The sequence below is a fragment of the Natator depressus genome, chromosome 21 (assembly GCF_965152275.1).
Source record: "Natator depressus isolate rNatDep1 chromosome 21, rNatDep2.hap1, whole genome shotgun sequence".
NCBI lineage: Eukaryota > Metazoa > Chordata > Testudines > Cheloniidae > Natator > Natator depressus.
Window position 1 is genome coordinate 1,176,381 of NC_134254.1, and position 548,568 is coordinate 1,724,948.

General features: G+C 43.6%; 9 protein-coding genes and 1 long non-coding RNA gene across 30 annotated transcripts; 5 read left to right on the top strand and 5 right to left on the bottom strand.

Moving 5' to 3' along the window:
- Positions 1-31,780: 31,780 nt before the first annotated feature.
- Positions 31,781-36,970, bottom strand: OLFML3 (olfactomedin like 3). Its single transcript, XM_074936413.1, has 3 exons — positions 36,739-36,970; positions 35,846-36,131; positions 31,781-34,083 (listed from the first exon to the last, which is right to left on the bottom strand). Exons 1-3 carry the CDS (start codon positions 36,844-36,846, stop codon positions 33,299-33,301), a joined length of 1,179 nt encoding a protein of 392 aa, XP_074792514.1. The 5' UTR covers positions 36,847-36,970; the 3' UTR covers positions 31,781-33,298.
- Positions 36,971-43,880: 6,910 nt separating this feature from the next.
- On the bottom strand, positions 43,881-77,071 carry HIPK1 (homeodomain interacting protein kinase 1). Of its 2 annotated transcripts, XM_074936387.1 has the most exons (16): positions 76,951-77,071; positions 72,024-73,101; positions 64,571-64,694; positions 61,994-62,113; positions 60,841-60,927; positions 59,798-59,982; positions 59,160-59,322; positions 58,205-58,427; positions 55,776-55,897; positions 53,797-53,931; positions 50,768-50,910; positions 50,234-50,416; positions 49,492-49,704; positions 48,919-49,157; positions 48,373-48,509; positions 43,881-47,433 (listed from the first exon to the last, which is right to left on the bottom strand). In XM_074936387.1, the coding sequence occupies exons 2-16, from the start codon at positions 73,097-73,099 to the stop codon at positions 46,948-46,950; spliced, it is 3,636 nt and encodes a 1,211-aa protein (XP_074792488.1). In that variant the 5' UTR covers positions 73,100-73,101; positions 76,951-77,071; the 3' UTR covers positions 43,881-46,947. The 2 variants fall into 2 exon arrangements, with proteins under 2 accessions (XP_074792488.1, XP_074792489.1); XM_074936388.1 differs by lacking the exon at positions 53,797-53,931.
- Positions 77,072-89,766: 12,695 nt separating this feature from the next.
- Positions 89,767-97,715, bottom strand: DCLRE1B (DNA cross-link repair 1B). 2 transcript variants are annotated; one of them, XM_074935845.1, is made up of 7 exons: positions 97,378-97,715; positions 96,099-96,320; positions 95,373-95,538; positions 94,797-94,979; positions 93,860-94,417; positions 91,557-91,625; positions 89,767-90,204 (listed from the first exon to the last, which is right to left on the bottom strand). In XM_074935845.1, the coding sequence occupies exons 1-7, from the start codon at positions 97,585-97,587 to the stop codon at positions 90,179-90,181; spliced, it is 1,434 nt and encodes a 477-aa protein (XP_074791946.1). In that variant the 5' UTR covers positions 97,588-97,715; the 3' UTR covers positions 89,767-90,178. The 2 variants fall into 2 exon arrangements, with proteins under 2 accessions (XP_074791946.1, XP_074791944.1); XM_074935843.1 differs by having other exon boundaries at positions 89,767-94,417; positions 97,378-97,713.
- Positions 97,695-108,755, top strand: AP4B1 (adaptor related protein complex 4 subunit beta 1). Its single transcript, XM_074935842.1, has 10 exons — positions 97,695-97,853; positions 98,242-98,466; positions 99,797-99,927; positions 100,540-100,687; positions 101,445-101,941; positions 102,750-102,833; positions 103,795-103,898; positions 105,832-106,039; positions 106,476-106,760; positions 107,043-108,755. The coding sequence occupies exons 1-10, from the start codon at positions 97,741-97,743 to the stop codon at positions 107,468-107,470; spliced, it is 2,223 nt and encodes a 740-aa protein (XP_074791943.1). The 5' UTR covers positions 97,695-97,740; the 3' UTR covers positions 107,471-108,755.
- Positions 108,756-109,200: 445 nt separating this feature from the next.
- On the top strand, positions 109,201-119,848 carry BCL2L15 (BCL2 like 15). Its single transcript, XM_074935846.1, has 4 exons — positions 109,201-111,286; positions 113,634-113,779; positions 114,341-114,556; positions 115,232-119,848. Exons 1-4 carry the CDS (start codon positions 111,154-111,156, stop codon positions 115,247-115,249), a joined length of 513 nt encoding a protein of 170 aa, XP_074791947.1. The 5' UTR covers positions 109,201-111,153; the 3' UTR covers positions 115,250-119,848.
- LOC141975466 (uncharacterized) lies at positions 116,462-158,595 on the bottom strand. Of its 13 annotated transcripts, XR_012635931.1 has the most exons (8): positions 157,761-158,204; positions 156,295-156,327; positions 150,891-150,996; positions 132,359-132,891; positions 119,857-120,161; positions 119,242-119,362; positions 118,341-118,441; positions 116,462-117,080 (listed from the first exon to the last, which is right to left on the bottom strand). It is a non-coding gene; the product is annotated as an uncharacterized LOC141975466 (long non-coding RNA). The 13 variants fall into 13 exon arrangements; XR_012635927.1 differs by lacking the exons at positions 132,359-132,891; positions 156,295-156,327; positions 157,761-158,204 and adding exons at positions 149,286-149,477; positions 158,487-158,595; XR_012635928.1 differs by lacking the exons at positions 132,359-132,891; positions 156,295-156,327; positions 157,761-158,204 and adding exons at positions 149,286-149,477; positions 158,212-158,434.
- Positions 125,215-156,225, top strand: PTPN22 (protein tyrosine phosphatase non-receptor type 22). The gene is made up of 21 exons (XM_074935847.1): positions 125,215-125,492; positions 132,889-132,997; positions 133,762-133,838; positions 134,956-135,051; positions 135,482-135,520; positions 135,987-136,058; positions 136,174-136,233; positions 137,579-137,721; positions 138,574-138,640; positions 140,004-140,081; positions 140,612-140,704; positions 142,647-142,723; positions 143,339-144,111; positions 145,752-145,835; positions 145,986-146,116; positions 148,409-148,436; positions 150,124-150,204; positions 150,700-150,806; positions 151,488-151,518; positions 153,059-153,136; positions 154,450-156,225. Exons 1-21 carry the CDS (start codon positions 125,406-125,408, stop codon positions 154,512-154,514), a joined length of 2,376 nt encoding a protein of 791 aa, XP_074791948.1. The 5' UTR covers positions 125,215-125,405; the 3' UTR covers positions 154,515-156,225.
- A 158-nt stretch (positions 158,596-158,753) lies between the features above and the next one.
- Positions 158,754-207,848, top strand: RSBN1 (round spermatid basic protein 1). The gene is made up of 7 exons (XM_074936024.1): positions 158,754-159,169; positions 167,950-168,620; positions 197,229-197,366; positions 197,831-197,973; positions 200,395-200,562; positions 201,599-201,707; positions 202,411-207,848. The coding sequence occupies exons 1-7, from the start codon at positions 158,758-158,760 to the stop codon at positions 202,876-202,878; spliced, it is 2,109 nt and encodes a 702-aa protein (XP_074792125.1). The 5' UTR covers positions 158,754-158,757; the 3' UTR covers positions 202,879-207,848.
- Positions 207,849-211,958: 4,110 nt separating this feature from the next.
- PHTF1 (putative homeodomain transcription factor 1) lies at positions 211,959-242,344 on the top strand. 5 transcript variants are annotated; one of them, XR_012635949.1, is made up of 20 exons: positions 211,959-212,117; positions 212,878-212,953; positions 214,549-214,605; positions 215,837-215,906; positions 216,884-217,042; positions 218,911-219,082; positions 220,381-220,521; positions 221,352-221,511; positions 222,430-222,603; positions 222,688-222,765; positions 224,205-224,414; positions 228,502-228,630; positions 229,997-230,269; positions 231,041-231,172; positions 231,388-231,474; positions 232,071-232,226; positions 233,801-233,896; positions 234,534-234,659; positions 235,116-235,216; positions 242,177-242,344. XR_012635949.1 is itself a non-coding variant. In XM_074935986.1 (19 exons), exons 2-19 carry the CDS (start codon positions 212,909-212,911, stop codon positions 235,134-235,136), a joined length of 2,286 nt encoding a protein of 761 aa, XP_074792087.1. In that variant the 5' UTR covers positions 211,959-212,117; positions 212,878-212,908; the 3' UTR covers positions 235,137-237,729. The 5 variants fall into 5 exon arrangements, 4 of the variants coding, with proteins under 4 accessions (XP_074792087.1, XP_074792089.1, XP_074792088.1 ...); XM_074935986.1 differs by lacking the exon at positions 242,177-242,344 and having other exon boundaries at positions 235,116-237,729; XM_074935987.1 differs by lacking the exons at positions 211,959-212,117; positions 242,177-242,344 and adding an exon at positions 212,182-212,326 and having other exon boundaries at positions 235,116-237,730.
- Positions 236,926-441,725, bottom strand: MAGI3 (membrane associated guanylate kinase, WW and PDZ domain containing 3). Of its 3 annotated transcripts, XM_074935985.1 has the most exons (22): positions 441,395-441,725; positions 334,868-334,984; positions 326,180-326,299; positions 319,768-319,977; positions 318,716-318,890; positions 316,561-316,640; positions 311,622-311,679; positions 293,788-293,882; positions 291,696-291,890; positions 281,924-282,532; positions 279,270-279,301; positions 275,067-275,223; positions 269,204-269,295; positions 265,984-266,176; positions 263,671-263,859; positions 254,053-254,238; positions 250,143-250,245; positions 248,460-248,586; positions 246,781-246,924; positions 242,534-242,672; positions 240,688-240,776; positions 240,127-240,265 (listed from the first exon to the last, which is right to left on the bottom strand). In XM_074935985.1, the coding sequence occupies exons 1-21, from the start codon at positions 441,723-441,725 to the stop codon at positions 240,727-240,729; spliced, it is 3,402 nt and encodes a 1,133-aa protein (XP_074792086.1). In that variant the 3' UTR covers positions 240,127-240,265; positions 240,688-240,726. The 3 variants fall into 3 exon arrangements, with proteins under 3 accessions (XP_074792084.1, XP_074792085.1, XP_074792086.1); XM_074935983.1 differs by lacking the exon at positions 240,688-240,776 and having other exon boundaries at positions 236,926-240,265; XM_074935984.1 differs by lacking the exons at positions 240,688-240,776; positions 334,868-334,984 and having other exon boundaries at positions 236,928-240,265; positions 441,395-441,584.
- Between the last annotated feature and the right edge of the window lie 106,843 nt (positions 441,726-548,568).

Genomic DNA, 548,568 nt, shown 5'->3' on the forward strand with positions numbered 1-548,568 from the left:
TACAGCTGCAGTGTTAGCTTGTGGCATGAAAGGAAAAGAAAGGTGCTAAGAAGGAATTAGAAAGTCCAGGAAGACTTTAACAGAAGCCATAATTAGGGATTTACTAACCTGCCTGCTTCTACTCATTCACAGTTTGCTCTCCAGCCTATGGATCAGCTCCGTCAGCAGCCCCAGCAAACTGTGCTCGGTTTTAGGGTTTTGATATCGCGCTAACGATAAAGCCTCTTCCGAACTGTTCTGCGTCCTTCCAAGGTGCATGGGCTGTCAGAGTGGAAAGCAGCACATACGGCAATGTCACCCCTTAGTTTGCCACTCTGGGGCTTTGAGGCAGCACCACTTGGCTTTTGCAGAGACCCACCCCAGCCTGTGTTCTGCTTTCTCAGCCCTTGTGTCTCTGCTCTATCAAGCCTCTGAATTGTCCAGTTCCCTGGATGGGAGCTCTGTGTTGACTGTTTGGTCTGCAGAGCTGTAATAAAATGAAAACATAGGGCCAAATTCTGTTCTGTTATTCCAGTGTGAAACCAAAGTGACACCACTGCAGTCAGTAGTTACTCCAGATTGAGACCGGTTTGGCCCAAACATTAGGTGGTGGGGTGGAGGCTGTGTTGTGCTGAAGTGAAGCATGGGCTCTCCCTGGGTTATTGAAAGTAACTCCCTCCCTGTCAACCAGAAATAATCCAATAGCATCAGTTCTTCCCTGGCCTGAATAAAGAGGCATCCAGAATTTGTGTTTACAGTGGCTGAACAATTGAACCGTTTAAAAAGAAAAGGAGTACTTGTGGCACCTTAGAGACTAACAAATTCATTTGAGCATAAGCTTTCATGAGCTACAGCTCACTTCATCAGATGCATTCAGTGGAAAATACAGTGGGGAGATTTATATACACAGAGAACATGAAACAATGGGTGTTACCATACACACTGTAACGAGAGTGATCAGGTAAGGTGAGCTATTACCAGTGGGGGGGGGAGGGGGGGGAGGACCTTTTGTAGTAATAATCAAGGTGGGCCATTTCCAGCAGTTTCAGACAAGAATGTCTGAGGAACAGTGGGGGTCGGGAGGGGGGAATAAATATGGGGAAATAGTTTTACTTTGTGTAATGACCCGTCCACTCCCGGTCTTTATTCAAGCCTAAGTTAATTGTATCCAGTTTTCAAATTAATTCCAATTCAGCAGTCTCTCATTGGAGTCTGTTTTTGAAGTTTTTTTGTTGAAGAATTGCTACTTTTAGGTCTGTAATTGAGTGACCAAAGAGATTGAAGTGTTCTCCAACTGGTTTTGGAATGTTATAATTCTTGACGTCCAATTTGTGTCCATTTATTCTTTTACGTAGAGACTGTCCAGTTTGACCAATGTACATGGCAGAGGGGCATTGCTGGCACATGAGGGCATATATCACATTGGTAGACGTGCAGGTGAACGAGCCTCTGATAGTGTGCCTGATGTGATTAGGCCCTATGATGGTGTCCCCTGAATAGATATGTGAACACAGTTGGCAACGGGCTTTGTTGCAAGGATAGGTTCCTGGGTTAGTGGTTCTGTTGTGTGGTGTGTGGTTGCTGGTGAGTATTTGCTTCAGGTTGGGGGGCTGTCTGTAAGCAAGGACTGGCCTGTCTCCCAAGATCTGTGAGAGTGATGGGTCGTCCTTCAGGATAGGTTGTAGATCCTTGATAATGCATTGGAGAGGTTTTAGTTGGGGGCTGAAGGTGATGGCTAGTGGTGTTCTGTTATTTTCTTTGTTGGGCCTGTCCTGTAGTAGGTGACTTCTGGGTACTCTTCTGGCTCTGTCAATCTGTTTGTTCACTTCAGCAGGTGGGTACTGTAGTTGTAAGAATGCTTGATAGAGATCTTGTAGGTGTTTGTCTCTGTCGGAGGGGTTGGCGCAAATGCGTTTGTATCGCAGAGCTTGGCTGTAGACAATGGATCGTGTGGTGTGGTCAGGGTGAAAGCTAGAGGCATGTAGGTAGGAATAGCGGTCAGTAGGCTTCCGGTATAGGGTGGTGTTTATGTGACCATTGCTTATTAGCACCGTAGTGTTCAGGAAGTGGATCTCTTGTGTGGACTGGTCCAGGCTGAGGTTAATGGTGGGATGGAAATTGTTAAATCATGGTGGAATTCCTCAAGGGCTTCTTTTCCATGGGTCCAGATGATGAAGATGTCATCAATGTAGCGCAAGTAGAGTAGAGGCATTAGGGGATGAAAGCTGAGGAAGTGTTGTTCTAAGTCAGCCATAAAAATGTTCGCATACTGTGGGGCCATGCGGGTACCCATAGCAGTGCCGCTGATTTGAAGGTATACATTGTCCCCAAATGTAAAATAGTTATGGGTGAGGACAAAGTCACAAAGTTCAGCCACCAGGTTAGCCGTGACATTATCGGCGATAGTGTTCTTGACGGCTTGTAGTCCATCTTTGTGTGGAATGTTAGTGTAGAGGGCTTCTACATCCATAGTGGCTAGGATGGTGTTTTCAGGAAGATCACCGATGGATTGTAGTTTCCTGAGGAAGTCAGTGGTATCTCGAAGGTAGCTGGGAGTGCTGGTAGCGTAGGGCCTGAGGAGGGAGTCTACATAGCCAGACAATCCTGCTGTCAGGGTGCCAATGCCTGAGATGATGGGGCATCCAGGATTTCCAGGTTTATGGATCTTGGGTAGCAGATAGAATATCCCAGGTCGGGGTTCCAGGGGTGTGTCTGTGCGGATTTGTTCTTGTGCTTTTTCAGGGAGTTTCTTGAGCAAATGCTGTAGTTTCTTTTGGTGACTCTCAGTGGGATCAGAGGGTAATGGCTTGTAGAAAGTGGTGTTGGAGAGCTGCCTAGCAGCCTCTTGTTCATATTCCGACGTATTCATGACGACGACAGCAGCTCCTTTGTCAGCCTTTTTGATTATGATGTCAGAGTTGTTTCTGAGGCTGTGGATGACTGCAGTACAGCAACACCTATTTGCACCAGCTGAGAATCTGGCTCAATCCATGTAAAATTATCTTCTGCCAAGTGAAGAAAAAGAAAGGGCACATCTTACCTGCAGAACAATCAGCTACTGGCTAATTTAATCACAGGCCAAAGCCGGAAGTTTGCTACTGGGGTTTGCTACTAAAGCTGCTTTCTTTCATCAGAGAATGTGGTGTTTGTTCTTTCAGCCCACGTCTCTGCAAAGCTGCGCAATCAGTACATCCTATCGGGGGCTACAAGGATGGAAAGCCTGCAGGGAGCTGGTGTAAAAACTCTCAGAGAGGAAATATTTTGTTGTTCATTTGCAGAAATTGAAAACAGCAGCCAAGGAATTCCCACGATTATTTGAAACATGCACCCCCGGGCCTCGCAGATCACACAGGCATCCCAGCAGCCTCTCTGCCCAGGAGAGTGAACCGCAGGGTTTCAGGCAGGGCAGCAAGGACGTCTTCAGTTAAAAACGGAGTTCAGGGAGGCGGAAGGTAATTGCCTACATGGCATCAGGCTTAGCATCCAACTCCATGATATGTGGCAGCATCTTCAGTGACCACAAGCAGCCAGGGCCTTGACTTGCCCAGCCCCATTCGAGTCCCTTCCAACGGACTCAGAAGAAGAGCATCGGCTGCTGAGTTCCCACCCCGACACTGCACAGGGACGCTGGGTCAGTCCTGCTGTGACCTGGCAATAAAGAGGAGGAAGTGTCTGCTTGTACTGAATAAAAAGGGGTGGGGTTTGGGAGGCCCTGCACAGAGCGAGCCAGGGGGCTCTCTAGGTCCCAGGCTGACAAAGCAGCCTGTGCTGATGAATGTCAGCACACATGCCTCTCAGCCATGGAAGGGACTGTTAACTGCACTGTTACTGACCCCGAGAAACACATGCCCCTGATGAGCCCCCAGTACTCCTGAGGATCTCTAGGCCTTGCCCGTAACCTCAAGCTCCGTGGACTCCAGCGTGTTTGGGTTAGTTTCCTGAAATCGAGAGTTCCCAGATGCAGCAATAGAGATGGTGACATGATATTAATTAATCTGGTTCCCATTTCCTGCACTTGCTTGTTTCTCTGCACCCTTTGAAGGAAGATCTTATATTCCCTGGTAAATGGAAGCACAAACTACAGGCGTGGAATTATCTGGCTTGCATGGAAACAGTGGAAGAGGGGAAAATGGCCAACCAATAAACAACTTGACACAGTACCCAGGCTCAGTGAGAGCAAAGTTTTACAGGATTTATTGGCTCTGATCCCTTTTGATTAGATTTAATTATATTCCTTCCTTTATGCTGTTGCAAGCTGAGCTGAACATTTCAATTTCTCAAGAGGGCTTGAATGGAGACCATAAGGGATCAGGAGCCAGCAGATAACTCTGACATTGAGTTGGCTCAGCTGGGGTAACTCTGGTTTTTCATTTAACATGTTACTTTCCTGGAAAAATAGAGTAAGGGAAGAGTTGGCAATTCAGAGCAAAATGCAAGGAGTGATCACCTGCATTCATGTCACTCCAGGCCACAGCTGCGGGGCTGCAGGCTGCATGCAATTTGCCTGTTATGGTGTTTTGGGTTTCAAAGCTTCAAGTGATTTTGTTTCAAGGTAAAAAAAAAAAAAAGACTAGAAAGACTGTAGGAGCCAGATAGTCATGGTCAGGAAGCCAACATTTATCAAGAAAAAGCTTCCCAGATGGCAGAGATGTGATTTCCATTGCAAATTAGCTCATGTATTAACATTTCTTTTTCTTTGTTCTCATTTTCCTCTGGGTTTTTTTAAATTTCAGTTTAATTTTTTAATTCTCTTGATTTCCTGCTTGGAGATCGCGCATCTCCCACATGCCGTTAACTCCTTTGTGGCAGGCAACTTAGCATTGGCCTTCTCGTAGCCCTGCTGTAACAACATACCTCCCTCTGCCACATCACTTTAGGATACTTCATGGTACAATGGGGATGGAGCAGCGTTTGGCTTGCACATTTGCTGCTGATATATCATCCCACGATATCTCCTCTGGGCCAGGCTCCTCCACATGGTGTTGGATGGCTTTCAGCTTAGCATATCCCTCCCTTCTTCCTTGGGCAAAGAGCTGCTGTGCTCACACATGCCCTTGGTCACCCCTGATCGCTACCAATCTTTATCAGCATTTCCTGGCCTGACTGACCCTTTCCAGGAGACAGAGTTCTGCTGAGTCTAAACAGTAGCAGGAATCTATCTCTCTCACTTCCTGAGCTATGAGGTTAATCAGTAGCCTCTTCTCCCACGGTACATATAATGACCTGCCACTGTCGTGTCCCCCCCACGAGTGCACTGGGGTAGCACCACAACATGTTTCAAAGGGCTCAATCATATTTTCCCAGCATGCCAGTCCAAGGGGTAGTCCAGCTCAGCACATGGATTTGCTTCAGATTTCTCAGCCTTGGGAACTATCCACCTCTCTGGAATCCTAACGCTCTCTATTTCTCAGGGACTTTGCTGGGTGTTTCCCAGGAACCTAAATGAACGACAAAGTTGGGCAGATACAGGAGTTTCCTGTATGGGCAATGCTAGGGCAAGACACGTGGCTTCCCCCAGAGCATGACTCATGTCAGACAGAGCGCTCTTGAGCACCAGACAAAGAAGGTGGCTGGGTTTCCAAAGACTTGGCAGCACAACTCCTGCTGAGTTGGTTGGTTTTGGTTTTTGTTTGTTTTTAAAGTTCTTGCTTCACTGTGAGTTTAAATGATAATCCAGTCAGGAGACAGTTCATCTTGCGGAGCAATGTCCCTTTCTCTGGTGAGCAGACAGCATCTAGCAAAGAGAGACTCTGCAAACTTAATAACAGTACGAGCCAACCAGAGCCTTCCACTTTAGCTACGACAACACCTTTTTCCTCTGCTGCATAAATGCAGCAGAGGTCTCCTAAATCCATCCTGATGCTGCAGCTCTTCCCAGCAGCTAGCAAGCAGAATTCCCAGACTCCTGAGTGGCATTCCCTAGCAGGTGTGGGTAGTGACCCGCTGTTCCTTTCTTGCAAGTTTTGGGCACTTGTTCCCTCTGGCTTGAAGGGCTCGTTGCTGGGGATTGATGGGGCCTGAGCAGCATGCACGAATAATGAGGAGACCTGGGCTGAAGTGTCTCCAGAGGACACAAGACTAGAGACACAAGTGCAGTTACTCAGCAGGGGACACAGGGGCAGAAAGAGGAGATAAATCCAACTCAGGCCGTGAAGGACCCAGGGCATTTTCTCCAGGAATTTAAAAGAACATATTTTAGTGCGATGGCGGCAGTGCAAACAATCCATGTTCCAGGCCCTCGGCAGCCTGCGGAGGGCATGGCAACTAACCCTCCCTTCTCCCGCACAGCCCAGACTGCGCACTTGGGCCAGCCTGTTGGAGGCTGCAGAGAATATTGTGCTATTGCACAGCAGTACTGGGGAAAGTCTCTGGGATCTCGTAATTAACAATTGTCCCATTGTACTGTCTACACACGGGAGGGCAGGGTTCACGCTGTGTGGGCGGCCTTCCTTGGACATTCTCTGTCTCCCAAGTGCTTGACTGTCTCTCTGAATATCAGTGTGATGGAATGAAGTGATAACTAGGGCTTGCAAACACACCGGTTTGGGAGGAACTCAGCAGACGTTCTGCGTTTGGCAGTAATCCAGCCCGGGACCTCTGTGCCCGTGACACTGCAAGAAGGAACCATGTCCAAACCAACAGCATGATTCTCTGCTGGGCAGTCACCAGCAAGGGCCAAAGGAGCCTCCACTGACCATCTCCCTGGAGGGACGGCATGGCTGAGAGCAGCCCTGCAGTGGGTGTCTGTGGCAAGGACCCCCCAGAAGGGCTCATCTGGCTGTCGAGCACACATGTCCCAATCCTGGCTGCCTGACTAACATGGCGCAGAGATGCTCTCTGTGCCATGGATGAGGCACCCAGGACCCAATTCTCAGCTGCACAAGAGCCCTGTGATGCCTCCCTGACAGCAGGTGTAAATGTCATTGGAGCCAAGCCCTGGTACCATGGTGTCACCATGGGGCTAAAGAATATGGCTGACGCTGGCTCCCTGTGAACTGGCAGAACTCTCTAGGGAGCCAGAGCGGCAAAGTCCCTGCATCACCTCTTGTTGATCCTCCCTAGTGGGATTCCTGCGGGAGAGAAGGTCAGCGGGTGACAGAGGCTTCTCGGCAATGGGGTTAATGGCTAAGCTGGCTTTGGTTTTAAAGTGCATGTCATTTTGATGAAAAAAGAACAGGTGTTATTTAGTTCAGTCGGATTTCCTCCCTCATGGGCAGCACTCACCTCTCTGCATATTCCCAGCCCTCAATCTTCACACATGGCTTTGGAGCTGGGTAATTGAAAAATCTTGTTAGTCTAAATTAACCTATACGTTTCTCATCCACTGGCAGTTATAGCTCTGCTTACAAATGGCTTTGGTCTAAGCTTTTGATAACTGGGTCTTTGCAGGGTATTAAGAGAGGAATCTCCAAAGAAATGGCTTCATTTAAGAGAAGAGAAGAGACTGGAAAGAACAAAGTCCTTGTGCAGCTCCACGCTCACACAGCCAAGTTGAGAAGAGAAGGGGCTGCGTGTGGGACACAAACACACAGCCTGGAACAGGCCCAGTGCCACTCTGCTAATGAACCAGTGCCCAGCTGACGGATTAGGCATGGCCACTGAGCAAGGCGAGCCCCACTGCATGAGGGCAACTCCAGCTCTCAGATGCTCCACCACCTTCCCCAGGTGGGGGAATTGGGTTAAACCCACGGTCCTGGCTTCTTTTGGGGCCTGATTTCCAAAGGTGCTGAGCATGCTGGGACCAGGTAACGGTGTTCCACAAGCCCTAGTGCACAAGTGGTTAACCCAGGCCCCTGCCTCTCACCTGGGTGATTGGTGGGGGCCTAGAGGGGAGGTGCGGGTTCTCAGCAGTGCTGAGAACCAGGCCTGGGAAAAGACAAACACATGGGGTAATTGTCGAGCATTTAAAGCCACAATATTACAGCCCCTAGGGTGTGAAATGGTCTCTTCTGGAAAGTACATTGCTCCAGCATAGGAAATGCTAAGTCCTTCATATTGCAGTGTGACTCAGCCCCAGCCTGTGTAAGGAAAGAGACCCCCACTTAGCCATTGTCCAGCACAGTAGCGTTAGTATGAATTGCTGACAGCCTGCATGGTGCTGGACAGACGTATGCTCCTTGCCCAGGGACTTTACAGTCTCAGTCAGACACTGCTGTGAAGACACACACCACTGCGTGGTCATTAGCATGGGAGGAAATTCTCTCCAGTGGCCATGCTGATGTGGTGAGTGCAGAGAGATCCGGGGCTGGGCACTTGCGACCAGGAACTTGTTTTATAAAACACACAGCTCAGAAAAAGGCTGGCCGGGGAAAGAGTTACACTTTGCCTGCTGGCAAAGAGACAGTGAGCCTCACAATCAGTCAGGGCTGCTCTGGTCTCTAGCCTAGGAGAGAGCAAGGAAGCCAAGTGTGGATGCAGGGGAGAGACCCCTTGATTTCATGTCCTGAGGGAGGGTTGGGTAACGGGCTTCTTGCTGCTGGAGTCGTCCCGCATCTCAGGGGGGTGCATTTAGAAGATCTACCTACACCCAGAGAGAGAGCAATTATTGTGGGAGCATTTCTCTCTGTCTGCCCCTCCCTGCCAAATACAGGGCCTGCTCTGGGTAGTCTGAGGGTATGTCTACACTGAAATTGGACACCTGCGGCTGGCCCTTGCCAGCTGACTCAGGCTCACGGGGCTGTTTCATTGCAGTGTACACTTCTGGCCTTGGGCTGGAGCCTGTCTGTAGGACCCTGTGAGGTGCGAGGGTCCCAGAGCTCTGACCGCAGCTCCATCCGGGAAGTTAACACTGCAGTGAAACAGACCTGCACCGTGAGTGAGTCAGGTGGCACGGGCCAGCTGCGGGGGTCTAATTACAGTGTACACTTACCCTTGCAGTCTTCTGTAACTAGGGCAGTTTTCTTTAATGCCCTTGTTGGCTTTGCACTTAGATGTAGCTTTTATAAACTTCTAACATGCTATACATCCCCGTTGGCTTCCAATAAAGGCACATATGGCTGAATTACGCTGGATGGAGTTACGGTATGGATGCAGAGAACCAGACACATTTTCCGATGTGGGCCATACCATATATCACTGAAACCATTTCCACTAAGTACACTGAGTGCCTCTCTTCAATGGACTTGCTGTATTTAAGACACGTTTTTTCCAACACACACAGGGGAGTCTCTTCTGTAACATACTCTAAGATGTATCTTGAGTTAAAATTAGCCTCTGTAGTATTACGCACAGCATCATGTTTGCATGCTGTTTCCCCCTTGCTGTCCTCAGCACATTTCAGAGGGAATCTTAAGGGTTTTGCAGTCCATTCATTTTCTCTTAGCATTGTCTATATTTGCACCTTCTGCACTTCCTTGCTGAATAATGGGAACCAGCCCTCACCGTTCTGCTAAGCACCACTGACTCCTGTGCCCCTGAGATACGCACACGCCTAGGGAATTGCAAAATTACACAGCACAACAAGAAGATAAGTTCATGCTCTGGGTTGTGGAGTAACTTCTTGAGCAGTGAGCGATGATTTTGTTGCTGTTGTGTTGAAGAAGCAGATTGATGGCAGCAGTGGCCATGCCCTATCATTCTAGAAAGCTCACAATTAGTGCAAGAGAATGAGTAGCATCTCACATTAGCACTCAGCTCACTGTCCTGATGCTTTCATGCAACATGGGTCACAGCTGAGCGCTGGGGACTGAGTCCATTGTGGGAGCCACTGGACTGTGGTCAAGGGGCTGGACTCAGGACTGTGCTGTCAGTTCCCAGCTCTGCTGGGGACGCCTCATGTGACCTCAGGCAAGTCACTTACCCTGCCTGGGACCGCAGTCCCACTCTGTCTGATGGGGAAGATGCTCCTAGCCCCCAAGTTGTTGTGTGCATACGTTCTTCATTCATTAACGGTGCTGCAAGGCTGCTGACTAGCCCCTGGAAGCACTGAGGCAGAACAAAGGAGCTGACTCTTGAATTCTCTTGGAGGGAAATCCTGAGACAATGTGACCTGACGAGAGTGATGGGGGCTCTATGGGAGTCCAGATGGTCTCCCTGCCCTGATCCAACTTCACCCTTGTGTATGCTCTGGGGTTTGCCTACATGTCCTATGTGTGATCTTCCAGTCACCCTGCAGGAGGGGTTGCTTCTCCCGCTGCCAGGCTGAGCAGTACGACTCTGAACGCTCAGGCAGGTGACAGAAGGCCCTGGATGAGAGCAGTCTTGGAGCGTGAGCCATCAGGCCCAGGCAGGGGAGGAGTTTGCCATTATGATGCTTCAGTAGAAGAGAGGAAGTTGAGCACCTGTCCCTGTTTATCTTCCTGCCCCTCTGACCTGCTGGGTGGCTGCTTTGCCAAGCTAATGCCAGAGAGAGCAACACAGCGAGCCCTTGCGGCTAGGGATTGGAGAGATGCACATGCCCAGCCTCTCACAGCTGACACAGCACCCTCAGCCCTTGCTGCCCAGAGCTAGAAGCAGACACAATAATCTGTTCCCAGGAGGAACCCATGAGAAGAGAGGCGGTGGGTGGAGAGATCTGAGCCCAGTGCCACAGCCTGCTGCATTTGGAGAGAGGCTGCCTGGAGAACACAGTGTGAAAGACAGCGGGGAAGCAGCACCCAAGCACCCTCATCTCAGTCCTTCTCCCCAGCATCTATGCTCTTCTGTTACCCCTCTCAAAGCTGCAGCCTTCAGCATTGCCAGACTAAGGCAGCTGTGCTCTGTGCATTTCATCAGACCTTCCTTCCTCAGCACAGGGCAAGTGTTCATTCCAGCACCATTTGCATTGTCCAGAGTTAGTCAGCAATTTGTGGAGTAATCCTTTTAATTGCGCAATTAGTGAGTCAGTTGCAGGGGTGGACAAACTATGGCCCGGGGGCCACATCCGGCCCTTCAAATGTTTTAATCTGGTTCTCAAGCTCCCGCCAGGGAGTGGGGTTGGGGGCTTGCCCGTCTCCACGCATGCCATGCCTCCTCATGGCTCCCGGAAGCAGTGGCATGTCTCCCTTCTGGCTCCTATGTGTAGGGGCAGCCAGGGGGCTCCCACAGGCTGCCCCTGCCCCAAGCGCAGCCCCTGCAGTTCCCATTGGCCAGGAACCATGGCCAGTGGAAGCTGTAGGGGCAGTGGCTGCGGACGGGGCAGCGCACAGAGCCATCTGGCCACACCTCCGTGTAGAAGCCAGAGCGGGGACATGCCGCTGCTTCCAGGAGCTGCTTGAGGTAAGCGCTGCCTGAAGCCTGCACCTCTGACCCCCTCCCATGCCCCAACCCCTTGGTCCCAGCCCGGAGCACCCTCCTGCACCCCCAACCCCTCATCCCCAGCCCCACCCCAGAGCCCGCACCCCCAGCCAGACCCTGCACCCCAACCTCCTGCCCCAGCCTGGAGCCCCCTCCCGCACCCTGAACTCCTTGTTTCTGGCCCCACCCTAGAGCCTGCAGCCCCAGCTGGAGCCCTCACCCCCTCCCACACCCCAATCCCCCAATTTCTTGAGCATTCATGGTCCGCCATACAATTTCCGTACCCAGATGTGGCCCTCGGGCCAAAAAGTTTGCCCACCCCTGGTCAATTGTGTGTTTCTCTGTTTCATCAGAAACACCTAATTGGTCATTTCTGTTGATTTTGACTCTGTCTCTCTGGCAATAGCAGCAGTAGTCCATAATCGCCAGTTTGTGACACGGTGCTAGCGTGTCAATAGGCAGCTCTGTGCTCCGGGACCCCGAGGCTCACAAGGGAGGGTCATGCTATCTGCTGGCAGCTGGCTGGCCTCTTCCTCACCCCCTAGGTTAGCCCCTTAAAAGCATAATTAATTTATGTTTTACTTCTTCTCTTGTGATCTCTCAAATGCTCCAAGAAGCAGACCTGGCATCTCTTCTGCTGCCTTCCCAAGCGCTCATCCTAGCCAGGGCCTGGTGAAGGGAGCTCTATGGAAACTGCCTGTTGCCAACTGCAAAGCAAAGCACATGTCTTTTGTGGCGTGGCCTGGTCTACGGCTGCTGCGGCAGCAATTCTGGATCATTCTGCTGTCTCATTTGTTGACTAGGAAAGGGTGCTGGAGGAGGCCCCTCCTGAGGCGGACTGAATCTTTCCCTGGGATGGAAGCTGGATTGGCTGCACCAGGAGAGGCACCCGGTGCTGACTGACTGGTCTCAGGGTTCTGAACCACCCATTTGGGCTGGGTTTCTAGCTCTCGCTAGAGAGAGAAAGTGGCAGTTTTGTTAGTACTGTTTAACACCGTGAGATGTGTGTGTCTTTCACAGAGAACAAGCACATCCAAAGAACCTTGGTATCTTAGGACCTCAACAGTCTTGAAAGGGTTAACAGTGAACCCTGTGTGGTATTATTTACTATCCCTGCTTTGCAGATGGAGATACTTAGACACAGTGATGTGACTTACTTAGGGTAGCTCAGTGGGTCTGTGGCAGGCAGGGCTGACAAGAGACTTGGGAGTTCCAGAGCCTGGTTCTGGTTGCTAGTGGTCTGAGAACAGAGGAAGAGAGTTGCTGTGACAGCGACACACTTTGCAATTGATGGGTTTGTGAGTCAAGAGATGGTCTCTCCCCCTGGGAATGTCAGCATTTGCTTTGGGTTTGGTTTTATAATGGAACTCGTGGTTGCAAGAAACACTTGAAAACATGCCCAGTGCAACTGAAAGGTTCAAAAAGCAGAGAGCAAATAAATGAACTGAAGATTTATAATTTTTTTTTAATCTCACGATTTTAAAGCCAGTCAGATGATTTCTGAATGCTTGGGGTTGGCAGTGCTGGCTCCAGAGCTGTCTTTCCCCTGCCAGCAAGGTCAGCCAAGGGCTAGGACTAGGGGACTGAAGGGGATGAGGATTCCAGGCAGCAAAGGAAGGGTTTGTTGCTAGAAAGAATGGACTTAAAGGGGGGCTAGGAGCTAACAACACGGACAGAAAGCCCAGGATTTACTCTCAACTCTCCCCACAGCAGGGAGAATCGTGATTCCTCTGGAACTTTTAGCTCATGAAAAAGTGAGCTGTAGAAAGTTTGTACCAATTCCAGATGGACTCTGGGCTAGAAGCTCCATAAAAATAATGAAGAACTGAGCTATTGGAAGGGAGGGACATTTTAAACAATTGCGCAGCATGAACTGCTCAACTTTGAATTTGCATGTCTTCCAAAAGCCTTGGTTTGAAAAAATTGCACTAAAATTTAAAAAAAAACAACAGTAAAATTCTTCAGATTGCAGTTTCATGAAATCGTGCTCCGGGATGAAATGTAAGCCGCCTGGCAAGGATTGTCTCATTGTTGATGACAGCCTTACTCAATAGAGATGCAATTATGTTATTGCAGATTGGAAACAGTTTATGCAACATAATGCATTGTGATCAAAGCATGGAAATAATTGCAATTCTCAGTTAAGTAATTGAACTGTCCAAAAAATAATGAAAGATTGTTTCCTTCTGCACACTGCAACGATTCTTTGACAGGGTCACAAGCTCTGGCTGCGAACATTTTGACTTTAAAACTTTGTTTCAAAAGTGAGATTAAAAAGGGCATTCGGAAGAGCAGAAAGGTGCCGGAAGGCAAGTCAAAGCCCTGCCATATGCAGCTGTGGGATGGAGCTGGGCTGTGTTGCTACTGGCCCTGCAGCTCTCCAGAGACCCCATCCATTTCTGTGGTCTCTGGAGAGCTGCAGGGTTGTGGATGGAGGTTGTGGATGGAGACTGGGTAAAGTCCCATTTCCCTTCTTCTCAATCCAATGACATTCAACATCAGCGTACAGAACTGAAGCTGGATAAGGGGCAGCAGGGCTGTAATATACATGTGCTGGGCCTGGCCACTGGAGGAGAGGGTGCACTAATTTGTCTGTGGGGTCGTTAGATGGAGGAAGGCACACAAAGTCTGGAATAACCTTTGTTTCTGTGATGCTGCTAAACAGAGGGGAAGGGAAGGGAGATGCCCTGGCTGTGCTGGATGCTAAGGGTGATGCAATCTTGGGAAATGGCTGGAGGAAGGGTGGGCAGGGTAGCTCAGGCCAGAGGAGCAAATGGAAGGCTGATGAGGATCCATCAGAAGCAGATCAAGGAAGCCAATACCAGACTTCACCCATGTGCGGATATTCTGCACCTAGGGTGACCAGACAGCAAATGTGAAAAATTGGGACGGGGGTGGGGGGCAATAGGAGCCTATATAAGAAAAAGACCCAAAAATCAGGACTGTCGCTATAAAATCAGGACATCTGGTCACCCTATCTGCACCCAGCTCCCTCTCCAAGCTATTTGGCGACTGTTCTTGTTAGCGCTAAACGGCTCTTTTATGTCTCCGCAAAGCGTTTCTACCACCTATTTTTCCAGATGTTTCCTCTGGCTCAGAATCAGCAGTTGGGAATTCCAGCTGCATTGGGGGATTTCCATTAAGAAGCTGTAGCATGTTCAGTTCAGTCTTGAATTTCTCATAGGTGAAGACTTCACACCAGAGCTCAGACTACTCCCAGGAGAGGTGAACTGGCAGCAGGCCAGTTGGACAAGGCACAGTTGTTAAGGTCTCCTGTATTCTTAGAGGGTATAAATCAAAGTGCAATTGTAGACAGGAAAGTGACTATTTTAAATAGCTTCTTTGCACTCTATATGTCTGCTTCCTGTGTGTCCTTTGGGTCCCTCTGCTCCAGCATCTCTTCCTGTTAGCCATGCGGAGCGGGTACTGCCAGAGGTGAGCGAGTGAGGCTCTGACTGCAGAGGATCAAAGGACCCCGCTTACTTCCATACTGGGGGAGTTGGACCGTAGAACAACTTGTGCCCATTGATCATTTGTTCTGGCCTCGCATTGCCACAGATGCTAAAACACTTTGTGGGGCATCTTGGAGGCTGGGTCACCAAGTCTTTGTTCTCCTGTAATGTCATCACGTGGCTTTGACAGACGACGGTTCCTTTTAAAATGAGAAATGATGAGGTGCTGGGGTCTGTCCTTCAAACCAAAGAGCCTGGCCACTGCTCAGAGACTGAGAGCCCAAGCTGCTGCCGCAGTGTCACTCACTCCCCTGTACTCTTCCTGGGAGATGGGTTCTTCTGCCTAGCCGGGTGAGGTGCTGGGCTGCGTGGAGGGAGAGGGGCATCTGCAGTGAGCTGCAGAGATGATCTTGGAGCATGCTGGAGGCCGCACTATATGTCAGATATCAGCTGTTGCAGGCCTGTGTCAGCACAACTGGGGTGAGACTGGCTTTTCCTGCAGAAGGCAGAACATCCTGGGAAAAGAGCCCACAGAAGGGCTGGTCCCCTGGCAGCCCCTGAGAACTATTGCTGAATGGGGTCAGTCCTCCCTGGCCTCTCTAGGGCAGTGGTTCTCAGCCTGTGGCCCGCAGTCCCCTGTGGGGTCACAGACGGTGTAAGATTTCCAAAGGGGGTCACACCACCATTTGACATTTTTTAGGGGTCTGCAAATGCATTGAAGTTGAGAACCACTGTGCTAGGGTGTTGCTATAGGAGGATGCAGCTAGAGAGCAGACAAGAGGGCAGCTGCCCAGCACCAGGCGGGTTCACTGACCCCTCAGGAGGCAGTTGCTAACTGCTGCTCAGACATTATTTCACAGCCCCCTTCCCCAAAGGTTCTCTGGGTAGAGGACCCCTCAGGCCCAGGGAGGTTTCCTGTGAGATGTTCCCTTTTCCACAGACTCAGCTTGGGGCTCTGCAAGTCCAGACTTTCTGACAGGACTCAAAATGTGGGAGGGAGGGGGGCGCAAGTGGCCTGGATCCCTGTCTGAATGCATCTGGCAGCCCAACACTGGTATTTTTACAGTAACAAGCCGTGGTTCACATCAGATGGACGAGAATGTGGCTCTGAGAGGAGAAACCTGATAATACATGGCAGGAGGCCAGGTCCCTGGTACACACGCAGTTTACCCTGGTAAAATGACTTCTGGCAGGAGAGCTGGGGAATGGAGATTTGAAAGATGGCCAGAGAGGCCTCTTCTGTGGTAGCTAGGGCATTGTGGGATCCTCCCTGAAGCGTACGTTTGCTTTCTGTCCTCATGAGCAGTAACACACCTGAAGCTGACTGACTCAGGCTCAGAGATTAACTCATGAGCAGCCCAGGCTAACAAACATGATTCCTAGCATGGTCCTCATAGCAGTGAGGGCTCAGACACAGGCTGTGTTAGTCGTGCTAGGGGGAACGATCAATGCTAAACGTGCTTCATGTCTCCAGTGACCATGAGACCGGGGAGGAGAGGTCCCCTCAAGCTTTCCCTTAGCTCAGAGCGAGTTCAGTTCCTGCTATCACGCAGAGCACCAGGGAATGTGGCTTGGGCTGGTGCCTGAGGAAACATGATGTGCTTACAGGAGGATTCTTGTGCAAATCCAAATCTCCCTCTTCCCCCTTCATCACAGCTCGTTCTACTGCCTTCCTATCAGCATTTGCTGTTAACACACCTGTGAGATGGGTCTCGCTTGTAGCAAGTCTAATATGAAGACCTGCATTGCTATATGGTTCAGTTGTGGCCTTATAACTCGGGCATGAATGAAAAGATCTGATTTTCCCAAGAGGAGGGTAACTAATCCAATAAAGTGGGCACTCCTCTAGCTCTCTGCCTGCCTTTCTGATATGCCCAGCACTGCAACCCATAGGCAAAGTGGACACATTTAGCTAACGTCACTGAGTAGACAACAAAGGGAACCTAAAACTCCACTAGCTGTTGTGGCTGGGGGGGGAAGCTTCCAACTCTGCTCATGCTAGTGTGAAAAAGTTGCAGGGTGGTGGGGGATTCCCAGGTCCCTGAAGTTCTGCCTTTCTGAAGGATGTGAACGAACTTTCCTGCAGAATTTAGGGTTTTGTGATTTATTCTTCATTTTCATTACAAAAAGGGCAAAGGTACCACGCCCAACCTGCTGCCAAGCGAGTGTCTTCTGACACCTACAAGCTCATCTTGAGTATCCTAGAGTATCCTCCCACTTGTGCTGTATAAAGCTGTGATAGATTGCATTGTTGCTTTGTAATTCCTGTGTGGTGAGTTAGAACTCTACCAGATGTTATGTGGGCAGAAGTACCTATTTGAAGCTAAAAGCCTGTGATTATACTTGCCAACCAGCCATTAAGAAAGAATTAAACTGAGAAATTATCCCCCATTCTTGTTTCACTACAATAGCATCTTTGTAATACACTTGTTTAAATTGCCTACTTTTAATTTTGCTTCCCTTCCTTCTAATGCAGCATGCAAGGCCATTTCACTTCATCAGTAAATCCTTGTGAGCTGTACAAAGAAAGAGGGAAAGAAAAGCCAAGGTGCTTGAAAATTAGACAAAGGTGAGAAAAAAAATAACCCTGGAAGAACTTGCCCTCCCTTCCCCTACTGTTAAAATAAATCATTTCTCAATGTACTTTGCCAGAGAGCCTTCCAAAGGAAAGGATTTGCAGAGAAGCAGAGATGAAAGGGATTATTACTTACAAAGGCTTTTACTAGAGATAAAATATTTGGCAATTAAACCAATAGGAGCTGCAGCACCAGAAGGAAAATAAAGACTTAACTGGGGTAGCCACGTAACATATTTACCACTAACCTTTCATTATTGAAAGTGATAATATTACAATAAAGTGCAGTGCTGTGCAAAACCAGGGATTTAATGACTTTGTGCACCGATGAACTGCATTCAGAGTCCTGACTGAGCCATCAATTCCTAGTGCAATGGATCAGAACAATGCTCTGTGGGATCAGATTGAGTTTCTATCTACAGACGCTTTCCTTGCAATGAGGGGACCCGCTATGACATGCATGTGGGGACGGGGTGCACACAAAGGAGCTCTGAGTTTTTTTGTTGTCCTGTGAACCCAGCTTATTTTCTAGTTCCTCACTGGCAATACCATGAGGTAAGCTACAACCCTTCCTCTACCCCAGCCATCTGGGGGCATGCTGCAGCGCTAAGCTCTTTTGTTCAAGACAGACGAGTGATTCAGAAGCTTGTTTGCTTCTGGGGTCTTCCAATGTGGAAGCTGGAGCTAGGCAAATTCAGATGAGAGCCAACACCCTAGTTTTTAGCAGTGAGGGCAATTACCTCCTGGAAGTGTACCAAGGACCATGGTGGGCTGTGCCTCACTTGCTGTCCTTCTGTCAACCCTGGTGTCTTGCTAGAATGTGTGCTGCAGCTCAGAGCGCAGGGACGGGCTAGGTGCAGCAAGCACTGGCTGAGGGTCTCTGGCCTGTGCTCTTCAGGGGGTCAGAGCAGATGATAGAATAGGGGTGTCAGTACTTACTAGTGCACCTTACTATTGTACAGAGTTATTGTGATGGCTGAATGGTTGTTGTGTCCATGTGCCTCCCCTCCACCGCCCCCAGGCTCAACTCCTTCCCTAAGGGAGGAGCCCTGGCCTGGGAAGTTCTGGGGTATGACCGTTCTTCCTGCCTGTGGGAGGAAGGGGGAACACTAGGTCACAGCCACACCAGCAGGAGAAGGGACGTTGCCCCGTGCCCTAATAAATAGGCATGGCTCTCTTTCTTACTTGATCCAGGGTCCTGAATCCTTATTCCTCTCTGTGCCAGCTCCGCTCTCCTCCCCCCACCTGCTGGACAATGAGGTCATGCAATGCTGGTAAGGTGAAGGTTACCCCTGTGCAGAAGAGCAGACTAAGGCCTGTGCACCCAGGGGACTGAAGCAAATTAAGCCCTCCCAAAGTCTGTGCATCATATAGGCAGTGTGTATGTGGGACATTGGCTCTGCCCGGGGGCACTTCACGCTGGCATTTCACAGCTGCCTGCGGCTGCCTATGGGAATCCTGACCTGGTCCCTGGACGGACAGCACAGGTTGGTTAAAGTTACCTGCCTGTTAAATTTTGTGTGTGTCTGACAGGAACTCCTGAGGGTGAGTTTGGCGGGTTCATTTGCCCTGCTCAGTCTTACCTGCCCCAGAGCGAGATGTCATCAAAGATCTGACACCCCCTGCTGGGTACTCACCAGACTGCAGTGAGGGGATCCGAATGCCCTTAACTTGCTGGGGCTGGGTGGTGGTTAGCATTGTCCCTGGCTTTGGGCCTTTAGGCATACGCTCCAAGTGCAGATCTTGTGTCTGACAACTCTTAGCAGTGGGGATGCTATGGTCCAAATGCATATCTCCTGAAACTAGTGCCATCTCCTGCAAGCCTCCCCAGCAGCTCTTGCTTGTTCCCTAGAACCCTACTGAATGTGTTAGCCTTCTGTGTTTAACCCTTCAGGGGCATGTGATAGTGAAAGCCATCAGACAGATTTTGTACAGGATTCTAAAACACTTACTCTTTACTTAACAGCACAAGAGAGACAGATTTGATTAAATAATAAACACACCTATTTGTGTTTTCCTTGCCTCATTTTCCTTACCGCTCTGCAGAGTTCTTGGGGCTTGGCAGAGTCTGCTGGGACTCTGGGATCCTTCCCCTGCGGCTCATGATGTACCTTCCAAAACATGAAGCCTTCTCTGATCTTGTCTGGTCTGCAGTTAAACAGGACCCTCCGCTTCAAAAGCATACCTGTCCCTTCCCCCTCCTGCCTAAAGCGTCCTGTATGTCTCTGTGGATCTTTTCCTATTGCACCCAACTGGTGTGTTATTTAAAGGCATCAAAATCCTGGAGTCTTTGTTCTACGCTTGGGGATTTTCCACTCTCCAACTACCAACCCCTTTGCAGAGAGGTGTAGAAGCCTGAATAGGTGACTACTGCATTATAACAACCCACCATTGTGTCTGCTCTGAGGGGGATGTGACACAGCTTTTGTCAGCAAATGGTGGATTCCACATACAGTCTGGCAGTCCGTAATACAGCAGTTTCATAATAACCTCATAGTATCAACCAGAGTTCATAAGTTGTACAGGCAGATTTCCCAGATCATCACAGATGTGTTACCAGATTCCATTAATTCAAAGCAGTGGCACAATTTTGACTTTTCTCAGCAACACAGATATTTAAAGCAGAAAAATTTAATTGATAAATATCAACAGGACATGAGATCTGCTGTTTGCACAAGATATACTGTGTCACTTACAATGAGAATCAAGTGGACTGAGGCCAAATTAGATCAGAAGCCCAGTGAGAGGGCTGCCGGAGAATTGCAGATTGATATTTGAAACAGCCATGTGTTTTTATCCTGTATTAAATAAGAACATGTTCATTCTGAATCATCATCCAGGTTCTTTGAACCTTTGTTGTTTTTCTGTTTCAAGAATAATTCTGCTCTTGTGTTGAGTATTCTCCAGGCAATTCAAATGCATTTTTCTCTGAGGTTTCCTGTCCTTTATAGTTTTCTGTCAAATTGAATTATGGTAGAAACTCCTTTTGGTGGGATAAAGAAATTACTGCAACCAAGTGTGTGACCAGATACACAAAGGCACCATTGCTCTGCCTTGCTGCAGAGAAACAACACAGACACAGAGATAATTGTACGAGCGGAGAGAATCTCCCCATTTTTAATATTCACATTTGTATCCTTTTTTATATTTTATTTTCCCCCAAATGAAGGCAGTTGAGGTCTCGTTGTTCCCAGGAGTTGTGGAACAAATGCTTTGTTTGTTCAGCCCCTGCCAGTTAGTAGGGCTGATTTACCACTGAATGCATCCGATGAAGTGAGCTGTAGCTCACGAAAGCTTATGCTCAAATAAATTTGTTAGTCTCTAAGGTGCCACAAGTACTCCTTTTCTTTTAACGTTGTAACGAAACCCATGAACTGCTGGATCTAACACCACCTCCAAGGGCAAAAATGCACATAGGACTTGGCCAGCTAAGAGTCATTAGGGGGAAGCCTTCTTCAGAGAGGGACGATGAGCTAGAGCTCTCTGCTCAGGAACTGGGAGCCAAATGTCACCTCATAGAAGGAACTCCAGTCAAAGCATTGCAGGTGAGATGGCTCTGAAGGCCAGGGGGGTATGAGGCAGCAAATCTGCCACCACAGCCCTTAGATCCCCTTTAAATTGGTAGGAATTTTAGCTGCTCCAGGGAAATAGCTGAAGAGGCATGAGACATGGGTTGGTGTTCCCACCTGCTTCAGTCTGAGCCTGGAGTTTCCTGCTTGCAGCTTCTCTGTTGGAGCCTTTCACTTCTTGTAACTATTGGGACCACAAGGTTATTAGTAGTAATAGTTTGAAACTCACAGCCCCTTGAATATCCATCCTCTTCTCTGTCCTGGTCAGGTCTAAACCATCTGAGGAGTCCAGGGGCTTTATGAACCTGGACAGCCACAGACTCACCTCACCACTTCTCAGCTGGGGAAACTGAGGCACAGAGGGGCCATGACATGCCCAAGGCCACTCTGGAAGGAACAGAAGCCCTAACTCCTAGTCCCCTGCTCTGAACATGAGGCAACTTGTAACTCTCTGCTGCTCAGGATCCAAAGGCCGTTAACCGAGATGCTTCTAGGAGCTGTGAGAGCTGCACTCAAATGTCTAGAGAGCAGCAAACAACCTATGATCCCAGCTAAATGCACCACCACCACTGTGGGTTCTGCATGAGCACCACTCCTCTACACTCTCACTCTTACCCTTGTCCTCCCTCTGGGGGTAGAACAAACCTATGTCTCCAGTGTGGTCTTAGCCTCTCCCTGGCTGTGCACGGGCCCCGTCCTGACGAATGCCAATAGCACCCACGCAACAGTAGGCGGGAAATGATCCAATGAGCCCGTGGAGCTGTGATTCTGAACGTGCCAGGCAGCCCATTGTGAGTGCTAACAGTAACACCCGCCTGATCATGGCAGGGTTTTTGTCTGGCCAGCTGTCGGCACGGGGCCTTGTTGGAACCGCTCAGCACAGGGGTTGTGTGATGTGGTCTTGCTGCTCTTGGGGGGTGGATTTGCACTGACAGGGAAGAATCGCCTCACCTTTGAGTCCAGATAGTTTGCTGTGTGATTTAGGCCAGCCCAAGCCCCAGCCCCAGCCCCGAAGAGGATGGAAATTCAAGGCCAGGGTGTGTTCTCGCTGCAGCCTGCACGCTGGGCAGGGGGGCGAGGAGAACTAAGATCTGGGCTGCTGGGATGGGATCTCCTTGTGCCAGCCCCAGTGAACAAGAGATTCTAACCACGCGCCATGGGGCAACATCACTCACTTTGAAGAAACAAGAGGGCAGCGGCTCACTGGCCTTTGTGTCCCGCGGCAGACTCAGCACAATGCACAAAGCTGGGTCACACCGTGGCAGCGATCCGACAGGGGAAATCAGCCAAAGTGAATCCAGATGACTCCCCCAATGGAGAGAGAGAGAGACTCCTCCGCTCTGTCCGCGGCCGTGGGGGATTTCTGCTTGCAGTGATTTCCAAGTGTGTCATGTCTGTTGTCCTTCCCCATGTGCAGTCCTGGACAGTGCGTGTCTGCAGGTCCTGGCAGCAGCTCCTGCAGGGCAGGCAGCCTCCCCTTGAGTGCACAAAGGACATGTTACCAAACTCACCAGGCACCAGCATCCTCCACTCCTGCAGCCTCCTTCCTATTCGTCTGCACCTGTCTGATTTGTCAGGGCAACAGCTAGCCTGGGCAATATCTTTGTCTGCCCAGGAGCCCTGTTACGCCCCATTGTACAGCTCTTGAGAGCAAGTCTCAGCGACAGCCGTTGGGAAATGTTCACCCTAAAGAGAACCGGATGTTTCTATTGCCTCCCATAGGGCTCAGGCATGGCCCATGCCCTTCTCCCCCACACCCAGCAGGGAGGCAGCAGGGGGCCATATCCTGGCCCTGTGGTCCCTGTCACATGATGGAAGGTGGGAGGGTTCCCATCCGGCATATGGGAATATGGCAGTGGTTTAACCCAGGGCAGCATAGAGGGTGCATTCAACCAGCCAAAGGTGAACTCTGCTTTTTTTGCCTTTTAAAGTTCTTTACAGCCCTTCCTCTGAATGATAAAACCCCAGGGGTTCCCCAGCAGGAAGGCCCTCTCAGCCCTGCCAGGCTCCGAAATCCACATGAACCTTCCTAAGCGATGTGTCCAGTCCAAGGCAACCTGAGCAGTGTGACCTGACGTCATCTGTCCCATTTATTGTTATCCCTTGAATGGTGTCTCTTTCCACTCTAAGACAGTAATGAATTTTTCCAAAACTGAATGATCAAAGGCAGGTTTGTTCCATGTAACCCCAGAACCAGTCTCGCTTGCTGGAATGAAAACACTGTCATAGACCAGACGTGATTTTTGTAGAAGTGCTTTTCAGCAGAGGTGATGCATAGAGGGTTATTATAAGGATTAATTGGTTGATGTTTGTAAAGAACTTGGAAGATGTGAAGTCCTGGCTGAGTGCTACTTTTCATAAGCTGCTCAGGAATTGCCTCTGATTTTCCACTTTACTTCTGCTGCCCCTAAGTGTTTGTGCAAAATAAATTCTCCATAAGTATTTGGGAACAACAGAGGCCACTCTAAACAATAGCAGAGGATGCTGGACAAGGGACTTCTTTACTTGACATAGTTCCTCAGTGTTTTCTTCCCCAAAATTCCCTGGAAACAGTCACTTCTAACTGATCATTTAAAGAGGCTACTTAGACTGGGGGGTGACATGCAGTGAGGGTCTCAGTGCCTCATGCTAATCCAGTCATGGACAGATTTATGGCTGCCCTTGTAATTTTTGGGATGTACCTTATAGATTTCTTTTTGCTCTTCCAGCCATTTTCCCCCGAGATTTTCCACAGAATGGTGAACTGTTTTACATCCAGCCCCCTTTTAGGATTAGTTCCTGCAGTAAAAATTGTTTTGCTTTTTTTTTTCTGCATTTTTTTCCAGCACTATTCATTGGAAGTTTTTTCCCATGCAGTCCCAGTCTCCCCCTATACATCTCTGGGAAGTTCATAGGGGCCCCCTTTGGATTTAACCCACTGCTGCAGTGCCCTGGAAACTTCCTCCGATAAACCCTTTCAGTTCCATTGCTAAACTGCTGGGTTGCGATTCTTGACAGTACAGAGCTTGCCCACATGCTCAGCGTTTAGCTGATCGCCATATTTGGGGTTGGGAAGGAATTTTCCCCCAGGGCAGATTGGCAGAGGCCCTGGGGGTTTTTCGCCTTCCTCTGCAGTGTGGGGCACGGGTCACTTGCTGGAGGATTCGCTGCACCTTGAAGTCTTTAAACCATGATTTGGGGACTTCAGTAGTTCAGACATAAGTTAGAGGTTTGTTACAAGAGTTGGTGGGTGAGATTCCGTGGCCTGCGTTGTGCAGGAGGTCAGACTAGATCATCATAATGGTCCCTTCTGACCTTAAAGTCTATGAGTCTATGAGAGCTACATGGATGATAAATTGTGCGTTCCCTGTTCCGTACGAATGGATCCGATCCCATCATGGAACCACTATGTGGGGGATGGGAGGGTGAAACCTTTTTTTACTTTGTTTTTTTAAGAACTTAGTTTGACTTTGGTTCTCTCACTCAGATGATTTTATTTGGGAGACAGCGAAGGTATGCAGTGCTGATTACACTCAAGCGTTGGGAGTGGGTATAGCTCATACCACACATCCAAAGTTACACAGCAGACCTTATTTTATGTACATTTACACATTACATTAACTATACATTGCATTGCACATTCTGGAATTGGCTTGGTTACTTTGTAGGAAGCAATTTCTGCATGGCATGCTCTGTGTACTCACTGTTTATGCACAACATGCTTTTTACCTTATTTTATGTTTTAGGCTTGTTTTATGCATTGTTATCTTGTCTATTGTAAGTTGTTCCCTGAGTGTTCCCCCTTCTCTTAGCTGGTACAGACAATCTGTTCCCTGCTGATCCATTCACCTCTTTAATCCAAAAAATAAGGCTTCACCCATGTCCAGTTACTCTTGTCGAGCCAAGCTTACATTAGCCATTATTACTGACCCCTTTCTCAAAAGATACCAGGAGTGGAGCTCACACAAAGTACAAGTAACATATGAAATTGGCTCAGGTCATCTACCAGCCTTTGGTGTGGGGAGGGAATGCAGACATGGAATTCATCTGTGCAGAGAACCATGCAGCATCAGTATGAGTTACAGTGTTTAGGGCTGTGGACCCCGCTGCATAAGAAACTGCTCTGTGTCAGGAAGAAGGGTGATCGGGTGGTGAAGGGGCTGGACTAGGAGATATGGATTCAGTTTCTGGCTCTGTCACAAACTTCCTGCGTGGCCCTGAGCTAGTCACTTGATCTCTCTGGGTCTCAGGTCTCCAGCTGTCAAATGGAGATGATGATAATACTTCCTTTGTCCTAACCTTTGTCTGCCTTGGCTCTCCACTGTGTGTGCGCAGCACCCAGCACAAGGGAGCCCTGCTCTCAGGTTGGGCCTGTAGGTGCTGTGGCAGGATAGAGGGACCACCGGCCCCTGGAGTTCTGGTAGGTGTCTCTGAGTGATCTCACCACCACCACCACCACGGGTTCCTTTGGGATTAGAAGACTAGGACTAGGAGACCAAAGGTTGCTCCTGGAGGCTCCCAGTGCAGTCCAGCGGCAGAACTCTCTCGTCGCTTCACTTTGAAACCAGCAAGAATTTCACAAGTTCCTTGGCAGTGTGCCCCCTGGAGAGTTAAGGGGACATACACACTTTCTGGTGCTAAGGGGTTTGATTTGGGTTTTGTATCATGGAAATGAGAGCAGCCCCTTTCTTAGCCTGGGAAGGGTTCACATGCTCTTCATGAGACTCTTACCTCTATCCCGACCTATGAGAGATTCGCACTTTTCCTGGCCTTATTTCAGTGTTGTTAACCAAATTATAACAATTCCTCTCTCATGATGTAGCTGAGCAGCACGCCCCAGACTTGTGCCAAACTTAGTGTAACCCTGATCAACCCCCCTGCCAAACACAAAGGGGGACACGGGGCAAGTGCCCCAAGGGCAGTGGAGCTGCTCTCGGGAGAAAACAGGCACCAAAGTGGCAGGATATGTCTGCCCATTGGGAGGGCTCTAATGAGCAGCCCCTCCCATTTATTCTGCTGGCTTCTCAAACCCATGGCAGCCATGGAGCCGGGAGGCACCAATTGGCTGGCATGGAATGGGCTTTAGGGGGGTCCTTTGGCCTGGTTAATTTCAGAAGGACATGGCCAGAAAAGCCCAGGCTTCTTTCCTTTGTGGAGGGAGGTTACTTTTTGAGAGCAGAGAGTTGGTGCACGTGAGAGAGAGCCAACCACAGCCCTGGCTTCCACGCCTCACCCTGTGCTTTCATCAGTTGCTTGTTTTAAACAGATTTTTCCTTTAGAAACCGGCGGGTTTCAGCAATTTACCCAACACATTTTCTGCAGTTTCACACCCCCATGCAGCTATTTAGGGTACCTGTTCTGCTTGGTTGGCAATGGGATGGGTACGGTACCTGGAGAGATTTCAGGCATATTACAATGATGCGTTTTATTCTTTGTACCTGCTGCCCATTTTAAAATTGCACATAGGGATGTGCAGGAGCCTTCCCCCACCATCGAGGACAGATTGCACTGACTGCAACTGGCAGGGGCCTTGGGAACAAGGACATCGCTCAGGTTTTTAAGTAGCTACATTGAGTTACCACACACGCTAAGCCAATGCTTGAAGTCAGGAGAACATCACTTGTTTATCGCCTCTGATATCTCTGTGCATATGGCCATAGTGGATTGTAACCTCAATAGGGCTTTGCACAGACAGAACCCTTCCAGCAGTGCATTGTTTGCAAAATATTTCTTTCCTTGAATGAAACTGCAAAATGCTGTGAGGCACCAGGGGTGGCCAGCAGGATGGAAGGAGCTGCAGGGCCATGGGGCAGGGAGCTCGCTAGCTGCCTGTGGAAGTGTGAGAATGGGAAGGGAGAGGAGGTGTAAAGGCTCCATACAGCAGCCCAATGGGAACAGGGAGTGAGCGTTGTAGGAACATGTCCCTTGTTAAAGCCACACTCTCAAAGAAACTGGAGATGAGTGCTGGAGAACCCTTCAATGGATGGATGGATCTTCACCATCATCAGCATCTAGGTGCTCCCCAGGAAAATTCAGACTTGCATGGTAAGAATTCTAGTAAATTTCATGAGGCTCTTGGGGTATGTCCAAACTAAAGCTGGGAGTTATTCCGGGCAGACGTGCTGAAAATAGCTGTGTGGACACTGAGCTGCAGCGGAGGCAGGGGCTCGCCACCCAAGCTCAGAGCTATCCTGCCCTGGGGGTCCGAACTTGGGTGGCAAGCCGGAGCCTCTGCCAGTGTCCTCCCTGCTGTTTCTAGGACACACCCCACTAACACAAGTCTGTCTGTCTGGGTGCGGAGGCTCATGCCCAGCTGCAGTGGAGACATATCCTTGGACTCATCTCTGCTACAGGAAGTTCTGCTTGGGCTACGGACATGACAGTTTTATTTCCTTACCCATCCTGCTGCTGCTCTCTAACAGAGCTGAAATATAAACAAATCTGTCCGAGATCTCTAAGCCCCAGCAAAGAACAGGACAGGCGGAAAATCCCCCTGGGTTTCCATGTTCCCCTGGCAGAGAGGCAAGCTGCAAGAGATGAGAGCTCTGTTCCTCAGGCCCGTGGAACTTTCTACAGTAAGGGTCCAGCTCACCTGTGAGGAGACAGTTTGTGGAGTCAGAGAGTTTAAGGCCAGAAGGGGCCACGAGATCGCAAGTCGCACCCGTCACCTAGTCTGACCTACTGTATTCCACAGGCTCCTCAGTTTCACCCGCTTACCCTGTATGGAGACCAATAATTCATGTCTGGGCAAAGCATCTTGCAGAAAGGCAGCCATTGGCTCTTGCGGCCTTTCTCTGCTGAATCACAGAACCCTGTGGTACCCAGCGTCAGGAGCTCATGGAGAAAAGGAACCTTTGAACATTGCTGATGAGACTGCTGAGACAACTCTTCCTGTACCAGCCCCAGAGACCCACGGGCTCTAGCAGGCTCCTGCCCTCAGCCTTTTCCTACCTTTGCACACGTCACTTCCTGCTGATGGCCTCTCTGGTGTCCAGCCTGGCATTCCGGGACAGGCTTGACAGAATAAAAGGGTCCCCCTGCACCTTTTATTCTGATAACTTGTCTGTCCAGTTCACCACCAAGGGAAGCCACAACACCTACACCATGGTGACATTCACAGACTTTCCAATTAATCCATCCATGGTTTGCTGAGGAGAATGTGGCTTCTCCCTGCAAAATTACTGCTCAAATAAAGCAAACGTCAAACAGGTACAGGTGGGAGATAAGTGGTGCTTAAGTATTGTGCAGGCCTCTGCACAGGTTACATTCACCCTAGATGAGAGACATTTTGTTCACCTAGTTTATAAAAATGGGAGCTGGTGTGCCCTGGCCATTTCTAGATTTGGGGTGAGATAATGTTTGTCGGTGTAGAACTATACTAAATCCACCTATTTAGCTCCAGCTGGAGAAATCAATCCTCCTAATTATTTACAACTATGCAGTTTCTTCAAAATTACATTCCTGTTACTAAGTAGCAGAGGGGTAGCCGTGTTAGTCTGTATCCACAAAAACAACAAGGAGTCTGGTGGCACCTTAAAGACTAACAGATTTCTTTGGGCATAAGTTTTCATGGGGAAAATACCCCACTTCTTCAGATGCATGGAGTGAAAATTACAGATACAGGCATAAATATATTGGCACATACATTGGCTTCAAATGCCAATATATTTATTCACTCCATGCATCTGAAGAAGTGTTTTTTTACCCACGAAAGGTTATGCCCAAATAAATATATCAGTCTTTAAGGTGCCACCGGACTCCTTGTTATTCCTGTTACTGTAAAGCTACTGATCTGGAAAAGGGGCCAGTAAATTAAATTGACAGTTCACACAGCCCTTCACACTTGGATAATTTCTCTGCTTGACTCACAACATGAGTTGAACTTTTCACACCATGTATTTTAACCCTACTTTATACAACCAACCAATATTTTATGTATAAAGTGGACAAGTGTTAAGGTGGCTGTTGAATTGCTGGTGAGGTCTCTTGAAGGGATAAAGGAGCAGGTGAATGGCTTGAATGGCTAAATGCGCAGGGGGGGTCACATTTGCCATATCGTGGCCCCATGGTACAGCAAGCAGTTGTGGGAGCCTACCCCATCTAGCCATGAAGAAAGGGAGGGTCACATCCTCTGGCTGAGAACCCATGAAGTAACTTGCTCAGTTTGCAAAATCCCTAACCTTTTTGTAAATCCTTTTATGTTAAGTTCTGACTGGAGGAACTAGTGCACATGGCTAATTAGGCAAAACCTGTTAGCTGGGTTGTCTTGGTGAGGTCTCCCCTGAATGCTGGAGAGGAGAGAAATACCCAGTAGAGCAAGTAAAAGTGACTGAGTAGCCAAACATCACACAGCAAGTGGGCAGCAGAGCCCAGAGAGAAGCCAGGTTCGACTCAGTCCCCTGCTCCAACAACTGCTAGGCCGCAGTGCCCCCCACACCATGTAGTACCCCCCCCCCGGTGCCACTCTTCCCATACCCCTTCAGATGCCAGCTCCACATGCAGCATCCCCTGTGCGCAACACCCCCATTCTGCCCACAACTATCCCCTTGTCCTCTCCCATCTGCCAAGTTGCTCGGCTGTGTCGCCATTCTGGCTCTGCCCTATAAGGTAGTGATGTCCTGCTTTTCCGTTCAGGAGAGACCAGGATAGTGAAGGGAACATCAGGACCCTGCAACGCTCAGTACGTCCTTTCCACCCCAGCATGCAAGCCAGGCTGCTACATGGCTGCTTGATAAGTTTGTGTGTCCTGGTGCAATGAAGCCACCCAGTGCAGCAAACCCTCCTTTCCCTTGGTTCCCCCAGCTGGTCGCTAGTTGCCGGAGAAGGCCCAGCGCTGAAACTGTCATTGCTGAACACTCAGCTGTTACGGGTCGAGGCCCGGGTGTTGTCAGATGCCCTCTCCTTGTGCACACTCTGGGCAACTCACTGCAGGCCGCTCCATGCTAGGGTGTCGTTTGTGTGACACTTGCACCCAAAGTCCCCAATAGGGTCAGGGCCCCATGGTGCCGGGTGGTGAAGACACCCCCTGGCCTGAAGCACTCATGAGCTAAGAACCTGTTGAGCACTGCACCCACCCCCTCCCTCCCATCTGTGGCTGGCTGCTCCTGTGCTTGCCTGAATCTAACAGGGATTGTAAGCTTCTCAGAGCAGAGAGCTGCTCTGCCTGTACAGTGCCCACAGTGCTGAGCTGGCTGCTGCTCAAGCTCTCTCGGGACTGCCCTCTTCGCTTGCTGCAGGCAGGCTCCCTCCATGGCCCTTGAATCTCAGCTGCAAAGGTTTCTTTCCTCGGAGTGGGACTCAATCAATGATTTCATGGTCATTTCGGAGTTACACAACAGTAGTGGTCTGACCACTGTGAAGCTTCAAAAATAGAAGCTAGCACCCAGTCTAGAAAAGTCTGGTGTCCTCCCCATCCTATCCAAAATCCCCTGTTGTCCCACGTGGCACCCATGTACAACACATGGCCGTTCACCCAAACACTGCACAGCCAGCTCCTGAGATGCCTTATAGTTAGTTATTGCCAGTAAAAGAAAGGGGGGATGGGACATGAATGTGTTGTGGCACATTTGTGCTAAGTCTACCAATGTTTTTCAGAAGATCTGTTTTTCATCAGAGTGATGTAATTCTCGCTCTGATCACACCCCCATCACTCCTGTGATTCCCTGGCTGGAATACTGACCAGGAACCCTCCTGCCTCCTTCAGCTGCACGCAGCTATTTGCCTCTTCCCCACGTACAGTTCACCGGCCATTAGCTGAACCTCCCTCCCTCCCCCCCATACAGGCAGTTTGGCTCTGGGCCCACCAAGGAGCTGACTTTCAAAAACAAGATGTTCTTCATGGCCTTGCTTTGAAGCTATTGCTCCAGCCAGCAGCCCAATTAAGATTAAGACCATGTTGCTTTTTGAGTCTCTGCTCTGGTCTTTGCGGGGAGTTTGTTTTTCGCACTGCAATATGGCCAGAGTAGGTTGTTACTGGCTTGCGGGGCTGGCAGGAACCCAGCCAGAAGATGCAAGAGCCTGGCTGCTCCTGAATGTGCTCAGGATGCCTCGTTGGCTGCAGTCCTTAGACACCCAAAGCCACAGCCCTTCCCCTTCCCGGAGACCAAGGAGACCAGCTTCCTAGGGGAGGTGCTTTGCTGAATGAACCCTGGTCAAAGAGAGGCATGGACATCACAGATCCCCTGACTTCTCCTAGCATCCTCAGGGCTTTGCCCCATGGCCTTGGCTTAATTCCCCCTCACCCCCATGCTGGGTGCTGTTGGCGCTCTGGCTGCTGCCTTCCACACTGAGGTGGTGGCATTTTAGAGGGGCGGGTTTGTACGGTGTAGGACTCTTCAAGGATGATGGCCCTAGGGGAATGGCACCGCAGATCAGCCATGTGGTCCCAACCTCCTGTGACAAAGGCTTTGCTTTGTCTTCACTTCTGGCGAGGTCTGTGTTACCCTGGGGTGACTAACGCATCAGGGAAGACAAGGAATGGTAGCCGTACCCCATGGGCAGCTCTATTCCCTATGGGCCATGCTCTGCCAGGCGACACCGTGGGCTGTGCGTAGCTGTGTGACTGAGGCTCCGAACCCTAGTCCCATCCTGCAGCCGGGTGGGGTGCGTTGTGACTCTGCAGGCGTTGGAGGGCCCCAGCCAGGCCCCATAGTAACACAGACAGCCGGAAGTGGGCATCTGCCCCAGCCTCCTGGCCTGGCAGCAGGAACTAAGGCTGGGAGAGGGGGCGAGGGACCCATGGGTGGCAGTGTTCTCGCATGTCCCGCACAGACCCTCAGGGTGGGAATGCCAGACCCTCCTAGTCCCTTGACTACTTGCCTGCCATCTTGAATACAAGTAATGTATCTAACTGTTCTTTGAGCTGTTCTTTCCCTGTCTTCTCTAGCACTCCTTGCCCCTGGCTGTTACATTAATGGTGTTAAGTCTCTGGTTACAATTGACCTATTTAGGGAGGACTGAAGCAAAACAGGCATTAAACACCTCAGCTTTCTTGATGTCATCAGTTATTAGTGCTAAGTGGTGGATGTACACTTGCCTTCATCTTCCGCTTGCTCCTCATGTATTTATAGAACCTCTTCCTATTGCCTTTTATGTCCCTTGCTGGGTGTCACTCATTTTATGCCTAGCCTGTCTGATTTTTGTTCCTACATGCGTGTGCTGTTCTTTTGTGCTTCTCCCTAGTAGTAATAGTAATGATAAAGCTAAGACAGCGTGGGGATGCATGGCAGCCTCACTTTGTAACCTGCTCCACACCAGCAGCTATAGGAGCCAGGCATACTGCAGAAGGAATAAATTAACTCTCCATTTCTGGACCAGCTGTGCAGCCACACAAGAGATCCCCCCTGCCAGCATGTCCTGACATGTCTGGGCCTTTGCTTTAGCCCACCATGTGTGTGAGCAACGATTAACTTTGCTAAAGATCAGTCATGGATCAAGGCCAGGGTGGGCTGGAATCTCACAGGTGGGTGGGGAGGGAAGAGACCAGGGCAAGACTAAGAGAGTGGAAAATCCTTTATTACATAGAGTTTCTTTGGCTGTCTTCATCCTGAGGAGCTGGGGTTTGTGCTTTGGCTCTAACAGCATTCCCCGCACCGCATTCCCATTACAAAACCTTTCTCGGGGGTGGGGGATGTGCGGGTGGATATTAGTGTAGTCAAAGTGCAGCGACAGCGTTGGTGGGAGACAAGCTAGTCAATACAAAAGGGGAAGAAAGTAGGTTGACGTGTGTTTCAAGGGGGCACAACAGTATCTTAGCAGGAATCGAGCCACAGCATGCTCAGTGCAAAGTCTCTAGGCACACCGAGGTGGATCTAGGTCAGCAGCCTGTAGCTGGATGAATTTATCTAAAATCAAACAGGAGATGGCTGTTCACACGGAGTGGGGGACAGAGCATGGCAAGCACCGCCCTAGGTCACACAGCACTGATAGCTGTGAGAGCTCCAGAAAAACTTCAGCGTGATGTTCAGGCTGCTGAAGCCACCCCCAACAGAGAGAAAGGCCCTTCTGCACTAGGAGTGCACCACGGCAGGCCAAGCAGGAGCTGCTTCATCCAGGGAGGCCCCACACACAGCTCCCTCTCTGAGGGCTCCAGCCAACCCCACCTGCTGGTGACGGCTCCTTGAAGCTTTTTATTTTAGACCCTGTTAAATAACCCCAAACTTCCTGATGCTGTGAGTTGACGCTCAACGAAGTAACGGCTCCTGATATCCCTGGAGCTCATGCTGCCAGCCTGTGGCTGCCCCCTTACTGCCCGGTGAGCAGCCCAGGGGATCCCATGGCTGGTGCCATGGGGCCCTGCTGCAGTGAGCTGGGGAGTGTCAGTCAAGAGGCAGGGCTGGCCGGGGAGCTGCAGCACCATTCACAGTCACGGAGAGACAGGAGCAGTGGTGGGCGTGTGGCCCTTGCGTTAGCTCTGAGGAGCTGGCTCTGCCACCCTGAGGCAGGCTGGGCACTTGTGGACTGCACAGGCCAGGCACCGCTCAGCGTGAGTCAGGGTGGCAGAGCGAGGTGCAGGGCCAGGTCAGTCCCTCTCAGATCTCCAGTTTCTTCTTCATCTCCATCCTGTAGATGATCTGGTAGCCATCGTCCCAGGCGTAGATCTGCCGCTCCTTGGGGTTGTACTTCATGCTGGAGTGAGACCCATAGCGCTTGGGGAAGTACACCAAGGCAGCATCCTCAGGTGTCATGGCGCCACTGACGTCAAAGACGCACTGCACGCGGGAGCGGCTGGGCAGCCTCGTGTTATACACCACATAGAGTGCCCCGCAGATGACAAAGGCACTCTCAGCGTTCTCCCGGGGGCATGGCGTATCCCACATCTGCTCTGTGTCCAGGGAGACAGGGTCCAGCTTGGCCAGGCAGATGTTCTTCTCATTCTCCCTGGTGGCATAGATGGCCCATAGCCCTTCCTCATCAGCTGCTATGTCGATGTAGTTGAAGGCGGAGAGACCAAAGACAGGTACCTGCTCCTCGACTGGGAACACGGAACTGTCCACAATGGTCTTATTGGCCAAGCTGAACTTGATGACCTGGAAGGTGCCCTGCTGCCGGATGTAGTAGAGATGCCCCCCATACACCAGGTGCCCGGTGCCCACCCAGGGGTAGGGCAGCTTGATGCGGGCTGCCTTCCGCGTGGCAGAAAACAGCGTAAACTCCCTCATCCTGGGGAACACATAGACCGTATCATTGCTGGAGCCATCGAAGACATAGATCTTCTCCGAGCTCCCCACGGGGTCCTTGGTCCACAGCCCAGCACTGCTGCCAAATTTCTTCAGGATCTTCATGGCTTTCACCTGGGAGATGGTGTCACTGCAGTCTGTGAGGGGGCAGGAGAGCCCGTGAGAACCAGCCCCCAGCAGCCAGCCAGGGCCCCAAGTGCCTTCACACCCTCCCTGGGCACCTCAGCACAGGGGCTGGGGACCCCCACAGAGGGAGAAGCACTTGGGAGAAGAAAGGGGGGTCTTTAGCAGAGAATATTTAGGGAGGGCTTTACTTCTGAGTCCTTACGGCAGGAAAATCTGAGTCCTCCTCAGTGACACCTACAGGTGCACTGAGGTCAGCCCCTGACCTGAGCCCTGCAAATACAAATTACTCTCCATTTCCTAGCTTGCTGCCTCAGGGTTTGGTACTTTTGCCTAGCACAGTTGTACGTGGGCGCTTTCCACAGAAAATCCACAGCAGTTGTGCAGTGGTCTCCCTGGAGCCCCTGGCTCTTTCCCTGCTTGGGGGTAGCGCTCTGCTCAGGATCGGGGAGGGCTTGGTTTTAGGGGGTCTCAGGTGTGAGGGAAAAAGGTGTTTGTCAAACAGGAAGGTTTTCCTGCATTTCCCAGACTCTGGATTTGCCTCTGGAAGTTGGTTTCCCAGCTCCCCCCAGGCCATGAGAACCAAGGGAGGGAACTCAGCAGGTAGGGCCCTGTGTGTAATGTACTGAGTCCCTCGAGCTGTCTACCTCAGGCAGATCTGCGCCAAGCTGCTGGATCCTGAGGGACAGCAGCGACCTTACTATGGCCACAACTTCCAGAGTCAAACCTGCTGTTTTTTCCTGCCTTGTATTTGGAGCCTGGCTGGAGTCACCAAGCAGCATCAGCCACTTCGTAGGTCCCTAACCAGGCCAAATTGGCTGAAGTGCTCAGCCTGCTGCTCCCCCTGGGGCTGGCTTTGCCAGGGACTCAGCACCCGGCCTGCCTCCAAGAGCTATGCTACCGGCAATCTCCAAGAGGCTCAAGCAAAGCATCAAAACAGACCATTTTTGAAAACTGTGGCCCAAGCCTCTTTGTTTATGAAGGAGCGTGAACCAAACTTCCCCATCCCTTTAGCCATTCCAGTGCTGCCGGGAAGCAGGCACTGATTTGTTCGGGCAGCTGGGTGTGCTATCCCTGCTCTGGCAGGCACCTCAATTCTGATGCTCAGGGAACTGTTTGGACTCATATGGTACCAACACGTTGTAAATCTCTATGGATCCCTTTCAGTCCCTGCATGCAGCAGTGCAGGACTCCTGGGGGCAGGGCAGCTCCACGGTCCCTAGAGTGCTGCATGCCCAGGGATGGAGGGCAGGAGAAGACCACGGAGCATGAGTGTGCCAGGAGATGAAGGGAGCTGCCGCAGAACTGGCTGCAGGACTGGGCGAGCCCCTCACTAGCACGTGGCAGGAGTCAATGGAGAGCACAAGGAGAGCATACAGCAGGCTTAAGCTAATCTTGCATTCAGTGACAGCTGAGCTCAGGACCCCATTGTGCTAGGCAGTGTGGATCCTAGGAGACAACCCCTGCCCCGCATGTGGACAGTCTACAGGGGGTCTAGTGACCTCATTGTGCAGATGGGGAGCTGAGGCACCGAGACATGATGTGACACACAGCAGAGTCCGACCTGCACACAGATCTCAGCCCAGGGCCTATCCACAGAGCCAGTGGGCCAACAGACCCGTCCGGGGGAAAATTTTGCCTGGGGAGGGGTGGGCAGGACAGTACTCCAGCCAGTGGCTCTGTACCTACACAAACACTCCTCAGCAGCTCCCTGTGGGAGCGTCTAGGCACTGCCTGAGGGGCATGTTGCTGGCTGGGGGAGACGCGTGCCCTCACCTGTCAGCTTATCATACTTCTCATTCTTCCTCTTCTTGGCTGTGGAGACCTGGTTCTCCATCAGCTTCTCATCCACCTCCACACAGGGAGGAGCGGGGTTCTGCGTCTCTAGGTAGTCCACCTCGCGCTCTAGCCGGTCCACCCGCACTGCCGTGTTCTCCACCTCTGTGCGCAGCCTGTCCTGCTCCTTCTCCATGTTCTCCAGCATTGTGATCACCTGGTTCTTGAATTCGCGTAGCTCGGTGGAGTAGCGGCTGCTCTGGTCATGCCACTGGGAGATCCTTTCCTGGGGGGTGGGAGGGCGAGGTGCTGGAGCCCCTATTGCCTGGGGGGGGCTAGTGCAGAGTGTACAGGGGGCAGCCCTCTCCCTCACCCTGGCCGTCTGGGCCTGTGACTGCCATTCTCATGGGTCATGCAGTGACTGGCAGCACTGCTCGCATGCCTGATGGCGTGTGCCTGGCTTCGTGTTACCCTCAGCCCTGTCCACAACACCCTGGAACAACAGCCCCCATCCTGCTCTGAACAGTAATGGCTAGAGGGCAGTTTGGAGACACCCTCTGGCCCCAGCTCTCCTGCAGTCCCCTAGCCGGCCACCCACACACGTGGCTCCTGCTCCTACACTCATCTCAGCCCTTGGCGCCTGCACACTCAGCACGTGTCCTTCCGGCTCCTCTCTCCCACCCGGTTCCTCTTTGCTCACAGCACCGTGGGATGGGGCCCTTTCACCCAGCCTCCCCCCACAGCCAGTGTTAGCTTTGCTTTAAGTGCAGGTAAAACAGCATTGACTGAGCAGAGAACCACGCTGCGAACGCGGCAGGTTGGGGAAATGCCTGAGCCAGGCCTGGCCCTGCTCCCCTACAGCAAGGAGGGGAGATGCAGAGACTTGCGCTTACCTCCAAGGCACCAAATCTCCTCTCCATGTACTCCATGAACTGCTGCTGCTGAGCACTGATGGCCCCCGCCAGGAGCAGGGCAAGGAGGAGGCCGAGCCTTGGGGCCATGGCTGGCCTGGGAAGGCAGCGCTGCTCTGCCTAGCAGGGTGGATGAGAGCCGGCGCACTCAGTGCCACGCTCGGAGCTGGGCTCCAGCTCACGGCTTTGGAATGTTTGGACGGTTCCTGGGGGCGGAACGCTGCCTCATTCGCTGGCCTTTATTAAATCCAGATGGTTCAGAAGAGGGGCTGCTTGGTGCCAAAGGAAAACAGCTCCAAGCGCCTTAACCCATTCGTGGTCTGGGAGCCAGGGATAGAAACAAAAGACTACACCCCTGTCCCATTCTCTTTCCCAAGCATTGGTGCTGTCTGGCTTCTCAGGAGGGTGGGAGGCAGGCTCCAGAGGGCTCAGCACAAGTTACAGTCATTGCTTAGTTTATGCAATGTGCAGGTTAGCTGCTGATTTTAGCTCTTCCCATCTCCCCAGGGCTCTTGTTGGTCTCCCCTTGCTATGCTGGGATGGGGCTCAGTCTGTCTAGGCATGGCACATGCGTGGCTGGTACCACACCTGTGTGCCTTAGGATGGAGCGCGATCCTTACCACAGAGCCTTGCGGGGGGGCCTTGGCTGAGTCACTAACTCCTGGATAGACAAAGTCTGGACAGACAAAGGGTGGGAGCGGAAACTGAGGGACGCAGCGGAGATGTGACTTGGCCAAGATTGTAGAGCAGGTCAGCAGCAGAGCTGGGCACAGGGCCAGGTACTTCTCTTGTAAGCTGGGGACCAGGTTCTGTGTGAAGCTGTGACCCCAGCCCCCTCCCTGCCCCTCAGCACTGCTAGAGGGTCCACAACAGCCAGCGGGGGATGAAACACTTGTATAGTCTTTGCAGGAGGGGGTGGGATGTTTCCTTTCAGAGGTTAACCTCTGTCACTGGAATTCCTGGCCCCTGCGCTTTGAGGGGAGTTAAACAAAACCAGGTGTGTCAGTGGCAGGCAGGGGGCTGTGCAGAAACTACTCCAAAGGAAACAGAGCCAGGCCTGCTAAGATGCTGCTTGCAGTGAAAAGCTGGCTTGTTACTGACCAGCCCTTGATACCAGAGCTTCAGCTTCGTAGGGATGATGGCCACAGGGCGCCGCAGCTAGCGACCCCATCTCTGCAACATCCCAGCCTGAGCCTGGTGCCAGCACGCTGAACATTGGCCCAAGGGGAACACTAAGAGTATCTGATGTAGAGCCAAGCCTCAGCGCTAGGATGGGGTGTGGTGGTTCCCCAAGACACACTGCGCCGACGGGGCGTGCTGGTTACCGTCACAGCCAGGGGCTATTGACAGTAATTACAATATTGGCACTTGGCAAAGAACAAATGGTGGGAGCCTTCTGCAGAGCTCCAGGACTCAGCCCCACACTGCTCTGCTCCCGCTGGGATACCTGGCAGATGGAGCCTTGGAGCTTTCTGACTTTCCCCACACTCAGTGCCCAGTGGCCTTAGCATGGGCCACGAAGGGGGCCAGGAGTCCCACCGGGGCCTGCCTGAGCACACCTAGTGAATGAAGAGCATGAGGACGCTGTGTGCTATACTCCATAGCTGAGGGAAGAGGAGCGGGGCTGGGGTAGGGTGAGATTCACAGAGAAAAACAGAGCTTAGGGCATTGCTGTGGCAAGGTGCCCCTGGCCAATTAAACTATGTGCAGCCATGCTGCTGGGCCCCATACAGCCTGTGACACAGAGTGAGCAGACACCCAGCCCCAGGACAGAGCCACACGCCTGTCCTGGCCCCATTGCACTGCAAGACAAGAGAAGCTAAGTTCCTCTGGTGCACAGCCTTGGCCTTTAGCTGTTCTGTTGGAGTCAAAGCCAGGCTGACCACCCCACTTCCCTGCTCTGCCAACTGCACCAGCCTGCAGCACCCCGCGTGGCTTGCTGCTCATGCTGTCGCTGAACTGATCACTGCCCTCTCCGGCCGAGCCCCCCTCGGACCCACATCTGCCCACTGGCAGCTGGAGCTGAGGCACCAATTGTTTGGTTTGGTGACCAAAGAGGAAAAAAATTTGGTTAATTTCAAACCAGCCTTGACCTTTCTTCTCATTGAAATGAAAAACAAACCCAGCCCTTGGGGACCCACAAACTGCATGGCCATTTCCACACTGGGCTCAGGGCAGGGTTCTAGCTTAAACTAATCCCTGAATTTGACCCAAGTGACACAGTTTCAGTGCTCCCAAAAATGGATTTTTTGGGTGAATTTACTGTTCACCAAAAATATTTTACTCAACTCTGCTTACAGTGGCATCCTGGCTTCTCCCCCACCCATCTGCTTCTTACCATCCCTGCCCTGAAGGCCTTAAGGGCCATGCTGTCTACATGTGGACACCAGGAGTGCTGCTGTAATGGAAAGTACTGTCTCTCCCTCTGGAGTGTGATCCCCTGTCCAGGCAGGGGTGGGATGGAAAAGTCACACCTGAGACACGGTCTGGGCTGTACTAGGATTGGCCAGGGTGACAGAAGTAGCCCTAGCCCTGTGGTGTTGCACAACCACTCTGGTGTCCTTTGCATCCATTAGTTTGTTTTTACTCCCTATCAAAAATCCTGTATGGGGTGGGGTGGGGGATGATTATAATAAGGTTTGTAACATAAAACTGCCTCTGGTTAACAGACCCCAGGTGCAGTGGCAAGCTCACCCAGTGCAGAAAATCCATGTCTTCCCAGGGCTCTGCTTCTATTTAGAGCACCGGAATTAGACCCGGGTCTCATCTGTGTCAACAATGCAGCCCCATTTTCCGCAGCTTGGGCTCTTAGCTTGCTCCGTATCCAAAGGTTTATTGCACCATCTAGTGTCTCTACCCAGAGCCTCACCCAAGACACAAATCAGACTCCAGAATGTGTGGAGGCCTACAGTCAGCCGTATTTTGAAACATCCAGGGCAAGACATTTGTAGCAAGAGGGTGCCTGAATCTAGGATTTGCTCTCCCCCTCCTTTGGTCTGGATTCTGAGTCCAGTGCCTCACTCCTGGGCAACGTGGGCATGCAACAAGCCAACTGGGTATTTTACAGCCAAATGCCACTCACTTGGGACTGTGTAAACGATGGCACAAGGTGCACGGCCATGGAGACTGAGATGTTTGAATTGTTGGACACAGTGCAGGGTTCAACTCTGCAGAGAAGTCCGTGCAGGGAGGATATGGGGGCTCTCCCAAAGAGGGAGCCTAGCTAGTCACTAAGGAGCTTGCTGCTGTTTCTAATTTTTGTACCCACACTCTGTGCATTCATGAATACATACAGATCACCTTTCATTATCTAGTAAATACCTTCAAGAACTCCTGGAGGACAAGTAAGGTTCCAGAGGACTGGCGAAGGGCAAACATAGCACTATCTTTAAAAAGGAGAACAAAGACAACCAGGGAATTATAGCCCAGACAGCCTAACTTTGATACCCAGAAAGCTACTGGAACAAATGATTAAACACTGATTGTTGAATCATTTGTGAAGCACTAATCAGTTTGTCAGCACCTAGAGGATAATGGGGGTTATAAGGAACAGTCAGCAGGGATTTGTCAAGAACCAATCAACCCAATTTCCTGCTTTGACAGGGTTCCTGGCGTAGTGGATGGGGGGAAAGCAGCAGTTGTGATATATCCTGATAGGCAAACTAGGGAAATGTGATCTAGATGAAATGTCTATAAGGTGGGTGCACAACTGGTTGAAAAGCCAGAGTAGTTATCAATGGGACAGCATAGCTAGCGGGGTCTGGCAGGGGTCAGTCCTGGGTCTCCCACTATTCATATTTTCATTATGACATGAATGATGGAATGGAGAGAGTGCTTATAAAATTTGCAGATGACACCACGTCAAGAGGGGTTACAAGCACTCTGGAGGACAGGATTAGAATTCAAAATGATCCTGACAAATCAGAGAATTGGTCTGACTTCGATAAAGACAAGTGCAAAGTACTTCACATATGCATTTGAGTTTTCCTTCCTAACTACAAAATGGAGAATAACTGGCTAGGTGGTAGTACTGCTGAAAACAGCTCTGGGGGTTAGAGTAGATCACAAATATGAGTGGTCAAGGTGATGTAGTTGTGTAAAAGGCTAATATTCTGGGGTGTATTAACAGGAGTGTCACATATAAGACATGGGAGTTAATTGTCTGTCTCCACTCATTCTTGTGGGGCCTTAGCTGGAGGACTGGATGCCATGCTTTAAGAAAGATGTGGACAAACTGGGAGAGTCCAGAGGAGAGCAAAAAAAGTGATAAAGTTTAAAAACCTGACCTATGAGGAAAGGCTAAAAACCTGGGTATGTTTAGTCTTCAGAAAAGAAGACTGAGGGGGGAACCTGATAAGTCTTCAAATATGTTAAGGGCTATGATAAAGAGAACGGTGATCAATTGTTCTCCATATCACTGAAGATGGGAGAAGTAGTAATAGGCTTAATCTGCAGCAAGGAAGATTTAGGTTAGATATTAGGAAATACTTCTAACTGCACGAGTGGTTAAGCACAGGAATAAGTTCCTAAGGGAAGCTGTCGAATCACCGTCATTGGGGGTGTTTAAGAACAGGTTGGACAAACACCTGTCTGGGGTGTGTGCGCGCGTGCCTCTCTCTCTCTCTGACTTGCTGCTGCCACAGTGCAGGAGCTGGATGATGTGATAACCACTCAAGGGCCCTTCCAGCCCAACATTTCTATGATTCTAACTAGAAAATATTCCTCAGAGCAAACAGAATATGAAAATGTAACCCTGTGTGAATGATGGACAGACAGGTCAGTGAGAGACCATGTGAGGCACTGATAAAACACACAACCTGCCCAGAACTGTTATCACCCCAGTCAGGCTGCAAATTACATGGTAAAATGTGGACTAACATGAGTGTGCACACTTTGCTCCTCTGGGAAAAGCCAGGATCAAGATGGTAGGAACAGCCAGAGGACTTGGGGGACGAGAAGGGAGGTATGATTCAGTTTCATAATTGCCACTGTTCTATTGAACAATTTGAAAACAGCTGTTCCTTTAAAAGCTTTTGCAATAGCAGAATGATGTCCCCAAAATACTCATCTTGGAAGCCCAATAATCAAAGTGGAGTCTTGTCATGTGCTCTCTGCTGATTTATTCCTCAGTCTCTCCTCTTTTGCTGCACCATGCAGGCAGCTCTCTGGGGAGCACTCAGCTGTCTACATCAAGAGGTCCTGGGTTTAGTCCCCAGATGACCCACCAGGGGCTTTGTTACACAGACCTACTAAGGAATCCTCTTCTGGGTTTAAAATAAAGGCTTTCCCAGTGACTTCAGCTTATTGTGGGCTGAGTTCTATGCCACCAAAGCAGCACCATTGACTTCAGTGAGCTTGCAGGATATCAGGTTAATCACTGCTGTGGTCCATGGCAGCAGCAACCAGAATGTCACAGCTCAAGGGAAATGCTGGCTTCTCCCTTCTCATGTGGCTGTTCACTCATACTCAGAGTGCTAGATTTTTCAGAGGTGCCAAGTGCCTGCAGCTCCCACGGACTGCAGCTGGAAGTGCAGCTGCTCAGGAACTCTGAAAATCAAGCCCAAGGTGCCTCCATGCCAAGGGAGCCCAAAGCCTTTACACATAGTTACATATGTAGCATGACTGGGATGCAGCCAGCCAGCCACCCAACTTGCTCCTAGCATTGTGCACAGCTGTGAAAATTTTGGCCAAGGATACCAGAGCACCTCCCAAGAGTTACACAACACCCTTGGCTTGGACCCATACCATCAGCTCTGAGCTAGCAAGAGCTCGTTTTTTAACATCTAACCCTGTAAGCAGTTTGGGAGCGGCCCCAGCTGTGCTTACTAGCGAGGGTGTTTTGCTGCTCACTGTTGGGCATGTAGAACACAGAACTGAGCAATGAGCCTTGCTTGGTCAGACAGAGGGTGCAGCTGGAAGCTACAGCTGTCTGAAAAGGGGCAGGGCTCTGCACTTATCCTAGATAGTCTCAGAAACGGCCAAGTGAATAGAGAACAGAAAATTAACCCTTTTATTGATGCATTGCAATTGTTCTACATTTTTTACCATATTATGTAGAAAATACTTAAAATACAAGCTACTTTGTAAAACCAAAGACAAAACACTGAATCCAAAGATAAACTGTGTTTTCACAATGGACCCTTTTCCCATATAGTTAGTATTAAATTTTTAAATATCTATATTTCTTTTGTTAAAATGATTTTTACATACCCCCTAAGTACATCGGCAATACAAACATAGATCAGTAAATGTCAGAAACTACCTGTATCTAGCGGCTTTAAAAAGGAAGAGCACAACCATAAAAGAAAGTTAAATTTCACACAGTGACTAGCATATCAAATACATTTAATAAAGTAGGAATTCCATTGCAATATCAAGGATTCAAGCAGAAATACTAACATTACATATAATGTACTGCTACATGTAGTGAGATAGATATATTTCAAGCTGAATCTGAAATCACACATTATAATAAAGTTTAGCAACGAACAAACAACCATGTAGACATGCGGCACCATTCATAAGTTTAAATAAAAGAGAAAGCAGGGCTGTGCCAATCCTGTCATTTAGAAGCAATTTAGTTCCACATACTTTAAAAAAAAAAAAAAAATCGCTGAATCAGAGGTAAATTACTGCATCAGTCAACTAGGTGCTAAGCAGAAAAGCTCTGAAGTTGCTTCTGCAGTAGGGTATCAGCTGTGAATGCAAGTCAGAGAATAGGAACAACTCAAATTAAACACAGTTTATGAATCACAAGAATGAATCTAGATGGGACGAGTTATCTAGAATTCAAAAGGTGAATCCCAAATTCCAGCTAATTGCTCATAGTTTAAGGAAAGGACAAATGTATATTAATAAATAGCATGTCTGGTTACACACTATGCAAACCAGCTGTGACAGTGAGGCTGCTCAGTTATTAATGCTTCACTGGGGCCGCATGGGCTGGAATACACTGGGAGAAAGGCTGCACCTCCTCAGAATTGACTCTTTAGCGTACACTTGATGGGGCAACACACACCGTGGGCGACATTTTGATGTTACACCACTGTAAATCCAGTGATGAAATCAGAATCTTGCCCTGTGGGGGTTTTAAATGGTGCGTATCACAATTTAAGTTGGATGTACCCTAGCTGTTAGTATGTGACATCTCGTTTATGCAGGTCCCATCTGATCCTCCTTTTTCCAGTGCTGAGGGATGTTTGAATCAGTGGAGGAGATGAGAATGTTCTTAGTAGATAAATCTGGCAGTTTTTTTTTTTTTTAAACTATGTAAGAGGTGCTGGTTTGTTTAGTTTCTTTTTAAACAAAGGCTTTTCCCCAGTTGATTAGTTCATTTTGTTAGAGGCCTTGGTTATTGTTCTCTTCTTAAGAACTTCCCAGGAAACACTTTACTCTGTGAAATTGGGTGAAAAGTTTTCATGTAATACGGATGGTGGAGTTTGTTTGCCTTGTGAAGGAAAGGCACAACTCTGTATCCAAGAGGTATCTGTCTCGAGGGGAAGTACTAAACACAAGCCACAATGTGGACAAAATAAGGAAGTGATTGGCACTAAGTGAGAAACAGTTGGATAATGTTACAGCAACACAGAGCATCGGCACCACCAGTGATGGGAAGTGTACGGATTGCTCAGTTATCCCCACATTTTGAGGAGTGCTGTGATGGAAAGTACACTAGGCGATGACTTCTGGTTAGTGACGTTGCTAATTGCTCCCATCCAGTTCCAAAGTCCTTACTATGAAAGAGACACCAAACCTCTTACAGCTGATCAATTTCAGACCAGCCTAGACCTTCCTATCCCAGTAATGTGGAACTTCAGAACTGAATTTCTGCCCCTTTGGACACTGTCATGTCATGCACCAGTCGTAGAACTAGACTATTTTCAACTTGGATAGAACTGGGGTCAAGGCTGCAAAAACCTCTTATTGCTGCAGTAATACCACTACTCAAGCCAGTTCATTATCCATTGGGCCAAGATACTTATCTCGGTACCGAAAGTCACGCAATAATTCCTAGTTCGACAGGCCCAAGGAAACAAAGTGTAGTTTCAAAACCACGTGGGTTACCCAAATGGAGTATTCCTCACAACACTAGTGCTATAGCTGATAAACCTTCCCAACAGTTCCACATTAACAGGTGAAATATACATTTTTTTAAATGGTATTATGTTATGTGCTTTACAGCAGGCTCTCTTTGGTATAAACATTCTGTCACCAAGCTAGCAATATTTTACAAGAAACGTCTGCTAGTAACACAGGGGAAGGTAACGTCACACTCTAATCTAATAAAGTGATTGAACATACTTCATCACTTCTGCAATATCAGACTAAATATTCCAATGCATTCCCAGCACTACCCTATTCGAAATGCATCGACAGACATCTAACAGTATATGTGCCATTTCAAGGAAAGCTTAAGGAAACATCGCTTCACTCCAAACAAAAATGTAGCCTTTTATGTTAGCATTAAAACTGAGAACAATGCATCTATGCAACATCCTGCTATTCTTGCTATGATAAGCTTAGTGAATTGCTTCAATTCGATGGGGGCTTGCTGGTCCCTCATAAGGCAAGCTCACTGTAAACTCTATTCACACTACATCATTTAAGGCACTACAATAAGGGGACACATCAAACAACTCTTCATCACACATACCTGTGCAAAACAAATCAGAAGGTATCCTTTTCTCTCATGAGGTTCTACTTTCTCTCTCTCAGTGCTACAGTGATGAGCTCTAATGATTGCATTAATTCACATACATTCTGACGTATCATTTTGGTTTAAATACAAAGGATACATCAATTTCATCCCCAGGAACGTTTAAGATTTAGACAAACACTAAGTACAGAGTTCAAGTATAATCACTACACATTTTGATTACAAAGACAGAACATTTGGGGTTAGCAGGAAGTTTTGCTTGTTATATTTTTTCCTCTAATCAATATGTACATATTTCATTTTATGTAAAATATTAAAACACCACCATTACAAAACTTCTAAAATAGTTTTAAATTCAGTAATAAATTTTAAAATCTGGATTCCCTCCCCCCACCCCCAATTCCTACATGCACTTACTGTATGCAAGTCTTAATAAGAGCGCTTTAAAGCTGGTCGCTAGCATACCCAGGAGGAGAGGCTCACCGGAGTATAAAAAGCTGTACATGTCATTATTTCACTGTATTTCAGATTGTTCAGCTCCCTCCTAAATAAATCATGCAAGGAAAAAAGATAAAGAAAATAAAATAAAATAAAGAAAAGCCCTGTGCTGCTGTGAAAGGAATCCAGCTCCATTATAGGGCCAGTGTCTAATACTCCAAAGAAACCAAACTCAAAAGAGCAACACAGCACTATCAATTCTCAGCGGAAGAATACAGCATTTTGGCAAAGCAGTCATTTTATGTTATACAGTGAGATTTTGCATATAACTGAAAAACTTAATTTAATAGCTTCTGCAACGATAAAAATCCAGCTGCATTATGGCTATTCAGACTTTACAAGACAATAAAATGAAGATTTCATGGTTTAAATGGACTTCTGAATATTAGGTTGCTAGTACAAGATAGCTGCCTCTATCATACCCTTAAACAAAGCAGGAAAGTAAACAAAAAATGTTGACAGTGACAAATAGAGATGTAATTGCTTTTGCAGAAACAGTAATCTACTAGTGAGAAAATGAATTATAGAACAAACTTTAAAATATTAAGTTGAAGTTTGAAATCTGCTCTAGCAACTTACTGAAATAAATGTGCATTATATTTTTAGTGGCAATTCGGATTTGTGCAAGCTGCTAAAATATAATCTGCTAATCTGTTTAAATTATGAGTTAAAAAAAATCAGCATTTGTCTTTAAAGTCTGTCATTTGTCTTTTCTCCTCCAATTACCATAACATCAGAATAGCTTTAAATAAATTGGACTGTGACCTTTTTAAAAGCATCTATAAAAATTAAGTAAAAGTTTAAAATCTTAATCAATGACGCTTGTACTGGTACCAACAGATGCTGCCCAGTTAGCGACTGAATTCCCCAAGCAGAGACATTGTCAAACAAGGTACATCCAGACTTAGAGGAGACTACGAGAGTAGAGTCAACACCTGAAAACCTCCTTTGACTCTCCAGGCCTGTAGCAGAACCCAGCTCTCCCCAAAGTGGGCTGCAATTACTGCAACCCCTACCAATCAAGGGCAGCCCCCGAACTACAAGTATGAGTACTGGTTGATCTTCGTTGGGCTCAGCGGGTATCCAGCATAAATAGCAGATCCTCGGGAAGCACCAATATAGGACTGAGTAGCAAACTGATGTTGGTACTGGGCAGGTGGGACATTTGCAGAAGTCAGCAAGCTGGGCCCAACACTCACTGGTACCTGGTGGACAAGTGTGCTAGGGTGGGCAGCATATGTGGTGTGCCTGGCAGAGCCCTGAGGGGAGAAGAGATGAGCGAGAGAATTTGTGGAGCCCAGTGTTGTAGCGGTGCTCGGAGCATAGGTGTACATGTGGGGCTGGCTGGGAAGATGTGTGCTCGCTGTAGCTGCTGCCAGGTGGGGATGAGCTGGGCTGCCATGCTGGAACGTGTAGGGAGCCTGAGAAATAGCTGATGGGAGGGGAGCCACATATGCTTGCTGCCTGCGTGGAGCTGGATTTCCATTTCTCTCCTGCGAGGCCAACACTGGTGTCGGCTGGTTCTGCAAAGGAGAAAAATCAGTGAAGTGAGTGGGCACCCCCTATGTGACGCCTGCTGTGGGGGGGAGGAAAGCCAGCTATTGGCGGGCCCTGCACTGGGGCCGTTCAAGCACTCATGAAGCGGGGCTCATAACGCTCTGCTGCAGGCGCCAGGAGACTGGCAGCCTGAGGAAGGGCAGTTCTCACTGACTACAGAGATAAGTGGGACAGTTACCAGGGACAGAGGTGGAACCGCAGCCCTTCTGGTGCCATGGCCAAGGCTCCCATCTGGCCGTGCCGGGGCAGGCGCTGAGCACACCGCAGGGAGGCTGCTCTAGTTCTGGATCCAGCAGGCAGGGCTGGTTGCACAGCAGCCACCTTCGGTGCAGCTGACGAAGGCAGAGTGGAGGCTATGTGTACATGGGGCCAGAGAAGCCTGGCTGGAGGTGCCTGGCACTGCTCTGTTGTGTTCAGAAGATCTGAGCTTAAGTCAAACACGAGAGCTAGGGGCACCAGCTGAAGCAAGGCCAGGCTCAGGGCCCAGAAGGGAATGTGCATGTAGCTCATCAGGGCCATCTCTGGGCTGGCACCTGGTGAGATCTGCGGGGGGTGGGGTGGGAGGCAAAGAGGAGTCCTCCCTCCAGAGGCTAAGCCAGTCCACCTGTGGCCCTAGTACCCCCAGCATGGCAAGGGTAGGATCTGTGCACTGCTTGGCCCCCTTCCCTGACACAGGAGAGAGCACAGGTTTTATGCCATATTCAACCGTCAAGGACTGAACCAGAACCAGCTACTTAATGCCAACAATGAGGAAGCAGCTATGGCCCTTCTGACACTGGTAACCAGCCCTCTTCCCCTCCCCATAACACAGGGTCCAGTATGACAACGTCCTGTTTGGTATTAACAAGCCTCAGGGACATTCCGAAGCCAGCAGAAGACAAAGCAAGAGACACGTCCTTGCTTACCTGGCTAAGGTTGAGTGGCTGCACACCACCAGTCACCATGCGAGGTGGCCGGTAGCCGGTTGGTGTTATACAGCATCCCGATGACTGCCCACTCACCGATGCCACTGGTTTGGTCTTGCTGACGCTACTCAGAATGCCTGAAAAATATGAGCAGGTTAGTCCATTCTTCTCCAGCTCATTCCAGGACCTCACCAGCTTGTGTACCATCAGCAATGAAGGGGCCCTTCCCTCGCAGGGTCATTTCTCTAGTTACAGTGTCACACTTGGATGAATCAATAACATGCCAGCATTTCCCAGAGATCTGAGTAACATGCTGCAATCGGCTGCTGCCACCAATAACCCAATGGAAATCCTTTTATATTCAGTGAAACTTAATACAGACCCAGATTTCTAGAATCTGAGGGCAGCAGCTACAAGACAGCACAGAACACTAGCTGCCCACACCTAGTCCTGGCTATTCTGACAAAAAAGATGGTGCTGTCAGAACCAAGGATAGATACAAGGAGTGGGCTGGAAGGTCCTGTCTTTGTCAGAGTGGGCACCTACCTGAGGCTTGCGTGGCGACAATGCAGTCGGCCAGTTGTGTCTTCAGAGGTGGGACGATGATGGTGCGGGAGCTGGAGCTGTCGGCCGCTCCCCTGGCAGGCAGCTCCAGCGCTCCTCCAGCACTCCGGACAGCAGAGAGCGGATCGCTGGTGTAGGGGCTATTGAGGGAGGAGTCCGAGTCTGGGGAGTCATTCACAGTAACATAGCTGATGACATTGGATCTCTGCTTCATGCCCAAGCTAGGGGAGAAAACACACCGTACTCATTTACCCTGGAGTGCCCACAGGAAGCACCCTCGGCCCTACCATGGCACTCTCCCCTTATCCAGAGCTTTATAGTAATTCAAGTTAGTGGAAAAGCCAAATTGCACAGCAGCTTGATGCGATGTTCTGTGCCTCACATCAGAGATTTCTCCGCACAGATTTCTTAGCCCAGCCTGACAAACCTCTCTGCATGAGTTTTTCTTTTCTAGCCTGGCACTCTTCTCCTCCCATCAGCATCCTCTTGGGGGCAAGGCTGGACGTGGGAGTGCGCAGGGCGAAATGCTATTAGCTCTAAAGCCAGACTCTCTACCTTGCAGGCTTGTATTTGCTGTCCTCCTCTTCGTCAGTATCGCTGCGGATGGTGATGACGCTGACGGGTGGGCTAGGCGTGTCTGGGATTACGATGGGCTGGTGCTGCTCCTGCACTGGAATGAGAGCGTTGGAGGAGGAGGCCGCACGAAGGGGGCTGCTCCCGATCAACGAGTAGACTTGGGAAGGCATGGCCTCCAGTGCAGCGGTGGGCCTGCAGGAAGCAACAGGGCAAGACAAGGAGATTGTTCAGTGGCCAAACCACGCTGCCCACCTAGAGACAGACAGACTGTGCCAGAGCTCATCATGGCTTGGGGCCAGCAGGAAAAGAAAAGCCCCAGAGTGGACATCCTGATAGAACTCAACACCCATCAGGTCAGGAGAGAGCCAGGAAAAGTCCCAGCACACAGTGACGCAGGGTTAAATGGGTGGAATTCCCCTCAGTGCAGGAGGATCTCCTCTGGTCCTCCATTGTTCAGAGCCCAGACTGCGTACTACGTAATACCTCGAGGCCCTGACAAGGGCAGGGCCCCATTCTGCTGGCAATGCACACACCCGGGGACAGTCCCTGCTCTCCCATTGCAGTGAAGATTGCCTGAGGAAGGAGTTCAGCATTCAGCCCTTCGCTGGCAGCTCACTAAAAACAGTTACAGACAGGGCCCCTATGTGAGCAAGATGCTAGCACCCCGGGATCTGTGCATCTCCCCCCAGTGTGTCGAAGGGTCAGCAGGAGGACTCCTTACTTCGCTGTGCTCTGTGCTGGCTGTTTGTTCTTCTTTGCTGCGAGGCCGCTGCTCTGCTGCTGCCTGACAACGTGAGCAACTCCAACGTTCAGAGGCTGCGCAGTAGCTAGAGCCACGTGGTTGGTCAGTAAGGAGGGCTGCTGCATGATGGTGCTGTACTGGTTTCCATGGGAATGTGCGTTCCTAAGGGAGAGAGAGACCCAAATGCTGACTGGGCTGCAGGCACCACGGGAGTGCATAGTGCAGGGCAGGAATGTGGGGAGCGGCGCCCTCACGCAAGTCTGTGGGTTTGCACTGGCTCACATTCCCACTGGATCATCAAGGCCGGAAGCGGCTCTCTAACACACTGGTTCAAGCACTGTGACGTTTCAGATGTAGGCTGCACATTTCAATGGTACTAGTACTAGTCCTGACAATGGTGGTACTGGCGTAGGTGACATGGAAGCTGTTAATGCTGGAAACACTTACCTGCTACAAATTATGCCATCATGTCACTGGGCTCAGAAGCACCTCTGCGTTAACACAGACCCTTACCTCCAGTCAGCTAACTGCTGGTTGCTTCCAATTGTCTCTGGAATCACAGCTGTGGGCTGAACAGAATTGTGCAGTGCAACCCCTGGAAGTTGCTGCCAGGTGGAAGGTAGCAGGATCTGTTGGGTCCCTCCAGGCCAGGCCTGCTGCAAAACAACAAACAGAAAGAGGGACTCGGCTAAGCTTCAGCTTCCAAGAATAGGGACAAAGACTCTTCCAAACAACAGAATCAGCTGTGCAGATTGTTAACTTGCAGAGATAAAGGTATACAGTTGCACTTCCTCCCATGGCCTCACTACAGGAAGAGAACAAGAAAACCAGAGAAAAACTTCCTCAGCCAGTTTGTCCACCTTTTCTATCACAAACCGTCACCTGGGGAAGAGGATGGTGTTTAGACTGTACTGCAGAAAGAATGCCAGAAAGCGGGTAGACTACATCCACCGGGATACTAGGGGCCATTTCTGCTGAGCACTTAAGAGACCATTACTAGAGAACAAGTGCATCTGGGATGGTTCTGAGGACAATAAAATGAAAGACTTCAATGAAGTAGTTCAATTTGGGAGCCATTTAGCCCATTCAGCAGCTGTTTCACAGAACACCTTGTTTATAGTGCTCAAACTGAGGAGAAGCAAAGGCAGCAGAAACCTCTCTGCTCCTCCCCAATCTCTTCTCCAGCAGTGGAGAGAGGAAGTGGGGTAATGGCAGAAATGCCAAATCCCTGATTCAAACACTGTTACTGAAGTGTCTGGGCTGCATTTTCAATATGTTTTCATAGTTTACAAAAAGATCCAAACTGATTGAGGAAATGAAGCAAAATGCAGGTTTCAGTAGTCTAGATAAGTGGAGTCCAACATTGGCTTTTTGCAAATGAGTTCATCTTGCTCACATGACCCAGAAATAAAAATCTAGTTACAAATATGGACTTTCTACCACTTGGATTGAGTTGCTGAAGGAAATAAAACAGTCAAGATATTAAAAAAGGGAAAAAAAAGCATCTCTTGCTGTGTTTGTCACAGGTGAGATGCTCAAACTCCACCCACTTTCAGCTCATGGGGATACTGGCTAGATTGGTAACATGCTTCTGCAGTACAGTAGCTCTATGATGTAGAACACTCATGGTTCTATTTCTTGCAGTTTAAACTGCAAAACCACAAACACATGCTGTTTTAAACAAAATATTTCTGCAAGTAACAGATCCACTTATTACAAATACTGGTTCCAACAAGAAGCCTTCAAGCAGATAACTGCCAACACCTCTGCCAACATAAGCAGAATAATAATAATAAAAAAAAAAGAGAAATATGTTAAAAGTCACGCCATGCGTCTTTCCAAAAGCCAACACCTGCACAAGACAAAGCAGAGAGTTTAATATAGAGCGAAATCTAACTTCCCAAAGGGAGGCAGAAATCAGGCCTTCCAAGCGACGAACTGTTTTGACAGAGGAAGGACAAAAATAGGCAAAGCTTAGCAAATGGCTATTGCAAACGTAAGTTAAGAAGCAAAGAGAGAAAAGTGTCGGAAGCACTAAAGGTGAGCAATTTGGGCTAAAGGCTCCAGGAAACCAAATGGAAATATCAAATTCTCTGGAGAAAATTTAGAATCCAGGCTATTAGTTTGAAGACAGATGGCTCTGGTCTCCTCCTGAGGTCAGGGGAGTGAAGTGCCCAAGTCCACTGCACACACATAGAAGAGCAGATCTAATTGGCCTGTTAGCTCAGGAACCCAAATGCACTTTGAAAGTGTCACCAGTCACTTAATGGTGCCCATGCTCTGCTACATCCACCCCGGCCATTTTCAATGGCAACCCTTCAGCAAGCAGAACTGGAGAAGAGGCGGAAGAGACAAGATCCTTTGGGTCCTTTCTGAACAAACCACTGAGATCCACCAGAACCCATTGCCTGCCTTTTCATCCTCAAAAAAGGGGAGCATTTAATGTTGTGGCTAGTAGCAGACACTCGAATGGCCAAGCTTAAGTCACTAGTCACAGTAAGGCCAGAGCTCCGGCTTGAGCAAATACCACCCCAAAACGAGTCTCCAGCTTGGGTGAAAAAATGCTAATAAGTTATTGCCACAAAAAGACAAAATGGTTTATGTAAGAAATGGAGTGCGCTTTGAAAGACATGTGAAGACAGAAGGACTTAAAGTGCATTGTAATGTTTCCATATGCTTCACTGATCTGATTCTGGGGTTTTAAAATGACTGGCTTGTGACATCTGCAGGGTCAATTCTGATGCAGATACCAGACAAATTCAGAGGGCAACAATTTTGAAAGCACAGATTTTAAAACCAGGTGCACCCCCTCTCACAGCCCCTGTCAGTTGGACATTTAGCTTAATCAGAACTAGCCTGAGAAATTGCTGCCATCTAAAAATATAGAGCTCACCTTTAATTTCAACCACAAAATGTAGTAAGAACAAAAAGCATCTGTGGGGAGCAACATCTTTCTTTGGATGATGCAAGCTGCCAGTGATTGGTTATAGATAATGCAAGGTCAGAGAATTATTGTCAATATTCAACGAAGGTTAAGGTTTCTTGATTGCTAAAGCAATAAATTAAAATGCACTTGCTATTATTAGAAGTTTTAACCTGAGCTTAAGTACCTGAAACAGTTCTACATGCAAAGAAGCTTTAAAACAAAAAAATGCAGCTAACTTGCCAACTGGTTCAAACTCTGGCCATCCAGGTACCTGTAGCAGAGTCAGCCTAAAGGCCTTTTTCTTTGTTTTCAACAATTAAAAGGTAAAGATAGGACAGTAAGCAAAAGACAAATAGGATTACAGCTCTTCTGAGCTTAGGAGAAGAGCTTTATTATACTAGACTAGTAAAGAGCAACAGTCAATGGATCTGGATTCTTTAGAGCCACACTAAACATCAGAGTCAGACAGTGCGTCAGCAATGTTGGGGAGGAAAACAACAAGACATTAAGATGTAGCAAGAACACAGCCACAAGATGGCACATGCTTCCATGCCCTCTGCAAGTCGAAGTTAAAACAAAAACTCCGTTAGTGAACACAATCAAGGGAGGCAATTACCAGTACTGCAGCCGTCTGTTCTACCAGCGCTGGCCGGCCGGCTGCGCAGTTCAGAGTAAAGGGCACCGCATACTGCGGCGTGATGGTGGCTACTTGAGGATGAAGAGTTGCTACCATTAGTGGTGTACAGCTTCCCTGAAACGTAGATTAGGCAGTGAGTGAAACACACGTCCTGAGACAGGTTAACTGGGTTCAGCAATAGGGCCAGAAAGGCTCTCAACCTATTGGTACTAACAATGCTCTTCAATGTCTCACAGCAATCAAATGTATGTATTCAAACCACTACTCCCTCTGATCCTCCAGGTGGGCTAATGTGACCAACTGGCAAACGTTCCTGAGGGGAACGCGAGGGACACAGGAACCAGCTTTACAAAACTGGTTCAAACTTTATACTACCTTATTCTGGGTGGATCCTAGATGTGTGTATTCCAAGCCATCTCTTGTATATACTGTATTGGGCCATAATGATATATGCTGCACCACTGACGTAATACATCACGTATAATCATACACAGGCTATTTCATGTTCAGTATTCTTGGGAAAGGATGAACTAAGGAACTTTAATAATCTTAAAGTCACCAGGGTCTTTAGATTACTAAAAATTAACATAAATCATGGCGAGATTGCCAAGAAACAAACCTAATCCATAAAATCGTTTTATCTGAAGTGTTTTTTTAACTGGAGTTTGGTACTTTATCATGAAGAGAAGCAGGAATGGTCTGCTTCATGATGACTTCCTTTAAGATTATTCTGTTCATTGAATACTGTGACCTGTGCAATTATACTAAGCCAAATGCATGCATCATCAAATGCTAACTCAATTGTTTGAATTGAACAAATAAATTGCAACTTATCTCCTAAAACTGCTTCTGTAAGACTAGACCAGTCACTGTGATATACTTCCCCCAGATTTCTTGGGGGGTTACAATTAAGAGTATGCACATTATTTCCCTATGTAACTGTCAGCAGAAACTGTGAAACTATGCAAACTAAAATTATAGTATTATCCATAAAGATGATGGATTCTTCAGTGTTCAAAAATGTTGTACAATAAAGGTGCTTATTACTGTGTATCCATTGTCTATTTAAATAAAACACTGCTTTGTTGGAAACAAATAGTTTTATTTTTATGGCAGAAGACAAATAAGAGTTTAAAGTTTTTGTAAAATGACAGACTATACATTTCAAAGTTAATCAAATTCTGATAACACATTTGGAAATAAATACAATCAGTGAAACACATCCACGCATGTCAAGGATGCAATTATTAAAAAAAAAAAAAGTAATTTCATTGAATTAAAGATGGGAATCTACAACATCAATAATTCAAATCTTTACTTTTGTTTTCTGGGATCTCATTTTTCACATGGTAAATAATGCATAGAAACCAATTAATTTCCTATGGAATTTCCTGTCTGGCTTTTAAGCAGATAGCCTGCCTTATGTAGGAAGGTACCTCTGTCCAGACAAGAACTGAATGTTTTGAACAGCAGTCCCATCCAGAGGAAGACGGAAGTCTCAGGACACTAAATATTTACCCCATTATGGAAGGCCAAACCCCACAGTCAGTGATCATAAAGAAATACAAAACTACTCTCCTGGTTTTGTAATTGTCCTCTGCCTGCAGATTCGTAGGGCACGTCAAATTTTTATGCAAATATCAGATTCTAAAGGGACTTAGTGGAGTCCCTAACAGTCCCTCCTGGCTGGCACTTGCCACAGGAGAATTGTGAAGTGTCAAAGTAAAAAATAAGCTTCAGACTTACAATATCCCAGTAGAACCAAGTAGACTTGAGCTTGATATGAACCTATATATCACTGGGATCCAGGTCCCCAACTCCTGTTTCATTCTGAGATTTCTGGTAACAACAAAGATGATCCCCCCCTCCCTCAACAAGACATAGCTGCCATTGCAACGCGAGAACAAAGCTGGACTGTCCTTTGCACTAGGTGGAATTCCAGTTACCCCTGTTCTTACCTGTGTGAGAACTCCCGACTGGATCTGCAGCGGCTGTGCTGTTGGTGCTTGTGGTACAATCGGAACGGCATTCTCCATCCGTACTGGGAACCCAGAGTGCTTTGCAGTAGCCTGAAGTCCGGCTGTTCGGAAAAGGAAGAAGCCATCATTAAGCCGATTTCTTTATTATTCAAATGTTTTTTCAGACTAATTCCTGCCAACCAAATCAAGATGAACAGAAGACACCGTCACGGTTACAGCCTCAGCCATCAGGGAAAGGGGAGCCCTTCCCACAGGGGCACAGAAATGGTGCACCTTACGCTAGAGAGTGGGGCTCCCTTTGTCCAGCAGCAACCTGCTCCCCACTGCGAATGACAAGATCAGGGTATTCGTACCCACACATGGCCACTTGCGCCTTCTGTAAGGCTTTGCTGGGAATTAGTGCTGGTAACAGTGTTGTACTTTCTGTCTTGATTTTTGCAACACGGACACCTGTTCAGTGAGAACTGGTCTGAGACTATTGCTACCTATTTAATTTAGGTCACTGAACAGCCATGAGATAGGAACACTTTCAGACTCTGCTGGCGAGGGCAGAACTTGAATCCAACCACCACCCAGTTTAAGGCCATACTTAAATGGAAACAGACAAACAAGAATAGTTTCTGGAGTTCTGAAGTCTTTATGTACTGTACTTGGGAACACACCCCCTCCAGCCACCCATTAAAAAATTATAAATCACTCCCAACGTATAGGAAACACTACCGGAAACCACTTTCTAAACAATTACAGTCACAACTAAGCCAAACCATACATCTACTAGTGTCTGCAAGGTGCTGCCCCCTCCAGGAGAAGAGAAATTCTTTTCTGGGGCACATGGGGAAATGATCCGGTGCCACTGGGTCATGATGCCCTTCCCTTCTATTTCCTTTTTACAGTAACTGAAATCCTCGTGTGCATGAAAATACCTTGTCCACACTGAGTTTTGTTCCCTGTTGGCTCTTTGAAAGGTTCATCTACTCCCGCAAAAGTGGGACCTATAATTCAGCCCCACTGGTGGTACTCCACCATTACAACTCTCATTTTCGACAGTCTAAACAAAGCTTAACTTTACAAGTAGTACTTAAATGGAATGTTTCAGATCAGTTTGGCACCTACATTCTCCCTCAAAAGACCTTGGCTTGACTTCACTGTCTGTGGACTTCCTAGCCTTCGGAAGCATTTGGCACTAGATGGACCTTTCAGAGATGGCAGGTGTGTAGCTGGAGTTATCAGACACAACCCACCAATAAAGCCCTGGCTAATGAACAATTACGGTCTCTGCAAGCCCCTAAAATTCTCAAGATAGCACTGGAGAATTCGCTAAAGCTTAGGTCCATTCAAGCTTGTCATCTGCATACAAGCCAGCCAAATGCACCCCCCTCAATCACATCTGGAGGGGAACATAGTCAAACACTTCTAACATTACCATGCTACCTAAAAACAAGTATAACCCGCATACTGCAGCCATTGCGCCCTGCACTTGTTCTATCAAGATTTTTTGCTTCATTCATAACCTACCACATTAGCGCAAGCCAGATACAAATGGAGAAGCTTTCACAATCAGCAGCTACATTTCTTACTCTGTGTAGCTTTATCTATTTGCAGCTGGCATTCTTTTACTTCTTGCCACCAAGCTGCACAACTGCATTAACACTTGTGAACTGAGATTCCAAGAGTGCATAATCATTCTAGAAATTTAAGGGAATCACTGGTCAGGATGAAAATTTTAGTTGCAATAGCACCTGTGCATATTCCAAGCTTTTTCTAATCCTTGAGTGTGTCTCCAAATGCTCTTGGTGCCAAGAAACCAAAGCCTAGAAATAAAATTTTTGCTCCACTATGAAAATTAACCTGGTTATAGCCCCCGCAATAACAGATTCACGGACAAGATTCAGGAGGGATTTCTATTCTAGGCCTGACTTTCAGACACTTAAACCGCTAGAAAAATCCCCTTTTCATCAAAACTTTCTCATTCTGGTTCTTAATGGGAAGTAGACTGTGCACACGTGCAAGCCTGACCACTCAAAGGTCAAGCAGAACATTATGAGCGTTGAGATGCTGTTCAGGGAATGAGAAACATTTCAGAGGCTTTCTTAAGTCTCACATGGGTCAAACTCCTCCTATAGTCCTGAGGAATGCTGTGGTGTTACATTCGGGGGAAAAAAAATGGCTGAGCAATAAAGTGAGTGAAGATTGCCTAGTAGGCAGGTATGTTCTCCTCACCTGTCCAAGCGTGTCCTGGGAGAGGAGAACCGGACATACATACACACCTGGGCTGATTTCAATGGTTTCAGAGTCACATGTGAGAGCACAGAGTGATCTCCTGGAGTTTCTCTACTTGGCCCAAATCACAAGGTTTTATTTTCATTTGGCTGAAACTCCAGTAGAATGCAACAGGTTTTTCCACTTACTTTGAAAAGCAGGGGGACAAACAATGAATGTTTGCTGGAATGGATCAGTCTGCGTGCAGATCTGGGTGGTTCCAGGCTGTAAGGAAACACTCTGTTGTGCTACGCCTGCAACTGGTGCGGCAGATGATGGGTACAGGGCAGACTGATAGTTTAGCAGCGAGACATCCGAGTTTGCCAGGGAAAGAGTAGCAGCGGCAGTAGAGTTAGAAGCCAAGACACTGGCCTAGAAAACAAAACATTACAAATGGGCATATTTGTATTATGTACCCCATATCCCAGGAACAAACTACTGCAGGTAGCAGAACCCTGGCATGAAGTGACATCAGCTAAAGAATTAAAATAAAGGTAACGGAGAAAATAGACCTGAAAAAAGTTGTATTCGAACCTATTTCTATTTTTTGCATTTCATGCCTCTGGACTGACAGGCCAATAAAATCAAAGTAACAGAGCAGAGAAACTTTGTGTCAGTTTGGCCATGCCAACTATATGGAAAATGAAATTGCAAAGGCAGCCTACACATTCTGAAAAGTATCTTCAAAAATAAGTAACTCTGCTAGGTGGGGAGGCGATGAGTCAGCTGTTGTTGAACTAGTCTGCACTACCCCCTAGCTCGGGTGTATGTCTTAATAGGTCTGCCCCATCTCTAATTTCTATAGCCTTATGAGCGGAGGAAAAAATTTTGAATTGAGATGTTATCTAAGGAATTTTAACACATCACTGAAAATACCATTTGTGTAGAACGTGTCTAAATTCATACATAGCAACAACACTTGAACACTAAAACTCAGAACTTGTTCTCATATGACAGCAACACAGTTCTATTCATTTAGGGGCAAGTTCTGCTCAGCTACATTACGTGGAAATGAAAAATATCTGATTTCAGTGGAGTTACTTTGCAGAGCAGGATTTGGCCCACAGCATCAAAAACATATTCCAAACCTAAAGACTCACATACCTGATTGTGCACTGTATTGAGCTGGTTGTTGAAGCTCATTGTTAGGTTTGTGCTTGTGTTAGGAGCTACATGTGTTGTGAACGGGCTCTTTATTTGGTTAATTGTATCATACATATTAACTCTTCGCTTGCAGATCTCCATATTCTGAAAACAGGACTTCACACTGAAATAGAACGAGTGGGGGAAATATTAGACATACAATACCAGTACATACAGTATATGCTCCACTGTAAGCAGTGGATTCAAGAGAAGGAAGGGATTTACATAGCTCTTAGAATACTGTTTTACGTGTGCATGTATATGCCTTTAACTTTACAGCAACAAAACGTCAGAGATCTGGCAAAACTAAATAATACAGACTCTAACCAGTAGAGAAAAATATTTATGTGAGCCCCCCCCCCCCCCCCAAAAAAAAAAAAAAAAGTCACTTGGATAAGCTTCCTGCTGTGTTTCATGAATTGGGAGAACACAAATTCAGTCTAAGTAACTAAACTGGAAACACAAAAGAAGCCCCCGATAATATTCCTTTTTAATTAGCAGATTAGACAGACATGCCAGGACAAGAGAGGTATGCTGTTCTATGTCATGCTGAGAAATCAATCTAGAACAATGCAAAAACCAAAGTGGCACCAACTCACTGGTTGCTATGTGGGAAATCCAGTAGATGGGTCATTGTAACAAATGAATGGTTTAAAGTCTTCAGCGGAGTAATTCTCTTATCTGCATCAATCGTCAACATTTTCTTTAACAAATCAATGTACTCCCTTCGGTCAGCCTTCTCTGCCAACATGTCTGTCCCTTCCAAGTCCGTAGACATATTCACCTTAGAAAAAAGAAATGAGAACAGTTAGTGCCAATGTAAAATTAATCACGGCTATACAAATCAGTAATTCCATAGCCTACGGAAGTGCCAATAACCAATGCTAGTCCTTAAACGCCTTCACTTTAGGGTCTCTCCTTCCCCAGTCTACATTCACTAATCCAGAGAAATCTGAATCTAACTTATGCACTGAATTTTTTGTCAATATTTAGTTGGTGTGCTGAGGTGAAATCAACTGGGCTTGATTCTCCACTGCCTTGCAGATGTGTCATCCTATGCAAAGGGAATGCTAAAAGGTAGCCTTTAACAGTTTCCCTAATTAAGATTCAGACAGCTTTGAATGTGCACTCAGGGACTTTTTTGGCAGAAAATTTTGATCTGTTACACCTCTGTGCGTCTCCACTAGCCTTCTCCTGAAGGCTTTGCTACCATTGCTGACGGCGCTGTTCCACTTGTGTAGACAAGGCATCAGCATTTTAACCTTCTAGGCCTTCTCGAGCAGGTAAAAGCACCAGTGGTGCTTTGCCTGCACTGTACCCTCACCATCGCTACCACTGGCAGAGTGGGACCAGCATTCACAATGGGTGGGGAACAACAAGCAGAGTCAGGACTTGTGAGCCACAGCAGTTTCTTCCCCAAAATCCCCTTTATATTGTACATGTGAGTTTCTCAAATGGCATCATCATCAGAGCTGGCACTGGGCGTAAGCAGAGTAAACAATCGTGTAGCGCCCCAAGCAGCTGAAGTTTTCTTAGTATGTGTTGGGGGGTGGGGGAAGAGAGAATATCCCTGCTTAGTGCCCCCAATGGCCTAGCACAGCCTCTAGTCATCATTCATTTTCCAACAGCCTCCTCTGCTCACCTGCGCCATGTCATCCAAACAGTTGAATATATATTTCCGAGCTTCTTTTGATTTTATTCCCGTCTCCAACTCATGTTCTTCTGGGGTCTATAAAATAAAACATTTGTTCAGATCAGCTGGAGCCTCGTGTTAATATTTGATTGAAATAAAAACAAAGAAAAGCCAATGACCAAAACGTCGGGCCGTATAATCATTCTGCCTATTTTAGAGGGCAAACACAATAAACCATTTGCAAGTAGGGCAGGAGTAAACAATCACCAGTTCCCTGCTCTGTGACCCCTTGGGAGCAACTCACTGCAAAACTGAAATACTGGCTTGGAGGAGAATGGGGCCAAACCTGAGCCGACTATTGGTCAAGGACAGACTCCAACGCTGCCTCATGTTGCACCATGAAGAGTTCTACCAAAGTGAACGCCAGATTCTGAGATGGTATTTGAGAGCAGTGGAAGCAGGAGTATTTAGGATATGGGCAAAAGCCAAACTGAGACATTTTAAAGTGAACTCTAAGGGGGACGAGATGGCCCTCTCACCTCCTTTGCTTCTATGATCTAAAGGAGGCCTGGGAATTTATTCCCCAGAACCAGGGTGTGGGTTTTTGCCCTTCTGTGTTTTGCTTGTTTATTTAGAAACATCAATAATATCACGTATTCTCCTTCAGTTCTGTTGGGGGAACTCTGGGGAGGACTCTAGAACTAGAGTAGATTTTCCAAACTCTCACCAGGTGCGTGTCTGTTCTGAATCTTTCACAAAGAAAGCCTGTTTCTCCCAAGAGCTCGCCAGGAGTTTGTTAAGTTGGGCTGTTGAAGGCTTTTAACAAAAACAAACTACCATGAAATACACTTCAGTTCACTCCTAACACTGCTCACCAGCTGAAGTAGGTCATCTCTGATATGCAGACTGAGCAGTCATAATAAATGGCCATTATCACACACGTTTTGCAGTCAATATCACTCTCACTTGCTATTGGTAGACACCTGCTAGGGGTTTGTCCAGTTTCTAAAAGGAAATGTACAAATCATCTACATCTGAATGATATTTACAACCTAATCTTTACCCAGGGTACTTCACAGCATATTAAAATCACGTAACAATGAGATTTGGATCAGGTCCGTGACGGACAAAACAGATTTTGAAGTTAAAGAGAGAGACAAACCTTTAGCCTCCATAGTGGGTATCCCAAGTTTGGATCTCTGTTAAAAAACCTGCTTGTTTTCGTTCCTGCACTCAGAAGATACTCTGCTGGAAGGCCCTGGGTTTGTGAAATATAACGAATCTGTAAAGAAAAAAAAATTAAAGACGCCAGCAAACTGGACTGATAACTAAATCTAGTACAGCAAAATGTTGAGGTTCTACCAACGTTGTTAATAATGAATAGGAAATAGGCTCTAAATACAATTCTAAAAGTTCCATTTTTTTAAAATATAGGCTGTCTGAATAACTGAAATGTCATAATACAAAACAAAAGATGCAATTCTCAAGTATTTACAAACACATTTAACTGGTTCTATCTAATTTTCTGCAGAGATTTTAGGTATTGGTAAACGCTAATGTGCCTCTCTGCCTTTTTACTGAAATTTTCTTGGCCCAAAGCTGTTTTAGCAGACTGAGAATAAGCTATTTATAAAAAGGGAAAGTATGGGGGAAATGCAGCACTCCCCAATGTAATCACTAAACATTTTTAAAGAGGAGTGAAGGGTTTTAAAAATGTTACCAAATATGTATTATTTAAATATATAATTATCAGAAAAGATATAGGTAGCTGAGTGATGCAGTTGGGTGTGGGCATATCCACCCTTGAATGTGTTGCTCACAAAATGTCCAGTGGCAAAGCACCACTGACTTCAAAGATGCGAGTTTAGATTCATAAAGCATGTAGATCCCCTGTATCCTTTAGGGCATCAATATTTGGAGTAAAAAAATCAAATAAATAACCCTCCCCCCAGAAAAGTGTATAGAACATGTTTAAAAACACTGACTACAGTATCAGTAACTCAGCAATATGCTACACTACAAAGTACAAAGCTGTCCTTAAAAGAAAAAAGACACTCCGTTATAAAGCAGAGGAATAATTTTACATATCAACACATTTTCTCAAATCTTCCCCCAAGTTTTGTGGTCTAAATTGCTAATACTATCTGCTCCTCAAGTTTCAGTGTGAGAAACGATACAATTTGTTAGGACAAGAAAAAAGATCAGTTTCTTAAAAGTATCTTTAAAAAAAAAAAAGAAAAAAGAAATCAGTGAACACGTAACCCACTTGTGAAAGTGCAGGGCTGGAAACGCTGGCTGAAGGCAGTTAGGCACTGTAGATCCTGATACCATAGTCTGGAGCCCAAACTACTGCATGTAGTTCTGCCAGCGCACTGGCTATTCCAGTATTAGGTGCTTCCTGAGCAGCTGAACATTCACAGGGCACTAGACAGGTTACTAAATTTGTGTTGCTTGTGAGCTAAGATGAATTTGTGGCTTAGCTTTTCATTTCTAGCAATCTGGGTTCAAACTGACCAGTGTTTATATTCTTCATACTTAAGCAACAAAATTTTCAGTAGTACAATTAAGAAATAACTTCCAACAAACATCATCCACTAGATGCTGAGCAATAAAAGCTGGAGTCCAAATTAGTTACAATGGCCTCATTATTGTACAGCAGATTGCCTCCTGCAAGGCCAAGGTTGCTTAACAAGGCCAAGCCAGGTGCTCATTTCCAGAGATGCCTCCTCCAAATCCTGACTGGGCCTGCATTTACTGCTGCAGTTCAGGTAAAAACAAACATCTTCACTACAGACATCAAACTCAACCACATGAAGTCAGAGTACAGGCTACCCCAAGTTTCTGGAGGATTACAAAACTCTATACTAAGCAATGAGAACCCGACCTTCGTCCCCACCCACGTACGCACTGAGATAAGATTCGCAGAAGTACATGAACCTTACCGTAGAAGGAAACCACCATGCCATACTTTAGTTATTTCTAACTCAGCCTGCTCACTAATGTACCACGGCATTTCCTCTGGAAATTTACGGTGATGAAGAGACACTACAAGCTAATTTGAGAGGGTCTTTTCACGTACAGAAAAATATACCAGACACTGTTAAATGGTAATACCACAAAAACAAACCACGTGATGGAAAAGCTGTACTTGGAAAAGCATTGTTCTATTTAGGTTTGTTGCCCTTTTACGGACAGGCTAACAGCCAGGTAATACTGCTACCTGTAGACTGCAAGGCCCAGCCATTCAAGAGACACCTCCACATACGCACACTGTACTTCACAGGCTGCAGAGACTGCATTTGGGACATGCTCTGTGTTAGAGATCAGAGCTTCTGTAGGAATTAACATGACAGGAAATGCATGGCAGGCCACCCTGGGACCACTACTCCCGTAGCTAATTTGTCCCTCTTGAACTGCAGAGTGCTGTGCACAGCCAGGACTGAGACACTGCATTTCAGTTGTGCCAGAAAGGGAACTGCAAGTTGTATATTAAACAGTAGTCAGACACACACAGGACCTCTGTGTTCTCTATTCAAAGGCAAAGTGGGAGGCAGGGCACAAATGGGAAGCAGCCTCAGTTATCACAGATAGAAAGAGAATTGGATCAAAGCAAGAAAGGAGTTGAAGACCAAATCAGAGCAGAATTTGAATGAGTACTTCAGTTTCACAGGGTTTATTAAAAAAAAAAAGCTCCTTCTGATTGTACAAGCACCACCCCGTACGCACGATATGCTCTTACCTGATCGTATTCTGAAGCTCCTGGGTACAGAGGCCAACCCAGGAACAGCTCAGCTATCACACAGCCTAGGGACCACATGTCAATAGCTTCACAGAATGGTAAACCCAGGATGATTTCAGGAGCTCTGCAAAACAAGATTAAAACGTTCAGCCTGGCACAGAAAGCAAATGGTGCCTATTTACATATTATTCAAGCACCTTGTACAGCACAGCAGAGCTCCCCAGAGATACTTCCCTGTAACGTTAAAAGTGGCTGCCCATAAAGGTGCAGCATTTCTCGCTAGCCTAATAGTGTCTGTGTCATCCTCATTTAGGAGCACTGATTATTTTTGCTTTTCAGCCACAGTAAAACAACAGTGCAGTCTTCTAGCCCAAGAGGAAAGGACTCAACAGTCCAGAGACATTTCATACCAATGCAAAATACCCTATATTACTGCCCCCCTGTAAATGGCAAGTATGTTGCTAGCTGATTTAGTCACATGACAGGGCATACAGAGCTTGGGGTGACCCCTAGCCATCACACAACCCACCCCTAGCATGTCCCCACAGGCATGTCAGACAGCAGCCTGGCATTGTGCGGGTAAATCCTATCGGGTGATACTCCCTCAGCTCAGCTAATCAGCAGCAGAGGAGTCTAGATAGGTTCAGAAGGTTTACAAGGACTTTGGCTGCGTTCACCTGGAAAAAGAGAGTGGTCTGCAGACCCAAGCCAGGGCACTTTGCAGAGAGAAGAGTGCCACTTTGTTTACACTGCTTAGTGTTTATATAGGGTTTATTTGGGACATCTCAGGCTTAAGGTGGATGAAGAGAACATAGCCAGACATTGTGATGGTCAGTGTTTTGCCACATTATTTTATGGGATTTGGGGCAACACAACCTCACCAAGCATAAAGACCCCTGCCCAGCCTCTCTCAGAGAGATTATGAACAAAACAATGTGCTGCTTTTAAATCTCAAACCCTGGAGAGGATTTTTTCTGCATAACCCATCTGGACAGAAATGTTGCAGGAGACTATCTTTTAGCACAGCTATCCCTTTACCTCACACACACAGCTGTGAAACAAACACCTGCAGTTCTGCCTGCTCATAGGTTGAATTCTAGACTTGTATTTACATATAGTGTAAATACAAGGGCTTATGGGAGCAGGTACAGGAATTCACTCCAGAAAGTACAGGAAACACTGGAACTTCCGTTTTCCTAGGAATAACCAATTCCATTGTGACCCCAATGTGGGGGGAGGAGAGAAACATCCCAAACACTGGTCTATGCTGCTTTCTGGGCAAGTCTCGGGCAGTAGATCCTAACACTTGTGTGTAATTTCTCATGTGGCAAACACACATCAAGAAAGAAATATATTGCATAATCATCCCAGTTAAAGCAGCTCTGAAACTGGTTATCTTGCTTTACAGTTTTGGACTCTGTACTGGTATCAGGAATAAGATCTCTCCGTCACATGGCATTCGGCAGCAGGACACCGAAAAGCCCATCTTAATCCCCTTTTCCATCTGACCATTCACCTGGCTGTGCATGGTAAGGAACGATTCCCAGGTAACTGTAACACGGATGCCGTACATCTACCAAAGTCAATGCACTTCTCACAGCTGACATGCAAGTCATCGGGGAATGAGGCAAGTGCCACCTGACATGTTAGCTCAGCTAACTGTTCCCCCCAACCTCCCTGCTGCACTCTAGTGGCGGGGCAGTCGCACTGATTCAGTAGCTGCTGCTTTAATACAAGCAGTTCTCTTACGCAGGTGAACCCTTTTAATTAGCCCAGCCCCCTAGAAATCAAACTGTGGCAATTAGGCTTTTATTCCGACTATCAGAGTAATACAGTGAGCCAGGGATATCTGTCAGGAATTGCTCCCATTCAGTGTTACTATGCTGCTTCATTTTAGTCCCCCGCACTATCCGAGAGAGAGAGAGAGAGAGAGAGAGAGAGAGAGAGAGAGAGAGAGAGAGAGAGAGAGAGAGAGAGAGAGAGAGAGAGAGAGAGAGAGAGAGAGAGAGAGAGAGAGAGAGAGATCACTTTCTCAGCTAGGTCTGAGAGGGATTTATTACCTGCAAACATATGTAACATTATGCAAACATGTCCAAAATGGAATGAAAATGTTTAGCCAGAAAATCAGTACACGAATATGAAAGAACTGTACTGAGACAAGTCGGTTTGTTTACCAGCCCAAAAGGATACTGCTGAAGAGCTGGATACACCTGTTAACTCGTCCTGCTTAGTCATTTAATCAGGATTCCCAACTCCAGGTGCCATTATTCCAACATGTCAAGGCATCCTTGCTCAGCAGGTGTTGCCAATTAGCAGGCAGGACCTAAGTCTGTGGCCTGTTCCTGTGTGGAACGCCCAGCCAAGTCCATGGGAGTTTAACAGATCTAACCGCTCACAGGACACAATGGAAGTGGCCTGGGGTAGAAGAGACCACAGTGCAATCTTGTTCAAACCTGCATGAACACGTATGGCCTGACTCAGATGGAACGGACTGTAAATGGCTATGGATAGTGGAAGTGGAATTATTCCTTTGTCCTGTGTGCGCATCCAGGGACAGTCTTGCAGTGTCAAAGACGCTCCTAGCCCTGAGCAGTTTATACTCTAAACAGATTACCTTCTCATGAGGCCTCAGTTTTCATATTGGCTCAAGACACAGCTGGTATGCAACAGCCATCAGCCTCCTTCACATCTGCTTTTAGAATGGGGTTGCTAATGACAGCAGTTAGCAGTACTATTATTAGTGACCACTGAAAGTGGTGTTGAAACAGAACAGCAGCCAGATGTCTCCTTTACAGCTGGACTGTCTAGGATTAAATTTGCAGTGTTATAGCCACACTGGTTCCAGGATATTAGAGACAAGGTGGGTGAGGTAATATATTTTATTGGACTAACTTCTTCAGACCTGAAGAAGAGTCCATGTAGCTCAAAAGCTTGTCTCTTTCACTAACAGAAATTGATCCAAAGGCACCACCCACCTGATCTCTCTAGGATTAAATTATTAATCTGCACTCTTGGAAACTCTTTATGAGGTAGAAAATGACAACTGACAGAATTCCTCCTCTGAGTAGCAGATTGTTACATTCTGATTTCCAGGGCCAGCAAGTACCCCCAGCCAGCCTCAGGGAAGGTTACCACAAAACTCAGATTCTTCCACTACTACCAGAATGTTTCAAAAGGAGTGGTGTTTGTGGAGAGGGCACCTCCCCTTGATCATGTCCCTCTTACTTGCAGAGAGCAAGTGTTAATCTCCGGCTCATGCCATTGCAATAGCGATGCCACAAAGTCAAGTAGGAGCCGAGTTAGTTTAAGAGGTGGAGAAAGTCAGACTTCTGGTGGTATGCACTACTGCTCCCCAGGCCAGCCAGGGCCAGGGCCAGGGCCGGGCAGGGCCCAATGTAGAGCTAAGGAACAGATGGTACTGCACAACGGAGGCTCCTCTGATCAACATACAGTACAGTAGTGGTAGGTTACAAGACAGGCCTAAGCACATCTGCATCGCTGAACAGGTGGGATGAGACTACTGAATCTTCCTCACTACTGCGGTTGCCCTGTATTTCCACCAAACGACTGCCTCTGTAAGGAGAGTCTTCTCTTGCCAATGAGGATAGTAGTATAAACACCCTCCCCCGCTCTCTCGAGGTAGCAATGGCCCATACTCACCACACTAGCTGTTATAGGCAATAGGATGCATAGAACTGGAAAGAGCTGTCCCTTCTCCTGGAGTTGGTCACTGTGAACATGTCTGACGCATCTGCGGATAATGTGACTCCCCTACTAGGCATCAATGACATCGGAAAATGTTGTGTGTGGCCCGACATTCGTATGCCCCCTTCCGTCAGGATTTGCCTCAGTCTGACCAGCACTGCAGAGCTAACAGTAACACCAAAGCGGAGCATGAGCCAGCCCAAGCACACCTCTGCCTAGGAGCAGGTACCTCACAGCCAGGGTAGGGAAAGCAATTGCACATTCTGTGCATTTTAAATCCTGGCCTGACAAAGTCCACATCAAATCTCTGCTGGAAATATGGCTCCAGCAGCGTCATCCAACTAGGCAAGCTGTCCATGAGCCAGGAATGCAATGAGGCATAACAGAATCCAGAGGTTGTTTCCCTTGCTCACATTTCACCTCCCATGGCCATATCCTGTTCTGGAACAGCAACCCAAGGGTGCTAGCCTCTCTCCAACTGCTGCCAGTGCTTGATACCACAGTGAATGGTGCAAAAAATCACCACAGTGCACCTATTGTGGACTCCCTCTCCCCCACAAAACCCCACTGGGTGGATTTAACCAGTCCAGATTCAATGACAAGAAGCACATTATTATGAAACTATGCTTCTCCTGTTGTGAAAAAATTCATGCAGTTCAGAGCCATGAGTACTGGAGGGACAATTCAGCCCACCCCCCTCACCACAATTTAGATCCAAGTGGGTGACAGAATTAGACACAGAACAGTACAGCATCTGGAAATGGCCCACCTTGATTATCACTACAAAAAGGTCCCCCCCCGCTGGTAATAGCTCACCTTAAGTGATCACTCTCCTCACAGTGTATATGGTAACACCCATTGTTTCATGTTCTCTGTGTATATAAAATCTCCCCACTGTATTTTCCACTGAATGCATCGGATGAAGTGAGCTGTAGCTCACGAAAGCTTATGCTCAAATAAATTTGTGAGTCTCTAAGGTGCCACAAGTACTCCTGTTCTTTTTGCGAATACAGACTAACACGGCTGCTACTCTGAAATCTTCCATTCTGTTACTGTACAATTAAAGCCCACGCTACACTCACTACAGCAGTTGGCTAGGAGTCAAAGTGTTGGCTCCTAAATGCAGACATAGACTTTCAAAACTGCTTTTTTCCCCAGAAGAGCCAAGCCCCCATACATCCCATTAAAGTTAGGGGATGTCTGAGTGCTCAGCACTTCTGGAAAAAGCCACTGCTTTAAGTCCCTGTAGCAGCCTCACTTCAGGTATCCAAATTTGAAAGTTTTAGCTGAGTGAGTGGCCAAGACACTGACATAAGACCAATACAAAGTGAAGACAGGACAGGAAACAATTAGTTTGTGATAGGACAGAGACTAATTCATGTTTTACTTCAGTGGCTGTTTTAAAACAAACAATGCTGGAGCCTCAAGCCTCATCTCGAAAGCTCTTTTCAATGTGAAATTAAGCCAGAAACAACACAACTCTCCCCAAGAGAAACTAGTTTCTACACCTAGAAGGCGGATTTTATTTAGCCTCAAATTGATGTAAATTTCACACCACATTAAATAGATTTCCACATTGCCTGATTCTTCCCAACTCCAGTGAAGCAGGCCTAGTCTTAGACAGCATTTGAATACTCCTCTCTCCAGCAAGGTCAGTCACCCCACCTTCGGGGGGAGATGGAAGTGGCTTTTAGTTTAGTATGATATGCATAGTAGGGCAAGCAGCTTCCTTTCCAGAGGCCCCTTGAGACACTTCTTGCCCCATGCTCCCTCCACGCCAGGGGATGATGTCTTGATATTTATTTGGTAGTTCTCTCAGGCGAGAAGGATCACAGAGTAGTTACACTGTTTTGTTTCAAGCCACTGAGTGGGTAGCTGTAGGACCATGAGAAAAAATAGCGCTCCATTGAGCATAACTCTAGACATGTAGGAACAGAAGGACCTTTGTGAAACCTTACTTTAATAAATGGGCAAATAAAAGGTTCCTGGCAAAAGAGGTCACTTTAAAATGTACTGTAACTTACATTGAAAAGTCACCATGAACTGGGAAGGAAGACAGAGCTGAGCACGAGGCCTTCCTTCAGGAAGAACTGGAAGGGAAAGGTACAGCCTGCTCTATCTATACAGGCAAAGATGCCTACCGGGGCTTAATGAGTAATGGTAATTCTGGACTGGCGAGTAGGGACCCGGGGTATCGGCTACAGCTGCTTCTACCTTCCCCAAGGGGGATAAAGTGGGGGAGCAGAGAGCTGGCTCACTGAAATCCTTTGTAAAAAGCGCTATTAGATCTCCTTATCTGTCTGCAAACCCACTTTCCTTCAAAGGATGATTAAACACAGGGCTTATTTCAGTGCAATGGAGTTCACTTACAATGCTAGATACAGGGAGTGACTGGACAACAGGTAACTGACAAGCCTTAGACAAGCTGTGAACTTCTGACATATTTAAATTGTTATGGCTAAATAAAAAGTTGATGGATTCATTTTAAATTTGTCAAGAGACATTTTACAGAAAGGGGAGACAATTCAAGTCTTCTGCTGCATCTACCGGTAGTGCCCTGCAGCAGCTAATTCTCCATTTCACATGCACAGAATGTGCTAGTTGCAATTTGCTGCAGGCATGTGGAGTGAGGAGGAAAGGAGAGGTCACACTGCCAAAGTAGCAGCTCTGGTCACCTGCATATGAATTTCCTCTCCTAACTACTCTCTTGATGAAATGTGTGGCTTGGCAGGTGGGAAAGTCATTTTCATTATGACTAGTAGACTTAGCCCTCAGGCTAGCAGAGGTGCCAGGTATATTTTTCAAACCCTGGTGCCCATACAGCCTTCGATTAAACATCCACCTCACAGGTCAAGTCAGCATCTCTGTATTAATGCTGGCAGAGGCATACAGCCTCCTGCAATAGCCTCTTATGGTCATTTTATTAAAGGAGCAGCTCTCCAAAATGGCACTTCCAAAATAACTGTTTAGTCAAAGTCTGAACATTCTGCTACAGAGGTTCCTACCTAACCTGAGCTGATCAGTGAACCCTTCACTTTCAGCTGAAAAGTTTCTAGACTTCATAGTTGCAAAGAAAAGCTTAGTTCCCTTTTGGGAGATTAACTGATGCAACACAGTCTTCCTGGGTCTGCAGACACCCTGAAACAACAGCTGAGCTCCATTTATTTCTGTGTTAGCACTAAACCTGACCACACTACATGTCAGCATTACCATTTCATGAATCATTTTAGCAGATGAGACAGGAAAGAGGTGGGAGCACAGCATACAGGGTGTGCAGGGGGCAGTGGGAATTCCTGCCAGGAAGGAGATACGGAGGGTGACAGAGGGTAAAGGTAGAGAAATGAGGAGGACAGGGAAGGAAAAGAAATAAAGGGAAGATGTAAAAATACATATAAAATGGAACTTGTTTTCCTACTGAGTGACTGTGACTAAAGTACTGGCCATAAATGGTAATGGCTACAAGTTTATGTACTGCATGAAGGTCGTTCTGACCCTTATCTTTGTGTAAGTTTCCCACTGCTATCAGCGGATGCACTGCTCTGGCCTGAGTGGACTCCTAAATTTACACCTTGCCCTCTGGACAATAATTCAATCCTTCCAAGAGATGAGGTTTGTCCTCCCTGATCTGGTTCTTGCATACTGATTGAGGATGTGGGGCTCATCTGCTCCCATTAAGTGACACCCCTCCAGTGCCAGTCTACTTTACAGATGCAAGGGTACAGAGATTGCCTCAGGCATAAATCCTTACCTGTAATAGCGCGACTGCAAGTAAGTGGAGCACACCGCTTTAGATACATGGCTGGCTGAGCCAAAATCTATGACCTTCACTCTGTAGGGCTGGCGGATGGGATCCACCAACATGATGTTTTCTGGTTTCAAATCAGCATGTATCAGACCCAGGCTCTTTAGCTTCATCAAGGCAGTGGCCACCTGCTGCAGAATTGGCCGGATGTATTTTAGGGGCAGTGGGCTGAACTTGTTTTGTTTTAAGAAGTCGTATAAGTTCTGTTCTAGCATCTCAAACACAAGGCATGTGTGGTTCTTGTGCTGAAAGCACTCATAAGAGCGAACAAAGTTATACTCGTCAGCGTTCTCGCTGCTCAAGCGAGAGAGGATGCTCACTTCTATCTGGCCTTGTCTAGCATAGGAGGGATGGTTCTTTAGGATTTTGATAGCTACAATCTCCTTTGTGCTGCGTTTCCAGCACTTTGCCACCTGCCCAAACGTCCCTCGGCCCAGAAACTCCAAGACCTCATAGCTGTTTGTCATGGAGCACAGGATCTCATGCTGGACCAGCTGGTAATCCCCTTCACCACTGGCGCTGCTGCTTTTAGTGGTTACAGTGGTGGTAGTGGCCGCAGCACCCACCGCAGGTCTGTTTTGCAGCATGAGAGGTGGATGTTCCTCAATTATCTGCACGCTACCGTTGCTGTCGACCTCCTCACTTTTCCTTTTCAATCCACATTTCTGGTATGGTTCCAGTAAAGAAACGTTACTCCTGTGTGTGAAGGTCTGGCTGTTCTGGAAGGACGCTGTTGCACCGCTGCCTGTACTGTCTGCAGCTGTAACCACAATATGCTCAACCGAAGGAGCAGGGAGTAGGAGGTTCTGATCGTAAGCAGGGATGCTGAAATTCGCTACCTGGCGAGAGGAGCTTGCTTGCCCTTGAGCAGCTGGGAGGGTTTTGCTCCGGGTATAATACTTGTCACTACTGCTCTGTCCTGAAACATCCCAGCCAGAGGGCTCCACTTTCAGTTTCTTGGCACTGCAGAAGGCACTCGACGATACTGACGGAGGGGAGAACACCTGCAGCTGTGAGGCCATACCTGAAATGAGAAGAGAAAGATCTGATTAGCAATGGCCGCATAATAGCAGGTCAAGAATTAAGGAAATCCTCAGCTTGCACAGCAAACCAAGACCATATTAGTTTTTCTACGCACCCTATTGAGCTGGAGACCCTTCACCACATGACCCATGTCAGCATGGAAGGCAACAAGGTTTCTTTTTTAATAGTTGCTCCCACAGCTGCCACCCAGGCCTTCCTGGGGACAGGAGCGAACATTTACCAGCCTCACCTGCCAAGCACCGACACTAACCTTGCTGTGGGCAATGCAGAAAAGCACCAGCTTCTCTCTTGCCTTGCCCGAGGTTAAGGGGATCCTATTGAAAGAGAGGACTAAGGGCTGGGAGGAGGGGAAACTGCAGAGCTAATTCAGCTTACTCTTGTGTATTTAACCACACTTTCCCCACAGGTTTCAGAACAGCATTAAGATAGGATGGGGGGGAAATCTAAAACAAACAAGGAAAGAAGATTGCAAATGAGAGCACTCTTGCAGGTCTGGTGTATGAAGCTGGCCAGGAACTTGACATGTTTGTAATACAGACTTATCTGTATCTCCACACCCTGAGGTGCCACAATGTAACCAAACACCAGTAGAAATGAAGGCCCTCAAACTATCAGTTTGGTTTATTTGCCTCAGAAGGTTTAAAGAGCATTTAAACAAACATACATAAGAGCCCTAGGGCTAGTCAAAGGGTGCCATCCTTCAAGAGCACCGCACCATCAATCCCCACTAACTTCAGTTGGAAACGGGGCACTCAGCGCTCTCCAGGATCAGCTCCAAAGAGAATCACAGCGCAGGATGACTGGGGAAATAAGGAAGGGCAACAATACAGCAGCTGTTTACCAATTCCTGAGAAGAGTGCATCCACTCACCCATAGACAGGGAATGGGGAGACTATCCAGTTTACAAACTGAAAAGTCAGTGCTTAGCAAATGGGAAACCCTGTATGTCACATTACGCCCAAAATGCAGATTCCCTCTGTTCTACATTACTGGAGGGTTGACAACTGAAAAAAGCTAAAACACTCCTTTCTCAAATCCTCTGTTGTTAGGCTTTGTGCAGAGACACAAGCCAAATCTCCTTTCTTTGCATTCCAAGGAAAATACTAAGTTTGGGTCTTCAGAGCTGCCTAATAAGCCACTCATTTTATTGCCTGACAAGTCAGAACATCATCCACCTTGTCTCTCTACTGTCAGAACCTAACCACAAATTCTCAGTATTGGTCTACATTACAGTGGGGGGAAATAGATACAAAGTCTGCAATTCATAACTGAATCTGAGTCGCTTGGGGATGACAATACAATATTCTATAGAAGATTCCCCAGAAATCTGAAAGGTAACACTGTCAGTATAATGACCTAGACAGACAACAATGTAACCGTTCTGGGGAAGGTATTTTGTCTATACTTGCATTTCAGGTGCTGGTGCAATCTATTTAACAGAAACAATCAAGTAGGCGTGCAAACTATTAGCTAGGTTTGCCTGCTACCATGGAACAATCACCAGTAGCAAGAGATGAGTAAATCCACCTTACTACTTAAAGAAAATAAAATCCTACTTGACATAGAATGAATGTGGGGGAGGGATAGTTTAGTGGTTTGAGCATTGGCCTGCTAAACCCAGGGTTGTGAGTTCAATCCTTGAGGGGGCCATTTGGGATCTGGGGCAAAAATTGGGGATTGGTCCTGCTTTGAGCAGGGGGTTGGACTAGATGACCTCCTGAGGTCCCTTCCAACCCTGATATTCTATGAATGACATATCTATGAGAGGTGTCTTACGACCAGTCCCTGTCTTCTAGGATCAGGACCAGGATCACCAACTCATTCCAGATGGTAATGCTTTCCAATCATTACTGACCCAGACCAGACCAGCAACCCTAAGATGCAGCTGGAAGACTTACTCTAAATTGTCATTTTCTTTGAATGATGGGCACAGTCTTTTCAAAAACCAGTCTCCTTTCCTGAATTTCACTTAGGTGCTAATCTAGAACTCTGTACCACTTTCATTAAATATTAATTTGGCAAAAACAAGGCACCCTCTCTAGCCTAGTGGTTTGGATGCTCATCTCATAGGCACTTCTGGTTCAATTCCCCTGGTAGGAAGGGATTTGAACAGTAATCTCCTGCCTCTCCAAGTGAAATACCTAAAAGCTGGGCTGCTGTCAGGCACTTGATGCTGTTCCACTTTAATCAAATACTAATTGGGCCAATGCAAGAATTAAGCGTGAGAACTCCTCTCCAGTGCAGTGATCAGGGTACTCACCTAGAAAGTGGGAGATGCTGGTTCAAGTCCTGCGCCTGCCGGCTAAGAAAGGGTTTGAACAGGGATGGCCTCACTTGACTATAGAGGGAGTCTAATCCTTTAGCTGGCCCATAGAAATATTTAATTGAAGTGAAACAGCTTCAGCAGCCTTCCCTCCACCCCCATCAGTGTAGCCCCAGGACAGACGAGGCAAAGGGGGGAACCAAACCAGAATCTCCCACATCAAAGAAACTGCACTATGCATACGAATTGCTGCATTACTGTGTGAGGGGCCACTTGGCAAAGAACAGTTGCTTACATATTCAGAGTGTACAGTTTAAATGGAGTGGGGCTTTCACAATCTGAAATCATGGCCACATCCTCACTGGGAGTGCTTTACCCCCGCCTACTATACCAGCAAAGCACTCAGAGCACGGACGAAGCTAGAGCAGCAAAGCTGAGTTTTGTACCAATAGAATAGGACCAATCTCCAAGAGCAAAATAAGCCAGTCCCGTCAAAAGTAGTAAAACTACATCTACTCTAGGGGCTTCTGCTGGCACTGCTATGCCAGTCAGGGGTCACTCCTTCACCAGCCTGAACCCCACGGCTGTGCCAGCAGACATTTATAGTGGCCTATTTCAGGGAGCGCTGTGAGCTTTGGTGCAAAATTTCATTTTAAGAGAAGTGGGTTTACAGAGCACTACTACCATAGTTTCCTTATTCTCGTATTCTGAAGCATTTCTAATCCCAGCAAATTCTAAATTAGGAACTCCCCAGCCCCATTTTAAAATGTCAAATGTATCCTACAAAACAGCTTCTTTGATTTAGAGTTACAGATACTTCTCCCATCTTATTAACCTTAAAATGGAATGAGCCAAGACCAGTTATTCCCAATCAGAGGCAGCCTTTAATGGCAAAATTACAGGCTTTGAGATATTTAGTCCAGCAAGCGGATTGGCTGCCTACCCCAAGTGCCTCTGACGGCACTAAAAGTATCTTCTTGGCCTACTGTCTGGGAAACGCTGAAGCCAAGTGCTTTTGCGCCAGAAAAAAATCTCACTGGGTCAATTTCTCAACAAACCAAAGCCATGAATGTATAAGTTAATGAAGCATCAGGTGCAAAATATTAACTGCAAACCGACCCTTCTGCACGGGTCGGATACGCCACGGCCGCGGGCGGCTCTTGGCCTGACACGGCAAAGGAGAGATCGCCAGCTCCGCGGGGGCAGACTTACCCCGGGGGGGGGGTGTTTTTGTAACTGATTCAGGGGAATACCTGAATGGGGCCCCTCGAATAGGGTCAGATTTGTGTCTCTCCAAAGGAGCGATCGCTTGGGGCGGTCTCAGGCCCTGGGCGGCGCGGCGAACGGACACGAAGGGAAGCGAACCCCGCTTCGGGCCTGCCGCGAGAGGCGCCCAAAGACCCGGCGCCAGCCCCGAGCGGCGCCCCCCCCCGCCCCGAACTGACGCTCCCCCCGCCAGCGCCGGGCCGGGCCGGGCACACCCCCTCCCCCCGCCAGGGCGGGGACGGCCCGCGGCCCGGCCCGGGCGAGGAGGGCTCCCGTCGGGGCAGGCCCGGCCGCACTCACCGCTGGTGGGAGGTCTCAGCCGCGGGCTGGAGCTGCCGGGGGGACACGAGGGGATGCGGGGCCCCGGAGCGGGCGCATCATAGCCCCGGAGCGGCCGCCAGTCCAGGCCCGCCCCGCCCGGGGGGAGCCTCCAGGCCGCTCCGCCGCCGCCAGGCCCCGCCCCGCCCCACGGCCCGGCCTGGCCCGGCTCCCCCCGCTCCGCGGCCCCGCCGCTCGCCGGACCCCGCTTCCCGTCGGCCCGCTCCGGCTCCGGCTGCGCTCCGGGCCCTCGGCTGCCTGCGCCAGACTGAGCCAGCCGAGCCCCGAACTCGGCCCAGCCCCGCGACTGCCGAGCGCCGAGGCATTGAACCAGGGTCACGTGACGGCTCGGCCCATTGCCGCACGGTTACCGAGGCGGAAGCGAGGCGCCGTCGTGGTCTGATTGGGTACTGGGAAGTGGGCGGGCGGAAACGTCCCCGCTCCGAGACGCAAGCGGCTTTGGCCGAGGGCGCCAGGACGGACCCTTGCGGGCTTCCGTCCCTTCCTCCAGCCGCGCTGGGCCTGACAGCACGGGGCTGAGGCCGCAGCCCCGCCCCTCGGCCTGGCCGTGTTGCCATGGGAACGTGGCCCCTGCGCGGCTCCCCAGCTCCCGCGGGCCCCGGAGCAAGGCCAGGTAACCCCGGCCGGAGCCCGGCCCCGGGCTGCGCTGCTCCCTCAGCTCAGCGGGTTCTTGGTGTTTCCGCACCTCAGATCGCTCCGGGCCCGCGAGAGGCGCAGCCACGGGTCAGCCCGTCTCCAGGGGCCTCCCGGGCCTCAGCAGCCACCGCCCCGGCTCCTTCCAGAGCCCCGACCTTCGCCCGGCCCGGCCTGCCCTGATCATGCGATCAGCCCTTTGCCCCCCCCGGGCCGCACAGACCCCCCCCGCCCCGGGCCGCACAGATTCCAACCCTCGGGCCGCACAGATCCCCCACCCGGGCCACACAGACCCCCCCCGCCGGGTCCTTTCCTCCCCCCGGGCCCTTTGTCCCCCCCCCCGGGTCGCACAGATCCCCCCCGCCCCGGGCCGCACAGATCCCCCCACCCGGGCCACATAGACCCCCCCCGCCGGGTCCTTTCCTCCCCCCGGGCCCTTTGTCCCCTCCGGACCGCACAGACCCTCCTCCCGGGTCCTTTCCCTCCCCGGGCCGCACAGATCCCCCCCCCGGGTCCTTTCCCCCCTCTGGGCAGTACAGACCCCCCCCGGGCCCTTTGTCCCCCCCCCTGGGCCGCACAGATCCCCCCCCGGGTCCTTTTCCCCCTCTGGGCAGTACAGACCCCCCCCGGGCCCTTTGTCCCCCCCCGGGCTGCACAGATCCCCCACCCGGGCCACACAGACCCCCCCCGCCGGGTCCTTTCCTCCCCCCGGGCCCTTTGTCCCCCCCAGGCCGCACAGACCCCCCCCGGGCCCTTTGTCCCCCCCCAGACCCTTTGTCCCCCCTGGGCAGTACAGAAACCCCCCTGAGCCCTTTGTCCCGTCCCCCCCCAGTCAGTACAGACCCCCGGGACCCTTTGTCCCCACCCCAGGCCCTTTGCCCCCCCAGGCGATACAGACCCCCCACCACACCCCCGGGCCCTTTGGTTCTTCCAACTGTCACCTCACTGCAGAGTTCGCATAAGACAAAAGACGCGTCATTTGGGGAGAAATTCTCCAGTGAGTTGTGGGTGCTGGGCTGCCGTGTGAACCCTCTGTGTCTTTGTCTAGAATACAGTGAAGAGAGAGAGAAAAGGGTTCTGATTGTCAGGGTCTCCGGATGGGCATCTCTTGAGGAGAAATTCACTTAAAAGCCTGGCCAGGATCATGCTCATGCCTTAAAGTTAACAGGGGTAACTTCTCACTCTTCTCATTGTGATTTCAGTGGGTTTTGAATCTGGTCCTTAAGCCCTGAATATGCTAGAAAGAGTTTGCTGGTCTAAATATCACAGTATAACTATCCCCATCTCCTGCTCTCTCTCCTCATAGTGTACACCCATCTTGTACTGACAAAAGAATGCTTTTGCCAGTGTAGCTTATTCTCTATGTGACACTGGCAAACCAAGGGCCGGATCTTGCTAAGGCTTTAGGCCTCAGCTAAGCACTGACAAATTGCGTGCTGGACAGTCTGTTTCACCTGTGGATTAGCACAGGTAAGGTGGGGTATTAGACTTATAACAATGTGTGTAGACTTTATGAAATGCTTGTAAGTGTCTGTATGCATTAATCTCCCTTAAATATCTTTATCACATGCTGTAAGGTAATATTTAAGTTTTTGCTTTATAACTGTAAAAAATGTTTGCTCTGAAACTGTGAACCTGTCAGGAGGGACCACCTCCTGCTCATCAAGAAGGCTACCAAAACCGAATGGGCCATTGGGGGACAAGGAGCATCATTCTACAGTGCAGTGGTTGGGGTACTCAGCTGGGTTGTGGGCCAGTCTGGTTCAGTCCCCCTTCTGTTTGATGAGAAGGGAATTGAGCAGTGATCGCCTACCTCTCAAGAGGATGTCCGAACTACAGGGCTATGAGTTATTCTGATGGGGGGCTGCCTTGGTCTTGCCTCTGGAAACCGTTCCACTTTAATTAACTAGTAACAGTTGAAGCAGAAGTCATGTATAAGAAGCCCTCAATGATAGGGGGATTTGGGTATTGACCTGAGCTGTTGGAGGGTGTGAGTCAATTCCTCCTGGTCTGGGGCAGGGAATTGAGTGATCTTTTTCTCTTGAAATGGTTTTAATTAACTATTAACTGGGCCAAGCTTAGTCTGAGAAGCCCTGTATGGTACAGGGGTTAGAGTACGCTACTGGGGTGTGGGAGATCCTGGTTCAATTTCTGCCTTGTGAGAAATACCTTTTTCTCTTGAAGGTGTTCCACTTTAATTAAACTATGAATTGGGCCAAAGGACATGTCCCAAAAGAACTGCCTTCTGTGGTGTAGTGGTTGGGGCTCTTGCATGGGCTGTTAGAGACCCTGGTTCAATCCTTGCTGTGGGCAAGGGGTTTACAACACATATCAGTTGCCTCTGGGGCTGTTTTATTTAAATATTCCTTGAGCTACATTAAAAAAGCAAATCACTCTTTTGTCCCCCGCAGCTAGGCTACCCACCCGGGTGGTGGGAGACCCCGGGTCCAACCTCTCCTCTGCAAGGGGTTGGACCAAGGCTCTCCCACCTCCCAGGGACCCTCCCGCCTCCCGGCCCCACCCCCCACGCCTCCCCGGCCCACCCCCCACCCATGAAGTGAGCAATCTCTGTTCAAACCCCCTTCTGTTTCCAGAAAGACAAGGGCCTCCTGCAAACGCAAGGGGACCTAAACAGGAACCTCCTACTTCCCTCCTGGGAGGCAGGACAGCCTTCTCCAAATCTTTTTGAAACAGCTAGAGGAAGGATTTGAACCAGCATCTCCCACTGCCAAGGCAAGCAACCGAACCACTGGACTATAGAGTGACCCTAGCTCAGGGAGTGGCCTGATTCCTAGTTAATTAAAGTAGATCAGCAGCAAGAGGCAAGAGCTGAAATCCCTTCTCCTCAGAAAGGAGGAGTGGGATTTGAACCAGGTTCTCCAACATCCTAGGTGGGGCCCAAACCACCAGGCTATTTAGGGCTTCATAGGGGGGGAGCTTTGATTTGACCATTTAATAGTTTATTAAAGTGGACAGGCGTCAAGAAGAGAGGCAATCTCTGCTCAACCGAGAGCAGGGAATCGAACCAGGATCTCCAGCACCCCAGGCTAATACCTGAACCATCAGGTTATACAGCAAGTGTTATGAATAAGGCTTGTTTTGGCCCAATTAATAGTTAAATAAAGGGGACAAGTGTCAAGAGGAGAGGCAGCTTTTACTTACCTCTTTCCTCCATCCAAGGTGGGGAACTGAACCAGCATCTCCAGCACCCCAGGTTAGTACCTGAACCACCAGGCTACGCAGGGAGTGTTATGGAAGTGATTTGCTTTGGCCTGATTAATAGTTAATTAAAGTGAACCAGCATCAAGAGGAAAGCAGCCTGCTTCTTGAATCCTTTCTTCTCATCAAGCACAGACAGGGAATGGTGCTGCCACCCCCACCAACCCAGACAGGCACGCTGACCAGCAGGCTACATAGCATTGCTTACAGAACAACTTTGATGTGGACCATTTTATAGTTCATTAAACTATTACACAGCTTCAAGAGAAAAAGCAATGCAGTGTCTGCTCAACTCCCTTTTCAGGGTAAGTGGGGACCTGAACCTGCTCCTTTAGCACCCCAAGCTAGTACCTAAACCACCAGGCTAAGCACAGGGTGGTATGGTTGAGTCTTGCTTTGCCTCAATTAATAGTCAATTAAAGTGGAACAGCATGAGGAGGAAAAGAGCTCAGAGCTCAAATCCCTTCTCCTCAGCAGGCAAGAGGGGAATTAACATGTGAGTACACTAATCATGGGGCTCTAAGAAGGCTTCTTACAGAGCAATACTGCTTTGACCTAAGTAAGTGTTAATTAAAGTGGAACAGCTTCAAGAGAAGAGAAGCTCCCTCTTCAAACCCATTCTTAACAGGCTGAGAGAGGTGTTGGAGTAGGTTCTTGCACTTTTGAGGTCAGCAGCCAAACCAGCAGCCTATCAAGCAATTCTGAGCCTTTTACTGGCCCAATTCATAGTTCATTAAAGTGGAACAGCTTCAAGAAGCTGGGCACTCCCTGCTGAAAGCCCTTCTCCTCAGCAAGAAGAGGTGGCACTTGAACCAGGGTGGCCAACTGCCCAGCAGTGCTATCCTAACTACCATTCCGTAGCAGGCTTCTTTTGCTTTGCTATTGCTTCACACAATTCATACAATTAAAGGGGAACAGCTTCAATAGGAGCAGCCCACATCGGACTACCCTTTAGGTCAGCAATTAAGGCACTCACTTGAGAGATGCCAGACCCCCTGTTACATACTTTCTGCTCATAAGCAGATGGGGCAAGTGACCCATGGTCTCCCACATCAGGACCCTAATCACTGGGATAGGGGGCAGACAGCAGGATTCGGCCGCCTTCCCCCAGCTGGTTTTGTATGGTGTTGGGGTGTCTGTGGGTGTGAGAGAGGTACTGTGGATCTCCCTTTCCTCTGTACACCTGCGGGGGTGTGTGTGCATGTGTGTGTGTGGAGAGAAGAGCTCTAAACTCCTCCGTTCACTTCTCTGGGTGCCCAGCTGCTGTGTTCAGCCATCTTTTCCCCATGCCACTGAAAGCTGAAGTGGAGTCACATCCACTGGCAGCATGTGGCCCAATGGCCATTCCCAGCTCCATAGCCATGCGAGGAATGGGAATGCATCTCTTCTTTTGGCCAACATCAGTTTTGAAATCAAATTCATCTGCCCCAAGAATAGAGCAATATTGTGGGCACATCAGTGCAACCTGAGTCCAAGCTCCACATTAGCATCCTGTTTGCTTTGCATGAGCAACATGCAAGAACATGAGTGAATCTGCTTGCTTGTGATCTGCTTTGAATTCTGGTATTGCAGTACGGGTGCCAGGCCCTAGTCTCACTGCTCGTGCGATGTCGTGAAACTCACCAGCAAGGTGACAAGGTCTGCTTACACATCACGGTCCAGTCATTGAGGAGACTGTTTGCAATGTTAGCTTTATTCTTTGGCTGTGAATTCTTCGGATTAAATCCCACCCTTATGTAGACATACCCGATCATTTCAGTTACATCAGCTGGCTCCAGTACCAACACACTGTATCAAAGGCAAAGCCACTAGGCCAAAGTATTGTGTCTTCTCGCCAGGCTCTGCCCAGTCCCTTCCCACACTGTTGCCTGGAGCTTATTGGCAAAGGCTTAGGCCTGTGCTGCACTAGAGACGGTATCTTGGGCTAACTGTCAGTTGGGCTGTAATTATTTTACCCCTGTAGTTACACTGGATTGAGCCCTAGTGTGGATGCAAGTCTATCAGGCCTAAGGTGCTGGCTAGCCACATAGCTTGTTTTGCTTCCCAAACCAGACTAAACGTTCATACTGGTTCACTGCAGCCACACTGGGCTTGGGGGCAGAGCTTACGGAGCCGAGCGTTGCCTCGTTAACTGCACTGGCCTAGTTAAAGTGGCCCCACTTTTGAGTGTAGACAACCCCTTAACTGAGCTGGTTTTCACCATGGTGCCCATCACATTAGGAAGCAGAAGGCTTGTGATTTGTTTTCGGCGGGGCAATAACCCCAACAATGGAATTTTTTACAGCCCTTTTCCCCCCGTGAAGAAGGAAAGTTCGGTGCAGTCTTATCTGTGGTGTTGCTGCTCCCCACCATGATAGTGCCGTGCCACACCAGGGTTGGGGGATGAGCTGGCAGTGCGTGTTGTGGTCAAGGATTCCTCACCTAGGGCCCTCCAATAAGTAGACGTTAATAAGCAACGTACGCTAAAATCCACCCATATTGGGAGTTTGGCTTGAAACCTGCGATAGCATAACAAGGAACCAGGTAGACTGTAGAGGCCACGGAGCTGGGGGGTGCCCACCCACGACCAGCCACTTTTAACCATGTGTTGGGGTTGCCACCTAGACCTGGCTGGGCTAGTTTTTCTGCTGCCTTGCTGGTTGCACTATACCCCTTGTTAAACACTGGCACATTGCAACTGGAAGCTGTGGGTGTGCACAGGGGAGTCATACAGCAATCTCCCTACTCTGGCACACAGGCCACGTGGCCAGGAGCCTGGGCAGCATGGCACCCGGGGCCCACTTTAAGTACTGGGCCCTCAAGGTGCCAAAACTGCAGCAGCTGCGGTTCTTGCTCCTCTTGGCACTGGGATCTTGGCATCAGGCTGGCCGGGCCCAAGGCTCAGCAGCAGGGGGGTAAGGAGTGGGATGGGGGGTGGGAGGCAGGGGCGGTGGGCGGCTGAGGCTCCTGGGAGTACATGGGTCATTGCGGGGAAGGCAGGGGCTTCTGTTTCTAGGGGACTGCAGGGGGCTTCTCTCTCAAGTGCTGAGGAAGGCTCCTGGGAGCAGGTGGGTGTAGGGGCTCATGGGAAGGCAAAGAGCCCTTGTGGTGCAAATTCCGAGGCGTTTGGTTCCGGGGCTCCAGGAATTCAGCCTGCCCCAAAATCAGCTCCTTACCATTGTCCAAGTGCACTGAAATCCACAGGTCTGCAAACCGCTTTAAAACCTGGTATGCTGCCGTGGTGTAAAGCGTAGAGCTTGTGGTGCAAAGCTGTCACTTGGGCAAGGGGATCCTCAGGCTTTCCTCAGGCTACTTATTATGTCCCCCCACTGAACCATTCCCAGTGGTTCTGGCCGGAGCCAGGGGTTAAGGTCGCTTTGCATGTCCCTTGACTCTCTAGTTCCTCGTTTACAGAGGTTTAAGTCTAGTGGCTCTCCACATTCTGGAAGGCCACAGAGCTGCAGAGGGCAACCTTAACTCTGCCTTAATGAAGGCTGGCGCAGTTGCTAACATTCAGGTCAGAGCCTGGGCAGGGCCTAGGAGGTGCTAGTCTTTGATTAAGGGGGTTTGAGATTCAGGAAATACCAACTGGCATCTTGATTCTTTGTCACTAACAAAATCACACTGGGACGTACTGCCGCAGGCGTCTTTGTGGCAGACTGTGTCCTGCGAGGCAGAATGGGGGGGGCTGTTTCTATGGTCCACGTTTCTTTACTTGTGCTACCAGTACCAGAGTAAGATTTTATGGCGCATGCTATATCTAGGACCCGAGCCAACTCCTACTGAAGTCCATGGGAGTCTCACCATGGATTTCAATGGGCTCTGGCTTGGGCCCTTAATGAGGTGAGTTCAGTGTTCCTTGAAAGATGGACCCATGGAAACCCACCTTTCTGCTGCTTTCTACTCTGCTCCCATGCAATTCTGAACCTCCTCCGTGTCCATAGTGAAGGACACAATGCCCCAGCCTCACATGAGCAGCCAGGAGGCTATGTGAAAAGGAAGCGACTCCACTTTATCGCCTGCAGAGTGTTTTCCGCCCCCCATTCACTGGCAATAATGACTGGAAACCAGACTGGGTCACAAATGGCACCTTATGCCCCATGCCTGTCACCAACAGAGGCTGTATGTGACATGAAAATATTCTCATCAGCTTGTCAGCTGTCCGCAGGGGCCTGGACTTTCTAGTTAAGGACCAGGAGAATCACTGTGCAGCAAGATTTGTCCCAAACTAGTCACTTGTCACTGTAGGAGTGTATGTGCTGTGGCTGGCACCTGGTCTATTGTAAAGTGAACCTAGATAAGAATCGGGTTTTGAACACTGTGGAAACTTCCCCAGAGAAATCCCCAGGCCTGACTGAGCCAGTCACAGATGCACCCAACACTTTATCAAACAGAAAACCTTAGACAGCCGGTGTTTTATAGGAGGCTCTAAATGCTCCTCTTTAGTGATAACTATGAAGGTGACTAAGAAATGCCTTTAACTTCCTGTAGTATTATTTGCTCAGTGCAGATTTGAAAGTGGAGGCTCAGATGCAAGAAATGACATGAAGGGGAGAATTTCTGCTTTAAGTTAGCTCAACTTGATCGTGACCCTATGACAAGTTGTACAGGAAATTATGTAAACTCCCTGAATCAGTGTTATTTGCAAAGATGGGGAGTGGGATTCTTCCGGTTACACAAATTTTGTATCCACAATAGAAAAAACAGAATCTGCGTTACAGCAACATTCCACAATGATACACCAGTGAGAGCCGAGTGGGTAGTGTAGCTGGAGCTGAAGGGTTTTCAGCCCTCTACTGTGAAAAGTGGTGGTAAAAATGCTCTGTCTACAGTGTCTCTGTTGTATCACCAGCAGAGCGGCATCCTATGTGCTTTCCTTCACTGATTCAGCTCGTGTACTATGGCAGAGTGCGGGCATTTTTAACACCACTGTGACATACCCAGGGTACAATCCAGACTAATAAGTAGCTGCGTCACACCTGCCCTCTAACCCGGGGTGCCCTTTACACTGCCTTGCTGCTGTAGCCTCCAGTCTGGAGTGCTCACAAAGAGCCTCCAGCCTGCAAGTCACTCCCCACCATGTCTGTGTGCTGCAGCCAGCCAGGCACGCCTTGGCTCTTACCAGCCTGGGTTATACTGAACGGTGACCCCAACTCACTCCCAGGCTTAGCTTTTCCCCCAGTACAGAACATCCTGTACTGCCCAGCCCTCTCCTGGACAATGTAAGTTTATATAAAGTCCATCATTTCATGAATAGAAATATGCACACATCTTGTTACCCCCAATGGTGTTTCCTAGACACTTTGATTTAAACCCACTGGATTAGATCAAACAATAGAACAAGTTTATTAATTGCAAAGAGAGATTTTAAGTGAGTACAATTAATGAGGCATTAAATGTCAGAAACGGTTACAATAAAAACGAGCTAAAGCACAACTGGTGCCTAACTTAACAAATTGTGTTAAATTCAAAGCAAAGCTTTCTCACTGAATGCTCTCAGCAGTTCTTACTGACCAAACTTTTGGGTCAGTGGCTGTTTCCTTTGTCCCTTCTGGTGTAGCAAACTGATGGAGAGGACAAAGAGTGTGTTGGCTTCTGTTTTTTCCTCACCTGTTGGGAGATTCTTTTGATGCCCTTCCTGCTTGATGAGTCTGTTTACAGCTTATGTGCAAGTTAAGCAGACCACATGTTCCTTTATTTGAGACAGACCTGTTTGCCAACCACTGTTTGGAACATGTGTTAACACCATACAGTGGAATTTTATAACTTCACAAACAGTGTTGCCACACACAATTTATCAGATCAGTAATGACCAGCAAATTATACATTTTCAAAAGATACAAATCTTCATATAAAGATTATGACAATAGAATGTAGGGTGTGGACACAGGAGTATGGGGTCTCAGAACCATGCCAAATGTAGGCAACACCAAACACATTCCATAGCATGGTTCTAACACCTTCTAGACGTGTTCTCACTGGCTGACTAACCCATTTTGGCCTGATGAAGTTCTGAGCCACATTTAAAACGTCTTCAGGAAGTGGCTCAGGACCCAGATGGGAAGGGCAGTGAGGGATGAGTTTATCTTAAAGGATCCATGGCTGCTGCAGAACTTATAGGATGTACTATTTTACATCTGTTCTTAGAACCAAAGTCCTGTTAGCCTAACGCACATGTGGCCAGTTCATTCCTTGGCATGACCGGCAAGCTGATCACAGCTCATCCCTGAATGACTGATTTTCTGGGTCACTGCATGTTTATAGAAAAGGCTATATTTCACATTTTGTTCCTGGGGCTGGCTCACTGCGTGGGAGGGCACAGCCAGTCCCCAGCACAGCAGCTAGCATAACTCAGCTCCAACATTCAGACACAGCGAACATCATGACATGGGCCAGGCTGGACACCCCACATGATGCAGGACCCTCGCTTCATGGCTGTGCTAACACTCATTATGTCCCACCAGGGCTGTTGCTATCACTGTGGCATGTCTATGAGCAATAAGTGTAGCCAGGGTTCCAGGCAGCCACAGGGGTTTCAGGACCACGCTGTCAGAGCAGGTTGAGATGACATAGCGGCATATTGCCTGGACTTGCTCTCCCCTGGGTGGAGTTGAAACAGTGTTAGGAACAGAAAAGTTACAGGGGAAAAGCATGCAGGCCTTTTTTTTCCACAGCTGGGAAACTTCATGGGATAAGGGATCAAAAGTGTCTTAGAAGCTGGCAGTGGGGGTGCCAGGGTGGCTTTTTCCAACTCTTCCCATAAAATATGTTTGCGCCTGGCTCTGACCATGCTCTCATTGGAGGGGCCCTATGACATTATCTAATTAAAATATGATCATGTAAATCATTGTTGCTACTGCTGTTATATAATTGCAAGAAATGTTATACAAAGTGTGTCAAGTAAGGTGTCAATAGAAAAGCTATGATTGGCTGAATGTGATTATGCTATTTGTATGTATTTATCATTTTTGTATCTGAAGTTATGAATATTAACTATGTACCTGTATTTTAAATGTTTGCTCCTGTGAAAACACCAACCAGGTGTTTAGCCAGCACACTGTGAAGGAACTATTCAAATTAAATGGCCCATCAAAGAACACTTAACTCACAATGGAAGATGCCTACCTACATTTAATGGACTTTCCTGTGAATGTTCTACCTGGAGTATGGGTAATGACTTCTGCTATGACTCAGGGCTTGTCTACACTGCCACTTTACAGCACTGCAGCTTTCTCGCTCAGGGGTGTGAAAAAACACCCCCGAGCACTGCAAGTTCCAGCACTGACAAGCGGCAGTGTAGACAGTGCACCAGCGCTAGGAGCTATGCCCCTCGTGGAGGTGGGTTTTTCACCTCTGGGAGAGCTCTCCCAGTGCTCTGCCGCGACCACACAAGCCACGTTAAAGCGCTGCCATGGCATGTGAAGTGAAGCATGCACGGACATGTGACTTGCCCATATGACTCCAAATACCATCTTGTTCCCTGTAATTTTCCACAGTGAGAACAATGGAAAGAAGCTATAAAAGGCCCTGGAAGCACCTCCATTTTGCCTCTTTCCTGCTCAAACCTCTGGACTATGGATTTATACTAATGGGAGCATTCTAACCAAGATACTGAGGACTTTCCAATGATTTGGAAGCAACCAGAGACTTAACAAGCAAGCAGTTTATTCCATCACTGCTACAAGCCTGATCCAATAACTTTGCAACTGTTTTATGTATTTGATTCCTTTAACCAATTTTAAACTCTCACTTTCCTTTCTCTTTCCTTTTATAAATAAACCTTTAGATTTGAAATACTAAAGGATTGGCAATAGCATGATTATTGGGGAAGATCTGAGTTATATATTGACCTGGGTATGTGGCTGGTCCTTTGGGATCAGAACCCTTTTGTTTGATGAAATTGGTTTCAAATAACCACCCATCTTTAAATCTGGTGTCTGGGTGTCGAATCCAGGACTGGAATACCTAAAGAGGCTGCATTTCTGACTTCTTGTTAGCCAATGTGGTGAGACATAAGTTTATTTTGTTGCTGGTTTGGTATATCTCATAGAAGAATAACCACCAGTTTTGGGGTGTGTTAGCCCTTTTCCCCAGCAGCTTGTCCTGAATTTGGTAGTCTCAGTTGTGACCCACGGAGGCACGACAGGCCCTCCCCAGAAAGCGGCAGCTGTCACACAGAAAAAAGCATCTTGGGGTCCAACAGAAGCAGAAACACCCGTCTGGCACTCTGGGAAGCCCTTGAATGTACCTCACACACAGGCAGCTTTGTGGTGGAGATCTCCCTCACTTCTACCATTATTCAGACTCTTCTGCAAAATTTTTCTACCCTTTAGACCTGTGGGAGAGGCTTTAGGTTCCCCTGCTCCTATGTAATTGAAGTCATGTCCACTAAATGGCAGGAAATACCTTTTATGTTCCAGTAGCAGAACCCAGAGTTTTCGCTGCAGCTTCTCACTACGTTCAGCCGCTGGGAGCAGACGCTCAGCCTGTAGGACGTTCACTGGGTTTGGGTGGTGGAAAGAAGTGGGTTAACTTTCTGAAGAGTAAGCACAGCGACAGCACTTGGCTGAGCCATTCACCAAGGGGTAGGTTGCTTATCTATCACTGCAAGGGACTAACAGCCACGGCTGTAAACCTGAGGGCAGGATCCTTGCAACTGCTCAAACCACATTGGTCATTTACAGCATATGGCAGAAGAGAACTACACAGCTACTCAGAAAAGCAGGGACATGTCTAGTGATTAGAACAGGAGCCTGGAAAATGGAACTCCGCCATTGCAAGTCCTCTCTACGCCTCCCCCCCACCGCCAATATTCCACATGGCATCCCTGCCCCTGCCACTCCTGCCTGGGAACAGTGACACCCACAGCTTGGTGCCAGCTGCGCATCAGCTTGGTGTTTCCAGGGTACAGGCAACAGTATGGGATGGGAAAAGTTGCACGCTCCCAGTCACCCCTGCGTGTCTCATTTCAGCCCTGCCGTGCACTGTCAAACCCCCAAAAGACAGGGCACTGGATAGTGGCCAGATGCACTCTGGGTGCACAGACACACACCTACCAATGGTGTACTCACTGCGTACTGACACAAGCACTCCTGGTGAGCACGCACAGCACCGACGCAAGGAGCCAAGCGCGCATGCACACAAGCAACATATGTTCTGCGGCAGCTTTATGCTGACGGGACTTGCGCCTGCAGCAGGTTGTAGTGTAGCTGTGCCATCGTTATCTCTGGCCCTCATAGTTGTGCAGAAAATCTTGTCACCTTGTCGTGTACCTGGGTGTAGCTAGTGCGGCAAGGTCTCCTTGAGCCTACGGTTAGCTTGAGACAGTAGCTCTGCCGTGTGACCCACCCTGCTCGGCTCAAGGGGCAAGATGAACGCAGCGGCCTGGTGGACAATTGAAACACATCATTGTTACCTGTTCCACTGCTGAGCGAAGCCTATCCTGAAAGGCGGGCAGTCAACACAAACTCCCATTCTGGTGCCCCAAGGGAATGCTGCATGGGAGCCATCACCCAAAACGGACCTGTGGAGCTGCAAGACCGCAGGAGAATGGGAGCGTGAGCCCCACCAAGGGGCAGCCGATCCCACCAAACTCAGCGCTTTGCCTGAACCTCTCTCACCCAGGGGGTCCTGCCCGAGCAGGAAGGGCCTGATCTGCCTGGTTCTGGCTCTAGTGTTGTGTCTGCTAAGCCTCTCTCCGAAGGAGGCTGCCCTGCAGGCTCGGGCAGACATCACCCCACTGCCTCCATGGGTCCTGGGCTCAAGATTTTCTTCAGAACCATGAGAGCAAGTTTTGGTTTTAGATGAAAGCTGAATTCAGCCACTACTGCATGCCTCGCACCTGGGGTCCAACACACGTAATCCAGCGCTAGCCAGGTGCACCTCCAAACCACACTGCAGGGAGGCCTGCAGAACCCGTGCAAACATGTGGCTGACTTGCGGTGAGTGGTGCCTCCAGGATGGCACATGGGAGTGTTACGCCACTGTTTGTTCCCCTGCTCTGTCACAGGGCTGGTCACAGCAAGCCCCTCCCACCTTAGCATGGCCTGCAGCCCAGAGAGGTGGGGAGCCAGCTGTGATGGGAAGGGCCGGTCAGTACCACATGGCAGGACCATACCCTGCATGGGGCTACAATCTGCCTCATGTAGTGCAGGTTAGGAGCAGCCCTTAAGGCCCCAAGGATATTGCTGGGCAGCCTCAGTCTGGGCTGAGTTCGGTGCTTGTAATCCAGCTCGCAGACATCACAGGCTGATGCGGGTCTCCGTCTCCAGGAGCAGGTTCCAGTGACTCCAGCACAGACTCTGAGCGGCAGCCCTACGGGCAGCTGGCAAGGAGGGATCAGACCCATCCTGGCGAGGTCCCTCCTTGGACACCTGAGCTCCCCAGCAGACACAGTGCTAGTTGGAAACCTTACTTGGTTTTTAATGCTCCTGCCAAGCCCCGTCTGAGAGAACACGGCACCACGTAGCCAGGGCTTTGCAGTACGCACACCTGGAAACACCATGCTGACGCTCCGCTGGCACGAGGATCATGGGGCATGGTTAACTGAACACCCGGAGATTATCCAGCAGTACACTCCGGCTGCTTGCAGCTGTGTGCCTTCCCAAGAACAACCAGAAGGCCTGAACGGGACAGGCTGATTATTCCAGCACCACGACAGCAGCCAGATTTTTTCAGCTTGGTTTATTTGAGTTTTGTATAAATAACACTTTTCTCCACACACTTTCAGAGCTTACCCCAGACACAGCGATTCACCAGATGCTCCTCAGGCACTAGGGAGGGAAGGTCAGTGCAGCAGCCTCCTTCTGTACAGCAAGGAGCAACCAGACAACAAAATTAGAGGGGGCCCTGGGAGGGCTCACAGTGACTCTGAAGGACACACCTTTCCCTGGCATCCAGCGGGTGTGTCAGAAATTGGCCTTTGCTTATCAGTGCCCCGGCAGGGGATTTGCTGGGCAGACAGCCATTCCGCTGAGAGCCCTCACTTCACTCGTACAGGGGGTCAATGTGGGGGTGACAGCAAAGCCCTTTCGCCAGGGGACAGCCTGTCAGGGACCTCAACCCTTCCAGGCTAGGAGTCACTCACTAAGCACCTGAAGGCTGCCATCTCCCCTGTACCCTGCCTGCTGCCAGCACAGGCACAAAGCAGCAGGCCAAACGCTTGTCTAGGAAAACGACAAAGGTGCCACCTGCCCAAGCAGGTACAAGTAAAGGAAATGCCCACAGAGGGTCACTTTGAGGTCAGCTGAGCTAAGCTGTTCCTAAATCCCACGCCAAGGAGAGCAAGGCTGGTTATGTCCAGCTCAGCAGAACCAAAAGGCAGCAATCGCTTCCTTCAGAATCTAGCTTAACCCAGCAAGAGAGTGAGCACGTTCTCATCTCGGCTGGCGGCATGGCTAACACTGGCAGCACTGAAAGAGTGACTTTTAACCCAGTGAAGGTGCCTGGAGTTTGCACACTGCCAGGGGCTGTCGTTCTGGTCTGACCAGGTGCAGACTCTCTGACATGGGCACAAGGGTCAAGGGCTGGAGGGGTTTTTTCAGTCAGAGAGAGAAGAAACAACAGTTCACAAATGAACGTAGAGAATCCAAACAATACAACAAAGGGCACCAGAGACCCAAGTCCTTGGAGTTCACAGAATTCCTCCTGTCCCAGTTTGTAACACAAGAGAGCATTTACAGCTCCCACCACAAGCTGGCCCAATCAGGGTGGGACGCTGTGTCGCCCGGGAGTGCCTCCCACAAGCCTGTGATGCTAGTATCTCGAAATACAGCCTGACAGCGATTCAGTGAGGCCTGAAAGTTCTTCACGTCATTGTCTCTTATAAACAAGCTCCCAAGTCCCTAGGATAGCTTAGCACACACCAATCTGTGTCAGCAGCTAGGAATGCAAACAGCACGGGGGAGAAGATAGGGCTCTCAAACTTCCTTCTTGTTTTGCTGTCAAGCAGGAGAATGGTTCTCTTATCTCATACGAACATGAATGCAAAGTCAGGCCTGGGAGCTCACACCCCGCCCCCTGCGGCTCACCTCCCAGGAACCATTCCAATTCCCTTTGCCATAAGGTGCAGCGAACACAGTGTCCTCCTGGGATCTGCGTTTGCACGAGTGCCAGGGTAATGCCCCAGGACACGGACAGAGTCACAGATAGTCCTTGGGAGTCATCCTCATACTGTGGCCAGTAATGACACAACAAACTTGCAATTTTAGAACGTTCAAGAAACCAATAAAAAGAGAATCTAGGAGCTGCTGCAAACTCTGCCATTTTCCTCTCAAGCTTTCAGCGTAAAGCCCCGAGCTGCACCATCTCCTGTTGGCTGGCTCAGAGCAGGCCCTGGCAGACGGCACACACTGACACAACACTTGTGAGAACAGGACCTTTGCTGCTAGCTGCACATGTGCTGGCTGTTAGGGCCCCTCCCCTCTCCTGAAATAGTTTTCAATCTGCTGATCAAAGCTCTCCGCAGAGTATTGCTTTAGGGTGTTTAATGGAGCAAGCAAATACTCCTCCGCAAGCCCACGGGCAACGGGACTGCTGGCCACAGGGGGCCAACTGGCCAGGCTGCCACAGTCACCAGCTGCTCCTGGGGGAAGAAATTCCTCAGTCTGAAGGCAGGTTAAACTCTGTTTGTATGAGGGGAGAGCTGCCTTCTTCTGCACGGAGGCCAGCGTTAAGGGGGCCCAGTCCCCCAGGGGAGACTGGCATGGGCTGGCATGGGAGGTGTGTTTCTTCCCTGTTCGCCAGGATAAAGAACTCGTGTGTGGCTGTGCTGTGCCCTCTGTGCTGTGCTGGGACCTCCGGGCACTGGTGTCCTTGGGCGGCAGTGGCTGCCTTCTGGCAGGTGTCTGTGTATTGGGCTGTGCTGAAAAAAGCTGCCTCTGGGCACCATGCAGCTGGCATAACTCCACTTTGATTCCCTCCCTCTCCCCCCTCCAATACACAGAGCCGCCTTGCAAACAGGTGTCAGCATCCCTGGGCTGCTCCGAGGAGCTCTGCTGGCCAATCGTCACATCCCTGAAATGCTCCAGCCAGTTCGTACCTTTCTCTGGAGATGCAAAGGAGTCCTTCCTAGGCTCAGGCTGCTGGGCAGCTGTTCTCAGGGGCTCAGTGGCTCTTTGCTGCTCCCTGCTCTCTCTCAGCTGCGTGAACTTCTGCCCAGACTCTGGAATCCCGGGCTCAGGTGACGCCTTGTGGTCAGAGCTCAGGTATTTCTCCAGGTATGGCAGGCACATGTTTCTCTTGACAATTGGAACTATGGAGCAGGGCTTCAGCCACTGTACAAACTCCAGCAGCTCTGGAAAGGAGGAGTGGTCTGAATAGGGCACGAGGTGAACGCTGGGGTGGGGGATCTTCACCGGACGGCTGGTGGGGAGAATGGCAATGGTGGGGTGCTGCTGGTTCCAGCTGATCATGGCTTCCCAGCAGATTTCAGAGATGTCCACACCATGGATCCAGCCAGCCCCCTCTTCGGCAGTGAACACGTCCACCAGGCCCAGCACTTTCATCTGCTCCAGTCTCTTGGGACTCACCACGATCCAGGTGTGAAACTCTAAGGCCAAATCCGCTAAGAGCGACTCTTTGCCCAGGCTGTAGACCCCTGGGAAGGAGCAAACAAGGGGATTCAGGAACTCAGACCTAGACAGTGTTTTGCAAAGGCAGCAAGAAAGGACCATTACCAGGACGGGAGCAAACGGTGTGGGGCCTATAGGTTACTGGGCCCAGCACCCAGCAAGAGACAGGCCCTGCCCTGCCAATCTACGCTGGAGGGGGGAGGAAAACCACCACCTGCTCCACGCAGCACACCTCAAAGGAATGAAACTTAGCTACATCTGTGCTCTGAGCCAGTCCAAATGCACAACCCAGGTGCAGTGAGGTAACGTACCTCTCCCACCCCACAACCCCTCCTAATGCGATTCCCTCCCGTCAGCCCCCGGCTCCGGAGCCAGTCCCATCCACATGCCGTGATGCCTACGTACCAATCTTGACCTGGTGATTTGGGTGGGCCCTGATCAGCTCTTTGATCTGTTGGGTGGCCTGCTGGCGGGAGGGCAGGTCGCCCAGGGGGTCGCAGTTTGTGTTGTCCAAGTAGAGAACATCAATTCGTTTCTGGTTCCTTAGCACCGGTTCCTGCAGCATGGTGGGAGTGTAACGAAAGTCACCTGGCACAAGACAAAACCCCAAACACACAGAACTGTGGGAGTCCAGCCTGGTGGTCCACCCGCTGCACTGCTACGGCAGAGACCTGGCTTAGATCCTCTGCCTGCCAAAGCCCCACCGCCTGCTGGCTCTAGGCCCGGGCTGCCACCTGCATGATGCAAGTTTGATCCCTGGCCTGGTGAGTGACCCGAATTTCTCCCCAAGGGGCAGTGCTGGTGGGACTCCCCTTCCGAGCCCATAAACCCTGGGACAGGAGGCAGGGCTCGGGGTGTGCGGGAAACGTCAGGGGGGGACCTGTGGTGGAAGCACAGGGCTCTGGCAGGGACCCTAGAACAAAACATACTCAGAGCTGGGCAGGAAGGCAAAGGGGGTCTTTGGGACCTGGGGGCTCGTACCTGTGTAGAGGATGACACCAAAGGGGCCCTCAAAGAGGAACATGACTGAGCCAGGGCAGTGGTTGGCATCTATCAGGGTCACTGTCATGGTCCTTTTACCAACCTCATCAAGAGCCACCAAGTGGCTCTGCCCCACTTCCAGGGGCCAGATCCAGCGCTCCGCCACCTGGAAGGAAGCACAGGGCTGGTCAGGTGGAGGCGGCCTCTGACCTGCTCCCTCCCAACACGAGGATGAGGCCTCCTTCCCCATTCACTTAGCTGATCAGCTGCCCTGGGGACCCAACCCCATTCCCTGGGCTATACTTTGCTATTCACCCAGGCAGTTCCCTGACCTGTGCTGCCTTTGCCTGGGCAGGAGGCCCCCTTGGCTGGCCCCATGGGAGAGAATGCTCTGCTCCAGGAGTCGGGTGCCGCAATCCGACCAGAGCGTCTCCCGAGGGACGGGCTCCATTCTCCTCTCCTCAGCAAGCCGCACGGCAGAGCTCTGCAGCCAGATCGCTCTCAGTCTGACTCGCTCTTCGTTCATTACGAAAAACAGTGATTCTTAAACCCCCCCCCAAAAGCTTGGTCCCAAGACGCCCCTTCCTCATCACAGACTCCTGGGTAGCAAACACAGTAACTGTGTTCTGACCCTTCCGACGCTCGGCTTTATCCAAGGGATATGCAAACCATGGCCCTGGGCTTGGACCCCTGAGCTGCGGTCTGCTCCCGTGGGCTGACTCCTACCTTCAGCCTGTGGTGCAGGATTCGCCCCGTGATGGGAGAGCAGTAGACGGGCCGGTGCCAGGTGCTGGACAACCCCACTGTGTGGTCAGAGTGCATGTGGGAAAGAAAGAACACGCGAGCATGGCTGGCTTTCCTGATGCTCCAAAAATCCACTGCAATGGGCGTGCCTGGGATGAGAGCCCCATTCATGGCCCGGGCACCTGGCCGGCAAAGGACACTGCACTGCAAAACAGAGACACATTTCCACCATTAAAACCCCCAAAGTTGCGGTTCTGGGGCATCAGCAGAGTTTACTGGGGGCTGCGGGTCAGGAGTGAGGGGCACTGGCAGGGTGGTGGGAGGTCGGCTAGGGAGTGAGGGGGGCTGTGAGTTGGGCGTGAGAGGCATTGACAGGGCTGGGGAGGGAGCGGATCGGAACGAGGAGCACTATCACAGTGGGGGGGGGCGAATGGGAGTGAAGGGCACTGCCAGGGCATGGGGGCTGTGGGTCAGGAGTGAGGGGCCCTGGCAGGTCATGGCAGGGAAGGTGGATCGAGCGAGGGGCACCAGAAGGCTGGCAGCCTGGATCGGGAGTGGGATGGAACCGACAGGGCGGAAGCGAAGGGCACCGACAGGTTGTGGGGGGTGTGGATCAGGACTGAGGGGCACCAGAAAGCTGGGAGCAAGGTGGGCTGCGTGTCTGGAGTGAGGGGCACTGGCTAGTAGGGGGCTGCAGGTTGGGACTGAGGGGCACGGTGGGGAGGGGGGCTGCGGATCAGGAGTGAGGGGCACCGGAAGGGTGGGGAGGGGCTGCGGGTCGGGAGCGAGGGGCACCGGAAGGGTGGGGAGGGGCTGCGGGTCGGGAGCGAGGGGCATGGTCTGGGGGGAGGTTGCAGGGTGGGGGGGTGGATCCGGAGCGAGGGGCACCAGCAGGGGATGGATCCGGAGCGAGGGCGGGGCGGGGTGGATCCGGAGCGAGGGCGGGAGGTTGCGGGGGGCACGGGCGGGGCGGGACCAAGGGGCGGGGGGGGTGGATCCGGAGCGAGGGGCGCGGTGGGTGGTTGCGGGTCGGGAGCGAGGGGCGCGGGCGGGGCGGATCCGGAGCGAGGGGCGCGGGCGGGGGGGAAGTTGCGGGGCGAGGGGAGAGGATCTGGACCGAGGGGCGCGGGCGGGGCGGGGGGAGGGAGGAGGTTGCGGGGCGGGAGGGGGGGCGGGGGGCCGGATCCGGAGCGAGGGGGGCGGGCAGGGGGGTGGATCCGGAGCGAGCCCCCTGTTCCGTTCCCGTCAGGCTCTGCCTCACCCGATCACCCGGATTGTTCCCGAACGTCCAGTTCCCGCCGGTAACTTGAGTGGCAGCACCAGCGAGCTGCACTGCGCAAGCGCGAAGTGCATCACGGTCGTAGAGCCGATTAGGCGCATGCGTTCTTTTGGTATGGTGGGCGGGGCCGCGCTCTTCGAGGACGTTGGATGTGCTGCGCATGCGTAGTGCGACGGCAGCCCTCTGGGTCATGTTCAGGGCGCGTGCGTAGTGAGAGGTGTTACCGCTTGCCCGGTCGGTTTGGGGCGGGACTTCCTGCGCCGATCCGGCAGAGCCGGGTGGGGCGGTGCCTGCCGGAACAACATCACGACAGCGCGGTGCTCGGCGCGCGCCGGGCCCGCGGGGATGCCGCACTGGGGCGCGGACGATGCCGTGGCGGAGCTGCGCCGAGCCCTGTCCAACCGCCACGCGCAGGCCGACCGGCTGCGCTTCCGCAACGTGCTGCTGCGCGTGATCCGGTACGGCCCGTGCGCGCGCCTCCCGCGGGAGGGGCGGGGTCGAGCGCGCGAGTCCCTGCCCCTGCCCTGAGCTCGGCCTCGCTCTCTGCCGCCCGCGCGGCGGGACGGCGGGGGGGGAGCGCGCGCGCGGCGGGAGGGGCCGGGGGGGACGGGGAGAGCGCGCGCCGGGGGGGAGGGGGCGCCGGGGCGGGGGGAGAGCGCGGGAGCCCCTGCCCTGAGCTCGGCCTCGCTCTCTGCCGCCCGCGCGGCGGGACGGCGGGGGGGGAGCGCGCGCGCGGCGGGAGGGGCCGGGGGGGACGGGGAGAGCGCGCGCCGGGGCGGGGGGAGAGCGCGGGAGCCCCTGCCCTGAGCTCGGCCTCGCTCTCTGCCGCCCGCGCGGCGCTTGCAGGCGTATGGCGCAAGGCGCGGACGTGTCCGGGGTTTTCGCGGAGATGGCGAAGGCCGGCGCCACGCGGGACGTCGTGCAGAAGAAGCTGGTCTACTGGTACATGGGCACGTACGCGGCCCTGCAGCCCGGCCTGGCGCTGCTGGCCGTCAACACGCTGCGCAAAGACTGCTCCGACCCCAGCCCCGCCGTCCGCGGCCTCGCGCTCCGCAGCCTGTGCGGCCTCCGGTAAGGAAGCGCCTCGGCGGGGCCGAGGGCCGGGACCCTTCCTGTGGCCGCGGCCGCGGGGGCCGCGCTGGCCGGGGCGTCCCGCCCTCGTGCCCGTCACCGCCGCCGGGGCTCCCGCCGGCCGGGCCTGTCGGCGGCGGGGCGCTCCGGTCGCGGAAGGGAGGCGGCCGCCCCTCTGGGTCGGGCGCTGGGGCAGCCAGCTTTTGGCGGCGGCGGCGATTCGGGAAGGCTGCGGACCAACAGGCGGGGTTCCGGGAAGAGCCACGGAGAGGACGAAAGAAGGCGCGTCTGGGAGCAGCGGTTCCCCGCCCTCAGCCCGCAGCTGCGGCCATGGGAGGTCCTGAGAGCCGCACGGGCAGCCCTGGGTGCAGCCCACAGTGGCAGATCGGTTGAGCCCCGCTGGTCTGCGCTGGCCCCTGAACAGCAAAACCTTTGTCATTCCGTAGTGTGGGAAAAACAGCCACCCCGGAGGACAAACGTTTTGCCGGTGAAAAGCGTTGGTGTGAACGGCGCTTTGTCGGCAGGAGAGCTCTTTTGCGACAAAGCTACTGCCCTTTGTTGGGGGTGGAAGTTTTTTGTTGGTGGGAAAGCTCTCTCCTGCTGACAAGCAGCAGCTACGTCACTGAAAGGTGCACAGCGTAGACATAGCCCGAGTGTTATAGTGCGTGCGTTGAATTTATTTAAAGAAATGGGATGATTTGACCACAAACTACAAATCCCTGGAAACCAATATCTAGAAATGGGTTCTTCAGTTTAGCACACAAAGATATAAGAAGATCCAGTGTTTGGAAGGTGAATCTTGACTAATTCAACTAAAAGTAAGGAGTAAATTCTTAACATTGAGGGTGATTAACAATTGGGACAATTTACTAAAGGTTATGATGGATTCTCCACTGGCAACTTTTAAATCAAGGTGAGGTGGTTTTCTAGATATTCTCTGGGCCAAATAAAAATTAATTCAGGATCATTCTATGGCCTGTGTTATGCAGTGAGTCAGCCTAGATTATCGCAGTGATCCCTTCTGGCTTTCTAATGTATTCATCTGAATAGCAGTTCTTGGGTATTCTAAACACACAGAGGATGGGGACTCAGGACTTTAAAAATGACAGAAATACCTTGAGTGTTTTCTTTATGCTGCATAATTATTTTAAAAGATGCAAAAAAGATGTGCACAGAATGGGAAATGGTTACCGGTATGTAGGGGAATTATTGGAAGAGAACAGCAAGGAAAGCCCTTGGTTTGTAAAAGTGGTTGCTGTAGATGGGGGAGCACCACAGGATATCTTGAGGGATTTTGGATGAATCTAGCATGATACATACTTATTCATAGGATGCCCGGCATACAGGAGTACATCCAGCAGCCCATTCTGAATGGCCTGCGAGACAAAGCGTCCTATGTGAGGAGAGTAGCTGTTCTTGGCTGTGCAAAGATGCAGAAACTCCAAGGTGACACCGAAGTGGGTAAGTAGTCAGATTTTGCACTTGAGGAAGGGGGGGTATGGTCATTCTTTGTCCTACAGCATTCATTACTAGATAAGATACATACAACTCATTTAGATGCTGCTCTTTAGAGTCAAGGCTCCCTGTTTGGCCTGGATTCACTGGGTTGTGCGTTGGCTTTGGATCCCATAGGAGTGGAGGGGAGGGGAGGGAGGGCAGCCTGTGAACGTAAGGCAAATCCCGAATGGAATCTGCTTCTTGGGCATTTGAGATCTGGCAGGGTGAGTTTCCACAGAAGAATACTCCTTTTATATCTGCTTCCTCACTGGGCTGGAACTCTTCCTTTCCTGCTTCTTTTTCTGTGCTATGTGTGAGCCTCTTCCTCTAGCACCTGACTGCCACACGTGCAGTGATATTGTGTAGAGAGGGCTCTTTAGAGAATACCTATGCCATACTCTAATGTTACTGGAAAGTCAAGGGTGTTTGTAGTTTGCTGGTAACAATTCTTCCCTCCCAGGCCCTGTGTCGTGGTCCCCATATTCCTGAGGCTGCTCGTGGACGGTGACTGTCTTGCCTGAATGGATGCAGTGCCTCTGAGTCTCTGATGATCTAAGTGCCTTTGTGTCTCTGCAGATGGTGTGCTGGTGAATGAGCTATACAGTTTGCTTCGTGACCAGGATCCCATTGTAGTGGTGAATTGTCTGAGGGCTCTAGAAGAGATTCTGAGACGGGAAGGAGGAGTTGTCATCAACAAGCCCATAGCCCACCACCTTCTCAAAAGGTCTGTTCTCTGTGTGAGAAGCTGGAAGCTTCACTCTAGTGAAATCCCCTTCTGTTCTGGATGTCAGCAGAGCAGATGTCACAGTTCCTGGCAGAGCTGAGAGGAGGCTTTGGAAATAAATTCCAGTGGTGTAAGTCGTTCACTCGCCCACAAATTATAGGAGAGTGCCAGATTAACCTCACTGTCACATGTGAAATCTGAGGCCTTCCCAGTGATGCAGAGAACCAACCTGAGATTCCAGGAGAAATTTGTAACCAACTATTGGTTTATTTAGATTTACAAGTTGTATCCTAGCGTATCTATAACTTTTTTCTTCCCTGACAACAGCTGGGGCAAATCAGTGTAGGACCAGCTGTTCTAACCTGTCCGTCCCACTGCATCCCAATATGTGTAATGTGGCAGTGATGGTGTCCAGTCTCTGAAGGAATCAACCCAGACCTGTCTGAAGAGAAGCTGGTTTGGTCAAGGGAGTGGCATCCTTTCTCTATTGCTCTAGCGATGCACCTTCTCAGTGTTTCTCTCTGGTTTAGTGCTTGAGGGGAGGTGTGAGTGACTGAGACAGAGTTCAGCTTCAATGTGCATGTGAACTGATTGGTTCCCTTGAGAGAGAACGCTGGTAACAGCATGTACAAAACTGGCAACTGGTGGGTGTATTGAAACCATACAAAGTGCAACAGCTGCAGGCTCTACCCTGGAATGATCCTTGTGTAGTGCTGCATATTTTGTGACCTGTTTACCATGCTACTTTTCTTGGCAGAATGTCTGACTTAGACCAGTGGGGACAGAGTGAGGTGCTGACCTTCCTGCTGCGCTACAAACCCCGCAGTGAGGAAGAACTCTTCGACATCCTCAGCTTACTAGATGGGTCCCTCAAGAGCAGCAGCCCCAGTGTTGTGATGGCAGCCACCAAACTCTTTCTGGTGTTGGCCAAGGACTTCCCACAGGTACAGACAGATGTACTAGTTAGAGTGAAGGGGCCACTGCTTGCAGCCTGCAACTCCGAGAGCCGGGAGCTCTGCTTCGCTGCCCTGTGTCATGTGCGCCAGATCCTGGGAAGCCTGCCTGGCCACTTTAGCAGCCATTACAAGAAGTTCTTCTGTTCCTACTCGGAGCCCCATTACATCAAATCCCAGAAGATGGAAGTGCTGTGTGAGCTGGTGAATGATGAGAATGTGCAGCAGGTGCTGGAGGAGCTGAAGAGTTACTGCACTGATGTGTCAGCTGAGCTTGCCCAGGGGGCCATCTTCGCCATAGGTAAGAGCTCTGCTTTTGCTTCAGAAACACCTGGGGGCTGTCTCTGAAATCTCTCAAATAGGCCTTTCTCCACTGAAACAAGCCTAGGCCAGTGACGAAAGAGCACTCGGTGTCAGAGCCGTCCCGGTGTGCCACACCCCGGGCTGAGCCAGATCCCTAGAAATACAAATGCGTTCCTGAGCCTGTGCTGTGCTGAGCATTTCACAATTGCTCTGCCTGGGTGGGGTGCCCCAGAAACGCTAAGTTGCTCGCAAGCCATAGGCTCCTGGTAGGCTGGGCTTCGCTGATGTGCACATGAGGGGACTTTACCCAACCACCCATCTTATTAGTGAGCATGAAAACGTGGAATTGTAATGAACCTGTGGGGTGGATGGGTGGGCTCTAAATTTCTGGGTAGTGCTAGGGGGGCAGAGTTAAGGTTGTTTGGGATCCCTAATATTGCATTTAAAATATCTGTTTTTTATTTGTGAATGGATTTTTCCCTTAGGTGTACCAGGCTTTCTCTCATTCGTGTGTGTGCTGAGGGAACTAGAGGACTGTCCTTAGGATTTTTTTTTCATTTTTTTGGCTGTAGTGAGTGGTATCATAGAAGATTAGGGTTGGAAGAGACCTCAGGAGGTATCTAGTCCAACCCCCTGCTCAAAGCAGGACCAACCTGTAGATTGTTTCTCTGCTGTAATAGCAGGCTAACAGGTGTTTTCAGACGAGGTAAAATATCACTCTAACATGACTTTGTGGTGGATGGTGTAGGCATGCCTGTCTGTTTCTCTGACCAAAGCTTGCCTTGTTCCCCTTGGTGCCTCCTCAGGCAGCATTGCCAGGACGTACACGGAGCAGTGTGTGGGGATTCTAACGGAGCTCCTAGGGCTTAAGCAAGAACATATCACTTCAGGTAAGGATTTGCTGCTGGCTGAGTTCTCGGGTTTGCTTGCTTCACACTTCCAGGAAATGGCCTCACCACCAGAACGTCTAGCTTTGGTAGAGTTGTGTGGCTCTGGGCCGGGATTTGGGAAATCCCCGTCCAGGTGACCACAAGATAATCATGTGTGGCTTCTAACCTGGTTGGCATCTTCCTTGTCTGGACTTTATAACTTCTTCCATCTTAGCTACCTTCCTTGTGCTTAAGCGGGGACTGGACACGGCTCTATCCACCGTGTGATGTGGACTGAATCTGCTAGCTCAGGGAGTGAGGGACTGTACTGAGATTTTAATGGCTCTTTTATAAAGGTCAAGTTGGTTGAAAGTTCTGACTTTGAAGTTGTTTCCCACTGACTGCTTTAGTCTCTGCCCCTTTTGTAATTTCAGTCACTGATGTAACTGACTCTGCTGTCTTTGGTTTTCCTGCTGCTTTCAGATCTAACATAATTTACTATTTCTCTCGCTTCTGTTGAATAATTTAGCTCCACTTTTTATGACCTTTCAAAATCGCAGGTTTTTACAGTCACCAAATGAATTAATTTTCAGAATGTATTTGCAAGTTTTATAAGTTGGCAGTAGTTGCTGTAGAGTGCTGATGAGACTCACCTTAAATCACTGTCACTGTGAGACAGTCAGTCAGTCTGCCTTCTCAAGGAGAGGGGATGGCTGGGGAAGATTGCTTCACTGCAGCCAAAGAAGCAATCTTTGCCATGTAAACATTTAATTTTGGATGGGGGAAACAAAGGCTTTACATTTACTATGGCAACCCCCAGTGTTGTGAGGCTTTGGAGAAAAGTGCTCCCAGTAGCATGAATGAGTGCTGCACTGACCTGGCTCACTCCGAATCGGACAGATCTGATAGGTGGTGAATTATTCTCTTGGGTGGTGATTTTAAAAAGCTGCTGTTAGATGCTGAGCATTCTGTTCCACTGCAGCTGTGGTGCAGGCTTTTCGGGATCTGGTGTGGCTGTGTCCCCAGTGCACTGAGGCTGTGTGCCAGGCTCTGCCCAGCTGTGAGGAGGCCATGCAGGACAGCGAGGTAGGGAGGCTTCATGCAGTTAACCAAATGGCGATCCTTCTCCTGTCATGTAGAACTCTGATAAACAGAGCCAGCTCTGCTTGGAGTGGCCAAACAAGTATTTGAAGGGTGTGAGCACCACGGAGGGAGAGGAATCATTTGGGGTGGGATGAGGGAGTATGCCTTTGTTCAGTTACGTCCCATCCCTCCTAGTCAAATTCAGGCTGAATCTCAAGAGCATCTGGATGATGGGAGCTCCTAGGCTGTAGAAGAACTTCTCCATGGGGTGCAGGGGAGCTCTGGCCTTTGAATCTGTGAGCACCTGCTGCTTGGCAGTTTAGAGCAGCGCTGTTTGCAGGCCCCTCCTTGGTACGGTGATGTCAGCCCTGTTGTCTGTACGTGGCCCCCTTTGGGCTAGGACAACGGAGATCCCACCACTTCCCTTAACCCCAGATAACCACAGTATTTAAGGCATACAGAAGTGTGGTCTGGGGAACTAGCCTGAGAGCTAGGACTCTAGAATTCTATTCCAGCTCTGACATGGAATCATGCTATTGCCTGGGCATGTCCCATCTCCTCTCCGCTGTGGTTCGCCGGTCTGTAAAAGGGTATTACAATAGTTCTGCTTCACAGGACTGTCTTGAGGCAGTTGGTTCGCACTGGTCCAGTGCTCTGGAGAGGAAAAGCCTGGTATTAAGTGCTGGGTGTTTCTTTGTTGGCTGATGTTACTATTTAAATATAGGGAGACTCTTGTCTTGAATACTCCTCTCCCCAATTAACAGTTTTGAGCTGAGAGGCATCCTGGTGAGCTGCAGGCAGGGGTTCCCAGTCCACCTGATGCTCCAGTGGTGGAGAGATTCTTCTCAGGGGTACCCAGAGTTATGAGGCACCTCACTACTTCCTGCCCTTAGCGTGAGGAAGTCTTGTCAGTGCCTGCTGCACCAGTCTCTCGTAATACAAGCACTGCCATCCAGGTGTCCGCAGGCACTGCACTCTCTCTATAGGTTAGCAATAGGCATGTACCAATCCCTGAGTCCTCCAAGCACCCTTCTGGACTACCCAGCTCCTGTTCCACTGAACGTTCACAGAACTTAGCTTTGCTACTCCCAAAAGAACAGTGCGCAACTGCTTCCACAGGATTCAACTCAGGATCCCCATTCCACTTAACACACAGCACTTAAATAGATTTATAGTGAAAACAATAACTTTATCAAAGAGCAGAGGTTCAAATGATAGTAAATAAAAATATTAGAAACAGATGATTACATGTAAAGGGAAATCATAACATGATGTGCCTTTTAGAGCCAAAACTTAACTCACAAGACATTCCCCGTCTCCTACAGGATAGCTTACTCCAAGTCCTTTTCTCAGTGTTTTTAGCCAGGATGGCTGAGATCCCCTTTCATAACTTCAATCTTACTAGCCACATGTCTTCAGAGATTGAAGGATGCCAGGGTGTTTCTGTGGAGCCCCAGATATTCCAGACCAGACCTTTGATCTTTACCTGAAAATAGGTTTCTACTCCTCCCACAGCTGTTCCTATTAATTTCCTTCTGAAGTCTCCGCAAGCTCTTCTTTAGCATTTGATTTAATATGTTAAACTTGTGTTGTAAGACCCACGGTACACAATGGTCCACCAGGTCTCCCATCTCCTGTCTGGAGAAATTTCTCTCAAGGCACAGTATCTTCGAGTGACTTGCCTTTACCTACAAAACCTAGAGAACATAATTTTCAGCACGTATACATAACTCCTCATGCTTTCCTTACATACATCTCGCAATGATTATGGCCACCACATGACCCCTTTTGGTGAACCTAGGCGATCCCTGTACTCCTATGTACCCCAGTGCCTTCTGCCAGTTGGTGTCAAAGGTCCTTGGTCACAGATTGCACTAGAAGTGCAGTATGGAGTGGCTTGGCTCTGAGTATCCGGTGTTGTTGTTTGACTCCCCAGGGCAAGCAAGCGCTGATCTGGCTCCTGGGGGTGCATGGGGAGAGAGTTCCCAATGCTCCCTATGTTCTGGAGGACTTTGTAGAGAATGTGAGATCGGAGACATTTCCAGCAGTGAAGATGGAGTTGCTGACAGCTTTGGTCCGACTCTTCCTGTTTCGTCCTGCTGAATGCCAGGACGTACTCGGGCGACTGCTCTATTACTGCATAGGTGGGTACATGTTGCTGAGACTCTCATGCCTGCAGCCCTGTGTTAAATTTGTCAGGGCACCTGCTGTATTACTGCATAGGTGGGTGTGTCCCTGCTGGGGACTCGCGCACACACTGCAGTGACAGATGGAGAATTTTGTGGCAGAAACTCCTCAGCTCTAAGATCCGGACTAGTTTTAAAATAAGTTTTTTGAAATCCTCCTATGTGGGCGCAAATGCAGAATCTAGCCCTCTTCCTGTCTGCTTCTTTGCCCTTGCCCCATTTACCACCTAGCTGCTGTTTGGCCCCTAGCTCTGCAAAGTGGTAGAGGAAATGGACAGCACTCAGGATACAGGTGTGAGCCTGTTGGTATGTACCAGCTAAGGGTTTTCCATTGAGGTCTGATCTATGAGTTCTAGCATGCCCTGAGTGAACGTGTGTGTGTTCGTATTTCCAGAGGAAGAGACTGATATGGTGGTACGGGACCGGGGGCTGTTCTACTATCGTCTCTTACAAGCTGGCGTGGAAGAAGCGAAGCGGGTGCTGTGCAGCCCCAAGTCTGATCCCTCTCTGGGACTCCTGGAGGATCAGGCTGAGCGACCTGTGAACAAATGGGCTTCAGAGTTTAACACGTTGGTGCCCGTATATGGGAAAGCATGCTGGGAAGTTGTCACTGCTAACTGGGCAATGGAGCCTCGCTGTGGAGGCTTTCACTGTGCTGCTCCCATGACTGCAGGAACAGGTAGTCACACATTCAGCTAGAAAAATGCCTTCCCCCATTGATAAATCTTCCTATGTTTGATCCTCTGGGAGGATCCCAGGTTTTAGCACTGAAGCCTTGAGTACAAAAGGCTCTTATGGGGTCTGAGCCTTTCACTTAACACTTGGCTGTCCACAGTGTGCTCACCCTGGTGGAATATTGGAGGCATTACGCTTCCTGGGTTTGTGTTGCTGATAGGTCTTGGTGATACTGTGGGCAGCATTCCCAATGCCATTTCTCACCCTGTTCCATATTTGATTTCAGAATCACTGATTTCAGAAGGGAATAAGGAAGTTCTCCAGGTTCATTCCGACTCAGCTGGCTTGACTTTAATCCCTAAGGCACACCTGACTGCGGAGCAGTTTGAGAAGACCTGGCTGAGTTTGGATGTGAACTGCCAGCAGGCTCTGCCCTGGTGTGGAGCTGCTCACCCAGACACCATACAGACTGCACTTCAGGTTGTCCACATCCAGACTATTGCTATGAGCAAAGCTGGTGCCCAGCCATGGAAGGCCTATCTCAGTGCCCAGGATGAGTCTGGCTGTCTCTTCCTAACAGAACTGGTGCTTGAGACCGAGAACTCAGAGATGCAGGTTTCAGTGAAGCAGAGTGAGGAGAGGACTGAGGCGCTGCAACACTTTATCTCAGTGTTAAGGACTGTAATGGGGACAGTCCTAGGGCTGAAATCCTGATTCCTCTAAGCCCTGCTCCGAGCAGGCTCACTCGGGGTGTAGGGAAGATCTTTTCGACAGCTCAGAGTGGTGTTACTGAAGTTAAATTGCTCTTCTTCTAAACTGTTTGTAAGAGCCTTGAACAGCTCCTGATCTGCCTTAGAGGTGCCTTTAGTGCCAGTGGGAATAGTGTGTGGCCCAGGTTATGATGTGAGCGTAGCTAGTTTCTTCACATACTGAATTATAACAGGTGCATGGGAGAGATTCAAAATACATCAAGACCTCACAACTTTGGAGGCTGGGGGATGGATCATCAGTGTGGTGCTTCTGATGTGGTCACTGAAGCAGGAGCAACTCCAGTGCTAGTTACATGAGTAAGAGAGAGATTAAATATTGGCATCAGATCTCTCTAGAGAGCTTTGGGAAAGGAGTGAGCTGATAGCTGACTAGGAATTGTGACCGTGAGTTGTACTTCCTCAGGACCAGAAACAAACAAACAAGTCAGGGTGGGCACAGCCCCAGGTTTAGTTAGAATTATGGGTAACCAGTGAAAAGCATTTTTGAGAATTTGATCCTAGAGTTGCTTCTCTTGTGTTAAGAGGTGCAGAGAGGGCAGAATAACTCCTTGGCTCTGTTTCGGGGAGAATTTTCCAGTGCTTGGTTTGGTTCTCTTCTCACGGGATTTAATCTGTCCATCGGTGGATGCAATTCTGTGGGAAGCGTCCCTTCAGGGTTAGGAGCTCTGCTTTAAAGGGATTTGATGTGGGGGAGAGCACCTGTTTTCTAAAAATCAGGATTTTTTATTTAAAAAAAACCTAATGTATTTTCTAACTGAAATACATCATTGCAGAGGAAGAATTTGCCTCTCTGAATTCTCACCTCAGCTTTTAGGTTCTGTGGTGATGGAACTATAAGAACACCTGAGAGTGAGTGAGTTCTCCTAAGGCCACAGTGGGCACGAATTAATATGCACAGCCTGACTAGGTCACTAGGCTAGCTGACTCTTTACTGCTCACACTAATCTTTGCACCGTTGCAGTTGACATAGCTAACTTATATATTTACAAGAGGAATGTTTTTTTTTTTTTTTTTTTTTAAAACCAGGTTTTACCCAAACTTGTTGCCTTTTTAACTAGGACGGTTATGTAAAGTGCTCTGTCCAGCAGTGTGGTGTATCATGTTCCTGGTTTTATTACTGCAGCTTTCATTCACAGTATTCTTTACGTCCCTCTGCTTTGGTCAGTTATTAATTTCCCACTAGATCCATGTGGGGCAGCTTGTCAGTTCTGGATATTTCTCACAGCCACGCATAGCCTTGTGTTTCAGTATTTTTTCTTTTTCCCTCCCCTTTTCTGGCTTTCCTTGTTCACTGTACTCATATTTCTACCAAGTTTGGGTATATTCTGTGTACTCTTTATTTTTTTAGATGTTTATCTCCGTGGATTTGTTATAGTTGTCCTTGGCTAACTCCTGGTCAGGCTTTTTCTCTTAAACCTTCACTTGTTTTTTCCTTTTTGTCTGATCTGTTTGAGTAAAGCACCAAGTTACAATGATGCCCTAACTGCCCAGCGTGATTGTTATTGGAATTGAATTAAGCAATCTCACCTGTTCAGTTTATTGAAAACATGCATTTTTTAAGCTTGAAAATAAGTTTCCTCCTCAGGTTGTTATTGCCCATGAATTCCCTAGCTGATGTCTGAGAGACTCTCAAAGAAGGAGAATAAAATAAAATATACAGTTTCCAGAGCCTTTGCATGACAGTTGAGGAGTCCAAGCCCCGGGACTCCCTGTAAAGGCAGCTGTGTCCCAAGTGACCCCTTGTGGCCTTGAGTGGTTCTGCAGTTCCCTGTCTTAGCTGTGTCTACACTGCACCCTGCTGGCAGCAGCAAATACTGCACACATAGCTATGTGCCAGACTGAAAACCAGGCTGTGTCCACGCAGCAGTGTGTATCTATGCATGTCAGTTAAAGGCTTTGGCAGCTAGCCTTTCCCTGCTTCCAGAGCCTTTCAGTGTGGCATGGAAAGGCTTCAGTAGCAGAACACTGCACTACTAAAAATAGCAGTGTAGCTGGGGGAGGCACTGCTTGGGTATGCAGAGAGCTGGGTAGGGTACATAGCGCAGTGTTTGGACACTGCTATTTATACCTGTGCTAGAGGGGCATGCAGTGTATATACTCGATGTGCTCCCGCATGTCGTATACAGTGTAGACATACCCTTAGTGTTCCTCTTCAGGGCCCGCAGTAAACTACACACAGGCTTCTCTCTGTTCAACCTCCACTCCTCAGGGGCTGGGTTTATTAACTTCAGAGTCTCCAGATAGAGTCTGTGAAGTTCAGCTCAACTGGCTGCTTTTAGTAGCCACTCCCAACCCTTCCTGGAGTTCTTTTGTTTTCCCCTGTAGTCTGCACCAGGAGCCTCTTGCTCACTGCTGCTGTTACACTGTATGCCACAGTTTCCTGTTCCCCTCTCTTGACAGAGACCAGCTGTCGTCCATCATGCGCCACTGTGAGATTGGTAATGAGGCACAGGTGGGCTGAACCAACTCCCTCTTAAGGCATGTCTACATTGCCTCCCCCGCCCCAAACAAACAAAAACAACCCGAACCCATGGCAGCAAGTCTCAGAGCCCCCAGCAACTGACGCGAGCTCATGTGATGGTTAAAAAGAGCAGTGTAGAAGTGCCCACTCAGGCTGGAGCCCCCACTTTTGGGTTTCAGAGCTCGGGCATCAGTGCAACTGGGAGCGTCTACACAGCTAGCTGTTTTTAGCTCCAAGCCAGCATCAGCTGACCTAGGTTATGAGACTTGCTGCCGTGGCTTTTTGTGTTTTGTTTTTGTGTGCAGTGTAGATGTACCCTCAGTGTCCACCCTGTGACTCTGAGTTAAGAGCCACACCAGGTTAGACCTCCCACACTTAGGGAATGGCTTCTTCCCTTATAGCCGTAAAACCCCTCTTGTGCTGGTGAAGTGGCTGCTCTTGCTTCCTTGGGAGCAGCAGTGCAGAATTTGCTGTGAAGTCCACTGACAATCTTTGTAGATCTGTTCTCTGCAGTAAGTAAGCATTCAGCAGGTATGGTCACACCAGCAAAACCTCAGATAAGGCTGCCTGCTATAGCTGCAGCTGGGTTTAAGCATAGATTGTAGTCGGGTGTCTCTTATCACCAGCATGCAGGACCTTTCCTGTGTGAGTTGAGCTCACTTAGCCACACCTCTGGCTGCTCTGGGTGATGGGAGAATATTTGCATTATGAAATTATCAGCAAAAATACCCTTGTACTCTGTCAGCAACTCCTCATGTTTACACAGTTACAGGTAACCTGGTTCCAATCTCTGTGTAGACATGACCTTTGAGTCCTAGACTTGTCCTAGGTAGGGTATCCCTTGGTGAATGATGGACTTTGGAAAAACTTCATTCTGGACAGCTGTGTTTCTTACAGTAAATGGTTATTGTGAAACTTTGCCACACTCACGTGCATGGGAGCAAGACTGAGGGATGAAATAGCCTGTCAGTGCTTTACCCTGCCCAAGGGAGGAGGAGTCTCCCTAAGGCACTTGCCCTTGGGAGTGTGACGCATACTGAGCTGACCAGAAAGGAAGAAAGCTTCTGAAGGTTCTATGCACAAACCTTACCCGGAAGAGGAATAGCTGCGGGGACAGCTTGGCTTCTGTTTGAACTTCAGATAATCCCGGGGGGGGACGTATTAAAATGAAGAGCCCTAGGACTTTTGAGGAGCAAACCGAGTGCATTGTGGAGGCACTTCTCACTGATCTCTTAGGGGAAGACGAAGGGACTGCTTTCCACAGTCTGGAGACAGACTCTTTTGCTGAGTCATGCGCAGGTAAAGTCACCTGGGGCCAAATCTCTGGAGGGAGGCAGGAGGCTTTCTTGGCTGAAGATTCTAGGTAAATGTCCTGTTGGGGGTGTTCCTGTAATGGATAGGGACGAGGGCTGCAGTTTGGGCTGGCAGGTCTCAAGCGAAGCAGGGTTGGCATGGGTCAGTATTTCCATGAGAGTCTCCAGGTGACTGCAAGGAGCGGTGTTGCCCTTCCCTCTCAGTCCACATTGAACCATTTCCCTGATGTGGGACTATGGAGAACTATGCTATTGGAAAGGACACTCTGTCCAATGAGATGCAAAATGGAGATCCTGACTGCTTGTCATTGAAAAGTCCAGGCTGCATCAGAAGCATGCAGATTAAATATATTTGTAATAGTCTGTAGAGCACCTGGGATTTTTGGATTCAAGTTATAAATGCCAGTAACTTTTTCACTCGCCAAATCTCCATAAAAATAACTTGTCTTAATAGTGATGGGGAAAGTGTAACTGGTCCTGGTAACCAAAGAACTAGTTATCATTAATGTATCGAGTACCAACACTGTACTTGGTTCTTAACGAATAAGGAAGGGTCTGGTCTCCGTCCCAGGGAGTGTACAGCCTAGTTCAGACACAGCCAAAAGACAATCGGGCCCAGAGAGTGGCTGAGAGTTGGTGCAAGTGGGAGGTGCTGTAAGCATCAAGCAGCATTTGTTTCTCAAAGGTTTCATGGAAGCATGGAGGAGGGAGCTGAAGGAGGAAAGGGAAGTTTGGCCCAGAGGGAGAGTCTCCCATCTGCCTGTCCCCTGTGCTGAGCTCCCATTGGGCTAATGGGTCACATACAAGTCTATTTCCACTGACTGGAGTATTGTGAATACAGCCTGGTGAATGGCTGCAGCTCAAATTAAGTTTTCCTGAACCTGTGGAATCTAGTGTGGGGTTTGAACCAGAGTTCTAAAGGGGGCTGGGGAATGCTAAGCATTAAAATACCCAAATATCTGGAGTAATAAGCAAGCAACTTAGCAATGTAATAAGAAAGGGCAACTAGGACTTACCCAGGCTCGGGAGGAGCAGCTAGCCACTGTGCTAGATAAAGTTGCCCAACACTTCCTGTCTTCAGTGGCTTACAACTTTGCCAAAGTGTAACAATTTGGATTGAAATTTTCAGTGCTGGGCATTTGCCTCAGGCTGAACTCTGTTTTGGAAAATGTCAAGAAAAAATAGCTATTTCTTCGAATGTTTTTAGGGAAATGTGTTTTGCCCATCTTAAATTTTTAAAACCGTTCCGCTGAGAAGCTCTAGCACCATCCTGCATTGGAGCAGGAACTTGAAACTTGGGCAGAGGGCACATTTGTGTCAGGATTGTGCCTTTTACCATCCCTGTGGCAAAAGAGCCCAAACTGGCCAAATTGTTAAGCCTTTGAAAAATTGCAGTTTGCACGTTTATTAGAAATTAAATGGTTTAACAGGTGAATTTGCTTAAGATTCTGCCTGTACTGAGCATATTCCATCCTGGAAGTGCAGGGCATAAGCAGGATTTTTTCTGCAAATGCTGCTCCCAGCTGCCTGGGGCTGCTGGGGTACTGGGCACCAAATCAGAGAATCTCTCGTTCTTGTTGCTCCCCCTGCTGTCTGCCAGGAATCCTGGAGAAGGAAGTAATAAGCTGGGCATTGGGGATGTTGGTAGGAGGATGAGACTAGGGTCTGGAAAGGGTAGTGAACTGGAACATGAACCCATGTCAGGCGGAGGGATTGGGACAAAGAGACAAGGGGGCAGAGAGGGTCAGGCTTGTGGGAGGCCAGGGGCAAGGGCAGAAGAGTCTCACCATTAGACACACTGCCCTTCAGAACCTAGATTTGAACCCAGGAGTTGTGTGTGTTTCTCTACTGTCAACAAATAGCTGTGTTAACCCCTTTGGCAAACTGTGTGTCTCAACTGCATGCTCAGCCTAGTTCTGTTACCAGTTACTCTGTTAACTCAAGTGGTACAGGTCTGTGCTGTGGATCTAAAGATCTGAACCTGACTGATGACCCAAATCGGGCGTCAGTATGATTTCACATGATAGAAATTCTGGTTTTTAGTCTTTTGGATTTTTTATTTAGGAACTATTAGGAAATATTCTGTGATAATATAATTAAAATCGTCCCATAATGTATATGCACAAGGGGTCCAAATTAAGGTTGCATGGGAAATCTTCATCTGGCATTTCCTAACTTCTGTGTGCCTGACTTCACATTCTCTTAACCCAATTTTTTTCATGTAATATAAAATTAAAAAATAAGGAGTTTAGATATGAAACAGGCATTCTTCACCTCAACCACTTGACCTGCAGGTTGTACCTCCTTTCCCTGCTCTCTCTCTGCTGTCTTAGAACTTCAGCTCTCTGCAGGAGCAGAAGCTTCAAGTACCTTTGATTCGGTTATTATTGCCAGTCATCTGCGGAGACTGGGAGATGAATATAACGAGGACCTGGAGCGGCCTGCCCAGCACATCATTGCCGAGGTGGCTAAGGGAAAGGTAATGCACAAGCACTCTCTTTATGCCAGGGCCTACCCATCTCCTGCAATATGCTGTAGAGCCCCAGCACCTCCTTTCTTAACTGAAGTGCTGTTATGTGAGAGGATGCTTTGTCTTGAAATGGGAGGGGCTGCTCTTGGACAATGGGCAGGGAAGGGGAATGAAGAAGGGGAGCTGTCTGAACAGCCCCAGCCTGTGTTAGCTGACCTGACATGAGCCTGGTCTGAGGCTGGAACTCATCCCGGCCCAGTTTCAATACGAATGCTAATGCACCTCTGGCTCTAAACTCTTTGCAGTCCTAGTTAAATTGGAAACGGTCCCTCCTTCTCCCCCGGCACTATTGTGTGAACTACAATAGCACTGTACACACATATAGTACATATAGTCTCTGCCCTGAAGATCTTAGTCTGACTTAGATGTACCAAGCAATGCACTGCCCAAGGGGGGTCACCTGCCTCAATCATGGAGCAGAGCAAGCCAGGCCTGGGTAACCCTGTGGGGTTTGAACCAAGACTTATCTTAACAGTGGTATTTTATAAAGCCTCCTCTTGGTGTTTCCAGGTAGAGGAATTTGGAGTCATGGTGGATTCTCTCAGCAAGAGTTGGAGCAGCCTGAATCCTGAGCTGGGCTATGAGAGAGCTTTTCTGGCAGTGTCTGTGAAATTGTTAGTGTACCTTTCCCGGAAAGTTCCCGCTGTGGCCCGTCAAATCCAGCTTGTGCAACTGATTAATGGGAACCGTGAAGTGAGAGGATACATCGAGACCCGTGGTGGCTGGGTGAGTGCTCAAGGATCACTGAAGTTCTTCTGTTGACACTTGTGGCTCTGTTCCTTTGCCAGGCTGCACTGGCTACAGTGTGACCCAGTATTCTGAGGGCACCATTCATTGCACTTCCAAGGAGGTGTCCTAACCCTGTCAGCCTACCTACTCAACCCTGCAACATGCTATCCTGGGGCATGCCCTGGCATTGCTGGCCACTGACCCCAAAAACACCAGACTGTTCCACCTTGTAGTCCTATGTTTCAGGTGTTGTCTCTGTATCTGAAGCACTGCTGTGTTAAACATCTTGGTGAAATCCTGCTTTCACTGAAGTCAATGGTATGCTTCCTATTGACTTCAACAGGATTTCACTGCTGTCTTAGCACCCTGACAGTCTTAACATTTCTGCCCTAGATAAGTTCATAAGGAATAAAAGTTAATCATATTTAGCACTTTCTAGCTCCTGTGGGCTTTACAGACACTTTCTCTCACCCCCTTGTGAGGGTAGGGTTCCCCATTTCACAGCTGAAGAAACTGAGGCCTGGAAAGATGAAGTGACTTGGCCCAGGCCAGAGGGAAGGTTGGCATGCAAGCTGGGAGTAGAATTGGTTTCCCCATCCTGCACTTGGGCCACCTCTCTTACTGCTAGTTCCTTTAACCATTGTTTTTAATTCTTTCTTTCAATTTTTTTAGGAGAACTTTGGAAACTGACGGAAAAGGCTACACTGTCTCCAAGGGAATGAAATGGCAGCTTTCAGTGACTTGACTTAAAACTATTAAACTGTTTTCTGAAAACTGTTTTCCCAGCCATCAGCCTTTCTACTTCCCTCTGCCCTGAAGATCGATACAGTCAGTAATTGGGACACCTCAACATGTAGCTATTCTTCCACACCAGATGTGGCTCTCTTGTTCTTGCACTTATTTATTTACAAATAATTTGTAGGATTGATTTTGTTTCCCTCTAACATAGGCTATAAATGCAACTTTTAAGTGTGAGGACTCACAATGACACTTTTTTGTTCTGCCAGCTTTGGTGCTGAACTCCTACCCTGCAACCCCAAAGGGAGAGGGAGCCAGAGACGGCTGCCTAGTATAATGCTGGGAAACATGGATGGGTAGGGTGTGAACTGGCTTGAGGGAAAGTAGCTGTGCTGCTAGTTGATTTAATAGGGCAGTTGCCCTTACAGCCTCTCAAAGGGAAGATGTCATTTAAAAATCAGGTTGCAAACAAGTGTGTCTCTCTGTTACTAACACACCCTAGATCACTGGAAGGGAAAGAATATCAATATCCAGTTTGTCATTTTTATGCATTTTATTTGCTATCTGCATTTCTCTCTACTTAGACAATGGCATCAGTTTCACTGGCGTAGAGTTAGTTTCCAGGCCAGGGGGCTTAGTGTGACCATGTTTGGGTTTCAAACTCTGCAGGTCAATGATTGTTTTAAAATGGTGGTTTTCCCTTAGAATTTTCACACATTTCTGTTGCTCTACAGTTACAAGAAGGATTGCTTTTACAAAATTTAAATTTGACAGAAATGTCTCTTTGGGGGATAGAGAGATCTGTTGCCACTCAGAAAACCAGGCAAGAGTTCTGCAGAAGTACTTCGAACTGGATTTGTGACAAAAATCCAATAACTCTGCCATTTTGCTTGTTTTTTGCTAATCTGTAACTAACCCTGAAATCCCCCAAAGGCTTTGCTTTGCTTTGCTGTCTGTCTGTCCAGCGACACTCAATCTGAGATTTTCACTATTGGTACAGAATCTTTTGCGTGTCTAAGAAGTTTAGGGGGTTTTGCTCCTCTCATATCTGGTTCCCAGTATGAAGTCTTCTCCTTTCTGCCACTGCTGACTCGCTCTGGGTGTTTGGGTCTTGTCAGCTGGAGAAGTTTCACTAGGAAGTTGCATAAGGTGGAGCAGTTTGGCATAGTGGATTTTTTTTAAAGGCTAATGGAGTTGGAGCCCCTTGACCCTGTCTCCTAGCAGTGATTCCTGGTGGGGCAGGACCAGGTACTCTGGCCTGGATCTGGGGAAGCCTGGCTGGGAAGGGTTGATCCCAAATATACACACAGGCATTCTTTGTCTAGGAACCTTATGTAGGTTTCAGATTAATGTGATGAGCGCACAAGCTAACTGAACCTGTTCTGTGTGCACAGCATCTGTCAAAAGCATTTTTAGAACATAGAGTGCAGCTTACATGCAAAAGAGAGAGTTATAAATGTGACTGGAAACTGTGGATTTTGCATATGTCTTTGTTGCTAGAACAGTCTGTGTATTCAGAGTTTATCAAGACATTGCTTCCTGTATGCTGAATGGTATACAGAGAAGTGTGGTCTCTTGGGTGACCCAGTGTGCTGGAGGTGTCCAGATGTTCTACTGATAACAGGTCCAGATGACTGCACCCTCCTGTGCCCCGGGGGTAGGCAATATTGCATTGCTGGTGATGGCTTGGAAATCAGACTTCACCAAAGACCATGCGAGTCTCTCTGACCTTCTCTTGGTGGGATGATGGAGGGGGGCACTTCAAAGATTCTGGAAATGAAGTCTTAAAAACAAAATATTTGTTTGTTTTAATCTAAAACCAAAGGATATTTTTATTGTAATGTGCTTTCTGACTGTGTTTGTACCCTGCACTCAAACCCACTCAGAGCAGCCCTGTATGAAACTCAGCAGGTGGTCAGGTAGGATAGATGCTGCATAGCTACCTGCCCTTGCATACAGAAGATCAGCAGGATAATTATAGATGTATCATCCTGGCACATTAGGAGTTGAATCTTGTACTATGGAAAAATAATTTTCCTAGATTCCCATGCACGTTCCAGATTTGAGTTATACTCATGATCCATGAATAATTTGGGCCTCTTAAATATTTCTTGAATGGGCATCTTTTTTAGTGGACATAAGGGTATGGTTGGGTCAAGCTACAAGCAGGCAGCTCACTCTTAAAGAAGCATGACATTCTCATTTATCAAGGATTTGGGACAAATTTATAATCCGTGGGTACCTTTGATTTTGTTAATACGATTTTACTGGTGGTTTTTTTTTTTATAATTCAAAGTATCCATATTTTAATCAAATTATCTCCAGGCTTATGGTATATAAAGGAAGAGGAAACAATTGGTACGGTGTCATGACCATGATGTATCACAAGAGCAAAGTATCAGGTTTTTGTAGCAAAGAGCTGCAACTCACTACAGTATTAGTCTTAGGACTCAACTTCTGTTGGTAAATTTTGGTATTTGGTTTTGTTTTTTAAACCTCATGCCAAAACCACATGAGAAAACAGTTCCAGTGATATGAACAGAAATGTAAAGCAATTAAAATTTTACACTTAAAAAACTTCAGAAAATTAGTATACCATATGTTAAGAGCTGGGGATCAAAGATTTACTGCTTGGGAGTAAGTATATCAGAGCGCACACTACTGGCAATATACAGAAGCAGTGTTCTAGAGAGAGCTGCTAGCTTCCAGCAGTGCAGAAGCAGGAAACTGCTTCTGTTTAGTAAATAAGCTTTTTTTTTTTCTTGATGATAGGTTTAAAAAGCTTCAGTAGAAATGGAAATTGTCTTTATAAATATTATAAAATATTTACAGCAAATAAAAAAATAAAAACCTACCTAGTCTCTCAAGTCACATTTGAGCATATATTTGTAAAATGCACATTAATAATATTTTAATACCTAGCTTTTATATAGAATTCTACACAAAAGCATCCTTTGCTTGACTGTTTGGTAGAGAATTGTAACACTGTTAATTGTGCTATAGAACTGAATGAAAATTGTCTTTACAGTAAAAAGAAACTCACCACTTTTCTATGTCCTGTTGCTCTGAATGATAATTAAAGATGCTACTAGAATAACCAGGAACAACCAGCGCAGAATAGCCCATGGAACTGGGATCCAACTACTAAAGCAAAAGAGGACAATAAATCATTTTGAGTAGCCACTGTGGAAATACTGGAGCTGCAGGTAAAAGATGCTTTTAAGAAACATTTAATACAACAAGCACAAGTTCAACCGGAGGAGATTTTTTTCAAAAATGCCCACGGAATTTAGGAGCACAAGTCACATTGTTACCATTTGTTTTTCAAACAGCGGTGCTGACTTCTGTTGTCCCATTTGTTGCCCTTATTTCTAAATAGAAACATGGGGATCTCCATAGTGGATCAGAACAATGGTCCATCTAGTCAGGTATCCTGGCACCAGCCGAGGCAAGTAACAGATGTCTTACAGGAAAGTTCAGGAAACCCAGTGAGGCAATTATGGAATATCCTGCCCACCTATAAGTCTTTCCTTAACCCTGGGCAGTTCAGTGATCAGCCTGTGCCCTGAAGAATATGATCCTCTTTATAATTTATTACAGTCCTTCCTTCTGTAACTGAAAGTTCTCAATGTCCATATACGTGCTTGATCCTTTTTTGAGTCTTGTCAAGCTCTTGTCCTCTCTGACACTTTGATGCAGTGCTCTGACATTTGGATCAAGTTGGCAATTTCATTCCCTATTAAATCTCTTCTGTACTGATTTTCTTTCTATCATGTCTCTTTCCAATATTCCCAGTGTGTCAATCGCCATGGTACCTAGGCACAAATATTCTCACCATGTTAGCTACAGTTTGAAATGTCTTTAGACAGAAATTTCCACTAGGTTTTCTGAGAGAAATCCTATCTAATCAGTAGGAACCCACAGTTGTGATGGCTGGTACCTACTCTTCTGTGCCAGGATGACTAGAGGAGTTGGAGCAAGGTGCTGAATAGCCTGTGAAGGGTGTTGAAGGCATCTCAACTGTGAACACTGGGGTTGTTCTTATACAGTTGTATGATTCACCATCTGTAATAAAAACATACAATTGCTTGTATAGAATCCAATGCATATCCACTTGGCATTTGACGTTTCATATTCTCCCCTTAAACTACAAGAAGGGCAAAGAAAATAATGTACATTACATTGAACAGTTCTCTAGTTACTTAAGAAAATTAAACCTTCCTGTCTGTTACAGCTAAGGGGCATTCTCCTTTAACTCTAGGGGTAAAGATGTGGTATTTGTGGGAGCAAAATGTCTGACATTCTGTTCCCCATGCTGCAGATGTGCCGGTATAGTTTGCACATGTACTAGGTGTCTAAGGATGAGTACAACAGGCAATATAAGAATGGGGAGACGATACTGCTGTATTTGTAGCTTGATTCCTTTCTGCTTTTGGGGGGGTCCATATTTAGTAGGCATAACTTAGTGTGAGAGGAGTTTAACATGTATTTTACAGATTTTTTTTTGCCTATTATTTATTAATCAGTCCATGAAGCTAACACTGAAATAAAAACACTACCTGTTAATTGTAACTGGTACATGCAGTTCTCTTTTGCTGGGGTCCGCACCTCTACTCTCAACATCTGGGTGGATTTGTTCGTTCTGCGAGTTGAAGCTTGGCAGTAATAGCTCTGATTCTCCAGGAGGTCTCCACAGCGAAGCACCAGGTCGCTGCTGTGATGATATTGGTCGGAAAGCTCTTTCTGTACCATGTGTAGTAGACATTGGAGCCTGTGGCTGAGTGACATCTGACAGTCACTGATCTCCCTAGGCAGGATTCACCGGGATGGCTGGTGAGAGTAATAAGGGGTGTGGAGAGAGGCTCTGAAATGGAACCAAGTAGTTGTTCTGGTGAGATGCAATACACAGAAGGGTGTGAAGCACTGTTTGGATTACCCAATCAGACTTTGCTGTAGATATCCCTGTCTAGTTCTAGGCTCTTTCCAAGGATTAGTCTCAAGAGGCCGCATGGCTTCACTGCTGAGTTTAGAAAGAGTGGGAAAGGCAGAGGCATTTACATACTATTGATCCTTGATCAGTGAGTTCACAGTACAAAAGCCTCCATGTGCTTTCGTCACCACACCAGACTGAGATTAATCTCTGGACAAATGTGTGCCACCTTTGGCATACGTATTTATTTAAAACTGAATAAAATGAGGATTAGCAAGACAAGGTGGGTGAGGTAATATCTTTTATTGGACCAACTTCTGCTGGTGAGAGACAAGCTTTCCAGTCACACAGAGCTCCTCTTCAGGCCTTCTGGATCAGGAATCATCTGTTAGGATAAGGTGAAGCTGCTACTACATCATGAATTCTGTGATTGAAGGGGATACCATGTATTTTTAAACTTCAGCTCTTCCTCTCATCACTTAAGAAAAGAGGTTGGTTAGCATAGTGGTTAAGGCCCTGGACTGGAACTCAAGACATCTGGGTTTAGTTCCTGGCTCCACCCTAGACTCCATGGGACCTGGGGCAAGTCAGGTAGGTCTTGTCTATATGGTATGACAAAGCACACTACAGGGGTTTGAATTCTAAAGGGCACTAACTGGCACAAGTAGACCCTGCTGGCGCACACTAAAAGTTCGCTAGTGTGTATTCATGTAGTACTAGTACTATGTGAATGCACAATAAGGAGCATTACAGTTCACACCTCTCTAGTGCACATTGTCGCACCATGTAGACAAGCCTGTGCTCTGTCTGTGTTTTGGTTCTCTAACTGTAAAAGGGGGCGGGATAACAGTACCCCCTTTCACTCTGTATTGTCTATTTAGATTGTAAATTCTTCAGGGCAGAGACTGTCTCTTCCTGTGTATTTGTACAGTGCATAGCACAAGGGGGCTCTGATCTCAGTTGGATATCCTAGATACCACTGGAATACAAACAATGTTTCTGTATAACTGCAGAATACCTCTTGCTACTGAGGTGCTGAGCCACACAGAGCAGCTCTGTTCTTGTTTTGGTGTCATTCTGGCTGTGCTTTCATTAGTACTTTCACTTTTCTGGTTTTGCAACTGCAGTATTCATTCCCATTTAACATCAAATGTCTTCTGCAGTTTCCACAGTATGCATCCGATGAAGTGAGCTGTAGCTCACGAAAGCTTATGCTCAGATAAATTGGTTAGTCTCTAAGGTGCCACAAGTACTCCTTTTCTTTTTGCGAATACAGACTAACACGGCTGTTACTCTGAAATAAATCACTACAGGTATCCCATTTTTTTTCAGTCAAGTTATAAAACTAATGAATCTCATGAGACATTACAATGTTTAAAGAATCATTACCTTCAGTTACAGTGAGTTTCACTGCAGTCATTATATCTGTATATGGCCTTTGTATTCCACACCAATACGTTCCTGAATCATCTTCTACCAGCTGGTGGAGTAGACAGGGTTACAGTTTGTCTTTGCTGTGTTTAAGTCATAAGAACTTAAGAACAGCCGTACTGGGTCAGACCAAAGGTCCATCTAGCCCAGTATCCTGTTTTCCAACAGTGGCCAATGCCAGGTTCCCCCAGAGGGAATGAACAGAACAGGTAATCATCAAGTGATCCATCCCGTCACCCATTCCTAGCTTCTGGCAAACGGAGGATAAGGACGCCATCCCTGCCCATCCTGGCTAATAGCCATTGATGGACCTATCCTCCATGAACTTACCTAGCTCTTTTTTGAACCCTCTTATAGCCTTGGCCTTCACAACATCCTCTGGCAAAGAGTTCCACAGGTTGACTGTGCTTTGTGTGAAGAAACACTTCCTTTTGTTTGTTTTAAACCTGCTGCCTATTAATTTCATTTGGTGACCCCCTAGTTCTTGTGTTATGAGGAGTAAATAACACTTCCTTATTTTACTTTCTCCACAGAGTCTGTAAGTGTCAGAAAGTGAATTCTTAGGCTGGACCATGCAAAGACCCATTTCTGCAGAGAGGTCTGTGCAATCTAGACTATGCTTTAAGGTTCTGTGTATTTTACAGCTCTGAAAAATGTTTTTTCTATGTTTTAAATTCGGTGTCCCTTTTTTTCAAAGTTATTAAGTATCCACAGTTCCCTTGACTTCTATTGAAGCTGCAAGTGCTCAGCCTGGATATGACAATATGGAAGATGATACACAACATAGTGTGCTTTATGTATCAGTTAAGGTAGCTGCACATATAACATACCTAACACACCCACCTCAAAAACAAAGAAATTAAAAGCTGTCAGGTAACATTACATACTCTTTGCTACTCTGGCCAGAGATGTGTACATCAGCTGTAACACAAACAGCATGCACCACAACACACTGGGGCCTTAACACTGCCAACCATGCTGGCATCCCCTGCAACAATTTCTCATCACTGCAAACAGAACAGACCTCCCACCCATACTATCTGCCTGGGGAAACACACTTGTTCATGGTTGAGTCAGGGGATGTTGGCAGGTCAGGGAAGAGTTATTGTTGTCTATGATGTATGGTGGGAGTGCTGGCAGTCAGAGGGGTCTGGCTTGGGGGTAGGAGAAGGTATGGACCATTAAATGACTATCACTTTCTGGCTTTTGAGGTTGTGTGTGTGCAGCTGCTTTACACAATCCACAATGTACTGTTTATGTATAAATTCCTGGGTACTCCTAGATATAGAAGTGTCTCCTCCACGGCTGTGGTTTATTTCACAAACAGCAGGCTCTTCATGAAAGTATCCAGATAGCACAAAAACTGTCAACTTTGTGAATTTCTTCTTACTGCTGAAATTTGGTAAATGTTGACCGAGGGGCTCTGATGTTTCTCACCAAATTTCTTCATCAGCTATTTTGGGGAGCTAGTGGCTGGGAGAAGAGCAAGGGGCATGGCTAGAGAACAGGTCAGCACACTCTCAGAGCTAACAGTTAAAATGTGTACATTTCAGCCATCTAGGAACATTCATGAAGATCCTGTTCTGAAAGTAGCAGTTGCTTTGTTGAGGATCTGCAACAAAGCACAACATGTTATCTGGGGAGGTTCCCCTTTCAAATCCATCTCACCAGGTAATAGCCCTCATAATCACCACACGCTGCCCTCCACCCATCTCAGGCATAAATCCATAGTTTCACATACGGGGCTCTGCAAGTACCTCAGTGGGAGAGTTTTATATGCTAATCTACATACAATTTTTAAGTGCTGTATATAATAAAGGAAAGGAATTACTCCTAACCCTCAACATTTCTTTGAATAAAACTACCCCCATGTACTATTCAAGATTCACCTTTCTGCCAAGGTTTGTGTAGATTCACAATGCTATTAAAATGCACATTGACAAAAATGAGACTGTCATAGACAAATTTAAGAAACATGCTATTAAAAATATATGAAAAGAAACCAAACATGAACTACAGAGAAAATTCAAAGGGCCTAAAACTTAACCTATGTGAAATTTCACATCATACTACAAACCTGTAAAGCAAGAAATGAATGGATATACCCATTTCAAGCCATTTACCTGCACTCATGTAAAAAGTGACTGGCACCAGGGAAATTTACCCCAATTTGAAACAGTCTCTTTTTTGCATTGGTGTGGCATGTGTTTGCACCAATGAAGCCACCTCAGTGCAAAACAACCCAGAGCAGAAAAGTCTTGAGTTTGCTCAGGTGTTTGTATGAGATGTGTGATGGTTCAACACTGAAATAAACATATACACACACCTGTGAGCCATGGTTCTCAAAACACATTTTAGAAATTAGCTATGTTGAAATATTTTTCTTACCTGTACATAAAGAAACCCAAAGTACAAAGCAGGTTCTCATCTTGAGTTGAGACCAGTTGCAAATTAGTCTGTACAGGAAATGTCCAGCTCCTAAATGCAACTCTTTGTGAGTTCACTGTTCTTTCTGCCGCCCACTTACAAGAGATTGTTACCAGTAAGTCATGCCTTCTGATGTGGTTCTGAGAAATCCTAACTCCAGAAACTTAGATGACCCCTTCTGGAACAGTATCACCAGTTCACAGAATGTGGGCAGTTAAACCTCTGTTAGCCTTGTTACATCACATCCAATCCATCCCCAAAGGCCAATGCAGGGTTGTTCCTACAGTATCTTCTCTGGTATTATGTCCAAATTTACATGTCTCGTGTAAGGAGGCGGTCCATTACTTCCCTATACTGTGCGACACAGCATTTACTGGGCCCAGAATTTACACGTCTCAGCCAACAAACAGCTGGGGGCAGCATCTTCCTACTGCAAAGAGGAACGGGAGTTACTGGCTTTCCAACCATAAGTAGTTTGCTACAAATACAGAAGGAGAGATGTTAGGCTTCTGTTTTCAGCCAGACTATCCCTAATGGAATGGTGAACTAAAGATCCATTTTCTGGGATGGAAGCTCTGAGGACTGTCAGTCAAACAGCCTACGTTCCAGGACCTGCACAGTCTCATAGTGAGTGGCCCCTGTGGATAGTTGTGTAACTTCTACATTCTAATGTAAATCCTTGATCCTGATGTGGCTTTCCAGAGTTCATCCCAGGCCATTTGAAAATGCAGTGACCTCTGAACATTTCAGGAGTTGCTGGAGGAGTCTGGACCTAAGGTGTGACTAATGTGTTTCAGAACCTACACTCCTGGAGAGAGGGCTGTCAAGTCTTTCTCTTAGATGGCTGTTCAGCATAGGGACATTTCCAGTGAGACTGAGAACTACAGATAATGCTGGTGAATGTGGCCAATACTGCCCTGGTTTGCACAGCCAATGCAATTCCCCTTTTTTCTATCTGCGTTATATGGCTCTTTGATCTTAGAGTGGAGCTGACTTCAGAGACGGATATGATGAAGTCTGATGTTGAAGAAAACTGCATAGGTAAGCTTAGTGAGACCACCCAGCTTCCTCTTTCCATAAAGAAATGAGCGCAGTAGTTCACACTCTGAAAAGGAGGCACTAGGGCCCTGAGTTAAGAATCTTGTTTTTTTGTTTTTGACCACACGGGCTGTTACGCACTAATTTCCTTTAAGACTTGCAATGAAGTCAGTAAACCACAGCCTTCAGCAGGCGCTCTCCATGCTGGTGCTTTCCGTTATGATATGCACTTGACATGTCCATCCTCTGCTTGGCCGGACCAGTCTCTCCCTGTCACACAACATGGACCAAAGAGAGATTCTGCTGCAAAACCTGGACAGGGCCCAAAGCAGGAAACTTAACAGAGAGGAGTTTGCAAACGAGTTTTTGGTAAGTCACCTACAGGCACATTTCTGAGTCTAAGCTAATTTTATGGGGAAACTCTCAATTGCTGAAGCAAATTCTGAACTGGGATGTAATGATTACATGTAACACTTTTGTTTTTCTACTAAGTCTAGAACAAAAATGGATCTAGAAACAGTGTTAAAGAGAAAAGAGCAGTTTAATAGTTTCCATCCTAAGTGAAGCTGTGTTTAACAATTACCTGATTCGATGCTTCCTGTTTCTTAATTTGCAAATGTACTCGTAGGAATGTAGTTTAATTTTTGCTGCAGGGGGATTAGCTGCTCCACTCCTAATACCACCAGTGGGGGCCACGTCTCTAAATATTTGAAAAAGCCTTTTCCCTTCAGCCATCTATCTGAGAGAAAAGTGTAAACTCAAGTGTATCAGAACTGAAATACCCACTGGGTACCTCAGATGACCACTCAATATGGTTCACACCAGTAACCCATCTTGCCATGTCGAAGAAAACCCAGAAAAGGGATCTGATTGCAGAGAAATTCCCTGACAAATTCCTGCAGGGACTGGTCTAGTCACTATTTCATATTGGCATTTGGGGCCATGGTTAGAGCAGAAAAGAGGAAAAAAGTAATAAAGTGGAGGTGTTAAAGAAGGATGTCCGTCCACTCTCTGCATCACTACGATCCATACTGGCAACTTCTGAGGTCTCGAGCTGTACCAGTCCGCATGGAAACTCACATTTTATCCAACATGAATGCATATGCTGTAATATTTGTTAATCTTTTATTGGACCAACTTCTGTTGGTAACCAAAACAAGCTTTTGAGTTTCACAGAACCTCTTTCAGCTCCATAGAGCTCGAAAGCTTGTCTCCATCACCAACAGAAGTTGGTTCAATAAAGGTATTGCCTCACTCACCGTGTCCCTCATGTCCGGGAACCAGCGTGGCGAGACTAACACGGCAAGTAGTAGTATTGGCATTTCTCTCTCCCCCTTGAATAAAAGTTCCCTGTTGCTTCAGGTCACCAGCAGCAAAAGCTGCTATAGACCATCTTTGTCCTAATCTACATTTTAGGACCCTTTGGGATACATTTGGCCAGGGGGCTGGGCTCAAGGCTTCCTTGCGGAGTCACATAAGAATGGCCATATTGGGTCAGATCAATGGTCCATCTAGCTGAGGATCCTGTCTTCTTACAGTGGCCAAAGCCTGGTGTTTCCAAAGGAATGAACAGAACAGGTAATCATCAAGTGATCCATCCCCTGTTGTCCGCTCCCAGCTTTTGGCAAACAGAGGCTGGGACACTTCAGAGCATGGTTTTGCATCCCTGCCCATCCTGGCTAATAGCCATTGATGGACCAAACCTCCATGAACTTATCTAGCTCTTATTTGAACCCTATTACAGTCTTGGCCTTCACAACATCCTCTGGCAGAGTTCCACAGGTTGGCTGTGCGTTGTGTGAAGAAACACTTCCTTGTGTTTGTTTTAAACCGGCTGCCTAGTAATTTCATTTGGTGACCCCTAGTTCTTGTGTTATGAGAAGAAGTAAATAACACTTCCTTATTTACTTTCTCCACACCAATCATAATGTAATAGTTCTGTTTAATGCACCTATTTTCAAGGCCCCAATCTTCGTCAGCTGGGCGTGGGCTTATCAGTGTGGAGGCATTGTCACGTAAATCCAGAATCTCGTGTTTAACAATGACCCAGTCCTAGGAATTTGCAGGAATCGTACTTGGGGATTTACCTAGTTAGTTGCTTTTGGACATACCAGCTGGAGATTGGCCTCCATACTAACCCCATGCTTTGGGTTAGTCCCTGGTGCTCTAGGACAGAGTCCCCACTGTTATTGCTCAGCAAGACTTAGAAACCTCAGAAGGATGGTGATGCTGTCGCAGCCACAAGCCTTCAGCATCCCGGAGGCACTTGTATAACTAGTGACCTGAGTCCCCTTCCATCCTCCCAGGGGAAGGGAAGGGGGCTGTGCATAGCCAAGGCTGCTGGTGAGAATCCAGTCTGCTCAGGTGGCCCCCACATGAGCCAGCCCCCACTATGTCTTCCTAGAGAGGAGTCACTTCAAAGACTTAGGAAAATGTCAGTTGCTCACTGACTATCTCCGGTTCTCAGGTGCCTCTGTCAGAAAGCAGTGATTAATCTGAGTGCTGAGTACCTTGCAGTAACAGTCCAATTGTTCCATGGAAAAAAGCAATGTCACCGGTGGCTAACTTTCCCCACTCGGTCTCTAAAGCTCGTGCTGTATTGTGTGAGGGAGGCTGAGCTATCGGGGGCGTCAGGCCAGGATGAATGTGCTGGTCTCTGGGGAAAGTGGGTGTGTAGCTTCTGCACTGCCTGCAATCTGCCAAAAATAGTAGGTAGGAAAGTGTTTTCTCTGGTGCTGGGAAAGGCCTTTCCCAAAGCCCAGGATGGTCCAGACAGCTGTTCTGTGAATTAAGATCCTTAGAAGAAAACTGGTGAGGGCCAAACTTTCAAATCTGCTTGCCATGCATGAGCCACAAAAATAAGCCTGTGTCCATTATCCCTGCAAACACCCACTGTGTACAAACAGATGTTTGCACATGCAAATTGTGTAACTGCTGGTGCCAGTGGCAGTACTTGATTTGTGCCCAGATGTTCCATTTGGGCAGCCTCACGCTGAGAAGCTTAACCCTTGCTATTTGCATTTGCAATGTCACAGGTATCAGTCTGCCAAGTTGCCTCATGTCAAGCTCAGTGGTGACAGAAGATGCAGACTAGAAACTAACTTGGCTTGGAGTTGTGGCTTAAAGTATTGGTCCTTCAATGCCAAGTGGCTCTAGTCCCCTTCATTAAAAACATTATCTGGAAGTGGGGGGCAGCACTAAAAGGGGTGCAACCCACAAAGTCCAGCCTTGGGTGCAATCTGCAGCAGGTTTAGGGGAGTTAGAGATCTGGAATCCAGGGAGAACATTCTGCTATTTCCCTGCACTTGGACTTCCCCCTATGTTCCTGTTAACGTGCGTCTGATACGTAAGAGTCCTGTGACTTCTGCAGCCCTGTTACTGACTCATTCTACCCAAATATATGACAATGCTCCTGTCTCCCTCTGACTGTAGAACAACATGACAAGTGACAGCTGTTTCCTTAACTCATCAGATGTTTTAAAGTTAATGTTGACTCTAAAGTTAATTTAGTCTAAAAACTTCTGAATTTCCATGTACAGAATTATTCTCTTGTTAGGGCTTGTCTGCAGCCTCCACACAGCATGTCCTTTTAATCTGTATTGCGAGAGATGTTGGATGGCTTAGGGAATAGGCTACAGGTCTCCAGGTTACTGAGACCCCTCTTGGTAGTAATGTTATCATTTAAAATTTAACATATAGCAGCACAGATGGACAAGGTGCTGCACTTCGAGTTGAGGGGCGTTGTTCTGTTACCTTCAAGAGGCTTTGGATCAGCCTCAGAGCAAGTAAAGACACAGGCCAAGATTCTCAAAAGTGTCTGGTAATGTTGGGTTCACAATTTAAGATGCCTTCACTGGTCGTCAGAGGACAAGTGCGCTACGCTTTCTGGAAATCAAGCCCCTATGAAATGTGTCAACTTGGGCACCCACAGATTGAATCTGACAAAGCCAGATGGGTGTTTGTGATGAAGCAATATGTAATAAGGTGACGGGGCTCTGAGGGCTCCCGTACTGTGTGTAGATCCAGAGGTCTGGTGTTTTATTTACACTAGGGTTATATGGATGAATTTATGAGGGACTGTAGGGAAAGGTGAGTTTTAAGGAGAAAGTGGGAAGTTATGTTTGCTGGCTGCTGTAAGTGTATGTGGCTAGTTGCTATGGAGCGCCCGAAGGAAAGAGTGAAGGAGGCAAACACTGTCATTCTGAATGCTGCCCTGAACTAAACTGTTTAGGAGTGGGATTTGCTCCCTAAAGATCAGTCTGAAAAAGAATTGGAAATAAAATTAATTATAACTCCTTCCATAGTCCTCGTTCCAAAACCCCACACTGCAGATTTCTTTGTCACAAAACACCCCAAATCCAACCAAAATAAAAGCCACAAGTGTGTACAAAAAACTACAAAGTCACTCACCCCATGGAGTCCAGAACAACAGGCCAAAGGGAAACAGGACCATAACAAGTCTATAGTGTGGGCCTTGAAACCAGTCTCCTCCACACCAGCTCATTGCCTCCCTGTGCCTCGTTGCAGCTCTGTGCTAGCTTCACTCAGCCATAAGTCAAAGCACAATGGCAATTCCTCATGGCACCACAGGGCCTGTACATCTCCACAGGCAGGTGGACCTGTTAAGAAGGAATCCTTCCCCCTTTTCTGACTGGAGAGCTCTTTGAAACCCAGGTCTTGAAGGTGTGTGGTTGATTGCAGCATGGTGAATGAAAACAACTTGGGCAGAGTGTTTTCTTCTACCTTTGGTCTCTACTGTATTCAACTGTTAGGCTCCCAAATCCTTGGGATGGGGTGGATGGGCTCTGCTTGAGAGTCCTGTGCAACCAGTGGGCTTCATAGCTTGAGGGAAACAATTGAGAGTGAGTGTTGCTGACTTGTTGGCTCAGGAGATTGGTCATGAGATAACAGAAGCTTCACCTTCAAGTCTGATTTCAAATCCAAACCAGTTTAGTAGTGATGGAAAGCTCTTACCATCTGATGGCTGTTCAGTGCCGTGAAATGAGTTGGGGTTTAAGTCTGCTTCCTAGTGGGCATGTGTCTGTGTTACTGAAATGACCACCATGACTGGCCTCTTCCTTGGCAGTCTCAGCAGAAGTGCCACAGAGGCTGGTTTTTCCTCCACATCAGGCCTGAAGCAGGCTGGTGCCATGTTTGCACAGCATGGTGTCTGCACAGCATCTGCCCTGGCCCCTGCATGTAAGCAGGGAACTTCAGCCTCCTGGGATGTCTGGCTGGGACTCTTGCTGCTGCTAACAGGCACATAAACAACTTTTTTTTTTATTTGGGGATGGAGAAAGAGTTGTTAATAAATAGTAGCTGTTTGAATAATAGTTCTGAGTAATTATTTGTACTGTGACTAATTCTGTCCACATTGATTAAAAGATAAATGGGGCTTAAAGTAGAGCTGCCATACTGGGTCAGACCATGGTCCATCTTGCCAGTGTCTTGGGTCCAACAGTGGCCCTTACCAGAGCGTCAGAAGGAGTGTACAGAATAGGGCAGGTATGGAGTCATCCACCCCCGTCGTCCATTCCTGGCTTCTGGCAGTCAGAGGTTTAGGGTCTCCCCAAGCACAGGGTAATGTCCAACCATCTTGGCTAATACCCATTGATGGACCTATCCTCCATGAAGTTATCTAGTTCTTTTTTTAACCCAATTCCACTTTTGGCCACCACAACTTCCCATGGCAATGAGTTTCACAGGTGAGTTGTACATTGTGTGGAAAAGTATTTCCCTTTTTTTAAATTTCATTGTGTGATCCCTGGTTTTGTATTGTGTGAAAGGGTAAATAACACTTTCTCTAGTTTCTTTTTCTATACCTTTCACAATGTTCCAAACTCAGTGTTTCCTTTTATTAATGCAATCCCTAAATGTGTGCTCAATTTCTCCAAATTCGCAGTGGTCTGTGTGCAAGGACTACATTTACTTTGAAAATGTAACAGAATTGTAAGTGGATACTAGCTCTGACCTTGACCTTGACCTTCTCCTTTGCACAATACACAGCAGAGAAAGTGGGATCATGAAAGCACTGCTTGCTGGGACTGTAGTCCTCATGGGCTGCACCTCCTTTATTAAATAGGAAGTGTGCTGCTATCCAGTTGTTTGATGCAAATTAGTTGCCTCTCATGAGTTTCTGGCAAACTGCTGGGTGATCCCTCAACTAGAGGGCAAATGCAGAGTTCTGCTCCTATAAACCTATGAGTCGAACCTATTAGTTTTTAGGAGAAAACTACCTTCCAAGTGCATCTTTCCCTTGGAGATGCCAGCTTCTCAGTGCTCCCGCACCAGACCACAGAGCTATTTTTGTCCAAGTGTCATGAGACCAATGTGTTTTGTTTTTCCCCTAATGCCTGATTGGTTAGCCACGCTTTCCACATCCTGTCGGAGAGCAGCCTCAGCTGGTAATTCAATGCATATTAAATGCAAAGAAAAGCTGTGCAGCCTCCCCCTTGCCCATCCAGCATGCCCCAGTAACTGAAGCAGGAACTTTCTGACATGTTCCTTCTAAAGGGGAACATTAGCCTGAGTGACCTTGTACTTTTAGCCCAAAGCTTTTTATTTGCTGTTCTTCATCTCCAAATCCCAGAAGTAACCACAGAGCTACCATGAAATGGGCTATAAGGGCATAAGAAAGCATCAGCTCTGTCAGACAGGATGGAGGCTCCTCACTCAAATCCTCTGGCAGGCACCCTTGCATTAGTCTCCCCAGAGACTAGACTCTAGGGTCTGCCTGGGGCAGAAATGCCAGAACTAAGGCCAGCATGGAACAGGCCATCATTTCCTAGAATCATTCCATAGCAACAAAAGATCTGCACAATAACACAACTCCAGGAGCAATAGGAAGGTGAGCACTAGACTTCAGGATTTCAAAGCACAGAGGTGTTGGGATCATCCCTCATTGTCTGGTTTGAGATTCAGCAGCATTAATTCCTTGCCTGTCATACCACTGAGCACAGTGGGCCAGATGTTACCATTAAGAAATGGGGGCAGTAATAATAAAATGTTTAGTACTTTTAAAGGCCAGTGTGTAGTGAAGCAAAGGGTGTGTTTCTAACGGCTCAGCCCAGTGAAATCACAAATCCTTTTAGACTGCACCAGCAAAACTCCATATAACCTCTCTGGAAGCAGGGGAAAAAATCCACAATGCAGCAGCCTTACCCTACCAAAGAGAGACTTATTAGAGGTCTCTTGGAGCCATGTGTTGGCTTTTTTAGAATCCTGTTCAGCAGTACCTGCAATTGCTTTTCTTCAGTTCCTCCTGTTGCACAGCTCAGTCTAATTCAGGTGGTACCACAAACCAGAGATTATTTGACAAAGATGCTTCAGTTCTTCGCTACAGTGTGAGAAAAGTGAATTGCTTGTCATTTGTTGGAGATAGCTTAATGTCACTATTGTCTGTTGTCTGCTTGGCATCTTTGCTGAAAATGATAAGTTTGTATGGCAGAAGTTTTGTGTTCCATATAAATGTATAACTTTCTAAAGAGGCACTTCAAAAGCCTGTGTCAGAGCCTCCAGCGTCCCCAGCTCAGCATGCAGACTTTCTGGTCTTCAAAGAAGTCCTGGCTGCAAAATGGTTCTCGAGTGGCTACTGTTGCTCTGTTTGTGCTAAGTGCCTCGAGAGAGGCCAATCAGGAAAGAATTAATTGTGCAGACCTTGCTTTGTGGTGGTGAGTCTGGCCCCCTAGGGACCGTCAGACATGCTCTCTAGCACTGTGCTGCCTGTACATCATTCGCTTTAATCTGTTCCATTGTTTCACCACAGAAGCTGAAAAGGCAATCAACAAAATACAGATCAGACAGAATATACCCCACTGCAGCGTCTGAGCAACCAGAAAACATCAAGAAAAATCGATACAAGGACATCTTACCCTGTAGGTTGAAAATACCAAATTTGCAAGTTAGGCTTTCTTTCTTACCAGTTATTGTCATACTAGCTTCTCCCTCCTCCCCTGCCCAGTACATACGTGGATATAGACATCAGTATGTAAGCCTAGCATGTATGGGCATGCATACACCAATGTAGGCTATGCAACACACATCAGGACATGCATACATAAGCACATGCTCTCCTATGCTCATCAGATAGACATACCTGTGCATATATCCATGTGACCCTCCACAGACCAACTCCTGATATGCTTTGAATGCCATGACTCATATTTAAGATGTCACATTTTAATATTTTAATGTATATACATAGTTGTGGGGATTTGTAGGTTATTCAGTAGGGGAAAATATTTTTTCTTATGTATCAGGTAAGTTGTTACATGAAAGTCTGCTGTATAATGTGCATGCTGTCCAACTTCAGAGAAACCACATAAAGCCAGGCTTAGACAGAGATGTCTCTGGGACACATTAATTCCATGTAAGTTCTTCAGGGCAGAGACTGTCATACTATGTACTTGTACAACGTCTACTACAATGGGCCTTGATTTAAATGTGCTCTAGCTCAATTATAAGATATGGGCTTGATGAAGAAATCACAATAAGAAATTCTATTACCTATGCTGGGCAGAAGGTCAGACTAGATGATCATAATGGTCCCTTTTACCTTAAAATCTACAAAACTTGGATCCTCTAAGCTCTAATGTGATACAATAAAAACAATAATTACTCCTTTCTCTCTCCCCTGCAGTTGATCACAGCAGAGTGGAGCTCTCCCTCATCACATCAGATAAAGATTCTCATTACATAAATGCCAACTTCATCAAGGTATTGCCTGGTCTGTAGTACATACTTCCAAGTGCATCACACTGAGCTGTGAAAAGGCAGCTCCCATGGCAGTGCTGCATGGAATGAGCAGACAGTGGCAGGCTGATATAGAATAAGTACATACATCTAGAGCTGTACCAAAGTCTGGAGGGAGCTCTGTCCCATCCTTATTGGCTATGGGGTGGCTCACCATGGTGGGGGTGATAATGAAATTGGCAGGAAATTAAGGAGACCTTTGAGAACCCTCCATATCAACACCCCTTAAAATGTCCAGGAAGCCAGGCTTTGGTATATGAGAAGTGCATGATCTTGGGGAGGGGAGCAGTTTTCACATCACAGCTCCAAGCTCAGAGCCCTGTGTCCCCCATCAGCTTTATATTCCTTTGTGTGTACGTGTTCCATGGCGCGTGACTGTACACTGCCTGCCACTAGCAAAGGCCTCTGACACGACTGCTCAGACAGGAAGCTCTGCACCCACATCAGTGCTGAGACCCAATTACATCAATAGAACTCGAGGCATCTGTGGCCAGCAAGAGACAGGGGCAAGTCAGTACCTCGTTCCTCCACCCCTACAGCTTTGTTCGGTTTGTAAACGCCTCTCCCCTTGCTGTGGTTGAAGCAGAGATGTTTCCCTCCATCTGTGCCAAGGAATGTTGCCTAACCGCTTTGTACAGGGTACAGACCATTACAAAGGATGCCAGACCAGGATATTAACAAGTAGGGATATGCCCAACTGCAAAACATGGACCAGATCAGTATTTTGAACATTTGTCACCAAGCTCCCCCGAAAAATAGAAAAAAATTGATGCTGTTTGGAAGTGAGGGGCGAGGGTTGTTCCAAACCCATCTCTCACTATCAGCAGAGAAGGGCAGATTCTGCTAGTCAGCTGTTGACTGGACCGTCAGTCCAACTAGTGATACTGCAGGGGCTAAAACACATAGCTTACCAGAGAGCCAGACAAAAAACTGAAGGAACTACAGTTGTCCTAGTCATTAAAGCACATTAGTCTTCTCATGTAAATGCAGTACAGTTCTAAATTATAGTTAGCTCTGTCTCTTTGGGTGCTTAGTGCCCATACAAATATTATATTCATATGCAATCTGAATTTCATTTTAGGGGGTATATGGGCCGAGGGCTTATATAGCTACCCAGGGTCCTCTCTCCACCACTGTTCTTGACTTCTGGAGGATGATTTGGGAATATGAAGTCCTGGTAAGGTGCAGATTGGTGCTTTCTGTTATGTATTTTTACAGCTTTGCTATAAAGTCCCTGTGTATTTGTGTTACTGGCTGGATAATGGGTATGTGCTGTTAGTGTTTCAGGGTCATGAGTTGTGCACCATGCTCACTGCATTTTTCATGAGAGTCTTTATCAAAAACAGCATGATGGATGAGTATTGTCTCATGACAGTCTTCCGTGGGAGAGCTTTGGAGCTGAAAGGTCTCTGGCACCCATGCTGTGAACAGTGCCCAAATTTTGCCTAGCTGAGAAGCATCAGAGTAAGAGAGCCATATGATGGCCCAAAATAATTTTTCTCACAACTGATAAATATCCCTGACCGCTATTTAACTATCCTATCTAAAATCTGCCTTTCTCCCCTGATTAAGAGACATTCAGGCTTTTATGTACTTTATTTTTACAGATTGTGGTTATGGCTTGCATGGAGTTTGAAATGGGGAAGGTGAGTAATGTGTCGGAGCATGGAGCCAGTGTCTTGGTGTCACCAGGGGGAGGAAGAATGTGCATTTCCATTGGGTTTCACAAAGAATTAGTTCATATTTAGAAATCAGTGAATAGTTCATCTCTGGAGACTCCCAAATGCACACGATTTTGTTCAATCATCTCCAAACTGGTTCTGAGAGTGAGATTAGCTTCTGCAAGAGAGAGGGGTCTCTGTAGATCACACACTGTGATGTTGGTGGCTCACTCCAGCAGCCAAGCAGGTGCTTGAATCACCAGAAAGTGATGCTGTCTCTCTGGAGAAACTGTGTATTGGGAGCCCCAAGGAAGAAGGAGACGAGTCAGCTCAGCAACAAAAGCCAGGCATTTCGAAACAAATAACTGTCCATTGGGGAAGACAAGGCAGGAGACATGGCAGGCAGGTGTAGAGACAAATAACTACAGACTCTTCCTGCTTTTTATAATAGAAAAAGTGTGAGCGGTACTGGGTTGAGGTGGGCAATTCCCCACTCCAGTGTGGTCCTTTCACCATCACTTGTGTAAGTACATCAGCCTTTTCCATCCTGCCTAACAAGTGTTCCACAATCTGTGGCACGCTTTATGGAAACCAGTGCCATGTGTCTGCAGAAAGTGACTAATGTATTGCTTCTGCAGGAACTGGAGGAAAAGAAAACTGAATATGTGATTCGGACTCTAAAGGTGACACTGAACAATGTAAGTAGGGAAATGGCCAGGCAGGAAGAACATCTAACTGGCTTTACTGCGCTTATTCTAATCAAACGGTACCGTTGTTGACTTCAGGAGATACAGGGTTTCTACAGTAAGCTTTGAAGGAGCTGCCAATATTCCAAGCGTGTTATTTTTTTATTCCATAGTGATTATATACTAAAGAAAGTAAAAATAGCCAAGTTGTCAAACCCTAATTTCTGCAGCTGTTTTAGTTGAGATATTCTCTGGATAAGAAAAACATAGGGCTTGTCTACACTGTAAAATGCGGCAGCGGCGCAGCTGTACCACTTCAGTGAAAACACTACAGTCGAACCTTAGAGTTACGGACTGACCAGTCAACCGCACACCTCACTTGGAACTGGAAGTGCACTCAGGCAGCAGCAGCAACAAAAAAAGCAAATACAGTACAGTACTGTGTTAAACATAAACTACTTTTTAAAAAAAAAAAAAAAAGAAAGCAGCATTTTTCTTCTGTATAGTAAAGTTTCAAAGCTGCATTAAGTCAATGTTCAGTTGTAAACTTTTGAAAGAACCACCATAATGTTTTGTTCAGAGTTACGAACGTTTCAGAGTTACAAACAATTTCCATTCCCAAGGTGTTCGTAACTCTGAAGTTCTACTGTACCGACGCGGAGCGTTTCTTACTCTACTTCCCTGAGAACCAGGAGCTGGGTCAAAGGGAGAATTCTACCATTGACCTCGCGCTGTCTATGCTGGGGTTTGTTCAGTTTAACTGCATCACTCAGGGATGTGGGTTTTTCACATCCCTAAGCGACATAGTTATATAGGTTTCAGAGTAACAGCCGTGTTAGTCTGTATTCGCAAAAAGAAAAGGAGTACTTGTGGCACCTTAGAGACTAACCAATTTATTTGAGCATAAGCTTTCGTGAGCTACAGCTCCGATGCAGTGAGCTGTAGCTCACGAAAGCTTATGCTCAAATAAATTGGTTAGTCTCTAAGGTGCCACAAGTACTCCTTTTCTTTTTATAGTTATATAGATCTAATTTCCTAGCATAAACCAGGCCTTTGCCTCACTGTTTCCTCTCTAGAAACTATTAGCAGGCAATACAGAGAGTGCCGTGTAAAATGAAGAAGGCCGAAGAGAACATTTGCGGAGTGGCAGACAGGGTGTATGTCGGAAATATAGTGTGAATGGGCCTGGTGGGGGTGTAGCACAGACTGCCTTTTTTCGTGCCTTTTTGATCTTGGAATGGCCACACCTGTTTGTAGGCTCTGTACCGACTGGCACATCTGAGACATGGGGCTTTCTCCTCATGTAAAACTGACAGAATTCCTGGCCTTAGCTCCTCCTCTTTCTTCTCTTTTACAGGTAATTCGCACTATTTATCAGTTCCATTATAAAAACTGGCCAGACCATGATGTACCCTCCTCCATCAACCCCATCCTTAAGCTTATCTGGGAGATGCGCTGCTACCAGGCAGGTGACAACATCCCCATCTGTATTCACTGCAGGTAAGGAGGTTTTACTGGCAAGGGAAATGCTGTTATTTAGCCCCAAGTGAATGGAACAGATTCTTTCTTTCTGTTTAGGTGGGGGTTAAAAAGCCTGTCACTTTTTAAAGTCTTAGGTCAAATCCCCTGTCTGAGGAGAGCAAGTTCTAAAGCCAGAAGCTGTATCTGAGCAAACTGAATGGTTGGATGTAGAAAAAAAGCTGGCTAATTTGTATGTACAATTATATTTGTAGTTACATACCAAGAAAAATATAATCAGTCCCCATGCATCAACTGATCCCATAGGGTTTATGAAAGGAATTTGTTCAAGTGCAACATGGGATTTTTCATCCTCCTGCAGCTCATCAATCAGCATTGTCTGATGGATGCAGGGAGGGTACTGGTTTTGATGGACCAATACTCTCTCACAATCTGGCAAATCTACGTTTCTGTTGCCAAGGGCAGAATAGCTGCCACATCGGTTTGCAGAGATAGCAATCCTGTGTGGAAGTGATTGCTCTGCAGCGTGCTGTGGGAGTCGGTAAGGCACTAGAGGTGCTGCTTCTAGAGTAACATGGCTGAAATGAACAGGGCAATGCACTGGAGTCAGCAGCCAGCTCCCTCCTTAAGGCATCATTGGAGGCCGGCTCAGGGATGGAACTGATAGGATATATATATGATATGATATGATTGGGCTGCCTTTGGTCAGAAAATACAGTGCATGGGTAGGCAATGTGGACTTGGATTTGCATCAGTTGCAGAATAACAGTATTGATCCATGAATAAAAACACAGAAGAAATAGAGCTGAATGTCAAGTAATAAGTGAAGACAAAGCCCCTCCTCAAATCTCAGCGCTCCGATTTTCATTTCAGTGCTGGTTGTGGGAGAACAGGAGTTATTTGTGCCATTGATTATACCTGGAAGCTGCTGAAGGATGGGGTGAGTATCTCAGCAGTGCCTGGGATCAGTCTTTTTGTGTTCCTGCATGCCTACCCAGTGCTTGCTTTTTACCCTGGGCTCTTCTGCTCCTCAAGGTGCCTGTGTCTGGCTCAGTCTTTTTTGAATCATATTCCCAATTATAGCAAATTCTCTTGCTGCCTTTGAGTATATTTCACATGCTAATTCTCTCATAAACTCTTTCTGGCCCACAGCGGTGCTGGAACAATTTTTATAGTGGGGGTGCTGAATGCAGAAACCATGTATTTGGGTTGCTATTACTACTTCAAGCCAGGGGGTGCGGCAGAACCCCTAGTTCCAGCACCTGTGCTGGCCCAACTCTTTGAAGGCAAAAAGAACAGGAGTACTTGTGGCACCTTAGAGACTAACAGATTTATTAGAGCATAAGTTTTCATGGGCTACAGCCCACTTCATCGGATGCATAGAATGGAACATATAGTAAGAAGAAATATATATACATAAGATAAGTTGGAAGTTGCCGTACAAACTGTGAGAGGCTAATTAGTTAAGTGTCAGATGATTTTAATAAACTCCATGCCCTGTTTCATGTTGTCCTAATTTCATCCTGTCTCTTCCTCCTCCATATTGTTTACTGTTCCTCACAGACTTGTGTTCTCTCCACATGCTGATATGAACCACTCCTGAGGCCTTAAAATAACCTAAAACATAAAGAGCCAATAAAAGCCTCTTTCCTGTTGCTACCCTCCTACCTGAACTGCAGGTCACAGTGCTTTACCACTGCTCTGACATCAGTTGTTAAACTGGCTTTTTGCCTGCAATCCTGTGCCTGGCTGCAGTCCTGATCCTCTGTCCTTTAGTGTAAGAAATTCAGGTTTCTAAAACTAGATTATTTTTTTACTTCATTGCTTTTAAAGTGAAGTAATTCCTGAATGAATGCCTGTCTCAACACAGGATCCTAGGAGTGGCTATTTTCTGCATCATGGTCACACTAAAATCCATCTAGATCACAGTTCAGAGCAGAAGGAAAAGAAGTACTTGTGGCACCTTAGAGACTAACAAATTTATCTGAGCATAAGCTTTAGTGAGCTACAGCTCACTTCATCGGAGGCAGGTTGCCATAAATTCAGCTTCTCTTTGCACCCCATGGAACTTGTATTTGTCTCTCATGCTGTGGTCAGAGAAGGGGATGCCTCCTAATGAGTAGAAGATGGGACAGGATATGTGTTGATGAATCATTTCCCTCCTCAAAGAAGAAATCACAAGCAGTAAAGATTTCTTGTAACAATGGGGCTGAAGTTTGGATCCAGGTCTGAACTGCATCACCATTTGGGAGTGGTTTTGGTTCAGGCCCATTTCTAATTTCTCATGATCTCTCTTTTATAAGATTGTTCCAGAGAACTTCAGTATTTTTAGTCTGGTCCAGGAAATGCGCACACAAAGGCCATCAATAGTGCAAACCAAGGTATGTTCAGAAAGCTCCAAGCAGGTCATTGCCACTAAATGCTTGCTATAAAACCAGACCCATAACTTCTCTTCAGGGTTTGCAAGAACCAAACTTGTATTGTTACACTGTGGGGTAAGCCCCTGGGTGCAGCAGGCATGTTGCTTTGTATTCTGTAAAACCCTCTCCCAAAAGAAGCTAATCAGGAGAAACCAAATGAGTACATGACGATGTAGCTTACTACTTGTGATTGTCTATGCTGAAACAAGTTACTATCCAGTAAGTGAAGCTGGCTTCAACTGGGATGTATTGAAGAGGAAGTTCAGTACACAACATGTTTGTTCAGTTGCTATTAACACATACTCAAACCTTGACCATTTGAAAACAGCAGCTACAACGCCTTCTGAGAATTCATGTAATCCCAGGACTGGAATTTCCAGCACTGTAAGAGCTAATATGTTGCATGGTTCAGATGAACTGGCTGCTGTCTGAAGTGGATGTGAGTAACGGGGATACCTGCATCTCCTGTGTTTCTTCTGTTTTCTATTTAGGAACAGTATGAGTTGGTCTACGATGCTGTGATCGAACTCTTTAAAAGACAGATTGAAGTGCTCTCTGTCCAGTCAGACGCTGCTGCCACAGAGGTAAGATTTGTCCTCCCAATGCATACTGCCTTTAGCTGTCCTCTTATGGCTGAGATGTGTTAGCTCAGATTCAAACTCCTCCAAGCCCTGCTGAACTGGGAAGTGATTTGCAATAAAGGAATGCAGTTGCTGCTCTTGTATATTTAATGGTTATATTAGGGTTGCGCGAAGGGGCTCCAATCTATGTAGGTGCATGTACGGTCCCCAAAACTGTAGCACCACATGCACATTATTGCATTCATCCTCACTACCCTCTACAAGGGCAGAAAGATTACAGTCATACAGGAAGTCTGAGCCAGAGATTGAACCCAAATCTCCTGAATCCCAGTCAAGTGCCTTGACCACAAGCCCAGCCTTCCCCTTCATTATGCAATCCCTGTTACAGTAGCAAGATGCAGAGGAGGGCTCCGTTTGCTTTTTTGTGTAATTGTTTATTATAATGAATGAATAAAGTATTGACTTTCCCCAAACTGTCAATCTCGACTGGCTGATTTATTGTAGGCATCCCAGCAGAGCTGGGTCTTGAGGAGGGATCAAAAGGAGAAGAGCGTAGTGTCCTTATGGATTAGTTCAGGAAGGCTGTCCATATTTCAGATGAAAGTTTCAGAATTCATTGGACAGGTGGGCAGTCAAACTGGCAGCATTGGCCAAATGGGATGGATGATGCGATAAGAGGCAAAAGCTAGTATTAACATGTTGCTTTGAGAGATGCCATATAGGCAGCAGCAGCTGTCAATCCAGGCTTGGGCCCTGCACCTCTTTTATTCATCTCCAGTAGCTTTGACTAGAATCTAACAATATAAAAAAGATCCCGAATTCCCCTGAGAAAAATCTACTGTAAGAGAACAAAACACAAATCAAAGACATACAAAAGGTTCTGCTCCCAACAAAGTAGATAGGATCTGCGCTAGATAATGCCCATTACAGCTAACTCCTGCAAGAGAGGCTAAAATGTACAGTGAAAACATACATGTAAATTCCTCAGCCATATCTTTTCAAGCCCTGTGAACTAGTTCTGATGTAGGATGAAGTGTCTGAGTCTAAAATTGCGTGGTCAAGTCATATTTGAGTTGTAACATCCCAAACAGAGTTAAACACTTCTTAATTCTGACCTTTCTTTGTTTTAATTGCTCAGAGCCCTCCACATCAAACATGGCTTGTCTGGCTGTCTGCAAACTTTCTGGGGAAGAAAAAAAAAAAAAAAAAGTATTTCTAAACAGACTCAGACTGAAAAACTTCAGTTACAAGGGGGTGGAAATAGGACTTACAATGAAAAATATCTGGCATGTTCAGCAAAGGTCTTAAGACTGACTCCACAATAAAGCCCAACTTTCAAACTGAACCCTTTAAAATATGTACCTGAGTTTGACAGGCTGTAATAAACTGGTATTTGCAGAGACTTCTCAGCCAGACTTGGTTGAGCAGATTGTGGGAGTCAGCTTCCTTCTCTTGTGCTGTGGACAGTCACATGGTTAGGTGCAGATGTGAGTCCAGGTTGAGACAGAAAGCAGAGAAACACTTGAGTCCGGATGTGGTTTTATAGCTCTTGGCCAAACCTTCTCAGTTGCAGAGACCTGGCTGTCCTTTGAAAACACTTTACCAAAAGAAGGGGATGAGCGCACAACTAAAGTGTCAAAAGCAAAACCAACTTCCACGTAGCCAGATAGCAGGTGGGTCCTAGAAGCACAGCCAGCTGCACAGACATTGCAAACTTTTTGGGGAAGAGTCTGATTCTTGTAAAAACATATGTAATGCATCTTCCAGTAAGACAGTGTCTGTTTCTGCTGTTCCTGCATTTCCATTTCCAAACAATCAATGGTAGGCAGAGGTAGCTGGCAGAGCCAATCACCAGGAATAACAAAGTGAAATGAAACCTTGTGTATTGCCTGCATGCTTCCTTGACAGTCTTGCTATAATATGAGCTCACCTTCTCTTTCAATAGATTCAAACAAACCATCCAAGACTCCAGCCGCTTCTGAGCCCACTGGAAGAAACTTATTCTCTGACACTACCGAGCTGGTAAGGGCAGGTCTAATCTAGACACACATGGTGCGAGTGCCATGTGCCAGTGACTTCTAATTCCAGGATGAAATAACATTATGTAATCAGCTGGCGATGTGGCTGTTCTTCTAGCACTTAGATCCTGTGTGTGTCTATAGAGAATGGTCATAATAAGCGCACACAAAACACTGAAACAAAAATAGACACTTTTTTAGGGAGACACGGACATGGTAATTGCCTACAAAGATTCAGGTACCAAATGTCCATTTTATATGGGTCTCTTTTTCAATATATTTTAGAAGGAAGATTGATTTTGATTTGCATCTTCTGTTTTGATCAGGAAAACACTTATTTTGCTGTTTGGTAAAATTCACCCATGCAGAGGGGCTAGCACAGGTTTATTCATGGCTTAAGCCCTCAAAGTAAGGCTCAATCATGACTTCATTGGTCCACAAGCATTGTGTAGGCTCAATGCACAGGATGAGCTTCCCCCTAAAAACATGGCAAGGACTGTTGGGGACTTGCTCTTGTATGGACACTGGGGTTAAAACACTGTGGAGCTCTGCTTATAGAGTAATGGGGATTTCTGTGCAGTAAATAGTTCTGCTCTCATATAATTGTACTTTATTGCAGTTCAGCACGAGGGGAACAGGAGCTACATCAAAGTTCTGATCATATGGTACAAGGGGAAATATCACTGACTGATGCGTCGAGCTGTAGGCCCTCAACAGTACATGACAACTATGGGCACAGTGTTTCTCCCATTAGACAAGCCCTTTCTTCTGGGGCCTTGAACTTCAGCAGCAGCAAGAATGCAGGTGTCGCTGTGAAATGGGACACTCTGCTGTCTGGGGAACCACTCCAGAAACATCACAGCTTAGACTTGAGCAGCAGTTTTTCTGAGGAGCTTCCTCTGAACCTGAAATCTACAGCTGCATGTAGGGGAAACCCTAGTGTCAAGGCCCCATTAATACAAACCAAATCAACTCCCTTTGAGTTACTGCAACAGAGAGACACCCAGGAACGGGATGGAGGGGATGCAGTACCCTCTTTGGACCCCTGGCTACCAAACTCCTGCAGTTCTGTGGGCTTTGAGGTTAAGAGGCAGACAGACTTTTCTTCTGTTGAACTGAACCATTCAAGCAGACTGGCAGACGCTGCCCCGCGGCACATGAGCAGTGGCCCACATCCTTCCTCACATTGTTGCTCAGCGGAAGATCCTTACTTTTCTTCGCTCTCTTCAGATGATCCAGGATCCCCGATGTTTATTGACTACTTTTCGGAGCTGTATGAAACAGTTTCTCTTTCTTTCCCTGCTGCAACTTCCACAATCCAGCCCTTGGATTCTACCATGGCCAGTCCTCCAGTGACAACATCTCTGTCCCAGCATGTTCACCCAATGGATGGTAGGCAGGCATCCTTGCAGACTAAGCTGTGTGGCAGTGTTGCCACCTGAGCTCACTTATTCTGGGGTCTTACCCTGTGTTGTGTGATACCTTTTTGAAATTCACATAGGATTTTCCTGCAGCCTGTTCTGTTTCCAAATCCAGAACTCCCACTCAGTTGGACAAAAAGAAAAGGAGTACTTGTGGCACCTTAAAGACTAACAAATTTATCTGAGCGTAAGCTTTCGTGAGCTACAGCTCACTTCACTTCAGCTGTAGCTCACGAAAGCTTATGCTCAGATAAATTTGTTAGTCTCTAAGGTGCCACAAGTACTCCTTTTCTTTTTGCGGATACAGACTAACACGGCTGCTACTCTGAAACCTGTCAGTTGGACAAAGGACTGAAATGTTCCTTCTGACTTCAGTAGAAACCACAACCAAAGAGTGGTCGGTAGAACTGGGCTTCAAACTGTTGATTCTGCCTCAGTTTTCCATAATTTTCTGGGGTAGCATGACCATCAGAATCCCTCTAATACTTCTGCTCTATGCTACCATGTCACCTCAGGCTGTGACCTCGGCAGATATAAGATAACCAAGGTTGGGTTTGGTTAGTACTTGGATTGGATCACTCCACGGAAAACCAAGGGAGCTGTCGGAAGTGGTTTTAGTGACTCCTCTAAGGATCCCTTCCCTCAGTCATTTAAAGATTCCATAGCTGTTTCTGAAAGAATTCTGGATGGGAACCCTGGGGAAAATACTGGCTCTATTGTAGTCAGTGGTAAAACTCCCACTGAGATAAATAGGGCCAGGATTTCACTCCTGGTGTCCTGGCTGAACTTAAGCCTGAAAAGTTACATTCTGCCCACATAAAGTTTACTCCACAGTTTCCATTGGGTACAGGATTGTTCTCTTCATGTCCAAGTCAATGGTATCAGTGCAATATTTGTCAGTTACTTTGGAATTGCTGTAGGTGTGGAGTAAAAAATAAATAAAACTAAAACCATCTTTGCTCTGTTCAGGCTCTTTAGGACCCAAATGTCAAAAGTGCTCTGAGATCCCTCCATCATTGGAAATTCTCCAGCTTTCTGTGGGATTTCAGACCCCTAATCCCCGACTGAAGGTGTTATACTGGAGTTTAGGTTGGAGTAGCTACCAACACAACTGCCACCTATTAGTAACAATGTTAATTTTAAGTTTATGCAGGTTAACATGCATAGGAACTGATCCTGCTCCACAATGGGTGTTCTGTTGCTGACACAGGTGAAATCAGGCACACAGTTTTATAATTATCTAGAGCAAGTGGAAATCATATTGGAATATACCTAGATTTTAAAAATAAAGTTTTAGAAGATTTTGATCACAATCTATGGTGCCTGGTTGGGTAACAGCAGCCAGGGCTCAAGATGGATGGGATTCAAGCTCTGTGGATTGCTTATGGGGGTATCCCCTACAGCCTGGGAAAATGGGGATGATTTTTTTCTTGGTGGAAGATGGATTGTCAACAATTGGTTTATATTAGATGTTTGAGTTGGACTAAATGACTTGGGTGAGTCAGTTCTCAAGGCTGCACAGCTTTGTAGGGACCCTTCTTAGCTGTGTATTGTGGTAATGGTAGGACTGTCCAAAGAAATCCAAATAACTGTCCCTGTCTCTTTAATTAGAAGCTTCTCCAGATCCAGACGATGATGTTCCTCCCCCTCTGCCTGAGCGAACCCCAGAGTCCTTTATTGTGGCCAATGAAACTGGTAAGTGCAAATATTGAAGTGCTAATTTAAGAAGTGCTGAGGTGACAGTTCTGATGATTTGCTCAATGCTTGAGTCACAGAATCCAACAACGAATTACTTGGGCTACCCAGAAAGTGAAAAAAATCCCTCTTGCATTTAATTCTTTCCAGGTCAACCTCCATTGGCAACGTCAAACCACCAACCTGTACCAAGAAATATAAACAATGGAACCTCTTCAGAATGGAGTGGGGTGTCTCAGCCAAAGATATTTGATGACTCAGTAAGACTGAGACCAAGTAAGGTAACTAAAGTGATGTTTTTATCTCTTCTACAGCAATATTGCTATGCAGATCCCCATGTAATGCTCCCTGCTTCTGCAAGGAATACACCAGTCTGGATGGCATGTGCTTTTCTTAAACTACTGCAGATTTCAGATTCAGAGTTCAATCTTCAGAAGTGATCTTAGTTGAGGCTGTCATGACAGACTACTAGGGTAGTAGCCAATGTGGTTTAAGAGAAAACAGAAGTACCACTATCCCCCACATTAATGTCTACAATCATAAGGACCAAAATACATTCCAGAGTTTCACTGGGGATGGGGAGAGGAGACAGTGCAGAGGTAGACATGAGTCACTCAGTCACTGTGTAGCCATCCCCTCAGCATGAAAGCAATGAACTGGGATCCTATATTAATGTAGCTAACATAGAAAGATGTTTAAAAATATACCCAGCAGCAACCTGTAATGCAACAGATGTGAAGTGGCAAACAAGGACTATCAGGAAATTAGGAAACTTAGTTACGAACAAATATTTGGAGATTGCCCTTTTGTATTACAAGCATAAATAATGATGAACCTGCCTAACCAATTAAAAATAACAATGTTCATTTATATAGCACCATTCTTCCTGCAGGATCCCAAAGCTCTCTACAAGAGTGCATCTTCACTAGAAAAAAAAGGTGTGTTTTTAACTTGAGATAGATAACACAAGGTAAAGTAGCTAGTAGTTTTCACATGAGTTCACAAGTCAAAGTAAAGACAACTGGGGAGCCTAAGATTTACTTTAACCTGTTAACTTGTGTTAAAACCACCAATTTCCCTAGTCTTCACTAGCACTTAATCTTGAGTTAGCTAACTTGAGATAAACACACACCTCAAGTGTCTACATGGGTGTCACTAACTCACCCCTGAAATGCAGCTAATTCTAGGGTGGCATAGTAGCCAAGTGAAGAATAACTTATCTGATACTGCAGGGGGAATTTAGGAAAGTGGAATGTGATGAAATTTGACTAGGGCTCCACTATTAATTAACCCCCTTGTGAAAAGTGCTCTAGGATATTTAATGACATAAGTGACCCGAGCCGCCAGTTTTACATGTGTCTTGGTATTTATGGGGTCCCCTCATGGGCGGTGGGTATAATAGGCCTGGGGAGACTGCTGTGGCAGCAAAGTTTTAGCTTTATTATGCTCCATGCAGGTTCTGGGGTGGCTGAGGAGGCAGTATGTGCTATTCAGCTTCTAGAGTTCATCAGTAATCTCCCTGGACTCCAGAGATTACTGATGAACCCAGGAAGTTGAGTAGCAAATACCACCTCCTCAGCCAACCCGGAACCTGCACTGGGCATATCAAAAGCATCTTCGGGAGGAGATACTTTTCCCTGGGGCAGCTTGGAGTCTGGGGAGGAGAGGCGCGGAGTGGCTGCGGCTGGCCCAGGCACCTCCAGGCAGGTTGTGGGGAGCCTCGGGCTTCAGCCAGCCTGTGGTTTCTCCGGCCAATGAGGGGAGGCGCTCCGGGCTTCTCCAGGCCGGGTGGGGCAGGGGGTCTCGGGGCTCTGGCTGCAGAGGAGATCAGGGGATCTCGGGGCTCTGGCCACAGGGGGGGGGGGTGCATGGGCAGAAGGGGCGGAGCTGGGGGCTAGCCTCCCTGAAGGCGGGTTCCAGCCACCACCCATGGGTCCCCTTCACAGTAGCATCTGAGGCACCGGTGCTACAGCGGCAGAAGAGGTTTTTCCATTGCTGTAGGAATTCCACCTCTCCATGCAACAGTAGCTAAGTCAATGGAAGCATTCTTCCATCGACCTGGCTGCATCTACACTGGGGGTTAGGTCTGCATAGCAATGGTGCTCGGGCATGCGGATTTTTCCTACCCATGTGCCGTAGCTATGTCAACCTAAGTTTGAAGTGTAGACCAGGCTTGAGTCCTTCCCAACCATGAATGAATTTATTCTCTCAGCTCCCATATGAGATGGGAAAATATTGTTGCCGCCATTTTAGAGATGAGGAACAGAGACTGACAGAGTTAGTGACTTGCCTAGGGTCACACAGGGAGACTGCAGAAGAACCATGAATTGAACCCCCCACCCAGTGTCTTAACCACAAGATCATCCTTCCTCTGAAACATAGATTCAATTAATAACAAGAGTATAAGAAATATAGAACTCATCTTCCATTACATTAGTAGGAGGTGTATGTATGTGGGTGTTTCAGTGCTTGTAACAACATCATTTCCTGTTCATTGCCTACTTGCTCACAATATAAAGATTCGCATTTGGCTTTTGGAATTTCAGGTATTTTCCCTTTTTGTTTGTTTCCAGAGTGTGAAGCTCCGGAGCTCCAGATCAGGTACAGTTTATCTTGATGTTACGGTCACTGAGTCCATTGAGATACCTGTCTGTTTGGTAGTTAACTCAGTAGTGTACTGTAACTGTACCAAACTGTACTTTGTAAAAGTCCCTAGGCTCCATGCCCAGAGGAACAGCTCTGTTGTACACATGACGAACTAGTGCATCAACCAAGCTAGTGTTAGTTTTTATATCTCCTAATCAGCTGGTATCCTTTTGTGCTACTGTTTCTTTCAGTCTTATCAGGCAAACCAGTTGTCATTGTTTCCTTCTCAGACTCTTTATTGCCTTGGGAACATTCTCTGCCATTCTCTTGGGAATGGGCACTTGTAAATTCTCTTGGGACGGATTGTAGATTTATACTGATTGCATTACTGTGGTCACCATAGGGGATGTCAGCCCAGTCCAGCTCAGCACACTGATATGGGAACTGGACTGGATGAGCCACACTGAGAATGCTACACTCAAGGCAGACTGCAAGGAATAGGGCACACAATCATCAAAACTGGCAGTTTATTCTATAATTAGATTCACCAAGCCAGTAACAAAACAGCTTCTATAACAACATGTTGGTCACCAAGAAGCCAAATAGTCCCTTTTAAGCATTCTAGCCCTTGACTTCCATCCAGACAGCGAAGTCTAATATAGTGAGTGAGTGGTTACTGAAAACCTGATTCACCATTATGTGAGGTTCACCAGTTCCAAAGGACCGGACATTGATTCCCAGGTCAATGAGAGTCTCAGATCTTACCTAATAATCATGCTGATGCCAACCCTTTTGTGACTAAAACTAAAGGCTTCATAATAAAAAGAAAAGAAATGCAAAAGGTTAAAAGATCAATATACATACAAATATGTGTAAAGTCCTTAGGTCAGTTTCATAGCAGAGAAGGTAAGGCTGCTTATTTGTAAGTCTTTCTGGAATCAGTTTAAAAGATTATAATCCAATAGGCAGGCAATCCAGGTGTAGCATCTGCTGAAGCTCTTCCATAAGAATTCCCAGGTAAACTTGGAAACCTCAGTTTTATGGCTTAAACCTTCCCTGTTAAAGTTTAAGCACAACTGAGATGAAAAGGATCAGGCCTGAAACTTCCTTTATAGTTCTCTAGCAAGCTGATAAGCCTCCTCACAGCAATTGTCACAGCAAGACCTTCCCCCAATGAAGAATAGGCAGTGCAGACTTTTGCTCTGAAGCTAATCTATTTCCTAAGCATACACAGGTAAACCAGTTGCATTCATTCACATAAGACAATTAGACAGTAGTTCATTATAGCATAGATAGTTAAGCTGAAGACAATGTAAATAGTATTAGTTTCCTGCATTATCTTGCATCTTTGATCTTAAGGTTTACTGAACCATCTGCATGCCAAATATAATGCAATTAAGACATGAAAGGGAATTAGCATCTACAAACTAATCTGGTTACATTGTTAAACTTCTAACAAGATACAGATAAACACAGACAAATACACTTAGCATCTATCCTTGATAAATGGGTTAATGATTGCTGGTCTAGTACATCTTGAAATTCACATATAAGTACGTTGTCTTTGTTACATTTCAATGCCTCTTAAGTTGTCATGCGTCATACCCAAGTTGACCAGTCTGACTGTGTCACACAGGATTTAAAAAAGCTAATAAACTGTATTGTTTTGTTTCCCTTGCTTGTGTCACACTTGATATCTCAGAGAAACAACGGGATCGCTCTTCCTCCCCTCCTCCACTTCCTGAAAGAACCCCTGAGTCATTCTTTCTTGCCAATGAGGAGAGTAAGTAGTAATGTCTTCTTCACTTGTAACAGAGATTTAGCACAGTAATTTCAGTTAAAGGATTAACTGAAGGAAACAAGACCAGGTATCCAAGCAAATAAAATCTCCTCTCTGAAAAACCTGTAGCTAACTGAATAAAGACGATTCCAGAAATCAGAGATGGAAGAGTCTTGGAGTTCCTCTCTAATCATACCCTGTCCCCCACTCCTTGCTAGTTGTACTTCACAGTGTATTCCTGGTCTAGCTTTAAATATCCCACATAATGGTGCTTCCACTACTTCGCTTAAGGAGAATATAATGGATGTAAAAAAAATTGCAACTAGGAGATTTGCTCGGCAGATTACAAACAAAATGGCAAAACATAAAAAAACCCCACCAATTTCAAGAATTGCTGCATAAAGAGACTGTAAATATAACACACAGAATGCTTAGAAATGAAGCAGGAGGATGTGCATGTGGTCTTCTGGAAATGTTTTGCTGTGTGTTCTTTTCTAGGTCTGCAGCCTACTGTGAGGACTTCCACTAGCAACCCTGGGGACTCGGGAAATAAAGCTTCTGAAGAGTCATCAAAAGAGTCTGTAAAATGCTTCAGGAGGAGTAAGGTAAAGATATCTGAGAGAGAAAAAGGGAAGAAAGGACAGTTCCAGCTTTCCAGCTGCGGTAGCTGTTATTTTCTTAGCACTTACCTCATGTAGATGACAGGAGAAGAGAGTCCTGGGTTTGAGACTTCTTGTATTTATGACAAGAGAATGCATTCAGGCAGTATATTCTGTGGTGACACTGCAAACAGAGCTGCAGGAAAGAAGAAAAGATTCACAGTTGACAACAGGAACAAAACCAATCTGTCGAGCTATGTAACTGGCTGCCTAACTGCGATCAGTTCTCCATGTACCATGCCAACTCTTCTCAGAAAAGCTGCTCACCTAGGGCCTCAATTCCCAGTTAAGGGACAGACTCCACTCCTCAACAATCCCCATCTCAGGTGCTACTCTAGGGAATGCCCTCATTTAGCCTTTGAATGTGTTTGCTGCAGGGAAGAGTTATTGAGAAAAGTATAGCTTGAACAGCTCTAACTGTACACTCTGGGAAGTTTACATTTTGGCTGAGGTAAGCCAGCAAACAAAGGAAACTGTAGGATTCTGCATTTGTGACATGATATATGCATGCTGTTTTGCATGGTTGTTCAGCAGTGAATTCTCTTCACCAGTAGGCACTGATCTCCAGCTTGATGCAAATGGTTCTCTCAACAACAAAATCTTTAATTTAAAATTTTTTTTTTACAGAGCTTGAAAATTTTACGTAACATGAAAAAGAGTAAGTCTCTTGATCATCAACAAGTCTGTCTGTCTGGTGGGGTACATGTAATGTAGCAAACAGATCTGTTACTTTTTTAGGACCTGAACCGGCAGGATGCTGAGGCTCCTTTACTCCTATTGCTCTTGATTGGAGCTGAGGGTACTCACCAGCTGACTGGATGAATAATCTGTTGCTCTTCTTTAATACCTTTCTTTTGGACATCTCAATGCACTTAACAGACTGAATTAATTAAAGATCTATATGTCTCAATGTAGCCATTATGCTAATGGGCTCACTCAAGATCAAGGTTGTTAGTGTATATGAAATCAGCGTTGGCCTGTCATCCCACTTCCTGTGCATAGAAATTAATCAATCTTTTGGCTTGTTTTGCCCAGCCTTTCCCATGCATTCTGAGGTGCTGTCATATGAAAAGTGTTACCTAAAACTGCAGGCATCCTAACATTTGATCCATCTACTTTTAAATTAGTCACAGCCAAAAACATATTGTAAAACAAATGTGTTGATTTAATGTAATAGCAAAGCATTTACCTGTAGCAGAATTAAGAGTATTATTAGTATTTATATTATCACTTCATTTGCCACCATTTGGAGGACTAGTGTAGGGTCTGATCCTATACTATTCCTCCAAAAGTAATTCTATCAAAAACAGTATGACAGCTTGTGTAAGTAAGGTTCTGCAAGATCAGGCTCCATATCCACAGGGATATTCTCTTACTGAGCACTGGTTATGATGGACAATTCTCTAACTGCAGCTGCCAAGACAGTCTGTCATTCAGAATGCTCTGTTATCCCATTATGATGGGCACTCCTAGTCCAGATCCTTGTCTCGGTTCCATTTGCTTTCCATCACTCTAGTAGCACAAAGCAGGTGGAAAGCTGCCTTAACAAACTGGTTGTGGATTTCCTCCAGCACAGGGGTATTCCCAAGTGGCATACAGCCAGAGTATTCCGTTCTATGTCATTCCCCCATCCTAGCTCCAGAGTAGGAGGCATGTTGGGGTGGTGACCTGAATGCTGAGGTACTCTAGGAATTATGAGATGGCATACCAGCCTGGGAGACTATTGTAGTGGATGCAAATTAGAGCAAACTCAAGGCTACAGTAGATTATGCCATAGGCTAAATTGGCCCCATGACTGGGTGGGGGTAAGGAAAAGCAAAGACGGCATACAGTCACATTTGCCTCTGTCTTGGATCTTGCAAGGAATGCAACTCCCTCCCGTGTTTCATACATTAATAAGGAATTTCTCTCTAAGATTATATGGTCACTTTAACTCCATGCTGAGTCTGTGAAATTAAAACGACTTGTTTTATAACTTGGATAGCTTAAAATTTCAAACTGACTCTGAGCAAACAAGATGCCCAGTGTATTGGACTATGACATCTTCATTATTCATGCATGCCCATAGATTAAAGTAACAATCTGCATATAGCCTCCCCTCACAGGAGGTGAAAAGGTGTTTATTTGTCTCTGATATCTAACATTTTTAGGCAATTAAAGTGGCCATCTGCTGCTAAAGTTTTCTTATGTGTTTCTAGACATCTGTAGCCCATCTTCACTGGCAAAACCACCAGAATCTGCCCAGTCAAACCACTCCAGCTCTTTCCTGAGCTTCGGTATGTTCTTCACATCATTCCTTTCTATTTGGACTTTTTGCTATGTTAACTACAAAGACTTTTAAAAGACTAGATAGAGATATGGAGCCCAGCTACTAGCTAGGGCAAGGAAAGTGACATGAATCACCAAATGGGTGCGTAAGTGTATGATGCAAAAGTAATTTTAATATGTGCCTTAATTAGGATTGCAAACACTTTTTACCAGGCCCTGCAGCAATTGCCTGGTGGTCTGTCATTTTATTGCAAACGCTTGTGCATAAAAATTAAGACTACAGATTTGTTTAAAGCTGAAGTGACCTTATAACTTAATAATTTTAAAATAGTTTATTTTTAATATATATATTACTTATTCATAAACTACTTATGCCTTATATAAAGATAAAATTAGACAGACCAGAAACCCTGTAACATAAATATTACTTGTGTATCAACACACAGGGTGCACATACAATGAACATTTGGCTGCTCTGTGGCAAAATGCTGCACAAGATAAATGTGGCAAAAGAGGCAGCAGAAGATACAATTTAACTCTTCCACATTGAAAGGCTAATGAGAGTGGCTGCTGCCTAATGTCATGTACTCATGGACCAGCAAAAGCTACAGGATGTTTGGCATAATCCTATTGATATGCTGTTAATATGCTTGTTTCAATTATCCTGTTTGCTACCAGACATCCTTATACAGTACTATTGTATTCTATTATTTGTAGGATAAGAGTTGCTACAGCTAATCTGTGGAACTCACAAGCGCAGGATATTATTTAAAACCACATAGATTTTCAAGATTGAAGAATTTGAACATTCATGTGAAAATGGCATCCACAGTCTCACTAGCTAGACTAAAATTAAGAGCTATCAATTGTGATGTCTATGTTCTGATCCCAAGCTGAGATCAGAAAGAAACATCCTTCCACAGTATAGTATAGCACAATTACATGCATTTATGTTTCAAAAGCACCCAATATTGGATGCTGTTGAAGACAGCATATTGAATTAGATCATTGACCTGACAGTACTTTTGCTGAGTAAACTTAATATTACCACAAACTTGATGAAGTCAAACCCTGACACGGTTTCTAGGTTATGAGGTGCCTTAATATAACTGCATGTGCATAGTAGTTGTCTTATATAAACATTATCATTCTTTGTTTAATATCATTATATTCAATTAACATGACTAAAGTAATATAGTGCATATTGTGTAAAAGCCCAAATCTCTTCAGAAACAAATCTCTTATGGAATTATATGAGCAATGTATAAAATATAGGTAGTATATTTACTGTATTCTTGTAATATTTTGTTTTTACTCCCAGGCTTTACAAATCGATTTTCAAAACCTAAAGGACCAAGAAATCCTCCACCATCTTGGAATATTTAATTCAACTTTACAGATGCATGTGGTTTGCAATACTGCAGATTTGCCATATCCCTCCAACATGCTGCACATGCTCTTCACATTACAGAATTGCTATCAGAACAGTAGCACTAAAAATGATCTTCGCTGTATAAAGTCTGGTTGTGACCAGAGAATAGCATACAAGCTCTCCTAAATGGTTTTTGTATAAAGAGGGATGCACAAATGCACATAAGCTGCTTTACCCTTCCAGTTAATGTAAACTAAAAACATATCTGGATGTAAACTAAAAACATTTCAGGGAAAAATGTTTTCCTTATAAAACTGTTTCTGAAAACAGGCTAAAAATTTTTTGGAGAATTTATATCCTTTTTTTACAGTTTATTTATTATATGACAATGGACCTGATTCTCCTGTCACAGTAGTAAGTCCCAATTAAGTCAATCAAGTGACACCACTGCAAAATGATGGTCCAGAGCCTCCCATCACTTAAGCACATGCATAACTTTACTCATATGTGTAGTCATAATTAAAGTTATGCATGTGCTTAAGTGTTTGTAGAGTCAGGGTCTAAGTGAGAATCAGGCTCTCAGATTTCAGAACTCATCTATTTTCTTAATGATTGTATTAACATTATGATTATTTCCATTTGAATTAATCAGATAATTTATCTTTCTAAGTTTCCATCCAAAGAGGAAGACTAAGATGCTGACTGTTCATATAGGAACCAAACTTGCATGTGTAAACACTGCATAATCTCTTGAAAAAATTCCCCATCAAGCAAAATTTAAGTGCATGATAGTTTGGGCTTTCATGGTGCAAATTTTAATGTGTCTGTAACTTGCCTAAACAATGCAACACAAAGTTCCATGCTGACAGTTGGCACTTAAATCCCCAACCTGAACACTTCCCCCCTAAAATCGGAAAGCTTGTTTTCTTGCTAATATATGGGGTCAGATTAATATGTTTTGCTCTCTTCCAGAAAAAAAAGCTGATTTTTGGAAACAAATACTGCAGGTATTTTTAGGGCCACATATGCAGTCTCTGGTCCACAGCAAAACCCAGTGATGAATAACAGAATGTACAGAACTCATTGACATCAAGTTGCTTTGTGGATCAAATGCTGAGTATACAGCCCTAAAAGTACCTGTAGCATTTTTTTTCAAAGTCAACTATTTTCTAATATAGCAAAAATTACTGAAACCATATGTCTAATTTATGATCAACTCACTGTATGTATTCCCTAGTTATCTCGAAAGTGCTAACGCCACTGAACTAAATTGAATCCCTTTGTTTTGCACCTTTTACACAGAGAAGAGCTTACTCTTTACCAGCTGAAAGGGTATGCTACAACCACAGGCAGTTTGGATGTAACTGGTTTCTGATAAGGGAACTCCCAAGTACTGTGACTTGATTGTCATTTAAGCTGATCCTATGTTTGGGACAAGCATGGCTGGGAGGAGAACAAAGAAGGCTGCAAGACCTTTTTGTGCTCTTCTAATTTTGGGACAGCTGGGGCCTGCTTGACCCTCCTGTGTAAACTAGAGCAGCCTTAAGACAATATAAAAAATGATTCTGGTATCAAATCGGACAAATTAAATTGACAGCTAGCCTTTTAATTTTAAAAATATTGACAAAGTAATAACTAGAAGTATGACATAAAATCTCAGTGGAGTATTGAATCGGTGAAGTATTTTATGATGTGTATGAAAGATGCTATACAAAATAAAGTTTATTTATCCAGCATACCAGTTTTTATTTTTTATTTTTTTTACAAGTTTAAAGAGCACTGAATATTGCATACTTATCTTTAGAGTGCCTTGCACCATTGCTGGAACTGTATAAATAAAAAATAAAGTATAATTTAATGTTTATTGAAGTGCCAATAGCTAGACTCCCATTACTAGTATTAAAGTCATATGGATAGGGAGCTCCATCTACGTGAAAGCAAAAATGTGAGTAACCAAACAGATTAAGGGCTCATTTGTATCACAAACACAACTGAGTCAATTACATTAGTTACACATAGTCATGGACATTGCAAGGCCTTAGCCTGCTTATATAACCAAATTAAGTCCCATCCATTTTACAGATATTCAGTGTTTTGTAATTTTATCCCTTCATTTTTGCTGTAATGTAGATAGGCCTTTACAGAAAATCAAATCTTCATTTTTCATTTGTGTTCAAAGGATAGAACCACTCCTCTTATTCCCATAGAAGTTATTTTTATAATTGTAGCGCCTAAGATCCCTAGTCATGGACCAGGACCCCACGGTGCACTGCTAGACACTGTACAAACACAAGACAATAATATGGTTCCTTCCCCAATGATGAAAGATGCCCTAATCTAATACAAGAGACAACAGCTGGATACAGACAAATGGAGGATTACAAGGAAACAATAAAACAGTATTGATAGCATAATGGGCCTAATAGTTGTCAAGTCTTTCACAGACATGATGGCAAAGGAGAGTTTTAGGGGGGAATTTAAAGGATTATGAGATAGCGAGTTTAGAGAGCTCCTCCCAAGCACAAAGGGCAACATGGAAGTAAGCCCAAAGATGCTTGCTTTAAAATTTAACAAGTAGGCAAGGCAATGGAGGCTGGCATTATTGGGAGGCAGGAATCGACACATCAGTATTAGTAGAGATGATAGATAGGGTGGGGATAGACAAATCCTGAAAGTGCATACATGTAGCTGTTGTGTGACAGAGAGAGAGGGAAGCCATAGGGGGGATGCAAAGAGTAGGGCAATATGGCCAAAACAACATTTCTTGTATATGTTTTAACCAGCTGAGGTGCCAAGTTAGACTGACAGGGCAGGAGACTGATATCTGTTCTCTTTTGACTATGTTCTGAGTTCCCATGCTCTTCATAACATAATAGACTCATGTACATAGTGAGATAATCACCACCTTGTGATTTTTTAAGTGCTGTTAGCATGACTACCACTGTATGAGAGACAAACGGAGTTTACAATCCAATTAAAATGCCTTGACAAAAGTTACGGTAGACTTGCCAAACTCAGCTATTTCCAGCCCAAATAAGGTACTGTAACTGATTTGCATCTCTACATTTCTCTGTATTCTGCTTTGTGGCTGCATGGGGGTAATGGCACCTGTACGGCATAGCACGCTGCGTCTCAAGGTACATATATTATCCTGAGTAGCAGAGAAAGATCCCATGTAGCATCAAATAAACACTTTTTTTTCCTCTTAAGCAACTGTGTGGTTGCACTGGGTAAGATAAATGTGTGGGTGTTCTACTCACCTCTGGGTTTACTCTCTTCACTTCCAGTAATTTAAATTAAAGCCTTTTCTAATGTGAGAAAACTCTTGAGCCCCCTGTAGCGATTAACTGAAGAGTCGGATGGTGACCTAGTATTTCAATCTTTGGGCTATTCGTTTTAGTAGATAAAATAGTTTCTGCAAGTTTAAGCTGGGAATCAAGCTAAAGGCCAGAGACAGTTTTTACATTAAATTGGCCGGGGCGCTACGGGCACCTAAGGCGAACGGAATCACGGCGTGAGGAGAGCTGTAAACCCCGCAGCTGAACAGCAGCGGGCGGGCACCGGGCGGCTGCATTGCCAGTGACAACTGCGCCAAAACCTGAACGGGGCATCCACGCTCACCCCGGGTGGATGACACGTACCGGGACGCCCCTGCGCCCAGGCGGCTGCAGCCAGCACTCAGTGAACACGCCGGACCCATCCCACCCTCACCTACAGTCACAGGAACAGGCCCGGCCCGCGCGGGGGGCTCAGAGCGCAGCGCCCCTTGGCTCGCGGCAGCGTGGGTGGGGCTGGCTGTGAGAGGGACGGACGGGCCGGGGCGGAACCGCGAGCGCCGGGCGGTTCTGAGGAGGGCGGCCTAGGCAAGGCCTGAGGGGAAGGCGTGTGGGGTTGGAGGCGCGGAGGCCAGCCCGAAGGGGCGGGGGAGGCGGATACTCTGGCTCCAGGACTGCAGCACAGCCATGTGGGCGGCGCACGCGCCTCACCTCTTTCGGGTGTTTGGGCCGTTATGACCGTTGGGCTCCCCAGGAGCCCACGTGACTGGCTCAGCCTGCGTGACTCGCTGCACGCTTCTCTCTCCCAGAACCCCAGCACAATTTTCCCAGCAGGCTCTGCGTTTACGCATGCGCTTGGAGACTAGGACGTGAAGGCCCGACGTTGCAGGTGGAACTACAGTTCCCATGAGGCATCACGCGGCGCCTGCGCGTTGGCTGCTGGCGCTCGGGCCATTTAAATGTGTGTGAGGGAGACTGTGAAATGGCTGCGCAGGTCGCTGCGGTGCGCGCCGTATCCCGGGGCCCAGAGGAGTCACCCCCGCTACCCTCGGGGGACCGACCCGGCCGGCCCCGGGGTGGCGGCAGGAGGCGGCGGGGACCAGCTGGCGAGGCTGTCGGCGGCAAGCGGGCCAGGCTGAGCCAGCCGCTCCTGGTGGGGCCCAGCCCGGCGGAGCCAATGCCCCCGGCCGGCCTGCCCCCGGCCGCCGCCGCGGGGCTCTTCACCTTCTCTCCCCTCAGTCTACCGCAGGGACCTCCGCAGCAGGAGCGGCACCATCACCACCGCCATCGCCCCGCTGGGGACTCCGAGCCCGGCCATCCCGCCGGGGCCAAGCCGCACAAGGGGAAGCGGGGGAGCACCGGGGACGGGGCAGCTGGGCGGCCCAACAAGCGAGGTAAGGCGGCGGGCAAGGGTCTGGGGCTCGCCTGCCTCCGGCATGAGGGGCTGGGGGTGTTCAGGAGGGGCGCCCTCGGGGCGGACGGAGGTGTGAGGTGCCCATGGGGCTGTCCCCCCCGGCAACGCCTTCACCCAGGAGCGTGGTTGAGCGAGCGTGTGAAACAGCCCAGGCAGGGCTGCTGCGGGCCGTGGCGGACTCGCGGCTTGGCTCGGCTGCTCCTGGCGCTGGGCCCAGCATCGCCCGTAGTGCTTCCCAAACAAGGGGCGCCAGGTCTGTGCAGCGTCTCTTCGCCGGCAGCTCGGCGAGCCTGATAAGAGGCAAACAGGTAGCTATAGAGGACCCCCATATTCTGCCTCGGCAGCCTTCCTTAGAGCTCAGAAACGGGGGGACGTAGTTCTTAACTTGCCTGTTGCGTGGCCTGGTGGAAGTGAACTAGTAGGTGTAAGATTAAAGAGCCTGGTCTCTCGTTCTAACATTCCAGTCCTTTAGCTGGTGTATGGGCAGTATATGCTAGGAAAAAGTCATAGTTTCAAACCAGGTAAGTGATCTTATTTAAAGAGACTTAAAATAAAGGATTGTAGTGGCACAGTTACCTTTAGACCACTTTGTCGCAGCATCATTTCAAGATTATGTAACTGAACACCGCTTTCCCCTGCTGACATCCATCTATAAAGTTTTTGTACCGCCATATTTTTTTCAATGGGGGTGTGGGGCACGGTGGTGTTAGTGCTCTAATATTGGAGTTAATCTCTGTGTCAGTCTTGGCTTCCATTTAATAAATCACAATATTTAAGGGGAAAGGAAGGCTTAACTCTGCGCAGGGGAATGGGGATTTAATTACAACTTTACTGTTCAGTGTCTTATTTTCCTAATAGTAGTTGATATAAAAAGTACTGCTAGAGATCCTAAACTGAACTTAACTGCTTAAATGTACCATTATTCTTTGTGTTTGGATATTGAAGTGTGTATACTTGAGAATATTCATCATTCAGACTAAATAGTGAGTTCAGACTCCTGTGGTAAATGGACTTAATGTGTACAGATTCTGTATGGTAGAGTATTGTGATGTTGCCCTTTAAAATTCTTAATTAAATCCATTGGAAGGTGAAAATATAAATATATTGATACAGATGCTTTCTTCCCATTGTAATTTATTGTAGAGTTGCTTATGAGAACTTGTCTACTGGCATTATTTTGTTAGTTTATCAAACAAAAAATGAATACTTTCCAAACAGTTGTTTGCAGTGGTGTTGTAGCCATATTGGTTCCAGAATATTAGAGAGACAAATAATCTTTTATTGACTCCAAGGCACATGAGAGTTGAATTTGGAAAAATTTAAGTTGATATTTTCAGCACTTTTAGGTACCATTAATAATGGCTTGGTCTAACAGTTTTATTAATCTGTAATACTTGAACAAGTACCTTTTTATGAGTGTAAGTCTACACTGCAGCTGGGAGGTCTGATTCCCAGTATGGGTAGACAGACCTGAACTAGCTCAGGTAAAGCTAACATGCTAAAAATAGTGAACATTGGGTGGCCAGTGGCGGGCAAACACTGGGTGACTTGGTGATGGTTTGGACTAGCCACCCAGTACTGCAGCGTCCGCACTGCTATTTTTAGTGTTCTAGCTTGAGCAGAACTTGTGGGAGTCTGTCTGCCTACACTGGGAATCACGCTGCCCAGCTGCAGTGTAAATGTACTCTGAGTGGCTTATGGGAAAACCTACAAAGTTATTCTGAAGTTACTTGCTGCACATCTTTGAAGCTTGAATTACATAAGCTCTTTGTTGGACGATACTAATTCTGGAGTTCTAGAAAGTAAGAAGCAATGACTAATAGAGCCATCATTTAGGGTAACTTGCATATTTGGTGGGGAATAAATATTTATATTTAGGAGAGCTATCACTGTTTCTCCATGACAAGCTTGATCATAATAACTAAAGATTTCCCAGGCAAATAACATCCAAGATAGCAATACATTGTGGTAAGCATTCGTTTAAGAAGCCTTACTAGAATATTCCTGGTTTCAGAGTTCCTCAAAGCAAATATTTTGAAAGCTGGGCAACTACATGTCAAACTATTACAGCTTTTACAATAATGCTCTTGGACCATACTCTAGAGGTCCATTTTAGATTATGCATGTAATAAAAGCTGTTACTTGATAAAGTATCTTGGACATTAAATGGATACTTGAGTAGTGAAATTATCAAGTTTTAAGACAGTAAAAACAACCTCTTGCTTTTTATCTATGAAAGCTAATAATGAAAATTCCATATTGTGGGTCTGAATTCCAGTAGTAGAGCTGAAGCTATCAAGATGTTATGCTGAAACCCTCTAGTAATTTGAGGGTATATTTGTAAAATTTTAACTATACTGAAGTTTTTATCATGCAAATTAGTAAGACTTTTGCTCAGTTTAAATACTTAATTCTATAGACTGCAAAGTTGAGTGGGTATAGAAGTGTGCATTAGATATCTGAATTCAAACAGAATGGTGTATGAATTCTTCTTGATCACTTTTAGAGAAAATTTAATTGTCACTTCATTCTTTCCCATAATTTTATTTTGATGATGAAATAATTGTTATGAATAGTATCCAACTATGAGGTTTGTTTATTTAAAATTATGATTTGGGAATGTTTAGTTTAAAAACAACTTGGCTGAGTGTGCTTTTCATGTGTGCTGTTTCTTTTAATACCAGGATACTAGGATGGGTTACCTTTATAAATTTCTCCTGTGAGATATTTGGGTGATATTTCAGCAGTAAGTATAAAACATTTCATAATACCATAAAGAGAAACAAGGGAGGCTTTTACACAATTGTAAAGCACTAGCAGCTGTTCAGTTTTGGTCTGTAAAGAGAGCATAAAAATGTATCTTCAACAGATCTCATTCCTGTGTATCTAAGTCAAGTCTTTAATGACCAGGTTGACAGGATTTTCTTTACTACTTCTGTTAATACTGCAGAATACTGGTGGATTGTGGCTGTGAAACTGACCAGAATCTGAATTTCAAGCTGTGGCTTGGCAAAGCTCAGAGGCACTGGAGAGCAGTCTTTTTGCAGAATCAGGACAACCACACTGTATCCATTCTCACTGGGAATCATAAAGGCTAGAAACTTGCTTTTTCTAATATGAAAGCTGAAATACTGAAGAAATTGGACTTAATACATCCTAGCAAGAGTGGGTTTTCTTTCCTGCTTTGGGAGTGAGGATTTTACATTCCTTCTTCTGTGTACTGATAAAATAGTTTACCTTCCATCATAAATTTGTGTGACTGGTCTGGTTCAACTTCCTGTTTCCTCCTTTCTGTTCTAAAAGTTCCCTTCACTTTAGGCTGAGCTGATGGACCATCCAAGCTATCCGTTAACACATCTCCCTGAAGACAATGCATCTTGAAGTGATGTCTAGATACGTTAGTGTATCCAACTACAAGTTGACATGTTAGTAACATTATCATGTCTTGAACTAGTTAAAGAATCACCAGCAGTGTTCTATTTCCTCTTGACATCAGGAGTGCAGGACCAGAACCGTAATCCACTACTTAACTGTCCCTGGGTTTATTGAGGTGTGCAAAGAATTCTCTCCCGCTATTAGATGAACTGGCAGTCTTTGTTTAAACTCTTCATTTCAAACTAGACATTCTACATGACTCTGTCAAGTATTGCCACCAGGCAGGCCTTGTCTCATTCCAAATGCGTTTTCAATATAGTGAAACGCTTTTTACCATATTGAGCAAAGGTTAAGTGTAAGTGCAGCAGTTAAAATAAGTTTAACTTACGGTATCTGATGCTGATAAAGACTGAAAAGAGTTGATGCAATAGTCAATGGAAATTTTTAAATGTAAAACAGAACACTAAGCAAAGGTATATAGCTTATGCTTTATGTTGTTTGAAGTAAATCCCTCTTAGAGCATTTTGCGTTCAGGCAATAGTAAAACACCTAAATATTCAATAAAGTGTGTGTGGTTTTTGTGTGTGTGTGGTTTTTTTGTTAAATTCTAAAATGTGACTTCAGGAGTATGTTGGTGTTTATTTCTAAGTGAATAATAAGTAGATTTAGCACCTTAGTTGGCTTGAAATTACCTTAGAAATCCAAGATGAGCCAACATAAATTGTAAATATCTAGTCCCTCTAGGAGCAAAGATTCTTACTTTCTGGTCTTGGAAGACAAAGATGTTACAGGCCTGGGAAAGCTCCCCTGCTGGACACACTCCTTGGTGCTCTTTGGATCTGATATGCTGGACCCATGTGCTTTTAAGCTTCCCTTGAACTAGATAGGCTCCAGCACCCTCTTTCTCTGGCATGCTTCCCAGGCTTGAACTCTTACCCCTTCATAGAAGTGGGGCCTTCTGGTCTAGTTCCCCTAAGCCCCCAGGACCAGTGCTGACTCCCAAGGTGCCCCAGCTGCATAGGCACTCCATTTCCCAGAGTTCTCCACTCTTGTGAGCTCTCTGGCTTACTGTTTACCTCCTCTAGGGACATGCGTGTGTTTGAAGCACATAACACACAGGCTTTGTAAGAGTACTCTCAACTGTTGAGCATTCTTTGAGTTTAAGTCAGAGTCTTTAAAGGAGTCCAGGATCCTTCCGTCCTGCATGTGACTTTTCTGGAATGTGGAGTCGTTTCTCTCTCCCCCCCCCCCCCCCCACTGCCAGCTTTCTGCTTCTGCTTTCTTCTCCCTCTTTCTAAAATGGCCAGTGAGACCCATTTTTGTAATCTTTCTCTCTCTTCCCTCCTTCCCTTCTCCCCGCCCGCCCGACAATTTAGTCATGGGTATTTCTACTATAAATCATGGAGAGGTCACAAGCCATGAATTTTTATTTATTGCCCGGGACCTGTCAATGAATTTTACTAAAAAATACCTGTGACTAAATCAAAGACTTGAGCTATAGTAGTGGATTGGGAGTTTTAAAAATAAAATAAACACCCTTGGTTCTAACAGGTTTGACTGATATTGGATAACACTGAAAATGACAATCTGTTTCCCCATCTATAATATTGGAACAACTATACTAGCTGTTTGTAAGATACTATGTAAAAGGTAAGCATAACCAGCAGCATCACAAAAGACTGATACATCAAGGGTTCAAAAATAGTTGTATAAACTTAATATTAAAATTAATTCTTTGCTTTGACTGGTTTTACCCATTAAATTGGTATTCTCTTGGTTTTAAAGGACTATAATGCAGGTTTAAACCATCAGTTTCTATCAGTCTACCTAAGAAAGGCTCTAAAATGCAGGCTTCATAAGGTTCTACAGTAATTATTAAATATTTTGTGTATTGTAAGCTTTTTCTAAAGTCACGATTGTTACAGCTTTAAATTTAGTTTATATGAATTTGTAGCCATGGTCTTCCTTCTTGTAGATCATAGTAATAGTAAATTTTATTTAGGGGCACTAATTGTTTTGTTCTATAACTTTCAGTACTGCAAGTGAATCGAGTGGGAATACAAATGAGTTTCAGCCAAGTCCATACGTTTTTGTTCTCGGAATACAAAGCCCTATACTGTTACCATGGCTAACATTTTCCATTTTATCTTCCAGTCACATAACAATTTTAGCAGCAGACTAAGGTTATGATACATTTAAGCAGCCATCCTGGTTAAGTGGTAATTACTGTTACATGCATTGTTGATGTGAAATAAAAGTCACTCTGATTTCAGGCAGTATAACAAATGATCTGTTTTGGTAATTCCGAGTTTTATAAGAGTCAGATAACTATGTTCTGATCGATCACTCCCTCCCTATAAAACTATATACATCTGGTTCTCAAACTGGGGGTTGTGACCCCTCAGGGGTTGTGAGATTATTACATGAGGGGTCATGGGCTGTCAACCCCAAACCCCATTTTGCCCCCAGCATTTATTATAATGGTAAATACAAAGAGTTCTTTTTAATTTATAAGGGAGGTAGCACTCAGGCTTTCTATGTGAAAGAGGTAACCAATACAAAAGTTTGAGAATTGCCAATATACATCAAGATGGAGCAAACAGCAATGGTAGTGATTGCACCAAAGTAGTTCAATTATACAGGACTCGAATGATTGCTAATTTTTTTCATTTGTGCACCCAAAACAAAAAACCAATGCAGATCATAAAATGGGTAGGAGAAAAAGCAGCCGGCTGTCTACAAACAGTCCCATTAATAGATCATAAGTAAGGCTAAGATTTTGTCATAGATATTTTTAGTAAAAGTCACAGACAGGTCATGAGCAATAGAGAAAAATGCACAGGAGCCTGTGACCTGTCTGTGACTTTTATTAAAAATATCCATGATACAATGGGAAGGGACTGGGCAGCTGTAGGGTGGAAGCTCTGGGGTCCCCACCACCTGTGGGGGCTCAGAGCTCTAGGGTCCTTCTGTCCCCTTCCTAGGGGGCTGGGAGCTTGGGGGGCCCACTGCCTCAGGCGGCAGGGTTACTTCACCGCTCCCTGCCACTGTGGGAGGTGGTGGGACCTTGCAGCTCCCAGCTGCTGGGGCTGAAGTCATGACAGTCTTTGGAAGTCATGGATTCTGTGACCTCCATGACAGAATAGTAGCCTTAATCATAGGTCTCTCCCTTGGACTAGCTATATCAACCACCTTGTGTTAACTGTAATAAACAGGCAAATATATCTGGAAGCTTCTGATTGTCATCCTCAAAATCGAATCTGAAAACCTAAGAATTCAAAGATCTTGCCAAGTATCATGTCTCTTGTGACACCCATGCATTTTTGCAGCCTTCTCGCCGAGATTCTCAGGCATCCAGTGTGGCTGGGGGTAACAACTGCAGTTTCTCCTGCTAGCCACAATAGGCAGCTATGACACCTGGCCTGGAGGAGAAAATGGGGTGGGGGGTGGGGTCAGGGATGGGACTGAGAATAGATAGAGAATGTGGTTGGGTCTGAAGAGGGATAGGGAGAATTGGGCTGAAAAGGGATGGAGGTGGCTGCTTCTGCAGTTCCCCACATCCTGAATCCCAGGCTGCTACTGTCTACCTATCACAGCCTTCTCGGGGTATACCAGGCACACTCCCTTCAGTACCAGTTACTCTTTTAGCACAAGTGTGAGGAGCATGTGTGAAGATCCTGTGGTTAGATCCAGATAATCAACGTGGGAAACAGTATGTGATCATGTAACTGAAGACTGTATATTGTATATGCACAAGTGAAGGGTGAACTGAAGCTGCACAAGTAGCATTAATTCTTGCATTCCCTACTTTAATGTTGGTTGTGAAGTCAACACCACATAAGTGATATATTAAATATAGGCATCTGTAGGAGCCACTCCTAGGTTAGCACTTAATCTCAACAGCTCTGGATCATGCCCTTAATGGGAGTCCTTCCATTGACTTCGGATCATATATTTATTGGCAGCCTTAGGGCATTGCCAGTGAGCTGCACAGCCTTTCACCAGTGTGAATCCAGCAAGCTTAGTAGGGAATTTAAAAAAAAAAACAACTCCTGTCTAATTGGCTTTGACCCCTTTATGAAATAAGTTTTTGGGTCTCAACTTCAGTCCTTTATCACTTACCACCCTGTTAAACTAACTGGCATTCAGCAGTGAGGCCAAGAACTGCAAGGACCGTGGGGTAACAGGGGTACTTCAGTTCCTATCTTCTGCTCCCCTCTAGCCTCTACACACAACATGTGGCACCTTAGAGACTACCAAATTTAAGGTGCCACAAGTCCTCCTTTTCTTTTTGCAAATACAGACTAACACGGCTGCTACTCTGAAACCTACACACAACATGGAATTTATCCATACAATGGGAATGTTAACATCATAATATTTTTCCAGCAAGTTATGTTTTGAAATAACTAGGTTGATGCTACATTCAGAGAAAGGTCTGTTGTATTTTGTACTCAAGTTATTACATTTCAAATGTGCATTCTCATATTGAAAGTAGATTACTGAAGTGTATAAAGCGTTTGGGGTGTGTGTGGGTCTTTAAGACGCATGAGATTATTGTCCTTGTGTAACTTGGGCTCATTTGCAGTTTCTCCATCTTCCTGCCAGATGTTTCCACAGGCTTTTTTGGCTTTGAAGACTTAACTTTGATTAAAGGAAAAAATTACTAAACTGACTAATTTGCTCTAAACATTTGTCTTTTTAAATATTACTGTAAACTCTTGTACTAAAAGTCTATTTTTTACCACACTAGAGTGATGGGTTTTGTTTTTTCTTTACCCTTCCCTCCTCACACTCTTGTCCTGGCCCCAGATCTGCAAGTTGCTCTGCATAGTATGCCTGCTTGCACACCACCTGCGAGAGTGGGACCTAAATGTTTAACTCTTACCCACACTAGCTTCTTTCACTTATTTTTGGTTTATATTTTGTGGGGCTTCTCGTCTTTCATAGATTGCAATGATTTATTGTGTTAATTGTAAGATGCACTTAGGATGCCTCTGAGTTTTTTTTTAAATAGCTAGCTTAAAAATGTCATTAGTTAAATCAAAATTTCTTAACAAAAATACCTATAGTTCCTCATCTGTTTTGGATTCTTTAAATAAATGTTCCAGTTTCTGATTCTGCTAGATCTTCTTCATTCAAGATTTTGTATAGTAACTAATGTTGCTGCTCTTAGTGTTTTATGTAATCAAATGCAGCTTTTTGTTACATGTATGCCAATCCAAAAGGAAACATGCTAATATAATTTCAACCAATATGAAACCCGCTAATAGTTTTCAGAAAAAAGTGGCTTTAGGAAGTGTTGCATTTTTCTTAATTCCTTTTTGGATAAATCTGCTATAACTGTAGAACTCTAATCTTCCCATTGTTTTTGTTTTTTGCCAGAAACTCCAGATGAAAATGGCAAAACCCAGCGAGCAGACAGTCTTATTATGAAGAAGATAAAGAAAAAGAAGAAAAAGAAACACCGGGAGGATATGAGAGGGAAACGCCTTAAAATGTACAACAAAGAAGTACAAACAGTTTGTGCCGGACTTACTCGCATCAACAAAGAGATTCTGACTCAAGGACAGAGTGATAACTCAGAAGTGAACAAGGAATCCTTCAGGTATCTGAAAGATGAGCAGCTGTGTCGACTGAATTTGGGAATGCAGGAATATCGGGTACCCCAGGGAGTTCAGACACCATTTATGACTCACCAAGAGCACTCTGTTCGCAGCAGTTTCTTGAAAACTGGCACTAAATTTAGTAACTTTATTCATGAAGAACATCAGTCTAATGGTGGTGCTTTGGTCCTTCATGCCTACATGGATGAACTCTCATTTTTGTCTCCAGTGGAGATGGAGAGATTTGCAGAAGAATTTCTTGCTTTGTCATTCAGTGAAAATGAGAAAAATGCAGCCTACTATGCTTTAGCCATAGTACATGGGGCAGCTGCCTATTTGCCAGACTTCCTGGATTATTTTGCTTTTAATTTCCCTAACACTCCAGTGAAAATGGAAATCCTGGGCAAGAAGGACATAGAAACGACGACTATTTCAAATTTTCACACTCAGGTAATGTAAATGTTCTTAAACGTATGAAGATTCAACAATTTTTTTTGGTTAGTCTCTGGATTTATACTGATGGACAAGAGATGAGTGATAAAATCCATGGATATTTGTGTCTTGAAGCCTCTTCTCCCCGCCCACAGGGGAAGATGATGGTATTTGTACCAGGTTGTTGTTCCTGGCCTGTACTTGGGGGAGCTCTATCTTTTGCATTCATGTCTGATTAGGAAACTTCTAAAACCTTAATCCCCATTCCAGAGCCTACTGACTAGTACAGAGACCTCTGTACTAAGACAGTAGTTCTCAAACTTCAGCAACCCAAGGGACCCCCCACTTTGATTTAAACATTTTTGGGGCCCTCCAACCCCTGGCCCTACCTCTCACTCCACCCCCCCCCACTCACTTTCATCGGGTTGGGGTGCAGGCCCTCGGAGGGAGTTTGCATGTGGGGTGGGGGCAGGGGTGGGTGCAGGCTCTGGGCTGGGATTGGTGCAGGAGGAGGTGAGGGGTTCGGGTTCCAGCCCAATGGTGCTTACCTCAGTGGCTCCCAAAAGTGACTGGCACATCTCTCTGGCAGTGACTCATAAGAAGGGGAGGCCAGGGGGTGTCTGCACGCTGCCCCTGCCCACAAGCACCACCGCTGCAGTTCATGGCCAATGGGAGCCACAGAGTCAGCGCTCGGGAAGCTGCCTGCAGGGCCACAGGGATGTGCTGGCAGCTTCCACAAGCGGCGTGTGACCAGGACAGACAGGGAGCCTGCCTTAGCCCCACTGCCCCATCAAACTTTTAGTGCCTAAAATCTCCTGGTTTGGCTTCAGTAGCTTCTGGGGGGGGAGTTGAGTTGATCAGCAAGGCCTGTGGCCCACGAGGAGTTCCCTCAAGGACCCCAGTTTGAGAAACACTGTACTAAGCTATTCCTTCCCCAGCCTTCCATTTAGTGGATCCTTCTCCCTGTTAATAGGTCCAGTGCCTGCCTTTTCTATTGTTCCTAGTTTTCACAAGCAGCAGTAACTAAAAATGAGACTTCAGAAGCCTCCCCTGGGCAACATATATAGTAGCACTAAAATCAATCAGTTTTGTCAACTTTAAGCAGCTGCTTGTGAAAAATAAGAACAGCAGCGAAGTCGCACATCCATAAGGGATGGGAACTTTTTAAAAACTGCAGAGATGGATTGTTTAGGCCAGGGTGGGCAAACTACAGCACACGGGCCACATCCAGCCTGCCAGCAGATTTTAATCTGGCCCTTGAGCTCCTGCTGGGGAGCAGGATCTGGGGCTTGCCCCACTTCAGCCAGGATGTGGGGTCGGGGGCTGCGCATGAATGCTGCAGCTCCAGGAAGTAGCAGCATGTCCCCCCTCTGACTCCAATGGGTAAGGTTAGCCAGGGGACACTACACACTGCCTCCACCCCAAGTGCCATCCCTGCAGCTCCCATTGGCTGAAGTGCAGCCAATGAGAGCTGCAGTGGCAGCGCCTGTGGATGGGGCAGTGCCTCCATGTAGGATCTGGAGGGGGGACGTGCTGCTGCTTCCGGGAGCTGCTTAAGGTAAGCACCATGCAGAGCCTCAGCCCATCCTGTGTCCCAACCCTGATTTCCTCCCCCCCCCCCCCGAACTGCTTGATTCCCAGCTTGGGGAACTGTCCTGCACCCCAAACCCCTGCACCACCAGCCAGAGCCCTCAGCCCCCCTCCCGCACCCTGAACTCCTCTGGCCTCACCCACTCCTGCACCAATCCCAATTTTGTGAGCATTCATCGCCTGCCATACAATTTCCATATCCAGATTTGGCTCTCAGGCCAAAAAGTTTTCCCACCCCTGGTTTAGGCCCTCTATTTGCCAGCAATAGGCTTCTAATCACCTGTGTTGTGTAGATATTTTCAAGCTCTGATAAATTCAATATAACTTAGTTTGACTGTTTATACAGTAACTTCAAACTCTAGTTTTCCCAAGAGAATCTGCTTCAGTCCTGATCTAAAATATAACACAGTAATAGTGTCATGGGAACTTGCTATTCTGGGCACTTGTTAGCCTATCTTTTTATCAGTAAACATCAGTATTTTACTTGTGATAGGAAAGTAAAATTTACAAGACTGTAATAGATGCCTGCAAACATAACTGACTTCCATATGCTCTAGTAATGTTTGTTGTAGGAAAAATTTGGCATTTAAAACAAACTGGAAACCACTTAAAATTCATATTACAAAACAAATGTTGGCCATACTAGATGGTGCTGGCTAATCTGTAAAATCACTCTCAAAGTGGGGACGTGCTCCAGTGACATTGAAACACATCACCTAGCCTGCTTATTAATCATTGGTTGTCGTCCACTTTGCCCCCCACCCCCCAATCCCCGTCCTTTATTTGGAATCCTAACTTTCCATTGCCTTTTTGGTAGGCGTTCCATCTGGGAAGACTTGCATTATCCCTCTGTGGGCCCAGTCTCAATTCTTATATCTAGAATTCATTGGTTTTTATGCAAGAGTCTTGGATAGATGAGGAATACAGGATTAGTTTGGATTAACTTTGATTTAGGAGTCTTGCTTGGGGAAATCAGCTACATCTAATTTGCTCTGAAAAGACACTTTTTCAAGCAAGGCCCATTGTTTAAATTGAGCTGGTAAATCACATAAAGCTGGAAAAGAAGCTTGCCTTTCCCTGAGCCTCAAGTTGAATGAGCCATTAGCAAAACTAGGAACCAGTTATTCAAAAAAATCAGGATTTTGCCCCAGACTCAGATTTCAAAGGCTGTTTCTATGTTGGATCATTTTGCAGCTAAATATTTGAGTCTGTAGGATATCCAGTTCTCAACAGGTCCTTTTGCCATAAAGTTACCCATTCAGGAGTCAAATTATATACTACTTGATGTTCCGAGGCCTTATTACTTTCGTTCTTTGTAAATTAGCGACATCACACTTTTGTTCAATCTATCTGCACAGCTCATACTTTACTAGTGAGTTACTGGATTTGTCCATGTGCTGTGTTAACTCAGGCTTCTCAGTGTCTCCTATTTCCACCTACAATAAGTATCCAAAGTAGAATTGTAAATATTAGAATATCTCTAAAGCTCTCTCTACAGTAGAGAGAGCAGGCAAGGCTGATACAGAGAGGTCGCAAGGTGGCGCGACCTCGTGGAGGAACATGCAAAACAAAAAGCATCTTCGATTTTGACATTGTTACCATAATAAGGTACCAAAGTGCTGACTTTCATAGTTTTTGTTTTTGGTGGAGGTTTTATTCCTTTAAGGTTTTTTATCCTTGTAAGGTTAAATAGGATTTTAAGAGGCAGGAGCACAACAGCATGTTACTTAACTTACAAAATAAGCCAGGTCTGTTGAAGCCACCTAAGAAATGCATGGCAGAGGATGCATACGTTTGCCATGTTGTAACAAACGACTTGAAAATTTAGTTGTGGTTTTTTAATCTAAAGATTGAGAAGTCAACCCAATGTACTTGGGATGGGGAAGAGGCAACACCACAGAAGAGAGTGACAAAACAGGACGACTCTGTGGTAGAAGTATTGGCCAAATCTGTATTCAGTGTTCCCATTTGAGACTAAAAACTATTCCTGTGAACAAATAAAGTACCAATCTTGTCTTCCTTAAACATTTTAAATGGAGGTGAGGTTTACCTAATGAAACAATATTTATTATCCGCTTATGCCAAAGCATGTTTAGCTGTGAACTAGTCTTCCAGCAGGTGTTAACAGAATTTTCAGTTCGTGTTGCCAGATCTGTGCATTCACTGCTACCATTATGACTTTTTGGCTATGCCTATACTACAGGGTAGGGGGTTTCCCTCCCCCACGCCACCCCCTGCTTGCTGTTTTTGCTAGTTCTTATTAAGCTAGCATGGGTGTAAATACCCGAGTAGCTGCAGTAGCACGGGTAGCAGCAGCAGCAGAGGCATGGCTTACTGGGCCAAGTACAGACCTGCCTGAAACAGAGTATATACCCACATGGCTACGCCGTGCTATGCCACTGCTCCTGTTACCCATGCTACCGTGGCTATGCTGGCATACTCGTACTGGCTCAATGAGAGCTAGGACAAATGTGTGCACTTCAAGGGATAAGTGTTTTGAAGTGTTGACAGCGCTAAAGAGGGTTTACAACACTCCATGCACAGAGTGAACTCTAATTGGTCTGGAATTGGTAAACACAAATGGCTACTCAGCAGCAAGAACTGAAATGTCTGAAATAATATTGACATCTGTAACCTATGCTTTGCTGTGAGAACTATTTAACCTACAGAAATAAGATTCATAGAAGTCTTGTCTGCAGTTTTTTTGCTATTGTACCCTCTAGCAACTCAATTGCTTGATTTTTAGTGCCTACAATAACCCTTGATGGTTGAAATTGCCAGCTAAACGAATGCATAAATGGACTATGACCACTGAATCAAAAAGTTGGAGCAGTTTTGATGTTCTACAGGTCGGTCCAGTCCAGTAAAGAATTTTGTTAAAACCTGCCCTGTAACCCGGGGTGCCTCTGTGTTGTGCATTTTTGGTTCAGAACTCTGACATCGGCATGCTCGCAGCACAGTGATCTCACCCTGGCTTCCACCAGACTAGTTACTCCTTGCAGGGCTGATACTAACACCCTCCCAGTCCTGAGTTCTCCTCAAAAAAATCTTTCTCTGCAGTGCTCAATCCCTTCTGACTGTAGCACCCACAGACCATTATCAAGTTTGCTGCTTTAAAGAGAGTACACAGCATCTTATTAAATTAGTGGGATGGCAAGCCACCTACTTCAGTCAAACAACTGAGTTGGCTTATGGTAAAAGTTAAAGCAAGTTCCTTAACAAAAGGATGTATGTTTAAGTGATTCTGAGTATAAGGAAGAAGGATAAAAGTAGTTACAAACAAAAGTAAAAATATACTTCTAAGACTAAAACTCACTTAACAAATGTTTTTTGTTCAGTGTTACTCACCATAGTCATTCTTCCAGGATGGCTAGCCAGCCCATTCTTTAGCCAGGGCTCAACACGCTGAGCTCAAAGACCTTGGTTGGTTTCCTTCCTTCCTTCCTTCCTTCCTTCCTTCCTTCCTTCCTTAGATGATGGCTAAAATAAGTTTTTTCTCCCCTCTTTAGTAATCAAACCTTTGAAATTTATTCTTCTGAAGTGTATTCCTAGATACAGTTCCATTCCTTTGCTCAGTGCAGGTACCATGCTGTCTAGTGTAGATGCCATGATGGCTTCTCCTCCCACCTTTTGATTTTTTTTTACAATGCAGTTAATCTTCCTGCAATCTTTGATACAAATGAATAGTACACTGTCCTTGGTCACACCTGGCTTGGGATGTTGGCCCCTTTTTTTGGTCTGGAAAAACGTATTTATCGACTTCCCTTGACAAGTGTGGTTAAAACACATTTTAGTTGCACATTTATATAATTCTTTGTAGGTTAACAATACATACACCATGCAGTAATAAAGATCAGTGAGTCATTAGTTTTCCAGTTATAACTGGGGGGGAAAAAATGACACACGTGTGAGATGTTTAAGCTGGTCAGGCCATCTGAGTCTTACTGTTATGTACCTTAGAGGCTTTTAAGGCCTCTCTTGACAAAGCCCTGCCTGGGATGACTTAGTTGGTGTTTGGTCCTGCTTCGAGCAGGGGATTGGACTAATGACCTCCTGAGGTCTCTTCCAACCCTAATCTTCTGTGATTCTATAGATCCTGCTAATTTAGGATTTACCTTGAACAATTCTGCATTCAAGTTTCTTTGCCAGGAGCTTTCCCTTTTAAAAAAAAAAAAAAAAAAAAAATTGGCTTCAATTATCTCTTCCTTAGTTGGGGTGTCTTGTTGACAAGACAAGATCTTCTTCTGCCTCCTGGATGTTTGCTTCCTCTTTAGGTGTCTCCCTGTTCAGCAATTCTTTGAAATGCCCAGTGTGTTCCTTCTTTTTCAGTTGCTAGTAGGTGTCCTTGTTTCTGAGTAGTGTGTGTTTGGTGTCTGCCATTTACCACTGATAAGCCATGTCATTTTGTAGACAGTTCCTTGTTCATCACAAGCAGCTGCATCCTCTCCTTGTGTTGCCAGATTGCCAACATAATGCAGTTTGTCCACTCTCACAAGGAGTTTGACCTCCTAATATGCCTTGCTATACTGCTCATGGTATTTGTCCAGTGGCAAAAGCCGAAAGGAAGCCACTGGCATGAAGACTGAAGTGCTCAACACCAAGACAAAAACCAAACTTGTTTTTTGGAACGTACAGACAATATATGAAACAGGGAAGCTAGCTCAGGTCACAGCAGAGATGAGAAACTACAGCTTGCAGAGATGAGAAACTACAGCTTACATATCCTGGGTGTCAGCGAGAGCAGATAAATGGGATCAGGAAGATTAACAGCAGCCTTGAGAGAAACTTTACTGTTTTCTGGGTGGGATGATGGACAACACCATGAGGGTGTTGCCATCCTGTTTGAGGAAGGGAGTGGAGTATTCCCTGCCTGAATGGAAATCCTTCAGCAGCAGACTTATGAGACTCAGACTGAAAGGGAAACATAATATCACCCTGATTCAGTGATATGCTCTGACAAATGACAGTGAAGAAGTAAAGAACAAATTCTACCTTACGCTACAGGCGAAGTTAGGGAGAGTACCCATGTCACGACCTAATTATCGTCATAGGAGACCTGAATGCCAGGTCAGTAAGGACAACACAAACAATGACAGAGCAATGAGAAGACATGGGTGTGGCACCATGAATGAAAAAGAAGAAAGGCTTGTTGGTTTCTGTAATATGAATGACCTAATCATTGGCGGAACCCTCTTTGAACATTGTGAAATTCACAGGCTGACATGGTGTTCTCCAAATGGTAAAGATAAGAACCAGATTGGCCACTGATCATGATATGGTCAATGGTGAGGCTCACTGACAGAGGTGAAAGTGAGAGGGGGTGGAGGGAGATGTTGGCAGCAACCACCACCTTGTGACAGCCTCCATCAAGCTAAAACTGAAGTGTGGGCCCACCAAACAAGGGACACAGATGTTATGACATTGACAAGCTAAAGTCCCGTGAAATACAGAAAGCCTTCATTCTGCAGTTAAAGAACAGGTTTCAAGCACTTGCAGACCTTGATGAAGAGGAGGGGAATGCAGATGAGATCAACAAGAAGTAGGACAAAGTAACAGCAATTTATAAATAGAGCAGTGAAGCCTGTCTAGGCTACAGGCGGAAGAGATGTAAGGAGTGGATTACACCCAGCACATCAAACACCATAAAAACCAGACAAGCCCTGAAGAAAACAGTTTGACACAATCCCAGAAGCATAATGTACAACCTGTAAATTCTTAAAGTACACACTTAGCTTTGTCACATCAATCAAGCTGTCGTGAGAATGTAGAGTTGTATGTTTGACTAAAAGGCTGCATCTGCATAGCCCAGCAGTTAGGACTACAGGGTTGTAAGTTGAAGCATACACTAGTGTGCTACACTGTAACTCTCCTGTGTGGATGCTGCTAGTGTGACCTAAAAGTCCTCCTTAAACAGGAATCCATTAATGCAAAGTAGGAGCCTTTTAGTTTGTACCTCTAGGTCAGGTCCATAAGGGAGAGTTACACCACAGTATGCTAATGCATGCTGCAGTTTACACTGTCTGTAGTCTGATTACTATGGGACCATGTAGATAAGCCCTAAACTGTTTCTAAATTATAGAAAGCAGTTAAACTTTTAAAAATTACTGTTCTTGAAAGATGCTAGAGAGAACTGAAGTTCTGTGTCTACAGAAGAGAGCACAGTGGCTAAGTTTTGTAACACAGTCCTGTGAATATCTACCTCTTGATGTGGAGGGACCACCTCTAGGGTTAAGAAGCTTCCTAAAAGCACATTCATTAGTCTCTCTACTCATTTGGCAATAAAACTGCCCAGATTGGTAGCTTGTGTACTGTGGCCATTGCTGTAGTAGGAATTAGGCTATGTACAGAATTTACTTTATTTACAGGATCTTAAAATTAATGTCTCTGCAGAACTTAAACTTATGGTAGAGTATTCCTATGTAATTGGCTTAGTTGAACATCTGGACAGTGCAGTTCAGTGGAATTTTGCAGTTGAAACTCCAGAGATCTAAAAAACTGCTTATATTTGGGCCCTTGAAAGAGGCTTGTACTCTTCAGAAAGTGTCAGTCTGAACCAAATCTTCATGAAAATATCTATTTTTCGTGAGGAAGAGGGTAGCTGGAGTTACTTGTTAACTTTGCTCTTCAAATATGCAACACATTTTCTTCCAGCACCAAAGTCTTGACCTAGAATCTGAGAATCTTACCGTTATTTCTGGCATGTTGATCAACAAAGATTCTATAATCTGAATCTAGTTAGCAATTCTATTTTGTTCTGGCTCGCATCAGCTCCAGCAAGTTCTTCCAGAGCTATATTAGATCTGGGGTGTGAATAACTTATTTTAGTAAGTGAGCATCACTGTCTCAAAGCTAGCTGACCCACAAAATAGAAAGATGCCCTCTTCAGAGAACTAGTTTTGATTTGGGTACCTAAAACAACTCTAGAGAGCAAATGCTTCTTGCTGGCCTCTCTGGGGAAGTGAGAACAAGGTATCTTAACATGGGTTAAATTGCATTGGTTTTTAAATAGTCATTAGAGACAGACAATCTTACTAAATGTTTTTAAATCCAACTTTGAAACCAGTTCTGTGTGAAGAGAGAAGACTAGTGCTAGCAATGGTTGAATGTACCTGCCTTGTAAGGCAGTCTGGAAGCATATATAATTTTTTTCCACTCCCTAAAAGCAAAGGGGTTAAGTTTGTTCATCTTCCCTCTTTGGTAGAGATGGGTTATTTTCTTTGCAGTGTAAGACATGTATCTGAAATGAAATATTTTTGCTCATGTAAAGCCTGAATGTTTCTCATTTTTTATTTTTGCTTCCTTTCACCAATTTCTCTTAAACTCTGTCAGGGATGCTGTATTAGATATAACAATGATACTTTAATTCCTGCAGCTGAATATCCTCCGCTATGAGTTGATTGTTAATAGCTTGCCTTTTTGTCTTAAGGAAATACTTAAGGGTTCAATCAGTTATCGCTATAGAGTGTAGAGAAATAAGATCGTTCTGCCCATTCTTGCAACACAAACAATATAAAGAGATGAGATTACAATTTTTATCTTACCTGCCTTTTCTTTTAAAATATCAGCACATCAGATGTTAACACAAGTGTTGTAAAACTACCTTCTCCATATCTGATTTGACTGCCTCCTGAAATGTCCAAGACTAACTTTGCTCTTACTTTCTTGAACAAAAGCTTGTTCTGTTTACATAATGTGCTAATTATTGGGCAATTTAAATTTCTTACAGAAAATATATTGTGTTAAGCTTCTATGTGTAACTTAATTAGACTTATCATGTTTTTAAAAGCTAGCAAGACTTGTTTAACGTCTACACTACTTCTCTAATTCTAAATGATTGATTGTCATTCACCAAGTGGGGGGGGAAAAAAAACCTACTGGAATGGCTTAACCAACTTTCTTTTGTTCTTGTTTCCACCTTTCTGCTTTTGAGTAGTAAGCTTGTTTGTGTTCTTACTTTCAGTTTCCTGCCCAAGTACTCGAATGGCTGGCTTCCAAAATGTCAAATCAACTGCATTGTGTATCTTAAACTGCCATTTTTTTTTTCATTCAAGTGTCACGAGCATGTTAGAGTACCTTGGCCAATTAACTCTTAACTTCAAGAGGCATAATCTCACTCTAGATTTATGTAGATGTTGGAGGATACATGCTAGGAGGAAGTGTGCTGCTTATTCCATCTGTGCCAATGGGGGGAGAGGAGAGGTCTAAACTATTACCCCACTAATTAATATACAATTTAAAAGCTATAGTTTTTTCCTAGAACATGCATATTTTTTCATTTCTAGTGTGCCTTCCTTTCAAATGGCTTAAGGCTTTACGAACACCAATACCCTTAGCCTCCTTTACTTTACAACTAGGTAAATATTACTGATTTTTCCAAGTAGTGGAAACTTAGATATGTTTTGCGGGTAGTCAAGAATGATGCATTTCAGAAACAAGTGAAGACCTAATCCATATTAATGCAGAGAATATCTAAAATTGTCTGTCATTCTTATGCTTACTCATTCCTTCCTCTATGACCCACTTTTCCCATGCTAATCATGCAGCTATTCCATAAGACCAATAAACACTGTGATAGTTCTTTATAACTAGTTCTACTCTTTTTTTTTTTATTAACCTCACCATCACACTGCTACCAACATTGAAGGGAGAGTAAAGAATGAAATTTGGTCCATTATAAGTCAGTAGCTGATCAAAGGTAGAACCCTAAACTCCCTCTTTACTCAACATGTTACCAGTATGGAGTGAATAACTTCGGTGTTTTAAGAGTAATAAATGTTGCTTAAAGTGCTATACTAAGTGTGAGATTATTAGTACCTTCTGTCCCATTTAAAAGGGTGCCTAAAACTCTAACCCAAGCACCTAGTGGGATGAAGAAACTGCCATCTAGTGATTTTATAATTAACTCAAAGCAGTGAGACCTTGTAGTTGTCGAGGGTGAGGTGGTCACAAATGCTTGCTCAGAAGCAAATGCTTAAGTTAAAAACAAGAGGGACTCCTGGACAGCATGCTCTCATGGTTGGTCGTCATCTTGTTAGTGTGCACAGACAAATGACCCGGTCACTTATCTGCCTCTGAAAGAAGAGGGATGAGGCTGTGTAAAGTGAAAATGAGTAACTTTTTGGGGTGGGGAGGAAAGGTACATAACTAAGAGATCACAAGAAGGCAAGCACAAAGTAACCAACAAGCAAAGTCTCACTGGGAAATAAGCTAGTACTCAAAAGTTGAGACAGGTCTTGTTGCTGGAGTTCGGCTGGGTGCCAATCTAAACATTAAAATTTGCTTTTCCTTTAGCAGACACTGTCTGCATCACTATCATTAAACTGTGTTTGGCCACCCAAACTTCCTATGGCATGTTTAGTGCATAAATAAAACTTGCACAGTGAAGTGACATTCCATATGTTTGACATCACCACTGACCTGTTTAAACTGGGGGCTGTTGGTCAGATTCTGTCCCATGACACTGCTCATGAGCCACAAAAGGATCAGAGACAGGCTGTAAGCTACCTGCTAGGGATTCTCCCATTGTGGGAGGATTCTCCTTTTGACATGACATCACTTCTGCATTTTGACAGTTTTGGGGTTCAACAGACAAGTAAGGGACTCTCACCACCAGGACTGTAATCCTGGTTGTCTCTGTGCTGTGCAGCCTAGGTTCAGAGCCCTGACACTAGCAACATGCTCACAGCAAAATAGCCTTGCCCTTGCTTCCACCAGCCTTGGTTATTCCTTGCTTGGTGACCGCAACAGCTTCCCAGTCCTAAATTTCCCCCAAACCATCTGCTTTGTAGTGTCCAGCCTTCTTGCTGAACACTTACAGAAGTTAAGTTTGCTGTTTTCTTAGACGGGACCCACCAGTTTAACAAACACTAGTTTAATCAAAACACTGAATTTTTTTATGGTAAAACAAGCATTTAAAATAAAGGATGGGTTTAAGTGATACCAAGTGTAAGTAATATTGTTACAATCAAACAAAAGTAAAAATATATTTCTAAGACTAAAACCTCATTTAACAAACTAGAGTCTTTTGTTCAAAGAAGTTTCTCTTTTCCAGCATGGCTGACCAGACTTTCTGGCCAGGCACTTCGAGCTTTGTGAAAGGTTGTATGTGTGGTGCTGTCTTTGTTTTTGCTTTGTTTTGTTTCTTTTGGTGGAAGATGCCAAAATAGTGTTTCTTTCTGCTTACATCTTCCCAAAGTTCACTGACCCTGCTTTGAGTGGCAGGAAGATTTCCTGGGGGTGCAGTCTCTGTCCCCTGTTGAGATTAAGTGGTCATCTTTCCCTGCTTGTTCCCCTGATGTCTTTGTTTGCCATGTATATAATTGAGCCTCTCTTTCGTCACACTTTACTTAATTTACATTGAAGACACATTCCTTAGTCTGGAACAGGCATGGCTTAGGTTGGGGTAGTCAATTTTTTTATCAAGGCCCAAATTTCTTGGTCAAAGTATAGTTAAGGTACAGACTCCAGAGAAAATAATAATAAAACCAATAATTAAACTAAAATATTTTGTGGTCTGTTCAAAAGTGTCTGGTGGTCCAGATTTTGTCTGTGGTCCACCTGCTGACTACCCTGGCTTAGGCACTGCTTATCAAATACATATCTATGAAGTCCTTTTTGGGTTTACTATACATACATCACACATATATTAATTATCAGTGAGTTATTATTTTTCCAGTGATATTACATGCACCTTTTGGGTATCATCATGACAAGTGTGCCAGCTGGCATTGGGGTGCTCTTAATGGGTCACATTCATCTTCCTCTTTGCAAGCCCCAGTAGAAGGGCCGAGGAAGAATAGCTGCTGGAGAATGCTGCAGTCTGGAAATCCCTAGCTAGTAGATGGTCTCTTGAAAGATATTGTTAGCTGGCACATAAGGTAAGGGTAAGTGGTAACTACTTCATGTTCCATAAGTCTTAAAACAGAAGGCCCACATACAGTAGAAAAACACTTCAAAAAAATCAGCTGTTTCCTTTGATTTTTTTTACAAGAAACTTGTCAAATTTTGAAATAATTCAGCAATATACTTTGTTCTTTGAAACTAGTGTGATTAACATTTTGTACATCAGAAATAAAAACGTTTATTTCAAGATTTGGATCTGGAATTATTTATGCAGTAACATATAACACTATCTAGGTTTATTTTATTTTATTTTTTTTTTTCTTCAGATTGGAATAAGTATCAGTCAGATGTTTGTCTTTTGTCAGCTGGAAATTTTCCCTTGCTTTAGTTCAGAGAAAACTACATCCTATGCGTGTATATCACTTCCAGATAAAGCCTGTCCCTTTTGGCTTCATCAGTAGAACCTGCAAAATACTGATGAACCTCTGAATGATCTAAAAGGTGAACCTTAAAGGGCCAGATTCTCAGCTGGTATAAATTACTGTACCGCCTACTTCACTATTCTAACTTGACCCCATCTTGGCTAGCCTAAGGACTTCATATTCTCCAAATCATTGTTTTTCTTCAATCTACTGCTAGATTGGTAGTTTGCTAAAGGACTACAGAACAAGAATTTAGTTTCTTCTGCTTTATTCTATTCCCATACTAGCTCTGAACAAGGTGGATTTGATTTAAATCACTAGTCAGGAAGACTCTATTTGATCATGGATTTCTAAATAAATGTACATTCTTGTTTGGTATAACTTAATACATATTTTCCACAACTCAGATGTAGGTTTCATTTTTCAAAGGTGTACACTATACATTTTTAAGTGATTTATTTTGAAAACTTTTTGGATTAGTTTTACAGCTATATCAGAAAATGAATGATTGGCTACTTCATTTACCAAAGTTAACTGAAGCAGATAGTTCACCTCTCAATGATTTCATAAATATCTCCAATTCAACAGGTTAATCATTAATATTTGGAGCATTTTCTTGCCATGCTGTATTAGGAGAACCTCACCAGACATTTAAATTTTTATTTAACTAAAACAACATTATGTAGTCTGGATTTTTTTTTTCTTCAACAGCTAACATTTTAACAAAACAAGCATATGAATTTTTGAATTTAGTTAAACATTCAAGTTTTTTTTAAATCAGGTTTGTTTTTGTTAAAATTAACTAAAATAAAATTAAATAGACTGTCAACCAGATCAGCATGAGAAATTTAAAATATTGGCTTCTGCAGCTAGCTCAGTCATCTTCACCTTCATTTTCCTGTTCATGATCTGGAAAAGAAAAACAAGCTTTCCTGCTTTTTCAGGTCCCAAACAATTTCTCAATTTTGAATCAATTAGTCCAAAGGAAGAAAATATTCTTTCTACACTGGTAGAAGAAGCTACTGCTGTTAAAAGTGAGATTATCACCTCAACAGTCTCTGAATCCAAGTGCTTAATTGATTTCCACCAGTTCACTGATGTGACTTTCTTTAAAACATCAGCAAACATCTATTTCTTGAATAGTTCACCCTTAGCTCTGAAGTTTTATTATAGTTGGTATAATGGAGGGATGATTGCTGGATGTCCATGTCACTGCTAACTCCTCTTCTTCAGTAGTTAAGGTTTGACCCTGCTGTATCGAGTATTGAGAATATTTGCAAGGAAATGAGCTGGAGATGGTGCTTGTCCCATTCATTTTTTAATGCTGATAACTTAACTCTCTCATTGCATATTTCTCTCTTTTAAGATCTCACTCAGTTCCTTCCAAATTTCAACAGCATCAGCAATAAAACAGCTATTTCCCTGCATTTTGTTGAAGGCTACAGAAATAGGCTTCAGGGTACTCTGCAAGTGTTCAACATTTCTCTTAAGCCCAGTATTAAGAACTTTGGCTGTGACAGTGCCGTCTATTTTTTTCACGATTTTGTTCACAAACTGTCATCAGATTAGGCCAGTTCTTGATCTAGTGCTCAAAACAGTCCACTACTGAGTTCCATCGTATGTCTTGTGGGAGAGTTAGCTTGGTTCTTCCCACTTTTTTGAGCAGCAGCTACAGAGTGGTTATGTTGCTGAAATTGCAAAATACTTCCATTAGCCTTTATTTCTGGAACACTGAAGTCTTTGGCTAGGAAGTGCATCAAATGAGAACTGCAACTGTGTGTTATTAGCTTGGGACTCTCTCTCTCTAACTTCTCGTCTTGCATACATCTGTAGCATTGTCTGTGACCAACTGCATACTAGACATTTGAATTTTTTTTCAGTTTGCTATAGCTTTTACTGCTGCTACTTGTAAGTATTCTGCTGTGTGTGCATTTCCTGATGTATCAATTGTTTCTGTAAGGAAGACATTCCCTTCTCTTGTCTCACAAGCACATACTACAGGATCATCATCACTCCACCCATCAAGACTCAGGTTAACAATTTTACCCTCTAGACCTTTTGCACGCTGCTAAATTTCTCTTTCATACACTTTGTCCAACAGTTTACCTGCAACATCTGCTCTGTTGGGTGGACTGTATCCTGGTCTTAATGACTGAACCATGTTAATGAAGTGTGGGTTCTCAATCAGATGGAAAGGAGAGTTTGTTGCATAAACAAACCAGGAAATTTTTTTAATCAATTACCCTTTTTTGCGGGGGGGATCACGCAATCTGCTGGTTTTTATCACAAATTTATCTATGGTGGTTTCTGGATTATGGAGAGTTTTCTTTTTGCAAGGATCATTTCTTTGTTGCACTGTTTGCATTTTGCACGCATGCCTGTCTTCCCCACAGGTAGAAGAACTTCATTAAAATATTCCCAAACTGGGTCTGTTTTACGGCCTGCTGCCATTAAAGGTTTCCCCTTCTAGTGAGAGAATGGTATTGTAGATCTCAAATCCGTGAAGGCCACAGTCAGAAAGACCTCAAGACTTCTGGAATATGCTGGTCAAACAGTTTCACTTTTGTTTCTACTGTCTATCCCTCCCTTCTCACATTTATCTCCAGACTACTTCTCCTTGTCCAGATCTATTCCGCCCCCAACAATCTTCTATTCATTGAACTTTTTGAAACTTTCTACTTCTAGAGAGAGGTAAGGGATTGCCTCTGTGTGTACAAATTTGCAGAGGGACAATAGTGTTGAGGTCTGTTATTTCTCCTCTGTATATTTATTTTAAAACATTTTTGCTGTTAATGAGCATGTTATCTCTGGAGACACAAATCCACAGTTTGAGAACTGCAAAACTAAGCCTCTCTGATGGTATGTTCCAGACTGAGCACTGAGTCCCATTGGGTAGACAGAAAGATTAACCTAAATAATCTATACAGAAGCCCCTGGAACTCCATAAAATTGGGTTCCTAATCCATGAGCTATTGGAACTCATTTACAACACTTTTCTTAAACATTACTTGAATATATTGTCTCATACTATATAATTAGAATTTATAATCCCTATTCTGTGATGAGCTCCATTATAGCTCAAAGATATCTTAATTAAGACTCTTTAGATTGCTCTTTGAGGAAAAAACATTTTAACAAAAAAATCTGATTTAAATTAAAAAAAAATCTGCTTTTTTTTTTTATTTAAATCATTGATTTTTATCTACCTTGGCTCTGAAGTTTTTCCTCCTTTAATGACTTATCAAATTGAGCAAATGGTTCTGAAGGATTCTTTTTAATATACAGAGACTTTCAAAAGCTGAATCAATACTGGAAAAAATTAGCCAATTTCCACTAGAGCTGCAGCTTGATGCCAGTTCATCAGGAGTGGATATTCTGACCATCGGGGGGGGGGGGGGGAGGGGGGTAGGTGTGTGTGTTTTAAAATCAGCTTGTTGTGTTATGTGAGATGCAAACAAATGGCTTTCAACTTCTTTATGAGCCATAGACTTGGTTTCTCAGAGGAGAATCTAGGCTTAGAATCATAGACTATCAGGGTTGGAAAGGACCTCAGGAAGTCATCTAGTCCAACCCCCTGCTCAAAGCGGGACCAATCCCCAACTAAATCATCCCAGCCAGGGCTTTGTCAAGCCTGACCTTAAAAATCTCTAGGGAGGTGGTGGAATCTCCTTCCTTAGGTAACCCATTCCAGTGCTTCACCACCCTCCTAGTGAAAAGTTTTTGCCTAACATCCAACCTAAATCTCCCCCACTGCAACTTGAGACTATTACTCCTTGTTCTGTCATCTGGTACCACTGAACTGTCTAGATCCATCCTCTTTGGAACCCCCTTTCAGGTAGTTGAAAGCAGCTATCAAATCCCCTCTCATTCTTCTCTTCTGCAGACTAAACAATCCTAGTTCCCTCAGCCTCTCCTCATAAGTCATGTGCTCCAGCCCCCTAATTTTGTGTTGCCCTCTGCTGGACTCTTTCCAATTTTTCCACATCCTTCTTGGAGTGTGGGGCCTAAAACTGGACACAGTACTCATGAGGCCTCACCCATATCGAATAGAGGGGAATGATCACGCCCCTTGATTTGCTGACAGTGCCCCTACTTATACAACCTAAAATGCCATGAGCCTTCTTGGCAACAAGGGCACACTGACTCATATCCAACTTTTCGTCTATAGTAGCCCCTAGGTCCTTTTCTGTAGAACTGCTGCCTAGCCATTCAGTCCTTAGGCTGTAGCAGTGCATGGGATTCTTCTGTCCTAAGTGCAGGACTCTGCACTTGTCCTTGTTGAACCGCATCAGATTTCTTTTGGCCCAATCCTCTAATTTGTCTAGGTCCTCTGTACCATATCCCTACCCTCCAGGGTATCTACCACTCTTCCCAGTTTAGTGTCATCTGCAAACTTGCTGAGGGTGCAGTCCACAGCATCCTCCAGATCATTAATGAAGATATTGAACAAAACCGGCCCCAGGACTGACCCTTGGGGCACTCTGCTTGATACTGGCTGCCAACTAGACATGGAGCCATTGATCACAACCGTTAAGCCCGATCTAGCCAGCTTTCTATGCACCTTATAGTCCATTCATCTAACCTGTATTTCTTTAACTTGCTGGCAAGAATACTGTGGGAGACTGTATCAAAAGCTTTGCTAAAGTCAAGGAATAACACATCCACTGCTTCCCCTCATCCACAGAGCCAGTTATCTCGTCATGGAAGGCAATTAGGTTAGTCAGGCATGACTTGCCCTTGGTGAATCCATGCTGACTGTTCCTGATCACTTTCCTCTCCTCTAAGTCCTTCAGAATTGATTCCTTGAGGACCTGCTCCATGATTTTTCCAGGGACTGAGGCTGACTGGCCTGTAGTTTCCCCGGATCCTCCTCCTCCTTCCCTTTTATTAAAGATGGGCGCTACATTAGCCTTTTTCCAGTCATCCAGGACCTCCCCTGATTGCCATTAGTTTTCAAAGGTAATGGCCAATGGCTGTGCAATCACATCTGCCAACTCCTTTAGCACCCTCAGATCCAGTGCACCCAGCCCCATGGACTTGTGCTCGTCCAGCTTTTCTAAATAGTCCCGAACCACTTCTTTCTCCACAGAGGGCTGGTCACCTCCTCCCCATGCTGTGCTGCCCAGTGCAGCAGTCTGGGAGCTGACCTTGTTCGTGAAGACAGAGGCAAAAAAAAGCATTGAGTACTGTAGCTTTTTCCACATCATCTGTCACTAGGTTGCCTTCCTCATTCAGTTAAGGGGCCCACACTTTCTTTTCTTTACTTCTTGTTGCTAACATACCTGAAGAAACCCTTCTTGTTACTCTTAACATCTCTTGCTAGCTGCAACGCCAAGTGTGATTTGGCCTTCCTGATTTCACTCCTGCATCCCCAAGCAATATTTTTATACTCCTCCCTGGTCATTTGCCCAATCTTCCACTCCTTATAAGCTTCTTTTTTGTGTTTCAGCAAGGATTTCACTGTTAAGCCAAGCTGGTCACTTGCCATATTTACTATTCTTTCTACACATTGGGATGGTTTGTCCCTGTAACCTCAATAAGGATTCTTTTAAAATACAGCCAGCTCTCCTGGATTCCTTTTCACCCTCATGTTATTCTCCCAGGGGATCCTGCCCATCAGTTCCCTGAGGGAGTCAAAGTCTGCTTTTCTGAAATCCAGGGTCCATATTCTGCTGCTCTCCTTTCTTCCTTGTGTCAGGATCCTGAACTTGATCATCTCGTGGTCACTGCCTCCCAGGTTCCCATCCACTTTTGCTTTCCCTACTAATTCTCCCCAGTTTGTGAGCAGCAGGTCAAGAAGAGCTCTGCCCCTAGTTGGTTCCTCCAGCACTTGCACCAGGAAATTGTCCCCTAAACTTTCCAAAAACTTCCTGGATTGTCTGTGCACTGCTGTATTGCTCTCCCAGCAGATATCAGGGTGATTGAAGTCTCCCATGAGAGCAAGGGCCTATGGATCCAGTAACTTCTGTTAGTTGCTGGAAGAAAGCCTCATCCCCCTGGTCTGGTGGTCTATAGTGGACTCCCAGTACAATATCACCCTTGTTGTTCACAGTTCTAAACTTAATCCAGAGACTCTCAGGTTTTTCTGCAGTTTCATACCGGAGCTCTGAGCAGTCATACTGCTCTCTTACATACAATACCACTCTCCCCCGACCTTTTCTGCCTTGCCTGTGCTTCCTGAACAGTTTATATCCATCCATGACAGTACTCCAATCACGTGAGTTATCCCACCAAGTCTCTGTTGTTCCAATCACATCATAATTCCTTGCCTATGCCAGGACTTCCAGTTCTCCCTGCTTGTTTCCCAGGCTTCTTGCGTTTGCGTATAGGCACTTAAGATAACTTGCTGATCCTCCCGCTTTCTCAGTATGAGGCAGGAATCCTCCACTCTCTTGCTCGTGCTTCTTCCCAGTATCCCACTTACCTCAGGGCTTTGGTCTCCTTCTCTGGGTGAACCTAGTTTTAAAGCCATCCTTACTAGGTTAGCCAGCCTGCTTGCAAAAATGCTCTTCCCTCTCTTCGTTCAGTGGAGCCCATCTCTGCCTAGCACTCCTCCTTCTTGGAACGCCTTCCCGTGGTCAAAGAATCCAAAGCCTTCTCTCCGACACCACCTGCGTAGCCATTCGTTGACTTCCATGATTCCTTCCACATATAAAGTAGTATAGTAATTGTACTAGCCAACATCAATGTTCAGCTAATTGTATTAGCAAGTTGCATTGATTCTAAAGCACACCTTGTAGGGTGTTCAAGGTTTGTTCTTTTTGACTTTTAGCCTAGACAATGATTAGAAGTGCAATTCAGTTACCATTAAGAGAATTAAAAATATCTGGCCAAAGAAGTGCAGTTGATAGGATAGGGGAATAACGAGACTCTGTTAAATAGGAATCTTGGAATATCAAGATTCTACTTGGACAAATAAACAAATACTGTTTATTACTAAAAGTTAGTCTGATTCTGCTATCTGTATTTATTATATCCATCTAATCAAGTGCAGTTTCTAAGCTGTTTGTTTGCTTTCACTTGGTTGTTGGTTTGTTTTTTTTGTCCATACGGAACACAACCTGAGATAATGAAGAAGCTTCTATGGGAAAACAAAACTTTACAAACCCCTCATGAGGGTGGAGGTGTAGAGGCCCCATTCAGTTATTAAAAGTCCTTAGCAAAATCAGCTCTGACTCCAAAAAAATAAAATTGATGGGACAGTAAGGCACTGGACAACTAGTAAATTATGACTACACCCTCAGTTTCTTAGTGCAGACTGGACTACAGAGTCTGGATAAATGACATCTCAGTCCAGTCTGCATTCAGCATATGAAACTGGGATGATCAAATTTGATTTTCTTTGGCAGAGGCTTGCCAGAAAGCTTAGTGCTTAGTCTAATAAATGCAGTAATGCAACAAACATTATACCTACTACAAGTGCAAGTTTAAGAGGCAAAGCTAGTATTTTGCTTTCAGAGGGAGATGAAAATTAGAAGAGAAAAGAAAAGTAGAACTGAAAACAGAAATAATTTCTTAGCTCATAAGGTGCCACTTTGATCCTTGCGTGTGCTCTGCTGTGCTTGGATTGTGACTAGTGGGGTGGACAGTAAGGGGGTGGGGATAGGGAAGGGAATTTTAGACTAAATTCCACCCAAGAGTAATCATGTATCATGACAAACTCTATAAACTTGTTGGGAACCACCTCTGTAACTCTGACATGAATTGGGATCAACAGAAGAAAACACCAAAGGTCAAAGGCAGAGACATGGACACTGAGTTGGGTGGGGGATGTCTACATGAGCTTGGAATGTCAGGGCATGCTTAGTAACATTAACTCCCTTGAGACTGGCAGGTCTGGATCCTGCTAGCCCTCCCCAATTCAGGAAGCGCTTAAACATTGTATACATGCTTTTCAGAATTGGGGTCTCTGTGCTGATGTGGCCTCCCTGGGATCAGCCACCATGGCAGAAAATCCCAGCTAGGGCAAAGGGCTAATAAAGTCTGGAGAATGATAGAGCTGTAGCCTATTTCCAACCATGGACAAGGTCACAACAGAGCGCCAGTGACAATAGTGGTAGGTGGGGGTTATGTATTGTGAGGCAGCTCCTGCCCCACCCAATCACCAAAAGGGCCATAACTCATAGAAATGTAGTTTACTTTTGACCAAAATGTGCAGAAAGCTTCTAAATACAAGTTATGATGCAACTATGTACTCAAAATAGTACTACTTTGGGCAGTCTGGGAAAGATTTAGCTCCAGGTGATCTATTTTATGCATTTTCCTGTGCTTTCTTTGCCTTTGGTTAAGGCAAGTCTGTAGTCACGTGAAGTATGAGCTTGTTTGTACCATGTAATGCAACAAAATAATTATTATTAGAAGGGACTGATCTGAGAGAAGTTTTTCTGTCTATTTTTGTGAAGTTATGCAGATAAGGCCTCAACCCTCAACATCAAAAATGTATCTACTCAGCCAGAAACATAAGTCTAAACCACACATGGTACAACTGTGATTATCTTCTTACTGTAACTGAGTTCAGTGACAATACATGTATAACAGTGAGTCTTAGTAGAAAGGCTGTAGAATATGGTATGAATAAATCTGGTATGAATAAATTATGTGAATAAGAAAGTATAAGCATGTGCTCTTCTGGGACCCCGCCTATAATTATGAGCTACTGAACATCTCATGCAACACCCTTTGAGCTATATTTACTCACAGTAATTTGCAGATAGTTGAAACGTTTCTACTCCCCCCTCAGAATCTGTGTCTGATGTGTTCAATAAGAACAGCCTTACTTGGGTCAGACTAAATGTCCATCTAGCCTAACATCCTGTCTTCCGACAGTGGCCAATACCAGCTGTCCTAGAGCAGTGCTTCTCAAGCTATCTGATGTGGGGGACCAGCAATTTTTTTTTCCAATGTGCACGCAGACCGGCAGCCAATGGCTCTGGTCCGCGGACCACCACTTTGAGTAGCTCTGCCCTAGAGGGAATGAACAGAACAGGTAATCATCAAATAATCCATTCCCTGTTGCCCATTCCCAGCTTCTGGCAAACAGAGGCTAGGGACACTATCCCTGCCCATCATGGCTAATAGCCATTGATTGACTTATCCATGAACTTTAGTTATTTTTTCAACCCTGTTATAGTCTTGGCCTTCACAACATGCTCTGGCAAAGAGTGCCACAAACTTGACACTGCATTGTATGAAAAAATATTTCCTTTTTTAAATCTACTGCTTATTAATTTCATTTGGTGACTCCTAGTTCTTGTGTTATGAGGAGGAGTCCATAACACTTCCTTATTTACTTTCTCACACCAGTCATGATGTTATAGACTTCTATCATATCCCCCTTTAGTCGTTAAGTCCCAGTCTTATTAATTGCTCCTCATATGGAAGCTGTTCCATACCCCTATTAATTTTTGTTGCCTTTTTCTGAATCTTTTCCAATTCCAATATATCTTTGAGATGGGGTAACCATATCTGCACGCAGTATTCAAGATGTAGGCGTACTATGGATTTATAGAGGCAATATGATATTTTCTGTCTTATTATTTATCCCTTTCTTAATGATTCCCGGCATTCTGTGTGCTTCTTTGACTGCAGCTGGTCATTGAGTGGATGTTTTCAGAGAACTATCCACAATGACTCCAAGATCTTTCTTGAGTGATAGCAGTTAATTTAGACCCCCTCATTTTATATTTATAGTTGGGATTGTTTTCCAATGTGCATTACTTTGCATTTATCAACATTGATACTCTGTTGCTATGCTCATCACCACCCCAGTTGCATGCATTGGCGTACCTGAAGTCTTCCCTGCTGCATTTGCATCTCTTTGTTGCATAGGCACTCTTACAGCTACCCGGCTGGAACAGGTGCAGGACCATCATGTTAGGAACAAGATGTCCCATGCTATCTATGGCTCATCTGTTGTTGGCAAAGGATGCTTAAAGATACTGAACTGTTGCATGATTCCCTATGAGTGACTGATCTTTTGCATGTTTCAGGTGCTGGTTGAAAGAGGTCCATGTTGGTAGCAGATTCTCATTTGTTTGGTGGTTCTTAGCAAACAACTTGCAGTGCACATTAGCCAGAGCTACTTGCTTCTTACTACACAGAAAAATAAAGATACCTCTGAGCCCTAGGCTGCTGACTCTGAAAAAAATGCAGTTCAAATGTTGATAGTCATACTGAGCAAGGACTTCTTGATTCACCCATGGCTTGGTTCTTTAACTCTCTGGTTTGGTCAGGTCTTTTCATACCATGAATTCAAAGTAGTGGTCCTAATTTATAAAGCCATCAACAAGCAGAGATGGGGCTACCTCCTAGACTATCAGATCATCTTTGATGTGTGACCATGTCTGAGAGTTTCTGTTTCTTGCCCTCAAAACTGCTCACACTGTAGCTAATAGGAGCAGGCTTAAAAATGAGAGCCTGCAGTTAGGTTACTGATACACCATAGCTGATATTTCATTCTGGTTTGTGGGATGGGAAGAAATCACTTTTCTTTTCCCAAAGCTAGTGTGTGGGGGGAAATGAGCAATGTTCACCTAGTGTGTACATGTCGCTTGCCTTCCCTGGATGTGACCAATACCCAGCTCCAAACCCCAATAATCCAGCAGTGTTAGATGTTAACATTGGCTTTACAAAGTGGGGGGGCTGGGAACAAGCCATGGAACACCAACAGGCATGGAGACACACAGGCTGCCAGTAGTATTTCTCTTTAAAGCAAGCTTTCAAAGTGCTCTAAAATGCAAATGCAGAGCCAGATTGGATTGGAAATTTGTATGCTAGGAGAAGACCTAGAATAGCATCTGAGGTACAGTTTTGTGGTTAGGTGGTGAATTGAGCCTTCCTTTTACCCTGATGTGAGTTGTTCTTCATCTCCTATTAAAGCTGTTTGACTTTAAATAAATAATTAAATATTAATTGGGCCACAAGGAGCATCATTCTACAGTGCAGTGGTTGGGGTACTCAGCTAGGTTGTGGGCCAGTCTGGTTCAATCCCCTTTCTAATATATTCTATAAGTACATTAGAAGCAAGAGGAAGACCAAGGACAGGGTAGGACTGTTACTCAAGCGGGGGGAAATAACAGAAAATGCGGAAATGGCAGAGGTGCTTAATGACTTTTGTTTCAGTTTTCAGCAAGAAGGTTGGTGGTGATAGGACATCTAACATAGTGAATGCCAGTGAAAATGAGGTAGGATCACAGGCTAAAATAGGAAAAGAACAAGTTAAAAGTTACTTAGACTTCCAGTCCTGTGATTCTGTTTGATGAGAAGGGATTTGAGCAGTGATCGCCTACCTCAAGTGATCACCTACCTCTAACTACTGGGCTATAAGTTATTCTAATGTGGGGCTGCCTTGGTCTTGCCTCTGGAAGCCATTCCACTTTTAATTAACTAGTAACAGCCAAAGCAGAAGTCAAGTGTAAGAAGCCCTCCATGATAGCGGGGTTTGGGTACTTACCTTGGCTGTTGGAGGCTGTGGGTCAGTTCCTCCTGTTCTGGGGTAGGGAGTTGAGTCATCTGTTTCTCTTGAAATTGTTTTAATTAACTATTAACTGGGCCAACCTTAGTCTGAGAAGCCCTGTGTGGTACAGGGGTTAGAGTATGCTACTGGAGTATGGGAGATCCTGGTTCAGTTCCTCCCGCTGCCTTGTGAGAAGTACCCTTTTCTCTTGAAGCTGTTCCACTTTAATTAAACTATGAATTGGGCCAAAGGACATCTCCTAAAAGAGCTGCCTTCTGTGGTGTAGTGGTTGGGGCTTTTGCATGGGATGTTAGAGACCCTGGTTCAATCCTTGTTGTGGGCAAGGGGTTTACAACACATATCAGGTGCCTCTGGGGCTTTTTTATTTAAATATTCCTTGAGCTACATTAAAAAAGCAAATCACTCTTTTGTCCCCCATGGCTAGGCTACCTACCTGGGCGGTGGGAGACCCCGGGTCCAACCCCTCCTCTGCAAGGGGTTGGACCAAGGCTCTCCCACCTCCCAGGGACCCTCCTGCCTCCACCCCCCACCCCACCTATGAAGTGAGCGATCTCCGTTCAAACCCCCTTCTGTTTCCAGAAAGACAAGGGCCTCCTGCAAACGCAAGGGGACCTAAACAGGAACCTCCCACTTCCCTCCTGGGAGGCAGGATAGCATTCTCCAAATCCTTTTGAAACAGCTAGAGGAAGGATTTGAACCAGCATCTCCCACTGCCAAGGCAAGCAGCCGAACCACTGGACTATAGAGTGACCCTAGCTCAGGGAGTGGCCTGATTCCTAGTTAATTAAAGTAGACCAGCTTCAAGAGGCAAGAGCTGAAATCCCTTCTCCTCAGAAAGGAGGAGTGGGATTTGAACCAGGTTCTCCAACATCCTAGATGGGGCCCAAACCACCAGGCTGTTCATAGGGGGGAAGCTTTGATTTGACCATTTAATAGTTTATTAAAGTGGACAGGCGTCAAGAAGAGAGGCAATCTCTGCTCAACCGAGAGCAGGGAATTGAACCAGCATCTCCAGCACCCCAGGCTCGTACCTGAACCACCAGGCTATGCAGGAACTGTTGTGAAAGGGACTTGCTTTGGCCCAATTAATAGTTAATTAAAGTGAACCAGAGTCAAGAGAAAAGCAGCCTGCTTCTTGAATCCTTTCTTCTCATCAAGCATAGAGAAGGAATTAAGCTGCCGCCACCACCACCAATCCAGACAGGCATCCTGACCAGCAGGCTACATAGCATTGCTTACAGAACAACTTTGATGTGGACCATTTAATAGTTCATTAAACTATTACACAGCTTCAAGAGAAAAGGCAATGCGGTGTCTGCTCAACTCCGTTTTCAGGGTAAGGAAGCAGGGAGAGGGACTGAACCCACTCCTTCAGCACACGAGGCCAGTACCCACACCACCAGGCTAAGCACAGGGTAGTGTAGATGAGACTTGCTTTGCTTCAATTAATAGTCAATTAAAGTGGAACAGCATGAGACGGAAAAGAGCTCAGAGCTCAAATCCCTTCTCCTCAGCAAGCAAGAGGGGAATTAACCCAACATCTGTAGCACCCCATGTGAGTACACTAATCATGGGGCTGTAAGAAGGCTTCTTACAGAGCAACACTGCTTTGACCTAAGTAGGAGTTAATTAAAGTGGAACAGCTTCAAGAGTAAAGAAGCTTGCTGTGCACATTCCTTCCCCACAGCAAGAGGATAGGGTTGCCAACCCTTCAGGATTGGCCTGTAGTCTCCAGGAATTAAAGATCAACCTTGAATTAAAGATTATGTCATGTGATTAAATCTCCAGGAATACGTCCACCCAAAATTGGCAACCCTAGAACCAGAATCAGTACCACTACCCTCCTAGCCAAATATTTGCACCACCAAGCTACACGGGGCTTTTTAAAAATGAGTTTTGTTTTGGCCCAATTAATAATTAATTAAAGTGGAACAGCTTCAAGACAAAAGACACTTACGGTGCAAATCCCTTCGCCTCAGAAAGGGATTGACCAGCACTACCACCATCCCAAGGAAGTACCCTAACCCCAGGGCATGCCGAAATGAGCCTTGTTTTGGCCTAATTCATAGTTCAGTAAAGTGGAACAGCTTCAAGAGAAAAGACTGAGGGAGCCCCACAGCAGAATAATTGATACCCCAGCAGTGAGGCCATTCACTGGGGAGGTAGGCGATCACTGCTCAACCCTCTTTTCATCAAGCAGAAGGGGGATTGACTCATACTCTCCCATAGTCTGGGAGAATCCCCAAACCAATGGACTACAGGCTGAGTTTTACAGCTTCTGTGGCCCAGTTAATATTTAATTGAAGTGTAACAGTGTCAATAAGAGCAGTTCACACCAGACTATCTTTTAGCTCAGCAATTAAGGCACTCACTTGCGAGATGCCAGACCCCCTTTTACATACTTTCTGTTCATGAAGCAGATGGGGAAGAGGCCCAGGGTCTCCCACATCTCAGCTGAGGACCCAAATAAGTGGGATAAGGGGTAGACAGCAGGTTTCTGCCTCCTTCCCCCACCCACTGGTTTTGTATGGCTTTGGGCAGGAACTTGACAATCTCACAAGACAGGGGTTAGGCACCTAAGTCACCTGACTCCAGGAGACGGGTTCCTGGCTGTGGATTGCATGCAGAGATAGGGATCAAGCTCTGTGAAAGGCCGGGCTTAATGCCCCCTCCCTCCCTTGGTAGCCTCTCCCAGTGGCTAGCCTAGGTGGCTCCCTGCCTAGCATGCTGGCTTTTGTGGTTCCCATTCTTAGGTGCCTGTCTCTCCCCATTCATTGAAGAGGGAGCCTAAGCACCTACCTCAGACTTAGGGGATCCCATTGTTCTTCCAATGAGTGAGGGGTGGCCACACCTAAGTCCCTTTGTGCTGACCCAGAGGGGAACTGAGATCAGGTCTGGGCTCATATTACAGCCAAACATCAGTAAAACTATACAGGAGCTGGGAATGGGCATGACTCAGGTGAATAGCCCTGAGACCAAAGAAGAGGGGTTGTTCAGTTCACACCAGACACATCAGTAAATCCCCGAGAGCTGAGAGTGCGCATGCTTTGTTACTGCCACGAGCACTGAGATCAGGGTGGGCAGTGCAGGCTAGACACCATCAGGACAGCCCACAGCCTCACCCCCAAAACCCCGGGTGGAGAATTGAGAACAAACAGTCTCAATGTATGCCCCAGACACAGAGCCCTGAGACTGGGTGTTGGGGTGTCTAATTGGGTGTGTGAGAGGCTCTGTGGAGCTCCCTTTCCTCTGCACACCTGTGTGTGTGTGTGTGTGTGTGGAGAGAGAGAGAGAGCGAGCATAAGAAGATCTCTAAACTCCTTCTCCACCCACTTCTGTGGGTGCTCAGCTGCTGTGTTCAGCCATCTTTTCCCCATGCCACTTAAACCTGAAGTGGAGTCACATATACTGACAGCATGAATGTTTGGCAGTATAAGGCACATGTCCAGTTCCTGCTTCACAGCCACTCTATGAGTGGGAATGCATCTCTTCTTTTGGCCAACACCAGTTTTGAAATCAAATTCATCTACCCCAAGAATAGAGCAATATTTTGGGCACATCAGTGCAACCTCTTGAGTCCATGCTCCCCCATTAGCATCCTGTTTACTTTGAGTGTTTGCGTTGCATGAGCAAAATGCAAGAACATGAGTGAATCTCCTTTCTCATTATCTGCTTTTAATTCTGGTATTGCAGAATGGGGCTTTTTAAATGACAGTACATTTTAGTCATGTACTATCGTGGAGAAAGAAAACAAAGCTGATTTCTTACTAGCAATGTAGAGAATACTGCTCTTAAATCCTCTAAACTTAATTTAACGCTTTATTGATAAATGCAAAGATGTATTCTGGTTTATGCACATACAGTTGAAGGCAGAAACTAACCCAGTGTCAAAGCCATTATTTATGTTTGTGATGAATTTTTATTGATAGAAAATATGACAAGGCATTTTTATGAAACACAGCATTCTTTGTGCTGGCTTTAGTGGCTTTTTGTATCTGTTGGTGCTGTTCAGCTAAGAAAACAACATAATGTTTATCGGTATGCTGCCTAGCACTGTGTTTTCTGGAGTCAAATTCTTTTTTTCCCCTTGCCCCTGGAGGTGCTCATGCTCCGGTGTGTATTGACATTGAACAGCTTCTTCATGTATTCTAAAGATACTAACTGCTCTCAAGTAAAGGAGTCCTGGATTTGAATGTAAACTACATTGCAGTCTGAAACACTGATTTAATAAACTTCAGTTTCCTGGCATGGAACAACGTGTCTCATTTTGTCTTTTCTCTTTCTGACCACTCTTAGGTCAATAGAACATACTGCTGTGGAACCTACAGAGCAGGTCCGATGCGGCAGATAAGTCTTGTTGGAGCAGTAGATGAAGAAGTTGGTGACTACTTCCCAGAATTTCTTGATATGTTGGAGGAATCTCCATTTCTGAGAGTGAGCATTATACTGTTGTAGTAATTTTATTTTGTTTAAATTGTTTATTATCAAACATAAATGTCTTAACACTTCTAACTTACAACTTCAAGTTGCTAAATAATGAGAGAATTTAGGTACAGCTTCTCCATTCAGATGGTGATGAACTTTCAAACTACCTTACTGAGGATGCTGTTAAAATCTATTCTCTGTTCAAAGAAGTAGATACTGAAAGGAGATTAATTTAGAGGCTACAGCAATCAGTCATTTAACTGGAGAAATTATTGGGCTCTTGTTGCGTGTCTGTTTCACAATGGCCTACTCTCTAAAAGCTGAATAAGTTAACTATATCATTGGTGGAATATAACATTTCATCTCTAACAATAAGGTTTGGTTTCTGTATAGTTCTCTTGGTAATGAACTTGAGCCAGTGCTTATCAAAATGTTAACTGTTGTCCATTTGACATAGCTTTTTGTGTTTTTAGATGACTTTGCCCTGGGGCACTCTTTCTAGCCTCCAGCTTCAGTGCAGGTCACAAAGTGATGATGGCCCCATAATGTGGGTGAGACCAGGAGAACAGATGATCCCGACAGCAGATATGCCAAAATCACCATTCAAACGGCGCCGGTAACATTATTTTCCTTTAATAGAAAAGCAGATCACAGCTAGATAAAGTACTAGCTATTCTAAGGTCTTAATGTTGGTCCTCATTGTGTGTGAAATTAGTCTTTCAAAAGGTAAACTTCATGGCTTTCTTAAATTTCCCACATGACTTCATTCCTTTTGCTGTAGAACCAAGCAGTCCAGTTATTTAAGCCAAACTAACATGTTGCCTGTGTTCCATATAAGTGCAGTTGAGTTCAAGGTTTCCTCGACATTGACAGCTCTATATATTGCCTGTTTGACAGATCTCTTGGGTTCCTGAACATAGGAACAGCCAGACTGGGTCAGACCAGTGGTCCATCTAGCCCAGTATTCTGTTTTCCAACAGTGGTCAATGCCAGGTGCTTCAGAGGGAATGAACAGACCATTAAGTGATCCATCCCCTGTTGTCTACTTCCTACTTCCGTCTGTGAAAAAGCTAATATTTGGTGTACTTCTCCAACGCAGTGCAGAAGTCTCTACACTGCATTAAAGGCTGGTCCTAATGCTAGTTATTTAAGCAGTCTTGGTATTGGTTGCCTTCTCAAGAAATACTGTACTCCAGAGGAATATTCTCTTAACTACTTAAATCTCCTCAGCTGCCCTCATTGAAATGTTGCATGGGTAAGGTCCTTTCTTCGGATTTGCATTCTACTATATCTAAAACACAAAACTAAATCCATTATTCTAATAATTTTTTTTAAAAGGTTACTATTTGAGGGACCATATCACTATGACTCGTGACTTCCCTTCACTGTGTTACAGAAGCAAATGACAAACATCTTCAGTGCTGTGCTGAAGCCAGCAAGTACAAAATTATGCCATTATTTTTGTAACTGGGTGGGGGAAACGAAGGGTATAATTTTTTTGCCAAAGAGAATTTGTAAGAGAAATATTCTTGTCCTCTTAAAAAAATAAAAATAAAAAAGCTTTGATTGTGAATCTTTAAAATTGCTCTTGCCAATGACAGTTTTTTGTCTAACACTTTGATTAACTACACAGCAGTAGTTAAATTGCTTTGACAAAGCCGTCCATCCTCTAGAGTCCAAGAAAACTCCAAATGGACAATCTAACTCTGCAGTTATAAATGAATTGTTAGTAGTGTTAATTTTGTTTAAATTGCTTTTTATTTTAATCTCTAAAATTGTAATTTTTCAAGTTCTGAGTAAAACCATTAACATCTACCTCCCACCAGCTGCTTGAAATCCAAGAGGCAAATTTCCCTTCAATTTTCCTGTGGAGTGTTTTGTGCAACCAATCTTGGGGAGAGAAATAATTGGAATGTTTTCATCACAGCTTTAAGCAGAAAACCCAATATGTTCTCTCTAGATAACTTAATATTTTTAAGCATCTGTATTTTAAATTGAATTTTTAAGTATGGCACAATTCTTGTCGTTCAAAGGATAATAAAACATCACAATGTGACCGTTCAGAGGTTGACTAAAGAGTTCACATTTTTCCAAATATATAGTATACCTAATGTCCTTTTTAATTGTTGTCTTTTCCTCAATCTGGATTAAATCTATCTGGACTAATTAGGGCTATAGATTTGTAACAGCAGGACATAAGTCACGTATAGCATGATTTTCCCATTTGTTTTTTTTTGTTTTTTTTTAATGTCTATGATTCACTCCATACCAGCAGCTCATGTCCTGCCGGGCTGGTCATGGCTCCCAGCTCCAGGCGTTGCAATTGGCTGCACAGGGTCCAAGAACTGTTCAGGTTTGTCCCAGCCGTCCCTCCACCATGGTGGGGATAGGAGGTGGGTTAAACCTTCGTGGCACTGCGACCTGGCATACCAACTTGCAATGCCCAGAGCAGGGAGCCAGGCTCAGCCCCACCTGGCACAGGAGCCACCAAAGCACAGGCATGAGGTGAGTGTAAGGCAGGCTCCTTCTCAATCCTGGGGCCCAGCCCTCAGATATACGGGAGTTGCTGCTGCCTGGGATGAGTGCAGGGTGGCTCACTCTCCAGTCCCATCCCCCCCACCCCACCAGGCGGGTGGCTGGGATGGGGGCTGCAGTTCTTGGTTGGAGGGTGCTGCTGGAGGTGGTTGATGCCCCTTCATTTATCACGGTATCTTATCAAAAATCTCAGAGCCGTCACAAAATCCATGACTCTTCCTAAATTTACCATGAGTGCTCTGACTTTTTGATTTAAAAAAATGCCATGACAAATCTGCAGCATTAACTATACTTAAATCTTTGAATACCAATTTGATACGTAATACATATAGCAAAAGCAAAGAGAGCATTTTTGGTCTTGGATTTTGAATGCTACAGGACACTAGCAGTATTTCTTCAAAATTACCTTAATACATGTACAGATAGGAAAGCTGTACCATTCATCTCATCTCTGAGTAGTCTGGAACAGCCTTTTCCCTCCTCTCTTCACTCCACTTTATAGATCAATGAACGAAATAAAAAACCTCCAATACCTACCTCGGACCAGTGAGCCCCGTGAAGTTCTCTTTGAAGACCGAACAAGAGCCCATGCTGATCATGTAGGTCAGGGGTTTGATTGGCAGAGTACAGCTGCTGTAGGAGTGCTGAAAGCTGTACAGTTTGGTGAATGGTAAGTGTGACTGAATTTTGTAACCACTCCAGTTGTATTTGAGACTGACTTCCCTTTATAAAAGGGAGAAAATGTGAAGTATCGGTTGAATAGCAGCCTAGTTATATAAATTGTTTAAAACCAAATGACTTGTGACTATTCAAATGCTGTGTAAAGTCTGTAAAACATAATCTAGTAAATACTTAACTCTGGCAACTTTTACTCCTACTTCCTTCTCCCTCCTGAGTCCAGCGCAAAAACTGTGTTAACATGGAGTATTTTGCGGCTAACTTGCATGATATGCAGTGTAGGCCACTGTATCTGGTGCATCCTGCATGTCTTTTCCTTCATCTCCTAATTGATTATAAGTTCAATTACATAAACAGAATATTGTCAGGTCAAGTGTTCATTTGTGATGGTACCGACAATATTTTTCTACCTCCTGGATCCAGGGCATTGCTGGTAACTAAGTCCTGGGAAGAAATCACAAGCTTTGAGTTGGGAATGTTGTCTGTAGCAATTACAGTAGAAATTGGACAGCAGGAACAGTGTCATCAGCAACGATATTGTCCAAGATTAAGATAAATAAGCAGTGCCAATGTTTCCCTTGCCCTATGTTTCAAATCCATTGAACAAGCAATATCTACTTATATGGTCCCCATCACCATAGTATCTGAGTGTCCTACAAATTTTTCTTTCCAGTATTCCTTTAAAATATAGATATTAGGCCAATTATAAAATAGGAGAATTGAGGCAGAGTGACTTTTCAAAAGTCACAGAGTTTGGAATTGAACCTAGCCCTCTGGAGCTGTAGTGCAGTCTCTTTTGCTATGTAAAGTTCAAGTCAAAGAAAGTGAAGCAATTCAGGAAATGAGGTCGGATCTGTGGAGTCTAAAGAATATGCATATACTAACGTTATTGTACTAGTTGTGATGCTGAGAGACTTATGACCCAGTAGAAAACTATATAATAGGTATTTTCTTTAAGGTAACTCTTGCTTTCCAGAGCTGTAACCACAAATTCTTTAAAACTCAGTCTTGACAATCTTCATCTCTAGGAGTGTCCAACCTCGAATAACCAAAGATGTGGTTTGTTTCCATGCTGAAGACTTCACTGATGTGGTACAGAGACTTCAGTTAGACTTGCATGAACCTCCAGTGTCACAGGTACTGTGTTCCTTAGTTGCAACTTATTTCCAGCATTTTGGAAATAGCTTCAAAAGTAGCATATTTATGAATTTTTAAAAAATTAGTGTTAGTCAAATGTTTGAAATAAAGGTAGAAATAGTGGTTCTAGGCTTGTGACTAGAGCTATTTATCTCCAGTTCTTGTTTTAGTGGTGGTAGGCTCACCACATGAGAGTCATCATGGGTTTTGATCCTAGCATGACCAAGTGTCACAAAGCTCCTTCCTTCACGAGACAAGGAACCAAGAAGCCTTGAGTATGGGTTAGAGGAATTTCACATAATTTGGGTTTCCATTCCCCCAACTTGCTTCAGACTCCTTCTGACATAAACAAAGTTTTGGTCTCCTAGTGCCAGACCAACCACACCCAGCTCTGTCTGGTAATGCCAGGTCAAAAGCTTCTTACTGAAGCTCTAATTCTTGTTTTAAGACCTGCCTGTGACCCCATAATGCTGTGGCAATGGGTCATTATTTGTTACCTCATAGGTGCGCACAGCACTTCATAATGAAACATTAAAGATTTGTTCTTGCCGCAAGTAGCTTCTTAACTGAAGTTATATTCTTTAAAGAGTAGTCACAATCTAATGGGTTGCTGGACTGAAAGTGTACTCTTCAATCTAAGTGGATGCCCAGCTTTGGACCTTGCATACAGCTTAGCAGTAACTTTCCCCTTTCTTCCCCTCAGTGTGTTCAATGGGTGGATGAAGCCAAGCTAAACCAAATGAGACGGGAAGGCATTCGCTATGCTAGAATCCAGCTGTGTGACAATGACATCTACTTCATCCCTAGAAATGTCATTCATCAGTTCAAAACAGTGTCAGCGGTCTGCAGTTTAGCCTGGCATATAAGGCTCAAACAGTACCATCCTGTGGGGAAGTCTTCTCAAAATGCAGAAAGCAATTCAAACATGAACAGTAATATCCCTGAAAAGACAGAATCAGAAGGTGAAACCCAATGTGTGAGTGTAAAAACAGAGTCTGAGGAACCAGGTGTAGAAATGCAGCTTACAACAGGGGCACCATCCTGCTCCTCAATTTCATCAATATCGGGACTTGTTCTGCAACCAGATCAGGTGGCCCAGCCTCTTCCAGTTTTTAAACTAGAATCTGATCAGCAACATAATCCACAGGATCACACAGAAGAGTCTGTGTGATATGTAAATAGTCAAACATTTTTTAAACAACTTTTTAAAATTTTGATGTGAAGTTATAGTTTTATAACTTGCTTATGTTTTATTGGAGAAATCTTGCCTATAATTCTATAAAGAAAGGTGACATTCCAAAATGTCAAGCATATCTTTTTTACACAGATTATGCAAAAGTTCAAGTTGTATTTTACTCCCATAGTACAGCATGTAATAGTGGTCTACCACTTCTTTCTGTTTAAATGAGGTAATAATTCAATATCTCCTCTTCAGAATCAGAATGGAATTCCTCCAAGCGCTAAAAGTTATTGAACTATCTTGGAAAATCTAACCCCCCTGCTTAATTTTTTCTTTAGCCTTCACCATAAAAGGATGGCTTCTGCAGAAGACTCCCCCATCTGATTTTAATTGCTAAAAATCAAAGAGAAAGCACAGCACTTTTGATGATCAGTGATGTTTTGGTCTGTCCTTAAATTCCTGGTGGATACTAAAATTACTAGATGTATAGATCTTTTAATTTTTAATTGTTAAACAGTTCATAAAAGGATGAAGTGTGACATCTTATCCTGGTGAAATGTAATCATTTAGACACAATACTTTCCATAGTACTGCTTGTAATGTTTGATGTGAAGATTTTGCTTCCTAAATACATCTTTCCTGGACATGACTAATTCTAGTGTTAATTTGTTTTTAAAGGCAGTCTCATGGAGGTAACTGCATTCTTGTCTGAGCACTTTAAAGCATTAAAATACTACTAACAACCTTGGCAGCTTGTTTTGATAAATTCACAATAAGCATCTGATGGAAAACATCCTCTCCCTGGTACTGATGCACTTAATCTAATAGAGTTGGGTCAGTGATAACTGATTTATATTGGTTGTCCTTATTCTCTGAAGTTCTGTATTGCTATTTCAAAATAAAATATTATGGCATTGGGTTGCTGTTTCCACTTGTAGCTCTTGGGTACCCTGGTGCTGTGTTTGAAACATCAGTGACACAAGCTAATATGTTGTTGAGTGTCATCTGCTGACATAGTTCTTTTTACAGTCTTATTATATTTCTGAATGTTTGTGTGATCTGTATTTGACTTCCACTCACCACTTATATAACAACTGTCTTTTCTAGTCATCAGAAAGAAGAGTCCCCCCCACACCTAGGATACAAACTTGATTTTGGTGCCACTGAAGTTGTCCCTGGACAACTTCATTGTTCTAATCCTCACTGGGGTAGGAGAGAGATTTCTAACACTATATTAGAATAAGGAAAAGAAAAGATGCTGTGTTATTAGTTCTGGGTGCATCTTTTAAATATCAATTATGAATCTTCTCTTTAAAAAGGTTCTGAAATATGTTAATCTGTTATTATAAATATTACTTTGTGCAATATTGTTTTGTGTAGACTTATATGCATCTTAGCACCTCAATATAGAGGTCACAATTTTAAACTGATAGCAAAATAATCATCAGAAAATACTGCAGTGATTAGTTAGAATCTGTATTACTCCTTATATATGTATATGTATGTATTGTCTTCAGTACAAAAGTGAAGACAAATTAGAAAATATTTCAGACTAATTTACAGATTGAAGTGGTGGTGACTTGTTTAGTAATCTGTGTAAATAAGGTGTTAGAATGGAAAGCTTTTATGAAAAGTAATATGATTCATGCAGGGGTATAATTTAATTTTAGCAAAAATTATAGATTATCAAAGCTGGTTCAGAAACAGGCCCTCTGTTCTCTGGCATTTTTCCCACTTTTTTGTTGAGAAGAATTTTATAGAGCTTTAATGGGTTGTGCAAAGTAAAATTCTTCACAGGCAATATTGGTTTCAGTGCCTCTTTCATGTTCCCACTGGTTAATATTATGTTAGTGTTATTCTCCCTTTCTTTTTTTAACTCACTCTGCTTGTCTTCCATGTGCTATTCATTGGCCATGTCAAAGATGGTATTATCATCTCTAAGTCATTGCTAACTAATAAGGTGATTGTCCCTTGACAGTCAGCACTGTGTATAATCACTCAGGAACTGACATATCTTCAAAGACCTTACAATTGAAGGAAAAGCTATTCATCCCTTTATAAAACCAATTCTCCCCATATATATTAAAATGCAAAAATTAAACATACTTAGGCTAAAAAGCTTCACAATTTAAGACGCATTATGCACCATTATTTTTTATTTGTATTCCTCTAGAGCTTGAAATAAAATGAAAAGAGAGACATATAATTTGTAAATGGGTATTGGAAGTATCTCTCTGTAAATTATATTAAATAGCATGCTTTTAAACTAATGCATACAATAGACCAGCAGAGTGCTTCACACTGCTTTCAAAACAGTGTCCTACTTGTATGAAATAATCTGTTCTTTCTAAAATATCAAGAAAATGCTTCTCACTCTTACTTCTATGGATTGAATGTCTTTAACCACCGTACCATACTTTCCTTTTACTCAGTTTACTAGTTCAAAACCTAAAGTCAAGTTGATGTCCTCTTCTTCATTATAAATTAGTCATAGAATGATTTGGATAATGTTGCTATTCTTTTGATGTTATATGTCAGCCTGAGGAAGAGATGAGCAGATTTTTGTTTCAGAAAAAATTTAATGAAGCTTTTAAATTTTCTTATAACTTTTTCTTAATTTTGCCTGTACAAATTTTAATCTTTAATTAAGTACTAATGCAACTTTTGAAACATTTGCAAAATCCAAAATTACCATGCTTCTTCCAAGCTTGATTCCAAATCCAGCTCATCTCTAAATATAGCTATGGAAAATTGCTTATGAAATCGATGGCTAAATCTGTTGCCCAGTAGATTGTATCTATAATTCTGACATCAGTGAATTACAGGTGGAATAATACCTTCGGATGTGCAATACTCAAAACTGGTCAGCACTACAAATGGCTTACTGAATAACAAATATGAAGAATACAGATGTCATACTTGTGCTTTGTGAGAAATCAAGTGACAGATGGACAAGTTAATTTTTCCAGTATAATACTGGGCAAGTCAAATCTTTGGCTAGTTTTAAGAGTAAAATATTTGCAAGTAATTGGTGGAAAATGGCAATTTCTGATTGACTTATCACTCACTCAAAGATTTCAGAAGATAGTTCATTAAATTCAGTGATACTCTAATGCCTATATTCTTTATGCAAGCATATCTCAAATTCAATTGGCAAGAATATATCATTATAGCAACAGCTGTCAGTAGACTGAGGACTTATGGATATGATGAAATAGAACTATACATAAAGATGGAATAAATTTCAGAACAGTCTTTGTCACATTTTGGTATTTTGATTATATTCCTCTAGAATTCATTCATATATCAGGTCAGCTGGTGTGATTTATAATAATTCCATTGACTTTGGTGGAGGTAAATCATCATAGCTCCACTGTCCTGTCTTTTAGAAACCTATGGGTTTGGTTGACGTCTGGAACTGAAATTTAGAATACTCTCTCACCTTGAAACCAAGTCAGATTTTTAACAGCAGTAGTCCAGGAACATGATACTAGAGAGCATAACTAGCTCTAAGGGCAGGTCTACACTACAGCCGGGATCACCGCTCAGCGATCGATCCACCGGTGGTCCATTTAGCAGGTCTAGTAAAGACCCGCCAAATCGACTGCAGATTGCTCTCCAGTTGACCCCTGTACTCTACCCCCGATGAGAAGAGTACGGTAAGTCGACAGGAGGGTTTCTCCCGTCAACTCCCCCAAGGTGTAGACCCCGTGGTAACTCGACCTAAGGTACGTCGACTCCAGCTACGTTATTCGCATAGCTGGAGTTGCGTAGCATAGGTGGACTTACTGTGGTAGTGTAGACATAGCCTAAGATGGAAATGTGGGCTTGGCTTCTGTTTTAAGCACAGCTTACAATTCCTTTATTAGCAGCGAAGGAAAACTGTAAACTGGGATAAAGGTGAAGGGTCAGAGATCAGTTAGCCAAGTAATTATATCACATCACATTTTCCTCTCCCTTGGGTGTCCTAATTCTTTCTGTGCAGAAACTTGACGTGTTTTAAAAGTACTTTGGGAAGCCAATAGTTCAGTTCTCTATTGTTGACATGTTTTCTTCCAAGAAGATGGACCACTCACTAAAGTGTTCTGCGGGGATATGTAATAAAGTCGTTATTAATCTATACCTTTTGCCACACAGAAAAACAGTTAATCTGTCAACTGTTTTCCTACGTGAGTACTTAGTCCCAGTCTCTTGACATAATTCTATTTTGTTAGAGCTGCAGGATGGATGGGAGTTCAAGACCTTCATTTTGCTCATTCTGCCATTCACATGCTTGAATTTTACTGAGTGATAAGCACTTTACATTTATTGTTATAAATGCTAAGTGTATGTAGCCATATTGGTTGTTTTTAAAGGGCATGAGGTTTGGGAGGGACATTATCTTCAGCTCCTGAAAAGGGACCTTTTTTTCACCTGAAGGCTTGTACTTTAAATTAACTTACGTTGGTCTAAAAGAAGATTTCCCAACAATGTTATGGCCTTACATTACCTTCCAGTAATATAAATAATTGTTATGATCAAATAGCACATGTAGCTGAGGAGCTAATATTATTATAGCACTCTTCAATTGTCTAAAGAAATACTTATACTTCTAATTTCTTTGTACAACATGTAAAGAGATTTCTTATATGATTTTGTGATTTAATTTGATTGGCAGCTAATATATTTTCTGTGGGTTTAAATGTATCTAAGTTGTCTGCATACAGAGGACATGTACAATTGCCTGGAAGACTGTTTGCTTTGTGCGACCCTAGTATATTTATTGACATTTAACAGAAAAGTTTTAAAGAGGTTTTTATAATGTGTAGTGTAAACAGAACCTCTATGTGAATAATCCTCTAACCAGTGTATTTCTTTTAGTAGCTGACTGTACAAGCGTGTCAAACTGTTAAGCTATTTCTTTGTAAAATAGTACAATGGAATGCAGAGATTTTTTTCCTGTAAAGTATTTTTTTAATAAACCTGATTTCGTCCTTTACTTCAGTCTCTCATCATATAAATTTCTTTAAATTAATAGCAGTAACTGTCTTCTGAGCAATTGCAAATGTTTACAATATAAAACTATCCTTTCCTCGAGATACCTCTGAATGCTTTCTTCAAAGATCAGTAACGCAGGCAGTATTAGAGGTTGATTTTGTCCCCATGACTCCTCTCACCTTCCTTTTTTATCTCCAGTGGTTAGCTAGCGTTGCACTGGGATCACTTTGAAGCATGCTGCAAGTACAGGTAAACTAAGAACCCTGAGAACTGGCTTTTAAAAGCAGGAAAATGTGGTAGCTTGTGGATGAGAATGGGGAAATGGCCCCATCAGGTGTATGTTCTAGTTAGACAACTTACGTAAGGACAGAAGAAATTTAGGGGGATCTTTTTAGTAATGTCTGCTAAATGCTGGGTGTGCGTAACATCATATTCTCAGAATGGGGTTGTTACAATCTCTTAGTAGTCCAGAAAAACAAAATCTAAGCTACTTCAAAGCAGACAGAGTTAGCAACTATTATAAAATGTTTAATTTCATATCCTAATGAAAAGGGAGAAAACTAAAGCCTGCAATCACTGGACCTTTTATCTAGGAGGGGAGAAAGAGAAACTGTGCTTGCTATGTGTTGCATATAATGGCAGTGGGGGAAAGGTGGCCAACAGCTCTAATGGAACTAAAACCTCTGCAAGGTTTGATTTTTTAAGTTATGAGGCCTCTGCTACAATTCCCTATCCTGTCTCCAGATACGACAGACCATCCCTGCCAGGGATGTTGATGATCTCTTGCTCTTTCAAAGTATTCTGGAGACAATTTCTGGCTTTAGAATGCACCCAACTGTACCAAATGGCATGTTTTTAAAAGTTTGTTAAATCCCAAACAGCCCTACAATGGATTATTCCAATCCCTCTACAATCTACCCCAGTTTGAACACTGTATAACAGTAGTTCTCTCCCTACAGGAGTCCCTGTGCATCCTTGGATATTTTACTTAACGTTAGTAAAGGTGTACTGCAAAAATTTGAACTGATAGTGAGTCAGTATTTCAAAGTGGAGGAAATTCTCTGCTGCATCTGCACATGCAGGACTGCTGCTGATCTATAGTCTACCTACAGGGAACTGACTGGCCACTACAACAGCAGGTAAAACTTGTAGAACTGTCTCCACTTTGTTCTGTGAAATAGTGGCTTTTCACTCATGGTGTTATTTGTATGTGGCAAAGCAGCATAGTGTAACTTACGTTTATCACAGTTTGTTCTCTAACTTTCATGCTAGAGCATGCAAACTTAGAGCACTGTTTCCGTTGTTGGCACACCACAGAATCTCATCTGGACCAGTAAACTATTCATGAGAGAGCATAGTTTCAGATGTGCATGCCTTCGGAAAGAAGAGCAGCAATAGTTTTGATGGTTGTGCAATGTTATTTAAGCTATTGGATTGATCAGAATTACTTTCAGGCAATGTGTAGATCCCAAATTGTTCTATAGACTTTAAATAGAGAAGAGTTTCCTCCTGAGAGCCACTTGTGGATCCTTTGACATGCTGAAAATGTATTTTGCAAATACGGTGACTGGCAGTTAAATTCAAATAAGTATGGTTTGCCCAAGATTCTTGGACTTTTATCAGAGTAGCAATTTTTTGCTGGAGTTACAAACACAGAGCCATAAGTGACAGGCAATGTTAGATCAGTAGCTTAAAAACACTGAAAAAGGCATGAAAAAGCTATGCACTATTAAACTGAAGGTCATAATTAAAAATACAATATTGTTCAGGGTTAAGCTGCTGAAATGACAAGTAATGACTTGAACTTCACAGTGAACATCCTCCTAAAAATTTAACAAACCAGTGTTTCTCTTTTTTCCCCCCTCAGAAAATCTGTCCCTATTGAATCTAAATTACTTGAAAGAGCATGTTCATGCTAATAACTCTCTCTCTGCTGTTTGGAGAAAGTTAACTTCACTGTTATGCAGCATTTAAAAAAAAAACAAACCTTAGTGACTTGACTGAATTAAGTTTTATCCCCAAACTACTTTTCAGAGTGCTAAACTGTTAGAATGATGGAGGAGGAAAGTGAGAAATTGACATTAGCTGATAGAACTGTACCTATATGAAAACACAAGTGATTAAACTAATTTAATGAAGGGGAATTTTGAATGTTTTTAGAAGGGTTTCTGGCATATGTACAAGTTTAAACAATACACATCGTATATAAGAAATGCTAACTAAAAGTAGGTATAAAAATTCAAGAATCTAGTTTGTCCTACATTTTTGGCTGCTATCTTTTGAGAATTTTTTAAACCCATTTAAAGACTATTTTTGTATTTCATAGTTTCTAACACGCTTGTATTTTCTTAATTAGCAAAATCTTGGCTGAAAATGGGATGCTTACTTTTACAACCATACAGCATTTTTACTGTGTTTGTAAACTATGTAAAGCGTCTGAGATCCAGACAAGAAGATGGAGCTATTTCTGGAGATGGAACACTTTGGCTAATGGCTATAGTAACCTCAAATGGCTTAGTCAAGCAGTTCCCAAAGTGGGTCGGGACCCCAAAGTGGGTCGCCACCCCATTTTAATGGGGTCACGAGGGCTGGCTTAGAGTTGCTGGGGCCCAGAGCCAAAGCCTGAGCCCTACCTCCTGGGGCCGAAGCCCAAGGGCTCCAAGCCTGGGCGTCAAGGCTCAGGTTACAGGCCCCCTGCCTGGGGCTGAAGCCTTTGGGCTTTGGCTTTGCCCCCCTCCCCCCACCCACGGGCAGTGGGGTTCAGGCTTCAGTCCCCACTTCTGGGGTCATGTAGTAATTTTTTTTTGTCAGAAGGGGGTCGCGGTGCTATGAAGTTTGAGAATCCCTGGCTTAGTCAGTTTGCTATTATGTATTACTAGGCATGTCATTTTTTCATAGAAGCTCTGAATGATGGTCACAAATTTCTGAGGGATCACACAGTGGCATAGCAACTTCCATAAAACTTCTATCCACTGTATCAACCACTTTTTGGAAATCTGTAACATTCCAATAAAGTAGACTGCCCTTTGATTGACAGTTCTATGATGATACATAAGGTTGCTATTTGATCTATACATGATTTCTCCTATCTGAACCTTGCCTGTTCTTGTCATAACCTTGAATCTACCCCTTTCTTTATTCAGTTTAGAATATGTGTAAATACTTTACGTGGGCTAGACAGCAACTGAATGCCCCTCCAGGTTTTACATTGACTGAGGTCTCCTTTCTTTGGCAGCTTTGCTATATGATCCTTTTGTTTTAATTACTGATCTAATGTATATGCAAGGTCCAGCTTATACAACACCTACCTGTGCCCAATTTATATCTGATCTTTAATCACTTTTTATAGTAGTAGTGTGGTATAAGTTGCCTACCATTTCAGTACAATTTTTGCTACCATTAAGACTCATCTTCCTGTTCAATTCAGTGCCTTACACAACATAAAACAAAAGCTCTGGAGGAAATCAGAAGTAAAAAGCTTATAGCTGAGACATGCTTTTCCGTTTGCTACTCTTGAGGACTGCACTGTGTCCATGTGCCTGCGGCCCTGGCTCCGAACCAGGGCTCGCCCTCTGCGAAAATCCTCTCCAGTGGCGGATTAATCACTGGGCCCATGGGGCCCATGCAATCGGGGGGACCCTTGCCGGGTGCGCCTGCTGTGGGGGGTGCCGGAGCACCGGATGGGCGGGGGGGGCCTGCAGGCTTACGGGGTGGGGAGGGGCCCCCGCTTGCTCTGGCCCAGGGCCCCACACACCCCTAACCCGGCTCCGATCCCGATTCCGGCAGCGTGCACGCCGGTGGCTGGAGTACACGCCGCCTCCCCCGGGTTTGAGGGCGCGTCCTCACTCGAGCCCTGGGGCACGGTGTCGCACACTCACAACGCGGCCTGCGGAGAAGCAGGGACGTGGCCAAGGCCCACGGGGTGGCCGCGCCGGAGTCGGCGGGGCCGGGCGCGGGCGCGGGCCCGGCTCTCACTTGTCAGCTGCTCTCAGCGCCCCGGCGCGTGCGCGCGCCCAAGTGACGGGCCCAGCGGGGGGGGGGGGGGGCGCTGCCCGCACGCCGGGCACGTGCTCGGGGGCGGGGCGCGCAGCGCCGGCCGGGACATAAGTAGCGGCGCGGGGGCCCGCTCGAGGCCCCGCCCCGCCCGGCCTGAAGGAATAACGGCCGCTGGCCCCTCGCGGTGGGCGGGGCTGAGGCACTGCGGCCCTGGGGCGATGGTGCTGGGGGCTGCGGCCGCCCCGCCCGCCACGAAGGTGAGTTGGGCCAGGCGCCGGCGGCGCTCTGGGGAGACAGCCTGGGTCGGCGTTCGGCTGGCGCTGCCTGCGGCCGCGCGCGTTCGGTGACTCGGCGCGAGGGCCGCTGCGGGCCGTGGGGGAGCCAGGCAGAGCCAGTCGAGAGCCGTTTTCCCAATCCGGGCTCGCGCGCTGTCCTTCGCCTCGCTCCGCAGGCTGCCGTCTCCATGGTAACGTTCGGCCGCAGCGGGAGGGCGCCGGGCTGCGCGTGGGGCGAGGCCGGAGCTGGGCTGGGGGTGAGGGGGGCCGCGAGGGGGGCTAGACTAGAGCCGGACCTGCCCTTGAGGGGCGGAGATGGGAGGGCGGGGGCTGGGGGGGCGAGCGGTTGGCCGGGGAGGAGGCGAGGGGCGGCGGGGGGGGCGAGCGGTTGGCGAGGGGTGTGGCGGGGGAGCGGGCGGGGGGTTGGGTGACGGGGCTGTGGCGGGGGAGCGGGAGGGCGAGGCGTGAGGGGGCGGGGAGTGGGAGGGCGAGGGCGGGGCGTGAGGGGGCTGTGGCGGGGGGAGGGGCAAAGGTCATTCCCACCCCTCGGGCGAACGGTTCCGTGCCGCGGGACGGGAGGCCGGTGGGCGCGGCCTCGGGCGGTTTCGGAGCTGGGCTCTGCCCGCCTCGGGAATGGCTCCGGCGCCGGGTGCAGCCGCGTCCCGGCCCGCCCGGCCAGTTCCTCTCCGCACGTCGGGGCCCGGCGTGCGTGAGGCCAGCGCGCTGCCTTGTTCCCTTCTAGGTCACCCGTTGGGCGCGGGCCGGGGAGCCACATGGCCGCACGTGGCAGAGATGCCATCGCCTGGTACCAAAAGAAGGTCAGTCGTAGGGCGAAGAGCGGCCCGTCTGGCAGCCTTGCCGTTTGCAACCCCCCCTTTGCTCTTCCTAGTGCTGAGCGAGAGCGTCCGTCTCTGCACCAGCTTTGCTAGGAGAGGGAGCTTGGCCAAATCACTGGCCCTCCCTTTGTTTCATTGTCTCAATCCGTAAACGGGGGATGTGGGACACCTGTCTCCCTGTGGTGGTTGTGACTATTAATGTTTGTTTATAATAGCACAAGGCATGCTTGTTTTGTTTAATGTTTCCAGCTCCCAGATATCTTGAAAAAAATACTGCGTTTGCAGCATGGTTTTTTAAATTTTACACTGTGCACAATATTTTGTTTTCAGTTATTTTAAAGTGATATTTGAGCTACAAAGTACATACATCAATGCAGTGGTTCTCAAACTTTTGTACTGGTGCCCACTTTCACATAGCAAGCCTCTGAATGCGACCCCCCCCCTTACAAATTAAAAACACTAATATATTTAACACCATTATAAATGCTGGAGGCAAAGCAGGGTTTGGGGTGGAGGCTGACAGCTCATGACCTCCCCCATGTAATAACCTCGTGACTCCGAGGGGTCCCAACCCCCAGTTTGGGAACCCCTGCTTTAATGTATAATGGTCTCTAATCTTTTCTTTGAGGTTTTTTGGGCAGGGTTCATTGAAATTGTTTTGATATAAACTAGTGAATTATTTTAATCATTTAATTCAAGAAGGAAATCTTGATTTTTCAGTAATTTATTTTAATTGTTTTGTAATTCTTTACCTTTCCTAAAGAAAGGTAAATTCTAATTTGTAAGCATTACAATGTTGACTTGCAACTAAATATAACCATTATATTAAATAGAAATAAAATTACATATGCTACATTTGGTGCTTCTCTTTGCAAGCCAGGAGGCTAGGCTACATCTATACATGTTCATTTAAGCTGTTATATAGTTTACTTCACATTTACTTGTTTACCAGATTTATTTTTAATTGTGATTAGTGACAAGCTCTATTTGATCAGAAATTGTTCATGCACAACCATTTAAATTGTTTTTAGTTAAACAAAACTAATTTGCTGGATACTGATATTGTTAATCAAAATAGATTTTGAATTTATAACTAGCTGAGTTAAAGTATTTGAACTGATTGTAGTTCAGGATTTTATAACTAGTGTGTCTCATTCTCCCACACCTAGGAAAACAAGCTTTCCTGCTTTTTCAATTCCCAGTTGGTTTCTTAATTTTGAATGAATTAGTCAAGTCATTAAACTGAACTAAAACTGAAATGAAGAAAATCTATCTGCCTGCAGAAGAGCCTGCTGCTGTCAAAAGCTGGTTTAGCACTTGGACCGGTTAGCCAGTGATTTTCAGCAGTTCAGTAGTTTGACTTTTAAAAAATTTGGAAGGAAATATGTACTAAATATTTTTATATTTGTCACTTTAAGAGGCTGGTAATTTTAGGTCTTAACATAGGTTGTCATTTCAAATTTAACTTTAAGTTTACCTGTATTAAATTTAAAAAAATCAGGTTGTTAAATCAAATTTTATCCACCCTGTTTTGGTTTGTTGTAAATTAAAGAGTTGTGATGTGAATTTTTTTCCAGATTGGCGCCTATGACCAACAGATATGGGAAAAGTCTATAGAGCAGACTGAGATGAAGGTAATTTTTTCATTTAAGTTGTCTTTTAATTTGCTCTTTGTCCCATGCCATTTATTGGCTCCCTGTGATGTGGCTGCACCAGTTCTGCTTCATGCAAATCCCAGAAGACCATACAATGAAAGGCATTGCATGCCATAGATATACTTAGTGTACAGTAGTTTGTCTTTAAGAGAAAAATCAATCTGAATGTTATATTATACACTACCAAAAGTGCTAGGTATCTTATAGAACGAATGAAAAGACCTAGTCCCTGCCCTGAAGAACTGATGGTCTATTTTCAGATATTACTCAATGACTAGTGGTAACTGTTGGTGTTTATGCAGGCTACTACCACAGCTCTAATTTAACAAATTCCTTTATTAAATCCAAAAGCTGAATGGAATGTATCCTATTTCTCTAAATATGCCTAATAAATAAGCAATCTGTTACATCCAAACAGTAACAAAACATTTAAGCATTTGATCAAGATTCTTACAAACTGGCTAAACCCAGGGCTGCTTAGACCCATATTGGTCAGCTCCAACTTGGTCAGGAAGGTATTAGCAATGAACACTTAGTTCATTTTTTATACCCTTTAATAAGTGATGTCATTGCCAATCTGCCCTCCTGCAACAACCCTCCTGCTTGTGAATTTGGATCTTTCCCTTTTTCCAAGAGGTCACTGCCCAAGCCTTCCATTTGTTAGGGGTTTCCAGCTTTGGTAATTCCTTACCAGTAATCCTGTTACAGCTCCCATCTGAGCTCAGGTCTCTCTACTGGGTCTTCCTGAAGCTCCCTCAAGCAACTTCTGCCAGCTCTTCCTTGCTGCTCTGGTCTCTGAGTCTCAGGCGGCTCTTACCCATGCTTCCTATATCTGGCTTGTCCTATCTCCTTTCTAGGGCTCAGGTGTCCTCTTTTAAGATTAACTGGGAGTCAGCTGACCAATCACAGGTGCACTGGCCTCTTTCCTGTTTACCCCCAGTAAATGGAAGTAGTGGCTCTAACTGTGGTTCCTGCAGGGCGCAGCTCTTGTTTCAAAATAAATATTAAGTGAGAGCTAAAATAAACAAATATAAATAGGATCTTTGACTAATAAACTTGTCTCCAGAAGAGCACTAGAAGTACTGAATGAGGTTCCTGATGTTAGCACTGGAGATCATCATGGTTTCTGGAGAGATCAGAGTAAAGGAAATGCAGACAGTCTTTCGTATTCACAACAAAAACTAATAATCCTTTGTTTTTAAATTTGCAGGGCTTCAAAAACAAACCCAAAAAAAAGGGCCACATACAGCCTGACCTGATAGATGTTGACTTAATCAGAGGTAGGTATCCTTTGAATAATAGAGGTTGTATCAAATGCCCCCAGGTTAAATGTGACATACACTTCTGCTTTATGCAATGGTGGGAGGAGGAATGTCTTACCTTTTACCTAGGTCTGACATAATTTAATACTACTGTTTGGTTTCTGAAAGGGGAGCTATTTAGATCATGGGTCAGCAGTGCTAGAAGTTAGCATTAGGGGACCCAGAAGGCCCAGAGTGTGACACCTGGCAGAGGGACTGGAGGCTTGCTGGAACCACAGCATGATCAGCTAAGGGCTGAGGTTGTAGAGAATGTCTGGTGGGGGGGGTGGTGGTGAAGGGTGGTCATTGTGGGTTTGCTTTGTGGATGACAGCTTACGTAAAATAGGTAGTTGGGAATGGGCAAGTGGGCTAAGAGGAGGAGAAGGGGCTCATATGATTTTTGGATTGAAGGAACTGGTGAGTGGCTGAAGTTTCAGTTCTTTCCCTTTTCAAATTATACTGCATTTTAGAGGGAGTTTGGCCTTGACTAGGGAAGAAGTTTATAGGTAAGGCTAAGATTTTATCAGTTATACTTAGTGAAAGTCATGGGCAATAACCAAAAATTCATGGAAGCCTGTGACCTGTCCCTGATTTTTGGGGACAAAATGGGGAGGGAGGTGGGTCCAGCACCCACTGCTGCTGGGGCTCCAGCGATGGCTGAGAGTGCAGGGTTTCCCCTGCAGCTGGCAGCAACTTGGAGCTGTGGGGTCTGCACTTGGTGGCTGGGAGCTGTGGGGTCCTCTCACAATAGCAGCTGGGAGTTGCAGGAGAGCCTCTGCTGGCTGACAGCTCCATCCCTGCTGCCTCAGGGCTGAAGGAAAAATGTCATGGAGGTCTCTAGAAGTCATGGATTCTGTGATTTCCATGACCTCTGTTACAAAACCGTAGCCTTAGTTACAAGTAAAGCATTAGCTATAACTCCCATTTGAAGTACCTATACATTGTGTATTTTCAAGGCTCCACATTTGCCAAAGCCAAGCCTGAAATCCCATGGACGTCACTAACTAGAAAGGGGATTGTGCGGGTTGTGTTTTTTCCATTATTCAGCCGTTGGTGGATACAGGTTACATCCCAGCGTATTTTTATGTGGCTTCTGGTGCTTTACCTCATGCAAGGTAAGCATTGGAGGGTGCTGTGCCATAATCTTTTATTTGTGGTTATAAAAAACATGATGATCTTCTTGTTCGCTAATGCCATTTGCAATGGTAAGGAGGCAACTCTGAAGTGTTTGAGCATTATCTGCAGACACTGCACAGATTTCCATGCAGCATGCTTCTTGGGTTCCACCTTCTAATCTACCATAAAGGTGCTTAAATGACTTGCATTGATTCAGCAAAAGGGAGGAAGGATGGTCTTGTGATTGAAGCAGTTTACCAGGGCTCATATAATTGAGAGAGATCTGGGTTAAATTCCTGTCCAGTACTTCCTGTGTAACCTTGGACAAGTCATTTAATCCAGTGGCTCTCCACCTTTCCAGACTACTGTACCCCTTTCAGGAGGCTGATTTGTCTTGTGTACCCCAAGTTTCACCTCACTTAAACTACTTACAAAATCAGACATACATAAATGTTACAGCACACATTACTGAAAAATTGCTCATTTTTACGATATACTTATAAAATAAATCAATTGGAATATAAATACTGTACTTTTCTGTGTATGGTACATAGAGCAGGATAAACAAGTAATCTGTATGAAATTTTAGTTTGCAGTGATTTACCTAGTGCTTTTTATGTAGTCTGTAAAACTAGGCAAATATCTAGATGAGTTGATGTACCCCCTGGAAGACCGCTTCGGTTCACATGCGTTAATGAATTTAGCCCCATTTTACAGATGAGGAAGTTCTCTTGTGTGTGGGGTGGGGGAGGGAAGGGAAGGGCAGCATTGTATAGGCATCTAGGTAAGAAGGGATTAGCATTTCCAATACATTCTGTTGAAGCTGCTGAGGGCACCATAGTTCAGGCAACTTTAGTTTGTACTAAAAGATACGTTCTAGCTTAGTGGTTCTCAAACTTTAGTATTGGTGACCCCTTTCAGATAGCAAGCCTGAGTGACCCCACCCTTATAAATTAAAAGCACTTTAAAATATATTTAACACCATTATAAATTCTGGAGGCAAAGGAGGATTTGGGGTGGAGGCTGACAGCTTGTGACCTCCCCATGTAATAACCTCGTGACCCCCCTGTCCCAACCCCCAGTGTGAGAAGCCCTGTTCTAGCTCAACCAGAAGGTGTGGGTTTGATGCAGGAACCACTGGGTGAAATTCTCTGGCCTGATACACCCAGGAGATTAGATGATCATAATGGTCCCTTTTGGCCTTAAAATCTCTGAATTTAAGCAGCCTTTTACTGTTGTCCTGGTCCCTGTGGATTTTTTCCATGCAGTTCCAGGAATATTTGACATCTGGTCCTTCATGCTGGGATTGGTCTCCCCATGCCTCCTTTTGAGATGATCTTCCAGGCTAGAAATGAGGCCACAGGGTGGGGGAAACCTGCTTTGCCACTGCACATGCTAGATCTGTTCTGTGGATAAATTGCCTACCCCACCCTTCTTTGCCAAAGAACCTAGTTAGTGAGGTACTGTATATCCTGACGTGCAACTCCCCTTTGTATCAGTCCAGCTTCTGTAATAGTCATTTCTTGAAGTGAGCTGGAACTGTATCCTCTGAAGATTGTAAATGGCTTTTATAGACCACATTCTGGCAGAGGAAAGTAATTTTTGACACACGCTTTTGATCCTTTTTGTGGTTCTGTTTTCTGTTTTAATATACTTACAAATCACATTGCAAAGAAAGAAGGAATTTCAGAGAAGTAGTACAAGGGCCACATAACAAGATGAGGGTGGAGTTAGTATCTGCAAAAGCTTTTAAAGTGAACAAAATTAATCATTGGGACAATAATAAAAACTGAGACATGCCCCTTTCACCCTTAGTTAGGGAATTCCTAGTGTAGCTTTTGCATTTGATCCAATTTTTCCTTTTCAGTTATAGCAGTCATGTTGTATTTCATGATACCTGTTGCAAGTGCAAGTGAAATCATTGGACCAATGTGCCTTATGCTACTGATGGGAACTGTTCACTGTCAGATCGTGTCCACCCAGATCAACAAACCCCCAGGAACCGGCGGCGGCGGCGGCAGCAGCAGCAGGAGGAGGAGGTGAGATGAAACAGAGCACTAATTGTGTGCATTTGTAAAAATCGGAGTAATATGGTACATTATCTTACTGCAGTGGTTCCCAAACTTTTAACAACCAGTGAACCCCTTTCACTAAAATGTCAAGTCTCGCGAACCCCCTTCTAAAAATGAATATTTCCTGGGATTTTCTCCTTTACACGTTCCTCCTACACAGCATTCAGGTCTTGAGCAGTCCAGGCAAACAACGCATGTTACAACGAAGCTTCAACTTGTTCTTCATAATAATTTTAAAAACAATACTTGCTGCCTATTTCATTTTAAAAACAGCAAAAAAAAAATTGACCTCCCTTTCCATTTGTTATAAGGAGTCTTGAAGTTTAAATCTCCTCAGTGTGATAGATATGCTTGCTTTGATCTGCTTAGCTCTTGGAAGTCCAGGGGCTCCAGGCTACTGGCCCCGTGTTACCTGGGGTCCCTAGGGACAGCTTTGTCTGCCATTCGGGAATTTTTTCCCGAGAACCCGCAGGGGTTCACGAACCCCAGTTTGGGAACCACTACCTTACTGGATAAAGGTCTCGTTTGCTGCTGTTTTAAGTAAATATCTTATGTGACTGTAAAATGCAGGGATATGATATGTACCATATGCTTGATTGTAGATAGCCCACCTTCTTTTCCCCTTTCACAGCTTTCGTAAGTGCTACACTCTCTCAGGAAGTCCGGCCATGTTACATTCCCTTTATTCTATACTTTGCAGTTGGACTGTTCTTCTAATGGAACCTAGATGGTCCAGTTTCTTTCTGCGGCCAGTGGTGTACGCTCCACAAATGACATCACGCTTATGGCCTTGGGAGCTTGACCAGTGTTTTACACTTGCATTAAGGGAGAGGTTTCTCACACACCTTCAGAGGGGGCAAAGGATGGGATGTTTCTTGCCCTTATTTTGTTGCATGGGAGACATTGCAGCTCTTTTAATTTAATTTAAAACGGCCCAATGTCAGTCTCAGTGCAGCCTTCTTGCTGAGAGAGAGGCTGTAACTACTACCCTTATGACATTTCCACAGAGACTGTTTTTCCATATGTTTATTTCCACTTAAATCCTTTGTGGTACTAGTGTGTATTCTCCCCCTGGGGACATAAGCATAATTCCTGCTGATGCTAGTAAAAATTACCTGTGCATATTGAGGGGGATTGACCCCAGTATCTGCATGACTCATTTGACAGAGCAGCTAGAGTGGTGTATGGATTTGGTACGTGTTTTTTAGGGTATAAAGATGCTTTGTTGCAAATTAAATTCTCTCCACACTCTGTTTTTTAAATAGAAAATTACGCAAACCTATGGGTAGTGATGGGAGCAGAGATGCTGGCAGCTGGTCTTCCTCTGACAAAGCCAATAAAGGAGATAAACATTTGGAACCTACATCCATTATCAACAGTTTGTTTGGCATGCTCTTCCGCAGGAGGTGTGTACGCTGCACCAGGAGGCTGTGTGTTTGTAATGGTAGTGTACGAACAGTTGAACATTCAGAAAATAAACAGGATGCTTATTAAGTCACACATTCCAAAGCTGCACAAGTTACAGCTATTCTTAAATGAAATCCAATTAGCACTGCCACTGGAGAAAGTCTGTCGTCTCAGGAGTCCGTATATTTGTCCTTATTCTGGATATGGGATCATTTTTGGTAGCCTATTTGAGAAACACAATTGTGCAGTGTTAGAGGCTCTCTCTAGCTGGTGTGAGTGACCCTCCTAAGCATATGTACTCCACTTCCCCTTAGGTCCCATATTTAGTTACCTTGCCTTGCTCAGTTAAGTCAATTTACCCTTTGTTTAACCTGATCAGATAATTTTTCAAGACATAATGAAAACCAGGGAAAAGGAAGATGCACTATTTGGGTTCATCCCTCCTATCCCCACTCCCAGCTGAGTTTTTGTTTTTTAGCTGGAAACTTACTCTTCTGATTGTTAACCTCTGATCTAAGCTGCCACCTTTTGTTACTATTTAAAAAGGTACCTAGTTTCTCCTTTAACTACTCTTTTTTTACTTAATTACTCCTGAATCCTGCCTTCCCCTGGATTTAGAATCTGTAGGAAACTTGGGAGCTGGCATTCGACAATGGAGTAGGTTTGTTCCCTCTGAGACAGGGCTGTGAAGTGCCTGAAATTCAGAATTCTGTAGCCTCTCAGCTATTGCTTAATGCTGCACCAGGCAGGCAAGTGACAGCGTAAATTGACATCCTTTCAAGAGCTTTGCTCTGAAGTCAGACCATTCTGTTGCGTTTTGATTCCCCAGGTTAAGGAGGGTGAAATTGGTAGCTGATAAAGGGACTGAAACAGAAAGTGGTGTGAGCTCTGTGTATAGTGGCATTAAGCACAGACTTTCCAGATCCGAATATAGGCTGCTGCATTTCAAAGAGAGAGAGAGACTTTCAGATGGGGAGAAGAGTCATCGGGTAAGATTGAGTCCTTTCTGCATTGATTCTTCAGTCATGACTGACTTGGTGCTGGCACCTTAATGTCAGATGTAAATATAAACTCCATTTTAACTTACAATAAAATGCAAATATGGTAAATATGGAAACCTGTGGGAAGAATAAAGGAGGCCTCTTTATACTGAAAATGCTTGTTTATTTGGATGGTCTGATTATGGAAATCCATTACTGATTTAAAAGCAAATAGAATTCAAAATTCTACCATGTAAAACATCTGCCCTGCAAACAATTCAGTGCATTGCCCTTCTGTTGGGAGATGATTCAGATTCACCTGATGGAATTTTTGTACGTGACTTTAAAAACCAAAGTCTTGTTTTATCTGTGTAAGCACTAAAGTGAAGGGCTTTGGGATTGGTGAGTCACTTAGACAAGAACATGTGAAGCAAACAGCATTGCTCCCAAAGTCTCTAATACATGAAGGAGGCATTCAGGGAGGGAATAGACTTGGTTGATGGGGGCACAGCTTCCATGACAACAGTCACATCCTATGCCCAGGGTTACACACAGACTTGTGGATGTTGCTGGCCTTTGAGGCATCAGGCTATGGAAATGAAGGGGGAGGAGACCAGGAATTGAATTATCTCCTTTTCTGTTTTAGTTGCTGGAGAGGTTGGATGTTTCTCCCCCTCTTTCAACTGCTGCAATGAGACAGGGCTGGCTTATCAGTTGCAGAACTTGTGTGATTCTTTGACTCCTCATTCTGCTTGTACTTGTAGATGTAATTTCTCTCCATTGGCTATGGTGTTAGACTAGAATTCACACTTTTGGTAACCACAACATTGCAATGGTAATACCGGCCAGATACTCCTGCTTGATGCAGATCTGCTTAGTTTTATTAGCCCATCTTCTAGTTTGTTTGGATGGTTGCTTTTCTTCCAGGATGGCTGCACACATACGGGTGGCATTTCTGATGAGCTGTCAAGTGAGGAGGATGCTGAAGCTATGGCACAGAGGATTTTGTTACGCAGAAGTGTAGAAGGGGCCTCCAGTGACAATAGCTATGAAGACAAGAATAGGAAACCTCTTACTACTTCAAACCAGTCGGTTTCACAGGTAGCTCTGTTGGATTACCTTAAGATTCCACAAAGTTTACTGTTACTGGCTGTCAACTAACTTTTCCTTTTTTATTTATGACAGGTCAATCAAGCCATTAAAGGTAACAGAGAGTCCGATAGCATGGTAGAATCTGAACTAGACTCAACAGCCTTTAGTCAGGTAGGGGTTCTAAAATACCAGAGACCTTTGCACCATTTAAGGTGGGCAGAGTGGTACAGCTGTTCTATTCAGGTTTTTATACGGTGCTCATCACTGTAGTATATGAATGACTTCCAGTAGTGCATTGAGCATGTGACTACACATCACTTGTTCTCTCTCCCTCTGCCCAGAGGGATAAGTGTGTGCAGTGATGTCTTATTTTGATAGTTTTTGTTAAATATACCTGTTGCTATGTGTTGCACTTGGAACAGAAAGTGGTGAGGTTTGTGATGGTCCTTAGCTCCTTGCGGAGTTAGTTTCAGAGTCTTGGACCAGCTTCTGAGAAGGTTCTGTGTTCCACAGACAGACTTAACTCTTATTGTTCACAGTTCCTGAGGAGCGAAGCTGTCTATCAGTCTTCATTCCAGAGCTTTAAGCAGTCTTCTAGGAATCCTGGGCAGTCACACTCAATGCTGTCTTGGTTTTCCACTGGTCATTCCCCTGTTGATACTTTTATACAGCCCTGTCTTATGATCAGATCTGCAAAACACTAAATTGTGAGCATTCCTATATGACACAATACTCCCTGCTTGTGGATCATAATAGACTACAGCACAAAAGAAGTGTGTGAGATTCGTTTCTAATGTGAAGCGCTTTCATTTGACCCCATTGTCTACTGGCTGCATAGTCTGAAAGGCATAGTGGTTGCTGCAGTACCAAGGGAGACAGGCTAAATGTGTTTTAGACAACTGGCCAATAACCATTCAGAATTACCACCAGGCAGACTCCATGGCCCTCAACTGTGTATTTGGGATTATAGTATTTCCAGGTTGTAAAGCAGGGAAGAATTTAGATGAAGATTGTGTCCTCCAGGTAAGAGTTGATTTTTTTTTTACAAGCTTTGTAACTGACACCATTTTAAAAACCAGTTTTTGTACCTTTTCAGTGCTTTGAATTTTGGACTTTTCATTCAATTTATGAAATTCTACTGGCAGCAGCAGCATGCTCAGAGGCCTCTAATCACTATTCATTAGCGACTTGGCTGTTGGGAGGATAACATTGTACTGGAGTAAACATCAGGCATCATTCTAAAAATTTTATCTTTCATAGAAATCAAGAAATAAGTCTCCTCTCCAGCTGTATAAATTCTCACTAAACTGTCCCACAATGAGGACTAAAATGTGTTCTAAATTCTGGTTCCATTTTCCTGGCCTTCAGAGTTTTCATGAAATTAGTGTGTTATTCTGAAGGTGGGAAAACATTAATAGTTTGTTGCTGTAAGTTCATGTTGCAAAAGCATCCCTGTGTAGAAATGCCCTTTCTGTTCTAGCTTGTCAGCGTGGCTTGAGGTTGGCTTGGCCATGTTTGTGAACATATTACTTGAAGATTAAAAGCTGATTTTTGTTGTTGAAGGCTCCGTATGGAAGCTTACAAAAGTAACTTCTCCTTTTCCTTTAAAGGAATCAAGGTCTTGTTTTAGCGGTGGGTCCCAGAGCTGCAGTGTGTCTCGGAGAGATTCTGAAAGCAGCCGCCATGACTCTGAGACAGAGGACATGCTCTGGGATGATCTGCTTCATGGGCCTGAGTGCCGTTCTTCCTACACCAGTGACAGCGAGGAAGGGAATGTAAAAGGAAGTAAACGGGACCTGAAAGAGGATGTTTTCCAACAGGTCTGTTCAACCACTTGCAATAAAAGAGGAGCCTATGAAATATTTTTCTTTTGATGTAGCTTATACCCTCTAAAATAACACAGGAGGTAAATTCTGTAGTTGTAACTTGTGCAAACACCTTGCTAGAAGTTTCCTTTGCCAGGTCAAAAGGAATAAAAAAGCCATGGCCTAGTGTCTGTTTCCTCTGAGGATGGACACAGTTTAGCAGATGGACATTTCTGTAAAATTCAATGATGAGCATAGATAATTATCTTGCTTAGGATTTATAAAAAGTTACCATCAGTACCTAGACTCTGGTTGGCTGTCTTAGTTAAATATGAACGTAAAAATAAATGATGGTTGCGTTGGACAGGATGCAGGAATGCTCTGGCATATAGACTTGAACGCTGATTCTATGTAGCAAAAGTATCCCGATGGAAATAGTGTGGAAATTCAGGATCCCAGCAATGCTTGCTATGAAAGCATCAACATAGCCTCTAAAATTTAAGTGGGAAGATACTATTTATATTCTCCTAGTTCAGGGGAGTGCATATGCACTAATCATGGCTTATCACTCTTTGGATCTAGCATTTCAGTCTTCAGTGCCTGTAATATCCCTTTATTAGTAGTAATAGCAGCCAGAGTGACTGTGAAATGCTGAGGGAGATAGAGGCCACAAAAATAGTAATAATGAGGGCTTTCAAGTACCCCCATATTGACTGGGTACATGTTACCTCAGGATGGGATGCAGAGATAGTTTCTTGACACCTTAAATGACGGCTTCTTCGAGCAGCTAGTCCTGGAACCTACAAGAGGAGAGGCAATTCTTGATTTAGTCCTGAGTGGAGCACAGGATGTGTTCCAAGAGGTGAATATAGCTGAACCGCTTGGTATAAATTTAACTATAAATGTGACTATAAATTTAACATTCTGGGGAGGGGACACCACGGTAGCATTTAGTTTCAGGAAGGGGAACTACAGAAAAATGAAGTTAAACAAATTAAAAGATACAGTGCCAAAAGTGAAATCCCTGCAAGCTGCATGGAAACTTTTTAAAGACACCATAATAGAGGCTCAATTTAAATGTGTACCCCAAAATAAAAAACATAAGAGGACCAAAAAAGTGCCCCCATGGCTAAAAAAATAAAGTAAAAAATTGAGGCAAAAAGGCATCCTTTAAAAAATGGAAGTTAAATCTTACTTAGGAAAATAGAAGGGAGCATAAACTCTAGCAAGTGAAGTGTAAAAATATAATTAGGAACATCAAAAAAGAATTTGAAGAACAGCTAGCCAGAGACTAAAAAAGTGACAACAAAAAAATCTAAGTACCTCAGACGCAGGAAGCTTGCTAAATCATCCAGTGGCCCCACTGGTTGAGATGTTAAAGAAGTAATCAGACTATAAGGCAGTGGTCTACAACCTTTTATGCCCAAGATCACTTTTTGAATTTAAGGGCAACCCAGGATCTACCCTGACCCTTTCCCAAAGCCCTGCCCCACTCATTCCATCCCCCTCTGTCACTTGCTCTCCCTCACCCTTGCTCACTTTCACCAGGCTGGGATAGGGGTTCGGTAGGGGGTGTGGGCTCTGGGCTGGGGCTGAGGGGTTTGCAGTGTGGGAGGGGGCTCTGGGCTTAGCATTGGGGTGCAAGCTCTGGGAGGGAGTTTGGGTACAGGAGGTGGCTCTGGGCTTGGCAGAGTGTTGGGGTGCAGGAGGGGGTACAAGGTGCTGGCTCCAGTAGGGGGCAGCGGAGTTGGGTTGCAGCCTGCCACTGGGCAGCACTTACCTCCAGCAGCTCCCAGTCGGTGTCGCAATGTGGCTGCCACTAAGGCAGGCTCCCTGCCTACCTCGGCCCTAACTCTACTCCTGGAAAGTGCCAATGCGCCCCTGTGGCCCCAGGGAGGGATGGGCAGCATGTGGCTCTGCATGCTGCCTCCCCAGCCCTCTATTCCCAGCCAATGGGAGCTGCGGGGGTGGTGCTTACAGGCAGGAGCAGCGTGTTGCAGGGCTGCTCTAGCCACTTCTAGGAGCGGTATGGGGCTGGGGCATGCAGGAAGCCAGTCTTAGCAGCAGCCTCGCTGCACAGCTGGAGATCGCGATCAACTGGGAGATCCTCCAGCATCGACCAGTCAATCACGATTGACCGGTTGGTGACCACTGCTATAAGGCTGTTGGAGAAAAATTAAATATGTTCTTTGCATCAGTCTTCATGGCTGAGGATGTGAGGGAGAGTCCCAAATGTGAGCCATTCTTTTTAGATGACAAATCTGAGGAACTGTCCCAGATTGTGGTGACATTAGAGAAGGTTTTGGAACAAATTGATAAGTTTAACAGTAATAAGTCACCAGCACCAGATGGTATTCACCCAAGAGTTCTGAAGGAACTCAATATGAAATTGAAGAATTACTCTAACATAGCATTTAAATCTGCTTCTGTACCAGATGACTAGAGAATAGCTAATATAATGGCAGTTTTTAAAAATTGGCTCCAGAGGTGATCCTGGCAATTACAGGCAGTAAGCCTAACCTTATTACCAGGCAAATTGTTTGAAACTGTCATAAAGAGCAGAATTCTCAGACAAGACACACAGATTAATTTGATTTGTTGGGGGAAAGCGTCAATATGATATTTGTAAAGGGAAATCATGCCTCACCAGTTTACTAGAATTCTTTGAGGGGATCAACAAGAATGTGGACAGGATAGTGTACTTTGACTTTCAGAAAGCCTTTGACAAGGTCCCTCACCAAAGGCTCTTAAGTGAAGTAAGCTGCCATGAGATAAGAGGGAAGGTCCTCTCATGGATCCCTGACTGGTTAAAAGATAGGAAACCAAGGGGTGGGAATAAAGGGTCAGTTCTCAGAATGGAAAGAGGTAAATAGTGGTGTCCCCCAGGGGTGTGTATGGGGACCAGTATTGAACGTTCATAAATGATATGGAAAAAGGGGTATTACAGATAAAACAAAACTACAAGATAGTTAAGTCCAAAGCAGACTGAAGAGTTAAAAGGATCTCCCAAAACTGGGTGACGGGGTAACAAAATGGCAGAAAAATTCTGTTGATAAATGCAAAGTAATGCACATTAGAAAATATCCCAACTATACATATAAAATGATGGGGTCTAAATTTGCTATTGCCACTCAAGAAAGATCTTGGAGTCATTGTGGATAGTTTTCTGAAAATATCCACTCAATGTGCAGCGGCAGTCAAAAAAGCAAACAATGTTAGGAATCATTAAGAAAGGGATCGATAAGACAGAAAATACCATATTGCCTCTATATAAATCCATGGTATGCCCACATCTTGAATACTGCATGCAAATCTGGTCACCCCATCTCAGAAAAGATATTGGAATTGGAAAAGGGCAAAAAATGATTAGGGGCATGGAACAGCATTCCTATGAGGAGAGATTAATAAGACTGGGACTTCTCATCTTGGAAAAGAGACTACTAAGGGGGGATATGATAGGTCTATAAAATCATGACTGGCGTGGAGTAAAGTGATGTGTACTCCTCATAACACAAGAACTAGGGGTCACCAAATGAAATTAATAGGCAGCAGGCTTAAAACAAACAAAAGGAAGTATTTCTTTACACAACCTACAGTCAACCTGTGGAACTCTTTGCCAGAGGATGTTGTGAAGGACAAGACTGTAACGGGGTTCAAAAAAGAACTAGATAAATTCTCAGATAGGTCCATCACTGGCTATTAGCCAGGATGGGCAGGGATGGTTTCCCTAGCCTGTTTGCCAGAAGCTGGGAATAGGCAACAAGGAATGGATCATTTGATTACCTGTTCTGTTCATTCCCTCTAGAGCACCTAGCATTGGCCACGTCGGCAGACAGGATACTGGGCTAGATGGACCTTTGGTATGACCCAGTATGGCCGCTCTTATGTTCAGAGCCACAATCCGGATCAGGGCCTTGTGCTAGATGCTGTTGAATATACATGCAGACAGTTTTTCCTTGAATAGCTTATCGTTTAAATGTTGAAATTTAAAACTGTATTCAAACATTTTCAGTAAAAATGCTGCCTATTTTGAAACCATTTCCTGTAGATAGTTGAGAAATGTTTTCAGTATGTTGTATCAGTGTTGCATTTTCTTCTCCAGAACCATTTATTCTGGCTGCAGAATACAAGCCCTGCGTCTGCAAAAGTAAGTGCCCTGATCTGGGAAGGAAGTGAGTGCAAGAAGGTGGACATGTCTGTGCTGGAGATCAGCGGGATTATCATGAGCAGAGTAAGGATTGATTCCTCTCCCCCTCCCCCCATTCTAAGGGTATATTTACACTACAAAGTTAAGTCTACTATGTTAGATTGATTTACAGCCCCAGCAATAAATTACTAGTTTTCCTGTCCACACTACCCTCCTGTCAGCAGTGTCTCCTCACCAGGATCACTTGCACTGACCTAAGCTCCAGGCAGAGCTCCCAGCTGCCACCCAGGCTCTCAGCTCTGCACTCCCCATGAAGCAAGCTCCCTGCAGAGTGGGGAGCTGAGAGCCCGGGTGGGAGCTCTGCAGGCAGACCACACTCCAGGCTCTCATGCTGACAGCTGGATCTCACAACTGGAACTCCCCCTGCTCAATTTCAAAACAGGAACCCTACCAGCAGTGAAATTGACATTGTCAATTTCATGGATTTGGCTGTCAGACACCTTGACAGACAAAAGGTGGATGCAAGTAAATGTCTATACAGACAGTGCATTCCCCGAACTACGTCAGCCTATGCCTAAAGCAGCTCACTGAGGTGGATTTACTAGGTTGGCGTAGCGGGCAAGTTACAGCAGCAGGAGGAATGCTGTAGTGCGTAGGCTTACATAATTTGCTTTACATAACATAGTGTAGAAATGCCCTAAATTGTGATGTATCTGCAAACTGTACAAGTCCAAGTACCTTTTTTAAAGATGGCCCTAAATACTCTTAACTAGTAGTTGCAGAGGGATTTAAGAAAATACATGAATTCGAAGCAGAGGGTATGACTCCTGGTCTAAGAATAACAGTAAAATAATACCTAGCTCTTACATAGTGCATTTCATCAGTAGATGCTTACGTCATGTTGACATCATTCCCTGCTCTGAGCGACAGGGAGCTGGAAGCTTTTGAGTGCAATTAAAATTAGTGGCTCATGGCTGCTGCTGTATTTTGGTCAGTCTTCTCCCTTTCTCAGAAGTGAGATTCTTACCTCAAGGTAGGTGAGATGGCTATGGAGAAGGTGGGATGGACAGGTCATTCTAAGGGGGAGGAAGTGATGTCATAATATGGAATTTGTTTTATGCCACACTTTTGGATTTTCAGTTTTTTTCATTGTAGCTTCTTTCTAGTATGTTTTCTGGTTTAATCTTGCTCATTTGCTGTGTACCGAGTTTAGTGAGTAGAGAGATGAAGTGTGTAATGGCTGAACTTTATCTTACAGCCACTTCAAATATTGTTCCTTTAAACATGTCTAGTGAAGCAGGAGGTTACATATGTACTTACACATATAGGTTGCCTAATCGAGTTTTAGAATTCGAGGATTTTCCCTATTGGTGTTTAACATTGTACTTACAGTAATTTTAAAAATTATTTGTAGCTTGTATAGTGCTAATGATATTTGTCTATTCTCCAGGTTAATGCCTATCAGCAGGGAGTAGGCTATCAGATGCTGGGAAACGTTGTCACCATTGGGTTAGCATGTCTTCCTTTCCTCTACCGGCTCTTCCATACAAAGAATCTTGAACAGCTGCAATCCATTTCAGTGAAGGAACTTTTGAATATCTTTTGTGGGGCTCCTACCATCACCCCCGTCATTGTCTTGGCTGTGATTAACTTCCTTGAGCGTCTGTGCCTGACTTGGATGTTTTTCTTTATGATGTGTGTTGCTGAGAGAACGTACAAACAGGTTTGTCTAAATGTGCTGTTACCTTTCATGAACATATACATTTCTGTTGCAACATTCAAGCTGCTGTCATTGCTTCCCCTCTTAAAGCCGCTGCTGAGACGTGTTTGGGAGCAGTAAGACACTGGGGAATGCTGGGATATGTTTATACCTGAGGTGCTGTGGCAGGTCTCTTCCCCTGAGATACAATGACTAACGTCCACCATGAATTAGTCTTTAAAGCTTGCTTTTTTCTCTGTACTGCTGAAAGGAAATTAACCTTTAAGTACTTGCTATCTTAAAAGTCTGAGGCAAATTGGAGCAATCTAGGAAAAGGTATTAGCCCTACCTGTACTGTGAAGCCTAGTTATGAGACTTCTCTTAGAATGAGAAATAAGTGTCCCACTTGGGGTCACATTCATTATTTCCTGGTGAAGACTACAGCTGCCTGGCTGGACTTGATTGGCCTGAAGACAAATCCTCTGATGGGCCCAGGTCATAAGGATGTGTATTTGTATCTATCACATCCTTCCACAGGGGAATGTGGTTAACAGTTTTGCCAGTTTGCTACTGTTAATATAGATATGGTATACTGGGATGAGTGGTATCCTTTAGTATCTCTCATTTATTAAAGCTGTCATGGTTTCCTCTTATACAGGAATGTTATTCCTACCACTGGCAAGCACAAATAACTTGTTTAGCAACTAATGTACATATTATATTAAGCACCATATGGAAGCTAACATTAGACTATAACAATGTGGATTTTCTTTACTGACACACTTTTCTTTGCAGCGGTTTTTGTTTGCCAAACTTTTTAGTCATATAACATCTGCCCGGAAAGCCAGGAAGTATGAAATCCCCCACTTCAGACTCAAGAAGGTGGAGAATATTAAAATTTGGTTATCACTGCGCTCCTATCTAAAGGCAAGTCATGATCCAACGAGTGCAAGTATGTTTAAATGTTAACAGACTAGAGCAAATGGTGTAAACAAAGTTGGTAGAAGGTTGTAGGTGGCTCCAGCTGCAGAAGCTGGAGTTCAGGATATTACAACTTTTTCCTGGGTAGCGAAAAACGATTGCTATACTTTACTGAAATTCAAAAGGTTTCCCAGATCTGATTAAACGTTTTGTTTCCACAGCGGAGAGGACCCCAGCGATCTGTGGATGTAGTTGTCTCTTCAATCTTTTTATTGGCTCTATCAATTGCTTTCATATGCTGTGCACAGGTGAGACTCCCATTTATGTTTTGTAAGCAATAAAAAGCCAGTGGAAAAATTCCTGTCAAGTATAACTGGTAACTGCTTTGAAGGTGGATTTTAGTCCTTAAGTAGATTTCAGAGAGGCTTTTTTCCTTTTGTAGTTAAGTATAGTTGTTAGCAACAGTTTGCAGAACGGTTTCATTGTGCTGCAGATGAATGCTTATGCTTTCGCTAGTTAACTGCCCTTCTCAATTTTGGCTTTGCATTGAGTGTAGTAAATGTTGGGATCCAGTGTCGTGTGCTGCGGGAAAGACTCATCCAATCACTTCCTTTAATAATCAAAATGCATTTACATTGGGCAGCACTCTTCAGAGTATCTAGCTATCAGATAGCAGGGATAAAGAGTGATTATTAATCAGGCTGATATAAACTGGTCTTACTTCACTTTAATTACTGTCCTACCTTTATTCATGTATTTGTGGGTGGCGAATTGCTTTGGCTGATAGATGTTATGGTGGTCACACAGGCCATAGCTGCTTCTATGTGTTGAATAGAAGTGTTCATGGTAGGTGAATAGGAACATTTCAGTTTATTTGCCAATTTCATTGTTTTGTTTAATACAGGTTTTAAAAGGGCATAAAACATTCCTGAATGCAGCTTACAACTGGGAGTTCCTCATCTGGGAAACAGCCCTCCTCCTTTTTCTACTGCGCCTGGCATCATTGGGCTCTGAAACCAACAAAAAATATAGTAATATTTCAGTCCTGCTCACTGAACAGGTATCTCAGCTGCAGGTCACCCTCCATGGGCTTACTGTTTTCTAGTATCAGAGTAGCAGCTGTTAGTCTGTATTTGCAAAAAGAACAGGAGTACGTGTGGCACCTTAAAGACTAACCAATTTATTTGAGCATAAAGCTCCAGCTACAGCTCACTTCATCGGATGCATTCAGTGGAAAATACAGTGGGGAGACTTATATACATAGAGAACATGAAACAATGGGTGTTACTGTACACACTGTAATGAGTGATCACTGTAATGAGTGATCACTTAAGGTGAGCTATTACCAGCAGGAGAGCGGGGGGGGGGGGGGGGGGCGTTTTGTAGGATGATCAAGGTGGGCCATTTTCAGCAGTCTCTATTCAAGCCTAAGTTAATTGTATACAGTTTCCAAATTAATTCCAATTCAGCAGTCTCTTGTTGGAGTCTGTTTTTGAAGTTTTTTTTGTTGAAGAATTGCAACTTTTAGGTCTAATCGAGTGACCAAAGAGATTGAAGTGTTCTCCAATTGGTTTTGGAATGTTAAACTCTTGACGTCCGATTTGTGTCCATTTATTCTTTTACATAGAGACTGTCCCCTCTGCCATGTACATTGGTCAAACTGGCATTGCTGACACATGATGGCATATATCACATTAGTAGATGTGTAGGTGAATGAGCTTCTGATAGTGTGGCTGATGTGATTAGGCCCTATGATGGCGTCCCCTGAATAGATGTGGACACAGTTGGCAACGGGCTTTGTTGCAAGGATGGGTTCCTGGGTTAGTGGTTCTGTTGTCTGGTGTGTGGTTGCTGGTATTTGCTTCAGGTTGGGGGGCTGTCTGTAAGCAAGGACTGGCCTTGAATAGAGACTGGGAGTGGATGGGTCATTACACAAAGGAAAACGATTTCCCCATGTTTATTCCCCCCTCCACCCCCACTGTTCCTCAGATGTTCTTGTCAACTGCTGAAAATGGCCCACCTTGATTATTACTACAAAAGGTTCCCCCCCCTCCCGCTCTCCTGCTGGTAATCACCTTAACTGATCACTCTGGTTACAGTGTATATGGTAACACCCATTGTTTCATGTTCTCTGTATATAAATCTCCCCACTGTATTTTCCACTGAATGCATCCGATGAAGTGAGCTGTAGCTCACGAAAGCTTATGCTCAAATTTTAGTCTCTCAGGTGCCACAAGTACTGTTTTCTAGTATGAAAGTGATCTTTGTGCTTCAAATAACTCCTCCCTCATTTCAGCTTAGTGCTTTTTTAAGACCTTTTGATTTTTTTATTCATAATAGAGCAGCTCCTATAGCAGGCTTAAAAGAAAAAAGCCAGTTATCCAGGCCCAAATGTTGTTCATTTTTGGTTGATGGCTGGGGGTGAGAAGAACCCTATCAATCACTCTGGGGAAAACTGGATGTTTGTTAATCTATTACTGCTGCACTTAAACTGCAAGTAAGCACCATTCCATGGGTAGGGTAGTGACTTTTGCATAGGTCTTCACAACTGACTGGTCCCTGTGCTGTAAACAGCTGTGACTTGGGTGAAGTGATTGGATGTAAAATCTGCTCTAATACCTGTTTCTGTCACAGATCAACTTATACCTAAAGATGGAAAAGAAGCCAAACAAGAAAGAACAGCTCTCTCTAGTGAACAATGTTTTAAAACTGTCTACAAAGCTACTGAAGGTGAGTTCCTATCCTTAACTCTTGTTGCCTACCAAAAGACAGTTAGGTCACTAGTGTGCTGAGATCAGTCAGTGCCTGTCATGCTGACCAATGTCGTCTCATTTCTTCCTTGTATTCTCATCTGTTGTCTGTCTTAGCCTGTAAGCTCTCTGGGGTAAAGGACACTGTCTTTGTACAGTGCCTCACACAATGGGGTTATCTATGACTGAGGTGCTGGGTGTTACCAGTAGTAATGTGCATAAGAATAGGAAGGTGGAGAACTGACTTGTTATATCAGTTGTACTGTCTTGTTTCCTCATTCTCCCTCAGCAGAATTTTAGGATTCCAGTCATTTATTACTAGACAGGATGGGAAGGAGCCTGGTGTGTGACACCTACAGGAGGCTCCCCAGAGTTAAAATTCTAACCTGTTAACCAGCGTACTAAGTGTTGCCATAAGGAAGATTCTCAACCTCTATGATAGGGTCAGTGAAATTCTTCAGCCCTGAGGAGGCAGAGATGCCTATCTAATATACCCAGTGGATTTTGCAGAGTGTGGTTGGCAGAAGTCTGTCTGAGGTATAGCAGGCTATCAGAGTAATTGAAAATGTTGGTGACTACAACTGGGTCCAGGTCTAACTTCCATTTTCTCATTACAGGAGTTAGACACACCATTTAGACTCTATGGCCTGACTATGAACCCTTTAATCTACAACATCACACGAGTTGTGATCCTGTCTGCCATCTCGGGTGTTATAAGTGATCTTCTTGGATTCAATATCAGAGTAAGTGCAGCTGCCATTTGAGATGGCAAGGAGCATGTTCTAGGAGACTGGTACCCAACTGACTTATGGAAGACCTGGGTCTAATTCTGGTTTTGCCACTAACTTACTGTCATTAGCACAATTGCTTCACCTGCATTCCCCCTCTTATCTGTGTTTTGGGGCAAACCCACTCAGTGTTAGGACAGCAGGAATGGTGACTGAATAAATTCAGATTACTACACCCCAAGAACCTGGTTGTGTGCTTGACAGTCCTAAAACTACAAGTTTTTGGCTGCCTCAATTGTTAGTTTACTAGCATGCCTAAACCATTATGTAATATGCATTTTACTCAGTCTTTCAAAGACTAGCAGCTGCATGTTCCCTTTTTTACAATGGCTGTAATTTATTCAAGAGATTTCTTGTTTTGCTTTTTTATTTGAAGTCTCTCAAATACCAATTCCTAACCTCTGTTTTCAGTTATGGAAAATCAAACCATGAACTAGCCTGCCCTCAAGGCTGTGAGGATCATCAAATCATCAGGACACTGGATAGAAGCAAGACATTGGCTTGAGACAGAGGTGGTTCTAAATTTTGGCATATTTCTTACACATTTCTTTATGTATCAAAGATGTTTTCTTACATTGCTTAGTTTCAGAGGCTACAGAATAAACTAGTTTAACTTGTGAGGGCAGCCCAGGCCTTGCACACTAAGTAAACAAAACTTGATTTGTCCAACAGAGTGACACTGTTCTAAGGGCATTTCCCTATTAAGTAGGGGCTAAAGTATGTAGCAACCACACACTTTGGAGGGGCCTCAAAACAGTAGGAAAACAATTAATGGGATTCTGTATACAATAGCTTGTGTCTGTGGCCCTGTTAATTTCTATATGGATAGATAAGTTACTGCAGCAGGTTGGCTCTGTTACACAACTAACTTGATGTGGCAGCTTCTCCATTTCCTCTCAGTTAACATGATATCTTAATTTCACTGCACTCAGTCAGTATTATGACTCCCAATTACTGCTTTAAGATCTAAATAAGCTCTTCATTTGTTAAAATAGGGTGTTAAGGCCTTGACAAGAGGACTCACTTTCCTAATAACTGTCCAGAACAACAATCCACACGTTGGATGGTTAGGGAGTAGAGTTTAAAATTCTGCTGTATCTGTGCCTTTACATATTAGAGCAGATCCCTGTTCCTCTTCCAGTGCCCCATTTGATAGACAAGTGCATGTGTGTAGTGGCTTCAAGTAAACAAACATTCAAATAAGTGCCTTTAGGCTAGAGAGGCCAAGTCTGCTTTGGACCTTTATTGTGTGCAACTGCAGCCTTTCATGAAAGGTCAGTCCACCCAAGACAGATATTGCCTCCAAGGGCACTTGGCCACTAAACTGTCAGTTGCATAGCAGCATTAAAGCCACTCTGCTGCATGTGCCAGGAGAGACTAGAGTTTTCATATAATTAAGTGTTCTTCAAACTCCTCCTCATTCTTGACTGATAAGCCCTAATAGAACAAGCAAAGCATTCTCCCAGAGGGAATATGGTAACACTTGTTCTCTATAACATAGATCTGTAAAGCACCATCAGTCTATAAACACTTTTCACAAGACTGGTAGCAGCTAGAAAACTGGAGAGAGTAACAATTTACATATAACACTTCAAATCTTTGGTAATGATTTGGTTAGAGTTTTGACAAGGTAGGTCAATAGGGCTGTTAAAGCATTCTGGAAAATATTAGTGCTTTCTACTTCTATAGTACCTTACCTTTCTAACACAGGTAAGTAGAAGTCAGATGTGGTAGAATTGGAACAGAAGAAGATTCCCCTGTTCTAATGCACAGCCTCTTAAAGGACAGGTGCCTTTTATGTAACACTCCTGATACAGAACCTTGGACAAAGAAGTAAATGGCCCTCTGGGGTAAGGACTGATTGTGAAAACCAGCTGAGAGGAAGGAATGTGAGATCTCATATTAAGGGGAGGTTAACGGTCTACAAATGGTATGAGGAAAGAATCTAAAGCCACCTCCCTAGGAGAAATTGTTATGCTGTAAGTGCAGCTGGTGACTTTGCTAGTTTCCAATAAATAGTAAGTCAGTCATAAGACTAATTGTCAGAGAAAAGGATTCCTTTAAATCCACTGTTCCATCTCACACCATAAAGGGACGATGACATAGGTCATTTTTTGTAGTAAATTGTTTATGCAAAGCTATTTTCTGTACAATGAAAATTAGTAAAAATGTAAAAAGTGACATTTAAAATACAAATAAATCCATGGAAGCAAACTCCATCAAACAGCTGGTACTATATTTTGCAGGACCATGGCTGAGTATGTTACACTTGAAAAGGGAGGTAAGGTAACTTTCAGATGACAAATGCAATTTATCAGTGGAAAATATGGATGTTTAGGGCTGTATATTTAGTTAAGACAGTTTTAATGCAGACCACATCATTGTAAAATGAGTCTACAGCTAACATTTAAAAGTGCAAGAATGAACAGGCTGTGAATGGGAGTTTTTTTAATATATCTATATAAAAAATAATGAGCGATTTACAGGTCTCTCTAGTCAGAACCTCAGTGTGTATATAAAGGTGCTGTACAATATATAAACATTTACATCCAGTACATCCATATGTTGCTTAGCATTCCAAGGCCACATTGCTAAGTCACCTTATACAGTAAGTACAGGTACAAGTTCTCTGGAAAAGACTCACAAACAGAGGACACCAAAGCAGGTCACAATGTTAACAATTAGAAAACAGCATTTGGATGGATGGGTACTTGCTGATAACAATTTCAATGGTGCTAATTCATCTTGGTATTAAATTTCTGAATTTGGTACTATTCTCAATGGTTAAACAAGTGCATACAACTTAAGAGGATCCCACAGGTTTATCAACCAAGAATACAGGATACATAGGCTAACTTATACTTTCACAGTCAAACTCTACAATATTGAGGATTTGTACACTTTATGCTACAGCAAATTGATGGACTCATAAAATGTGAAGCAGGACAGTTCAGATGTTGTAAAATAAAACAGATTTTAAAGCACTGTTCATTTAAGCCTACTGCTGAGTAGCTGTCTATTTCAAAAGTTTCTAGCTTCCAGTCAAAACTGATTTTTTTAAAGCTTTGGGAGGCTAATCAACTTAGCAGCTGTTCAATTATATTTTTAATGAGCAAGTCAGATTAGTTTAACACAAGGGTACAGCAACTGAGCTTGACTTTCCTTACCTTTTTCCTCTGCTTTTGTGAACTGGCCCAGCCCCTTTTACTGTTTTTTTTATTTGCAGTCATTGAAAACCTAGCACAGGTCAGGAAATCAAATCATGAAATTTCTGCAGACTGCTAGTCCTACAGTTAACTGATATAAAAATATCTTAACATTCCTCAATGTTATTTAAATACATATTGAAGCCCAAACAATAGATATTAAGTCTCATGTACCCTGTATGTCAACTATTTCTCACTCAACCAAAAGCAATTACACACAAATAAAACAGGAGATTTCTAATAGTAGGCACAGGTAAGAGGGACTTTTTTTAAGAAGCTGTTGGTGGTGGTTGGTTCTGTCTGAGTTTGCAACAGCAGGATTTTCTGTTTCAAATTACTGCTTTTACATATCAATTTTTAGTTTTACAGGTAAAGATGGGACATTTCCAAGTATTTTTAAAACATACCGTATGTGGTGCTTTGACATACAGTACCAGAGGGAGGTTGAAAGCATAGCACCACATCCATTCCTTATTTCCAAAGAACTGACAAGGTAAAATCATGGCCCCACTGAAGCCAATGGGTGTTTTTGCCAGTAACTTAACAGGGCCAGGATTTCACCACTTAGTCTTCAAAATGATGTTTGCAATACATGTTTTGCAGATAATTCATTTAAGGTAATTATAGTAACTAAGCAAATTAAAACATTTGTTTTGCTACTAGAAAGCAAAACTAACCCCATAGATCACACCAAAATGCAATTCTCTTTTTAAATTTCACATTGGCTATTAGGAACTTTAAGAAAAAGAATCCAGTGGGACAGCATCATTGGCTCATTTGCTGCCCTAGAGTTGATAGATCCAGCACACTCACCTTCTTACTGAAGTTGTGAGAACTTTTAATTATTCCCCTATATAAACATGCGACATGCCTTTGAGAAAATTAGCTATTTTCAAACAAAATCTTGGCTTTGAGTCTGGGGAAAACCTACGAGGAGGATTAAATTGATTGGCTACAGTAGATAACTTGGCACAAGAAGTGAGTCATGATCACATTGGCAATACAGGCATTAAGAAAGTTTGTTCAGAAACTCACAATACTATCTGAGAAAGCCTTAGCAGTGCAATGTTGAGAGAGCAGCAGGACACTGCCTTCAAAGGATGAGGGGACAGCAGCTTATGGAAGAGTTGCTTATAAGCAATCCAAAAGGTCCTTCATGCAGCTTAGTTAATTTAAGAACAAATCAAATGTACTTTCCAGCCCCTGGAGTTAGTTTCTGAAAAATGACAACTTTGTGGAAAAAAGATGCTTTTAATTGACCATATTAGAAACCTGATTAAAACATGTTCTAAAAATGTTTCAGTCAAACCCGTTTTTCAGTGACACCTGTTGCTTTTGTGACTTTACTTGCACTTGGTACCTTCCAAGGTCCAGGAGTTATTGGTGCTTTCTTAACTGGAGAGCTGCATTCAGGTTTTGAAATTCCATCATCTTTGGTTTCTTCAGTTGGCTCCAAGCCTTTTTCTGTGTGGTCTTTGTTCAGAATAACTGGATCTTGTGTTTCGAGCCTACCTTTTTTTTCCTTGGAAAGCTGTGAAACATCAGAAAGACTTGCAGTTTTGAAGTTGCTAGAAGTTGGCTCTCCAGCATTGGCTTTTTCATCTTCATCTACTCTTTTCCTAGGCTCATTGGCCTTATTTAATGGAAGAGTCTTTTCATCTGCTCTTGGGTTTTTTCTCTCTTGAGACCTCTTCTTCTTCTTCTTTCCAGCAGTGTTCTGCTTTCTGTCTTGCTGTGTTACTCCTGATTTTTCATTAGTCTCACCATCACCACCACCACCACCACCACCACCACCAGCTATTTTATCTTGAGAGTCTAGTAACTTGTTTGATTTGTCCCCACTTTCTTCTTTTTTGGGATGCTTTTGGGGACTGGCAGATCTGCCTCTGTTTCCTCTGGAAGTTTCTTTTAAATTGATTTGTATGTGTGTATTCTCACCTCTCCTGGGTTGCTCACACTGGTCTGAGAGATTGCTGTGTGTGTTTTGTGTCTCTCTTTTTCTTGGACTGTGGAGCCCTGCTTGCTGCAATTCCCCAGATGTGCCCAATGTTTTTGGACTCTCTGCTCTCTCTCTCCTAATGTCATCATCAGTTACTAAATCTACACTGGTAGGCTGGTCCCATCTCTTCATATGCTCCTGGGTAGAAGACAGATGTTTCGGCTGAGACTGGTTTTCAGTTAAAGTGCTTTTCTTTTCAGGCACAGTGTTTTTAGCTTCTTCCAGTTTCTCAGATATGTGAACATTCGCTAAAGCGTCTTCCAGTACTGGTAAATCACATACTGCAGAGGTGGGTAATGGTGGCTGTTCATCATATATTATATTTGAGGATGATGGATTAAAACTATCTTGATCACCTGGAAGTGAAGCAGCACAATGGTGTGACAAAAAAATCACTTAACCAATATTCACAAACATTTATCTAAAATATCTTAATGTAATGAACTTCCACAACGTGATCTAAACATTTTTTTTTAAAAAAAAACAAACTTATATTCTATAACACTAAACAAAGGAGATTTCCTCACTCAGCTGTAAACTTAAATTTTTAGCTCACAGAAAACAACTTTTTTAGGAAAAATACAGGCTAAGAATGCTGGTAAGGGCTGGTGAGGTTCAGCATAGCTATAGGCCTCACGCAGCAGAATTAAAAATCCCTATCCTACACTGTTGCAATTCATATCAAAAGAATACTGAAAACAGGGAGAAGGTGAAGTTACTATTTATAGCATTGTACTTAAAGAAAAAAAGAGGTGAATCACAAGACATGCAGATTTACCAAGTCTTTAAGGAAAGACCAAGAAAAGCACTGAAAGCCTTAATGTTGTTCAGGTTTCATGTAGGAGCACAAACTGGAAGGAGCCAGACCTGAATAAGGAAGAGAAAAAGCCCAGGACTATATACCAAAAATCACAGGAAGCAAAAGCTTTCACTAGAAGTGTACGATTCAAATGCAGAACACAAGAGCCAACATAGTGATAGTGTGGAAGAGCCACCCCCCCTCCCCACTAAATTGCTGCACTTAGGCCTGGCAGATATTCTGTGAGGGAGGGAGCTGTGGAATATTACTGACAGCTGCTATTGTTATGAAAGGCAGCACACTTCTGTGCCAAATACTTATAACTGCATGAAAAAGCAAAACAGATCTTAGGTTTGTTATTGTATGCTTAAATACCTACGGTCAATAGAGAGCTGGAATTTACTTAGAGTGGCTCCTTTCTTGTTTATAGGCACAGATGTGTTTAATATTTATTTTTAGGGGAGACACACAAGGCATACAAAGGTTTACTACACTCTTAGAGGTTAGCCTAGCCTAAAAATTCAGCAGTATCTCAAGAGATCTGTTTTAAGTTTTCAAAATACTAATTAACCAAGCCTTACTAGCATAAGGGCTAACTCAGTAGGAGATACATGTGATCTCAATAGAAGCCAATTGAGGGGATCTAACACAAAGGATAAAAACAAGACTAAGTCTTCCTGTAGTTCAGAGATGCTCTGATGGAACCAGGCAGTGTATTTTAGGACCATGATGTTTTAAGTTATTTTCTAGCTCAGTGGGGAGAAGGGAAAAATATAGGAAAACATTTTTAGACAATTTCATCTCTAAGTGGAGGTCGAGTCCTGCCTACATATAATAGAATGCTACAAACTTGCATAGGCTACACTATGCTTGAAGGTTCAAGGTGTCAGATTTTAATTTGTTTATGAAAGTCATGGGCTTTTACAAAGGGAAAGTGGCTCTGTAGCTAACCATTCCAATTTTACTACAGAGCTGTTACGCTATAAGAAGGATCCTTACATGGTTTAAATACTTTCCTGTCTAAAGCCTTACAGCAGCTGCGAAGGGTTGAAAGGATAGAATTGGCATGGGGAGGAATAAATTCTCTTGCTCTCAATGTGCTCTGCTTTGAAATACTGTGACAGCCAAAAATAGCTTTGATTTTGGAGCATGCCCTGCAGTTGAACTCAGTCAAAGCTCTTACAGGCATTTCTGCCCAAGCAATTTGCTTAGGGATTTGTGCTTTGCTGCCTTATGTGCAAAAAACAAGTGTCACAATTAAAGTTTTCTATTCCGAGAGCAAAACTTTCACTCGTTCAGAAGTTTTGTTTTTGAAAAATTTAACGTTTTACAGTTTAAGTTCATAAGAGAAACTGAAGCACCCACAAAAATAATCATCTTGGTTGTGAAGCGTGACAGAAGCCCAATACCATATGAGATTTTATTCAAATGTAAAACCAAATTATGTCTTTAATTATAATATTTGTAGAGAAACACAGAAATCAAGTTGGAGATGGATGGGAGCATCAGAACAAAGCATGGCCTAAAGAATACTCGCAACAACATTACATGTCATGGTGTCTTTCCAAGGTTTTTCAGTAAAATTATTATGTGGCAACAGTTTTTTTTGTTTTTTTTTTTGTTTTTTTTTTTTTTTCTGGTCACATTATTTGTGCTGGTATGAAAACAGGCAGCTTGAAAGTCAGCAGAAATGGAAGGATATTGCTGAATAGCTTCAGTGCTTACACAACAGCATCCAACCTCTTTAGACATTAATAAACACACATTTCTATTTACCACCTTCCCCCGGTCCCCTCCGGACAAACTGGCATAACCTGTAACTTACCATGATCTGGTATCAAGCCAGTCCCTGGTCTCAGAAGAAGAACAACTTTATTTCCTCCTGCTTGAATCAGCTCGATGGCTCGTGTATGAGTGATACCTTGGGTGGGTTCGCCATTGATTTCAACAATCTGGTCACCAACCTGAAAAGACAATACTAGCCAGGTTAAACTTCATGAAGCACAGCTACTGTAACTGGATTCTTATTCAATATAGGAAAAGCCATAACTCGAGTCAAGCTTTTCTTTTCCCTAGTCCCTTCCATTCTCTGAAACCCACTCTCCTACAACCACTAACATATACAATTAATGTAATTCAGCCATTGGGCTGTTCAGTGAATTCTTCATGTAGATAGTCTGCCAAGCTGGCTTCCCTAAAAGGGCTCAAGCTACTTGAAATGAATTTTCCATTTGACAGATGTTTAATACATCCATGTTCTTGAGTACATCTTCACTCCATAAAAGTAATATGTTGATGCTCTGTTATAAAGACTTGCACCATGAAGATACTTAAAATCATGTGTATGTGGTAATTACTCTAAAATTACAACCAAACACCCTTATATTAATATAGCTGAGAGGGTTGCCCATAAAGGAAAGGATTTATTATTCTGAGAGAGATCACTGTATGACAATACTAGCTCAGTCCCGACCAGTGAGATATCAGCTTTAAGGACTTTGATGCAAATTTACAAAGTATCAGATAATGGATGTCAGAATATCAAAGCATTTGGGTTCTAACCCATGAAAGATCATGAGGTCCATCTTGCAATTAAACTGATTTTCCATTAGGTGTCACTACTGCATAAAAGTTGCAGTTTAAAGAGCATGTATCTTACTTAGATCAGTTTCATAAAACATTACTGAAGGTGATAGTCCCACATAGAACCCCATGATCATGGAGCACTAATACAATAATAAATGAATGAGGACAACGACATACAGCCATTTGGAAAAACACAGGGCCGAGGTGCTGTTTTACCATCTAGTGTTCAAACCAGCTGTAAACTGGGTTATTAGAGCTCCTTTGTGTCAGTATCGGAAAAGCTCCCTCCAAAAGTACTACTTAAATTGGGGCTGGGAAAGGCCTAGTTCCATTTCAGTGGTTGAACTGGGAAAGACTGGAGAGCACAGACTAGTGTACAAGCTCATCTAGGCACGGAAACGTTCTGTCCTGGCCAGGAAAAATTTAGAGGTACCTCTTGTTTCCAGAACCTGCTCCCTCAGTTGTCATTGACATCACTCCTTATGTTTTGTTCTGAGCATTACATCTATTCATCCCTCTGACCTCTGCAACAGCAGCGATGAGAAGTGGTCCTTGCAAGAATCAGGTACCATGAAGGAGATGGTTGCAAATATTTTCCAATACATGGAGTATAATAATGACACCTCTTCAGCCTTGCTGGCCCTCAGGACTCAAGATTCCCAGCGGGGTCTGGCTCCAGTGGCAGTAGCAAAAAGGGAAGCACTGGTACAGACAGGACTCCGGTGTTGGCCTACTCGAGTGCTTCCATTGCTGCCACCTCTGGTGCAGCTGCACTATGACGAGAGAGAGCTCCCAATTTTATCCGTGTATATGCATTATCAGCCCAGTGGACATGGAAAGCATGTCCCTTTCAAGGGCTGGTGGGGGCACATACCTGCTGCCAAGGCACAGGAGATGAGGCTGTCCCATTATGAACTCATTTTTCAGGGTGCTATAGTTCAGGTGTGAAACTGTTACTGCTTCAAGCATGGAAACGGCATTTTAAACACAGCTGAATATGCCTCTCCCATACAGTGCAGGCACCCAGCTAATTCACTGAGGTCCTCTGGGAAACAGCCTAGCCAAGACTGCACCCTCTGTCAGTCAGCATGGAGCTCTGAAATGGAACAATACCTGCCTCTAGCAGGGGCAGGAAGCAGATAACAGTGGGCTGCTCCATACAGACTGCTACAGTGGAAGAGGAGCCCTGCTAAAACCATGAATCCCCTAGTTCAGATGACCGGAAGGTGATCAGCACCTGCAGGAAGACAGGAAAGAGCTGGGTGTGATCAGCTAGGTAAAGTGCCATGGGAAGAGGAACAGGGAGGACACCACAGCTTTGTTTTCCTATCTCTCTCTGGTGAGAGGAGGAAGAGGAGATCTTATTACACAATTATCTGGCCTGGCCTACCAGATCTTTGGAGAAATGCAGATGTCACATAGAAGTATAATGAAAGAAAGATGAGTTCCAGTGTGAAGATGAATATTTGAAATTTGTTTTATTATGAATACCCCACAGTCAAATTTACCCTACAGCCCACCCATTCTTGGCACAGATGATCCACAGGAGAAAGCAGATAAGTGTGCTGATGTCATTTTTGAGAACAGAGCCCAAAGAGTTATATTGTGTCCCCCCAATAGATTGGGAGTTTATAAAGCTGAACCCAGCAAGAGTTCAGGGAATTGTATATATTTGATTCTGTTTATTGCTGTGAAATTTCTCCAATGAAAGTCCAAGTTTATTTGCAGCTGGGAAGTCTTCACATGCTGGTGACTTGAACGCAAAGCTCTGGAGCTTAGCATAACCCCACTTGAAAGAGCAGTACAAGAGAAAACAGAAGCAGCACTATAAGACTCAAGCAATCTCCCAAGCATAAGAAAAACTAATGACTGTAAATGCTAAGAATTAGTACAATAAAACTTAACTCTTTGAATTTTGCATCCAATTAAGCCTGACATCAGCCCTCAAAAGTAGTCGATTACTACCTTCACTTTGCACACTACAAAACTGACAGAGAAAGTGAAGTGACTTGTGTAAAGGACTATATCACATGTCACTGGCAGGAATATAATCAGAACTAAAAGAGTCCCTGATGCTCAGTTCCATGCTTCAGCCAGTACAAAGTCATTTTATGGACAGTAATTACAGAACTGTATTTGGTCTCTGTAGCGAGATGAAACTCATTGGTGCAGTGCCTCCTGCTAGTTGTCCTGGGAATTAGCTCTTTCCAGCCTTCGGAGTGCCCTCTGCACGCCAGTGTCTTGCCTGCCGCTGGCCCCGTGTCCCTCCCAGATCCTGGTGCCCTTTACCGTGGGATGCTGCCCCTGGCAGTGTCCCCACACTCTGGGTCTCCCCTCCCAGGGGAACCCCCAACCCTCTATCCCCACCTTGCCTCAGTGGCTGCTGCCAGTCGTCATCTAGGCCCTGCTCACTGGGGCAGACTGCAGTCTGTAAACCACATCATTGGCAAGGAGGTTGGACCAGCTGCCTCTGCCGAACCCTGGGCTGCTCCTCCCAGCCCCTGTACCTGCACAGCCCTCTATCAAGGCCTTCAGCCTGGGAAGTTGCCAGGCTGGAGCTCTCCAACCCCTCCACCCTTTCCCCAGCAATGCTCTGTCTCAAGTACCCTTCTCTCCCAGGCAGCCAGGTCCTTCTCTCTCAAGAGCTAGAGAGAGACTGCCTCAGCTCCTGGCTCACAGCTCTTTTCTCAGGCCAGCTGTGGCCTGATTGGGGCATGGCCCCAGCTGTGGCTGCCTTCCCAATCAGCCTGTTCTTATTGGCTCTCAGTCCCAGCCCTCTCCAAGGGCTGGCTTTTAACCCTTTCAGGGCCAGAGCAGGGTGACTGCCCCGCTACAGTCTCCAACTGCTGTGACACTGCCTTCTCCCTTTGCATATATTTGGTTTGTTTAGGGGACAATATTTGAACAGCGGGATTCTTAGACACGACACACAAGAATTAACATTAGGATACGTTGGTAGGAAAGGCACTTGGTTTGGAAACATTTTAAAATTCCATGCTGAACAATGAAAGCTCAGCATAAACACAAAGGTTGGGTGCTCTCACAAACCCACATTTACCTGGACTCTGGGAACCTTCCAACAGACTTGCATTTCATTGTGCTATTTTCAGTCTGGGTTTCCAAAAATCACTCATTCTGGCCAACTACTGTCTATAGAGAAGAATTCATTGTCAGAAACATCTGTTACTATGTCTTTAGGGTAGATGGCGTCCAGCTTTCTTTGGGAGAGGCTATGTCTTTTGCAGAGAGAGCAGGTTTCTTTCCCCCTACATGCTGCTGGGATTTTTACTTCCTGAAACATTAAAACTATCAACACAGTTTGCTACATCTCTGCAATTACAACTCTTAGACTGGAGCAGTGTAAATAACCGTTCTGTGTGTGCAGTGAGACATTAACCACTTGCAGGGAAGCAACTTCTTTGACGGGGTAATGAACATCCTGAGGAGCCCAACCTGTTTGAATTCATCAGTGTCTCTGACACTTACGTGAATTCTTCCATCCTTGATGGCAGGCCCATCCTCAGCAAGTCGAAGGATGAATAAGCCCATGTTGTACTCCTTTCCTCCGCGAAGACTGAATCCAAAACCGCGAGGGCCTCGTTCCAGTTCTACTGGAGAACAGCCAAGACTCTGCATAAGAAACAAGATAAACAATTGTGGACTGAGGAATTTTAACTTTTGTTAGAGTTTCCTACATTTTCAGGAAAGGTATTTTATAAAACCAGAGAAATCCCTTCAGTTTCACACACTAGACAGGTTTTAATACACAGCTATGAAGGGATGTGATCTTAATTAAGCGTAACATCCAATTGAATCTGATTCATCACAAACTCACATCATATGATTTGGTATGAGGTGGAGTTATACCAGGGGTGGGCAAACTTTTTGGCCCGAGGGCCACACTGGGGTGCGAAACTGTATGGAGGGCCGGGTAGGGAAGGCTGTGCCCCCCCAAACAGCCTGGCCCCCACCCCCTATCCGCCCCCTCCCATTTCCCACCCGCTGAATGTCCCCCTAGGAACCCCCGACCCATCCAACCCCCCCTGCTCCTTGTCCCAAGACTACCCCCACCCCAAACTGTCCCCCCCGGGATCCCACCCCCTATCCAATCCCCACTGCTCCCTGTCCCCTGACTGCCCTGACCTATCTACACCCCCAACCCCTGACAGGCCCCTCAGGACCCCACTCCCCCTGTTCCCCAACCCCTGACCGCCCCAGAACCTCTGCCCCATCCAACCACTCCCTGCTCCCTGTCCCCTGACTGTCCCCCGGGACCCCCTACCCAGCCCCCTCACTGCCATGTGCATGCGCTGCCACTGCCCCCTTACCATGCTGCTCAGAGCGGCAGGAGCTCGCAGCCCCGCTGCCCGTGTGGCTGCGGAGGAGTGGAAACAGCAGGGGAGGGGCCAGGGGCGAGCCTTCCGGGCCAGGAACTCAGGGGCCGGGCAGGACGGTCCCGCGGGCCGTAGTTTGCCCACCTCTGAGTTATACCCAGCCAAAATCTGCAGAGCAGTTTAATTCTAAGATTCTTAAATATGTATGAACTGTTTTTCCATATAGAATGTTCCCAAGATGTTACAGTAGTTCCGTTTCAAAGGTTTGTTGTTTCTTTTATAACTATAATGATCAGCAATATTAAACTAGACTAAGTTTATAACAACATTAAAATACTAACTATTAGCAAAACATCCTCCCTACTGTTTGACACATGCCTAGTCAGCACATTCATAAAGAGTATCTCAACACCGTACCTCCTAAGGGAAAGGTTACTCTACACCAGGGATCGGCAACCTTTCAGAAGTGGTGTGCCGAGTCTCCATTTATTCACTCTAATTTAAGGTTTCGTGCGCCAGGAATACATTTTAACATTTTTAGAAGGTCTCTTTCTATAAGTCTATAATATATAACTAAACTATTGTTGTATGTAAAGTAAATAAGGGTTTTTAAATGTTTAAGAAGCTTCATTTAAAATTAAATTAAAATGCAGAGCCCCCTGGACCGGTGGCCAGGACCCGGGCAGTGTAAATGCCACTGGAAATCAGCTCGCGTGCCATAGGTTACCTACCCCTACCCTATACTATTAGCATACAAGGCAGTTGAATTTTAGGGCCTCAGTACCACCAGGATCTTGCAGAGACTCTTGGCTCCTCAGGATAGGTGTCTACCTGAGAATGACGGCTGCCTACAATGGAGAGAACACCACCATCAGGCTGGGGCAAGTGCTTGTGCTCAGGCCAGGGAAGCCTGTAACTGTTGGAAAGTTCTCTTCCAGCTTCATCTTCTGTGACTCCCCTGCAAATTGATGGAAGGAAAGCTTAAGTTACTCAGGTCACATTTACATGGAAACTGAATTAATCTACAATAGTTACTATTGGATGGACCAGCAAGAAACATCAGTTGTACAACAATATGGTTTTCTTATGCAAAGCTTATACAATTAAAAAGGTATTTAATAGTTGTTTCTTCATCTGTTATTTATAACCTTAACATACTGCAGCACATCAGACGATCATCAATCGTCAGTCTGTTGGTTGGCACCAAGGATCTGCATCAGCTATTTAATTCCCGAGTTAGGGACATCTGACACTGGTGTCTTCTGTGAACCCAAGGATTACAAAGAGTACCAAAAAGAGCAGTTCAGTCTTACCCTCTGTTCTCATGTGGAGGGAACCCTTCTCTCTTCCCTCACAAGTGAGACAGTTTCAACAGTTTATAATGCTTACTTTATCTTAAGAATGAAGTCTCCCCAATTCATACACAGACAGAACATGATCAGGTACTTCTGAGTAATGTAACAAACATGCAAAATCCGGGAAATGAATCACTTGAGGATTTAATCCCAGACTCTGCCATCATCACAATGATTAAAAAATATCAGTGTGTACCATCCAGAAAAAGACCACAGAACTGCTATGAATGGCTTTAAACTGTGCAATGACAGCATCAAGAAAACTTGTAATTTTTAAATGTTTGTTTTAATTGAAGCAGGTAAGAAAAGATCATCCAAACAGCTACCTGCAGTAGTAGGGTACTGCTGAATTATGATGTAATAATGGTAATGCTAATATGGGAAAAATAGGTGAAAAATCCAGCCATGTCCATCTCTTCATTGTGCTACATAACTGATACTCTGTTTCACAGCCAATGTATCCCTGTAAACATTTTCCCCATTGACAGCATCTCCCAGGATCTTATGAACCATTTATTGATTGGGGTTTTATTGGGTGATTTCCACTTATAAGTAATCACCCCTTGGTCTGAGAAAAGTGCTGAAGGGATGGAGCATCATCTCTGATCGGAGCTGGTCTTAGATATCTGCCTCCTGATTTATCAGGTCACTGAACAGCCTAGCCATACAAGAATGACATTTCTAATTTCTCCTCAACCCCTTCAGCAGATACCCTCTTCTGTAACACAACAGGGATAGTCTTCAGCTCTGAGTGAGCATAGTCTGTGTATCGATTACAGTTCCCCACAACACATGCCAAAGACAGCACATAGCATGAACACTAACAGTTACATGAGATTATAAGAGCCAGGCTGATAAAGGAATTACTGAGGCAACAATTCCTCACAATTTCAAGTCCTCGTTAGGTACCCAGAACGATGGAGCATTTGTGCCTTTTAGATGCAGTCAAGGGCAATGCCCTGGATGATGCTCCCATGCACCTAGATGAGGGCTTGCTGCAGGATATGGGGAACATGACCCACAGTTGGCTGCCCCTCCTTCCCTTCACTTCTGTGCACGGATTTACCCAAGGATGACTTAGGCTGGGGCTATCACACCAGCCAGGCTCAATCTTTGTTCATTTTTGGTTCCCATCTGTCTGAAAACAAAGGCATCATACCTGTCTGCTGTTGCAGAGTTGGCTTGTGTTGTTCCCATAGGTCTGTGCTGTGGGGCTGGGCTTTGTTTGGCAGAGTTGGTTCCTGAAGGGGGGCCACGGTGTTCTAATAACGTCAAACAAAACAGAATTACAGCAGACCTCTAAAAATACACTGTGTGGTATGAGGGGAGTAAACAGCACAAGAAAGTTAATTGCTGTTCTGAGCATTTCTTACTCTTCTGGTAAACAGCAGCTCTTGCTGTCAGGTGCCCAGAGTGAGAATGCAGGGTTTTTAATTTAAAATTTCAGGAGAAACAGAATTTCCGTTTCCCTTAGGATAAGCTACTGGGCAGGTCTGTGCTGCATGACAGTCACATGCCAGGTTGATGCTGCGCTGAAGCAGAGGAGTGGAGATTTCTAGATTCAGTTCCATAAATCAGGGTATTTGGTGAAGTTCATCCTCCCCATGGAGGAACTTTCTGCTAAGCTAAACTACTTTATTCTAGGAATGACAGCACATATTAATATTTCGATTGTCTGTAACCTGGTAAAGGCAGGAACAGTGTCAGAACTAGACAAATCCACAGGGCGGATCGTCCCTCCCCCCCAAAAAGTATTTGATAGTGATTTAACAAATAATCAGAAAGATCATCATGATGCCTCCCCCACCCCTACTCCAGCTCCACTGTGAACATGTTTTGAGCCCAACCCAGCAGGGCTCTTGGAGGCGCTATTGAGAGTCACATCTGCTAATCCATCGTGGAGAAGATCTATCACAGGTAAACTCTCAGGGAAAGGTTACAAATGGTTCCTGAAACTGTATTAAAGGAGATATTTTAATCAGAACTGGAATATCGGAATGTTCTCCCTCTCTTCAAAGAGCCTTAACAGCCAATTTACCTATAATGACATTTTAACAAAATCCCTCTTAGCAGCCTTCACAAAGCGAACCTGTCTCTGACACAGAGAACACATTTACTGTATGTGTCTGATCAAATGACTTACAAAAAACCTCACCATATTTTGAAATACAAAGTGACTGCCACTCAAAAAGCAGAGCAAACCATATTCCACCAATATGCACTCAGAAACCCGAAAGGGCAAGTTTTAGCCTGGAATGAACATTTATAGTTCAGTTGCAAACCCTGAAAATAAGGGCTTATAATGGAAAGTGTCACAGGCATTCCAGCCCACTGTTGCTAGGAGTGTGTTAGGTAAATGCATTTCTGGGTAATAACTGAAAAAAACAAGTAATTATGCACCTAGAAGTAAAGGAAAGCATATTACTGCTTCTCAGTACAGATTCTTAAATTAGATTGCAGCATTTCTCAGCTATACCAGACCCTGCAGAGTTCATCACAGGGCTGTCTGGCCTTATTGCTAGGACATGCCTTGAAGAGGTTTTCTTCCCTCCCAAGATAAACGTCAACATTTATTCCTGGCGTACATTCAAAGTTTTAGTTAATAAGCACAGGTAAGAAAAAGGCCATCTGTCTGCATGAATTCTCAGCTCCTCCACTCATCCTGCTCTCCCATGTTTTTGGATAGTACATGACTAGGGGCTGTTATAAAATGTCTTCTGGAGCATCGAGCGGAATTCACTTATTCTAGAATTAGAGAGACAATTGGGACAAAGGATGAAAAGTAAAGAATACACATTTGTGAAAGCTGGAGGGGAGTAGCGGAGGGATGAGAGTTGCATTGTAGCATTTTCACTGCCAATCTAAGAGGTCAGCACAGAAGATACATTGGGGAACAGCAAAGTCAGTCAGGGCTTGAGCACTATGGTGCTGAATAGCTTCCGGCTAAATGGGTATTTCTCTCTCCTCTCAGTGTTATTCACAATGCAACTAACTAGTGGCAGCAGTAGCCAGGCATCCAACCCTATAAAGCCCAACCTGCTTCCCAGAGTGTGTAACGGATTGAGAGGTCTGCATGATCTAATGTCTGCACTGGCTTTCCCCAGGGTCTGACTGCTCTAAGGAGGACGGCGCCTGCCCAGTATTTTGTGATCTGGAACTTGGTGCTCACTGCAGCTGTGCCATTAGCTGAACTACGTTCCCCAAACTTAAACCAGCGATTATTTTAGAAGCAGTAATTTACTCTTCTTTATGAGCAACATGGATTTCTGTAGTTCCTCCAAACACTACATAAATCTCCAAGCCACATGGCTTCTCCTGTTGGTCACTTTGGGCTGGCTGTATAATTGGTTACTGACATATTTTTCCCAACACTGATTCTCATTCAGGTCCATGTTTTATCTCTGAATTTTATCTGCAAATCCCATATGACTTAGGAATGGAGAAAAGCTAAGATCAGGGTTTCTACAGGGTGTGTGAAAAGGGGTGTTACATTCAGATATTAATGGCAGAGGCAATTTATCTCAGAGACAAGGTTGATTAAAAACTAGATAGAAATGGACTTAGCGGAACCTCAACTTAAACTTCAACTGCATTAAAGGCAGGGTGATTGCTTTGAGCTGTATCCCTATAGCCTGAAATGAATTTGATCCGATAACCATGAAAGCGTCATTGAAATATAATGGATTTTATAAATAAAAAGAGCCTCTCTGTTTCAAGCATTAATAAGCAGGTAAATTAAGTCTTTGATATTCTGTATGAAAGGCCTAGATACCATGTTAAATATTTGCAATGAATGTGAAATGAGAGGGAATCATTTGTTGGCTTTATCCACATGCTAGCTTTAAGTATTTATTATTTAAGAGTGGAGAAACCCATCTTACTTGCAAAATAATTATAGCAACTTTAATTAAACCTACAAGCAGCAATCCAGAAAAATGCAGTGGTAAGCAGGGCTGGAAAAAAGCTCTCTCTTCAAACAACTGGATTTTACACATTTATAGTGAACTGTTTGTGTAGGGAACAATATAATATTGAGAGCAGAGTTGCATGGGAGCTTTCATTAGAAAAATGCCATTTCTGAAGGTGGGATTTTGGCATCACAAATATTCATTTTGCTGCTTAGAGGATTTCACTGTTTTGTGCGCTGAATTTGCTAGCAACCTGAGAGGCTTTGCAGAAAAAACAGCCATCAGGATGTGAGTTTTCTCCAAATGTATCTTTAGAAGAACTAAGGGCCACAAAATGTTTCCATTGTGTCCTGGAAATGCAGCATCAGGCAAATCTGTGCATTTTCACAGAGCAAGAGGAAAACACTGAAAATGCCCAGCAGGGCAGGATGTCTAAGAACTGGATATTCGCTAGGCCTTAGGGTGCTTGACTTCTGTTTGGCAACAGGGCCCCTGAGGCAGAGCTGCCCCATGCTACTGGCAATGCCTTGTGGACGTGCATAGGCAATGGCACCGTAGGAACTTACCGTTTAGTTCTGGGGCAGAGGCTCTCCTGACGGGAATTCCTGCTGCACAACGCGAGGATGCCAAGTGAGGTCAGAAAATTCAACGCTACTTTTCACTGACATCCCAGAGTGCAGTAATTTCTTCCCCCTTCTAAAACTTGAAGGATCAGATCTTTTTCACGCTAAGAAGTGCTAGAGCTGGATGGGGAATATTTCCTGTCAGGAGCAGTCTCTCTCTCTGATTTCCGTGGAGGGGTCTCCATACCACAGCACTGATTCTCATAATGCCTGAATCTTGTCTTTTCAATAAAACCATCTCTGCATCTGTCTCCCCTCCCCCACTCCTCTGCACTTGTGCCCAACTTCCATCAAGCAAATTAAATAAGCTCCACAATCCGTCACTCACTAGGTAGATTATTTTCCTAAAACCTCTGACGTCTTTATACCACCTCCTTTTCAGCTTGTTAACTTAAGAAGATATAAAACCAGACTCTGGGGCTTTGTATCTATTTTATTACAGAAATACGTGGTGATCATGTGGCAGGACGCCCCACCCTGCAGGCTGTGCCACCATTCGTATCCGCACTGGGGAGAAATAAGCAGGCATTTTTCTTACCTTCCTCAGCAACGACAGTCAGGGTAACCATGTGGCCTGCATCTTTAATCAGCTGCACTATACTGTCATGGGAGAGCTCTATGATTGACTGCCCATTCACAGCTGAGATACGGTCTCCCACTTTCAGCTTCCCACACTGATCAGCTGGGCTCCCTTCAATAACACGCCCGATCTTGTGGGGAATCACTAGGGAACCAAGAAGAGGCATGTCAGCGTTTTCAGCATACACTGTACTTGTTAATAGGCAGCTGCTGTTCCTGTTCATTTATATGAAGCACTCCAAATGTAAACAATTGCTGTTACCTATCTCAAATAAATCAGAGTGGCTCTACCATGGAGTGCTTACAACTTGAGAGGAACTAGCTGTTTATTGTCACTCTGACCTGCACATTTGAATCTGGCTAACAACAGGCAGCAGGTGGGGTTGGTATAGAGAATTCCACACACCCTGCAATACTGACTGGCTGAGCCATGCAGGTTGAGTACTAAGAAGAAGTGGATCTTGTAGTGGTGTTTCATTTTGTTGGCAGCCAAGGTTCATTACCCTTAAATCAGAGCAAGCTAAAATCAAGAGCCTTAGCAAAAAAGGGCATCATATAATTTCACAGAGTTTTCTCTCCATTGCATACACGGAAGGAGGCACTACTGGAGCGAATGACAATAAATCAACCCCGCCACTTTGATGTGCAAGACAAATAGGGATGCATGTAAACAGAGAATCGGTCAGAGGAATGGGAAAAGACTACTTCCTCTGATTTGCTCTGTGTGGCTAAACCTGCAACCAGATAAAATGGAGAGAAAGTTGTAAAGCATCGTTGGTTCCACTTCCAAAGCGGTTACTTGGTGCACCAATCTGGCAGATTACAGGTAACACAACGTTACTTATGCATACTCTCCCTTAAACGAATCTTAAAGTTTGCCATTATGAAACAGGTTATCAAGATAAATTTCCTACCATGCCTCCTTCAGTGTATAGCAGGTGTGAAATCATAGGCCCTGTGGCTCTGCGATAACCTCCTCAAGGTGGCACCACTGCCAGGCTATCAATAGGCACCCAACCGTTAATAATTCCCCACTCGTTGATCTGTCCGTCTGTGGTTTGAACAGGGTACAGTTCTTAGACTAAAACAGAACAGGTCATAAGGGGTCGTGTACTGTTAAAATTTGAATTATAACAAGTTTTTCCATCTAAAACAAATTTTACTTGAGCCAATGAATTAAACAAAATAAATATATCAGCTTTGTGGCTTATTTGAGCTACGTCAGACGTGCTTAGCAGGATGTCAATCTATACACAGGATATTTGGGCGTTACTGGAATGTGCTTTTTAGTTTCTTCACAATGTGCGAGGTGCTGTGCAAACAGGAGAGAAGGTATGGTCCCTTATCATCTAAAAGGCACTCAGACATAAGGGAAGGAAGGGAAGTAACAAAAGGTATTAGGCAACTGACCAGGTGTTTTAATATCAATGTGAAAAAAACCAGACAGAGAATTCCCCAAGTACTCAAACAAACATTGCCACGAAAGAGGGTATTTTAGAGGGATGTGAATGAGGAGAAGGCAGTGGCCCTACAGAGCATCTCAAGAAAGGTAGTCCATCCATAAATACATTATAATGTATAATATATAATAAAATTAATATGGCTAATATAATGTTATAGCAAATAAAAAGTGGAAGTTAAATTGTGAAAGGAGTATGCATTTCTATGGAACACACTGTGTACAGTGTGGAATACCACCCAGTTCTTATATAATGCCTTTGATTAGTAGAACCATAGGAGCTAGGCATCAAGGCAGCATGGATTAATAGGTTGCTGAAGCTGACATCACTGGCAGAGTGGGGAAGAGGGCCACTATGAAAACAGAAAAGAGCAGATGAGTGGGAAAGGGCGAAACTTTACATGCTCCTAAAGGTGACTATGGGAACCCTACCAGCCCACTGGTACCAAGGAGCATTTGTACTGTTCAGACCCCGCTGGAATCTTGGCCTGACTGATCCTCCTCTTAGCCATGGGGTCAGTCTCGTTAGGAATGACCAATGTGCTTCTTTCAGGAATTACACGTGGGACCAGGCAGTGCCACGGTATGGAGTTCCAGTCTGGGATACATGGGGATAGGCGTGTTCCATTTCCAATTCCCAGGTATCTCTCTGCTGTCATATAGAATGTGCAAAGTCAAAGGTCTGCGAACAGCTTTATGCTGCACACTGTCCTAAGAAACTTCCATCTCCACGGTCATTTTCCCTTCATTACAGCTTGCCAGACAGTTTTACACATAAACAAGCCAACTATGACAGATCCACTGGAACAAAACAAACCCCACATAGCATGCAAAGCCAGCGGAGTGAAGGAAAAATATTAACCAGGCAAAGCCACTAAGAGCCTTCCCCTGGCACATGAGAGCTATTATTATGCCTAAACGAAAACCTTTAAAGGAAGCAGATCACATCTGCACAGAATGAATAAAATCTTATGCATCAGGATTCTCTGAGGCAATTTGTTCTGCCATATGCAAGAGGTTGGTTTCTTTCTTGCTTGCTTAGAAGTACTGAAGCATCCTTTGGAGGGAGAAATAGATACAAGGAGTCAGTTTGATGCAGCAATGGTAAATATAGGAGCACAGATTGCTTTTTGATCCTGTGACTCAAGTACCAATACCTTGCAATACTAGGGAAGAAATATAAAACATTCAGACTGCATTTACTTTAGAATGTGGCTCATGACAGTGGTGCTGGGTGTAGTCAGACAGAATGCAAAGGTGAGCCAGAGAAGTAAAGGTTCTGGACAAAGGTTTTTCCTACTTCTGCATTTCTGGGCTTCATAGAATATCAGGGTTGGAAGGGACCTCAGGAGGCATCTAGTCCAACCCCCTGCTCAAAGCAGGACCAATCCCCAACTAAATCATCCCAGCCAGGGCTTTGTCAAGCCTGACCTTAAAAATATCTAAGGAAGGAGATTCCACCACCTCCCTAGGTAACGCATTCCAGTGTTTCACCACCCTCCTGGTGAAAAAGTTTTTCCTAATATCCAACCTAAACCTCCCCCACTGCAACTTGAGACCATTACTCCTCGTTCTGTCATCAGCTACCACTGAGAACAGTCTAGATCCAGCCTCTTTGGAACCCCCCTTCAGGTAGTTGAAAGCAGCTATCAAATCCCCCCTCATTCTTCTCTTCCGCAGACTAAACTATCCCAGTTCCCTCAGCCTCTCCTCATAAGTCATGTGTTCCAGTCCCCTAATAATTTTTGTTGCCCTCCGCTGGACTCTTCCCAATTTTTCCACATCAAGATGGATCTGCATCCGTAACCCCCGGTGTTTTCCATATAGTAAGTTTTAACCAGCTCTCCAGATTAGCTTATCCAGGCTGCTCACCTCACTGCCACTCTTCTTAATACATTCCTTTAGGGGCCAGAGCAATGGGACTGGGAAAGAGAAGGGGAAGCGAAAAGTAAGAGAGAGGGAGAGTATTTTTAAGGGGCTCATTCATATTAGTCACTTTCCCCAGGCCGGACCAAGCAATGGGCTGGGCATAGGAGGGGGCAGAACTAAAAAGCCTCCAACGGGCAGAGGAAAGTTCCACTGGTAGCAAAATATGAGCATCCTTTTCTCAGAAATACAATACTTTTCTTCAGGCTTCTCTTTGGCAGAGATCAGCCAGTATCTCTACTTCCCAGCAGCTCCCACAGGCTCGACCAACTAGCAAGATCTGGAGTGATGCTAATGGAAAATTGTAGGTTGGTGGTGGTTGATCTGTACGTCAATACAGCAAATTGCACTCAACAGCTCACGTGAGGCCAATGCACCAGTAGGGAGCAAACAGAAACCTCAGCTCATTCTGCTGCCTGAGCTCCGACACATTGGTGCCAGAGGAACTTCACGTTAAATCAAAGCCCATCTGTCAGCGTGCTGCCTTCCCACGCAACCAGAGCTGCCTTTAATTTACCTGGATCCCTGAAGGTGTAGCAAAGATGGCTCCCCTCTATATGGATCCTTAAAGTCTCTCACAATGGCTCTTGGACCAGTGCTCACATTTCTACCTTAGACTGTCACCAAAGATCTTCACTGGTTCCAGCCATCCCTTTCACTGATGCTCTTCCTGTCACAACTGAAATTTCACCTGAAATCCCTTATGTGCACCCAAAGCCCAGTGGAGGGAGAAGGTCTCTGACCTCTTCCTAACGTCTTTATTATTTCTCCCAAGCATGCTTCATTGAAAGGGAATGGATGGTGAATGGAGAGAGAGGGGTGCAGAATTATGTACTTAACATTATCATTTGGCATTTCAAACTATGACAGCAAATCTCAAAACACTTTCTGAAAGTCATCAGAAATCTGACCTTAATTTACCATTCAGGCTTGTAATTAATGAGCTAGCAAACACTTGTTACTTGCTATAAAGGAGCAGACATTGATGCCTCTCAATTTTTACCTCCATTTAAAGATTTAATTGTATTGTCTTTAATTTCTTCTCCCATTTTTAAGGCCTACATTTTTAATATAATTTATATAAGAATTATCTGAGAAGAGGAAAGCATCACAGGATTGTAGAGTTACAACTACTGATGAATTATCTTGTGTAAAATATCCCAGTGGGTTCATTTTAAGTCATTAATAAATGATCTGGAAAAGGGGGTAAGCAGGAAGGTGGTCAAATTTGCAGATGATATAAAATTACTCAAGATAGTTAAGTCCAAAGCAGACTGTGAAGAGTTACAAAGGGATATCATTAAACTGAGTGACTGGGCAACAAAATGGCAGATGAAATTCAGTTTTGATAAGTGCGAAGTAAGGTTGTCAATTAACTGCAGTTAGCTCATGCGATTAACTCAAAACAATTAATTGCAATTAAAAATTTAATCTTGATTAATCACAGTTTTAATCACAGTGTTAAACAAAATACCAATTGAAATTTATTAAATATTTTAGATGTTTTTCTACATTTTCAAATATACTGATTTTAATTACAACACAGAATACAAAGTGTACAGTGTTCACTTTATATTACTTTTGATTACAAATATTTGCACTGTAAAAATGACAAAGAAATAGTATCTTTCAATTCACCTCATACAAGTACTGTAGTGCAATCTCCTTATCGTGAAAATGCAACTTACAAAAGTAGATTTTTTTTGGTTACGTAACTGCACTCAAAAACAACAATGTACAACTTTAGAGCCTACAAGTCCACTCAGTCCTACTTCTCGTTCAGCCAATCACTAAGAGAAACAAGCCTGTTTACATTTATGGGAGATAATGCCACTCCTTATTTACAATGTCACCTGAAAGTGAGAACAGTTGTTCGCAGGGCACTTTTGTAGCCAGCACTGCAAGGTATTTACGTGCCAGAGATGCTAAACATTGATGTGTCTCTTCATGCTTTGACCACCATTCCAGAGGACGTGTCCATACTGATGATGCTTGTTTTTTTTAAAAAAAAACAGCATAATTAAATTTGTGACTGAACTCCTTGGAGGAGAATTGTATGCCTCCTCCTCCATGGTTTTACCTGAATTCTGCCAGATATTTTGTGTTATGGTAGTCTCGGATGGTGACCCAGCATATGTTGTTTGATTTAAGAACACTTTCACTGCAGATTTGACAAAACACAAAGAAGGTTCCAATATCAGATTTCTACAGACAGCTACAGCACTCAACTCAAGGTTTAAGAATCTGACGTGCCTTCCAAAATCTGAGAGGGATGAGGTATGGAGCATGCTTTCAGAAGTCTTAAAAGAGCAACACTCTGACGCAGAAACTCCAGAACCTGAACCACCAAAAAAGAAAACCAATCTTCTGTTGGTGGCATCTGACTGAGATGATGAAAATGAACATGCGTTGTTCCATACCGCTTTGGATTGTTATCGAGCAGAATCCGTCAGCATGGACGCATGTCCTCTGGAATGGTGGCTGAAGCATGAAGGGACATATGAATCTTTAGCGCTTCCAGCTACAACAATGCCATGCAAACGCCTGTTCTCACTTTCAGGCGACTTTGTAAACAAGAAGAAGGCAGCATTATCTCCTGCAAATGTAACAAAACTTGTTTGTCCGAGTGATTGGCTGAACAAGAAGTAGGATTAAGTGGACTTGTAGGCTCTAGAGTTTTACATTGTTTTATTTTTGAATGCAGGTTTTTTTTTACATAATTCTACATTTGTAAGTTTAGCTTTCATGATAAAGAGACTGCACTACAGTATTTGTATTAGGTGAACTGAAAAATATGGTTTCTTTTGTTTTTACAGTGCAAAGATTTGTAATAAAAATAAATAAGAAGTGAGCATTGTACACTTCTGATTTTAATTACAACACAGAATACATATATTTGAGCATGTAGAAAACATCCAAAAATATTTAAATAAATATTAATATTCTATTATTAAGAGCGTGATTAATCGGGATTAATTTTTTTAATCGCTTGACAGCCCTAGTGCAAAGTAATGTACATTGGAAAACATAATCCCAACTATATACACAAAACGATGTGAATTGTGGATAGTTTTCTGCAAATGGCTGCCCAGTGGGCAGCGGCAGTCAAAAAAGCTAAACGAATGTGAGGAACTGTTAGAAAAGGAATAGAAAATATGACAGAAAATATCACAATGTCACTATATAAATCCCTGTTCACCCAGACCTTGAATATTGCATTCAGCTCTGGTCACTTCATCTCAAAGAGAGACAATCAGAATTGGAAAAAGTACAGAGAAGGGCAACAAAAATGATGAGAGGCATGGAACAGCTTCCATCACAGCAGAGATTAAAAAAACTGGGACTGTTCCGGTTAGAAAAAAAGACGACTAAGGTGGGAAATGATAGAGGTCCACAGAAACATGACTGGCGTGGAGACAGTAAATAAGGAAGTGTTATTTACACCTTCTCATAAGACAAGAACTAGGGGTCATCAAATGAAATTAATAGGTAGCAGGTTTAAAATGAACAAAAGGAAGTCTTTCTTCACACAACGGACAGTCAACCTGTGGAATTCCTTGCCAGAGGATGTTGTGAAGACCAAGACTATAACAGGGTTCAGAAAAGAGCTAGATAAGTTCATGGAGGATAGGTCCATCAATGGCTATTAGCCAGGATGGGCAGGGACTCAACCCCATGCTCCAAACCTCTGATTGCCAGAAGCTGGGACTCAATGACAGGGCCGGGATCACTTGATGATTCCCTGTTCTGTTCATTCCCTCTGAAGCATCTGTCCTGGCAGGAAGACAGGATACTGTGCTAGATGGACCACTGGTCTGACCCAGTATGGCCATTCTTACGTGAGATGTTGCAAAGATGTTCCAGCATAATGCAATACACTGATATACCAATGTTTCTTATTTACAAGCATTAAAAACAGCCTGGGACTGCTACCTTAGCACTTCCAATGCTGAAATAGGGATCCAGTTATCTTCTGTTATTTCCCATAAAAACAAAACCACCCAACTACTTTCATTGCAGTTTCAACTTGATGAAAGAATTTCTGGATGGTATTCTGACAAGAATGTTCTAATGATGCAGTACCAGGATTACACAGTACAATTCTGCTTATTTGTTAATAATCATTTTTCTAATATCACCCAACTCTGACAAGGCAACAGAAAACCAGTCCAAAGAGTTAGTTTTTCATATTGCTAACACAGGTCACATAATCACAGTACAGCATCAGAGGGTGACAGCTCCTGTCCCAAGTGTTACTATAGCAACTGATTTTATAAAACAGAAGTCAGCATTTCTGAGTACTGAGCAATACTCAATGCCACAGTTGCTCACTCTTTCACAACCTTCACTGATACTTTGCACTTTTTTGTTCTAAATTTCATTAAAAATATATTGTTTTAGCCAAGACTTCAAATCACTCAGTCAAAATATGTATCATGTAAACTCAACTAAATAATAAGAATGATTTTCTTTCAGAGTCACTGCTTTTGTCTGTATTTCTGCTTTTTCATAGCATAATAAACAGAGAAATAAGGCAGAGCAAAATGTCAATGTAAATATTCTGGGCTGGAAGAAAGGGCATCCCTTTACTCACACGCAAACATTCAAGTCATTGTTATAGTAAGTGCTCTGGGATCATTAGGGCAGTTACTGGGAAAGCGATTCACAGCAGGGGACAAAAGATTTAAGTAAGGTATTTCAGATCACTGGGGTACAGATACCCGAGTGTCCATATCTCAGGGAGAAAAAACAAGAAAGTAACTTGCTGTGCCCTGGGTAAATCCACTGAGCTGTCTGGCATCCCTTTTGCATTACAAGGCTCAGCCTGGCTGTAAGCTCTTCATTCTCTATGAACTGAGAGAACCATACCCATCCCTCCAATTCTCACAAAGGGGAACAATGCCAGCCAACAGCCCTAGTTATAGATTGACCATACCTTTTCATTTTAAAACTGAACTACTCAAATCTTGGCCAAAAGTATCTGAGAAGAGTGTGGAAGCCATCTCATAAAGGTCAACAGTTTGTGAAAGGTAGGCACATCTGTCTATGCAGAGGTGGTGTTAATAACTGCTACCTGGCAAGCTCTGGGAGTCTGGCAGCCAGGATCACATTCAATACAAAATGTATTTGATTATAAAGAATGGGCACTTCTTTTAAATTACTCTAGTGCTAGGGGTCAGAAATCTTTCTGTTAATTAGGGAGAATTTCAGATGCCTCCCTCAAGCAGCTTGTCTCTTATTGCTACTTACAAGATACCTTCTTATTTTCACTTGGTCCACTCTGCTCTTTATCTTAGCAACTGATCCATCAGCCAAATCTACAAGTTAGAACCCTAAGACACGCTACATTGCTTAGGATAATATCTCTGGTTTGTAACATGTCACAAGGCAGATACAGAATGTTCTCCTGACTAATTCCTCCATTGCTTTCTTCGAAATACTGAGATCTGAGAAAGCCAGAGACCTGAGTAATAACCTACACCCCCTGAATGGATCTCACAGGTCTAAGTTTGTAAGTATACTTCTATTAGCAAGAGATTTATCCAGGCACTAACTACCCAATAGCTGATTTTATCTACTGGGCATTGCTGTACCGAGAATGTAAAGAGTACGTGTGTGCATATTTGTTCTCTGCATCCAGTGATGTGGTGGTAAAAAAAAGTGGGTAAACTAATCTAAACTAAGCTCCATATTCCCCAAATGAGAAGTGGGTAAACTCTGTTTACCTGCATTTACCCTTGACTACACCGGTGCATCCATTCCCACACTCATCACAGTCTGGGCACCTTACACATTATGAAAGTCATCAAATCTCAAGGATATGTTTCTCTCTCTTTTCCCCTGCCCCTGTACTGGTAAGGAGTGATTTCCCACCCCCACTTCAGTTGTTGCACATGCAAAAGTTTCTACAAAATGTACAAAGGAGAGAAACCATATTCCCTTTTGTGAGCGAGACAGACTTAGCCTTTAGCCACTGAAGTTGTGAACAGCATGACGAGTGAAACAGATCACAGCACAGAAGGTGGTTGGACATGGAAAACAAACACCATCCTATGAAAGAAGAATCTCCTAGGAGTCCCCAGCCCTGAATGCCATTGGCAATAACTGCTTAACTATGAGTTAAACCAATTAATCTCCCCCAGTCAGGCATCAGTAGAGCAGGTGGCACCACACACAGGAGTCAGCCCTTACCGCCAGGAGGAGGTTTGTTTTTTGTAGTGAGGATGACAAAGCCAAATCCTTCATTCTCTTTCCGCTGTAGCAGGACATCATAGGCCTCTGGGGACTGTCTGCTTGTGACCTCTACCCGGTTCAGCCGGGGAGATCCATTTTGAGTGGAAATGGGCAGCTGCGGCGACTCCTCTTCTGGCTGTTTCTCGACTACAAACACCACGAAAATAAAGTATAAGGTAGAATCAGTAAGAGTGCTGTGGAGCTGGATAACTACAAGGATAAACATGATCAGATCACTAACAGAATGGAGAACCACTTCCCCTCCCCACGGGGGCTTATTAAGAAGGCAACTGAAACCAGATGGAATCAGAATACGGGGTAGAACCATTTACACTTCGGGCTGAAGTTGCTACAGAGGTTTAAGAATGTGTAATAGGAGAGTTTAATGTTTGCAATACACACTTATAACTCAGAAGGGAACAGTCTGGGTGTACAGCAGCTCAGAGGTCGTGCTCAGTTGCTGATGCCCTTAATAACGCTAGCCTAACCTTGGTTGTCCCTTTAGTGACTCTTTTTGGCAGCACTATTTTCCTGTATGGTTTAAGCACAAGATCAAGAGCAGAAACCCACTTTAAAACTGGGACTATTGCCATTTTCACTGCAGAGAACCAACGGTCTATTTCAAAACGTGTACCAATATTTTAAAGGGTAATTCAAATGTTGAAGCCCAGCCTCTTCGATGGAAAACTAACAAAATCCCAGTCTTGAAGCATTGCCTGTGAGGACCATGCCACATCAGGAAATTCAGAGGAAAATAAAGCCGTAAAATGAAGGGATTTTTCTTTTTCTTTCTTTTTAAATTAAATAAAGGAGAAACAAACAGAGACCAGAGGCAGAGGCGGCCCTGATGCAGATGAAGCCACGTAAGCTTTTCAAGATCTCTGAATCAGACCCTCTCTTTCAGGAACATGTTACACTGTCAAAATTCACCAGGGAGGCAATGCAACTTGAGATGCAAAGGCAGAAAATTGCTTTTCCTCCGATTAATCTTTTCTGAGCCTTTAGATGGCCTCTTTTTGTGCTTGGCTCAATCTGCTCTCCTTGCACAGTGCTACGACAGGCTGGCAGCAGCCATCAGGTACAGCACCAATATAATACACCTGTAGTTACTAGGTGGATAATACCTAATTTAATACAGTACGTATTTTCACTTTGAACAAAAACTGAGCAAGACAGACTCATGAAGGGCTGCAATCTACATGCAAATACAGTGTGACTGGAGACCCTGCCCCCTCCTGGTTTGTCTGGTTTCTGTGTGGCACCTGGGAGAAACACCATGACAATATTAACTCACTAACGCCCATGTGCTGTAGGTAGATATCACCCCCATTTTACAGACAGTGACACAGAAGTCACTTGATTTGTCAAAGAATGCACAGTGTGTCAGTGACGGGCCTGGAATTAGAATTTAGGACTTTCTAGGCTCACAAACTCATACTTAGCCCATTAGGCCATGCTGCCCCCATTTGGATGACAGTGAAAGGGAAGATGTTATGGAAAGTCATACACTTCCTATTTTTTCACAGTTTATAAGGAATGTTTCTAGTTATCTTGACTGAAAGAGCCATGAAAGGCAGTGGGGTTTACTAATGAGAACAGGGGATTGCAAGCCAGGACTCCTGGGTTCTGTTCTCAGTTGTATCACTGATGTGGTCAGTGACATCTCAGCCACGATAACCCTTCTGTACCTCAGTTTCCATATCTGTAAATTCCATTGCCACTGAACTGTCTACAGAACACTGCTCTGACTATAAAATTAATTTCTGCATTGAATTAAATAATACACTTAAGCCTGCTGCACAAATTCTAACAAAACTCAGAATGTAGTGTGTTGTAATGCAGAAAGAAAGTTTGTATTACTGCCCAGAGTACGTAGAGCCATGAGTGGCTTTAATAATGAATGCTTGTAAAGTACTTTCAGATCCTCCACTGAAAAGCACTATAGAACAAGAGAGCATCACTATTACAGTGCTTTCCAGAGCCCCAGTGCAAACGGATGCTCCCTTTTTTATCCCATTCTCTTCCCTTCAAGAACATCTGCTTGATACAAATCTGTTTTACCCCATTCATCCAGAAGTGGAGGTGACACCCTGAGTTTACATCAGTCCTGATGTACCAGTAGTTCTCTTATGGTGCAGCTTTCTATCATCTGATTATGGCCGTGGAAACATGCCTTTACACTGAGTCCAGGAACAAGCGCGCCAATGGCCATGCTACCAGACTCCGGCAAACCTAGCGGGACTGGGTTTAGTCTGGACACCTGGCACATACCGCCAAAGATGATCTTCCTCCGGACAGTGAGCAGCACCTGGCCATTCCGCGCAGCACTGGTCATTAAGTCCAGGACCTGTTTGTGTGATTTCCCTTTGACAGAGATTCCGTCAATGCACATAAGCTCATCGGCAGCTCGGAGTCGGCCGTCTTTCTCTGCTGCTCCCAGTGGGATGATGGCCCCAATATATATCTGTCAACAAAGTGTCGTCATTGGTCTTGGGGTGTAGAACACACAGAATGTGTCAGGTTTGAATCCCCAGATAAAGAGGGACTTTTTGCAGGCTTTCCTTTAAAAAATTTATTTCCCCCACCTAAATCTAGCAGAAACTCACGCTACAGAAGCAATACTAGACCGACCTCATTTGCAGGTGTAGGAATGAGCACACTGTGACAGTCCCAGCTTCCTGACATTCAAACTTAATGCTCATCTTATTTTAAGGTTTATTTTTATTACTGCCATGTATTATTCATGAATGCCTATCAACTGAATGGTCACCACCTCATGAGTAGGTTAAGCTCTGTATTTGTACACTTACCTGTTTGTCTTGCTGTTTTAGTGTATGTGTGCGTTAATTATGTATTTGTTCTGTGCATCAAAAATTATTGAAAAGAAATGCCTGTGTCATTCAATCAACACAACAAAGACACACTATCATTACTGAGACCTGCTAGGTGACTCCAGTGTAGAATTTAAAGTTCAGCAAAGAGCCTAAGAACACAGCTCCTCAGAAATTGCAACACTCAAAATCTGCAATGTGCAAGTATTGGTGATCACAGGATGAATTTAAACAGCTGCAGCCCTCACACCCCTTTGGCCTGCACCTTTCCTCCCAAGCAAACACCAGCTAAATGATAGAGACAGGAGCACGAAACACGTAGTAGTTTTAGATGGTAGAAAAAAGTTCAGTTTAAAGTGAAAGATTAAAAACAATTATGTCCAGCAGGTGTCCAGGGTTAAGTAGCAGAGAGCAGGTACATTCCAAAACCCATCTTCACATTGCACTCAGGGCATTGCTATGACTATTACCAACACAGCTACAGTTGCTATAGCAACAAAACAGTAGAATACAATAAAAAAAACCTAAAATTGCGTACTATTTCCTCTAGAAAAAGCACTCTGTTCTTCCTTTCCTTTAAATGCACGTCAGAAAACAAACTGGCATTGGATCTCAGATGTGAATGGAGAATGCATTTTAATTACATATGAAAGGACATGCTACCGATCAGTGTCTGTATCCCAAAAGCTTTAGCACCTTTGAAGGTTGGCAGGACAGGAGCAGTCACTGCCACATGGTCAGGGACAGAGTTCTACTTTTCTCGGTGAAGATGTGCTTTGGCAAGTGAGAAACAGGGCAGGATTTCCTAAAGCCAGGAATAGCATAATAGGAACTCCAGGAATTTCCGTTCATGTCTTTGCCAATCTGCCTCCATCCTCCTCTCTGAAGCAGACACTGCCACCTGAGTCAAATTGTATGACAGCTCTCTAGAGTGAAGCCAAAAAACTTCACTAATTGGTGACCTAAAACCATATCTGATGTCCAATCTCCAAAGAAGAGAAAGACTTACAAAAACTATTTTAAAAAAGATTATAATTTTCTCCTTGCTTCGTTCCCTTCTGCAGCATAATAATGCAACAAGACAGTAACGAATCTGGGGGTGATTTTTTTGGGGTAGCCAGAAAGCCCTCTCCACTTGCTTATTTCCCAGTTAAACTGACACGCATGTTGTACTGAGCATTACCAGCGTGCATTGGTGCCAAATCCATTAATAAGATTAGGTGCTATAATGTGCAAAGGTTTGGTGCCAACCCCATCTTTGAGAGCATTCTCAGGATAGAACAATTATGGTGTAAAGGCGCGATGGAGAACTGCTGCTTCCAAGAAAGATTCCAGACAAACAGAAAGTGACTGAGAGCCTGGGGGGGGACTGAAATCAACTATGAAGAGGAAAGGGAAGAAAGGTAACAAACCATTTTATCTTCTTCCATTGGATATTAATGGGACTGGAGTTAAATCACTGTTTAGCTGGAACAGTTTCTTTTTTTTTAAATCTGGTCTAACACAACACATCAAAAAGCTCCACACTCAACTTGTTTCATTAACTACTGCTGTAGGTCCTCACTGCAGTCACTCATGGGCATTCTGTTGAGAACCAGGCCACATTCAGATGTCACTGGACAGACACAGTGCATGTTTGCTCTACCAGGATGAACATGGGCAAGTTAAGTGCCAAACATGCAGATAAGGGTTTTTCCCCCAGATCTAATCTAAACCATAACTTTTTAATGTGCCTGTCACTGAGGCCCTTCTCTCGCCATCAAGTCACAAGTGTTGCTATGGAGGAGTATCCCAGTGATGCTTGCAGAAATCCAACAATTGCTGACTTTGGCAAAGGACTCGGCTGATCACTTAATAAAAGATAGCTAAACCAGCCTGCCCAGTTTCTTTACTCTTTTTACCCTGCTGAAGCTTTAGCTCAACATCTGACTGCTGAAATATTTCTGTTCAAGTTCCTTCACAGTAGAACATGGGGCTATCTCCCTCTGTAGGAATTTGGGGTACTGTATTTCTCTCCTTCCATGTGACAAATTGACCTGACCTGCCACCTCAATTTGTGGAAGACCACTCCCAAGGTGATGAGCTCCCCACTCACCCCAAACTCTGTAAATTTGTCCCAGGTCGTGTTTGAATACTGAGCGACAGTAGGGACTTCACAGCTTTCATGGCAAGTGACCAAATGGAATTTTGCCCCAAGTTTCCCCTGCCAACTAAAGGTCCCTTGGGCTCAACTGAATAAGTCATGTTTGTAGCTCCTCCCATAACACCATGCCCCATTTTCCCAGTTTGTCGGTTGGTGTGAACTTGTACTATGAACACTATTTCTCTAAAGCTTAAAGACACCGCCAAATGTCTTTGTGCCTTCCATTCTTGATTATCTACCACCCACTTGCAACCAAATTTGCAGCAACTTAGCTCTGAAAGCATTTTGAGAAAGCCAACCTGAACCAGGAATGAAGCAGTATAAAAACATACTGCATCTGTTTAAGGTGAATATGATATCAACATACAGTATAGCTGTTTATCTGAAGATGGAAATAAAGCTTATCCACTTAACTCAACATGGGGAAAAAATTAAAATGATCATGTGAAGGAGACACTGCAAGGAGCTACAGCAGAAGCTCCCAAAGTCCAGGTAACAGATAACTTAATTCACTTACTGACTGGTCTGGTCCATCCCCTCCGAGCACACGGAAGCCAAACCCCGACTCCTGTTTTCGCAGGAAAACATCCAAATCTTTTGTGTTTGGAGCTAATTAAGACAAATATGAAACGTGCATAATAAGTTACATTTGATTATTGGAAAGAAGATTAAAATGTGTTTACATCTTTCTTTAATCAACACAGTTGTGCAACCACTTCTAAGCTTGTAGTTTTCCATTGACAAAACAGAGTGGTCAGATTGTTTTAGTAAGAAATGTCACCAATGCCTCAATGATGTTATCTTCCTAGCACGTGGAGTGATGAATATGTCCAGAAACAGCTGCAGATGTCTGTCACTCTAACACCATTTCACAGGGACCAAAATACCTCCTACCATTATGTTTGTATAGGTTGAGATGAAGGTGCAGTCTATAATTGCTACAAATAGGGCCAATTTCACAACGCTGAAAACAATCATGAGCCAAATCAGCAGGGAGGAAGAATTTAACCAGAAAAGTGAATGGTAATTGGGAATCATTTAAGAACACCTTACTGAGGAGGAAGGCCATGCTGGTTAAAAAGCTAACCTTGTTTAGAGGGGAAATGAAGGCAGTTATAAAAAATAAAATATATAAAAAATGGAAGAAAGGGGAAGTTAATAATAATGAATATAAATCAGAAGTTAGGAACTGTAGAAAACTGACAAGTGAAGCAAAAGGATCTATGGCCAGCAGAATAAGAGTAAAAGATAAGAAGAAGGAGTTTTTAAAATGCATTAGGAACAAAAATAATCCTGACAATGGTATTGGTCCAGTACTAGATGCAAATTGTAGAATTATCAAAAATAATGCAGAAAAGGCAGAAGTGTTCAGTACATAGTTCTGTTCTGTATTTGGGGAAAAAACAGATTACACAGACTCATCTTATGGTGATAACACTTTCCATTCCACTAGTATCTCTGGAGGATGTCAAACAGATGCTGCAGAAGTAAGACATTTTTAAATCAGCAGGTCTAGATTACTTGAAACTGAGAGTTTTAAAAGAGCTTGCTTATGAGCTTGCTGAACCGTTAATGTTGATTTTCAATAAGGCTTGGAGCACTGGGGAAGTTTCTGAGGACTACAAATAAGCTAATATTGTGCCAATTTTTAAAAGGGGATGATTCTGATAGTTATGAACCGGTGCGCCGGGCATTGATCCCTAGCAAGACAATAGAGTGGCTGATCCTGGATTTGATTAATGAAGAATTAAACGAGGGTAATATGATTAATGAAATTAACATGGCACACTTTAAATGGATTAAAAACTGGCTGACAGGTCTCAAAATGTAACTGTAAACGGGGAATCATTATTGAGTGGGTGTGCTTCCAGTGAGATTCCGTAGGTATTGGTTCTTGGGTCTATGCTATTTCACATTTTTATCAATGACTTCAAAGAAAATATAAAATCATCACCAATAAAGTTTGCACATGACATAAATGTTGGGAGAATGGTAAATAATGAAGAGGACAGGTCACTGATTTACATCAATCTGGATTGCTTGGTGAATTGGGTGCAAACAATATATGTATTAGTACAGCTAAATGTAAATGTATACATGTCGGAACAAAGAATGTAGGCCATACTTCCAGGATGGGGGACTTTAACCTGGGAAGCAGTGACTCTAAAAAAATATTTGGGGGTTGTGGCAGATAATCAGCTGAACATGAGCTCCCAGTGTGACGCTGTAGTCAAAAGGGCTAATGCGATTCTGGGATACATAAACAGGAGAATCTTGAGTAGGAGTGGAGACAGCCTACCTCCATATCTGGCATTCATGCAACCACTGCTGGTATACTGTGTCAAACTCTGGTGCCCACAATTCAGGAACGATGTTGATAAATTGGAAAGGGGTCAGAGAAGAGCCATGAGAATGGTTGAAGGATTAGAAAAACTGCCTTATAGTGATAGACTCAAAGAGCTCAATCTATTTAGTTTACCAAAAGAGAACGTTAAGGGGTGACTTAAGTATAGTTGGTAAGTGTCTACATGGGAAACAGATATTTAATAGGTTTCAGAGTAGCAGCCATGTTAGTCTGTATTCACAAAAAGAACAGGAGTACTTGTGGCACCTTAGAGACTAACAAATTTATTTGAGCATAAGCTTTCGTGAGCTACAGCTCACTTCATCGGATGCATTCAGTGGAAAATACAGTGGGGAGATTTATATACATAGAGAACATGAAACAACGGGTGTTACCATACACACTGTAACCAGAGTGATCACTTAAGGTGAGCTATTACCAGCAGGAGAGCGGGGTGGGGCAAGGGGAACCTTTTGTAGTGATAATCAAGGTGGGCCATTTCCAGCAGTTGACAAGAACGTCTAAGGAACAGTGAGGGGTGGGGTGGGGGAATAAACATGGGGAAATAGTTTCACTTTGTGTAATGACCCATCCACTCCCAGTCTCTATTCAAGCCTAAGTTAATTGTATCCAGTTTGCAAATTAATTCCAATTCAGCAGTCTCTCGTTGGAGTCTGCTCTTGAAGTTTTTTTCTTGAAGAATTGCAACTTTTAGGTCTGTAATCGAGTGACCAAAGAGATTGAAGTGTTCTCCAACTGGTTTTTGAATGTTATAATTCTTGACGTCTGATTTGTGTCCATTTATTCTTTTACCTAGAGACGGTCCAGTCTGGCCAATGTACATGGCAGAGGGGCATTGCTGGCACATGATGGCATATATCACATTGGTAGATGTGCAGGTGAACGAGCTTCTGATAGTGTGCCTGATGTGATTAGGCCCTATGATGGTGTCCCCTGAATAGATACGTGGACACAGTTGGCAACGGGCTTTGTTGCAAGGATAGGTTCCTGGGTTAGTGTTTCTGTTGTGTGGTGTGTGGTTGCTGGTGAGTATTTGCTTCAGGTTGGGGGGCTGTCTGTAGGCAAGGACTGGCCTGTCTCCCAAGATCTGTGAGAGTGATGGGTCATCCTTCAGGATAGGTTGTAGATCCTTGATGATGCATTGGAGAGGTTTTAGTTGGGGGCTGAAGGTGACAGCTAGTGGCGTTCTGTTATTTTCTTTGTTGGGCCTGTCCTGTAGCAGGTGACTTCTGGGTACTCTTCTGACTCTGTCAATCTGTTTCTTCACTTCAGCAAGTGGGTATTGTAGTTGTAAGAATGCTTGATAGAGATCTTGTAGGTGTTTGTCTCTGTCAGAGGGGTTGGAGCAAATGCGGTTGTATCATAGAGCTTGGCTGTAGACAATGGATCATGTGGTGTGGTCTGGATGAAAGCTGGAGGCATGTAGGTAGGAATAGCTGTCAGTAGGTTTCCGGTATAGGGTGGTGTTTATGTTACCATCGCTTATTAGCACCATAGTGTCCAGGAAGTGGATCTCTTGTGTGGATTGGTCCAGGCTGAGGTTGATAGTGGGATGGAAATTGTTGAAATCATGGTGGAATTCCTCAAGGGCTTCTTTTCCATGGGTCCAGATGATGAAAATGTCATCAATATAGCGCAAGTAGAGTAGGGGCATTAGGAGACAAAAGCTGAGGAAGCGTTGCTCTAAGTCAGCCATAAAAATGTTGGCATACTGTGGGGCCATGGGGGTACCCATAGCAGTGCCGCTGATTTGAAGGTATACATTGTCCCCAAATGTGAAATAGTTATGGGTGAGGACAAAGTCACAAACTTCAGCCACTAGGTTTGCCGTGACATTATTGGGGATACTGTTCCTGAGGGCTTGTAGTCTCCCCCCTTCCCCCCCACTGTTCCTCAGACATTCTTGTCAACTGCTGGAAATGGCCCACCTTGATTATCACTACAAAAGGTTCCCCCCGCCCTCCTGCTGGCAATAGCTCACCTAAAGTGATCACTCTCCTTACAGTGTGTATGGTAACACCCATTGTTTCATGTTCTCTATGTATATAAATCTCCACACTGTATTTTCCACTGAATGCATCCGACGAAGTGAGCTGTAGCTCACGAAAGCTTATGCTCAAATAAATTGGTTAGTCTCTAAGGTGCCACAAGTACTCCTTTTCTTTTTTAGATATTTAATAATGAGCTCTTCAGTCTAGTACAGAAAGGTATAACATGATCCAATGGCTAGAAGCTGATGCGAGACAAATTCAGACTAGAAATAAGGCGTAAACTTTTAATGGCAAGAGTAATTAGTGATTGGAACAACTTACCAAGGGTCGGGGTGGATTCTTCGTAACTGAAAATTGTTAAATCATGATTGGATATTTTTCTACAAGATCTGCTCTAGGAATTATTTTGGAAAAGTTCTATGACCGGTGTTATAGAGGAGGTCAGACGGGTCACAATCATCCCTTCTGGCTTTGGAATCTATCAATCAATCTAGAGTTCATCTCAGACAGGATCATATTTGACAAACAATTGAACTATCTAGTTTACTTCAGCTGCTTAGAATTAGAACATCTTCGAATTTGGCAAGAACTCCTCAAAAACATTACAAGATATGGTGCAGCAATATAGTGCGAGTTCCACCTCTCATCATTTCAAATTCACCAAGATATAACTTCATATATGACTTGATATACAAATTTCCTATCCTACTTTCCAATCAAGTCTTACTAACTAACCCTCAATATGTTAAATTGTGCATTTGCCTCCACTTTGTTTAGTTTAACTCTTGTTTTTGCTCTTCTCTATGGCTGCTGCTGTCTGTGGTTCAATTGTTAAACAGGACTCTTTTTTTGAGTAACTATAAGTTGTCGTTTCATTGTGTCGCAGCTGCGTATGAGCCCGTCTCTAGCCGAAGTAAATTCAAATTTCAATGAAGCATTTCTTAAGAAATGTCTTACAAGGTATCTTTGCAGGGCTGGTACTATCCAATTCTCAAAGCTCATGTTTGCAAAATTAGAAAAAAGTGCTGATAGGGAAAATGGAAATTAAATGTTGAAGACAGTTATCTAATATTAATTAGGTCAACATCAGAGAACCTGACTGCTGATTTCCTATTTCATGTATGAAACTTATTGCTGGGTAATAAGTGTTACTGAGGGAAAATGTTAAGGTTAATTTTCTCTCGAGTCAGATGTACTGAAAAGAAGCAGCAACTTATTGCGGTACCAGATTAAGATAAAGTACAGATGTGCCATACTCCATGCCCTGGCTTAGGAAAATGAACTTGTGTTTGTTTTTCCTGGGCCTCCAAAGTTACCGGTTTATCCAGAACTAACCTTTTAGACAAACAACACAAATCTAATTAAGAGCATATTTATAGCATTTCAGTTAAGTGCTATATAATTAAATGTATGGTTGAAACACTGCACTGGGGAGAAAGTTTGTTTACAGTGGGAAATTCACAGGCAACAAGCCCTTTGTGACCTTGGTGACACTGCTATGCTTCATTTGTAGTTATGTAACAGTTTATTTTCATGTTGCAGCCCATCTGCTGACACCGTATCCCCCTTATTTACTATAAAACATATTCTTGATTGGTCATTTATGGGGGTACTTTAATCCCTACCAGCTCACCCAGGAGTGTATTTTATATGGCATGTTTGGCATGCCAAATGTCTTTGGTCTATCCAGTGTATACTATTACATTTAAAATCATAGCTAGGCAGCAGTTCTGTACCTGCACCTGTTCTCATACACAGTTTGTAAATCTTTGCTAGTAAACAGACTGTGTTATACACACAAAACAGACAGACTGCTGAGCTGTGATTTCCAATGGAATCATTAGCTAGGATATAATCACACGAACGACTATGGTCATTTTACTTCCTCATAGTCTTTCTAAATATGCCCTGAGGAGCACCAAGTTTAAAGACTTGTGTTTACAAGTGGACACACATGAAGGAAATGCAGAACACATTCTGCTGTGCTACAGCATATTCCCAGCATAAGAGGTCTGTGTACTTACGCTTGTCTTCAAATACGGTCTTAGACTTCAGATAGACTTCTGAAGGGTCTAGTTTTGGAGAGCCTGACCTCACAGCAGCGGGTGGGAATGGCATAGGCTGTGGAATGGAATCACTGATAGCTTCTAAGCTTCCTGAATTCTCCTGCTTATCTGCTTTCTGAAACAAAAAAAGCAGAGTAAGAAAAGTATGTTAAGTTCAAAATTATCAATAAACAGGTGAGAAAATACAGTAAACTTGTAATGCATGGCATGCAACTGCATAATCTACTCCAATTCAGTCCAGCTTCTCCCTGTAAGATAGGGGTTTCCTATCCTACTGGGAGTATGCTTCTGTTCAGCCTGTTCAAAACTTGAAAAAACGACAACTCTTCTATTGGAGAATGGGCCTGGAAACAAAGTGTTTGAAGTGGCTCATGCCCAGAGTGTGAGCAAGTGTATGTAATTTCCCATGTACACTGCCTGTATTGTAACGCCTCTTGTGTCCAGTGCTATTTGGTACACACAACTGAAAAGAACTCAACATACACAGAGTATAAGGCTTTTATTTTTCTCCCTTTACTTGGTAATAAGGTTGTGGATCTCAGAGATCATCTTTTAGGCTGGCATTTCCCAAACTCTGGTCTGCATAACACTGCAGGTGGGCTGCAGAGAGCTGGCTGGTCACAAGGTGCTGGTTCTCCAAATTGCATCAGAAAGCTAAAAATACATTAAGTTCTTCTCCAATGTCAGTTTTCCTTGTAAGTATTTGCTGCATTTATCATAGGAATATTAAGCAACCATGAACTGTAGAAGAGGTAACTATGCAATTGTGAACGGGAAAGGTGGTGAACACAAGCCACTATTAAAATGCATTCCATGCTATGAAAAAGTTTGAGTCCATGGTCTACATTGCTCCAGTCAGTCAGTTTAAATTACACTAACTACAAACTTCATTAAGTGGTCCTTGAACATAACTGCTGATTGATTGCTTTCAGAGTGAAATGCAGGGAGATATGTCTATAAAAATACAATCTTCTTCCAGAGAGTCACTGAACTATATTAATTTCATTTGTTCCATCTGAAGGTGGAAAACATCATCAAGGATTCTCTTCTAGGTTAATTTGGCCGCTACAACTGAAAATAATTTGAGTATCTATCTTGAAATCTTGCCCCGTCAAGGAGGTGCTGATCTCTGAAAAGTGTACAGATGGACAGCGTAGAGATAAGGAGTTCTGCAGCTACTTACCTTCTGCAAGAGAATGGCAACTGAGCACTTTCTACACTAACTCATTCAAACTAGAAAGTAAGGGATTAGTGCACGTGAAAAAGCATGAACTCTCTCAACCATTTCCTCCAGTGATCAGTGTCAGGTTTTCAAAAGAAGTGGATCTGTTTAGCACGTCTAACTTTTGTAATGAATTGGAATTCACCAAACTGCAGTAGTCAAACAAACCCACTGAGTGGTAGATTGAGGCACTTCTTCTGAACATCTGAGCTACGAAGCTGCAGTAGAGAAAACAAATATCTACCTGTGTTCTAAAATCTGAATCCTAAAAGAACCCTGAGATACAGCAGGAAACCAAGGGATAAGTTTAAGGTTGATTTTCTGATGTCTTATTACTTGTTGCTAATGGTCTCTGCTAAATCAGTGCTCCCAGTTTCATCCATTTGCTGCACCCTGGAAGTTTTTAAATCTAGAGCCCTGTTCTAGTTTCTATGCAGAACCTCAGTATTGGTTAGCGCAGAACTGAGATTTTGATTTTGCAAGCAAGCCAGGTTCTGCTAGTTTGCCTCTCTAAAAAGTCCTGTAAACAAACACCTCCTCCTCGGAAGGAAATCTCCCTGAATAAGAAGGAAAATATTCAGAAGGAATTAAACAAAGTTAAGAAAATTGAAACACTTAGAATTCCTCCCTTAGATGTTATAGCAGGAAGGGCTACAGGTAGAAGTGACATTACAGCCATCTCTGTGGTTTCAAATCCTCATTTCCAAAGGTTGATACAGCAAGATGACTTTAAATGTTTGCTCTAGGCTGAAACCCAACCTGAAAAGTCTCAGTGTGGCAGTGCATGTGTGTGTTTAATATAAACAAAATTAGATTAGATTCAGGTCTGCCCTTTTGAGAGCAGAAGAAAATCCCCCAGAGGATTCAATAGTTTGAGACTTTTTACATGTTTATAGACATAAGACCCTGGCCTTTTTTAACTGAACTAGCTCATGATGTGAATTAATGCCACTGAGTATTGGGTTTTGTTCAGGGAAACTGCTACTGCACATGCGCTGTAATGTTATTTCCTAAGTATTTTTAGGATGTCTGCACATAGTGCATTGACACTATGACTAGTAGAGTTTTTATATTGCAAAGTTTTTATTCAGGGAATGTCTTTTTAGCAGCTATATTTCTGCTTAGGAATTAAATTAGCAATTTTTTGCAGTATATGCTCTGTTTTAAATGTGGAGAGCTGACATACTCATGTTATCTCCACTGTTAACTGTCAGCAACAGCCTTGGCTTCAGGTTAGAAATGAATTAATGTATTTGCACAGTGCAACCATGGTGGAGAAAGAATTTACTTCTATACCTTGGGAATGGAGATTTTGTTAAAATGCAGTGAACTGCAATGCACAAGAATTCTTCTTGCCGAAATGACTCAATTCCTGAAGGCTTCCCCCCCCCACCATTAGAAGGGCATATAATGAACCCCATGCTGAAAAGCAGTCTCTTCCGCAACATCATAATACATATCCCTATTAACCACCATTATTCTTACCTCCAGTGTATTTCATTAAGCCAAAGGCTGTACAATTTTCTTTCCACCAGATCCAATTTAAATCAAAGATATTCCTAGTGGACCAATCTTTTGCAACCATGAATATCAGAAATACAGACACCTTGATGACTCTGGGAAAATACAGACTGCCCATTCAAACACAACAGGAATGGTGATAAACTAGGTATTCAAGTGGGGAACACTGAATTTCATTTTTGGAGGTTTCTCATAGAACAAAACAAAATTCTCCCACGAAAGTAAAATGCAAACTTATAAAAGAAAATTTGAATACACGATGCAGGCAATTAGCAAGAGAAAAATTAAACGTTATGTGTTTTTTTCCTTTCAACAGCCATCCTGACAGCCTTTACATAGGGAAATTAATTTGCGTCAGGCAACAAAGCTTTGATAAAGAATAATCACTGCAGACTCCTACAAGGAGATCAGGGTGAGAGAGCCGGTTGTGAAAATGGAATAAAGTAAGCACATGGGAAGATGTTAAACTATGGGTTTACTTATTTTAAAAAAATAAATACATGTTTTCAGGTGCGGTGGAAGTGTCCAAATCTGAGAACATGAAGACATTGGAGTTACAATGCGGCGTTTACCTACAGACCACCAATGCTACATGCGGCCTCACAATCAAGCTCTTTGCACCTTTCTTTTTCTTCCCTGAAACACGAATCCTGGAAATGATTCCTACTCTGACAGTGAGAGATGACTGATCCAGCTTCTCCTTTAAGTAATGTAGGTTCTTTAAAGAAAAGTCACAGATGTGCTGAAGGCTGCTTTGTTTCCTATGTTGTCTATCAATATAAAAAACCCTACCTTTTGAAGGAAAGAAAGCAGAACCCACAATAATCAAGTTATTTGAGTTCCTAGACAGGACACACAAAGGCAGCTTCCCTCTCTCTTCCCACTAACAATCACTGTCAATGAAATGAGGATCCGTTTCATGTACCTGATGTGATGTGCATAATAAACTATGATCCTTAAGAATTGATCTTGCTTATTCCCATGAGGTAGAGGGTAAATATAGAGAATTTCACCAGATACACTGGAGATCTGTTTGTGGCCAAATAGCATTTTGAAAAAATTATCCTGAGAGAGATAACAAGCAGAACCTCCATCCAAACAATGAGAAAAAAAATCAACAGCAATCTGTAACGGGGTAACTAAAAACCACAGACAGCCTGGCATAGACTGTAGGAGCCCCCTGCATCTTGTATAAATGGTCTAGAGATCACAGATGTGTCTACTGTAGCACACTCCATGCCTGTCTGGCAATCAGAGGACACCTGTGCCTGAACACACAGAAGAACTCACGGAGCAGTAAAGTTATTAACAGGCTGCCATGGAGATCCATGAATCTGTTATTGTGTGCCTGAAAATCAAGTCCGTCCATCCACACTAAACACAATAAATATAATCATCTGGATGACATCAATACTCACCACTTTGGCAGTTTTAGCAGGTGAGGGAGGACCTAAAGAAAACAGAGGAAAATATCTGAATATAAGAAGCAACTTTAATTATTAAGAACCCACTATTTTACATTGAACAGAGCCAATATGCTCAGCTCTTATTCTTGGCTTGCAACTGATCACTGTACATTCACTCCCCTTGTGAAGGCATAAGGTTTGCTATATGTTCTATAATTCTTTTAAAATTCTAAGTGAATATTTACTTGGCCAACAATATCAACTAGCAGAGGTCCCTTAAACTGCAACTAACAGCACTAAAATGAAACACCACACATTTCTCATGCTGCCAGGGCCTGTGGTTTGAGGATACATACTCTGATTAATGTGCTGAGGCAAGTTAATGAGTTTGGCAAGTAGAACATTATTTACTACCAAAGAAATCTGATTTTTTCCCCTCATTGCTAGTCAAACTGGAAATGGTAACACTAATATTGTGAAGACATTGGTGTCTTTGCAAATGTTCGGCATGTGTTTTGAGGTGGTTTTCCTGAGGCTGGAAGAAGAGCCTGAAAGGGGCTCTAAGGGTCACATCTCACCTTGCAAACAAGTTTCTATAATACAGGTCATCACTAACAAGGCTCTGTTATGCTTCCCACAAGGCCAACAATGCTGAATCCCTGGTAGCTTTCTAGATGGAGATATATTAATAAAAAGGAGATGTCAATGTGACAGTTGGCTTGTTCTTACAGGCTCTGACCCAAAAACTATTGAAGTCAATGGGAATCCATTTATTTGTTTACTGGGCTTTGGATCAGGCCCTTGCCTATTCTTCTTTCCACATCACGTTAATAGGAATTAGGCAAATGTGTTACTTGTCTCTCTACTTTTAGTGTTTTGTTTGAGCAGTTGGCAGATATGGTTATAGTCACTAGAACTCATGGTCTATTCAGGGGTGGTGAGGGTAGAAGGGGGCTTTCAGGATTGGTGACTAAACTGACTACACCAGCACAGTCCACTCTCTCAGCACAGTGTCCTTCTTGCCCTTTATGAGCACTAGTCAGCATGGAAGAAGATATAGCTGAACTGAATTCTGCCCTCCCAGCACGCAGAAATGAACATTGGACTTGATTTCTGCCTCTCAGCAGAAAAGATGTAGCTTTATGCTGGCCTCCAGCACACTATCCACAGAGTATTAATAGGTAGTGAGCCTATACCTTACAGTAGGCCATAGATGGGAAGTGAATGTTGTGTTTGTTTAGTCAGGAAAAGCAAATCAGATCAATCAGCATTTTTCCTCTGAGTGGAATGCTAAAATCTCTACAACACAGCAAGATGGGCATAAACAATGGTATGGGAATGATATTTTACTATGGTTTATCTGCCCCACTGAAAGGTGCTGTCAGGGTGTCCAGAGAAGCGGAGAGAAAAAAAAGAGTGAAGTAGATAAAAGTTTCTCAAGACAAAAGAAAAGATGCCCCATTTGCATAGAATGCTCACATGAAGAACATTCTAGAGTTCATTCCAATAAAAACACCAGCTGCTCAGAAACGGAGAACAGAGACATCCCTTAGGAGCATGATCTGGAGAAGAGAACTGGGAAGGGGGAATTCTTGGTTCTCTTCCTGACTAAGCTGAATTACTGTGTGACCTTGGATAAATCACTAACTTCTGGGTCTCCGTTTGTTCAGAGGCACCAGGGGGCAGAAGGATTAATTTGTTAATGTGTGTAAACATCATTATTATGAATAATTAAGTGTTTTGAGATGCTTGGACAAACTAGGCCATATAAATGCAAAGTATTATTATGGTTACTGCATCTCATATACTCAAAAAGGGCCAATTATTTTGTGGGCTAAGATTATATAGTGTGCATCAGCAGCAACCGCTGTGGGGGTCTTTGATAAAACAGCCTGTGCCCATTTCCTTTGTCTCTGTTGGCAACATAAAGGGTGAGGTAATGTCAGCAAGATATCTTATGGCAGCAAAATGCAACATACTAAGTCACTATAAGTAATACCAGTATGAATATTCTCAGGTATCAAACAACAGATATAAAAAAAATAGAAGAATAAACAAGTTGTAGAGGGCACCAATGAACTCATTAATAACCAGGAAACTGCAGAGAAAGGATCCTGTCTGGCAGCCATCAGACTGAGCCTTCTGGCAAATGCACGCTAATTACCAGTTAGTCTATGGGGAGAGGAGACGTTCCGATTTGCAATGAACGGCAATTAAGAGAGATAAATACACACAAAAAGGAGAACCTTCCAGAGTTCCAGGTGGCAAGGCCAATGTTACCTTAAAGATGCTTCCCTCCAAGACACCTGTGATCACCTTCATAGTATAAGCCAGAGTCTCTGGACCACCCTCAAAAGGAGAAAGAAAAAGCCCTATTCCCTGCTATCTTCATGTCAGACTGTGGGATGTGCACCTTTGCCCTAATATTTCCTGAAGAGCCAGAACAGACTGCATTCAGCAGCAGTCTACAATCAAATCTGCAGTAAAACATAAAACTAATAACATGCTCAATACCAGAGGCATGGTTTACAGCTAGAGCAGGGTAGAGAATTGAGCTGACAGCCCATTTTCTACTTTTTAAAGCTTTGTACAGTGCTTAGATATTACTTTCTAAACACCTTCATATTAGACAGGATAAATTATAATAAAGTTTCATTCCTACCCACCTCCCCTTAAGATAAGAAGTGGGACATCGGCTCCCACTGGAAACTGCTTCAGCACCTCCACCACCTGCAGATGTGTCAAGTTCTGCACATTCTGATGGTAAATCTCTTGGATTACATCCCCCTTCTGAAGGCCAGGGCACCACTGGCTGTCTAAAATCATCTTCACTTTTTGCCCTGTAGGGCTGTCTGCAATTGCAAACCCAAATCCTTTAGGGCCCTTGACCAGAGGAATAGTGATTAGTTCTGGCTGGGAGCCTCCTGAAGAGGATACGGATATCCTCTGTTCCTTTGGGTCCATGGAAGGGCTGTTCAGGCGACCATTAACCAAAATGTGACCCGGTTTCCCATTTTGGTCTAAAATGACTGTTCCAGGTATTAAATCTTGGCTGGTTATGCAGATATCTCCCTTGGTCATTGGCTGGCCATTGATGATGGGTGTAGCTGTAATGATGTCTACAGCAGGATCTTCGTTGTCGTCAGGAAGCGGGTAACCACGACACAAAGTCATATTCACATACTGGTTGACAGGAACTAGCTGAAACATCTGAACAACATCTGCATGGGTATGGCCAAGGACACAGCTGCCATTTATGTCTACAATGACATCACCTGTTATAAAAATGAGTTCAACATCATTAAAATCAGAAACTAAACCATATCTACTTTTCAAATATTCTAATCTAAGGCGCAGAATGAAACGCTGACCACCCCCTTAGTAACTACAAAGCAAGTTTATGGGCAATTATTTAAGATATTAATGAATAGGGGGTCATGTCATTCCCCTTAGCCATGTACTACCAGAAGGCTAAGATTTTTCTCTTAGTTGAAATATAGACTACTAAATTAAAAAGACACTCTTCTAAATATATAAAATGTAATCTGCCAAAGATTTAGAGAATGATACTATATGGGCCTCAGAAAAGGAAACAGTGCATACATTAGTGCAAGTAGCTGTCTTATACTTTAATTCATGTTATACAACAGTCTAAACTCAATACAGAATGAATCAGATTTTTTTTTCTGGTTTCTGTTGGATTGGCTAAAATTAAGATTCTACACACAGTTCCTTGAGTGCCTCTCTAAATTTTGTATTTTGCTTTTGCTTTGACTGAAAATACATTCTCAACTGTGCATATTAAATAGCAGCAAGTGTTACATCTTGGAAGTCTGTTTCAGCATGTGTACATTTTTGAGCATGGAAATATTTCCAGTCAGTTGTAAGGTAACTCCCTTCTCTTCATGTGCCAATATATATTTATGCCTGTATCTGTACTTTTCACTCCATGCATCTGAAGAAGTGGGTTTTTTACCCATGAAAGCTTATGCCCAAATAAATCTGTTAGTCTTTAAGGTGCCACCGGACAGACTACATGGCTACTCCTCTGACACTTAGGCTTCTTTGTCTCCAAAATAATAACTCTTATATAACAATAATTACAATATGTACAGACATACCATTTTTCATATGAAGATCTGAAAGCACTATACAATAATGGTAAGGTACTATCCTCATTTTTACATATTGGGAAAATGAAAGACAAGAAAAGTAGCCTGCCAAGGTCAAAGAACAGGTCAGCAGCAGAGTTACGAATTAGTTACTAAGTTCTTTTGTTATTTGAATTAGTATTAAAGTTGTTAAGTATAAAGTTATTTTCTTACCAGAACAGTAAGAGTGGTTATCCAATACACAGAGGTATGGGAACACATCTTAGTGAAGGCAGTATAAATTATAGGCTCCATGGACAAATTTAATTAAACCAATGTAACTAATATCCACAATGTGCTTAATTCCTCACATTGTGCAGGGTTTTCTCACCTCTCCTGCCTCCCCACTTGCCCATTCTGTGTTGCTTTATTTATTCCTACTGCTGTTCCGCTGTCAGTTTTAACATTTGGCAGCGACCATTCACAACATAGACCTGGATCCAAATTTGCTCTCAGGCAGAGAAAATGCTCTGTTTTTACATTACATGTATACAGGGAGCAGAGACCATTCAATAAATAATGCATCCGATGAAGTGAGCTGTAGCTCACGAAAGCTTATGCTCAAATAAATTTGTTAGTCTCTAAGGTGCCACAAGTACTCCTTTTCTTTTTGCGAATACAGACTAACACTGCTGCTACTCTGAAACATTCAATAAATGAGACTGAATAAGTCCTTATGAAGCTGTTTATACAGAAGAGTATATACTTATGTATAGCTATAAAAAGCAGAAGTAGAGCTGAAATAAATGGTTACTTTCCAGGGAGAAGGCCATATATTCAGAAGTGTTAATGGAATAAATACCACCACCTATCTATTATATAGCACTTTTCATCAGCAGATCTCAAAGTGCTTTACAAAGGATATCAGTATCATTATCTTCATTTTACAGATGGGGAATATGGGGCACAGAGCAAATGTGATTTTCCCAAGGTCACCCAGCAGGCTAGAGGCAGAGCCGGGAATCGAATTCAGGTCTCCCAAGTCCCAGACCAGTGCTCTAATCACTAGACCACATGCAAGCCATAGGACGTGTTTCATTCAAATAACTTGGTAATTGAATGCATATTGCACTTATATACTGACAAGCTGTTTTATACTTTTTTTTAATTTAAATTAAATGAGAGAGATAGAACTTAAGAAAAATGGAGGAACAAGCAACACAGCCAAGGAAGATTTAAGGCAAATGTTTCCACAGCCCTCTTGAAAGCAATTTAAATATCCAAGAATAATATGCAATGTCACATAAGCCCGCTGTTATGTCATGCATGGTTAAGATAAACCAGAATCTAAAATTAGAAAATCCTGCAAGAATGAAGAGCAGCTGCGACTCATCCCAGCCCCAAACTGGAAAAGGAGAGTAGAAAAAAAAAATCAAGAATTGAAAGAACAAATGTTATTAGTCTTGAAGTCACCCCAGTCCTTTAAAATGGTGATTAATGCATGTGCCTTTGAAAGGAAAAGGCTGTTCCTGAATAATTTTTTTGTTTCTTATAAAGGCCACTCAGGGAATTCATTTTTTTACTAGTATTCATTGTTATTTATTAACCAGGGCTTACAGAAACTGAAAATCAAAACCTACTTCCTTGTGATCTTTTCCTTCATCAGGAGGTTTCGTGGCCAAGCGCTAAGCTGCACGTGTGTACATAGATTTGTTATTATAGGGTCATTTGAGCGTGTGAGGCTGCCGACAACAAATTTTGGTTTTCCTAACAGAAAAGTTGAGCCTTAAGCATTTATGTGGGAACCAACCCTCTTCCCGCTCAATTAAAACATATGTATATATATTTGTACAATTTGTACTTTCCTTTTTCTTTGCAGAAATTATTAAAGATTTTAAGTGGACACTTCAGGATGCAAAGGCCCAGGATTGCTCACGCTACTGAAAGTGCTATCAAAATATCTGACACTGCCAAGCAACTAAAAAAATGTAAATAGGGCATGTGGCATCCAGTACAATGTCTGCCTGGCAACAGACCAGAAAGACAAGATGGGTAAGGTAATATCTTTTATTGGACCAACTTCTACTGGTGACAGACAAGCTGTTGACCTATACAGAGCTCTTTTTCAGGTCTGGGAAAAGTACTCAGAGTGTCAGAACTAAATACAAGGTGGAATCTTAACTAACTAGCCTCTTACAGTTTGTATGGCAACTTCCACCTTCTCTGTGTGTGTTGTATGAGTTGTAACTCTAATGATACCCTGTTTGGGTTCCAGCGTGGGTGGGAGGTGATAACTAGCAGGGTGCAGTCAGAGGGTTTTTCCTTCCTATATTGACGCAGATTCTCTTGGGGTATTTTGTGATCTACTTCTCTGGTAAAGTGTTCTTGCTTGATGAAGGCGGTTTTAAGGGTGTTAATGTGTGTATCCAGGGCTTTCGCCTCAGAGCAAATACTGTGGTATCTAAGTGCCTAGCTATAGATAACAGATTTCTTAGTGTCTCTGGGGTGGTTACAGGATCTGTGAAGGTAAGCTTAGTGATCTTGGGTTTCTTCTATATAGTTGTCTGTAGGGTCCCACTGTTGAAGCTGATTGTGGTATGCAGGAAATTGATCCCATTGAGGGAGTGTTTTAGAGAGAGTTTGATGGATGGGTGGTGGTTCTTGAAGTTGTGGTGGAAATCTATGAGGGAGTGCAGCTCATTGCTCAGAGGATAAAAATACCTTAGATGTATCTCAGGTGTATCATTCGTTTCATGATGCATTTGTCCAGAAATTCTTCCTCAAGGTGGTCCATAAAGAGTCTGGAATACTGGGGAGTCATCCTAGTGCCCATGGCTGTTCTCATGGTTTAGACAAAGTGTTTGTCATTGAAGGTAACATTGTTATGAGTGAGGGATGTGTTATGAGTGAAGGATGAAACAGATGAGTTTGCTGATGTGTTTTGCGTAGATATCGGAGACAGGAAGAGATGCTGTCATTGTGAGGGATGGTGGTGTGCAAGGAGATGACATCCATAAAGGCAAGCATGGTATTCTGAGGGAGACTGTTAACATTGCAGAGTTCCTGTAGGAAGTAGGGTGTGTCCTGGAGGAAGCTGGCCCTTTTTGTGCTGAGTGGATTGAAGATGGTTTCTATGAGTCCTGATATTCTTTCAGTAAGTGTGCTGTGGCCAGATATGATGGGTCTACCTGGGTTCCCTACTTTGTATTTTGGGAAACACGTAGAAGGTCCCTTGGATAGGTTTCTGGAGGACGAGGTTGTAGAGTTTCTCCTGGGAGGAGTTTGGGGAAGGATTTGATATCCTTCAGTTCCTGGTGAACTGTAGTGAGGGGTGGTCTTCGAGGTCTGTATAGTAGGTGGTGTCAAAGTTGTTGGCTGGCCTCACGGACAGTCATCACAGTTCAGAGCTATGACGGCACCCTTTTTGTCTGCTGGTCTGATCACTATCTGGTGGTTGGATTTCAGGGACTGTATAGCTGTCCTCTCCGCAGTGGAGAGATTGTGGTGGATGTGATCTTTGTTAAGGATTTCAGTGTCAATTTTTTTCCTGAAGCAATCAGTGTAATAATTAAGTGTGTGGTTTCATCCACTGTGGGGTGTCCAGTCAGATGATTCTTTTTTTCTTTTTACTGTTGATGGGGATGTGGTAGGTGAGGGTGGTGGTGTCATTATTGTGAAAGAATTCTTTGAGGCGGAGTCAACGAAAGAATTCTTCTAGCTCTCCACGTTAGTATGGTATCAGGTTCTGCGGTGGGGCAGTCGTTCAATCACTTGGGGAGTACAGATAATTTAGCTCCAGTTGCATAGTCTTAATAAATCGATGATGTTGGGGTTTTGTGTAGTGTCCATGTGGGTCCTGGTGCCATGGTTTTGCCCAGTGTTTGTGTTCTGTGGGTTATGGAGTTGTTGTAGCTGGTTCCACTCTTTGTTTCTGTGCTGGACAGCTGTCACCAGGTTTGGGTTTTTTGTTTGTTTTTTTAATTAATAGTTTTGGGTTTCTTTCATGATCTCCAGGTAGGTTTCCTGATTTTTTCTTTCCAGTGTATGGGAGTATGTGTTGATTTCTTGTTTGAGGTGTCCCTTCTGGAGTACGTGAAGTGCAGGAGATGGTTCCTCAGTTTTTCTGAAGACCTTCTGCAGAGCTGTTCACTATATTTGGAGTTGTATGTAGTGATCAGAGGGTTATAGATAGCGAGCCCCCAGGGGAGGATATTTTGTTTCTTGCGTTTGCTCAGGAAGTAGATGTCGATGTTAAGTTTTGCTTCCTTCTTCTTCATGCTGTGGAGCTTGTATTTCATGGCAATGGACTAAGAACTTTATGATGGCATCAGTATTGCATCATCATGGAGGGGGAAATATACTTAAATAGAAAGAGTAAGCTATACAAATTCTGTTCCTTTATTAAACTGGAGAGACAGTAACATAACCTACAGCTGTCAGTTCAAGAGAATTCATCGTACAAGGATGTGCGCATTAAAGACACGTAAGCACAGACATTCCCTACAAATGCGTGCAGCTGATGAGAACAAGTCCTGTCCACAAAACAGGAAATCCTTGCTAAGTCACTTCAAACATAGCAGAGCAGAGCGTGTGATTTGCTAGAATCACCAACGTTCATCTTTACTGCACATACTGTGCAGGAACCACTCTCACTGCAAGTGTTGCCTACATGTGCTTTGAGTGCTCTCTTTACTGGATTCCTTGCCTTACAAATGCCTGGTAGGAAAAACTGACAGATAACACATACTGCAGGTGGATTAGCAGCAATGTATGGGACCACTAGAAAGTAAAAGCCACTGAAGTGACACGGATTTTGAAGAAGTTTTGTTAAAGCATAGGCATCACGTCCAACTACCAGCAAAAAACTCTTGTCTTATTTATAGCCTTTGAGCTGAAAAATGTTGCTCAGTGATTGACAGAATTTGTGCAATGGAAATGAAACGCAATGTTCCACTAGATCTTATTCTCCAGACAGCAGCAGCAGCAGCATACAGAAAGTACACCCCTCTCTTTTTTTGTTTAGAAAAGTGTATTGTCTTTATGGAATCAAAGTAGAGTTGTGAATGATGCATGGACTGAAAAATTCCTACTCATTACACAGAAGGAATAGCTAGTAGCGTCCAGTCCCTGCTGTCCTTGCTTCTCCTGTCTTCTCCATACAGAAAGATAAGATGTATAGTTTACACACATCTCAAATACTCAGGACTAAACATCTCACTAACACACTAAGTTTCTAACACTTTTTTCACAAGTATTTTTTTTATATTTCCTTTTACCTTTGCCTTATTTCTTCCTCCCTTTCACACCAAGGTTGCCACAGAAAGGAGGAGTGAGAGAAGAGAGCACCCACTGTTCTGTGCATATCAGCATGTCTTCCCAAGCTCTGCTCCCTCTGCAAGATAACCTCCACATCCTTAACACACTTTCCATCTATTTCACATGTTTAAGAAGAGCTGTGAGGTTCAGTCGTTAGAACGGAATCTATCCTTGTCTCTGCCACTGACTCAATGGGCGACTTAGGCCATATGACTCCACCTCTCTGTGACCCACATGTAAGACGAGAACAAAACTACTTAACGGGGGATTTGTAAAGCACATGGAGATCCTTGCAAAAACGGTGCGGCACGATTGCAAAGGATTATTATAAAGTTCAATTTTTATTTTTATATTTTAATTTTAGGAAACATTTTGAATGATTCTAATGATCTGGCATACAAACATAGTTGCTGGCAGTGGCACATCAGCAACTTCTGAAACTAGCCCTTAACTTATCACCCTTGCCACGGTCAGTTTGGACAGATGTTGGCTGAATGAGTGGGGTGGGTGTAACAGAATGGCCCACTGCTCCCAAATCTGGGGAATCCAAAACTACCAGGCACTTCCACTGGTGACAGATAAAGGTACCCTGTACATGGTATGAGTTGCTCTGAATATATTGAATGAGGAGCCTGGGCCTGCGGTTGTGAGTCAGGATAACTCTCTGTCCACATAAAGTTACACTTATGGAAACAATGCAGATACAAGACAATACATTCCATCAGAGAGGCTTATGGAGAATACTTGGTGTCTGTGGTGGTCTAAAGTCCCTAAGGCTGATGATTACAAAGGACTGGCCAACAGACTGTAGAGACAGTGATTCAAGAAAGAATGGTGAAGTGGTTTGGGCATGTTGTGCAGATGTCAAAACCTGTACTCTTAGATAATGACAGGTTTCAGAGAGCAGCCGTGTTAGTCTGTATTTGCAAAAAGAAAAGGAGTAGTTGTGGCACCTTAGAGACTAACCAATTTATTTGAGCATAAGCTTTCGTGAGCTACAGCTCACTTCATCGGATGCATCCGATGAAGTAAGCTGTAGCTCACAAAAGCTTATGCTCAATTAAATTTGTTAGTCTCTAAGGTGCCACAAGTCCTCCTTTTCTTTTTGTACTCTTAGAGAAGCCCTTGACTGCATACCACTTGATGGAAGAAGGAAAAGAGGAGGACAATAGATAACACATAAGAGAACCACTGAGAAGATGTCATTGTCATGGAAACGGACCACAATGGTGCAAGAAACATAGCACTAGATGTACAGAAATAGAAACACTGGGTTGCCTCGTGTCACAAAGCACAGGAGCAACTAAACTAATCTAAACAATCCACTGCTCCAATGGAAGGCCAGTTACTTGGTGACTGGAGTTCCTCAAGCCTCTCTTGGCAAGCAAATGAGTTTGAAGCTAGATCATTAAGAAATCTAATCCAGGTTAGAAAACAAAATTACATACTGATACCAACAGAATAGTCACATAAATTATTCACCTTGTAGCGATAATCATTTGTTGAAAAGAACAGAAAACTCAAGAAAGTATCCATATTACTAAATGTGTTTAAAATGGTAAAAACTGTACACTAGACAAAACGTATAAATTTTATCGTATGTGGAAGCTAGACTTTCCAAGAATCCTAAAGAAGACTGTGGTGGTCTATAAAAATCAACATGTACGATGTAATCTGTACATGGCCTACATTACAAATCTAACTGATACCAAATACCAGAGCAGTGATACTCACACCTCGGGGGTTTAGGAGCCACATTAACAATCAGCATTACCCACAAGAACACAGTAGCGTAAATTCATTATTTCATTTACTATAGATTCATATTTAAACAGTATAATGGGGGAAATACATAGTTTTTATGTATTATATATATTTATTCTCAGAGCAAAATGACTGACCAAGCATTTTATCAATTACAATTAGTTAATAAGATAGTAAAAACATTCTGATTGGTTCATGATTAAAGCAGTGTGTTTTAATATGTGCTGCAAAGAGCCAATTGCAGCTTGCGAGCCTCAGTCTGAGTATCACTGTACTAGAGGCAGAATCACAATAGTTTAGCTGTGACTAGGCAACATACATACTAGGCTGAGAAGTATACAAAACAGGCCAAATCATCGTAAGAAGCCAGTCCAATATAATGTTAAAACTATTTGAGAAAATCTCTTTACATACTTCTCCAGATTCAGTAACTATTTTAACAAAACTAATTGTCCTTGGAATATTATTACATTGCACACAGCCTCAGCATCAAAACCCTGGAAGCTAAGAAGACTCAAAAGAAAGAAACATTATAGAACAGTATAATTTCAACCTTTTAAATTCTCAGCCTACCAGCTCCAATTTTATTAGGAACAATTAACCATGACTGGCAGAGGAAACTAAGCTCATGAAACAAATACTGTAAAAAATAACTCACATTATAATTTATGCCATGACAATAACACACATAAGCAGCAAGGTTTAACATTCATACTACCATAACCTTGAGCTAGCTCGTTAAGGACTACAATGTAATAAATATTTATTATCCAATTATCCCTCCTCTACTCTGTTTGTTATACTCATTTGTAGAGTCTTACCTTAAATTAGATCATAAGCTTTGGGGGAAATGGACTGCTACTTTCTACATGTGTTGCCCAGCACAATGGAGCTCCAAACAGGAAGTACTGACACAAACAAACAATAAAATGAACACGATAGGTTCAAGGAATCCTCCAAGTGGCCCACTGGTGGAGCTTGACAATCTTTTGTAACATGCAGCACAAGATTTGCAATAGACAGAACCACTGAACTCTCACAAATTTCCAAAACATGGATTTGTATTAACATATTACTTCTTTTCTAATTGAGGGTTTTGGACACTGCATAATATTTTCCCCACTCTGATATACAACAGCTTCAGGTAAAAAGAATGTTTCAAAAAGAATGTCTGCAGGTGGAGTCATCTAATTCCCCATGGCCCATCAACTGCTTCCCTCTCTTTTGGCCAAGCAGCATCACTTGAAATGGAGAAATGCTACTTCACCTGGTGCAATTTTCCCATCCTGCGCAGCAGGTCCGTCTTTCAGCACATTCTTCACCTGGAGGAACTCATCAGGTCTGTCTCCACCAATGATTGTGAAACCAAATCCCATAGTGCTTTTCTTCAATGATGTCCGTAAGAGGGCTCCTGTAAGTTGGGTTGGATCTCTGGTGAAGAGTGACTTCTCTGGTTCTGCACCTAAAGAGAAGTCAACACATTTAGTCTGGATAAGAGAAGACTGAGGGGGGACATGATAACAGTTTTCAAGTATGTAAAAGGCTGTTACAAGGAGGAGGGAGAAAAATTGTTTTTCTTAACCTTTGAGAATAGGACAAGAAGCAATGGGCTTAAATTGCAGTAACGGAAGTTTAGGCTGGACATTGGGAAAAACTTCCTAACTGTCAGGATGGTTAAGCACCGGAATAAATTGCCTAGGGAAGTTGTGGAATCCCCATCATTGGAGATTTTTAAGAGCAGGTTAGACAAACACCTGTCAGGAATGGTCTAGATAATACTTAGTCCTGCCATGAGGCAGGGGACTGGACTAGATGATCTCTCAAGGTCCCTTCCAGTCCTATGATTCTATGATCTGTCATCATCAGCAATTCTGCTAAGAAATGACCCATAAGTAAGTCCAGATAGTTTAACAAGGTAAGAAAAAAGGGTGGTTGAAAATACCCAATTCACATGACTGTGAATACACATAAGGTTGCAAAACAGGATGGGGCAAGAGGAAATTTTTGAACATTTAACCAAAACCACCAGCAACTTCTGAAATTATGGAAGAGTGGAAAACAGGCACCTTTTCACTGTAAAAATCAAATGACAGTTTTGAAAGGACTAAAGGTTGAAAGTGGGTATGGTTATAACCCACTGTGAGGGTTAGTGTCTGTACTCAGTTTGAAAAAAATTGGCTTTGATTTGACAATGTTAGGAGCATTTGAAAATTGTGTTGGAGCATGCATATTCCTTAGTAAGTGTTCAGGCATGCATTCAGATGTGTTGTGTGCATATACACCACAAGAGTGCATTAAAACAGCTTTATAATGCTTTACATGCACAAAGCACTTTACAAAGGGTAGTTAATCCCTGCAACACCACTGTGAAATAGGTAGCTAGGCCACTGATATTATCCACATTTAACTGTTGGGTTAAGGGAACCGACAGGTTAAAAGACTTTCCCAGGCCATAAAGCAGAACAGCAGCAGAGCTGGAACTAGAACTATCATGTCTCCATTCCCAGTTCCCTTGATTCTGCGCTCTAATCTCTTAACAAGGCCCAATTCAAAACTGGTAAGAGCCAGAAGCCTAACAGTGCAGTGCGGCTGCTTCACCCGCACCCTCTGACTGGCTCTCCCAGCTCCCTCGCTGCCTAACCAAATGGAATGTTCAAGCTGCTGATGACTACCAGCATTAGAATGGTTTAAGCTGCTAAAGCAACTTTAAGGTCTTAGATCAGTTTCAACTGCAAAAAACATCCCAAAACCCCCACAATTTCTTTGGGGGGGGGGGAGACTACAAATGGTCTGGCCAGGGGACAGGAAACACTAATATTGCCTTAAGGAATTAATAATGCATACACACTCAGATATGAAGATGCATACTCAACTTGCAATAGTCAGACATTAGTTGAGCTTTGACCAACTGCAGCCTGTTAAGGCTGTATGTGCATAGTTTACTAATGATGGTGACAGACACAAGCTGACCGCTGTCTGCTACAGAACCAGTAACTTGTTCTGAAAAAGCTACAGAATTAAATACAACAAACTAAATTAAAGCAACATTTTCAAGGTTTTATAAACAAACATTCAAAATGCCAGAAATGTGAAAATGCTGATTAAAATTGTTTTTTTCAACTTAACTTCTGGACTCCCTATACTCCATAAACTAAAGCACGTTAATTTAGTCCAAGTTTTCATCTCAATAGAAGTCAGGAAAAAATGACTTATTTGGGATCACACTGAACATTTAAACTAATGGGAAAACACAAAATGAAGATCTACTTGAAATAAAATACCCAGAAAACTTCTTCTGAGACTGCTCTTCATTCATAAAGATACTGCAGCCAATAGTGCAAAACAGCTACTGAAAGTACCTGGTTTTGAAGGGCCAACGTCAGCCTGTCCTAGCTGTTTTCTTCTCTTGGCTTCCAATACTGGATTTTCAAACTGGGTTTTCTGGTTAATGTGACTGAAAATATACAAACACGTTAGAATTTCAGGGTAAAAAGCTTTATTCCAATTTCATGGGGAAACCAACTACAGGTGGTTTTAGTACAAATATTATTTTGCTTTATCTTAGATAAACACCAAGGAGCGATGAACACTAAGGTAATATTACAATCAATATGGATAACAGTGACTTTTTTATCCAGACACTTTGATTTACTTTTCAAAGCCATTGAGGCTTTTAGTGCCTGTAAGATGCTGACAGAAGCAAAGTGAATCATGTTCTGGCTCTTCAGGAGCCTTAATAATAATGTATTTCAGCAAAGAGACACGCTGTTCAGTAAATTCCATTCTTTTTTACAAAATTTGTGACTTGGCTCCATTTTAAAGTGACATGCAATGTTATTAGTGAAGAGTTCCAATCATCAAATCACAGAGAGTGGCTAAGCCAGCATTCAAGGCTTCCTGAAAGTACAGGAGGTTTGTCTGTCTTTAGATAGGCTGAACCCATGCTCAAACCTGCTCATAAAGATGCAAGATTGGCATCCATTTTGTTCTCCATTAACTACGTGAACATTAAGAGCTCCACACAGTTAGAAGAAATGTATATGCAATCTCAGCACTGCATACCTGCCTTCCCCTTGTTTCAGTTGTGGATTGCAATTCTTGAAAAGATGAAACAAACTTCAGAACTCAGATTTTGAGGAATATGGTTATGGGGTATATAATTTCATTAAGAGTGCTTGATTAATATACTTCCTGTAATTCTAGTGAGGGAGGAATGGAGGTGTGACACTGCACCCCATATTCATCACAGTGATGATATGATATGAGATATGATATGATAATGGCATAATTATGATCCTTTTTGTACAAGATGGGTTAAGTGAGGTGTCATTGGAAAAGTTATGATTTGCCAAATATGATTATCCTATTTCTGTACATGTATCAATTTTGTATCTGAAGTTATGAATATTGACAATGCATTTGTATTTCAAATGTGCTTACTCTAGGTAACACCCACAACTAGTCTTTCAGGTACAACAATGGTTCATCAACAAAGACAATGGACCATGGAAGAGCTTAGCCTTCCTGTGAACATTTCAGCCAGCCAATGAGTAATGGCTGCTATGACTCAGCAAGGCATGCAAGGGCATGTGACCAGGCCACATGACACTGAACTGCATTTTGGTACCTGTATTTTTCCACAAACTAGGCTGGGAACTTAGCTTTGAACAAAGGGCTCCAGCCATATGGAAAAACTATATAAGGTGGGGAGTGACATCATCTCAGGGCCTCACTCCCCACACAAGGGAACACCTGGAAACACCTGAGGAACAAAGACTGAACTGGGGTAAGTGCTGGTCCCAGGCTAAAGGGATTTCTAGCCTGTGTATGGAAACTTGGTGGACTGCTTGTATCAGTCAGGGTGAGAAATTGTTAATTCAAATCCTATCTAGTATATCAGGCTTAGTTTTCAGTTTTTTATTTATTTGCTAGGTAATCTGCTGTTTGATCTGTTTGCTGTCATTATAATCACTTAACTTTTTGTAGTTAATAAACTTGTTTTATGTTAACCAGTGTGTCTCTAAGTGAAGTGTCTGGGAAAATCTCAGCTTGGTTAACACAGGCTTGTTGTGCATATCTTTCGCACATCAACGGGGAAGCGAACTGTATTAATGAGCTTGCATTGTACAGATCCCTGTGCAATGCAAGATGGTATAACACTAGGTTTATCCTCAAGCGAGGGTGCAAGGCTGGGGAGCTAGGAAATTTGCTGTTTTGTTTTGTCTGTCCTTGAGTGGCTTAGGTAAAGCACTCAGGGAGCTCAGTCGGGTGTGTGATGCAACCTGCTGTCATGCTGGGTGATAACAAGGCCTGGAGAGGCTGGCTGAATCACTAGCAGAGCAGTGTGAGAGGGACCCACCCAGCTGAATGGTTAGGAGAGACAGCGGTTTCACCTGCTTCCAGACTGTACCCTGGGGGTGACAACCCATCACAGGGGGGCGTTCCATTAATTGTATTCTTGAAAAGAATCAAAACTTTTTTCCTAATTAAAATCCGTAATCATAAATTATGTGTTGAAAAATTATGAACTTTACTATTATGTTAAAGCAGACACTGCCAGGTAACGTAAACTGTAAAATCAGATGTTGCAAAAATAAGGGGCAGTCTTAAACAACCAAATTTTACTACTCATGAAAATGTGTTACACTGAAAAAAAAAAAAAAAATTTTAAATGCCAACTTTCCCCTGTAGCACTGGAATGAACAAAGCTCGAGTTTGACTAGTGCAGAAGCCTAGAAAGTCAGACCAGTCTAATCTATCCAAAGCTGAAAGAAATGCAGTAAATAAACACCATAAAAATGAAAAACAAATGAGATTTTTGTCTGGATTTTCAAAGGAGTCTAAGGGATGCAAATTCAGTGGGATTTGGGCACCTAACTCCCTTAGACTCCTTTGAAAATCCTAGGCTTTATGTGCTTTCAGTTTTAATAAATTACAGTCCACATTGTCTTTGATTATGCACCAACGGTTCCCATATGCATTTATCAGGGGACAGAATGTGCCCTTTAGGACTTACTAAACAAGTACGTACTTACCCACTGAAGTCAACTGAATAGATTTTTTTATTTAAATGTACTGATACATGTTGACCAACGTTGATACATGTTGACCAGAGCTGAATATGGGCTCTTCTTCACCTAGCCTAATTGCTATACTGTGGTTTTTGTCTACTGTGGTTTGCCAGAAAACAGTAAACTTATCTAACCTGTTTTGACACTCATTTCATCACAGTTTTTATGAGCAGGACATATGTTTTACCTTAAAGGCTTTATTTCATTAGGTAGTCATTATTACTTGCATTACCTATACTCCTCATAAATTTCTGCAGAGGGAGTATCTAAATCCAATTACTTTCTTTAAAAAACAAACTAGAAAAAAGGTGATTGAATCTTTATACAAGGTATAGCATAAAAAAATAAAGTATACAGTAATACCATTAAAAAAAGCTATCAAAGATTTTATCCTCGAAGTCTCGACGCCCCCTGAGATATGGGTCAGTATTCCTATACAATTTTAAAAATGGTTAGTTGCAGTTGAGGGCAACTGCGCCTCTATTCCCCCTCTGTGGTCCTGCAAGGGACCTATTCTTAGGGTTTCAGCGCCACAGCTGTTGCCTCTCTTGAGCAGACATGTCTCTCCCTCTCTCCTGGGTACTTCTGGGCTACATAGCTCCATGGCTACACTGCAAATTCCCCCGCAAAGTCATACTGACTAAGCCAACCAGCTTTCCTTTTCTCCTTAGAGATAGTAAACAGCATAATTGCCACAAAGCTCTTTCTAAGGAAACACTTTTGACTTAAGAATAAAAGTATTACAGAGAGAACATTAACAACAATAAAAGAACCTACAAGCATGCAAATAAGCTTACTCACGAGATCATCCTGACTCCAAGTGCTCTGGCCAATGAACAGTCCACAAGTTCATAACTCCATTTGCTCAGAACAAGAACACTCATGAACCTGAGAGTTACTCCTTTATGCAATTTGGATCTTTTGACCCTGGAAATAGGTCATTTGTAGACAAAGATCACCTCCGCATGGAGAAGCTTCAAACGGGGTGGAAGCGGGCATTTGCATTCCCCCAGGAAACCTACTCAACTAACAAGTTAATACTTGTCCTAGCATTGTTTAAAAGAATGCTTCAAAGCTCATAACACTTCCCAAGGTTTACATTAGTCATGTCTCCTAGACAAATTACATACAATCCCACTCTAAAACAAACAGTTGCATTTTTAACACAATGAGCTTTTAAGATACTTAAATTTAATTCAATAAGGCTTATCCAAGATACTGCAGAAAATGGCCATAACTGTCAGTTACAATCTATAAAAAGTTCTCTGGATATACTGAAACACAGAGGTTGTGAGACTTGATTGAGGTCACACAACGAGGCAGTGGCAGAATTAGAACAGAACCCAGAAGTAACCAGTCAGTCCCATTGCAGCAGATTTCCAATGCTAAACACACTGCGTATCCAGTCTTAAACAGACAATGTCTACACATTTTGTAAACAGTGCTTGGAAGATGAAATGACTGACTTCCTGCTAAATTTTTGTTCCAATGAAGCAAGGAAGAAGCAAATTATCTCTCTTTTGATCCAATCTTATACTGGTATCTGAAGATCTTTTCTTTTGGTAGGTCCCAGCTCTGTTCTCCCACACATTATACAAAAGGAGAACAAACATGCCCTCTGGTATTTCAACTTTTAAAAAGATCTAAAGCCCTTCCGGTCCCAGTTCATGAATAGGAATGTGGGTTACCTCTGATCTAAGTGGAATAATCCAAGCACCACTTCTAGCTAATGATTTAAATAAAATGGAGTTCTTCCAGCAATAAACTACTGGGAGCTTAAACATACACTTGACTCAGCTTCAGGTTTAAAGGGGGAATCAAAAGATAGGCCAATTCCCCATTTCCATTCCAAACACAATAGAGGTAAAAGGCTGTGTGATGTTTCATTCCATATTCTTTATGAAAATATGCTTATGATATGAATATGACATAACATATACTTTATGCAAGATGGCTCATGTGAGAGATATCATTGGAAAGGTTATGATTTACTGAATGCAATTATCCAGTTTGTATGCCTGTATCATTTCTGTATCTGAAGTTAGGAATATTGAATACGTATCTGTATTTCAAATGTGTTACTTTGGATGTCACCCCCAACCAGTGCTTCTGGTACAACAATGGAAAAGCCAAACAGGTCTAATGGGCCATCAGCAGAAACAATGGACTGTGAAAGATCTCAGTCTTCCCGTGGATGCTGGAGACCGCCTAGGAGCAGTGGATGCCACAGCCCTGCAGAGACATGGGTCTTGTCACCTGATATGAAACATTACCTGGGACTTCTTGTAACTTTCCACTGGAAGGGAAGGGGGGGAGGGAGGGGTCAAGTTTGGGAAGCAAAGGCTTCCCGCCTTATGTAAATCTTATTTAAGGGTGGGGAAGAAGGCAATGGGGACTCCTCTCCATGGCCCGTCTGCCCAAGAAGAAAGACTGCTAAAGCCACCTGAAGGGAAGGTAGGGCTGGGAGTCCAGACCAAGACAGGGGTCCAGTTGGGTGACCGGATGTCCAGTTTTTTGGAACTTTTTCTTATATAGGTGCCTATTACCACCATCCACCCACCCCCGCCAGGTCCTGTTTTTTCACAGTTGCTATCTGGTCACCCTAAGTCTGAAAAGCAATAATTGGAACTCTGAACCACAGAAACTTTGTAACCTACCTAAAACAACATTTAGGGTGAGAATCTACATTTTGTAACCTGTTTCTTAAGAATATTGAGCTTAGCTTGCATATTTTGCTTTATTTGGTCAGTAATCTGCTTTGTTCTGTCTGTTCTCTCTTATATTCACTTAAAATTCACCTTTTGTAATTAATAAACGTATTGATTGGTTATAATATAACCCAGTTTATGTAATTTCTAACGGGGGGAGGGGGCAAGAAGTTGTGCATATCTCCCTTCACATTGAGGGAGGGGGCGAACTTCATAAAACCTTTGGGTTTGTACCCTTTAAAGGGAGTGGGCACCAGAGTGTTGGAGCAAGCCCCAAAGGCTGAATCTTTGCAGAGCGGATCTCAGTCTCTCTCTGTAGCTGGGTGTGGCCCTGCCTGTGTGCTTGGCTGGAAGAGGCTTGTGAGCCTAGCCCAGCAAGACCAGGTAAAGGGAACCCAGGCTGGCAGAACAGTCCAACTCAGTTAAACCCCAGCACATCAGGTGTCACCCCAAAGGGCCCAAACCCATCACAGGCTGTGCTTGGGAGCTAAGGAATGTACAGTGGCTGAGTGAGTTCTACTAAGATGAAAAGGTTTCAGAGTAGCAGCCGTGTTAGTCCTTATTCGCAAAAAGAAAAGGAGTACTTGTGGCACCTTAAAGACTAAAATTTGAGCGTGAGCTACCGCTCACTTCATCGGATGCATTCAGTGGAAAATACTGTATTTTCCACTGAATGCATCTGATGAAGTGAGCTGTAGCTCACGAAAGCTTATGCTCAAATAAATTTGTTAGTCTCTAAGGTGCCACAAGTCCTCCCGTTCTTTTTACTAAGATGAAAGAAAATGGACTTCAGAGTAGTACAGACATCACAGGTAACTTTACTTTGGAGGACCTCATTATGCACTGCAGCAATAGTGTTTTTCCAATTATGCTAATAGATTTTAGAGAACTCCTTCCATATACATTTTTCTTAAACCATAGCTTTTAATAGTTGCTCAAGAATCTAATTCATTTATAGAAGCTAGTGCAATGAAGCAGCATTATTTGGGCTGCTTGCTCTCTGTGTTATTCAGAATGCAAATATATGTTTTAAATTTTCCAGCTACATGGAACTACTCCTATGCTATTCGTTTTTTGAAGGAAATCAGAATTTAGGAAGGAAATCACTTTGAACAGCTAAGATACAGGTGCAGCCATCTTCAAATAATTTCAAAGCAGCATCTGAAGAAGAGCATTGGCACTTCAAGATTATCAATTTCTAATTTCGTAACTGAAGTATTACCTGAAAAATAGTAATGCAATACTTTAATGTGAAAGTCTTGGAGGACTTTCTAACTGCATGAGAAACCCAGAAGCTCAACAGCCCACATCAAAAAACGCAGTTTAGCTTTCTGCTGGTTTTTTTGTTTTTTGTTTTTTTTTGCCTTTGTTCCCCAGCTACAATAAAACATTTTAAAAAGGCTTTCAATAAAATAAAAAATCGAAGACCAAACTTTCAGATTAGCTTTCTAGAACAGAAATGTAACATATATTTTTGCCTCTGGGTATCTCTGAATGAGGCACAGCAGAGGAAGAATTGGGTTTTTAGATTTTTCTCAAGTATCATTTTTGACTAAATCCTTATAATCCCAGTTTTTGCTCAGCTATTTTTTCCATAGTGAGTTGAATATTTCTGCTTAATACAATATGAACTCTGAAGGAAACTGAAGTTTTGCCCTGGGTTGTCTCTTGTAGTAAGGTTCTCAGGTGCAAAATGTCCCTCCTTTAGTCTCTTGTTTAGGCAGTCATCCAGTTTTTACTTAATTCTCTGGAGACTCCCTATCATGCCAGAAGAGGCAAGAGCAGTTATGTCGAGTGAGCATAGGAGAAGTGATCAACAAGGATTTATTATCCAAGCAAAGGAATCTAATACTTCAGCTTCCTCCAAAACACAGAGCCTTATATTATTCCTTCACATGATAAAGACCATTGCAAACAACATTGTCTTCATAAATTAGGATTAAGCACTCAGTAAAATATGTAACAGGTATGAGTATCTCTTGAATAAGGAATCTTTCTAAAAGTAAAGCAGTGTCTCTTCTACAGCATATCTGAATGAATGCACCATCCTGAATAAACGCCTATCAGCTTTTCATTGAAAAACATGAAGATGTCAAAAGATTACTTTTAACTCATTCCAGAAAACAGAACTACTGACCCATGCAGAATTACTAAAGCAAATGCTTCCGCCTCAGGGATTTGGAATATTATGGCTCATGAACACGTTTTATGAATCTACAAACTCTGAAGTAGGAAGGTTGTGGGCCACCTTGGGCTTCCAGCAACTAGAATTCTATACAAATCATTGTATTATTAAGAAGGCCAGAAATCTGTATTACCAAATTTTTCTATCAAAATTATTTATTCTCAATTTTAGATTTTCATCCATGCTCCTTTACATATCAAAACCACTAAAGCCATTGGTGGGTATCATCATCAGTAACAATAAAGAAGATAACTGGTTTAACAAATAACTGCTCTGCAGAGCAACTATTCAAGTACCAGACCTTTACCTCCATCAGTCAACTCACTGCAGATTACCGTGCTGGTGATGCAAAACTTCAACAGTCTGGGAATCAAGCCACAGTCTCCACAGTGCACCCATCTCTGCTCATCTGTACCCTGAGTACAGCCTGCATTTTGAAAATCTAATAAATTACTCAACCATAAAGTATGCCTGCCCTAGGAAATGTCTTACATCATCACAGTTCTTTGCTGTTAAAGATCACTGAGCACTTTCATGACTTTTTCCATTGGGGCAGAGCACTGTAGGAACTGTTGCAACTTGCTCTAGTATGTTCCGCTTTGGTTGGGACTGAATATCCCAGGGATTTGCACTAGGGAATAAGCCCTTTCCCTTTGGATACACTGGTATGAATATGGACAAAGTTACAGTGACTATAAGTCACTGCCATACAAGGCTTGCTGTGTGCTTTGACCTGTACGTGCTTTTTGTTCAGCTCCATTTTGGCAAACATTCCCACCACAAGTGGCAATAATTGGCAGCCATACTGGTAATCTCTTAAGAGAGCCTAATGTAGTGTTCCTCCAACCTGGAGTACACCAAACTAATTCAGGAGGGTATGGAGCAGAGGAGAGGATCAGTGCAAGTGGGGCAAGCTGCAGGACCCAGATCTACCCCTCCACTGTGCTGCTGCAGATGCAAGGAATATCACCCACCTCCCTACTTCCTCCTGTTGTGACTGTTAATACAGCAGGCTGTAGGAGCAGCTCACATTAGCAATCCAACAGAACAAGCTTCTCTTCTCTGTTCCCTTGGAATTCAGATCAACACTGACACCAGTTGATGCCGCCCAAGCACTCTCAAATTAAATTTAAACTTGAAGCTTGCAGTGTTTGGTTCTGAAATCTAAGCACAAATAATTTTGATGGTCTTCAAACGAACACACACCAGACAATGAGAACAACTGGACCTCCTGCTAAATGAAATGTGGTGTTGAATGGGAAGAAAAATTCAGCATCCACAGCAAAATCTGTTGAAGTCTGGTTTTTACCAGTTTTCTATTGGGACAACATTTATCTCATTTGCCATAAATTCCACATTATGTCATGTATGCAGGAAGCAGTTAACCAGTTGTGTTCTAACGGGAGGACACAGAAAAGAAAGGTACATAATGCAAAGCATCACAGTTCCAGTCAGCCCTGCAAAGCTGCAGCCTCAAGAAACAAAACTGGGGGGTGGGGGAAGAATACAGAGTTGCTGGGTTAATCCAGCTCTCTGCAAGAAAGGGGGAATAAATGAAACCAATTTAAGAAGAATAAAAGGAACCAAGCCAACGTGAATCCACAGTTCTGTGCTTTAAATATGAATCATCACTCCTGTGGAGCCAGTTTTGAGAAGAAAAATAAAAGAAGGCTGAAGAGAGCTGGCAGGTACCAGGCTCTGGGAGAAAAAACAGCAACAGAATCAGGGCAATCAGCCTAAAGAACATACTAAAATGCATCCGATGAAGTGAGCTGTAGCTCACAAAAGCTTATGCTCAAATAAATTGGTTAGTCTCTAAGGTGCCACAAATACTCCTCTTCTTTTTACTAAAATGACTCCGATCTTGTAGATGTTGAACTGGATCCTCATCATCCTGTACAGAGACAGTGGGTGAGTGCAATAAAATGTAAAGAAATAAAATAAAATTGTACTGTTGTGGCTAGGGGAGGAAATATAGCAATAGCCATTTTGGAAAACTCAGACAAACAGAGGGGGAGTGTGGTGGCAGTCATCTTGAAAGAGGCACAACAAACAAGAAGAAAAGAGAAAATCTAGATGTTTGGAAAAAGAAAGAAATCCTCCAATAAAGATCTTTTCCCCTCCCCACCCCAAAATGAAAGAATAATTTTCCTGGCAACAAACAAATTAACGGAGGCAGGTGGAGAAGCACCAGTCACTGAGGCTGACCTAAAGGACCTGCTGTAAGAAATCAAAAAGATGAATAAGGAGAGGAGAGAAGAGTTCCAGGCTTACAATAAAAATACAAAAATGAAATTAATGGGAAAATATTAGATGTAGAAGCAGGATTAAATGACCAATTGGACAGCATTATTAATCTAACTGAAAAAATTGAAACAACTGGAAAAAAGAGGAAAAAACAGAATTAAAGCTGGAGGACATGGAAAACAGAGAATACAAGAATTATACAAGGATTAAATATATTCCAGAGGAGACTGAAGGGAAAAATCTGTTGGACACACAGACAATAGTTTCCATGACATATTAAAACTGGGCAATATTTATCACATTCATATTTAGAGAGCTCACAGATCCCTTTCCCCTAGGCCCCCAGCAGGTTCCAGATTAAAAAACGTGATTGTCTTCTCTCTACCACTACCACAACAAGGATAAAATTCTCAGGGCAATGAGGGAGAGAGCTGACCCACTGATTATTCTTAACCAGCCCGTACAAATTTTCCCAGATCTGGTAACCTCAACCTTTAGAAAGCAAAGAGAACTATACCAGGTGACCACACTTCTTAGACAGAAGAATGTAAAATACAAATGCGGGTTCTCATTTAGACTGTCCTTTAAATGGAAGGACTGATGTGTCTAACTCAGATCCAAAAAAGGGGGAACAGATACTTACAAAAATGGGAATGGTTAAATCAGTTCCAGAACAATCTGAATGGAATCAAAGGCTTTCCCAGAAATCACTGGGAATCAGTGACATCAAAGAGAACCTGAACAGCTCAAAAAGATACATTGTCAAGACAAAAGGGCAGATTATGAGAGCAGAATAAACTGTCCAGATCCAGAACAACAAAATTAGTATATGTAACATTACAGTAATAATGGATATTCTATCCATGTGGTTATAATGACAAAAGGAATATATGGAATGGAAGCTGGGCTGGGTAGCACCCAGGATAGTGTATGTGGATACAGCACGCCTAATGGGTATAACATTATAGTTAATTTACATTAGTTAATAACAAGTTAATAATAAAATAGACTCAGATCACCCCGGTGAAGTAAGTTTGACTATAGAGTTATCATAAACATTCTAAAATGTATATTGGTTGGAGAAGGGTCATCAACAGTGGAAAATTTTAAGAATATGTGAACTCATTGATGGTATAATAATATCATAATGCCTAGTGTTATAAAGATGTTTGATCAGATTAGATAAGGCTTGGTTCTTAAGAAACACACACACACACCCGTCCGTCCGTATAAACAGAAGACACTTCCCCACACACCCCAGCACAGAACTAATATGCTGATAGAGGAATTAACCAAAGGCCAGGCTCCCAAAGCTACAAGGGACCAGGTGGCCATGGGGGAATGCATAGGGAGGGAAACAGGATAAGAGAACAAAAACAGATATTAAATATTGTTGTGTGTCTTAATAGAAAACATTATATTAATAAAAACAGGGCTCAATGAAAAAATGTACAGCAAGTCAGATTCAGGATCACGGTACAACAATACAGGTTTTAAAAAAGAAAAAGCAATATATGTGAGAGTTTTAAAATTACTGGTGTGTTTAACATGAACTCTTTCTAAAATGTTCTATCTAAAGAAGAGGTGCAAATATAATAGAGACCTAGCATCTAGCTGGGGGCGGAGGTTGCACATCTCACTGATTTCAGCGAAGCGTAATATACTGGGCGACAGCAGACTTGATACTCATGGGAGAGTTTGTTAATGTCATGACTATTAAGGGGCTGAACAATCCAACAAAAGGAAAAGGGTATTCTGCTCACTGGAAGAGGATTTTCCTAGTATAATCTATTTGTTGGAAGCTCACTTGAAGAAAAATGAGAAATAATTGAATGCCTCTTGGACATAGCTACCATGTGTCTCTCCAGGGCAATCTAGTAGAAGAGGGTTGGCAACACTTGGCTAAACACTTCCCTTTTATTGTTTCAGTACAACTCATACATACAGAGGGCAGTTATATTTTAATTAAGGGGTCCTTGAAAGGTAAATTTCTCACCTTAGCCAACGAATATGCTCCCAATCAAGGACAAGCTTCTTTTTTTGATTGGTTTTTTAATGGACTTGCGAAGTTTTAGGGAAGGGAATATTATTCTAGGCAGAGATTCTAATGAGGTGCTTAAATCCCACTTTGGATTGATCAAATGTACACAGAGGCAGAGGTGAAAGTAAGCCGGTCTGGGCCCGTAAACCGTGCCGGACCAGAACTGCTTCCCCAGGCCGGCAATTTAGAGGGCCCGGGACTCCCTGCAGCGGCTGGAGCCCCGGGACCTTTAAATCACCATCCGAGCCCTGCTGCTGGAGCCCTGGGGTAGTGGCGGCAGGGCTCGAGCGGTGATTTAAAGGGCCAGGGGTTCCAGCCACTGCAGGGAGCCTCGGGCCTTTTAAATCGCCGCCCGAACCCGGCTGCCGGGGGCTATTTAAAGGACCCAGGGCTTTAAAGGGCCCACCTCTTCTGGTTGAGGCCATGATCCTTTAAATCGCCCCTGAGCTCCCAGCTGCCACTGGTAGCTCTGGGGGTGATTTAAAGGGCCCAAGGCTCCCAGGCGCCGCTACCACAGCTGGAGCCCTGGGGCCTTTAAATCTTGATTTAAAGGGCTCGGGTATTTAAAGGGCCCACCTCTTCTAGTTGAGGCCACGGCCCCCCCCCGCTCAGGACTCTGGTGTACTGGTAAGTCCTTTAAGTTACTTTCACCCCTGCACAGAAGGCATTCAGGAGAAGCAAGTGCAAACGTGTTGCATTACTGAGAAAAATGAGGCTCTGACGGCTGTCTGGTGGGAGATGAATCCAGGCATCAGGAACTTTAAACACTGTTCTGCTGCACATGGATCTTATCCCAGGATTGATATGATTTTTGTTTCTAGGGCCTTGACTAGTTCAATCCAAAAAGCTAATCTGGGAGTTATAACTTGGTCTGATTATACCTCCGCATATATTAGATTAAAAGACTGGAATTTAGTGGAAAAACAAAGGGCCTGGTCGTTGAATAGAGCTATGTTTTATGACTCCCTTAGAATTTAAGAGCTGGAAGAAATGTTTCAGAAATATATAGAAGACAATGATAAGGAAGGGACCAAATATAAGACTTCTCTGGTATGCTTGAAAGGGAGTAACGAAAGGGATCCTTGTAAAGAAAGCATCATACCTTAAAAAAATAAGAGCTCTTGAAGAAGAGAGTTTGGTTAAAAGAACTTTCTGTTTTGGTAGGCAGACGTAAAGCTACAGGATCTAAAACAGTGTATAAGAAAATAATTGAGGTAAGAGGGAAGATTAACCTGTTACAACTGAGTGTGGCTGAGCAAACAAATACTCTGAAAAGGACAATAAAACTGATAGGCTTTTAGCCAGGAAGTTAAAAAAAAGGAACAGGATAAGTCAGCCACCCCTCTGATTAGAAATAAAAAGGGAGATTCAATAACTGCCGTCAAACAGATTGCTGGAATCTTTGCTAACTTTTCCAACACTTTGTACACTTCAGAACATCCAAATCCTTAATTTATAAATAGTAATGGAGAAGTGTGAGGCTACCTCAGCTCTGAGGAGGATGTGGCAGCTCGACAGGTAAATTGCTGCACAGGAAGTTGAAACTGTAATTAAGAAATTAAAATTTAGAAAACCTCCAGGTCCCAATATGTTTTCTTGGGAGTATTACAAAGCTCCACAAGCAAGCGTTGGTCCCTATTTTAACTGAAGATTGCAGGGGAATGAGATTCCAGATTCAGGGAAAGCAGCAAAAATTGTGGTCATTCCTAAACAAAGAAAAGATCTTAGCAACTGGGCATCATACCATTCTATTTCTTTAATTAATATGACTGTTAAAATCTATGCCAAGGTGCTAGCAAACAGACTGAATGTCATCTTGCCCAAATGTGTTCACCTGGGGTGGGTTTATTGCTGGCAGGCATCTATCTGGTAATGTCAGAAGAACTCTGCATTTCATCTATAGTGTTAATTTTAGCAATTCTTTTGTTGGATGTTGAGAAACCACTGACCTTTGTAGTGGGAGAACCTCAGACAGATTTTGGTAAGGTTTAGTTTTGGAAACCAGTTTTCTACTCGTATACTTCAATCCCCTCCTTTTAATTTGTCTAGGGGTACAAGACAGGGTTGCCCCCCGTTGCTTGTTCAATGTAGTCATTTGCAATATATGTGAGAAACAGCCCCTTGGTTAAAGGCATCAAAATGTTTAAAACAGAAAGTAGTGTTATATGCTGACAATATCTTGTTATATTTGCAGGATCTAGAAGTGTAATTAAAAATTACAGAACAATTGATGTTGGAATTTGAGCCGTTATCAGGCATCAAAATAAACTATGATAAATCTGGAATTTTAGAAATTAATATTCCCTAAAGGGTCAAAACAAACTGTTGTCAGCTACATACATTTAAATGGGTAAAGGAATCTTTAAAATTTTTAGGAATAAATATTGTAGAGAAACAAACATCTTTTTAAAGCAAATTACCTTCCACTGTGGCATAAAATAATAAAAGATTTGGAGAAATGGAACAAATATGAAATGTCTTGGCTAGATAGTGTAGCCTCAGTAAGATGAATGTCCTCCCCAAGTTACTATTTTTTGTTTCAGTGCATCCCCCTACTGTTATCCCCGTCATGCCATTAAAAACAGAGCAAGATGCACTACTAAATTCATATGGGAACACAAAAGACAAAGGGTGAGTTCTGAAGTTCTGAGTAAGTCTACAAAGTCTGGTGGATGAGCGTTCCCTAATTTGGCTTATTATTATTATGCATCACAATTAAAAGATACGATCAACCGGGTTAACAACAGACCATCCAAACACTGGGTAAAGCTCAAATAAGACTGTAGCCAAAATACAGTTATTTATAGTAATTGTTGGGTTAAAAAGATCACCAAAAATAAAAGCCACCCATCCAGCCCACCTTAGCTTTTTAAAATTCCTGTCGCCAAGCCCTCTCCCTTAGTTATTTTCATTAATAATCACGAATTTATCCCTAGGAAATATCAAAGTGATTATTCATTCTGGGTAAGGGCTGACATGCCTCAGTTTGGACAGCTGATCCTGGGTCCTGATTTAAGATCGTACCAAGAGATATGTAATAAAGTAAATAATAGAAAGATCCTGTATTTTCAGTATTTACAAGTCAAACACCTTATTGTGAAATCTGGATACAAGACGGCTCTATCTAGATCTTTAAGCACATCTGAGGAGTTGACCCAGTAGCAAGCTGGAACAAAAGATTTAATTTCTAAGATGTACACAATTTTGATTGACAAAGATATTGATAGGAAAACAACCCAGCTGAAAAAATAGGAGAGAGAGCTGGACAAAGAAATTGATCTAGATGAATGGGTCTCTATATGGGAAAGTGGATATATATTTTCAATTTGTGTAGCTCACAAAGAAAATTTTTACAAATTACTGAATAGTTGGTATTTGACTCCGGTTAGGATTCACTGTATTTTTGCTACTAGGGAGGCACTCTGTTTGGAGGGGTTGCAGGGACAGGGGAACATACTTGCACATGTGGTGGTTGTGTCCATAAATTCGATGGTTTGCGGAGGAAATTATTAAAGAGATTAACTTTATAAGAAAAAGGCCAGCTTTCCAGAGATCCCCTGACCTGCTTACTTAATGCTCCCATAAAGGATCTACATTTTAAACAGACTTTATATTGCATATTATTGGAAAAATGTGACTTCTCCTATGGAATTCTGGTATAGTAAAATGTGGACTGTCCTTGTAATGGAAAAGCTTTCACACCAACTATGTACACAAGAGAAGTGCCAAAAAGAATATCGGTATTCAGAAATGTGGTTACCCTTTTAACTTACTCAGAGAAGGAGGGCTCCCCAGCCAGCAAGCCAGCTCCTTTAGTCAGGTTCTATGAATATTAACCTGATCCTGAATAAGTAACAAGTAACGTACAATGTAGTATGTTAACATTTTATTGTAACTTTGCATTAATAGAAAGTTCAAACCCAAGCAAACCCCAAACTTTGAGATACCGGTACCTCCTTAGCACAGCAAAATTCTCCTTGATTCAATTGCCACACATTGTCAGATCCCTAATAGTGATTACCATACTGTATCAAAGAATGCTGCAATGTGCAAGCTCACATTGCTTCATTTCAGCAAAAGAGTAAATATAAAAGGACAGCTCAACGTTGAAAAAACCTTGTGTGTTTTTTTTGGGGCGGTAAATCTTCATTCCCTTGTGACTGTCCAAATTCTAATGTTTATATTTTTGTGTTATGACTCTCTTTCAAAGCATTCTTTGAATTTTATGTACCTTTAAGATTTTGTTCTTTTATTGTAGTTTTTATAAATATGATCCAGTTTGCTAATACAATAAAATGCGATTTTGGAAATTACTGTTTTCGCTTGAGAATAAACATACAATGTAAATTCTACAGCACTGAATATATTTAAGGGTCAGCATCATAGCCATTAAATTACAGAAATCCATATATTCTGCTCCTTTCTCTCAAAGGATAATCGCAATTGAGAACTAAAATTTAAAGTTTAATTTAAAAAGTTATACAAAGCCTAATCTTAATAGCTTGTTCCCCTGTAGTATGTGCAACTCAAACACAACAGCATTGTGCTAATTCATGAGAGCAAAGAAAGTGAAAATGAGTAGCCTATTTTCATTATCTAAACAGAGAGAAAAATTAAAAGAAACACGATGAAAAATCAGATTATCAAAACCAAAGGAATTTCAACTAACACTGCAGGAAAGAAAACCTGGTTAAAAATATTTAAATATCTTGTTAACTAGTTATTCAGGACAATGCCATAGTTTCTTGTTCAGGTGCAGGACCAACCATCTCCTCATGAGGAGCTCAAAGATTAAGCCTTTGAAGCATACTCCAACTACTAATTTCTCAATACTCGAAACAGAAACTCAACAACTATACAATTCAGCCTTGACTTTTGAGGCTGCTTTTGGAGTGACAGGATGAACTCTGAGTAATATAAGCATATTATCTATCTTAACATCACTTTGCACATTTCAAAAGAGCTGCTGTAGACCATAATATTGGGTAAAAAGAGAACTGCTTAGCAAAGCAAACATTTATTTCTTCTCCTGACACCAAGTGGATGCTGCTTCCATACATCCATGGTATTTGTTGTCTTTGTTGCCTTTGTTGCTAAACACTGAAACATGAAAGCAGAACTGAAGTATCAAAATATTTATTAGCCTGGACAATATTAAAACAACAGTGCTGGCTCTGCAGAGATCTCTCTAACATTTATCCAACAAATGCTAATATTTTCAATTCTCCGCTAATTTTTCTCTTGATGATTGAAGGTGGTTTTCATTCAGCCTGAGCTGAAGCTGAGCAAGCCAGTCACAGTAGTTTAGGGATTTTCTAATACATGGTGCTGCTTTGGAACCCAAGAATGAGGGGAAAGCAATTTCCCACTGGTTTGTGAATAGCAAGCGCTACTGTTTTAAATCGAGAGGCTCCATTTTAAAGGTATTTCAGAACAGAAACATGCTCTGATCTCTTTAAACATACATTCAGCATCTTCAGTTATTATAATAAGGATATTAAGAAAGATTCAACCACTTGGGCAAAATCATTAATGCCAGATAAAGTTACTGTTGTAACAAACTATCATAACTCTTAGTTATAAAAGAAAAGTCACATAGACATGTATGAGGCAGAGAAGCAAAGTGAATCCTACTGCTTACTTGCTGCTCTCTGGTTTCCAGCCCAGGACAATGGTTACTACTTGATTCCTCCCCTCCAGATGATAGATGGATGCATCTTACTTAGTGTGAAGGGAAGCTACGCACATTATCTTACATATTAACACATAGGAATAGTGCACAATTCAGTTACGGCCACCAGAACTGGCTCTTAATTTGCGCTGGATACATAGTCATTAAATGAGCTGCATTACAATTTGCATTTATTGCATAGCAACTGTTTCATTGTTCTCTACCATATCTGATGTCCACATGAAGTGAATAATTGGTGTAAACACTTACTCGACGTAGTATGTTCCATATTGAGGGTCTTCTATTTTCTCCCAGCCATAAGGAAGCTCTGTAATTGGAACAGAAGAATGAACAAAATTCTGCACTATAGTGGAAAAGTATTTGAAAATGTCAACATTCCTGTGAAAAAAAAAGATGAGTGGAGAGATTATGGACTGACTGTGTCAGAAATATGAAAGCAATTTATATATTCCCATGAATTGAGTGCTTGCATTTCCCAGAGGGAAAATGGGCCCCCCTGTACTCACTGGTCCATTGGAGGAGGAGACTTGCATTTTAAAGAAAAAAATTAAGTTTTAACAAGCTTCAAAATAAAGCACAAAAATATCTTAAGTAACAAAAGGAGGAAGAGAAAGATAAAGGTCTCATTTTATTAGACTAAGCCAATTATAAATAACCAGTTTCATCTGTGAAGTTTTGTTTTTAACTCCCCAATCTGTAACTATATGATAGCACTGTCTATGGCTGACCCATAGCGTGGAAAGGAGATATTGAAGTTTTTCCCAAAGAAGCACTTTCAAACCATCTCAGCCCTGAATTGTGGGACCATGCTATTCCAGTCATGTTGTGCTTCCAGAAACGTCTGCCAAGGGACCTAAATTCTGACCTGCAACCCCCTCGTTATTCCAATTTTACACACACATCCCCTTAACACCAACGCATTTCAAGCCAGACCTCCAACATTCCAGTCAGTCAGTCTCCCCACCTAGCTCTCCCAATGCACCGTAGTCCTGCCCTGCATCCTTGCTACTTTACATCTAGGCTCCTGAATCAGAATCAAAGAGGCAGTACAGTGGAGACAAGGACAAGTGAAGACTGAAAAGACATCACCCCAAACTCATTTCCATTTGTGTTTGTTATCGTTTGAATCCAAGTCTCCAGAGCAACAAATCTGGAGGGAAATTAATGATCCCATATTCTGAAAATGGTGTGCAAAATGCAATTAAATCTTTACAAAATAAACATTCATACTGAAACAGCATAAAAAAAAAATCAGAAAGCTCCCTCGTTTCTGAACTAAATTCAAATTCTTGTAGGACAGGTGCTAGAATCAGAGCATTACTGGTTGAATTCAACAAGCTGTCACCACAGAGGCCTGATTGCTATAGTTTTGCTACTCTAATTTGACCATAGAAATGTAAATATGGAAACGCTGTTTGAAAAGGAGCTTGGTGTGAAAGTTAAGACAAAATGGAAATATTGTTCCATTTGGAACACAAATTGCCTTGTATTTTTCTTTCAGATGTCTGGATTGTTTTGAAGGGTAAGATTTCTGTGTAATTATTTTGTTTGTTGTTTGTGGCTTCCCCAGGCTTGAAGGTAACAGGAATTTTCTTAGCATGTGGCAGCATGTTACCAATTATGAGTGTCAGTACAGCTCAGTGGAACTTGACAAATGCCCCAGAGGGACTATTTGTTTAAGTGCTGTTCATTAGGATGTCCTGCATCTTTCTCTTTAAAATGCCTTTTTTTATCCCATCCTCTCCCACTGGTGGGCTTCACATATGCTTAATAAAGCAGCAGTATGAGGCAGTGGCTCAAACTGGCTTCATTAAGAATAGATTTAGGAGAATAAGAGGCTGTTTTCAGTCTTGCCTCAGTGCCTATTGACTCTTGTAACACGGGAGATGTTTGCTGCAGAGACTGCTTCTCTGTACATTTTTATTTTATTGGCTGGCTACACTGCACTACTGCCTTGCAAGCGTCTGCAGGATTTGCCTGTAGGCTGATTACCACCAACATTCTCACAGATCGGATTCACAGTGTGAAGTCTTGGTGCAAGAGGTGAACAGAAACAAATGCAAGTCAGTTCCTATACTCTCCCCAAAAAATCATAAATTATGACGGAGGGCAACCCTTAGTTACCTACTGCCAACCACCCCATCAGTTCCCTGCATTGTCCCATATTAGAGAAGACAGTGAATATGCATTATTTTTAAAAAGCCAGTTGGGGTGCAAGAAAACTGAAAAGTAAGACTAGAAGTGTCTTGGATTTAGTATGGAAAATATTGTACTGAAGTAATTAAGGGTCCATATTAAAATGGAAAGAATGTATCCCTGCTACTGCACTCTCTTAAGGAAATGGGAATCTGGATGGAAGGAAGTTAGTTCAAGATTCTGCTAGTGACAACTATGGTCTGAATGCTGATACAGTTTTGGTACTAGCCTCTCTCTCTTTAAAGCCCTGAATGGGCTAGACCAGGGGTGGACAAGCCCCCAGCCCCGCTCCCTGGCTGGAGCACCGGAACGGGGCAAGCCCCAGACTCCACTTCCTGGCAGGAGCTTGAGAGCCGGATTAAAATGTCTGAAGGGCCGGATGCAGCCCCCGGGCCGTAGTTTGCCCATCCTTGGGATAGACCAACATTATTTCACAGACAAATTCATTCTGTCTGACTCACCATGGCAGCTGCGATCAATGGGAATGCTACAGATAATGATACACACAGGGGTCAGGATTAGAGCGTTCTTGTTTGAGAATCATTAGCTATGGAAATTCTGTATCACTGGGGAACAGGCTGAGTCCAAGCGTTGCCACACACAGGACAAAAATCTCAGACTCCTCCTTCCCCTAACAGTGACTGCAGAACAACAAGGCATCCTTCCGTGGAACTAAAGCACCAGTTGCTAGCCACATTATTTCAACAACACATTCCCAACAGCAATGAATCATTACTAACAAAATTAGGTAGCTAGTTTGGTACTGCAGCTTGGCATTTACCTCTTTTCTATTTAACTGATAGGATTTTGCTTGAAGAAAAAGCATGACTGACAAGCACTTTAACTACGGAACCCTGCTTAGATTATGATTCTCAAACATCTCTGTCACTCTGTGAAGCAGTAAAATTCTGTCAGTGTTCACCCCCTTTAAGCTTTATTTAGTGAAGGTTTAAGCTCTGCCATCATTGGGAGACATGAGACAGCTTAGGCAAAATGAATTCTCCAGGGCACTTCCACATATCAGGGACTCGCACTTCTGTTGAAAAATTATCCACATGAAACCAGACAAACAGGGAAATGTTAAAGTCAAATTAATTTAGACAGGGTCGAGATGCCAGAGGGATAGGAGAGGATTTCTTTAAAAATCTTATCGTATTTTCTAGTATCTAAAAAGAGGCTAATTATTTTCAAACTTGCTAATACAGATGCCTATCTTGATTATAAACTATAATATACTTTAGGGCTCCCTCCTAAATGGAAATAAGACGACACTGATGCTTAAAACGTGCAACTGCTTCAGAGATTCTAAAATACTCCTACAATAAAGCCACCTATTGTAGCTTGGTTTATGCCTCTTGCACCTGGCCCAATTAAGGGTCAATTCATATGAAGTCCAAAGGCTCTTCCATCCCTTCACTTTGGGACTACCACTTATCTTAGAAGTTCTCGTAGTCTAGAATCCTGTCTCTAACAATGACCAATAGCAGAAGGTTCAGAGGATGGTACAGAAATCTCTTACTAGACAATGAAGTTTCTTCCTAAACTTAGTTAGGGGTTGCTTATGCTTTAAAGCATGAGTATTTATATCTCTTCTAAAAAAAATTTTATCTAATGTAATTGGATATTCTCATTCATACAAATGTCCAATTCTTGTAAAAATTTTATTAAGATTTTGGCCCCAATAATCTTTAGTGGCAATGAGTTTTTCATGGGTTAATTATACATTGTACTTACCTTTATCGCGTTTAAATCTGCTACGTTCAATTTAATTCAAAGTGCCCTTGTTCTTGTATTATGACAGTGGGTAAAAGGGAGCACCTGATTTACCTTTTGTTTACTGTTTGTTATTTTGTACACTTATTGTATCCCTAATTTTTTCCACCTTGTCCTCAAAAGCTTTTCCATTATTCTAATAAAATTTCACTTCTTTCTCTCAACCAGAAACTGAACAGAGTATTTCAGGTGAGAGCCTACTACTGATATAAAGTGACAAGGCAGTACTTTCAGTATTATATTGTAGCCCATCATCTATGCATTCTAGTATTTAGGGGCTTTTCCCTTGCACATTTGAACAATGGTGTTCACTGAGCTGTCTACAAAGATGCCCAGGTCTTTCCCCTCAGTGGTTACAGTGAATTTAGAATCAAGTAATGTGTCATTCTGCTCTCCAGAATTTGTGTGTATCCACAATTCACTTAAACTACATTGTCCCAGTGAAAATATGCTGAAGCCACTCTCAAGCCCAGTCATTCTACCACTGCTGCCCAGCCATAGGCACTTAACTCCATACCCTAATGGTTTCAAAATAATGTAGAAAGAATACAAATTATAAACTTCAGGCAGAAACTTCTGTCTTGGCAATGACAGATCTTATCGAATTGTAAAGAACCCTGGAAGTGACTCCATAAGGGACATCTGACAGTCACAAACAGCATTATCTGAAGATCCCCAAATGACTTAATTCTCCCATCAGTGCAGAGAACATTCTTAGGAACAACCCAGATCTCCCTGAAGATGAACTTGATATAAAATATGTAATATGCATAAGGAAAAGACTTTCCAAAGTGCTTAAGGATTCATTACTACCACATCCCACAGAAAGTCCCTTCATGAATCAAGTCAAAGTAACTAGACAGCCAGTTCCACAGGACTCGGGACTAGTTTTGGTTGGTAAACAAGCAAATACATCCTATTTTTTATTAGGAATTCTATTTGGTTTCAGATGAACTTGACCTTGAAACAAGAGCATAAGTAAACTCCTATTACAGGTTGCATTTGAAGGTAAAATTGATCTGTCTGGTTAGTCCCAAATGGCAAAGAAGAAATGAAGTCTTTGAAACAAAACTCCTAACCAGAGCCATACTTTGTGCGTTCACAAGCTCTACTGATAACATGCTAATTGGACACCATTTGAGTCTGGTTTTCCAGTAGGAAAAACAACATCCAAACATGCATTATATATAGCAGACAGACAGAATTCTGAACATCTCACCTCCATCCTCACAGTCTTCAGGAGCTTTGGCTTTCTTACAGAGCCGAGGATCAAGCCAAGTGGTTGTCTTGGTGTTGTGACTGTGGAATATAGGACAACCCAATCAGGAGCAGAAAAACAGCAGGAGATAAAGGGAGAGAGACGAAAAAGACTCCCAAGGAAGGGATTTAACCTATTATACTTAGCACTTCTCTTCATAAGTTTCCTTCCACGTGCAAATCTTTGCCTCTAGATCAGCGTACCTGCTGTTCTCACCTCTGTCACATCAAAAATGCGACCTAGGAAAAGCACCACTTAAATATAACTACTAACATACTCGAGGCTTTTCTGTACCACTGGGACATGGGAGGTTACAGTGGTGCAAACGTTTCTGAGCAGTAAAAAATATTTCAAAGGTATGTATTTACAGCCACAGTTTCACTCTAAAAGTAGCAGGTTTGTTGGGAGTGAGGTAAGTCGAGGTTTCATCTATCAAAAAATATTGGATCTCTCAATAGTTAATGCAACTTGTGCCTGGAGCTGAATTCAGCGGCTCTGCAGAACTGTGTAGACGTATATATAAATAGAGAACAAACAGAACCAATGAAATAAGAGCACACTAAATACACCTGTCCCTTTTGGTTCTCATCAGAACAGACCCAAAATACATACTTTCTCCTTAGCTGGTTTTAAAAATTTAATTATGGGAAACAGATATTAAAAAGCACAAAACTTTTCCTAAGATGTTTGACACCACCTCGAAAATAGGTTGATCATGAAAAGAGCCATGGGAAAAGTAATGGAGAAAAACTGATAAGACCTAAAAGAACATCTTATAGCTGTTAAAAAGTTAATACAACCTAAGTATTCCAGAAAACAGATATTTTAAGAAGTCACAATATGAATGTAGATGTAAAGGCCGCTACCACTCTGAACCAAACCACATAAGAAATTGCCAGTGAGTTTGCAAGATTAGTGATTTTGCTCTTCCATGACAAGAAGTACTTATCATTGCACTGCAGGAACATATGGTACATGTTAACTCTGAGATAACAGTAACATAACTGAGCAGAGTTATCAAGAAACCATACTTTATCTCAGGTCTATTGACGCTGTGATTATAAACCCTTTACTCAGGGATTTCTAACTCTGCCCTATACATCTGCATTAGGCAGCACAGTCTCAGCATAAAGTTCTTCTCCAGCCAATATTTTTTTCCATCTACAAAGTATGACAAACACTTTCGTACATTTACCATTGAAGCTACTACAAAAAATCATTTTGAGGATAGATATTTTTCACCTTGGGGGAAAAAACCCTTAACTTCTGCCTGTGCTTAGCCGTCAGTGTAGTCTGACGCTTTACAATTCATGAAACAGACTATTACACATTCTAGTAGCTGCTTTTCACATTCCATTTCATACCAGAGATCACAGGCAGAACAGAGAGAATAAGGGAAATCCCATGGATTACAATGAAAGTTTGCATAGTAAAAGTACACATAAAATTAGACCCTTATCCAGTTAGTAACACAGAACCTGAGCTTTGCATTCTGTGATACAGAATTCACATCATAAATAAGTTAACTGACTTTGTAGATGGAACCATTGTGCTTTTCCACCTAATTTATTCAGACACAAAACACTATCCTACTAATAGCATTTACATGGATTCTTTCCCCATCTACATTTTCCCCAGGAAAATAAACATGACACTGAAGTCCCTATATATGGTAGCTAAGATAGCTGTGAAAGCATCCATCTATGAAGACTGATAGGAAGGAAAAGCTACTTGGATGAAAATGCTGGAGACACCAAATAGGGATACTGTGATAGATACAGATATATATGAAAATAAAATTCCTGAAGCTTATTCCTCAAATCAACATCACTGTCCTCTCTAAGTGACATTGTTATAATCTTCACAGGAACCCACTATGAAATCAAACACACAAAACTGGCAACATTTGGTGAGGATCACTGAGTGAGAACAGATTGCGACTTCAAAACCAGAAGATTATATTTTCATGCAAAGACATCAGGAATAAAAAGTGGGTAGGGAGGAAGATATATAAAAATCAGCAGAACTATCTCGAGAGACTGTGACTAGAGACTCTCAGTGCTCATGCATCTCAGGAAGATACATTAAATCTATAAAGATACAAACTTCTACTCACTCTATGAAGTAGACCATGCCTGTGTCTGTGTAGGCCATCTCCCAGTTCTTGGGTAGAGGCTCTAGGCTCTCATCCCTTGACAAGTAATTTCTGAAATCCATGGAGCTGCTTGTCTGGTTGTAACTAGGAACAGGCTTCATCCAGTCAGAAGAATCTGAATGTCTCTCTTTGTTTTCTGAAGTTGTTTAAAGCAAAGTGTTACGGTTAAGATTTTCATGCTGCTTTGCTCACAAAGAACCACCCCTTTTGCTCTCAGTATGAGAGAATGCCAAACACCACTGTATTTTATTGGTATTTTTCGACTACATTTTTTTCTGCTGTGAACTTTAAAAAATTGAAGTGAACACACTGAGTTCTGTTCTTCCCTTGCCAAACAGCATTAACCTCATACTTGTCTGAGCCTAGGCTGAAAAAAACAACACTGGAACACATCTAGGTAGACGACTTACTGCATTTCCTATCAAAGAGAACAGCATTAGAGAATCCACACCATCATCCCCCTCAGTGCATCAGGACCCAACTATCGAGACCACAGCCACAGTGAGCGATATGAGGAAAACAACAGTGCAGCAGGTTGTAAACAGTGGGAATTTAAGCACTTCAGTTTAGAAACCATTGCCAATAACCTCAGTTTTAAGATTCTGTATTTGTGACAAATTAAAATGGACTGCAGCCAGATCACCTACGCTCTTATTCTTTCAGCTCTGAAGGTAAACAATACTGGGCCAGATCCATACTTGAATGGGTGGCTTACAAGAAATGCCTAGATGCAGCATAATTTGCATATTTAATGTGCTGGTTGTCCCTCTTTTGAGATAATAAAAATATTAAAAAGAATAGGATCTCAGACTAATCTTCGCAACATCCCACTGGACACTTTGTTCCAGTTTCAATGCATTGTTCTTCATTATCGCTTGCTCTGCACATTCCTTCACCTAGTTTTCGGATCATGTGACAGTGCTTTTACCCAAGTTAATCTGAAAATTTCAGAGTGACAATTTGATTGATTAAAATCTTGACTGCAGTCAGGAATTTCTCCCCTTGTAACTGACCTGCACCTCCACTGCCATTAACTGCTTCCTTCTCTTCCTCCTCTTCCTCCTCAGGGAGAGAGCTATCCATTCTTTGCATCTTGCTGACCGAAGTGGTTCTTTTTCTCTGGGATTCTGCATCAAAATCATTGTCAAAAAGAACCTGATCCACTGGGTCTGGCTGAAAGGGACTGGGCTCTGCTGGAGGCTTTGGAGTACCATAGAAATTACCTGTCATTAAGAAACAGATGGTACAAAAGAGAAGCAGTGATATCTGGTAAAGATCTCTACAATCACAGGAATGGCTCAAGTCACAGTACATATTCTACTGCCACAGTAACAGTTTTGTGAAATACCTGAATGAAAAGGTAATTTACTACACTATTTAAGACATCAGCATTATCACTAACTGATGAATGCTCAAAAACTGGAATTTACAGCTACACTGTATTTCTGCTAATGCTGTCATTGTACATCTGGGGATAATGCATTTAATTCCGAAGTGGTTGCCCTACACAGGTTTCCAAATCTAGAGACTGATTTGTTATTTTATCTTGCATTCACTAATGCTCCAGAATGAGATTTATAGCAGAGCTTGGTAGCAGTAAAGTAGAGGATTACCTTGACAATCAAAATAATTTCTGTTCTAATGTACAGCAAATATATATAGTAATTAACTAATCTAGAGTAACCTGCAGCCTGTAAGCAGGTTAAGCTAAAAAGCAAATTAATTTCGTGCTGAAAAGCAAAATATCTATTTGCACAAAAGCAATTTTAAAAAATGATTTCTTAGAGCTGTAATCCTATGTTTTCAGCCGATAATTTTCTTACCTAATAAAGCTATTAATAAATCAATACAATACTGAATTATACCTGAGAAAACTGAAAACATTTTGATTCTAATATGTTGTATAAGTTCAAAGGATCAGCATTTTTTCCCAATAAAATAAACGGTCAAACAGAATTTAAATAACTGGTTTTCTCCTCTTAATCAATCATGTGATTTTAATTAGGGAGTGGAGCACAGAGCTTAGCAGGACTCCTGCTGGGTTAACATTTGGTAGATAGATTTTGTTTTGACTGCATAAAATATTAAATAAAATCCCCTATATTCAAATACCATTAAGGATGAGGCTTCAACTGAAAATGGGAGTTAAGGTGAAAACTTCGGGGTAGCCTGGCTTGTTAAAGTCTAGTTGGTGAGGGGATCTCCAGATGCTGGGCAATTGTGCATACTGTATGTGCTGCAAAATCATGGCACAATCAAAAGAGCTTGGCTTAGAGAGCCTCTCAAAGAATGTCCTTCTTTTGGTTATTTTAACAGTAATGTACCTTTTCATTTATTTTATTATTCATATTAGTGAAGAATTAAATCTCAAGAAAATGTCCAATAAATCATAATAGTTCTTTACAAGTTTCATCATCTTTTACACAGAAAAGGTTTTATACAATTTCTAGAATGTATTTACTCTTGAAGAAGCTTTAGTCACTGAAGTAATCACTTGAAATTTACATAATCTATATTAATACAGATATTTCTAGTGGAAATTTTTATGCATAAAAATAGCCTTTTTACTTTACTTTTCATATGCATATACACACACACACACACACACACACACACACCAGATTTTTTTTGAAAAAAAATATTTGAGTTAAGGGTACCTAAACAAGGATGTTTTAAATCTATTGTAAAAACAAATTTTACAACTAATATATATCTATATTTTTAAAATACATTGCTCCTGATTAGAAACCTTCAACACCAGGTTTCAATCCAGAAGAAAAACTTAAGAGGAGCCAGGTTATGATGTTATATAAAAAAGGGTTTACATCTGAGACCTTGATTTAGCTACTGTAGCCATCGTCTTTAAAAACAGAGCCCATGCCTGTCTGGTCCTTGAGCAAAAGGATATTAACTATATCACCCCTATACTTTAGTTAGTTCTATGCCTAGTTAAATACTTTAGGAAGATGAAAAGTATTAATGGACCTAGTCAGTGACTGAGGATTCCTGCTCAGGATGGAAACAGGAAAATTAACTTTAGTAACTCATACCGAAAGAGAAAAGCCTTGTCTGACCCGCATAAGGCCATAATTATTCAGCTACAGTTTAACAAATATTAGAACATATTTCTAATGTTAACTGCTTCCTGTGGCCCTATGTTTAGAACAGTTTTTAACCATAACCACTCACACACAGGCAGCCACTTAAGATATGTCAACATCACAAATTAGTGTGTTATTGTAACAGTAGATAGCCTACCATTGCTAGCTTTAATCTCGCTAGTGCAGGTAACAACAATAGTGATGACATGGAGGCATGGGCTTCAGAACAGTACAAGTCCACTGTGGAACTGTGGGGCATACTCACTTTGCTGGCCTATGCTGGGAACCATACTGCCATGTTTTCACTGTTATTGTTACCTGCACTAGTTAGATTAAAGCTAGCACACATGTCTACTCGCACTACAGTTTACTCCTTCTTTCCTAGCTTTAGATACCCAGACAGGCTGAATATTCCTAGTTCCCTAGTATGAACAGAGATACAATAGAGAGAAGACCCAAACAGCAACCACAGCAGCAGACTAACTGCGATGGCCTGAAGTGTAAAAGCAAAAAAAACAAAACCCAGAAGAACAGGGTAGCAGGCAGGGGAGAGGCCTCAGGAGAAAGTGGGAGAGTGCAGAGAAAGATCCCTGGCAGTACAATGCGTGTGCACAGGAGAAGGAAAGGAAACCACGTAGTAGCTTGAAGGGCCAATGGGGTGAACCACACTAGGCTTTTCTTGCTGCAATACACACAAACTACAATTAAAAGGGAAAATGAGGATACAACTAAGATTGCAGATATTTTATACAATAAAATTAAAGAGATGGTATATCCAAATGGGGAAGAATTTACAATTACAAAGTACAAAAGGTGTGATGGTAATTAAAGGATTTAGCATGCTCGGACAATTTCCTAATTCAGGCTTTGATTATGTAATCTGTTTTGTGTAGTTGTTGACTAGAGCTCCGATGAAGTGAGCTGTAGCTCACGAAAGCTTATGCTCAAATAAATTTGTTAGTCTCTAAGGTGCCACAAGTACTCCTTTTCTTTTTGCAAATACAGACTAACATGGCTGCTACTCTGAAAAAAGATCATGTGTGTTTCCACAGCTATTTAATTAAGAAGAGGATGGATCATATGGAAAGGTTGTGATTTGTACTTTTCTACCAAAAGAAGCAGTATTGTGTATGCATGTCTATACATGTTTTAGTCCTGAGGGAATTCTGTGCCAAAAAATTAAAAATTCTGCACCAAAAATTAAAAATTCTGCACACAATATTTTAAAATTCTGCAAATTATATTTGTCAATAAATAAATGTGGCTCCAGCATGGCAGTGGGGAGCACAGGCCATTGGCTGCACTGAGGTGGGAGATGACCCTGAAGCCCCCACCTCTCCTGGTACAGAGACTTGGCAGTGAGGCTGCACCAGACCCTGACACAGTACAATGGCTGGGCCTGCCCCAGAAACACCCCGGGGCCCTGCCCCTCTGCACCAGGTGCACCATGTGTGGGTGGGCAGGCTCAGTCCAGCAGGATCCAAGTGTGGGGGGCATCCAGGTGGGGGGCAATCGATGCTGGTGGCTCAGTGGGGGATCTGGATGCACAGGGGCTCGTTGGCAGGGTTCCGGAGCAGGGGCAATGGGACTCTGCAGGGGATCCAGGTGAAGGTGGTTGGGGCTCAGGAGGAGGGGGCTGGGTATGGGGAGATGGGCTCAAGCAGGAGGGTCAGGTTGTGGGGGGCCCAGGTGCTGGGGGTCCAGGTGCAGCTGGCTGGGATTCAATGGGGTGGGGGGCTCGAAAGGGTCCAGGCACTGGGGGGGTAGGGCTTGTCAAGGTGAGGGTTCAATGGGCCTGCTTAACAGGGGAGCCCCAGCTGCTGCCGAGGGGATGCTGCATGCTGGGTTCCCGCTTCCCCCCCGCGATTCCCCTATCCCCTTTTCTTCTCCATCCCCCTCCCCTCTCTCCCACATTCCCCTCCCCCAGCCCTATTCCACACACCCGCTTCCTTCTCCACTGCCTCTTCCCTCATTTCCCCACCCCTCCTTACCCAGCCCCACCGCGGGCACTGTTGTGCAGAATAGAAAACAGGAAGGCTCCCAGCACACAGAAGGGGAGCATGACTGGCACTGGGACCCAGGAGGTGGTGTTCAGCTGCAGCCAGTGGAGCAGTGACACAGCCTCCTTCAGCTGGGCAGCTCTGCGCTTGCAGAATGAGTGGGGGCAGTGACATGTAACCCCGTGCCCCCCCATGCCTGTTTGGAGGAGGGCAATCCTCCCCAAAACTGCGCCCATGGTCGCCCCCCACCACGCGGCTTCCCTTTGCTTCCCTGCCGTTTTTTGCAGGGAAACGCAGGAAATCTGCAGGGGGGCCATTTTCCGCGGGTGCGCAGTCCCGCAGAATCCCCCCAGGAGTAATGTTTATAATATATTCAGATCCAGGTTGGCTGACACTCAGATAATGCTTCAGCGATCTGAAACACTTGAAGTCATAATTATGGCGAGTGAAATCAAGTGCTGGGACATGCCTTCTCTGGGTGCACCCCTGGCTGCGGGAAGGGCACCAATGTCGAGCGGGGCTGCCTGCCACCTGCATGCCAAGGCTTTCTGCAGAGACATGGGGTGCTCAGTGCCCATGAGGCTGCACCATACCTCTCCCTGTGCTGTCTGGGGGGCCCATGCTCTGTGCTTCCCAGCGCTTCCTTCCCTGCATGCAGTCCCCTGGTAGGGAGTGGCCTGGAGACTGCAGGGAGAGGTACTGTGCAACTCCACCATCCAGGTTGCAGCCCACTCCCTGTTAATGCCCTGCCCATAGCCTCCCCTTCTGGCCTGCAGACCCTTATGTCCTGTGTGGTCCCCGTGTGCAGGCAGGTTTGCCCAGCTGCAGCCCGAAAAGGAAGCGCTGGGACGGATGGGCTGAGTACTCACTGCAGGCAGGTTTGCAGGGCTGCAGCCAAAACAGGTAGGCCCCAGCACTTCCTTCCCTGACTGCAGCTGCACAAACCAACCTGCAGGTGGGGCCCTTCTTTAAAAAAGTTGCTCCTAAGCAGCACAGTGTTGCAACTATTCAAGCCACCTTAACACTGATGTGAGCGGGATGGGATCGGTTCACAGCAACGTGCTGCCATTAACTGGAAGTTGATAGTACCACGATTGCTATTAACCGGCATCTATTGTATTTACATTTTAATTCAAAAGAGTCGGGCGTTAGTGATGAGAGCTAAAAATCATATATTTAGAGAAACATCCTCATCTGACAAAAGAACAGGAGGACTTGTGGCACCTTAGAGACTCACCAATTTATCTGAGCATCAGCTTTCGTGAGCTACACCTCACTCCATCGGCTGTGGCCACTGAATGCATCCGATGAAGTGAGCTGTAGCTCACGAAAGCTGATGCTCAAATTAATTGGTGAGTCTCTAAGGTGCCACAAGTCCTTTTTTCCTTTTTGCAGATACAGCTGCTACTCTGAAACCTATCCCTATCTGAGAGACTTTCATTAAAAATTACCAAACACACCCAAAAGCACTACAACAGTAATGAAAATAAAGCCAATGACTAACTGGGATAGCGTCTAGCAAATATTATGGCTACTCTAAAATACTAAAAGCAGAAAGATGACAAAAGTAGAAAACTTTGGAATAATTTATAATATATGTAATAACTCTTAAGCAAGAAATTAAAGCTACAGAAAACTTTTCACACAAAACCCAGAACTATGACCACAAATATATTTAAAGCAAATGTCAACCAAACATACATAAAAGTTTTTAGGATGACTCTGAAAAGCACAATGATATTAAAAAAGCAACAGGTGTTAAAGTGAACTGAACACGTCAGGACACATGGGTTCTAATACTGGGTCACTGTCTCACAGCATGAGCCGGGACAAGACAACCACTTTGTTCCATAGTTATCCCATCTATACAATGGAGATAATACTGCTTCCCTACCCTTGCAAAGCACTATTACTCCTCACAAGTACACGGATCCAAATTTAGGACCTGTCTACCCTAAAAATACTGCAGCGGCACAGTTGCACCACTGTAGCGCTCCAGTGAAGATGCTACCTATGCCAACGCGGGGCTTCTCCCATCGGCGTAGGTTCTCCACCCCCCTGAGAAGTGGTATCTATGTCAACAGGAGAAGCCCTCCCATCGACACAGCGCAGTCTACACCAGGAGTTAGATCAGTATAACTATGTCGCTCAGGGTTGTGGATTTTCCACACCTCTGAGTGATGTAGTTATATCGACATAAGTTGCTAATTTAGACCAAGCCCAAGACAAAAAGACTGGACACTAACACCATGAAATTCTTCCAGGTCTTTATTCCCATTCTTATAAAAGACTGTAGGTACATGTGTTCAAATTCTGTAACATACCATCATATGTTCCACTTTCTAGCAAGGCTCCACTTTCTTCCAATGCTTTAAACTGTTCAACAGGAATGAAATTATAGTCCACCCCTGGGACCTCCCCATCCCTGGGAGCCCTTGTAGTGCCTGAAAAGACAGAGAAGAAACTGTTGTATAGTTGTCTAGTGCTGTTGGCTTACAAAATACTCTCTCTTGCAGAATTCAACATAAAAAGAAACAGTGGTTATTTGAAGCTTTGCACAGCTACAGTACCACTCTGGCAAGATAAGGTTCAGAACATTCTCATGAAAGTGAACACTGGAGTATGTGAAACTAGGTCAATAAATTATGCAGGAATAAGAAAGGATATTTTAACAAGAAATGGAAGCCCTCATGAATTTATTATATCTACTGTTATGAAGGGCACACAAAAAGGAATTTTGATACCAGAGTTTAAACTTCCTAAGAATTAACATTCAAATCCCAATACAGCAGGACCTTGATTTTATGAATGTCAATCTTATGACTAACCAGTTATATGAATCCCGTTTCCCAACTGGAAAATAATGAATCAATCACATGTCTAAAAAGTGATATCTAGGAAAAAGAAGTCAACATCCCTTCACATTCCGATGCCTTCAAACATTGGGAATCGCTCTGCAGTGGTTTGAAGGACAAGAAAGCGATGCAGTACACCCATACTGCAACTTACCTCTGGTAATTCTGATATGTTCAATCTTAAGAACTTCTCGGTGTTATGAACTCCTCAGTCCCCAACTTTCATTAATATGGCAACAACTCTGAACACTTGCTATATTATGGTTTGCAATGAACAAAGACTCATCAATATACATAATTATAATCCATTTATATAATAGTCAAAATTCAATCTGAACAAACAAAGCAAAGAAGTTTACAATTCCATGCTTCTATTATTCAGGTTACAATTGCACCTGCACCACAAGCCCCCATCTTCAGATTTCATTATTAAAATACAAACAATTGCTCACTGCTCTGAGTTATTTTAGGGATGTAAGTTATATATATTCCTAACATTTTTATGATCATAGCTATTTTTCTGGACAAGTCATACAAATCCATAAAGGAACTACTCCCCAACTATCTGATGTTTTTTGCTTCCTATAAAACTCAAACAGCATGGAATAGCTTTGGTGTTTTTTTAAATCGTATCAAATTACGAAAACGGCAAATTTCATCCTGCTGAGATTGGCCTTTCAAGGGTCTCTCTAGCACCTAATGGGGCTGTGCAGCAGAAGCTGCAAGCGGAGAGGCTTCACAGAAGGACCTCTGCACTCTCTGCATGCTGTGAAGGGGTATCTAGACCATCATCTGGCTTCTCATAGGCCAGTACAGAGAATGGCAAGGGGTGGCCACATCTTTGTGGCCAGCCGCCTTAGCGCTCCACACAAATGGTGCAGAGGAATGAAGACTATAGTTCCAGCATACAGGATAAATAGTAGCCATTTTTAGAAAGGAGAGTTGCACTGTAGCCTAGTGGCCTGAACCTAAGTTGAGGGTAGATTTTTCTCTCAGCTCATGTTCCTTTCACCAACATAAAGCCAGATGGCAAGCAGGACCGGCTCGAGGCACCAGCAAAGCGGGCACGTGCTGAGGGCAGCATGTTTCCGGGGTGGCATTCCGGCCATCCTTTTTTTTTTTCAGGACAGTAGCGCTCTTGGAGCTGAGCCACTTAGATGGGGAGAGGGCGCTGTGCCCCCGGCCGCATCGGGAAGGGGAAGCCCCAGCCCTGGGATACCAAGCTGCCAGGCTCCAGGCACTAGCTGGGGAGCGGGAGCTGAGCCGCCTCATCTGCGTACTGGCTCCTGCGCTGCCTTGTGCCACCCCTTAGCTCGGGGCTTCTCGGTGCGGTCGGGCGGGGGAGGAGGGAAAGCCCCTGCAGGGACTGGGAGAAAGTGACATCACTCCCTCTGCTTCCAGCACTGCTGCGAGCCCCAGCCCCACCCCCACCTGAGCTGGGGGCAGCAAATCTTTTGCTTGGGGGACAAAAAACCTAGAGCTGGCCCTGACTGGAAAGGGTTTTTTAATGCAGGTGAAGCAAATTTCATCCTATCAGTGTCACTTACAAACAAACTATAAAAGGTTTAATTTCCAGTCTATACAAATTATTGTAATTACTGAATAAATAATAAATATACAACTTGATAGTTACAATAGAAACAAAATGAATTTCATTTGGCAACTTGTCAGATGACTGCAGGTTATGAACTGTCTTGGACAATAGTTAATTTTACATCCATTTCATGCTCTTTAGAATTTTGATAATCTGCTAGCAAATGGATGAGTGAAAAACAGCAGCAAATATACACTGGTTCTAATTTTTCTCTCACTGTGATCTTTAGATCTTTGTTATAACTGCTAATGGTGACAAGTTTACATACAATGAAAGCCACAGGAATGGTAGCCAATGAATCCAAAACATCTCCGGTACTTCTACAACTAGTACAAGGTTCTTTTAATTAACTCTTCCTTCAGAGGGTGTGCTAATGGGTGATTTATTTACCTGCTAAGTCCAGTCCAGAATCCTGTTAGTTATGTAAAACTTCCTACTTTCCTAGGAATGGAGTCTCCTGACAAAACATGAGGAAATAGACCTCTATCTTGCTTTTTAGTTACAGGGTTACACACAACCTTTACGTCATTTGAAGCTCACGAAAGCTTATGCTCAAATAAATTGGTTAGTCTCTAAGGTGCCACAAGTACTCCTTTTCTTTTTGCAAATACAGACTAACACAGCTGTTACTCTGAAACCTGTCATTTGAAACTGTGACTTTGGCAACAAGCATATGCTTTTTCATATCACACTGTACATGGGATACCTGACAAACTTAATTTCTAATGAATCTAGAACAGTTTTAAATATTAGTCATGATGAAAACTTTTTGACTTTCATTACGTGTTTTGACATGTATCTTAACTGCATCTATTAAGTGAAAAAGGCTTTTGATCTTATACTGAGGGTAGAAAGTGGAAATATCTTAAGAATAAAGGCAAATGGACTTCTTTTTTTCAAGTCACTAATCCATCCAAAACTTTCAAATTGTTTAAAGTTATCATGTTTCAATGTGAAAAATACAATCAATTGACAATAGCTTCTGCACTTCAGTATTAGATCACTTTGTCAAGAATTCCATTAGATTTAAATTTTCTAATGTGGCAAAGATGAAATAAAATAATCACTTTGCTTTTGTGCCTATATGACATATATTGATATGAAACATTCATAAGCCTTCGATCCCCACCCCCAATAAACTACCTCTGTATATGACAGCAGTTTATACCTCTCAATCTAATCTTATGAAAATTTAAATTGACAATTACATTCTCATCTCACAATTTTGTCTAGATTGATTGCTAGGTCATTCACATAAAACTAACATTTAACTTTTGCCAGTAGACATCTGATAGAATTTATAGTAAATGTTCTGATGAGAATGTTGGTGTCATAAAATACTAATTAAAAACAGTTTTTTGATACCATGCAAAATGTGCCACTTCACTGTACACAGACCGAAGACACAAACTGAATGTTACCCTGTGCAATGGAAACATTAGGTGTGTGAAGGAACGCATGTTGAAACACAGTTTAAATATCAACTTAACTCACTTCAACTCCTTGAATTACTTTATTAACTAAAGATTTTTTTAAAGTCCACAGCACAAGATAAATTAAGTGTGGAAAAGCACCCACACACTAGAAAGACACCATCTCAGGTCAGAAGAAGTTAATATGCAGTAGATGAATATTGCAGAAAAGAATAGCATGAGGTTTCAATGAGACTTACTCCCCAAAAACAAATGAGATTCATTGGTGAACTTGAATTTTTATTGTTTTATTTATTTATTTTATTCTACATAACCAAAAGGAAATGGCAAATATTTCCTCTCTTTCACCTTCCTGGATGTCTCTCATCATGCATATCATCCTTTTAAACAGAGGTCATGCAATGACTGGGTCAGTTTGGTCCCTGGTCTCTGATATGTCAGTGGGCTGCATGTAAATCCCAGTGAAGTTTGTAGATGACAGGAAGCCACACAGACTAAAAAGGTCTTGCTATGCAAATTACTTCCTCGGGGTATTTATCAGTGGTGCTCAGTACCCAGCCTAGTCCACTGAAGTCAGTCGGAACTTCCCAGTGAGCAGCACTGCTGAAAATCAGGTCACTTATTTGGGCTAAGTACTGAGTTAGGAGCCTAAGTTTAAGACCTCACTTTTGAAATCTTGGGCTTTGTTCTTGGAGACATGATAGTGATCAGACTGGACTTTGGTTTTGCTACTTATAGAACTGCAATACTATACCCCTAGAATCACATACTGTTTCAACACACCTCTGAACCTGTAGAAAAGGAGGGCCTCTTGATTTCATCACTAGGGTCTCCTTATTTCACAGGGAAAGGAGAGGTGTATTTTACTCATACTAGTCACAGCTCAATAACTTTTTTGTCCTTTTTTAATGCGTTTTCTAATCAATGTTTTTTCTTTCCTCAAACAAATGATTCACTTGTTAGATCAGTGATTTCCATTCTGCCGTGTTGGTATTCATACATGTGGGTGTTCCTAATTTCACAATGCAGAGCATTAATTGAAAGCAAAGTTATGGCTAGCAGGAGTTACCTAATCAGAAACAATTAAAGATAAGGCAAAACCATTATTACAATGAAAATGTCTTGTATGTAACTTTCTATGAAGCGGTATTATTTAAAGAATGAGATAGTGTTATAGAGTGCTGGGCTATAACAGCATACAGGCACACACTGTTGAAAAGATAGGAAACTTGGAGGTAATGAGGGAGCATCAATCATCTTGCTATGATTTTAGGAGGAAGAGACTTTTAGAAATTATAAATTATGATGAGAGGAAGACAGAGACAATAAAAAGCTGGAGGATGAAGTGATGTGAGAAAGAAAAATGTTCACACATGCTATGAGCCTGACTGATTTACTGTACAGAAGTTGGCGAAGACCTGGGCCAAGCAATATTAATTGAAATTTTTTGGGGGGTTGTGGAATAGCTATATATAGTCTGCTACCATTATGATGATGTATCGCTTCCTTAATGTCTCTTGAATGCTCTTGGAAATTTAGTAATTAATGATGTCACTAACAACGCAAAATTGATTTCTGACCACCTATTACATAATTGGGTTGGATCAAATTTATTTCAGTCTTTTCAGTCATTTGTATGCCTGTACTCTCTATTATTAGATGAATTTGTTTCTGCTTTCATAATTCAGAATGTGACCCAAGCAGGTAAATCATCATGGAGCCTGGAATGTGGTATTGCCACTGCATGAGTTTTTGATTACAGTCTGTGAATGTCTACATGGAGAACAAATATCTAATAGGCTCTTCAGTGTATCAGAGAAAGGTATAAACTGATCTGGTAGCTGGATAGCAAAAAAGTAAAAGTAAACAATGCTGGATAGCAAAAAACCTAAACTTTCAAAGCAATCTAGCAAACTGGTCATGCTAATTCAGAAATGTTCAAAATGTACAAGTCGAGCAAAGAAGGAAGCTCTACTTAACAGAAGCGTGATTAACACTCTCCTGAAGCAAGGATTACAGTGATTCATTATTGCATACCATCTTCTTTAACCTCAACAATCTTTTAAAAACTTGTCAATTTTACTCCAATGAACAGTGTGAACAGCTCCGTCAGTAAGTGAACCTCATTTCCATTACACTGGTTTTTTTTTAAACTCCTCATTCTTTCACTCATAAAATGAAGTGAATATTTTGCTTCCCCTGGTGTAATCCTGGGCATGCTGAATCTTAGAACCACTCATTATCAACTTGCCAAGATCCAAGCCATTAATTACACTGGTCACAAAATAATAGGTAAATAAAAAATGTTGTGCTAAAAAAATTACATGCCTGACGCTATGACAAAAAACACTTTAACATGTGATTAATATAGGGCAAGAAGGGACCACTGTGACCATCTAATCTGACCTCCCCTATAATATAGGCCGTAGAACTTCCTAAATAATTCATAGAAAAATATCCTTTTAGAAAAGCATCTGATCTTGATTTAAAAATTGTCAGTGATGGAGAATCTACCATGACGTGGTAAATTTTTCCAACTATTACTCACTGTTAAAAATTTACACCTTATTTCCACTCTGAATTTGTCTAGCTTCGATTTCCAGCTACCAGATCAGTTTATACCTTTCTCTGATACACTGAAGAGCCTATTAAATATTTGTTCTCCATGTAGACATTCACAGACTGTAATCAAGTCACCCCTTAACCTTTCTTTTGGTAAGACAAATAAGACTCTCAGAGCTCAATCTATCACTATGAGGCATTTTTCTAATACTTCAATCATTCTCATGGCTCTTCCTGAACCCTTCTCCAATTTACCAAATCTTTCTTGAATTGTGGGCACTAGAACTGGTCCCAGTATTCCAGCAGCTATCGCACCAGTGCCAAATATGGTGGTAAGGTAACTTCTCTTCTCCTACTTGAGATTCCCCTGTTTGTGCATCCCAGGATCCCTTTAGTTCTTTTGGCCATCATGTCACACTGGGAGCTCATGTTCAGCTGATTATCTACCATAACACCCAAATCTTTTCAGACTCACTGCTTCCCTGCTTAGTCCTCCTCCTGTAATTATGGCCCACGTTCTTTGATCCTATATGTATACATTCCCATTAATCCATATTACAAAACATAGTGTTTATGCCCAGTTTACCAAGTGATCCAGATCGCCCTGAAACAATGACCTGTCTTCTTAATTATTTACCACTCCTCAGATTTGTGTCTCATCTGCAAATTTTATCAGTGCTGATTTTATATTTTCTTCCAGGTCATTGATAAAAATATGAAACAGCATAGGGTGAAGAACTGATCCCTACTGGAAACACATCCACTTGATGACGACTCCCTATTTACAATTACATTTGAGACCTATCAGCCAGTTTTTTATTAATGTAATGTGTGCCATGTTAATTTAATATTCAAGTTTTTTAAATAAAAATACTTGAAATAAAACTTATCAGTCATTCTAATGAGTAAATATCGCATATGGAAAGTACAGCGTGGCTTTTGGATAACTGAGAAATGGAATGTCATGATAATGCGAAAAGCATCACACAGACAGGAATTTCGGTAATTGTGGGGATGTCCTTTAAACTGAAAGATACTCTCCGGTAAGCTGGAAAAGTACATTATTTTTATCCAAGCTGTCAGTTTGTGGTGGTTCTAAAAGCTATGATTACCCAATTGGATCCTCATAACTGCCTAAAAAAAATTTCAGATTGCATTTTAAAATTGCAAAATGGTGTTCATTATCCATTACCATTCATAGTAGTGAATACAAATGAGGTGCTTTAGACCTTATGTTTGGTCAGAACTGTCCTATATCAGTCATGTAATGACTGCCATGTGCATGCCATACAGTACCCATTGCCACCAGAAAGCCATTCACTTCAGTAAAGCTTTGCCTTGGCTTGTTTGTTTGTTAATTTGTAAATATTCTTGCATCAAAAGTACACTGAATACTTTGCTTTTTAGTAATTAAGTGTGATAATGAGCTTAAAATGTGCTGCTCCAATGAACAATTTTATCCTCTGTAAAGTCTAAGAGCCCAATATCATCATTCAAGCAGGCAATCAGCATTAAGCATTTTAACCATATTTATAAGAGCCTTTGAAGCTGATCAGTGATGGGTGACTGAAGTGAGAGAAATAGAGAAGATAATGTTTTTTCACTCAGGCTGCAGGAGCAGCAACCTCTTAATGATTCCTGGCTGATGACATGTTAGCAGGTGGGCTTTATGGATGGGGAAAATACTACGAGATGCCAGCCATTCCAGCCTGCAGTGGATTAAGAGCTGAGGCTCATCCCATCCCATGGTGCCCTCTCGTTAATGCTTGCTCTGCAACTCTACTGTGCCTATTCTAATTTAGAAAGACCACTCCTCCTTTCCCCAACCAGTGGACCATGCTATAGGTCCCTCCTCCATCCCATTAAATTTCAGGCTCAGACATGTTACAAGTGCACCCATAACTTCCCTTGTGCACCCCACCTGGTTGTGTTCCAGCTCAGTCTCCTTCCTCACAAACAGCTCTTCTACAATTATACCCCTTCCTTCCTTTCCATTTTCTCTAACATCCAGCCTAACTACAGGTGGTCACCTGGAGATCTTAATCTCCCCTTTGTGAAAAGCCACAAACCTGGCTAGGCGGGTGTGTCCGTGTGTGAGAGAGACTGCCCCAAAATCAATGGTGAGAATTATATTATACTAGTTACAGTAAAGATGTCTCACTCCCGCTAGGTTTACTTACTCTTATGCTGACATGAAATCTTTATTTGTTGCATTCTTTAATGGTGTTTAGAGGAAGTACCAATGAGTTTTAAAAAAGATAGACACTCTTGAAGTCCTCTGAACTTGGAATTTTGACATTTTTGCTGGTTTGTCAATTCTTTAATATATAAAAATAAGATTATCAATAGACTAATTTTCCATTGCATCCCAAGTTAACTTAGAACATTTCTTAATATGGATTCTAACAAAGAGGCTATCTAAAAATAGCCTTTATGCAAAGGAATCCCCACTGAAAGGGTGAAAATGTGAAACAACACAGGATCAAAGGGAAAAAGCTTACAGGATTCTTGAGTTATGTGGAGTTTAACTGAAATAGATTAATTTATCCTAGCACTCTACATACTTACATGGGATGGTTCTCAGGTAAAGATTGTCTCTGATCACCTGTTGGAGTTTATGGTCTATTGAGCCTTTCTGGAACTGCAGGCTCAGGTAGTGACGCAAGTCTTTGTTGATTACTTTTCCTTTAAAATATAAGAAAACGATATAATGAAAAACTTGCAAAAAATATTTGAGATGATGCTCATATCAACTAATCTGCATTTCACTGCAGTAAACATCTCTGCAAAATCTAAAATAGAAAGGAAACTACAAATTAGTTTATTCAAAAGCACTAGATTGGTCAGAAAAGCTGCATGCTCCTGGGGCCAGATCCTCAGCTGGTGTAAATTGATGTAGCTCCATGGACTTAAACTGAAGTCAATCGAGCTACGCTTTTTTATAACCAGTTGATAATCTGGCTCCTGGATTATTGGATTTTCACCAGTCCTGTTGACATTGAACACGAGTCCCTGTGACAAGACTCACCCCTTTTAGGCAGGACAGATGAAATGTTAAGACTTTAAAACTTTACTAAAAGCTAAGAGCAGAATACTTTTAGCCAACCCATATTTATGCGTCAAAGAACACGTAAGCCCATGAAGCAGCATAAGTGCAACATCAATCTTAGTGTTGTCTGCCGCCGACAGTAAGAAAATATAGGTGAAGTACTAAAGTGCTAAGGATTACTGGCCGCAACAGATGTGGTGCTGGCTAAGGACTACTGAAATTCCAAACCACTTTAGGGGAATGGCTAGAATGAGTAGAATGGCTCAGGAACTGAATAATAGCATACAGCCTATAGTTTAATGAGAGACTACTGCAGGATAGCATACAAAAAGTACTGGCATACTGGGCTTAAAAACAAACACACATCTTACAGTGCTTGCAACTGCTTCACATGCAGGTAACGGAGGGAAACTGTACAATCCAGGCATGTGACTACATTATCAACTGAGAACCCAGCTGGAGATTAAATGTTGCCTGCGTCACCAATGTGTTCATCACTAATCAGAAAATCATGTACGGTTGTATTTATTAATCTACAAATAATAAAGCCAGACATTTTATTTCAAATTTGTAAACTGTGTCTGGAAGTCTTAAAATTATTGTTTTGATTTGCAAGCTTTTATCTTGCACCCTTAGATTTAGCTTCATTTGATCTATTGACTTATAAGAAAATGGATTTACAAGCCCTGATGAAAGTTTACAAATCCCACTTTGGATCCGTAAATCCTATTAGAGATTTGCAAACTGAAAGAAAATAAATCCAAAATACAAATTTTTGATTTACAAATTCTCACAGGATTCTAATGACTGTTCTGTAAAGCCTGTCCTTATCAGGTTTAAAAAAAACACTAACATTTGAACTTAGTCCCTACCATTAAAAACTACATGTGCGCTTCAGCAGCAGTTTCTTATTTTGTTCTGGGAGATGCCACGTGCAATGACTCTCAAAGCCCACAATTCAAGAGCTACCCATTACTGCAGTCCAGTGGTTAGCTCAAACAGTTAAAAGTAGAAGAGCTCCACCAAAGCTGGAACCACAACAAAAATGTTAACTGTCATCATAGTGATTTCATTTCAAAACTCCTTATAGCATATATGTCCCAACCATGACAATTAGGGGTGTGTGAAAAAATTGAATACAGTGTTAGAGATCACCTGAAATTTAATAGATCAAATCGTCTGCAACTAGAGACTGTTAACTATGTGCTTTGCATACCTGTTTTTGGTATCTAATGGGATAACTAGCACATGAATTAAGGATCTGAATATTGTGGCCTTTATGTTTCTGGCAGATTACAGCAACTGGCACACATTTTAAAAAAAAATTTCCATACCCCCCCATTAAAAGGTCATTAGCTTTCTACTATGGAAATGGATTTTTCTGGAGCACCTTCTACTGACTTATCTATGTTGACAGATTTTTGCAGTTTCAAACATAAAAATGGTTAAGATAATAAAACTATGTTTATAAATCATTTAAATAATTAACGCTCTCTCTACAAAGCTCTCTTTATATAGTATTGTTGCTGTATTTGGCTGCTGCAATTGAGAGAATCAGATCTTAATAATCAGAGTAGTGAAATACACAATAATCAAGAAAATCAGCTATTCACGTTAATCATGAGGGGCAGCTGTTGCTGTAACAGAGTGAGCCCAGGTCAGGGAAAAAGAACTCATATTCTATCCCTAATTCTCATCATCACTGACTAGATCAGTGGTTCTCAACCAGGGGTACACCCCCCTGGGGTACGTAGAAGTCTTCCAGGGGGTTCATCAACTTATTTAGATATTTGCTTAGTTTTACAACAGACAACGTAAAAAGCACTCGAAGTCAGTACAAATTAAAATTTCATACAGTCAATGACTTTATACTGCCCTATATAATATACACTGAAATGTAAGTACAATATTTATATTCCAATTTATTTTATAATTATATGGTAAAAGGAAGTAAGCAATTTTTCAATAACAGTGTGCTGTGACACTTTTGTGTTTTTGTGTGTGATTATGTAAGCAAGTAGTTTTTGAATGAGGTGTAACTTGGGGGTACACGAGACAAATCAGACTCCTGAAAGGGGTGCAGTAGTCTGGAAACATTGAGAGCCACTCAGCTAGATGCGTCACCTTGCGCCCCAGCCACTATGCCTGTGTTACATCACTTGCAAAAAGGCAATAATATCCCTCAAAAGTGCTTTGAGATCTATAGATAGGCTAAGAAAGTGCTGTTAAACTGCCAAGTATTACATTACAATTAAATAAATATCTGTTGATAGAACCATGCCCCAAACCCCATTAAATCAGGCAATGATAACACTTCCTATTGGAAGTAAGCAAATAGGTTATGCATCTAAACTAGATCAATTGTCAAATGGGATCCTGCATTTGTGGTGTTTAAGTATTATGTTACAGGAAGGCTCTTAATTATTCCTTTGTGACACTCCTGTCAGGTACCATTAGCAAACCTGTCATATTGCCAGATAACCACTGCCCCTCTAGCACACAAATAACTGAGCCCTTGTTTTACTGCTTTATCCCTCTGACAGAAGGGTACAAAGCAATCTATTGTACGCTGTCATCTTCAGAGAAAGCACACTCACTTGGGTTCAGTGAGCTCTGTAAATTAAAGTTATGTACTTCATCAGAATGTCCAAATCTTAGAGTGGAAGAATTTAAATGATCATTTGTTTTCAAAGGCTACAAAAAGGATGGTATATGGAGGTGTACGGAAGAATCACAACAATAAGGGCACTGAAACTTACACTTATAAGTTTCTTTGCAACTTACAGTACATAACGTGAACCTCTGGACCTAATAACGTCACAGGAAATTTTCACAACCCAAACAATACATCAGATGAGACATAAAATTAACTCTTTAGATTATAAACTCTTAAGGGAGTAAATGTTGTATGTTCTGTACAGTGCCAGCAAAATGGGAATCTGATTCTGATTTGGGGCCACAAGGTTCTGCAGCAATTAGGGCTGTCAATTAATTGCAGTTAACTCACGTGATTAACTAAAAAAAATTAACTGCAATTAAAAAAATTAATCGTGATTAATCGCACTGTTAAACAATAGAATACCAATTGAAATTTATTAAATATTTGTGGGTGTTTTTCTACATTTTCAAATATATTGATTTCTATTACAACACAGAATACAAAGTGTACAGTACTCACTGTAGATTAGCTTTTATTACAAATATCTGCGCTGTAAAAATGATAAACAAAACAAATAGTATTTTTCAATTCACCTCATACAAGTACTGTAGTGCAATCTGTATTGTGAAAGTGTAACTTACAAATGTATTTTTTTGTTACACAACTGCACTCAAAAACAAAACAATGTAAAACTTTAGAGCCTACAAGTCCACTCAGTCCTACCTCTTGTTCAGCCAATCACGAAGACAAATAGTTTGTTTACATTTACGTGAGATACTGCTGCCTGCTTCTTATTTACATCACCTGAAACTGAGAACAGGCATTTGCATGGCACTTTTGTAGCTGGCATTTCAAGGTATTTACGTGCCAGATATGCTGAACATTCATATGCCCCTTCATGCTTCAGCCACCATTCCGAAAGACATGCTTCCATGCTGATGATGATCGTTAAAAAAAAATAGTGAGTTAATTAAATTTGTGACTAAACTCCTTGGGGGAGCATTGTATGTCTCCTGTTCTGTTTTACCCGCATTCTGCCATATATTTCATGTTATAGCAGTCTCGGATGATGATCCAGCATATGTTTGCTTTACGAACAATGTCACTGCAGGTTTGACAAAATGCAAAGAAGGTACCAATGTGAGATTTCTAAAAATAGCTAAAGCACTCGACCCAAGGTTTAAGAATCTGAAGTGCCTTCCAAAATCTGAGAGGAACAAGGTGTGGCGCATGCTTTCAGAAGTCTTAAAAGAGCAACATTTCGATGTGGAAACTACAGAACCCAAACCACCAAAAAAGAAAAGTATACTTCTGCTGGTGGCATCTGACTCAGATGATGAAAATGAACATGCATCGGTCCGCTCTGCTTTGGATCATTATCGAGCAGAACCCGTCATCAGCATGGACGCATGTTGTCTGGAATGGTGATTGAAGCATGAAGGGACATATGAATCTTTAGCGCACCTGGCACGTAAATATCTTGTGAGGCCAGTTACAACACTGCCATGCGAACACCTGTTCTCACTTTCAGGTGACACTGTAAACAAGAAGCGGGCAGCATTATCTCCTGCAAATTGTAATCAAACCTGTTTGTCTGAGTGACTGGCTGAAGTAGGACCGAGTGGACTTGTAGGTTCTAAAGTTTTTCATTGTTTTGTTTTTGAATGCAGTTTTTTGTGCATAATTCTACAACTGTAAGTTCAACTTTCTTGTACTACAGCCTTTATATCAGATGAAATGAAATATACTTTTTTTTTTACAGTGCAAATATTTGTAATAAAAAATATAAAGTGACCACTGTACACTTTGTATTCTGTGTTGTAATTAAAATCATATATTTGAAAATGTAGAAAACATCCAAAAATATTTAAATAAATGGTATTCTATTATTAATCGTGAGATTAATCGCAATTAATTTTTTAATCGCTTGACAGTCCTAGCTGCAATACAAATAAACCACCACCACCACTTCAAGGGATATTTCCCAAAACTAATACTTTTGAATCCCTATTTATCTATAGCTAATAATTAATAAGCTCAAAACTTTGAAATACTTTTAAATGGCCGTAAAATAAGAAAAAAAACAGTCATACAGGTGTTCTAACAGGTGTTCGGAGAGGCTGCTGTGAGCTAGCTGGGTAACACCCCATATCAAAGAGTCCAATAGGTAGAGCTGTCCCAGTTTAGACTCAGTAGCAAAGTCATTTGCATCTCATAGCTGAAAAACTGCAATTTTATGAAGTTACAATCGTAAAAAACATTTTGTACCTTTATTGACCAGTGCTGGCACCATGTGTCAGCTCAATATTCCAAAAACAGGCCAGGCTATTGCAGAGACAAGAGGACTTTCTACTTTTGGTGAATTAACACTTTGCTAGTTCGGGGTAATAATTCTTAGTGTGTCATAGTGTGCTGTCAGTATTAAAAAGGACACACTCAAAGTTGCCTGGAAAAAGGGTGACTGATTAGATATAGAAAATGGAGCACTGGCACAGGGAAGGCTGCAGTCTTCCTTCCAGAAGACAGCCAAGGGAGGAATTATGGCTATGACTGCAGCACAAGATGGCTGAACAACAAAAAGTCCAGGGCACTATCACACATCTATAAACCACATTTTACTTGCGTATTTGAAACCAAGAAACAAGAAGTCCAAAAGATGAGGTAGAGAGAAAATCAGGTTAACGTAATAGTGAGGTTATTTTTAAATCATAGCAGTCAGGTCAATTAAGAGTGATTTCTAAGTGAGGAGAAGGAAAAAAAACAGCTCTGCACATTTCCTTTTCTGAATGTAACATTAATCAAGAATTTATATGAGAAGATTCAAAGTGTCACATACAGTTCTCAAGATGCTGACAAAAATATATGCAGGCAGAGTATAAAACATGGCAAAAAAAATTTTTGTTAAGCATTCAGTCCACTCTGCATAATCAGCAGCGGTGTTCTTAATATTCCATCAGTAAAAATTTCAGTTTTTTAATTTTTCTCAGCATCTTTTACTTTATGATCACAGAGTGTTCTATCATTATGCAGAGCTACATTAATGCAAAAGTGCTCTCTATTTTAAGGCTAGATTTTGCTCTGGTCTCAAGAGTGACCCACATTTCACCCAAATGGATATTCCTCACCTTATATTTAGTAAAACAGAATATAGTGAACTATTCCCTTTCTACTCCTAGAGTTCATCAACTGTAGACCTGGATTGTTTCTTAAATGTTAAGGAATACACACTGTACATTTGTTTGGTATTAGGATACAAGTGCCAGTTCTTTGATCATTTTCCTACTTTGGAGATGGTGAATGTAAAATTCACTGCACTTGTGAATTAGCTGGCCATAAAGATTCCCCAGTATGCATCAGTCCTAGTATTGAAGAGGCAAGATGACTCTCAGATCCAAAAGAGGTGTATGATCAGAGAACATCTGTCTGAATATCTGCCTTGTCAACATGCAAAAGTGACAGCATCACTTCATGTATGCAGTGCTATGGCTGTGACAGTCCCAGGATATTAGAGAGACAAGGTGGGTGAGGTCATATCTTTTATTGGACCAACTCCTGTTGGTGTGAGAGAAGTTTTCAAGTATAAACGGAGCTCTTCTTCAGGTCTCGGAAACTTACTCAGAGCTCTGTGTAAGCTCGAAAGCTTGTCTCACCAAGAGAAGTTAGTCCAATAAAAGGTATTACCTCACCCACCTTGTCTCTCCAGCATCAGTCAATCTCAAAAGGAGGCAGGCATTCTTCCAGGCTCAGTGGAACTAGGGTAGGCACAAACTGAAAAAGATAAATTATTTTCAAATCCTTCATGTTCAAGAGAAAGCCGACTAAACAAAGAAAGGAAGAGCAGCCACATTAAAGTTAAAATGCTGACAGTTTGGTGGGATAAAAGCATATCCCAATTCAATTACTCCTCTCAAAAATAAACTGAAGAGGAGATCCTGTAGGCACTGACATTTGATTTCACAGGCTAAATACAGTACTAGGCTAGAAGGGAAAGGGCAGTGAGCACATTTTCAGACCTTGCCAGGTCATCCAATTTTGGTGATTTATTACAATTTAATGAGTGTTGTGGGACCTTTAAGAGACAGTGAAGAAGAGAGTCATTGTTAAATAATTACAACTTCTTGAATGTAATATGAAAGTCCAGGTGCTACTTATTACATATTATATGGCCCATGTTGATACAAACATTAATGCTAAGTATAACCAAGATTTCCCATATATTTATAGATCAGAACTGTCAATGTGAAGAGAAGACCCATAATTAGGGCCCTACCAGATTCATGGTCCATTTTGGTCAATTTCACAGTCATAGGAATTTAAAAATTGTAAATTTAATGATTTCAGCTTTTTAAATCTGAAATTTCATGGTGTTTTAATTGTAGGGGTCTTGACCCAAAAAGGAGTTGAGGGGGGTGGGGGGTGTCGCAAGTTTATTGTAGGGGGTGTTGCAGTACTGCTACCCTTACTTCTGAGCTGTTGCTGGCTGCAGCGCTGCCTTCAGAGCTGGGCAGCTGGAGAGCAGCAGTTGCTGGCCAGGAGCCCAGCTCTGAAGGCAGAGCTGCTGTCAGCAGCAGTGCAGAAGTACGGATGGCATGGGATGGTATTGCCCCCCTTATTTCTGCATTGCTGCCTGCAGAACTGGGCCCTCAATCAGCAGACACCCTGGCTGCCCAGTTCTAAAGGCAGCAGTGCAGAAGTAAGGGTGGATGGTATGGTATTGCCATCCTTATTTCTGCACTACTGCTGATGGGGTGTTGCCTTCAGAGCTGGGTGCTGGGCCAACATCTGCCGCTCTCTGGCTGCCCAGCTCTGAAGGCAGCACAGAAGTAAGGGTGGCAACACTGTGACCCCTCCTTAAAATAACCTTGTGACCCCCCGGAACCTCCTTTTTGGGTCAGGACCACCAATTTGAGGAATGCTGGTCTCCCCCGTGAAATCGGGCTTTTGTATGCTTTTACCTTATACTGTACAGATTTCACGGTCCATGACGTCCTTTTCATGGCTGTGAATCTGGTAGGCCCTACCCATATTACTGCAAGGACAGAGAATCATTATAATAAAAGTAAGACGACAAATGATCACAGAAAGGGGCTTGTCATAACAATACAAATATACAGAGCAATTATTTGTAAAGTAATGTCTATAAGTCCATGATATGCGCAAACCTGGAATACTGCATGCTGTTCTGGTTGCCCCATCTCAAAAAAGATACATTAGAAATGAGAAAGATACAGAGAAGGGAAACAAAAAATGATGAAGGGTACGAACAGCTTCCATCTGAGGAAAGATTAAAAAGCCTGGGACTATTCAGCTTGGAAAAGAGACAACTACAGGGGGTATGACAGATCTATAAAATCATGAATGGTGTGGAGAAAGTGACTAGGGAAGTGTTATTTACCCCTTCACATAACAGAATAACCAGGGGGTCACCCAATGAAATTAGGAGGCAGCAGGTTTAAAATAAACATAAGGATGTACTTCTTCACACAACGCACAGTCAGCCTGTGGAACTCATTGCCAGGGGATGTTGTGAAGACCAAAACTATAACTGGATTCAAAAAAGAAATAGATAAATTCATGTAGGATAGGTCCATCAGTGGCTATTAGCCAATACTGTCAGGGATGCAACTCTATGCTCCGAGTCTCCCGAGGCCTCTGACTGCCAGATACTGGGACTAGATGACAGTGGATGGATCATTTGATGATTGCCCTGTTCTGTTCATTGCCTTTGATGCATCTGGCATTGGCCACTGTCAGAAGACAGAATACTGGTCTAGATGGACCACTGGTCTGACCCAGTGTGGCCATTCTTATGTTCTTACTTCTGATAAGTAAGTATTTTCCAGACACAGTGAAGGCTAAGAAATGACTGCATTTTATATCAGCTAGATGAGATATTCTTTAATCTTTGTGCCACGGTTTTCCAGTTGTAAAACAGATCAATAATGCTTACCTACTTACCCTGTCTTGACAGGAAAATTGTGAGGCTTAATATCTAGTTTGATTTTTATTCAAGTTCACTTCACAACATAATTACTCAAAATATGGGAGCTGGCTCTCAAGTGCAGTCAGCTGGTGAATTTCAGAATTGGCAAAACCAGATTAGTATATCCAGAGGTTAATGCATCCAGAAACCTGGTCTTCCCATAAATGCCTTGCCTGAAGTACAGAAAACTAATTTTGAATTGCAGAACACCACTGGGCTGTCCACAATTCTCTGCACCTTCCCCCTCTAGTTTAAATGTTGCATAGCTTTAATAAATGTAGGTCCTAGGAAAGCTCATAAGCAAACAGAATAGGAACAAAATTCTCATTGTGTCAATATCTGGGAGAGAGTGCCCCTTAAATCCATTAATAATTTGGGTTAAAAGAGACTGTAGCACGCCACTGGATGCTATTTTTTGCTAGGCTGAGTGTAAAAATCCACTTTGACCCAGTGTCAAACACACAGAGCTTTAAGTCGACAATAATACAAGTCTGCAATTATGTACTCTAGGTGTGTAACACTGGTTTCCGTTAGTTTCTTTTCAGTAAAATAATAGACAAAAGGAAAATTTCCAAATTTAACTCTATATCTGTAGAGAAATCTGTTGAGTGGATTTTAATCACCTTAACATTCCCGCTTTCCTCCTGAAATCAGAACTAGCAAAAGAGCCCTCGCACGTACCAACAACATGCAGTGCTCAGTATAGTACTAGCAATAAGCCACCTAGCAATCTGTTTCTCAGCTTCATTCAACAATGTCTGCTATTTCAATAATTATTTTTTAGAAACATAACAATAGTATTAAGAGGATGCCATAATGCAACCCTCTCAGCTTTTTAGCAAGTGACCAACAGATTATAAAGTATTTATCACAAAAAGGGTGAGTATTTTACAAGAACAATGGCAGATTTTCCAACCTGAAACTCAAACAACTCACCACTGCTCTCATTGGTGAAGCATTCTTTGTCGTTACGGCAGCATGAATGTTATGAAACTCAAACCTTGAACTGAATTCCCTCTTTTGCTGTCATGAACTGTTCTGCACAAAGCTTTGGATTTGCTTCCTACAGCATAATGAGCAAGACATGTCATGGAAAATGAAAATAAATGGTGTAATCTCCAGCACAAAAAAGTATTTTCCATTTGTTAGAACACATTGGTTTACTGCTTGTAGACAAGCTGATTTCTCAATATTGAAACAAATGTTTCACTACTCAAATGGCACATCTATCTCAGAGTCACAGCTAGATTTGTTGCATTTCACTTTAACAATAAGTATATTTCACTTAAATAAACGAGATGAATCTGGTTGTTAACTACTTCAGACTGCTGCATGTTCTGAGAAACTTTATATAGAAGGTAAAATACGTAAAGATAGCCCCCCTATAGGAAATGGAATGTTACTCACTAAACATTTCTCAATAAATATCAACATGCATGGTACAGATGAAGTATAAATGAAGCTCTTAAAGATAGACTGACATGAAGGAGTTGGTCTTAAAATACAAAAACCTAATGCAAGGATTTGGCTGTATTCTCAGAATAATTCCGGACTAAATTACTATACAGAGCCTAAAATGGTCCCCCTGGGGAAGACAGAATAAAGGCAGACAAAATATTGGGAGAAACAAAATGCCAGAAACCCAACTAGAAAATGCTGACATGAATCAGAAAGCACAAAATAAAGTGATAGCAAAGACGCTTTAGGCAAGCGCTGAAGCCTATTCTTATATAAGAATAGTTACTACCGTTCTCAGAGAGCCCATGATTCCTCTTAAAAACATCCTATCAGCCCCTGCACCAGTAGCTCAGACATTTAGGATTTCTATTCATTGTGCTACAAAATTATCCCACAGGGGAAACACATGAAATATAGGAGCCAGTCAAAGAGAGTAATGTACTTTAAACACACTTTGGGATCTCCAGACTGCATGCGCGCAAGCTTCTTCTGTTCTCTCTCCACTTAAATTATTTTACACACTTCCTCCTGAAGTCACCCTATCTGAAAGGCTTGATTTTCATCCTTGGGAGAGAACTACAGGCTGAAAATAATACTCTTAAAATTTGAGCGATCTGGCACCTATTTCACCCATTTTAGTTATAATCCTATCACAGTATGAATAACTTATAATATCAGAGAGAGTGGCAGTGTGGTCTGGACACTGGACAGAAGGGAAAATCAGGAACTTCCTAGTTCTAATCCCAGCTCAGACAATAAATTACCCTGAGGCTTTAAGGTCTTGTTTACACTACCAAGTTTTGTCACCAAAACTGCCATCTGTTGACCCAAACAACGAGTGCGTACACACTGTGAGGCACCTTTTGTCGAAGAAAATGCCCAGTTGTGGCGATAAAATACATCCACCCGCACGAGATATTTACGTCTTTTTCCTCTACATTTTTGTTGACAAAGTGCAAGTGTAGACACCATGCTTCATTTCACCACTTTAGTTGGCCTCCAGGAGGTGTCCCACAATGCCCATCCTCACCGCTCTGGCCAGCAGTAAACAACTATCCACCCCTCCCCCTTAGAAGCCCCAGGGATTTTTGAAATTCCATTTCCTGTTTGCTCGGTTTGGAGAGGTCTCATCGCATCTTCCCAGGTGACCATGGTGGGTTATCACAGCAAACGCTCTCCCGCTTGGACCACTGCAGAGCTGTTGGATCTGCTCAGTATATGGGAAGAGGAGACTATGCAGTCCCAGCTGTGCTCCAGCCATAGGAATTGGGATACCTACGGGCAGACTTCTCGAGGCTTATGCGAAAGGGGCTATGATCGGGACACACTGCAGTGCAGAGCGAAGATAAAGGAGCCAAGGCAGCCGTACCATAAGGTGAGGAAGGCAAACCGTCGCTCAGGTGCTTCACCTAAGACCTGCCAGTTCTATAAGGAGCTGGATGCTATCCTCAGTGGCAACCCCACCTCCATTGCCAAGAGCCCCGTGGATACTTCAGAGGGCACGGAGGCGGCGGAAAGAGGATCTAACCCAGAGGACGAAGTTATTGATGAAGAGGTGGAGTTAGATGAGGATGTGCAGCTCCTGGCGGGGTCACCCAGTGGGGCAGGCAGCCAGGAACTGTTGTCCACTCCTGAGGTGTCTAACTAGTCTCAGCAGTTGCTCTCCAGTGAGCAAGAAGCAGGAGATGAGACTTCTGGTAAGTGACCGTGGTTTGTGTAGTGCGGAAGTGGGTTCAGGGCACAGAAATGCCTAAGACTGGCTGTGTGTCTGTGAGGTAGACATTTCCTTGTGTAGTTAATCAGTACGGTGGAGGAACAGGGTGTTGATGCATGCCGAGATCTCATAGGAATCCTCCAGCGAGATCTCTAGGAAAGTTTCCTGGAGGTACTTGGTAATCCTCTGCCGAAGGTTCTGTGGCAGAGCAGCTTTGTTCCTTCCCCCATTTGTAGGAAACTTTCCCATGCCATTAGGCAATCCTTTGTGCGGGAACGAAAGCGGCGCCCAGGGTGCAGGACAGAAGCCACAAGCATGGAGTGGATGTACCCTCGTTTCCCTGCTTACCCTTAGCAGTGAGATGTCTGCTAGAATTACCCCCACCCATGGAAAGCGTGGGAGAATTTTAGAATTTGTTCCCTACAGTGCTGCACCACTACCTTTGCAAAAAGTCTGTGCTCTTTTCCCCATATGAAGCGCCTCCCCCCCCCCAAACATTCACCATACTTTGGGTCAGGAGTTCTCAAGGTAGCTTAAATGAAGTTGTCTTTGCTGCTGACCTGCAGCCTAGCTAATTAATTATAATGGAGATTTCAGTCCCATCTGCCAACTCTAAAGCAGCTTTAATACGTATATAGATTTTGCGCATACATACACATAAAAACAAATACTTCTATATTAAAATTATATACTTTTATTATAATAGTGCTTAGGAGCCCCAAGTAAAATCAGGGTCCCACTGTGCTAGGTGATGTATATAAACACAGTAATAGACAGTCCTGCCCCAAAGAGCTTACAATGTAAACACACAAGAGGAAAACAAAACGGGAGAGAGAGGGGATATATTATCCCCATTGTGCAGATGGAGAACTGAGACAGAGATTAATTGTCTTGGCCAAGGTGAAAGAGGCAGAATCAAAGGAAACTGATTCCAGACCTCCTGATTCCCATTCCAGTGCCCTACCCCTCCAATTTGTTGAATTCGTTGAAAATAGAACAGTTTTTGTAAGACAGCTAAAACCAAAATCAGCAGCAGAATATACTAGTGACAAACTGTGTTCCAGGTAACTTTTTAGGACATCGTAGGAGACCAATAACTTCATAAAAAGAAAAAGAGTACTTGTGGCACCTTAGAGACTAACAAATTTATTTGAGCATAAGCTTTTGTGAGCTACAGCTCACTTCATCGGATGCATTAAGTAAATTTGTTAGTCTCTAAGGTGCCACAAGTACTCCTATTCTTTTTGCGAATACAGACTAACACGGCTTCTACTCTGAAACCAATAACTTCATGTGAGTGGAACAATCACTACTCAAAGCCCAAGCCCCTTTTTAAAAAAATGTATTTGGGGCTAACGGGGTTTTTACTTGTGAGCAGGGACCCCGGGGGCTGCCTAGCTCCAAGTGGGGAGCCAGGAGGCAGCTAGGCTCTAGCTAGAGCCCGCCACCCACCTTGGGATGACAATCCGAGCTGTGAGCGGCTTTCTTGTCCATTTCACAGCTCCAGCATGGAGTAAGAATGACAGCCAACATCTGATGTAAGTAACCTGCAGTGTCAATATGAACATTTGTCGCCCAAACTACACTGACACAAGCCTTACACCTCTCGTGGAGGTGGAGTTATGATGTCGGTGTAGGAAGGCACTTACATTGGCGGGAGCAAGGCTGTAGTTTGTACACTGACATAATTAGGTCGACGTAAACGGCCTTATGTCAACCTAACTCTGTAGCGTAGACGAGGCCTAAGTTTGTAAAACTATGTTATTACAATGCCTAAATGTATGCAAATCCCTCAAATTAGTTTTTCCCACCCTAACATCAGTACCAGCCCCTCCCCCCCAACCCTTCGACAATTACCACAAAATAACCACTTAGAAATTAACTCAAATTCTCCTATTTATTCAATTTTAGAACATAATATCCCACAACCTGTTAGGAAAGACAAAAAGAGAAACTATGGTTTCCCTTCCATGCCCCAGGCACAATCTGACACTGCATGCTCCTAAACCTCTCTAATGCGATTTTAAAATTGGTACATAATTCTGTAGCTAAGGTGAAAACGAATTTGTTTTTAAAAAAGGAAATATTTTTAAGTGTTCATTGGCAAAATGGCAAAGCTGAAATTTCAGTGACTCAGGATCTTTATATCTTAAATGTGTACATATTTTCTATGAATTCAAGCTGTGCTGGACAATGTTATTGCCCAAAAATATATCACAGCAAAATACTTCTCACAAGAATTCTTGGTAATGCCCCTAAGCAACACTCAAGATGGCACAGAACAATTTACCAAATATTTGACTATAAATTATGTTGAAGACAAAGCCTGGCCACCTCATTCTGATATACCTTCCCCTATCAACAGTTTTGGTTTTTTTAAACCTTTCTCCAAAGCAGAATACAAATGGCAGCACATATCATGCACACATTTTAACAAAATACAAGCCTGTCTAAAATGAACATCTTTTCTCCTCAGAGGCAATTGAGAACTTTAAGGTTTTGCTCCCAAGTTTCCATGCTGACAACTCCTAGTGACACTGAAATCTATACTCTGATAGCATATAAAAATTTTTTTTTGGGGGGGGGGGGGGGGGGAGGGAAGGTGGTGTTGTTGCATCGATTGTACAGGTGTGCTGCATTTTTCTTTCCAACCTCAGACTTAAAATTGCGTATTATCCAAAGATACCGTATATTTAATTAGAAAAGCAACTTTTAAAAGTATCACTAAATTTAATGTGTATTATTTCCATATTGAACTTTTGATTATAACCTCTGTTTGCCTTATTAGTACTTTTTATACTTTTCCTTCACAAATGTTTAAAACAGAAGTATCGATTTTGGGAAACAAATCAGATGAGCATTACTCCTTTGCTCTTTATGGAGATTAACAATCTGTCCACAACTCATCACAAGCTTCTCTAATGGAATGAGAGGGTACAGAAAATTAATGGAAGAAATCAGTCATTGCTGGAACTACAAATGGCATCCAGCTTCCACAGCATGCACTCTCTCTTCAGATAAAATGATGGAAAGCTTGCCTCTTTCCATACATTTATTACAATTTTAAAAAAATTGAATTTATATTTTCAACATGGATTGAGTGTTCAAAGAACTGCCAGACTTTTGAATATTACCACTCTTGTAACAGAGCATTTGTTCTTGGCTGTAATGATATATTAAAGTGATGCCAGCAAACAGAGATATATACAAATTCTTCTTTGGGAGCGATTTCTAGTTCCTGGTAATGGAAAGTAACCATTTCTTCTACCTCTGGAAAAACAACCCAGCATATATCATAAGGCAAATAGCTTACATACTTCTTATATTGAAGACAAACAAGTCCAGCTTTTTTACTGTATGTATATTTATTTATTTCAGATTTATAGCTCCAGACACTGATCAAAATTCTTATTGAACTTGACCATTCAGCATCATGCACTGAGTACCATATTTTATTAAACAATTTTCTTGAACACTACTCTAAATACATGTATAATCAGTTTGTCTGTGAGCTGGCTGAATTTAGGTTACTTGGGGTTATATGAATCCTTAATTTTTCAGTTAGCTTAATGGGGAGAAACACCAAGTGAGAACAAAAAGTTGAAAATCAATTTCATTATGGAATTGATCCATCATTCATCCAAAAATTTAGCCTATTTTAAATTTCTCTTTATCATGATGAATGAAGACAACAAATTAATTAAGCAAAAAGTACTTCTTTATGACACTGACCATCTTGCAAAGCTTGTGCTGAGGATATAGACACAATAATAAATTGTATAGGGACAGCTTTTTTGGGAGATGGTTGGGACCACAGACATGCAAGGAGATGCATGCTATTGACTAGTTTCACTGAGTGCTTTGTCTGCACCTGCCTTTCTATTAAACAATAGAGGCTAGGCACTATAAGCTGGATTCTTACTGGAAACTAGCTGCTTAGTTAAATTGAAAAGGAAGGCTTAACTACTGTGTACATTTAAATTCTGACTAAATAAAGGAAAAATTCCTTAAATAAAGGAAAAATTGTCCAATTGTGGCATGATGAATGAAAAGGTAAATATTCGGTGCTTGGGCATAAATCTGTCTCTGGTGAATGAAATTGCAAATAGAGTGAATTCTGGAAACTTAATCAGGGCTTGTGAACTGGAGCCCTAAGGGATCCCTTAAAGCTGAAAACTTTTCAGCATCGCGTACAGTATAATGAATTTATTTAGATTCCTAAAAAAGGTGCACCTACTTTATTACCCTCAGCACACGTACAATACACAACAAATCTTCTAAAATTACTAACTCTCCTCAACTCTTGAGCTTGCTAGCAGAAATATTACTCCCACACACACACCCATGCTAATACGTCTCTTCACTGGGCAGTTTTTTGTTTCATTTTAAAGTCTCAGCATGAGCCTTACTCCTACTCTCATATTTCTATGAATGCAAAGAGCCTCCCAACCTCTCTTAGCAATTCACTTTACCACTAGAAAGCATCTGCTACTTACGCTGCCAGTTTCTCTCCTTCACAGAACTAGTGAGGGTAGTAACACAATATCATATGCCAATCTAATAGCTGGAAAGCCTATGAACACACAGGCGCACACACTGAAAAAGTGAAGATGATCTGTGAAGAGGAAGCGTGACCAACCACAGACATTTCCCAAAGAAGACGTCTGCAATAGCATGACAGAGGCACATGCAATATAGTACCCCTTTACCTAAGGCTTTACCTCCCAACTTCTCAAAGGATGTGCCAGAAAACACTTGGAGTGTCAAATTTCACATTAATCATCACAAGACCATACAAGATGTCACCAACTAGGCCCCAGACTAAACCTCCGAATGCCAAGCATGTGTCCACAACAGCTTTATTAAAGCAGTGTTCTCATGGAAGCTGCAAAAAATTTTAAAAAGACCCCAGAACCAAGACAATGTAGCAGAACGGCTTCATGGTCTTTGTGACAATGACTACATAGGGCTTTAGCCTGCCAATCATACCAACCTGGCCTCTTTCAAAAGAGGAATACAAATGATAGTGTCTTACATTTAAATAGTCCTTATAAGCAAGCTGAGACATTTCCACGTGCTTTACAGACCTTCATAAGGCTTGCACACTCGTGACTGAAATGAAGCAACCTTACCAGTTCACAGCAACTGTAACCCAGCAGTTTATAGGAGGTGCGCAGAAAACAATAAGCCAACAGAAACTAAAAGAGGAATGGAGTACTTGTGGCACATTAGAGACTAACAAATTTATCTGAGCATAAGCTTTCGTGAGCTACAGCTCATTTCATCGGATGCATGCAGTGGAAAATACAGTGGGGAGATTTTATGTACACAGAGAACATGAAACAATGGATGTTACCATACAGACTGTAACAAGAGTTATCAGGAAAGGTGAGCTATTACCAGCAGGAGAGCGGGGGTGGGTGGGGGAGGACCTTTTGTAGTGATAATAAAGGTGGGCCATTTCCAGCAGTTGACAAGTGAGGAACAGTGGGGGGGAAGGAGGGGGGAATAAACAAGGGGAAATAGTTTTACTTTGTGTAATGACACATCCACTCCCAGTCTTTATTCAAGCCTAAATTAATTGTATCAAACTATTTCCCCTTGTTCATTCCCCCACTACTGTTCCTCACACATTCTTGTCAACCGCTGGAAATGGCCCACCTTGATTACCACTACAAAAGGCTCCCCCCGCCGCTCCCCCCCCTCCTGGTAATAGCTCACCTTTCCTGATCACTCTCGTTACAGTGTGTATGGTAACATACATTGTTTCAAGTTCTCTGTGTATATAAATCTCTCCACTGTATTTTCCACTGAATGCATCCGATGAAGTGAGCTGTAGCTCATGAAAGCTTATGCGCAAATAAATTTGTTAGTCTCTAAGGTGCCACAAGTACCCCTTTTCTTTTTGCGGATACAGACGAACATGGCTGCTACTCTAAAAGAGGAATGTAAGAAAGGCAACATGCAGTTTCCCAAGCTGGAATTTAAGTAGGATACTGAGGTTAAACAAAACTACTCCTGAGGAAAGCACTGAAATACCTTAACAAGAGTAAGGTTGCCACTTTAAATTTCATCTGAAAAACAGCAACTTCAAAAGAACAGTACCTCCTACCATGCCCAGATGCTTGACCACTCTAACGGCTGCCTACCGGATCATCAACACCACTTAAAAATAGATACAGGTTTTCTTTAAGATCTCCCAATAAAAGGCAGCCTCATCCTGCATTTTAGAAGATCTGACAAGATTATAACCCAATGTGGCATGGCTGATGCCATTACAACCCCTTAACGTATTTTAAACATAAATGAGTTTTATAAAACAGGCTCAGAAGTTGTAACTACAACCTTGCCAAACACTCTGCATTAATAGGATAACATACTAGATGCATATAATCATGTTTCTAATGAATACCTGGCTCACTGAAACACAACACAGACAAACAAACAGTGGTTTCCCAGTTTCTTGACATTTTGCATCTTATAAGATTCAAACAAAGTTATACTGTAATGATTTTGCTATATAGTTGCTATTTGATGAGTGCTCCATATATATCTTACACAAATACAATATGTCTCTGTCTCCTAATATCTAGTACGTGTATACCGTGTGATGGCCTTTGAGCTAAGCAACCTGGTTCCTGAGCCAGAAGCAGAGGCTTATGCTTTCAGAGCCCGTATCATCCTTTATTTCAATCTCTGCGTGTAAGGGACGTTGTGTTATACACATGCAGCTGCACTTAAACTCCCACAGCTCTTGGTCAAGGCACCCTAAAGGGCTCTACTCCCCATAGTTGGTCAGTGGGTAGGATTCACAGTTTTCTCCTCACCACCTTTATAGTGTGTGATATGCTCCCTACTCTGCATGTGCTCACTACTGATTTGTCACTACACCTCACTTCTACTCATTAGCCACCAGCAGTGAATTCAGAAGAAGCTCTTTGTTTCACATGATGGCCCCTGTAAATTCACAGAACTACTCCAATAATCAAGCACAGGGATTACGCTCTGATCCCCTCACCGCCACAGACTGGCAAGTGCACAATGTTATGCACTGAGCAGTCCCATATTCTCCTTTGAGCAACTGTCAGAACAGATCCTCACTCTTGCAGAACTGCACCTGCAGGCTGTTCCAAAGCCCAGGAGCCTCTGAAAAAGCAGGTCATGAAGGGTGCATGGGCAATACAGCACACTATTAAACATTTTGGCTGAGATTATGTTACAGGCCCCAAGGACTCTTACTTTCTTCCCCTGGTCACCCACCTACACTGGATTTGATTTTTTTTTTTTTAAACTCATGTTGATTTAGCAGATTATTTGGTCCTTACAAATGTGGTGTTATGGAAAGGTCTGTGAAAAAGGCATTTTACATGCTTGAAAAGATGTATTGCTTCTGGATTCTTTGCTAAAATTTATTTATGGTCAAACCATTTTATTTTTTATTCAAATTCCACAGTCATATTGAAAGTAACTCCCCCTTCCCCTTTTGTGGGTGGAGTGTGTGTTAAAAGCAATGAATGATGTCAATATCAGAGAATCTTCTTCTGGGTCAGTCATCTGTACCCTAAATATCAGTCAGTTGGCAGATCTGGGGCAGAGGGTACAGGGAATGAAAGAATAAAAACAACATTCACAGCATACAGGCCACTGGACCTATTCAATTATGTATTATGTGCCTGTATGTGAAGATTTTGTGATGACAAGCTAGATGTGACGAGGAAGAGGTCATAGTGTGAAAAGTGGGTGAAGCTGAGCATTATAGTTATGAAATCTGACATCTGTTAAGTGCATGCAGGGGAACCCTGACCTCAGGGTCTCTGATCATAATAAATTATGATCATCTTATTGATATTAGTTTCACTTAATATAAGAACTATTGCATAGAGAGGTGGTTCAGTCATCAAGAAATATAAAATCTGAAATGAACAGTGCTAGATTCCCTCGGTCTCTTATGTTACTCTGAAAACAGAATGGAATCTCTCTTTTCTGTGACTAAGAGATAATCCAAAGGGATGAAACACATAGATTGATTTTGTTTTAAAGATTTCTACATGGCTTGTCATCTTGCTAGTGTTTGCATTCTGGTTTCTACATTGGGCCAGAGTAGCATCATCATCTTCAGTTCTTATTCAAAACAGATGTATATATTTGCCATTCAAAATGTGAAGGCAGGACAGGAAGCTGCATTTAGAGGCCAAGTCACTCCATAAGAGCCACAGTGTAACTATACTGAATTTACTCGTAACAGCACAAAAGCCAGACTTGAAAATGTCAGGTTGAGGCTGGCTTTTTCACTGTTGACAACAGAATTAGGAATGTCAGTTTAATAATGTGTGAAAAAATAAACTGCCTAAAACAAAGATATCATCATTATTATCTGTATTTCTGTAACATCCAGGAGCCCCAATCATGATCAATGCTCCATTGGACTAGGCACTGCACACACACATAGTAAGACATGGTCTGTGCCCAAAAGAACTTAAAATCTAAACAGATAAAAGAGAAAGAATAATATACAGACAAGACGAGATTTTTTTAAAATATATAATTCCCTCCCCCCCTAAAAAAACCTTTCCTCGCTCCACCTTTCCCACTGAGTAGGCCCCAGCTAGTCTGCACCACTGTTCACCCAGTGTGCCCTTCTGTTCAGAAAAATCGATTCAGGCTCAGGGAGAGAAGGCAGTAATTTGTTCAAATGTAAGGAGGTAGCTTGGCCTCTCCAGCCCCTCTGGAGTCCTTGCTAGCAGCTCCAAATGCTCTTCCCACCCACACCATGGCATCATGCCAGGTGTTAAGTTCAGTGCTTCATCCCCTCAAGGTAAAGCTGCAGTATAAACTTCAGTCCATTCCTCTCCAATGAGAGCTCATTCCATTTCCTCTCCTGTCATCAGCAATGACATCAGAACATTTCACAAAAATGCATCATGTTGGATCCCATTTGGCAGAAAGATTTTCAAGTCAAATATTTCTAATGGTGAATCAGACCTCTACATGCTGACTGCAACCAAGTCACAGTGTTAATTACATCTTTAATTGTAGGCCTGAAACTTATGAGTAAATATAAATAACGGAAATGTTGTTTGAACATGTTAAAATTAGTCAGAAGATCATGCCATTCAGGATTTATATACAAGTCAAGTGACTTGAATATACACACCTGATATTTTCCTGAAGGCATCATCCATCAGTCCCATGAACACTTTAAGGAGCAAATCTTATTTTGCAATAGGATAATTTTGTTGAATTAAAAAACTGAACTCTCAATTCTTTTTTTCTGGTCAGTCAAATTTTGAACTTCCCCCTCACACCTTACAGTCCTTCATCCATATTATTCTCACAAAAATATGCAAAAATCACAGTTTAACACATTGGTTATTCAAAATGTATTACTACTTAAGTGTTGAGCAGAGGGCAACTAACTCAGTTAAAGAGAAGATTAGTATCACCTGCACAAACCTTCTGTCTCAAGTCTTCTTCCTGTGTACTTCAACAGTGCCTCTGCAAGCTTTGCTTACACAAAGTGGTGCTCTGTCCACCACTAGTGACAGGATCACACAGGGTATGTCTACACTACAGCTGGGAACGAGCCTCTCAGCCCAGACAGACAGACCCATGCTAACAGGGCTGGAGCTAGTGCACTAAAAAAATAGCAGTGTGGATGATGCAGCTCTCAAGCCCATTCAACCTCTTTGGTTTCAGCCCACGCTGCAGTGGCCAAACAGCTATTTTTAGCATGCTACCTCCAGCTCCAAGGGCATGGGTCTGTCTTCCTGGGCTAGGAGGTTCACTTCCAGATGCAATGCAGACATTCCCAATGAGGTTTATGAGTCTGCTGCTGGCTTTGAGCCAAAAGAGGTTCCCGTTTGTAGAACCAAGCCTCCCAGTCCAATCTCCACTGGAGATGACCTCCTGATAGTATCAAATTACACTTCCAAACAACCTGTTAACATAATGCAGTTTGCTGCCATCTGCGGGGGAGTTGTGGGATCCCCCACCTTTCCTACACTGTTGAACTTGGGACTTTGTTTTGATGGGTTTCAAAGGTTAAGGAGAAAAATCCTTGAATTTGATGTGACAGCACCTTCCTGCTCTGATTTGCTGCCTTACACACTAAAGCTCTTTAACAAGAGATTAATGTTTTAACTCTCAAAACTATTTCCAGGTCTCAAATATTTTCACTCACTTTATTCACAACAGCCAATCATATTTAAGCATTTACTCACAACACCCTGCCTAATTCAATATGTCAAAATCTCAGAACTTATACTAACCTCTCAACTTTACAAATACAGAGTACTAATGATGAAGATGGAAAGTAATAAAAAGGAATGGTATACTAATCCATATTAAGATCCATCAAAACTGTAAATACTTTAAAGTCAGCAGAGCTTACGTCTCCCAAAGTTTATGTAGGTTGGGCTATTTTTACGCAGCAGATAGATCATGAAAACTATAATCATTAAACTGTAATTAGCTTTTGGAAGTGGAGAAAACACCTGCTATTTCATAAAACAGAATCTTGAAAAATTAATCACTTAGACACAAAAGTTAAAAACAAACGACATACATCTGCATAATGAATCCTGGGAGTCAGTCAAGTTAATTTGAAACTGACACCACATACATTACCCAGTCCTACCCAGGAAAAGTATACCCTATTGATCACTAGTTGTGTACTATTGATCAGAACCACATTGTTTCTTAAAGCTAATGTAAGGAACGTATTTGGTTGCAAGGAAAGAGACTCAGGAGAGACTCAAAAGCAGAAGTAGGACTTACTTATTGTAGTTAGGACTACAATATGTGAAAACTAAATTGATATACACAACTGAGGATCCAAAAATTTTAAAACAACTAGAAGGCCAATTTTTTCAATAAAGCTATATAAGTGTGTTACATCAGCAATATGTCTACAAGACCTAAAAATGATTGGAACATGTGAAAATTCCATGTAAAGACATTCATTAGGGCTAATATAATAGCCATATGGTTTATATTCAGAGCAGCTGACCAGCCAAAGTAGTAATTATCATCCAACCTGACCAAGTGGAAAAACTTTAAAATGTTAATTAAAATCTGGAAGTTAGTAAAACCTCCCCACACCAAAACAGAAAATAAGATAAAAAAGAAAATAACTGTCATGATTTGATTAGATTCTAAGCATATAGCATTTAGAGCACCAAATTCAATTACACAAGCCAGACAGACTATATTAGGAAACCCATATTTAATTAGTGTGTAAGATTCATCAACAGTGACTTAAGCCAGGATGCTTTAACACCAGTCAGATTGCCACAGCACACAATCTTTCCTAGGATCAGCAAGAGAATAATAGTGTAGTATTAATGCCTTGAAGCAAAGGGAAAGGAAAAAAAGAGAAAAAGAAAGGGTCAGCATATTTTTCTGTTTTATGGGGAAAACAAAACAAGATCAGATGGCTTATTACACAGCACAAACTTAAGAAGCTAAACCTTTCAATGATACTTTTAAAAACAAAACCTCATATTTAGCAAACAGCATCTAAAATCTCAGTTTATGCACAGCACTATTCATGTTGCAAGAGTAAAAGTTGTGTACATAATTTCAAGGTAAAGGTAAGTTAGATGAAAGTGTTTTGAAAATAAAATTATGAGGTCAATGTTTAATACTGACACCTTTTTACTTTTCAAAGCCAGTTTATTCTCTTTATCTAGAGTGTCTATCAGTTTGATCAATGGCAAAATTCTATTATCTATTTGCTGTCCTCTTGCGTATATATTTAATTGCTATTACTGAAATTTAGGGCTTTAGGTTCAATAAATTAAATAAATATTGACTACATCCTGTCTGTTCTGTACAGACGTTAAGGAACCCCAGATACTCTTCTTAAGGGTAGGGGTTTATCTTAGATCCTTGGCCAAAATTTCCTTTTGACCCGCACGCTACTCTCTTATCTCCAGACTGGTTTTTAGATGTATACTAAATGTCTGCCTTCCTGCTGCCTTCCACCCCAAAGATGACTGCATTTCATTGGGTGACCTCATCCATCATAGTCAGTGCAGTGTTTTGGAATTCTATCAGATGAAAAGCCTTATGCAAATGTAAAATACTATTAGTCAAAAAAATGGAAAGCTTGCATTTCCAGAAGATAAAGGGCATCACAGACATCTCAAATTAAAAGAAAAAAGAATACAAAGTAGCGAGAACAGGAGAAAAAACAGCAAAGTCAATTGCTACAGATCACTTCACATGCCTTGCAATAAGAGCTCCATTTATCTGTACATGGCTCATGAGGGGGAAAAACAGTACGGGAAAATTCAAATGTTATTTGAGTGAAATACTTCTGCCTCAGCAAAATAGGCATAATATAAATGTGTTGATGAATTGTGAAAAATGTAATGGTAAAAATCTGAAAGAACACAGGAAATGCCAAACTGAATCAGATCAGTGGTATGCCTAGTCCAGCCACTTTAGAGTAGGCTGCAAAAACCCCAGTAGTGGGCAACTGCAGAATAACTTGCCTTTCTGATATAAATAATGCATCTCTATGGCTATGTGCCCTTGAAATTCCCTCTCATTCTTCTTAATTTCCATTTTATATTTTACTTGCCATAATTCACACACCTCTCTACTGGCTTCACTAAGTAAGGCTGGATTTACATTTTCTGCAAGACATTTGTTTGTCTTGAAACGCCTCTTGAAACTTGCCATTTAACCATACTGCTATTTTCCCTGCCTTCCTACTACCTTTTCTGCATATACACACACCTTCTCTGAGTCTTAGGTATGTTTAAACAGCCTCCAGTGTGAAGCTAAGTAGTTTTGCCACTAGCTTTCTCTTTGTGACATCCCAGGTCTTGAACCCAGGCCTGGGAGTCCCCACACAGCTACAGCATCCTAGCCTCCATACAGCATCTCCCGAATCCTTGTGGGCAGAGAAGCTAGTAGGAATACAGCCTCAGCCAAGGCACCACCCATAGGAACTTGACTGGGGAATCGCCCAGCTCCACTGATTGGTCCAACCATGCTATTTAAACCAGGAGGCGGCACAGAAAGTTTGTCTCAGCGACAACAAGGTGATTTCCTGTTGTGGCTGCATTAGACCCTGCTTATGCCTGCCTCCTGCACCCAACCCTGTTCCTGCTCTGCTTCTGGCTCGCCTCACACCGTTGCATTTGCTCCTGTTCTCACTGTACTCCGGCTCCATGCTTGATCCTTGCCTCTCCTCCAGACCCTACCCTTACTCCTCACCTCCAATCATCGACTAGTCCTGGCTCTGACTCGGACTTGACACTTGACTCTGGCATTTGGTGTCTGACCCTCATCTTAGATTCCTGCTTCTAACTCTGGCTCGTCGCTTGGCTCTGGTAACTGGCAATTGACTCTCGTGCTGACCCTTGGCTTTGCTCCCTAACCTGGATGCCTGCTCCACTCACTAGACCTGACTCCTACTCTGATTACTAAGCCAGACCACAACATTCCTGTTTTTGAAATCACACTTTCTTAACTTTATTGTTGCAAGGCTAGTTTATGAAACAATTCCTCGTCCAAGGGACGTAGAACATAATTATACTGTGGCACGATTATGTAGAGGCTTAATGTTAGTTACTTCTTCAACTGGAAAATTACTGGAATGATCAGAACTAACACTAACAAAAGGCAATCAGCAACATAAATTTAATCCCAGTTTCAGTTTGTGTTCAAATTTTGTGTTTGCAAATTCACTTGAAGGATGTAGCTAGGGAATGTTTAACATATGAGCTCCCATACGCTCCATCACTGAAACTGTACACATTTTTTAATCAGCCATATGCTTTGATTTTACCCTTTTCAGTTTCCAAACTCTAATCTTAAATTTGTGTTTATTATGTGTATTGTATCCGGAATGGGACAGATTAAATATTCAAATTAAACCATATTAGGAACTGTATTAGAATTAGCAAATTTCTGTACATCTTAAATTCAACACTCAGTGCTAATAAGGTGAAAGAAGCCAGAATTACTTGTTGTATTCCTGGCTCTGCTACAGACTGTGACCTTAAGAAAGAAACCACCTCCCTTTGTGCTTCAGTTTCCCCAGTTGTAAGATGTGGATAATACTACTTTTACAAGGATGTTGTACAGTGAAAGTCTATAAAGGAACTTTGAGATCCTAAGATGGAAAGTGCTACAGAAAAGCAGGTTAAAATTTTTATTCTTGAAGTATCTTGCAGATATTGCAGTATCATTATTTGAGAGGATCAAAGCTTAAGGAACAGTCCAATCTGTTATTTCACAAGCTTATATGCAAACTAACTTCATTCTTCTATAGAATAGTTGCACAGTATCCCTGGGGAACATTCCTTCTCCAGTAACTTTGCAGACATAATCAAAGTTCACTGCAAGACAAAAGCTTTTCGGTTCCATGTTTAGAACTCTTAGCTGAAAAGCCTTTTTATTTTTTTTGGTACATTTACTGACACCTTAATTCCACTTGAAGATACAGTTCTGCCTTGAGTCTTCAAGAGAACCATATCCTACTGTTTCCTCAAAGACTACACAGCCTTGCATACACTGTTTGAAAAGTCCTCTTTATTTTAAAGTAGGTTTTAAAGCTCTATATTTTATCTGTTCAGCAAATCAGAGAGGCAGCAGATCATTGTCACTAGGAGATCTTAGATTTTATCTGGTTTCAGAGTAGCAGCCATGTTAGTCTGTATCCGCAAAAAGAAAAGGAGGACTTGTGGCACCTTAGAGACTAACAAATTTATTGAGCTTGCTCAAATAAATTTGTTAGTCTCTAAGGTGCCACAAGTCCTCCTTTTCTTTTTGTAGATTTTATCTGTGAGTCAAGCTTCCAAGTCAATTTTTCTCTCCCCAAAGCCAGGAGCTGCAGTCCAGTTGCAATCTCCACAACATAACATATTAGGTTTTCCTGGCAACTTCTTTTAGCACATCTGCCGAGACTAGTCTTATTGATTAAAGGAAATGAAATGTAGAATCTGTACCTCCTCATAATTTGGATAAAAAAAAAGTTAGAAAAGACTATCTGAAGTTACAAAAGACCTTCAAAACTCCAGAAGCAGAGACAACCATTCAGATAACAAACACCAGTTACATATTAATACAGTTGGCTCTCGGTAGTCTCTAAAAAGGAACTTTAATTCTTTTATATGAGATATTCTAAATTAAGCTTTCATTGCCACTATATGATCCTAGCTTTTAATAAGGAGCTTGTAGCACTCTCCATTGTTAAAAGTGCCTTCCCTATACAACTTGATATGCTATCACCCTTGCACTGCAGAAAGCTGCCTTCAGCCAAACAATAGCCACAAAATGTGAACTTAAGGTGTCAACTTCACAGCCTCGTTGCTATCATTTAAATGACGGTATTATTAAGCAATGCTGTCTAGGACAAGACACTCAAATGGATTTATTTTTTGCCACCTCTTTCAAAGCAGAACTTCTGGGACAAACTGCAAAAAGACTGTAATCTCTCTCTTCCTTTGCAAATTTTATTTTCTTTTTAATTTTTTATAAACTCCCCTCTCTCCCCTCCCCAGAGACTCCACAGATTATACACAAACATGCTTTCCAGAATTCCTGTTATAAATTGGAGCAATGGGATGAATCTCTAGGCCTTAGAGATGTTTGTTGAAATGATTAATGTTTTAAAAAGGAAGTCTGAGCAAATTCAATAGTCTGCTATTAGAGAATAAATAAAACTGCTTAAGGTATGGAAGTATTAAAGTTATTTATCAACGTGGAGTACCTTGGCACCCCTTACAAGAATCATATTATTACATCCTTCACAACTCTCTTTTTATTTTACAAAGGAAACCTTTGCCACTGATATCTTTGGAGAGAATGCCCTCTTTTAGCCTTATTTCCTATTAACCTGCAAGATGAAGGTATTGCTCACTGTCTTACCCATTTCTTTCCCTCCTGGAAAGAATTCAGATGTGTCATTAGATCACAAAAAATTGGCCAACTTCTACGCCGTCCTCCAGGAAATTGTCATCAACCACTATGCCTCAATGGAACCAAACATTTAATGCATGATCAACAACTCATCCCACGTTTGACGAGGTGGGAATTTTCTGTAATATTTTTATAAATCCTAGGCATGCCTCAGTTTCCTTTTGTACACTGCATTGCTACCCAGTGGGTGCAAAAGTGTTAACACTGCTCCTGGAACAGTGCAGGAGACAGGAGCGGTGTGTGTATCACTTCACTGTCTGGGGGAAATGAATACAGTCACTAGAACTGGCTCAAACGAACCCAAACCAAGAGAGGACCCAGCAATACAAAGATATACCCTGCTGACTGCACAGTCAACATCTAACAGCAGGAAACCCCAACAGGTGGGACTTGTGAACGGAATTGGAAAACAAAGTGTCAGGTGGCTTGAAAAGGGGGGCTTTCTGGACTGATTCAGCAGCCCAGATGAGACATGACAAGAGGGAACCAGGCCACACCAGCCATTTGGCCGCACAGCTTAAATCCAGATGTCACAGTGAGTTTTCCCCTTCCACTGGCTTTTATTAGCTCTGGATTTAAGCTGAGCGGCCAAATGGCTATTGTGTAAGACCAAGGCAGGGGCAGAATACAACCCCCCTCTCCCCCGCAACAACCCTGAGTGAAATTAACAAGGATGCCAGAAATAGCCCTGAATCCCATGGTTCAGACCGCGGAATGAACAGCTAAGTTTAAACTGTTCTTATGCAGGCAGCAGGCTACCTAGGGAGGCTTCTCCCTCAGCCAGTCCCCCTACTCCCAGCTAGAGGGGAGCCCCTGCAGAGTGCGGCGGGCAGTCAGGGGAACGCAGAGCCTAGCCATGTCAGCAGCCTGGCTGGAGGAGGAGGAGGAGGGACAAGGAGAAAAATGTGACAGTGAGTTTTCAGGTTTATTTCAATAGTAAAGTTTTATTACAGACAATACTGGTAGTAGTAATAGTAGCTTTACTTTCTATATCTAAGTCACGCAATGGGAGGGATCCATGAAGTATGCAGGAGAGGTGGGTTGCTTGAGTTTGGACTGTAGGGGTAAGAAATGTAACTTCGGGGTGGGGGGGGAGCCCGAACCGGTAAGAGCTATATTTTACTTTCACCCCTGGACATAGTACAAGCCTCCCACAAGAATCTGGCTTGGCTGGATTTGCTGCAGGGAACCACAGAGAAACTGGGATCCAGTCTTCTTGTCTTGGAGCCCACAGGCCTGCTACTGTGGAACTGTGTTGGTTCTTGGGGCCTGGCACGCTAGAGGGATCATAAGAATGGCCATACTGGGTTAGACCAAAGGTTCATCTAGCCCAGTATCCTGTTTTCTGACAGTGGCCAGTGCCAGGTGCCCCAGAGGGAATGAACAGAACAGATAATCATCAAGTGGCTAAGCAGCAGTTCTGCAGGAAAGGACCTGGGGATTACAGTGGACAAGAAGCTGGATATGAGTCAGCAGTGTGCCCTTGTTGCCAAGAAGGCCAACGGCATACTGGGCTGTATTAGTGGAACACTGCCAGCAGATCGAGGGAAGTGATTATTCCCCTCTATTCGGCACTGGTGAGGCCACACCTGGAGTACTGCATCCAGTTTTGGTCCCCCCACTACAAAAGGGATGTGGACAAATTGGAGAGAGTCCAGCGGAGGGCAACGAAAATGACTAGGGGGCTGGGGCATGTGATTTATGAGAAGAGGCTGAGGGAACTGGGATTATTTAGTCTGCAGAAGAGAAGAGTGAGGGGGGATTTGATAGCAGCCTTCAACTACCTGAAGGGGGGTTCCAGAGAAGATGGAGCTAGGCTGTTCTCAATGGTGGCAGCTGACAGAACAAGAAGCAATGGTCTCAAGTTGCAGTGGGGGAAGTCTAGGTTGGATATTAGGAAACACTATTTCACTAGGAAGGTGGTGAAGCACTGGAATGGGTTACCTAGGGAGGTGGTGGAACCTCCATCCTTAGAGGTTTTTAAGGTCCGGCTTGACAAAGCCTTGGCTGGGATGATTTAGTTGGTGTTGGTCCTGCTTTGAGTAGGGGATTGGACTAGATGACCTCCTGAGGTCTCTTCCAACCCTAATCTTCTATGATTCTAAGTAATCCATGCCCTGTCGCCCATTCCCAGCTTCTGGAATACAGAGGCTAGGGACACTATCCCTGTCCATCCTGGCTAATAGCCACTGATAGACCTATCCTCCATGAACTCATCTAGTTCTTTTTTTAACCCAGTTATAGTCTTGGCCTTCACAACAGCCTCTGGCAAAGAGTTCCACAGGTTGACTGTGCATTGTGTGAAGAAATACTTCCTTTTGTTTGTTTTAAACCTGCTGCCTAGTAATTTCATTTGGTGACCCCTAGTTCTTGTGTTATGAGAAGGAGTCAATAACACTTCCTTATCTACTTTCTCCACACCCGTCATGATTTTATAGACCTCTATCATATCCCTTCTTAGTCATCTCTTTTCCAAGCTGAAAAGTCCCAATCTTATTAATCTCTCCTCACATGGAAGCTGTTCCATACCCCTAATCATTTTTGTTGCCCTTTTCTGGACCCTTTTCCAATTCCAATATATCTTTTTTGAGATGGAGTGACCACATCTGCACAGAGTATTCAAGATGTGGGCATATAATGGTTTTATATACAGGCAATGTGATATTTTCCTGTCTTATTATCTATCCCTTTCTTAATGACTTCCAACATTCTGTTAGCTTTTTTTGACTGCTTCGGCACATTGAGTGGATGTTTTCAGAGAACTATCCACAATGACTCCAAGATCTCTCTCTTGAAGTAGTAACAGCTAATTTAGACCCATCATTTTATATGTATAGTTGGGATGATGTTTTCCAATGTGCATCACTTTACATTTATCAACATTGAATTTCATCTGCCATTTTGTTACTCAGTTTAATGAGATCCCTTTGTAGCTCTTTGAGGTTCCTTTGGACTTAACTATCTTGAGTAGTTTTGTATCATCTGTTAACTCGAACCCCTAACCCTGCATCATCAGTAGAAATTAGTCAACCAAGCAGTCATTTGATTGGATGAAACTTACTCCCTCTGGTGGTATTATTATAATTTAATATTTGTATTAGAGTAGTGCCTGAAAACCCCAATCACTGGAATCCAGGTCCCATTGTCCTAGGAACTGTACATTTGAAAAAAATCCAATCCCTGGTACTGCTATTTTATACATGCTTTTCTGTTACTGAAGCAGATTAAAATGTAAACTTTAGAGATATTCTCTACTATAGTCACTTTACTACTGCAGAGGATTCTCCAATTTATCAGATGTAAGCATAACAGAACCAATAACTAAACTGAAGTTCGCACAGTTCAAGCTGAAAGTAGATGCAAGTTTTTCATAATCAGGGTAGTTAACCAAAGGAACCCATTTTCCAACTTCTTATCAAAAGGTTCTCCTTTACTTGACATATTTAGATCAAACTGTATGCAGTGATGTCAATTCAGATATTTATTTGGGTGGGGGGAGGAGGGGAAATTCTGTTCCGCAGTTCCCAATCAGTGACCTCATTCCAGTCCTGCTTTCCCTGCCTCCTCCTGCAGGCACTCCAGGCCTCCCCAAGCTGGGGAGTCTCTCCTTTCTCTTACCCACACAATGCACAAGCCAGTGGTGCCAGAAACCAAGATTTCAGTCGACTCCCTGCACAGGTCAAATCTGAGTGGCGTTGCAACCCCATGCACCAGGTCACAATGCCACTCACTAAAATTTCGCCTGGCTGCCCCTCCATCTGACTGGGTCAAATTGCAGTGCCAGTGAGACCACACAGCTGAAGCAAAAAGAAAAGGAGGACTTGTGGCACCTTAGAGACTAACCAATTTATTTGAGCATAAGCTTTCGTGAGCTACAGCTCACTTCATCGGATGCATACTGTGGAAAGTGTAGAAGATCTTTTTATACATACAAAGCACGAAAAAATACCTCCCCCCACCCCACTCTCCTGCTGGTAATAGCTTATCTGAAGTGATCACTCTCCTTACAATGTGTATGATAATCAAGGTGGGCCATTTCCAGCACAAATCCAGGGTTTAACAAGAACGTGGGGGGGGAGGGGGGAACAAGGTGAAATAGGTTACCTTGCATAATGACTTAGCCACTCCCAGTCTCTATTCAAGCCTAAGTTAATTGTATCCAATTTGCAAATGAATTCCAATTCAACAGTCTCTCGCTGGAGTCTGGATTTGAAATTTTTTTTGTTGTAATATCGCAACTTTCATGTCTGTAATCGCATGACCAGAGAGATTGAAGTGTTCTCCGACTGGTTTTTGAATGTTATAATTCTTGACATCTGATTTGTGTCCGTTTATTCTTTTACGTAGAAACTGTCCAGTTTGACTAATGTACATGGCAGAGGGGCATTGCTGGCACATGAGGGCATATATCACACTGGTGGATGTGCAGGTGAACAAGCCTCTGATAGTGTGGCTGATGTTATTAGGCCCTGTGATGGTGTCCCCTGAATAGATACGTGGGCACAGTTGGCAACAGGCTTTGTTGCAAGGATAGGTTCCTGGGTTAGTGGTTCTCTTGTGTGGTATGTGGTTGCTGGTGAGTATTTGCTTCAGGTTGGGGGGCTGTCTATAGGCAAGGACTGGCCTGTCTCCCAAGATTTGTGAGAGTGTTGGGTCATCCTTCAGGATAGGTTGTAGATCCTTAATAATGCGTTGGAGGGGTTTTAGTTGGGGGCTGAAGGTGACAGCTAGTGGCGTTCTGTTATTTTCTTTGTTAGGCCTGTCCTGTAGTAGGTAGCTTCTGGGAACTCTTCTGGCTCTATCAATCTGTTTCTTCACTTCCGCAGGTGAGTATTGTAGTTGTAAGAATGCTTGATAGAGATCTTGTAGGTGTTTGTCTCTGTCTGAGGGGTTGGAGCAAATGCGGTTGTATCGCAGAGCTTGGCTGTAGACGATGGATCGTGTGGTGTGGTCAGGGTGAAAGCTGGAGGCATGAAGGTAGGAATAGCGGTCAGTAGGTTTCCGGTATAGAGTGGTGTTTATGTGACCATCGTTTATTAGCACTGTAGCGTCCAGGAAGTGGATCTCTTGTGTGGACTGGACCAGGCTGAGGTTGATGGTGGGATGGAAATTGTTGAAATCATGGTGGAATTCCTCAAGGGCTTCTTTTCCATGGGTCCAGATGATGAAGATGTCATCAATATAGCGCAAGTAGAGGAGGGGTGTTAGGGGACGAGAGCTGAGGAAGCGTTGTTCTAAGTCAGCCGTAAAAATGTTGGCATACTGTGGGGCCATGCGGGTACCCATAGCAGTGCCGCTGATTTGAAGGTATACATTGTCCCCAAATGTAAAATAGTTATGGGTAAGGACAAAGTCACAAAGTTCAGCCACCAGGTTAGCCGTGACATTATCGGCGATAGTGTTCTTGACTGCTTGTAGTCCATCTTTGTGTGGAATGTTGGTGTAGAGGGCTTCTACAACCATAGTGGCCAGGATGGTGTCATCAGGAAGATCACTGATGGATTGTAGTTTCCCGAGGAAGTCAGTCGTGTCTCAAAGGTAGCTGGGAGTGCTGGTAGCGTAGGGCCTGAGGAGGGAGTCTACATAGCCAGACAATCCTGCTGTTAGGGTGCCAATGCCTGAGATGATAGGGCACCCAGGACTTCCAGGTTTATGGATCTTGGGTAGTAGATAGAATATCCCAGGTCGGGGTTCCAGGGGTGCGTGTGTGCGGATTTGATCTTGTGCTTTTTCAGGAAGTTTCTTGAGCAAATGCTGTAGTTTCTTTTGGTAACTCTCAGTGGGATCAGAGGGTAATGGCTTGTAGAAAGTGGTGCTGGAGAGCTGCCGAGCACAGCTGAAGCAATGGTCAGTATCATCCTATCAGCATTGTATTAATTTAGTATGGGACCACTGATTAAAACTGATAGGGTCATGGTCCCCGTGAACTCCACAATCTATGGAACTTTGACCAAGCACAAAAACCTTGGGAGGGAAGGAGGGGGCTTTGCTCCCCTAGTCTCCTCTAATTGGTGCCACTGACTGAATGTCTTTCAAAAGGAATATGAGCTAATTCAATTTACAGTTATCAGGTAGGTCCTTCATGCAAGAACCACTTCGTAAAATCATGTGGTCTGCATTATGAAAGAAGTCAGACGAGATCATAATGGTCCTTTAAAATTTCTGAAGTCAGAAATCTGATGAAGATCAGATTGATTAAAAAAAAAAAACAAACAAAAAACTTACTAGTGACATCTGATCTCCTCTAAAACTGATTTTTTTTTTTAAACTGAGTCCTTTACAAGAACTGAATTTTGCAGATGAGTTGCGGAAAATGCACTGCACTGTAATAAGTATTTTATTCCAGTAGCAACCTGATAAATGTATATATAAATATTTTCCTATCTTAACTGGAAAGAAAGAAGTGTAAATGCATCAAGTCTGTTTAATGGTATTGCTGAATGGTATTACTAGAGAGTCTAAAAACAACTTACAAGTTTAACTACTTCTTTGTACTTAGTCTTCATTTCTTGTAAAAGCAGGAAAATAAATGGCAGAGTCTACCAAAGCAGTTTTTCAGAAAAAGTAGCTGTGTTGGCAAAGCGAGAGCACAGAATGAGAAACCCTATAATTTTTGTCTCTAATCTCTAAACTGGTGTGGGCTAAAATATTTAAGATCAGAAGGAAAAAGGAGCTTAGTACACAACTACTGAACAAAAACTAAGATTAAACAAACATGCTAAGAGAAAAGTTAAGGGAACGTCCTGATAAACCATAAGACCTTTTTACTCTGGAGATATTGAGCAATAAGGAAATTCTATTTCAACTCCTTCAATACAAGTAATTAAATTGTAAATGTATATTCATAATAATAAACTGTTTCTTAGCACTGAAAAACAATAATGGCCCTCTACTGACAGACAGCTTCTTCTGATTACTCTGCTGTATAATAAAGGCTGTTACTTGGCTAAATGTTACTTGTGTCAATCTCCCTTTAAGAAAAACTAATTAAGGATCTTTTATGTAGTTGAACTATAGCAATGTCGTTAAGGAAGGAAGTTGGCCTTTCAACTGAAACCAGAAAGCCTGAAAACAAAGTTAGTAATATGGCAGAGTTGGATGAAATTCCTAGATATGTTGCCAATCCCCTAGTTCCCCCAGCAAATTCCAGAGCATTTAGAGCATTATGAAAAATTACGTAAGTCAGAATTACAATGGTAGCTAAAGGGGAATTGTTTTGTTAAAGAAGATAGTTCAGCTTCGTCATATAAATTAGAGTGATCAAAACAAACCAAAGTTTCTAATCAGTGCTGGGAGAAGTACAGAAGGCCATTAAAACATTACCTGAAGGGAAAATTCTTCACTCCAGATGCTACTAAAATAGAGTTTTATTAGAAGAGAACAATACCCACTGGTAATTCTTTTCTCTTCATACTCAAGAATCTTACTAATGTTATTTTAAAAATTCCTTCCTTTTCATATGTTCTTATGGTAAAGACAGAAATACAGATTACATAATTTATGTAGATTTCCCCTTTAAATAAAGATATACAAAATCTATTAAATTAATTTCAGCTTTAAAGTCTTAACCTCTGTTAACTAATAAGTAACACAGCCTTACTAATAAGTATTAAAACAGTGCACAACTAAGTAAATTTCAAGAAGGCATAGTAGTCAGTTCTTGGGGCTCTATTGTGTCTTCACAAACAGGACATGTGGTAAAAGCTTTCAATGGTTACTTAAGGGAAGAGTAATGATGAGAAGTTGGTAGGCAAGACACATTTGGGGGCATTGTATGACAATACAAAATACAGTAAAAACACAACTGTATAAAATTATCCATTCACCATGGCTATATTAGTCTGAATCAATAAATGCAGAGCGATTTCATGCTAACATTCCTGTTTCATAAAAATCTTATGTTGCTCGTTTTTTCAATGGTTTCTCAAAAACACTGGATGGAGCTATAAATAAAATAGCCTTTCCATACAGAAACTATATTATAAAAAACTAAGTAAGTAAGTAAAATGAAGCCCAGTGCTTCATATTTTGAATTAAGGGTACAGGTGTTAAGTGTGCACTGCCCTGTCTGTACAATCTGTCCAAGAGTTGGGAGGTATGTGAAACACTGAAGAATCACGTAGAAGTCAAGATTTTGGGGACTGCTTTTCTCCCCCATTCTGGCCTCTATATGCCATCCCAGTAGCATACAAGAGCCATATAGGACATACAACTGGCCAGGGGAGAATTCCCTCAGTGCAGGTACAGAAAAATTAAGCTTTATGATATAGGGTTCTCATCTTCTGACAGGATTCAAAGGGAACTTCCTGATAAACCATAAGACCTTTCTACTCTGGAGATATTGAGCAATAAGGAAATTCTATTTCAACTCCTTCAATACAAGTAATTAAACTGTAAATGTATATTCATAATAATAAACGGTTTCTTAGCACTGAAAAACAATAATGGCCCTTTACTGACAGACAGCTTCTGCTGATTACTCTGCTGTATAATAAAGGCTGTTACTTGGCTAAATATTACTTGTGTCAATCTCCCTTTAAGAAAAACTAATTAAGGATCTGTTATGTAGTTGAACTATAGCTGTGTCATTAAAGATTTCTGCCAATTCAGGAAAAGTAAAGGAGAATATAGATTCATAGATACTAAGGTCAGAAGGGACCATTATGATGATCTAGTCTGACCTCCTGCACAACGCAGGCCACAGAATCTCACCCACCCACTCCTGCGAAAAACCTCACCTATGTCTGAGCTATTGAAGTCCTCAAATCGTGGTTTAAAGACTTCAAGGAGCAGAGAATCCTCCAGCAAGTGACCCGTGCCCCATGCTACAGAGCAAGGTGAAAAACCTCCAGGGCCTCTTCCAATCTGCCCTTGAGGTGATTCAAATGTGAGAATGGTCTAATTACATCCACATGATAGATGTAGAACAACTGCCAGCAGAAGTTAGTCTTTTGTTGAGAAAGATCTCAACGCACTTTATAAGCATAATATCCCATTAACCAGATTCAGAGACCAATTGAAAGTTTAAAATATTAGAAAGGTTTACTCTGAAAGTGCTTGTTTAAATTTAGTTTATTATACACTGCGCAATAAAACCTTGATAATGTATTCATGTTTAAAATGAGCACACAACACCACCAGACAATGTATCAAAATTCTGGAACAGATAAGAAAGGGCTTATAGTCTCATTAGACCATTTACCTAGAACACCAGAAAAACTGAAATCTTCTTAAATGCTTTATAGTGTTTAAAAAAAATTCATTTATTTTAGGAACAGATTTAAGAAACAAAAAACATCCAAGTACCACATCATCCTATTTTGAGTATTTCACTCTACCCTGGGGCTCCTCCAATTCTTTGTTAGCAACCTGATGCTGCCCTGACACCCAAACAATTACCCCTTTCACTTCCTCCTGAATGGTGATTCAATTTCAATAAACAAGGACCCAAACTAAATGTTTATCCACAACGCAAACTGAGCCCAAACTGAACCTTTATTAAGGATATTCTTGGATAATTTTTCCTTCAGTGTTTTCCAGCTGTGCTGTCTTTGCACTTCTTGGACCCCTCTTAGTGACAAGCAGCACAGCTAGTGACACTGTCATAACACCATGAAAACAGCTACAGCTACACCAGAAACAGGAAGTACCAATTTTAAAACGGTTTTTAAAATTCTCCAGATTTAGGAGATTAAGATTCCAATAAAAAATTTTGGACACTTCTCTAGACAAACCTTTTGAGAATCACATATCATAAAAGTTTACACTAGCCAAAATCCTAGCTGAAGACAACACAGCTATTCACTTACACTGAAACAAAAGGGTCACTTTGGAACAATGACAGACTTTCCATATACCGTATCACATTCCCAACCCCTGGTGGCTGGGCAGCAATGCAAAGCACTAGCACCAAGCCAGTTCTCTAGGGGCATACTTTAACCATTAGTAAATTTCTGTTGTAAGAGGAAATTAAACTGATGTGATTTATTGAAGTTGGTCATCAAAAGAAATTAAAGTTTTTAAGAAAAATGCTATGCCTTCCACAACACTCACTTTATTCACCTATACTGAGACAGATTTTTGGACAACTAAATGTAAAGAACAGAGGGGCGAATAAAGTATTAACAAAGACACTGAAAGTGCTGAAAGACACTCTGGAGCGGAGCTGGAAAAGCAATCAAAATACAGCAGGAGCTTATATTCAGCCCTTTAGCAAACTGATAACCAGTGCAATACAGAAACAGCAGAGTCAGCTGTGAAAGGTGTCTAGATTTTTGAGGATCCACAGCTGAATTCCTCATCTGCCATAAAAAGTCCTTGTTTCCTGCAGAAATAAGAGGGAGAATCAGAAAAACACTGGAAGAATGTAGATGGCATTACATGGATTCATTCCTGGAGTGACATTTGGCTAGCATATGAACACAGCACTTGTTACCCAACCAACCCAACAGCTGCCTCAGTCTTCAAACCAGACATGTAAAATAAAACTGCATAAAGCTTGGTAACAAATAATACTGGGTCTGGCTTTTCTGAACTGAAAGGGTTTTAAATGTTGTTAGGAGTATCTATTATTATCTATTACTCTCCCCTCCTCCTCCTCCTCATCCTCCTCCGTGTGAAACCATTTGCCAACATCAACATGTTCTGGCCAGCGAGCTTCCACTTACAACATAAAACCATTCTAATTAAAAGGTTTGCAGCAACTGGAATAGAAGCAAAATCCACCTATTATAAACCAGTGGTTGTTCTGCATAAAACTGATAGTGTACGTAAGTGTAGATACATTCTGTATAAAGGCACAGTTTTAACATTATATCCCACATGAGATTATTTAGTTTCCAAAATCTAACTCCTCTCTACCTTTCTGAGAGTTGGGTGCCTAGTTTCCTGATGCCATGCATCTTATAGATCTCAGGTAGCCGTAAGAATAACCTCTTTTTAGGTGTACAAAATATATTCCAAATACTGAAATTAAATTCTATAACAAAATTCCAAGTTACCAGGGAATTATGAAAATTCAGTGCCTAAAGTAAAGGGAGAACCTCTGGAATCAGATGTCAGAAGCAGATTTTCATAGTATCAAGTCCTAAACTTGCTGCAAGCCAATTATTATTTTGGAGTTTAATAACCCAAAAATATATTACCTATTTAGATTATAAGAATTGCTTTTTAAGGAGCCTGGCAAAACATTTTAAAATATTTTCTTTATTCCAATTTACAGCACATCAATTAACAGATGCTCTTCCCATGATCTGGAAACCCTTAACACATTTTTAAAACTCCATCATACACAGACACCATGAACTTCAACACCCTACCTTGTAACTGTCGTCAGCTATAACCATGACAGATAAAAAGTATAAAGATGCATTAAACCCCCCCCACTCTAAACTTGAATCTGTCCCAAATTACCAAAGAAGCGGGGAAGCGTAACTGGAAGGTTAATGAGTCTGATCTAAGGTGGACCAAGGAGGAAGCAATTTCAGAGTCTTGGGGACTTCATGGGGAACACATTGGTGGTAGCTCTGCCACTCAGCCAGCACCTCTGTAGACCTCACCTGCAGCAGTATGGCACAAGGAGAGAGGTTGGCCTATTATAACCCTGTTCTAAACCATTGCAGACATTGTAAATTAAAACCAACACCATGAACTCCACCTCGAAACCCACAGACAAGAAGAATCATATCAAGTGTACCATGCAGAGAACGCAGTAAGCCACTGAAGATACAGTTACACTGCAAAACACTGGAGGTGGCAGTATGTGTAGCTACATGCATCAGTGAAAAGTAAGGTGAGGCAACAGGGAAAGGCTGTATTGGGGTGTGGGGTTAAACCCGAACAGCACTGCGAGCCTGTGTACCAGGGATCAGGTTGCAATCTCTGGAGCAAGTGACAGAGCCGTGCCAGCACAGCAGGACAGGGTTGCAGGAGCCACGGCTGTGAGTTTGCTGTGTAACTCGCCCTCCCGCCCCCAGGTATTCCCGCTCCTCTCGGGGCAGCAACCCCACAAGCCACCCCACAAGCCCGAGAAAGTTTGGGAACCACTATACTAGACAAAAAAAAAAGGGGGGGGGGTATTTTTCTGGCATAATGTAACACCTTCAGGACTGTTAAAATAGTTAACAGTTTAAGCCAGTTTTAGACAGGACATTTGGCCGTTTACGCAAACAGCGAGGCTCACATGCAATGTTAGCAACCAGCCCATTTTTTCATCTGTGCTCCATTACGCAACATCTGACTAAACTGCTCGCAATGTCTACAAATACTGGAGGAAATGGAAGCTGGAGGGGCAGTGCAAGGCACTGAATTACATTCCACAATTTCAGAGGGTCTGAACAGCTATGACAATGGGTTGTGGTGTAATTGAGTTACAGAATTTAACAAAAGCTGAGAATCCCAGAAGACTGACTATATTGAAAAAATTAAAATTCTGTTGAGCTTCCCTGAATCGGGCTCAATCAGTTACGCTTAGATAATATTGTTTTTCCTCATAATGGAATATTCAGAGAAGCCAAAATAAAACAATTTATAAGTGATCTAAAAAGCAGGAGCTATTGACTGAGCCATCTCAGAGTGATCTGGCCTAGTTAAAAGTTAATTAATCAAGGACATCTCCAGCCTGCTAATATTCTTGCATATTGGGGGCCACTCTCTGTACACCACACTACTGCAGTTAACATCAGCAGGAATGCTTGAGCTGAAGCCTTGTTGGCGTAAATGAGAAGGGGCTGCTGACTGGGCATTTTGTACAAAGGCTCCACACCTTTAGAACTCATATCTTGGCCTAATTACCATCAAGACATGCCCCCAAATGCACATTTTCCTTACGATTCTGAAAACAGAGGAGAAATGTGAATAGAATGAGTTCCTGGAGAAGGAGCTTGGTTTTAGCTTTTTTATTTTCCTGGTTTACTAGTTATGGGTCATATTGGATGACACTGTTGTGCTTTAATTAGTTGCAATTTAATATCCATATCAATATTACATTATGTCAAGGACACCTAGTACATAGCCATACAAATTCTTGATTAGAGGGAGTGTAAATTCACACAAAAATAAATTCAAGTGTTTGTTATTACTTATATTAGAGATATAGTGAAAAGATTTGAACGGTCAACTCTACACTACCATTATTTCGAGGATGACAAATTTAATTAACAAAAAAATTTGACAGAATTACATGCAGGAAAAGTGAGACTGAGTTAAATCAAGACCTAGAGATCTGCAGACTGAGATTTCTGCGAAACTACACTAGGAGTCATTCTAAGTATACTTTACATGCTGCATTCGCATGAAGATGGCATGGATAGCCTAATGCATCTTTTTCCATCTCCAACCTCAAGGATTCTTAAAACAAAGAGCCCTAAAGTGAAACAGTATGAGGCTCTGGATGCCAAATTTCTCAAACGTACCAGTCAGATATGATTGTATTTATACACTGTGCTCAGTTGCACACACAAAAATGCCTTAATCATGGAGATACAGTCAGCAGAATTACCAGTGAGTAGGATTTTTTCTAATAACGCCAAGCATTCTAGCACAGCCATTATTAAACTGGAGAATGGAAGGGCACAAAGACGACTGTACAGCTGTTTCAGATATAAGATCAGACAAAGTAGCAGATATGAAGAGAACTCAATCATTAAAACAATGAATGAGTTGCAGATAAAATGCAAACATAACTGTCTCTTTCAACTTACTACTGGGAAGGAAAAATGCAACAGATTTTTTCACAAGAGACTAGCTTGACCTTCTGTACTATACATGGAGATATTTTCTTTCATCTGTTTGATTTGATATTTTCTCAAAAAGAGAGCAATGCACTGAACAAACTGGTGTTCAACTGCAAGTGCCTGTTTTTCAGCACTCTTTAAATAATTTCATTCTAGATTTCTCTCAGGATGCCTTTAAGATGACAAGCAAAACATCAAGATACTCAACCTCCCAGCAGATTGTGGATGAGCTGCATAGGCAGCATGCTTAACCCATGGAACACTTCACATCTCCCTACAGCAGGGTGTCAGAGTAATTGTGTGAAAAGAGCTTAATTTCATTTTTAATTATTGTTTGCGGGCCCTGATACAGATTTAGGACTATATACTACCCACAATCCACAGAGGAATGTTCAACCATTGACACCAGAGAGGGGTTGGGACTGAGATCGGTGGTAGAACCTCACCTTTGTGTAGTTGTCATGCTGTCTGGAGTGACTCATGACCATGAGTATCAACCTCACACCATACTGTCAAAAAGCAGGGCAGAAACCCCAAACTGGTTGTACGTTCTATAATTAGATTTCACCAACCCAGAAACAAGTGTGAACTCCTAAAGCACTGTAACAGTCTTACCATGGAGTCACAAACAGTCCCCTTGGACACTCTGGTCTATCTTGCCACCCAGGCAAACTGGACTATGTGATAGATAGGTCACTTCACACCAAAAATAACAATATTCAGGTTACTCCCAATCTCAAAGGACCAGCCACTTACCCCAGGTCAATTGCGCTCAGCTCTCAAGCCAAAGACAAGGCCTGTACCCAACCCTGTAATAAACTAACTAAAGATTTATTAACTAAGAAAAGATATTAGAGTTATTTACAAGTTTAAAACAGGGAACATACACACACAAATGAGTTACAGTCTTAGATTTCAACAGATAATATAAACTTCTATAATAAACAGCTCTGTATGTCCTTTTGGGCTGAACCACACCAAGCAGCATGGGGATCTCTTGCTTATGTTTAGGAATCTTTGACCCTAAGAGTACAGATAGTACAGAGATTCCAGTTTCTCCTGGTCAGGGATTTTTATCCCCTTCACCCCAAAAATCCAAGCTGATGGGATAAGTGCACATGCACGCCTCCCCTTCCTGGTGGGAGTGAGGAATGCAATCAACAAGGTCTGTCCTTTGATGCTAAACAAGGCCTCATTCGCCTTCAGTGGGGCATCTTGTGTGCAAGACAAGCACTTTACCTTAATTAATTCTTCCTTTCCTGTTTAGAGAGTTACACAATTACAAAAGCAGCTTTGCCTCTCCTGGAACTGACACCTTCTCATCTATTATTGGGAGTGGACTACGTCCACCCTGATCAAATTGGCCCTGTCAGCACTGGTTCTCCACTTGTGAGGTAACTCCCTTCTCTTCATGTGCCAGTATATTTATGTCTGCATCTGTAATTTTCACTCCATGCATCTGAAGAAGTGGGATTTTTACCCACAAAAGCTTATGCTCAAATAAATCTGTTAGTCTTTAAGGTGCCACTGGACTCCTTGTTGTTTTTGTGGATACAGACTAACACGGCTATCCCCCGATACGTTTACAATGCAAACACTCAATATAACTTTATACCTTGGGATACAGATATTAAAAGTAAGATTAAATACATGCAGCATCCTATAAGCATTCCATAAAGTCTAAACCCGAAGCACATTCTTATAAACACTAATATCTATTTTAACTCTACTAACCCACAGGTAAGCCAAACTGGTTGCCAGGTATGCATCTATCCGTGAGGCTCTGGGCCTTTGGCATGAGCTGGCACCTGGTCTGCCAGCATGCATCACTGTAGTAACTAAACTTTAGTTATTATTTAAGCATCTTAGTGGTACATTTGGCATCATCTGGGGGGAAAACAGGATTCCCTTTTGGGATCACCACTATATCCTCCTCTGTTTCTCCACTTCTCCCCTACGTTTTTCTCTCCCTCTCTCCTTTTCTCTCCTCTACATTTTCCTCCCTGCAGCAACTTCAAATTCTCTCTATTTAGGCTACCATCCCTGTCTTACTCCCTTTCTTATCCCACCTGCTAAAATAATCAACAATTAAATGCCAACTCCATTTCTAGAATCAACATTAGGCCTTAAGAATTGAAATACTGATGGGAAGAATAGGCATGAGGGGAACTTACACCTCTCATAGCATTTATTGTTTGCAAACTCAGGATGATGGCATGGAATAAATATACACATGTTTTGAAGGTTCTTTGAAACCACGAGGACTAGCAACTTTGGGGGTGCGGAGTGCTTTTAAAAAAAAACCCAAAGCTTAGATTTTGCAGGATATGAATTTGTCACATGGCTGACAAATATCAAATGAGTTAGATCAGACTTGAAAGCCAAATATTTGACACCATTCCTGTACAGTAGTACAAATGTGCAATTACAGAGCATCAGAAATTGTAGTTGTCATCTGACTAGATCATAATGTCAGATGTCAAGACCTCATAGAGAGTTTACCAGGCTTCAATCAGGTTGCAACTTAAAAGTGCACAATAATATAATTGCCACATTCAAGAATGTAACATGCAAACATGATCTGAAAGCTACAAATCAAATTACAAGGATATGTTAAAACAAACCTGCCAATTTTATTTATTTATTTATTTAATTATGCACTCAATCTACTGCAGAGTTTCAGTCAATAGATAATTGCCTTTCTGGACAGTGGGGATTTCTGAAATAAACAGTATTGTCTGGATTATATTCATTTATAAGCAAAGAATTGTGAAATGTAGATCCTGAAACTATGAACTCCTGGAGCAGATGTGTAGCTGTTACATTTTATCGTAATACATCCAGCTTAAAAAAAAAAAAAACTTTCGCTTGCTGTTCAGTGACTAAATGAAAGAAACTGCTGTGCTCTAAGCCAGGGGTTCTCAGGAGAAATTTTTTGGTGGCCTCAGAGTGCGGCCACCAACTCTTGCTGCTGGCTGCTCCCACACTTTTCCCGAAAATACTTAAATCAGCTTTAGGAAAAACAAATATGTGCATAGACACGTCCAAATTATCATAGTTTATTTATTGCTAGCTAGTAAGTCTGCTGTAAAAAGTCATATTAACCAACATGCCAGTATCACTTCTCACAGCAGACTTACTCAGCTCTGCCAAGCCTGGGGACAAATTAAGCCCTGGATGTGGGGGGCTTAGGGAAGCAGCAGGGGGCTGGAGCCTGAAGCACCGCAGCCAGAGTCTGGGGTCTACCACCTCACAGACAGAGCCCGGGGCTGGAGCCAAAACTCCATCAGCCAGAACCTGCTGCCCCGCCACCCCAGGGCTGAAGACCAAAGCCCGAGTCTCACCACCCCGGGAAAGTGGGGAATTCACTGCCTGCCTGCTCTTCCAGCGTTGTGCCCCAGGTGTCTCCAACCCCTGCTGCCAGCCCCAGCAATCGACACTAAGTGGCTGCATCCAGGAGCAACAGGGAGGCTGTTATTTTGCCACCCACCCCCACCCTATCACAGCCCAGATGGCTGTGGCCGCAAGAAAAGCCCCTGGTGGCTGCATGCGGCCACGGTGGCCGCATCTGAGAAACACTGCTCTTAGCCACTATTGGGCAAATCATATCTGTTCTGCTGAAAGACATAAGCCTTAAAAGTCTAGTGTTTTAATGCAGAGGAAGTGTGCGCAAAAACTGTTGTGAAAATTTCTGTGAAAAATAGTGCTCAGCAAATAAAACAGCTGTGGTTTTACTAAAAAAAAAAAAAAAAAAAGACAAAACTGTAAGACCAATTACCTTCCATGTGTACACAAGAAAGCTGAGTATTGCACAGCATCCGGACCAGCTACTACAGCTGTAGCACTGAATGCATGTACAATGTAGAGTTTACATGGAGTCATCTAGCCTCGTGGTAAAAATTTCACATAACAAAGGAAGGTTTTTTTGTCAACATTATCCGTAGTCTAGAACTTTGCTCATTCTCTCCCTTCTATTTGCCTGTTTAATCAAGAAAAGTTATTTGGCCATTTCAGTGGGTAATGTGTACAATTGGTTTTCCATGAATTAATAACCTTATTCCAGCTACGGCAAGGTTATCCATATTTACAAATATATCATAAATCCCCTTTCCCCTGAGGATTTAAAAAAGCTTTTACAAAGTTGTGATCAGAATCCTCACTTTATATAAGGGAATAAACAGACAGGTAAATTACTTTCCTCTAGATCATATAATTAGTCTATCGCTGAACTGAGAACAGTTGTTAGTCTCTAAGATGCCACAAGTACTCCTCGTTCTTTCTGAGAACAGAACGTCATTTGATTCCCAATCCTCTCTTCTAGCCACTAGATATTAATTTGTTCTGTAATGATATTAATATTTGTTCTGTAATGAGGCCTTCTAGGAAGTGTGTATTTTAGGGTCTGTCTTTTCTGGCGTGATTAAAATTATCCCTGCCTTTGACTTAGAGTTATGTTGCATTCCACCTGCTTAGCTATTGATAACCTACCATGTTTCATTGCTTAGGGAGCGTGAAGTTCTATAGGACAACTGATACAGGTGTGACTGAAATGTAAGTCAAAAAATGCCCTAGCAGCTGCTGTCCATGTCAACTAAATGGCTCTCTTCTGTCAGAGCCTTGGCATTCAGAGTGAAACATACATATTCACATACAAAAGAGTAGGCAATTTAATAAAAGGCAACATCTCTGCAAGTGTGTGTGTGCCCGCGCTTCTCCTCCTACTCCTCCCTCCCCAATCCTTAAGGCTCACTTTCTCTTCTGTCACTCAAGACTCCAGGCCTTTTTCACATTAACCTCTATAAACAGAGCAGCATCCCTCCATCTATGCAACAAGCACTCCTTTCTTCAAAATTCGCTCACTAAATAATTCTCCCGGGAACCACCGTTGGAAAGAAGAACGTGGGGCCACCAGGCAGCCCCTTGGCTGTCGCTTCTCCAGCACGACTGCTGTACAGATGGAGGAGACCCTGCGTGAAAGGGCTGCTGCGGCACAGCTGCTCCAGAGGAGCTGCAGCACCACATTCTGTTCTTCCTCTTTCTGGTACGCCACGCCAGCTATGAATACCTTGCTGGTATGGTGGACTGGACCGCCCTACTTGTACTGCTGGTTTAATCGGACCTAAACTTCACAATTTAACTAACTCCACATTCGTCCTTGCTCTGATCACGTCCACCCAAAATTAAAACGGTTTGATTAGATGAAGACGAGAACTATACGGTAACACATTACAAGTAGTGGCACTTCCCAAACAACTCTTTTTAGTATTAAAGAATGTACTCTTGGTCAGACTTCCTCTCAAACCACATTCACCTGCTAACGTATTCTCATTGTAAAGTATAGGTTAATTTGCTCTAATAAAAAGGTTAAAATAGAATCCAACCTAGTATTTCATCTAATGTGGCTAGCTAATGCGATCCAAGAGGCTGCCATCTTAAGTATTACAATTAAGCTCGTTTCAAATAATGGGTCAATTAACAGAACATTCTTACTCAAAATAATTCCAAATAAATATTAGCATGTTGCCACTTTACTAGTTAAATATCAGATTAAGAAAACTAAAATGAAAACAATTAAGACCCCTTTAAATACTTTCCCAACAAACCTACAAACTTTGCAGTGGCAAATTCATCTTTAAGTCCAGAGTGGAATCTTGTATTACAGCTACTGTAATACATGTTGTTCTAATGGCAGCTCTCTAATTTTTATGGCTTCCATCTCTCTTATTTCTTTTTCTCTACTGCTCCTATAAGCTCTCTCTCTTCTTCCACACATATTTTATTATCATCAAATTATGTGCAGAGATCTTTTCCTATCTTTGAATAAAGCATTAACTTCTGGAGAGTAATCTTAATGAAATCAGAGGTTTTTCCAAGTTATTTATATTTCATTATGGTGGAAACTCAAATGTCTCATTTAAATCAAGCAATAATTAAGATATGAGAGCCCCTTTTTCCTGTTTTTCATGCATTATGATTAATTCCTTACAGGGCGCCCACTAGCTAGCATTTTGTTTCTGCCTTTGCTTGGAGATGGGGCTCACTCTAGATGCACCGCACGCACTCAGTAGTCTCCAAGTGACACTATAGATGCACGTAATCCTGCCGCATTCAGAAGGGTCTGCTTGGGGAAAAAAAGAAAAGGTTTTGACCAAATTACCTCCTGAGAATACAACCAAGTCCTAAATGACCATATGTAAACTGAACAGTGAAATTATATGGAGGACACAGGACTATTAATAATTAAGTCATTCAACCTAGGTCTAGTCATCCAATAGACATACTATATGCCAGCTGTTGCGAATACTATGGAATTCTTCCACATTATGAAATAATGCATCCCGGGAAACACAAATGTGGATGGAATAGTTTAAAGAGTTTTTATGGTACGATGTGAAAAATAAAGCTTCAGTCAAACCTGCTCTCTCTTGCTTTGACCCAATATTTATCTTTGATCAAGAGCATCACAAAATAGGTTTTTACAATAGCTTTTTACATCGTTAGGGTTTTTTTCTGTACTTTTCATGCCTCAAATTTGGTTCTACAGTTTAAATTCTGGAATCATCAAGGTCCCAAAAGCTTTTCAATACAATCAACCTCTTTCTTGTATTCTTGTTTTCAGAAGGAAGCTACAAATTGCACAGTTCACAGATACAAAAAAAGCAAAAGCAGTTTTACAGACATCAAACCACAAATCAAGACTATCTCTGCTAAAACTGGGCATCAATTGTTTCCTGTAGCAAAGATAAATATTAAGTACATAAACACTGCACTCGTATTAAGGCTAATTAAAAAAATAAAGTTTAACAGTAATTTTTGCCTATGATCAAAATAATGCTCCCCCATTAATGTATGTTTCTCTTTAGACCACAGAAAACCAACTTACTTAGCTTCCTTTATAGAATTCTCAAACAGTGCGGAAGTTAAACTGAACATTTATTATAATTAACCCCTTTACAGTCACAAACACATGAATACTAGAGGCATTTTGAATCGACAAGATAAAAATGTATTGTATATTTTGGTTTTTCCTTTTTATTTCCAAGCTATTGGCACCAGACACAAGGTAATCTACTGAGCATAAGATACTGTATCTTGATCAGTGTTGTAAATGGTTTCCCTTTCCCATCTTGCTTAAAATTTCTTCAGGATTTTTACACAGCCATTGCTTTTAATGAGTTGGGCTACTTGAACCCTGATGAGTTTATATTTAATATCCTGGAGGTAAAATGAAAAAATCCACCCACAATTCAGAACTAAAGTGGCTTTAATTCAGTTCATCTTAATTTACTCTGGAAGTGAATTAACCTAAACTGAATTAAGGCCACTTCAATTCTGCATAACAGCATCAACAAAAGGCTTTAATGCTGTTTAACTAATTGGCTTCAAATTCACACCATTAATTAATTCAGATTAACTTTTCTGTATGACAAACCCTTAAACTAAAATATGCCTGTAACTCTAAAATGGAAAAAGCAATCATACCTAAACTTCATCTCCCATAACTCCATATGTATATAAAACATTCTCTTCATCACTTATCTCCAAAGGAAACTCCTGGTTCCTTTCATTTTCAGAAAAGTGGCCATAAGGTTTAGCTGTGCCCTGCCCACTCCTTGAGTTAATACAACACTTCCTCTTCCAGGTGTGAATAAAGGTATGCTGATGTATGCATACATGTATGTATCAGCATACCTTTACTCATGATACATACCTGATACAGCTGATACAGTAAAGGTATGCTGATACAAGCTTTATCCGAAACAGACACTGTATATGAAGTTTGGCTACAAGATTACTTTATGGCTGGTATCCCCTTTGTATAGGTAAAGTATGATCAGCATTTCTGTGCTGAGAGCTAGCCTCTCAGATGAGTTAGCATTAAGACAAATTGCATTGTTCCGTACAACAACCCACTGGACAGCATGCATGCAGTGAATATATACAAACATCATGGATATCAGCAAGGAGTAATCCTTCAGCACCAAAGGCACACACATCTACCACTTGAGTAAACTGTTAGCTTTTAGTATCTTAGGCAGTGCACGCTTATCCTTGCTGGAACCAAACACTCGAGGGAGACATGATGAAAAGCATGGAGTCCTGTATATTATACATACCTTTTCCTTCAAATTTTCCCACTTCCCCTTTTAAAATTTCAGAGAAAATTTTCATTCAGCTACACAAAGAAGAAATCTTGAAGCTCCATCTTACTTTTATACAACTCTACATGAAAGCATCTACGGATACAGAATGTATTACTGTAAACGGACACTAGAAAAACTGCATTTACTAGTCAATCTTGATTGTAACGGAGTAAGCACTAGAACTGAAGAGGTTGGGGATGGATCACTTGATTACCTCTGTTCTGTTCATTCCTTCTGAAGACCCTAGCACTGGGAATGGGGATGGATCACGATTACCTGTACTGTTCATTCCTTCTGAAGCACTGGCCACTGTTGGAAGACAGGATACTGGGCTAGATGGACCACTGGTCTGACCCGTATGGCCGTTCTTATGACATTGATGATACCTGTAAATACTGACAACTATTTTACTGTTCAAAGGAAGTATATTATGATCTACTCAAATCCACACTAAGCTAGTAGGGAGGAACCTCTGGTTTATTTTTTTTACCCTGATTACTAGTGTGAAAGTACAATGAATTATATTGAAATTATAATTCATTAAAGAAATGCTACTTGAAGGGTTTGTTGAAATATAGTTGTCAGGAAGAGAAACATTAAGGAGTGTGAGACAATGGGTCCTCAAACTAATTAACTTAGAGCTCCTACTGAGCTAGGAGATTGGTAAACATTAGTATGCAAATAAGATATGTATGTATATTTGTCAGTTTCTGCTTCCTTTTGTCTCTTATGTTAAATTGGCTTTGGCTTAATTGTATAAATAAGTTAGCATGAGTCTCAGAGAGGGGCTCACATATCTGGGTGCATTAGCAAAGCGCTTTGCTAATAAAGAGTGGTCTGACAAATTATTTGAGTCCTGAATATGACTGACACTAGCAATCACTTCAAAAATAAATTAAAAAAAAACAACTCTAAGGTATATAACATCCTTAGTGTGTTATGTGCTCCTCTAGCGGCTAGTCCACATAGATGCTAAAAGCCTATAGCTAATACCAGTCTCTACTTTAGTTGAAGTAGTAAGTCCTATGCTTCATGATCTGAGGTGAGACCGGTAAGCTAAGGTGGCCTGGTCCATTGGGAGCAGTGAATCTGTAAATAATGGGTGTCCAGTGGAACAAGGGCTGGACATTCCAGGGGGGATGCCTGCAGGGCTCACGAGTTGGAGTATGCCTATTGCTAACGTGCAGAGGGATAGCAGAGCCTGAAGACGCTGTGAGGGGAGCACTTGTGTCGCTCGTGCCTTGTGGAATATGGGAGCTGACCCCTGGTAAGAATGAAAGCCTGCCTCAGCTAAAGGGAGTGTAACAGGGTTCACTCACTGCTGGGGTGCTTCCTTGTGGCTGGGTCTGGAGACGTCTTTCAAGTCAGACCCTCCCGCCCTTCCTCACACTGCGCCTCCCTCTCTTCTCTCCAGGACTCGAGACGCTCCCTCTTTTTGACTCAGCCCCCATTCCAGGGGATCAAAGTCCCACTGGGTCAACTGACCACCTGCCATTCCACAGTCTTGCAGTCCAAGACCAGCTCCTATGCCACTTCGTCACAGGCTGGTACGGGAACCCAGGCCCACCCACTACTCCAGGTTCCAACCCAGGGACCATATATCTAGCAACTACAGCCTGCTTGCTCCCAGGCCCTGATGCTATTTCCCTGGACTCTTTCCTACTTCCCTTCTCTATCTTCTGCCCCCTGTGTTTACTTGCCCAAACAGAGATCCCTTCTCTCAGGAAGTGACTGCAGACTATTTCCCCTGCAGCCCTCTTCTGTTCTCAGCTCTTGCAGGGATTATACAAGCTCAGCTTGCTCCTTCCCAGCTGGGTTTCATCATCAGTTAGCTTTTCAGTCCATGGCTGTCCCTCAGGTGCAGCCTGTCACGTTACTTGTCCGAACTACCTGATCTGCCTTATGTAGGATGGACACCCCATCACAGGCAGGTGATGGCATGGTGCCTCACAACCCTGAATGCCATATAGTTACCAAAGACTTCTGAACAGCATTAAAACCATCAATACTTTAGCTCATGCAAGTCCAACAGAGACAATAAATGATGGGACGTTGAAGTTGGTGAAAGTTCAGCTCGCATTTTTCTACCTATAAATCACTCAAGGACACCTTTTTATTTAGGCCCCTATGTCAGCAACTTCTGTCACCACAGTATATGAGCCCAAACCCGTAATGGTGGTGATCGTTAAAGATACAATAACTATCTGTGCCTTCAAAACAGCTGATCTATTCCAAACATCCTGGCATTGTACTGTATATTTTGAAACAGAAGTTCTGACCACAGTAATACAAGCATGTTTTCAAGCACCACCTCATGATGAAGAAAAATCAATAGTCAACAGGCTCTTTCAGACTAAAATTTCCCCCTCATCAAGAAAACTATTATTGCGTAGTTCAGCTTTGCAAGCTGGAATTAGATTGACTGTAAAATGATAGTATTCTCTACCAGGCAGAGTAACCCTAAATAGGCACTTCCCATCCTTTCAGATTTTTCTTCCCATTATTTCCATTAGCTGCTTCTCACCACAATTAACCACAGTGGAGCGGAGTCATCTATATGACTCCACCATGAATGCCACTGATTCGAGCAGTCTGCATCGGCTTACACCAGACTCGTCTTCTTTCCTCTATTTCTCAATCCCCTCCCCCTTTTTATGTCCCAAAATCCCTCTATCCAAAATCATATCATTTGACACCAATTGTGTCATTATGATTCTTGAACCCTTAAGTGCAGAGCTGTCAGGGTGGATATGATTTAAACCAAATTGATTTAAATCATGATTTAAATCACTAGTCAGGAAGACTCGATTTAATCATGGATTTCTACATAAAAGTGCATTCTTGTTGGTTGTTATAACCTTAATACATATTCCTCACACCTCAGAGACAGACATAGGTTTCATTTTTAGAAGGTACACACTATGCATTTTTAAGTGATTTATTTTGAAAACTTTTCAGATTAGTTTTACAGCTATATCAGAAAATGAATGATTGTTTGGTTATTTCATTTACCAAAGGTAATTGAAGCTGTCATAAATATAAAGGGAAGGGTAAACCCCTTTAAAATCCCTCCTGGCCAGAGGAAATCTCCTCTCACCTGTAAAGGATTAAGAAGCTAAAGGTAACCTCGCTGGCACCTGACCAAAATGACCAATGAGGAGACAAGATACTTTCAAAAGCTGGGAGGAGGGAGAGAAACAAAGGGGGTATGTGGGTCTGTCTACATTCTGTCTTTGCCGGAGATAGACCAGGAATGAAGCCTTAGAACTTTTAGTAAGTAATCTAGCTAGGTATGTGTTAGATTATGATTTCTTTAAATGGCTGAGAAAAGAATTGTGCTGAATAGAATAACTATTTCTGTCTGTGTATCTTTTTTGTAACTTAAGGTTTTTGCCTAGAGGGGTTCTCTATGTTTTGAATCTAATTATCCTGTAAGGTATCTACCATCCTGACTTTACAGGGGTTTTTTTTATTTATTTATTTCTATTTACTTCTATTTCTATTAAAAGTCTTTTTGTAAGAAAACTGAATGCTTTTTCATTGTTCTCAGATCCAAGGGTTTGGGTCTGTGGTCACCTATGCAAATTGGTGAGGCTTTTTATCCAACATCTCCCTGGAAAGGGGGGGGTGCAAGTGTTGGGAGGATTGTTCATTGTTCTTAAGATCCAAGGGTCTGGGTCTGTAGTCACCTAGGCAAATTGGTGAGACTTTTTACCAAACCTTGTCCAGGAAGTGGGGTGCAAGGTTTTTGGGAAGTATTTTGGGGGGAAAGACGTGTCCAAACAGCTCTTCCCCAGTAACCAGTATTTGTTTGGTGGTGGTAGCGGCCAATCCAAGGACAAAAGGGTGGAATATTTTGTACCTTGGGGAAGTTTTGACCTAAGCTGGTAAAGATAAGCTTAGGAGGTTTTTCATGCAGGTCCCCACATCTGTACCCTAGAGTTCAGAGTGGGGGAGGGACCTTGACAGAAGCAGATATTTATGAAGTCACTGGGAGGTGATCTCCAATTCAACAGGTTAATCATTAATATTTGGAGGGTTTTCTTGCCATGCTGTATTAGGAGAACATCACCAGGCCTTGCATTTCTTTGTTGTACTGTTTGCATTTTGCACGCATGCCTGTCTTACCCACAGGTAGAGGAACTTCATTAAAAATATTCCCAAACTGGGTCTCTCTTACAGCCTGTTGCCATTATAGGTTTTCCCTTCTAGTGAGAGAATGGTATGGTAGATCTCAAATCAATTAAGGCTACACTCAGAAAGACCTCAAGACTTCTGGAATATGCTGCTCAAACAGTTTCACTTTTGTTTCTACTGCCTGTCCTTTTCTTCTCACATTTATCTCCAGACTTCTCCTTGTCCAGATCTATTCCGCCCCAACAATCTTCTATTCACTGAACTTTTTGAAACTTTGTACTTTTAGAGAGAAATAAGGGATTGACTCTGTGTACACAAATCTGCAGAGGGACAATAGGGTTGAGGTCTGTTATTTCTCACCTCTATATATTTATTTATTTATTTAAAAACATTTTTGCTGTTAACAAGCATGTTGTCTCTGGAGACACAAATCCACAGTTTGAGAACTATAAAACTAAGCATCTCTGATGGTATCTTCTAGACTGAGCACTGAGTCCCACTAGGTAGATAGAAAGATTAACCAAAATAATCGACACAGGAGCCCCTGGAACCCCATAAAATTGGGTCCCTAATCCATGAACTACTGGAACTTATTTACAAAATTTTTCTTAAACATTACATGAATATAAGAAAAGGAGTACTTGTGGCACCTTAGAGACTAACCAATTTATTTGAGCATAAGCTCTCATGAGCTATAGCTCACTTCATCGGATGCAAGTGCACCAGTGGAGAGCGGTTCAGAGTCAACGGAAACAGCCCCATCCCCTACATCGCTTCCAGAAGGACCGAGCCTAGGTCCACAATCCAATGAGGAACTGATGTCTCCAGCATCAAGGGAACAATTCCAGACTGAACAGGAAGCAGATGAAAGCCTCCAGAGAGCTTGGACAGTGGTACAGAGCAACCCACCGCCTCTCAGCTCTTCTAATAGATCCAGCTTTGTTGTAGAAAGAGGACTTTTATACAAGGAAACTCTTTCTGGTGGACACCAGGAAGACTGGCATCCTCAGAGACAGTTGGTAGTTCCAACTAAGTACTGGGTCAAGCTCTTGAGCTTAGCCCACGATCATCCTAGTGGCCATACTGGGGTGAACAGGACCAAAGACCGTTTGGGGACGTCATTCCACTGGGAGGGAATGGGCAAGGATGTTTCTACCTATGTCCGGTCTTGTGAGGTATGCCAAAGAGTGGGAAAACCCCAAGACCAGGTCAAAGCCCCTCTCTAGCCACTCCCCACCACTGAAGTTCCATTTCAGCGAGTAGCTGTGGATATTCTGGGTCCTTTTCTGAAAAAGACACCCAGAGGAAAAGCAGTACATACTGACTTGCATGGATTTTGCCACCCGATGGCCGGAAGCAGTAGCTCTACGCAACACCAGGGCTAAAAGTGTGTGCCAGGCACTAGCAGACATTTTTGCCAGGGTAGGTTGGCTCTCCAACATCCTCACAGATGCAGGAACTAATTTCCTGGCAGGAACTATGGAAAGCCTTTGGGAAGCTCATGGGGTAAATCACTTGGTTGCCACTCCTTACCACCATGTCAAGGTTCCTTCCCCACTCTGAACTCTAGGGTACAGATGTGGGGACCTGCATGAAAAAACCCCTAAGCTTATTTTTACCAGCTTAGGTTAAAACTTCCCCAAGGTACAAACTATTTTACCTTTTGCCCTTGGACTTGATTGCTGCCACCACCAAGTGTCTAACAAATATATAACAGGGAAAGAGCCCACTTGGAAACGTCAGTTTTTCCACATGGCACCTATGCCATTTGGAGTGTTTTTTTTAAATCAGATATAGGTCAGATTCCTCTGTGTGCTATTTGCAAATTCTTGAAAACCATCAGGATAAAGGCATAATGCATTAACTGTAAACTGATGAGAAGCTAGAAAATGGAATCAGGTAATGTTTTCTCGTTAATTGCTCTTGTTGTAACCTGACAAGTACAGTAGAACCTCAGCGTTATGAACACCGAAGTTATGAATTGACTGGTCAACCACACACCTCATCTGGAATCGGAAGTATATAATCAGGGAGCAGCAGGGACCCCCAAAAAAGAAAGAAAAGCAAAGCAAATATAGTACACTACTGTGTTAAACGTAAACTATAAAAAAAAGGGAAAGTTTAAGTTTGACAAGGTAAGGAAACTGTTTCTGTGCTTGTTTCATTTAAATTAAGATAGTTAAAAGCAGCGTTTTTCTCCTGCATAGTAAAATTTCAAAGCTGTATTAAGTCAATGTTCAATTGTAAACTTTTGAAAGAACCATCATAACGTTTTGTTCAGTTATAAACAACATCCATTCCCGAGGTGTTCATAACTGAGGTTCTACTGTATGCAGAATATCGCTGATATTCATATTTGCTACAAGTTGTTCCTATAGATACTGATATCACTCAGTTTTTACTGGAAGAAACTAATAGAATTGTCACACTACAGAGCTCTTCACTGATGTGTTTCAAAATTCTTAGCTCTGAGGCAGCAGGAGCATTAGTTGTCTACATACTAGATGAGATATTTACAGGTTAAGAAATGAAAAGCAAATATCTGCAGAAAAGTATCCCATAAAAAATCCTTAAGACTGCCCAAAGAAAAGAAAGTGATAGAATTCTTTCAAAGGATGTAAATCCAATGAAGATGATAAAATGTACATAAAAGGACATTGCCAAGATATTTCTCATAAATTAAAAATATCTCCAGAACTAGCACCTCGCACTACCTCCTCACTATGTATATAGCAACCTGCTGGAGGAAAGCAGATGTGAAGTTAAAAAATTGCTGAGAACTGTTAATTCCTTTGTACACAAAAACTGATGTTACTGAAAATTATTTATAAGTGCTGGCATTTTTAAAATATCGGTTTTCAAAACACCACAAATATTTTTTTAAAATTTCAGTTAGATCAGTTTTTACAAAAAGAAAAGAAAATACAGTTAAAGTAAAAAGATCCACTTTCCGAAGAACTGTCTAGGAAAGCAGCACTTAATACAGCATGCAGTAAGTATTCTAAAACTTAAAACAACTTCACATGATTTAAATTCCCTTTGAATGCCTCTTGAGAATGTATTTAACACCCACTATACTGAATTTTAAATATTTTATTTTGTAGTACTGGAGTCACATCAAAATGTTAGTATATAGTGAGGTATCCTTTAGAGCAAGGAATTCAAGGCCTGTTGACAGTTCTCAGAAAGCTTTTAAAATCTTCCCATTTAGAAAACAATTGTAATTTCTATATTCCTCTTCATTTATTCTTTATGACTCAGGGTATTTGCATGAAGGCAGCATTTGGTCAAGAGCCTCATCTGCTCCTAACATTTATTCTCCACCTGAAGTCAAACCTTTATGCTGTGATATTACAAGCAGAAAAACAGAAGTTTGTAAAGCACTCTGTAAGGCCTATATATTGCTAAATGTTATTTCCACAACTGTCATGTGACACACGAAAGGCATCTAACCTCAGGAAGCAAATTAAGTGCCGGTCAGGCTCTTAAATATGTGGTTTTTATGCACATATCCACATTATTTAAAGGGAAGTCATGCACAGTTATGCATACAAAGTTATTTTTAAACCAAACGTTTGTCTCTCCTGAGAGATTAGTAGGTCTTTAAGAACAAAACTAGATAGTGTACTTCACCTACAGCTTTACTACAGTATTTAATCCCTGTATTGCAAAAGCAAATAGAACTCATTCACAAAGTTAAATACAGGCACAGGCTAACAAATAAGTTTATGTGTTATCAGTGACAATCTCATGGAAAAAGTGAAACTCCAGAAGCTCAGATAACCTGGCAATATAGTGACCATTACATACAAACATTCAACGAAGACCAGAAATGTAACTTCATAGCATGCATCATCAAAACTAAAGGTTTAAGTTTCAGTATCATATAAGAAAAGGAATGCAACGGAACAGAAAATTGATTATCTACACTAACATGGGAAGTTTGGGTTAAAAGTCATGGAATCCATTAGCAAAAAAAAAAAGAATTAAAGCAATCTCTGCATTAGAGCAGATGTTAAGGGCTTATTAAAAGGTTACAAACTTCACCATTGGCCCAGCTGTACACCCAACAAAAGCCCACTGCACAGTAAACTGCTGCCTGTGATGTATAGGCAGCAGCAGGGAGGGGGCCAGAGAAATTCCTCTGCAGCACCAAACAGTGCCAGATTTTCTTCTCACACCAGTAGAAATCTATCTTTTCTGGTGTTTCAGTGTTCACCAAAATCAATAATATTTTGCAGTTTCCACTGTGACAAGTCAGCTATCTCCATGGGGCCAGCCATAATTTAGAAGCTACAATTAAACTTTCCACATAGCATCCAAAGTTTGTTTTTTCAGATCCTACTTTTGAACAGTTGGAAATTGCCAATCACTTCACTACCAGGAAAGATAATGGAGCAAATAATTAAGCAATCAATTTGCAAACACTTAGAAGATAATAGGGTGATAAGTAACAGTCAGCATGGATTTGTCAAGAACAAATAGTGTCAGACCAACCTAATAGCTTTCTTTGAGCGGGAGAGAGGTAGGTGTGGTGTAGCTTGACTTTAGTAAGGCTTTGGATAGTGTCTCGCATGACCTTCTTATAAACAAACTAGGGAAATGCAACCTAGATGGAGCTACTATAAGGTGGGCACATAACTGATTGGAAAACTCTTCCCAGAGAGTAGTTATCAGTGGTTCACAGTCAAGCTGGAAGGGCACATCAAGTGGGGTCCTGCAGGGATCAGTTCTGGGTCCAGTTCTATTCAATATCTTCATCAATGATTTAGATAATGGCATAGAGAGTACACGTTTGTGGATGATACCATGCTGGGAGGGGTTGCAAGTGCTTTGGAGGATAGGATTAAAATTCAAAATGATCTGGACAACTGGAGAAATGTCTGAAAGAAATAGGATGAAATTTAATAAGGACAAATGCTAAATATTCCGCTTAGGAAGGATCAATCAATCAGTTGCACACATACAAAATGACTGCCTAGGAAGGAGTACTGCAGAAAGGGATCTGGGAGCCATTGTGGACCACAAGCTAAATATGAGTCAACTGTGTAACATTTGCAAAAAAAAGCAAACATCATTCTGGGATGTATTGGCAGGAGTGTTGTAAGTAAAACACAAGTAGTTCTTCTTCCACACTATTTCGTGCAGATTAGGCCTCAACTGGAGTATTGTGTCATGTACTGAGCATCACATTTCAGGAAAAATGTGGACAAATTGGAGGAAGTCCAAAGAAGAGCAACAAAAATGATTAAAGGTCTAGAAAATATGACCTATGAGGGAAGATTGAAAAAATTGGGTTTGTTTAGTCTGGGGAAGAGTAAATGGGGGGGTAAGGAAAGCTCCATCAGCAAGGCCCAAGAAAATATCCTGCTGAGAATTCCAGGCCCCATGTGATGCACAGCTGCTGAGAAGTGAAGAGGGTACTGGGATTTCCATACGGATGCTGTCCCTGGACTCTGTTTGAAGATTCCATCTTTTGTTTCAGTCTTTGGATAGACTAGAATCTCCACAGGCCTTCCAGCTGCTGGAAGTGAGGATGGTGTTGTGGCATGGATTCAGAAGATCTATCTCTGCCACAGACTCCTTTTGTGACATTAGGTAAGTTACATGATTGGCCTATGGCTGTGCTTGCAGAGACCCTTCTCCCCACAGGCTGAGGAGAGGCCAATACTTCTTGCCTACTCCTGGCAGATGCACATCTAGTAGCTCTCTGTGCACGTGCAGCCAGCATGGTCAATTGAGCAGTTGGATGCAGATGACAAACATGAGATGCTAGATGTGCAATCAGGAAAGGCATTTCAAAAACACAGAGGTTTTAAATGGGGGAAGGGGAGCTTTCCAGTCTCTTGCGACCCATGGGCAGTGGACTTCAAAACTGTAACCGGCGAGATCGCGGTTGCAGAGATTGGTGCATTGTGGAACCATCTTTTCCAGGATACCCTTATGTTTATGACTTTAAAAGGTGTGTCATTACTGAAATTACAACATAATCAGGGAAAATAAACTTGGCACATGTGGGAGTACATGGTGGAATATTGAAAATGAAGGAATTTATCTTTTCTATTGAAAAGTATGCCCTACTGCTTCATCGCTATTCATTAAGAGAGATTTATTTTGAGTTATGGCACCCAGGGTTTTCAATTAAATGTGAAATATCACTTTCCACATGAAGCATGAACAACAACAAGCAAAAGGAAAATGATAGCTCAGATTTCTGGATCATACTGCTTTCTGCCAAATAGTCAATAGTTAAATAGCTATTACTATTAGACAAAACTTTTGACGGTAAATTAGGAAATATGTAAGGTCTCCATTTGTAAACTGTACGGAGAAAGTCAGTGATTATTTTAATTTTTCTTTCACCAGTGTTTGAGTTGGAAGGAAACAAAAGTGTTGAGCAATTAAAAATTGATATTTATTTTGAAAGGTATAGAAATACCTGGCTCTTATGAGAAGTTAGAACAAGTTAGTACAACAAGTTAGAATAGAGGTTGTTCGTAACTCTGAACAAAACGTTATGGTGGTTCTTTCAAAAGTTTACAACTGAACATTGACTTAAGACAGCTTGAAATTTTACTATGCAGAAGAAAAACACTGCTTTTAACCATCTTAATTTAAATGAAAAGCACAGAAACAGTTTCCTCACCTTGTTCAAACTTTTTTTAAATCTCCTCCCCCCCCTTTTTTTTTTTTGTATTTTACAGGACTGTTTGCACCTTTTTTTTTGCTCTCTGCTGCTGCCTGAAGGCTTACTTCCGGTTCCAAATGAGGCGTGTGGTTGACCGGTCAGTTCATAACTCTCGTGTTCGTAACTCTGAGGTTCTACTGCAGTTTCAAACATTTCCCACAGAGAACTACGTATAACTTCATGAAAGGCATAAATTCCATATGAATTTAGTTCTACTTAAAAATCTGCATTGTCCTTTACAGACTCCTGGCGGGAGGGGGAGGCAACATATAATGGTTTTGGCAAACATACACCTGATAAGTAAGGTTTTTCTATTGTCATTTCAATAAGTCTGCCACTGTTGCTGACAAAGTTATCTCAAAATAATACCAATTATAGTTAAGGCTCCGTGTTTGTCACGGAGGTCACGGATTCCATGACTTCTGCAGCGGATGGCGCACTTGGCCTGTGGGCAGCCTGATCAGCTCGGGCAGCCCCTGGGTCAGGTGCACCGGCTGCTGCTGGGGCAGTCTCAGGCCCCCCTTCCCTCCAGCAGCAGGAGCTGGGTGGGGGGAGTTGGGGTGCAGGGTAGTGCTTAGCTGGGGGGGCTCCCCTGAAGGGCAACAGGAACTCTCCTTCCTCAGTTCCTAACTCCACATGCTGCCTCCCCCCACAAGCACCCCCACAGCTCCCATTGGCTGAAAGCTGCAGCCAATGGGAGCTGCAGAACCAGGGCTTGGGGTGGAGTGGAGGCAGCATGTGGCGCTAGGAGCTGGGGTCACCGCTTCCCAGGAGCCGGGTAGGGAGCCTGCCCCGGCACCCCCGCCCCAGCACTTGCGGAGCGCCCCCCACCCCAGGCCACAGCCCCCTCCCCAGGACCTGTGGCACCCTCAGGGCCACCTTCCTGAGCCCCCACCCTCCGAAAGTTTTAGTCAGGGGTATACAATAAAAGTCATGGACGTGTCACAGGCAGTGAAATTTTGTTTACTGCCCATGACCTGGTCATGACTTTTACTAAAAATACCCGTGACTAAAATGTACCTTTAATTATAGTGTACTATATTCCAGTAAGAAAAAGATTAAAAAGGAATGCTTGGTTCACAATTGGCTTCGAGAAAGGAGCTCCCAAAAGTATTGCAGTACTATATTTTTAATGGATGATCCAGAGAGATGGGCACTGGTATTGAGAAAGCTCTTGATTTCAAGCTGTGGAACCCGACCTTAACAGTAACTATCTGGCAACTCCACGTGTATGACATCACCTAAAATCAAATGCCTGGCATATGCTCCCATTTTCTCTGGAAAGTTTCTTGCCTAGTTGTTCATTACAATCTCCCTGTGGCAAAGAAGAGTCAAGGAAGACAAAAATAAAAAGGAAGAGATAAGTGAAGAATCCCATTATGAAGGAAATGCTCAGATAGGTCTAAAAAAATAAAACACAGAAATGCTGGGTTTGGCAAAAACAGTTAAAACAAAAACTGAAAATATTTTTCTGGACATCAGGGAGCAACAACATGTGAAGACAGACTAGTCTTCATGATGCCGAATACCAAAGGGAAGACATCTGTAAGTGTCAAAAGTTTAATAAGACTATAAGAACTGCCATATTGGGTCAGACCAACCATCCATCTAGCCCAGTATCCTGTCTTCCGACAGTGGCCAATGCCAGGTGCCCCAGAGGGAATGAACAGAACAGGCGACCATGGAGCGAGCCAACCCGGTTGTTCACTCCCAGCCTAAGTTCCCTCTAAGATGTGTGTCGACAAAACGGGCCATGCCCCCAGGGAGAGGCGCCTCTCCACCCGCTCCAGCCCCAGAGCTGCCACAAACGGGGAGAGGTGCCTCTCCCCCGGCTCTGGAGCTGCCATCCCAGAGCCTGCACCCCCACCCAGAGCCCGCAAACAAAATAAGCCTTTTGCTGAAGAGGAGTTTTTGAAAGAATGCATGATTGATGTTGCTGGCATGCTGTGCCTAGAATATGTTGTGATGTTATATTTATAATAGTAAGGAAGGTTTTACGTTTATTTCCAATAAAATGTATCTTTATTAAATAAACTTTATTTGAATAGCTCTTCTTCAGAGTTAAATAGAACAATATTGCTTAATTATGGTTTACTTTGAAGCTAAAATAGGTTGAATATATTTTGGTTATTGCCACGGTCAAATGGAAAAACACTGATGATTCAACAAAGCTAATTACAGATCGTAAAGAAGTCAGCAATAAACATGAGAACAACCAAACTTTTACGTAGTGCAGTACATCGTAAAGTTTAAGCTAACATATAATTTGTGTTCAGAGAGGGGCAAAATTGTGTGGTAAAATCAACAAACAGCTCAGCAACGTAATTTTCTAACAGCGCATTGTTCAACAGAATTATTTTAATAGGGTTGATTTTGAAACAAACTTGTGGTGTCCTTTTCTGAACATGAATTGTTAAATTTTGTGAGCATTCATGGCCCACCATACAATTTCCATACTCAGATGTGGCCCTCGGGCCAAAAAGTTTGCCCACCTCTGCTCTCCTGGGACTAGTACTGTTCAACATATTCCTAAATGATCTGGAAAAAGAGGGTAAACAATGAGGCGGCAAAGTCTGCAGATTTACTCAATCTAGTTGTGAGAGTTTAGGCAAGTCACTCAGCCTCTCTGTCCCTCAGCTGCGAAATGGGGATAATAGCTTTTCCCTACTTCAAAAGGGGGTTGTGAGGATAAATGCAGTAAAGACTGTGAGGCACTCCGACACTATAGTAATGGAGGGCAGATAAGCACATAAAATAGATGATTAGATGAGCAGCTCTAATATACAGATAGATGTAAAAATATGCTGGGTTTTTGTTTGTTTGTTTTTAATTTTTAGAGGAACTCACCTAAACTTCAGCCTTCGTGTGTAGGCAGGGTAAAGAAAGAATAAGTAAAATTCTTAATTTAACTCTCAGAACTACATGGAAGGGAGCCAAGGGCCTGCTCACTGTTTGCCACCAGCATGATGATTAACTCATAATGGTAAACTGCTCAGTACAAGAAAGGAAAAGAATAAAATAGAATGCTGAAAAACATGTCAGACCACATTTACATGAGGAAATCAACTAGGAAGTGAAGTAATAACATAACTTAACTAAGGAAACAGATCAGAAGAGCAATTTACCAGGACATAGTATCATGGAACCTCAAACAGGCCTCTGACTTGTATATAATACTATGTTTGTAAGTCACCAACTCATTAGCTAATTAGTGCTTTTACTTAACAGAAAGTTTCTGCACATTGTTAAACCTAACTAAAAATACAACACAAAGCATTAACAATCTTCTAGAGCCACTGCATTCACATAGTATGTCACAAGGCAATAAAACAGCTATTTAGTATTTTTTAAACTACTATATTTTGTTAGGCTTAACTTCTCATTTTTATTTCCTCACTAAACTTATACTATTAACAAAAACAGTATTTTAAAAATGCAACCGCATGCATTTAAGGGTTAAGATTTAATACATGACTGATACTCCTATAGTATCCCCAAGTCAATGGGGGATATACAAAACAAATAGTGATCAATAGTCACAGCAAGATAAGATATAGCAATGCACTATGGAGGTCAGACCTCATTAGTATCAGTCACATTAGCTGTGAACACCACACACTTCACTAATAAAGAAGCAAAATGTAACACCACTGAGAAATGGCAGACATTTAAAGTTTTATTATTTCAACTGATGTAATAATTTGTGACACAGAATGCAGCCTGGCTGGAGAGCACTTCACAAACAGGCTTCAGAATGTAGCAGAAGGAAAAATTAGGGGTCTGGGCCTTGAATGTCCTCAGATTAGTGGGATTCAACCGTGTCTTCCCCTTGCAGATTTTTAATGCTCACAAAAGTAACTTGTCCCAATTGTCTGTTTCTTTAAAACAGGCTTGTGCAGCAAAAATGTTGACTAACTGAAGGCAGATTGTGCTTTTATCTATATTGTTAAAAACAAATTATCAACCCAACAACTTGAAATGCATAATGACACTACCCACTTACAGCAAAGATTCAGCCAGGCTCATATTTCAGCAGATGAGCCTGCTCTGACATATAAACTTCATTAGACTTTAACTGATTACATTTCCTGTTTTAAGCAACCATTCCTCACGATTTATTTTTATAGCCACCCAAGCAGAGATAATCTCCAAGTTAAGGCAGAAACTACTGAAGTTGCCTCAAAACACTGAAATAGGTTAGGTTAGTGTTAGTAAAAGGAAATACCATACTGCAGAGAGCCTCAATTTGCTGCAAGGCAACAGGACACTTTTCAACATTTTGATTATAAAATGTTCCATAAATGTATACCAAGTTAATCTCGTCAGGCCTTGGAGATCCAGAAGGTGAGATTCTACTCTACACTTAATATTTTTACAATTAAAGAAAGTTGATTTTAAAAAGTAAAATGTATTTGAAGAATATTTGCCTTCCTACCTACCACATTACTAAGCACATAAGAACTGCACAAAGACACAACAAAAATGTCTATTTTTAAAAGGTTTTCTCATTTAATTTTCAAGTTTGTTTTAAAAGCACAATTCCCATAACCTAACCTGATGCCTATTTTCTTTTCAGGGTAGCATTAACAGCAGCGAAACAAATAAAGTCAAATAAACAATGCCTAAGCTGTGTGCATTTGTATATCACATATTCCATTTCAGTACTCTGCAAGTGGTGTCCATGAAAAATTTCTTTATGACTGAGCGAAGAATAATTTAAGATGGAAAATAAAGAGAACCATACAGATGCCTTTTAAGGACCATAATTGTTCAACAATAAAATCATAAAATATACCTGATGTTATATCAAATTTATTTTTCCTTGTAAAATACACAAGTACTCAACCAGAGGATTACAATGATAAAATAACATTTTTTCCCTTATTGTGTGTAGAGGGGGCCACACTAAAACCGGACAGCCACGTAAGTGTCAATTTCCTTTGCTGTTAATGGGTCTAACAGTTACCCAAGTCCCAGGGGAGTTGGGAGGATTACATTTTTGTGAAACACTCAGAGGCCCTTGTGATGAATGTGGGGCTGCTGTGTAATAATTTGTGAATGCTGTATGTGACCTCATTATTGAGATGTTTACTGTATGAACATTGGTTTAGTTTAATAGTGTGTTGTAAGGAAAACAAGCAAGAAGAAGATTGGTTCAAAAACAACAACAATAATTTACAGGGGAGTATCATAGGAGATGTCTACACCGTGATAAAAGCCAACAGCTGTCCCAGGTCAGCTGACTCAAGCTCATGGGGCTTGGGCTCTGGAGCTGAAAAATTGCTGTGTAGACATTCGGACTCATGCTGGAGCCCATGCGCTGGAACCCTGCAAGGTGCAGGGTCCCAGAGCTCAAGCTCCAGCCTGGGACTGAACATCTACACAGCAGTTTTTCGCCCCGCAGCCTGAGCCCCATGAGTCCAAGTCAGCTGACCCAGGTCAGCTGGGGGTGCAATGAGCAGAGTTATCAATGTTAGTGCAATACAGAATAAATGAACCATTTGTATATGTATATATCAAGTGTACTTCATAATTCCTCTTGTATCATTGAAAAATGTATGCTTGTCTTCAAAGAACCTCCCCCTTACAAAATCAGAAATAACAATCGAGATACAGACAGAGTGAAATGGTGGGGGAAGATAACAAAAGTTCTTTAGTTTGTGCAACACAAGAAATATATGTTATGAGTGGTTTCTTGCTCATCAAAAATTATAACTCCAGAGACCTCCAAAGAGTAAGAGATGTTTTAAACGCCAGACAATATATTCTAAGCAATAGCTATTTCAAGTTTGAACAGTCTTATAGACTACATTAACTAAGAGGTGGAGGAAGACAGTATATACCTGCCACACTTCTATTTTGTTATATTCTCAATTTAGAGAAATTCCTGAATAAAGCACGTACAGTACTGTAGTATAATGCACAGTTTGAGAACAATGCTGCATTGTCAAAATATGGATTCATTTAACCTCAGGATTTCACCTATTTTAAAATCTACTATATAGCCCTATCACATGCGAAAAGATATGTTACAAGAACATTACGGTTGCAAAGTCAAGCACGAATAAGTTAGGAAATGCCAGAATGAAGGTTGCCAAGTGAAACTTCATGGCCACCTTGCGAACACGTATCATAAAATAGTATGTGACCATTTAATGAAAGACTTATTTCACAGGACCCATGCCCCATTCAGTACAAAGAACAGACAGAGCTCAATATTTTATTTTCTTCTCGTTGTTCAATGTGTGGCCCCATGTCTTATTTACTGTACCCTATTCAAACCTTGCCCTGAAGATAGCACTACTAATTGTCTATAAAAACAAGGAGTCCGCATTGTTTTTGCTGATACAGATTAACACAGCTACCACTCTGAAACCTGTTACTAATTGTCTATGCTTTTCTTTAGTGCTCATCACAAGAGTGTGAGTGATTGACAAACATTAATGCATTTATTTTTCAAACACCCCTGTGAGATGAGTGGAAATTATCCCCATTTTACAGATGGGGGACAAAGTCAAAAGTAACCACTAACTTTGGGCATCCAATCTGAGACACCTAGGACCTGATTTTTCTGAGTATTGAACATTTATTGTATGCTGAAAGTACAGCTCTAATGGCTTCAGTTACAGTTGTCGGCACTCAGCACTTCTGCAACTCAGACCTTGGGGTCTCAAGCTGAGCACACAGAAAAAGAGAAAAAACACAATAAGTAAACATCTGTGAGAAGTATAGTTTAAGTGACTTGACCAGCATCACAAAGGAAGAGGTAGGGATAGAGTCCAATTATCCAGGTTCTTATTTAGCTACCTTAACCAGGAGCCTGTCTTCTCTCTTCCTGCAACCCTTTGCTTCATTCACTGCACACTGTTAAACTCTGCAACAAATGAGGCGGGGGTCTGCATTATAAAGCATATATGCAAGGGGACCAAATTAAGGTTGCTTGGGCAACCTTATTTCTGAAATTCACTAACTTTTGAGGGCTTGAATTTGCAACATTAATTTTCCTTTGATGTAGGTTTTTTCCTTCATGTAACTTCCTAGGTTTTAAAAATAGCAAACTGAAAAAAACCAGGAAATTCCATCACGTGGCAACATGGTTGATTAGCAGGACCGGAATCTTTAAATATACTGCACAGACATATTCCCTTGAGTTAATGGAGTCACTGAGAGAAGATAATAACCTACTACTACTGCTACTAAGTGAGCCAGAATTAGAATGGAATGGGTCACTCTGCAGTGGGTTTCACAGGTATCTGCTCACAGCAAAGGAATGGTGAGACTCAGGGATCCTGGTTTCTATTCCAGGCTCTGGAGAGGAGTGGGCTCTAATGGGCACAGACTTCTAGCCATTCCCAAAACACCTGACACCTTCTGCCTTGTCTCCACCCACCTGTTCCTGTCCTAGTCTTGTTCTCTACTGCACCACTTCTGGCTCCTTGTCTGTGCCTCTGCTCCTCATGCTTCTAATCAGTCTCATTCCCCAGAAAGCGCTAGTCTCATTCCTCCAGACTCACCATCCTAGTCTGTCCCAGAATATACTAAGGAAACTATAAGACATGCATCAATATTCTTGAGTTGCTGTGCCAGTAAGAGAACTTTAATTGAAATTGCAACTAAACATTCAATTTGAACATACGGTCTGGGTTACTGGTGATGATGGGAACTAGAGGCTCTTGACAATACCACTGAGGGTATTTCTCTGCAACAAATAGGACTGTCACAAAGCAGAACGAATACCTAGCGTTCTTGTTACTGGTTCTGGCTTTGATTAACCCAACTAAGTCCCAAAATGCTAAAAAATAATATGTTCAAAACAACTTCAGATGCTAAAAACAGTTCTCCAAATTTGCCCTCAAAATATTTTACCGTATTAGATAATTAGCATCTGTGACAATGAGCAATTTCTTTGATTACTAGAGACAGACATCGTTATTTCTTTTGGAAAGAAAGCAGAAGAAAAAAACCCAAACACGCACAAGGGCTAGCAGCTGCTCATTTATTTTTCTAATGGGATATTTAACCTACGTAGCAGAAAAATGAGGGCCTTGGGGGGAGCATACGGTTTCCGAGAGCAGATTCTGGTAAGTATAATCACATCCTATTCAATTGTACAGTTGGAAGAAGGTCATAAATGATCTTAATTGCCACACTCACATACTAGGCCTACTAGTGGTAAACTACATTCCTAGAATTTTTAAATTAAACATTAAATGGCTACCTGCCCTTTCAGTTCTTCCCAGTCCTGTTACAGCCTTGGCTGAACACCTCCATTTTACTGAATTTAAATACAAGCAGAGTTTGGGATGCTGCATTTTCCTTTGTTCACAGTTTGTGTTCAAGTATCAGTTTATTTTGTCACTTTACCCATTGAAATCATCATATACAAAAAGAGTCAGAGCAAGTTAAGGGAATAGGAACATTACATTTTGCTAACAAAGGGTTAAGGATTTCTAAGTCAGTTCAACTGACCTTGATATGACTTACTGAAGAGTAGATTGTGTTGTGGGTAACACAGATGGTTGACTCCATGCTGCCAATGATTTAAGCTCAGAAAATGCTTGGTTTAAAAAAAAAAATTCCCCATGCTGTGTTTACTGCTTTACATATGCCTCTGACTGCCAAGGAATTGTTAAATAATCGGCATGAGATTCATTTTGTTAGTACACAGCTGGGTACTTTAGTCATACAACATCTGCTTCTCAACATTACTTCTTCCTTTTCTTTATCTATTCGTAGTTTGTAAGAAAGTGGTCTCAGCAGAACATACTAACTCAATACTTAGAAGCAGAAATTGATAAATGAGTTTATTGACTATGACCTGTTAATACTCACGATAACTAATCCTCATTTAACCCTATGATTCAAGAGGCACATCACTCAGGAATCAGAGTAGCAGCCGTGTTAGTCTGTATCTGCAAAAAGAACAGGAGTACTTGTGGCACCTTAGAGACTAACAAATTTATTTGAGCATAAGCTTTCATGGGCTACAGCCCACTTCATCAGATTCATAGAATGGAACATATAGTAAGAAGATATATATGCATACAGAGAACATGAAAAGGTGGAAGTTGCCATACCAACTCTAAGAAGCTAATTAAGATGAGCTATTATCAGCAGGAGAGAAAAAACTTTTCTAGTGATAATCAAGATGGCCCATTTCAGACAGTTGACAAGAAGGTGTGAGGATACTTAACATGGGGAAATATATTCAATTTGTGTAATGACCTAGCCACTCCGAGTCTCTATTCAAGCCCAAGTTAATGGTATCTAGTTTGCAAATTAATTCCAGTTCAGCAGTTTCTTGTTTTTTTCTCCTGCTGATAATAGCTCACCTTAATTAATTAGCCTCTTAGAGTTGGTATGGCAACTTCCACCTTTTCATGTTCTCTGTACGTATAACTTCTTACTATATGTTCCATTTTATGCATCTGATGAAGTGGGCTGTAGCCCAAGAAAGCTTATGCTCAAATAAATTTGTTAGTTTCTAAGGTGCCACAAGTACTCCTGTTCTTATCACTCAGGTAGTATGTGATATAATCTGCATACATCTTTTATTTTTACTTTCCCCAAACTGTTCATCCTTACCATCACTTATTGTCCTATTTGAGACAGGTAGGCCAATGCACTCAACTGAAACTATATAAATAAGTAGCAAGCCAAACCAGGTCAAAACTTGAGCTGAGGAGTTGGGTGCTTGGTTAGGATGGTGACTGTACCAACACCCTACTCAAGCCCCATCAGCTAATCTATTCTGTGTTCTCAGTTGGCATCCACTCTACTAGACACGTATATATGAAAAGCCAATTTCAAAGTTTTCTAATCATAATGAAGATCTGAAGGCACTGGCAGTTATGCCTTTTTAGAGAACAGGTCTCACATACTGGTTTTAGCAAACCTGTGGAATAAACAGCCTCTCATTCAAATTATTTCATTAAACTGTGAGGTTCCTCGGAAACACATAATATCAATATTTCATTCCATAGCAGTGAATTTCATAGCAGTAAAAATGGTGCTTCCAGAATCTTGCCCTCAGAACAATTTTACTGCAGAGTCTAAAACCACAGAAAGCTCAAATATATCTGCAATATAAAACACTCAAAATAATATTTCATTGATGTAATCAAAACTGAATGACAAGTAATTCTCAAACAAGTACCAGTACTAGAAACATGTTGGATCATATTAAAGAAGTTCTGTATTAAAATCACAAATGAGTTTGATTCCCCATAGTTTAAATTCCAGGGTATTACTAATTAAGAGGTCTCTTGGGTTTTGGTACTGTTTCTCTCCCTCTATGTGTGAAACTTGCAAGCTGCTAATTGCGTTAGTACATTCTAAGACAGAGTCTGTTCTCAAAGCAATTCACAGAGACTCAAAGCAATACTCTAACAACAGAAACAGCACCCAGAGACTCCCCGCCCTTTTGTTGTATTAACAATTGTGATTAAAATAGAGATAGAGGATGTATGTGGATGGATGCTTGGTGTGGATAATAACTGAATGATCAGGGAGGTGCCAGCCTAAGAATCCAGTGTCCATCGGCTGAAGAAGGCGTCAAGTGGAAATAACCAGAGGACCCCCGGAGGGCAGACTGGAATCCACCCAACAGCCTCAAGAATGGGAGAACCAAAGAACAAGATAACTTCTTGGAGCCGTCAGGAATGTGCTATCTGCTGATTGATTCAGCAACAGCATGATGAAGCAATTCCCATAGACTGGCCTAGGAAGAAATTCCTATAAAAATAGACTCTTAAAAAGTGAGAACTTTGGGGTCTGATTCTGCAAACCAACTTCCAGGAGCATCAGATGAGCATCTGACAAGGCCCTGCTCCCTCCTCATGTCCAGGCCACCTGGCCAGTGGCTTGGCATGAGCAACTCTAAGGCTGGTAACTATGATAACAACCTTGCAGAACCTGTGTGTGTGTGTGTGTGTGTGTATATGAATGAATGTGTGAAGAAATATGAGATTGAATGGAATGTTATAGCTATAACTAACTGCTTACTATGATAACAACCTTGCAGAACCTGTGTGTGTGTGTATGAATGAATGAGTGAATAAAGATGAGATTGAATGGAATGTTACAGCTGTAGACTATGATTCTTTCTGTATTCACAATAAATGTGGTATTTTGCCTTTTTCCCTTTAATAAGATCCTGCTGGTTTTTCATTTATTGGTACAACAAACAGATTTAGAGATCTTTGAGGAAGAGTGAAAAATTTGAACAAGATGAGAGCTTTTTATAACTGCACATATGTTAACTTAACCTTCTCCCCTGCACTTTAAAGACCTTAATTTTTAAAACAATGTTGTTAAGTGTTTATCTTTTTAAACAGGATAAAGAGATGCATAAAAAATGGGTAAGATGAATGCAATTATCTCATCAGGATTCTAGCCTATTTTCCACATGTGTGTCTACCTCTAAAATGTTTTAAGTATGTGATTTATGTATAAAATCCATAAGTACAAAATACCGATTGCTTCTGAATACTGAAGGCAAGTCTACTTCCGCTCAAGTTATATGTTAATTTTTGTTTTGCTTGATGAGATTTTGGTGACAAAGACAGAAACATACATACATTTTGAATATTTGACTTCGGTGAACTTGACAAAGTTCATCTGTGCCTGAATATTTCCTTCTATCAATTTTTCATTTATTGCCTTTCAATTTCATTGTTGTCTCCTTGTTCTTGAATTATCAGAGTGTAAATAGGAATCCAATTCACCTTCTTTGTAACATTCATTATTTTGTATACATCTGTCATGTCCCCTTCTCTAGAAAGATCTAATCTTTAATTTCTCTTTAGACCAGGAATGAATACCAAGTTTCTAAACACTGTTATTGTCTCTGGAAACTATTTCTGCAGTACTTTTTTCAAAGTACAGTTGATCAGAAATGAACAGTTTTCCAGTGACAGCCCTTGTCATAAATATAAAGGGAAGGGGAAACACCTTTAAAATCCCTCCTGGCCAGAGGAAAAACCCTTTCACCTGTAAAGGGTTAAGAAACTTGGATAACCTCGCTGGCACCTGACCACAATGACCAATGAGGAGACAAGATACTTTCAAAGCTGAAGCGGGGGAGAAACAAAGGGTCTGGGTCTGTGTGATGCTTTTGCCGGGGACAGAAAAGGAATGGAGTCTTAGAATTTAGTAAGTAATCTAGCTAGATATGCGTTAGATTCTGTTTGTTTAAATGGCTGAAAAAATAAGCTGTGCTGAATGGAATGCATATTCCTGTTTTTGTAACTTAAGGTTTTGCCTAGAGGGATTCTCTAGGTTTTGAATCTAATTACCCTGTAAGGTATTTACCATCCTGATTTTACAGAGGTGATTCTTTTTTACTTTTTCTTCTATTAAAATTCTTCTTTTAAGAAACTGAATGCTTTTTTCATTGTTCTTAAGATCCAAGGGTTTGGGTCTGTGTTCACCTATGCAAATTGGTGAGGATTTTTATCAAACCTTCCCCAGAAAAAAGGGGGTAAGATTTGGGGGTGAAAGACGTTTCCAAACAAACTTTTTCCTAACAACAACAATACCGGTGTTAGACGTTTGGTGGTGGCAGCAAAAGTCCAAGGGCAAACAGTAAAATAGTTTGTACCTTGGGGAAGTTTTAACCTAAGCTGGTAAAAGTAAGCTTAGGAGGTTTTCATGCAGGTCCCCACATCTGTACCCTAGCGTTCAGAGGGGGGGAAGGAACCTTGACAGCCCTATATACTAAACTGATTAGGTACTGAGTCTGTTTCTGAACGAAGTAAACAGACTTAAGTGGCAGTAAATTTGGGCCAATTATGAATATTACAGTCAGCACAATGGTCGCAACTCAGGAAAGCACTTAAGCACATGAGCAAGATGTGCTTGAAGAATACTATACACTTCACACACATTGCCAAACATTATTTGAATAGTATGCATTGCATATTACAGAATTTCTACAGTAATTATATATAAGTAACTTTGGATAATGGCCCAATATCAGCTATGGACAATAGTAGTTTGTTTTTTTAAATAAAATCTCAGTTAACCTAATTCATATCATGTATCAGTGTCTTTCCTAGTTTTCTTTTTAATGCCATAGTCAATCTCATGACTGAAAAATGAGAGGGTCTATTTCTTTACTTGCCGCTGAAATCAAAGTATGGTTATTCCAAGATAGAAGGGACAAATTGAAAATTCCAGTGTTCAAAGTAGCATAAATCATAATGAAGAAATTGACTGGAGTAAAGAATACTGTCACACAAGAGAGACCTGAATGGGAAGGAATACCTTGAATAACACATATTTTTGACATCTCTAATCTATTACATATAATATAAATCAGAAAGAATCAGATTAAATCCCAGAAATATCAGATGTAAACATCAAAATCTGAAAGGCAGCAGCAACAGGTAGTTATACTTATTCAGAACAATCCCTGAACAAGCAAGCACAAGTAAGGATGGCTCACTGTAAAGTGCTTCTGCAATGCAGGCTTGCTGATAGCAGTGAGTGCTGACAGAGATCACAAAGATCATTTATCCTCTCAGAGTGCTTTTTAACAAGTGCAGAACTTCAATTTTCTTATTAGCTCCCACAATTGATACCAATCTTTATTCTCCTTTGGTTTAAAACTGCACTTTAAATTTTGCACTTTTAAAAAAAGCTTTTAATCTAATTTCATTCTATATTACCTGATTTAAAATGGTTTAAATTTTACTTCTCCATATATAAAAATGTTAGTTTCTACATAACTCATTACAATTTCATTACAGTTCTACGAATGAGAACACAGAATGAAAACACGTAACTTTCAGTTTGCTGAATTTACTGAGCAGAATAAGTCATAAATCATTATTCCCTTTACTGTCACACTCTTCAGACCATAGTATCACCAGAGCAGTGTTTCACAAAGCAGATATTGTATTGCGAATCACAAATTATCCTTTTTTTTTTTTTTAAATAAAAACGTATTCACGAGCCTGCACTCAGAGCTTCAGTTTATAATGTTATCTTTACAGGAATGGAGTCAAGCTTCAAAAAACAAAAAGCCCCCAAAGACCCAGGTTTTGAATGCTCCAAAATTTGATGTCCTTTGGCAAGAAGTTCCATAGCCAAGGTCCCGTGGCCAAGAATGACCTGCCTCTGTCTAAAATTCTAAACTGTCTCTCTCCAACTGCATCAGTATCTTGGTGTAACACTCTGAAGTAACTTGGTTCTAATTCATTAAGCAATTTGCATGTTAGGGTCAACGTTCTCCTTAATTTTTTCTACACTTTGTGCGGAATGAATTTTATTATGTGCAGCACCAATATTAAGGTAATGTGCGGATCTGCGCTACTAGCAGGAACAAAAACCTCGAGCTGGGGACAGGGTCCATCAATTTCTGCTTCCAACTGGAACATCCCCAGGGCCCTAAACTTTAATAAGCTGCTCAGGTCAAAAAGGGGCAACAAATGCATGCACTGAATATCTTGTGGTCGTCCCATGTGGAAGAGTGACTACTTGGTGGTGGTGGTGCAACAAAGTCATTCTGTGTCCTGGGGGCAGGATTTTGTCCCCTCCTCTAAGATCCATGAACCTCCCACATGCACAGCCTCATAACTGTCCCTTAAGGGTAAAATTCATTGGAGGGGGGAACTGTGCAAATCTCTGTGATGGAAAAAAAAAATCATACCCTGGTATGGGGCACACACAATATCACTAAAGATGCCAGTGAGGTAGGGGTAGTTGAGAGAGACTCTGGGAAAACTTGGAGTAGAGCCATTTAATGTTAATTTATGTGATGCAAGGGATACAGCTGTTCCATCTGTTGAGTGGCTGCTCAGCAGCCTTACAGCGAATGTACAGGTTAGTGTTAAATTTATTCCCCCACATCCCACACAATGTCAGCTTATTCAGGCTTTATACAGGATTCAGAAGTTTCACCCTAAAATCCAAATCAGCTCTACATTAGCCTCAACAATTTTGAAGTGAGTTAGGCTCAATGTGGAAGCAGGAAAGGAAGAAGAGCTCTCTACCTGACCTGCAGGTGAAGACCCATCGGTCACGCCACTCCCGGTTGGACCGCATATACTTGTCACGCTTCCATCTTTCACGGGCCCACTCCTCCAGCATCTGGCTGGTCCCGTTTTCAGAGCACCATCTAGCCACCCTGACTGCCTCTCTCTGCGCGGAGAGGCTGGAGCTGGCCTATTGGCACTTTAACAGGAACAGGGCACACGGTCAAGCTCATGTAAAAGGAGTTGCTCTCTCCTGTGTAGGTCTCTGCAAAATCTGTTTCAGTCTTCCAGTGCATAGCCTACAAAGGTTTATCAGCCCCAGAGCACCAGTAAACTCCTTGAAGTAGCCACAGGAGTAATGTGATCTGGGGGAGATGGTATGAGGAAGTCAGTGGGGGTGGGAATCTCTTCTTTCCCTTTATTCACTATGGGAGCGGGGGAGTTATGTTCCAATGGGGAAAAATATGTTCTGTGGCTGGAAAGCCTGATGGCAATTCTTTTTCAATGCAGTCAGTCTCTCGGTTGTGCTCACCCATTCAGTTTCCCTGGAGAGAGGCGTTTCTCCTCGCTGCAGTCCTGCAAGCCCCAAGCTTCCCACGCCCCACCTCACCCCACTGCCCTCACCCACCCCCTATTCCCCACCTCACCCAACACATCTCTCCTCTCCAGGCCCACCTGTGGCTGCACGCCTCTCCTAATCAGGTGCATGGCCCTTGATGGGCTCTTGCGCTGCCACGCAGACACGCTCCTTAGAGGGAACACAGGTTAGGGCTAGGAATTTGAATTTGTTTCTGAAACAAGCAGGGAGCCAATGGAGTTCACAGACCACATAGCAGAGATGCTGAGCAGATTTGTTAACCTAAGAAAATGTAACTTCGTCTTTTTGCTTCATATGGCAAAGTTTAGAGAACAACAGCTCTGTGGGGGAATGGGATTGCACTGAAACTAACTCATCAATGATTTCAGTCAGCAGTTAGTTGTAGTGTTCAGTTAATACCTTGGACTCTCAGATGGGTAATTTAAAATGTGTTTTAGAGTATGACACTTATTAAGCGGCTCATCTCATGGGAAGTGCAATGGTTCCAGAATATTAACACAAAAAATTATTTTTCTTGATACTTATAAATGGGATGTTAGGTAACTATTTCAGATTCACCAATGCTACATGAATTGTATTTAATAATTTTAAAGTAATTTTGTAGTCATAAATTAATACTCAGAATGCAAAGTGCACATTTTTAAGATTTTATATATTGCATTAAGTAAATTATATTGTACTTCTGTACACCAGTAACTTTAAAGAGGAAAAAATTACCAATTTTTTTTTTTAACTGTGTACAACCAAGTGAGTTCTACACCAGTCTATTTCTTTCTGCAAGTCACTAATAATCTACTAAAATGCAGACTTTTATAAACGTTCTACATATGTATGAGGTTCTTTGGTATGATTACTAACCCACCTTTCTATAACTACTATCTGCCCCTTTAATTTAATTGAACACCCAATAACACAAGAACAGGGTGACATTCAATTAAAAGGTGACAAGTTCAAAACTGATAAGAGGAAATATTCTGTCACGTAACACTTGATTAGACTGCAAGTCACTGCCACAAGATGTCAGTGAGTAAGAATTTAGAAAGATTAAAAGAGGAATTGGGCATTTAAATAAACAACAAGAATATCCAGAGTTAGAATAGTTAATGCCAACAAATATTTGCAGAGGGGTATAGAATCTTATGGTTCTGAGCTTAACACCAATGTATCTGTTTTGAATTAACATGGGAGTATAGATTGCCCCTTCTTTCTGCAGGGTTTTTTGCATCTCTCTCTGAAGTATCAGACAGGATACTAGTTTCAGAGTGGTAGCCGTGTTAGGCTGTATCAGCAAACAAAAAACAAAAAACGAGGAGTACTTGTGGCACATTAGAGACTAACAAATTTATTTGGGCATAAGCTTTCGTGGGCTAAAACCCACTTCATTGGATGCATGCAGTGGAAAATACAGTAGGAAGATATATATACACAGAACATGAAAAAATGGGTGTTGCCATACCAACTGTAACGAGACTAATCAATTAAGGTGGGCTATTATCAGCAGGAGAAAACAAAATTTTGTAGTGATCATCAGAATGGCCCATTTCAAACAGTTGACAAGAAGGTGTGAGTAACAGGAGGGGGGAAATTAGCATGGGGAAACAGTTTTTACTTTGTGTATGACCCATCCACTCCCAGTCTTTATTCAAGCCTAAGTTAATGGTGTCCAGTTTGCAAATTAATTCCAATTCTGCAGTTTCTCATTGGAGTCTGTTTTTGAAGTTTTTTTGTTGGAGAACTGCGACGTTTAGGTCTGAAATTGAGTGACCAGGGAGGTTGAAGTGTTCTCCGACTAGTTTTTGAATATTATAATTCTTGACGTCTGATTTGTGTCCATTTATTCTTTTGCATAGAGATTGTCCGATTTGGCCAATGTACATGGCAGATGGACATTGCTGGCACATGATGGCATATATCACATTGGTAGATGTGCTGGTGAACGAGCCTCTTATGATTTGGCTGATGTGATTAGGTCCTATGATGGTGTCCCTTGAACAGATATGTGGACAGAGCTGGCAACAGGCTTTGTTGCAAGGATGTGTTCCTGGGTTAGTGTTTTTGTTGTGTGGTTGCTGGTGAGTATTTGCTTCAGGTTGGGGGGCTGTCTGTAAGCGAGGACTGGCCTGTCTCCCAAGATCTGTGAGAGTAAGGGATCGTCCTTCAGGATAGGTTGAAGATCCTTGAACTTCATAGGCATTGGGAAGGTTGATAAAAATCAATGCTTTTTAAAAGCAGTATTTTATTTAAATTAAATAAATGTTCATTTAAAAAAAATAATGTAAGTTAAATCTGAAATTATGACAAACTATATAAACCCTAAATTTACTATAATCCATTAAAATTATTTACAAATAATATTAAAGTACTGCATATTTGCTGCCAAAGTTGTCAAGAAAAAAAAAATCAAACCACTGAACTGGTGGAAGTCACTGGCTGAGCACTTGGAACCAGTGTTTGCTGACATGTTAAACCAGCTTTTCACAAGAGTAGACTCTTCTCTTCCACAGGTGCAGAGAGAATGGGTGAGATCCACAAAGTACTTAGGTGCCTAAACCCAAGTCTTAGGCAACTAAGTCCCCATTTTAGGGACAAGAGTCCCAGTTTGGTTCCACTGTGATCCTGTCAAAGCAGTAAGTGCCTAAACTCATTAGGCACTTAAGTTTTTAAGTATATTGTATACACTGTGTCCTTTTGTTTCTCTTATCAATTTGTTACAATTCCTAATTTATATTCCTTAATATCAAGGGAGCCTGGATCTCACTATTCAGAAGCAACTGGGAAAGAAGACTCAAAGTTAGGGTTTGGGATGTTTAAACGTTATGTTACAGCAAAGATTCACTTGTGTTTATGTGCAAGTTTAATTTTTTATCATGAAATTATATTGGGGATTTAAATGACTATCATAGTGGTTATGTGAAATTAATGCAATACATGTGGTTAAGAACTGTTTCGTATAAATGATGAAAGTGTGCACTGTGGCTGTTCAGCGCCTCTTTGCATTGGACCCTAAGATAGATTTAAATTGTGTCTGAGGGACTCTACACAGCATAAACGAAAAGGTTTCATAATTTATTTACTATAAAGAAATCCATAGTCAGGAAAAAAACTAACAAAAAAACCCCTAGATTTTGAAAAACAAATGGATTTATTTATTGTCTTAAAAATCCCTTGCTGATAAATTCATTCTGCAGCATTTACAGCAGTTTAATGTGTTCACGCTGCAGCGTGCATGTAGGTTTTGTGTATGGTGAATCTATGAGTATACATTCATTATAATTAGGGAACATTTGGACATTTATATTGTATACTTATTTTATTGGGGGCACATGAAATAGACTGTTATTACCTCAATCCACTGTAGCATCTAACCTTACCTCTGTTTGTTTATTCATTTTTAAATCACTTCATATGTTTTTTATTCAAGATAGGCACATAGAGGCGATAATGGATAGGTAACATTCTCAGCCAGCTGAAAGTAACCTGAACAGGAGACTACATGTCCTTATTCCAAGTTTATTACACCACATTAAACTCTGCTACAGGCAAAATGTATTGCATTTTCAACACTACTTCAGATATAATACAAACAGCACAGAAGCTATCTACATCTATAAAACTTTGTGCAACTGCTTCTCTCCCATTTCCTATCCATAGCATAAAGAAGGTATGAAAGTACTAATACTGCCAATTACGATTCTATATGTAGTATTCCTTCCTTTATTTAAAAAAAAGTCTTAAAAATGCCAGCCCCAATATTTGGGTCACCTTTTACTAATGTTTCATTTCCAAGCTACTGAGTTATTCAAAAGGTAAATTCATATATTCCCCAGCTCTGCTCATTTGAATCCCATTTTCTCACTCTCAGTACTGAATCACCTTGAAAATAACTTTTCATTTTAAATATGAAAACAAAGAACAGGAGAAAAAAATGAGTTATACAAAATGGGAGCCATGCAATTTTCTTTTTAAAATAATGTAATTATCTGTAGACAAAAGAAAACAATTTTTGTAATCAAATACCATCTAAATCACACATCCTTAACAAACAGGTATAGCCTTCCTTTAACATTCTCACTAAAATCCACATTGAGTCTTGGAAACCCTACAGATCAGGAAAGATAACGGACCTTCAAATGAACTTGTTCAGCCTCTTTTTAAAAAACAAGGTATCAGAAACGTAGTTTCCAAGATGGAGCAAACTCACAGCATTTCAGAAGTGGCCTGGTTATAGTTTTGGCTGTGGATCAACAACTGTGTGCCCCCAAAGGTGATTCAACAAAGCAGAAATTGATTTATATCCTTTTTGCAGTGCTGTATTACCTTCCATATAAAAAGAAGGGGGGAAATGGTCAACAAAATGAACTTTCTCAAGTAGAAACTGATGTACTATTCCTGCAATATGCCACTTGCCATTACACATCAGAGTTGGATGACTGAATGGAAGGCAATTTATAGTAGTCTTTTGAATTAAAGAGGATAAAGAACAATTGGTGATTTCGCAATACTTTAAAGCCTCCCTGCAGATATATTACATGTATTTATCATGCATAAATATAGATAGATAGATATAAAGATTAATGAAACTCCACTGACCTTGTAGCCCAAGGCCACTACCTTCTCCCATAGAGACTAATATAGTTAAGTGTTTTCATGTTTAGCGAAAAGAGGCCTTCCACTTGTGCCAGGCGCTCTCATTTCTAGGGTCCTACCAAATTCATGGCCATGAAAAATGTGTCACAGACCGTGAAATCTGGTCTCCCCCCGTGAAACATCGCCTTTTGTGTGCTTTTACCCTATACTATACTGATTTCTCAGGGGAGACAAGATTTTCTCAAATTCGAGGTCCTGACCTAAAAAGGAGTTGCAGGGGGATCACAAGGTTATTTTAGGGGAGGGGATCATGGTATTGCCACCCTTACTTCTGTGCTGCCTTCAGAGCCAGGCGGCCATAGAGCAGTGGCTGTTGGCCAGGCACAGAGCTCTGAAGGCAGCGTCCCGCCAGCAGAAGCACAGAAGTAAGGGTGGCAATGCCATACCATGCCACCCTTTACTTCTGCACTGCCGCCTTCAGAGCTGGGTGGCCAGAGAGTGGTGGCTGCTGGCCGAGGGCCCAGTTCTGCAGGCAGCAGCGCAGAAGTAAGGGTGGCAATACCATACCATGCCATTCTTACTTCTGCATCGCTGCTGGCAGTGGCTCTGCCTTCAGAGCTGGGCTCCTGGCCAGCAGCCACCACTCTCCAGCTGTCCAGCTCTAAAGACAGTGCAGAAGTAAGATTAACAATACTGCAACCCCCCCAAAAATAACCCTATGGCCTCCCCCAACTCAATTTGGGTCAGGACCCCTACAATTACACCATCATGAAATTCCATATTTAAATAGCTGAAATCATGAAATTTATAATTTTTTAAATCCTATGACCATGAAATTGACAAAAATGGACTGTGAATTTGGTAGGGCCCTACTCATTTCCCATTGGCTTGGCAGTGATCTACTCGCTGCAACATTCAGGTCTGCCTCTCTCACCTCTTACTCTACAAAATAAGCACCCCACCTGCCCACCATGATTTGATTTATAGTGTCTGTGAGAAAGTTCTTCATGGTGAAGTGTTCCATTCTCCTCTCTTGACGAGTATGCTGTTTACCTCACATCTTTTGAAGGACCAGATCAGCACTGTGATATTTCTGAACCATTCCTGCCATTTTTCATTTGTATTCCTGAGTCTATATATCTATCCTTAATCTAGACCCCCCCCTACCCATACACTGAGATCCCTACACCCAGACCCTCTGCTGAGCCCCAACCAACTTCACTTGGAAGTGCTTGCAGAGTCCCATTGCCCCTGTACCTGGACCCCGCCCAACGAGCCTATGTGCATCCAGATTCCCTCTAAACATAGACCCCCCCCATTGAGCTGCCTGCACCCAGATTGCCCCTCACAGAACACTCTCACCCCACACCTGGCTCCCCCCACACTGAGCCCCTTCACACTTGGATCCTGCCTGGTTGAGCCTGCCTGCCCCACACCTGGTGCACCTGTCACAGAGGGGCAGGGCCCCAGGGTGTTTCTGGGGCAGGCCCAGGCCTTGTGCTGCATCAGGGTTGGGTGCAGCCCCACTGCTGAGTCCGTGTCCTGCAGTGGGGGGTGGAGGCATTGCTGGGTGATCTCCCATCTTCATGCAGCCAGTGGCCTGTGCTCCCACTGCCATGCTGGAGCCTCCGTTTTTAGTTATTGACAAATAAAACTTGAAGAATTTTAAAATATCGTGCACAGAATTTTTAATTTTTCAGCACAGAATTCCCTCAGGAGTAATGCTACAAACACTTACTGCTGCGCTTCATAAAATCTAGTCAACTCTGATGCCACTCAAGGTGCAATGGAACACAGCCTTTCCCCAATTAACAACTGATTTTTTTCCAGATTCTGTCATATCACAGCATTTGCTATTTTTATTATATGCCCTTATGCCTTCTTCATTCCTGTCTTCTTGCCACCTAGTTTCCAATGACTGACAAATCTCTCTAAAGATTCTTCATTGACTGTTAGAGTCTGAAACAGGTTCCATTTTTTCTATGTCTCCCACACCAACATTCTTCAATTTACATGATCATGTATTTTTTACCCTGTAGTTCCTCACAACCCTTCCACTGCTGCATTATCAGACATATCCCACTGCAGCATATCCCATTACTGCTGCCTACCATCTTGTGAACACTGCTTAATGTTTAGGAACTTGTTCTCTTCAACATAAAAATACCAGGGAAACTTCAAAATTTATACAAGTCAGTTTTTAAAAAGCAAAGGAACAGAACAGTAAGCATCACTATCTGCCATGGAATAGTGCCACAAAAAAATATCAAAGTGTGAATGTGAATGTGAACTTGTACTCACTGATCAAAGATGATCTAGGGTATGGAATGGCTATCATATGAGGTGAGACTAAAAAGATTAGGGCTGTTCAGGTCTGAAAAGAGGCAACTAAGGGGTCTTACATAAGAGAGTATATTCATGAATGGTGGGGAAAAGTGAATAGAGAAGTGTTATTCATCCTTTCCCATAGTATAAAACTATGGAACACCTGATGAAATTAATAGGCCACAGGTTCAATACAATCAAGAGGAAGTACTTTTTCCACACAACACATAATTAACCTGTGGAACTCATTGCCAGGGGATGATGTGATGGCCAAAAGTATAACTGGGTTCAAAAAGGAGCTAGCTAATTTCATGGAGTGATAGAGAAAGAGCTTTGAGAAAACTCCAAAGCTTGTCTCTCTCACCAACAGAAGTTGGTCCAATAAAATGTATCACCTTACCAATCTTGTCTTTCTAATATCCTGGGACCGACACAGCTGTAATAATACTGCATACATGGAGTATAGGTCTATTAGTCACCATTAGCCAAGATGGTCAGGGACACAACCCCATATCCAGGGGAACTCTAAACGTCTGACTGCCAGAAGCTGGGAGGGGAAGACGGGGTAGATCACTTCAACTGCCTTGTTCTATACACTCCCCCAGAAGCTCTGGCATATGCCACTGTTGGAGACAGCATATCGGGATAGATGGACCACTGGTCTGACCAGTAGAGCATTTCTTGCATTATGTCATATATATGCAGGCCTTAGGACACAACAGTGCAATATTCTAATACAAACTGTAGGTGACAATATAACAAGAACCTATGTTTCCAGAGCTAAAATATCAAACAACTAAAGATCAATCAGCATGGAGGCCATCAGATTTAATTAAGTTTTTAAAAAGTTATAAGAATCATTGTATACCTATTTAATCATGCTTGTTTATGTCTAATATAATGCACTTAATATACCTAGCTTATTTAATAGTACAAATACAGTATATTAGACTTGTAGTCTATTATGAAACAACATTTACAAATCAAGACTTCAGTCTGGCACTGGGGTCCATGAGCATGGACATCTATGCCTGCACAGAGCCACACTCAAAACAACTGGGGTACACACTACTAGATCCCAATACAGATTAAGGCTCTACCAAAGGCCCTTCATCTAGAGACAGGGTCCAAAATAAATAATGATAATGGTGCATCCTAATTAGCCCTTTGAACAATTTTAGAAATATTTTACTCATCACCAAAGGCCTCAAAAACCTATTTAAAAGTAAAAATAGCAACACAAAGAATTCATCCATTGCATGCCAATCATCATATTGCAAGGGATGCTCATGTGCCCAAGCTTTCTTAATGCTCTCAAGGATCTATCAACAACAAAAATCATCATCTCAGGAAGAGGACAGATAGAAAATATTGTATAAAAAGATTAGTAGTGCTAAAAATATTTCACTCTATTGGGCAGTAAGCATACGTAACATAAAAATAGCCAGCATAGCGTTTTAGAAAGATCAGTGCTAAGAAAACAAATGCTGATACATTATCTCTAAAAATTTGAAAATCAGATTAATACAGAACTATAATTTGATTAATCAACAAAACATTCTGAAACAAATAATATATGTAGTATAAGTGGCATACAAGGGACAAGGCACAGAACATATTAAAACCATGTTTTATGGAGCATGCATCAGATGTTCAGAATAAATAAATCATGATATACAGACTAATTAATCAATATACCTGTGCAACAACTTCTATGAAGCATTACAACCAAACGATTCTAGAAACTACTATTTTGCTGATAACGTTCTGAGTTTTAAGGGGAATGACAAGTTCTACAATTTACTTTGTAAACTACCAGAAAACAGTTAGAAGGAATAAATATTCCATGAAGAAAAGCATATAAGTATTTTGAAATTATTCATGTTAAATTTCCCAGCAGTTTTAAAAAATATATATATATTGTAGTCCTTTCATAATTGGTTGGTACCCACCAGGATCAAAATGACCTGCTCATAAAGGTCCATTTGATCATTCAGTTACCACATGCACTTACAAATGGGTGATGCTATTCCATGTGCTTCTGTATAAGCTAACAGCCAATAAATATACTTGTGCTCACATGCATACAGTACATATGCCCTCTAAGTCCCAAATAAGCTGGGTAAGTGGCTCGCCACATTAATATCAGCTTTAGTGGGATGACTACTTTCTCATAAAGAGAGCTTAATATCCAACTGGGGATTCAGACTTAGAATAAGGATGTACAGTTCCTAGCATTCAGTTAGCTGGAGGGAAGTATTTCTGTATCAGGAAATGCACCATTAGCACTTTAATGATTCAAAGCTCTGGTAACAAAGAGGCAAGAGGTTTACAATCTAAATCCACAACTTACTATCTATTTGTTTAAATCCACATCCTTTACATATAATTGGCTAAAGAAGGCAATGAGAAATTTTAAAAAACTTTTCCAGATGTAAGCACAAAATAGTGCAGAACCACAGGTTGTAATGTGCACCACAGCAGATACAACATATACTATATGGAAATCAATTACAATTACTGCTATTTTGATGAACATTAAATGAATTCATTAGAGCAGGGCACTTAAAATTAAGTATTAACAACATCTCCTAATGGGCACTTAATTAAACTTTTTTCCAACATCTCCATCTTCACTACAGAAAAGTAATTACTCATCACTGTCCTACAGTGAGGCAAATGAAATCCATGGGATTAGGTATTATTATATTGAGTAAGTAGGGCACATACAGAAGCCTCTAATTCAGAGAGAACTGTTAGTACAGTTTTTATTTCCACTACACACCAGCAATACTTAATGTGTTGCAAGGCGTGGGGAGGAGGGGAAGAGAGCAGTAGTTTTTAGGTTGTTCTCAAATAAGCTACAACTAAATTTTATTAACTGTTCAAAGCTCTAAGCAGGAGGCCCTGTCTACTGTTGTTTTCAAGGTTCAGAGATGGACTATTAACTCAGGACCTAACATGAAAATGCTCTTGGTACGAGCCACCTCACTTATTCCATGAAATTTAGACACCAGTTATTTATACCTGGAATGTCACGCTTTACATCCTTCAGTGAACTATAACAAATACATAAAAATGGAAAGAAATAAAACACGTTGTAAAAATGAAATAATATTTCTAGCTGCCATATATGTGACAGACCTTTTCAAATAAAGATGTACATGTGTATGTGGGAAATCTAAAAGCATCATAGGTTTAATGAACAAAAATCATTGCTGTTTGCCAGAGACCACATCTGGCTTGGTCCCAAATGAAACAGGATTTGTGATCTCAATCTAGTCACAAATGCATAATTAACAGTTTTGTACACAAGAGGGACTATTCTTCAATTCTGGGAGTGTTACAAGTCAGAAATGAGGCAATGCATGATCTTACAGAGCACACAGCACCCCAGAACACAGCATAAAAGTATCCACCCTGTCTGAAAATAAAAAACAGTGGCCATACATTTTTAAGGCAAACAGAAGAATACTGGAAACTGCTTTTTAAAACTCAAACTGGTAGTCAATGCAACCAAAATGAGTACACTAGATTTATATATTATTAATTACAGTGCTCCCTTCTTTATACAGTTGCTCTGGGAAGTTGTGTGTTACAAGTGTTTAAAAGATATAAGAAAGTTTGAAAGAGTGCTATGTAAGGCAGCACTGCTGTTAAAACAAACTTCTCTTCATAACTAAATGATGACAGTTCAAAGAATTCAGTCCAATACAGTCAATGATACAGTCCTCTATCCTATTCAAAAGCTATATTAGTGGCTGGTTTGTAAAATGCTCAGTGTTTGTTTTGCAAAGAAATGGTGTGGAAAAAATGAAACAATGCCCAGCTAATGGAAATATCCTAAAATACTACTCAAAAATGGGATACCACAATACAAAACGTTTTTGTTGTTTTATTATCTGTACCATGATACTGCCCACACTTTGTTGGGAACTATTCATATACACACAGAGGAAGCTAACTTCCTGCACCAAAGTGTTAACAGTCTAATCTTACTGGAAATACTAGTGAAATTACTGATAGTGGTTTCAGCAACAGAGGTAAAAAAAACCCCTCACTTATACTTCCGGTCATCTGATTTCTGAAGAATTATTTAGACCAATAAGAGATAAAACAACTCATTAAGCATCACTCCACTGGATTAAAATGGGACTCTGCTTCTCTTGTACATAAGAGGATTTTGAAATTCCTCTGAAGTACATGCATTAGGAGGAAATCACTTTTGCAAACCTAAAACTTTAGGTTTAGTTATTTCCTGATAGTTCTGTGGGTTTAGAGGAAATAAACCGAATGCTAATCCTCTAGGATTTAATGAGTTGTACCAGCAAACTCTTCTTTAGTTTATTAGTAATTCCTCAACTTGTAGGGAGCTCACTTTAGCCCTCTACATAGTTATTTATATTTGCACAGGCACCTCATAAGAGGGGAAAGCGTAAATAGTTGGGAATGAGCCACAATATACTATCTGTTTAAATCTACATCCGTTACATGCTTATAAAAACAAAGGTTGACTACAATTTTGAATATCAAAGTTTGAATCTTCTTGACATTGTTTAATACATTTGTACTTTCACACTTTGCATCCATAAATCTTAAAGTGCTTTACAAGACCAAGTAAGCATTTAACAGGTGAGTTAAAATGAGACAGTGAGGTTGAAATGACTTGCCAAAGGTTTTGCAGAAAAGTCAGCAAGAGCTGGGATTACAATCTAGGTCTCCTGATTCAGATCCCTGCTCAAACCACTAGGCCACAGCTGTGCAAACACACAAAAGCTGCCAAATAAGATGAAATGTCAAGGTAATTCTACTTCAGTCATATTTGAGTTGTAATCCTTCAAACAATTCTGGTCCAGATAGGCCCTTAGTTCGGTCAGTTTTTAAAGGCCAAATGAGTGATTTTGCTTAGTCAGACCCATAAAAATGTTAGTTATTCTTGGCACTGTTATGCCAGTTAACTCAGCTGTTATGTATCTGGACAATAAGATTTATTTTATTTTATTATGATTGGCCTCCAAAAAAATTCATGTGCAAGACACTGCACAAATACTCCTAGACTTCCAGTATATAAGCATATGAGTATAACTAGTTCTATTAGTTACTGCATAATCAGTTACTGTCAGGAGCCAGGGCATGCAGCAGAGCTAGTCTCCAGGTGGCCTCATCAGTACAGCTGACCTGCAGCAGGCTGCCTAATTAGTCATTCAACCTGACTAGCTGCAGAGGCCAGCAGCTCACTGGCTTCTCAACCTTCATGTCCACCACTGTGCCTACTGCTGTGTTACCTTGTTCCTGTTGCTCTTGCCTTGCTTCTGCCCTATCCCTGCATTGACCCCTCCTTGCTCCACTTCCTGACCTCCAGTTTGACATTTGGCTCTGGCTCCTAACTACAGACTCCAGCTCGACCCTTGGCTCTGGTATCCAGTTTCTGCCTTCTGGTTTTACCCTTGGTTTGGTTCCAGATGACTGACTGCAGCCCTAGCCCCGACCACTAGCTCTGCTTCCCGCTCTGGCCACTAGGTTAGACTGCCCTCATCCTGGTTAGCTGACAGTTACACTTTTTACATAGAAAATGCCATATTGAATCAGATCATAGAAATGTAGGACTGGAAAGGACCTCGACAGGTTCCACTGGTCCATCTGGCCTGATAAACTTCTCTAATTTTGGTCAACGTCTCTAGTTTTAGAGGAAATCAAACTTACACACAATATGTACATGTAGCCAATTTTGCAATACCATGTAATAAGAATAGGGTTTTTTTTCTGATTTGGGGCAATTATTTTATGCTCTGGAGTGCATCCATTTCCCTTGATCTAGTCGTTTCAGCTCACATAGTTTCAAACGTTATTTATGTTCACAAGTTACTTTATTTTGTGCACTCTGAAGTCTTTATAAACAGAATGTAGGAAAAAGCAGATTCAAACTAGATCTGAATATTATCTGCCCTACTTGACTGGTTCTATAATGTTTAGCATTTTCCTTCTTAACTCAGCTACCATGGAAAGTTTACTACCCACACTCACATTATGTACTGTTATGTATCTACACCAGTTTAACACTTAGTTAAGCCAAATCATTTCATTTTGCAAACTAAGAAAAATAAACTGGTCATGCTATTTGGTCTCATCTACCAGCATCCATCTTCCCTTAAATGTCAGCAACGTGATGTAAATCGAAATGTCCTGATAAAGTCACTACTTGCATGGATGCTAATGAACCAAAATAACAATCTTACTCATAGAACTTAGTATTAAGTCCAAAATGAAATTATTACATAAAATGCTAAAGCCCCATTTTTACACCACTGGGAATATTACTTATAGTCAGAGAAGTAAAGGAATTTAGTTAAAACAACTCACCTTTTAAAAATCAATAGAAGAGAACAGCTAGGGACTTACGTTTTAGTGAGTTTATTTTAATAGTAGGTTTCAGAGTATCAGCCGCTGCGTTAGTCTGTATTCGCAAAAAGAAAAGGAGTACTTGTGGCACCTTAGAGACTAACAAATTTATTTGAGCATAAGCTTTCGTGAGCTACAGCTCACTTCATCGGATGCCTCCTTTTCTTTTTGCAAATATAGACTAACACGGCTGTTACTCTGAAACCTGTCCTTTATTTTAATAGTAGTTCACATTCTGCATTATAATTAGGGCCATACCAAGTTCATAGCCACGAAAAGCATGTCACAGACCGTGAAATCTGGTCTCCCCCTGTGAATCTGGTCTTGTGTGCTTTTACCCTATACTATACAGATTTCACTGGGGAGACCAGTATTTCTCAAACTGTGGGTCCTGACCCAAAAGGGAGTTGCGGGGGGGTCACAAGGTTATGATGCGTGTGCGGGGAAGGTCGCAGTATTGCCACCCTTACTTCTGCACAGCCTTCAGATGTGGATGGCTGTTAGCCAGACACCTAGCTCTGAAGATAGTGCCATGCCAGCAGCAGCACAGAAGTAAGGGTGGCAATACCATACAATGCCATCCTTACTTCTGTACTGCTGCTGGCAGTGGCTCTGCCTTCAGAGCTGGGGTCCTGGCCAGCAGCCGCCGCTCTCCCGTTGCCCAGCTCTGAAGACAGCACTGCCTCCAGCAGCAGCACAGAAGTAAGGGTAGCAGTACCACAATACTCCCTACAATAACCTTGCAACATCCCCTCACACACACCCCCCTCCTTTATGAGTCAGGACCCATAAATTACAACACTGTGAAATTTCAGATTTAAATAGCTGAAATCATGAAATTTACAATTTTTAAAATCCTATGACTGTGAAATTGACCAAAATGGACCGTGAATTTGGTAGAGTCATAATTATAATCCTCTCTTGTGCAAGCATACATCTATGTTGCTATAACTTGAGTTTTATCATAATAATTAATCATTTTGAGTGCAATGCCAACTTCCTATCTTTTCCTCCAAGGTCATGACTCAAAGCTTTCCACAGAGAGGATAACAGTTCTGTGTTTATGGCACTAGCCTGGAGCTTAGGAGACTTGCACTCAGCTCCCTGATTTGGCCCATGTTTCCTGGATGACCTTGGGAATTTTGTCATCACTATAAGTGGAAGAAAGCCCCAGTGGATAAAGAGCTAGCCTAGGAATCAGTAGCTCTGGCTTCAATTCCCTCCTCTGCAACAGACTCCGTGTGAACTTGGGCAAGTCACTTAGCCTCTCTGTGCCTCAGCTCCTCATCTGCAAAATGGGGATAACTGTACTTCCCCACTTTACAGGGGATAAACACAGATGATGGCGAGTCTCTCTGATACTACAGAAATGGACCATATAAGTACTCAAGACAGACAGAGCATCCACATGTCTTGCCCTTACAAAAGCCATACGCATATTATATAATATGCCTATATATAGCAAAAAGTTCCCCTCCCCTAAGGCATGAATGGTTTAGTTATGTTCCCACCATTTAAGTCCATAAAAAGGAATTTGTCAACAAAAATTTGAAGGTTTCAGAGTAGCAGCCGTGTTAGTCTGTATTCGCAAAAAGAAAAGGAGGACTTGTGGCACCTTAGAGACTAACCGATTTATTTGAGCATAAGCTTTCGTGAGCTCCACTGAATGCATCTGATGAAGTGAGCTGTAGCTCACGAAAGCTCATGCTCAAATAAATTGGTTAGTCTCCAAGGTGCCACAAGTACTCCTTTTCTTTTTTTGAAAAATTTGAAGGAATCCCTCTCCCTCTGCTTTTTGCATTATTTTATTGCTAATTATGGAGAACAGAACCACTTTTCAGCAATTCTTAATTTCTTGCGCTCCTTTTCTAAAGCAGTTTAAGATTCTACCAGTAAAAGCAAAGCCTTTCAAAGTATTATTCAATAAGATACATTTACATTATATATTCAAGTGATCAGGCAGAATGGTCACTAGACAAGGCACCTGTTTAATGCAGACATTTATATTCCAAATATTCAAGATATATTGTGGTGAATTCCCTTAAATTAGTTTCCTTTGGGGAATGCAGGAGAGTCATGAATCAAGTGAATGGAGAAGCATCTTCTAGACTGGTAAGTATGACAGCAGCATGCAGCTGAGCCAGGGCATTCTGCTTGCAAAACTTTGTTGAGCGTTTAACAACTTTCACCAGACAAACTTTTTAAACAAGGGAAAAATTGTTTACTTTGAAAGTAAATATTCAAAAAAGGATTTTTAAAGATTTGATAATATACTCTGAAAAAATGCTACTGTAAACATGGATTTAAATGAAAAAACAACAACAAAAACCCAAACAAACAACTCTAAATAGAAACCCAGCCTCAAACAATCTGTGGCCAACTTCTACCCCTACAGCCCCTTACCATAACTTTGCTTCCAGGCGTTTTATTCAGGTAAATTTTTATTTTCAGAAACATCACTAATAAAGTTCTAGTAGCCCCATAGTTGTTAACTGAAATACAGGGTAGAGGAAAAATATTAGACCTCATGTTTAAAACATTTAATCTGAGATAACAACATTGGAACTACACAACACACAAACAGGTTTTTGACCTGACCATTATTCCACTACATGAAACTATCTAGTACTACAAATATGCAAACAATGATGTTTATATTAATATTCATATTGTATATGAAAATACTGCATATTTAGAAATTATTTAACGTATATAGTACCTTTCAGATAAGGATCTAAAAGTACTTTAAAAGGCTAGATTAAAATTATTCCCATTTTGTAGGCACAGAGAAACTAAAAACAGGGCATTTAAGTAATTTACCTAATGCACAGAAAGGTGGTGGCAAAGCCAGGAAAAGAATCTGAGAGCCCAAATCTCTGTTGAAACGTCCTCCCACTGGATGCTGCACCCTCCCAAGCCAGCAACTTTTTAAGGTGGGTGAAGAAAGCAAAGCTCCTTCCCCACTGAGACTGGAGGGAAATAAGCAGTAGGGGTGAACCAGAGAGCAAACAGGTCTCTAGGAAGGTAGGCCATGTAAATGCATAATTGTCCTGGGGAACTTAATTGCACAAAATATGGAATCCAAAAGCTTAACCAGACTGAAATTTTTAACCAGACTGAAATAACATCCACAGTTATATTAGATACTAAAAATATACAATAAACCCTCATATCCTTCAGGAATTAAACTAAATAGCTGACTCATACTAGGAATTAACTTCCCCTATGAAAAAAAATGAAATTTAGTGTCTGACAATCTCCACACTGAACCAGGGCAGAAGAGGCTGCACACACTACCTGCCAGTAATATTAAGCCTAGCAGGGGAACAAGAGGAGGAAGTATACCTCTTAGTTAACATGTCCTTAGAGGGAACCTAGGCAATGGGCTAAGCAGTCAATCCTGTGAATGAGGCTAGGGCTGGACCTTATTGTTTATTCATTTGTTTGTTAACACAGTCAAATTCCAAAGGGGACATATTTTGACCCTACAGACAGCACATGTACTGTTTTGTAGAACTGATGGGAACATCACCTGTCCAAAGCAGATGACCATTATAAGGTTTCTTACACCTTCCTCTAAAGCATCTGGTGCTGGCCATTACCAGATAAAAAAACAGACTAAACAGACCTCTAGTCTGATACAGTACAGCAGTTCCTGTGTTCTGATGATAAAAGGTTAAAAAACTGCAGAAAATGTAATTCATGTCTTAAATCCTAAAAAATGTGTTCATACAATTAGGCATAAGAAAAAAAAACAAAGAAAATTCTAAACTCCAAACTAAACCACCATTTTACTTGACACACATGAACCTAGAGACAAACAGGCAGACACTATAAAAAAAACAGGTTTCAGAGTAACAGCCGTGTTAGTCTGTATTCGTAAAAAGAAAAAAGAAAAGGAGTACTTGTGGCACCTTAGAGACTAACCAGTTTATTTGAGCATGAGCTCATGCTCAAATAAACTGGTTAGTCTCTAAGGTGCCACAAGTACTCCTTTTCTTTTTTCTTTTTATAAAAAAACAGTTAGAACTCAATCCCACCCTTAAGTATGTGGTATGCAACACTGAAAATCTAAGTCAGCTCCTGTACAAGTTTAGTTTCTAAAACATGCTGCATATTATAATGCAGGACTAAAATCTAGACTGCTGAAAAACTTCGTTCAACCTTACTATTCCACGGAAAAGCTTAGTTAAGTGACAGACTGCCTTCTCAGCTTATTCACACAGAGGGAACACATACATTACAGCTAAATAGGTTTTTTTTTTTTTTAATAGCACCCAGAAAAAAAAAAAATCAATGGTACGCCTTCCACTGAAAGATTAGCTAACATTGTTTAATACTGGCCAAGAAAGGAAAAATCTTCCTTCTAAAATTATTGATTTGTTTCTTCTTTCTGTGAGCCTCCACAAAGAAATTATAACTAAATCAGCTCTCTCCTACATGACACTGAAATCTATAATAAATCTTCAACTGAACAACTGGCTAACATTTTTTCCTTCATTTCAGGCCTACTGTTTCTTTTATGCCCGCGTCTATTCCCCCCCCCCTTTTTTTTTTATAATCATTTGGATGTCACATTGGCCTCGACACAATCTCCTCCTGTTTAGAAGGAAGGAAGGGGAACAGCCAGTTGCAATTCACATGTCACTATGCAGAATCTCACATACACCTCAACCTGCGGAGTGCTACTCAAAGAACATGCTATGTAAATGGTAGACCCTGATTTCGCTGCATGTTAGAAAATGACTTTCAGTTAATATGATCAGTAGAAGTAAGGCTGCTGATAATCTCTCCTCAACCTTATTTATGCTGAGAGGTATTTGTACAATCCCAGAAATGTTAAGAATGGTAGCCACTATTCTTAGCCAGTGAAAACTTTTAGAACTATTTTGTTATTTAAAATATACCAGGAGGAAAGAATCTGCTGTCTGAGAAACTTATTTTAAGAATGAACTAACTGTAAATGTACCTTTTCTTTCAAAATATCTTATAACAAAAATTTGGCAAAAACCCATTTGATCTAGTTTTTTCAATTAGCAATAAAGCCAACTAACTATGAAACACTACAAGACTCCCAAACCCTCTCCCACTCCAAATAAAAATATGCATTTCAGACTACAGTTTAAGTATTTTAACTCTGAATTTTGAAGTAGCAGAGATATTAAACCACTTATAATTAGGATTTAACAGAAATGTTCACCAACTTTCAACTACAGCGACATCAGAAACCAGCATTTAATCCCTATGCTATGCAAAAAAGTTACTTTTTATCTTTGTTTCAATCAAGTCAGTTTATTGAGAGGTACAAGATGACAGTCATATTGAATGGCATATTTCCCAACAGTTAACTCGGTTACCACATTTACTACTGCCCTTAGAGATCATCCAACCTTCTTTTCTAATAGACCATTCACCCATGTCACATTACAACAAGATGTTAAATTTAATATAAAAATTCAAGCTGCATGATGGGAATTTTAAAAAGGCCAGGGTTCTTAGTCAAAATAATAGTTTGGTATAATGGCTGACCAAATGGCACAATACTCACAACTTTCTAACCCCTCACACACTCACCATGCACAAACTTTTCACATTTAGGCTGCAAGTTTCCTCTAAATTAAAAATCTGAAGATATTGTAAATTGTGCCAGCTACCTTCAAACCAGAATCCCGCACTTCTGTATCATTTTTAACAGAACATAGCTCAAATCAGTATATATAGTTGGGATAGTCCATATACACTGGGGATGCTTTCAGCAGGGTTTTGGACTAGATGCCTCCTGAGGTCTCTTCCAATCCTAATCTTCTATGATTCTATGATATACTAAAGGAAAAATGAGACTATGGATCTGTATGGAATGCATATTTTCCCATAGCCCAGTTGCTGGTGTAAAATGAACCAACAGGTGGATTAATATACTAATGGATGTTAAAATATGGCCTGGTGTGAAATTTACAAAAAGAAGGTTTTAAAAAAAACTATAATTCCCCCGAAAGCCACCACCTCACCTTACATGTGCGTCTTCTCCAGGGTCCAGGCACCTAATTAGTGGAGCCACGCCTGTCCGGCTCCACTAATTAGGTGGGTGGCCCTTCGTTCTCGTGTGTGCAGCCACCCAGGCGCACAACTTAGAAAAAACCATCTGCAGACCACCTGAATGGAGCTCGCGGACCACAGTTTGAGAACCCCTGCTCTATAGCAATGACATATCACACTAAATAAATCTGAATGGACTTAAAACAACTCCAGGTGGCACAGGTTGCAGGCTAAAAAGTGGAATAGCAGATATAACAGAACAGCCATTCAGAGACATAATTTATTTTTCACCACTTATGCTGTAGCCCCCTCCCAACGCGCACACTTTCCAACTTGGACAATGAAAATGGACAGGTCATTTTCATTTTTGTTGGTAGCCAGTTTCTAGCCTTTGCATTTTTTATTTCTTATGGACTACCACAAATCTACATTTTAGTTACAAAAACACCAAGCAATAAGAACACCCTACTCTCAAGAGTGCATATCAGTGCCCTCATGATTTAAGTTTCATTTTATTTTTAGACAAACAAAACTCATAGGTAATTAGCACAAAATAAAGACAAAATGGGATCTCAGAATTTGTGAGCCAAGAGTAGGCTTGGCCCTGGAAAACTCTGCAATTCAAAGTGATGAAGCATTTTTCTTCCATATGCGTATGAAAGTGCTGTGTACTGTTAGGACCTGAACCTGCTACATACCCTTAATTCCCACTGAAGTAAGACCTCTACACAGCTCCCATGTTCTATCCAAGAGGACAGCATTTAATTTTTGGGTAATATTATTCTTTAAAAAGTGTATTGGGGTATTTCAGGGCGAAGAACATTGTGAAGAGATTAGATCAATCATTAAAGAAGCATTCAAAAAATTAGTAAGTGTCATGTCGTGTGCATTACTCTTCCATTTTATGACATTTCTGTGTCAAAGGAGGAAACTAACTTTTGAGTTGGTAAGACAACTGTCATAATAAAAGTTGTAAAATCTTGAATTTATACATATAGAAGACATGGCTTTACAATGTACTGAATTCTGTATTCTACTAGTTTTAGTAATTAATTATCCAAGAGGTAATAACTCTTCTAGTTACATGGTTAAGATATTCACCAAATTTCAAACAACTACCTTTAAAAAATGCATTCTAGAACACCATCCTTTCTGATTAATAAAATTAAAATACAATCAGTTTTTCTATGCACTGTAAATAGTCTATTCTTCAGCTGGTAAACGTCAAGATGTCTATCAAGGCTGCAAGAGGCTCCTCGTGATGGGGTACGTCGCATAGAGCTTTGGTTCTACATGGAGAGCATGGCCATTATTAGTCTAAGCCTCTCTGCTGGCCAAGTCATAGTGCAATATTAGAATTATTCTTAGACGGACGATGGACCTGCTTCTCCTCCAGGGGAAAACTGATATAAAAATTGACTGACATGGTCAGGGTAAGCAAAAAACAAGGAACATTTAGAAGACAACAATGGCCCACAATAAAGCACTCGAGAATAGGGGTAATAATAAAATGCCGAACAAAGCAGAAAGAATGAACAACATGGTAGTGCATTGTTCAGAAGAGTTATGATATTTCCCTTATAGACAGTAAGGTGACAATACCAAGACATACCTAAAGTAGAAAGAGAGAGAGAACATTACAAACCCTTAAAATGGACTATTGAAGTTTATTTTTAAATTGATCTCACACTAACTAAAACTCCTATACAGAAGATGGATAATTATGAATAAAACAAAATTAAAATAATTGACCAGCATGGCTAATACTAAATTATTACTATTACAGTGCTTAGGCTCAGCTAATCAAGCATATGGAATTAAAAATATTCAAGCTCGTAGACTTACATTCCTCACTTTTGGAAAGTACTGTAGATAGAATTAAATCACATAAATGCATCTTGAACAAAGAAATATTTCTGAGTTTATAAACCTGATGCTAAAAGCGGGGGGGGGGCGGGGGAGGGCGGGCGCGAAGGCCAATAACCGAGCGTTCCAAAAAGTGGGAACTTTTATGTAAAACAATTCCTCCTATAGTAATTTTAGGGACTCAAACAGATACTCAATTAAAGATATGCTATAGAGATGTGACAGTAAACTTGCTAAACTTTACCAATGCCAATCATACTCCTTAGAAGGAGGCCCTTCACAATCAGTCATAAAAATATGATGAAAAAGATTTAGAGAGATATCTGTTTCACTCTCAGGTGTTCTTCTCATAATCCTTGTTTTAAGAATGTTAGTTATTTTTAGAGACATTTGTTGCTCCTTCCATCTTACTCATATTAGACCAGTTTCTGTGTCACAGGGCTTTCTACAGCAACAAATTATATCATAAATGGGAGATCACAATAATAATGAAGAGATCCATTTATGTTTAAAAAGAAAAAAAACACTGGGTTTGGTGGTCCGTGTATTAATAATATTAATGGTATTGCACCATTTTTAATGACCAACAGCAGAGTACTCAAAAGATTCAAAAGTGGAGTTAAAAATCATAAAGTACAAATACTAAAATGTTGATTACAACTAACCCCCAAGCATAAACCTGAAAAACAGCCACTTCTACACAAGCAGAAGAACTTACATTTGCTTAGCACTGGACACATTTTAACACCAGGTTACTCCAATCTAAATAGGGCATGCAAACTTTCCCTAGATGATAATCCCAGACTTCAATTGAAGAGTCCCATGTGAGATTTTCAAAGGCGTAAAGGGCAATAACTCCGTAACTCCCACTGAAAAAAAATCAATCAGAATCGGGTTCCTAACTCTCATTTTTGACTTTGAAAGTCTTCTCCTGATACCAGCAGCAGATCTGGTAAACGCACATTCAAAACCAAGTGAGTGTGACGCTATGTGCAATGAGATTGAGATCTTAGAAGCAGACATAGTGCACTCTGTATAATAAAACACTGTACTGTAACACTAATATGATTGTTTTTACAGTACCAGAGAATTTCAAAACACTTTTAACAAATAAAAAGATGACCACATGAGGTAAAGATCAGTATACCAGAGCAGTGAGGTTTAGATAGGGGTTAAGTATCTTGTCAAAGTTCAAACAAGAAAGGAGTGGCAGAGACACAAATAGAAGCTAAGAGTTTCAATTACTTGTAGCCCAGCCCTAGTCAACAGACCACACTCCCACAAAGAGAGAGATTAGTATGCTATTTCTTTCTTTTTGAGCCAATTAAATAGCATAGCAAAAGCATCCCTCCTCCCCCCAGCCACAGAAGAGGTTGTAAAGTAAATCTAATGTACCATTCTAACAGGTCCATCTGTGTTACCAGAGTTCAGATGTACAGTTCTGGTACCCTGTATTGGTATGAACATTTGGACTACTAAGTACCAACTAGAGGTTCTGGCTGCCAGTCAGGCACTTTCAACAATACATATCAAAGTTGTACTGGATTGCAATTAACTTCATTGGCATCATCGCTGTCCATTTATTTCACAGCTAGAAGATGAAACTGCAGAACTGGCAGCAAAAAAGACTTGGCTCAAACCTGGTAAAGGACAGCCCCCTTTCTTCCATCTGTACTAAATGGAAGGATGCTGCAAAAATTTTTAACAAGTTCTCACTAGTGTTGAATTTTAACTGGGATTGAAAGTGTAAGAAAAGACTTATGGTCTCCAAAACTAAATGTTAAAAACTAAAGCCCCAGTACTGCATGTATTTGCAGTAATAAAGTTTGCACATGAGACTTGACTTTGATGGAACTACTCATGGTAGTGAAGTTAAACACGTTTGCAGGACTGGGACCTAACTCATTCCAGGAACCAGAGAATGGGCAACTATTGGACCAAATTCCAGACACTGAAATGTCCTAAAGTTAAACAAGTGAATCAGTCTTCCTCTTATTTATGTATCATCTTTTGTTAGGGTTTGAACTATGGTCATTAGACTGAAAGGGGTGTATTCTGCTAGTTTTGCACTTTATCTGCATATCAGGTGATGAATACAATGACAAATTTGAGAGTGAGATAAAACATGGCAATTGTTTGCAAAAAATAATTTACACCATCCCACCAAGAGAGAGATTTATCAGGGAAACTATTTGGAGATCTCTTGTAGAAAAAAATGGTCTGTAAATCAAAATACAGTACTGTCTGATTTACTTAAACAGAACAGATCTAGAACAATTAAGATGATCATTACCTCCACTCATACGTAGCTAAAGCATTTAAACAGTCTACTAATGGCTAACTTTTAAAAAAATGTTAAACTAAGGAGAGCATGTTATGATGTTTATACCATATCATATTAAGAAACTGATGATGAAATTGGATGACAAAGTAAATCTAGTATGAGTACACATACTTCTAAGATAAATGGACTTGTGCCCTCAAATAAATTATTGGTGTAGTTTGCTGCATATTTACTATTGTATATATCAAATACTTTACAGAATTTTTGAGTTCAGAAGTGCATGGCGAATACCATTCATCCAATAACTCACTTCAGAGAGCTACAGCCTTTTAGTATCCCACCTATTTACTGGAAAGAAAAATTTCTGTACCTCATTTCAAAAGGGGCAAATACTGCCCTGCCCTGGTTTCCAATCCAGCAGAACCAATGTAAATTCACTGCAAAAGGAGTACATGTGTCAAGTCACACTGTCCCTGTACATTGCAAAGCTGTACTCTATGGGAGTGCTCACTGTGCCCAGTAGGTGAGGGAGATTGAAGAACAGCAACTGTATACAGCACTAATTTCTTCCCAAAAGGGCATACTGTGTCCTGAAGCTGCAATAGTGGCCACAGAGTAGCTTCACTGATGCTCTATCATCTTGAAGGGACTGAAGAAAAATAATCCTGCTATTCAAACTTGGAGTTGAAGATTTTGCATATAATCAGCAATTCTTCCTACTTTAGAACTTTATATGGTAGTCTCAACACACTCTTGATACACCATCTATGCTTCACTTGCCCAGTGTTGGCATTCACAATATCTGGGCAGTACTTTGGCAGCAGGGCTTCATAACCTGCCTGAATATTTTGGAAACTAAAAATGGAGACTTACTGTGGCCAGTTTTTAAGTAAACTCAGCACTAAGATGTTGACTTTACTGTAGTGGAGGCTGAAATTTTCCGTTTATTCTCTTAATAGCAACAGTACAGTCAGCAGCACAAGCTTGATCTATATGCTTTCTTACCAATATGCCTCATATCTAATGTGGAAGTGTGAATGCACTTTTAGTTGATGATGGAATAGTTTAGTCTCCATGGACCATATTGGTCCTTGGCCTCATCGTCAGTTACAATGTGGACACTTGTATGCTGGGGACTAGCTGGAAGCCACCATTTTAATAACAATGTATTTTAAATATAGGGTTCATCTCAAGTCCACTATGTTTGACAAGGACTGTTTTACTATTTATTTATACTGTGTAGTAAGAGGAAGCCTTACACATTTCTCTTTGCCACTACTGTTCCCACCTTACCAAGGACAGGTGTTATACAACTAAGTAGCAGGCTCTAAACTTGAACCCATAGCAAATAAAACTAGGCACGTTCTTAGGGTGACCAGCTGTCCTTATATAGGGACAGTCCCGATATTTGGGGCTTTGTCTTATATAGGTGCTTATTACCCTCCATCCCCGTCCCGATTTTTCACACTTGCTGTCTGGTCACCCTACATGTGCTCATGTTAGTAACTAAAAGAGAGAAGAGAGTGGAGGACACACATTTCTCCACCAGTGAAAAAGTCCATATCTCACAATGTGTAGTTAACAACGTGCAGTCTGATTAACATTTATATCTTTCAAGAAAGCTAAACTAGATCCTGAAATTTGCATTTTAGATTCATTACCCAGCCTGCTAGAAACAGCCAATGCAGATTTCATTGCTGTCAAATAAAGATATTGCTTTCCTTAATGAAGAGCTGTGTGTCACCACGTGGTACAAAGCAAGTCTAGCCTGTTGATCCACTGCTGAAAGCTACTGAAACACCAGCATCAGACTTTAATGAAATGCCATATTGATTAAAAGATGGAGGTAGCTACTCAGCACTGAGGTTGTACAGACATAAAAAGATTCAAAAATGTACCAACAAATACCTCAGTGTCAAGAGGATGAGGACAGGACATATTTAGTACAGGGCCCTCAACTTTAGAATTCCCCTGCATTCTTGTTGTGACAGTGCCTCAGTTTGGTGAGCTTCCAGGCACGCTAAGGCCTACTTAGAAATTCTCACTAAAGATGTAGGTTGACTTGTGAGAATCCAGTTTTTATTTTTACCTTGATATGACTGGAAGAGAAGGAAATAATGTTTTTCCTGTCATTTTGCTGTGCTGTATTAATTTAAATTGGTCTATATGTTCACTTTTTTGAATACAAACAAAATACCTACCCAAAGGACTAGGCACCCTGACATAATCAAAATCACAATCCATATAAAAACAAACAGCACCAGCAGATCAGAGGCCAACCCCACCACCACCAAAAAAATCACCTATCCCCATCTCAAAACCCCTCATGCGCTCAAGACCGATGACACTCCAAGAATGCCACAGATCCCCAAACACCCCACATGCCTACACAAATAAATGCAATTTGAAGCGTTCTGAAGGTCAGTAAATTTGGACTATTTTGGACCAGCGAGTGGAAAGGAAGCAAATTTCGTCATGGGAAACACTAGCTGAAATATCAGGGGGTAGCCATGTTAGTCTGTATCCACACACACACACACACACAAAAGCTGAAGTCCTAGTTCAATTTGCTCCAAAAGTGAATTCTAAAAACAATAGTATTAATTAGAACAGCTAGTTCTCTTTTCACTGCTCTAGCAATTTGTACTGTAGTGGTTACTTTTCCTTGCTAGAAGGGTTTGCCACTGTCAAGTCACAGCCCTAATACAATACAAATTATAAAGCACTGCACATGTGATTTTATGGGGTGTCCTGTTTTACAACTAGGACAATGCTTCTCATGCCGGTGGTAAGAGAGAAACTGTCAAACTGAGAGAATATTGGAATTAAATAAATAAAAATAATTTAGAAAGATCACTGTCTTGGCCCACAGACTTCGCCTTTCTTTCGAAATTAACTATTCAACTTCACTGTAAACAAATGACCAAATAATAAAATAGTAAAAAACACGCAGAAGTCCAATTCTGCTCCCAAATTTTGGGAGCAGAATTGGACCTTGAGTGCTGAGATTCTAATGATATCCTCCCCTGTGAAGTGGAGATAGGAGAAACTGAAATGATGAAAGTGTGCTTTGCTCAAGGTCAGCTTTTACACCAGGACTCTGGGTAATAGACAAAACAATAGAGGTGTGTCTTAAAAATAATTAAGACACAGATAAGAGATTGCATAAGTCAATCATGACAATATTGACATGTCACACTGTAGGAATCACAAAATAAGAAGTTTTAATAAAACATTCATAATTAAAATTTGTTTAAACTTTGTAAAGTTCATACCTGTGTTGTGCAGAACTTGAGAAGCTGTAATTAGTTTCAGATTTACGATTGTAAATCATTAGTCTGTGATTGCAGGTAATACTATTTAGTATTTACTTGGCATTTGAGATCCATGCTGGTAAAGAGGATTTTATTGCAATGATCTGATATTCCCGGTTAATTACAATATATTCAGATTAATGCTATTCTATGATTGGAAGCTGAGTTCTCTTTGGAAAGTAAAAACAATATCATGAAATAGGAATGGGGAATTTCAAGAATGTTCTCAGGATACATAGTGTCATTTGCACTGGTTCTGACCATAGACAAAGCTAAGACACCATTTAACAACTGAGATTTAACCCTTTTTAAGTAAGCAATACACATTACTACGGAGATAGCTTGCAGAGATTCAATTTCCTGGCTTTGTGACACTGGGACTTAAATAGAGTACCAGTAATGCACTGAAGTCACAGTCCCCATCTTCACGTCATACTGTACCCGAAACAGAAAGGTTTGATAGGGTACGGGATGCTAAAGGTGTCAGAAAACAATCCAATCATTTATCCAAGAGTCCCTTTAAATTCTGCCTCACTGCAATTAATTCGGTCAATTTCACCCAGATTGGAACAGACACACACTATGTACCTATATATTCATATATAATTATAGCTAGGAGAATAATCACTACCTCAAAATCATCTTACCCCAAGGTTAAGCTCTGCTATTATAATTTGCTGTGTAGTGCTTTAGAGCTGCTGTTCAGTACAGACAAAAGACAGAGTGCTTAGTACACCTGACTGTAGTTTAATGAAAAGCTGCCAAAAAAATCTCATTTCTCATGTAAATATCAGATAAAAGGAAAACTAAAATACAAGCAGCACATCCCTTCTTAAATTCTGCATTCATATTTATCTAAGAGATTCAAAATTAATCATAACAATATAGAATCTCCTACTTTCCATAAGGACATTTGCTATTATACTCGTAGCCAGTTTCAATATTTTACAAATAGCCAATACATGTTTTTTAATTTCAGATCTTTTTGAGATTCTTCATTTAGCTTTTCAAAAGGGAGCTGGAGAGATTTTAAGGGGTTTTTTTACATCATTATTGCATTTTACTCTTAATCCACTAAGAAATGTGACGACCAGGGCCAAACACAAAATATCAATGTATGTAAAAATACCCATGTACTCATTTGGAAAGGAAGGGCATTCCTCTCAAGTGCCACTCATAGCTGCAGCAAACACTTTTTGAAATTGAGAGGTAACATTACATATGATATACACACACACACACACCCACCCACCCCTACAATAGTTGATCTAGCTTTATTCAAAACACAGAATACTGAATGATCTATGGACAGACAGAAGTGGAAATAACTTACACAGAATAAAAGAGCAAAATTACAATGCTGAAACTATAAAAGATCCCTGTTGGAAGGCCACTCTTTACTACAAGGCTGAAATCTTGCATGAGGATTGAGTTTCATTGGTAGGTGGCCATGGGGCAGTTTTTAAGCAGGTATGTCAGGACTAGTTTGCGAAGGCTAAGTCTCACTTTATTTTCAGATGAGAGGAAGACTACAATAAATGTTGGAATTCCATGTGTAACTTCATCCTGTCCATCCTTTCTCCCTCAATTTTAAAAGGAAGAATCCTTTGTAACTAACATCTCTAACTCTGTTCTACCCTACTATCATAAACCCACCTGACTCTTGCCACATAAAAGTGCTGACTCTCTACAAAGGCCTAGCAAACCAACAGATTTTATAATAAACCAACTACTGGTCTGAGTGATAGGGGAGATAGTGTCAGTAAAGGCTATCCTCTCATTAGCTCTCAAAACACAAGTTTCCTATAAACTCCACTCACATAACATAAACAACTTGGTTCCCAAAGTGTGCTTTGGAGTGGGAGCACTGTACCATGGATAAAACAGGAAAGCTGGAACAGAAGGTCAAATACAAGTTAGTCATTCCAACACTACACTAGAATGACTGCTGTAGAACTAAAAATCAAACAGAAAGCTAGACACTTAGTTTAACAGGAATCTGTTTCACTGTTCTGAGAAAGTTGCAGGGCCCACACCACGGGTAGACAGACTGTGCGAGAACATGTGTGCTCAACCACAAACTTCAGTTACAACAACAGTGATTTATCTCAGAGAATTCTCCCAAGATAGAAACGGACAGATGCAAGAACTCTTCTCCTTCCCAAGCTTCACACAGAATGGAAAATGGAGAAAATCCAGGAACAGTGTTCATGGAATTTTTGAGAGAGAAATGCTTTAAAATCCAAGTAACAATGTAACACAACATACATCAGATTACAATGGACATAAAGATAACGGATTCCCTCTAGGAGATGCAATGACCTCACTATCCCTGCACAAAATAAACCCAATCTACTGATAACAAAATTAATAGCAATGATGAAGTAAGTCAAATATTTTCAACTACGAAATTGTTACTGGATATAATGAATACTAAGGGCAGTTATGCCAAACCATCTGCTGTAGACAGCAAAAAAAAAAAAAAAAAAAAAAAAAAAAAAAGCCCTGAATAAACTAGTTGAAGATTATCACATGCTAGAAAGGATTTTTACACCAAAAGAACTTATTCCAGGACTGCCCGGCTCTTAGAAAAGGATCCCACCACATGGGAGGGGAGATTATTTTTGCAGTGAGAGAAGTGCACAGTGAACAATGATTAAGCCAATCCATAGAAAAGCCGGCACTTCCCAGCCTCCAGGCTGGGGGCAGGGTCCACTGGGCCGGGGGGTGGCAGACCCAGAGCCCTTACGCAACCAGGTAACAAGGGACAAGTCAGCAGCTCAGGGACAGGAAACAGGGAATCCGACTCGAGCGCCAGCCCCACCAGCGGCTCAGCAGGCAGCTCCGCGGTGCAGCAGCGGGGGAGGCAGGGCCAAACCTGGCCCAGAGGCAGGGAATTAGGGGACAGGAAGACAGGGCCACGCGTGCCCCGGGGAGGGACTGGAGCAAGCCCGGGGGTGCCCCAGGCGGTGCGGGGCAGCGGTCCGGGGGGCGGAGGGGCAAGGCGGGCCCAGGCCGGTTCCGGGGGGCGGGGCCAGGCCCGCCCGGGTCCCAACGGCGGGGGGGCGGGGCCGGCCCGTCGCGGGGAGAGCGAGGCGGTCGCGGCCGCGGCCCCGTCCCCGGGGGAGGGGGGGGAGAATTGGGGGCCGGTCCCGTCCCGGGGCGGGGGGGGGGGGGGCCGGTCCCGTCCCGGGGGGGGGGGCTCACCTGGGCGCACGGTCTTGAGGCGCACGGGCTCCCTGAAGTGGCGGATGACGGCCAGGGTGTCGCGGTGGGTGAGGCCGCTCACGGGGGTGCCGTTCACCTCCAGCAGCACGTCCCCGGCGCTGGGGGGCTTGCCAGAGAGCAGCACCGGGCCGGGCCCGCCGAGCTCGCCCAGCAGCAGGCGGCCCCCCAGGTAGGGGAACTCGCCGAGCTCGGCGCCGCCCCGCAGCAGGTCGGGGTCGGGCGCCCCGCCGGGCTGCGGCGGCCCCCAGGACACGGCGCACTCCTGCACCTTGCTCAGCCAGTGCCGCTTCCTCCGCAGCGTCTTCGACATGCCGCACCATGGGGGGCCGCGCCCGCCTCACAGGGCCGCTCGCCGCCCGCCCCGCGCGCCTCCGAACGCGGCCGCCGCAGCCTCCCGACTGCTGCCCTCGGCGCGGCGGCGGCCGGCCCCGCCCCCTGCTTGGCCCCGCCCCCCACGCCGAGAGCCCCGACACGGCCGGCCACGCCCCCTCAGCGGAGCACGGTCCGAGTGACGTCACAGGCAGAACTTTCAGGGGCCGGAGCTGGAAACGGGCGTGTCCCCGGCTGCCTGTCCGTCCGCCCCGCCTCTGTCGGTCCTGCTCCCTGTCTGCCCCCCACCCCTCCCCATGTCTGTCCCTCCAGGTGCCTGCCCTGCACCCCACCCCTCCCCACATCTGCCCCCCACCCCTGCGTCTGTCCATCCTGCTATCTGCAATCGCCCCCGCCTGCCCCTTCTCATCCACCCTGCTATTCTTCCCCCCCACTGCATCCATCTGTCTGCCCCCACCCCACCACCCAGCCCCATGTCTGTCCAGCCTGCTGTCCGCAATCCCTCCGTCTTCCCCCTTCTCATCCACCGTGCTGTCCCCCCCACACACTGCATCCGTCTGGCCTGTCCCTTCCCATGTCTGTCTGCCTCCCACCCCTCCCAGTCCCATGTCTGTCTGTCCTGCTGTCTGTCTGCCCCCCACCCGGCCCAGCCCCACATCTGTCTGCCCCCTTCTCATCCACCATGCTGTCCCCCCTCTCCTCCCCTCCCCTCCCCATCCCCACATCAGTCTGGCCTGCTGTCTCTCCATCCATCTGCCTACCTCCCACTGTTCATCTGTTCCTTCTCCTATGTCTGTCCATCTACCCCAGCCTCTCTGTCGGCCCCTCCTGCTATCTATCCACCTGCATGCCCCCCCCCAGCACCCATCCATCTGGCTTCCCCGTCTGTCCATCCACCCCCTCATCTGTCTGTCCCTCTTGCTGTGTCCACCCATGGCCCTCCATTCGGCACCCCCCACCCATGTCTGTCGCACCTGTCTTTCTGCCCACCATCCCAGGATCTGTCTGTCCCACAGTGCCCAATGTCCTCAAATGGCACCTGTGGCTACCCTCTCCTTTCTCACCTTAGGAGGAGGACAAATCAGTGTCTGAAATACAGGTTGCTGCTGCCGCCAAAGTCAAAGACACACTCTTAATCCAGCTCGGAAAACAGAAATATAGCCACATATAAAGGGTTTTTACATTTATTTTATTTAGAAGTGTATATGAATTTATGTACAAATTAGTATATCCATCATGCTCCTGGCTAACATACCAATGTTAGAAATGAAGAGCTGGAAGGGACCTCAAGAGGTAACCTTGTTCAGCCACCTGCACTGAGGCAGGACCATGTAGATCAGCCCTGACAGGTGTTTGTCCAACCTGTTCTAAAAAGCCTTTACTGATTGGGATTCCACCACCTCCCATGGAAGACTATTTCAGAATTTAGTTAACCCTTATAGTTAGAGAATTTTTCCTAATATGTAACCTAAATCTCCCTTGCTGCAAATTAAGCCCATTAGTTGTGTTCTATCTTCAGTCCACATAGAGAACAATTGATCACAGTCTTTATAACATAGTTGATGACTTAAGGTAGACCTGATAAGTCTTTTCTTAAGACTAAACATGCCCTTTTTAAAAAAACCTCTCCTCATAGGTCAGGTTTTCTAAACCTTTTATAATTTTTGTTGCTTTCCTCTGGATCCTCTCCAACTTAGCCATCTTTCCTAAAGTCTTGTGCCCACAATCTGATACAGTACTCCAGCTGTAGCCTCACCAGTGCCAAGTAAAACAGGATAATTAGCACCTGTGTATTACATACTACACTCCTGAATAATATTAGCCCTTTTCACAAGTGCATCACATTGTTGGTTCACACTCAATTTGTGATCCACTCACCCCCAGAGCCTCTTCAGCAGTACTACGACCTAGTCAGTTATTCCCCATTTTGTAATTGTGCAAATTACTATACTTAGGAATTAAAATCAAATGCATTTATCTTTACTGAATTTAATCTTGGTGATTTCAAACCAATCCTCTCATTTGTCAAAGTTGTTTTGAATTCTAAACCTGTCCTCCAAAGTACTTGCATCCCCTCCCAGTTTGGTGTCATCCACAAATTTTACAAGCACACGCTCCACTCTGTTATCCAAGTCATTATTGAACATATTGACTAGTACTAGACCCAGGACAGGCCCCTGGAGGACCCCAATAGATACACACACACACATCCAGTTTGACAGTAAACCATTAACTACTCTTTGAAAAACCATATTCAAACTGTGCACTCATTTTATAATAATTTAATTTAGACCACATCTCCCAAGTTTGCTAATGAGAATGTCATGAGTGTGTGTGAAAAGCTTTACTAAAATCAAGGTATATCACATTTTCTGCTTCACCCCGTCCCTATCAGAGCATTAGCCATGTTAGTCTGTATCCACAAAAACGAGGAGTCCAGTAGAATACTTCAATCTCCCTGGACATTCTATAACAGATTTAAAAGTAGCCATTCTTCAACAAAAAAAACTTCAAAAACAGACTTCAAAGAGAAACTGCAGAGCTACAATGCATTTGCAAATTTAACACCCTTAATTTGGGCTTGAATAGGGACTGGGAGTGGCTGGCTCACTACAAAAGCAATTTTCCCTCTTTTGGTATTGACACCTCTTCATCAATTATTGGGAGTGGACCACATCCACCCTGATTGAATTGGCCCGGTCAGCACTGGTTCTCCACTTGTAAGCTAACTCCCATCTCTTCATGTGTCAGTATATTTTGCCTGCATCTGTAATTTTCACTCCATGCATCTGAAGAAGTGGGTTTTTTACCCATGAAAGCTTATGCCCAAATAAATCCGTTAGTCTTTAATGTGCCACCGGACTCCTATCCACTAGGTCAGCAACCCTGTCAAAGAAGGAAATTAGATTAATATGGCATGATTAGTTCTTAACAAGTTCCTGTTGGCTATTACTTATAACCCTATTATCCGTTAGGCACTTACCAAGTGATTGTTTAATAATTTGTTCCAGCATCTTTCCAGATATCGAAATTGGGCTGGCTGGTCTATAATTCCCCAGATCCTCTGTCCCCTTTTTAAAGACAGATATTATGTTTGTCCTTCTCCAGTCCCCTGGGGCCCCACCCATCCTTCAGAAGTTCTCAGAGAGAATCGCTAACAGTTCCAAGATTGCTTCTGCTAGTTCCCCAAGTACCCTGAGAATTAATTTTAACAGGCCAACTTGAATACATCTAACTACTCTAAATATTCTTGCATCCTTACCCAATAGTAGAATTTCTTTAGTGCCTGGCATTTTAACAGGTCAGTCAGCTTGTTTAGATGAATTTATAAATATATAAATGCTGCTCACAAGAAGTCAGTCTCCTTTATAAATCTGTAATATTTATCTTCTCTCTGTACCATTCAGGCCTCAATTTTATGGGTCACTTATGGATATGCTAACTTCACTATGACTAATCACACGCTTAAAGTTAGCACATACACAAACATTTGCAGGACCAGGACTTTAAGATTGCAAGTTCTTCGAGTAAAAGTTTGGGTGCATTAGAGCAATTGTTTAATAATGACATTAGTAACAACTACGGTTTGCAAGGCTAATTCAAAATAGGTTTTATCATCTATGGATTTGAAAGTCTGTTGGTCACATGATTTCAAACTGGTATGACTCACCCCTCTGAATTTATTTTTTTTCTTCATTAGAAACTATATTTTCACTGCAATATTTCTCACTATCTGAAACATTTTAAGAGTATTTGTTTCCTTTCTTGAAAGTATTGCTTTGCATTTAAGCTGACTACATGAAAGTCCCCATTCGACTCTGAGATATACGAATCTTAAGTATCTTTAAAAATGATTGTGTTTAAGTGTACACACTGTAATTCAACTTTCAGTACCATGAGGGTGTAATAATACCATTGTTTGCAAACATAAAGGGGTGTGACCTTACATTCCTCAAACACTTACATTCCTTTGTATACAATGAAACAGGAAAAACAGGTAGCTATAGATTCCAAAGGGTCCATGCACTGTATTATAAAACAATGTGTTGTTTTGTTTCACTGACCCACTCATGAACTATATGTCCTGATGTTCACATCAGTTTGCACAACAATAGAGACTATTAGCAATAACAGCTTTGAACTCTGAACTCCTTTTCCATGGTTAATATTTGTGCAGATTTAGAAAATGACTAATCTTTCAGAAATGGCTATGAAATGCGCTTATAACAAATGTATACATAATACCTTTCTGGTAGTTTCCAGAGGCGTACAAACCTCTACACCGCTACAGGCCCATATACCCAGTTCATACGGTAACTGTTACCAAAACCAGGGAATCTACAAAAAAAAGTTAGTTGCACTCAGAAGAGCTGCTTGCAGAGGGGAAAGAATGGAGTCTTAAAAGTTGCATGAGCAGCATTATCTTGCAGTTGTGAGCATTCAATTTCACCTGATATCTATACTGGAGGGTTTTTTCCTTAACATCCTGCTTTCTTATTTTGTTTGGAGGTGTGCAAACCATCTGTGATTGCAGAACTGCCAGCCCCAAATGTTTATTATATATATATATATATACACACACACACACACGTACGTACGTGTCAGGCCCCCCATAAAATCAGGGGTTAACTTAAAAAGTTTTTGGATATAAAAAGTACATTTGGAGTTTTTTATTTGCCTTCTGGGTTTTGAAACTTCAGGGTTCACATTTTCAAGCTGATCTATACAACCATGAAGCCTGGAATTTACTAATAAAAACAAAAAACAAACAAACAAAAAACACTTGAAGTGGAGATTCTGGTGAATTCATGTGACTCCAGGGATTTAACAAACAAAAACAAATACCACAAGAGCTGGTTTATGTGATAAAGTAATTCCCATACTAATTTTAATCCATGCAGATTTTAGTTGTCTCACTTTTGACTTCTATCTTTTTGTCTTGCTTTCTCATTTTTATTATAAGGACCAAGTAAACCTGAGTGGTCTAATTCCTTTGTCCCAGTTGAAAGAGGAAAAAAAAATATATAAACAGACCAAAGAGCCTAACATTTAAAAAAATAAGGGTATGATTTTGAGTAGATAAATTCTGGACATATTAATCTAATCTGTGTCCGTTTCTGTAATACCTATGATGAATCTGTAAAAATGCCACAGACATTTGGTGAATAAATCCTTAACAGAGAAAGAAAGAATATTCAGAAAGAATTCAGTGATTTCAGATTGTTGAATTAACAAAACTTTGTTCTACGCATAGGTACCCATAAGGACATGTCAACATTTCAGCACCAACAGCCTTTATTCAAGACTAATGCTCTCAACAAACCTGTCTCTTTAGTGCCCCTGTATCTTATACTTCATGCATACTACAGGAGCTGAATTCAGGAAAGCTATACTACTGTAATGAAAACTTTGAAGTCTATTCAGAGAACTGGCTGACAACTTTAATTCTAATTTACGCCACGCTGACAGTGAGTATGTTCACCTTTCATTCCTCCTCCTCCTCCTCTTCTGATTTACTTATTTCAGCTTGCAAACATGTAAAGTATTTGAGCTCTCCTACAGATAAGCAGAAGGAATGTGTTCTTTACAATGATCTTACCTAATGTACTGCGGTGTGAAGCATTATGTATTTAGGTTTCAGAATAACAGCCGTGTTAGTCTGTATTCGCAAAAAGAAAAGGAGTACTTGTGGCACCTTAGAGACTAACCAATTTATTTGAGCATAAGCTTTCGTGAGCTACAGCTCACTTCATCGGATGCATACTGTGGAAAGTACAGAAGATCTTTTTATACACACAAACCATGAAAAAATGGGTGTTTACCGCTACAAAAGGTTCTCTCTCCTCCCACCCCATTCTCCTGCTGGTAATAGCTTATCTAAAGTGATCACTCTCCCTACAATGTGTATGATAATCAAGTTGGGCCATTTCTAGCACAAATCCAGGTTTTCTCCCCACCCACCCCCCCACAAACCCACTCTCCTGTTGGTAATAGCAAAAAGAAAAAGGAGTACTTGTGGCACCTTAGAGACTAACCAATTTATCTGAGCATAAGCTTTCGAGAGCTACAGCTCACTTCATCGGATGCATTCATGCATGTAGCCATTTCCAGCACAAATCCAGGTTTTTTGTTGTTTTTTTTCCCCCCCCACACAAACCCACTCTCCTGTTGGTAATAGCTTATCTAAAGTGATCACTCTCCTTACAATGTGTATGATAATCAAGGTGGGCCATTTCCAGCACAAATCCAGGGTTTAACAAGAACGTCTGGGGGGAGGGGGGAGGAAAAAACAAGGGGAAATAGGTTACCTTGCATAATGACTTAGCCACTCCCAGTCTCTATTCAAGCCTAAGTTAATTGTATCCAATTTACAAATGAATTCCAATTCAACAGTCTCTCGCTGGAGTCTGGTTTGAAGTTTTTCTGTTGTAATATCGCAACTTTCATGTCTGTAATCGCGTGACCAGAGAGATTGAAGTGTTCTCCGACTGGTTTTTGAATGTTATAATTCTTGACATCTGATTTGTGTCCATTTATTCTTTTACGTAGAAACTGTCCAGTTTGACTAATGTACATGGCAGAGGGGCATTGCTGGCACATGATGGCATATATCACATTGCTGGATGTGCAGGTGAACAAGCCTCTGATAGTGTGGCTGATGTTATTAGGCCCTGTGATGGTGTCCCCTGAATAGATACGTGGGCACAGTTGGCAACAGGCTTTGTTGCAAGGATAGGTTCCTGGGTTAGTGGTTCTCTTGTGTGGTATGTGGTTGCTGGTGAGTATTTGCTTTAGGTTGGGGGGCTGTCTATAGGCAAGGACTGGCCTGTCTCCCAAGATTTGTGAGAGCGTTGGGTCATCCTTCAGGATAGGTTGTAGATCCTTAATAATGCGTTGGAGGGGTTTTAGTTGGGGGCTGAAGGTGACGGCTAGTGGCGTTCTGTTATTTTCTTTGTTAGGCCTGTCCTGTAGTAGGTGACTTCTGGGAACTCTTCTGGCTCTATCAATCTGTTTCTTCACTTTCCGCAGGTGGGTATTGTAGTTGTAAGAATGCTTGATAGAGATCTTGTAGGTGTTTGTCTCTGTCTGAGGGATTGGAGCAAATGCGTTTGTATCGTAGAGCTTGGCTGTAGACGATGGATCGTGTGGTGTGGTCAGGGTGAAAGCTGGAGGCATGTAGGTAGGAATAGCGGTCAGTAGGTTTCCGGTATAGAGTGGTGTTTATGTGACCATCGTTTATTAGCACTGTAGTGTCCAGGAAGTGGATCTCTTGTGTGGACTGGACCAGGCTGAGGTTGATGGTGGGATGGAAATTGTTGAAATCATGGTGGAATTCCTCAAGGGCTTCTTTTCCATGGGTCCAGATGATGAAGATGTCATCAATATAGCGCAAGTAGAGGAGGGGCGTTAGGGGACGAGAGCTGAGGAAACGTTGTTCTAAGTCAGCCATAAAAATGTTGGCATACTGTGGGGCCATGCGGGTACCCATCGCAGTGCTGCTGATTTGAAGGTATACATTGTCCCCAAATGTAAAATAGTTATGGGTAAGGACAAAGTCCAGCCACCAGGTTAGCCGTGACATTAATCGGGGATAGTGTTCTTGACGGCTTGTAGTGCATCTTTGTGTGGAATGTTGGTGTAGAGGGCTTCTACATCCATAGTGGCCAGGATGGTGTCATCAGGAAGATCACCGATGGATTGTAGTTTCCTGAGGAAGTCAGTGGTGTCTCGAAGGTAGCTGGGAGTGCTGGTAGCGTAGGGCCTGAGGAGGGAGTCTACATAGCCAGACAATCCTGCTGTTAGGGTGCCAATGTATTTACTAACCAGTTTATTTGAGCATGAGCTTTCGTGAGCTACAGCTCACTTCATCGGATGCATAGCATATTGTGGAAACTGCAGAAGACATTATATACACACAGAGACCATGAAACAAAACTTCCTCCCACCCCACTGTCCTGCTCCTAACAGCTTATCTTATCTTAACAGATAAGCTGTTAGGAGCAGGACAGTGGGGTGGGAGGAAGTTTTGTTTCATGGTCTCTGTGTGTATATAATGTCTTCTGCAGTTTCCACAATATGCTATGCATCCGATGAAGTGAGCTGTAGCTCACGAAAGCTCATGCTCAAATAAACTGGTTAGTCTCTAAGGTGCCACAAGTACTCCTTTTCTTTTTTCTTTTTACGAATACAGACTAACACGGCTGTTACTCTGGAACAATGTATTTACTGAGTGCTAATGTTTGAAATCTCAGAGAGCTAAAGCTCCATCAAAGTGGAGAAATGTATCCAGTTCAATGTGTATTACACACTGGCTGCTGCAAACTTTCTTAAGCTATCAGCATTCAGCACATATACAAATCTCACAAAAACAAGACCTCAAGCCTGTACTGGTACCCTAACTAAAGGAAGAAACAGTTTCATGTCAATGGAATGCTTTGGTAGGTGGGGAAACAAAATTTGTTTATTGCACAACTGATGTTCAAAGGCAATCCAAACATTAAAAGTGTATCATACGAATCAATTTCTAATAATAATTAGAGACAGGCTATTTCAGAGAGAAGGAAGAGGGAATTCGGGTGTTACATTAGGACAAGTGCAAAATTATTTTCCTGATGTAAAACTCTTCTAAAGAGAAGCCCTGGTCGGTTTCTGACAAAAGTTAATGTGGCATGACATAGCATGGCACAGTAGCACATGTCAATAAGTGCACAGAGAGGGTCTATCCTGCTCCCAAAGTCATGGCAAAGCTCCCCTCAGCTCCAGTTGGCACAGTATAGGATCCTCAGATAGGTCCATGCAGATTACTTAGCCTCAAATTTCCCCTTAAAGGGCCCAATCCTGCAAGGCGCTGGCATCCTCAGCTCCCCACTGACTTCTGAGGTATGGCGCACCGGGCAGGATCAGGCTCAAATTACATGCGTTTCTAAAAGGATTTAAAGGAATAGGTTCCACCACTATGCCCCACGCTACTGTGAAAAGGGGAGGTGGGGGAAGAGAGTGGCAATAACGGGTGAGTCCCTGGCCATGCAACTTCGTTCCAGAAGTCATAATGAGACAAAGAACATTGCTTAGGCCCAGGGTCCTCGCACCAACAATCCCTGACTCTGGTGACTCCTCCTTGCCATTTGTCTCCCTTCCCACCAAGTGGATCTATCAGGATCCACAGTGGGTTTAGAGAGTAAATCCTCTGGCTTCTTCTACTGGGGGGTGGTCAAATCTCACTGGAGGAAATTATGAGGAAACTCTGCAAGTTTCAGTATGCTGCATTTCCACTCCCTTGTCTCTGCACAAGCCATGCAGGGAAAAAAATGTAGCTTTAACTTCAAAGACAGCCAGACTAATATGTTTCCAGTTTAGGTAAGAAAGAAGACTGGACCTCCAGAAAAGAAAACAGCTGAAAAACATTAAAGTTGCATGTTTCAATGGATTGCGTGAAATGTGGGCATTAATTCTGGATACTTGTGGGGAATGGAATCCAATTAGAAGAACAACAACAAACACTAAGCATAAAATGAAGAGGTTACACCAGTGCAGGGCTATATATGTAGATTTATGACATGTTCCCTGCATGATCTACAGGGGCCAATGGGCCACCTGCAACATTATTGAAGTGCTAGAAGAACTGGTGATGTGGATAAACACAATGGGCAGGTGTCAAGGTTCCTCCCCCACTCTGAACTCTAGGGTACAGATGTGGGGACCTGCATGAAAAACCTCCTAAGCTTATCTTTACCAGCTTAGGTCAAAACTTCCCCAAGGTACAAAATATTCCACCCTTTTGTCCTTGGATTGACCGCTACCACCACCAAACAAATACTGGTTACTGGGGAAGAGCTGTTTGGACACGTCTTTCCCCCCAAAATACTTCCCAAAAACCTTGCACCCTACTTCCTGGACAAGGTTTGGTAAAAAGCCTCACCAATTTGCCTAGGTGACTACAGACCCAGACCCTTGGATCTTAAGAACAATGAACAATCCTCCCAACACTTGCACCCTCCCTTTCCTGGGAAATGTTGGATAAAAAGCCTCACCAATTTGCATAGGTGACCACAGACCCAAACCCCTGGATCTGAGAACAATGAAAAAGCATTCAGTTTTCTTACAAGAAGACTTTTAATAAAAATAGAAGTAATTAGAAATAAGAAATCCCCCCTGTAAAATCAGGATGGTAAATACCTTACAGGGTAATTAGATTCAAAACAGAGAACCCCTCTAGGCAAAAACCTTAAGTTACAAAAAAGATACACAGACAGAAATAGTTATTCTATTCAGCACAATTCTTTTCTCAGCCATTTAAAGAAATCATAATCTAACACATACCTAGCTAGATTACTTACTAAAAGTTCTAAGGCTTCATTCCTGGTCTATCCCCGGCAAAGACAAAATGTAGACAGACACACAAACCCTTTGTTTCTCTCCCTCCTACCAGCTTTTGAAAGTATCTTGTCTCCTCATTGGTCATTTTGGTCAGGTGCCAGCGAGGTTACCTTTAGCTTCTTAACCCTTTACAGGTGAGAGGAGATTTCCTCTGGCCAGGAGGGATTTTAAAGGGGTTTACCCTTCCCTTTATATTTATGACAGCAGGTCTACACTTAAAGTGGTGCAGTGGCAGAGCTGCACCCGTGCAACTGTAGCACTTCAGTGAAGATGCTACTACGCCAACAGAAGACTCTCTCCCATCGGCGCAGTTAATCCACCTCCACAAAAGAGGCAGCAGCTATGCCGACAGGAGAAGCCCTGTCATTTTCCTGTAGTACTTTCTACATGGGGCAGGGTTAGGTCAGTATAACGGATTTTTCACACCCCTGAGTGATGCAGTTATAGGCATGTAAGTTTGTAGCGTAGACCTGGCCTATGATGCTAACTGATGACAACAGTCTAGAGACCAGGACGTTAGAGACTTGGAAATGGCAGAAGAAATGCAGGCTCAGTTTTTGCACTTTGAGGCTTTATGTCTCAAATGTAGGTAACAAATTATTCAGTGAATGGAGTACCCCTAAGGAATCCTAAATGAATCACTGGTGGAAGAGAATGGTTCAAAGCTACACACTTGCTATTCTGCGGCCATAATTTTCTGGGATGGTCTGTTTGAACATTGTGTGACCCCAGGATACAGGTATCTGAAGGCAAACTTAAGTGCAACATAAATTAGCTTACATTATAAGATGTGCTGCCACACAAGAAGATCTTACCAGGGGATTTTAATCAAGCTGTAAGAAAATTGAGAAAATAAACATAAGTATTAGTAAAGATCTGTGTCAACTAGGACTGACTAAGCTGCGGTGTCTAGAATCATCACATGGGAATGGAAAAGGCATCAAACCCAGTAGGCTGTATATTAGCATCAACCCAGATCTCGTATTCAGAAAAGCTGCTGAGTAAATCTGTGTGTTTTTATTACACACATCACAATGGCATATAGACACCGAATATAAGCAAGAATAGCATCAATTCTGCCTCACAGAAGAGCACAAGAGCTGCAGAGAGGCAAAGTATTATTGGATACATTAAAAAAAAAAAGCTGATTACCTTTTTTGAGATGGGTGGCCCTGAATGGTACCTGTTATAGGTACATAGCCAGGACAACTGATGGGTTGTGTAGGTTTTCAATAGACAGCTGGTGTTTGGCTATCTTCAGTCTTTGCAAATATTTAAAAAACAAATAGGGCATGCTCAGATACAGGAAAAATCCTCTTCATCAGCTGCTGTTGCTGTGAATAGCTCAGTCAATATGTTTGTAAGCACTTCTGATCCTGTTTGCCGATTCCTGTAATGCTCACCCTGAAGAATCAAAGATTTTTTAAAAATGTAATTGCAACTGATTGACATATGCCTGCTAGAAAGGCAGTTACCGATTGCTGTAGTTCTCACTCCACCACAGTTAAAAAGATGAACTAAGATTACTTGTCAAAATGAATGAAGGAGAAACCCAAACAAATACCCCTCAGCCATTCATTCTGGGGCAGACATTAAATGTCTGAAACGTGACGAGATGATCAGATACTTTTGGAAGCTGATAGATACAAGCAAAGAAAGGCCCATTCAGCCAATAAACTCCTGAAGCCAAGGTGGCCATAATGGTGGTAAGCAGCTTAAGAGTTCCTGAAAGCCCAACAAAAAGGGGTTCACTCATCAACTGCTGATCTTTAGATTTGCTTCTGACAGATACCAATGCAACCCTCAGGCTTCCAGTATAAGAAACAGGAAGGAGTAATGCCAGACCGGTACCCCACTTTCTGCAGTCACAGAAAGCTGGGCACGTGGGATACAACTCTGTGTTCCTTGCTTCAAGTGAGGGTGTGGCTAAAATGAGGACTGACTAAAAGCGCAGTCTTCTTTCTCGGCAGACTTATTCCCTCTGCACAGTCCAGGTCATATCTACTGACTTCACTGGCCAGAATAAGGTTTTACTACTCTTTTCCCTGTTTAGCCTTGCAAAGCCTGTATAGGGATGAGAGAGGAGGCTGCATTCTGTTCTTACTCACCCATCATCCACCTAAGTGTTAGCTAAGTTCCAGTTGCAGAACATTTGCTTCTGGGGATGACGCGCAAACCAGAAAAAAGAAAACTAAGCCGTTTGATTTCCAGATTCTGGAGTGAATTGGGGATGTTGGCATTTAGAACCAAAAAACGTTCTTACTTGTGAATTGATCTAACAAGGACTCACTGAGGGCAAAATTCAACCCCATGCAGAGAATAATACAAGCCTTGCACTACTTAAGTCTCACTTAAGTGTTGAAAACATGGCTTACGAGGTGCACAGGCCTTGTACTACCTCACAGCAAAGGGGTGAACCTTACTTTATGATTCAAATACAGAACCCCATGATATAGCAGTGTTACACAGAAACCCTTCAGAATGCTATACTGATGGGGTGGCATCTTATACCCTGTTGTGGTGGCATCAATGACTGCACAAGGTACAAGACAATGGAGAGATTCAGACCCTTAAATCTCCTCAATTACCCTTAAGCATGTTGCGCACAGAAGTCCCTTACATTGTACAGTTCCTGAGCAATACGTTCCAGTTGTCAAGCCCCTTAGTCTTTGGTGAAAACACAGGTGCACAGACAATTCCCTACATACACTCTTAATTATTTGAAAAACAAAACACTAGAAAGGTGCAGCAATTGGCACCATATGGGTGTTGTCTGACCATTTCAAATGCAAGCAAAAGGACAATCTATTTAGTAAATGTACAGAGCTATCACAGAATGATCTTTTCTTTCCGCCTACTGCATCTAGGGCTTTATGTTAACCCTCTCAGCATGGTGTCTGAGTGCTTTGCAGAGGTGTCATAATTAGAATTGGCCAATAATGTGATTTTCCTCCCTAGTTCACCCAAGGCAAAATGAAAATGTGTTTTTAGAGAACTAAGTTTTATAGGTGAAAACAACCTTGTAAGTCATCTGTTCCCTCACAGGCTCTGCTGCACTCTCTATGAGGAGGATCATACTAAATCATAGAATCATAGAACCAGAAGGGATGTTGAGAGGTCATCTAGTCCACTCCCCTGAACTCATGGCTGGACTAATTATCTAGACCATCCCTGACAGGTGTTTATCTAACCTGCTCTTAAAAATCTCCAGTGATGGAGATCCCACAACCACCCTACGCAATTTATTCCAGTGCTTAACCACCCTGACAGTTAGGAAGATTTTCCTGAAGTCCAAACTAAACCGCCTTTGCTGCAATTTAAGCCCATTGCTTCTTGTCCTGTGCTCAGAGGTTAAGAAAAACAATTTTTCTTCCTCCTCCTTATAATAACCTTTTACATACTTGAAAAAGTATATCCCCTCTCAGTCTTCTCTTTTTCAGACTAAACAAACCCAATTTTTTCAATCTTCCCTCATAGGTCATGTTTTCTAGACCTTTAATCATTTTTGTTGCTCTTCTCTGGACTTTCTCCAGTTTGTCCACATCTTTCCTGAAATGTGGTGGCCAGAACTGAACACAATATTCCAGTTGAGGCCTAATACATCGCAGAGTAGAGCAGAAGAATTACTTTTTGTGTCTTGCTTACAACACTCCTGTTAATACATCCCAGAAGGATGTTCGCTTTTTTTTGCAACAGCGTTACACTGTTGATTCATATTTAGCTTGTGGTTCACTATGATTCCCCTGATCCCTTTTTGCAGTACTCCTTCCTAGGCAGTCATTTCCCATTTTGTATGTGTGCAACTGATTGTTCCTTCCTAAATGGAGTACTTTGCATTTGTCTGTATTGAATTTCATCCTATTTACTTCAGACCATTTCTCCAGTTTGTCCAGATCATTTTGAATTTTAATCCTATCCTCCAAAGCACTTGTAACCCCTCCCAGCTTGGTATCATCCACAAAATTTATAACTTAACGTGTACTCTCTATGCCATTATCTAAATCATTGATGAAGATATTGAATAGAACTGGACCCAGAACAGATCCCTGCGGGACCCCACTCATTATGCACTTCCAGCATGACTCTGAACCACTGATGATTACTCTCTGGGAATGGTTTTCCAACCAGTTTTGCACCTACCTTATAGTAGCTCCATCTAGGTTGGATTTCCCTAGTTTATTTATGAGAAGGTCATGTGGGACAGTATCAAAAGGTTTACTAAAATCAAGATATACCATGTCTACCACTTCCCCCCTATCCACAAGGCTTGTTACCCTGTCAAAGAAAGCTATCAGGTTGGTTTGACACTATTTGTTTTGACAAATCCATGCTGACTGTTACTTATCACCTTATTATCTTCTAGATGTTTGCAAACTGATTGCTTAATTATTTGCTCCATTATCTTTCCAGGTCCAGAAGTTAAGATGACTGGTCTGTAATTCCCCGGGTTGTCCTTATTTCCCTTTTTATATATGAGCACTATATTTGTCCTTTTCCAGTCTTCTGGAATCTCTCCATGACTTCTCAGAGATAATCTCTAATGGCTCAGATATCTCCTCAATCAGCTCCTTGAGTATTCTGGGATGTATTTCATCAAGCCCTGGTGACTTGAAGACATCTGATTTGTCCAAGTAATTTGTAACTTGTTCTTTCCCTATTTTAGCCTCTTCTGGTCCTACCTCATTTTCAGTGGCATTCACTATGTTAGATGTCCAATCACCACCAACCTTCTTGGTGAAAACTGAAACAAAGAAGTCATTAAGGACCTCTGCCATTTCCGCATTTTCTGTTATTTTCCCCCTCTCACTGAGTAATGGGCCTACCCTATCCTTGGTCTTCCTCTTGCTTCTAATATATTTGTACAATGTTTTCTTGTTACCCTTTATGTCTCTAGCTAGTTTTATCTCATTTTGTGCCTTGGCCTTTCAAATTTTGTCCCTACAAACTTGTGTTATTTGTTTATCTTCATCTTTTGTAATTTGACCTAGTTTCCACTTTTTCTAGGACTCTTTTTTGAATTTCATATAATTGAAGATCTCCTGGTTAAGCCAGGGTGGTCTCTTGCCATACTTCTTATCTTTCCTACGCAGTGGAATAGTTTCCTCTTGTGCCCTTAATAATGTCACTTTGAAAAACTGTCACCTGTCTTCTGTTGTTTTTCCCCTTAGACTTGATTCCCATGGAATCTTACGTACCAACTTCCTGAGTTTGCTAAAGTCAGCCTTCTTGAAATCCTTTGTCTTTATTTTGCTGTTCTCCCTCCTACCATTCCTTAGAATCATGAACTCTATAATTTCATGATACTTTCACCCAAGCTGCCTTCCACTTTTAAATTCTCAACCAGTTCCTCCCTATTTGTCAAAATCAAATCTAGATGTAAATGTAAATATTCATGAATACTTTCTCTAGCCTGCTTCTGAATATTTACAGTCAGGATATAGGAGCTTCCAAGGCTGCCTTCAGGAGACTAGTCCATGTTCTAACTCTTTATGAAAACTTTCCTAATCTCAGCTTATTAATTTCCCCTTAAGAATTTCTTCTCATTATTCATCATTCTCCTTGCCTTCACCATCCTGAACAGGAGGACTGGTTGGTCCATCAACACCTACTAGCCAAGATGGGCAGGGATGCAACCTTGTTCTGGGTGTCCCTAAACCTGGCTGCCAGAAGCTGGGACTTGATGACAGGGAAAAGATCACTTGATAAATTGCCCTGTTCTGTTCATTCCCCCTGAAGCATCTAGCACCAGCCACTGTCAGAAGACAGGATACTGGCTAGTTGGACCAGTGGTCTGACCCAGTTTGGCCATTCTTACAGGTGTTTGCCTTTCTCAACTCTGATACCTTTCAGAAATCTATAAGGCTTTCATCATGTCACTTCTTCCTATCCTCTTTTCCCATCAATACACATGCAGTTCTCTTCTTCTATCTGCATATGTCAAGCCGCTGTGAGGATGTATTTCTTGCATTGTATCCATCAGCTGCAAAGAGGCTGCGTCAGCAATAGCAAGTAGGACAAGCTAGCGCACAGCACAGGAGAGCTCTGCTGCTTCATATATTGCAGGTCTCTGTACTCTAAAGCAGTGATGGGCCCATGCTGCAAAGTTGGCATGCAGATCCAGATGTTCCTATAGTTTGAGGGTTGTTTGGATGTGGGCTCATGGTACAGGCCCCATCTTTACCTCTAACAGCTGTTGCCTCAACCTTCTGCGTTGTTCAGGCAACTGCAAGCTCAAAAAGCACCCTCTGATATCCGTAACGAAATCCAGTGGTTTTGCATTTTCAGATATTTGACAGACTTTGAACGGAGAATTTAAAATCCTTATTATGTATATCAGGTTACAATACAACATGATGGTTTCTGGAGTAAGAGTTAATTCAGGAGTGGAAGCTGAACATCCATCAATTCTGTGCATTTCATATATTAGCAGAACAGATGCTGAAGAACCGTAACTGTTTTGCATTAAAAACAAACAATCTATATTTCTGAGGTTTTGGAGTTTATCCACTGTAAAATGGAGCTCTACTTCAGAGAGTTAGATTTTCCCGATACAGGAAACACAATAAATGCTAGAGAATTGGGATTTTTTCCCTCACTACTTTACACATTTAGGCAAAGCTTTTTATAAATTCTATATCTGACACTGTTTATATTTCTTGACATTCTCTTGAGTTTTTTTGTCTTAATTTGAAAATACTTAGGGACCAAAAGGTAAATCCAGCCCTAGAATAAAAGCAGGTAAACTTCCATTAAGTTAATGGAGTAGGACCTGCATATGCCAGGGATGAATTTTGCCCTATTATAACCCATTAAATTATTAATATGTAGAGAGAAAGTACTTACCTTCTCATGGATCGAAAAATAAGAGCATGAACTGCACTTTGGCTGGGATATGACTTTTACTGTACTGTGCTCTACCAGGTGGGTGATTATTAGTTGAGAAATTGTGAGTAAAAGCTATGAATAGAGGTTATGAGGTAGCAGAAAGAGACTGAATGCATCCGATGAAGTGAGCTGTAGCTCATGAAAGCTTATGCTCAAATAAATTTGTTAGTTTCTCAGGTGCCACAAGTACTCCTTTTCTTTTTGCGAATACAGACTAACACAGCTGCTACTCTGAAACCTATCAGAAAGAGACTATTATTGTTTTCATGGTACAGTTAGGTTGGGGTTGCACTCAACAATCTTAGAAACCCTTCTTTTATCTAGCAAGCAAATAAAAAGAGTGCTGATGTTCCTATTACAAATACTTCCTCTAAAAGCAGTCCTGCAACCACTTAAATTACTTGAAACAAGACTGAGGCAAGCCGTAACTCTTGGCCTGGATGTAGAATGGGTTCGTTAATACAATGTTAATTTCAGTGGTCTCAGAGTTTATCATATTTTTCTTTGTCTGTTAAGTTCAATAGTTTCCTTGTATTTTTTTAAGTTTATTTTAGTTCCTGATCATCATTTACTGAAATCCCCTGCTCTAACCTTTCTCCAGCATCAGCCTATTTCTGTACAGCATGCTTGAGAAGCAGGGTTTGCATTTTTAAGCAGTTTAGCAGTAAGTGGTTTTACATCATTAATGGGATCTGAGCAATCTTCAAGAAACCTGACAAGTTTACCAGTTTTATTCACATGGATTGGGGTGGATCAAATAGCCCCATAGTATATCCCGTTTCCTCCCAATAACTGTAATCCACTGTTCCATTCTCCTAAAGAGCCAGCCTGTCCCATTCCCACCACACTACTGTGTTTTCCCAATCATTCCACTACTCCGAACTGGACATCAGTTAAAGAAGCAGTGAAGTGCTTGGAGAAATGTAATAAATTAGCATTTAGAGGAGCAGACTAAGATCACAGAGCAGAGCTACAAAAGACATATTTATGTATAGAATTAAACTTCCTCACAGAATACCGAAAGAAAAGTCTGTTCTCCAAGAGCAGACGCCCACTCCGATAATTACTGCCTACCCCTCTTGCAGGCTTTGGTCCTTTAGGTAATTACAGGACTATCACACTCAGTCTCTTCAGAGAGAAACAATTTTCCATCACGACTGACCAGAGATGGATTTTAACCAGTTGCACAGAGCTGAGCAACTCTGTGTCCAATCCCCTCCGATTGTACAATTGGAACTGGAAGAGGAGAATGACAATGGAGGAAAAGATTTGAGCTATAATTATAATTTGCCAATTGATTTTATTTATTTCTAGAGATCAGTTTCTTGTCCTGAGAGGACGAATAAACCAAAACAAGTCCAGTAAACTAAGTGAAACTAATGAATAGGGAAAAAAGTGAATTATTGCATTTTATTAGGAGAGGGAATTTGCTTTTGACAAACATAAGTACTGTTTAACTTATTCTACTTTGTAATACTGTACAAGTGTTAAGTTGTCCCCTCTACTGTGATTAACAGTATAGTATTTTTACTATATTTAGACCTGTCTAGCACTTGTCAGTAAGGGTAGACTTTACTTTTTTTAAGATTTGTTATTTAAAGAGTTATATTTATACAACTTTAAAACAAAATAACATATCTTAATACAAAGAATACGCAAGAAATAATCTTTACCGATTAGGAACTTTTGAAGGAAACGGATTTGCTAATTCTTTTTAAATTATTCTGTAGAAATGTGTGCGCAGTTAACACACAGGAGCCGAAACAAGCTGTTCTTCTGTAACATGTTTTCTGGGAAAGAAAGAAACTCAGTTTTGGAACAGTATCAGAGGAGAAGGTTGTTCCAATAGGTTTTGCATCACTACCCAAAGTACTGCTGTAGGTCTAAAATGAGGAGCTTTTAGAATCTGGAAAAAAAATTGGCAAACTAGAGAAACAGGAAATTTGGGAAGATAGGAAGGATTGCAAGTTAGACTAAAAGTGTTTAGGGGCAAGAACCTCTATGGCTGTACAATACATGGTACAGCCAGAACCTGAGCTCAATTGGGGTCTTTCGGTGCTACTGTAATATAAATAATAAATAGTAGTTTGAGTAGATGCCTTTCCTAACTTGATTTGAAACATGGTCAAAAGACTGGGTAGAGTCCAAACTCTTCCCCTTCCTGGGGATTGGCTTTACTAATAAAGAAATTAACATTACATTCATCATGGTCTTCTCTTGCAGGCTTGGCTGCTTCTAGGGTCCCTCCTTCCTTCTTGCGCAGCCCAAGTACGCTAGATCTTCTCTCCCTCCAACTTGCTAGTATCTCCTCCTCTATATCTGAAAGAAGTTACAAGTGAGCCTTAGTGAGTCAGCAGAATGCACTTAACCCTTTCCCAGCAGAGTCAACCCCTGGGTGGGATATTTCAGGCTAACATTGTCAGTAAAATCCAGATATACAGAACACAGCAAGTAATAGGAACACAAAATAAATGATAAAACTTTTTAAGGAAAGCTTTCCCCAGCCATAATTACAGCTCATATTGAAATAAGCTGCTTGCACTGTCATCTTAAATTAGTTTGCATTTTAGTACAAGAAGCTATATAATGAACACAGATGGAATTGACTTCACCTTAAGGCAGGAACATCTAGATAATGTTATCATAGCTTAAAACTTGTTGAGAAATTTGCTTAAGAGAAAAAAAAGCTTTGTAGGAGGATTTAGTTTGTTCTGTCTTGCTACTCAACAAGTCATCAGAAAGCAAAAGGAGTACAAGAATTAGGGCACCAATTCACTTTCCAAAATTACCTCTCTGAAAGTGCAGACTCTTGCCTATTAATGATGCTGCTCTAAATTAACCCCAGGAGTTGGGTGGTTGTTCCACTCAGAAAGATTAAACTGTATCTCAACAAGCTAGTCACATGTTGCTCCATCACCTAACCTCAGCAATAATGCCGAGATATTGAAAGGCAACAACAAAATGAGTCATTTTCTAATCCCTCGCTCGACTTTACAAGCGATTTGCACCCAATGAGCCTTTTAAAAAAGGGACCAATTTGTGACACGAGTTAACTGTAAAAGAACAGTAGAAACACAGTTGCTCCAACACTGCTAAGTCAAAGATGCCACTTTCATAGCTACTAAGGAGGCTGGTTCTTATAAAGTACATTCTAACCAACGGTGTATTGTACCATGCTGGATTTCACTGTAAGCTCTAGAAAAGTGCATTTTCTACCAGGGCAACCTCTGAAAGAGGTAGTACATTTAAAGATTGTTCTAACACAGTTTAACCATATTTCTAGGAGTGCTAAAACACCATTCTCTAACATGCTTAAGCTATGTTCTTCTGTCCACAGAGGCAAATGCTGTAGAAGCCATGTGACTTAAAATATGGTCAAAATGTGTTGAAGTAATTCATATTTGTGATGTAGATGAGGGACCTTTCTCCAGGGAGGCAAGTCGGACAGGACACTGGACTTGGACTCAGGAAGGCTAGGTTCAACTCCTTGCTCAGTGGCATGCTTCCTATGTGACCATTAGCAAATTAACATTTAACCTCTCTACATCAATTTTCCCATCTACGGAATGGGGATAATACTTCCCTACTTCAGCAGGTACATGAGTGCTAGGCTAGCATACCAATCCACGAGAACACAACATGATCACGTAGGAGGGCAGACGTCAATGCAGTGCTCTGTTAGGTCGTGGTCTACACTACAAGAAAGTTTTAGAACCGCAATTAAACCAGTTTTTTAATACAGAGCTTCAAGCACTGCCCTCAGGAGACCTCCATAGAGTCTAGCTGTTCTTATGCAGTTTAAAAAAAAAGACATACTTCAGTTAAGAACAGAGGCAAGTGTGCTTAAATTATTAATGTTTACTTGCTGCAGACCACTGGATAATTAGGAAATGAAAGCTTTGCATAGTTTCAAGGCTCTCACTGTGCAGCCCTAATGGCTGAGAGTCCATTTGTACCGAACAAAAATCTGAATCTTTCCATTATACCTCAATTGCTTTTCAGGCAAATATCTCCAACTACCCTTCCAATTATTTGTTTGACGGTACAAATCAGTATAGATCTGACTGGGGTGAAAGACACGGACTCAAGATCTGGACTGACTTTGTGCATCTGCCACAGACAGCCTTCATATTTTGAAGTGCTCAGATATAACAGTACCCACTGCCATAGGATAGCTTATAAACAACACAGAAGTCAATTTTCAGTGGGTTTAAGAGGTTCTGTCAAATTCAGAGACTATCTGAAAATGTCAGCTGTAGCATCAAAGAACATGGTCAAAGCATCTTTTCCTAATTTTTTTTAAATCCCTTGTTTACAACAACTTTCCATAAAATGTAATCACGCTTTTCCTCTACAGCTTGTAGGGCAAAAATGTAGCTGGAAACCTATGGCAGCTCACTGACTGAGGGGAGTTTCCATTAAAAGCTGCAAAGGTAAATTAATGGAGGAGGGAAGATTTGAAATTAAGAGGTAGGATGTCTGTGTAGATTCCACCACGTTTGGCTGAGCAATGAACCTTCTTTAGACATAGGATTTACCCTAGTAATTCGGATCTGTTCGACCCACAATCCAGAAGTAGCTGTGCAGCTTATCGAGTGGGATTTTCCATTCTTAGACTTGCATCCTTTCTCCAGATAAATTGCCCCATGTACTTTTTCGTTTAAAAATAATTATGCTCATGACAGACAATAGATTTTCTGGACTGCTAGAAATAAAGAAACTAATGTTTGTAAAGTAACATGTATTGTTATATGTCAAAACATTGCTTCTACCTCTGTTTTTAAGACTGCTTTGGAACAAATGAGATGTAATATGTGGTTCCACAGGTTTTCCATTGTGAAAACCATTACCGTTTAGAGCTGGTTTCTTTTGCAGTCATTAATGAATAATGACAATAATAATAATAATCTTCAAAGCTCACAATTCTAGCACCAACCTTTCCTCTGAGCTTATAATTAAGATGTCAGAATTAATTTGTCTCAGAAAGTTGAGTTTTTCTGATTGATTCTAAACTCGATTTTATAGATATCAATCCTCAGCTCTTCTACGTTAGCTGTACAGCTAATCTTCACCATAAAGAACAAAGCATTGGAGTGGAAACAAGGATCTGTTTGTTCTTTTGATTTATGTAGATGTCAATCTGAAAATGTCAGACCTTTAAAAAAAATCATTCTTGTTCAAAGAAAAAATCTGCAATCATCAACAAGGACACAAAGAACCTCCACTTTCTTAGACACATTAAATGATTTTGTTGCAGACTAAAAGAATACGGTCATCTGGGCTTATTTTTTATAGTCATTTCCATGTTCTATATTCATTCTGAGAGTCTCTTTCTCTTAGGAATTCATGAAGAGCTATTCAGCATAGTATGTAGGGTCTATACAACTAAACTAAGACACACACAAGACAGACAAAAGTGGGTTCTGCTCCCATCTTTCTGGGGTTTAGCTGCTTGAACTTGGATCTTCATGGTTCTGAACAGACATTTTTATATTCATAATATATCTATTGAAATATCATTGGGCCAGATCCTCAGCTGGCATAAGCTGCTCCATGGTACTTAATAGTTCAATAACTAAATGCACTCTGAATCCATGAGAAATTTTAGGAAGTGGTGGAATTGCACACTTTGAGGTGGGAATATTCTTGTTTCACTTTTGCTGGGTAAGTTATTTGTTCTCAATATAGCTGAGGGAACACGAGAATGGTAAATAGGGATTGAAAATTATGGTTCATCGTTTAATGGAGATGAAAGGGATACATAGTAAGAGAGGCAGCTTGGTTCAGCAGATATGGCTCCTGAGCCTAGTTCAGTGTCCTGTGTTTACTTCTAGCTCTGCCAGTGACCTGCACTAACACTTTGGGCAAGTCACTTCTCCTCTCTCTGCCTGTTTCCCTCACCCTCTCATCTTGAAAATGGGGATGAAGATACCTGCCTTCCTTTGCAGAGCACTTTGACGTCTGCAGATGAAAAGATCTATATAAGAATTGAGTATTGTTGTTATTCCATGTTTTATGTTCAGTGATATTCCTTGGACCATCTATGAAATTGCACACTTTCTACTCTCCTCTTATGAGCACTTGCATTCTACTTAAAACTACTCATGTAATAGCCTTAACTTAATTGCAGCCATGAACCCTTTTCATTGTAAATACTGTGCAATCACATTCTTATGCGCCTGTACTTCTGCTAATCTCAGTCATTTGATTTCCCTGGGTGATCCTGAAAGGTTACTAGCTCTTTCTTACACATTTATTAAGGAAATGACTTTTGTTGTATAATGCTGGAAAAAACAAACTCTCTTTATACCATAAAATCCTGACTATGAATCAGACTTCACAGAAAAACTCCATCTCTGCTCCTTTCACCATTCTGGGTCAATTGTTCAGTGAATTTTTTCCTCTAGAATTTGGAATTCATCTCAACATTCACTCCTTCAAACAGTGCAGACTACTGCACTCTGAACACTTCTAACTAAGCCTCTGTCCTTTTCAGAGAGTGGGGAGCTTTCATTCACAGTTTCTTTATTCTGGCAAATATGAAGTCTCAAATGACATGACATATCACAATTTATGTTCTTAATATCAGAGCTAAAGAAAAGTCCCTGTGAGCAGAGTTAACCAAACAGCCAATTACTGTCATTTTCCTTTGTCCAAATGTTTTTCTAGCTAGACCTGAAAACGCTCCATGAACGGGACAAATGTTACTATAGCCATACAGGTATACAATGGGTTTTGGATCAGCCCCTGTAAAGTCAAAGGGAGTTCAGGACCACATAGCTAGTCAATGGCAGAACTATGAGTTCCTGGATCCCTTTCTGTTGCTCAGTCCACTAAAACAAGACAAAAAAATAAGACAAGCAGATGGAGAAAGAGACAGACCTAACTGATCTGATCTACCGAAGGAGTCCATGCACACAACTGAGAAAACTTAACAGTTGACACATAAAAATCCACTTGCCCATCTAAAACTCAAAGCCAAGGGTATTTCTGCCTGTTGTTGTAGCTGTGTTGGTGCCAGGATTCTAGAGACAAGTTGTGTAAGCTCAAAAGTTTGTCTCTTCCATCAGAAGAAGTTGGTCCTCACTCATCTTGTCTCTCCAAGGGCATTTTTAAGCATTTGGTTCTGGATTTGTTCAGTGCTTAAATGTCTTTTAAGAGACCCAACAATTTAACATTTCAAAATCCCTTCTCCCTGCCGCATTCAATGCTTGTTTTCAAAGTAATGTAAAGATCAAAACGGAAGCCCATAATTTGCTAAGGTCAGGAAGGCTGAGCCAGTGGTTACAAGACTGTAAGAAAAGTCAAGGTCAGCTATTGAACGGATACTCTGCGAGCATTGGTTTGCTTGGATAATCTAATGCGGCGCGCGAGGGGAAGCAGTAACTCATGGACAGAAGAACATGAAGGCAGACCACTATAACTAAGGACATATCTCCACAGCATGACTAGACAGACACAGAAGGAACCTAATATGTATCTACATGCACGCATCTTTTCTATCATGGCAAACGTGTGAAATGTGCTCCAAGGAAAAAGGCAGCTCTGAGATTACATTTTTACATATCTCCCTTCGTACACCACAGTCACACTGTCAGTCTTGCTGGGAGGGAAAGAGACAAGCAACTATGTAAACCCAAAGCACAGCCCAGTCCTGGGTCAACGATACTCTTTGAATAGGAAATGCTTTTGTGTTGTAATGTCTTTCCTTAGCTGGAATCTAGCATGCACTTTCCAGGTAGGTCCCTTTGTCTAATCTAGATGGGTTGACTAGTCCCCACCCCACCCAACAGCCTCATGCTGCTGCTAACAGATCAACCCTTAAGAGCATCATCCAGGTTACTACTCTCCGTTGCAGAGGCAGCAGCCAAATCTTGCTCACTTCAGCCACTCATCCCTGCAGGACAATGCCTAGCTTCCAGTGACATCTGCCATCCAGCTTCCCAGCCTCTCCTCATTAACACTCCCTGCTGTGTCCTTTACTGTCTTTCAACTCAGACTTCTTGCTCCCCATTCGTCCTACCTCTTGGCCCCAGTTAGACATTGACCGAGCAGCACCATTTTCATGACTCCAGCAGTGCCTCCGCAAGCCTTACGAATCTGGGCTAAGCACAGGCCACTAGGATCACGTATCTAATGTGGCCAGATGATTTTTAAACCTGAATCCCTGGAGGGAGCAGGATACATAACCTTCAGTATGTTTTTTAATTATAGTTGACGGAAAAATCTTGTGCCATTAAAGATTGAATTTATTATATGGACGTCCAAACACCAAAGTAACCTAATTCCTTCAATCTACTTTCTGCTGTCTCATACCCTGTGGGAATGTGGCAAGACATTACCTGTCTAGGCAAGTCTAGTTGTACCTAGGCTCAAGCAGACCAGATGTGAGCAGACAGAGTGCTTAAGGAACAACTCCCATTTACCAAAAGAGCTATTGAAATGAGCTCCCCAAGCTCACCCCCCTCATGTGAAAACAAGTGTTAAGAGGATAGGATGCATTCTGCATTGTAAGACATTAGGAGGAGCTGTCAGTGTTTCACTGGATGGCAAAGACATTGTAATCCTTTTGTGGAGATAAGTAGCTTATTGAACATGCTAGAGAGAAAGTACTGTATGTGGTGCAGACAGACAGAGAAACAGACATGTATGTTATAAATAAGAAGCAACCTGAACAAAGATAGAGAACAACCAGCACTCCAAAGGGAACAACTGTGCCTAGATATGAGAGAATGTCTATCTCTAGCCCTGCAGTTGTTACTTGCTCACTAAAAATATTTTTGGTGGACAGGTATCAGTGATCATTGCAAAGGGCAGGAAAGTAACCTGACAACCTTGCAAGGCTGTGAAGCAAAGAGCTGAGTTGTTGAGCACGGCTCGGCAGGATCTGGAGACCTCAGAAGGCTGATAGGCTTGTGTTGAAAATACAAAATTAACCCCTCTTGGGAGGCCGACAGGCAGGTGATATGCACTAGGGACCAATTTTAATTCCCTGCACTGAATACAAGTAACTGGCCTGAGTTATGAAGATCTCCCCTTCCCTGGCTGTGGTGTAGCAGTAGAGCTACTCCTCCAACAACAGTACTAGAGAAGACTGGGAACCTCCCATTCTTTCAGAGGTAATAGCTGGTGGACCAGGCTGTACACGACTGCTGCACCCTCCAGTAACGGTCAACTCTCTATGGAATGGTGCACAGGGAGCCTCTGGCTAGCTCCCAGAATCTGCCTGCACTGAAAACCCCTGCACCCAGGTTGGTGATGGGGAGGGAACAATGGGATTTGGTCCCTAACCTTCTGCCTTTAAATTTAACAGATTCCTGTTCTAAATTTTATATTCTGTGAAAAATAAGCTCCCCAGGGCAATTCTTCCTTTTTCAAGAAATGGAAACCCACTAAAATCAGAGCTGTGAAATTCAGGTTTGGAAAAAAAAATTTAAAACCAACTTAAAGCCAAAGTCTGGGATACTTGCGCTGCTTGGGACTCATCTCTCCCAGACAAGTTGAATTCTCAGACATTTCAAGCTAGCCATGAAAACCATCAAGTTATTTACAACAGAGTGGCCACTGGAAGATCCCTGCTAGAAAAAAAGCTGGATCCAAACACTGAATCTTCAGGACTGAAATTCACAGCTGTTTACAGGGACAGCACGAGGCCTGCGCACCACTTATGTCCTCAAAATAAAGCTGGAATGGTGCCAGGCCTCAGGTTAGGCCTCAGCACAGGGGCACATTTCACCCTTAAATGCATTAAAAAGCCCCAGTAAGAGATCATAGAATCATAGAATATCAGGGTTGGAAGGGACCTCAGGAGGTCATCTAGTCCAACCCCCTGCTCAAAGCAGGACCAATCCCCAACTAAATCATCCCAGCCAGGGCTTTGTCAAGCCTGACCTTAAAAACCCCTAAGGAAGGAGATTCCACCACCGCCCTAGGTAACCCATTCCAGTGTTTCACCACCCTCCTAGTGAAAAAGTTTTTCCTAATATCCAATCTAAATCTCCCCCACTGCATAAATAAGGACACTCACTAACGGTTTGAAGATGATCAGAGAATTCCTAGGGCAACACATGCATGTCAGGGAGTCTTTGTAAGTTGTTCCTAGGGTTGCTAAGAAAAGAGTTTATTTTCCTTTTTTTTTAAATGAAAAAAAAAGCCCAAATAGGGGAAAGGCTCCCCATATTCAGCCTCCTCCTGACACCCTATCACTGCTTTGTGCTGCAAGGCAAACACAAGCCGCGCCGGGGGGGGGGGGGGGGGCAGCTCAGAGTGTACTGCAACTGATAACTTGCCCTTTCAGGTTCTTGCCTGGAATGAAAATGATGGAAGATACTCTCTTCAGGAGCTTGTTAGCCTCTGGTACAAAGGGAAGTTAAACAATGAAGAGATGTACAGACCGGTGATTAGAGGCAGGACTCCCAGGTTCTATTCCCAGCTCACCCATCCTTTATGTAGATTTGCTCTGTTTTCATTGTGAACCACTGGGGCAGGGACCTCTTAGGGGTTTAAACTACCAGACATGTTTCTGGCACTACATTAATAGTGCCACCCCACCACAATAATAAATCCCTCTTTCTGTCTCCTGATATGTGCGATGAGACTAGTAATTATCTTTGTACCTCACAGGGGGGTTGTGACGCTTAATTAACTCATGTCTTTAAATGCTTTGTGCTCTCAAAGTGCAGTGTATTTAATTCAAATGTTAGCGCATCGTTACTATATACTTATTATTTATTTGTACTGCAGCAGTGCCCAGATGCCCAGAGGAGATCAGGGCCCCATTGTGTTGGTATTACACAGACACAGAGTGAGAAACAGCCCCCGCCCTGAAGAGCTTTTAGTTTAAATAGACAAAACAGAAGCAGAGAGAGAGGAAGGGACTTGCCCAAGGTCACACACCAGGTCACTGGCAGAACTGGGAACAGAATCTCGGTCCCATGAGACCTAAGCCAATGCCCTGTCCACCAGACCAACTGCCTTCCTTCATATAGAATTAAATTCCATCCCTCATACCAAGCGAATATAAGCAGAGGATGAACAAACAGAGGAAGAAATAGCCTCCAACATGCTACCCTTGGATACTTGTACAGCAGTCCCAGTCCCACCCCATGGCCCTACTCTGTAAGAAAGAAATTCCAGCGGGTTCATGTAGCAATTTCTGCCCTCCCACCTTGATTCTCATGAGGCAGAGAATACATGCAGAGCTGGGCTCGGTGACACACAGGGGATATGGACCACTGCCTCTCCATGTGTGCTCTGCAGCTTTTGCTTCGCCCCTTCATGCCGCATTACTTCTGTGGTTTCATTGCATCTGGGACTGTGTGTGACCATAGAGAAGCATGCAGGATTTGCCCTGTTAGCACATGGAAGGGGAGGATGCAGGAGGTCAGCAATGAAAAGAAAATAATAAACGCAAGCTAAAACTACTAGGTATCCTGTGGAAGAGGGACTGGCCCATCATGTCCTGCAGGTCCTCAGCTGGTGCTAACGTGCGCTGCAGGAAAGGGGGCTCCTGGAATGCACTAAAAAGCACTTTGCTAACCGAGGCAGACCAGGAGCAGAAGCATGGCAGGGGGGCCAGAGCATTCCTGTTCATCCAGCTGCTCCTCTGAGCTGCTGTGTGACCTTGGGGAAGTCTCTTCACTTCTTTGTCCCTGTTTCCCCTCCCAGCCTTCACCCATCTTGTCTATGACTGTAAACCGTTCAGGGCAGGGACTGTTTTTTGCTATGTGGTGTCAGCCTCCTGCAGCACCTAGCACAACGGGGCCCCAATCTTGGCTGCAGCCTCTCAGTGCTACAGTAATAGAAATCCCAATGAAAACTCACCCTTGATCACACAAGAGAGCCCTGAGGAGCACTGCTGTGAGGCAGCGAAACTGTCAGTGTCAACGAGCTTCTGAATGCTAAGGGGGTGTTTGAGGCCTCATGCAAACCATGAATGTCTAGTTCTACCCTCTGAAGAATCACACCGGGCTTAAAGCTACAGTGGCCTCTTGGAGATGGTGGTGTACACAGCTGATCCAAGGTCCCTGGGTATTATTCTAGCCCTAGGAAGATCAGGGTCAGAGGTGCTCTTGGAACTCTCCAGCTGGCAGGTTTGGTAGCTTTCCCAAAGCAGGAGCTGGCAAGGAGAGACAAGGGCTGCTCTTTACCCATAGAAAAGAACCCAAATGGAATGAGGGATCTAATTGCTTCCCTCAGGAGACTAGACCCATCTCCCCAGCTAGGGTTTCTGGTAATAGAGCTTTTTACCACCCTGAGGTGCGTTGCAAATATTCACCCGCTCTCAGCCCTGTGAAACAAGCAGGTTTCATCATCCCCATTTTGCAGACAGGACAACTAAGGTGCAGAGAGGTGCAGCGACTTGCCCCGGGCAGTCCAGTGAATCAGAGAGCATGCCAGGATGGCAAGCACCAGCCCTGCACTTAAACCATCAGCTCCTCCGATCACTCGCTATCGGCCAGGGACAACAACAAATTGGTGCACATGGAGATGGTGAAGTATGTGCCTAACCTGCCATCTACAGGAGATAGCCCTGGCCATTAATTGAACCCCTGGGGCCATGGAATGAGCCAGCTGCCCCTAGCACCCCCCACACACACCTTGCTTCATTACCATGGGCGGGGCCTGAGAGGTAAATGGTTTCCAATCAGGCACCTCTAGCTGTGCAAACTGTATCTTAGGCAGCTCACCCCTCCAACCCTGCCTGGATTTTGCAGGAAGTTTTTAAACTCAGCAGTATTTCTGCAGTGGAATCTACAGCTATAACAAACAAACATTTAAATGACACCACCCTCTCACAGCTCGATGCCAAAGTCTGTGTCAGACACCAACCTTCTGCAAGGAATCCAGCTGAGTCACAAGCAGCCTGGCCCTGCCTTGTTCTGAATCCATACAGCATTTCAGTCCCCGGCACAGGAGCCCACTCTCCATACATGTCCCTGCTCCACCACGGTTTCCATCACCCCAATTTTCCATTCTTTTGCTTTAAAGAGGCACTTGCAACATTTTTCCCCTCCTCTGGAAGGGAAACCCTATTGTTGTGAAGAGTATAGCTGCACCATTCTAGTGAAGTCAAATGATGATGGGACATAAGCAAGACCCTGCATTCCACAGCTCTCAAATATGAGGACAACCTGTTTTCCCCTCAGAGTAGAGCATGGATGGTTCTGACACCTGCAGTCAACAGTCCAGTAAGTGTGCCTGCTAGATTTAACTGACAGCTTCCTCTGACAAGTGTGTGGCTATGGGGCCAATTGGATGAGCAGTTCACCCAAATATGGCGATCAGCTGAACCCTGAGCATATGGGCAAGATTCACCAGCCAGATACCCAGGAAAGAATTCTCTGTAGTAACTCAGATCCCACCCCATCTAACATCCCATCATAGGCCATTTGTAGTAACTCAGATCCCACCCCATCTAACATCCCATCATAGGTGGGATGTTATTTGGGGTCGGGAAGGAATTTTCCTCCAGGGCAGACTGGAAGAGGCCCTGGGGGTTTTTCGCCTTCCTCTGTAGCATGGGGCAAGGGTCACTTGCTGGAGGATTCTCTGCACTTTGAAGTCTTTAAACCATGATTTGAGGACTTCAATAGCTCAGACATAGGTGAGAGGTTTATCGCAGGAGTGGGTGGGTGAGGTTCTGTGGCCTGCGTTGTGCAGGAGGTCAGACTAGATGATCACAATGGTCCCTTCAGACCTTGACATCTATGAATCTAAGTAATTATACCAAGCACAGACTGCAACATAGGAGGGTTGCCCTCCCTTCCGAGTGTCTCTGGAATATCAAACTGCGGCATCATCATCTAAAGGTGATAATATGCTAAACCTATTGCCTATATCAGAGCTGACTGCTTTAGAATCCTTGCTTATTGAATGCTGCACAGGGATTCCCATTCATAAGCTCTGTAGCTGGTGCTAACAATTGCTCATGCTGTGGCAATTCTAACTCGGAGCTCAGAGTGTCTCTGGACACTTTCAAATCCTGATTCAGTCTTGTGTCATTTTCAGAAGCTTTAAAATGAAAAACAAAACAGCGACATTCCCGCACCACCTTTCATTCTAAAGGATCTCAGAGTTTTTTTTACAAACTTCACAGAAGTGTCACTCACCTGTCACTGAATAGCAGCTTCCTTTGGGTTGGCACACAGCAGCCATTCTGGAATGTGATTGCTCGGAATTAACAATGGATTGTTCATTCTGCAATATCAGAGCGAAAAGTCACTGAGTGGGACAAGAACCTTTATTGGTTAGATTGCAGCATCGCTGCTACTGTAAGAAAGATATCAGTCTTCGTTTGCTCCCTACACAGGTCATGCAGGTGAATGAACTTCTTTTCAGCTTTTGCAAAAGCTGAACGGAACTCGTGGTACTTGTTCATTCTATTCCAGGCAATGTGGCTCCTACAGACTGAGAATCTGTCACTTAGGAAGATGACACATGGAGTGGGGCAAAAACGTGTTGGAAACTTGTTTCCAAAAGAGAGGAGGGGGAAAAACAAAACAAAAAACTACACACACTAGAGGAAAAAAGGCAGATTTGGCAACCCAAACATTTTGCAAATTCATATTGGTTTTGCTGAATTGTTCATTTCAAAAACAATCAAAAATCTAAATGTTTAATTTTGACATTTTCAAAACATTTTTCAGTTTGAAATTACTTTGTTTCAAACTTTCCTTTCATTTTATTTTAAAAAAATTTAAAACATTAAAAAATGGTCAAAATAAAAGTTTAGCTTGACCTAAAGTGACTTTGAGTCACCAAAATTTTTCATTTATGGTCCAACCCAAACAGATTCTATCCACCTTTTAAAAGTTGCCAACTAACTGACAAATCCATTATTCGCACAGCTTAATCCACACCACCAGGCCTGGCTGGCAATAATATGTCCGGTCCTCTTGTATATGGGCCCAAATTGCTGGTTATGACCATGCTACTGAAATGTACTATTCTTGACATGACACAGAGAGATACCCTGTGCAAAGAACATAAGTAGCACACATATTTTACACACCTTTTTATACTTATAGTAAAGCTGCCAACTTTGCTGCAGCCAGCATTGTTGAGAATGAAATGTTAAAATCCTGCTAGCAACTCTGCATGACAAGCCTGTGGGTCAGGCTGAAAGGAAATGCTTGGTTAAGGTGGGATGTCATAGCAGAAGCTGTAAAAAAAGAAATAGCAAAGACTCCAGCTGCAAGGTGGGAATCTGCAGCTGTTCTGGAAGGTCTGATCCAGCTCAGAGCTGAGCACCTTCCTGCAAGGCACTACGCATTTCCCACTTCCTTGAGCTTTAACACTCAGCATCTTACAGGCCCAAGTGACAGAGCTGCCCTTTTAAAAGATGACACCTGTATGTGAGGGAGATTAGCCCAACAGTGTATGGAGGATGTGATGCCTGGAGGTAATTCTAAACCAGTGCTTATCTGAAGACAGCCTTAATGCTTAGCTGCTTATTAAAGACCTATCAAGACAAAAGTTAAACAGGCCATTAAGCAGCACTCCAGTGGATTAACGTCAGGCTGTCTCCCTTATGTTGTAGGTTTTCAAAATTCCTTTGAAGTTTGTGAATTAGAAAATCACTTTCCAAGCCACATAACTTTGAACCTTAGATGTTTCCTAGCAGCTCCGTGGTGGAGGAACAGCTGACTAATCAGTTAGGATTTAATGAGGTTAACAAACACGCACAGTTTTGTATGGGCGCTGTAGGTGGTATTTTGGTGATTCACATGAAAAACAACAGAGTGCTACAGAGATCAGTCAGAGGAGGGACCAACTGTATAGTTTCTGCAGAAGATGCTCTCTTCCCCCACAGGACACTTACGGGGAATCTGCTCTCTTCCTCCTTAAATAATAATGATTAACAATATTTGCATGCAACTCCTCCTAAAGTCAATAGGATTCTGCATTTCATTTCAAGGTGTTCATTTTTGATCTATAAACCCCAATATATAGTTTGTATCCTGACTAAATCAGGAAACCACCTCCCTTCCCCCATGTAGCAGCATGACAGTTGGAGCATTTACACTGACAGCCCGTAGCGTTTAGCATATGGGAACAGGCGGTACAGCGTAGGGCCCCTGACTCCGGGACTTGCTTCCTGCTGTGAGTCCATCAGAGCCTGAATCTACTGGCTTTCAAAGGATGGTGTGAGACTCCGTGCATCTGAAGAAATGAGGTTTTTACCCATGAAAGCTTATGCTCAAATATATCTGTTAGTCTTTAAAGGTGCCACCGGACTCCTTGTTGTTTATCTATTCATTCAGACACTCAGGGAGGTGAAGAGAGCATAGCAAGTGTACTACTAACATTGAGCTATTTCAATTCTGGAGACCATTTAATTTGACATTGTTAATAAGCTAGGTGTTATTTATTTAAACTTCTGCAGATGTACTTAGAGCTTGTTAGATAAGTTTAGAAGTCCATAAATAAATGATTGGGCTTAGAAAACAACCAGCACTCCCTTGTGGGGGTATAGGCAGGCTATCTGGAACTTATAGGAGGGACGTATCAGTGCCTTTTCCAGGTGCTTTTGGGATGTTTCTTTGACATTCCAGCTGCTGGCAGTACGTTCCCTCTCCAGGGGACAGGTAGACTGTTGCTTCCTAATCTGCAGGCGGAGTGGGAAGAGAATGGACAGCCAGTGATTTGTCTGCATTCTTATCTGTTCATTCAGGAGCTGTGCAAAGCAGCCAGTGAAGTAACTGCTTCATGCGCTGGAGGCTGTACGATGAACTTACCTTGATGTTTATCATTGAAGCTGGAGCGGGAGTCACAACGAGTTGACAAATTCATTAGGATGGAATTACGGTGATCAAAACTTAGGCTGCCCCATTATTTTTAGCAAGGAAATGTAATTAACGAAAGGTTCACATCAAATGCTGCCTGATGCCACAAATCAGGTTCAGAGAGTCGTCTGAAGAGTGCATTATTTTATGAAAGCCCAAAAATCCCATGTGGGAGAAGGAAGGCAGGATCAAAACAATAGCAGACCAGGGAGTGACGTTTTTGTTTTAGTGGAAGGTGCTGGTCTGGCCTGGAAGAAGCCAACCAGCAATACCTGCAGCTTTAGGCATGTAGAACAGAACACCTGTCTTGACCACCTCCCTGATGAGAGAGGGTTAGGGGACACTCACCACTAGACTGCCCCCTAGTGCCAAGGTGTAACCGTTAATTGCAGGTATCCTCCTCAGCTCCTGCACGTCCTGCAGGCTATCTGCCTCTGTCTGGGTCCTCCACGGCCGAGCCCTTCAGCCAAATCACATACAAGTTCAAAGTTCAGTCCCCTTCCAAGGTACTTAAAATGTCCATCACAAATACTCAGACTAATGCTTCTTTTGCCCCTCCTGGGCTCAACTCACAGCTCTTTCTGGGCTTCTCTCAGTCCCCTGGTCCTTATAGGCCCTAGCTCCGGGCTCCCACACAAAAGGAGCAGTTCCCGGTCCCCGTTCTGACCCAACAGCCCCAGGACTGCCTCCCTGGATGCCTGGCCCCATGTGCCAGGGCCTCACCACAAGAGCTGGCTCTACTCGTGTGGCTCAGCTCTCCAGCCAGCCCACAGCTACTGGACCTTCCTCGCCACTCTCCCTCCAACTGAGTTCCCTCAGCCCAAGGCCCAGGTGACTCACGGCTCATTATCTAGCTCTGCCCCAGCCGGGAGGCAAACAATCACCCCAGAGGTGTGTGGAGCATGTCTCTTACTGGGGTTTCCCCTCCTCTAGCAGGGGATAGGGAAAGAGCAGGGGGAGGGAGAGGAGCCAGGCGAACTGGCAAAGCTCTGTTGGGAAGGGAACAATGCTTAGAGGAGTTTCTGGAAACCCCGGTTGTGGGTAGCCTATGGGCTCAGACCTAGCCCATGAAGGTTGTTAGAGTGCTGAAGGCAGGGTGACCAAGTGCATAGCGATCTGGAGGGAGGGATGAGCAACAGGGATAATTCACTGTAATTGGTATTTAAAGCAAAAAGAATATTTTTTAATTAAGCATAAAATGAAAAGAAAAAATAAAAGGATTATTGGAAACTCTAGTGCAAGTAAGGCTCTTAGCTATGACAGTCTCGGCCCTTACAGACAACATCCGCTCAATTACTATTCCAACAAAGAGATTTCAGTCCCAGCTCACAATGTGGATTCAAGGCCAATTTTCTGCAGGTAAGGAAAACCCGAGCAGCACAGCTGTTCTCTGTACTGATGTGTAATCAACACTGAGCCATGCCCGTGCTACTGGAGCTGGAGGGGCCATGGAAGTTAAAGCGTGTGTGCGCAGATGATACGAGTCTGAAAGGTTCCTGCAAGCAAGCCCTCTGCCTTTCCCACACCTCTGCTCTCTTCTTAACAAGACAGCATGGGCAGCGTTCAAATGTCCTCTCTCCATACCACATGTGACTCTCCATACCATACCTGCAATAGGAACTAGAGCCATGGTTATAGTGAGTCATTTCGGCTGAGAGAGGGAGGTGACCATCTTAATTTCAGAAGACCTGCCATTATTCCCATCCATGCCAAGGTTTCAGTCTCAGCTGCAGCATTAGCTATGGATACGTGACCACGGTGCCATGGTAACAGATTCAAAGCCCAAACTGTCCATGAAACTTTTGGAACGAACGAAACTTTCAGGCAGTTCCAATGTCGCTGGGGGAAGGGCCAGCCTATGGTGGGGCAGGGGCATGCTGCAACTTTTGGGGACATTCTGTAGTTTTGCTGCAAGCCTTTACCCCACATCCTAAATTCTAAGAAGCTTCCCAGAGTCCTGTTGAGGCTGCTGCCCTAAACCTTGCACTGGAGGTTTCCTGATTAATCAAAACTGTTTAATTAAAACCATTAGATAAGGTAGATAAAAGGAAGCTCAGCTTGTTAAGTCTCTTCCAACAAGTCTAGATCCAATTAATTGACTGATCACCACATCCAGTGATCACATTAAGTGACTTCCATCGCAGTAAGCACTAATACAGACTATTCCCTGGGTGGTTTGCTCTGACACAGTGAACGAGAATTTTCAGAAATAGGTACTGAGGGTTAGGCCCTAATTTTCAAAACTGCTCCAGCTCCTGTTAGAGTCAGTGGGAAGGAGGCTCATAGACTCAGCACCTCTGAAAATCCAGCTCCAAGAGTTCATACGTAGTCACCTAAATGAAAGAGCCTGTTTTTTAAAACTGCTGAGCACCCACAGCTCCCAGTGAGCTCAGTGGAATCTGAGGCGTGCTCTCCACCCCTCACTTCCACTGCCACTCAGCACTGCACTGCCCTCCTCACCTCTTGCTCTGGGGCGGTTGTGGTTACAAACTAAGATGATAGATTTGCTTACTGGCCCATGATGACTGTCATGGGCTCATCAGAAGAAGCCTTGGGTTATGCTGAGTCTACACAGGGGGCCTTCCTTACCTGGGCATCAGACACTTCGAACATTGGGGTTGCCATTAGAGCTGGTCAGGGCACTCACCTGAGATGCGGGAGAGCCAGGTTCATATCCTACATCACACAGATACCCAAGCCTGAAAATGCACAAACACGAAATCAAACTGGGATCTGGCTGCTGATAGTTGTCCCAGCTCTGCCTGGCCGCCAGGAGCTCTTGTGGCCTAACAGGCATCCAGACCAAACCCATCATCTCCCTCTTTTTAGTGTTTTGGCCCCTTTGATATGGGTGGTGGAAAATTCAGCGTCTTCTGCTCTGAATTCTGGCATCTCTTGTAATGAAGGAATTTGCAGCAGAGGATGCTCCTTGGCTGAGTCAGTGACTCTCTCCCCAGCCTGGTCCAGGGCTGCGATGTCCCTGCTGATAACTGCAGTGCCATGCCTCTCTCCTAACCCAGCTCACATTTACTCCTACTGTCTCGCATGCTCTCATGCCAGTCTTTGTCCCACTCGCACTCTCTAGGCAGCATGGAAGGACGAGGCGCCGCTGGCACAGAGAGGGGGACGAGGGGCCTGTTCAGTGCTGGAAATAAAGAATGGGCTCTTTCTTACTCCTGGGAAGTATGAGGAGTGCATCCTAACTGGGTTGAAAATTATTTCTTCTGCTCTACTGCTGCTTCATGACTAAATACCATAAATATTTATGATTTATTACAGCTGCTTTGGAAGAGATCGGCTTGTGACGGCTCATAGATCACAGTGGCACTAAATGAAAATAAAACTATGTAAACCTGCTTCCCTGTTGCTTATTTATAACCCTCTCCTACAGCTCATGCAAACCAAGAGACAGTGGCACCGGCTGCTGTGGGCAAGCTGGGCATCAATGGCAATGCTTCCCCTCCCCCACCTTTCCTTTACCTTTTCCTCTTCTAGGAAAAATTCTTTTAATCGGAGTTGAAGATTGCACTGGTCAGTTAACATCTCACTTGTCTCCAAGCCTTCAAAGGCTCACATGCAAGTCAAGACTCTGACAGAGTACCAGCCAGACAGGTTCCAGCTGGCTGCAGTTATGTGATTCATTAATTAAATCTTGCAGGGTGTATTTACCACACAAAGAAGGAGGGGCTGCTGTTAAGACACTGGATAGGGAGTTAGGAAATCTGGGTTCCAGTCCTGCATGACCTTGAGCAAGACACAATCTCTCTGGGTCTCAGTTCTCCATCTATGCAATGAGAACGATAAATCTTTCCTTTCTCTCGCCTTTATCAGTCTTGTCTATTTAGAATGCCAGCTCCTCAGGGCTTGGGCTGTAACCTACAACCTGTTTGTAGAGCACCTAGCACAATGGGGTTCAGGTCTGTATTAGGCACACTAGCTACTGTAACAAACAGGGCACAAAACCTTTAGGCTGTAACAGTCAAGTAATTATGGAAATTCTGCGCTTTGTTAAACAATAGCTAATGACCCCTTTGTGCCAGATCTGCTGAAGGCAGCTGGTCCTTAAAAATAAAATTTAAAACTCAGTGTTGGTAGCAGCTTCCTTACATAAACGAACAGGCATGCACGTCCTGGAGAAAAGTGTTTTGGTAAAGAACATTTTCAGGTTAAAGCTAGCTTCTATAGAGCTCTCATATGCAGCGATGAAATGAAAGGGTTTTAAAAACATACGGGAAAAATACTTTGACAGTGTCCTGTTAAAATTCATTCAATTTTGGACTATAACTTTTATCTTGGGTTGGGAAAAAGGTGCAACAGCCAACGCAAAGTGCAATGACGGACATGCTATAGAGACAACCTCTGCATTATTCAGCACCTCAGTGAGGCAAGTAGCCGAGGCTCATCCACACTAAGTGCCAGGAGAATACAAGAGAGAGACATGCCCACAGACTTCAGACCAAGCAGCTCTCATGGGTGAGCTGGAAACAGGAGGAACACACCCAGCAATAAAAGTTTGTGTGCCAACTGCCAGCCAGCCTGACTCAGATCCACAAAGGCAGGACCATTCAAAGCTAAATTACAGCTTTATGCAAGATGCCTTTGGGCTAGCCAGCACTGGTGATTCTGAGGAGTTTATACACCACTAGCCAATGTATTTCACTGCTGCATAATTCATGCCTTTTTTAGCAGAGGATAAAAACTTCTTGATTGCTAATGTGCAAGTGTTTATTAATGTGGAGCCTGTCAGAAAGACCTTGGATTTGGAGAGAGCTTTTGAGAAAGAGCCGAAGTATTTCCTCTGTAAGCAGCTTAGGAAGTCTCTTTTCAAGTGGATGCTATTTCCATTAGGGTAACAAGCGCCAAGTTGTTCTCCAGAGGCAGCTATGCTACCAGGGCATCCTGGTACTCCTTGAAGAATTTGAAGCATTGTGGAAATAAGGGAGGGGGGGAATTACTGCATTTTTTTCAGTGAAGAGAGGTGTCTGATGAGCCATCTTGTTCATATTTCTCTCTCGTATGGAGAAATAAACTAAATACGGTTGGGTGAGATACGAGTGTTCATTCCTATGTATGTATTCCTGGATGGGAGGAGAAGCAGGTTGAAGTCATGCTCTCTGTACGGCTCTTTATAATGCCTATGACTATTTTTGAATCAGGAAAATAAAGGGCAGATAAGTCCCAGGAAACCTGGAGGGTGCATGTATTCACAGATGAGCAAACAAGAGTGGACACACGGCCTCCTGCATCCAACAGAAAGGAGCCTACATCAGAGCTATCTCTCACCTTGCCTTGAACATTTCCAAGGTCGGGGCCAGAATTTCCCTGCCAGGCAAATAAACTGCATTTGAAGATTATCCGTTATGATGAGAAAGTTCTTCGGAGTCTGATTCACTGTAATGGAAAACTATTGATGCGGCGAAACTCCCTTCCCAAAGGCGCTGGCCAGGACCGACAACAGCTTTAGGAGAGATCTGGGTGTGTGTTAAAAGTTTATGGCCAGAAACCTGCTCGGCTTGTTTCACTAATGTCCAGTAGTTCTGGGCAGTGTCTTCCTGGATGCTAGAACACCGGCCGAATGCTCCTCCAAGGAGGGATTAAATAAGATGCAGCTCTACAGGAACTAGAATTTGGGAGCTGTGCCCAGCCCACCAAGATGCTGGGGGCATGAGGGCCCAGGGAAAGGCCACACTTGACCAAGAGACCTCCATTTATAATTGCCTCTGAAATCCTGAGTCTGGTGCAAGAAGGAACAGGGGTGCCATTGGAAAAGAGAACACTGAGCCCCAAGGCTGCAAAGGAACCTAGTCACACAACACAGGCACCACAAGCAGCAAACCCAGGGACATGGAGGCAGGGATGGGTCTGCTGCTGGTATAGGCCAAAAAAAGAAAGACATTGTTTACTAACTCCGAACCTGGATACACAGTGAGAATTCCATTCCCAAAGCCAGAAACTTTACCGCCAGCTTCTTGAACCCGTCGTAGGCTAGCTATGCTCATGGTGTAGGATATCAAGACACCTTGACCGAGTTACAGCCCTGTAATAAGAAAAGGAGTACTTGTGGCACCTTAGAGACTAACCAATTTATTTGAGCATAAGCTTTCGTGAGCTACAGCTCACTTCATCGGATGCATTCGTGCATGTAGCTCACGAAAGCTTATGCTCAAATAAATTGGTTAGTCTCTAAGGTGCCACAAGTACTCCTGTTCTTTTTGTGAATACAGACTAACACGGCTGCTACTCTGAGCCCTGTAATGACTCTTTCTAGCCCTTATCAGAGAGACTCCAACAACTAGATATTTAGCACTTAGCAATTGCACTGCTACAGGAAAATGGCCCAGCTCTTCACAACTGCTCCCTTTTTCCTGAGCAGAACTGGTTCAAACAGAGGTCAGAACTCAGTCTGGAAACTTCAGCAGATAGGACCCTAGCCTCCTTTAAAAGAGACATTGTCATTTCCTCAAAGGTTGAGCCTGATCACCAAATTGAAGGAATTAAAAATAATACTATAAATCCCTTAAATTAATTGGATCCATAAACACTTGGCTGGCAGTAGTAATGCAGTGTCAGTATATATATACACACATAACATTACTGATTAAATAATAAGTTAACTTTGCTCTGTAAATTAAAAAAACCTTATTGAAATGTAGGCTGATTAGAAGGCAAATTTCTTTGCTCTAATTATCTTAATTACAGGCTTTTAATGGCAAGTAGCTGTAGAAATAAAAACATGTAAATGGCAGCTTTTAATGATAGCTGCACCTGGTAGCACTTCTGCACAGTTGATGGGGGTAATTAATGTCCTGATTCCTGTTGGAGGAGGAGGGATAATGTATATGAATAGAGGAAGGCTGAGTGCAAGTATGTGTGCGCATGCCTCTAATGTGAGGTCTATGATAGGACCACAGGGAGATTCCACTGACGTGTCACCCAGCTATTAAAAATAAAAAAAATTGCTATGCCAGCAGTGTTCAGAAAGCCAGTGTGGGTCCAGTACAGAAAGAACAGTCAAAGGAAGAGTAACTGGTAAATGCGTCTCTGCAGAGAAGATTTTCCCTGTCAGTACTTAGACTGTAAATTCCTGGGTGGGAACCGCCTTTGTTTGTGTGTCTGTGCAGCACCTAGTGCACTGGGGTCCAGAGCCATGACTAGGATTCATAGGCACGACAGTGAAACAAGTGATTGATAGGCGAATGGCAGTGAAGGGACCCAGCCCTGAGCTCTCCCACACAGACAACACTGCATTCAGCAAGGGCTATTGCCCTCAGAAGCTTGGTTCATTTTCTGCCCAGCACGCTCCATTCTTCCCCAAGACTCAGTTTGGTTACTCCTCTGTCTCCCCCACCACCTGATTGATTTTGCAGAAAATCTGGTGTCTTGGAAAGGTGTTTATTTCTGAATGTCTTATTTTGCATACAGCGGTCCGGACCTGGGGAGCTCGCCACTAGGAAACAGGAGCAGCCATCTTGGAGTGAATTGGGAAGCAGTTAACAGTCTGTTCCATTAGTTTCTTCCTCAACGTTTTCCCCTGGGCATCCTGCTGATGTTTTAACGTCTTTGTCCATCCTCATACTGTGTTTTGTACCGTGGGTGATTCCAGCAGTAGGGTGTACAGAATAGCACATGTCCCTCCCTACCCCATTTCCCAGCTTGCCCTCATGCTTGTAGTTTTCTGCAAAATCAGGGAAGTTGCAGAGGAGGGAGAAGCTGAAGGGACAGATCCTCGTGTTCCTTTCCTCTGTTGAACTCACACAGCTTCTCCACATTATTCGCCGTTCGCGCTGATCCGAAAATGGATTTTCCACCCTGTGAAAAATATGTTGAGGTTTCAAAATCCTAAATTGGAACAAACTCCCCCCAATTTTGAAAATTTTCACAAAATGAAGTTCCAGAAAATTTCTTGTTTTGGGTCGATCAATATGTTTTGATAAATTAGAAACATTTTGGTTTTTATTTTTTTAAACATAAGCAACCATGCCAGAGAGCTACTAAGCACCCGCCCCTCTCTCTAAGAGGGACAAGCTTTCACTTGCCCCTGTGACAGGATAAGCTGGGCTCAACATTTTACTATAATTAGCTAATTAATTCATCATCTCAGCCTGACTAGCGGGTGCCTTGGCATGGATGCCGCAGCCTACCTGGTGGAAACAAAGCCATGTGTCCTTTTGGCAGCAGAGAGGAAAATTGTCATTTTACTTGAGAATTAAGTACAGATTGAATGCCCTCCCTGCCCTATTGCTGCACGGACTCAGTGGGGCCCTGCCAGTCTTGTTACTGTGTCTTGAGTAAAAAGTCACTTTCTGCACTGATTGCTAGGAGTTATCGCAAGTCAGCTCTTCTCATTTGCCTCAGCTGGGGATTCGTCATACATGCCATGTAATGTAGAAATGTCGTCCCCCCCCCCCCGGCCACCATTTCAACTCCATGGGCTGCATCTGGGGTTTGTGGCAGAGTAATAAGGACGTAAGGGTGCAGCGAGGCAGCCAGATCTGTTTGGACTATGAAGAAGCTTGAATATTAATGGATTCCTGGAAGTAAATATAACTCCCTCGTGAGTCAGCTCCAAGGCAGAGATGTGAGTGAGGGATTCTCTCCCAGAAAGCGTCCCACGGCGGAGTCTCCATTTGGATGTTCCTGTTGTTCTTGGTGCTGGCTGGTACCCCCATCCCAGTGCAGTATCAAAGGAAAGAGCCATCCCTCTGTTATTTTGGCCTCCATTGCAAATGTTGACAGCCCATGCTGTATCAATGATATTTCAGCTTGTTGGATGGAGCCTAGCACATGGTCCATAGCAGTTTCTCAAAGATGAACGAATGGATCAGGATAGCTCCATTTGCCCCGCCTCTTCCTGACCTGAGTGCTGTATTCATAGCTTTCCTGGACACTGCTTGTATCAGTCCCCAACCTGCATGGTCTCACTGTCACCCTGGGAGCCCAGGCTGATGGTTCTTATAAATAAACTGTCTGTAAATGCTCCTCCAATCTGTCACAGATCACACCTCCTAGAGTTTTTACCATCAGACAGCAGTAGTCTAGCAAGGCAAAACCAATTCTTCAACATGCGGTGAAGCATTCAACACCTTGCTAGGGCTTCCAGATCCTGGGGCAAAGAAGCAGGACTCGGAAATAGAGTTGTCACTAAATGTTCTTCTGGCTTATTTTCCTCCTATGACCACCTGCCACGTATTCCCTAAAACACCCCAGCCTGTTAAGCAAGTGCTGATTGTGCTTAGAGATGTCTGAGTGAGTTTTGCTGACTCACCAAGTTAAGGGACTCTGATACGCAAGAGGTGGAAGTACCTGGAGGAGAGAGAAGACGCCGGGTGTGGGCTGAGCAGTCCTGAGAGGAACATTAGGAGCAGCCAAACGTGGGAGAAGGTTTAAGTTTAACTGCATGTTGGGGTGGTGTTACCTGTGAATTTGAATCTTTCTTGCACCACTGGCCATTGCTTAGGGCACACATCGCTCCACCACCCCAGTCTGTCTGGGGCTGCTCTTTGCAGGTCCTTTTTGCTGTTAAGTCCTGAAGGTTTTCCCTCTCTGAATACTGTTTGACTGGGGGGTGGGGGGGTTCTTTTGCTTGTCCCAGCTACGTTTTGTCCCTGCTGCCCCATGGCATACCTGCCATGGCAGATCTACTGGCTTCATTCTTGATATCTGCCATATTGTTACTTCCTGTATTAACAGCTCAAACAGAGCCCGGAGTTTGGGCTCTGCGCAATGAGTGGAGCAGAGTGCATTTAAGAACAGGTTGGGAGAGGGACTTACTCGTGCTCTTTACCCGAATTCCAGAGAGGAGCCTGTCAGATCCTGGCACCTTACAGCTGCTCGGGGTCTTGTTCACCATCCCAGTGCAACAGAGAGCTCCTGTAACATTCACGTTCCTCATTTGGAAAGAAGATGGATTTCTATCCAGGGGCCCGTAGCCATTAGGTGGGTTCAGTTCTGAATGAGGCAGCTTGGGACATGGACACTTCCATTTGATGTGGCATGTTCTTGTTTTGTAACTAAATTATCCTCTACCATCTCTCTGGGGCCTTTGACTTCTGCATTCACCACCTGCATCTGACATACTGGAAAATTTCCTGATTATTTGTCTGTGCTTTCTTGTGCAATTTTCATTTTATTCTCCGCTTTAGCTCCTTATCTTCACACTCTCTTAGCTTCAGCCTGCAAATGGCTTCGGGTTATGTGCTTCTCACAGGCTTTTTTCTTATCTTTGAAAGAGAAAATACAAAAAGTAATCATTGACTTTAGCCTTTTGCTGCCCCCGTGGCTAGGCAGGATTGGCCTCACTTTGGGATAAGACTTGGCTGATCAGTGGGTTGTTGGTTTTTTTCGTTTTTATTTTTTTTTTAACTGCTAATGAAAGCGCAAGGCTGAGGACGTGGGCTAGAGCCAGGGATAATGCCTACAGGCACCGCAACAGCTTCCCTTGCACAGGTCTGCCAATGCACCACGGTCCTCATGTGCAGGCCCTCCTCCTGTCCCTGTCCTGGGCCTCACCCCTAGCTCTCTCAATGCGCCTCAGTCCTAATCACTAGCAGCCCCGACTGCTCTAGCCCTATGTCCACTGCCCACTCTGAAGGTTCACCTCACGCCTATGCTATAGCCTTGCCACCTACTCCTGTCCTACCTCCTTCCTCAGATCTGAACCCTGCTCTTCCCATCCCGAGTCGCACACTGCCTGGGTGTATGCGCTCGTGGCCAAGTGCAATAAATCAATCTGGGTTTGAAAGTGCCGCAGCAGCACAGACCGAGAATAAGGGATGGTGCACGTCGGAGTGCCAGGGCGAGGCCCTTATAAGAGCAAAAGTTAAACAGTGACTGCTTTTCATACACAATATTCCCCAAACGGCCCTGTGAAAGGCTAGAGGTGATTTTCAAAAGGGCCTAATTGAGTTAGGAACACAAGTCCCATTGGAAAACGCACCTGTAAGTCCCAGGCCTACCTTTAAATCGATACTTATGGAATATTTTAACCTACATCCTAGATCCACTGAAGCAATCTGTGGGCCCCCTTGCCTGGCTCCACAGAAGCCATTACCTAACATGCTCTGAGAACAATGCACACTATTGCAGTTATCACCATCAGCCCCGAGGCCAGTGCCAAACAAGCCAAGAAAAGAAGCAATGCTACCGTCAACTCCATCAGATAAATGGGGCAGAGGAAGATCCCTCTGCCTGCCAAATGGAAAAGGGCCAAGCTGCCAGACTTGACACAAAGTGCTGTCAAATGAACAAAGTCACCCAATGAAATAGTTTCTCTCTCTCTCTCTAATCTTTCAGTTCTAGTCACTTTAGGTAAAAATATTCCCAGACAGAAGCATCACACAAATTTACAGTGAGCCTCTAAAGCCTCTCTGTACTGGCAAAAAACTGGGACCAGTAATTCACCACTAGTAGCGACAGTGGGAGTGCTAGTACAGACAGGCTGCAGTGCAATGCTGGAGTCATCTACTAATCCTTCCAAGCACCGCGTTAAAAATGTCTGAGCCCCTTCTACTCAAGAGCTCCCATTGGTGGAGCTGCCCTCATCCAACGCAGTTGGTGAATATGGCTCCGATTAGACGCGGAACAAGAAAAAAAGCCATAAGAAATAAATATCCAGGCAGCCTGGATGGCCCCACACAACAGCAATGGAAAAAGCCTTATTTGCAGACTGGAACCTCCCTCTGCTTTAAATGCAACTCCATGCTCCAGAAGTTCCTGGAGTGTAACTAGGAGAGTTAAAGGGAGCTTTAGTTCCACCTAGGAATCTATTCTTGCTTTGCTGTCCTGCCACATGACTGGTCAGTGCAAGGGGTTAGCAGTCCTGAGAATGTACCTAGTGTTGGGGTGGCTCGCCCTGTGTACCACAGTGCCCAAAACTCTATTTTAGCACTCTAGCTTGATCAGAGTTGAGCGCAGGCATGTCTCTGTGTTTCCAAAGCAAACCTGTACCATGTCAGACAGGAGAACAACTCATCCACGAAACCCGAATAGCCCAGCTGGCTGCATGCTGAGGAGCCAGAAACCTGCATGTCACTGAGCAGGACTTAATGACAAATGGACATTATGGTCCAAAATGAAAAGTATTGTCACAGGGGCATTAAAGATTCCCAGCTGGTGTAATGCAGTGCAGCTCCATTGAAGTTAAGCTGATCTGCACCATCTGAGGGTCTGGTTCCACTGGGAGTTCAACAGCAGTTTTTATCTTGCAGGTTTTAAAGATTCACATACATAAGATTCAAATACAAAATATTCCAGACTGCCCTGGCTGGTGGGGGTACTGTAAAAGGAATTCAATTTGGGGTTAAAACAAACCATCAACAAGGGCTACTCTCCCGATTACACGTACTACGGGAGGGAATGCCACGTTACTCAGGTGATCTAGCCACAGAATGCAGGTTAACTCGCTGGACAGGGCACAACCTGTATCCCTACAGGGGCTCCTGGAGGTTGGGTTCTTCCTAAGTAGGTTATCAATAGCAGCTCTAATGAGAAGCTGTTTGGGACCAAGCTTTATGAAATGAAGCCAGAGGTAAGAACTAAGATAAAGCAGCAGAGAAATGGAGAGCTGCTGAATACATTTAAAGAGAGAGGGTACAGGGACGGATCCAGTAGAAAACTCGTGTGCGCGCGCGTGTGCCCACATCTGCATGTGTAAGAAATATCAGAAGGGAAAAGGTGTCTCAGGCACATGTGCAGAGATTAATATTGGCAGTGAAGAAACTTCCCCTAAATCATGTTATAATAACCACGCCTGAAGACGACAGCAGCACCATGCCACAGGTGGCTGCTGCTGTAATAAATGGCTCCGCTACCTGAAGGTGCTGGAGTGTGACAGTCATCAGTTACAAGGGCTCAGTTATTCTGTCTGCAGAGGAGCTGGTTTCAAAAGCAGAGAAACATGCCAGGGTCAGCAGGTGCAGGATCCAGGTGGGTTCTGGTGTTGGGATGGCAGGGCACATGGAGAGGAACCAGCCAGTCAGGCGTCCTTGCCAGCTCTGTGGGAGTGGATCCAAAGCGCTCTTGGCCGGCACAGAGTTGCTGGGTTTCACTTAGGAGAATACGCCCAGAGCCGAGCCTGAAACCAGCTATGCTAGCGCTGAGAAAACAAAGCAGTCACCAGCAGCCAAATGGCTGTAGCTGCACATGGCCCTCCCCATTCCAGCTGGAAGCTTCGGCGTTGCATGTGTGCCTAGTGGAGAGGAGCAGCAGCACTGACCTACAGCCAGAGACGGGCTACAGCTGCCAACCCAGGAGCCTTTCTGCCTTGCTCCCATCCCTGCTCCATAGTGCACATCAGACACCTATTCACCACACACAGGTCAAGTCAGGCCAGCTGCACCACTGGAGCCCCTTACGCAACCCAGGCAAACAGTCCACTCAATGTCAGATCCCGCCCTTTACATGTCCTGCACCTGACCAAACCCATGGTTATCCTGCAGCCAGAGCTGCAGCCAAAAGAGTAAAACGCAGGACAGCGCGAAACTGATAGGAAAGGTTATTTGTGCTGAAGAAATTAACCCTACAGACTCAGAGCTCCCTGCACTGTTGTATTCCCCATGTTACTTCAGGATGGGGTGCTTCCCACACAATGTCCCTGAAACCATGAGAGGTTTGGGCAGGAGACGAAGACTACCAAGGGCAGGGGATACTGGTTGGCAGTATCACCTCAGCACCTCATTCCCCTGGCAAGCTCTGGTGCCTGTAGTGTGTCCCACACCCAGGCAATAGGAGGCTGACAGCACACCAGGGACAAATGCTCCTCTGTCCAATTCAAAAAGTGTATGCAATATTTGATGTTTTAGGTTATTTTACCCCTGGGGGGAAAACACTCACCCACACTCAAACACCACTGCAAAACATCATAATAGTCATTAATAACTAAGCACGGCTTTCCACTGCCACTTCCCCTGATATGGGTGACACACACACTGATCATAACATGCTCAACTGTGCACTGTGCTCCAGGTAGCAAAGCAGTGTATATGCTTTCACGGCTACAGCTGGCCTATAAAAGGTTTATGGCCCTGCTCTATACTCATCAATCTTTGACAGATTTTCTAGCTGGTAACAGGATTGCCCTGAAACCTTTTGTGGGAATCTCATTTTTCAGTTATAATAATGATGTAGATATTTAACTTCGATTACATCCTACAGACATCAAGACAGGTATTCTTGTGCCTTTTCCAGTTAGTCTGCATTAACAAGACTACAATAATGTACTTTTAGGCTCAGGAAGGTAGCAAGATTCATTCCCAGTGCACCTGATAAAGCCATTAATATTTCAGAGGCTTTCTTACAAATGAAACTAGAGCACAGATTTGTGGTGGTCTGGCAGCTGAGACTTTCTGCTTAATGAAAGTCAGAATTTCTCAACAGCTCAAGAAATATTAGCTGGAATAAAGTCCCTCCCTGTTCACAGCTCAGTCTCTCCTGACAGTGGGAGGGCTACAAAATGAACCCCATTACGTTGCATGTACACACGCACATTCAACAATTTCCCCCCAAGAACAAAGAGTTTAATTTCTGCAAATAGATGCAGCCAAACAGCCCTACAAAAAAGCTTGAGGAGACTAGGAAGACTGATCTATACAAACTCTGGATAAGCATGGGGTAAACTGGAACTTCATGCAGCTTGTAGAGGAGGTAAGTGTGGTAATGAGACCTTCATATGTCCCAGTCTCCTGCTGAAAGTGAGCCAAGAGCAAGTGAGCCATTGCTATTATTATTCTTTATTTGCATTGCTGTATAACTGGTTACTATATTCAACACTGCTGCCTTCTTCCATGGAAAGTCAGCTCAGTCCCTCTGCAGGTATGTTTACACTTGGAACTGGGTGTGTGATTCCCAGCTCCAGGAGACATACCTGTGCTCTGACCAAGCTAGCCTGCTAAAAATAGAATGTCCCTGTGGCAATGCGAGGGGGTAGCAGTCCTGACTACGAACCTAGTGTCTTGGATGCCCTGAGTATGTACCTAGTGTTGGGGTGGCTCGCCCTGCCCACTGCTGCCCCAAACTCTACTTTATCCCTCTAGCTGGGTCAGAGTGAGCGCAGGCATGTCTGCTCAAGCAGGGTATCACATGCCCAGCTGCTGATGCAGACATACCCTTAGGAGCTCAGATTACATTCCCGACATGGGAGTGGCATGCTAGGAAGGGGATTTACCGCTGCCCACAAAACCAAGCAACCTTCTCACGAGAAGACGCAAAAACAACAGCATGTGTGTGGCCTGTGCAGGACTGGGGCCTTGGTTAGCAAAATCTCTGCTGATCTGGGACAGTCTCCAGGCCAGATGGGAATTTTTGTGCATAGTGTACATGGATTTGAATCTGTCCCTGTGCTGATGAGAGCTCGAGGCTCAGGTTAGAACATGGAGGTGGTTTACCAAGATCCTCTTGCTCAGCCTTCTCTCTTGCAAAGCAGGTCAGTAAGGGAAGGATGCACTGGCAACATGCCTAAGACCATGGTCTTCCTGCATGTCATTTCTCACCTTGACAGGTCTCATTTATGGGCAGGTCTTCTGTACCACAGTAAACATGACAGTGCTGCGAAAGTGCTGTACAGTCACTGGTAAGAGTTGTTTGCTTCACTGCATATTGCCAGGCCCAAGGATACTTGCAGCACTCTCCTGGGCTAGAAACGCCTGCAAGAAGATTGAGTGCCAATCCTGCTCATACTACTTGCATAATATGTCCATCAGAAATCAGTGGGGTTTGTTTACATGAGTACAGAGAGTCAGCTTGAATGGTTGCACTGTTGCAACAGCTGTTCTAACTGGTACCTCTTTCTGCTTAGCCTTGATTAGAAGTTAAAACTTTTTTGTTAAGGAACCCAAGTAGTTCCTTCATGAAAAGGGAAAAGTGTTCTCTCTTTGTTAGCAGCACAGATGTAGTTTCTGCAGTGTATGAATAAAGCCTATGTTGAGGATTTGTTTTATTTATTTATTTCTAGTGTTATGCAGGCATGAAAATTCTTGCTTGCCAGCTATCCATTAACCTTGATGCACTAGGAACATGCAGCTCAGTCAAGCATTTGAAATACTAAAAGAATTAATGGCAAAGTGCTTTAATGTAGATATTTCATAGCAGTCACATACATGCACTGCTTGATAGACTCTAAAATACAAGATATATCCAAGGATCTCAGCCTTGTCTGATGGCCAAAGGTCATCCGGCCCAACTTACTGGGGCTCCACTAGGCTAGAAAACTAGCTACCCTGGCCTAGCTTGAGTTTATTCTAAAGTTAAAAATGTATTGCTCATGGATTCAGAAATGTGTGCTGTATATTTACATTTCTCAGCTCGATGTTGATGTTAGTTTGTGAAACAAAACAACGAACAATTCCTAAAGTAAAAGATGTAAAAATGTGAAGCCTATGCTTTTTAAAAAAATCCATGTTGAAATTCTTGCACAATCAGCATTCATAGGGTCTGGGAGGCACAATTTTCAGCTTCAAGAGAAATATGACAAACCTTGCTAGATGTTCCTACAGGTCATCAGTCAATGTCATGTTGGAGAAGGGAACTTCCTAGGCATCATCCTTCAAGCTGTTCAATCGATTATGTTTGCAGCAGAAGTCTGAGTATATACCAGCGAAGCCTTGACTCAGAGCTGCCCAGGGACATTTAATATCCTATTTACATTGTTCAGTGGCTGTACACAGTGTAGCAAGAGAGCCAGCACTGGAGTCCATCAGGAAACTAGATCACATTTGATTTTGTTGACAATAAGAAAAACAGAAGAAAAACTAAAAATAAAGATCCGTTAGGCAATGACTTATTTTACAAAAGAAAAGCTTTAAATCTTCCCATACAAGTTACATTTTATGGCCAAGATTTTCAAAAGTGACTAATGATTTTGGGTATCCAAGAGGAGACACCTAAAAAGGGACCCAACTTTAACAGGGATAGTGCTCAGTACTAAGTAAAAATGAGGATTCATTAAGGAGTCAAGATGCTCCCCCCGCAAAAAAATGGTGGTGCCTTGATTTGTGTTTAAAAGTCTGGTCTTATGTGCCTGTGCGTGCGTGCGTGCGTGCGTACGCGTGCGCGCAGGGAGTAGGAAGAAGGGGCACTGAACAGTTAACTAAAATATTTGGTAAGCTACATGTGAATGCACATCCTGCATTCATTTCTTCAGAGATAACTTATTTGGCAGGGTAATATGTTTCTAGCAACCAAACCACAGCCCAAAAATTCTGACAAGTTTTTGACAGTCATTATTTTAAAAGGATTTCTGAAATATTATGGCAAGTTTTAAAAATTCCTTTAAAATAATGAATAAACTCAGTCTCTCATTAGAACAACAAAGCAGCATTCTGGAGATGAGAGTAACTGGCTCCAGCACGTCTGTTCATTTGGACAGCAAATGATCCCTCTGTTCCCCAAGCACAGAACAATGACAATGTGTGAGAGTCTTCAAACACACAGAGCCTAACAGGGTTGAATGAAGTTCCTCTGCTGTACCTCAGGTCCCTGAAAACAACCCTGCGCACTGTACACGGCTTGGAATGCACGCTGAACATAATTAGTCTATGGTGAGAGCAGAAGGGCAGAAATTGCTCTAAATCTGCCTCAGATCTGAAGGTGGCTTTTTCCCCCCCTCCTTTCTCAACATATGGATACAGGAAATCTTTGGAGACCCTGAAAGAGGAAGCTGGCTTGCTCTGAATTCCTAAACTGACTAGGCTTCTAAGAATAGACTCTAAAGGGAAACTCAAGACAAACAAAATATAACACAACTCAGTACCTTCACATGCTGTGCGATACTCTTGCAATTTCAGAAGTAAAATATGATACAGAGCAAACAATGATGAAGCATGTGAAGGACGTTTGGAGGAGCATGCTATTATGTAAAGAGTGCTAGGGATAAGGTTAGTAAATACTATTCCTTCCCCTGGGAGTTTTCCTTCTGGAGGAGTCATTAATGTACCGGAAGGATAACAGATGCCATTCTCTAATACTCTAGGTCATAAGCAAATTAAGATAGGAAAGCTGATTCACCATTAATCTGCATTAGGCATGGTTGACCAGTTCACCCGTTTGATATTCACTCCGGATATGCATAAATGGAAGGGTTTAGGAGGTTAGGGCTTGGAATGTAAAACCCTTGTCACCTTTACCCAGAAAAATAATCTTTTCACCTGACTGGTGAAAAAGGGAAAGAGAAAAGTTTCTAAGGGCTTGTCTGCACAGGGAAAATTTACTGGTATAATGCCCTGTGTGGGCACTCTTATTCCAGAATAGAAGCGTGGCCCACACGGGGCGCTTTCCAGCTGAGCCAGGTTCTTGCCACATACAATTCTCCTAACTGAGACTTACCGCATCACCTCTTTACAGACCAGCTGCAGGAAGTGTTTCCACACTTATGCGCCCTCTCCACTCCTTCTCCTGCCATCCCTGCCTATGCACGGATCAGACTGTGGGATTGGGTCCTTTCACAATCAGACACACACACATACCTACTCATTGCTGTGTGTCTCCTTATTAGCACCCATTATTAGCCACAGACAGGGGGCTCTGCACACAACACTGGCTGGCCCTTTGAACATTTACTCCTGGTTAAACAGCAGTTTTGGTGCCAGCAACACATTCGGCAGGTCTGGCTCCCCTCAAGGACTCTCCGTCTATAAAAAAGGTAAAACGAGCCATTCTCACAGGCTAACATGGAGTCATCCTGGAATGCCATCAGGATTTAAGCCTGTTTTTCCTCTGCAGAAAACAGCCCTTAATCCCTAAGAGCTTGCAGATCTTAAAGGGACAAGGCTATGAAACTAACCACCCATGTGATTGTGAGGAAACTCGGAGCCTGGGCAGGAGGCTTTCAAAGCAGGCCATCTCCCTCCCTGCGTGGGTGCTGAGCACATTTAATAAGCAACAATATAAACTGCTCAATGGGATTAAGACAACCCACTCACTGGCCAGGATTAAAAACAGAGTTGTTCTCTCCTGCACAGATTCCCTGCTGCTGCCGGAGAGGATTCGGGACATGGGAGTACCTAGTGAAGAGAGATTTCTGTCAGGACTGAGAGGCAGAGCACCCGTGTCTGTTGGGTGCAGTGGAGCGGGGGTGCTTCAGGAGTGCTCCGTACGAGCAAGGTCCGGAGAAATGGAACAGCAGGCCGCGCCGGAAATACCTAGCACGGTTCCTGGGGTTTGCAGAACCAGCAGAACGTGGGCACTGCAAACAGCTTCCAGCAAAGCACCTTCCTCCTTTCGGCTCTGCTCGTCCTGCACGGGGTGGAGGGCTGTCCCGGGATAATGCGCAAACACTGCTGACCCAAGGACCACGTCACGTCTAACTTGCATAAAATGGAGCGGGCTCTCTCTTCTATCCCAGTGGCATGGGACCATGGAGATGGAAGAGCCAGTATGCAATGCTTCCAAGGTGTTATGCCAGATCAAGGTGGGACATTTCATGAAGGGAATTGTCTCCATAGGCTACAACTTCTTGCTGAAGAGGAGGGCGTGCTTGGGCCCCCCCACAGAGCCCTGCAGGCCACACCTCGGCCACTCCCTGCAGGAGGCAGAGAAGCCAAGCATAGCTGCTGCTCAGAGAGGGGGGTGGGCTATGAGAAGCCCGGTCCAAAAGTGCCAGCCTGGCTCAAAACAAACAGAAAAACCAACAGCATCTGTCTGGCTCCCCAACAGCATGAGATCCTCAGCCGCCGCGGCCGTGTCTGCGCCACACATGTGGGGTCTTTGGTCCATTCTAGTAGGGGCCCACACGGACCACCCGAGTCTACTGCCGCTGCTGCCAGCAAAGGGTGCTACTTCTTTCGCTCACGCGGTACTCTCACTATTGAGACTTTCAAAGCCAACCAGACAAAAACTCCTATTCAGATTACAGGGTGCTCTAGTCACCACTGAAGTCTCAGCCTGCCCACGCCTTTCATGCCGAACGACCCAGGCTGAAAACCTACGCCAACCCAAGCAATTTCGTTACACATGCAGTGGGAGTAGCTACCATCGAATCAACACTCCATGGGGCTATCTCCTTGCTGTGATCAGAGATCAAGTCGGGAATAAAGAAACAAACCCAACCCTCATCCCAGAATCACTCCTGTAAGGAGCAGCACCCGATAAACCCATGGGTGGAAAAATATCCTCCTTGTCATTTCGGGGCTGGCCCATTGCCGCCTTGCCTTTCCTTCCTCTGCTGCAGCCTGGCGTGATTCCCCCTCCCCTCTCCACACAACCAGCCATTTCCTTAAGCTGCCAAGCCACCAGGAGCTGGGACCTTTGGAGGGTCATTAAAACCAAACCATTAACATTAGCCAAAACATTAAAACCAGCACACAGTTCATTGTACTGTTTTCACTTTGAAAAAGGGACAATCTTTCTTTTCCTTTTCCCCAGGTTCCTCCAATTATCTCCCCCTGCACTTCGAGTGGAACCCCTTAATCCCCTCCACAAATCTGCTAAGAATGGCAGAACCAGTTTCCAACACAGTCACTGTCCATGAAACCTCCCGAGTCACATTCAAAATGAAGGGGGGGGAGAATTTAAAAAACCAGACTAAAAATGCAACCACACACACGCACCTCCACCACCAGTTCAAATTCTTCTTTTAATCTCAGTACAATACAACCACCTCCCCAGCCCAATTACTTGTCTTGCCACGGACATCACAATATTAAACTCCTAAGAACTAAACCACTTTGAAAGTATAACCTACTTTTAAAGGCGATAAGATTTACGCTAGGAGTATTTACTTTCTATTCCCTGGCACTGTCAAAGCCACTGATGCATAATCAGCAGCCCTTTAAATGAAGGCTCGCTAAAAAGCATTCTACACAGCTCTTGTAAGACTCATGTGGAGTTTGTTGTTTTTTTTAAAAATGCTAATTGATTGTTAAATACACATGTATTGACACTGGATAGCTGCAGCATATAACAGGCACCTATCTGTGAAAGAGGTGCTCATCCTCCAAAGGTTGTGGTTTTATTTCAGATGTAGAGTGAATTTAGTGCTGGTGAAAGAAGTCCGACTGACAGCTCTGGAAACCAAAATCCTCTCTTTATTCCTAAAACAGGAGTAAAAAGGAAGCAGTTATATAAGCTTCCCTCACCCCTACCACACCTCATCTGTGACTCCACTCTCTGCAGCCAACTCAGACCTTGGATTCTCTGCTGAGACTGCAGACAAGGGCCCAGCTGTGATATTGTCTAGAAGCCAAACGTAGCAAAACAACTGCCAGCTGGTAAATCAGATTGCAAGCGTCTCCAGGCAGGGACCAATACGCCTTGCTTGCAAGGCGCCATGCCCCACAATTCCTACCAACAGACAGTAGTGCAACAGCTGTTGGTCTTTCCCACCTTGTCCAGAGACCTAGAGATGAAACATTCCATACCCAATTCCCTAGAACCACCCTGTCACCCTTAAGCCTTGAGGCCTCCTTCACGCATGACAGTTCACCCAGGGTATGTTTTCTAAGACATTTTTAATGACTAACAAATGAGAACAGGCTCCGGTGGAAAGACTGAGGCCTCAACCAGCATCTGAGAGAGAAGGAACATATATTACTGCTGCCCGACAGATTCTGGCGACGCTGTAGAAAAAGCCCCTTCCCTAGTGCTGTGAAGCCGGGATGCTCTGTTGCATCATGGTTTGGGGTACTTAAGGACCGCTGCTGGCTACTAACCCCAGAAAAATACCTAGCCCTGTCGCTTCCATGGAACCCAAAGCCACTCTTCACGGCTGCAGTTCATGCAGCGGCTTTGAAAGGTCACCCATACACAAGGGGATGCCACCTGATTTTATACTTTTTCAACAAGCCAGTCAAATCTGTGAAGGTAAGAAGCATTTCAGAGCAGAAGTTTTCCTCTGAACCTACTATTTTCATTCCCAGGAGGTACTAAAACAGCACAAAACTAGTCATCTCTTTGCTCACTCTGCAGTTAAGGTGCCTTTCTGCGTGACCTGAAAGTTTTTTGAATACTCCAGTCAGAAAAATAAAAAAAAAAAATCACCTTATTTTAAAAAAACAACCCAAGCCCAAAAATATCAATAAACTTGCTTGCTGAACATATGTGCATTGAATAGCTACTTCCCCAGTGCCTAAAGACAGATACTTTAGCAAAAGCGGATACATTCTGGAGTATTTACCATGGGATGCAGACAAAGGCATGCTACAGCTGAATAGAATGGCCTGGATGTTTTCTGAAAGACCGTAAGACAGGAGAGATCCCGGAAGATTGGAGAAGGGCTAAGGCAGGGCCTATCTTTAAAAGGGGGGGGGAAGGAGGAGCCAGGGAACTACAGACCTGTCAGCTTGACCTCGATACCTGGGAAGCTACTAGAGCAATGTATAAAACATTCCATGTGCGAACACCTGAAGGACGAGGGGTGATCACCAGCAGCCAGCCTGGATTTACCTAGAATAAATCCGGCCAAACCAGCTTGATTTCCTTCTTTGACAGGGTAACTGGTTTGGACTTCAGCAAGGCTTTTGACACAGTCCCTCATGACATTCTGATAAGTGAGCTGGAGAAATGCGGGCTCGGCAGAACTACCATTAAGGGGTACATAATTGGTAAAACAACTGCAAACAATGAATAGCTATTAATGGAATGATGTCAGATTGGAAGGAGGTTTCGAGTGGGGTTCCACAGGATCTGTTCTTGGTCTGATGTTGTTTAAACACCTTTATTAATGACTTGGATGTCAGAATAAAGAGCATGCTGATCAAATTTGTAGTGACACAAAGCTAGGGGGAGAGTTGCAAATGCATTGGAGGATAGAGCTAAAATTCAAAAGGATCTTGATAAATTGGAGAACTGGACTCTAGACAACAAAATGAAATTCAACAAAGACAAATGTGAGGTGCTACCCTTAGGGAAGACAAACCAAATGCACAAATACTGAATGGGGGATAACTGGCTTGGCAGCAGCACTGCTGAAAAGGATCTGGGAATTGCAGTGGATCACAACCTCAATAAGAGTCAATAGTGTGATGCTGTTGCAAAAAATGCAAAGGCAATTTTAGGTTGCATTAACAGAGGCACAGCATGCAAGTCCTGGGAGGTGATACTACCGCTCTACTCGGTGCTGGTGAGGCCTCAGCTGGAGTACTGTGTCCAGTTTTGGTCACCAATTTATAGAAAGGATGTAGAGAAACTGGAAAGGATCCAGAGGTGAGCAAAGGCTGAAGGAACTGGGTATGTTTAGTTTGGAAAAGAGGCGATTAAGGGGGGACATGATATCGATCTTCAAATACTCGAAAGGCTGCCATAAAAAAAGATGGAGAAAAGTTGTTTTCTCTTGCTACACAGAGGGCAGGACAAGAGGCAATGGGTTCAAACTACAGCATAGCAAATTTAGATTAAATCTCAGGGGAAGACTTTTTAATTGTAAGAACAGTAGGACAATGGAACAGACTGGCTAGGGAGGTCACAGAAGCTCCTTCGCTGGAGGTATTCAAAAGAGAGGCTGGAGCCATCTGTCTTGGATGGGTTAGACCCAACAAATCCTGCACCTTGGCAGGGGGTTAGGCTAGATGACACTTGCAGTCCCTTCTAACCCTATGGTTCTGGTTCTACACCACAAACCCAACAATTCTCCAGGAGGTACTGTGGGTTCTAGAAGTACTCACATTCCAAATGGTACCCAATTCTTTTGCTCAACATAACCAGAGTCATCTTTAGTCAGACAACAGGGACCTGACAACCTCTCAGGAGTAGAGCAAGTAATTTATAACTTAGATGAATTTAAACTCCTTTCATTCATAGATCTGCTGACAGACTGCACTTCTCATATTTATTCATTATTCATAAAATTTCTGCTAATTATTTGTCTACATGCAACTTGTGAATATTTAATGCTCAAAATGTGAACTTTTTCACTGGACACAGTTCACTATATGTTTCTGTAATCTGATTTGATGTGCACAGTTCTTAAGAGCAGGTTTCCATTGCAGAGCTGCTTTGTAACAGTCACTTAAAATTTATCTTGGTCCTGTGAACAGACTCATACATTAGACAGCTTGTGGAAAACTCACACAAGAGGAGCATGAATGCAGTCAGAGCTCATTAACAATCTGAATGAATATTCACAATTTTATTTTTTAAGCAGCAGTCTCCTGGGTTTCAATTCTGGTTCAGCCATCCATCACCTCATCCTCAGAACTGCAACCCCACCTACAAAGAGTTCACTCAGATATCTGCTCTCTAACACTGGGCTTGCTTGGAAGGTGTCAGGCATCGGAAATATTAATTTAACCTTCCAGTCCTTTATAATAAGGAGATTCCAGGGCATCTCCAAGAGAAAGATGACCAAAGAGACAGCAACACATTACTCGGAAGCAATAGGACACAACTACAGATAGTTACGCCCTCTACTGAGGGAAACAATTCACTTTTGACTAAATAAAATGAGAAGTCAAATGCTCGTAAGTCAGGCTTCTATTGATTTTTTTATATAATCATGTTACATTACAGTGCCTGCCTAATCACTTGCAATAACCTAGGGGATGTGGTGGAGACAAAACTGTACAGTACAATAACTTACATTTTATAGCATGTCCCTAAAAAGGCAGAGCAAGTACAGCTGGCAGCGGTGGTGCTCCTGTGGAGAAAGTGCAATTGAGGGCAGTTGAGGAGAGAAAGGCAAGATAAGTAAAAGAGTTTGGAGCTGCAGTGAGAACTCCGTACCATCCCTGTGCTCATTCTCCCACTGTACTGGTGTAGATACATTTTAATCCAGGCACAGGATTCAGTGTAACATCTTCCCCCAGGCCGGCACTTAAGCTGGATAGCAACAGGATGAGGGGCTCAGTTAAGCAAGAAAAAGAGTTTGCAGAAGGGATATAAACCCGCCTCCTTCCAAGTATTAGCCAGGGTTAAGAAGGAGCTTTCCCCCTGGGCGGGTGGTGCCATAACTTGTACTGTTCCCTGAAGCATCCAGCATCCATTCACGGAGGCAGGGTACTGGGTTAGCTAGATCATTAATTTGACCTCATACAGCAAATCCTCAGTGAATTGTCCCAGTGGCGTCAACTGAGTCCCAAAGACCCAGTCAATAGGACTCCTTGTGTTAAAGCAGCTTTGCTGGACTGGACCCAGACTACTGGCATTAAGTACTGTACATAGAGGCTGCTGTCCCATGTCTCATGGGACCATAATGTCACCAAACAAGTCGATCAATAAAACAACCCCTTAAGACAAACAAATGAGTTGAACATTCAGAAAAGGGAGTCATCACCTGTTTAGATTTAGAAGAATGAAGCAATCACGAGAGACAAGAATAATTTTTACTAGCCAGCCATTTGTCAGTATCGATTCCACTCATGAGAAAGGAAGAGCTTCCCTGGCTAGATGGGGGATGATTTATACTCCTGTCCCTTTGCTGAGTAGTAGAAGGTTTCGGTGGCTGGCAGGCCAGTTGCTCAGTGGGGGAGAAATCGATGATGTAGAGCCAGGTATTGTCTTAGTATGATTGGTTTATTCCCCAAATGTCTGTCTCCCTACTGCCTGATACTGAGGTGGTCGCAAATGGTGCAAAGGCAGAAGAAACCTCAACTCAGGCATCACTGCCCTGTTCCCAGAAGCAACTGTCCTGCCTCTGTCTCTCAAGTCAATCTCTTCTTCCTGCACCAGCCCCCGAACTGGTCACCTAGGAAACATTCCTAGCCCCAAATGCTTTACTGGGGCTACTTGGCCTTCAGAGGTAAGTCTGGGTATCAAGCCCCTCATTCCCCCCCCCCGCCCTCCCCTTGTGCAGCTACTGTGCTGTTCAAAGGAACCTCAGCGCTTTACCTGCTAGAGTGCTTTAGCCCACACAACTTCCTTAACAAGGGGGTGTGTGCTCAGAGATCAACCATCCCCAGTGGGCAAACCACTGGCATCTTTCACCACCACCACCAGAGCTTTTCCATCTAGGTCAGTAGGCTAGGTTATTTGATGGTTACTTCTTCCCTCTTTTTTATTATGACAGGCTGCAGAATAAAGGAATGGCCATTCCTACCCTCACTTTCAAATAGCTCCCAAAGTCAAGGCTCAGCAATTTCCAATGGTACTTCTCCTAAATGAGCTCTAGACAAAGTTTGCTCGGATTATATAAAAGTGAAAGGCTTTATGGTTCAGGACAGAGATTCCCTGAAAAAAGGAACTGCATCCTAGTATGACTACAAGAAACTTTACTCTTTTGCAAACCTTCCTTTAATGTCACAGTCACTTCCAGATTAATGGCAGCCTGCTGCTTCTTTACCAATAATAAATAAATAAATACGTACATACATACCACCTAATTCTTATGCCTGCTCTCACATGTTTACAAGCTATTTACCAAAATAACAAATCGACTCTCACAGAATCTGGATGAGCAGCAGCTGAGAGAGCAGGCAGGCTTTCGAAGGAATTTCAGCACATTGCTCAAAAGGAATACAAATTCTCTTTATGAGTTGCCCTCATCGACTATAAAAAAAGCATTTAACAGAGTAGAGATCAATGCAGTGCTGAAAGCTTTTGCAGAGCAGGGCATCGACACAAACTATATCAAACTACTAAAGGAAGCAAACTGACTGCACTACAGATATAACTATTCGATACTCCCCTTCACATCCTAGTAAAAAAAAAAAAGTGTGAAACAAGGAGACAGGGTTTCACCGAAACTCTTCATAGCCTGCCTCGAAATGGTAACGAGGTGAATGAACTGGAAGGGTGGTATCAGTATCAATGGTGAGCATTTAAACCACCTCAGATTTGTGGATGATATCATGTTGATTGCAGAAAACACTATCCAACTACAGAAAATGCTGTGAGAACTCAACACAAAAAAGTGGTCAAGTCACACCAAAAATGAACTGCTCTAAACGAAATTTGTGTGGTCTGATGCCTTGCCAAAAGCCCAAATAATAGTCAAGGGAGAACAAATAGAAGAAGAAGTTGAACAATGTGTCTGTTTGGACCAAGAAATTAACATGCGTCACGATCAGGAAGGCAAACTCTCGCGAAGAAAGAAAGCTAGTTGGCATGCATTCAAGTCTATCAAGGATGTCCTCCACAGAAAAATCAACAAGGCAACACGCACCAACCTCTTCAACTCTCATAGCAGGGTTGCCAGGCTGCAGCATTCCCTTTGCATCAAACATGAGGTTGGATAAATGCTAAGTTACCAACGTCCGCCTGAGTGAACCGCTGAGGAACCCAGCCAGGAGCAACTGACTGAGGAAGGGCCATTGCAAACAGCTTTGAAACATTCCCATTTCAAAAGGGGTGAGGAGTCAAGCTCCCGCTGTGCAGAACTCTGGTTTCGGAGAGCCCACAATAGCCAAAGCCAAGGAATCTGGCAGAGAGAGAACAGACCCGACACTTATACTTCTAGGCCATGACCCCTTCCAGAGGCCTAAAGCACGAAATAAGAACCAATCCCCATTTCCTAGGAAGTGTAATGTCACCCTTATTTTACAAAGGACTGAGGACAGAAAAGTTAAAAATATGACTAGTGCTAAGGCCCACAACAAGTCAGCAATGGAGCTGGGAATCTAAGAGTCCTCATTTCCCTGTCCCATGCTTTAACCACTAGATCATGCTCCCTCCTAGGGCAGGGAATAGAATCCCAGAGTCCTTGGTCCTCTTCCAACCACTAGGTGCCATTCCCTCCTCAGAAAGGGACCATGATAGATTTGAGATAACAAAGGACCAAAGACTCTTGGAGAATTCTAAAAGCTGGCGCTTTGGTTACTTTTCAAACTGGAGCTTACCAAAGCCTTCATTTTCATCTGCCAGGTTTCTCCATCACAGACAAAGCAGCTGCTCTCAGTAACAAGATTTCAAAGATCGCTCAGGAGAAACACATTCCTGTGAGGCAGTCCCAAGGGCCTGTGGAAAAGTGGATCAATTTAGGTAAATGAGGAACAAGAATTCTCCAGCATCACCTGTGCACCTGAGTCTAACTGGGCTGCAGCTGCTGACTGCACTGAAGTTTAAAAAAACAAACAAACAAAAAACCCCACCCTGTCTCTTTCCTGCTTCTACTGGCAAAGAGCAGGGACTTAACCACTAATTAGGCATTTCCTCCACTAAATTCCCACACTGTTCCTCATTCCCACTTTTCCCCTCTCGGATTTGTAAGGCGCTCCAGAGATTCTTTGCTTTTCAACAATCCTGGAGACAAACTCACTTTTATTAAAGTCCTGGGTTTTTTTTTAAAGAAAGTGGATCAATATGAGTAAAGCAGGTGTGTGCACGTGTGTATGCCAGTGCCTGTGGTACTCCTGGAGGAATTCAGTGCCAAGAAACTAAAAATTCTGTGCACAATATTTTAAAATGCTTCATATTTTATTTGTCAAAATAACACAATATAACCATGCCATTTCAATTATTTTGGTAAGTTATTTCAAAATGCCTGTCAGTAATTATGTCTAACAATACAGATAACAAAAAAGGTTCAGGAAATGTTTTGACAAATAGATTCCTTATGAGGCATATTAATAAAGAATTTTGAGTAATAATTCATTTAAGCTACAATACAGAGACTTATTTCCCGCACCCCTCAGAAGTAGTGTAAAGGGTTGGGGGAGTCCGCGGTAATGGAGTGGCTGATAGAGAGGGAAGTAATTGCTGGAAAGTTGCCTGGAAGTGATCCTGGAGGATTGTTGGATGTGGGTGGGAGAAGTATGGAACAGATTGGGGGGGGGGGGCTGGGGATTGTTAGGGAGTTGGGGAGCCTCCCACATGCAGACCCTGACTGACCCCCTAGCCTCTCCCACTCAGTCAGGAACATTTGCCCCTGTCCCCATATGTCCCTGCACCCCACCCAGCTACCCTCCTCCCCCTGTCCCCATGTGGCTCTGCACCTCCTCTCCCCATACCCATGTGTTCCTGCATCCCCACTCCCATTCAGCCCCTGGCTCAATGCTGTCACTCCACTAGCCCCTGTGCCCCCACCACAGTCTGTTCCCCCCACTAGCCCGTCTGAACCCCAGCCTATGTGACCGCCCCAGCAGCCCCGTGTGCCCTGCTCTGTCCAACCCCCTCATATTCCGTGCCTCCTCACCTGGCCCTGTGGGCAGGGTGCTGTGAGGCAGGCAGCCTCTCCCCCTCTCCACGGCTGGCTGCTCCGGTGGTGAGGCAGCTGCCTTCTCTTCTGGCACCACATCAGCCCTTAGTGGGCAAAAGGTGTAGTTGCAACTCCTCCCTGGCAGAATCTATTATTCTGCAGAGAAAAAAAAAATCTGTGGGGCACATGAATTCTGTGCTTGTGCAGTGGCGCAGAATTCCCCCGGAAGTAACATGGGCACATGTGTGCATGTGTGCTCCTGTTAGAGGCTGCGTTTCTGGGTGACAGCTGGTACTATACATTCTGTGTTATGGAAGGCGCTAAGCAAGCTTCAAGTTTCAGAACACATGACACAAGTGGAGTCACATTTTCTTTGTTCCCTGCCACCAGGTGAAGTCGGACCGGGACCCGTTGGCTTCACCCCGCACCAGCAGCAAGCTGCGCTCTGAGAGGTTTACAGAAAACCACTACCCAGGCGTGGGGAGTTCAGGTTTTGTAATACCAAGATGGCAGCAGCACTCAGCATGCCAGATACAGAACAGGTGACATGTTCCCTGCCTCACAGAGCTTCACAGCTAAACAATGACCCACAAGAACACCACAAAGAGGAGGAAAAGGGGATATGGGGGGTGGGGTGGGGTGGGAAGTGTCCTTTAGTTCTTATGCACATGACTTGGTACAAAGAACATTTCTAGACCCATCCCCAAAGTCTCCTTCCGGGGCAAGCTGCCCCCTCACTCCACACATCCCATCCTCTGCACTATCTAGCTGATCTCTGTCCTCATCCACATGGTCACTCCAAGCCAGTCATCCTCAACCTCTCACAGTAGCCAGCCTCTTCCCTTAGCCCAGCTCCCCCTGCCCCCCACATTGCTCCTGATGGGAGAGGCTCTGACGACTCCCAAGGTTGTTTCCGTCTTTCCCCAGCACCCAGCCAAGCTGCCTGAACAACAGACTTGTTGGCTGCGCTTCTTGGGCTGGGGCAGTCTGACCCTTCACCCCATGAAGAAGTTGTTCCATGGTCCAAAGAGATTTCACAAGACCTGGGCTGGGCTCTTCCTCTCTTCCCTCCTAGTCTCCAGTGGGCAGAGCGCGCTGGCTGGGTTGAGCTAAGAGCTGGCAAAGGTACCAGCAGCACTGGAGGATGAGCCCTGTCAATATTGCCAAAATTTGGATAGTGACAAGACCAGTGTCCTCTTCCCACTCTGCTCTGCTGCTGCACCTCAGTGGAACTGCCACCTAAAGCAAGACAGTGCAGCCAGGCAGGAACCAGATATTTCAGTCTCTTCCCAATTTTTAATCCTTTCAAAACAACAAAAACAAAACAAATAGAAATTTCATGCACAACAAAATTCTGAAAACATTTTGTTTCAAGTTACTGGAAATATTTCACTGAGAAAACCATATTTAGTTCCAATTTCATCCTTTTAAACTTTTTAAAAGGTTCATATAGATTTAAAACAAAATAATTTTGTTCAGAGAAGTAGTTTTGAAATGAAAAATCAAAATGTTCTATTGTAAGAATGTTGAAATGGGATGTTTCAACATTATTGAAAACACTTCATTTAGTTTTTTCTCTAAATTAACTTTCATTAAGAACATAAGAACGACCATAATGGGTCAGACCAAAGGTCCATCTAGCCTAGTCTCCTGTCTTCCGACAGCGGCCAATGCCAGGTGCCCCGGGGGAATGAATAGAACAGTGAATCATGAAGTGATCCGTTCCCTGTCGCCCATTCCCAGCTTCTGGCAAATCCTGAAATTGTCATTTTTAATAAATGTTTTGAATCTCAAAAAATGGCATTTTTCTTAAAAGAACCTATTCAGAGGAACAATTTCTGACCAGCCATTCAGGAATAAGTCCGCTGGTGCCAGCTGTGGTGGTGAAGTGAACACCTGTCCATCAGTAACACTGTTCTGGTCATTAGCTACCAGCCTGGAGCCCGTCTGAACTGGCCGCCTAAGAATGAATGGCCAGGGCACAGACTGGCTGTTTAGCCCTCCGTAGCCTGGGCAGCAGTGCTGGGTCCAGGATTTCCATCCCTACAGATTGGAATTTGGGATTTTTTACTTCGATTTATGAACTGTGTCCGGTTACAGTGCACCCTAAAGAGCAATACCACGTTAATTTCCAGAGGAACACTGCAGTCCTGCTATCTGAGTACACACAGAACCAGCTGACAAGGAGTCTTGCAAATACATTTTAACCTATGTGAAAGCTGGAGCATAATCCCCTCTGCTTTTAGCCCATCTCTGAGATGCAGCTAATGCTGCATGTGGCAGTGTGCAAAAGGCTTTAGCATTCCAAACAGCCTCATTATGACACAGATGTAAAGCTCAGGAACAGCTTAAACATAAAATGGGAAATGTTTTCCTTGGTGCAAGCCAAAAGACCCTAGACAGCAAAGCAGACAGCGGTAGCCCCAGTACACATTTGTCTGGTCTGGTCCCTAATTAGATTTTACTGTCCTAGCCTAAATGGATAGGCATTAACTAACTCCTGAACCAAGGTGCAATTAGTTGGGCATAAAAGAACACTGAAGGGATACTAATTACATTCTAAGAGATGAATGGAATTGAGTCAGAGAAGCAGAAAATTACCTTTGTGGGAAATCAGCTTAATAGTTTAAACTGAAGCAGCAGCAGCTGTATGGACACCACTGAGATTCAGTGCTATCTCCCCACCTCCTTATATTTATTGGCTACAAAAGCCATAAGCCTGCATCTAGGCAGAGCCAGGGCAACAGCAAGGGCTGCAACAGATGTTGCATCTTGCTGGCGTGTCACACTGCAGCCACTTCTCATTAGTGGGCACGTCATCATTCTGGCATCTTACCAGCACAGCTCACAGGCAGTCAGGTTCTAGCCACACTGCAGACTGTTTGCTAAAGTGGGGATTTCCCACCCATGCATAGGGAACCCCATGCAATTGTCTCTGTTCAGGTGCCCAGGATATGAGGAGATACGAAACACATTTCTCAGCACTGAAAGAAAAGTCCTGCAAACCCGTATCTGCACCTGTTTGTGAGAGACTGTTCTGGCCTTGAATTAAAGAAAATGAAAGTTGTTATTTCTGCACGTAGAACAGAGGACTCACCCATTGGCGTGTCCCTCATGATTAGGCATGGAATTCCAGGCTCTTTTCCCATTTAATGCCCCTGCCAATTGCTGGTTCAGCCCTGCTGTGGTCTTTCCTTCCCTAACGTGCGGAAACAGCCCTTTGCGATGGGTGCTGGAACTAGGAGTGCTGGGGGCACCCCCTGGCTTGAAGTGGTTTCCATCATACACAGGATTGAGTTTGGTTCCGTGGCTCTCAGCACCCCCCCATACGCAGTGTTCCAGCACCACTGCCCTTTGCCGAAGATTAAATGGCTCAGCTGGCCACACAGCAAAACTGATATTTTTTACGGCAAGAAACGGAGGAAGTGAGCTGGTTCCAGGAGGTAAAAATAGGCTATGACAGCAGGGCCCAGTGGGGAAGAGCTCAGGAGGCCGGGGTTCGTGCTGTGGCTTACATGGCCTTGGGCAAGACCCCGCATCTCTCTGTGCCCCGCCCCCCAGCTGACAATCCGGAGAGCAACACTTCCTCCTCTTGTTCAAAACCATGGAGACTGGTGGGAAGTGCTACATAATTCGTATCATGCAGAGCGTGAGCCAGGGTTCTGTGTTCTTATTCCCCTCTACTCAAGGGGTAGACAGAGTGCCCCTCACCACGGGAGCTCGGATTATGAGTCCAGGCTTAGGTGGTGCAAAAGACTCAAGTGCTACCCCCCTTCCTTATACACAGCTGCTCTGCAAGGACTGGGCTGACACTAAAAGAAAAAGGCATCAGAGGGGGCTCTGTCTGCTATCAGTATTGGGGAAGTGCATTTTAACAGCAGAATGCATATAGGACAGGCTGTCCTCATTGCAGTTATTTACAGCAGCCCTTTTAATTAGCTGTGCACTGCTAAATAGCATGTGCTTGTAATGCAATGCCCAAGGCATTAGGCACACAACTGCTGTTAACACCATGGGAAATACGTTGCTAAAGCCTGATCAAATTGACATTCTATCTTTTTCTGTAGTATAGATTCAAATCCATGGGACACTAGTTTTCCACGTTTAGGTCACTGCTGGCTAAAAGCCAGCCAGTGCCAGGCAAGGGGATGGAGACAGGTATATGAAATTTTATCTTAGGTCTCTGGTTTTAATTTGATTCAGGGTGATCTCAGCAAGCATCTAGGTTCTTATGCCATGCCCATCACCATGGAATCTGCATGCTCACCATTGTAATGCCTTCTCCAGTGGGACCTCAATCCAGACCAATAACCACTCTCCACTGATGGCACCCTTCTTGGCAGTGTGAGCAGAGGGCTTTGGGGATACAGACAGGGCTTCATGCTACAGGGATGGAAGCCTGACAGCTGCTCAGCACTAGGTTTGATTTACAGACACACATTAACATGATGATCAGCTAGAATGACAGTCAGCTAAGGACAATGTGCACAGAAACATACCCCACAGAGCACACCGCCTGGCCACCCCTTTAGCTGGAGACCTGCGTTGTGCTCTGAAAGTCCAACAAATGCAAGCTCGACCAGACCAATGAAGCGTGCATGGTGGAGAGAATTGTGAAGAACCTGCACCCAGGGATCGTCATTACAAACTCCCCGGCTGACCGTGGCTCCCAGGATGGAGCAGAAGGGGCGAGATGCGCTCTCAATCAGCCACGACTGAAAGCATGGAAGGAGTCACAGATCAAAGTCAGCACTTTGAACCACACCCAGAATTAACTGGAAACCAGGGCAGCCTCCAGAGCACAAGTGTCACCTGCTCCCTGTTTGCTTTGTGTAACGACATCCCTGGCTGGGACACTGCAGGGACCTGGAAGCAGGAGCTTCTGGTGCTTGAGCTAAAGGAGGTGGCAGCAGACTCGTAAACCTCTATATGTGGCCTAGCCAACAGAGGGAGCCAGACAATGACCCACATGATGTCAGTATGGCTTACAGCTACTGCAGGAGGTGAAGCTTGAGTGACCTCGAAGGGCAGCCCCACATGGAGGGCACTGCAGTGACCCAACCTGGAGGTGACAAGGGCAAAGAGGAGAGAGGGAAGCGAGAAAGAACATCACTGCCAAGTGCAGATAAAGAACACTCTGAGCGGCTGCTACTAACGACAGATCCAGGAGCGGCCCACAAGATGGCTCTACGGCAACCCCCATTAATTGCAAGGCATCCCTCTCTCTGGGAACATTCCTTTATCTCCTCTGCAGTCCATTCATGCCCCAAGTCAACTCCATCACATTCCTATTTGCATAAACCTTCTTGTATTAACAGCAATGGCAGAACAGTTGGACATGAAAAACCCACTTCAGAAGCAGCAAAATCAACAGAGGAACAAGGTTTCTGGTCCTCCTTGAGTGAACATTACGTCCATGGCGATGGGAGCATTATAAATTCTTAATGTACATAACCAGCCTGAGTTTTAGTCAAGCAAGCTTTCATCTAGTCACTGGGAGAGTGTAGAGACCCCACTACTTAAGTGTGCTGAACAAGGGGCAGAGACAGTGCTATCGGCATTGCGGTAATTCTGCTAGAATGTCCACAGGGCTTAGGTACCTCGGAGATAGAAGGAGACAGGCTCAGTTTTAAGATTTGTTGTGATGAGGGTCTGCCCAGCATACAATCATCTCCTCTGATGCTGAGGCACACATGCAGGGCTCTAGGATATTTGTGGAATTAAATGTAAAAATAGAAACTAAGCTAGGCCTTCTCTGTAAAGGCTGATCTCAATCTCCTGGAATGGAATTGAATTCTATACAGTAGCCTTTGTCAGAGGCAGCACGGGGGGTCATTACTTAGACCTCCAGGAAGAAAACAGATATTTCAGGTCAAGCAGAAACTACATACTGCATAAAAATCATAAAGCACATCCCGGGAGGTGAGGAGGGAGGGAAAAGAAGAGGAATTTTAAAGATGATTTAAGAAGGAAATCCTACAAGCACCCTTAAGGCAGATATGTCCGAGTGTGTGTTTTCTAGAACTTTTCATCTAAACCCCACAAGTGCAACTCTTAAGTCTTTCTTTTAACAATAGTTCACAAATACCTTGACTATCCCCTTTTGATTATTTTTGGAATCCTTCCAGAATTCTACTTAGCCCTTAAGTATTCTCTAACCATTTAGCAATATTCAAAAAGACTAAAATGCTGTGTTCACACTTTCCCAGCAAACTTCCTGATATTAGCTCTTAGCACCTTCCTGGCTGATAATTGCTTGCAATAATGGCAGCTAATTCTTCACAAATGAAAATCTCCTGATTAAGACTCATTTAGAGATCACAGGCAAGTAGAGATCCAGTGTTATCAAGTTTCCTTCATAGGGAGTTTCTGCCAAACAAACCAAATCCTCAAAGGTTTGCCGCTACTTAACTGTGCTGCCACTTAAGAGCCATCCACTCTACCAGCTGACCATCTAGCCATTTTTTCCCCAAGCATTGCACATGTCCTATGGATCAGCCATGAAATACCTGGATAGCAGAAGAATCCCCTGAGCTACAGCGCACCAGGAGTATGCTGTGGGGACAGGAATTCCAAAGCAAACTGCAGTGCCTACTGGGTTTATTAAGCACTGGGAATGCTCTGACTAGGGATCTTTTCTGTGTGGTTTGTTACAGGAGTGCTCTGTATCTGTACATACATAAACAGCTAACCTGCCTCTAGATGGCTCTCAAGAATATAGAGCACAGTGCCTGGGGTCTGTAGGACCAGTAAAACGCATGGTTGATGTGCACTGCAAATAGCTTCCTCCGGTTGCTATTTATACCAGCTCTTACTGGGGTTTTCGAGTCAGAGACATGGCAGAGGGAGACACCACAACACTTTCCTCTTTATCATCCTGTTGGGTTGGTCACAGCTGGAGCCATCAGGACCATTCTTGTGTCTCGTACTGCAGAAGAGTTATACGTTGCCTGCAGGCACCACTCTAATCAGACACCATAGGTAAAATCTCGGCCCTATTGAATCACCCCATAACTCCACAAGGGATTGTGCCTACCCTTCTCCCACCTTTTACAATCTACGACATCCCCATCAGCACAGCAGCTCTTCATCCAGGGCCATTCCAACTCTCAACCCTTGGTTCCAGCACTCCAGGGCCTCCTTTGAGGAAGGGGTGTAAGAAGCAATGAGGTCATTAGCACTCAGAACAGTTCTGCTCCCTCTTGGACCTGCCAAATGCAGGACTGGATTTCCCCATGCAGAATAGAAGTGGGAGGCAGAAGCTGTGCAATCCAACCTGCCTCTCATGTCATGCTCCTGGGCTAGACCGCGCAGGAACAATGCTGCTTTAATGCATGCTGTCACATGGAGCAGATTACAGGCATCAGCAGCAGTTGTCCTCAGGAAGGCAGCACATTGTACAGTATGGTTTTCTTGGGCGTATGCTGGTACAGTAATTAACAATCCACTTTGCTTGACTCCATCTCTAAGAGGCTACTAGGGTCTGACAGATGGGATTTGGAGCAAAGCATGTTACCCAGTTGGAAATGCTTCCTAGAGAAGACATGAGTGAGGTTGGCCTCTCTCCTTTTCATGCACAGACTTCACCCTGTGCAGAGCTCTCAGCCCAGTTCTCCAGCTTGGGGGAGAGGTCCCTGTTTCTAGGGTTTTGGCAATTAGGAATTACATTTAAACACAGTTACCAGAGTTGGGAATTTCTCAGGACTTTGGAAGAGGGTTTGAGATACAAGCCCTAGCTTTGCACTCTTCTCCTCTGCATTCAGACGGACACAATCTTTATGTTCACATTAAAGCCTCTGGCTGATTTGTGCTTATGTGAGACGCGCATAGTATTTGTTAGGTTTCAGAGTAGCAGCCGTGTTAGTCTGTATCTGCAAAAAGAACAGGAGTACTTGTGGCACCTTACAGACTAAAATTTATTTGAGCATAAGCTTTTGTGAGCTACAGCTCACTTCATCGGATTCAAACTAACAAATAAAAAGAATTTATAAAGCAATCCAGGAGGTGGTGATCTCCTCGGCACTGCTGCCACTTGTTACCTAGCTGCATGAGACCAGGAGCAGCTGCAGTTCTGATGTTTGCTCCAGCCCTGATTCACATGCTGGTTTTATTTATGGGATGCATTATTTACTGCTTTGACATGCCGCTAATTTAAAAATCAGATTTATCAGCAAAGCACACTGCTTCCTTGCCATGCTAGGGAGCAACTTGTTCAGCAGAATGTTTCCAGAGCACGAATGCTGAATAGGCAGATTCTATCCCAGTCCATCACTATTTGGCATTGAAATCAGACTAGGTATAGATTGTATCTGAGTCAGAATAGGCGAGGCTGCACTAGTACAAAATCAGGTTTGTGAACTGACTAGAAGGGGACCTGCACTGCTCACCCCCTCTGCTCCTACACTGGGTCTGAAGGAAATTCTCATTAAAAAGATCAAATGTGACTTTTGGAGAAGAGTAGCCCGTCTGCTCAGTCAGACCCCCTCTGCCCGTTGTTAACTGGGAATGTCCGGGACAGCTACCTGCCTGGGGTGGCTAGCCCCTCCTCATACCACTGTGGCTATGCTCCACCTTTAGTGTGCTAACTTGATCACAGCTAGTGCGGACATGTCTCCTTGAGCTGGGAATGCCAGTTCCAGTGTAGACATGCTCACAGTCAGTGGGAGCTTTGCCCCAACCCTGGCAGGGGAAGGGTTGATCACAAGCTCCCACATTCTCCTGTTCCTTTCTGGGCTTGCAAGCCCAGGAGAATGTACCATCTTTGCACTAGTGCTCATCACAGGTGGAGAGAAACAGAGGTTTTTAATATTCTTGACATCTCCTCAGTGGCTTTATGTGATGTGGACACTTTTTGCCAAGGACTGAATATGAACTCCCTTCTCGGCGCCAGCTGTGGTGGGATGGAGTGACATAATGGGGCTCAAGTACAAGTACATGGGCTTGATTTCTGCTGCTCTTGGAATGGAAGATTCATGACCCAGGATACAGAGTTACACCAAAGAGAGGGGTTCTAATAAACTGGAAGAAATAAAGCTTCGTTTGCACCATCTCAGAGAAGTATCACTCAGACTGGAGCATCCAAGTATGGTAACTCACATTTATCTGAGGAGTCCTAGCAAAGGCAGCGGGAAGGCTTAGATGTGTGAGGTTTATGACTTAGGAGGGATTTTCCTAACATAGGAACCAATTCCACATTAACACACAGCATAGGCCTTGAATATTCAGGCACCAGCATGCTGCAAAAGCATCAACAGATGTTCTAGATCAGTTCTAGCACACGGAAATTTGAAAATATGGTTACTGACTCCTCCTGTTCTTGTCTGGATTCCAGTAGTGCCCGCAAGCCCCATGTGTGACCAGGGACCCCTGGGGCTAGCAACGTACACACGTGGACTACGAGACAGGCCCTGCCCCAAAGTGTTTACAGCTTCAACAGGCAAACCAGGCAAAGGGCAGGCGGGGAAACCGAAGCAGAGAGAGGGGACATGACTTGCCCAAGGTCACCCACCAGGTCAGTGGCAGAACTGAACCCAGGTCTCCTGAGTCCCGCTTCAGTGCCCCTTCCATTAGGGCATGCTGCCTCCTGTGTGCCCTAAAGGAAACCAAATGACCCATCTACAGAACAGTGAACCGAGTTTGGGAGGAGTTTACAACATGGTTAAAGTCCATTACGGGGAAAGATTGCATGCTAACGATTGATAGCTATGTTAACGTGCTGGACGTAGATTCCCCCTTCCCCATTACAAAGGAGAGCTTGTCACCAGGCCCTATGGCTCCTTTGCTATGACCACAGAGTGTAACAGATCTCCCCAGCCTGTATCTGTGTGCATGTGGAGGGGGTGGGGGGGGGCAACAGTAAATATTTCCCCGCTAGGACCTAAACTGTGCCCTCTGTCCCCAGTGGCTGTGATGACAGGACCCCCCATACAGAGGGTTTCTATGCACAGCTGCCATCAACTCCGAGGAAAGAGAGGGATGAGCAGTGGGAAGGTGAGCTGCCCATTAACCACAGCAATTGTCTATTAAGAGAGGGAAGACAGACATTAATGATGCACCTGGATGACGTCAGACAGTTGTGCAGAAAGCTGTAGCAGGGAGTTATTTATATACATCCATGTCACATAGGTAGGGCCCTACCAAATTCACGGCCATGAAAAACACGTCATGGATGGTGAAATCTGGTCTCCCCCCCGCCCCACCCCGTGAAATCTGGTCTTTTGTGTGCTTTTACCCTATACTATACAGATTTCATGGGGGAGACCAGCATTTCTCAAATTGGGGGTCCTGACCCAAAAGGGAGTTGCCTGGGGGGAGGTCACAAGGTTATTTTAGGGGGGGATCCACGATATTGCCACCCTTACTTCTATGCTGCCTACAGAGCTGGGCGGCCAGAGCACGGTGGCTGTTAGCCCAGCACCCAGCTCTGAAGGCAGTGGCCCAGCAGCAGCAGTGCAGAAGGAAGGGTGGCAATGCCCTACCAGGCCACCCTTCCTTCTGCGCTGCTGCCTTCAGAGCTGGGTGGTTGGAGAGCAGCAGCTGCTGACTGAGGGCCCAGCTCTGCAGGCAGCAGCGCAGAAGGAAGGATGGCGATTACCACCCCAGGCCACCCTTCCTTCTGCGCTGCTGCTGGCAGCAGCTCTGCCTTCAGAGCTGGGCTCCCAGCCAGCAGCTGCCGCTCTCCCGTTGTCCAGCTCCGAAGGCAGCGCCATTGCCAGCAGCAGCGCAGAAGGAAGGGTGGCCGTACCGCAACCCCCGACAATAACCTTGCAACCTCCCCCCACAACTCGTTTAGGGGTCAGGACCCCTACTATTACAACACTGTAAATTTTCAGATTTAAATAGCTGAAATCATTACATTTATCTTATGTCCGTGAAATTGACCAAAATGGACCATGAATTTGGTAGGGCCCTAGACATAGCCTTCCCCCATCACCAAGATTCATCTGTTCCCATCTTCCTTATCTATCCCCCTAACACACAGGACCAGTCCAGAGTCGGACAATTCCCATTTAACAGTAGGTGGTTCCCCTGCCCCCACCTCACATGACAACCTGTCAGCAAACACTTCAGAAACTGCTAATATGTTTCCTGTACTTAATGCGTTATCAGTAGATACAACATCCTTCAACTGAACAGCCCTGGAGGTATAGTCTTAGTGCCAAGAGGTTTTTAGTATGCAGCAGGGAGTGTCAGCCATTCTACAAAAGAGGCCACTCTGCATAAAGAGTTGAATGCAATCAGAGCTCATCAAGAGATATCCAAATCTATCTAGCAACTGGGGTGCCATCTCCCCTCTTCCTTTCCCCATCTGCTGACCCCCCCTCACCCCAATTCTTTTCTCATTCATACATGAATCCTTTTCACCATTCATCTTTCTGGCTTAAAAATAGAAGCAGCATTATCAGATCAGAGCAGGATCCTTTCTTGCTGTGGTCCCCTTCTCTTCCCCAAAGATTTGCTGATTGCCTCCTTTCATGCTGCCATCTGCTATGTACCAGGCAGATGCATTCAAACACCAATAAAAGATAAAGGAGATAAAAAAAATCTCCTTTAGGCAAACAAACAGCTGCTGGCTGACAAACCTGCAGCCTCCACTGAAGCCAAATGCTGGCGATGAGCATTGTCTGGAAAAGGAAAGTCGTCCAGCTTGGGTAACGCTCCCGACCAGCTCCAGGGAGAGCCAAAGGGAATGGCACCCACTGGGCAGGATGAGAGGAGCTGAACCCAAGACTGAGACCCCACCCACAAAGGGACAAGGTTTTAGCAACACATCACTCACTGCAGAGCAGTACCCAGCCTGAAGTAACTGAACCCATTTTCCTATACACCACTTGGAATGCGAGAATGCCTCCCCGTCCTCCCCATGTGTCCCTTTCCTATCCCTCTCCTCTTTGGTTTGGTCTAAGAAGAGTCTGGCTTAGCTGGCCAAGATAGCATATTTTGCAACAGTGCTCTAAGCCAGTACAAGTTTGCCAGGCTGTGGAGAGTCTGATCAGACCATATGCTGGGCCTGTGTTTCTCCAGCAGCGAGGCTGCAAATGAGAGTGAACACCAGAGACAGAAGCTGCATTTTCTAGCTTTGCTGTCCCCCCTACCCCTTTTTGTGTGGGTTTGTCTTGTTCTTCGTTCTAGTAAAGGGCACTGGCCTTTAAGAAGAGCAGCAACAGTGACAGCTCCAGCCCATCTCAACCAACGTTTTCTCTTTCCCCCAAAAGGACCATTCTTACCCTCTGAGAGACTGTCAAACAAGGGGGACTTCCCTTCTCAAGACTCCCTCCAGCTAGAGGGAAAGGGAACAAGGGATGTTCTTGTTAAAACAAAAGCCTAATTTAATACTTTACATTTCAAATGCTTTAACTTCTTCAAAAAAAGAAAAGGAGTACTTGTGGCACCTTAGAGACTAACCAATTTATTTGAGCATGAGCTTTCGAGAGGTACAGCTCACTTCATCGGATGCATACATGCATGAAGTGAGCTGTAGCTCACGAAAGCTCATGCTCAAATAAATTGGTTAGTCTCTAAGGTGCCACAAGTACTCCTTTTCTTTTTGCAAATACAGACTAACACGGCTGCTACTCTGAAACCTTTAACTTCTTCCTTCTTTTCGGTGTCTGTAACAGAAGGCTAAAGAGATACTAAGCAAGCCGAGGTCTCTGTATCCCAAACTCTGAACCTTGTTTAACACTGTTTAATGTTGGACAGTTACAGGGATACCTCTGACTCTTCAGGCCCTTTATTCTAGCTATCTGAATCAATACAGGAAGACCCAGCTAGGTCCAGGCACACAGGGTTGAATTTCTAGCACTGGATGATGGACTGACGCATGCTGGACATGCTTGTATGCAGTTGGAGGCAACCATGTCAGGGACAGCCACAGTTACTAGACCTACTGGCAAGTACCGGCCTGGCACCTGGCACTTCAGAACTAAACAAAAGCAGTGGGCATGGAGCAGATGCTCTATCCCAGCTGGTAAACCACACCACGGACGAGCTCTTTCTGGCCAGCAGAGGCAGGACACTGCCCACAGCGTGCTCCCACAGAACGGGCTGTCATTCGTTGCGCGTCCTGAACCTGAAGCCCAATGAACAGCCCCAGCAAGACTGGCTGTGGGGCGCCCTGCCTCCTTCATGTCTCTGCTCAGCGAGTGGCAAGCAGCTCTTGCTCCTGTCTGCACGTGGGTCTGTCACACCGGAAATGGTGCACATGGCTCAGGCGTGACCCTCACACCGAGGCAGCAGAAGCATTAGCCAGTCTCCTCACCCTGCTCGCCTTTCGCATCACAGCATGTGCTCGCTGACTAGGCAGAGCAGCTTGAACATGGGCACAGGGAAACGGGGCTGCCGAGTTCTGATCCCCGCCCTAGCACTGACTGCCTGTGACCTGGGCTTCGTCACTGCCTCTTGCTGTGCCTCACATCCCCCACCTGACAGCAACGGCCCACCTCGCTGGGCGTATAACTCCCCCCCATCTCGCCACACCTCCCTGAGGGGCAGGATGGAGCCTTTTACACTGTGATTAAAGTAGGGGCTGAAACAGGAGGGCAGATCCCACTGCACCAGGCCAGGAGGAGCTGGAGTTGGTGGGCATTTACTCACACTCAAGCCAAGGAAGGGAGGAGCTGTGGGGGTGAAGCCTACGGCTTACCCTCCCCGTCATTTTAACCCCTGCTTTCAGGTCACATCCTCGGGGCTGTTACGGCTAAAATGGGCGCCCACCACAGCCAGTCTCCATCTCTCCCAGCGGGTGGCTGCAAAAGGCAGTTTCCCGCTGGCTTGAACTGGCCTGTGCCTTGCACTGCAGCCTGCACACTCAGCCCCACATCCTCCCTGCTTGGGTTAACGCTTCCTTACTTGAGAGAGGAATAAAACCCTCTTCTCCACAAGCCCCCTTGAATCAGCCCGCACTGCAGCTCCATAAACCAGCAGCACTGTCCATGCTGTAGATACAACAGAGGCACAACAGAGCTTGTGCTCCCTTCCAACGTCCTTGAAATGGGTCTCATTAAAGGGTCCCTGACAGTCACCGTAGTGGGGCAATCAATGCCTCTCAGCAAGATGCCCAGCTCTGATTGCTAGCCTGCTAGTCATGCCCACCATCCAGTCTGCGTTAGCCTGAATGGACCTGAATGAAACCCCGACAATGGAGTCCTGACCTGTTCTAGCCTGAACATTTAAAATCTCTCTCTGCCAGGAGGGAGAGGGGGACTGCACGTCTGAAGAGAGTCGAGGAGGAGGTGAGAATCTGACACTGTCTTATTCTATTCCGCTCGTCGTCTGGAGTCTGCACAGCACGCCTGTGGGGGTTTATTTTCTTTTACATTTCAAAGAAAATGTCCAGGCTACAGCAGTCTTCGGAGAGTTTTAGGCTAATTGTCAAGGTTTCGCAAGCTAGCAGCCTTGGGAATGAGACGAGAGAAGCCCCGGAGCACTGCAGTTATTTTCATTCCCACCTCTTTCCCCTTGTCCTCCTAGCCCTAAGGCAGAGGCTACTTGCTAGTGGGAATGCTCAAAGCACTTTAGACTCAAGGGCAGGCTGAGAACATTACTTCAACAGCTCCAAAGCCCTGGGGCACGATGGGAAGGCTGGCTGTGGAGTCTCCAGTAAGGGCTCGGTCCAGAGGTCTCAGCTCCCTCAGACTCGGGCTGCAGGCACGCTGGGCTAAGCCATGGAACTCTGCAGGAGGGACTGCTGAGGAACACAGGCTGCTATTACTGCATGCTGGCCTCAATACTCTCTGTACCCAGAGCATTATTTTGCCTGGAATCACATAGGCCATCCTCAAAAGGAAAGTAGGGTAGCTATCAATGTCCTTAAAGAAGGATGGGGAGCACAACACAGCCCCATGCCCAAAGGTCAAACAGCCACGTGTCACCAGCTCCTCCTCCTCAGCCAAAGGAAGCAGCAGTAGCCAACCTGCAGTGACCCGTAGCCCAGTTCCTGCTGGTCCTGTCCATATGGGTCTTATCGTTGCAGCTGGGAAGATTCCTTCTGCTAACAATGCCACCTCACTTGTCTTCTGCTAGCCTGAGATTTCTTGACCTGTACTCGGGTTGGGTGGGTAGAACCTGGGGTGATTTACCCCAGTAGCCTTTTCCAGACAATTGGTCATCATTCCTTACTGGCCAAGGTAAGCCTGGGGTCATCACATCCAAGACAGTCCATTCAGAATGGCTGCATTATTCATATTCAAGGTCACACTGATGCATCTAATTGCACTGAATCAAACTGAAAACTGAATGCCAAGTGCAATTTAAACTATTACTTTGAGTTCCTCTTGGCTAATTCACCTTCTTCAGCACTGATGAAGAAAAATAAATCACAATCATCATTCAATCCCAAGCAGAATCTAGTGCATTATGCAGAGGCAGGCACAGCAAGGGGGGTCAGTGTGAACAACTGCAGAGAGCAGTGACTGTTGGACGTATGCAAGGTGCAGCACCCACCCTTCCTCCCCAAGTAGCGATGTGATACCCCTCCCACCCACTGCAATACCACTCAGTCAGAAGTGGACAATACATTGCTGTTCGTCAATTCCCTGCAATAACTCCCACCCTGTGCCGGGCACCTTCCAGGTCTGAAGGAAGGGATGGCACTGGCCATGGGGAGCTCACAGTCAGAGACAGATAGAGGTCAGGGCAGAGAACAACACAAGGGGATTTACTCTAGAAGCCAGCAAGACTCACTCTGGGCAGCAAGTCAGTAGTGGGTCTGCAACAGAGACTTATAGGTACTCCAAGAAGGGGCCTTGTGGCAAGCTTAGGGAGGCCGTGCCACACTGTGCCTCACCTCACGAGTTATGGCTGGCATTGCAGCAGTGCCTAACAGCTCTGAATCAGGACCCCCCTGCACAAAACACACACTGCGACAGGCCCTGCCCTGGAGAGCTTCCATCTTTTCTAAACACCTGGAATGGCATCTCTGCCTCTGTTCATGGCAGTTTGCCCCCCGTGCTCAGGGCCGATGGAAACTTGCAAGGAGGAGGCCAACACAAGACAGGCTCCCTTTTTTTATACTATGCTGTGGGGGAAGTGAACTTGTTGCAAAGAGGCTTTGCTTCTCCCCCCTTTGGACTTTTACAGTCCCGGTTCATTTGTGGACTGGGTGGTTTTCTTCCTACTTGCTATCTCACTGGGGACATCTGGCCCCTTCTGTTTAGTTTCATAGATCCATAGGCCAGAAGGGACCATTGTGATTCCTGGGCTAAGAAACTCCCCCAGTGGATCTGTCAGTGAAACCCTTGATTAAAAATGACAATGATGATTCTCTCATTCTGAAAAGGTTATGACACCAGCCAGCCCAATTTGCTCACAGAAATGTGAGTCGCAGCTCCCAGCTCCCTTCTATCCAGCTGCTTTCCTGTAAAATACCACACTGAGAAAGCACCAGAAACTTTGGGTGCTGTGAGATGAAGGCAAGATCATGAAAAGAGGAGACCGATGGGAAGGGATTTTTATCTGTTCCTTCCCCACAGCCCACCTCTTTTCTCCACTGTCTGAGCTGCTTCACTTTGTGTGTAATGGGAAGGAGATTTTATGATGTTTCCTTGGCATTCTAGGGCCTGTATTGATTTCTTTATAATTGCATAAAGTCTGAATGGCATGATTCATGATCCCATAGTCTCTTCTGCACCAGATGGGAATTTCATAGAACTCCCATCACAACTTTAAAAAAAGTGTACAATATGAATTGTTTAATGCATTAAGTGCCTGCAACAGAAACACGACCAAGGGCAGAACAAGCAACGGCTGTGGTGGAATGGATCCACACATTGGCCTCTAAGTCCAAAACCATTCCTAGGCTCAGTGCCATCATTCACAGAACCCAGTTCTACAGCAACATCGCTGCCATTGCTGGTGCCTTAGAAGGTCCATCTCAGATGGACAGATAATGTTTCTCCAGCTCTTGAGTTTACTGAAGAGAGCTGGAGCTCTTAAGAATTCCCTCAAGAGATCTCCAATCCCCCTACTTGAGCTGAAAAGCACACACAACAGGCTCTCTCCTAGCACACCAGCCCTTCCTCGGCTGTTTGAAGCCAGACCATGCTGGGAATATATACTTAACCTTCAGAGAATGGTTCCTCTTATTTTAGCTGACGGGTCTCAAGAAACCACATTGGGACCAACAGAGAGTCTTCAGGGCAGAAATGTGCTCAAAACCATATAAATGACCTTAATGACAACAGCAACAACCCAAACCCTTCTGAACATACAATTAAAGTTAGAGACCCTCTTCAGACTGACCCATTTGCATTCTAGCAGGAATTTGTATGGTGCTTGTCACAGTGGTTTGTAGGTGCCACTTTACACAGTCTGGACTGGGAACAATGAACCCCAAAGCAATAAATGAACAAAGAGCAAATTCACCATGACCCCAGCCTCCTGCACTAGAACCCAAAGGGCAGACATGGAGAAACATCAGCGATTTCAGAGTGCTTAGAGCTGAATCTGGGCAGGGAGTGGAGAGTCTTTCAATGCATTCTAGATATGGCAAGGTTTGGGCTAAGCCAGGTTTCCACTGGGGACTAATTCCAGAAGGAAAGGCCTCCTGCTGAGAGCACTCTAATCTGTCTCTCTCATCTCACGGTTTACAATGTCATGCCTTTCACCACTTGTCTAAACACCAGCAGCATGGTAACCATGTTCAGTACAATTTAAATGCATCAGCTCCGATAGCAAATATTTGCCTTAGCTGCATCCTTCACTGCCTGTGGCTGGCTAACAGGTGCTATTACCCCAACCTGAGCTGGTCGTGGCTTGGTCATCTCTTGCAGGAGTCGTCCTTCCTGATGCAGAGCCAAATTCCCCAGCAGTGGGAAGACTGACAAACTGCCCAAAATCAGCAAGTCAGAGTCACCAACTTATTTGCCTCACCCCTCCCATGTGGTGCTCAGGGCAGAGGGACAGGCACATAACTTGCACTGTGCACACCCAGCCTGGTGTTTGGGGTACCCGCACTGAAGCCTGCTTCGCACTCAGAGCTGCTGCAGTGCGGGGAGTCCATGGTCAGAGGATTGGTTCTCTGGCTCTTGACCTGGATAAGCAGCAGTTTCACATTCTCCCAGAGCAGCATTTTATCATCAATAATAAAAGGCAATTTCCCCATATAGGGGCTGGAGATGTGTGTCCATTCATTCTCTTCAGCTGTTGCCAACAGGATGGGAAGGAACTTTAATAAGATGCGATTTGACAGTAACACGAAAACAACAACAACATTAAGGAAAGAATAATGGCAAAGGCAGCTGTCAAAAACTTCCTGTTCTGTAACAGTGAGAGTGAAATCAGCTGTCAGGCTTAAGTAGTGAGTGAAGGGCAGCCAAAAAGGAAAGGAAAGATCATGCAGGAAAGGCCAGGTACTACCATCTGCAAGGAAGAGAAGAGCACTTAGGATTCCTGTTCCCTCTAGCATGACAGCATTAGCAGCAGGAGACACTGCAGGAGAATTCCACTGTGCTTGGTGGAAATCTCTCCCTGATGCGTACTAACCCTGAAAAATCTTCCTATAAAACGTCCTTCACATCTCTAGTGCCTCGTCTCCAACGATCCAAAGGGATGTTCCAGTGATATACACGCAGTGCCACTGAAAGAGTCAGCCCTGGGGTAGACGAGTAGCAGTCAGACAGCACAAGCATCACATTGTGCAGGGAACAGGTGCTCTACGGCTTGGCCTCCTAGGCAAGTGTCACTACCTGGTGAGTAAGAGTGAACAGAGGAGCAGTGGAGCATGAAGCTGAGAGAGCTAATGCCTTGTTCACAGAAGGACTGAACATTTATATAGATCATACCAATATCCAGAGACTGAGTTGTAACTGTTAATGTTTAAAAACATTTTGGAAACGCTGTAACACCTCATGCTTCCGGGGTTAAGAATCTGACTATTACGGATGAGGAGGATACCTTAATTCCACATCTCCCCACTCTACAGTTCGTGCACCTTCCTCTGGAGCATCTGGTGCTTTCACCATCTGAAACAGGCTACTGGGCTTGGGTCTGACCCAGTCTGGCTACCACTACATTCCTCTCACCTCTTCCAAATCCCTGGAGCAGAGCAGCCCTAAATTCTGTGCCTCTGGCCCATTGTCAATTTCAGCCAAGTAGACATTAGATCCTGTGCGACAGCATGTGGGAGGAGGGCAGCTTTTGCTGGTGTGTGTTTGAAGCACCACAGGTATTGGGGCCTCATTAGCCATTTCTTGGTACGCTGGGGTTCCTAATGGGTGTTGCTTGAAGCCATATGCCTAAGAAAGTCCAGCACTCAGGTTCCTGATCACTCTGCATCCCACCTTGCTACCAGCCAAGGCTGAAGGGACAGAGAAGCCATTATAGTTAAAAGAGCTTTAGCAGCAGTAGCATTTGCTACTAGACCAGTTGAATGAGTCAGCACTTCCCACCTGCTTCACTGGACCCTGGAAGGAGGGAGTGAGAAAGTGTGGGATGGAAGAAGAGGTCAGGGAGAGGTGTGATGTCAACTAAGACACAACTAAGGCCTTGAATCTGGGGTATCATCATAGCCGGTAATTACACATGGAACGTGCTTCTCCTCCCACAGAATCTCTCTATAGATCAGATTATTGCTAAGTAAGTAAAATCCGTTTATTCACATCTGAATATCGGTGACATCACAGCAGAATTTTTGGAAACCTTCTTGACCCAATCTGTAGCTTCAAGCACTCAACAGCTGATCTCCCAGTGGCCCGCCACACATCATCTCCCTCACTGATCGTCCCCTACAATGACCTGTCACCATTCCTTCCATGATAATTTTCTCAAGAAAGTTATTTCCATCTCTATGCCTGATGTAACTAAAGGTTGTGGCTGTTGATTCCTGACAGCAGGGTCTGCTTCTCTCCAGTAGTATTTCTAACAAACATTTCTTTACTTTTCCATCCAGGCGATAAGCAAGCATCTTCACCAGCACTAAATCTCCAAAGCTTCAATTTTCTTCTTGCCAGCAGCATCAGTTTCCCATGATTCACATCTATGGATTGCTATGGAAAAAATTAAGTTTTTTACCAGTCGAATCTTTGTACGTTTTTGGAAGTCATGGTTTTTCCAGACTTTCACAAGGGAAGCCCTCATTGAGCAAGCCATCCCTTGTCTTCTACAAAGGGATCTCACTAAACTGAGTGACTGGTAATAAAATGGCAGATGAAACTCAGTGCTGATAAATGCAAAGTGATGCACATTGGAAATCATCATCCCAATTATACATATAAAATGATGGGGTCTAAATTAGCTGTTAGCACTCGAGAGAGATCTTGGAGTCATTGTGGACAGTTGTCTGAAAACATCCACTCGATGTGCAGCTGCCGTCAAAAAAGCAAACAGAATGTTGGGAATCATTAGGAAAGGGATAGATCATAAGACAGAAAATGTTGCCTCTATAAATCCATGGTACGCCCACATCTGGAATACTGCGTGCAGATGTGGTCACCCCATCTCAAAAAAGATATATTGGAATTGGAAAAGGATCAATAAAGCGCAACAGAAATTATTAGGGGCATGGAACAGCTTCCATATGAGGAGAGTTTAATAAGACTGGAACTTTTCAGCTTGGAAAAGAGACGACCAAGGAGGGATATGATAGAGGTCTGTAAAATCATGACAGGTCTGGAGAAAGTAGATAAGGAAGCGTTATTGACTCCTTCTCATAACACAAGAACTAGGGGTCACCAAAAGAAATTACTAGGCAGCAGGTTTAAAACAAACAAAAGGAAGTATTTCTTCACACAACACACAGTCAAGCTGTGGAACTCCTTGCCAGAGGATATTGTGAAGGCCAAGACTATAACAGGGTTCAAAAAAGAACTAGACAAGTTCATGGAGGATAGGTCCATCAGTGGCTATTAGCCAGGATGGGCACGTATGGTGTCCCAAGCCTCTGTTTGCCAGAAGCTGGGAATGGTCAACAGGGGATGGATCACTTTATGATTCCCTGTTCTGTTCATTCCCTCTGGGGCACCTGGTACTGGCCACTGTCGGAAGACAGGATACTGGGCTAGATGGACCTTTGGTCTGATCCAGTATAGCTGTTTTTATATTCTTAATTTCTTTGGAACAGTCTCATTGGTTGGATATGTATGATCCCAGATAATTTAAGAACAACTCATATCATACACTCTTTTTTTTAAGTTGCGATGGGAGTTCTAGGAAATTCCCATCTGGTGCAGAAGAGACTATGGGATCATGAATCATGCCATTCAGACTTTATGCAATTATAAAGAAATCAATACAGGCCCTAGAATGCCAAGGAAACTGTGTGTAACAGGAAGGAGATTTATAAAGTGAAGTGGCTCAGACAATGCAGAAAAGGGGTAGGCAGGGAGGAAGGAACAGAAAAAATTCCCTTCCCATCTCTCTCAGGACTTTCACTTCCATTACATAGGAAAGAACAGCAAGTTAGCCATATCTGGTTAGCCATTTGCAGGATGTAAGAGCAATGGGACATTCAGTGATGTTGGAAGACAACAGCAGTAAAATTGGTAAGAGGAATCAGACACAGTGAACATGTGGAACTCTCTGCCACAAGGTATCACTGAGTCCAGGAGCTTGATAGGATTCTTTAAAAGAGTAGGCAGGTGTCAAGATTAGGAGAACATAGAATCATAGAACTGGAAGGGAACTTGAGAGGTCATCTAGTTCAGTCCTCTGCACTTGTGGCAGGATTAAGTATTTTCTACCATCCCTGACAGGTGTTTATCTAACTTGTTCTTAAAAATCTCCAATGATGGAGACTCCACAACCTCCCTGAGGCAATTTATTCCAGTGCTTAACCACCCTGGCAGTTAGGAATTTTTCCTAATGTCCAACCTAAGCCTCCCTTGCTGCAATTTAAGCCCATTGCTTCTTGTCCTAAACTCGGAGGTTAAGAAAAACATTTTTTCCTTCTTCCTCCTTGTAACAACCTTTTACATACTTGAAAACTGTTATGTCCCCTCTCAGTCTTTTCTTTTCCAGACTAAACAAACCCAATTTTTTTCAGTCTTCCCTCGTAGCTCATGTTTTCTAGACCTTTAATCATTTTTGTTGCTCTTCTCTGGACTCCCCAGTTTGTCCACATCCTTCCTGAAATGTGGCGCCCAGAACTGGACACAATACTTCAGTTGAGGTCTTATCAGCACCGAGTAGAGCAGAAGAATCACTTCTCGTGTCTTTCTTACAACACTCCTGCTAATACATCCCAGAAAGATGTTCGCTTTTTTTGCAACAGTGTTACACTGTTGACTCATATTTAGTTTGTGGTCCACAATGGCCTCAGATCCCTTTCTGCAGTACTCCTTCCTAGGCAGTCATTGCCCATTTTGTATGTCACTTAAGAAAGGACAGAGTATATATGGGGATATAAACCTTCGTATCTCAGGGTATAATCCAAATACTGCCTGGACAGGGTTCGGAACTAAACTTCTCCTACGGGCAAGGTTATTCTGTAATCATTCAATAGGGCGTTTTCTTGCACCCTCCTCTGAAGCATCCTGTACTGACCAGGGACAGGAGACTTGGCTACACAGACCAGGGGTCTGATTTCCTACGGCAGTTTTTAGCATTTGGGGGTTTTGCACTTACACCTTAGTGTCTGACTTGCTCTGTGCTCCAGGAACACTGCCTCTCTCCATTATCAAAATGCAGCAAGTTCGAGCACTCAGCAAGAAGCAGCCCATCATCCCTGAATGACCTGGGGTTTCATAGCTTATGTGCAGTTGTACTGGGAGAGCTCCCTGAAGTTAACAGCTGAACATGCTGCAGGCTCCTTATGGAAGAGAGTGGCGATGGCATAGGAAAAGAGCCAGTATTTTCTAATACCTTTGGGAATGATTTGCCAAAGGCCACAGGAAGCAGCAGCATAACCAGAGAATGGCACCTTCTATAGGATTTACAAGCCAGGGACAGGAATGCTGATGAGCTCTGCTCAGGGAGCTCTTTGTAGGTTCTCGTCTACAGGTGTGGATTTCATGCTGGCTTGACAGCCCTGGAGACTCTCCCAGCACAAAGCTCCCCCTCCACAAACTGCCCAGTCAGGTGCCTCAGTAACCTCAAGCCAGCCACCCTGGTCTTTCTGCTGGAACTGTCAACAGTCTGAATGGCACTAAGGAGCTGAACTGAGACCCTCCACGCTGCAGAACAGCCATCCTCAAAGGGCAACAACTTTCAGGCATGGCCAGCCTGGTGACTAAGCAGCCCAATCTCTGAGCCATCCAGTCCAGCACTGGTAATGTTGTCTTGCATCCCAGCACCTTGCGGTGGAGTGGGGGAGGCCCTAGATACAGACATTTAAGGGAATGTGCACAGTTAGCACCACCTAATGCCAGAAGCGAGGGAAGTCAACATGGCAGCGTGCCAGTGGCTAATGGATGCAGATCCCTCGGCCTGGCCATGAGAGTGGAGCAAGAGCCTTTGATCAATACCGAGCACTGGGAAACAGCATTTGGAAAGTGACCTTTCCATCTGGCCTTCCGTCTGAGCAGATGCTGTTACTGTTAACGCCTCAACTCACTCTGGCTGGGCTCAAGCCAATTAGACCCAACACAGGCTTGCAGGGCACTCTCTCTTTAACAAGATCACTTCATCTATAGAGGTTTGCATATTCCCCACCTTTAATTTGATCTGATGTCAATGATTCAATTTTGCTCACAAAAACCGTTGTGTTAATAATCATACTGTGGAGAAACCTATCACACAATCAGATCGCTGAGCTCATCATCTGAGAGCACTACCCCCTTCACTGGAATGCAGATGAGCAGGCAGCCGCCACACAAAGCACTACAAGGAACTCGACAGATAAGATCTCATTAAGATTCTATTGTCTCCCAAAATTTATAATTAAAAACTGAGGGCAAGTGACTGAGGCCCCAGCACTGACTAGATTTTTTTTTTAAATACTATCAGCTGCATTTTATGAACCACTTTAGTGCACAAACACCAGAGAAAAAGGATTCGGAGCCCTTGGGTAAGTACCCTGCCATGAAGAAATGCTGGAGTTTCTGCATGACATTAGCTCCTTTAAAATCCCTACACTAGGCTATTGTGGTAAAAATGCTTCCATCACCGGACTTCAGCAAATCCCCTTTTTTCCCAGTGAGGGTGCAGGAGCCCAGTTAGGGGCAATGTGGAAACCTAGCACCATATAGAGACTCAGTTCTCCACCAGACAGGATTAGCTTTAGAGCAGCAACAGGGTTTTGAGACAGATGATGGCAGTATACACAGTATGCACTGAGTGGGCTAAGGGCAGGTTGGAAGCTAATGTGGGTCACTATAGGTCTAGTGGCTTTAAGGAAGCTTGTGGGTAAGGAGGCAGGCAATACTGCTTCCCCACATCACCCGCTCCAGCGCATCAGGACCACAGACAGGTTTCTAAGTGGAGTGAGTGGGCAGTGGTGTCCCGTGGGGGGGGCTCCTGCAATTCTGGGCCCCCTCCTCATGATCTCACACATACAGCTCAGCATGACCTCACATGTACGAAGGATGCCATTGCCAGGCCTGGGCAGCACTGAGCAGGACAGAGCAGATGACACCCGACAGCCTGGATGGGCTGCAGGTACCGAGTGCCGTCACTGCGGGCGGGCAGAAACCATCCAAGCCAGAGATGCTTTGGTTAACATTTCATGTGCATCACTCTGCTCTTTTCACTGTGACTGCAACAGAAAGGTGCACGCACACAGGGACAAGTGGTTATTGGACACGAGAGCAAGTATTTTAGAGCAGGGTGCTCCTTAGCAGTAAGGCCGCAGGAGAACTCAGCCTCAGGAGTGTAACAGGATTTAAGTAACCTGAGCACCTGTTGTGAGAAGCACTATGAGGTGCTGTCTAGAGAAAACGTAGTGTCCCCAACACAATCGTGCCAACACAGAGGACAGCAGGTGAAAAAGGGGACAGTTCAGTGATCATGGATAAACGCACCCAGACAGGACAGACCAGTTACAAGCTGTTAGAAACAGGTCTTAGGAGCTCTGACAGCCTCCTCAGGCAGGGACCTGTGCCAAAGTAAAGGACGATATTAGCTCCCAGACACATGTTTACACAGCAGTGGTTTGCAGATAGCTAGACAAGAGAATCAGTTTCCAGGGCCCGTGAGTCAGATATTGGATCCCAGTGGGATTGGTAGGCTCATTCCTAGGCTGGGCACACATGTTCCACTTGACTGTCTGCTATCACGTCAGGTTACGCTACAGCTTGTCGCCTTCATTTACTTTGCACCATGTTGACTTTAACATGAGTTACTTCAGCACTATGGCATCAGTTACATAACTCAATAATTAACATTTCAAGAGAGCACAGATTAAGGTTTCAGTCAGCGAGGCCCATTCAGTGAGCAACGCTGTCCCAGGGACTGGGGAAAGCCGACAGGAGAGCTCACAGTTACGCTGCATCCCTTCCAGGGGATCAGTCTGCCAGCCAAGACAAGCTAAACGAGGGTTCCAGCTGGAGACCTACTCCCTGATCTTTCAACAGAGGAACATCTTGGATGGAGGAGTGACCTTGGCCTTTGGCCACTCACCTCACTGCTCACTCTGTAATTTCCTCTCTCCTTCATTCCGTGGACGACTCCTTCGGAGTAGTGCTATTGGTCCTCTAACAGTTATTTTATTGAATAAAAGAAGGTGTTTCTTCCCTCCAGTTGCTTTTGGCTATACAATGCCAACAGTCACTGGTTTGACTTTTGCGTAGCATAGCCCAGGCCTGGACAGAGCTGGGACCTCTGTCTTCCACGGAAGCGCCATACAAGGCCTTCTGGCATTGCACGCTCACTGCTACTGTATATTCGGTGGCATGGGGCAGAACTTACTAGTTAGTGTCATTTTGGAACTCTCCAGTGAACTAACAGCAGCAGCGAGAAAATCTGCACCTCTCTGCAAAGAACGCAGTGAGGAGCCAATGCCTCAGGCCTGGAACATGCGGAGACCAGGGACTGCCTGCACAAAGGCTCCTTGCTCTGTGTAAGAGAGAGGCTGTGCTAGGAGGCACTGCAACCCTGAGATGATCAGGAAAGTCTGTTGGTAAATGGTAGACGATGCAAAGTAGTTTGTTCAGATGTCTGAGCACAAGAGACGAGGAGGAAAATGCAATTCGTGCCTTTCCTGTATTTTATGACCAGGGTGAAAAACCAGGCAGAAGACAAGTTCCACTTACAAGGCCATCACAAGCCAAGGCTCTATTAGCCCAGAGATTATTTCATTGCCTGGAAGCAGAGGCTAGCAGGGAAATGTCCTCTGGAATTTGCCCAGGAGGGGCTGGGGTCTATCTGACCAACAGTCTTTTGACCGTATTTTGACACGGTCTCCCACAGTATTCTTGTCAGCAAGTTAAGGAAGTATGGGCTAGATGAATGCACTATAAGGTGGGTAGAAAGCTGGCTAGATTGTCGGGCTCAACGGGTAGTGATCAATGGCTCCATGTCTAGTTGGCAGCCGGTGTCAAGTGGAGTGCCCCAGGGGTCGGTCCTGGGGCCGGTTTTGTTCAATATCTTCATAAATGATCTGGAGGATGGTGTGGATTGCACTCTCAGCAAATTTGCAGATGATACTAAACTGGGAGGAGTGGTAGATACGCTGGAGGGGAGGGATAGGATACAGAAGGACCTAGACAAATTGGAGGATTGGGCCAAAAGAAATCTGATGAGGTTCAATAAGGATAAGTGCAGGGTCCTGCACTTAGGATGGAAGAATCCAATGCACCGCTACAGACTAGGGACCGAATGGCTAGGCAGCAGTTCTGCGGAAAAGGACCTAGGGGTGACAGTGGACGAGAAGCTGGATATGAGTCAACAGTGTGCCCTTGTTGCCAAGAAGGCCAATGGCATTTTGGGATGTATAAGTAGGGGCATAGCGAGCAGATCGAGGGATGTGATCGTTCCCCTCTATTCGACACTGGTGAGGCCTCATCTGGAGTACTGTGTCCAGTTTTGGGCCCCACACTACAAGAAGGATGTGGATAAATTGGAGAGAGTCCAGCGAAGGGCAACAAAAATGATTAGGGGTCTAGAGCACATGACTTATGAGGAGAGGCTGAGGGAGCTGGGATTGTTTAGTCTGCAGAAGAGAAGAATGAGGGGGGATTTGATAGCTGCTTTCAACTACCTGAAAGGGGGTTCCAAAGAGGATGGCTCTAGACTGTTCTCAATGGTAGCAGATGACAGAACGAGGAGTAATGGTCTCAAGTTGCAATGGGGGAGGTTTAGATTGGATATTAGGAAAAACTTTTTCACTAAGAGGGTGGTGAAGCACTGGAATGCGTTACCTAGGGAGGTGGTAGAATCTCCTTCCTTAGAGGTTTTTAAGGTCAGGCTTGACAAAGCCCTGGCTGGGATGATTTAACTGGGAATTGGTCCTGCTTCGAGCAGGGGGTTGGACTAGATGACCTTCTGGGGTCCCTTCCAACCCTGATATTCTATGATTCTATGAACGTTCTTGTCAGTCCCATTGCCATACACATCTCACACGTATAGCATTTACCCTTACAACCTCGGAGGATAGCGCTATGGTCCCCATTTCACAGGTGAGGCACAGAGAGGTTAAGTGATTTCTCCAAGGTCTATGGTGGAGCAAAGAACTGAACCTGGGTGTCCTGGTCCCAAGCTAGTGCCCTAACCAGCGGGATGCTGTTCTCTGAGAGCAACAGGGGATGGATCACTCGGTTACCTGTTCTGTTCATTTCTTCTGAAGCACCTGGCTCTGGCCACTGTCGGGAGACAGGACACTGGGCTAGATGGACCTTTGGTCTGACCCAGTCTGACCGTTCTTATGTTCTGTGCCGTAGAGTTGGCTCAATTCCAAATGAAGGCACATCGGAAAATAAAGATTCTGCCTCACAGAGCGCAAGGCCGGAAGAGCCCGCTTCGGTCACCCTGTCCAACTCGCTGCCTAACACAGGCCAGAAAATTTCATCCAGAGAGTCCAGCAGCAAGGGAGTTATTCCTCTGCTACGCAAGTGAATACTGGAGCCCAGTAACTGTTTGGTGGTAAATAATGTAAATGAGGAAACAAGGGGAGTTTGGATTTAAATCCTGTTTATGCTTCTCTCTCAAGTGCTTCTCTGGCTCCCAGGACCTCACACGCTGAATGCCTCAATTATTAAACATACTTACCTACCCAGCACTGGGAGGCAGGGCAGTTCTGTCATCCCCACTACACAGCTGGAGGAGCGAGGTAGTGAGAGGCTAAGGGACGTACCCAAGATTGTTAAGGTGACTCTGCTATGGTTTGGGCCGGAGTTGGAAGCAACTCTCAAAAGGTTTTTTCCTGGATGTCTGCAGGGTACGAGCTAACAATTCACTCCTGAGAACAGCTCACATAGTCAGAGTTCTGCTGAGCGTGAACCTAGCTCCCGAGCCGGATTTGGTCTTGTCCCTATACCAGACCCTAAATCAGAGCTGACTGCCTCCTTTTCACTATTCCCCGGTGAATTTCTGCATGACAGCCACTACAGGAGAAAGATTTCCACTAGCAGGAAAAGTTAGCCTAGCCCAGGGTTGTTTAAGATCATAGAATCATAGAATATCAGGGTTGGAAGGGACCCCAGAAGGTCATCTAGTCCAACCCCCTGCTCGAAGCAGGACCAATTCCCAGTTAAATCATCCCAGCCAGGGCTTTGTCAAGCCTGACCTTAAAAACCTCTAAGGAAGGAGATTCTACCACCTCCCTAGGTAACGCATTCCAGTGCTTCACCACCCTCTTAGTGAAAAAGTTTTTCCTAATATCCAATCTAAACCTCCCCCATTGCAACTTGAGACCATTACTCCTCGTTCTGTCATCTGCTACCATTGAGAACAGTCTAGAGCCATCCTCTTTGGAACCCCCTTTCAGGTAGTTGAAAGCAGCTATCAAATCCCCCCTCATTCTTCTCTTCTGCAGACTAAACAATCCCAGCTCCCTCAGCCTCTCCTCATAAGTCATGTGCTCTAGACCCCTAATCATTTTTGTTGCCCTTCGCTGGACTCTCTCCAATTTATCCACATCCTTCTTGTAGTGTGGGGCCCAAAACTGGACACAGTACTCCAGATGAGGCCTCACCAGTGTCGAATAGAGGGGAACGATCACGTCCCTCGATCTGCTTGCTATGCCCCTACTTATACATCCCAAAATGCCATTGGCCTTCTTGGCAACAAGGGCACACTGTTGACTCATATCCAGCTTCTCGTCCACTGTCACCCCTAGGTCCTTTTCTGCAGAACTGCTGCCTAGCCATTCGGTCCCTAGTCTGTAGCGGTGCATTGGATTCTTCCATCCTAAGTGCAGGACCCTGCACTTATCCTTATTGAACCTCAGATTTCTTTTGGCCCAATCCTCCAATTTGTCTAGGTCCTTCTGTATCCTATCCCTCCCCTCCAGCGTATCTACCACTCCTCCCAGTTTAGTATCATCCGCAAATTTGCTGAGAGTGCAATCCACACCATCCTCCAGATCATTTATGAAGATATTGAACAAAACCGGCCCCAGGACCGACCCCTGGGGCACACCACTTGACACCGGCTGCCAACTAGACATGGAGCCATTGATCACTACCCGTTGAGCCCGACAATCTAGCCAGCTTTCTACCCACCTTATAGTGCATTCATCCAGCCCATACTTCCTTAACTTGCTGACAAGAATACTGTGGGAGACCGTGTCAAAAGCTTTGCTAAAGTCAAGAAACAATACATCCACTGCTTTCCCTTCATCCACAGAACCAGTAATCTCATCATAAAAGGCGATTAGATTAGTCAGGCATGACCTTCCCTTGGTGAACCCATGCTGACTGTTCCTGATCACTTTCCTCTCATGTAAGTGCTTCAGGATTGATTCTTTGAGGACCTGCTCCATGATTTTTCCAGGGACTGAGGTGAGGCTGACTGGCCTGTAGTTCCCAGGATCCTCCTTCTTCCCTTTTTTAAAGATTGGCACTACATTAGCCTTTTTCCAGTCATCCGGGACTTCCCCCATTCACCACGAGTTTTCAAAGATAATGGCCAAGGGCTCTGCAATCACAGCCGCCAATTCCTTCAGCACTCTCGGATGCAACTCGTCCGGCCCCATGGACTTGTGCACGTCCAGCTTTTCTAAATAGTCCCTAACCACCTCTATCTCCACAGAGGGCTGGCCATCTCTTCCCCATTCTGTGATGCCCAGCGCAGCAGTCTGGGAGCTGACCTTGTTAGTGAAAACAGAGGCAAAAAAAGCATTGAGTACATTAGCTTTTTCCACATCCTCTGTCACTAGGTTGCCTCCCTCATTCAGTAAGGGGCCCACACTTTCCTTGGCTTTCTTCTTGTTGCCAACATACCTGAAGAAACCCTTCTTGTTACTCTTGACATCTCTTGCTAGCTGCAGCTCCAGGTGCGATTTGGCCCTCCTGATATCTTTCCTACATGCCCGAGCAATATTTTTATACTCTTCCCTGGTCATATGTGGTAGAATCTCCTTCCTTAGAGGTTTTTAAGGTCAGGCTTGATAAAGCCCTGGCTGGGATGATTTAACTGGGAATTGGTCCTGCTTCGAGCAGGGGGTTGGACTAGATGACCTTCTGGGGTCCCTTCCAACCCTGATATTCTATGATTCTATGTCCAACCTTCCACTTCTTGTAAGCTTCCTTTTTATGTTTAAGATCCGCTAGGATTTCAACATTAAGCCAAGCTGGTCGCCTGTCATGTTTACTATTCTTTCGACTCATCGGGATGGTTTGTCCCTGTAACCTCAACAGGGATTCCTTGAAATACAGCCAGCTCTCCTGGACTCCCTTCCCCTTCATGTTAGTCCCCCAGGGGATCCTGGCCATCTGTTCCCTGAGGGAGTCGAAGTCTGCTTTCCTGAAGTCCAGGGTCCGTATCCTGCTGCTTACCTTTCTTCCCTGCGTCAGGATCCTGAACTCAACCAACTCATGGTCACTGCCTCCCAGATTCCCATCCACTTTTGCTTCCCCCACTAATTCTACCCGGTTTGTGAGCAGCAGGTCAAGAAAGATGTTAACACCAGTCCGAAATGTAGTCTATGAAAGCAAAGAGTTAAATGGCTCACATGCCTGGCGAGACAAACAGGGCTTAATGAAATCTTTATTTGTAAAATATATTTTTTAATTTAAATGCAAATGGGGTGCTGCATTGTGTGCAGGTCACTCATGCCAACACGCTGTGCAATTAGCAAGGCTGCATCTCAGGAAGCCAAGACTGCTAATGGGCCAGCACTTCCTGTGCATTTGTTTTAAGTTAATTAAATTTTTTTTTCAAAAAGGGATGAGTCTTGCTTTGCAAAATATGCTCCTGACTCCACTGAGCGAAGCCTCCCCCAGCCAACAGTGGGGTCAGGGACAAACGCACAGCAGCCCATTAGATATTAATCGAGCGGGACACAATGATTTTTGTATCCTGGAAAGACTTTTGGCAAGCCACCAATCACAGCCCAGTGGTCGATACAAGCTCCCAGCCTGGGTCCTGCAACAGTCAGTGCCAGATGAAATGTTATGGACAGTAAATCTGAGTAAGGCTCTGGGAGACTTTTCTAAATACTAGGATGAATTACATATAAGTCTTCTAAAGAGACATTAAACATAATGTGAAACTGCACCTTAAAAGTGATGAACAGGCCAGTTTAGCAGAGCAGTTATTCCTAGGGTTGCACATAAGTTATAGGCAAGTTAATAAAAACCCTTTTGTAGGAGATTTCATCTGAAGAAAATTTCTCTGTACCAAGAAAGATGAGTTGGAATTGGGTCATTATGATCCATGCCCTTCAGGGACGTGCTAGAACTTACAAAGCCTCAGATGGTGTTTAGCTCTTTTTCTTGCTGGTCCAACTCTGCTTTACTGCTGCCGCCATCATCTGCTGAAGGCACCTGGACCTTCCAGCAGCATGGGAAGCAGCGAGGAACTCATCAATAGCGGCCAAGCGGCTGCAGGAGCACTCTGCTCCCAGCCTGTCAAGCATGTGCCAACAAGCAGCTGCTGGAGTTCAAGCAAAGCAACTGAGGTAATGTATATTTACAGGAATGATCTGAGTCATTGGCAAAGGGTGGCAAGGGACTGACTCAGTGAACTGAAAAGAATGTGTGTTTATGGCTGTTGGAAATCACACAGCAGCTCATTTTAGTGCTACCATGAGGGCCTCAAAGCCAAAGGAAGTAATAAGGATTGTAAAATTACCGCATAAGCAAATACATCATCTTTATAATCTATGGCTGCCCCTCTGCTTCTTCTCCTAGGCCAATTTGCTTGGGAAATTCACCTTGTCCTGGGACAGGCTGAGGAGGGAAGTTCTGTTGGGAATCTGAACATGCCGCAGAGTCCACACCATCCCCTACGCTCCCATGACTTTAGAGCACGAGGGAAGGATATTTGGTCTCGTTCATAAATCTGACAGTTGTAATGGATGTGTGATGGATGAGATCTTGAAACATTCTTGAGCGTCTCACATGAGAGAGAGAGAGAAACTCATCCACATGCAACAGAGCCAGGCTCTCCCTCTCCCTAGCCCAGACATATGCACTTTCTAGGGGGTTCACTGGGCTTCAATTTCTTTGCTAATCTTTTTCACCGGTGCAGAATCAAGCAATGAGCTCTGCTGAGCGGGGACATACTGCACCACACACATAATGATGAGCTGCTAGTCATATGCTACCCAGTACCCCAGAAACCTCAGGGACACATCAGGTACATCCCAGGTTATGGGACCGAGTGGCTTAGGGGACTGCATACTGAACCCTCCCGCTGCTCCAGGACATCAACTCCATTCCAGCCTGGGTAGGGACTGGGTGGTGTTACCACCTCCCGGTTGGCTCCTGGCCTGTGTGGAGAAAGCTGGTAGCCTCTAGCACCTGCCCACCTGGTAATACTGTCACTGACCTTGAGTGCCTCCTGCTGCTGCATGCAGTACGGTGGCCCTTGTCCCACTCCTGGTGCCCCCTGCAGGTTGACCATCTTGCTTGGTGGATCTTAAGTGAGTCGGCCCTCTGGCTGGGTGACCCAGTCAAAATTAACCCCTTCCAGGGTAGCAAAAGGGTCAACAAAACCATCTACCATCACCAGAGTCTTGAGCCCCAACTCTGTCTGCACTCCTTGGCTCAAGCTTCCAAAGCAGCCTTGTCTCCTTCTCAGGGCTTGGTTTAGGCTTGCCCCCCCTCTCCTGGTGTTTACACCACTTCACTGGTGGCTGGGGAGGGGGGAACCTGGGCTCACCCACTACTCTGGGTTCCAACCCAAGGACCCTATGAACAGCAACCTCTTGCTGCTTCTTCCCTGGGCCTCTTCCCATCTGGCCCTTCATCTTCACCCTTAGCTCAGGGCTGAAGTTCTTAGGGCCTCGCTTTTCTGCCTTATGCAGAAGCAGACAGAACCAAGCTCTGGTTGTCTCTTGAGTACCTGTGGCCAGAGAGGCTAGGTGAGGCAAGGCACGGCCTACCCTGTCCCACCCCTACTCTCTGGTGCCAGCTCAGAACGGTCTTGCTATCACCCTGCAGCTCCTTTTACCAGAGCCTGCTGGGCTCTCATTGGCTGCTTCCATAAGGCCTCTAGTCAGACCTGCAGGCCCCACCTCTGTTGCTCCTTTCCTGGGGTGGGATGTAGTAGGACCATAGGGCTTCCATCAGGAGACACCCTGTCACCAGCCCCCTGTGGGCTGCCTCAGCAGGGAGTGCAATGACTGCCTAGCTTCTGGAGGCGGAACCCTGCTCCTGGGCAGGGCCAGGCACACTGATGGGGCAGAGTGGGCAAAAGCTGTATTTGTTCTGTAGCTAAAAATACAGAGAGGGCTTTGCTCTCAAGCCAGCAAATCCACCAAGCACTGAATTAACTGCCAAAGGCACAGGCTCACAGCTGGGAGCTTCATCTGCCCATAGAGATTTTCACATTCTGACTAAAAATCAGGTATGCCACACCTGTATTTTGTGCAGCATTCCTGCTTCAGTGACATCTCCACAGTGAGCTTCGCCAGAGACCAGCTGAGCCCATCTCTAGGCTGTGAGGAAGGGGATTAGTCTGTTTGCACCAAGCTGTTCCCTTCATTTACAAGGACACTTACCATGGCATAATCTACATATGTACTTGCTGTTTAAGGAGCTGCTTTAACTGGAATTCTACAGAGGCTGTTATTGCTTTGCAACAGGCACTTGCCGAACGGTAGTGGTCTTGTTCTAGAAGGGAATTAAATTGGGATTTTAGGGAGAAGAATGTAGGCAGAACAGCTCCTCAAAGGGCAAGAATTCCTCTGGTGTAATGATTTAATTATTTGGTCAGTTCTGCTTCATAGAATATCAGGGTTGGAAGGGACCTCAGGAGGTCATCTAGTCCAACCCCCTTCATGCTCCAGCAGCTGCTAAGATGGTCACTCAGATTGTCAAGGCCACAGATTCAGGGGAATTCACAGTAACACAGGATGAGTGAACAAGTGACGCACCCACAGTTTCTCCCCCTGGGAGAGACGCAGAAGCAGCAGGCAAAGATTAGCATGGTGGTTCTTTGCAGGGCGTTGATACTTGTGTTTCCCTGCCCACAGCATAAAAGCAGCAAGCAAGTGGGAGAGCGGCGCACATGTATCACCTAGAGTGAAAGAGCTGGAGTAACTCTCACCTTATCCAACAAGGGATCATAAGGGCTCTGACCTAACAGAGCATCAGGCAGATGAAGCAACAAAGTCACAATATTACATAGGGGGCCACACAGAATCCCAGCTATTAGAGCATTTCACGCCACTAGCTGCTGCAATTTGTCATTTAAATATTTCCCACAAAACACTTCTTAAAAGACAAACTACAAGAGAGAAGCCAGCGCAAAGACAAGGTGTCCCCCACCCCGGGGCTGGGAAACACCGAGACAGAGGCTAACTCGCCATCCTTCTGCTCTGCTGTTTCCTTCTCCTGCCCTGGCAAGCATGCAGTAGACAGGCTCACCTTGTGGGTTACACACAGCTGTGATACTGGGCTAGGGGTCAGTCTGGAACTGTGAGAACATTGGTGCTGGGAAGGGATACACCAAGTCTGATGTATGCTGTGGACAGGAGAAACAATGATACATCACTCCCCTCCCTAATGTAAACTCATGGAGCATTGCTAATTACAGAAAAGCAAAAGCCAGCTCAGAACTCCAGCTGCAGGTCACCAGCTCTGCTAGGCTTTGTAATTAAGCACGAAGACGCAGCACACATCAACCCAGAACGTGCTTGCTAACAGACACTTCGTCGGCTCAGAACAAGCTTTCTAGACACAGTGCCATCACTCACCTAAACAGCCCCAGGCAATTTGCCTACTCCCATCACCTAGGTTGCACCCTGCCTGCTGCCAACACCCATTAGCGTCTGTACTGGCAGATGGGTGCAGGCCAGTTTGACAATTCCTTGAACAAGGAAAAACAAAAAGCAACAAGTAGCCATTGGGATAGTCACGCTCCACCACCATGGAGTCACTGTCTGGTTACAGGCCACATCGGAACAGAGTGACCAGGTCTATGCATGCAGACTTCTCATTGGCCAGAGCATTGGAAGTCTCTGTGTATCCAGTGTCATTTAAACTCACTATTCTGGGCCTCCCCAGTCCAGCACCAGGTTCCCCTAATGCTACACAGCTGCCATCTGGCACCACTCCTGGTGGAATTCAGCCTGCAAATTCAGTGAATGCACCTCAATGCCTGCTGCTCAGAGCAGAACATGGCTGTTACCAGTTCAAAGCCTGCTCCTTATTCTTCATGGGGAAATCCCAAAAGAGAATACACTGACAGTGCTTGTATCCTGCTGTTCCACTGAGCAACAGCTACACCCTTTGCCAACGGGTTGCAGTGAAGCCACAGGATCCTGCTGACCCTGGGCCCAATAGGTTCCACAAAAATGCCCTGGTGCTTTAGTGCTGCATGGGGAATGTGCTGGGCTTTGCTGTATGCTATTTGAGTGGCTTCTCTCCCTGCCTGCAATAACAGTGAGTGCCTCTTGGCTCAGGGGATCCTGAAGCAGCAGGGAAGCCCCGGTCCCTGGTGTGGAGAAGAGCAACCAGAAAAAGGAAGAGTAAATATTAGCCACTGGCACCAGAGCTAACCTTGACCCCGACAAGTAATGTCATGGAATCTTTAATATCCAAGTAGTTCAGAGAGGGCCTCATGCAGCAAACTGCTTAGAGCCCAGATTCTCAACCCCATATACTCTGCTGGGATGCAGGCCTGCGTGTAGCTAGACAGATGCTGTGCCCACTAAATCATCCCACCCAGCTCAGTAATTCCCCTATGCTGACAGCCTGAGTCTCTGCAGTAAAATCTGCCAGCTGCTGCACATCTCTAGTGACTCAGCTATCTGGACTATTACTCACTAAGGGACAACTAACTTGCCCAGCACTCAGCTCAAAGAGCGGGGCCAGGTGCCGTGCAGATGTGCGTGGGTGGGAGTGAAATACTGCAGAGATTGCTCCAGCCCAATGGCTGTGGAGCTGCTCCGTGTGTGGAGGACAGAACGATGCACATGGGAATAGAGCTCAGCAGAGAAGGGCATGCAACCCCCTGCATCCTCCCCCTGGCCTGTGCAAAACAATTGCACCAGTTCTGGTGCAAAGTGGGGAAATCTGCTCCTATTGTGGTGGCCAGGTCTATCGAAATCCTACAAGTCCAGCTGCTGGGAGCACAGCAATGTGGTCTGCACATCAGGGCACAAGGAAGCTGCAGCCCTTCCTGTCCTCTGTGTTTGGGATTCTGCAGTATTTATCACTGGAGGAATTGCATTCTCTCTCTCTCTGCAGGACAAAGCGGCCATCTGCCTGTGAGATAAACCAAGCTGTGAAAATGTTATTGGCTAGAAGGGAAAGCATGAGCCTCAGAGCCCTGCAGCCGTGTCAGCTCTGAGCAGAATGGAGAGGAGGCTGAGAAGAGAGCACTCTCTCCAGCACATACAGATCCACCACACTGTCCTGTTAGCGCTCATCAATAAACATTTACAGTTTAATCAACATACATCCCTTTATGGAGCAAATCAATAGTTGCTCATTGGGAAGAAAATGAGATAAATAGTAGCCTTAAGAGCATTTCTGTTCCCTGGTCTGGGTCCAACCCTGTGCTGCTGGACGAAATGAGACTTAAAAAATTAAGTACCTGGACTTTGAGCAGTTCTCTGTAAGTAACACTGTTTGATGTTCTCCCATTTCCGGGGACTGTTGTGATTCTGCTCAGATGCTAAGAGGAAGAAACATTACAGCTTCAACAAAGAGCTAAGTTTCAACCACGGACTAAAAGGAGCAGCTGTGGTCTATGGACTGACTATTCTGGTGGGGCTCAGGACTCCTGGGTTCTAATCCTGACTTTGCCATGCCCTTGTTGTGATCTTGGGCAAATTCCTTACCCTCTCTGTCTCCTCATCTGTAAAATGGGCGAATGAAGTTCATCCACCAGGATAAAGCACCTTGGGAGTTACAGATGAAAAGTGCAAAGATATACGATGGATTCTGGTACCACTCTTAGCTTTGTGACAGCAGGGCATGGCTGTACCCTCTGTGTCAACTCCTCACAGATCCTTGCTGTCTCCTCTTGATATGCAGTGCAACCCATTCACACTGAGGAATCACGGGCACTCTGACCGGTTTCCAGCTCTTGCATATACACTTCCTGCCATCCCATTGCTCCACACACTCCTGTACACCCACTCAAACACAGACATATATGTACATGACAGATACAGTCAAAAATCAGGGAGCTTTCATGATACTGCCATCTGGATTCAAACAGCTGCATGCTTTCCGGGGTGAGGAAATCTGGTCTCGCATATTTTGCAGCTCTTGCTTCAGGGTAGATGCCATAAAAATGAGGACTTTTGGTTCAATTTGTTCAGTACACTTTTGTCTAAGAACTGTAGTTTCATTCTGAAAAAGGATTGTGTCTCCCTCCCAGCTTCCCTGTCAGGATCGGCAGGAATGGTGTCCCTAGCCTCTATTTGCCAGAAGCTGGGAATGAGTGACAGGGGATGGATCACTTGGTGATTACCTGTTCTGTTCATTCCCTCTGGGGCACCTGGCATTGGTCACTGTCTGAAGACATGATACTGGGCTAGATGGACCACTGGTCTGACTCTGTAGGGCCGTTCTTATGTTCCCCTATGCGCAGAGTAATCGCGCTGGCCCATGGGGTTTTAGTGCACCTCCACAGCCCAGCACGGTATGTAGAATCTCACAAAGATGCAAGAACAAATTCCCTCCCCAGGTGGCAGGGGCTGGATTCAGTCTCACTTCTTCTCTGCTTCCATTATACTCGCTTGTACCTTTTTTACGAAAGAGATGGCCTGAAGGACTTGGAAACCTGGACTGTTTTGGGTACAAAGGCTAAGCTGTCATCATAAAGAGAAGCAATTTCTCCTCCATTCTTCCAATAAGAATCATCACTAACTTGCAAGGATTCCACAGTCAGCAGCAGCAACTCCCTCCCGCCCTCCAGCTACTGCTGAGAATAGGCTACATGCTGGTGAAGAGGGGGCAAAACCTTTACAGATGATTTGACTGAGACTGGGGGCACCTCCCCCAGTCTCACCTGCCCCACCAGGAGGCTGACAGCTGCAACATGCATTTCCCAAGGCAGGCTGAGGCTCAGAAGCATAAACTAGGGTTAGTGTCTGTTAGGTTGACCAGATAGCAAGTGTAAAAAATTAGGACTGGGGGTAATAGGTGCCTATATAAGAAAAAGCCCCCAAAATCGGGACTGTCCCTATAAAATCAGGACATCTGGTCACCCTCGTGTCTGTAGAGAAATACGAGAGCTTATTCCCCTTTCCTCTGCATTACTACAGTTCCTCTAAGCCTCGGTCCTTTCCCCTCTTCCAGCTATTTCCTCCTTTGGAAATGCCCCGCTCAGTGTTAAACTGATTTTTCTTCCCACATTATTTTACTGTGGGGTGCTTGGCAAAGATGGAGCCCATGTAATGAACTGCCCCTCTGAATCATCTATCAGTCAATTATTGCATTCCCAATGCTAATGTGCCATCTAGGGGTCATCCTGCATAGAACAAAGTCCCTTACCCATGGAGATGAGCTAAAGTCTCTGACAATTAATGTCCCAAAAATAAAGGCATGTGGTGGTCGAGGAGGAGGGTAGATAGAGGATTAATGAGCACTGTAGCTTCTACATTTAGAGAAGCTTCTGAAAGTGACCATAAAGTGTTGTAGGGATAAATAAACTCTAGCAGCCAGAAATCAGGGAGAAGAGGAGAAGGAGTTATAATAAAAGATCCAATTATTTTCAAACCACTGGAGGAGACAGGAGCTGCAACAAAAATCCAAAAAATGAAATAAAGTCATTAACAAAACCCCAGGTGGATGCAACTGTTTTCCTCTCTTTGGTGGCCCAGTTTTTTAATCTCACCCACACCAGGCTGCCGTGTTAATTTTAAAATATGTTTGGATAACAGACTTAACTGTTCATGATCTTCTCTTCAATAATTTTTGGTTCTCTGTCACTACTTCAGGGGCTAACCACGATGAACAAGCAAGCTCCTAACTTGCTAGAGAAGCTACTATCAGAACACATTTTTTCCAGACTTTCCTTACAAGCGTGCTAAGGTGGGGCTCTTCCCAACTGAACTTGGTTTATGAAGCGAGGAGCTTGGGGATACAACACTCAGTACAGGGAAGTTCTGCTAACAGTTGGGCATTTCTACTCCAACTGGGACAGTGCAAAGTCAGCCAAGAGAAGTTAGAAATAAAGGCTTTGGAAATGGCACTGTGGGGACCACATTCAGAGCCAATGCCAAGTGTTGCTTTCTTCTGAATATCTCAAAGCACTATCGATCAAGCAAGTCTACCCATTTTTCAGACAAACAGCAAGAGCATGTGAGGGACTGGCAGTCAGGTATAGAATCGGGAATCCCTACACCCAGGCCTCTGCTCTGACCTCTAGTGGTTTGTAGCAGAGGCCGCCCCTCATCTGCAGCACAAAGCCGCACAAGTCCACAAAGGCAGGCAGGCACCAGAGCTAAGAGCATTTATTTGCTCTGGGTTTGGGCCCCGTTCTGCTCTCCTTTTTCTCTCTCCACCAGCTTTGTACAGACCTATCCCAGTGCAGCCACCCTGATGTTTAGTTCCCTTCCCAATAGAAAGCTGTGCCTTAGAGTCCCAATTAGTCCTATAGGCACCCCTGGGGACTGAATGAGACGTAAGTAAGTAGCGGAGCTCAGCGAAGCAATCACACAGAGAGCCTACCAGGTACACTACAAGCCTGCACAAAGCGATAAGGCAAGAGCAGTAGCTAGCTGATCGCCCTTCCACAGCTGCAAAGCCTCTTTCAACAGCTGGCAGCCAAGCTAGGTCTCCACGCGGGTCAGCTAGCGCTCCTGGAAAAGCACAGTGCAGAGCCCAGCATCTGGGTTTTACTCCTGCCACATTAGTCCCCTGAGTGACTCTGCTGCAGCAGCAGCAGCAGCTGTGTGTGGGGGGGGGGAAGGGGAGGGGGGGAAATAGAGGCCAAAGGTTCCCATATGTCACACTCCCACAACCAGTGACATGCCAAGTGACTAATACAATCATGCACACCAACCACTGCTCTTCACGACTAGGGCTTTGCTCCTGCAAACTTCAATTGTAGGTCAGAGCAGACCTGCAGTAACTGGCAACACCCTGCTTTGGAGTAGGGGCTAGATTTGGGGGTGGGATTTTAGCACAAAGATGAGGGCAGATGAAGCTAGAGCCCGGCACAGAGCTGTGTCAAAGCAAGTGAACACAGAAAACAGCAGTGTACAAGATGGAGCATGGGGAAGGGGGACAGAATGGTTAAACATTCCTTACCAGAACAAGGGACAGTGCAAGAAGGAATATATTGAAATAAAATGGGTAAACTAAGCAAAGGAAAACAAAAACCTACCACAGTTCTCAGAGAAAGGCTGGCACAGCTTTTTGGGAGATGTCCCATCTCCCCCTTCTGCAATGAAGAGCTGGGGGCTTGCTCACATCACCAGTCATAGGGACACCTGGCTACTAGGACCTGGAACGAGAACACCAGCTCATGTCAAATCAGCTGAGTTGCCAAAAGGAAACCATTTGTGGTCACTAGTGGGATATGCATGTCTGACTGGAAAACAGCAGCCGAGTGGCTTGCACTGTACAGGTAGCCTAGACATGGCAGGTACCCTGAGCCTTGTGCACATACCCTCCCGCCCCAGGGTAATGCTGGGGGAGTTTCCTACTAGAAAAGGAGTTACAAAATGAAGATGACAAACAAAATGTTTTCTTCCTCCACTAAAAGCAATTTTAAAAAACAGACTGAAAAGATAAATGGTCTGAAATTGAAAGTAATTCACTTTTCCAGATGGAAGGCAGGAGACAGGAACAAAGCTGGTAATTAAGAATCATCTGCTATGAATACTAAATGCCTGCCACAGCATGCACAAGGACACACAAGCCACGAGGCTGCAAATCTTCCAAAACCAGATCATTCTAGTTACATCAGATCAGACATTCTAGTTACAATGTCTGAATCTTGCTACTGGCACCTTGCTGCAGAATTCTCTTGGGACCTAGTATGAATAAGCCATTAGCTAGCCAGCTTCAGCTAGATCATCTCAAATACTTTTTCCTCCAGGAAGTCTTTCCACAGGACTGATACCATAAACACCAGGAAGAGTAAAAACTTCCCATGCATCAAGGGTTCTGCACATTCTCTTAGAAGAGATGGACTTTCAGTTTGACCAAGGACACTAACAACTGACAAGTAGCCCACGTATCTGTTTGGACACTTAGATCTAATCTGATTTTTAGCTATGATTTGCTAACAATACATTAGAGATTGTATAATCATGTAAGCAGTTGTACATATTATGAAATATATCAGACTAATTCCAGTTCAGTGTTTGACCTGTTCTTTCTTGCTATTTGAAAGGTTTATCTTGAGTGGTTATCCTTGGCCAAGCTCTGATGGCAAACATTAGTTGTGCTTATTGTATTGACTACTTTCTTGCGGCTCAGCCAGAAAATGAGCACCTTGAAAATGCCTGCATCACTGCTAGCCTAGAGTACATTCCTGTCCTCTTACCAGGGGAAAAACACAGCCCTGGTTTAGCTTCCACAGGTGAGAATGGAAGACTGAAATACTGTAACAGACTATATTAAACAGGGTATGTGTAGGAGCTTGCAATATATTACATCACTCCAGTGCAGAGGCTCTAGATGAGGGAGGGCTGCAATAGGATATTTGATAGAGTCCATGAATCCTTTTTCAACCCATTACACTAACTATATCCTGTGTTAGGAATAAGTGAATCCTTGTGCATTGATGCCAACAGGCTCTCTGTCTGATGGCCTGTTAGGCTGTCCCTACAGCATTCGTGCTATGTTGCAGTTTTAATCTATGAGCACGAAGACTGCCACTTGCAGTCATTTCTTCCCAACCTATCCCCACATTCTTAGAGATGGAAGTGGATTAAACCACTCAGCTCCCTCTAATGCTGTGTAAGGCTGCAGAATGAATCAGCAACTGGCAGGATCAACACCTCATCTATTGAGAATATGGCTCCATCCCAATAGAGCAGCCAGCTGCCACTCTGCTACCATATATGGAATCCAGCTCCAGAACCAGGCTATGTCCCTTATCCAGGGACAGAAGGGATGAGAACCGCTGAGGACGCAACACCCTTCCAATTGTTCAAATCAAGAGTATACTCATGATGGTCACTTATATGAGGAAACATCCACCTTTCATAGTAAGAGAAGAATAAGTCCCTCTCCCCCCTTGACTGTCACTCATGTGGAAGAACCTAGTTTTGCTGCATTTTCTCTGGAAGATTTAAAAATAAATAGTCTGTTTTTTGTGAATGTTGTGTGCCTGTATGCAATCGAAACCACACCAGAGACTCACACAGTATGTAGTGTTTTATTGAATGAAGGTAAATTACAATAGACAAAAGTATGTTACACATGCTATACAAAATATACATTCTTATAAGTGAGAAAAATAGAGATACTAGGAAAGAGCAACAGTAAATGAGAGCAGATCTGTAGACAGTGCCTTAGATACACTCATTATTAGAGCTGCTTCACTTTGGCATTGATTGACAAAGATGGGTATGAATATGGGAAACAGAATAACTTCTGTTATTCTCTCCAAGTTAGACAGATCTCTTGGTAAACAGATGGGTGAATGTCTTAGCAAAACACAGGTAGCTGCATCATCCTGTTTCTAACTGTGTAATTTAGGAGCTGTTGCTCTTAAAACTGCAGTTGGAAACTTAGCCTGTTTTTCAGAATGCAAAAGTAGTACATTGGTAAGTAGCTTGCCCAATTAAAAGTCAAGGCTACGTACAACCAGCTTAACACCACTTTAAAGAGGCCACTGTTTATGCCAGGACACTAAATAAATCAGTTCTGTTGCAGGGAGCATAACTTACAAGCCTTAGATCTGGTTCTGCACACCTTACAAGACAACACTGCCTTTGACTTCACCGGGTGTTCTGAATACCAGGGCAGATCAGGCTCCCTAACCTGTCACGCACACCAAGTTAGCATCAATGGGTTGCACAAGCAGAGAAGCTAATGCCATGTTGACTTGTGCTCCATACAAAATAGAAGGAGGGGGAAATAAATGTTTGCCAAATGGAAAGAGAAAAAAGCACAGCAGAAATGAAGTGTTATATGTCTGCTGCCAAGAGATCATGGCTCTCAACATGCTGTGGACCAGCTATGCCACATTGACCTTTACCATGTATGACCAACTCAAGCAGGAAGCCTGGAATGATGCAAGCTTTCCATTGCAGCAATTTCATAGTTGGCACTTCTGATGTTAATTTAGGCTACTAGGGTATGTCTACAGACTTTTGGAGTGAGCCTCCCAGCCCAGCTCAACAGACTTTGGTTGCAGGGCTCGTGCTAGTGCTCAAGAAGTAGCTG

Coding starts and splice junctions, on each gene's coding strand:
- OLFML3 (XM_074936413.1), bottom strand. CDS start 36,846: ATGGCCCCAAGGCTCGGCCTCCTCCTTGCCCTGCTCCTGGCGGGGGCC. Junction 36,132..36,738: donor GGAGATTTGGTGCCTTGGAG/GTAAGCGCAAGT, acceptor CCCACCCCCCAG/GAAAGGATCTCCCAGTGGCA. Junction 34,084..35,845: donor GAAGTATGATAAGCTGACAG/GTGAGGGCACGC, acceptor GCCCCCTCACAG/ACTGCAGTGACACCATCTCC.
- DCLRE1B (XM_074935843.1), bottom strand. CDS start 97,587: ATGACCCAGAGGGCTGCCGTCGCACTACGCATGCGCAGCACATCCAAC. Junction 95,539..96,098: donor TCCTGCACCACAGGCTGAAG/GTAGGAGTCAGC, acceptor GCTTCCTTCCAG/GTGGCGGAGCGCTGGATCTG. Junction 94,418..94,796: donor AAATCACCAGGTCAAGATTG/GTACGTAGGCAT, acceptor GCTCCTTCCCAG/GGGTCTACAGCCTGGGCAAA.
- PTPN22 (XM_074935847.1), top strand. CDS start 125,406: ATGGACCAAAGAGAGATTCTGCTGCAAAACCTGGACAGGGCCCAAAGC. Junction 140,082..140,611: donor CATCAATAGTGCAAACCAAG/GTATGTTCAGAA, acceptor TTTTCTATTTAG/GAACAGTATGAGTTGGTCTA. Junction 150,807..151,487: donor AATGCTTCAGGAGGAGTAAG/GTAAAGATATCT, acceptor TTTTTTTTACAG/AGCTTGAAAATTTTACGTAA.
- RSBN1 (XM_074936024.1), top strand. CDS start 158,758: ATGGCTGCGCAGGTCGCTGCGGTGCGCGCCGTATCCCGGGGCCCAGAG. Junction 159,170..167,949: donor TGGGCGGCCCAACAAGCGAG/GTAAGGCGGCGG, acceptor GTTTTTTGCCAG/AAACTCCAGATGAAAATGGC. Junction 200,563..201,598: donor GCTGTACAGTTTGGTGAATG/GTAAGTGTGACT, acceptor CTTCATCTCTAG/GAGTGTCCAACCTCGAATAA.
- PHTF1 (XM_074935986.1), top strand. CDS start 212,909: ATGGCCGCACGTGGCAGAGATGCCATCGCCTGGTACCAAAAGAAG. Junction 228,631..229,996: donor GCGGGATTATCATGAGCAGA/GTAAGGATTGAT, acceptor TCTATTCTCCAG/GTTAATGCCTATCAGCAGGG. Junction 231,173..231,387: donor CACTGCGCTCCTATCTAAAG/GCAAGTCATGAT, acceptor TTGTTTCCACAG/CGGAGAGGACCCCAGCGATC.
- HIPK1 (XM_074936387.1), bottom strand. CDS start 73,099: ATGGCCTCACAGCTGCAGGTGTTCTCCCCTCCGTCAGTATCGTCGAGT. Junction 62,114..64,570: donor GAGCTTCAGAATACGATCAG/GTAAGAGCATAT, acceptor TTTTCTTTACAG/ATTCGTTATATTTCACAAAC. Junction 60,928..61,993: donor ACCCACTATGGAGGCTAAAG/GTTTGTCTCTCT, acceptor TTTATTTTATAG/ACCCCAGAAGAACATGAGTT.
- MAGI3 (XM_074935983.1), bottom strand. CDS start 441,725: ATGTCGAAGACGCTGCGGAGGAAGCGGCACTGGCTGAGCAAGGTGCAG. Junction 282,533..291,695: donor GGATGGGAAAATTGCACCAG/GTGAAGTAGCAT, acceptor TTTTTATAACAG/GTGATGTCATTGTAGACATA. Junction 242,673..246,780: donor TCAAGGATGGAAGAATTCAC/GTAAGTGTCAGA, acceptor TTGTCTTTTCAG/GTTGGTGACCAGATTGTTGA.
- AP4B1 (XM_074935842.1), top strand. CDS start 97,741: ATGCCGCACTGGGGCGCGGACGATGCCGTGGCGGAGCTGCGCCGAGCC. Junction 103,899..105,831: donor AGGCCATGCAGGACAGCGAG/GTAGGGAGGCTT, acceptor TTGACTCCCCAG/GGCAAGCAAGCGCTGATCTG. Junction 106,761..107,042: donor TCCCATGACTGCAGGAACAG/GTAGTCACACAT, acceptor ATTTGATTTCAG/AATCACTGATTTCAGAAGGG.
- BCL2L15 (XM_074935846.1), top strand. CDS start 111,154: ATGAAGAGCCCTAGGACTTTTGAGGAGCAAACCGAGTGCATTGTGGAG. Junction 111,287..113,633: donor TTTTGCTGAGTCATGCGCAG/GTAAAGTCACCT, acceptor CTGCTGTCTTAG/AACTTCAGCTCTCTGCAGGA. Junction 113,780..114,340: donor CCGAGGTGGCTAAGGGAAAG/GTAATGCACAAG, acceptor TGGTGTTTCCAG/GTAGAGGAATTTGGAGTCAT.